This window comes from Talpa occidentalis, unplaced genomic scaffold (assembly GCF_014898055.3).
Source record: "Talpa occidentalis isolate TD23 unplaced genomic scaffold, MPIMG_talOcc4v2.1 talOcc4.7, whole genome shotgun sequence".
Classification (NCBI taxonomy): domain Eukaryota; kingdom Metazoa; phylum Chordata; class Mammalia; order Eulipotyphla; family Talpidae; genus Talpa; species Talpa occidentalis.
The window spans coordinates 118,262,657-118,769,939 of NW_023605083.1; the positions used below are offsets into that span (position 1 = coordinate 118,262,657).

The 507,283-nt window shown below is 49.6% G+C and overlaps 21 protein-coding genes, 1 long non-coding RNA gene, 1 other non-coding gene and 1 pseudogene across 43 annotated transcripts; 13 read left to right on the forward strand and 11 right to left on the reverse strand.

Moving 5' to 3' along the window:
* Positions 1-1,622: 1,622 nt before the first annotated feature.
* On the forward strand, positions 1,623-62,381 carry CDK12 (cyclin dependent kinase 12). The gene is given in 17 exon segments (XM_037494847.2): positions 1,623-2,722; positions 7,476-7,825; positions 7,828-8,004; positions 8,007-8,177; positions 8,180-8,357; positions 18,233-18,409; positions 19,948-20,087; positions 22,669-22,839; positions 27,696-27,885; positions 34,794-34,850; positions 35,200-35,301; positions 41,037-41,114; positions 42,674-42,790; positions 43,258-43,389; positions 46,403-46,614; positions 49,347-49,799; positions 53,543-62,381. Coding segments are annotated over 17 exon segments (4,440 nt in total). The 5' UTR covers positions 1,623-1,673; the 3' UTR covers positions 54,229-62,381.
* On the reverse strand, positions 31,267-31,712 carry LOC119232671 (transcription factor BTF3-like; annotated as a pseudogene).
* Positions 62,382-112,531: 50,150 nt separating the features above from the next.
* On the reverse strand, positions 112,532-116,633 carry NEUROD2 (neuronal differentiation 2). The gene is made up of 2 exons (XM_037494431.1): positions 116,439-116,633; positions 112,532-115,326 (listed from the first exon to the last, which is right to left on the reverse strand). The coding sequence occupies exon 2, from the start codon at positions 115,319-115,321 to the stop codon at positions 114,179-114,181; it is 1,143 nt and encodes a 380-aa protein (XP_037350328.1). The 5' UTR covers positions 115,322-115,326; positions 116,439-116,633; the 3' UTR covers positions 112,532-114,178.
* A 17,501-nt stretch (positions 116,634-134,134) lies between these two features.
* PPP1R1B (protein phosphatase 1 regulatory inhibitor subunit 1B) lies at positions 134,135-142,655 on the forward strand. Its single transcript, XM_037493891.2, has 7 exons — positions 134,135-134,261; positions 135,813-135,873; positions 136,152-136,174; positions 136,545-136,620; positions 139,833-140,021; positions 141,673-141,792; positions 141,871-142,655. Exons 1-7 carry the CDS (start codon positions 134,181-134,183, stop codon positions 141,909-141,911), a joined length of 591 nt encoding a protein of 196 aa, XP_037349788.1. The 5' UTR covers positions 134,135-134,180; the 3' UTR covers positions 141,912-142,655.
* Positions 142,656-143,476: 821 nt separating this feature from the next.
* Positions 143,477-166,136, forward strand: STARD3 (StAR related lipid transfer domain containing 3). 4 transcript variants are annotated; one of them, XM_037492116.2, is made up of 15 exons: positions 143,477-143,585; positions 155,084-155,355; positions 159,862-159,939; positions 160,286-160,363; positions 160,485-160,538; positions 160,896-161,013; positions 161,188-161,286; positions 161,512-161,564; positions 161,922-162,014; positions 162,670-162,732; positions 162,865-162,960; positions 163,307-163,386; positions 163,476-163,580; positions 164,642-164,735; positions 165,144-166,136. In XM_037492116.2, exons 2-15 carry the CDS (start codon positions 155,134-155,136, stop codon positions 165,246-165,248), a joined length of 1,338 nt encoding a protein of 445 aa, XP_037348013.1. In that variant the 5' UTR covers positions 143,477-143,585; positions 155,084-155,133; the 3' UTR covers positions 165,249-166,136. The 4 variants fall into 4 exon arrangements, with proteins under 4 accessions (XP_037348013.1, XP_037348014.1, XP_054544914.1 ...); XM_054688939.1 differs by lacking the exon at positions 143,477-143,585 and adding an exon at positions 143,848-143,866; XM_054688938.1 differs by lacking the exon at positions 143,477-143,585 and adding an exon at positions 154,811-154,831.
* A 104-nt stretch (positions 166,137-166,240) lies between these two features.
* On the forward strand, positions 166,241-168,796 carry TCAP (titin-cap). Its single transcript, XM_037492118.2, has 2 exons — positions 166,241-167,621; positions 167,867-168,796. Exons 1-2 carry the CDS (start codon positions 167,512-167,514, stop codon positions 168,240-168,242), a joined length of 486 nt encoding a protein of 161 aa, XP_037348015.1. The 5' UTR covers positions 166,241-167,511; the 3' UTR covers positions 168,243-168,796.
* A 1,613-nt stretch (positions 168,797-170,409) lies between these two features.
* On the forward strand, positions 170,410-171,896 carry PNMT (phenylethanolamine N-methyltransferase). The gene is made up of 3 exons (XM_037493866.1): positions 170,410-170,616; positions 171,057-171,264; positions 171,375-171,896. The coding sequence occupies exons 1-3, from the start codon at positions 170,415-170,417 to the stop codon at positions 171,814-171,816; spliced, it is 852 nt and encodes a 283-aa protein (XP_037349763.1). The 5' UTR covers positions 170,410-170,414; the 3' UTR covers positions 171,817-171,896.
* Positions 171,897-172,781: 885 nt separating this feature from the next.
* On the reverse strand, positions 172,782-186,634 carry PGAP3 (post-GPI attachment to proteins phospholipase 3). 3 transcript variants are annotated; one of them, XM_037493631.2, is made up of 8 exons: positions 186,440-186,634; positions 184,522-184,619; positions 183,588-183,740; positions 176,316-176,378; positions 175,632-175,693; positions 175,089-175,225; positions 174,658-174,862; positions 172,782-174,479 (listed from the first exon to the last, which is right to left on the reverse strand). In XM_037493631.2, the coding sequence occupies exons 1-8, from the start codon at positions 186,618-186,620 to the stop codon at positions 174,416-174,418; spliced, it is 963 nt and encodes a 320-aa protein (XP_037349528.1). In that variant the 5' UTR covers positions 186,621-186,634; the 3' UTR covers positions 172,782-174,415. The 3 variants fall into 3 exon arrangements, with proteins under 3 accessions (XP_037349528.1, XP_037349527.1, XP_037349530.1); XM_037493630.2 differs by having other exon boundaries at positions 175,089-175,243; XM_037493633.2 differs by lacking the exons at positions 172,782-174,479; positions 174,658-174,862; positions 175,089-175,225; positions 175,632-175,693 and adding an exon at positions 175,790-175,988.
* Positions 186,635-195,170: 8,536 nt separating this feature from the next.
* Positions 195,171-217,764, forward strand: ERBB2 (erb-b2 receptor tyrosine kinase 2). Its single transcript, XM_037491816.2, is given in 28 exon segments — positions 195,171-195,499; positions 202,004-202,155; positions 202,969-203,182; positions 203,953-204,087; positions 204,375-204,443; positions 204,615-204,730; positions 204,863-204,956; positions 204,959-205,003; positions 205,746-205,865; positions 206,094-206,220; positions 207,800-207,873; positions 207,955-208,045; positions 208,271-208,470; positions 208,805-208,937; positions 209,018-209,108; positions 210,048-210,208; positions 211,571-211,618; positions 212,899-213,037; positions 213,137-213,259; positions 213,516-213,614; positions 213,882-214,067; positions 214,212-214,367; positions 214,486-214,561; positions 214,852-214,998; positions 215,370-215,467; positions 215,654-215,842; positions 216,105-216,357; positions 216,501-217,764. Coding segments are annotated over 28 exon segments (3,777 nt in total). The 5' UTR covers positions 195,171-195,426; the 3' UTR covers positions 216,869-217,764.
* Positions 217,765-217,963: 199 nt separating this feature from the next.
* On the reverse strand, positions 217,964-219,380 carry MIEN1 (migration and invasion enhancer 1). Its single transcript, XM_037491817.2, has 4 exons — positions 219,229-219,380; positions 219,028-219,125; positions 218,499-218,575; positions 217,964-218,414 (listed from the first exon to the last, which is right to left on the reverse strand). The coding sequence occupies exons 1-4, from the start codon at positions 219,315-219,317 to the stop codon at positions 218,331-218,333; spliced, it is 348 nt and encodes a 115-aa protein (XP_037347714.1). The 5' UTR covers positions 219,318-219,380; the 3' UTR covers positions 217,964-218,330.
* A 4,755-nt stretch (positions 219,381-224,135) lies between these two features.
* GRB7 (growth factor receptor bound protein 7) lies at positions 224,136-232,506 on the forward strand. 4 transcript variants are annotated; one of them, XM_037494000.2, is made up of 15 exons: positions 224,136-224,461; positions 228,293-228,449; positions 228,541-228,691; positions 228,852-229,008; positions 229,133-229,254; positions 229,356-229,433; positions 229,766-229,903; positions 230,225-230,335; positions 230,519-230,617; positions 230,876-230,956; positions 231,049-231,165; positions 231,339-231,399; positions 231,527-231,614; positions 231,717-231,810; positions 232,012-232,506. In XM_037494000.2, the coding sequence occupies exons 2-15, from the start codon at positions 228,298-228,300 to the stop codon at positions 232,156-232,158; spliced, it is 1,596 nt and encodes a 531-aa protein (XP_037349897.1). In that variant the 5' UTR covers positions 224,136-224,461; positions 228,293-228,297; the 3' UTR covers positions 232,159-232,506. The 4 variants fall into 4 exon arrangements, with proteins under 4 accessions (XP_037349897.1, XP_037349896.1, XP_054545300.1 ...); XM_037493999.2 differs by lacking the exon at positions 224,136-224,461 and adding an exon at positions 224,700-224,723; XM_054689325.1 differs by lacking the exon at positions 224,136-224,461 and adding an exon at positions 225,967-226,026.
* LOC129144875 (uncharacterized) lies at positions 228,824-230,596 on the reverse strand. Its single transcript, XR_008549657.1, has 3 exons — positions 230,472-230,596; positions 229,739-229,911; positions 228,824-229,586 (listed from the first exon to the last, which is right to left on the reverse strand). It is a non-coding gene; the product is annotated as an uncharacterized LOC129144875 (long non-coding RNA).
* Positions 232,507-246,122: 13,616 nt separating the features above from the next.
* IKZF3 (IKAROS family zinc finger 3) lies at positions 246,123-320,249 on the reverse strand. The gene is made up of 8 exons (XM_037492146.2): positions 320,204-320,249; positions 296,172-296,225; positions 293,862-293,963; positions 268,335-268,595; positions 267,313-267,480; positions 265,253-265,369; positions 255,898-256,014; positions 246,123-246,843 (listed from the first exon to the last, which is right to left on the reverse strand). Exons 1-8 carry the CDS (start codon positions 320,208-320,210, stop codon positions 246,146-246,148), a joined length of 1,524 nt encoding a protein of 507 aa, XP_037348043.1. The 5' UTR covers positions 320,211-320,249; the 3' UTR covers positions 246,123-246,145.
* A 4,283-nt stretch (positions 320,250-324,532) lies between these two features.
* ZPBP2 (zona pellucida binding protein 2) lies at positions 324,533-331,299 on the forward strand. Of its 2 annotated transcripts, XM_037492501.2 has the most exons (8): positions 324,533-324,744; positions 324,874-324,939; positions 326,071-326,196; positions 326,797-326,958; positions 327,848-328,066; positions 328,608-328,690; positions 329,691-329,871; positions 330,749-331,299. In XM_037492501.2, exons 1-8 carry the CDS (start codon positions 324,696-324,698, stop codon positions 330,841-330,843), a joined length of 981 nt encoding a protein of 326 aa, XP_037348398.1. In that variant the 5' UTR covers positions 324,533-324,695; the 3' UTR covers positions 330,844-331,299. The 2 variants fall into 2 exon arrangements, with proteins under 2 accessions (XP_037348398.1, XP_054545316.1); XM_054689341.1 differs by lacking the exon at positions 324,533-324,744 and having other exon boundaries at positions 324,909-324,943.
* Positions 331,300-345,022: 13,723 nt separating this feature from the next.
* Positions 345,023-355,869, reverse strand: GSDMB (gasdermin B). Its single transcript, XM_054688617.1, has 11 exons — positions 355,641-355,869; positions 353,649-353,808; positions 351,993-352,188; positions 350,290-350,374; positions 349,937-349,972; positions 348,339-348,365; positions 347,778-347,849; positions 347,500-347,678; positions 347,236-347,389; positions 346,472-346,542; positions 345,023-346,037 (listed from the first exon to the last, which is right to left on the reverse strand). Exons 1-11 carry the CDS (start codon positions 355,867-355,869, stop codon positions 345,894-345,896), a joined length of 1,353 nt encoding a protein of 450 aa, XP_054544592.1. The 3' UTR covers positions 345,023-345,893.
* A 4,947-nt stretch (positions 355,870-360,816) lies between these two features.
* ORMDL3 (ORMDL sphingolipid biosynthesis regulator 3) lies at positions 360,817-367,070 on the reverse strand. 4 transcript variants are annotated; one of them, XM_037493682.2, is made up of 4 exons: positions 366,871-367,070; positions 363,535-363,733; positions 362,761-362,912; positions 360,817-362,350 (listed from the first exon to the last, which is right to left on the reverse strand). In XM_037493682.2, the coding sequence occupies exons 2-4, from the start codon at positions 363,706-363,708 to the stop codon at positions 362,215-362,217; spliced, it is 462 nt and encodes a 153-aa protein (XP_037349579.1). In that variant the 5' UTR covers positions 363,709-363,733; positions 366,871-367,070; the 3' UTR covers positions 360,817-362,214. The 4 variants fall into 4 exon arrangements, with proteins under 4 accessions (XP_037349579.1, XP_037349580.1, XP_037349578.1 ...); XM_037493683.2 differs by lacking the exon at positions 366,871-367,070 and adding an exon at positions 366,309-366,413; XM_037493681.2 differs by lacking the exon at positions 366,871-367,070 and adding an exon at positions 364,593-364,743.
* A 10,259-nt stretch (positions 367,071-377,329) lies between these two features.
* Positions 377,330-378,094, forward strand: LRRC3C (leucine rich repeat containing 3C). The gene has a single exon (XM_037493679.1). The coding sequence runs from the start codon at positions 377,330-377,332 to the stop codon at positions 378,092-378,094; it is 765 nt and encodes a 254-aa protein (XP_037349576.1).
* A 17,505-nt stretch (positions 378,095-395,599) lies between these two features.
* GSDMA (gasdermin A) lies at positions 395,600-408,421 on the forward strand. The gene is made up of 12 exons (XM_037492037.2): positions 395,600-395,668; positions 397,432-397,650; positions 397,836-398,016; positions 401,471-401,636; positions 402,444-402,540; positions 403,046-403,093; positions 403,501-403,527; positions 403,986-404,006; positions 404,611-404,765; positions 405,186-405,300; positions 406,297-406,370; positions 406,958-408,421. Exons 2-12 carry the CDS (start codon positions 397,437-397,439, stop codon positions 407,198-407,200), a joined length of 1,341 nt encoding a protein of 446 aa, XP_037347934.1. The 5' UTR covers positions 395,600-395,668; positions 397,432-397,436; the 3' UTR covers positions 407,201-408,421.
* A 2,796-nt stretch (positions 408,422-411,217) lies between these two features.
* Positions 411,218-425,181, forward strand: PSMD3 (proteasome 26S subunit, non-ATPase 3). Its single transcript, XM_037492814.2, has 12 exons — positions 411,218-411,604; positions 414,566-414,756; positions 416,094-416,231; positions 417,728-417,864; positions 418,712-418,902; positions 419,068-419,171; positions 422,741-422,855; positions 422,960-423,079; positions 423,167-423,270; positions 423,450-423,605; positions 424,537-424,587; positions 424,747-425,181. The coding sequence occupies exons 1-12, from the start codon at positions 411,385-411,387 to the stop codon at positions 424,822-424,824; spliced, it is 1,605 nt and encodes a 534-aa protein (XP_037348711.1). The 5' UTR covers positions 411,218-411,384; the 3' UTR covers positions 424,825-425,181.
* Positions 425,182-430,013: 4,832 nt separating this feature from the next.
* On the forward strand, positions 430,014-431,870 carry CSF3 (colony stimulating factor 3). Of its 2 annotated transcripts, XM_037493272.2 has the most exons (5): positions 430,014-430,059; positions 430,187-430,341; positions 430,701-430,808; positions 430,951-431,097; positions 431,432-431,870. In XM_037493272.2, the coding sequence occupies exons 1-5, from the start codon at positions 430,047-430,049 to the stop codon at positions 431,594-431,596; spliced, it is 588 nt and encodes a 195-aa protein (XP_037349169.1). In that variant the 5' UTR covers positions 430,014-430,046; the 3' UTR covers positions 431,597-431,870. The 2 variants fall into 2 exon arrangements, with proteins under 2 accessions (XP_037349169.1, XP_054545019.1); XM_054689044.1 differs by lacking the exons at positions 430,014-430,059; positions 430,187-430,341; positions 431,432-431,870 and having other exon boundaries at positions 430,563-430,808; positions 430,951-431,351.
* A 1,710-nt stretch (positions 431,871-433,580) lies between these two features.
* MED24 (mediator complex subunit 24) lies at positions 433,581-466,406 on the reverse strand. 5 transcript variants are annotated; one of them, XM_037494551.2, is made up of 26 exons: positions 466,319-466,406; positions 457,363-457,501; positions 457,192-457,274; positions 448,312-448,350; positions 447,904-447,977; positions 447,305-447,537; positions 445,592-445,703; positions 445,290-445,440; positions 444,928-445,041; positions 444,073-444,120; positions 443,658-443,740; positions 443,011-443,097; positions 442,474-442,585; positions 441,860-442,002; positions 441,331-441,368; positions 440,809-440,891; positions 440,322-440,500; positions 440,110-440,209; positions 439,296-439,471; positions 437,142-437,406; positions 436,608-436,789; positions 436,354-436,444; positions 435,931-436,030; positions 434,979-435,059; positions 434,242-434,390; positions 433,581-434,094 (listed from the first exon to the last, which is right to left on the reverse strand). In XM_037494551.2, exons 2-26 carry the CDS (start codon positions 457,490-457,492, stop codon positions 433,978-433,980), a joined length of 2,970 nt encoding a protein of 989 aa, XP_037350448.1. In that variant the 5' UTR covers positions 457,493-457,501; positions 466,319-466,406; the 3' UTR covers positions 433,581-433,977. The 5 variants fall into 5 exon arrangements, with proteins under 5 accessions (XP_037350448.1, XP_037350447.1, XP_054545564.1 ...); XM_037494550.2 differs by lacking the exon at positions 466,319-466,406 and adding an exon at positions 457,930-457,986; XM_054689589.1 differs by having other exon boundaries at positions 433,582-434,094; positions 457,363-457,547.
* On the reverse strand, positions 440,970-441,073 carry LOC119233197 (small nucleolar RNA SNORD124). The gene has a single exon (XR_005122344.1). It is a non-coding gene; the product is annotated as a small nucleolar RNA SNORD124 (small nucleolar RNA).
* Positions 465,969-488,504, forward strand: THRA (thyroid hormone receptor alpha). The gene is made up of 9 exons (XM_037494556.2): positions 465,969-466,136; positions 476,295-476,641; positions 478,936-479,003; positions 479,571-479,671; positions 481,442-481,589; positions 482,204-482,409; positions 483,205-483,351; positions 484,285-484,543; positions 485,110-488,504. Exons 2-9 carry the CDS (start codon positions 476,589-476,591, stop codon positions 485,358-485,360), a joined length of 1,233 nt encoding a protein of 410 aa, XP_037350453.2. The 5' UTR covers positions 465,969-466,136; positions 476,295-476,588; the 3' UTR covers positions 485,361-488,504.
* A 172-nt stretch (positions 488,505-488,676) lies between these two features.
* Positions 488,677-496,279, reverse strand: NR1D1 (nuclear receptor subfamily 1 group D member 1). 4 transcript variants are annotated; one of them, XM_037494553.2, is made up of 10 exons: positions 494,547-494,732; positions 494,267-494,328; positions 494,076-494,189; positions 492,663-493,001; positions 492,292-492,380; positions 492,045-492,189; positions 491,050-491,687; positions 490,575-490,760; positions 489,845-490,055; positions 488,677-489,164 (listed from the first exon to the last, which is right to left on the reverse strand). In XM_037494553.2, exons 3-10 carry the CDS (start codon positions 494,137-494,139, stop codon positions 488,965-488,967), a joined length of 1,872 nt encoding a protein of 623 aa, XP_037350450.2. In that variant the 5' UTR covers positions 494,140-494,189; positions 494,267-494,328; positions 494,547-494,732; the 3' UTR covers positions 488,677-488,964. The 4 variants fall into 4 exon arrangements, with proteins under 4 accessions (XP_037350450.2, XP_037350449.2, XP_037350451.2 ...); XM_037494552.2 differs by having other exon boundaries at positions 494,076-494,328; XM_037494554.2 differs by lacking the exons at positions 494,076-494,189; positions 494,267-494,328; positions 494,547-494,732 and adding an exon at positions 495,619-496,279.
* Positions 496,280-507,283: the final 11,004 nt, after the last annotated feature.

Below are 507,283 nucleotides of genomic sequence, written 5' to 3' on the forward strand. Positions count from 1 at the left end.
ACTAAATGTTTCCATCTTCACCTATACAACTTGTCTTCTCTTCCTGGCCCTACTCCAATGCCCCACTTCCATAAAACTTTCTATTAACTCCCCCAACTTTCTTTAGAGTCTCTGCAGAGCCCTGCATCATTCTTAAGGTATTTATCACCGGATATTTGTGATATTAATATATTGCGTACATTCCACTTGAGGACCCTGAGTGGCCACTATTATACAGAAAGGGGCCTTAAAATCTCACGTGAAATTGAAGAAGGAAGAAGAATAGACAAGGCACTTCTCTGTATCTTTGTTTCCTATCTCAGTGGGTGGTGGTGAATTAATATGTGTAAAGGAGTTTTGAAAAAGTAAAAATGAGGGGCAGTAATAAGATAATCTTTTCTTTTCTTTTTTTGTACATGAATGTGTTTCTTATTCACAGTTATAATCTTCTGTGTGAAGAGGAAAGGCTAAATGATACCAGAGGGCCATGGATGATATCAGTAGGTGATGATGAGCTTTTAGGTTTTTAGATTTTAAGCAGAGTCATGAGCAGTTCCACAGGATGTGTTTAGCGTCAAACATGGATTGAATCTTTTCTTTGACACTTGCTGGACTAGCTTTGTTTCGCAGAGTAAGTTATTTTCCTTCTTAGTCAGGGTTTATCTATAGAACAGGGACGAAGGTCATGTTGCGCAGGGTGATAAGAGAATTAGAGATAATGCACGGCCATATAAATGGGGAAGCATTGCTAATACTGAGACTTGGGCTGAAATGTCACTACCTCCGCTCTGTCCTGTTCACAATATTTTCCTCAATGGTGAAAGAGTCGTAATCAAATACAGTATGTGCTGGAGCCTGGGTGTATTTGTTTAAAGAGTTATCAATAAAGTTTTGAATAAAAAAACCGTACTATTTCAATAAAGCTTTGCTCAAATAGGGAGCAAATATCTTATCGCGAGAATCTGGCGGAATGCGTTTCTTGCGCGAGAGTTGTTCTCGCGTTGTTTTTCATCAAGCAGTGACGAGAGGCGAACGAGAAGCCCAAATACCGCGAGAACCCGGCGTGTTCTCGCGGTAATTCCTGGGATTGCCCCCTCCCCCCCTTCTCCAAGTGCCGTTTCGGTTTAACCTAGTGTGTGACTGTGAGTCTGTGAGGGAGCGAGTGTGTGAGCTATTGAGGTGAGGCGGTGGCAAGAAAAGGGGCTCCCTCAGAAGCGAGGGACAAAGGGGGCCTGAGGCACCTAGGCTGCGGGACCCCGCGACAGGAAGCCGCCCCGAGCCGGGCTACCGGGTAGGGGAAGGGCCCGCGAAGTCCTCACAGGGCCCCAGAGCCAGAGTCGGGCCCCACAGCCCCGGGCGGTCGGCTTCCTACTTCCTCGACCTTCCCGACGCCGGGGCCTGAGGATTGGCTCGGCCGGCGGAGGGAGGAAGCAGACTTGAGCAGCTACCCGTTGTCTCGCAACTCCACTGCTGAGGAACTCTCATTTCTTGTCTGGCTCCTTCACCCCTACCTCATGTAGGAGGGTGCTGAGGAGTCGGGAGGGAGGAGGAGCCTGGACTACCGTCCCTTCCCTCCCCACCCCCTTTTAGGGGCGCTTTGGTAGGCGTGGGGTTGGGGTTGGGGGGGGTGGGTGGGGGTTACTTTTTGGAGTGCTGGGGAACTTTTTCCCCTTTTTGAGGCCAGAGGAAAGGGAATGCCCAATCCAGAGAGACATGGGGGCAAGAAGGACGGGAGTGGAGGAGCTTCTGGAACTTTGCAGCCGTCATCGGGAGGTGGCAGCTCGAACAGCAGGGAGCGTCACCGCTTGGTATCGAAGCATAAGCGGCATAAGTCCAAGCACTCCAAAGACATGGGATTGATGACTCCCGAAGCAGCACCTTTGGGTACAGTTATCAAACCTTTGGTGGAGTATGATGACATCAGCTCTGATTCCGATACCTTTTCTGACGACATGGCCTTCAAGTTAGACAGGAGGGAAAACGATGAACGTCGTGGAACTGAGCGGAGTGACCGCCTGCACAAACATCGTCACCACCAGCACAGACGTTCCCGGGACTTACTAAAAACTAAGCAGACCGAGAAGGAAAAAAACCAGGAAGTCTCCAGCAAGTCAGGATCGATGAAGGACCGGATATCAGGAAGTTCAAAGCGTTCAAATGAGGAGAATGACGAGTACGGGAAGGCGCAGATCTCCAAAAGCAGCAGCATCAAGGAATCCAGGTCATCCAAACTGCATAAGGAGAAGACCCGAAAGGAACGCGAGGTGAAGTCTGGGCACAAAGACCGGAGTAAAAGTCATCGGAAAAGGGAAACACCCAAAAGTTACAAAACCGTGGACAGCCCGAAACGGAGGTCCAGGAGTCCTCACAGGAAATGGTCTGTCAGCCCCAAGCAAGATGATAGCCCCTCAGGAGCTTCTTACGGCCAAGATTATGACCTCAGTCCTCCAAGATCTCACACCTCTAGCAACTACGACTCTTACAAGAAGAGCCCTGGGGGTACCTCAAGAAGGCAGTCCATTAGCCCACCGTACAAGGAGCCGTCCGCCTACCAGTCCAGCACGCGGTCACCCAGCCCTTACAGCCGACGGCAGAGGTCTGTGAGCCCCTACAGTCGGAGGCGGTCGTCCAGCTACGAAAGGAGCGGCTCTTACAGTGGGAGATCGCCCAGTCCCTACGGCCGCAGGCGCTCCAGCAGCCCTTTCATGAGCAAACGGTCTCTGAGTCGGAGTCCACTCCCCAGGTGAGCATTTGCCGAAGGTCTTTTCCTTGGGTGGGTTGCGAGGAGCTGGCTGTTGGGCACGGCAGCCTTTTGTTGAGCCCCGGTGTTCGTCATTGACTGGAACACTCAGTAGGCTAGGCATTCAAGTAGGTGAGTCCGAGCTCTTACCCCAGAAGTGGACAAGTGGAGAGTTCACGTGCCTAAAACTGCTACAGGTAGGTGCTTTACAGTGGCGGGCTCCTCCCTTGTCAGCTCATGTGTGAGGAGGAATGGGCTCCTGCTTCCCGAGGGCATGGAGCCCTGCTGCTTGGCAGAGCTTGTCTGGCCTTTTCTGTTGCTTTGTTTTCAATTTTTAAAAATCACCTTGGTCTTTAGATTTCAATGGCCCTAATTGGAGAGGTAGGAAATCACAGATTTTCAGCTGTATTTTATCCGAGCTGCTTGCTTAAGTCACATACCATTTGTGCTGCCCACTAAGTCGCTAAATGTCAAAGCTTACTTTGTGATTGATGATATTTTGATACCATGTAAGAGACTTTGAGCTGTTATTGCTCATGGAAATTTAACTGGCTCTCCTTTTTCCCTTTTGATGCAGAAATTGGTTCCAAGGATAATTGGGTTTTCCTTACAGCATTGCCATTGGCCTGCCCTATGAGTACTGCCAATTTTCAGAATTTTTCTCTCAAAATTAAATGGTAATAGTACCGTCACTGTGCTATTTTTGCAAGAAAGGCACGTTAGTTGTTAGAGTAAATTATCTACAGAAAACTTCTTGTTTCTGGATGATGAGATATACTCCTCTCTGTCCACAAAAGCAGAACATGGCTTTGGGGTTACACCTGAGTGGAATTCTAATTTTGCTTTGTGACTTTGGGCAAAAAATTTAATTTATCCATGCCTGAGTTTCTTCATGTGTAAGATAAGAATAATAACTGTCTACTTCTAGAGTTGATGTGAGGATGAATAAGCAACTATGACACGCACAGCACAGTGACTGACACCTGGAGCCTGTTAGTAAATTCTGTGAGGAAAATGTTAAACTCTAGTGGAGAAACTATGTTAATTTGAAAAAAATCCATCCATGTCTTTTATATGTCATGTGAGTAATTTTTGTTTACTTAAAGTTTTAATTATCTATGAACTATTTTGAATTCATCAGGTTTCAGCATTCCTAGATGTCAGACTCTGAAGTTCCTTAGTCTTCCCTTCCCAACTCTGTCCCATTTTTTTATAATTTTTCAAGCTTAGAAAAGGTAAAAGATTGTAATGAAGACCCATGTATGTACCATATAGATTCTACAGTTAATATTTGCAATTTATGTTAAATCCATCAGTCTATCTTTTGTTTTGAGTCATCTTAAAGCAAGTTGCAGACATCAGTATACTTCATTCACTGTAAATACTTAAGCATGTATGCCATTAGCTAGAGTTCAAATTTTTCCAGAGGTTTGAGGGGTAAAATTTATATTCAGTGAAATGAGTAATTCCTAAGTGTGCCATTTGTAAACTTCCTTAGTTTTTAAAAGAAATCTAAGAAATATTCTTAGAAAATTTGTTTTTTGAGGGACTAGTTATACTGAGGCTATTCTGAGCATTTTTACTGTTGTGGGGGTTTAGGAAGACAGAAGTGCATTGAAGCTAAAAAATAGGAGTTTCAGTAAGAACTGCTGCTTTGCATGATTCTTTTTGGGTTCATTTCTCAAGTTCTCTCTTCCTATACTCACTTAATTGGTGCCAGAGCCAGAGCAGTAACGGTGAAAATAAGGAAAGAATTGGGGACCCAATATGATAGTATAAAGCACAATATAAATACTGCATAATCCCAGATTCATATCCACATTTTTCATGGGCTTATAAAAAGCATTATATGTTTGTATGTATGCATTACAGATTTTTCCTCATTTATTGGAATTCTAAAAAACAGTAACTACAATTTTTTACAGTCAGAGTAGAGAAACATATAGCTCCTATGGTATTCTCTTTTCCCTTGAGAAACAGTAAAAATTGAATAAGCAACATTGTTTTAAGAGATTGAAAATGCTTTAGCAGAAAATCTTTGTGTCCACCAAATTAGTAATGATTAGTGGTAGAAATTTCATTTCAAATGTATAGGACCAAACAATTCAGGAGAAAATACATGTTATTGAAGACAAATTTTTTGTCTGTATTTACCTATTTATTGTCTCCTCTCCCTCCCTTGCCTTTTTTTTTTGAACAGTGAATCTGGACCTCAAATGTAACATTTCTGTCATTAAAAATGCCACAAGCATATGGCCATCCAAACATTCTTATTGACAGTAGTCTTCTGTTCAGAAGTTAAAGGATTTGTAGCAGAGATCCTTAGGAAGATTTAGTCACATCGAAAGATGGTAGAACAATGGTTTATAGAAAATGGCCTCTGACATTACTTAGTGTTTGGGATTTTTAAAGGTTAGAAGTTATTCCTGGGATAGGATGTTTATTTTATCCTGGCTTTAATTCAATCAGGAAAAAAAAATCACCTTATTAAAGTTATTATTTACAAGATAAGTTTTAACTTCCTTAAAGGTAAGTGGATATGTGGTAAATCCATTTAGCTACATCAATATTCTTTCCTTGTATTCATATATACATGTTGTTATTGTTGTTTTAAGTTATTTGATTCCTATAATGACTTTAATATAACTTTTTTTTTTTTTAGGAAATTTTGAAAAAATAGTACAGGTATAAGAAAACCATGACTACCATCATCTGAGTTGTTGTCCCCTACACATCCTTCCCTTTTTTTTTTTTTTTAAAGATTTATTTATTTATTTATACAAGCACTGGGTACAGGTCAGACTCGCAGGAGGGTGAGAGGATTCACCAGAGACAGTGGGGAACAGAGCAGGCAGACTGACTGAAATACACTGCTGAAGGGAGCAGCGGGCAAGGCAGGAGAGGTCTGCTGCGCCATGTGGGATTCTCTCTGGCCAGCTGGGATCAAACCGGTGCTGCACAGGCTGCGATGGCTTCACAGCCAACTGCCTGCGCCACCAGGGGAGGCCTTCCTTATTATTTTTTTGAAACATTTTGATTCATGTCAGTTTTACCAATCAGTCATCAAAGATAAAGGGAGATACTGAAGATCTGGAATGTGAACAATTTGTTTTAGACTACTGAGCAGATCACATTTTGTCTAGTCACACACTTTTTTTTTTTTTTTTTTAAATAGAGGCATGTTTTTATTTATTTATTTGTTTGTTTGTTTGTTTTGTTTATACATGCACTGGGTACAGTCAGAAGCGCGGGAGGGTGAAAGAATTCACCAGAGCCAGAGTAGGGAGCAGACCAGGCAGAAGGACTGAAGTACACTGCTGAGGGGAGCAGCAGGCGGCAGGAGAGGTCTGCGCGCCATGTGGGACCCTCCTCCGGTGGCCGGGGAGCAGCCGGGGATCGAACCGGCGCCACAGAGGCCGCGGGCAGCTTCGCAACCCAGCGCTCTACCGCTGCGCCACCTGGGAGGCCCTAGTCACACACTTTTAATGTTACTTTTTTTCTCACACTGAGAAAAAACTGGTGGCTTTATTAGTAAGTGAAAAATAATCAGTGAGGGTTTGGTTTCAATTTAGAATAATATGTTTCATAGAGTCCCAAACTTCACTTCCCAATGTTTCCCTTGCTAATTAAGAAAGTGAATTGAACATGCAGTAGTACGTTGCTTTATGAATTCCTAAAAACTTGATTGGAAATCATTTCATAGAGAAAGCTCCAAAGGCCATCATGTTTTTGAGGAATTTTAATTATTTTGGTAGGACAGTTTCTTAGTTTGAGAGTCTTATATTTTGGGGGTTAGTTTAGTATAGGCATAACTTAATTATAAACTGAGGAACATAATCTTGTCCTGAGATCTGTCCATTAAATAGCTCCCTAGTTAAAAAAAAAAATTAGGGCCTCCCTGGTGGCGCAAGGGGTTAAAATGCAACCTGTGAAGCTCTCCGCAGCCTCTGCAGCATGAGTTCTATACCCTGGCCGTCCAGGGAGCAACCCACATGGCGCAGCAGACCTCTCCTGGCTTGCCCGCTGCTCCCCTCAGCAGTGTATTTCAGTCAGTCTATCTGTTCTGTTTCTCACTCTGTCTCTTGAATCCTCTCACCCCTACACCTCTGGCCTGTACCCCAGCTCTTGTATGCATAAATAAATCTTAAAAAATTAAAAAATAAAAGTAAGAGCTTTAAAAAGAAAATTAGGTTTTGGTTAAGCTTGTTAGTTTTAACTCCTTGATTGCTATAACTCACTTTTAGTGTACAGTGTCACTGTTTTCACTTGATCAGAGATAAAACATTAAAAGTAATCATCACAAATATGGGTATTTACTAGTGTGGGGAAAAAATCAATATCTTCCTTCAGTGGAGAATATTTTTAGTGTTACATGATTCAAATATGTTTTTCAGGATTTAGTTCCTTCTAAATATTTTAAAATATTTTTTGTAATTTTAGATTTACAGAAACTTTGTGAAGACTGTACGGAGTTGTTAAATGCTCTTGCATCCAGTTTCCCTTTTCATTAACATCTTACTTCACTGTGGTACACCTGTTATAGTTAATGACTCAATTAGGGAACTGGTAGTGATACATTATTATTTGATGGTACCTAATCTATTTTTAAGATTGCTAAATTACTCAAGAAGTTTTTTTAAGTTGACAGTTCTCCATATTTTTGTTTTACTGATCTTTTCCTCCATGTTGCAGTAACCTATCCATTTTTTTCACTGTTGCCTGCATTTATCTTCTTGCCTTTTTCTTTTTCCAATAGGAAATCCATGAAGTCTAGAAGTAGAAGTCCAGCATATTCAAGACACTCATCTTCTCATAGTAAAAAGAAGCGATCCGGGTCACGCAGTCGACATTCCAGTATCTCACCTGTCAGGCTTCCATTGAACTCCAGCTTGGGAGCTGAACTCAGTAGAAAAAAAAAGGAAAGAGCAGCAGCTGCAGCAGCAGCAAAAATGGATGGAAAAGAATCCAAGGGGTCACCTATATTCTTGCCTAGAAAAGAGAACAGTTCAGTAGAGGCTAAGGATTTAGGCTCGGAGTATAAAAAGTTCTCCAGAGGTGTAAAATTGGAGAAATCTGCCCCAGATACTGAACTGGTGAATGTAACACATGTAACACAGAGGTCAAAAATTCTTTAGATACAGGGAAAATAAAGTTGGATGAGAACTCCGAAAAGCAACCTGTTCCTAAAGATTTGAAAGCACAGGGAACAAGAGACTCTAAACCCATAGCATTGAAAGAGGAGATTGTTGCTCCAAAAGAGACAGAAACATCAGAAAAGGAGATCCCCTCTCTCTCCCCACAGTTACTTCTCCTCCACCTCCATTACCAACTACTACTCCTCCACCTCAGACACCCCCTTTGCCACCTTTGCCTCCGCTACCAGCTATCCCACAGCAACCACCTCTGCCTCCTCCCCAGCCAGCATTTAGTCAGGTTCTTGCTTCTAGTACTTCAACTGTACCCCTTCTGCTCATCCAAGGACATCTACTCTGTCCTCTCAGGCAAATTCTCAGCCCCCTGTACAGGTTTCTGTGAAGACTCAAATATCTGTAACAGCTGCTATTCCACACCTAAAAACTTCAACATTGCCTCCTTTACCTCTCCCACCCTTATTACCTGGAGATGATGACATGGATAGGTAAGTGTCATAGTTAACTGAAAAACCTAACCCTCTTGATCTAAGTGTAATACATTTCTGTTTTCAAATTTTGTTAAAACTTCTCTGATGCATGGCTGTTAGATTGCTTTCATGAATAGGAAATGCCTTTGATGTTTGATTTTCAGTGGAAAACTTCAGTTATGATGTTACTTGGGGAGAGAGTTTTGAGGCCTAGTAACACATTTTCTTACAAGTTATTGGTAAGGCTAATTTTTATTCAGGTTTCTAAGAATCAGTAGCATTTTTCTCCCTGAATTTTATGTTGAATATTGTAATAGGTGTAGAAAAATTAAAAGAACAATACCCTTACACTCTTCTCCAGAATGAACCAGTTGTTAGCTTTTTGCTACCTTAGTTATCATGACCTTTACTTCTGATTACTTCAGCATGTCTCTCCTAACAACATTTTTCCTGTATAATCACAGCAGTGTCATCACCTAAAAAAAAATCAGTGTAATAGTATAATATCAATAATCATCTGAATAATTTTCCTAGTTGTTTTTTTTCCTCCAGATCCAGGAGAAAGGTTTATTTTGAAAATTGATGCTTTAAAAAAAAAAAATTCTCCTGTAGGAAGGAAAAGAACAATACGTAGAATCTTTGCTAATTAGAATATAAATTCACAATGGGATGATGGTAAGAACTCTAATTTTAATGAGTCCTCTGAGTATTGAGAACTGAAATGATTGTGAAGCATGAATCTTTATGGAAGGCATTAAGAAATATATTTAATTTCTTGGCAGAACTAGCTAGGCAGGTATCTGTTAGCAAACAAGCTTTAGCAATTACATGAGGTGTCAGTCTTTGTGTTACTGTTTTTTTTCTGTTGAGATCCTGCCCTCTTGTTCTCTAGGATATGAGTTTTCTTTTTTAAAAAAATTTATTTATGCATACAAGAGCTGGGGTACAGGCCAGAGATGGGGTATGTGTGAGAGGATTCACCAGAGACAGAGTGGGGAGCAGAACAGGCAGATGTACTGAAATACACTGCTGAGGGGAGCAGCAGGCGAGTCAGGAGAGATCTGCGCTATATGGGTTGCTCCCTGGCGGGCCGGGAATCAAATTCGTGCTGCAGAGGCTGTAGATTGCTTCATAGCACGGTGCTTAACCTAGTGCCACCAGGAAGCCCCGAGTTTTATTTTTCTGACAAACTTTCATTGTAAGAATGAAAATAAGTACCACTTATCTTTCATTCCAGATCAATTTCCAAACCTTCGTACTTTTTAGGTGACATCAGTAGTATGAACTGTGATACATTTAAATCCTTTAGGTCTTTATTTTTCCAGATTACCCTCTGTGCCTTTTAAGATGCAAGTGCATTAGATATATTAAAAAATATTTGGGGGCCTCCCCTGGTGGCGCAGGCGGTTGAGTGCAATGCTGTGAAACTGTCCACAGCGTCCGCGGCTCGGGTTTGATCCCAGCCGGCCAGTGAGAATCCCACATGGCACGGCAGGCCTCTCCTTTCATCCGCTACTCCCTCAGCAGTGTATTTCAGTCAGTCTGCCTGTTCTGTTCCCTGCTTTTGTCTCTGGGAATCCTCTCACCCTCCTGCGCATCTGGCCTGTACCCCGGTTCTTCTATGCATGAATAAATAAATCTTAAAAAACTATTTTGGGGCCTCTGTTTGCCTATGGGTTAAGTCTCAGCGCTGTCATCACTGTGGTCTTAGTGGAGTCCCTGGCCAGGGAACTAATCTAACCCACATATGACACAGCGGACCTCTTGTCTCACTCACTGCTCCCCTCAGCAGTGTATTTCAGTAAATCCACTGCTCTGTTCCCCACTGTCTCTGGTGAGTCTTCTTAACCCTCCACACCTCTGGCCTACACAGCAGTTCTACACGCAACACAAAAATTTAATGGCTCCATTTTTTTTTTTTAAAGATTTATTTATTCATACAAGAACTGGGGTACAGGCCGGTGGTGTGGGGGGTGAGAAGATTCACCAGAGACAGAGGGGGAACAGATCAGGCAGACTGACTGAAATACACTGCTGAGGGGAGCACTGGGTGAGCCAGGAGAATTCTGCTGCGCCATGTGGGTTGCTCCCTGGCCGGGCATTGAACTCATGCTGCAGTAGCTGCGGATTGCTTCATGGGTTGCGTCTTAACCCCTTGCGCCACCAGGGAGGCCCTAATGGCTCCATTATTAATCAGTGGTAAATCTAGATTTTAAAGAAAAATTCCACATGTTCTAATACTTATTCATGAATTTCTACCACAGTTTGAGCATAATAAATAGAACTTGTATTTTATGTAGAAAAATTTGAAGTACACAATATACACATCACAGATAAAAGCAATGTGTTTTTATACTTCTTGTTGAAAAAAGAAATAGTTGGGGCTCCCTGCTGGCGCAAGGGTTAAGACACAACCTATGAAGCTATCTGCAGCCACTGCAGCATGAGTTCGATTCTCGGCCAGCCAGGAGCAACCCATATGGCGAAACAGATCTCTCCTGTCTCTCCCACTGCTTCCCTCAGCAGTGTACTTCAGTCAGTCTGCCTGTTCTGCTCCCCACTCTGTCTCTGGTGAATCCTCTCACCACCCCCAAACCTCTGGCCTGTACCCCAGCTCTTATATGAATAAATAAATAAATCTTGGGCCTCCCTGGTGGCGCAAGAGGTTAAGTCACAACCTATGAGGCTGACCGTACCCACTACAGCACGTTTGATCCCCAGCCAGGAGCAACCCATATGGCGCAGCAGACCTCTCCTGACCTGCCCACTGCTCCCCTCAACAGTGTATTTCATTCAGTCTGCCTGTTCTGTTCCCGACTCTGTCTCTGGTGAATCCTATCACCCCCCCCACACACACACCTCTGGCCTGTAACCCTGTTCTTGTATGCATAAATAAATAAATCTTAAAAAAAAATATTTAAAAAAAAAAGAAAAAAGAATAGTTGATCATTATCTACCTAGAGAAAAATCATGTAAATATTAGTTTACATAGTGGTTAGAAAACTAACAGTGTGGCTAAAAATCCTAATTTTGAAATGTTTACTTGGCTTACTAAATAACTATTGAACCTATCTACTGTGTATCAGTGCAGTGTGCAGATTTCTAGAGATAGAGTGATTTTGATAAAAGGCACATAGTGATTTCTGTCTTTCAAATTTGGCATAAAGGGGTAAAATAAGGCTATTTAGTATTGGAGTATTTGTGGCTGTCTTTAAGAGTGTGTCTAAGAGAGAAGTAGGCAAACTTTTTAATGTAATTATTTTTAAATGTATGATTATTATCAGATGTTTTTCACTGATACTTAATCTGAACTGTTAAATAGATATGAAGATTCTTTCACGATCAGGTTTTTTTTTTTTTTAATGACTTATTTATTTATGCATACAAGAACTGGGATACAGGCCAGAGGCGCGGGTGGTGAGAGGATTCACCAGAGACAGTGGGGAACAGAACAGGCAGATTGACCAAAGCACACTGCTGCGGGGAGCAGCAGGCGAGTTAGGAGAGGTCTGCTGCGCCATGTAGGTAGCTCCCTGGCCGGGGATCAAACTCATACTGCAGTGGCTGCAGACAGCTCCATAGGCTGTGTCTTAACCCCTTGCGCCACCAGGGAGGCAAAAAAATAATTTTTTTTTAAAGATTTTATTTATTTATTTATATAAGCACTGGGTACAGTCAGATGTGCGGGAGGGTGAGAGAATTCACCAGAGCCAGAGCGAGGAGCAGAACAGGCAGAAGGACCGAAGACATTGCTGAGGGGCGCAGCGGGCGAGGCAGGATAGGTCTGCGCACCATGTGGGACCCTCACCGGTGGCCAGGGATCGAACTGGCGCCTCAGAGGCTGTGGGCAGCCTCACAGCCCAGCGCTAAACCACTGCGCCACCTGGGAGGCCCCAAAATATAATTTTGATTTAAGAAACATTTTCAGGAAGAAATCTGAAATTTGCATATGAAACTCACATTTCCTTTCTGTTTTCTCATGTGAGACTGCAGCATCTTTAATCTTAAGAATGTGATTCATCTTTGTATTATAGTGCTATAGTTCTTTGACCGTATCAGTAGAACACAGAATGCAGTCAGTGAATATTGGTTATTTGAATAAGTAAAACTGTGTGGAGGAGTCAGGGTTAGGGCTTATGTGAAATTACACAGGTCATGTAGTTAAATGAGTTGAGGGGCTCCCCGGTGGCACAGCGGATTGAGCGCTGCGCTGTGTAGCTGTCCACAGCCTCTGTAGCACAGGTTCGATTCCCGGCCAGCCAGGGAGAAACCCACATGGTGTGGCAGACCTCTTCTGCCTCACCTGCTCCCTTCAGCAGTGTCTTCGGTCCATCTGCCTGTTCTGCTCTCCACTCTTTCTGGTGAATTCTCTCACCCTCCTGCGCCTCTGACCTGTACCTATTCTTGTATAAATAGATAAATCTTAAAAAAAAAAGAAGTGAGTTGACACATGGATGATGTAAAACTTGAGTGTTTGTTTTCTTTTGGGATAAGAATGAAATTCCCTTCAATCATATATATTTAGGGGAGGAGTGTATTAACCTAGGTATCAGTGCAGGAGTGAATTTAACTAATGGTCAAAGCCTTTCTCATTCATGGTTTGCAGTTTTTGGTTTCAAGTAGCAAAGGTGGGTACCGATTCACCCACTTGATATAGTACATTCTTCATGAACATAGCTATTCATGGGGATCTCCTGCTTTTAAGGAGATCATCTATATGCTCTTCTTTAAGATTTCAGTTAACTACATAGGGTTTTTTAAATTTTGTCTGTTTTTGGATAACCTGGTTCATTTTGAGTTTATATGATTTTAGAGTATGTTATCCTTTAAGTTTATATCTTTATAAAAGTATTGAGCTTTGTATAAAAAAGAAAGGATCTGTGTGAGCACTCAGATTTGATTTAGGATTTTGTTACTAAAATGTGTGGTTCCCGTTTTTTATGAATTCAACTCAAATTTTCAATAGAATCTGTTTATAAAAATAAATCACTTTTTAAGTGACCTGCTTCAAGTGGAGGGGATAAATAATCACATTTGAAATAGTTTATATTGTTATAATTTGAAAATTACCTTTTTTTAAAAGATTTATTTATTTATGCATACAAAAACTGGGGTATAGGCCAGAGGAGGGGGTGGTGAGAGGATTCACCAGCGACAGAATGAGGAGCAGAACAAGCAGATCTACTGAAATACACTGCTGAGGGGAGCAGCAAGCAAGACAGGAGGGGTCTGCTGCCCCATGTGGGTAGCTCCCTAACCTGCTGGGGATCAAACTTGTGCTGCAGAGGCTGTGGATAGCTTCATGGTGCTGTGCTTAACCCCTTAAGGCACTAGGAAGGCCCTGAAAAATTATCTATCAAGAAAATTTTCTGGGGCTTCTCTAGTGGTGCAGGGGGTTAAGCATCACACTGTGAAGCAGTCTGCAGCCTCTGCAGCACACGTTCGATCCCTGGCCGGCCAGGGAGAAGCCTACTTGGCGAGGCAGACCTCTCCTGTCTTGCCCGCTGCCCCTCAGCAGTGTATTTCAGTCGGTCTGCCTGTCTTTGTTCCCCACTCTGTCTCTGGTGAATCCTGTCACCCCTCCCCCCCACCCCGCAACTCTGGCCTGTGCCCCAGCTCTTATATGCATAAATAAATAAATCTTTAAAAAAAAAAAACAAAAAACTAATTTTCTTGTTAAATAGTTCATGTCATTTTATATTCTTTATTAACAATAAGGACTTATTAGAGGTGCCTATAAACTAAATTGTGTCTATAAACTAAATTCCATAGACTATAGACTATCCATATTCTAAAATATAATAATATATTTTATAATATTATTATAATATTTATTAATACTATATATTTTATTATATCCTGTTTTATTTCATCTTAGTAAAATCCTAGGCAGGCCTAGAACTTGACAACTTTTAAAATTATTATACATGAATATTATGCAGCCACATGTGAACTCACCTTCAGCTATAAATGAGGTATCAGTATTATTGATAAGTAGATAAGCACTTTCTGATATTGAATCTTCATGTAATGACTTAAATGTTCAGCATCTGTTTCCCTGTGTTTGATTGTCTCTGCATCTACCATATGTCTCAGCACTGTGTAGAGCTATATTTTACTACTTGACAGTACACTAAAGATTAGAGGCCATAATATTGTTAAGCATTGCAATTTTATGCCGCATCATTATTTCCATGTTTTTTTTTTTTTTAATTTTTTTTTTTTTTTTTAAATAGAGGCATTTTTTTTTTTATTTATTTGTTTGTTTGTTTGTTTATACATGCACTGGGTACAGTCAGAAGCGCCGGAGGGTGAGAGAATTCACCAGAGCCAGAGAGCAGGGAGCAGAGCAGGCAGAAGGAGAGAAGTACACTGCTGAGGGAGCAGCGGGCGGCAGGAGAGGTCGCGCGCCATGTGGGACCCTCCTCGGTGGCCGGGGAGCAGCCGGGGAATCGAACCGACGCCGCAGGAGGCGCGGGCTGCTACGCAACCCAGCTCAACCGCTGCGCCACCGGGGAGGCCCCTATTTCCATGTTTTTGATACATTGGTATTTGTTGAAACAGGATTTGACCTCTATTCAATTGTGTGCCCTAAACTGGTAGTCTATCTCCTACCAAAACACGTTCTTCTTGTAATAAATGTGCTAAAATGTAACTTTTCAGGGGCAATACACATTTTCACAGCGAACTGTACTATATTTAAAACTGTACAGTAAACCCTAAATATAAAACATAAATTGAACTGAAATGAAAAGATGGTGAGAGAATTTAGATACTTTGAGTCTAGTAAAGCAGACTCAAAAGCTACTACTTCTTACCATTTTTATATCATTTTAATCTCTTGAAATCAGACAGTACAATCAAATCTAGATTAGTTTATACTACCTCACTCAGAACCAACATAGACTGTGGAGTACAAATGATGCCTCTGAAAAATCATGAGGAATTGAAATGGACATTAGTAATTGAGAAATTAGGAATTTTTCTTTCTCTGAATGTTTTAAAAACTAGAGAAATTTTTAGAATTATACTACACCCTGACTTGAGTTTTCCGGCAGTAGGCTTTCTTCCAAAGATAGAAAAATCTTAGTGCAAATGATAAATATGTGTGTGTTCATCTCTACAAGATTCACCACAAAGTTTCAGAGGATCATTTTGTACTCCAAATGATGTGGTACAAACTAATTGTACTGTCTTATTTACAAGAGATTAAAATGATAAAAATTGGGGCCTCCCCGGTGGCGCAGCGGTTGAGCGCTGGGTTGGGAAGCTGCCCGCAGCCTCTGCAGCGCCGGTTCGATCCCCGGCTGCTCCCCGGCCACCAGAGGAGGGTCCCACATGGCGCGCAGACCTCACCTGCCGCCCTCTGCTCCCTGCTCTGGCTCTGGTGAATTCTCTCACCCTCCCGCACTTCTGACTGTACCCAGTGCTTGTATAATAAATAAATAAATCTTTTAAAAAAAAAAAATAAAATGATAAAAATTGGTAAGAAGTAGTAGGTTTTGAGATTGGACACAAAAAAGGGTAGTAGTATACTTTTTTTTTTTTTTTTAAATAGAGGCATGTTTTTTTTATTTTTTTGTTTGTTTTTTTTATACATGCACTGGGTACAGTCAGAAGCGCGGGAGGGTGGGAGAATTCACCAGAGCCAGAGCGGGGAGCAGAGCAGGCAGAAGGACCGAAGTACACTGCTGAGGGAGCAGCGGGCGGCAGGAGAGGTCTGCGCGCCATGTGGGCCCTCCTCCGGTGGCCGGGGAGCAGCTGGGGATCGAACCGGCGCCACAGAAGACGCGGGCAGCTTCGCAACCCAGTGCTCAACCCGCTGCGCCACCGGGAGGCCCGGTAGTAGTATACTTTTAAAATATACGTTGTAAAAAAAAAAAAATATACGTTGTAAGGGATAAATCTATTCTTTGTTCTTCTATAATAGAAATATTCATGCAAAGAGTATACTTTTTTTATATATCTACTTGTCAAAAAAATGGAGTAGGCTCCTGGTGTGGGTAGAATCCCAAGATTCTTCTTAACATTTTTATACTGTGATGGTATAAAAAGGACTTACTGTCTAGTATGGGTTTTTTTTTTTTAAGATTTATTATTTATACAAGCACTGGGGGTACAGGCTGGGGGCGCGGGACAGTGAGAGAATTCACCAAAGACAGAGCAGGGAGTAGAACAGGCAGAAAGACTGAAATACACTGCCAAGGGGAGCAGCGGGTGAGACAGGAAAGGTCTGCCACTCCATGTGGAATCTTCCTGGCCGGCCTGGAATCGAACCGGCGCTGCAGAGGCTGTGGACAGCTTCACAGCACTGTGCTCAGCTTTTACAGTGCTGGGCTCAACCTGCTGCACCACTGGGAAGGCCCCATGTACTTAATTTTGATAGTGAAGTGCTATTAAAGAAAAGTTTTATTTTTTTTTTTTTTTTTTTTTTTCTTTATTTATTTGTTTGCTTGTTTTGTTTTTGTTTTTTTTTGTTTATACATGCACTGGGCACAGTCAGAAGCACGGGAGGGTGAGAGAACCCACCAGAGCCAGAGCGGGGAGCAGAGCAGGCAGAAGGACCGAAGCACACCGCTGAGGGAGCAGCGGGCGGGAGAGGTCTGCGCGCCATGTGGTCCCTCCTCGGTGGCCGGGAGCAGCCGGGGATCGAACCGGTGCCGCAGAGGCCGCGGGCAGCTTCGCAACCCAGCGCTCTACCGCTGCGCCACCGGGAAGGCCCCTAAAGAAAAGTTTTAAATAATACCACAGATGATCTTATCAAGTCAAGGGTTAGAAAAGGCTTGCTTCTCATTAGAGGAAAATACATTCTATTTTTTTATATTTTATTTTTTTTAAAGATTTATTTATTTATTTACACAAGCACTGGGTATAGTCAGAAGCGTGGGAGGGTGAGAGGATTCACCAGAGCTAGAGCAGGGAACAGAACAGGCACACTGACAAAGAAATACACTGCCGAGGGGAGCAGCGGGCACGGCAAGAGAGGTCTGTCGCGCCATGTGGGGCCCTCGCCAGTGGCCGGGGATTGAACCGGCGCTGCAGAGGCTGCGGGCAGCTTCTCAGCCCAGTACTCAACCGCTGCGCCACCAGGGGAGGCCCGGAAAATACATTTTAAATTGAGATCTGAATAAGAGGGCCTTAGGTGGTGAAAGGGGTGGAATGGGGAAAGGCCTCCATTAGTAAAAAGACCAGTTGAAGGACCTTGCCGGGAGAAAGGAGTGCAGAAATTTTCTGCATGTGAAAGAAGGTAAGGGGACTACCCAGTGGAAAAACACAGATTTGGTGAACTCCAGTGAGTTGCAGTGCTGCTTTGTGAATTTAAAATGATGGCTTCCTGTATTTCATTTCATCTCAATGAAAATACTAATAGGAGCTTAGGAAGGACATTAGAGAACATGTTGTTACTGGAGCTACAAATAATACCCAAAGTTTTAATTGTCTCTTTAATATAGATTCTTTTTGCAGAGTCCAGGTAAGTTTTACTGTGCTATGTTCTATTTCCTTAAGTTAAAGGCTTTTTTCTCTTGAAATCCTTGTAATCAGCAGACATTATAGAAATATCCCCCTTTACCACTATTGGGAGATAATATTTACTATAAGATTTTGGTAGAGACCACATTCACAAAATTTTATTATATAAAGGTTCTATATTATTACTGTTGTTAGTCTCTTACTGCACCTAACTTATAAGTTAACCTTTACTATGGATATGTACATATAGGAGAACACATAGCATATATAAAAGTCAGTACTATCTGCAGTTTCAGGCATCTGTTGGAGGTCTTGGAATATACTCTCCTTGAATAGGTGTAGTCTACTATATAAGCTTTAAAAAGTTTTATGTGCATATTCTTTAGTTGTGATCTTTTCTTTTCTTCCTTTCTATTGTTTAGTCCAAGAGAAACTCTTCCTTCAAAACCTGTAAAGAAAGAGAAGGAACAAAGGACACGTCACTTACTCACAGACCTCCCTCTCCCTCCTGAGCTCCCTGGTGGGGATCCGTCTCCCCCAGAATCTCCAGAACCAAAGTCAAGCACACCACCTCAGCACCCATATAAAAAGAGACCAAAGTGAGTTTTTGGAGGGACCTGTTCTTTTATTTATTTGTTTGTTTTGTTATTTATTTATTTATGCATACAAGAACTGGGGCACAGGCCAGAGATGCGGGGGGGGGGTGAGAGGATTCACCAGAGATAGAGTGGGGAGCAGAACAGGCAGATTGACTGAAATACACTGTTGAGGGGAGCAGTGGGTGAGACAGGAGAGGTCTGCTGCGCCATGTGGGTCAGCTCCCTGGCTAGGGATCAAACTCAGGCTGCAGTGACTGGCAGTGGCTAGCAGCTGCTGGTGATAGCTTGATAGCGCTGAGACTTTAACCCCTGAACCACTAGGGAGACCCCTGCATAAGCGGAATTTAGAGATCCAACTGTTTTTCAGGAAAACAAAAATTTTCTACAACCAAATATATCACGAGCTCTTGATTCCTTCCTATTTTTTTAGTTTGTAATAGAATATTAAAGAAGAAAAAAATCCATTTAGTCGGGATGTGTCAACCATGTATATAATATGAAATGTACATAATGTATCAATAAATGAAAAATTAATAGATGTGGCATTTCCCACCCCCCCTTAAACCACATAAATTTGGCTTAACCTTTTCGGTTGTTCGCATTCCTCTCAATAAAATATTTATTGATCATGTGTCATTCCCAGGGTTTTAGATTTTATTCTCATAGTAGCCCTATGATGTAGAGTTTCTTTCCCCAGTTCGTAGCTGAGGAAAGCAATACTTAATAGAAGTCAGAAAGTAAGTAGCAGATCTATTATTTGATCTTATTTCTTCCTAAAGACAAATATCCGTGTCTTAGCCACTGTGAGAAATGGTCTAAACTATTCTTTTTATACTATTTGATTCCTGCCTTTTCAATAAAGAAAGATGAAAGAATCAAGAGCCAAAGAATTCATCATAAAAGAATTCTCTTTTCATCTTTGAATAGACTTAATTTTTTTAAAGATTTATTTATGCATAGAACTGGGGTGTAGACCAGAGGAGTGATGTGGGGGAGGGGTGAGAGTATTCACCAGAGAAAGTGGGGAGCAGAACGGGCAGATCTGCTGAAATACACTGCTGAGGGGAGCAGTGGGTGAGATAGGAGAGGTCTGCTCCACCATATGGGTTGCTCCTTGGCCAACCAGGGATCAAACGTGTGCTGTAGTAGTGGCGATAGCTTGCTAGCCACTTTGTCTTTAACTCCTGTGCCACCAGGGAAGCCCTAATTTTTTTTTTAAGGTTTATTTATTTATACATACAAGAAATCTGGAGTGTAGGCAAGAGGTGTCAAGGGTGAGAGGATTCACCACAGACAGAGTGGGGAGCAGAACAGGCAAATCTACTGCGATACACTGCTGAGGGGAGCAGTGGGCAAGATAGGAGAGGTCTGCTGTGCAAAGTGGGTCAACTCCTTGGCCGGGGATTGAACTTGTGCTGCAGTGGCTGTGGATATCTTGATAGCCCTGTATCTTTAACCCCTGAGCCACCAGGGAGGCCCCTGAATAGACTTAATTTTTTAAAATAACTTTTAAATTTTATTTTTGTTTTGCCTCTTAGAATTTGTTGTCCTCGTTATGGAGAAAGAAGACAAACAGAAAGCGACTGGGGAAAACGTTGTGTGGACAAGTTTGATATTATTGGGATTATTGGAGAAGGAACCTATGGCCAAGTATATAAAGCCAAGGACAAAGACACAGGTAAATACTGCTTAGAATTCTGTATGTTAGAAATATAAAAATTTAGCAATACTAATAACATCTTAAGTAGAATTAGCGAAAGTAAATTTTGTGTTTCAGTTCTGTCTCCTGAAGTTACTAAATAGACTAAATTTTCAAAAAGCACAGCATAATTGTTTTCTGCTATATTATTACTTTTTTTTTTTGAAGATCTTGTTTATTTTTGGGCCTCCCCTGGTAGCAGGCGGTTGAGTGCCACACTGTGAAGCTGTCCACACCCTCTGCAGTGCAGTTTCGATCCTGGTTGGCAAGATACCCACATGGTGTGGCAGACCTCTCCTGTCTCGCCCGCTGCTCCCTGCAGCAGTGTATTCCATCAGTCTGCCTGTTCTGTTCCCCAGTCTGCCTCTGGTGAATCTTCTCACTCTCCCGCACATCTGGCCTGTACCCCAGTTCTTGTATAAATAAATAAATAAATCTTTAAAAGATTTTATTTATATTTTAAAGATTTATTTATACAAGCACTGGGTACAGTCAGAAGTGCGAGAGGGTGAGGGCCTCCCCGGTGGCGCAGCGGTAGAGCGCTGGGTTGCGAAGCTGCCCGCAGCCTCTGCGGCGCCGGTTCGATTCCCGGCTGCTCCCCGGCCACCGGAGGAGGGTCCCACATGGCGCGCAGAACTCTCCTGCCGCCCGCTGCTCCCCTCAGCAGTGTACTTCGGTCCTTCTGCCTGTTCTGCTCCCCGCTCTGGCTCTGGTGAATTCTCTCACCCTCCCGCGCTTCTGACTGTACCCAGTGCATGTATAAACAAAACAAATGAACAAACAAATAAATAAATAAATAAAACATGCCTCTATTAAAAAAAAAAAAAATAAAAATAAAAATAAAAAAAAAAAAAAAAAAAAGAAGTGCGAGAGGGTGAGAGAATTCACCAGAGCCAGAGCGGAGAACAGAACAGGCAGATGGACGTAATACACTGCTGAGGGGAGCAGCAGGCGGCAGGAGAGGTCTGCCTGCCATGTGGGACCCTCACCAGCAGCCGGGGATCGAACCGGCACTGCAGAGGCTGCAGGCAGCTTCGCAGCCCAGCGCTCAACTGCTGCGCCACCAGGGGAAGCCCTATTTATTTATATTTTTTAAAGATTGTTTTTATTTATTTATACAAGAACCGGGGTACAGGCCAGATGCGCGGGATGGTGAGAAGATGTGCCACTCCATGTGGGTTTCTCCCCGGCTGGCCAGGATTGAACGCATGCTGCAGAGGCTGCAGACAGCTTCACAGTGCAGCGCTCAACTACCTGTGCCACCAGGGAGGCCTGATTTTATTTATTTTTGTGTAGAAGAACTGGGGTACAGGCCAGAGATGTGGGGGAGGTGGGTTGAGAGGATTCATCGGAGACAGATTGGGGAGCAGAACAGGTGGATCTAGTGAAATACACTGCTTAGGGGAGCAGCAGGCAAGACAGGAGAAGTCTGTTGAGCCATGTGCATAGTGGGCCTTTGCCTTGGTAGCACTGAGACTTAACCCCTGAGGCCGCTAGGGAGGCCCTATTTCTGTTTTTGTTGTTGTTGTCCACTGTAAATGTTTCATGATTGCTTGCTGAAAAACAGAAAAAAGATAAAAATTTATAGGTTCCTCTGCTTGATAGAGGTGTCAGTTCTTAAAGATAAAATGAAGTAGTTGAAATATTGGTATATGTTTTCCCCTTCCCCCATTCCCCTTCTTAATGGTGCATTTTATTTTATTTTATTTTATTTTATTTTATTTTATTTTTATTGATGCATTTTAGTAGTCCAAAAGTTTTAGGCCTGATTGAATTTTTTTTTAAGATTTATTTTATTTATGCATGCAAGAGCTGAGGTATAGGCCAAAAGTGTGGGGAGTGTTGGGGGGGGTGACAGAATTCACCAGAGACAGAGCGGGGAGCAAAACAGGCAGATTGACTGAAATACATTGCTGACAGGAGAGGTCTGCTGGGCCATGTGGATTAGCTTCTTGGTCGGGGAGCAAACTCAGTGCTGCAGTGGTTGCTGATAGCTTCATAGTGCTGAGACTTAACCCCTTGCACCACCAGGGAGGCCCGGGCCTAATTGTATTTGAATTAAAATTTTCAAGTCTTAAAATCAAAGATAAAGAGAACATAGGAATTTTTTTTTTTTTTAAATAGAGGTATGTGGTATATAGCATTAAAGTAGGCAGTAAATTTGTCTTTTTTTTTTTGATTTTTTTTAAGATTTATTTATTTATTGATTGATTGATACATACATACATACAAGCACTGTGTACAGTCAGAAGCACGGGAGGGTGAGAGAATTCACCAGAGCCAGAGCCGGGAGCAGAGCAGGCAGAAGGACCGAAGTACACTGCTGAGGGGAGCAGCAGGAGGCAGGAGAGGTCTGCGCGCCATGTGGGATCCTCCTCCGATGGCCGGGGAGCAGCCGGGGATCGAACCGGCGCTGCAGAGGCTGTGGGCAGCTTTGCAACCCAGCGCTCAACCGCTGCGCTACCGGGGAGGCCCTAAATTTGTCTTTTAGAGCAGGGTTCACAATGATGGCTAGAAAATGCTAACCAATACTAATAATTGCTTGAATTTGTTGTGACAGGCGAGCTAGTGGCTCTAAAGAAGGTGAGACTGGACAATGAGAAAGAGGGCTTCCCAATCACAGCCATTCGTGAGATCAAAATCCTGCGTCAACTAATCCATCGAAGTGTTGTTAACATGAAGGAAATTGTCACCGATAAACAAGATGCTCTGGATTTCAAGAAGGACAAAGGTACCAGCAAAGAACCACCTTTCTGTAGGATAGATTAGTACATCTTAATTTCCTTTGCCTGTTTGAAATGGTTAGCAGTTCATTCTAAAGTCATCTTCTTTTTTTTTTTTAAAGATTTATTTACACAAGAACTGGGGTACAGGCCAGATGCATGGGAGGGTGAGAGGATTCACCAGAGACAGAGTGGGGAACAGAATAGGCAGACTGACGAAATACACTGCTGAGGGGAGCAGTGGGCGAGACAGGAGAGGTCTGCTAGCCATGTGGGTTGCTCAGAGGCTGGCGGGGATGGAACTGGCACTGCAGAGGCTGTGGACAGCTTCACAGCGCTGTGCTCAACAACCTGCGCCACCAGGGAGACCCCAGCTTCTTTAATCCATACCAAAATTATGATGTTGACAGATTGCTGAGCAATGTATTATATAAAATACCATTCTTCGTCAGTGTACTCTTATACTTTTAGAAGTCATTAAGAGTCTGTGCTAACACCTAATAAAGCAGGCTTATAAACAATGTAAGATCCTCTTTTAACATTTTAGACCTTTTATTTCCTTTTAACAAATTATAACAAAAATAATAGAATTGAAAACCTACATCAGTTATTCTCATATTTTTTACATTATCTTATCTAGTTTTTGTTTATATGTATCCATATTTTTACACAGTTTTGCACTGACATAGTTTAGCATTCAAAGAAGGTCTATCTAAAACAATCTCATTTAGGTTACATAGTGGTATGCTCCCCTAGATTTGTAACTTTTGTCTTAGTGGGATAAAAATTACTGTTCATATAATTATGTTTGAAATAATTCAAATATGTATGACTGTGATCCAACCTACTTTTACTATAGCAAATCTGAAGGTTTAGAGATCATCTATGAAGATGGCATCTGTGAATATAGCTCTGAATATTGTGAGATTATGATTAATTTACATAAAATTGGAGATTAATGGATAAAGTTAAGCAGTGCTTCAGAGATTATCCCCGGGGGTATAGCCACCTCAAGTTTGGTAGATATAGTTTGTTGTTGTTTTTTTTGTTTTGTTTTGTTTTTTAAGATTTATTTATTTATTTATGCAAGAACTGGGGTACAGGCCAGATGCGAGGGAGGGTGAGAGGATTCACCAGAGACAGACAGGGGAACAGAACAGGCAGACTGACGAAATACACTGCTGAGGGGAGCAGTGAGCAAGGCAGGAGAGGTCCACCGTGCCATGTGGGATCCTCGCTGGCTAGCTGGGATTGAACCGGCGCTGCAGAGGCTGCGGACAGCTTCATAGTGCGGCGCTCAACTGCCTGCGCCACCAGGGGAGGCCCTTGGTAGATATAGTTTAAAAGCAAATAAATATTTAGATAAATTTATAAAAGTTAAGTCTGAGCAGAATTAGAATACTAAGTATATTTCTCTGATCATAAAAATAATGTAATGTATAGCTAGGTTCTGTAAGGATGCACAAGAAAATGTTAATTGGTTGCTCCAGCAAGGATTTATTTTTATTCATGCCATTTTCTTGTTTGAATAATTTACTATGTAATGTTGAAGCTTTTTTTTTAAATAAATAATATAACTGAATGTGATACATTCCCATTATAAAAAAGTATAGAAGAATTAGAAAAGAAAAATAGCAGTTACTTCTCTCCACTATAATTTCTACACTCCATTCTCTCCTCTTCAAAACCACCACCCATAGAAACCACTATGGTATTAGTATTTTGGCATATTTTTTTCTAGTACTTTATATTATACATATTTATTTTGCCATAAGCAAGATCACGGTATGTTTAAGGTTTCATAACTTGTCATAAGCAATTCCCAATATTAACATGTATTAATAACTGTACTCAAAGGTAGCTAAATCCTGGGCCTCCCCTGGTGGCGCAGGCAGTTGAGTGCAGCGCTGTGAAGCTTTCCTCAGCATCTACAGCACCGGTTCAATCTCTGCCAGCTGGTGAGGGTCCCACATGGTGCGGCAGACCTCTCCTTTCACACCCGCTGCTCCCCTCAGCAATGTATTTCGTCAGTCTGCCTGTTTTGTTCCCAGCTCTGTCTCTAGTGAGTCCTCTCACCTTCACATAGATCTGGCCTATACCCTGGTTCTTGTATAAATAAATGAATTAATTAAAAAAAAAACAAAGTTAGATAAATCCAAATTTACTTCATCAGTCTCTGTTCAGCAAGTATTTGCCAGTTTAAAAAAATATTATAGTTCTGTATTGAACAACTTTGTGCATAAATCTTTGCATTTGATTTATGTGCTTAGTATACTTTTGTAAAAAGATTTATTTTATTTATTTATGCATAGAAGTCCTGGGGTGTGGCCAGAGGCATGGGCGGTTATAAGATTCACCAGAGACAGAGTGGGGAGCAAAACAGGGGCATCTACTGAGATACACTGCTGAGGGGAGTAGCAGGTTAGACAGGAGAGGTCTGGTGCGCCATGTGGATTTGCTCCCTGGCCAGGGATCTACGGCATGCTTTAGTGGCTGGTGATAGCTTGATAGTGCTGAGACTTAACCCCTGTGCCACCAGAGGGGCCCCTGCTTAGAAGTAGAATTGTTTACCCAAAGGAATTTTCCATATTTAATGTTGGATTGCTTTTAAGAAAGATAGAAACAATTTATGTTCCACCAGTGAGTGCCCATTCCACTATATCAACTTTAATATTGAGTATATCTTTTTTAAAAAGTTGTGAGTTTTTTTGGTTTTCTACTTATTTTATTTTTATTGAGGTAACATTAGTTTATAACACTGCATAAGTACTCAGATTACATTTTTCACCATGTCCACCACCAGATGTCCCATCGCCATATAAAGTTACCTTGATAGGTGGAGTGTGGTATTATTTTGGATTGCATTCCTTATGCTAATTCTGAGTTGTTTTTTCATGTTGATCAGTTTTATTTCTTATTGATTTTTATTAAAATATGTTGTACATTATTTTAATTTCAGATATACAAAATAATGATTTGACATTTGTATACATTGCAAAATGATGATCCCAATCAGTCTATTTACCATCTCCTCTTAGCAGTTTTCAAATTTGCAGTACCCTAGTATTGATTATTAATTGTACAATATATTTCCTTGATTTATTTATTTTGTAACTGGAAGTGTGTTCCCCTTAATCCCCATTTTGCCCACACCCTTACCATCTACCCTTCTGGTAACCACCAATCTATTTTCTGTTGCTATAATTTTAATTTTGTTTTGTTTGTTTGTTGTCCTTTTGTCCTCTGTCCACTTTTATGGTTTTAGTGATTTTCTTAAGTTGTATGAGGTCTTAGCTAAGTTTCTTTAAGATATTCCTTTAATGCAGTAGTAGTTCTTACCTTTTCAGGGGTCATAGAGTTCCTTATTTTTTTATTTTATTTTATTTTTAAAGATTTATTTATTTATGCATGTAAGTACTAAGGTACAGGCCAGAAGTGCAGGGGGTGAGAGGATTCACCAGCGACAGTGGGGAACAGAACAGGCAGACTGAAATACACTGCTGAGGGAGCAGCAGGCGCGACAGGAGAGGTCTGCGGCGACAGGAGAAGTCTGCTGCGCCAGCTCCCTGACTGGCCAGGCATAGAACTCCTGCTGCAGAGGCTGTGGGTAGCTTCACAGTGCTGTGCTTTACTCTTGCGCGACCAGGGAGGCCCCCCATAGACCTCTTTAAACATTTTATAGATCCGCTTAAAAAAATGTTTAAAATTTTGCATGCTAGGGCCTCCCCGGTGGCGCGGCGGTTGAGCATGGGGTTGCAAAGCTGCCTGCAGCCTCTGCAGCGCTGGTTGATCCCTGGCCTCCCCGCGGGGCGAGGTTCCACATGGCATGCAGACCTCTCCTACTGCCCGCTGCTCCCCTCAGCAGTGTACTTCATCAGTCTGCCTGTTCCGTTCTCCGCTCTGCCTCTGGTGAATTCTTTCACCCTCCTGCGCTTCTGACTATACCCAGTGCTTGTATAAACAAAACAAACAAACAAACAAATAAATAAATAAAAACATGCCTCTATTAAAAAAAAAAAAAAAAAGAATTCTTGTCTTGGAGTAGAGGAAAGCACAGTGGACTTTGGTGGAAGACTATGGTGCTTTGGTGGTGGGAGTGCTGCAGTGACTATACCTGAAGGAACCAGGGACTTATAAAAAGAATTTTTGCCTTTATGCTACCAGGAGACAGAGTTTTAGACTGATAGGTTATTGTCTAGGTCTAGTATTTCTCATTAGAGTGTTTGCCTCAGTCATGCACCCTGTTGAAAGTAATAGAGTGGATTTCAAATCTTTACAATTCTCTTAGTGTGCTACTTGTTTATTTTATCCACTTCTAAATTTAGGGAATTGGATTAAATGGTTCACCTTTTAATTCGTAAATACTATGAATTTGCTAATGATTTATATAATGTATAATAGCTACCAAGCTGCCCCTGGTATATTATATGAATACTGTTATGGTTAAGATTCCCACAAAAATCATCATAGATAATATTAACAAATGGGTGTGGTTGTGTGTTACAAATAAAATTTTATTTACAGCAACAGATAATAGACCGGATTTAGCAGAACGTCTGCAATTTGCCAATTAACATAGATCATAAAAGACTACATTTGTAACCTGATTGGGCCCACCCCTAACCCCCAAAATATAAGCAGTTCAGAAAGCGTTGACAGCTGAAAGATTAATTCAAATTGTTACCTTTTTTATTTTTAGAAAGGGCAAATTAATGAACACTCTTATTTTCAGTATTTTAATCTATAAAATTTAATGATATTCCAGAGGCGTTTATGGTCAATTCCCAAATTATATAAGAATTTGAGGTATTGTCATTTCAGCATTCATTTTTTTTGTTTTTAATTTTTTCTTTTATCTGTGTAGGTGCCTTTTACCTTGTATTTGAGTATATGGATCATGACCTAATGGGACTGCTAGAATCTGGTTTGGTGCACTTTTCTGAGGACCATATAAAATCTTTCATGAAACAGCTAATGGAAGGATTGGATTACTGTCACAAAAAGAATTTCCTGCATCGGGATATTAAATGTTCTAACATTTTGCTGAACAACAGGTAACATAGTTTTCAAATGAGGTTAAACATTTTCTCCCTCTCCCAACCCTTTTAGTTTTTTGCCTTTATATCTGTCTGGTGTTTGCATCTTAGGAACAACTTTTGATAGGGGTTCTCTGATCAGTGGAGTCTATAGACTTATTGCTACGGAATTAATAGAGGTAGGTTTTGTAAAGAGTTTTTTAGTTGCAAACATTTTTGGGAATCTGTACAAAAATACTCAAGAGAACTTTTTACCATAGTTAGTAAATAATATCGTGGTCCTCGACAGTTCACACACAAATTGAATTCAGTGGAGAGAGACACCTCTGTTCTTTAGCTGCTGTTGAAATGTTCTCAGTTTTCTCAATTACCTCATTTCAGAGTAAACACAGATGTAGTTGGTGATTGACCTTTCTGCCCATCACATACTCCCAGCCAGGTTTTAATAGTATTGGTAGGAATTTGGTGAAGAACGGTGTCAATACTTCAGAAGTTTTTATTAGCTGCTTTCTTCCTGTTTGGCTCTTTGCCTAATCTACATAGGTGACATCAGATACATTGTATGTATTAGTCTTTAATGATAGCCCTACCAATCGAAGAATAAAGATAAGTCTGCAGCGAGATCAGACTGTTGTTTAGTTCTTTGGGTAATTGGACTGTGGACAGCCATCTTTGCCTGATTCATCCATTATTTTAAACTTTTTTTTTTCATTTATGCATAGAAGAGCTGGGGTGTAGGCCAGAGGTGTGGGGTAAGGAGGTGAGAGGATTCACCAGAGACAGAGTGGGGAACAGAACAGATGGATTGACTGAAATACACTGCTGAGCAGCAGGTGAGCCAGGAGAGGTCTGCTGCACCATGTGGGTTGGCTTTCTGGGGAGGTCCCAAGGATTAAACTTGTGCTACAGTGGCTGCCGATAGCTTCATAGTGCTGAGACTTTACCCCTTGTGCCACCAGGGAGGCCCAAACATTTTATTTTTTTTTAATAAATATTATGTAGCTAGAATATGGAATGATTGTGGCACATTTCTGTGTTTGTGGAGTGGAGTGACCAATCAACCAGGACTGCCTGGGATAATCCTTCACTAGAAGACCTACATGGGGTGGTTGGTCACTGGAGAGCTAAACAAATAAGTTGCTCAATTCAGTAACATATTGAGCCCATATTTTCCCTTGAATTTGGGAGCACCTGGGAAGATAGAGTTTTAAAGAATCAATGGGAATTTATCAGAAGACTGATAACAGGGGTGAGTTTCTAGGTAAAAGAAATTGCATGCACAAAAGCACATAAATGTGAAAATATGTCTGGAAAATTAAACAGGTTTGTATTACTAGGAAAAGAAGAATTCAAGACAAGAGATGAAAGTGGGTAGTTGCAAGGAGCGATTTAAGGATCTTGTATATCTTGCTAAAGAGCTTAAATTTTATCCATAGGTGATAGCCACTGAAGGGTGCTGGGTTGACTGATTTTTTTGGTTTTTTAGATTATGCAATTCTATATCTGTATATGTATTGTGTTATATATATAAACATATGTGTGTACTTAAATAACTTTATGAGATGCCCCATGAAGTTAAAAGATTATTCCTATCTGTCTCTGTGGCTGTGATGCACAATTCTCATTATAGCTAGGCTTGGTGAACCTGTATTCCATAGGGATAATGCTTCAAGAAGTTAGTGTTGATGGCTGTCAGCTTTGCAACTTTCTGAACTAGAGTATGAATATACTTTCTTGTGTTCCTTTTGCTCAGGTCAGGGATTAACTGCAGTTCTGTTCTAAACCTTTCTGGTGGATCACATCCCTCCCTGTCCCTGATGTTAGGAAACTGACGTGGTTCTAGACTCAATTGAACTTCCCTCCTCAGATTCCTTAGCAGGATGCAGGAGTCTCATGGTCTAGTGTGATCATCCATCTTCTGTTTTGCCCATTTAGCTCTGTCTGCACAGAGAACTCTGGCTTAGGTGGCCTGAAGAGAATGGTAAGGAGTTCTTAGCTGGTTGAGGAAGAGGAAACGGTTCATGAGTGAGGGAGGAGAGTGTAACTGGGCTCCTTGCTATTTACTCTACTTTAATAACACAAATATAAATGACACCATATAATTTTAGATAGAGGAGAGACATAATTAGTTTTCTGTTTCAGAAAAGTCACTAAATGGTCATTATTTGGGGTATACATTGGGGTTAGGGAGACCTGTTAGGAATAGCATAGGAAATGGACAGTGCTTGAACTAACCAAAGCATTGCTAGTAGAGATGGACAGGATGGACTCTGTAGATCAGTAGACTTTGACCAGCAAATAAATGGTAGGCAATGAATGAAAATACTTTAAGATAACTCATGGATTTGTGACATCAGAAACTAACTAGATGGGTGTCATAGTAGCCAATATAGGAAATACAGAAGGAAGACCAGAGTGTGTGGGTGGAGCGTAAATTCATTTTGGATATCTCTGTGGTGTGTCCAGGATAGTGATATATAATAGGCATATGGTTATATGGGAGTTCCAAACTAGCAGTATTGATTTGAAAGTTACCAAACAGACACGATGTCAGAAGGTAGAACCTAAGAGATTAAAATGACAATATATAGTTATAGAAAAGGAAGAAAATGAGGAAATATGAATGTAAAATATGTGTTTAAGAAGTAAGTGGTTATATATATCAGATGATGTTGAATAAAAGCTAAAAAGAATTTGAAAATTACAAGATCAGTGGTGACACTTTGGGGTAAGTGTATAGCACAATTAATGGGAAGATGATGGTAGTAGGTATATCTAATTTTTTGCTTTTTTTATTTAAGGATGCAGAGATTTGAACATATTTAAATGCTAAGGGAAAAGAAAATAAAGATTCAGGAAAGAAACAAAATGTAAAGGAGCAAGGTTCTAGAGGAGATGGGATCAAGGCCTCAGGTAGTAGTGACCACAAGTGTAGGTATTATCTTTGAACAAGAAAAGAGATTAACATATTTTTATATATAACTAAAGGGAAAGAAGAAAAGTTTGTAAATGCAAATAAGTTTTTTCATTGTCATTTAAAATCTTTAATCAAATTCTATCAAATACTAATCCATCATATTACATGCCATGATTAGCTTTCTATAACAACTTTGCTTTCTGTGTACAAATCAGTCTCAGTGAAATAAAAAATCTGTACACTAGGCAGAGAATTTTATTACCCTGTTTCAAACATTATTCCTAGGCTTTTAGCTTAATTAGCTGCAACGAATGAAATGTGTATAAGCAAAAAACAGAAATGAGCTGCATTCCAAGAGGGCTCAGTTTAAAAATATTAAAGATCTACATTTTATCAGATCCATGAACAAGATTTTAAAAAGTAGTCATGTGATATATAACAGCACCCATTAACTTCAGGTTTTATTTTCTTCAGAAGCTAATTCAGTTTGCTTCATTTTTGGAAGCCTCATAATGTTCCACAGGTTGTGGTACTTCATCATCACCACCACCCTTCTGGTAGCAAGGGGTGCCTTTCCATGCACAGATTGTTTGGGCAGAGCTTCAACCATCTGAAACTAGTCAGACTGCAACAAGCTGATTTAAGATGCTGGGTAGCATTTCTGTCAGCATGACTTGTATTGGTGGATGTGTTTGCTGCCAGAGATTCCTGAACTTCAGGGTTGTTAAAGTAGATCTCTATTCTTTGATATGTAAACACATTCACATCTTGGGACCAGATATTGTTTAACCCTAATTTCTTTAAGGAAAACTGAAGTTTTTTTATCATCTGCTGTAGCTGTTCTGGGAACCACCATCTTTTTTTGAGCAGTACCTTTCCTAGCAGTACACACTTGGGCCTGCAATTTGTTGAGTTTTTCTTGATTCATGATAAGATAGGATTGAAGAGTCTCCCACTTGATGAGTTCTGTTTTCTTCTTTTTTAAAGATTATTTATGCATAGAAAACAGGGGTATAGGCCAGAGGTGCGGGAAGTGAGACAGAGTGGGGAGCAGAACAGGCGGATTAACTGAAATAAACTGCTAAGGGGAGCAGCGGGCGAGACAGGAGCTAACACACATGCTGCACGGCATGTGTGTTGGCTTCCTGGCTGGGAATTGAACTGCCACTGCAGCAGTGCCAAGACTTAACCCCTAGGCCACCAGGGAGGCCCAAATGAGTTCTGTTTTCAATTAAGAAGGTCATTTACTGGGGCCTCCCTGGTGCACAAGGGGTTAAGATGCAGCCTATGAAGCAATCCACAGCCTCTGCAGCACAAGTTCAATCCCAGTCCAGTCAGGGAGAATGCACATGGTGAAGCAGACCTCTCCTGACTCGCCCCGCTGCTCCCCTCAGCAGTGTGTTTCAGACAATCTGCCTGTTCTGTTCCCCACTCTCTGTGGTGAATCCTCTCACCCTCCCGCATCTCTGACCTGTACCCAGCTCTTGCATACATAAATAAATAAATCTTTTTTTTTTTTTTTTTTAAGGTCATTTACTGAGAGAGGGTTGGGACTGAATTAGAAAATATGCTTGGTGCTAGTGATGCTTGGGTCTGGTCTAATTTCATATTTCAAATTATTTGTTACTATTTCAACTTCGTGTACTAGGTGTCTAGGATCATCTCAGGTTTCTCTGTGTAAGAATGCCAAGAAATTTGAGGGATCTTTTTTCAAATTCAATTAGGTATCAAGTTAGCTATTTCTTTTTGCTTTTGTCAGAATTTGCTTATAAATTGGACTTAATGTAATGATAATTAGAGTACCATGTTTATAATCTTTACTAGGACAAGCTGGGTTGATTTAATGTAAAGTGTTGTGAGTAATTAGCTTATTTTAATATTGTATTCCATTGCTTATACTTTAAAGAGCCCCCCTTTTTCCTTCTATTGCACTTTTTTGCCTGATCTGAGCTATCTGGCCCTTGAGGTCTCTGCAGTTACTTAAAAAAGGGTGAGTTAGTTTTTCATATCCTAAGAGATAACACAAACTGTAAATAAGAATAAATAGGCTGCATGTGAATTTAGATAAATTTGATTAATCCAAAGTAATAGTTTTCTGAAATTTTGTGGTAAATTTTATTAAAATATTACCTCACTGTCAGAGAATAACAGAATTAAATGTGGATATGATCCCTCTAAGGAAGTAGTCTCTAAGTGTGATCCTCAGGCTAGTACAGTAGTATTGGCAACACCTGTGGACTTGTTAGAAATGTGACTCTTGAGCCATGACCATCATCTCTGGGAATGGCGCCCAGGAAACATTTAACAAACTTTCCAGGTGCTTCTTAGTTCATTGTAAAGTTTGAGAGCCTCTCTAAGGTCATCATTGGATTTTTTTTTTAAGATTTATTTATTTTGTATAGAAGAACTGTGTGTAGGCCAGAGTTGCGGGGGTGAGAGGATTTATGAGACAGAGTGGGGAGCAGACCAGATAGATTTACTGAAATACACTGCTAAGGGAAGCACTGGTGAGACAGGAGAGCTCGGCTGCGCCATGTGGGTTTAGCTCCCTGGCTTTAGCTCCCTGGGATTGAACTCTGACCATAGTAGTGATAGTGCTGAGGTTTAACCCCTAGGCCAACAGGGAGACCCTAGTTGGATATCTTTATGTTATAGAAAGTGAAGATATTATGTTGGTAGAGGGAAACTCATTCATAAACAATACTTGCTCAGTTCAAAGATGTGTCTCCATTGGGAAAAATCCAATATTGCCCCAGAATTACTGTGGTTTACTTTATTAGGAAAATTGTCAAGTTACCAAAAGAAAAATTTGAAAATATAATTAATAATTAATACGTAATACAATTAATGTTTTGCTTTGTTTTCTTTTTATTTTTCTGCTTGAGTTATTTGCTGGGGTTGTTTTAAAGTAAAATAAGACAGGCTCCCTGGTGGCGCAAGGGGTTAAAGTCTGAGCACTATGAAGCTATCGGCAGCCACTGCAGCAGGAGTTTGATCCCAGGCCAGGGAGCTAACCCACATGGTACAGCAGACCTCTCTTGTCTCGCCTGCTGTTCCCCTCAGCAGTGTATCTCAGTATATGTGCCTGTTCTACTCCCTACCCTGTCTCTGGTGAATCCTCTCACTGCCCCCACAGCACCTCTAGCCTACACCCCAGGTCTTGTATGCATAAATAAATCTTTAAAAATAAATAAATAAAATAAGACATCGTTATATTTGACCATAAATACTCTGATAGAATTACTACATAATATAGCTTCTAACATTACAGTTCATTTTTTTTTTTTTTCAATAATGTCAAACTTGTCTTTTGTAGCTGTTTTCTGTTTTTCAGACCAGAATCAGTAAGGATTATGAATTGGATTTAGCTGTTAGACCTCTTAAATCTTCCAACCCCTTCCTTTTTCTCCCCAGTAATAAGAATTTAGTCTCGCAGGGTCTAGCCCATTATTTTTCTGTTTCTTTTCTTTTTCTTTTTTTTTTTTAAAGATTTATTTATACATACAAGAACTAGGGTACAGGCCAGAGTTGTGGGGGGGGTGAGAGAATTCACCAGAGACAGAGTGGGGAACAGAACAGGCAGATCGACTGAAATACACTGCTGAGGGGAGCAGTGGGGAGTCAGGAGAGATCTGCTGCGTCACTTGGGTAGCTCCCTGGCCGGTGATCGAACTCAGTGCTGCAGTGGCTGTGGCGAGCCTCATAGGTTGTGTCTTTAACCCCTTGCGCCACCAGGGAGGCCCTCCAGTCCATTATTTTTCAAGAAATAAACAGTTAAGGAGTCAAATCCAAAAACACAGTAGTAAAAAAATTACAAACCCTAAGACTGTAAACCGGAGTTGTTAAAGAGGTTTAATCTGGGAGAATGAATATTAAAAATAGAAGAAAGTAGAGGATAAAATTCCTTTTTTAAATTCCTTTAACTTGTAAATTAGTGCTTGATTTTTTTTAGGTGTAATTTGGAGGGTGCAACTGTCACTTATGATAAGAATTATTTTTTGTTTTACAGTGGGCAGATCAAACTAGCAGATTTTGGACTTGCTCGACTCTATAACTCCGAAGAGAGGTAAGACATTCATGAAAATTTATGTGGAAAATGAAAGAAGTGTCTGTTCTTGGATATCCTAGCTTTATGCAACTTGTAATAACTGTCAGCCTTCCCTAATTTTCTAAATGTGTTACCACCTAGATTTTAGACAGTAAATTATATTTAAATTTTTGAACAAACCTTAAATTGATATCAACCCAAATTGTATTGGAAGTTATTTCTTCATTTCCTACCTTTTTCCAGTTTGCTTTTGAAATTTACGTTGCTTTGGAGTTATTTTGACAGTCCTACTGGTAGCTATTCTATTTTTCATGAGATGCCACTGTAAATATGACATGGGTTTTTTTTTTTTTTTTTTACATTTCAGTCGCCCTTATACAAACAAAGTCATTACTCTATGGTACCGACCTCCAGAACTTCTACTAGGAGAGGAGCGTTACACACCTGCCATAGATGTGTGGAGCTGTGGGTAAGACCCTCTTTTTGTTTTATTTGTAACTAACATATTGAACTTAATACCCTGTTATCAATCTATAGCCACTATTTGTGTTCCACCTAAAATTCATTTTTTTCCCTCCTTAAGCCTTAAAGATGGGAATAAACTTTTTAGCTAGATTTCATAGAACTCTCTTGGCTATTTTTATTTTGAAGATTTTTATTTATTTATGCATACAAGAATTAGGTTTTAGGCCAGAGGGGTGTGTGTGTGTGTTTGGGGGGCGGGGGGTGAGATGATTCACCAGAGACAGAATGGGAAGCAGAATACATGGATGTACTGAAATACACTGCTGAGGGGAACTCACTATGTGAGTGAACTTCCTAGCCTGGGATTGAACTCATGCCACAGTGGCTGGCGATGGCTTGATAGCACTGAGACTTTAACCCCTGTACCACGAGGGAGGCCCTCTTGTCTATTTTCAGTATCAGAAACACACCTAAAAAATATTTGCCCACTTGTCTCTTTTTTTAAACTTGGATTGAATTGGGATCCAAATAAGGTCCTTAGATTGGAATTATCTCATTTCTTTTTTTTTTTTTAAATAGATTCTCCCTTCATGTCTCTTAGGATTCCCTCCCCCCACTTTGCAGTTTCCTTAGAAGATACTGGATCATTTGTCCTGTAGAGTTTCTCACAGTCTGGATTTTGTAGATTCCATCCTTAGCATGCATTTTAAGCATGGTTCTCTATCCTTTTTATTTCTTATAAATTTTAGGTGAATTCAAATATGTTTCCCAGCCACTGAAATTACAAGTTGTTTTGAATAGTTTTTCTTCAACTTTCTCCCTCCCTTTGATTGTCTTTGGGGAATACTTCTTGGCAGAAACTATATGGTCAATGATATATTAGAGTGGGGAGTGAGAGGCGTGGGATTCTTTGCCTAGGCAGTCACTGATTATGTTAGTTTAGAGAATTTAAAAATAATCCACTACAAATTAGTCTGCCTTTTATTGTCACCTTATACAGGCACTTGTAAACAATGTCTGATAAAATATTCATCCCTCTCAGGGCAGAGTTACACAAACACACAGACACATGCCACTTTACATAACATGCTACACTCTAATTGAAATGTTACCAGCTGTCATCCACAGCCATTAATTTGTGATTATTTTGTGATGGTGATTTCTAATAGTATTTTTTCTGGAAAAAAGTTAATATCTATTTGGCTAACCCTTGGTACAGTTGATATAGAAAAGTTAGTGATAGAGATTTAATACTTTAATTTTATTTACTGGGTTTTCAAGACGAGACAGTTTTTCCGAAGACCAAAGAGGGGGATTTGAGATTTGTTTTTCTTTTTTTTTTTTTTTTTTTTTGGTTTCATTACAAACTCACAGATTTAAACATGTTTGATATTTTAATCCATTGTGGTTATCATCATTATTCCTGTTTGAACTCTTCCAGTTTTTGGCCAGTGGGTGTTTATTCAGCTTAATTTTTAAGTCCTTTTGATATAAAAGTAGTAATCTTTGATAGCCTTCCTTGTTTTCTACTTCCAGGTTCATTTTGTTCATTTCTTCAAGGAGACTTAGTCCCTTCCAGTGGAAAATGATATTTAGGGACCATAATTTGTGTGTTACGGACATGAGCCATGTTCATTCAACTTTCTTATGCTGTGTGCTACATATATTGTCCCTTACCTTCATACTTTATGGTTCTGATATATATACTTTCTAGTGGGGCATATCATTTTCCCCCAATCTTTCCCTCCTCCACTAATGTCAGTCTTTAAAAGGAGTACTGCATGGGGTTTTATTTCAAAATTCAAAAGGGTCATAGAGAAAGAGAGCATAATTTTTTAGGTAGCCTACCCAACTCAAATGAGTTAAATTTTAGTGACTCAAGCTGCGTGTATTTGCTCTCTGGACTATTTGCTTTAACAGTATTAGTATTTAAATTGTCACAACTAGGCTCTAAAGTTAACACCCCATTAAGATGCAGGGAGGGGTAGCAGGTGGGGAAGTTTATAGCTCTGTTAGTATTGGGATTTCATTCTGCATCCTCAGTGTAGTAGCATAGTGTTGATTCCATAAGGGTGTCTTCCCCACCAAAAACTGGCAACTAAAAGAAAACACAATTGGAAGTTAAAACTTTCTTTAAAGCCCATGATGCATCCAGTTGAGATTTTTGTTTGATTTTTGATATGAGCATACTATTTTAGTGATTCATGGTATCTTTCTGAAAATATTTTTTTTAAAGATTTATTTATTTGTTTGTTTGTTTGTTTGTTTATTTGTTTATTTGTACAAGCACTGGGTATAGTCAGAAGCGTGGGAGGGTGAGAGAATTCACCAGAGCCAGAGCGGGGAGCAGAGCAGGCAGAAGGACCGAAGCACACTGCTGAGGGGAGCAGCGGGCGGCAGGAGAGGTCTGAGCGCCATGTGGGACCCTCCTCTGGTGGCCGGGGAGCAGCCAGGGATCGAACCGGCACTGCAGAGGCTGCGGGCAGCTTTGCAACCCAGCGCTCAACCGCTGCGCCACCACGGAGGCCCCTGAAAATATTTTTTTTTAAGATTTATTTATTTATGCATACAAGAGCTGGGGTACAGGCCAGAGATGCAGGGGGTGAGAGGACTCATCAAAGATAGAATGGGGAATAGAACAGGCAGGCTGACTGAAATACATTGCTTGAGGGGAGCAGCGGGCGAGGCAGGAGGAAGTCTGCTGCGCCATGTGGGTTTCTCCCTGGCCGGCCGGGAATTGAACTCGTGCTGCAGAGGCTGTGTATTGCTTCATAGTACGGTGCTTAACCTAATCTTGCGCCACCAGGGAGGCCCTCTCTGAAAACATTTTTGTGGGATGTTACAGAGAATTGATGGAGTAGTTCAGTTTGAATTTAGGGAAGAAACTGTAAAGAATAGTACAACAAATTATACCTAAAGTCTGAGAACTCATCTGGTCTTTTGTATCATATTTTAACATTTGTAACAAGCTGGTTAATGTGGAAAACAACTAGAGTTTTACCTTTTTAATTATATAATTTGAGAAGATATTGAAAGTAAGAATTTGTATTTGAGGTTAACAATAATAGAAAGGTGCTGATAACTTTAAAAACTAGGTTTGTTGGGCCTCCCTGGTGGCGCAGGGGTTGAGCACTGGGTTGCAAAGCTGCCCTCAGCCTCTGCAGCGCTGGTTCGATCCCTGGCTGCTCCCTGGCCACTGGAAGAGTGTCCCACATGGCGCACAGACCTCTCCTGCCGCCCGCTGCTCTCCTCAGCAGTGTACTTCGGTCCTTCTGCCTGCTCTACTCCCCGCTCTGGCTCTGGTGAATTCTCTCACCCTTCCGCGCTTCTGACTGTACCCAGTGCTTGTATAAATAAATAAATCAGTCTTTTAAAAAAAACAAAAAAACAAAACTAGGTTTGTTTTGCTTTCTCAAGTTTAGTCAAGCTAGAGAATTTCAGAATAAAACTGTATAAACTTTGGTTTTATGTGTATTTGTAAATAAATGTAATTTCAAAGCAAAGGACAGTAAGGATGTACTTTGTCGTTTTTTTCCTTTCCCACTTTAAATAAAAATGAACTAGTTCAGGCATACAGAGATATATAGAGAGTATTTGTGATTTTTTTCCATTTGTTTTAAATTTATTTTAAAATAATTTCAATGTACAGAAAAGTTATTAGAATAGTATAAAGAGAACTTCAGTATAGCCTTCATGTAGATTAACTAAATTTTTACCCTTTTAATTAAGGCATATAATAAACTATATATTTAAAGTATACAATTTGTTAAGTGTATACTTATCCTTAATAATATAAGTATATACACTGACATATACACTAGTTAAATCATCATCACAACCAACATAATGATTATGTACAAATGGTTTTATATGTTCCTTTTTAATCTTACTCTCCTGGCCACATCATGCCATATAGATTGATTTCCATTTCTAGAACTTTATGTAAGTGGAATCACACAATGCATGATCTTATTTTCCCTCTAATCTTTTCCTGAGCATAATTTTTGTCAGATTTATTCATGTTAGATTGAGTAATTTTTAACCTCTTACTACTTTTGCCTATATAGGCACACTTCAGAGGTATTGCAGGTTCAGTTCCAGACTATCTCAATAAAGTGAAATTTTTTTAATATTTATTTTTATTTATGAATACAAGAACTGGGGTATAAGCCAGATGTGTGGGGTGGGGGGCGAGAGGATTCACCAGGGAGAGTGGGGAGCAGAACAGGCAGATGTATTGAAATACACTGCTGAGGAGAGCAGTGGGTGAGACAAAAGAGGTCCCTATTGAACTTGTGATGCAGTGGCTGGCGACAGCCTGATAGCGCTATCCCTAACCCCTGCGCCACCAGGGAGGCCCTAAAGTGAATATTACAATAAAGATAGTCACACAAATAGACTATACTTTAGTCTATTAAGTTACAATAACATTATTTCTATAAAAGCATTGTATATGCCTTAATTTAATGTGACACAAACATGACAGGAACTCATGCTGTCATGCAGAGTTGCCAGAAACCTTCAGTTTCTATTTTTGAAAAAAGCCTGTCTACAAAGTGCAATAGAATAGTGTGGGCCTCTATGTTCATGTGTGTGTGATGCAACATATAAGATATACATTGGATAAAATACATATACACACACTCCATATCTTTTTCAGAATTATTCCAAGTAGTTGCATGTATTTTGCTCCTTTTTCTCTTCATATTGAATATACATTTCCTAAAAACAAAGACATTCTCCTATATCATCATAATACAGTAGTCAAATTCAGGAAGTTCAGTACTGATATACAGTATTTAATGGAGTATTTAGCCTGTATTTCCATATTTTGTCAGTTCCCTAATAATCTCTTGGAAATAGTACCGTACCCGAATACCTCCATCAAGAGGATTCAGTCTAGTATCATTACATTTAGTTGTCATTTTTTTAATGTATAACCATTCCATAGCCTTCATCTTTTATGACATTTACATTTTTGAAGAATACAGACCAGTTACTATATAGATTCAGGTTATGAATTTTAGGCTGGAATCCCCCATACGTTTTATTTTCAAGATGTCACATTTGTACTTAGGAACTTGGTTTACCTCTTATTAGGTATACTAATTTTGGTCACTTGGTTAAGGTGTTGTCTTCCTTCCCACTAAATAACTATTGTTACTAGTTTTTCTTTTGTGATGAATCATTTGTGGAGAAATATTAGAGATTATGTAAATTAGCCAATGGAATTTTGAAAGACCTTTTCAAAATAGTAAAGGTTTTTAAGGATAATGTTTTTAGAAGTCCTGTTGAAACAACCTGGCTGATGACAAACTTTTCTTTGCAAATATGGCACCAAGAGGGCTACATGTAGGGCTCATTCTACAGAGCAGGTGAATGAAAAAAAAAAAAAAAAAAAAAGGTAATAGCTTTCCGGAACTGTTGAGCATCTTTGTAAAAAGGAAATATGGGTTTTTTCAGTCTTAGTTTACAAAGGAATCGATACAAAAGGATTCCTGACTCCCTTTCTCTGTCTGTAGACTTATCTTTTAGTTTGATCAAATTTTAAAATGCCTTTATACTGTATTTTTACTGCAAGAAATATTTCCATTTACAAAACTCAGACAATACAGTTTTGGGCTAGTTTACAACATGGTATATTAGATGCAGCCCTATATGTTGTAAAAGTTTATTGAGTAATACTTTAAATGGGCTCTAGGGGATTTTCTCTTGACCTCTCAATTTTACTCTCTTTAGATGCATCCTTGGGGAACTGTTCACAAAGAAGCCTATTTTTCAAGCCAATCTGGAACTGGCTCAGCTAGAACTGATCAGGTACAACTGTGCATGTGTTCTAGGTGTCCATTTGTGATAGGTAATCTCATTGTCTGATTTCTAATGCTTTTCACTCATCCTTCTAAATGATTTTAGGCTCTTTATGTCCAAGTAAGTCTATCTTCACTTAATCAGGTTTATTTTTATTTAGTTAGTTAATGATTTATTTATTTGTTTGTTTGTTTGTTTATTTATTTACACAAGTACTGGGTACAGTCAGAAGTGTGGGAGGGTGAGAGAATTCACCAGAGCCAGAGCGGGGAGCAGAGCAGGCAGAAGGACCGAAGCACACTGCTGAGGGGAGCAGTGGGCGGCAGGAGAGGTCTGTGTGCCATGTGGGACCCTGCTCCGGTGGCTGGGGAGCAGCTGGGGATCGAACAGGCGCTGCAGACGCTGCGGGCAGCTTTGCAACCCAGCGCTCAACCACTGCGCCACCAGGGAGGCCTTTTTTTTTTTTTTTTTTTTTTTAATTTTTTTAAAGATTTATTTATTTATGCATATAAGAACTGGGGTGTAGGCCCAGAGGTGTGGGGTAGGGGTTGAGAGGAGTCACCAGAGACAGAGTGGGGAGCAGAACAGGCGGATTGACTGAAATACATTGCTGAGGGGAGCAGTAGGTGAGACAGGAGAGGTCTGCTGCGCCATGTGGGTTAGCTCCCTGGCTAGTGATTGAACTCGTTGCAGTGGCTGCCAACAGCTTTATAGTGCTGAGACTTAATCACTTGTGCCACCAAGGAGGCCCAATTTTCTCATGGATTATATGTGTAATTGTAATCCACCTACTTTTTTATCTTTGTATACTTTTTTTTCTAAGCACACCATTTTCAGGATAGCTGTTGTCATTCTTATGTTAGATTAAGATCACATTTATTTAGCAAACATTTATTGAACCTGTTCTGTAACAAACTCCTTTCTGTTAAACTTTAGGATTTAGAGTTAAATAAGACAGGTCCTGCCTTTAGAAAGCACAGAGGTTAGTCATATGGTATATAATCAGTTTTATAAGATAGAACCTATAGTAGGATTTGATGAAGGCCAGGGATTAGGATGGAATTTGGGTTATTTTCCTCAGTGAGATTTTAGGGAAGAGTACAGCAGGGTAACACAGACTTTTTTTAAGGTGGTGTTTATGGTACCTCCTTTGTTATTAAGTAAACTCAATTGTTCATTAAGATTTCCAGTCTTGACTCTTTTCTGCCAGTTTTCCCTATATAGGGACATTTTGGACCAACTCAAAACTAAACAAAACTTGTAGTGAAACAAAACTATGTGGAGGAGACCAGAACAAAACTAGTAGTGAAAAACTATGTGGAGGAGTAAAACATTTTTTACAAAACCAAATATGTGAATTATTTTGGACTATTATGCCAATATTTTCACTATATTGTAATTTTTCTGTCCTATTCTTAACCAGTGAGGTCATGTTTTACCTTTCTATATGCCTTCTAATTAAAAAGCCAGGATTCTCTAGGCCTCAGAAGGTGGTAATTTCTGCTTCTGGAATCTCCAGAATTCATGATGCTGACTTACTTGTTTCCTTGTTTTTGCTTTGATTTTAGTCGACTCTGTGGTAGCCCTTGTCCAGCTGTCTGGCCTGATGTTATCAAGCTACCATACTTCAATACCATGAAACCGAAGAAGCAATATAGAAGGCGTCTACGAGAAGAATTCTCTTTGTGAGTTTCGCAAAAGTGTACATCTAGTTTCTGTGTTTGACTGGTATTCAGACTTCACTTTTTCCTGGCTTATGGAGCTAGCGTTGTCCTAATTTATTATGGTTAATCACTGTAAGAAAGCATTTTATTTTTGAATAGTATGTGAATTTTATCTTAACCCTTTTGTAATTTGGTTTTATGAAAACTTTAGATCATACATCACCATTTTATTTTGAACAATAAATATTTATAAAACACTAGTTGTTTTTTTAGTCTTTCCAAGAATGAAACTGCTGGCTTCACGTTTTATATGTATTATAGCATTTCTTAAGTCTTGTATAGAAGCAAATATGCTTGTGCTAGTGAGCTTCCTCTTGCCTTTCTACAGTTTTATGTGGTGTTGGAACTTCAGAGACATTTGACACTGGCTTACAGGTTTAAGCACTATGAAGTAGTTGTGAAGTTATTCTTCCTCTTTCTCTTCACAGCATTCCTTCAGCAGCACTTGATTTGCTAGACCATATGCTAACACTGGATCCTAGCAAACGTTGCACAGCTGAACAAACCCTTCAGAGTGACTTCCTGAAAGATGTTGAACTCAGCAAAATGGCTCCTCCAGAGTAAGTATAGTGGCTGTGTGGTGATCCTAAACTTCCCTCTAGGCATCAGGAGATGAGAAACTCAGTAAGTTTTGTAAAAGAGTTACAAATAACCCAAGTCCCAAATGGAGAGATGTACTAGAGTTAATGTGGTTGAAAAGAGGTTTGTTTTGATGCTTTGTTTTCTTTTTAAACATGGAATAGATTAAGATACATATCTCTTAATTTGACTTGGGCTATTTTCTTTTTCTTTCCTTTTTTAAGATTTGTTTATTTATGCATAGAACTGGGATGTAGGCCAAGGTATCAGGGGTGAGAGGATTCACCAGAGACAGAGTGGGGAGCAGAAAAGGTGGATTTATTGAAATATACTGATAAGGGGAGCAGTGGGTGAGACAGGAGGTCTTTTGTGCCATATGTGGGTTAGCTCCCTGGCCGGGGATCGAACTCAGGTCACAGTGGTGATAGTGCTGAGGCTTAACCCCTATGCCGTCAGGGAAGCCCCTGGGCTATTTTCTTTTGTGCCTGAATTCCTGCCATGTTGCCCTTGAAAATCTTCCTTCTAGCTTTTGCTCTTAACCAGTCCATCTGCTTGAATCCCCTCTGTCTGTGATGACCATGTATATATCACACTTGCAAGGACAGTCCTAGTTTTAAATAGTTTGCATCACTCAAGTCATAGTTCCTAGATTTTGTAGAAAGTGGTCTTAGACTGTGTTGTCTCTCTTTCATCAGGATTTTTTTTTTTTTTAAAGATTTATATTTTTATTTATTTACACAAGCACTGGGTACAGTCAGAAGCGCGGAGGGTGAGAGAATTCACCAGAGCCAGAGCGGGGAGCAGAGCAGGCAGAGGGACCGAAGCACACTGCTGAGGGGAGCAGCGGGCGGCAGGAGAGGTCCGTGCGCCATGTGGGACGCTCCTCCGGTGGCCGGGGAGCAGGCTGGGATTGAACCGGCGCCGCAGAGGCCGCGGGCAGCCTCGCAACCCAGCGCTCCACCGCTGCGCCACCGGGGAGGCCCATCAGGATTTTTTTTTTAAGGATTTATTTATTTATGGGCCACCCTGGTGGTGCAGGTTGTTGAGCGCCGCACTGTGAAGCTGTCTGTAGCCTTTGCAGTGTGGGTTAGATCCCCGCCTGTCAGGGAGAAACCTAGATGGCGCAGCAGACTTCTCCTGTCTCGCCCGCTGCTCCCCTCAGCAGTGTATTTTGTTAGTATGCCTGTTCTGTTCCCTGTTCTGTCTCTGGTGAATCCTCTCACCCTCTCACACATCTGACCTGTACCCCAGTTCTTGTATACATAAATAAAAATCTTTAAAAAAAAAAGATAACTATATTAAAAAAAAGATTTATTTATGTATACAAGAACTGGGGCATAGGCCAGAGGTGCGGGGGGTGAGATGATTCACCAGAGACAGAGTGGGGAGCAGAACAGGCAGATGTACTGAAATACACTGCTGAGGGGAGCAGCGGGTGAGACAGGAGAGATCCACTGCGCCATGTGGGTCACCTCCCTGGTCGGGGATCAAATTCATTCTGCAGCAGTTGTGGATAGCTTCTTAGTGCTGACTCTTAACCTCTTGCACCACCAGGAAGGCCCCTTTCTTCAGAATCTTAATGAATTTCCTGTGTTCTTTAAGAATACTCAGCAGTTCTACACTCACGTCTCAGATTCTGGCAGATAAAAAGACTTACCATTGAATACATTTTTTTTTTAAGATTTATTTATTTTATTTATTCAAGCACTGGGTATAGTCAGAAGTGCGGCAGGGTGAGAGAATTCACCAGAGCCATAGTGGGGAACAGAACAGGCAGACTGACTGAAATACACTGCTGAAGGGAGCAGCGGGTGTGACAGGAGAGGTCTTTCACGCCATGTGGGACCCTCACCGGCAGCTGGGGATCGTACCAGCGCAGCAGAGGCTGAGGGCAACTTTGTAACCCAGCGCTCAACCGCTGCGCCACCAGGGGAGGCCCCACCATTGAATATATTGCTGACAGCATCATAGCTTTCATGTTTTGGGGCATTCCCTTCTTACTAAGTCTTTCTTAGAAAGACTGTATATGTAAAAGAAATGGGTAGAATGTTAGTACATGAGTTGGTAGTAACTACAGATCTCATTGTTTCAAAGAAATGTCCAGATTCATTTACTGTACTAGAATTTTGATACATTGAATGTTACTTGCAACATCTAAGCTTTTTACTGAAATTTGGAAACTCTTGTTACAGACAGATTTTGGCTGTGGTAATCTTCATTGTAGTAAGATTTTTTTTTTAATTTTATATATTTTTTACATCATTTTTCATTTTTGTACAATGTATGCATTTTCATCTTGGTTATAGTCCCCATACAATTCCCACCCCCCCATTGTAGTAAGATTTGACCTCCTTGGACTGTTCATATTCTTGAGGATGGGGACATGTTGAAATATATTGAAAACATTAAGCTATATCATAAATGAAAATATCTAGGCATGGAAATTTAGTGGGCAAGTAGAAGAAAGAACCAATTTTAAAGTCCTCACAGACCAAATAACAAATTTGATTTACACAAAGGTGGTTTTATCATGATACACTGTGTGCTTTTAAGATTTAAATCAACACCTTGCCCAGACTCTTTGTAGATATTAAAAAGCCAGTCATTTCTGTCTTGTCCATTCTCAGTTGAAACACAACTAATGAAGTTCTCCTTTATTCTTGTTATGCCAAGTAAGAACCTTATTAAACTTAACTATTTGACTGGAATATAAGTGTTTATAGAGCAGGTATGTTTCTAATGTTGACAAGCTCCTCACTTTTCACTGTAGAAATCATTTGAGCTTTTGGACGTTTATTTCCTCAGTCTACCCTATGCCATAATTCCATTGACACTGCTACTATATTTACTAACTTTCCTGGTTATTTTTGTTTTCCTTATCCTTTCCATTTCTCATTGCTCTTTACCTTTCTATTTTATTTTAATCTCTTATTCTTCCAGGCACTCACTCCTGCATTCCCATATACATTTTTCATTTGCTTTGTCTTTTTCCAGCCTCCCCCATTGGCAAGACTGCCATGAATTATGGAGTAAGAAACGGCGACGCCAACGACAAAGCGGTGTTGTGGTAGAGGAACCACCTCCATCTAAAACCTCTCGAAAAGAAACTACCTCAGGGACAGGTGCTGAGCCTGTGAAGAACAGCAGCCCAGCACCACCTCAGCCTGCTCCTGGCAAAGTGGAGCCTGGGGCTGGGGATGCAATAGGTCAGTGTTGGGAAGGAGACCTTGTCCTTTCATTAAGCACATTCTTTGACAGGTTTTGAAGGTTAGGGGCAAGGATATATGTGTGTTTGTGTGTGTATGACTTAGTTTACATCCAGTGAAGTAATAGTAAACAAGTTGATATCCTAACTGTGGGGAAAGGAGAAAAAACAACAGGTGTACTTGTGGTCTAGAAAGTCTACAATAGATTATTTTCCTCACCGGAAATAAAAAACACTGTATCAACTAGAAATATGGCATAAATCAATGAATTAAGTAAGTCAATTTAATTTAAGGTTAGTTTGCCCATTTTTTTTTTAATTTTTTTCTTTTTTAAGATTTATTTATGCATACAAGAGCTGGGGTATAGGCCAGCGGTGAGAGGGGTGAGAGGATTCCCCAGAGACAGAGTGGGGAGCAGAACAAGTGGATTGACTGAGAGAAACAGTGGGCAAGATAGGAGAGGTCTGCTGCTCTCCTATCTGTGTGGGTAACTCCCTGGCTGGGGATTGACCTCATATTGCAGTGGCTGGGGATAGCTTCATAGCACTGAGTCGTAACCCCTTGCTTAACCCCTGTGCCACCAGGGAGGCCCCGCCCATGCTTCTTATCACGTAACTTGGAGGCCTGTTTATGGTAGATTTGATAAACACCTTCTGGGAATCTGGGGACCTCCCTGGTGACATAGGGGTTAAGCCTCGCTGCTATCACACTATCACCGCTGTGGCCTGAGTTTAATCCCCAGCCAGGTTGCTAACCCATGTAGGACACAGCAGACCTCCTTTCTCACCTGGTGCTCCCCTTATCTGTATATTTCAGTAGATCCACCTGTTCTGCTCCCCCCCACTCTGTCTCTGGTGAATCTGCTTACCCCTTCAACCCCCCGCACCTTTGGCCTAAAACCCAGTTCTTCTATGCATAAATAAAATAAATCTTAAAAACATGGGGCCTCCCCGGTGGCGCAGCGGTTGAGCGCTGGGTTGCGAAGCTGCCCGCAGCCTCGGCAGCGCCGGTTCGATCCCTGGCTGCTCCCCGTCCACCGGAGGAGGGTCCCACATGGCGCGCAGACCTCTCCTGCCGCCCGCTGCTCCCCTCAGCAGTGTACTTCGGTCCTTCTGCCTGCTCTGCTCCCCGCTTTGGCCCTGGTGAATTCTCTCACCCTCCCACACTTCTGACTGTACCCAGTGCTTAAATAAATAAATAAATAAATAAATATTTAAAAATAAATAAATAAATCTTAAAAACAAAAAAACCTGAGAATCTATTCATCTATTCATGTTAATCACACAAAATGAGTTAGTTCCATACACTATAATTTGATTAAATATATCCAAAACTATATAACAAACTATTATGGCAAAATAGTTCACGATAGCACCAACTTTTCTGAACTGCAGATTTCCTTGGCTGTCTTTCCCTTCCTTCTCCACTTATAACAGTGATGCGCAATGTTGGCTGCACATTAGAACCGACCAGGAAACTTTAAAAAATAAACCTGAACAGGGTCCTCCCTGCTGGCGCAGGGGTTAAGTCACAGTGTTGTCAAGCTAAATGCAGCCATTGCAGCATGAATTAGATCCCAGGCCAGGGAGCTAACTAACATGGCACAGCAGACCTCACCTGTCTCACCCACTGTTTCCCTCAGCAGTGTATTTCAGTGGATCTGCCTGTTCTGTTCCTCACTCGCTTTGGTGAATCCTCTCACCCCCTGCACCTCTGACCTACACCCCAGTTCTTGTATGCATAAATCTTAAAAAAAAAAAAAAAAAAAACAACCCTGGACAATTGCCAGATCTGTAGGGTTGGGACCTGAGACATTTGAATTTTAAAATCTTTCCCAGTAATTCTGATACATAGTAAGGGTATGGGTTGAAAATCACAGACCTTGGAGGATATAGACAAAATTAAATCCCTTTTATTCACAATATAGATATGTTTTTTTCAGTCCATGCATTTTTTTTTTTTTTTAATTTTCTAGAGGCATGTCTTATTTATTTATTTATTATTTGTTTGTTTGTTTGGTTTATACATGCACTGGGTACAGTCAGAAGCGCGGGAGGGTGAGAGAATTCACCAGAGCCAGAGCGGGGAGCAGAGCAGGCAGAAGGACCGAAGGACACTGCTGAGGGGAGCAGCGGGCGGCAGGAGAGGTCTGCGCGCCTTGTGGGACCCTCCTCTGGTGGCTGGGGAGCAGCCGGGGATTGAACCGGCTGCAGAGGCTGCAGGCAGCTTCGCAACCCAGCGCTCAACCGCTGCGCCACCGGGGAGGCCCTCAGTCCATGCATTTTTAAATGAAAATATAACAAACTATGTCATGATAATTTGAGGCATGAAAAATGAGACATTCAAAATGAAATTTTTTTTAAAGATTTGTTTATTTATGCAAACAAGAGCTGGGGTACAGACCAGAGACGCAGGGGTGAGAGGATTCACCAGAGACAGAGTGGGGAACAGAACAGGCAGACTGACTGAAATACACTGCTGAGGGGAGCAGCGGGCAAGGCAGGAGAGATCTGCTTTGCCGTGTGGGTTTTTCTCTGGCTGGCTGGGGATTGAACTTGTGCTGCAGAGGCTGGGGATTGCTTCATAGTGCGGTGCTTAACCCCTTGCACCACCAGGGAGGCCCTCAAAATGAAATATAATTCATATTGTTATAGGTTGCTGTTGCCAGTTAAAGAAAGCAAAGGTCCTTGCCTTACCTCAACCTCTTATATTGGCTCTCTGTCTCTCCACAGGCCTCGGTGACATCACACAGCAGTTGAATCAAAGTGAATTGGCAGTGTTACTGAACCTGCTGCAGAGCCAAACCGACCTGAGCATCCCTCAGATGGCACAGCTGCTTAACATCCACTCCAACCCAGAAATGCAGCAGCAGCTGGAGGCCCTGAACCAATCCATCAGTGCCCTATCGGAAGTGACTTCCCAGCAGCAGGACTCAGAGCCTGTGGCTCCAGAAGAGTCTTTGAAGGAGGCACCCCCTGCCCCACTGGTTCATCCTTCAGCAGAACAGACAACCCCTGAAACTTCAAGCACACCAGCTGACATGCAGAATATGTTGGCAGTTCTCTTGAGTCAACTGATGAAAACCCAGGAGCCAGCAGGCAGCCTGGAGGAAAACAACAGTGACAAGAACAGTGGGCCACAGGGGTCCCGAAGAACTCCCACAATGCCACAGGAGGAGGCAGCAGGTAAACAGACCGGTCATGAATCTCATTGAGCTCAGGTGCTTTTGATCCTCTTAAAAATCTCTTTAACATTTTCTTTTTTACATCAATGGCCTCAGTATCAGTTTTCTGTAACCTAGTCTACAGGAGAACATAGCACCAAGTTATGTATTTCTTGCCCAGCTTCTCTTATTTAATTCTCAGTGCTTCTTAAAGCACCTTTTATATACTGATTGTTTTTCCTTTTCCTAGGAGGTAGGTAAGTAATTCCCCTTTATTCTAAACCAAAGGAAGCCACAACTGTAGCTAGTGATGTATTTTGAACCACTGTGTGTGTGGTGGCCAGCTAGTACTACACTTGAAAATCTGGCTTCTAAACAAACCATCATCAGATTGTATTCTAGTATATTGGATGCTAGATACTAGAGTCTTACCTGGAAGATGCAGTCAAGAAAACTCTAATAAAATATGATTGTAATCTCCTGGAGCATAACTTGGGTATATTTCTAAGTAGATAATTAACATCATACATTTCCTTTCCATGTAAAAATGATTTCTTTAAATCTTTGTACCTGAAAGAGGAAAATTGAATGGACCCCAAATTAGGAAGTAAGCATTATATAAAAAAGAAATTGACATGACCAAGGCATATTTTTGTTAGAAGGCAAAGAAGTTTAAATTTTCTAATCAATTCTGATTCACAGTCTATTTGCAAAGTCTTTACTTAACTGAGTTTTTCACCACCTTGGAAATTTTCGCTGTGCATGAAGACCCTATGAATTGGGGAATGAGAAGAGGCACAAGGGCTGATGAGGTATACTAATCTTCAACTTTAGGGACCTGCATGTACATTTCATATGGGATGGTGCAGAAAGTATGTACCTTATTTCCACTGGTAGAGGGTCAAATATATAAGCTATTTTTCATATGTAAATCTTTTTAAGACTGGGAGATAACATAAATAAAATTAACCCTCTTACTTTACAGATAGGAAAATTATAGTCCAGGGAGTTTAAATAAGCCTGTCTATGGTCTCACTGCTGGAAGCATATTATTGGTAGAAGCAGAACTAGAACTTGTTTCTGTTCAATTCAGTTTGCTACTCTCATACTGATAGCAGTTATTTTTAAAGAGACTCCAAGACAAAGAATAACAGAACACTAATCTAGAATTAGTGTAGGCTTCTTTATCTCATCTCTCTACCCTGTTTTTTGTCCTCCCTTATCCCCCCAAACAAAATTCAGCTGTAATCAAAATACCCGAAAGAAATGGTTCAAATCAAATAACAGTAATCGAAAGAAATTCACTAATTATTGAGCTGTCAAATGGTAAAATTGAACTAAAGTTAAGATCTGGCCTATGGCTAGAAATTGTTGGATTTACTTTTCAGAGAGTAAAAATGTTATTCCTAATTATTATAGTTACCCTGGGTTATCCAGTTAGTGTTTCCTGTGTCTCCCTGTTCTTATTTCTCCCCAGCTGACTCTCAGCCATTTTACTGTTCATTTTTACTTCCACCAGAGGGCAGACTTTAAGCCAGAGAAGGTGACAATCTATCACTTTGTATACTGTTTAGTACTCTATACTTTTTGGGTAAGGATATGGTTGAAATCTAATGAATCACATAATGTTTTTAAGGTATTTGTACATTTCATTAACCGCCTCCCCCATTAGTATAGGTAGTATTGTTAACACTTTAAATCTTATAACAGTATGATTTTTTTTGTGACCATTTTTAAATTCCTTTAAGAAGTTTCATTAACTTTAGTAGTTTTTTCCAGTCTATCTGCTTTTTCTACCTTGAAATTGTTTTTATCCTCATTCGTGTGAAAGAATTTGAGCTCAAAGATTAGTTCTGTTGAAATACAACTAGGCTGTTTACATAAAAGGTAATTTTTAAATGACAAGTAGTATAGCTAGAAAATATTAGTTCTGCCCACTTTTGCAATTAAAGTTGTTTGTGCTTACTATTAAAAAATAAACAACCTGGTGTTCCATTTCATGTATATTCCAAAAGTATTTTAAGAAATAACTGGTAACTGTGATGTTCTTAAATACATATTGTAAATAGCAAAATGCTCTGAAATCTATAGATCTTTGTAGTCCAGTCAGCTGTCTTTTTTTTTTTTTTTTCAGGCTATTCTCAAAGTTGTCAGTTTTCCACGGCTAATTTTTTCCCCTTAAATTCATTTTTCTTTATCACCTAATCAGTCAACCAATTAGTATTAGTCAATTATATATGTATAGGGTGACCAACTCATCTCTGTACTATACTTTCAGTTTTAAAAGTAAAATTTTCCAAGTTGGGAACCTCCTCAGTCCTGGCCAAACTTGGTCTGTTGGTCACCCTACTTTTGTGTTAAATATAGTACCAGATCTCATCCTTGCACAGCACAAATCAACAATTTGTAATGCTTTCATCTGCACGCTATGGGGAATGTATATTTTACTCATTGTCTTTGCAGAAATATAACTGTAGTAAATATACTATCAAAATATCTGATTATAATTGAAAAACTATTTTTAGCTTGTCTGAGTAATGACTTTATGCCCCTCGCTTAGATAATAAAAATTAACTCTATGGACATTTAAAAATATGCTTCCATAGGGAACAGAAAGATCAATCATTTTGAAGATATCACAGAACATTAAACCTTTTCTTCAACAGAATGACTCCCAGCTTTCTAAAGGCACTGTTATGACTGCACTTGGTTTTATATGTCCTCAAACTCATGCCATTTTACATTTCTACTCTCCTACCTTAGCAGGTGTTCATTATCAAACAGTGATTGCCATGCTTAGGCAAAGTTGACTAGTAGTGTGAGAAAAAAGATCTGAGGAGTGGTTCAAGAAAGACAAGATCTTTGGAAAGACAGTATAGTATATTAGTTCAATATATTTATAAATACCAACTTCTTGTCACTATCTCTGAGAAAAACATGTTTGTCAACAGCCCATTCTGCATGACACTGCTTTAGTGATTTTCTTTCTGAGCATGGAAAAATACAGGAAGTTGGGGGGAAAGTAGAAAATTATAACACAAGATTGCTTTAGTCTACAGTTAATTACTGTAAATAGGAAGTTGAATGACAGTATGGTGGTTAATACCACTTTCTTCAGGATGTGACTATGGGGAGAGGACTGAAGTTTGGAGAACCAAGTGTATATTTCTGCATGATGGTAATGAAAGGTTTTTACTTTTTCATCTCTCCTGTATATTCTTTAAGTTCTGTTTCAGGTGTTAACCTTATATCATCAAACGTTCTGTAAAATGTGTTAGCTAAGTCCATGGAAGGTCTCCTGTTGTACAGCAAGATTATGTTCTAGAAATGTGACCACAGCATGTATATTGTTTCTTCTCATCTTCCTTCTTTCCACTTTATTTTCATTAATGTTTTGATCCAACAGCGAAAAGGGGTGGGAAATTGCCAACAGACTACATTTTAGAACAGTTCTTTAAGGAAGGAAATCTCAGACAAAAATCAGGACAATTATTTGAAACATGATCATTTTACACCAGCTGTTAGATCTAGAATGCATTTGTTTCACTTTTAATCAGTTGATTTTATTTATAAATTGCAATTTCTTGATCCCAAGATTTTATTCTTTTTATATACATATATATATATGGTTACTTGTATTGATATTTGTTTATGTTGGGCAGTGTGTGTGTGTGTGTTTGTGTTTATAATCACATGTGATTTTTAAGATGGTGTTTAAAAGAAGTAACCCTTCCACAGCATGTCCTCCTCACATTCTTCCACCAGAGAAGAGGCCCCCTGAACCCCCTGGACCTCCACCGCCGCCACCTCCACCCCCTCTGATTGAAGGCGATCTTTCCAGCGCCCCCCAGGAGTTGAACCCAGCCGTGACAGCCGCCTTGCTGCAACTTTTATCCCAGCCTGAAGCAGAGCCTCCTGGCCACCTGCCACATGAGCACCAGGCCTTGAGACCAATGGAATACTCCACCCGACCCCATCCCAACAGGACTTACGGAAACACTGATGGGCCTGAAACAGGGTTCAGTGCCACTGACACTGATGAACGAAACTCTGGTCCAGCCTTGACAGAATCCTTGGCTCAGACCCTGGTGAAGAACAGGACCATCTCAGGCTCTGTGAGCCACCTTGGGGAGTCCAGCAGTTACCAGGGCACAGGGTCAGTGCAGTTCCCAGGGGACCAGGATCTCCGTTTTGCCAGGGTCCCCTTAGCATTACATTCAGCGGTTGGGCAACCATTCTTGAAGGCTGAGGGAAGCAGCAACTCAGTGGTACATGCAGAGAACAAATTGCAAAACTATGGGGAACTGGGGCCAGGAACCACCGGGTCCAGCAGCTCAGGAGCAAGCCTTAACTGGGGGGCCCCAACTCAATCTTCTGCTTTTGGAAAACTCTATCGGGGGCCTACAAGAGTCCCACCAAGAGGGGGAAGGGGGAGAGGAGTTCCTTACTAACCCAGAGACTGATTTCAGCATCCTTCCCTATCCATTCTTTCCAACGAGTCCTCTGAACCTTTAATGAAATCATTTATCAGAGTGAGGTAATCATCTGCATTTGGCTACTGCAAAGCTGTCCATTGTATTCCTTGCTCACTTGCTACTAGCAGGTGACTTATAACGATGTTGGCACCAGTTCCCCTAGATGGGCTATAGCCAGAACATTTACTTCAGCTAGATATAAGTAGAGAATATGGAGAGGGTCATTAAATTGAAAAGTAAATATTTTATTAGTTCATTGCCTGCACTTCTTGAGCAGAAGAAAAAGAAGAGTTTCAATTTTGAGATGGCTCAGGAGAGGCTCTCTTTAAGTTTTTAAAGTTTTTATGGTTTCTTTTAACTTTTTTTTTTTTTCTTTAAAGAGAATAGTGTACACAAAATTTGAGCTGCTCTTAGGCTTTTGCTAAAAGAGAAACAGTGACCTGGCTGATTTAAATAAATGTTTCCTTTCTCTCCACCATCTTACATCTTTGCTTTCAAGTAACCTCTTTTTTTTTTTTTTTTAAGCCCACATTGAGCATCTTGAACATACATTTTTTCCAAATAAATTACTTACTCTCAAAGTTTGTTCCACTTTTACAAAAGACATGCCCTGTCTCCCTGCGTATGAAGCAGGTTACAGAAAGTGACATTCCTGGGCGAGTAGGTAGACTAACCTTATCGCTTCCCTTTTTTAACCTCATTTCTGTAGTTTCTGTCTCTCTCTACCCCCCTTTCCCTTTCTCCTTCCCTCTTTTTCTCTCCCTCCCTCCCTGCCTGTCTCCCTTCTTCCCTCCCTTCTTGTTCTCTGAGACATTTATTTGGGAAAAAAATATTCTTCGAGATGCCCAAGAACCTGGGATAATTCCTTTACTTTTTTTGAAATAAAGGAAAGGATTCAGACTCTTATAGTGTTCTCTGTAACTCTTCAATTCTAAAATTGTTTTTTTTTTTAAACCATGTTCTGATGGTGAAGTTATTTATAAATGCAGACGACATAGGACATTGTGGCTGAGCTGAGGTTAGAGATGATGCCTCCATACCTAGAGGGCTAGTAAGAGCGGTTAGCATATTGTTTACACATATATTTTTATGTCAAAAAACTTTGAAACAGAGCATTGTAATATTGTCAAAGAGAAAAAAACATCTTGAAAATACATGGAAATATGACTTAGTTTAGGGTGGATATTTTTCTGAAGATATATCAATACCTGAGACCTTTTTAAAAAAATAATTTTAAAAGAGCAGACCATAAGAAAGATCAGTATTGACATATACACATCTCAGCATGTATATCCTGCCAATTCTTCTAGGGATTTTCCTCCAGAGAGTTTTGGTTTTGGTAAAAGGGGTTAAATTATGACTTCATGGCAAAACCTTGCCTGATGAAGAACAGGAAATGGAAAAGGGAAAGGCTTTCTGGGTGGAATAACTTGGGGAGGTTTCTCATTCTGGCTTCCATTTCTATGTGAGTACCAGCATATAGATAGAGTGTTTTAAAAAATACACATTCATATAAATTATCTTCACAGACTTAGATCTTTGTGAAATGTAGGTTTAGCCCCCTTTTACAAAAAAAAAAAAAAAAAAAAGGGCAAGCATGCTTCAGCATCTTGGAGAATAGTTTTCAGAGTTCAAGTGAAGTTTCGTGTTTCAATGCCAAGTTCATATATTAAAAAATAAAAACTATTGTAAGAGGAAGGTGCACTAATAAAAAAAAAACTTTAAAGAAATGAAAGAAGAACCCTCTTCAGATACTTACATGAAGACTATTTCCCCTGTTACTGAAATAGGTAGATATCGGTGTGTGTATTTCTTTATTTTCTGGTTTTTGATCTGACCTTGCCCTCAAGGTCAAACACTGATTAGAAAGAGAATCTTCTAGCCATTTTGGCGTTGATGGCTTTTTATACCAGTGTGTCCAATTATATTTGTTAGACTCACTGACTCAATAATTGGTAAATTTCATTAAAGTTTATCTGAACCTTTTGTCTGTTGACTTCTTAGTCCTCAGACATGGCCTTTGTATTTTAGAACATTTGAATTTGAGGTATTGGGCCCCACTCTCCCATTTTTGATTAAAGAATTTAAGCCTGGGATGCTTTCAAAAGTATCCGATGACAAAAATTGGTTTCCCATCAAATATGAATAAAATTCTATATATATTTTAATTGTATTTTGGTTATCAACAATCAATAATGTTTTTCCCTCCCTACCACTTATTTTTAATTATGCCAAATATTCTAATATGCTTAAGTCTCCATTCCCCCATCCCTACTAGGGAAGAGGGTGAGTGTATGTGTGTATGTGTATGTGTGATCCCATCTCATTCTCATCCCCCATTTTGGGACTCTAACCTTTAAAATGAAAAAAAAAAAAAAAAATTGGTAATTTTTACTTTCTAAGCAGAGGAAACAAGAAACTCACTTAAATGTCCTGGAATCTTTGTGGAGGAAGAAAAGGTATTTGTTAATTTTTCAGCTGTATTATCTAACATGATGGAAGTAAAGGTTTGGCAGAATTTCAACTTAACTGTTAGAAAGTTACAAACCCAATTAATTATTCAAAAGTGGTTTTGGTTTGCTTTGAATTACTGTACCATAGGAGATATTAAGACCATTAAATACATTATTTTGAACAGACGAGAAAACTGTTCATGAGTGAGAGAGAAAACTGGTTTGACTGTGATCATTTTTGTGTTTTTCCCAACAAATTTGCTTGACCCAGTTTCCTTAGTTCTTTTTTCAACTGTCCTTAAAAATGATAAGGATTTGAAGATACCAAATCTATGTTTGAAAGCAGGGCAGTTAGCACAAATTTGTAAGTAGGACTTCTGTTAGCTTAGCCATAGACATCACCCAACCACTTGTGTGTGTGTGTGTGTGTGTATATATATATATGAGATATATATATACATATATAATATACATATATAGTTACAGTACTAAAATGGTTACCAGCCGGTTTTGAGAGAGAATGCTGCATCAAAAAAAGTGTCAGTTGCCACCTCATTCTCCCTGATTTAGGTTCTGACACTGTGTTCCTTTTCTCTCTCATTTTTTTGCCCCCCATTGGGTGTACCTTGTCTATGTACAGATATTTTGTAATATATTAAATTTTTTTCTTTCAGTTTATAAAAATGGAAAGTGGAGATTGGAAAATTAAATATTTCCTGTTACTATACCACTTTTGCTCCATTGCATTTACTTCTCAGTCTGTACCCTCTGAGTAGATTTAATTACGTATAAAGGACATTTTTCCTCCACTTTATCTTAGGGGTACTTTATCTCAGAATTGCTGTATGTAGACCGAAAAAAAAAAGTTCTCAGGGTGTGAAGAGGTTCTTAAACATTAGACTAGGAACTAGAGAATTAAAAAAAAGTTGGGGAAAACCATAAGATGTGATTTACCTTTTTTTTAAAGTAGAAAACAGTTACACAAATAATGATGGTGCCAGGCTTTTAAAAGAGTTGAGTTTCATGTACCCCAGCTCCTCCTGAAAGGAGAGGTAAGTGGGTTTGAGCTCAGCTGTTGTCAAGGGAAGTTGGTAACAGACTGGTTAGACCAAAGAATAGACCCTCCTGGTCCCTCACCTGTCAGCATGGGGATTAGCATGCCTAGCTCTGTTTACATTCTCTGATGCATTGCCAATCCAGAAAGTGAGTCAAAGTTGTTTTAAGTGTAAAATTCCTCTTATTTCCAAAATCTTTCCTACCTCAACCAGAAAATAGAGTTGCTTTCCTTTCTCTTTCATGGTTTAGGGTTCTGAACTAAATATTCCCTGACAGGATGTGCGGAAGTACTGCGAATGATGTAAGTAGGCAGAGAGCAAACAAACCTGTCCGAAGACAGACAGGGAGAGGATACACCAGGCAGAAGACAAAGGGAGAGCAGACATCCAGGCTTCAGGGAGTTGTGGATGGGGTGACAGTCATATCAGATTAAGGGGCACATAGAAGAAGGGAAATTAGGAGGAAGTTGTATTTTAAAATGTGATGATTGTTAGCCTGTTTTTGAATCTGAAGTTTGGGGCAGCCAGTGGGCTGTTGCATCTTTACCTAAAAGAATGGAGAGCACAAGACTATTCCAACTTCTGGAATTCTGTGTTCCTGGTTAGCCTCCAGAGAAAAGAACTTTGTTTTCAGTCTTTATATTTTGCAAGTTCATGACTAGGAGTATGAACTTCAACCTGCTAAAGAATGCTATTTCCATTTCATCACAGTGGCTGTCTTTTCAACGCTATGCTTAAAGGTTCAGGGCCTAACTAACCTGAACTTCTCTTTCACATCCAAGGCTGTTTCTAACTGAAAACCATACTGTTCAGTTATCTGAATTTCTTAGGCACTACTTTTCCCCCTAGACATACATCCTTAACCATATGCCTTAAGGAAGTTAAGTGTCTGTGGTGCTGAGATTTCCACTGTTACTAAAGATTGCCCCGTAGCTTGACTGATCCTTAGGCACTGAGTTACTTCTCTGTTAACAATTTAGTCATCCTGGACAGCTGGGGGATAGAAGTGGGACATTTGTCAAGTAAGGAAATGTTCAGCCATTCCAAGGGAAAGGCAGAAGTGCTAAGTCTTCTTAGTTCCTAGGAGGCAAGATGAGCATTCCTGGACATTGGTCATTTTTACTGTCCAAGCATGACATTTCTCATATATAGGAGTACTCAGATTTAAAAACTTCAAATCAGGATAGACAGACTTTGGGGGAAGTAATGACTCTTGGAATTGCTGGTGGTGGTCTTCCACTCCTTACCATAAGCAGCTGTCTTTCCATCCACTTCTCATTTCCTAATTTTCTCTCTCCTCACTTACTACCCAGCTCGTGCTTGAGGCCTACCAGAGGTCTTGATTGCTTAGCCCTGCAGGGGAGAGTTATTGCTGCTTCATAGTTTTGAAGCATAATGAGAGGTAATTCAGAAGACAAATAGCTATTCCAGATCCTCAACTAATGGGATGGGAGGTAAAGGAGAAAGTGAAATAGCTATGCTTTCTTACTGCTAAGAACCATGAAGAGAGTTTTATATGGTGTGTGGGGTATTAGAGGTTCCTTCACTCGTCTAGGAAAGGCAGGGAGTCTCAACCTTCGTCTCTCCATCCTCTTCCCTCATAATCCTGAGACATTTTTTACTGGTGACATTTCTGAGCTCAGTTGCAGATGGTGTCTGTGGGAAGTAAAGCTTGGTGAGAAGAGGGACCTGCTATCCATGAAAACACAGATGAGGGCTTGATTAATCTCTTGGGTGCCAAAATGCTTTGGCCACTGAATAGCTTGCATAGCTCTATCTTAAAAATTAGTAGCCCAAGACTGAGAGAAGTAGGCAGATTTGAGGTCAATTTTTAGTGCTCTCTAGAATGGTGAGTTGTTAGTAACATTTCTCAACATGCAGCCCTCAGCTACAGCCTTTTCTGGAATAAGAGGGTATGGCCAGGAAATAAATTCACTTAGACATAGGTTCTCTGGGACCTGGAAATAGGTTTTTGAATGTTTGGCCATGTCTTCGTTGTTAAATGAAGATAGTGCTGATAGTTGTTAAGGAATGAAGGTTGTTTTGTCTAAGCTAGCTGATTTGGGGTGTGAGGGCCACTATGGAGAGACTTAAAGTCTACATTGTAGCAGTCAGCTAAGTGAAGAGCAAAGTCTGCTCTTGGAGTGTGTCTTTACCTTAATGCATGGGCGCTCTCAGGTAGGAGAGCCGCCTTCTTCCTAGAACTGTAAAACACCATGTAATGAGAGACACCCTTGGTCAGGGTCAGCTTGTGGACTGACAACCCTCCCCACCAAGGCTAATACAACCTTGAATGCTTTTGACCCTGGAGAAAAGAGACTAAATTCAAAGACTTAGGAGCCTCAGCCTTTTTATAAATTTGGGAACTTCTGAGTTTGGCCTTATACAAATATTTACAATTTCTGTTAGGGGACCAAAGGTCTCATAATAATGAAGCAACAGAAGATGGAGAGAAGGGAGAATTGTCTAGTCTGGTAGCTGGGCTGCTGATACTTAGGGTCTAGTTGCTTATAAAGGAGAGATAGGTGAAATGGAAGGGGAGAAATATGGGTGGGCTAGTGAAAGTTGAGGGATAATTGCCTTAAAGTTTCATGACTCAGTTCAGGGAGACCCCATAAAATATCACTGTAAATCTCCCCTTGATGACAATAACGTTACCCTTTGCCTAGAGGACGGCCCTATAACCCGTATCCTGGGGGATGCCAGGAAAACATTTTACTTGAGAACCTAGATTATAAAGAGGGACGCTGTTTAGCACTGCTGTCCACAGTTCAAAAGAACAGTTCAGGAAAGAAGGAGGGAGAAATGTATATGCATCATGTTAAAAAGTTCTTTGTATTTTTGGAGTTTTAAAACTCTTGCAACCTGGAAACTGTACTATTCCTTTTGCCTTTGTTCTATATCCAAGCAAAGGTAGTTCTTTGAAGAGCAAACAAACCAGCTCATATGAATTTGAGTTACAGAATGTTAGCAACCACAGAAGGACATGAGCTTGTCTAAACCAGTGCCTCCTTTAGCCAGAAAGGTAAAAAAAGCAGTGTTTGGAGAAAGAAGAACGAGAAAGAGAAGGGATGTGGTTGGGGACCTGCGTGGTGTCAGGCACTGTGCTAAGCACATTGCTTTTATTACCTTGATTCTTAAACATGTTGCTGCTTGGGGGTGGAAAGAGTAAAGACAAATCCCTCTTACTGTCCTGACCAACAGGTAGGAGACAAAGGGCGGTGGAGACCATTTTTTTCCTGTCTAGACTATTTGAGAAGTGAGTCAGCTTTTGAGAGAGAGAACTCTACTGAACTCTACTTGTGAACAACTAATTCTATTCCTAGAGACCCTCCAAAATTATGATAAGTAGGCTAGAGGCAGGACTGGTAGACGACAAGATCACTGTTGGCTCTGAGATTGATTTTCATTCTAGAAAAGGTCATGACCTGAAAATACAGGATTAATCTTAGAATAGGGCTTCTTATACTAAGGAGCCTTCAAAGAAAGTTGTGTTTATATACTATGAACCGAGGAAATAAATTTGTTGGGTAACCAGTCTTGTTTGCAGGGGGTGGGGTGTACGGGGGGTTGTGTTGTTTTGTAATACTTTGAATTCATGAAATAATTTGTATTTTGGGAAGACCCAGTGCCAAGTCAATGTTAGTAGGGGCAGGTGGCAGCCTGAAAAATTGAAAGAATAACACTGACTTCCTTATAGATCTTTGCTGTGATATCCCAAGGATTATACCAGGAGGCAGCTTCACTGGGGAGTGGTAATATCAGCAGAGTCATGTCCTGAGCACAGGGCAACTTCTCGGGGAAATGAGGGAGGCTCCCACCTTCAGGAAGTTTCTGGGACTAGTGAGTGATGAAGCTTATACCTGGGCGGGAAATGGCATTTGGTGTTTGTCAGCACGTTTCTGTCAATTATAAAATAAAACAGCCCCCTAGTACTTATGGAACTAAAGCAAAGCAGTAAGAGAAAGTGGAGCAAGCCAGAGCAGATTCTTGGAAGGTAACGAAGACAGGGACATGGGAGAGAGGAAGGTGATGGCCAAAGAGAAAACTTAGGACGGATCACGTGTTTTTTGCGGAGGGCTGCGGATGTCCAGGGTGTCTAGTGGAAGATTATTAGTGAAGTCAGAGGCGTGATCTTGTTGGACTGAATGAGGAATCTGGGTTTGATTTGGTAAGCAGTCACAGGGGGCAAAGCATGAGTGCGATGTGGAGCACTGGGACAGCCGTCCTGGGTCGAGGAAGTAGGAATGCTTTCTAGGGTATCGTTCTTGTCCAGATGGGAGACGCTGAGGGCCTGGACTAGAGTAGTTAAGGGGAATGAGAAGGAAGGCAGTAGCCCCAAGAAACTAGTGAAACTTGATGATCGTGTGCATGTGAGGAGGAATCAAAGCTAGGGTAAGGATGGTGACTCCTGGACAACGTATGTCATTGACAGTGATGGGCTCTTGGGAAAGAGGGTGCTGCTTTGTGTTTTTGAGAAGTAGGAAGTGTTCACCAGGTGGTGGGATGTGCCTGTGCTCGGTGTGGCAGAGTCCAGCAGGAGGCACTGTCTGCGGGAAATAGTGCAGTGTGTGCCCCAGACATTCACCTGCTCTGCCCTTCCCAGGTTTGAGGGCAGGTGAAAGAGTGTTGCTGGGGTATGCCCTCAGGCTTCAAGAATGCTACCCCACTCCAGATCTGGGAAAGAAAATACCATTTTTTGCCAGTTTCTTCCCCTTTAATGCTTTGAAAATGGGAGGTGACTAGCCCGTGGCAGCATGTGCCTGTGGATGCACAATTCTCTGGCTTGATTCTTGGAAGGCCTTTTTCTGTCCCTCCCTGGGGGTCATTTGTATCTCTGCTTCTTGCTCCCAGAGCCATAAAGTGGGAGCCCCCATTTATTAATTGGGTTGGGACTGGGGAGGGGGTCGGCGGGGGACTCTTTAGTGTGGCAGGCAGGGGTCTTCCCGAATGAGCCCATTAGCCAGCCCCAATGGCAGCTGAAACGGGGCCGCAGCCAACTCCTCTCCGTTTCAAAAACCCTCCATCGCCTGCAGCAGATCAGAACAAGGCCTGCGGGAGCCCTTAGCTTCTGATTGCAGCTGTGAGGAAGGACAAAACAATTTATAGGAAGCCAAGTAGCTCCTGTCTCACTGCCTCTTCCTTTCTGACTTTGGGGAGGCTGAAGACTGGGATGTGCTGTCTCCTCTCACCATAGCTTCTCACAAGGCACGTATAGGCCTCAAGTAGGAGAGAACAGAAGTGCGTTTGTGTGCGTTGACTGGGCATTTATGTTGAGACTCTGGATGTATTTGCACGTGTCCTTGCTTTCTTCTTCTAGCCACACACAATTGTATTGGGTAAGCAGCCTCTACTTACATGCCACTCCCCAGGGCAGAGCCAAGTGTGTGCTCAGACTCTTAAACAGTGTGAGGTATGTGTTGGGGTGTGGGGGCGGGGTAGGGCAGGCTTAGCATATCTCCTGCCTCAGACCTGCCTTATCTCTACCTGCTTTATTAAGATTCAGGGTTGGAGTTAGATTACCTTTTAATATCTTTTCTTCTCAATGGAAGGAGCTTGACATTTAAAGGAAGCCCTCCTACTGGGCTGACTTGTTTGTCCCTTTAGTTGAGCCAGCATGAGAAAAGCAGGCCTCTGAGGGAGAGATGGTGTGAAGGCCAGAAAGTCTCACTTCCTGATGGAAGGGCACATACGTCTTCTCCCTCGTAGATGGTCAAAGCTAAAAAGAAGCCCTAGAGATCCCCTAACTCCACCTCTCAGTTTGCAGAACAGGAAACTGAGGCTTTGGGAAGGGAAGTGCCTTGCCTGAGAGAGTCCCACTGAGTTAGTCAGCAGCAGTCAACCCAGACTAGAACCTGAGAGGTCAGACTCTTCACCTCCAGGAGTACAGAGTCCTTAATTCCTGAGGTCCCTGCGCTTCCTCAAGAAAGGAAAGTGAGATTTAGGGTAGGGAGGGTAGCGGAGTGGGGTGGGGGGGCATGTTGAGGGGGAAAAGATCTGAAAAACAGTAGAAAAACTGAGATACTTTATATATTTTTACCTCAAAGACTAATCTTACAATGACCCACAAAATGTACTGGTGTAATTTTTATTAGAGCCAAAGAGTTCTAGTTCAGCAGGAGCCAGTTGTCAAAATCACCCCGAAGCTCAAGGAGCACTTTGCCCCCATCTCTGGGGTTTGGAGCCTAAGAAAAATCTCAATTCAAGTTCCTTTGCATGACAGTGTGGCTATATATATTGAAAAGTAAAAGCAGAAAGAAGGAAGAAAGGATATACTTATCTTTGGGGAGAGAAGGGGAGTCTGAATGTGAGAAGGGATTATAGAGTTCTGAAATGAGATATTCACTGAGATTACAGGAACATGGTGGTAATGGAGGGGGCTCTATTCTTCTCCCTTATTTTTTCAGTATTGAGTTGCTGGTTTTCTCCTTGCTGGGGCAGAAAGAAGGTGGTGTGTCGTACTCCATAGTATTAAATGGTATGCCCAATGGGCTGACATGTGGCTGATTGTGTAGATCTGCTCACTCTAGGATGAGACCCTTCCCCCACCTCTGACCTCCCGTGTATATCTGTAGTTCCTTCCAGCGCTTGCTTCCCGAGCATGTGAGCCTGGGAGCCAGTGGTGAGCAGGGCAGGCAATGCTGAAGGGTGTCTAGGTTGAAAGCAGAGTCTTAGAGACAGAAAGGCAGCTTCGAAATAGAGTGATGGGTGCAGGGCAAGAGGCACCGGGGGTCGCAGAACAGTGTTTACTGATGACAGAGAAATAGATCCTAGTACATCCTGCACCCTTTCTCCGTCACACCCTGACTGGTAGCATAGGAGTGTGGAGTTGGTCCCCTGCAAATTCACCCCTACCTAGGGGATGTGTGGTAGACCTACAGCCCCAGATTGCAAGTCTGCTGTCCTGACATCTCCCGTCTCATAGTTAATGACTTTTTTTTTTTTTTTTTTTTTTGCTTCTGACACCTTCTTGAAGAAGCTGTTCTATACAAGAGGACCTTGAGTAGAAGCTGATGATCTAATCTAGAGCTCAGTGGCCTCTCCGGAGTCACCTTCCTGCATTAACCTTGAACCTTCTCTCTCTTTACATGTCTGCATCATAACCTTCATTTCTGTTGAATGTCTGACTTCCCTCTTAAGTATAGGAATCTTGTTTTTTTTTTTCCTTTGTCAGCCTGGAGGCCAGTTCCTCCGCAGTAGGAATCTTAGAGGCGCCATCTCTCCCTCTGGAAGCATATTTTAGGCTCATTTGAATCCTTCTTGAGTTCAGGGTTGAGAGAAGTGGAAGAGCAGTGACCGTCCCTGCTCCCTGGGCAGAGGCCCTCTTGGGTGTCTGGCCTCTTGTCTCATATTTAATGTAACTGTCTTCCTTTACAGGTGGCAGCAGCAGAAGGAGGGATGGCCCCTGAGGAATTGGGTGATGTCCATCAGTAACCTGGCATCTGGAGCCCTGGCAAAGTCAATCTCTTTCACAGACTCTAAAGCCAGGTAGGGACCTAAGGCCAATTAGAGGCTGTTGGCCTGCTTTTGTAAAGGGATTCTCTCTCTCTCTCTCTCTCTCTCTCTCTCTCACACACACACACACACACACACACACACAGTCTCAGAGAAGTACACACACACACACAGTCTCAGAGAAGTTCGTTATTCCCAAAGATCTCCAGAGGAATTTCCTTAGCTTTTTTATTTGGCCCCATTATGGTGTCCTGATTAACAGTTTCTCCCTCCTGGCTAGAGTGGATAAACCCCTCTATTGGCACCAGCTGTCATTTCATTCCTGGTCTTTCCTCTTGACCCACTCTGCTGATGGACGTTCCTCGACTGTGGGGTACTAATGTCGGTCGCTCTCAGCCTTTCCTCCACAACTCCTGCCCCGCTGACCCAGCTCCTCACACACAGCTCTGCCACGCCTCCTTCCCAGTAAGCTATTCTCTCTTCCTTCTGAGTCAACATGGGATAAAGCCATCCCCTCTTACTACCTCTCATCAGCTTCTCCACTTCCTTTCCAGGTTTGATGAGAGACCCCACCTGCCCAAGCACTGTGAGAGACACCAGAAGTAGAGACCTACAGGCCTGCTTCTCTCCATCCTCGATGGACAGGTTGCCAGCCTCCAGTGCCCATCCCGTCCTTGCTGCTGCAGGTAGGTATGCTCCTCTCCCTACCCTCCGGTCCCAAGTAGGGTCCTTTCTCCCTGGGAGTAATTCTCTTTGTTGTTAAATATCTCCAATAAGGGGAGGGCTTGGTGACTTACCTCCTGCATTGGTAACTTCCTAATCTGTAGAGAGACCTTCATGATGTTAAATCTCCATCCCTTTCCTATAGTTCAGAACAAGTTCTCATTTTTTTAGTGGGTGTGGGCAGAGTAAACGGATGGCATTGACTCTGGAGGAGGGGTCTAGTGACAGGCAGTCCTTCTCTGGGGTCTGAGGTTCCAGATGTACATTCTTTAGTGGCAGGGCGTCCTTGCAGACCTGAATCTTTTGAGGCAAAGGCATTTTATCTGGTGACTATTTGCCAGGACAAGGATCTTAGCTCTGAGAATCTGTTCCTATTCATTCCTAGACGTGCCCAGGGAGTGGAGAATGCATTGCTGTAGGGCAGAAACCACTGCTAGGTGATGCCCTATCTCAAGCTCAGGTGGAAGCTTGTCCGGTACCTGTACAGGCTTGGCAGGGGGCCAGCACTCTCCTGCCTCTCGGGCATTGGAGTGTCATCAGCTGACCCCTTTGACTTTAGGCCCGCTCTCTCACCCCTGCAATCCAGGTAGCACAAGAGGCAGGCCCAAATATGTGCAGACTCTGGGCAAGATGCTCCCTCCCCTGGTGGGCACAATACCTTGAGTTAGAAGTGCAGCAGGTTCGGTGGAGTGGATGGAAGGATAGGGCAGGTATTAGAAAGAAGGTAATGTCCCCAGAAATAATCAATCAGTGAGCATGCGTGAGGTACCTTGGTGACACAGAGCACCAGCATTTATGCCCACCTCTCAGCACCTCCTGTGCCTGATGGCTCAATATTGCTGGGCCACAGGGGCAGCTGCAGTCTTGGTGTCTGCCACACGAGGGCGCTGCTGACCAGTTAAAACCCATGTCTCTTAAAGGACAGAGTTGGGGCACCGGGGAGAAGGGGACACATTGTCCCCAAGACAGGAATTAGAAGCGCACCCCCACTCCAGAGATTCTGAGAATTGGGACCCAAGAAACCATAAGGGTAATTAGTACCACTGTTCTTCCTAATGACCTGAGACCCTGAACACTGCTCTTGTGACCTGACCTTTCAGTGTGTTCCCAGCTGAATGTGGAAACCCCCAGCTCTAGGCACCGAATTCCTTGCATAGGCACCCCTCACCCTTGGCCTCCAGCTGTCCGTCCCACAGTCCCCTTGCCTCCAAAGCAGTCACTTTTCAACCCAGAGAATAGGCTTATCTGTGGTTTTCAGAGAAAAACATCTTACAATTGTTGTAAGAGAAGTATCTTTGCCAGTGAGTGTTGGGGAGAGGACTGAGAAAACTGAGAGAATGGGGAAGTTTAGCCTTGAGACCCCATCACCTCCGCCAGCACAAATCTGCACAGCTCATGACAGGCTAGTCCGTGTTATAGCCCAAGTGGCTAGAGGACACCCCAGGACTCTCAGCCAAAAAAGGTACCAGAAAGCAGCATGGGGAAGGGGCTGCTTCGACCATGAGTTTCACACGGTCTCACTGGCCTCACACTGTGTAATGGCTCTGCCAGGGGTGCCAAGTGGCATGGCATCCTTCTGGGGGTGAAGACCCCACAGTTGAGCCTCTGTCTCCATGAGGCTAGGGAGAGGACAGAGGTTCTCCTCCTCCCTCCTACCCCCATGCCTGCAGGCCCCTCCCCAGGAGGACAGCTTGATTAAACAGTCGGTGCTGCTGGAATTACTGCACAGCTGGCGCTCCCCCCAGCACCCTGAGCAGAGCAGCAGCGCAGATTAAAATCTCCAATTAGCGTTAAAGTGAAGTGAGGAGGTACTGAGGCTGCCAAGGAGGCCAGGCGGGGGCCCTGGGTCGGCAACCCACCCCCACTTCTGGCTGGATTCTGAGAGCTACCCTGAGTTACCCCTTCTTTCCTAGTTCTTCTCCCAGCAGCTCTCAGTGCTCATGAGCTCTGCATTGCTTGGGGTGGGGTGTGGGGGGCAGGTGTCTTATCTGATAAAATGCTGGGGACATAGTAAATGTGGAGGCACATGAGGGTGATCAGTGCTCATCAGGGGAGGTGCCCTGTCACAGCTTGCCAGGCAGCCAGGTGGAGGGGCTTCACCTACTCCCGCTGCTTTTCACCTCAAAAAGGGCAAACAGGACAGATACCTACAGACCTTCTTACCTGTAAGGTGCGGGATGGTGTGGTGCCCACACAATTGTCCATCCTTGTATATTTTAATCTGTCTGACCCATCTGCTCACACCCAAATCATGTCTCCTCCCTCCCTGTGTTCTTTTCTCAGCTTTCCTGTGGGCAGGGGTAGGCACCGCCAGGCTTGGGGGCATCGCCATGCCCTGCCACCTGGGTTCCAGCTGGCTCCTCATTATCTTCTTTGCAGTTTGGGGAAGAACAGGGATGTGCCAAGAATGGGAGCCTCAGACTCTCCCAACCCCTGAACATAGCCCTTTCCTAAGCACACCCCCCCGCCCCATTTACACTTTTGCCCTTCACCCACGAAGCCCGGGAGGAGGGCAGCACAGCCAGCCATGCCCTTTGACTTCCCTCTGCCCCTTTAAGGGAATGGAGGTAGGTACGCAGCTGACTGCATCTACTCACACCTCCAGAAATTAGACACCAGGGCACAGTGCCACCCTCCCAGGCTGGCACATGCTACCCTGGCAGAGGTTCAAGTAGACCCCCCACCCCCGCGCCATACCCCCACCCCATGTCTTCCTCTTCTCTCTCCCTCTTTCTTCCCCTCTCTTTTTTTTTCTCAGCTCAAAGCACAGCTGAGCCTTAAAAGGGGGGTGGGGGGAGACCAAGCTGGGGCAGGGGGGTGGAGAGCTCCAATAGCACGTTTTCACCTGCCATTTAATTGGATGTATTTTTAATTAATGGGACCTCAGGGACCAACATGAGACAATCTGATCTCTGAATAGGGACAGGGGAGGGATTGGGTAAGGGAGGAGGATTGGGCCACTGGGTGCGGTTACCAGGAACCCAGGCCCATCAATCACTGGCCACTTTGCGTTCTGGCATGGAAAATAGTGAGGTGAGGAGGAGGGGAGGGGAGGCACTGGGGAGAGGTGCTAGGATTCCCCCGAAACCTCTAGTGCCTCTAGGAAAGGATGGAGCCATACTGGTGACTCAGGTCTGGGGCCCAGAATTAGAGCCAGATACTAGGCCAGGCTGTTTTCTTGCTCCTGGGATTTTGTCCAGTCAGATTTGTCCTAGCGAGGGCTGTGAAATTGTGACAGGAAGGTGGGGACAGTTTGAGATTCTGGACGAAACAGGAGCTAGGGACCATAGAACCAGAGACTGTGGTGACTGGGGAGAGAAGGGCAGGGTTCAGAGATATTTCTGTACATTTAGACATTAAAATAAGTGCCATGGAGATTACATGCAAAACAGCATGCAGATGAGGCCTGGTGCCTTTGGGGGATGAATCATAGAACCTCACTGTTGTAAGGAAGAGAACTTGGAACTCATCTTATCAAACCCTTCATTTTACAGATGTGGAAATGGAGACCCAGAGAGGAACTTACTTGAATCCTACCTGGACATACTTTGTGTTCCTGGATTTAGAGTCCTGGGAGCACAGGCCAAGGTAGGGAGGGAGGGAGGTTGGCACGCAGGTGAGGCATGGGGAGGATAGTGGATAGTCAAGGGAAGGAGGTAGGCCGGGCATTATTCTCCATTGCCTGGAGCCTCACGTCTCTGGCCTGAGTCTTGGGGGCACCTCGGGGAAGTCAGGCAGATGCATGACTGGGGCGGGAGTGGGGGTGCATTCATACAGAATGTCTCAGAGGTCATCTCCTCCATTCTCTTCCTTCCAAGTAGACAGGTCCCCTCCGAGCCCCATAGTCGCATGGGATTCACCATAATCTATAAGGTCCACAGGGAAGGAACTGCACCAACCGCCCAGGTCCTTATCTGAAAAATAAACACTCCAAGGATGTGTTAACACTGAGCCTTTTTTGAGCCCACGTCACAAATTTCTCTGCCACAATATAAATTGCTAGAGAAAATTATACCCCAAAAGTGGTGAAGAGTAATCTTAGACCTCCTGTCCCATATCTCAGCCTAGAACAGAGACAGAATTAAAACTCAAGGCCCCAAAGGCTGAGCTGGAAGTGCTGTTGAATGCCCGCCATTCCACAGCCCCAGAGCTCGTGGGCAAGCTGCTCCTGTGGTGGTGGAAGACCTTGGAGAGAAGGGCAAGTTGTCCCTCTCCCTAACCCTGTGCTGCTCTTTTGAGGCTCAGGTGCTGGGGTAGGGAAGGGACGAATCGGGCTTTCCAAGCAGGTTGCCAAAGGTGGCATTTCTTGGAATCTTCCTTCCTTCCTCAAAAAAAAAATCAACATTTTTTTTTCTGTGCTTCATGAGACTATGTTGGCACCAGGGCAAGGATGGCACAGTGTGACTAGAAACTGATGCTGTCTGAGTCCCCCACACCTTCCCCAGAATAGTCCTCTGCTGTACCTAGTAACCCCATGTTACCTCCCCAGAGCCCCAGGGGAAGAGCCCAGTGCAGTTTTCTAGGTTCCCCCAGCCACTCCCTGTTTCTTAGACCCTGGAGTCATCTTCTTGGCTGTCTGGTTCTCTTGTCTTTTCTGCCAGCAAGGTGAGAAAGGCTCCCTTGCATCCTCCCACCTTCTAGACAGTGTGGAAAGAATCTATCTAGTTCCCCACCTGCTTCCAAGGGCCTGCAGGGGTGCAGGTCCGGGAGAACTGTGCCAGTTTGTTGGGAAGGAAGATTCTCTTGTCTGTGATGATGGAGAACCTGAAACTGGAGAGAAGATGAGGGGACATTTGGGAACTCAGGCCTGCAGTCCCACCTGTTCCGCAGGCCACTCACATTGAATGTTGTCAGGGGGTGGTAATTAGATCGTCCCATGTACAAAGTTGCTTTTTCTGCTCTGAAACAGAGCATCAGGGAAAGACATGCATCAAAGAATGAGGGGAGAGGGGCCAGGCTTTCTATAAGCCCTCTTCACCCCTTGTCCACCCCTGTGCCATCTGTGGAGACAAACTGGGGTGACTAAAAGGACTTGAAGCTTTCCACCTAGATTTTGGATGTTTCTCTAAGAAATAGGACCTCCCTCCTCCCAACTCCCACCAGCCCTGTCTCACACTCCTGAGGTTTAGCCAAAAAGATGCCAGATTTACAGTCCTGGAGTCAGGGCTTGGAACCCACTCTGGAGTCCAGAAGAAACTGCGAACAGATTTGAGCAAAAAGGGGTAGACATGAGGTAATGGACGGAAGAGGGAGCAGCACCCAAAATCCCCTGCACTCCAGAGGAAGGGGCTGGTGAAGAGCTCAGGGTTGGCCCAGGGTTTAGCTTTTATTCTGATGGGGCCCCTTTCCTCCTTCTCCCTCAGTGTGTCCCACCGGTTGGTGAGGGATCTGGATGCCTGAACCTCCTACCTGGACACCTGGAAGGTTGCCGAGCAGGTCCCCTCGCTAACTCCCAAAGCCGCGAAGGAGAGGCAAGAAGGTATCTCAGAGGTGGCACTGACATGCCATCCATCAGCACCCAGGGAGAGAGGCCAAGGAGAAGAAACATGGCCAGAGAGGGAGCCAGGAGGAGATGCCTGCTTCTGAAACAGCCTCCTTACCCCATCCTCTCCCACGCCCCCTCTCACATGCCGACAAGGCGGCATGCCGGGGGGAGCGTGCCAGCTCTCCTGGCTGGCGATCTGCTCTGCTGTGCAGACAGCCGGCTCTCTGCTCCAGCACGACCACTGGCTGGGGGCTTTGCACACCTTTGCTCACTCATCTCAATGTATCTACAGATTCTTCGGGGAGAAGGAAGGGACTGTGGCCCTGCAAGTAGGAAGATGCTGGGCCCTGGGGCCCTTTGGGTACTTTTCTGCCTGGCTGGGGGGTGGGGACGAGACGGCTGCTGCAGCTCTGCTGAGCTCAAAGTTCTGGTGACTCACAGCAGTGGAGGCGGCTCATGAAAACAACAGAGGGGAAGGAGGTCCAGGCCTGGAACTCTCTTTTCTCCCCCTCCTCCTCCACTCTGAGCTCTGCGGATGAAGGTCTGGCATCTGGAATCCAGCACAAGGAGAGGTCCCACCCAGGAGACGAGAGAGGGAAATGGGAGAGAAGGAGGGAGGCTGAGCATTTCCAGGAAGAGGCTTCCCAGTGAGGAAAGGATTGACAGGAGGCCGGTTCTTGCCCCACTGTACCTGCTGCCTGCACAGAGTGGATCCGCACGCGACGGGGCTGCACGCTGCTCCAGGGCTCCGTCCAGCAGAGGGGCTTTCCAGGCAGACACAGCCACTCCTCCCCGCCCTCCCTTGCCTGTCAGAGCTCTGGGTATCCAGACGATTTAAGGTGACTTAGGATTTTTTTTTTAAACACTATTATAATACTGGAATCTGGAAGGATTACCACTTGGTCTCAGTGCTTCCCTCCCTGGAAACAGCCACCACAGATCTTCAAAGGTGCTGAATCCCTCTTCCTTAACAGGCCAGGTGGGCAGTTATATCTTCTCCATCCTTTCCAATAGGAGACATGTTGGAGGGCCTGTCAGCAGAAAAGGGCTGGAGCGGGCCTGGAGAACTGTCCATGCCCCCAACTATGTGTCCAAGGGCCTCCTGATTTCAGCAGAGGAAAAGGGGATCTTGGATGCCAGTGTGTCCAGATGCACAGTCATAAACACCCTCTCACCTCAGGGAAGGAGGAGCTGAGGAGGTGGACAGTTCGTGAGAGGTCCGACCTGAGGCAGAGGGCAGCCCTGAGGGTGCAGGGCTGTGCATGGGGCGCCCTGTTGACAGTGTCACATCAGCACTGTGTTGCAGCGTTTACATGCCTTGTTTACTATCCTTCATTGCTGCCAGGTCTGCCCTCCTGCTGGAGCAAGAGGCGCTCTGGTGGGTGCTCCTGGAGAACCGGAGATGGATTTGGTTGGAGAAAGGGACAGATCAGCCACTCATCTGTAGGGCAATGGGACCAGCTTCATTCCACCAGCTCTCCTGGGACCCCGGAATAAAACCCAGTCGTGAACTGAACCAACACGTGCACCAGGTGGGATCTAGGCAGAGGTGGGGTGTTCAACCCCGAGAGAAATACAGGAATCACTCCTCAATACCATAGTCTCCTCTCTCACAAACCTCGTTTACTCTCCCTTTTTTTCTACCTCCTTTTCAACCAACATTCCTGACCACCTCATCCTCTCCGATCTGAACGGACATGCTAAGAAATTGTTTCCTACACTTGTTCTCTCTCACTCTTCTCTCCTCCCAGCTCCCAGCTAGGAGTTACTCCATTTGTGAGCCCTTTTCACCAGTGAATACCATCAGGGTCTCAACCAAGAATCCCCAGCCTCTGCTACCCTCTAACTCTGAGACTGATCCACCCCACAAGAACAGCTAGGCCACGCCTGTATGTCCATTGGCACTGGAGCCCTGACTTGAGGCAGAGGGCAGCCCTGAAGGTGCGGTGGGGCCAGGCCCTAAATGCGTGTATGCCCATGCATTGGGCACACTGGTTTATTAGTGTTATTTCAGCATTGTGATGCAGAGAGAGTAAGTGTAACAGCTGCTCCTTGCTTGCAGTGTTTATTGTTACCTAGAGACAACCTCCTGGCTTTTTCCCAGCTCCCCCTCCCCCCCAGCCCAGCCCCCTTCCTGCCAACAGTCCTACTCTCCCCACACTGATGGGAAATTTATAGCTTGCCCATACCATGCCTTTAACCCTCTCCTAGCCATTGGATAGATGGGGTGAGGAAAACCAAAGTGAGCAGTGGGCAACAGAATAAATGGTGTGTGGAAGAGAAAAGGAAGATACCTCCCTTCCCCCAACCTGTGTGCCCAGACTCAGACTCCATTTGCCTCCTGGCTCTTATGTTGAAAGAAAAGAGCTTTGGCCCTAGCCTTGGGACCCCAGCAGGTTCCTTACAAGGTTGTTCTCTTCTCTGGATATTGTGAAGCTGCACCCCGCTCCCCATGGGACTGCGTGGTCCTGAGCAAGTAGTGTTGGACAGGAGTTCACAGAGTGGCAAGACACCCGGCCCCTCCTTTCTACAGTGATGTCAGGTTGAGACAAAAGGCCCACGTGTGAGGGATGCTGACCAGGCCTTCATGGCCACGGAGACATCAAACACGAAGCTGGCTGCTGAACTTGGCAGGAAAAACCACTCACCTCAGCTTCACCCCAAGTCCAGCATCAAGATCCCAAAAGACTCCCAGGCCATCCTCCAAGCTGGTCTCCTTGATCTGACTGGGCCGTTCCTGCCTGCTTGTCTTCCTGCTCCATTTCTCCTGCTCATCTTTTGGTCTGCTGCCTTGGGGGCAGGTCCAAGAGGCATCCTAGACTAGGCCTCAACAAAGCTGGGGCAAGAGGAGCTGCTCTGCCCCCTCCTAGGCTGGGACCTTTCATGGAGGCACACCAGGTCGTGTGTTCACCATCCCCACAGGGAACAGAAGAATGGAAATGGGATTCTATTTTAGTTGAAAGGACAGAGGTTAGACAGGTGGGAAAACTGGGATATCAGACTGCAGAATGGGCCTACTTCCTTCCGAGGTTTTCTTCTGTCTGGGACGGGGTCAACTCTTTCCCTACCTATGGGGCACAGGAAGAACAGTGCTACTTTTCTAGGGCTCCTCCAGTGAGGGTCCACACAGTGCACCCCTGCTCGGTCCTCTGCTTTTTCCAGCTGTGCCGTCTTGGTAAGTCACTTAACAGCTCTTGGAGTCCTAATTTCCTTGTCTCAGTTCATGCAGATGAACAACCTCTGAAGGTGGTGGAGAGAATTTAGTGAAGTAAGATGTGTGAAGCACCTAGGGCCGAGCGATGCTCAGCAGGCACTCGCTCAACAGCAGGGGATGCCGCAGACTCCACCACTTTCATGGAGGCAGCACGGCTGACGCTGCTTCAGAGTCCCCATGAATCTCCTGGAATTCCTGGCCAAACGTGTTTATGTGTCTATGCTGGGAAGAATGTTCATGGTTATTTCATGATGTGGAGTGGGGGCGAGGGGGTGGCAGTCTGCTGGGAAGGAAGTAGGCCTAATTCCTTGATGCAGCCTTTCCAAGAAGTCAGGTCCCCCATTCCTATGCCTCTCGAGCCCGGAACTCCTCAGGCAGTGTTCTACCTGGAAGAACAGCTTTACCTAGGAGGGATCTGGGGGACGCAGCCGTCAGGAGAGCACACCCAGTGTGAGCCAGCCGCTTTGTCGTTTGTCAAGTACATTTACCCTCATTAACTCACTTGATACCCAGAACATCCCAGTAAAGAGAACCACCATTTATTGAGTGCCTACTACGTGCCAGGAATTGTGCTAGGTATAATTTTTGAAAGTATGTTTAAAGTCTTTATTTTGTCACCTAGATATGCCATGATTTCTAGGGCTCATCCTGTATTTTCAACAATTTCCATTTGCACTGTTATAAATAATGCCGCAATGAACATCCTAAATAAAAATTCACACATTTTCTCATGGGAGAAGCCAAGAAGTGGGGTTATTGGATCAACAGACACAAATATGCCCCCTCCCCATGGTGATGATCATTTTATTGATGTACCTAATGAGAATAATATCTTTTAGTCATCTCCTTTGAAATTCTACCGTGGGAGCCCAAGGCCAGGCCCCTATCCCTCCAATACCCAGAAGAGACATGAATAATCCATCACAGCTTTTTGTTAAATTGAGGTCGTTATATGTTCTCATGGAGTTGTAAGAAAAATTCAGAGAGGTCTCTTGTACATTGTCCCCACTTTCACCCAGTAGTGACATCGTGCAAAACTGCACTACCCTGGCCCAGCGAGAGCATCGCCATCGGCACAGTCCACTAGTCTTGTGCGGATTCCCCCCTCACTGGTTTTTGTGTGTGTGCACGTGTGTCAGGTCCCATGTGGTTGTGTCACCTGTGGAAATCTGTCTGCCACTGAGCAGTCCAACACAAGGATGATCTTCTATAATCACACCTACTCCCCTCCCACCCACCTCACCTCCTAAGCCCTAGCCTGCCCTCCACTTCTAAGAGTTGTTTCAAAAATGGAGTCATGTAGAATATAGAGAAACATAACAAAGGGTCAGGCAAAATCAAACCAATAATGAACTGAACATCTGACTGCACAACTGAGGCTCCCAAAAAGAGGGTGACGGGGTGGAGGGAGGGAGGGAGGGGAGCTAGTGAAACATGGTGGAGGATTATTGGAGCACTCGTGGTAGGCAAGGTGTGAGGATATGCATTTGTGGAAGTTTTAACCTATAACCCCCAAAGATACGATATAAACCACATTTACCTCAATTAACATGATTTTAAAACAAGAGTCAGTATATAACTACAGGACTGGCTTTTTTACTCAGTGTGACTCCCTAGAGAGTCGTCCCTGTTCTCGTGTGTTACGAATGGTTTGCGCCTTTTATTTTTGTATGCAGCGTAGAGGTGCCACGTTTGTTTAACCGCTTACCTGTTAAAGAGCACTTTGTCCTCTCACTTTGTACTTACTAGCAATTAATGAAATAGCTCATTTCCCTTGGTTTGTTCACAGTCTTATATTCACAATTATTAGCTTCTTAACCCTTCACATGTGGCTCTACTATTATTTTCATTTTATAGATGAGAAAAAGTGAGGCTCACGGTAAGTGGTTTTCCTGTGACCACATGCTGTAAGTCGCAGAGAAGCGCCTGGAGTCTGAAATAACAGGGCTCTTTCCACGACAGCAGACTTTCTCAGACCCTGACTCAGGTTCCTAGTAAGAAGGTATGAGTGGAACAATACAAATATTGGTATCAGGAAGAGCAGCCTGCGCTTGGCAACTGAGGTCCTCACAGCTAACTACTCAAAGGTTGGGAGGGCTGCGCTGTGGTGGAGCAGAGGGCAGTATGGTGTGGGGCCCTGAAATTTCCACGTGCCGGGGGAGACCAAGGCTGAAGTGGACATAGAGCCCAGGAGCAGTCTGTCCGAGACTCACAAACTGGAGACGGAAAGGGGAGATCTGGTCTGTCAGAGGATGAGCCATTGGGCTCCTTGCAAACGTGAGGTTGAATGTGTCTGAGGATCTGAGCTCTCTGTGCTGGAAGGGTGAGGTGGATGTAACCCCTTCCCCCTTTATTTTTTTGTATATGTGGGGAACTATAGGTCATTTGCACACACATACACCTGGGGCAGGCTCAACGTCTGGGACACGGTGCAGGGACAAGCCAAGTGGAAGCAAAAGTGCTAGCCCAGCCCGCCAGCCCACCTTGACCACCGACCGCTCTTGCCCTCCTACTGCAGTCGTGGGCAGCTACATCTGAAAGATCTCGAGAAATCATTTGGTCTGTCCCTCTGCCTCTGGGCACTGGTTGAAGCTGACAGGTGGAAACCTAGAGTCGGCCCAGACGTGATGGATGGTGGGGATGCCAACTTGCAGGAGAGAAGGTTTGGCTCCTCTCCTGGGAGCTGTGTCTGGCCAAAGGCTGCCTCCTCCCACCTTGCTGGAACTGGCTTTTTGTGGTTGATGTTACGATTTCTCCCTTGGCCTCTTCCCATGGCTGTGAACTCAACAGTTTCCCGCATTTACTTACCGTTCCAGACTCAGGCTGGGATCACAGGCCACTTGTCTCTGTCTCTCTTCACCCAACAGAAATGGCTTATCTTTTCCCAGGGGCACCCACATCCTTACCTAGTAGTTCCAGTCATGACGATAAACACTGAGACCTTCAGGATTTACAGCAACGATAGCGCATCATCGAAACATCCAGAGAGAACTGTCTTGAGTGTCTGTCTTTTGGTTGGAAGTTCTTAGACAAAGGGAGGCTGCTCTTTACTGACGCTTATTCTCACTGAGGCTTCCTAACCAGCAGGGCCCTGATTGTTAGAAGCTGAGATGCCCCCTAACCAGCAGCTCCGGAATCCCGCTGACTCCCTTTCCTTGGCTGCCCTTTCACTCCAGGTCCCTCCTTTCTTGCCACCACACCCTTCCCATTCCTCTTCCTCCTCTCTCTCTCTCTCTCTCTCTCTCTCTCTCTCTCTCTCTCTCTCTCTCTCTCTCTCTCTCAGCAAGTTTTTTATGTGATTACAGGCACTGCATGGTAATTAGTGCTAAACTCATTTGCACAACTACAGTTAATTGGCTACAACAATTAATTAATGTGTTGGAAATTTGGCACTGGAAAAAAAAGTTTGTCATCAAAAAAAGGGTAAAAAATTGTAAAGTGAGGTACCCATAAAAATCGAGGGCAGGCTTCAAAAGCCCAGCTGGGCCTCAAACTTCCGGCTGGCCTCAGATGCCTTCGCACTCTCCGCTTCAACACCTCTTCCTCTTCTCCTCTTTCATTTTTTCCTCTTCCTTTCTTTCTCTATTTCTCTCGCTCCTTTTTTTTTTTTTTTTTTACAACTTAAGCAAACTCATTTCCCTGATAAAATATAGCATGACTAATGGCTAGAGCATGTAAAAATCATTGGGAAAATGTCCTTGGAAGACGAATGCATTTTCAGCAGAATAATTAACTTAATTAACAAATTCACATGCATATTCATCAGGCTATTAATGTCTTCTCGGCTCAGCTTGATGAACATTGCGGTAATAACCATCTCATTTACATACTGCATTCTACTGCGATCCAAAACAGAGACAACATACAGGCGTACACACACACACACACGCCACACACGCACTTGCACGAATACACACAACATGCCTCGGCTGCTCTTGACTTCCAGGTTGGCTGGGAGTGTGTCTGGGAGCGAGTGTCAGGGTGCGCGGGGCAGGCGGTGGGTGGGAACCCCGACTGGTGGCGTGATCTTTGGAGGGTCGTGAGTGAGGTGGGCTAGGCAGGCCCACATGTGGATGCCTGAGCGAACTTTCATTTCTCTCTCTCTCTCTCTCTCTCTCTCTCTCTCTCTCATTTCCTTTTCTCTGTGTCATTTTCTTTTTCTTCTCTGCCCCCCCCATGTCTCTCTAGGGAAAAACTTGGTATCCGTGCCAACTTTTTCCCCCTCCCCTCCTCCCTCGCTCACCGCCTTCCCCTCTCCCAACTGCTGCCAGCCGGCATCAGCGCCGAATTGCCATCTCCTTGAGCTCTCTGTGGAGCAATCTCAGAGAGCAGTAAGGTGTGACGCGGGGCTCTGCCGGCTTCGCAGCACCGCCTGCGGAAAGAGCGCAGGATGGCGGAGGAAGATTAAGAGAAATCGCGAGCAGGGCTCGGCTGCCATTGGTGTGTGCAAACGCCGAGGAGGAAGGGAGAGGGAGAGCAAGAGGGGGGCGGGGGGACCAGCAGCTGTCGGCCTAATTCTTCTAACACTCTGCTTGTGGTCATATTAGAAAAACAGATTATGCCCCTCGGTGCCACTCACTTATACTTGACATACGTTAATGTTCTATATCTCCATTCTCGGGTCTCCGCGACAGTGGACCTCAGGATGGGGGTCTGGGTAGCCAAGGGGCACGAAATGCACCGCCCTCTCGCTCTCCCCTGACCTCCAAACCCAGTCCATTCTGGCCTTTGGGGAGCAAAACTGGGCCCAGAGTTTGCACCTGGTGCCACTATTCGGCCCTGCTTTTTGCAGCCCCTTTGGAGGTCCAAAGGTCGGAGGACACCTGGAAGCCTTTTCCCCTAAAAGTCACCCCCCACCTTAGAGTCTTAGGTCACCAAGTGAGGCCGATTTTGCGGCACCCTCACCGCTGACTCTTCTATGGTCCCTGCCTCTCAATCAGAGTGTGTGTGTGGGGGGGGGGCGGGTAAAGGAAAGGGGCCACAATAGTCAGTGCTCCGTGAGGGGGTTACAGAGAAGCCATAAGCACAAGGCCAGGATTGTTTCAGGGTTGCTATAGAAACCAGGTTGCCTCCTCCCAGCAGGAAGGGAGGAGTGTCCACTCCTCTTCCTCCCACCAATCCGGGAGGCTGTAAGGGCGGAGTCGGCTGGGCCGGGGAACTGGGCAGGTCTTGGAGGACAAACCCGCCATTCCCAGCAGCCTGGCCTGCCAGTTACAGTCCTTTGACCCTCACCTTCCCCACCCTTTCACCCCAATAGTCAGTCAAAAGAGGCTTTTCCTCGCAGTGCCTTGTCCTCTATGGAGACCTGTTGCTTAGCAACCCCTAGTGCCTTCGTCCTAATAACTTGCAGGGACTGAGAGATAATATCTGTCTCTAGTTTCAGTTCCCTTCCCTGTCTATTTATATTTAATAACTGAAGCCCTGTCTTAGGTTTCCTTGGCACCGGTCTCAGAGGGCTTTTGGGGGGATCCAGCTACAGCCTGAAGAAATAAAGTTAGACCTGACAAAGAACTTCCAAACAGGCAGGAGTGGCGTAGGGAGGAAAGCTGTGAAATCACATTCTCTTAAGTGTGTAGTGGGGGAAATTTTTTACAGCTTGGACCAAGGAAATTGGGTATCTATAGGAATTCCAGGCCTTTGCTGCAGGCCCTGGAGCTGTTTCCTAGGCTGGTATTTTCCACTCCCACCCCCTTGCCTGCCCTTCCTTCCTGCCCACTTCCAGCCCAGAGCCTCATGTTTCTCTCTGGGGGACGCCACCCCTCAGGGGATGTCCAGTTTCCTGGTGTCTGGATGTGGGTATCCAGGAGGGGCCCTGGGCAGCTTCCAGAGGTTCCCATTCCATTCTCCCAAGCTCTCTACTAGGAAACCACAGCCCTGATTTGACTGTGGGGGCTGGACAGTGTCTCCAAAATCTAGACGCCAGGCCTGAGGCTGCATGTAAAGCCAGGAGACCTGGGTTGGCGTCCCCAACCCTTTCTGACTCGCCTGTGATCCAAGTTATTATTCATTTCATCTTTTAAACCCCTTGTTCCTCATCTATTGATCAAGAATAACAATGTTTACTTCCCTGGACTTTAGCGGGATTGGTTAAAGTAATATATGAAAGAAAACACTCTGAAAACTGGGCCTTCCTGGTGGCATAAGGGGTTAAATCTCAGCACTATCAAGCTATCACCAGCCACTGCAGCATGAGTTCAATGCCTGGCCAGGGAGGTGAGCCACATGGCGCAGCAGACCTCTCCTGTCTATCCCTCTGCTCCCCTCAGCAGTGTATTTCAGTGGATCTGCCTGTTCTGCTCCCCACCCTGACTCTGGTTAATTCTCTCACCTCCCACACACCTCTGGCCTACACCCCAGTTCTATGTATAAATAAATAAATCTTGGGCCTCCCCGGTGGCGCAGCGGTTGAGCGCTGGGTTGCGGGGCTGCCCGCGGCCTCTGCGGTGCCGGTTCCATCACCGGCTGCTCCCCGGCCACCGGAGGAGGGTCCCACATGGCGCGCAGACCTCTCCTGCCGCCCGCTGCTCCCCTCAGCAGTGTACTTCGGTCCTTCTGCCTGCTCTGCTCCCCGCTCTGGCTCTGGTGAATTCTCTCACCCTCCCGCGCTTCTGACTGTACCCAGTGCTTGTATAAACAAACAAACAAATAAATAAAATACGTGCCTCAAAAAAAAATAAATAAATAAATCTTAAAAAAAAAAAAAAAAGCTCTGAAAACTGCCACATTTGACTAAAATATTCTCTCAGGGTAAATATTATCTCAGGGCCTGGGAGAGGGAGGAAACGAGAGGCCAGCCTGGTCCTGTGCTCAGGACTGCCCCTTCTGGCCAGCTGACCCCCTGGTTTGTCAGCCAGAGGGGTGTGAGTCTCTACCCTCTGGTTGGTGGGGTCTGGAGCTATAAGTCAAAACCCAGCACAAAGCTGTCAGGCGAGAGCGGCAGGGCGGTGTCCCTGTCACCTTGTTGTGTCCAGTCCCACCTCTGCCCTCTAGTTCAGACTCTCGCCCTGACCCTCCACCCTGCTCTCCAGTCAGCACCTTCACTGAGTCATGCTAGCTCCCAGCCTACAATCCCACCCTCCACACCCCCCTTCTCGGCACCTCCTCCAACCCGAGCCTTCTGCGGGAGACAGATGGGGTGTCTGCAATGGAAAAGGCTCTGGGCTCTGCGCTGCCTTGGGTGGGCAGCCCTCCTTCCCAGCTCCCCCCAACCTTACCTAAGACACTCAGCTTCACCCCGGGCAGCTTTGGTTGCTGCTGAGGATTCCAACTCTTGTCCCTCCTCAGACTCAGCCCCAGGAGCAAAGCCAGAACCACATCTTCTCTGGGACCTAGACCCCAGCCCTGCTTTGGGGAGATCAGCACAAAGGAGGAAGTCGGTGAGCGGTGGCGCGGCTCCGTGGGAAGGAGCAGTGTGGAGAGACAGGCAGAGGCTCACCCTTCCTCATGCAGGTCTGGATGGCTGGGGTGTGGGGGCCTGAGTTGACAGAAGAGGTGAGACTGGGCTCTTTGCTCCAGAAGCCTGGGGTCCCTGGAGGGGAGGGAGGAAAGGGAACTAGCGTTACAGAGCACCAACTGTGATGCAGGCATGATGCCAGACCCTTTTCTCACCTGAGCTCACCACAGGCAGGTGAGGCGTCAGGGCAAATAGGAGTCTCGTGAGCCCTCAGCATCACTCAGCTCAGTCGAGTCAGTGGTCACCAGAGGAGGGACATCCCTTGACTCGGTGATGTCCCCTCCAGCTCTGCTCCACCGTCTGGTTGCTCTTTCTCTGACTCCTTTGCAAGCTCATCCTCAAGTCAGACTCAGCCATGCCTCTTGATTTATACACTTTCATGGCGCAGATCTCCTTCCAGATCACGCAGTGCAGTTATTCACCCTCACTCGTGCGGTCATTTGAACAGTGGTCCTGTTTCCCCGCCAGAGGAAATCCCCTGCCAGAGTGGAAGTTCCATGAGGGCAGTGACTACATCTGTCTGGCTCACCAGTGTGCTCCCACTGCTCAGTGTGGTGCCCAGCATAAACAGCTGCTTGGGAAATACTTGTTGAATGAATGAATGACAAAAGGACACTGGTCTGGTCTAAACTCAGCTTCTTTGTCATGCCCTCACCCCAGAGTGGGCCAGAGAACATGGGCCCCAGGAGGTCTGGTCACCTCACTCTCCTGGGAGAAGAGTTAGCAGGACAGGGCCTCCCAAATCCCAGGAAATGGGCCCATCCTGTGTGCTCTACAACTCCTGTAGGGATCTGGAAGATTCTAAGTCCCAACAACTTTCCATACTGATGTCTGAGAGCACTGCTGGGCTAGGAGGAGGGGTTCCACCCGAGAAGGATGCTCTGCAGAAAAACCTCTTTGCTGCCTTAGCTGAGACCACAGAGGCCATCTGCTGCCAGCCTGCTGTTTGCTCCTGTCCTCTCTCCCTGGACTTCAGGGAAGGGAATGGTTGGACCAAGCAGAGGGACCTGGAGCAGAGGAACACAGGATGCAGCAGCCTCAAGTCTCTTGGGGCTTGGACAGTGCTCTGCAGACATGAATAATTTCCTTCCTCTGGTGACCATCAGATGACAGGCTGAGACAACTCACCACTAGACCCTAACAAGTGAGGTGACCTCTGGGAGGTGACCTTCAGCCCATGGCTTTATCTGATCTCTTTGCTGCCCTGCTTTCCTGGCCTCAACCAACGTTTATGATTCTGCAGGAATTAAAGTCAGACCAGGCCCAGCAACACCTTGCCACTGCCCCCCCGGCTACCCCCCCTTCCAGTAACCATCCAGCCCAGATTCTCCAACCCAGCTCAGCACCAGTCCTCTTGGTGGCCTCTCATCCAGTCCTCTCATCTTGGCAGTGCTCCTCAGCACCCAGGTACCTGGGGTCATGGATCTGGAAGTCACTGGAGACAGTATCGCTCTCTCTGACCCCACCTGTTCTCTGGGCCCTAAATAAAGTAGGGCAGCTCAGGCTGTGGGCCAAGTCCTTGTGTCCTCATCAAAGGCAACATCTGTCCCTTCCAAGAAGATAGCCCTGGGGGAGGGGGTGGGGCAGGCACAGGGGAGAAACATCGATCCTGCCTGGGCCCTCACCCCAGATTCCACTGCAGGCACAGATTGAGGTTGAAGGCCAGGACAACCATACAGACCTTCATTCACACATGCCCCCGCATAGGCCTTCATGCCTCTGAGCCCCCAAATATGAGGGCCCCTCCTGGGCTCACCCAGCTACCTGGGCTGCTGCTGCTGCCAAGCCAGCCTTCTTTTATTCATGCGTTGTTTTATTGCTGGCAAATGCTGCTGCTTGCCGCTGTTGGAGGCGTTCCTGCCAAATCCATCCCAACATCTTGGCCTGGCATCAGGGCGGCATGCTAATGTGGAAATTTAAAGAGCCGCTCGGCTTTAAATCGGAATTTTAAATGAGCAGCAGTGCTCCAGGGGGACCCGGGCAAAATCGAACAGTATCTGATCCACCCTTCCTATTCCCACTCCTGTAGCATCACCCCACATTCCTCCCACCTCTCCCCCTGGCTTGGACACCAGATGAGGAAGCGGCACAGAACACACAAGCAGAAGACACTACCAGGGCAGAGGAATTGGTGCAAGAGGGAGTCACGTAGGCCAGTAAGGAGCTGGGATTTCCCCACTCAGGACCAAGAAGATTCCTACTGCTGCTGTCATGGGCAAATGGGAGCCGGGCTGGGGATGGTGACACTGACATTCCTAGCCCACTTCCCATTTTGCCAAGAAACAAGGAAAGGTGGAATTCCATGAAGTAACATAGTTAGATGGAGGGTACGCTTGTGCACCCCAGGATGTGTGCGCAGCTGTGCAGGTCAGGCTGGCACTGAGGCCCCTCATATTGCCTGTGCCCAGGGGCAGTGCTGCACAAGAGCAGAGGCCTCACCTAACCAGCGAGAGTTGGTTTCTACAAGCTGCCAGCCTGAGCTGTGCCCAGGTTTTCCCATGAATCCCAACACATGGATGTTCCCAGCTCCTGGCATCTCCCTTGAGCCAGTTGTGGTTGTGATGGAGCCACGCAGCAGCTCTGCCAGGACAGGGGTGAGGGTGCTTGATCTCATAAATGCACCTGTCTTGGCTGCAACATGGTACCTTCTTGCTCACCTGGGAGAAGTATTGGGCACAGCCTTGGTTTCGAGGGGAGAGGAGGCTGATGGGAGGTGATAGTGGCCAAATCTGTGCCTCTCCGTGACCCCCCTCTCCTCCTTACCTGTCTGCAGGAGACGGGTGGTCTCTCATTACCAGGAAATATTTGAGAGCCTCCCCTCAAGGAGACGCTGTGCTTGTTCAGCAGGGGCCACACAAGTTCTGGGCTGGGCTGGGTCAGTAACAGCTCTGAGAATTTGAATGTGCTGCCCTCACTGGAGGATCCATGGCAACTTGCATGGTTCCTTCAACATATCCATCTTAGGCTTCCAGGCCAAGGGGTATGCTTTGACCTTTCCCAGGATTCCCCCTCCCTCAAAGAAGGAGCCAGCTCCTCCAAGGGCTGGTGTGGCTGCCAGCCAAGAGGCTTGGGGCAGGCCTGGAGCATGCAGCTGGCACCTGCCCACCAGATCCCCTAGGAACACCTCCCCTGCCACTCCCATGTCCTGATCGGATGGCCCCTGGGCTACAGGGAGACAGAACTCACTTCCCTCTCTTCCTAGAGAAACCATCTAGCTGAAAAGCCCTTCACCTCCCTATCCACTGTAACCCACTCCAAGCTCCTCTGCTCAGGATAGACATATTAAAGCCCCACCGGGCACTTTTTCCAACTGTGATGGAACACTTACACAGGGGAGCTGTGCTGGGGCTAGGTAAGGGCCTTCAGGGGTGAGGCCTGAGCTGGAATTATGGGAGAAGTTGCTGAGGTCAACAGATGTGTAAGGAAGAAGGACTTGAAGAGTGAGATAGAACAAGGGACCTGAAGGGAAGGGGCTGAGTGAATCTCTCACTCTCTGTCTAATTAGTAACATGCAAATAATATGTAAATCACTTGCTCTTTGTTTAGAGACCAGAGGGCCTGTGTTTTTTGGAAGTGGGGTGCAGAGGGACCACCAGGCAGCATCTCTGAGACCCTCAGACATGGCCACTAGGCTCAAGGGAGAGGCCAGGATGCAGCCAATTTGGTTTCACTTATTCCCTGGATGGACTGACTCCATGCCTCAATTTTCCTGTGTGTGACACGGCAGGGCTTCTGTCCAGGGCTGACATCTAGGGTTCTCTGATCTGGGGCCCAGTGCCAGCACAGAGTGGAGGGGCTGATTCCATTCTGAGGTGGAAGCTAAGCCCCTTCACTCTTATGCCCTTGCCGTTCACCTCAGCAGTAGGTCAAGCTACCCCAAGCCCCTGCAAACCTGCCATACCAAATACGGACAGTTTCCTGAAGGCCATTTTCATTCCCACTCTGCCTTTACTTACACTGTTTCTTCTACTTCAAATGCCCGTCCTATTTTAGCCCCTCCCCGGGCTAACTCCTTCTCCAGTAGCCTTGCCTATCTTACCCTTCCATCTTCCTGACACCCCTGGGCTCTCTCAGTTTGCTTCTCATTTCTCACTAGACTGATCTGCTAGAGGGCAGCTGCTGGGTTTTATTCAAAACAGAAACTCCAGTGTAGGTGTATGAGCTTTCCAAGGCTGCTGTAACCACCACCACTTTGGTGGCTTAGAACAATAGAAATTGATCCTCTTCCATTTCTGGAGGCCAGTATTTTAACTGGGTCAAAATCAAGGTGTCAGCAGAACTGTGCGCTCTCTGGAGGCTCTAAGGGAGAATCTGTTCTTTCAATTTCTAGTAGCTACTAGCGTTCTTTTTCTTGTGGCCACATTACTCCAATTTCTGCCTCTACTCTTCTCTGTGTGTATAACCTCATCCTCCCTCTACCTCTTTCTTATAGGGACACTTGTGGTGGCATTTAGAGCTCACCCAGATGGTTGGGTATCATCTCCTATGGCAAGATTCTTAATTTAATCATGTCTGAGAAGACCCCTTTCCCAGATCAGGTGTTCTGGGGGTTGGAATGTGGATATTATCTTTGGGAGTCATTATCAGGCTGCCAAAATAAGCCAAACTATCTTTAAATTCACTATTTGTTGGGCCTCCCTAGTGGCGCAGCGGTTGAGCGCTGGGTTGCGTACCTGCCTGCAGCCTCTGCAGCGCCAGTTCGATACCCTGCCACTCCCTGGCCACCGGAGGAGGGTCCCACATAGCGCGCAGACCTCTCCTGCCGCCCGCTGCTCCCCTCAGCAGTGTACTTCGGTCCTTCTGCCTGCTCTGCTCCCCGCTCTGGCTCTGGTGAATTCTCTCACCCTCCCGCGCTTCTGACTGTACCCAGTGCTTGTATAAATAAATAAATAAACAAATCTTTAAAAAAAAAAATTCACTATTTGTTGGGCCTCCCCAGTGGCGCAGCGGTTGAGCGCTGGGTTGTGAAGCTGCCCGCAGCCTCTGCAGCACCGGTTCGTTCCCGGCCGCAGGGCGAGGGTCCCACATGGTGCGCAGACCTCTCCTGCCGCCCGCTGCTCCCCTCAGCAGTGTACTTCGGTCCTTCTGCCTGCTCTGCTCCCTGCTCTGGCTCTGGTGAGTTCTCTCACCCTCCCGCGCTTCTGACTGTACCCAGTGCTTCTATAAAATAAATAAACTTTTAAAAATAAATAAAGAAAGAATTACTCTCTTTTCTGGTCTATTAAAAAAAAATTCACTATTTGTTGAGCATCTATGATGTCCCAGACACCAGGCATATTTTACTTGTGGCATTTAAGTCTCAACCCTGAAAGGTAGTTTTTAATGTTTCTATGCCACAGATGAGGAAACTGAATGAGGGTCAGGGAGATTAGGTCACCTGCCCAACGTCACATAGCTGATGAAGGAGAGAGGCAGGATTTGAAACCAGCTGAGCTTGGTTCACAAAACTGCATGATTTTTGCCTCACCAACAACCTCCGAGCCTACCCCAGGGCCTGGCACAAATTTCATGCCTGATTTGGTGCACAGAAAAGAGAAAGATGGGTGGACAAGAGACAGGAAGATGATCCCCAGCCTTCCTAATGATACTGATACAGACTTCCTTTTGCCAAAGCCCCTTTCCCACCCTCTAATCCTCCCCCACCACTTCTGACCCCTTGTTTCAGAAGCCTGGAATCTCCCCCAGTTTGTAGCCCCCTGCCAACTACTGCTGCCCAGAAGGATGGCACAGTGCCTGGACTTTAGGCGGAAGATAACAAATCACAGAATCAGAGGGACCTCTGGAGGTCACCTCTTCTAGCCCTCTGCCCTCATTCAGACCTGCCCCTGAGGACAGAGCAGTCAGGGACAGGGTAGTGGGCAGCTGAAGGGAGAAGCAACCATCTCTTCCTTTCGCAGCCCTTTCTCCACTTCTTCATGATTTTTATTAGGAAGTTCTTGCTTAGGTCTAACCTTCCAGACGGGCTGTAATGAAAGTTGGCCAGAGTCTTCAGAAGTATGTGCCCTAGCCCTAGATTGTCCAAAAAAATACAACGAGATTTTGGCTAAGTTCCCTCACCTCTCTGGGTCGCTAATTCTTCATCTTTAAAATGGGAGCCATAATGATGCAATACCCGTGGCCTAGGGCCCTTGGGAAGACAACACAGTCGGGGAAAGAAGCGTCTAACCCACGCCTGGACCAAGGCAGGTGCTGCCAGGGCTATTTGTGGCGGCCCTTGAGCCCCCCATCAGGAGCCCCTTCATCCTGGGTAGCACAGAGCGTTGCTCACCTCAGCCAGTCTGGTCTGCCTTGCGCGCTAGACCGTGAACTCCACTTGGCAGGACCTTGTTCATTTTTAAATCACCGCCCCTCCCCTCCCCAGTATCGGGCCGGCACTTGTGCTAGTAGCTCGATCTAGTTTTGATAAATAAACAAGCAAGGGTGTGAGCCGCACCGCCAAGTCCTGAGAGAGAGCCCAGAGCCCACCTCCCACCTCTAACCCTCTTCAGCACCCCTCTTTCCGCGGGGGTCCAGGAGGAGGCAGCGGCGAGGAGAGGAGACGCTGCCGCTTTAAGACTCCTCTCGGGCGTCCCGGTTGCCAAGGCGCGGTTGCCAGGGGCCTGCGCGGGGCTGCGTCCGGCCGCCGCGCTCGGGCTCCGGCTTCCGCCGCCGCCGCGGCCGCGGCCGCCGCCGCCGGGCCGCGCCGGGCTCGGCTCCTCCGAACCGTCTGGCGGACTTGGCACCGGCCCCGGCTCCTCAGTGCCCCCGCGGTGCGTGGCAGGCTGCGGCTTCATTATCCTGATTGATTCCTCCTGCTCCCCGACACCGTGGGGGCCCCGGCCGAGGAAGGGGGCGGAGACGGCATCTGCGGGCCCCTTCCCCGGCCCTGGCCCCGCCGCGCCCGGCCCCGGCCCCGGCCCTCCGCGCCCTGCTGCGCCGCCCGGCGGGGAGGGGCGCTCGGCCGGGCCCGGCCGGGGGCGAGCGGCGTCCGTCTGGAGGCTCCCGCCGCGGCGCGCGCCCTGGGCCGGAGCGCGCGCCGGAACCTGCCCGGCAGCACTGGGGGGCCTTCCCCGAGGCTGCGGAGGGGCCGGGGGGTCGGGGGGCGCGTGCCGGGCCGAGGACCTTGGGGAGGAGTGAGCCTCGCGAGGGGGGACAGGGGCATCCTTGAGGCGCACCCGTCATGGGGGCCAGGCCCCGTGTGGCACGTGTGGCACCACCGCCCCGTGGACAGCCTCGGGCACGGGGCGGGGGCTGCCCCGGGAGCTCGGGCGCTGAGGCTCTGCGCGCGGCGGACGGCAGGGGCCGCTGTGAGTTGGAAACCCGTCCCCAAATCTAGGGGGGTCGTCTAGCCGCAGTCTTGGGGCGCCCAGCAAACCTAGTGCTGAGGCCTCCGTGGAAAGAGCATCTGGGGACCAGGCCTGAGATCAGAGGGTCTGGCTAGTTCTGCCTCTTGCCTGGTGACCTGGGGGAGCGCTACTTTTCTTCTCCTTGGTGTATTCATCTGTAAAATGGGATTTAGACCGTCCTGACAGTTGTCAGTGGCTAAATGAGATAATATGTGAATGGCAGCACCCTACCTACGTTATTTGGCAAAAGGGAGAAAGAGAGGTGAGGGGTTCGCTTCCCTCCCCGCTGCTGTTGTGTGGCGCCCTCCTCTCTCCTTGAGGGAGGCAAGTCTCTTCCTTATGCTTAAATCCCCTTATAACCAGAAGACGACCTGGAAACTTCCACTGGAGTTGCTTCCTTTTCAAGAGAGGGCCAGAGCTGCTCTCCACCTCGTCGGCATGGCATGGATTTCATTTCTAAATCCACATCAGGCTCTGCCCAGTCCTGTCCCTCCAGGTGGGGACTCCTCCTGGTCCTGACCGTCTCCCTCTAGTGCCTCAGACCTGGGAAATCTCTTATACCAGCTTGGCCCCTTGGGCTAATTCCAGTCTTTAGCCCCCTTCAGCTCTGGTAAAGGGGGAGCTGGTGGGATGTTGGAAGCCAGTTTTTCCGGATCTGGGCAATCCTTGTGTTTGTGAACGTGGTCGGGGTCACTCTGGCAACTCGGTATCCCTCTCTGCATGTTTCCTCATCTGTGGGTTTGTATTTCCTGGATGACCACACCGGGGCAGTGTGGTGCACCCCGCAGGTGAAGTGTGGGAATTAGGCAGGGTGGGTAAGAACTCTGCTCTGAGGCTGCTCTCTTTTGGAGGGTTGGAGCCGGAGAGGGGGATGATGAACACACACCGGTCAGTCTTTTCAATACAAGGGCATTTGCTGCAGGGGAACCTCCCAGGTTCTAAAGCATTCACCAGTGGCCTGACGGTTACCTCCTCCTTCCAGAATACAGCACTCTTGCCCTGGACCCAAGCTGCAGCTCTTCACTTTCCTATGGGACAAGACTGACCTTAAAATTTGAGTCTGGAGCGTTTGTTCATTCCATTTTGTTGGAATTATCTGTTTTTAGAACAATTACATTACTTTTATATTTAAGGGGGAAACAATGAAAACGCTCCCAGTTTGTTGGATTTTTTTTGAGGGGGGGGTAGATATGGAAAAAATGTCAGGGATGATTTTTCCCCCTCTGATAACCAGAAGCAGGGCAGCACCTGTATCTTGACCTGCAGGGCATGAGGGCCCTTGATCAATGTGACCCTGTGTGCAGCTGCCTCGGTCTCCCCACCCGCCTGGCTGCCCACGCACCCCTGGCTGTCCTGCTCCAGCCTTAGCACCTACATGCCTTGGCTCCACTTCCTATTAATACAAACCACGTGGGACCTTCACAGTGGCGTCTCCAGGCAGAAGAGGGAGCCACAGCCGCCTAGTGGCTGCCAGGGAGGCTGGCAGGAAGGGGCATCTCCACCAGGCGTCTCCTGGGAAACAGCAAGCTCCCCAGAGAAGGGACATTTGGAAATAAAATTTCTGCTACTGTGTGTTTGTATATGTGTTGGGGCGGGAGAGGGAGTTAAGAAATACCCCAGCCCCCTCTGCTCTTCTCTCTTCAGGGAAAACCTTTCTTAACAACTCTCCTCACTCCCTCCCAAAACACCAGCCCCCTCCCCAGAGCAGTGTAGGCTCTCCTGGGATTGGACAAGAGGCTTGGAAAATGTCCCTTCTGATTCATGATGTAGGTGGAAAAGAGCCTTCGCCCCGTCCTTGGCTATGCTGCCTCGCCCTGTGTTCCTGGTCAGCTGTACCCTTTTCTGAGTCCTGGCTCCCTCTCTGGAAAATGAATACAGTGCATGAGCTTTCCCCATCATTCCTAGTCCCCATGTTAGGGCTCCTCCACAAGGCCCAAGAACACAGTCGGGCATTCTAGACCTTTCTTTGCTGCATCTGGAAGCAGTTGGTGGCTCATTGTGTGACCTTGACTGGTCCCTTAAACCAGCCTGCGCCCTTTGCCTGCACATTCATTTGTTGGGGGTACATGTGGGTGGTTATTGAGAGTGAAATTTACCTTATAAGTATCCAGAAACTTCCCAGATTTCCATGACAAGGACACCACAGCCCCTTCCCCCATGCTGTCCCGCTAAGAGGCCAGCTGCCTGCCACATTGCTTCCATAGTGACCCCTTCATATGGAGCTGGCAATGTCCTGGAACCTCTCTTCCGATAATGCCCAAAAGCAACCTGAGGGAGAAGCTATGGTGTCTGATGGGGAATAAGGTTGGGGGTGATGTGCCTGCCCCCCTAATCTGGTTCCCTCTCCCCTCCTTTGCTCTTGAGGAACCAAACCCCAACCCAAAGCCGAGGTACTTGACAGGGAGCTGAAGTCCTCTGGATCCCATAAGCAGAGGTCAGGGAAGCCTGAGTAAAAACTGGAGTGCCCTCCTCCCAGACTACCTCCTAGAGTTCTCCTTCCTCAAGAGACCCCACCTTCCAGGCAGGATGGGAGTTGCTGAGAGAGCTCAACAAGCAGGAGACAACCCCCACAATTTCTGGAGAAGGCAGAGGAACTCCAGAAAGAAAGAGTGCCGGGCTCTGAAGACACCTAGGGGCCCAGGCTCCTTCACATCTTCTTAGGAGACATTGACTGGTCCTCAGGGCCTGGTTTGACCTTGTGGCTTCTCAGCCCTAGGTCTTTGGGGGGGGCCAGAGGGGTTGAGGGTGGGAGTGAAGGGACTTGGTGGGCAGGGAGCAGCAGAGGTGTGTGTGTGCAGGGGAGTGTTGACAGGATCCTGACTGACACCTTTCCTGGGCACCTTTCCTGCTGTGTGCCAGGCAATGGACCCTCTCTCTGGGCCCCCTCTGGGTGGTTATCTCATCCATGCCTCAACCCACCCTGTGCTTGCATTATTATTCTGCTCTGATAGAGCAGAATATTATTCTGTTCTGACAGAGAAGGAAACTGAGACTCAGAGGCGTTATGTAACTCATCCAAGGTCACACAGCTTGTCAGGAGTGAAGCCAGGTCTGTCAGCCTCCAGTGGGTTCTCCCTGCTGCTGGGAAGTTGTCCTCCTGGAAAAGCAGGGCTGGGGTTGGGGCTTTCAGTCAGAGCTCATCAGGATCCCCAGAGGCAAATCTATTGTCATCTGCCCTCCTCCTCTTCACCCATCTGCTAGCCAAGTCGCAGGTGAGCCCCCCCCACCAGCCCCTGCCCCAGCCCCAGGTGTTAGCTCAGCTTTGCCTGGCTCCCCGCCCCTCCCTGGTGCCCCCAAGGTGGCTCTGAGGTCACCCCACATCCCAATGCCTTCCAAATCTCAGAATGCCTAGGAAAAAGCAGGAAGAGAAAGGAGGTCACCTGAAGGTTGAAAGTGGGGGCTCTGGTCTTGGGCAAAGGATTGGGGGCCTGGTTACCTCCTTCCATTCAAATGAACCCTTTCCCTACCTCCCACCCCTCACCCCCAGAGACAGCCAGAGCTTTGCTTAGTTAATGAAATACAAAAGAAGGAATCAGGGGATGGGGGGTGGCTGGAGAGCAATGGAAAGAGAGAGAGGAAAAGTTGGGTCTCTTCCAAAGAGTTAATGTTCCACAGTATGATCGATTAGGTGTCAGATGTAATTTCAAACCAATACAAGATGAATGGCATAATTTTCCCTCTCTCATTTTAGACAGAATTAAGAATCCATTAGCTAACACAAATTTTTGGCAAGTTTAATAGGAGCTCAAATCTACATTCGGAGGAACTGCTCCCCAAAGCCTCTTTCAAGCTTTTGCTCCTCAGGCCCCTGGCCTCCAATGTCCTCTGGACCCTCGAAAACCCTCTGTGCTTGTCCCCACATGCAGACTCCTCTCCCTTCCCGGGTTCTCCAGCTCACCCCTCCCCAGCCCAGCCCAAGATTAACTGGCTTGACCCCTCTCACAAAGGCCGGGCCTGCCCACCATTGTCTTCCAATGGCAGTGGGTGGGGGGAGAGGGGTGGAGGGGTTGGCAGTGGGCCCAGGAAAGAGGGGAGGTTGCTGAATTGGCCCCAGGCTCTAGACAAACCCTAGTGAGAGGGGTGTATTGAGGCTTTGGGGGCCATTTGAGTCTCAGCTACTCTTTAATTTTTCCTCCAGAAAAGTTCTTATGTTTATATCCTAAAGTGTCACCCAGTTCATAAGCGGACTCAAACCCCATTCTTCTTCAATATCTCCTACACGTAACATATATTAATCCATGCAGTAAACTGGAGAGGTAAGAAAGCTTATCGTCCCATTTTATAGATGAGACAACTGAGGTGCAGAGATGAATAGACTGGAGACAGCTGGGCCCCAGGGTGGGCCTTGGCTTCATTACTTCGTTACTAAGGCCCTAAGGCATTTACCTTTGGGCCTCAACTTCCTCATCTGTGAAATGGGAAGAACATTAATACCTATAGAATAGTTCATCATAGAATCATCCTAAGGGTCAAATGGGAAAGCTGCATGGCTGTCCATGCAGGTAGAGGTGACAAGCATTCTGCTTTGGGTGGAGATCTGTAGCTGAATCAGCTGCAGCCCCACCTCTCCAAGCTCACCAGCTGGTTGGGGAAACAGGGGGACAGAAACTGAGCCCTGCCCTGGAAAGCAAGAGAGGCTGGAAAAATAATTACTCTGTGCCTAGTTTGTGAGCCAATTGTCCACACATAGTAACTCATGTGTATGACCTTATCAGATAGCTGCTGTTATCATGTCCTTAAATCAGGAAACTGAGGCATGGAGAGGTGAAATAACTCAGGTCATCCAGGGAGGAAGAGGAAGAGCTGGAATTCCAACCCACGCAGCCTGATTCTAAAGCCTGTAGCTTTTTTTTTTAATGAAATGAATATAATAAATTTTATAGCAAACATAATATATATAAAACAATAAAAATGTAGGATTAAAATGAATTTCATCTGCCTAAATGTTTGTAATTGACACTACATGCATGCTAACATTAAAGACGGTTCAGGTGTGTATCACTGAAGCCTGTGGCTGTTCACGTGGTGTTAAGTAGAGGTCAGGGCTGAGGTGGCGGGGCAGGAGGGTGAGCAGCCCTGCCCGGGGGGCCGGGAAGACATCACAGAGGACAGTAGGCTTGGATTAGGAATTAACTGATGAGGAGGAGTTTGCCAGGTGCCAAGGAGAGAAAGAGCATTCTAGGCAGCAAACACAGCATGTGCAAAGGCACCGAAAAAAAGCCTCAGCGTGGGGGACAGTGAGTAATGCACCGCGCCGACCAAAACCTGGGGTTCGTATGGAGGACGGAAGGAAACAAGGTGAGGTGGGCAGGCCAGGTGCTTCATCCTCACAATCCTGCTGTAAAAGTTCAGCAGTCCTTCCTATTGTCTAACTCCTAGAAACAGCCGTGCCGGCCACGCTTGGGCGCCATGACGTTATCACGGTGTCATATTCAAAGGTGATTGGTAACATTGACCACGTGCCAAACGCTTTCTCTCCATTGCCTTCTTCATGACATGCTGCGCAAAGCGGGCGCTGCTGTCCTAAACTCAGATGTGTAAACTGAGGCTCAGGGGTATTATGTCATTTGCCCAAGAGACAAAGTTAGAAAGTGACAGGCCTAAACCCAGGCCTGACTCCAGAACCCAAACTCTTAATCACTGAGCTTGCCCTGTCTGGCTAGGCAGTGGGGAACTCTGGGCGAATTTTTGGGAGGGAGTGATGGATTTGGGTTGAGTTTTAAAGAACTCTGTAGCTGGTGGATTGGAGTGAGGCTGGAGGCAGGGAAGCATATAAGGGAACCACTGCTCTGGTCCAGATGAAAGTGCAGACAGAAAACTGTGTGGGGGTGAGGGAGGCCCTCACTCTCATCCCTACAGTTGAGAGAGAGAGAGAGAGAGAGAGAGAGAGAGAGAGAGAGAGAGAGCGCACTCCTGATGCTGAAATAATAATCATCAGAATAATACTAATGCCTGTCCTATGCCAGGAACTTCCTATGGCCCGTCTCTAGCTCATACAATGCTGCAGGGCATATATTATTATTTTTTTTTAATAGTGGCATGTTTTATTTATTTATTTGTTTGTTTGTTTTGTTTATACAAGCACTGGGTACAGTCAGAAGCGCGGGAGGGTGAGAGAATTCACCAGAGCCAGAGCAGGGAGCAGAGCAGGCAGAAGGACTGAAGTACACTGCTGAGGGGAGCAGCGGGCAGCAGGAGAGGTCTGCGAGCCACGCAGAGGCTGCGGGCAGCTTCGCAACCCAGCGCTCAACAGCTGCGCCACCGCCACCAGGGGAGGCCCAGGGCATATATTATTAACCCCATATATCAGAGAGGTTGACCAACTTCTCTGGGTCACACAGCTGTGACCCAGCAGAGCTGGGACGGGCCGAAAGTCCTAACCTTTCCCTCCCACTTCACTGCCAGAGGTGGTTAGGCCACACAGCAGAGGTCAGCTCTTCCCCCTGCCATGGCTTCATATGCCCTGGGCTATGGAAGGAGTTGGTGCTATTTGGACTGCCAGTGGCCTTGAGTGAAGAAAGCAGTAAGGGAAGAGGAAAAGTGGAAGAAAAGGGGAGTTGGAAGGGGGTGGGCTCCAGGGTGGGAGGGAAGGGCTGGCAGTCATCCTTAGCTGTCACTGACCCTGAGGTGGACGGGAAGATGAGTGCATTTCCCCCTCTTCACCCTTAAGGAGAAAAGAGGCCTTCTCCCTTCACTTCATCTCCTAGCTGCGGGGAAGTCCCTCCTGCTGTCTAACTCCCCTCCCTCCTGATGGAGTCACAACAACCTGCTTCACGGAGGAGCCCCCGCCCTGTCCCCGCCATGAGACCATGTCTCACTTCTCCCATGGAGTGGGGAGTCCGAGGCTGGGGAGAAGTCTGCCCGTGTGCTTTACACTCCTCATGCCCAGAAGTGGGGGGGCTGGGTTCCCAGGGTGTCCCGCTGAAAGGAGGAAAGCACCAGGTTCCCTGGCCCAGCCCCTCTTCAGCAGAGAGACGCGGAGCAGCACGTCTGTGAGGAGAGGTCGATGGAGGTGGATAGACGTCTGCAGGGCCTGGAGAGATGCGGGGGTCACAGCCTAAAAAACTGACCCAGGGCCTCAGCCCTGGGTCATTTCCTTGGTTACATTACCCACATTTCAAATGCTTACTGACCTCACATTATCTGGCGACCAACATATTGAGCAGAACAGAAATAGAAGGGAGGCGCAAAGTAGAAGGGAGGCGCAAATCTCAGAGATTTAGTAAAATTGATTACAATTCCCCAGCATCACAGCCAAGGTTTGGTAAAGGAACTCCTATCCCTGCCTGGACTTGACATTGTGGGAGCAAGAAATTCCAGACAGCACTAAGAGAGTAAACTGGGGGGCTAAACAGAATACTTAAGAGAAAATGACTTTGAGCGAAAACTCTTGGGCTTTGGAAGCAAAGTTATATAAGTTAAGCTCCAAATCCTCCTGCTGCCAAGGCAGAAATACCTAGGACAGGCGTGTTCATTGATTCAACATATATTCATTGATGTCCTACTATGTGCCAGGCACTGTTTGAGACTGAAATATTGCTGACAAAGATTTTTGCCATCAAGGAACTTACATTTTAGCTGGGGAGACAGGCAAAACACATCAGTGAGTCATGTTAGAAGGCAAGAAGTGTTATAGGGAGGATATTCATGAAAAGATGATTTAGATGGGGGGGCCTTTTAAGTAGGGGGTCAGGGTGGGGCTCATTTGGAAGGGTAACATTTGCACAAACCTACAGGAGGTGGCAAAGTTGGTGATGTGGATCAAGGAGCCGCCATCAAACAGGCTACAAGGCAGGCCTGGCCTGGAGGGCCCAAGGGGCCAGTGTGTGAGGGGGATGGAGGATGAGAGTAGCAGATAGTTCTGAGCAGGAACGAAGGGAAGCAGAGACAGTAAGAGGCCCCATATGCCTTTGTACAAACTTTAGCTTTCTCTGGGAGTAAAATGGGAAGTCCTGGCCACATTTCCAGCAAAGGATCACTGTACCTCCTACAGTCTGGAGCTGGATAAGGGGAGACCAGGAGAGGCCAGGGAAGAAGTAGGGAGCAGGAAGACCAGGCAGTTGTTGAATGGCTGTCTGAATTTTCTCATCTGTTAGATGGGGATAGAAATGTGTTATAGGAGGTAGTTCATAAAAGATGTGTGGGTAGAACCCCAGCCTTTAGCAAAGGAGATTCAATGAGCTCTTATTGAATGAAAAACAGAACAACTATCATTCCATGCCTTCCCCCCATATACAATCCCTTCCCCAGCCCTGAAACAGCTCCTTGGAAGGTTCCAGAAACCTGAAATTTCACCCTGTTTAGCCATACTTTTTTATCTGTAAAATGGGGATATCAAACCTGCTCCCTCGTATAATTATAAAGATTAAATAAACAACCTGCATAGCCCAGTTGGAAATCACTAGCCACACATGGTCATTTAAATAGAAATTAAAATTCATTTCCTTGGTTACATTACCCACATTTCAAATGCTTACTGACCTCACATTATCTGGCAACCAACATATTGAGCAGAACAGAAATAGAACATTTCCGTCACTGCGCAAAGTTCTATCTGATAGCTCTGGGCTACAGCGCCCACCCCAGGACCTGGCCCACTTTGCACAAACAGCAAACGGATGCATCCATTCTTGGAGGGCCAGGCAGTGACACTGATCATCCTTCCAGTAACCTGCCAAAGACCATCCACCTGATGTTCCCCAGGATTAAGTCTGAAAACTAAGAGTGAGGAGAAGTCGGGGACTGGTCAGGGGAGTAGGAGAGAAAGAGATGGGACAAGCCTACAAATTAAGCTAGTCCAGGGGTAGATCTGAGTGGAACATGTGACTGGGGCGGGAAAGAAAAGAAGACAAAGAGGGAAAAGAGAGAAATCCAGGCACCGAAAAGCTGAACCCCAGGATTGGTCTTCATTGCCTGCCTCTAGAGAACAGAGGCCACTTTTAAGGTCCTTATTTCCAAAGCCTGGTCATTCATTTACTCAGACAACATTTACTGTTATTTATTGAGCACCTACTATGTCCATAATTCAGAAGCAAACCTTTCTGCTCTGCCTTCAAAATAAATTTGGGATCTGAGCACTTCTCTTCCTCCCACTGCCAGCAAGCACCCTGGTCCACGCCACTGTTTCTTCTTTCTTGGATGTTCACAGCTTCTGACCTTAGTCCCCTTTGGTTTATGTTTGATGCAGCAGTCAGTGATTTGAAAAAAAAAGTAATTGCTTTATGAAAATATAGTTCACCCATTTGATAGGATCAATTCAGTGGGTTTTTTTTTTAGTATATTGATAAAGTTGGATGACCATCACCACAATGGATATTGAACATTTTCACCACCCCAAAAAGAAACCCATTAACTATCCCCCATTTTCCCCCAATTCCCTATTCCCTAGACAGCACAGATAAAGCATCACTTTCTCTAAGAAGCTTTTCCTGGCTACCCCCTTCAAACTGCACCTCTTTCTTTTGCTTCATTTCTCTCTTTGGTTTATACCCTCATCTAACATACTATGTACGTCACACAATTATGTCCACCAACCCCACATTCAAGCACAAATTTCCTGTGGGTGGCAGCTTTGTTATAGCACCTCCAGGACCTAGGAAAGGACCAAGGATGATCTCCTAACCAGTTCTTCTCCCCAAGCCAGTGGGAGATTCTAGGAAGTCTTTAATTACAGCCTCTGAGTGGATGCTAGGTTAATGTGATGATTCAAAAGGTGTATTTTTCAATTACATTTAATGAAAAGATTTATAGTCAAGTAAAATATAATTAGGAGGCTGCCAGCAGACAGCCTCCTGAGAGGAAGAAAGAGAGACGAGACAGACCCCTAATGGGGCAGGTTGGAGCCGGGGCTGTAGGACCTGTGCACCCTTCCCCACGCCTCTTTTAACTTGTCAAAGCTTTCATCAATCTTGCTGTTCAAACACGTTGACTAAGTGCCTGCCTCATGCTGAGCACAGAGCTTCAATGGGAAGAAAACAAATACTGTGGTCCCTGACCTCAGAGAGCTTATAGACCAGCAGGAGAGGCAGACAGAAAGCAAGTTGATGGGGGAGGAAAGAGCTGCAAAGGAAATAATGGACACCCAACTAGAGTGTGACTGGGACCTGCTTTGGATAAAGGCATCAGGAAGGGCTTCTGGGGGGTGGGGTGGGTGGAGAGTGGACAAATGAGGCTTGAAGGATGAAAAGGTGTCAGGTAAAAAAAGAGTGGGAGTGGGGTGAGGGGATTGGTTGGGCTGAGAAAGCAGCCCAGTCTCTGGTGGGGGGCACGGGAAGGTGCTCTTAGTGTTTGCAGAAGGGAAAGAAAGGCCAGTTTGGCTGGAGCCTGGAGAGGGAGAGGCAGAGGCAGGAAATGACACTGGGGAGGGAAGCAGGGACTAGATCCAGATGGTAAGGAGTTTGTATTTTATTCTATGTGCTAAGGAAGTCACTGGAGAATTTTAATACAGGGAGTGAAAGGCTCAGCTTATATTTTTTAAAAGATTACCCTCTGTGCTGTGGGGGGACGGAGGAGAGGGGACTGGGGCAGGCCAGAGCAGAGGCCCAGAGGGGAGGGGGGTGACCTGGCTCTGGGGGAAGCATTGAGGAAGGAGAAAAGAGCCTGGACATGGGGTACCTTTGGAGCAGGAATCAGTGATTCTCAGTGAGTCTATAGGGTGAATGAGAGGTAGGAGGAACTCAAGAATGACCAACCCCCAGGTTTCTGGCTTGAGAAGCTAACTAGGAGCTGCTTTTTGCTGAAATCAGGAAACCAAAAGATGTGAGCAAAGAGTTGAGACTTGGCCCCAGGGACAGAGGTCTGGGTGCCCTGCCCCAAGAGGGTTGCCTTTCACCACCGCACTGTGCTGCTTCCTGTCCTGGTGTTCTGTCTTGTTTCTTCCGCATGTCTAAACCCTGTTCCTCCTGTTGCATTTCAGAGTGCATACCGCTCTAGTTTGGGGAGAGAATTCTGTCACCCTCAGCTTCCTTTACCTGCCTAAAGGCCTGGAATTCTACCCCTAAGTCCATACCCTACCCGTATTCATTGAGTGGCTGCTATGGGTCAGACACTGTGCTGGAAGCTGTGACTGCTTATTTCCTGCAGTCTGCTAACCACTTTTTCCACAGTATGAATATAACACTGATAATAGCACCTACTGGACAACAGTTCTCTTGAGCTAACCCCTTTATATGAATTGTCATATTTAATCCTCTCTGAGATATAACCTGCACGGAGCCACACAGCCAGCTAGCACTGAGACTGAGCTGAGAACCCTAGGGTTGTCTCCAGGACAGACTCTCTGGGGAGATGAGGGTTGCATAGGTGATGGAAGGGAGAGCTGCTTTGCCTTTCCCTTCCCTCTCATCATTCTTTCCCAGATAAAGTGCAGAGACAGCATTATCCTCCCAGACTGTCCTGAGTGCTGAGGGTAAGAACCCCTGATGATGACCCCAAGGCCTGCACTGTGCTGGGGAAATCTGCCCATTTATTGCTTGGAAGTGATGGTTGTCACCGGTGCTACCAGGCCCTTAGTGTGATTGCCCACAACCTTAGGAAGTAGGTGCCCTCCCCATGTAATGAGGGTTACTGCTCGGTGACACAAAGGGGTATTCTGGCATCCCCTGTCCTCTGAGAACGACTTAGAAGTTTGTGTGCATTTGTTCAAAGGGTCAAATGCTTTGCACACAGGTGCGCAAATCAGAAAACAGGTCTGCCCGCTATGCATTCCCCGCCACGTGTGTGTGTGCAGTGACGTTATCTGGCTGTCTGGGTCCTCACAAAGGCAAGTAACTTGTACATTTCTTCATGCGTGTGCCTGTGGGTGGAGTTCAGCGGAAAGGGAGAGACTAGCCCCAGAACTGAGTTCAGAGCTGAGCTCCCCACTTCTTCTTGCCTGCCTCCAGCTCCCTGCACCCCCTGCTACCTTCCCCCAAGCCGGGCAGAATGCCCTCAGCCTGTGCCGGCTGGCACACATGCCACATGGTGCCTGGCGTGCGTCTGGGCAAGGATGACGCCCCCAGGCCCGGCTGGGATACTAAGCCACCCGCTGCCTCCCCCACCTCCAGAACGGAGCGTCCCCATCCAGTCCCCTTTCTTAGCCAGGGAACCAGGGAGCAGGCGGGGACACAGCACAGACAGATACAAACACACAGATGCACCCGGAGTCGCCCACAGGCGCGTGCCCCAGAGACACAGACACAGGCATTCACACAGGCTCGGGTACACTCACACATGCACACTCACGCACACCCAAAGAGACTCGTGGGCACCACTTGCACGGATCCCAGCAAAGTGACCTGCCAGGCTCCAGCAATATCCGTTAAGTAAAACCCACCCGGTTCTCTGTCCGTGGTGCTGAAACCAGATCTTCCCTCTTACAGAAAGGCAAGTCAGAGAAGAGATGGGAAGACACATGGGCAGGTGGTGAACAAGAAAAAAGGAATGGAGGACAGTGAAAAGAAGGGGGATCCACAGGTAAGGGAGAAATACAGGGTCGGAAGGAAGGAGAGAGGGAAGGAGTCAGGAAGGGGGGGGGGGGGAGAGAGAGAGAGAGAGAGAGAGAGAGAGAGAGAGAGAGAGAGAGCGGGAACGAGCATACCAGGGGAACCAAGGAATGCCTAAACACCGGAACCAGGAAAAGGAGGTAAGGATGGAAGGAGGTTGCCCCCCATCCTCCCATGAAGTGTGGCAATGTTTAAGGATTTACCCATATTTACCCTTCAGGGTCAAGAATAGGAAGCGCTTGGGTGCCCTGGCAGGTGAGGGACCTAGGATGGTGGTTTCTGTGCCTGCAGTTGTCCCTTTCCAGGTGCCTCCTGGTCCTGGAGGATCTTAAAACACTATAGGAAGGAAACAGGAAGAAAGCCCTATAATGACCTTGTAAATAATCCCCCACCTGATTTCTTATCCCAGTTTGTGTTGGGCAAGTGGACAACAATGTTGATCTGGATTTGTTCTGGGGATTGCTGGGATTTAGTGACTGCTTAATGCTTATCCACAAGATTGGATTATAGGTTCCTATCGCCCTCTCTTGAGGTAAAAACTTCCCTCTAGTGGGATTACCAGTAGGGATGGCTTTACTATCAGCAGCCCCTCAGTTGTGAAATTTATGGGACATGAGGAATGCCCCACTTCCTGGTAGAGGGTGGATTTTCAAGGACAAGAGTGCTTACCACAAAACTAGACAGGAGGCACTGAGGAGGAAGATGGGGGAGAGGAATGAGAGGGAAGAATGTGTGGAGATGGATGAAAGAATAAAAGAAGGAAGGGAAGGGGACGAAGATCGGAGAAGGAGAAGGAGAAAGGTGGACATGCAGTTGGCAGGAGCAAGAGAAAGCGTGAGTGACCCAGACAGACCCCAGTGTGCAGAGGAAAGGCAGAGGAAGCACAACAGGTGAAACATATTTCTCCCCTCAAGCATCCCAGGGGCCCAGGCTGAGTTGGGAGTATAGTCCAGTCCTGCAGCCTTTCACAATGGCCTCCTCCACCCAGAGATGTGGGCAGAGAGGCCCCATGGGTTGGACTAATGATGTGAGGAGCAGCTGCCTTAGCCAAAAAGGTGGGAGCAGAGGCAGTTCACTACGTATGCTTTCCTCGTGGGTGAGATGGGAGAGTGGCTGCCTTCTTGGAGGTATTTCCACTTATTGGCATGTAGTAGTGGCGGGAGAAAACCACTTGTTTGGGAGTTCTCCAGAGAGTGGGTACTGGGTTGAGGGTAAGGAGCAGGCAGAGGAAGAAGGAAGACAGTCTCTTTGGGTGTGTGTGAAAGGAGAGGAGTAAGTAGGAAAGAAGTTATATTGCAGCTCCTAAAAAAAAATTGGACCTTGTTATTATTCTCTTTTTCTAACCAATAGAAAAACCAGGCTGAGGATAGAAATCGGGCATATGTGCCCCAGGGTCTTTGTCTGTAGTATCGATATGATGAGAGTCCCAACCTCACCTTGAAGTGATGAGCAGCTCAAGCACGATGCTTGCATCAGTTTTGGATACATACCAAGTCTCAAATATATGATAGGGACCTCCCTGGTGGGGCAAGGGGTGAAGTCACAGCACTATGAAGCTATCCACAGCCACTGCAGCACGAGTTCAATCCCCGGCCAGGGAGTTAACCCATATGGCGCCACAGACCTCTCCTGTCTCCCCGCTGCTCCCCTCAGCAGTGGATTTCAGTAGATCCGCCTGTTCTGTTCCCCACTCTGTCTCTGGTGAATGCTCTCACCCCCACACCTCTGGCCAGTACCCCAGTTCTTATATGCATAAATAAATAAATCTTTAAAAAAAAAAACACAAATGGGGCCTCCCCTGGTGGCACAGCGGTTGAGGTTGAGCGCTGGGTTGGGAGGCTGCCCGCAGCCTCTGCAGTGCCAGTTCAATCCCCGGCCACCTGTGAGGGTCCCACAAAAAAAAAAAAAAAAAAACACAACACATATGTATGTTAACTCCTGTGTGTCATTGCTGTTATATTTTGGTGTTGTCCTGGGATCTGTTGGGAACTCTTTCTCCATGTTTAACTAGACCTTCTTGCTACAGTCTCAGGTCCAGCCTTTAGGTCTCTTTTGGGCACCAAGGAGGACTTTGATTTCCTCACTCTTTAAATTTACTTATGAAGAGAGAGAGCCAGGAGGTTTTCTGGGGCACAGAAAGGAAACCCCAGGGTCTAGAGAAGAGTGTCTCCCAGGGACTGTTTCTGGATTCCTGAAAAAGCTTAAACCTGGACCTACTTCAGGGCTTTCCTGCCCAGCTGAAGCCTCAGCACTCCACCCTCTCCAGTCCTGGTGCCCCCATCCCACTCAGGCCTGTATGGGTGTGGCCATGTGGGTAATTTCTTCCAGACTGCCCGTCCAGCCTCAATCCCTTCCCATCCTTCTTTTTTCTCTACCTACTTTCTGCTCCTTTTTTGCCTCCCTCTTTCTTTTTGGGAATCAAGTTGGGAGGAAAGAAATTCCCTCACTACTTGCAGTAGGGTGGGCTTTCTCCACCCTCCACAGGCAAAATGAATGGTCTCATCTGGAGGTCAAGGAACCATGTGGGGCCCGGCACAAGGAGGGGCGAGGGGTTGCAGGGCAGCCCCCATGTCCTCTCATTCCCCCCAGCTCCTGTCTCATCACTGTCACCATTCAATCATAGCAGATGGGCTGCAGCTGTGAGCGCCAGCCCGGCACACAGGCTGGTCCGTGCCACTTGGGAGAGGAGGAAGAGAAAGGCAGGGAGGGAAGGAGGAGGGAGGAAGGGAGGAGGGAGAGGAAATGGAAGAAGAGGAGCAGGAGGAAAAGGAAGAAAGTGGAGGGTAGAGATGACCTGAAAAGAAGGAGACTTGGTACCTTTTATGCCTCTCTTCCCAGCAGGAGAGCAGAGGCCAGGGCCGGGCTCACAAGCTGGGCAGTGCCAGGCAAGATGGGCATATGCCCTTGATTACTACCAGGACCGCAGGCCAAGCCTCCGCAGCCGCCACGGCCTCATAAATCAGTTTTTAAGTAGCAACCACATGGACATTTCCCAGCTGAGAGGCCTGGCCTCTGTCGGCCCAGCTAGGTGGAGGGGCAGGTGCCAGGCCAGAGCATGGAAAAGGCTTGGTGGGAAGTGCAATTGGAGTTTTTTAAGGAAAACTTGGGGGCAGGAGTTCCGGCCAATGGGGAGCGTGTAAGAAGGTGACAAGTGGTTGGCAATAGGTCCAGAGCGCCCCACTGGGGTGTGTGGACTCAGTCTGGATTCCCCCAGGGAAGATGAGGGAGGGTGTGTGGCTCCTGGAACCCCCTCCCTGAAGGCCTCCTCTCCCAGGAAGAACAGTCTGTGTGAGTGTGAGGGCACTGCGTGGGCCTGTGTGCTTGGGTATCTGAGTGTGCTCACAGTTCCTGGTGGGTGGGAAAGTGTCTCCCCCATATCTAGCCCAGGCCCAGCACAGACCACGCATCCAGTAAAATTGCTTGAATGAATAAGCAATTGAGTGTGAAGGGGGTCAGTTGTGTGTGTTCACAGGAATGGGAGGGTTTATTCCTGAGTGTGCACAACCGCAGCGTCTGTGTGTGTGTTGGGGCGGGGGAGCTGGGGGTGTTGTGGGGCCATTTATTCCAGCTGACAGGCCCCCCACCCTGGCCTTCTGGCTATCTGGTCTGCCCGGCCCTCCCCGGGGGGCCTGACTCTCCCTTTTCAGGACCCTCGAGTAAGACTGGGGCCGGCATTTCACCCTTCTCCAGCCAGATCCCAGCGTGGCGCGCCCCCCCCCCACTCCACCAGGCGCATTGGTGGCTGCGGGGGTGGGAGGGGTGGGGGTGAGGGAGTCCCGCCCCGGGAGCGCGGGCAGAGCGGGCACCGCAGGGGCGCCCAGCCTTCTCGCGACCGGTGTCTCCTCCCCGGTTGAACAGATGTCTCGGAATTTTAGATGTGCTCTCCGCCCCTCCTCGCAGACTCCCCCTCCCCACTCAGCTGGCACCGGCTGTGGCGGGGCGCCCTCCTCCTCCCCCCACCTCTCAGAGCAGAACCGGCTGACGGTTCTGCAGTCGAGAAGGCCCGGGTCAGGACCCCCGGAGGCGCGCGGGGTGCTGCCGCGGCGTGGGCCGACCCCCGAGGCTCCCGGCCAGAGAGACGCGCAGCGGTGCTGCCCCCGCCCGCCCCCCGCCTCCTGCCAACCCCCCACCTTCTCCCGCGGCTCTCGCCCCCACCTCTCCTCGGCCCCGCACACCCCTCTCCAGCCTTCTCCCGCAACCCGCTCCGCGGTCAGCGTCTACGCAAACCCTCCACACACATCTTTACACTTCGCAGCAGAAACTCCTCCTGGCAACTTCGGCGGAATTCTGCCCTCCAGAGACCCCTTTCCTTGCATTCCGAGAGCCACCCCACCCCCAGCTGGCCAGCTGCCGGCCTGCCCTCCGTGCAAACCCGGAGTAAATCTGGGAAATGTGGCGGGAGGACAGGCAAGGAGTGGGGATGGCGATTTTAGGGAGGCCGAGGATATCCGGACTGAGCGACACCCAAATTTTTCTAATCACTGCTAATTAATGAATAATCCAATTCAGCGGACCCCCAGCTCCGAGGAAGGGGGCAGGACCACTGAGGGCAGGAGGGGGCCTTGGCTGGGTTTGGCAGCCAGGGTGGTGCCAGGCGCCCTCCCCCACCCCACCCCCACCCGCCAGCATTCCGAGGTAACAGGCATTTGTTACCCAGCTCGTGCCAGGAGCGATTGGCAGGTTCGAGTAGGCACAGTCATTCTGCACACAGATGTCCCTGCGTTCACTCTTCTGATATGAATTCTGTCAGCTCCGCATCCTGGGAGATGAGCAGACAGCCACACAGACAGAGTTACAGACAGACCCAGACACAGACAGAGCAATTGTCTGGAAGACAGAACGCCACAGATAATTCTTTTTCTTCCCTGAAAAAAAAAAAAAAAGTCTTAAATGAAATCAATTAAGAAAGGGTCTGACTAAATTGGGGGGACACTCTGAACCCCGGAGCTTGGCCCTCTCTCCTTCCACCCTCCTTTGGGGGCCTGCCCAGATTGTTCCTATCTCCCCAAGGGCCCCACAACTTCAGATTTAAGTTATTGCAACCAGAACCACCAACGTCTGGGAGGTCCACTCTCTCACACAGGACTCAGAACCCCCAAACCTCTGCGAGTTCTGCAACATCACCAAAGTACAGGTTCCAGCATTTTAAAATTTCTGAAATCTGAAATTCTGGAGCTTCCACTCCAGGGCAAATTCCACCCAGTGCTCAATCCTTTTATCCCCCTCTCCATTGGAAAGGAGGAGGCAGGTGCTGTCCGGCGCCCCAGAACATCGGGTCCCCCATGACTTTCCTTGCCGGCTGCCCAGCGCCTTGGCAATCAGCCAAAAATGCAACCTGCCCTTTGAATTAGGAATGCATAAAGGTCAGGCCCCCCTGACCCCTGTCCCTCGGTGACCACCTCTCAGCCCCAGGTCCCATCCTGACCTTCCACACCTCACCTGGTCGTCCCAGATCGGTCTGCCCCCGTGGCGAGGGAGCGAGCTGTTGGTCAGGGGGCATCTGTGAGCAGGTTGACCGTGGATTGCCGTTGGGGTTTGGGTCTCCCTGGGTAGCCCGTGCTGGTGGAATAAAAGGAGGGCAAAGAGGGCACCGAAACGACAAAATGTTGCAAGAGAGGGTCACAAGGGGTTTGGGTTGTGGTTTGTTAGGTGGTGTTTTTTAATCTTTCTTTTTTGAAAAAGAAAAAGCCCCCATCCTGTGTCATCATTTTTATGGGATCTGCAATTCTGGCAAAAATCTGTCTTTAATTTAGCTGTCCATATAAAAATCCTCACTGTATAATAATGAACAGATGCCATGGAATTTAAGCTGGAGCCTCGGCTCCTCCCCGCCTTCCCCCCGCGCCTGGCATCGGGCACCGGGCACCGGCTGAGTGGCACAGACTGGCACCAACGCAGGAGCGAAGGGTGGGCAAGGGGTGACCTGGGCTCTGCGCCAGGGCGCTGGGGTGGCGAAGGGGTGTCCAGGCACCGGACTTGGCCAGGTGGGAGCATTTTCGTGGCGGCACCCAGGGAGCAGTGGCTGCGGGATGTCTCTTTTTCTACAAAATGATCAGTAGTTAAGGGTTTTGGTTTGCTTTTGCTTAAGGGCTTGTGGTCCTCAGATTTTTTTAAAAAAGCACCGCCTTCCTCCCCCTACAAACCCAAATGTTTTTTATATTTTAATTGAGTTGTTTTAACCCTCTCCAGGAGTGGCGCCCCGGCCTCCGCCTCGGAGCCCAGCCGAACGCAAGTTCGTTCCAAGCGGGATCCGCTCCCTACCCGGCCAGCCCGCAGCCTCGTGGCATCCCGGGCGTGGTTGCCTCTGGGGGCTCCCGGGCAGCTCCCGCGGGGAAGGAGTACCTTGTCACCCTCCAGGAGTGGGGCCCAGTGTGGTATCTAATTGGGGTACACAGAGATAAGGGCAGGAGAGAAAGCCCCACTTGCCCCACGCCAATTCTCTCGCTTTTCCCCAGGGGAAAGGAAAAACTATGCGAGTTTGGAATCTCTTCGTGCCTCCGCCTGCGGTCGAGAAAGCAGGCATCGACTGGAGATTGAGGGGTTGCTTCTGAGGCCCCCACCCCCACCCCTAGCCTTTAATGCCACTCTGGCGAGAACAGATGTCCCAAGCTGGGCGGACTGCCCAGACCCCGCCCAGCTGCGCCCTTGGCGAAGACTTGGCTGAGGGTAGGAACTGGCACTCCGGTGCCCAGAGGGGTTTGGGGGCCGCGGCGGGACTTGACCTCGCAGCCTCGGCCTCCTGGCCAGCGCAGCCTCAGGCAGGAGGCGGAAGTGCCCCGGAAAGACCCGTTCCTAATTCAATTAATTCCGAAAAGAGGAGTGAGGCGCAGGCAGAGGTGGAGAGCCACCGAGAAAGAGACTGAAATAACCCAACACTAGGCACTCACTCGGGTGTGGGGCATGGAATCTTCCAGCCCAGGATGCTGGGGAGAACGTTGTCCTCTGGCACTGGAATAGGCGGGCGAGTTGGCAGCTCCTGGACCACACCCAGCGGCACATCTGGCAGCATCTTCACTCAGTGCTGGGCCCCAGCTCCTCTGGCATGGCCAGCCTGTGGGGGCTCCCTCCTCTATGGTGTCCTAGCTCCCCTTCCCGGCTCTAGGGGGTCCCTAGCCTCTCCCTCTCGCCTCCGACCTGCAAGCCCAGTGTTGGCTTTGCTTTCTCCTGCTGGCATCCCAGGAGGGGAGGGGAGGAGATGACAAACAGGCTGCCCCCACCCCAGTGCTTCAGGAGGAGAAAGTTTCAGGAAGCAGCGCAGCCCTCCTGGGGTGAGGCCCCTTCCTACCACTTCTCACCCAGGGCAACTCTGTCCAGCATTTTGAAAGATACAGGACAGGAGGGCAGGATTTGGAAGCAGAGCAGACTTTCAAGGTCCGGGTCACCACCTCCCCTCTGGGCCTGTGACCAACGCCTGAGCACTCCAGCCCGAGAAAGATAAAAGAGTGACAGCGTCTAGGACTGTGGCTGGGATGTCTGTTTTGAAAGCTGCCTGCCCCTCCTCCATTTCTCCTCAGAGGGCAGGGAGCCTCTCCGGTGCCGCTCTGGGAAGAATCCTGTTGTCACCAGGAGGGACTTGGGAGTAGAGGTGAAGTCAAGGCTGGTCTTTCTTCCCACCTTCCTTGAAAACTAACCTGTGGTATTTAGAACTATCTTTCAGCCTCAACGCTCCTTCAAACCAACAAAATCCTCTGAGGAGCAAGCAACTTCGGGCTAAAGATTCTGGGGAAGAGGAGGAAGCAAAGGCTGCACGAGTGGGAACGAAATGTCTGACCTCTGTGGGGAACAGTGCCGCCTCCACGGGCTCGGGGATTTGCCCAGAAAAGGGAAAAGGAGAGAAGCGGGCACGACCCACTGGAGTCACTGGAATGTTCATGGGACTCAGTTTCCCTGGGTTGTACCGAATGGTTTGTTGGGCTGCTTCTCTGGGTGATGACATCAGAGCTGGCAGTCCCCTGGAGGCTGACTGGGTGGCGTGTGCACCATCCGGGTCATGACAAGAATGGGGTCAAACAGAGCAGGGGAACAGGAACAACTTTTCCTCCCTTCCACTCCCCATGGACCAATGGCCTGGGCTCTGAGACAGCTCTGTTTCCCTGTCATTTTCAAATGCTGGCCTTGGGATGGGGGATATAAAATCACAGGAAGTCACTGTCCCAGTCGATCTGACTCTAACCCTCCAATTCAGCAGCCCAGGGACTGAGTGGAGTGCTTGGAGCGCCTGCAGTTCAGGCTGGGGCAGGGAGGTGGTCTACTCTGGAAATTCTCCACTTGCCCCTTCTCCTTCCCAACTGCTCTGGACCTTTTTATTACCCTCCCCCCACACACCCCCCCTGGTTCTGGGGCTTCTCTGTGTGTGCACGAGCAGGAGAGTAAATGGAAAAAAAAAAGACCTGCTAGGAGGAGTTTGGGGTTGAATGTCCACATGCATCTTCTTCTCCTGCTCACTTCACCATCTCACTGGGGAAGTTGAGTGTTGAGCAGAGGGTGATGGAAAGATGGAGGCAACCAGAGTGCAGGGAATGTGGGGGGAGGGTCAGGAATTCGGAAAGAGCAACTCACTTGGATGCCTGATTCTCAAGAAGAAGAGCTAGGGGTCCCCAACCCAAAAGGAACCTAAGTGTCCCAGGCCACCCAAGGTGACCAAACAAGTGGTGGCTCAAAAATTAACATTTTTTGAAAGGGGCTGGAATCCAGCTTCAAAAACAGAATCTAGCCATGTAGAGTAGCCAGAGAGCAAAGCCCGGGAGTCTGCAATCTGGTGGGGGAGCTACATGGAGGGGTCTTTTGCTTCAGGTTGAACCATCTAGATGCCACAGGACTCCAGAGCAGGTGCTGGGACCCCTGCTGAGTGGGAGAGAAGCCAGAATAACCTTGATCCCAGGGTCGGATAAGAATCAGGCCTCAGAATGGGGCCAGAGTTTCTTTTCTCTCCAGTTGCCTCTGCCAGGCCTTGCTGCATGCTGTGTGCAGACTAGACTTCTTCATATTTGGGTCTGGGATGGGCACCTTGTTCCAAACTCTGTGCAAGAAGTGGGAGAGAAGAAACGTGGGTCAGCTCCTTTCTCCCAAGAGGAGTGGTGATCTTGAGGTCTATAAAACCTCTTTAGACCAGCAGGGCAAATTCTGGGGTAAAAGGGCCCAGTTTTTAATTTCACTCTAGGGAGGCGATCCTATGAGAATTTCAGAGAAAGCGATGAAATTTTGAAAGGATTCCAGCGAAGTCTCCAAAAATCGTGGGAGAATTCTGCCCAGAATTCTGGCAGGGCGCTGGGAAGAGCCTCTGGCGGGCTGCGCTCCCTCTGGCCGGGAACGGGCCGCCTCCCTCGGCGGCCCAAAGCGCCTGGCTGGAGGAGAGTCAGCACCCGGGAGCGGATAGCTCCCGGCCCCCGCCCGGCTCCGCCCGCCGCCGTCCTAGGGTGGAGGAGCAGGGCATTGTCTCCACCGGGGAAACGGAAAGCGTTTGAGATTGGTCATTTAGGGAAGCCGCTGAGCTGAAAGTCAGACAGAATAATCGGAACCCCCTTTCGCATTTAGAGCTTCCTTTTTCAATTGCTTTCCCGTCCTGCTTTTGTCATTTTGAGGTCTCGGATCCAACCTTTAAAAGCCTTAGCACTCCTGACCTCAAGCCCGAAACCCGACGCGACCACCCGCATTTCATGCTTAAAATGAGCAACAGTGTTTTCGAAAATAATTAAGTAAGCAGCATCAGAAACACCCTAGTCCTGGAATTTCTAAGTGTGTTCAGACTTTAGGATGGGGGCCTTTGGGACTCAGATGCCTCTCCAAATGGGCACCGGAGTCTGGGCTGGGGGTGGGGTGGGAGGGAGGTGGGGGATCCTTTCAGGGAAGTCTGTTCAGAAATACCTCTGCCCCTGCAGGTCCGAGAAAGAATTGTGAGGCTACCTTGTCTAAAATAAGGGCGAGGCTTGGCAGGACAGACTCTTTTGAGGTGCCCTTCCACGCCTCCCCAGATTAAAAGGCTCCCTCTGTCTGGAGGTGCACCTGGCAGGAAGGAGGCCGTCCAAGGGTGGACCAGGGTGGTTCTGCTGTCTTGTTAGGAGAAGCTCCTGGTCATGTCATCGCCACTCTACCAGGTGGGTGCCTAGACTCAGGCCCCCTCAGCGGGCTCTCCCTCCAAGCTCATTTAACATCCCTGCAAATTTCAACATTCCTGAACATTTGTATTTCATCTTCATTGCTATAATTTTTAAATTAAAATGTCCCCGTTCGGCTCAGAGGGTATTCTCTTTATCTCTACATGCTGGATTCCGGCAACAGTAGGCAGAAGGTTGCAAAATGACCCCCATCTCCCAACTTGGTCATTTCTCAGCGGTGAAAAGTTATTTTGTTTTCAAAGGAGGCACATGTGCATGTTTGGGAAGTGAAGGAGTGTGAGGTTAGTGCATTGCTTTATGCTGGGGGCGTGTGTGGATCTGTGCACGGTCTGGGAGGGGCAGCCAGTGTAGCTGTTTTTGGGTGCCCAGTGGGGGTGTGTGAGGAGTTTGTAAGGTGGGAATCCCACCTAGGAACACCCAGAGCCCCTCTGCCTGGCCTCTCTCTTGATTCTGTTTCTCCATCCTCCCGAGCCCCAGCTCAATCCCCAGAATGAAAAGAGGCCACCGTGAGAAACCGGGTCCAGCTTTGCATCTCATTTACATAAATATTTATTAATCGTCATTAAACTGAACAGAAACACGCAATGCACTTCGGGTGTCCGACGGGAGTTCCATCTTCGCTACAAGAGGAAGGTAAAATTGCGTGTGAGTGTGTGGGTGAGTGTGTGGGTGTGTCGCCTGTGGGTTTGCATTTTTGCATCCTGTGTTTAGATGCCTGATCTCCTGCCTCTGGTGGGGAGAAGTTCTCCTTTCGCCCCCTTTTGGGGAAACCTCAGAAGGAGCCCTCCACCCTCTCCTGCCCACCTGCCAGCTGGAGCCAAGAGGACACCTCGGACAAAACCCCCCTCTCCAACCACCGGAAATCGCCGGGCGCCCGGCGCCCTCCGGGGCACAGTGGGACGGGGCGGGGCTGCCCCCCGGTCTCTGCCTCCACCCTCACCCCCAGTGGGGAGAGAGGTGCCCGCGGGGCGGGGGGCGGGGCGGCGCACTCTGCTCCCCCGGCCCCCGGCCGCCCGCGCCGGGCCTGCGTGTGCGTGCGGTGTGGTGTGCGTGTGTGTCTCTCATGCAAACCCTCCCTCCCAAACCGACCCCCCCAACAGTTTGCCATTCCATACAAATTTGGAAACAGGTTTTTAAAAAACAGCATGACGCACAACGGGGACGGGGCGGGGGAGGGCAGTGGCACTGGGGCCCCAAATCTCCGAGTCACTGATTGTAAGAACCTGGGGAGGGGAGTGGGCGGCGCCGGCCCCCACTTCACCAAAGTGCACAAATCCGCGCTTGGGCGGCGCGGCCCGCGGGCCGGGAGGGGCTTCCCGGGGCCGGGCCGGGCCGCTAGGCTCAGTCAGAACCTCCTTGCATAGATATTTGTGTCTTTTTATTATTGGTAGTAGTATTTTTTTTTTTTTTTGCCTTTTATTGCTTCTAAAAGTTCTTACTGTGTTTTCTCTCTGATCCGGACTCTGCGTTCGGCCTCCGTTGCCTCTTAGCTTTTTTTTTTTTTTTTTGTATGTTTGTTTGTTTTAAAAAAGGAAAAGGGAAAAAAACGGATTCTAGTTACAAATTGTCTTGGCCTCTCTCTTTCCTCTCAATTCACATTCCCTCCCGCCAAAATTAAAATCACAAAACGCTGAGATTAGGGGTTGGGGGTGAGGGCGTTGGGGTCCAGGCTGGGGCTTCTGACTTCCGCCCACTTCAAAAAAGAGGGGGCGCCCGACTCTTTTCTGCCCCCCTGCAGCTCGGGGTCTATTTCAGAAATAATAATAATGAGGGGGGAAACCGTATTCCACAGCTCAGCTGCCCTTTGCACACGCCTTTGGACCTGCAGGGCGGAAGGGGAGGCAGAAACCGAAGTGTAGGGAATCGGAACGCGGCCTCCAGGGAGTGCCCAAAGAGGGATCCCTGGAGAAGTATTCCCTGGGAAGAGGAGGAGGAAACCCCTTGGGGAGAGAGAGAAGGCGAGTCCCCAGGGGGAAACGAGGCCCCTGGGACGGGCCACCCACAGGTAAAAGGTTCGTACTGCCCCGGAGAGTGGCAGGACCCGCGGCCCGCTCCCCGCGCCCGGCGCCCGGGTAGGTGGGGGTGTCCCTGCGCTCGGGGGTGGGGACTGGGGGCAGGGGTGCGGGCAAAGGCAAAAGAAAAAGGAAGGGGCGCGGGCACGAGGTCTCAGTTATGGAAAAACGCGTTGAGCTCCTCGTACATGGGGCCCCGGTCGTGGTGAAGGTGCATATCGTAAGACAAGAGATTCTCCGAGTGGACGCCCCCGCGCACAGCCGACGAGCCGAAGACCAGCCCGTGGCCCGCGGGCCGCGAGCCGGGCAGCGCCGAGTAGTGCATAGAGTAATGGTAGCTCTTCTCGTGGTCGGGCGACGAGTCCTGCTTGAGCGAGAAGTTGCCATTGAGACAGAGCGGGGGGCTGAGCGGGCCCTCGTACTCGGAGCTGTTGTAGTCCGGGCTCGCGCCGCCGCCGCCCGCCGCCGCATACAGCGTCTCGTAGGCGGCGCAGTAGCCGTGGGTCCGCAGGGCGTGCGCCGCGCCGCCGCCCAGGCCGCCCGCCGCCTGGCACTGTGCGCCCGCCAGGCGCGAGCACGGGTACGGGTAGGGGTGCATGGCGAACGGGCCGCCCGAGCCGTGGAAGCGGCCGGTGCCGTCGGCGCCCTGCTCCGTGAGGAAGTTGCGCGAGTTGAGCTGCAGGCAGCCGGCCACCAGGTTGGTGGTGGGCTGCGACAGACCTTTGCACAGCGTCTGCACGTAGGACACCAGGTCGGGCCGTTTGCCCGAGCGCAGGATCTCCGAGAGCGCCCAGATGTAGTTCTTGGCCAGGCGCAGCGTCTCGATCTTGGACAGCTTCTGCGTCTTGGAGTAGCAGGGCACCACCTTCCGCAGGTTGTCCAGCGCCGCGTTCAGGTCGTGCATGCGGTTGCGCTCCCGCGCGTTCGCCTTCTGCCGCCGCAGCTTGGAGCGCTCCAGGCGCGCCTTGGTCATCTTGCGCTTCTTGGGCCCGCGCTTCTTGGGCCGCTCGCCCTCGGCCTCGTCCAGCCCTTCCTCCTCCTCCTCTTCTTCCTCCTCCTCGCCCCCCAGCTCGCCTTCCTCCTTGACCTCGGCCAGCGCGGCCTCCGGTACCTCGTCTGCGCGGAGAGGGACGGGCTTGGCGGCCCGGGCGGGCCCGGGAGCCCCCGGCCCGGGCGCAGGCGGCGGCGGCGCGTCGCCCTTGTCGCTCCTCGGCTCGTCGTCGTCTCCGTCGCCCCAGCTGGCGAACTTGGGCACGTCCGAGAGGAGACCGGGCTCGCTGAACAGGCGGGTCAGCATGGTGCCTGGGGGCGCCCCGCGGGGCGGGAAGGGGAGACAGCACAGGGTGAGGGGCGTGCTGGGGGCGCGCCGAACCCCCCCCCCCGGCCCGCCTCCACCCCCACCCGGGCCCGCGCGGGCTCCCGCCTGGGGGGCCCCGGGTGCGCACCTCCTCCGCGCGCCCCGCCCCGAGCCGGCCCAGCCCTGCCCGCCGCCCGCCCGGAACCTCGGCCCAGGCCCGCTCCCCGGCGCTGGGCCCCGGCTCCGCCCCTCGCCCGGATGAGGGGCCGCTCCCCGCGCCCGGGTCTTCTCGGGGTCAGGGCAGGGGCCGAGCGGGGACTTCGGGGAAAGACATCCTCGCTGGGGGAGGCAGCGCCCCAGCCCCGAAGCCCGTTCTCGCCCGCGCTGGAGGAGCCGGGGCGCCGCGGGTGGAGACACCGCCGCGCTCGCGACTCCGCGGGCCCGGCGCCCCGGCCCCGCGCCCCACCCCCCCGCGGCCCGCACCCCCGCGCTCCCTAATCCAATTTGCAACTTGGCCGCGCGCCGCCTTCGGCTCGGCCCCCACCCCCGCAGCCCCAATTCCAGAGGCGGGAGGATCGTCTCCTCGAGCCGCTGCGTCCCCGGCTCCCGGGGCCGGCCTGGGGAGGCGAGGACGGAGGAGCCCGGGCGCGGGGAGGAGACGGAGGGAGCGAGCCGCGTCCGTGTCCCCTGTGGTCAGAGACCTCCCGCTCCCCTTCGGATGGCCGCCCTCCTGCGGGGCTCTTCGGATCTCGTTGTATTTCGGGATTAATGGGGGAAAATCGAAATTTGTTTGTTCGCGTCTCTCTTTTTCGGTGGTGGGGAAAGGTCGCAGGTACCCCCGGGATAACCCTGGGGCGATCCCCATCGAGCCTCCTCACAGCCCCCCGCCCCCCAGGATCCTGCCTGTTCCTCCCCAGCCCATCGCACGCAGAGACACCTCCCTCCGCAGCCCCTGGAGCTGCAGCCCCTAAGGGAGCGGGAACCCGGGGTGTCTCCGATGCCCACCCCGCGAGGGGTCATCGTCCCAAGAAAGGGGGATTTGGGAACCCTCGTGTCTGCCGAAGCCCCCCACCCCCCAACCGGCAGGTCCGACCTAGCTGCCTTTCGGACAACTTACCTCGGAGAGGAGTCAAGGGGAGAGGGGAGGGGAGGGGGGGGAGGGGGGCAAGAGAGAGAGGGGGGAGAAAAGGAATCTTCTCGCTTATTTCATTGTTCCCCCATCTTCAGGGAGCGGGGGCAGCGGCTCCTCAAGGCGGCGGGCGCCGGCGTCTTCAGAGCGCCATGCGAACCGCGGAGCGAGTGTGGCATCTCTACCAGGCGGGGTACCAGCCTCTATGCCAGGCCATATGGGCTTGGCACGTCACGGGCAGCAGCTATCACATGAGAGACGGTGATTGGCATGCGTCTGCATTGGGGGAGAGCCGGCTCCCCCGGGACCCGCCGCCATCTGTCACTCTCTACTCCAAAAAAAAAAATTAAATAAATAAAGGAAATAAATAAATATCTCTGCCGCCCTCCCCTCCCCGCCCAACGCAGGGAAAGCAGGGATTGAGAGGGAGATGGGAGGAGTTGCCCCCCTTGGATATAGAGCCCCCCACATGGGAACAATGGGGTGGCAAGACTGGAAATTGGAGGTTTGGGGTGGCCCCCAAATTCTGTGCTTCCTCCAGGGTCCTGCTCTGTCCATTTTCTCCCTCGCAGTCCCCCAAAGCTGGGTCAGGGACCAGACCCTCAGGTCTGGAGAAGGGACCTCTATGCTTGCCCCCACTCCCCAGGAGGGTCCCCTCAGCCACAAAGGGACAGCTGAGGCCCCCTCCCAGGATGGGCATGAGGGAAGTCCCTGGCCCAAGCCCCATAGGTAGATGTTGGCACCATGCCATCCCTCATCCCTGTCTGCCCCTCCCCCACCCACCCTCACGCACACACAACATATGTGGCTGAACGAAATTCAAACCAAGGGAAAGACAGAGAAAAGGAAAGATTTGCCTGGATGTCTGTGCCTCTGCATGGGCGTGTGCGTCTGTGGGGACATGTGTGTATCTGTGGAGTCAGTTGATGGGAATATTTCCATGGGTGTTTGGGGCATCTGTATGTTGGGGTGGGGTGGAGAGAAACCCCTGGAATGAGGCTCTGCACCCATCATCTGGGGGTGGGTTTCAGTCTGGTTTCCTAACCCAGAGACCTCACACTCCCTCATCCCCCATCCCTGCCCCCCTTGGACAAGTGACTGTCCCAGGCCCACCTGGGCTTTCTCGCCTCTCTGTCTTGCTTATTTGAGGGAGGAGGAAGGGACTGGGCTGGGAATTGCCTGAAGTTCCTGGATGAAACTCCAGCATTCTCCTCCCCCTGCAAAAAATACTGAAAACACTGCCACGCAATCCAACAGTCCTGGGAGTGCGCAAGGGGCCGGGGTGGGGGTGGGGGGTCAGGCAGGAGTCTGGATAAGAGAGGTAGGAATTGCTGTTTTATCTTAACAGCTCACCTTTCCACCCTTTCACTGGGTCAGGCAGATGCAAATGGCACAGGTTAGGGGAGTTAACTTTAGAAACACACACACACACTCACAAACACACACCTGTTCCTCACCCTGTGGTGTAGAAAATGGATACACATCTACTCAGATAGATACATCAGCTACCTGAGTGTGAGCGTCATCACAGCCAGGTGAGACCCTTGCTCACACCCTTCTTGGGCCATTTGTGCGTTTTCAAACCTGTATTTCCTGTCCTCCTCACTGCCGGCTGACTTATGCACAGGTATCTTCCTGCACACCTTAACACGCGCACATGTTGATGTCAGCCTGTCAGCCGTGTGTCAAGCCCTGTGGTGGAGCAGAGATCAGCTTCACCCTCAATCTGGTCAGAGCCAGTTTCTCTCCCTCTCAAGCCTCCAGGGGGGGGCCTTGAGCGGCGGAGACATGGAGTTGATGCCTGGTAGAATGATCAAGGTTCTATAAGGAGAGACACACAATGTCCAGGAGACCTTGGGGAAGGATGGTGCTGTCTGAGCTTCTCAGAGATGCTTGGCCAGGGACTACCAGGGGCCCCTGAAAACACAGCCCCACCCCATCCTTTCAGAGAGGCCCACAGAGGGTAACAGATGCCTGGGAACATACATGTGGACAGCAGAACCGGGTCTAAAGCCAGGAGCTTTTCTCCCAGCCCAGCATTCCTAGAACGCCACAATCTATCTCCATGGTCTCCATGAATGACCCTCCATTGGGATCCTGGGTCTGGGGAGGTAGCATCCCACCAATGGGTGGGATGTTTTGGGGTGTTTGGGGCCTGGCAGAGAGAGAATGGCCTTGAGCCTCAGGGAGGACAAGCCTCAGGTGGGACAGAGACTCAGGCGAGCTGGCAGACCCTCTCTAACTTTGAGCACAGCCTCAAAAGCCTTACTGTTCCTTTACTGAGGGTGGGGTCTTCTATCATGTCACATGGCCCTTCTCCTTGAGCCCTCATGGTGTTTTGGATACATGCATATCCATTTTTTAGCTTTAAAGCATGCCAAATGCTTTATAGCAAGTTACAGAATGGTTCTCAGTCTCAATTTCCCCATCTGTAAAATGGGGACAATTGTGCTATACCTCAGGGAGCTGTTGATGGTACTAAATGGGAAAACACATATAACCAGTTTAGCACAGGGCCTTCAATAAATGCCAGTTCTTCTTTTTTTTAATGAAAGCACTTTGTAAATATGAATGTATTTATCATATTAATTCTTCCCCCCTCCCCCCAACATACACACATATTCAGAAGGCTTTGTCTATAGAGGAAAAGTTTTTGTTACAGTATTGGGTGAATGAACAGGTGAGTAAGTGAATAAAGGCTCCCTTGGGGGAGAAAATTGCCCCATGCCCTCTCCATTAGACATAGAAAGCCAGCTAGGACCACACGGGTCTAACAGGCCCCTCCCAGCTACAGGCCTAGGCAGAGGCTTGCTTAGAACTGGGGAGCTCTTAGAAAGCCCCTCCTTCCCTCCCGGTCTCTGTCAGGAATGACCTCAGCTCCCCGGGCCCCAGAAGCCCCCCTCAGTCCTCCAAGAGAAGGAGTTCTGAGGGGTGGAACTGGGGGCAGAGCTGGGGGTATGGGAACTTCCTCCCTCTCAGTCTGTTTCCTGCCCTTGTCTTTTCTTCCTTCAGAAAAATGGAACAAGTTTTTCTCACTCGACACATTTCAACTTTTTTTTTAGAAGATACAATAAAAAACAGGGGAAAATTGGAACAGAGGGAGGTGTGGGATGGGTCCGCCTCAGACATGGGCTTGAAAGAGGCGCAACACACGCCTGGCCACATACACACGAGCGGGCGTGAACACGCAGGGACATACATGCTCCTCTGTACACCCAGAGATGCAGTGACGGAGAGACAGAAAGAGCCAGAAATGGAAGGAAGGAGACGGAAGGAGAAGGACACCCAGAGATGCCATCTGTTCCTCCCCCTGGCATTGGGGGAAGGGAGTTGGTGAGGGGCCTAGTCCCCTCTGGGTCTGTGAAAGGGAAAGGGGAACAGTGGGCGCCTCAGTCAGGCCTGGACGATTCCCATTTCTGCTGCCCACCCCTATGGAGGGGGCTGGGAGCTGAGGGTCTGAGGTTCCCATGGAGACATAGCCCCATCCCAAGGGAGGCCACAGTCTGGGCACCTAAAATGGCTGCCTCAGAGGGGTGGCGGCCATTTTGTGTAAGCTTAGGTCCTGGGGTGTGGGGCAGGGGCTGAGGGGGGCTGAGAGTGTGAAGTGGAGGGGGAGGGAGAGGACAGGTCATTCCTGAGCGGTCTAGGGGAATCTTGTCAGGGGACAGGATGAATGTTCTATAAAACTGCTCATTACACCCCCTGCTCCACCAAAATAAACACCTACATACAGAAATCTGTAGGCTCCACTCCATCTGACACCCAGAAGGACACCTAGCCAGCTGCCACTACCGCCATGCCCCAAATACAAACGGTGGGGGGAGCGTGCTGAGGGAGACTTGCTTTCCCACCAAAGTGCTGGGCTGTGGGGAGCAGGTGGATTCGAACCCGGAGTCCACTCCCTGCTCTTAGGCATCCGGAATCCATCCTGGGGGCTCAGGGGGGCGGTGCTGAGATGGGCAGGCAGGTGAAGAATGAGGGCGGGAGCATGGTGAGCAGGGAGCAGGCTGTTCTCAGCTCCACCTCCAATTTGAGGGGAAAGGCAGGAATTTGGAGAACCTCTGAAGGCCTGTGCTCCTGGCATGAGCTGTGCTGGGGGTGGGGCAGGGAGGGGGCAGGCTGGCACTGCCCAGACGGCGCCTGTTTCATCCGTTCCGGATGCTCGAAGCTTCTTCCTGATGCATAAGAGCACCTGCCACCCCCTTCCCAGGCCCCCTGCCCCACCTCAAACCCAAAAGGACTTTGGAGGAGGAGGACCTGCGGCTTCTTCCTGGCTCTGGGGTGGGCACCTGCCCTGCTGCCCCCTCCCCCCGCCCGCCGCAGTGTTCTGGGGAGCGGCGGGCACGCCAGATGGCGTGGCTGAGAATGCGGCGACGTTGCCGGGAGGTGAGGGCTGGCACGGGTGATATGCGGCTGCGTGCCTTGTGGTGCCACCGGGGAGGGGGAGGAGGGGGGAGGACCAGTGAGGTGTAGCCCCCCTCCTCTGTGTTGACCTCCTGTCCTGACCTCTAGCTCAAGACCAGGATTGTCCTCCACTTCCATTGCCTGCTCCCTGGACTCCCACTCTGGGCCTAGGCCCCACCCATAGGTGGGTGCCCATGAGTTCTGGTCAGCCTCTGTTGCATCCTTCCTACCCCCTCTTGCCCCAGACTGGGACAAAGGGCAATGGAGGAGACGCTGGTTTTATAGCAAAGCCAGAATTGTTTCCTTCCTCCAAAAGGGTAGTGACCTTTGCTTTATAACCTTTGACTTCTGGCTTCTGAGCCTATTTTTCTGATAAGAGCTCCTTCCCTAATGGGTGCTGATCCCTGAGTCTCCCTTTGGTTAAGCCCATTCTCATTCCTCAACAAGATGTTTTCTGGATAGACACCTCCTCCTGGGAGCCTTCCAGGAGCTCCCTAGACAGGGCAGCTTCCGTACTTCCCACTCTTGGTTAGGAGGTTTTATTTACTTCGCTATTTCCCTGACTTGACTGTAGTGGCTACTTGTTTTATATCTCAATAGTCCAGTGCCTCAAACAGGTTTTGGGCCTCCCTGGTGGCACAGGGGTTAAAGTCTCAGTGCTATCAAGCTATCCCTAGCCATTGCAACATGAGTTCAATCCCCAGCAGGGGAACTAACCCACATGGCAAAGCTGACCTCTCCTGTCTAGCCCACTTCTCCCCTCCGCAGTGTACTCCAGTGGATCCACCTGTTAAGCTCCCCACTTGTCTCTGGTAAATCCTCTCACCCCCACCCCTCTGGCCTACACTCCAGCTCTTGTATGTGTAAATGAATAAAATAAATCTTCAACAACAACAAAAAAACAACCCAGGTTTTATTGTGTTGGTACTCAAGGAAGTTTCCTGCATTATTAACTGACTGGCTTCGAGGGTTTGGGATACTAAAACTTTCTCTGGAGACACTCCTAAAACACTAAAGCCAAGGGTCCCCCATCAAGCCAAGAGCTCCGAGCCCCATCTTCCTGCCTTTTGCACAGATTGCAATAAAGGGAGGTTGACTTGAGTTGGGGGTGGGGTTACAGATTTCTTCCAAAGTTGCTCTCAGAGAGAAGGCTTGGGGCATGGATACTGGGCCCCAAAGTGCTGGCTCCCCATCCCCTGGGCACCAAGCTCCGGTTATGAGGCCGTATGTACCTCTCCCAGCAGGTAGTTCCTGCCTGGCTGCAGACCCCCTATATGGGCCTCACACCTCTCAACAGACTTAGCAGCCCCTCTTCCCCTCCCCCACTCTCTCCTACCCTGGTAAAGACAACTCCCTGAGGCAAGAGGAGATGAGGTCTAGGGACAAGGCCCAGTTCCACTCTTGCTGCCTATTCTTTGCTGATGCTGCCCCCTCAAATCACCCCCCAATGTTTCAGAACTCTTCTGTTTCATGAGCCTGACCCAGGTCCTCCTCTGGGAAGCCTGACTTTTCCAGGCCCACATTCTTCTGGCTTCCTGCAAAAGTAAATCTGAAGGTGGTATTCTCCTATATAGGTACCTTCAATGACCCCTCATTATCCCTAGGATTAGGCCATATTCTTCAGGGACACCCCTGATCCCTGCTGTTGTTCCAACTCTCCCTGGACACTTGTCCCTGCCTTGAACTCTGCCCCTCAGAAGCTTAAAACTGATTTTACTTTTATAGCCTCATGCTTGTGAGCCTCTGCCTGGAGTGCCTCCTCCCCTTTCCTCCCTTTTTAAGCCAAAGCATCACCTCCTCCAGGAAGTCCCTCTGGATTAGACTCCCCTAATGCTTTCTGCATACTTCTGCCCAGACACTGGCCATGGCATTGCCCCATGGGTCCCTCCCACCTGACAGCACGTGCAGGAACTGGGCCCAGAAACTGCCACCCACTATTTTCAATAAGTGTGGCACCGAAGGCCTGTCCTGGAGGAGGTTCCAGTTATATCCCAGTAACCAAAGACTGCAGCTAAGGCAGGACACCCACACGCAGGAAGCCCCTTCTCAAAACCTCCCTGCCCTCCCCTCTGGACAATGGGCATGACACTCATGTCACAGGGAAGATAGTCTCAAGTGTCAAAGCAGCTAACGGGTGTGAAGATGCTGCTTCAGCTGTAGCCCCATCCAGACATGGCTGATTTCCCTTCAAGCTCCTGATCAACTTTATTTTTTTTTAATCTTTGTTCCTAGAGCTCTTTTTTTTTTTTTTTTTTTTTTTTTTTAATCAGCACAGCTTTGTTCCGCCTTTCTTGTCAGTTTTTCAAGTGAGCATTTGGACTGACCTGTCCCTGTCCCTTCAAGGGTCCTCCATCAAAGAGGGAGCTCAAGGTGACCAAAAGAGTACCAGACTTAGGAAGGTCGTGACCTTGGTCAAACTATATAGCCCTCTGCTTCCTCATCTGTAAAATGGGACTATGCACTGTTGGGAGCAGCAAAAGGACGCCCGATAATGAAGTGTACCCAGGGGTTAAGTCCCGTTGATGGGGGACAGTGGGTGCCTAACGGGGCAGTGCAGAGCAGTGAGAGAGCACAGGACCAGGTGGGCATCCCAGTCCTCTTTCCTCCAAGTGGCTTCCATTGCAAAATCCCCTGTGACCTGAGGATCCTCTGGGTTCCTTCCCTGGAAATCAGAGCCAGGGATCTGGGCCAAGGATTTCTGGGGGCCCAATACTGGACAGTCCTCAGCTGTCTCCCTTGAGTCCAGCATGGGTGCAGGGATAGGGGCTCCTGGGGCTGGCAGTGGACCCAGATGATACACAGCCACAGCTTTGATGGTGTCCACATGTGGACAGCTGTAAAGGGCCATGGATCGGGGGTTGTACATGGAAGTTACAGCCAGAGACCTCTGGGTTCCACCACTGGAAGACAGGAGCCCAGGATGGTGTCAATGAGATATAGTCATGATCATCCCACTTGATTATCCTGGGGACCTAGGGTGAGTAACAGGAGGGGTGTGGAACAATCTAGGGGTAAGAGCCTCATGGACTAAATCCCATTTTGCAGATAAGGAAACCATAGCACAGTGACTTGCCTGGTGTCACACATGAATGACAAAGCTGGGGCTAGAAATTAAGACTTCAATACCCATTTGGGGATCCTCTCATCCCTGGGGCCTCAGATCTCTGTCCTAATGTAATACATAATCAGCAATACAGTAAAAATGACAGAGGTGAGCATTATCTGTACCCACATTGGGCTTTACACACGTCATCTTATTTCATTCTTACCACAACCCAGGAAACAGGGTTGCTGTCACCCCTACTGAAAGACTAAGAAGACGGAGGCAGAGAGGGCGAGGTTATGGTTGCTGTGCTAAGGCCACACAGCTAGCTAGTATGTGACAGAGCCTGGAGCTGAATCAAGCTCTGACTCTGAATCCATGCTCTTAGTATCACAACTGTGTCCCTTTCTCTGAAACCCCCATCCCCTCCACACAGAGGGACTAGCCTACCCTGCAATGGAGGGAGAGGAGGGTGGCCTGGGAAGAATTGGTGCCCAAGGTTGTCCTTTGACCAAGCCCCCAAGTCACCGGAGCCAGTGGCCTGACCTGGTCTCCTCAGTTCTGTTTATGGGTGGGGACCCTCTATAGATGCAATAAACATGGAGTTTCACCACCTAGCTTCCTCTTCCCTCAGCTCCTTCAGAAGGTGCCCTTCTGGCCTTTGAAGCACCCCGTGAGGTGCTTCCTCCACCAGGAAGCCCTCCTTGATATCACCTAAGGAACCGTGCTCCCTCCTCTGGCCCTCAGCCCACTTTGAGTACTTGGGGATGGACCCCCCCCCCCACTGGATCCCAATCAGCTTGCCACACGTTTCTGTTTTTCTGTCTGTAAAATGGGAACAAGCAACTCGAGCTCACAGAATCTTTGTGAGGACTAGAAGCCAAGCGGCATCCTATGCGGAAACACCTGGCACCCAGTGGGCCCGACCACTTGCTCCTTCCCTGTCCTCCTCTGGGCTTTCTCCGCCATCTCTCCTCACACCTCGCTCAGCTCCTGGCGCCGGGCCGAGCGCGCCGGGGGTCGCCCAACCCGGGCTCGGAGTCTGACTTGCTGCGGGCCTGGCTCCCTGGGCACGTGCCCGCGCCCCCCGGGCCGCGCCCCCTACAGGCGGCCTCCGCGCGCCCTCCGGCCCGCAGCCGGGCTCGGGCGCGGGGCGCCGGCGGGAGCGGGGTGCAGCGGCGCCGGGGAGCTGGGGGCGGCGGGGGGTCCGGCGGCGGGAGGACGCGGCCCCTTTAAGGTGCCACCGCCGCGTGGCAGGGAAACAGCTTGTGCCAGCCCCATTCTGCCCGGCTCCGCTCGCTACAAGAAACACAATGCATAACAATCAGGCGCGCGCTTGGAGCCGTGCCACGCGGCGGGGGCGGGGCGGGGCCGCGGGCGGGGCGGGGGCGCCGGGGTCGCGACCCCCGACCGGCATCCGGCGCCCGCGAAGCTGCCCGGGCCGGGCGCCCCCGGGCCCCGCCGCGCTGCGCCCCGCTCTGCGCCCCGCGCCCCGACGCCCCAGCCTGGCCCCCCGCTCGCTCCCCCGCCCTCCCCGCCTCCGCGCTCCCTACAAAGTTCATTCCCACTAACTCTTTTCCAGGCCACTTCCCCCTCACATCTGACAATCCGGGGCCCCTCATTCTCCCAGTAATCACTCCACTGCACTAATTGCACATGCAAATATGCAAATGCGTATTAATTAATTACTATACTAATTAGTTCTGTGGTATTTGCGAGTAATAAATCATTGGATGGGAGCGAGGAAGCTGGAGACCTGGCCCATTTTCATTCTGCATAAAATTTTAATGGTCTCTCTGGCTGATCCGGGACGGCAGCGCGCGGAGAGGCTCTTAAAGGGCCAGTGGCGGCGGGAAGGGGCGGGGGCGCGGGGCGGGGGACCCCAGCGGCGGGCCGGGCGCCCAGGGTGGGCTGGGGGAGGCAGGCCCGCGCCCCGCGGAGGCGAAGGCTAGCGCGGCTTGGCCTTCCTCTTCCCCTGCGGGGCCAAGCGTCCTCCTGGGTGACTTCTAATGAGAGAATCTGGGAGGGGAGGAGGCTGAGGCCGGTTTCTCTAAGAAAGGAAAGAGGACGAGGAGCTGCGGGAGGCCAATGCCAAGGCCCTGGGGGCCCCGGGAGACAGGATGGAAGACCTCATCTCCAGCGTGGCTGAGGAAACTGAGGCACTGGACAGGCCAAACTTGGCTCTCACCACCGCCTGTCCCGAGGGATGGGAACTACCAGGATGTCCTAGGTGCCCCACACTTTTCTTGTCTCCCATGGGGTCCACCGAGGCTGGGGGTGCCTCCAGCTTTCCCTTTCCACATGATCAAACTGCTGGCCTGCCCCCCTCCCCGTGGGCACCAGCTGGCACCCTGGCGGAGCAGTCTTGGGCTTGAGTGGGCTCTCGGGACCCTGTTTTATTTCCAGGAGGTAGTCAGGACCTGGGCACAGGGAGGGGGCGGGTTGTTTTGCAGGACCCTCGGTTAGGGGAGGCAGAGGAACGAGGTGCCCAAGCCAGGGTCAGGGGTAAAGCCAGAGGTGGGAACACTTAGAAAGAGGAGACTGCAGACCTGCCTGCGCAGGATCTCCAACACCAGGTCTCCAGTCCAGTTCTGCTCACCCTGCATCCTTCTGCCGCCAAGCCCCTGCACTGGACAAAGCTGACTGAGGGTCACTGTTCCAGTGGGGGCAATAATAATACCGTTACTACAGGTGAGCATTTACTTAGCTGGAGAGTGTTCTGGGAGCTCTAGATGCTTCAAAACTATCCAGTAACCTGGGCTCTGTTACAGGACCCATTTCATAGATGGGAAAAGGGGGCCACTGGAAGGTTAAGCAACCTGTCCAGGGTCACTCAGCTTCCAGCAGTGGAGTAGGATTTGAACCCAGACAGCCCAGCAATGGCATCTTTCCACCACATCTGCCACTCTCTCTCCACCACCATGTCCTGATAGCCTGCTGAGAGCCAGGCCCTGTACTAAGAGCTTTGTGGGCAGTGAAGCCATCAACCCTCACCACCACCCCTGGGTGGTAGGGTTGAGATTCTCCCTTTTCCACAGGTGGGGAACTCAAGGCTCAGAGAGGTTGACTTAGTTGTTTCTGGCACACAGGAGGATGTTGCAAGGTCAGGCTTCACCCCAGACCCACGTGATAGCTAAGCCCAACAGGCTCTCAACTGCCTCCCCATCCTGCTGGGGGTGGGATGGTAAAGGGACATGGCAGCCCAAGTGTCTAAAGAGCAAGAGAAAAAATGGAAGGGATTTCAGTTAGACTGTGGGGAGAACTTGCTTCTTGAGAGATGGGGACTCCAGGAGCTGGAGTAGGGTGGAGGCTGCTCCTTCTATCCTGTGATGCAGGCTGGGGAAGGGTTGTAGCTGCTGGAGTGGGGAGGGGTTACAGGGCAAGGGTGAGAGACAATGGAATGGCCTAGAATGAGAAAGCCCAGTCAGAACCATATAACCCAGGAACACTGGTTGATTTTTTCCTTCATCTTGCTCCCATCATTTCTACCCACCCTCATTTCCCCTGGATATCCCCTGAGCACACTCACCCCAATAATTGAGGGGACCCAGGAGTCTCTTTCTTCCAGGGGGATGAGAAGATAATATCAAATGTCACTTTGTAAGCACCTTCTATGTGCCAGGCACTTTGTGTATCAACTTGCTTAATTTCCCCCACAACATTGTCATTATTCCCCCTATTTTATAAGCAGAGACACCAAGGAAGAAAAGAGAGGTTAAGTTACTTGCCCAAGGTCACACAGCCAGTAAGTGGGATAACAGGATTTGAACTCCTGACCTGGCCTGCTTTACCCGGCTTTCCCTTTCTTACAAGTTCTTGTGGCTACAGCGGTCCAGCTGGACTGATCCTCTTTGCCTTGCAGGCTCAGGGATGACAGTGGCAGGGGGCCTTTCACCCTGGATGCCTCTGGGGCTTGCAGCCCAAGGAGAAAGAACATACATGGTGTCCACCATTCACGTGGCCCACCCTGTGTGGGTTTTCATGGTGCCTTTTATATGCTAGTAGAAGCAGGCTTAGGAGACCCAGATCCCTCTGCTCCTTATCCCAGGGATGGGGGGGAGGCATCTCCCCTGAGCGGGATGCTATCCCAGCATTCCTTGTCCCCTCTCAGCCCACCCTTGAGAGAACAGCAGGGTCAGGAGCCGGTTAGCATCTGTCAGGGGGACCACCCTGGTACAGGGAATTGAGATTCCGGTGCTCTCAAGGGCGAGGCCAGGGTCTCCTTACCGGCCAGTGTCTCTGGAACTTCCCTAGGGAATCTGGGACACCCTCATGTCCTCAGAATTGAGGAAACTTTGACACCTGCTTTCTGGAGGTGGGGGTGGTGGTTACGAAGGATAGCTTTGGGACTGCAGCCCATTAAAAAGGAAAACCCATCCTCAGCTCTCCACTCCAATGAAGATCAGAGAAGCTGGGTTCACTAGAGTTCCCCCCCCCCATACACCCAGTTCCTTGAAGAATGGGGGCAAGTTGGGGGACTGAGGGGAAGGAGGCAGGAGGGGCAGGCTGGCGGCTCTCTGCTTCTCCATGCAGCCCCCGGGGCCGGGTGCCTGGGCAGGAGGAGGGGGCAGAGCAGCTGCTGGCGATTTATTAAGCAGTCACGGAAAAATTGGTTTATAAATTAACAGCTGTTTTAACTTTAGGGCCTCTTCTTCAGGGAATGGAAGCAGCCGACTGGACCGGGATTGGAGTGTGTGAGGCTGGTGGAGGGGGTGGGAGGCGGCGGACTCCGGCAGCTGGCATTCTTCGGGGGCAGCCTCAGCTGGCACCTCAGGGGGCACCAGGCAGTGGCCAGAGCAGGGGTCTCCAGGTGCCCGGGGCTGAGGCTGCCCCCGCTGTGGGCTACCGGCTTGCTCTCTCGTCTCGACAACATCCCACCTGGGGGCGCCAGAGGGCACAGAGAATGCTTTACTCAAGTCTGCCACCAGAGGGCAGCCTCGGCACATTGATTTCAGTTTCATGCACTGCCGCGCTCCAGACACCTGCCTCCCATCGGTCCAAACTGGGTTGGGGTGGAGAGAAACCCGTCAAACGCAGAGCAAGAGAGAAGCCTGGTCTGCTGCAGGCGAACGATCGTCCCCTTACCCATCCTGAATATAGTAAAGGCCGCAGCAAAGAGTGAGAGTTCAGAAGTTAGAACGTCTGATTTGAACCCAGGCTCTGAGCAAAAGCTGCCCAATCTTGCCGAGCTTCATTTGTCTCATTGGTGAAACGGAAGGAGGATTAAATGAGATAATACATGTAAATGGCTTAGCCCAGAGCCCAGCACAGAATAAATGCTACACACAAGTCAATTTCTATGACTTGTTATGCTCATCTGTTCATTCATTCCTCGACCCACGCCTTCTACAACATGTAGAATCTGTGTTCCCAGCACTACTGTAACCAGGTCATGATGCAAAGACAGGTGATGGGAAGGACACGTCTCAAGACAGTGTGCTAAGAGTTATGACACGTCCAATGAGGGGGGGTCTACTTGGATGAGGTCAAAGAAAGTTTTTGGGGTGATGAAAATGTCTGTATCTGTATTGTGGTACTGGTCACAGTTACACATTTCCAAAAGTTAATAAACGTGTATATTTTATTTTATTATTTATTCAATTTATTCAGTTTGTGTGTGTGTGTAGAACTGGGGTGCAGGCCAGATGTGCGGGTTCTTGAGAGTATTCACCAGGGACAGAGTGGGGAGCAGAACAGATGGATTCACTGAAATACACTGCTGAGGGGAGCAGCAGACTAGACAGGAGAGGTGTGCTGGGCCATCTCCCTGGCCGGGGATGGGACTCAGGCCTGAGCGTCATAGCGCTGAGACTTAACCCCTACGCCACCAGGGAAGCCCCCAAACATGTATATTTTATTTTATATTTTTTAAAGATTTATTTATTTATACAAGCACTGGGTACAGTCAGAAGCGCGGGAGGCGAGAGAATTCACCAGAGCCAGAGCGGGGAGCAGAGCAGGCAGAAGGACTGAAGTACTGCTGAGGGGAGCAGCGGGGGGCAGGAGAGGTCTGCGCGCCATGTGGGACCCTCCTCCGGTGGCCGGGGAGCAGCTGGAGATCGAACTGGCGCTGCAGAGGCTGCGGGCAGCTTCGCAACCCAGCGCTCAACTGCTGCGCCACCAGGGAGGCCCCAAACATGTATATTTTAAATGGGTACATTTTATTGTTTATAAATTCTAACTCAATAGTTGATTTTTTTTTAAAAAAACAGTCAATGTGAATTAATTAAACGGGCAAAAGGATAGATGATGAATGAATGAATAAACGAGGTGTGGATAAATGTCTCAGCTGGTTGTCCACCTGTCCGGATGCCACCATTCATTCAGCTGCCATCACCTCTCGGTGTCCACGGGTTTTCCTGGAGACTGACTTTGGAATTTTTTCCTCCTCTCTCCCTTACCTGTGTACCCAGCTAGCGCTCTCCGGCTCTTCTAAGGTTTTCCGGGGCTTCCAGGGGCCTCCCTTCCAGCTGTCACATGCCAGCCCGGCCAGCTCCGCTCCGCGGTGTGGTGCCAAGGTCACGGGTGTGATGCCTAACTACAGACCAGCAGCGCCAGCACACCGGTGGCCCAAAGTCTGGCCGACCCCGCCACCTGCTGACCCTTCTCGGAACTGCACCCCTCAGCGCCCCAGGGAAGTTGGAATCTTTGTGTTGAAGACGTGCCCGCCCAGAGGCCTGCCTGGAGCGGCGAGGGGCTTTCCTAATGGCATCTTATTGAATCATTACAGTTACCTCATGAAGTGGGATTTGAAACGTAGGGATACTGAGGCACAGAGAGGCAAATAGATGTATCTAAAGGCATACAGTAAGTTACCAGATTCCCACCCAGGGTGGCTGACGCCCCCAGTTTATCTTCTGTCCACGTGACTGTATGTTGCTTGGTGGAATGGAGGCGCTGTTCCCAATTGCCTGCTCTCCCCACCTCCCAGAGAGAGGGCAAAGGCCTCACATCACCCTCCCCAAATCAGAGAGAAGGGAAAGGTATTGTCTCCCGTGTGCCTAGCACTGTGGCAGGCACCTGGCAATGATGTAAGAAGAAATGATGAACAAGGCACGTCTCAAAATAGTGCGCTCAGATCCATGATACGTGAATAGACACCCTCTGGTAAACTTTTTTAGTCAGTCCAAGCAGAAAGACCCACAGTTCAATCTGAGTTAAGTCAAACGAGGTCTTGAATTTGTTCCTTGGACCCAACCGCCTGTGCTTCCAACTCAAGAATAATAACCGAGGAGTGGCATATTATTTTTACATCTCATTTGCATATGATTAATTCTAACTCAAAGTGAATGGAGGTCACCCGGGCCCCTCAGCTTCTCTGCACCTCCCGGCTGTGCCTGACCCAGCCTCCCCCAACCCCTGCTGGGCTCTGCGTCCCTGCCAGCCCCCTCCTTGGCCCTGCCCACACCTCCCCCAGCTCCCATAAATCCTGCTCCCTCCCTCCTCTGTCACCCACGCAGCCCCCGCCACCTGGCCGCCCACCTGAAAAACTTTTCCCCAAGTTCTTAAGAAGTCGCGTAGGATCCAGGAGAGAAAAATCAAAGTAATAAAACCTCATTTAATTCCTAACGGAGGGCAGAGCTGTGAGCTGCAATTATCTTAATGCTGAGCTATTTTTACTCTCTCTCCATCTCTGTCTCCTGCCTCTCTCTGTGGTGAGCTTCCCTTTCTCCCTTTGTCTCTCCTCTCTTACATGTGTTTTTTCTCTTTCTTCTTCCTTTTCCCTACCTCCCCTTCCCCTCTCACCTCCTGCCTCTGCCACCTGTCCTGCCTTTGCTGCTTCCTCCTCTCTGTCCCCAGGCCTGTCCCCATGTCAGCCAGTCTTCCCCAGCCCTCTGGGCCACGGGGCTAATAGAGCTTTGGGGGCTGGACCTCGCCGCCAAGAGGGGAGTGTCTCCCTTTCCAGCTGCCCCCACCTGGGTCAGAGGAATCTTTTCCTGCTTTCAGGCCTCCCAGGGCTCCAATTCCTTTGGCAGCACCCCCATCAACAAGTTCCCCCCCCCCCTCAACAGAGCCTCTCCAAAGTCCCCGAGGCCTTCTCAGCTCGGATGGGCTGTGAGGTAGGACTGGTGGTGATGCCGCCCTCTCTCTATTCTCCTACCCCCCACCCAGCGGTGCCCTTCATCTCACTCCCCAGGTTGGAAGCCACAGGCCCTTACCCTCACCTTGACCCAGTGGCCACTCACCTTGCTGCGCCATGCCTTTCCTACGCTCTTTACTTTCAGCACCTCCTTATTTACCCTGCCAAGGCACTGCCAAACTGGTCTTTGCCACTCCCCACCACACCCCCAACTGGAAGAGGGGTCTAGGCCAAGCCAGGGGCTGCTAGAGGTGCCCACACCCTTGGGCCAGCAACCTGGCATCCGGCTCTGTCCCGAGGAGCACAAGAGTCAACAAACACAGCAGGGTTTGAGCCAGTCCTGGGGTTGGGGAGGAGTGGAGCTGAGCAGCCAGGGCTTCCAATCAGAGGCTCTGTCCTCCTGCCCCCCCCTCACCCCAGACTGGGCACCGACTCAGGGACATGACACGGTGCCCCCGAACCCATTTCTTGCTCTCCCCTGACTCTGCCAGGGACCCGGCACTCTGGGGCAGGGAGTGGAAAAGTTGCTGGAGGATCAGAGTGGGGGGTGGGGAAGGCTCCTGACTGTTCCAGGCCTGAGCGTGACCAGGAGAGAAAACAGCCAACATAAACAGAACCCCAGGAAGACACACACACGCACATGCACACGCCTACACACCCGCCTGTCAGCTCCACAGAGAGGCATTCAGACCCTCACCCATGGCCTGCCAGGGAAACATCCGCTGTCGCAGAGATACCTGGGGCCTGGATGGAGAAACAGGGACACTCAGACCCACAGGACCAGAGCTCCCCTCCCCCAGGGATGCATACAAACACCTCTGCAGAGCGAGGAGAGGCTCACACCTCAGGAATGAACGCACACACCTCTCCCCCCAGCTCTGTTCCCAAATGCGCCCAACTCACACACGTGATGGCACGTGGACTGGTACAGGCAGCCCCCCCACACCCCCAGCTCTGTCCCCTGGGGAGAAAAGGCTGAAGACACGTGAATCCAGGGTACATCACGGCAGGGACACATCCACACAGGAGTGTTCACACATCACAACTTCGATCCCCCTCTGCTGCACAGGCTAAGCTGTGGATCCCGTACCCCCGCCCCCCAAGCTGGCACAGCCTGCCTGTCACCTTGACAGCCTCTGACATCCTCCCCCACACCCACACCCTCCCCCGCACACACACAGGCCTCCCACACCCTGCCACTCACACCCGCATCCTTGACACTCTGACACACTTACTCGCATCGGCTCACACACACTCCTGCCCCATCGACCCCCACCCACGCCCCTCACTAGCTATAGGCACCACAGGGCCCCTGGCGCTCACACACACTCCAGCCACGGTGACTGACACGTGTCCTCCCACGCACAGCCCCCTCTTTCACACTCACTCGCTTTCTAGGACACCCCCATTCACAGCGTGACTCGCTGGCACTCGCTGCCGGGCGTCCCCGGACACGAAGGGGTTAAGGCCGGCGGCCCGTCCCCCGCGGCCCCTCTCCCCCTCGCCCCCCAGCCTCCTCCCAGCCGGACGCCATCAATAATGCCGCTTCAAGTTCAGGGGAGACGGCAGGGGGCCCCCAGCGCGCTCCCCCACCCCGGCTCACGCCCCCCACCCCCCTCCCGGCCCGCGGAGACGCGGCTCTGGGCGCTCATTGGCCGCCGCCGCCCGAGCCCTCCCACCGCGCGCGCGGGCGCCAGTCCCAGGCCGGGGGGCCGGGCTGGGGACCCCGGGGCTGGGGCCAGGGGGCGAGACCCGGAGCGCCCGGGAAAGGCAGAGGCTCAGAGACGCCCGCGAGGCCGGGAGGGCGCCAGCGGAGGGGCGGGGAGCCCGAGCCGCGGAGACACCCGAGCGCGCGGCGAGGCGCGAGCGGCGAGACCCGGAGCCCCCGGGACCCGCGGGCGGCGGCGCGAGGGGACGCGCGGCGCGGAGAGCGCGGGCGCGGCGGGGAGCCGGGGAGCCCCGGGAGTCGGGGTGCCGCGAGCCTGCCGGGCAGGCGCCCCGCGCCGACCGCCCCTCCTGCGCGCGTCCGCCCCTCGCCGCGCGGTATTTTTACCCGCGCCGAGCAGCCCCCCACCCCCTCCTCGTCCTCCTCCGCCGCCGCCGCCCCGCGCGCAGCCCGCTGGCGGCGCGGCGCCTCCAGCAGCGCGGGGGAGCCCAGCTCGGACCGCCGCCCGGGACCCCGAGCCGCGAGCCCCCCGCCGCCATGGACCCCAAGGACCGCAAGAAGATTCAGTTCTCCGTGCCCGCGCCCCCCAGCCAGCTCGACCCCCGCCAGGTGGAGATGGTAAGGGCCCCCCCTCTCTCGCCAGCCCCCCGGCACCCCGGCTCCGGTGCGCTCCCGCGCGCTGCGGGTGTGGACGGGTCTGGGGGTGAGGGGCGGGCTCGCCTCGGGCCGGCCGGCCGGGGCGCGGGGCGCGCGCGGGAAGTTCGCCCGAGTCTCCTGCAACTTTTTCCCCGGGACCTCGGTTCAGATCCCGGGGCCGGAGAGTTGTGGGCAGCGAGCGTCGGGGCCCCGCGGCTCCGTGCTCGCCAGGGCGGGGGACTGTCCTCCGGCCCCGCACGCTGTCCTCCTCTGCTCGGCCACCGCCTGACCTCGGGGCGCTGGTCCCAGCCAGGGCGGGTCGGCGGCCAGAGCAGGCTGCCCCGCCGCCCCGCCGCCTCTCGGCCCACCCCGTGCTCCGGGACGGGGGCGAGCCTGTTCAGACCGCCCCCCAGACCCGGCCACAGCATGGGGGCCACGGGGGTCTGGCCAGCGCAGCCCGACCTCGTCACTGACCGCCGAGTCTTCTCAGTCTCCTGGGGGCTTGGAGGCCCCCAAAGGTGAGGGGGGGGAGACAGAGCAGAAGAGAGCGCATACTCCTGCCTGTCCCCACCCCCCCACCCCAAGCTGGCCGTGTTCACTTGTTGCTGAGATGCCATGGACTGCCAACAGGGCATTAGGGTGGACCAAATTCTTTGGGGGGAGTATGAGGAGAGGGGCATGAGGAGAGGGTCTCAAAGGCAGCGTGAGGCACTTGGCAGGGGATGTGGCAGTTTTATTTGAATTCACCTGGTTCTTTTTGTGCATTTCCCTGGAGCTCAGAGGGGACCTAATTAACAGACTGTTGGTCTGATTGCCAAGCAGGGAGAGGGGCAGTCACTGGGAGGGCCCGGTGCCCGCACCCTCATTCCCCCCACCCTTCAACCGGGCTTCTGTACCAAGGAAAGCAAGTTTTTTTATCTTTTTTTTTTTTATGAGCACTGGGTAAAGAGTGCTACATCCTGAGAGGGCCCAGGCCCCCGAAGAGCCCCCAGTCTCTGGTCTGAGCCTCAGTGTGAATGGAGGCGTCTGCAGTGCCCCGCTTAGCCTCCCTCTGCGACGGAATCCAGTTTCTTTGGAGCCCTTGACTGACCTTTGGTGGATAGGGCCACAGGGGTGTCGTGGCCGGAGGGCATCTTCCACAGTCAGCTCCAGCGCCCTCGGTCTGAAGTCTTCAAACACAGGAGAGGAAGGGCGTTGGAGAGGATGCTGTCCATTCCGGAGTGGCCACGGAGTGGGACGGGCATGGGCTGGAGTCAGTGATGGATTTTTCTCATCCCTTCTCTGCCCTGGCATGCTGTGTGACCTTAAGCACTTTGCGGAACCTCTCTGAGCCTTGGGTTTTCACCTCCGGGAAAACAAGGGGGTTGGGTGAGCTCTCCAGTTCCTTTCAGCTTTGACAGTCTTTGATTCAAAGGTTCCCTGAGAACTCCAAAGCCCTGTTGGTTCCCTGCTGCCTGGGGTGGGGAGGGGTGACAGGGGAGGGCTGCAGGTGTCCTGTCTCCCCTCCCCCCACCTCTTTTTCCTTCTCCTTAGATCCGACGCAGGAGGCCAACCCCTGCCATGCTGTTCCGCCTCTCCGAGCACTCCTCACCAGGTGGGCCCCCCCAGGCTTGTTCCCACACTAATTCTGATGACTTTTGGGGGCCCCTGCCAAAGTCCCATGAGTAGAAGATGGAGCAGAAGATGGGGGCAGCGGGCAGGGTCTGGGGGTCCCACTCACTGGGTTCGCTGATTGACCAGGCACCTTCCCTAGGTCAGGAAAGAAAAGATGCTTTCCCTACCCCAGAGCCTGAGCCTTTGCGGAAGTCACTCCTATTTTCTTTCTCTCTTTCTTTCTCCCTCCCTCCTCGGTTCGCTGGTGACTTCCCCCAGAGGAGGAGGCCTCCCCCCACCAGGTGAGTTTCCTGAGCAGCTGGAAGGAGAGATTCTAGAGCCCTTGGGGGTGGGGTGGCCAGGATTACTTCCAAGGCGCACAGGGAGCCACCCAGGAGGACACATTAGCATATCAGTGGGCACCTCCGGGGCCTGGGGCCTCCCTTCCCCTGCTCAGACTCAGGCAGGGCCTTCAGAGCCTTGGATCCTGCTGTGAGGGGCTCATGGCACCCCTCCCCATTCCGGCACCTCAGCTTTGCTGCTGGACCTGACGGCCAGCAGTGCCTGGACCCTCAGCAGACATGGGGGTTGCCCTGGGTGGGACAGGATGGGAGATGGGTGAAGGGAGGGGGCCTCTGGTGAGCCCCTTTAACCTGGCTCTCCCCCTGGCAGAGAGCTTCGGGAGAAGGGCACCACATCAAGTCCAAGAGATCCAACCCCTGTGCCTACACGCCCCCCTCGCTGAAAGGTACTCCCCCCACCCATCGGTCCGGCTGCCCCTGACCCCTGGAACTGGGCTGACCTGGGCTGTGGAGGAGGTGAAATGTTGAGCTCTTGTCAATGGGGAGGGATTGTCTTCTGTGTCTCCAACCCTATTCCAAGACCAATTCTTTCTGCACTTGACCTGTGAAAAGGGAACCCAGAGGCTGAAAGGGGGAGTGCAGGGCCTTAAGATCACCCATGGTGTGAGCTGGCCGCAGGTGACTATTAGGCATCAACATAAGAGACTCAGCGGGGTGCCTCCCATATGCAAGTGCTGTCAGGCCCCCTCATGCTCCCCACCACCTCAAGCACCTTCTCTGGGTCTCCTCTCCCCGGGGAGATCTCCACCCCGGCTTCTTCTTGAGCCTGCTTTTCCTTTCAGTATGAAAATACACCTACTGCATACCAGCCCTCACTGTGGGCATCAGGCAAAATCAGAGGAGTGAGGTTTGGCCCCTGCCCCGGGGACCCTGTGCCTCAGGGTCAAGGAGAGTTAGAGGAGAGGTGTTTAAGCCTGGCTTTGGGGAGGTCTGGGACCAGCAGGCAAGGCGAGGAAGGAGGCCTGCGAAGGGGAAGAGGTGAGGAATCACAAAGGGGTCTTTGGGGCCAGCTTGGGGCCCTGGCTTCCAGCAGAGGACTGTGGGAGACACACCTGGATGAGAAGGTGGGGCAGGTGGGGTGCAGTGAGGGTCTTTTCCTATCACAACCATAAGATGCCTTCCTACCTTCCCCTCCTGCCCTGCCCAAGGCTCTTCCCACCTGGCCAGCCCCCTCCTCCCAGGAGGCGGGAAGGGTGTGCTGGGAATTGTCTGGGGGAGGAGGGGTTTATCGAGTTCCCAGCACCTGCCAAGGTCAGCAGGTACACCTGTCAGCTAGCCTGCCAAGCTGGGAGGAGAGGGGAGCAGGGCAGGGGCCCACTGTCTTCCCCGGGAGAGGTCAGGAAGGGCCCAAGCAGGCAGTGTGCAGGCGGGTGGGAGCACTAGGAAGGACTCCCCAGCAGTGAGGCAGAGCAGGCATGAGGGAGGAGGTGGTATCTTCTTGAGAGAGACTAGAAGAAATCTCTCTCCCCACTCTGGGCTGGAGTGAACATGGGGGCAGCACCATCCCTTGGGCTCCTGACTGGGAGCTTGGAGTGGAGGCCCCGGGAGACAAAGTCAAGGTGCTTCCCGGGGAACCCTGCAAGGCCAGAAATGTGCCCTACCCCACTGCCCCATTGGGCTGGGCCTTAGCAGGGCAGTGCAAAGGGGCCAGGACAAGGGTGAGCAATCTGGGGGCTTTGTAGGGACCTTTGAGCCTACAAGGGAGACTTGGCGCAGGGGGTTCAGGGCCCCAAAATGGAGCCAAATAGAGGTGGAGACAGCTGGAAGGGTGAGGCGGAGACCCCAGCATCCCTGGGAGGCATGAGGCAGGCATGGGAGGCTCAGGGGCGCAGGCACAGGCTTTGCACACACTTATTATTGTCACGGAGGCTCAGGAACTCAGCTCTCCTCCCCTAGCTGCGGGGAGGAGAGCGGCCACCTCCACTCCCCCTACCCCTTCTCTCAGGGGCCCTTCCATGCCTGGAGGGCACTTCGTGGGCTTTAGCCTCTTTCTGGGCAAGGGAGAGCCCCTGGCAGGGTTGGGGGCTTATGGGGTAAGAGGTCAAGGGCCCCTGGGGGAGGGTGGACAACAGTGAGTCTTGGCTGGAGGGGACCTCTCCAAGGCCAAGCGCTCATACTTGGCTCAAGGTGAAGTTTTGCTGAGTCCCCAAGGCCAAGGCAGGGCAATTTATTGCACTTTTATTGCCTGGGTAGCTTGCCCAAAGCCAGCGGGAGCGCTGGGCTGGGAGCTCACGGCAGGGCGGGGCCGAGGCATACACAATGTGCCCTCTGTGCCTGTCCCCGAGTTGGCAGGGGCACAGTGCCCTAGAGGTTTCCAGCCTGGACCTACCCCTCTGGGCTTACGGAGGGGAGGGGCCGCAGCCACCGCAGCCAAGAAGCTCGTCAGCATCTTGTCTATGGGCTGTGAATTTAATGACCCAGATACCCTAAAAATCCCACCAACCCCTGTTCCCCCTGTGCCTCTGTCCAGTCCCTTCTCATAGTGCCCCATCAACCCAGAGTCCCCCAGGCCATGCCCATTCTCTTATCCCCTCCCCACCATTCTTTCCATCTTTTGAAAACTTCTCTCCAGCTACCCACACTGTTCCCTTCCTAGGCTGGCCCAGCAGGCTTTGGTGGTATTGCGGGGTGGGTGGTGTTTGTGGCTTTCTAGGTCACCAGAGAGGGAGCTGAAAGCTTAGGGATGTGGGTCAGGATTTGGGGGCTGCAGATGAGGACATCACATCCCCAGGCATGGATTTCACTGTCCGAAGGCTATTACGTTCTCAAACTCAGAACTATTCCTTACCCTTTGGAACTTGGGGCAGGAGTATGTGGTCAGTGCCAGGTGTAGAACTAAGACCCAAGTGGAGGGCAGCATTGGAGTGAGCAGTGGGCACTCCCCCAGAAATGAAAAAGGACAAAATTTGCCAACCCCTGGCCCACAGACTCTTCCTTCTGCCCAGAGCTGTAGCTGGTGGACACAGCTTCCAGGACCTGGTCCTGGAGAAGTGAGCTCCCCAGCCAAAGAATGTTAAGCTGCTGGGCCTCCCTGGTGGCGCAGCAGGTTGAGCACAGTGCTGTGAAGCTGTCCGCAGCCTCTGCAGTGCCGGTTTGATTCCCTACCACTAAGGAGATACCCACATGGCACGGCAGACCTCTCCTGTCTTGCCCGCTGCTCCCCTCAACAGTGTTTTAGGTCCATCTGCCTGTTCTGCTCCCCACTCTGTCTCTGGTGAATTCTATCACCCTCCCGTGCTCTGGGCTGTACCCCCAGTTCTTGTATAAGTAAAATAAATCTTAAAAAAAAAAAAAAAAGAATGTTAAGCTGCTACTGTGCCTGCCTGGTCTTGCCCAGCTTTACCCCTTATGGGGCAGGGGACATGCCTGGGTACAGCTTTCTGTGTCTTTGGGCAGCTTAAGGGCCAAACAGGATCAAGGCTCTACCCCTTGCTGCTTCGGCCCTGGTCTAGCCACCCACAGGCTGCCCTACAGTCTCCAGCCTTTGCACTGGACCCCTGGAGGGATTAGCTCTGCCCCAAGCCCTGCGGAGGAGGCCAGCTCCACAGACTGCTTCTTGGGCCTGGCTGACCTTGCCTGTCCGGTGCCCCCTTGCCAGCCGTGCAGCGCATCGCCGAGTCCCACCTACAGTCCATCGGCAACCCGGAGGAGGAGGATGAGCTGGGCGAGCTTCGGGAGCTGGGCTACCCAAGGGAGGAGGAGGAGGACGAGGAGGAAGAGGATGATGAGGAAGAGGAGGAGGAGGAGGACAGCCAAGCCGAAATCCTGAAGGTCTACAGGGGATCTGGTAAGACGAAGCGCAGGGCGGCCTGGGTCCATCACCAGGGAGGGTGGGGTCCTCCTGGATGGTCCTGGGACACCCTCCCAGTTCACAGCTTCTCACACAGGTAAACTGCAGTCACACCCGAACGACCTTCCCATTCTGTCGCTCCCCAGGAGGGCTCATTCGGCTTTCCTGAGCCCTGGGCGCGCCTTTCTCCGGGTCTCTCCAAATTAGGTTCCTCCTAATACAGCTGAACCTTGAACATGGTTTTGAACTTTGCGGGTCCACTTATATTCGGATTTTTTTCTATCCCCAGGTTCTAGAATTCACTAATTCAACCAGTAACAGATGTTGGTTGGTTGACTCCATGGATGGCGAACCACGCAGATCCTGAGGGCTGACTCTAAGGGACTTGAGCAGCCTCCAATTTTAGTACCGCTGGGGTCCTGAAACCAGGCCCCTGTGGATACCAAGGGACGACTGTAGTTCTTAGAAAGTCGAAAGTTGCCCTTGGATTTTCGACTGCGAGCGGGTCAGCGTCCCTAACCCCTGAGTGGTTCAAGAGTCAACTGTAATTCCTCTCTTTCCTAAGAATTAAGGCAAGGCCACGTGAGACTCAGGGTTACACCCAAGATGGGACTCTGCGTCCAAAGCAGCGAGGGGGTATGAGACAGTGCAGGGCAGAGGCCTGATGCTGCCCAGTGCTGTCATCACCTGCATTTCTGGACGTAGCTCTAGTCTCTGCTGGGGGGCAGAGGGCTGGGTGCTCCCTGCTCTCCAGGACGCTGTGGCTGTTTCTCCCTTTTTCTTCCCTTGCTGGGGGTGAGAGGGTGCCCTCTAGTGTCTCGATGGAGAACCTAGGTTTCTGGTCCTCTGCACCTCCACCAGAGAAAGAAAAGAGACCTGGAAGGGGCAAAAACCTACACCGAAGACCTCAGAATTAGAGGCCCCAGACCCAAAATTGTCCATAGAGGGTCCTAAGGCCCAGAACATTTCTAGGCAGGAAGATGTCAGCCACTCCATAGTTGTTTCTTTGATGCCCGGCCAGGAAAGGCTGTGCCACATTTGTCCTTCCTAGGGCACATGAAACTCTTTGGTCTCATTATTTTGGAGGATGAAAAACAGCTAATCACCATGTTTGAGGTGTCTAGTTCTTGCACCCAGATAAAATGGCTTGCACTCCCTGTCTGCATCTCTGGCAGTAACTCCAGCTAGAAGAGTTGAGTCAGCTCCCACTGAAATCCCCAGAGCAGTGGAGAAGAGGTGGGAGAAGACTGTTCCCTCAGAAAAATCTGTAGAGCAAGGAGTGAAATGACAAGGCTACCTAGCAAGATCAGCCGCCACCCTCCTGGTGTGCACATTGCTGCCCAGGAAGAAACAGCCACACTCTCTGGAGCCTCCTGGAGCTGCTTTCTGGGGCTGGGCAAGATATTAACCATTAATTTATTTAAGGGAGTCTACGCAATTTCTTTCTTACCATTCCCTCCAGAGAGGTAACAACTGACTTACCCAAGCCATAAATTAACCATCGGACGTGTCCTATTCCAGCACTCTCTCCACTGTAACGTGGTGTCCTCAGAAAGCTTAGCCTCAGCTATCACAGACCCAGCTCATGCTCCAGGACAACCAGGGGGACAGCAGAGCCTGTGTTTTTACCCTTCTTTCCTATCCCCAGCTGGGCAGAAGACAACCTGTGGTCAGGGTCTGGAGGGGCCTTGGGAACGCCCCCCTCCTCTGGATGAGCCTCAGAGAGATGGAAGTTCTGAGAACCAAGTGGAAGACCAGGCACGAAGTGGTGAGGCTTGGGAGTAGGGAATGGGGAGTGGGGCTGGTGGGTGAGACCAGGCCCTAAGTCCCTCTGCTTGCCTTACAGAGCCTGGGGAGGAGCCACAGCATCCTGAACCCGGCACATAGGCACCCAGTCCTGCATCTCCCAGGAAGGAAGTGGAGGGGGGCATCGTTGTTCCCCAGAAACCCACTCTGTCCCTACCCTGTTTTGTACCCTTCCTCTCTCGCTAGGGCTGCGGCTTCTGACTTTTAGAAGACTAAGGCTGGTCTGTGTTTGCTTGTTTGCCCAACTTTGGCTGATGCCCAGAGTCTCTGGGCACTTGCTTCCTGATGCCTACCCCTGCCAGTCATTCCCCCATTCACCCAGTGCAAGGTAGGATGTGAGTTTGTGTTGGAAACAGTAAACAGGGAAAAAAGGTTCCTTTGCAATTCTCCTCCCCAGACCCTCTCCGCTGGGCACAGGAAACCCACAGGGCAGGACCCTAAATCTGGGGAAAGGGGATGCTGAGAACCTGCAGGTGCCCATAGAGCCTTACCATTCCCTCTCCTATGGGAGATTCCAAGACACTACCCCTCACTGGCTTCTACCAGGACCCAGGCTTCAGGCATCCTTCTCTACAACCTCAACATTTTGGACAACTTCTGCTTCTCACCCCTGCTGCCCTGCCTGGGTGCCTGGAAGATGGACTGGCAGAGGCTGCTTTGTTGCGTTTTGTTTGTGCTTTGATGCCAGGAATGCCGCCTAGTATACCTCTTTTGGGGGGCACATAGTTGGGGGGACTTGTCCTCCAGCTGCTCTGGCCCCTTCCCCTCTTCCCTGACTCCAGGCCTGAACTGCTCCCATGCTGTAATAAATCTTTGTAAATAACCGTTCTGTGACTCCTTTTTTTTAAAAAAAGATTTGTTTTTATTTATTTATGCATACAAGAACTGGGGTGTAAGCCAGAGGTGCGGAGGTTGAGAGGATTCACCAGAGACAGAGAGGGGAGCTGAACAGGCAGATCCACTGAAATACACTGCTGAGGGGAGCAGCAGGCAAGAGGGGAGAGGTCTGCTGTACCAAGTGGGTTAGCTTCTAGGCCGGGAACAAACCCGCATGCCCCGGAGGCTGGGGATGGCTTGACAGCACTGAGACTTTAACCCCTGTGCCACCAGGGAGGTCCTCGGTGACTCCTCTGAGGGATAAGAGGGAGAAGGCGGCAATGACTTCCTGATAAAGACGGCTTGGTGCTTCTCCAAGAGGCAGGGCCTCAACCCTAGTGTCTAGCGTAGTAGTTCCTGCAGACAACCCGGAGCACGCTTAGGAAGGACAAGAGAAGTCCCGATCCAGCTAGGGATGGCTGAAGAGGCAGTTGTGGGGACAGACCTCCTTCAAGAGTTGTTGTGGATTTCTCCCAAGGACGCGCCCCCCACCCCACAGACTCCCCTGGTGAAGTTCCCCTTCTTCAGCGCCAGTCCTAAGTGCCCAGGGACTAGATGCCCCGGGCTTCTTTCCCAAGTCCGTCTCCCGCTCCTACAGCCCAGCTTTCGCCCTAGCCCCACTTCCGGCGCTCAGAAGTGGGGCCCTGAGCTTGGGGGCGGAGGCTGAGCTTGGGGGCGGAGGCTGAGCTTGGGGGCGGAGGCTGAGCCCAGGGGGCGGAGCCACAGGCCTCCGCGCCTCCCGGTTCGCTCTCCCGGGCGGACTCCGCGGCGGAAGTGGCGCCGCCGGGAGATCCCCTTCCGCTCTGAGGCGCGATCAGGGCTTCCGAGCCGGATTGCGGCCGGGGCAGGAAGAGCCGGGCTGTGGCTGACATGGAGCAGGTGGGTCCCGGTGGCGGCGCGAGGGCTGTGTCTGGCCAGCGGGTCCCGCCTCCCGCCCGGTGTCCGTTCTCGGTTCCGTCCGACCCTCCCCACACCCGCCGCGTCCCGGGTTCCGCCCCCTGTGCGCCGCCTCGCTCCGCCCCGCGCTGGGCTGGGGGGCTCCGGCGCTGTCCCCCGCGCCCCGGCCCAGCCGAGATGGACCGGGAGAGGCCGAGGCGGGGCGCGCTCCAAAACCTCCCTCTTGGCGGCGAGGGGACAAGCGAGGGCGCCGTGGCTGAGTAGTAGGACGGGCGCTGAATATGGGGAGGGGTCGGGACCCGGGAGTGAGGAGGGAGAGGGGCCTGCGCGTCCCGGCGCGCCTGCGGCTCGCGCTCGTCGGGCTCCCCCGACTTCCTCTGGAACCGAATCACTTCCTAAGTGACATCAAAGGGGCTCTTTAAAGTCTCTTTCCTGAGTTCTCGGAGGTGCATAACACCAGTGACATTTATTCCTAATTAACATAGTTGACGCGTCCCACCCTCCTCCTCCTCTTTTTTGGCTTTCACAGCTTCAGTATCTTATTTTCTTCCTACTGCTCTGACAGAAGAAGACCCGGTTCCCATTGTTTCTCCTGCCCGGCCTCTCACTCTGCACTGAAGCTGGATGACCTCTCTACTAAATAAATACCCTCAGTATTGAGTCACCTAAATACCCGAAATACGCCCAGATTCACATCTTCAGCACAGCCCCGTCCTGGACACAAGACCTGGCTATTCAGCTATCAGTTGGACAGCTCCATTTTAGCTGGTGTCTAACTGGAACTGGTTTTCCCCCTGCAGACTCATCTCTCCTCCACCACACCATCCCAGCCAGAATCTTGGGGATTATTGTACACCACTTCTCCCTCAGGTCCCACATCTAAAAAGTGGCCATTCCAGCTAACTTCCTCAACATGCTTCCTACCTGGTCTGCATCTCCATCTCTTCTCTTACTGCTCTTGTAGATGTGTTTTTCCTCAGGGTGACTGTAGTGGCTTCCCAGCAATTTCCAGTCATGGCTGCCTGCACCCCAGTCTCCAAGCTGTAACTCTTGTGATCCTTTCAAAACACAAGTCTCATGTAGTGTCACCTTCTTGCTTAAAACCCTTTGATGACTTGTGAGTGGTTATGGGGGAAAGCTGAATCCCTAACACAATTTACAGAGCTCTCTCACCTCTTTCCTGCCAATCTCCAATGTGCACCCTAAGGTGCTTGCCCAGCCCTCAACATTTCAAGTCTCCTTGCCTTTGCACACACCACAGCCCTGCTGCCTGAAAGGCCTCTTCTCCTCTTGCCTGCCAGGCCGCCTTATTCTTGTACTGCTGTGCTCTGCTCAGGCCTCTGGATCATCTTCCCCACCTCCCAAGGCTGAATATTGCCCCTCTGTGTCCTGCAGTGCCTTATCCATATAGCATAGTGGTTGAGAATGCAGATTCCAGAATCATACTTCTGAGACTATTCGATACTAGATCTGTGTCTCACTGTCTGCTGATACTACTTGGTGATTTTTTTTTAAGGTTTATTTATGCATACAAGAATTGGGGTGCAGGCCAGAAGTGTGGGGTGTGTGTGAGAGGATTCACCAGAGAAAGTGGGTAGCAGAACAGGCAGATCTACTGAAATACACTGCTGAGGGGAGCAGCAGGCGAGGCAGGAGAGGTCTGCTGCGCCATGTGGGTTAGCTCCCTCATGGCCTGGGATGGAACTCCTGCTGCAGTGGCTGGCAATAGCTTGACAGTGTTGTCTTTAACCCCTGCGCCACCAGGAAAGCCCTACTTGGTTATCTTGATGAAGTGGGTACCTCCATTTCCTCATTTCTGAAATGGAAATAGTGATGTCCCTGCCTCATAGAATCACTGTGAAGATTAAAGGAAAGTATGAGTGGGCTTAAAACAGCGTGTGCATGCAGGATAGCTGTGTTACCTGTTAATGCTTCTATAGGAAGAGTGTGGAGCATTGGTTGGTCCTTAACTTCATAAGCTGCTTAAGGATAGGTGATATGACTTCTCATCCTATCCCCAAACCTGGCTCTTTGTCAGTAAATAAAATGCTGGTGTGTGGGAGCATTGGGAGCAGGATCTGGGTTTTTCTTTTTCTTTTTTCTTTTTTAAAGATTGATTGATTGATTGATTTATACAAGCACTGGGACAGTCAGAAGTGCGGGAGGGTGAGAGAATTCACTAGAGCCAGAGCGGGGAACAGAACAGGCAGACTGATGAAATATACTGCTGAGGGGAGCAGCGGGCAGCAGGAGAGGTCTGTGGCACCATGTGGGACCCTTGCAGGCGGCCAGGGATCGAAGCGGTGCTGCAGAGGCTGCGGACAGCTTTGCAGCCCAGCGTTCAACCGCTGTGCCACCAGGGGAGGCCCAGGATCTGGGTTTTTCAAGTGAGAGTTCAAGGATGAAAAAGGATGAAAAGAAGTCGCTTGGCTCAGAAAGTGACTATGGAATGGGTCAGCGTTACATGGCAAACCTTAATTCTAAAGTGTACATGGAATTCTGGAGACCCGTGGGAGACATAGACTGAGGATGGCTTCCCAGAGGAGCTGACAGTTAGTGTGGACCTCAAAGTGGGAAGATGAGTTTATCAGAGGGAGCCAGAGACTAGGATGACCTGGGTGGGCTCAGAGAATGGTGAGCTGGGTTCTCTGAATAGAGCTCGAGGGGGATGGAGCTGATATGAACAGGAGGGCAGAGGCAGGGGTTCCTTTGTTATGAGGAACGGTCCCCTTCAGTTATGAGCTGTTGGGGGCCAGGCCCTGGGGCCGCCTGGAGGCCTGGTACCTGGTGTTTGGGGACAGACCCCCTGGGGTAGGGTTAGCATACATACTTGTGGGCTGGACCTGAGCTTTAGACCAGATTCTGGACTTATGTGCTATTTTGCCTGACTGAGGCCTGTTTCTCTTGCCTCTAGCTGATAGAAAGTGATTCTTCAAGGCCTGGGTTAGATGGCCCCTCCTCCTGTGACTTTCCTGACCTCACTCATTCTAGCCTGGGTCAGATGCTCGCCTCTGTGGGAGCCTGTGGTTCTTTGTTCCTTTCTGAAAGTGCTGATCAAGCGTGGCTCTGTGTATTATTTGTCAACCTCCCCCCAATCCCTAGACTCAGAGCCCCTGAGTGTCCCAGGGACTAGCACAGAGTCTGGTGTGCTGCAGGTGCTTGGTACATGTCCTGTGTTAAAACTTACCACCTTGGCTTGTTCCAGGGGACAGTACAGGAAACACCAAAATTCCTGTACCTCTGGCAGCTTGTCCTTATTCCATTGAGTGTTAAAGATTGTTGGCTCCACTTTGCAGATGAGGGAGGTGAGACTCAGGAGAGGTAAGATTACGGTCTCTCAGCAGGGACTTCAGCTGTCTTCTGACTCCTGCTTCCCAGCTGTCTCCCAAAAACCGTCTCAGGATCCCAGCCCCACAACTGTCACCTAGTGGAACAGAGAACAAGGAGGGCGTCCCATCTGCCCAGTTGTAGGTCCCTCTGCACCTTTTCTGGCTGGGTGGAGGCTGACCCTGGCTTTGTTGGTGAGGGCTGGCCTGGGGAGGCGTCTGTGCTGACCAGCCCCACCTCTGTGGGGGCCTTCCCTTGAGTGGGCTAGAGGACCGAGCTCTCTTCTGGAAGAGGACTGACCTTGAGTACTTGACCTCATTAGCGCCCAGTTTTTCCCAGTGGCACTGAGAGGACGTGACTCACCAGAAACTGAAGGGCCAGGGGTCATGGACTCAGAGCTGGGGGCATCCCTGATGTTCACAGGCCTGGTATGTGCTGGGGCAGGAGGACTGAGTAAATCTCAGCTCCTTAGGGTTTTCCAGTAAACTGTACGGTTAGAGCGTCCCAGGCCGACAGGGGAGTGCAGGGATGAATATAGCTTCTGTTTTTTTTTTTTTAAAGAGGCATGAATTTTTATTTATTTATTTATTTGTTTGTTTGTTTATACATGCACTGGGTACAGTCAGAAGCGCGGGAGGGTGAGAGAATTCACCAGAGCCAGAGCGGGGAGCAGAGCAGGTAGAGGGACCAAGGTACACTGCTGAGGGGAGCAGCGGGCGGCAGGAGAGGTCTGCGCGCCATGTGGGACCCTCCTGCGGTGGCTGGGGAGCAGCCGGGGATCGAACCGGCGCCGCAGAGGCCACAGAGGCTTCGCAACCCAGCGCTCAACCGCTGCGCCACCGGGGAGGCCCTATAGCTTCTGTTTTGATTTGACTCTTCCTTTTCCACTTACCCAGAAAGAAAGGAGAAATGGAATCCAGCTTCAACTTTGGCATTTTTTGTCACTGGTGTCCCGCTCTCCTCGCCTTAAATGCCACTCCTCCAGGGAACTCCCCAAACCCTCGGAGGTAGGGGTCAGTAGGCCAACTGCAAGCTAAGGCTGATGTTGGGCCCACTCAGCCCCGAGTCATGGGAGGACTGAATGTGCGCTGCTCCCCAAGGCTAGGCCTGTCCTTCCATCCATCAGCACTAAGAGCAGCCAGACGTGCCTGGCCCAGGCCCTGCCCTCCCACTGTAGCCATGCCCCTAGTACTAGTAATAGCTACTGTTGATTAAGCAAGGCCCTTTGCAAGTGTTATTTCTAATCCTTTCAGCAGCTCTTGAGGTGGGCACCCTTCTGTCCCCATTTCACACATGATGAGACTGAGGTTCAGAGACACTCGGTAGTCAAGGACACTCAGCCTAATAAGCCTAATAAGCTTTGGAATTTCGACTCCCAAGTCTGATGTCCAGCCCCCAAACCCACGCCCCCAACTCTGTTCAGGGTGGGCATACAGATCCATAGATCAGTGAACTTACCAGACATGTACCATGGCCAAGCACTGTGACTGGGCCTCAAGAAGATTTGGCTTAAGGGGCCTCCCCGGTGGCGCAGCGGTTGAGCGCTGGGTTGCGAAGCTGCCCGCAGCCTCTAGAGCACCGGTTCGATCCCCGGCTGCTCCCCGGCCACCGGAGGAGGGTCCCACATGGCGCGCAGACCTCTCCTGCTGCCCGCTGCTGCCCTCAGCAGTGTACTTCGGTCCTTCTGCCTGCTCTGCTCCCCGCTCTGGCTCTGGTGAATTCTCTCACCCTCCCGCGCTTCTGACTGTACCCAGTGCTTGTATGTATGTATGTATCAATCAATCAATAAATAAATCTTTAAAAAAAAAAAAGAAGATTTGGCTTGGAGGCCTGAGTCTAGCTGTGGGGGGGGAGCGAAGAGCCAGAGCCCAGAGATCTGGGACTGGGAAGCTTGGAGGGTGACGGTGAACTCTGCCTGGCAGGTGACATTTCATCTGGGCTCTGAAGAGTTAGAGTCCCCCAGTCTCAGGGGAAGGAGTTGTTCTAGAATGAGGAAACAGGGAGTGGGGGCAGAGGGTGGGGGGGAGCAGCCACCCACGGTTGTCTGGCAGCAGCCAGTGTGGGTGGATTGTAATAGGGGAGGGGCATTAACCCCCACAGTGGGGAAGGCGTGTTGGGGGCTGCTGAGGAAGGAGTCTGTAGTCCTCGCCTCTATTCAAGGAATTTTTTTTAAGATTTTTATTTTTATTGATTTATGCATAGAAGAACTGGGGTATAGGTCAGAGGTGGCGGGGGGGTGAGAGGATTCACCAGAGACAGAGTGGGGGAGCAGAACAGGTGGATCTACTGAAATACACTGCTGAGGGGAGCAGCAGGCGGGACAAGTCTGGCGGGAGAAGTCTGTTGCGCCATGTGGGTCATCTCCCTGGCTGGGATTGAACTCAGGCCATAGCAGTGATTGCATTGAGACTTAACCCCTAGGCCACCAGGGAGGCCCCCACTTGGTCCTTCTGATATATGTAAGAAGTTGGTGCTATTATGGCATGGCAGACCTCTCCTGTCTCGCCCGCTGCTCCCCTCAGCGGTGTATGTCAGTCAATCTGCCTGTTCTGTTCCCCGCCCTGTCTCTGGTGAGTCCTCTTACCCTCCCACGCCTCTGGCCTGTACCCAGTTCTTCTATGCATAAATAAATCTTAAAAAAAAGAAGTTGGTGCTGTTATCCCCATTTTGCAGAAGAGAAAAATGAAGCAGAGGTTAAGTGCCAGTGAGGTGGGACTCTGAGGTTTGAACCCTCTCCTGGTTTGGAGTCCAGTTATTTTTTTTTTTAAAGGTCTTCTTCATTTATGCATACAAGAACTGGGGTACAGGCCAGAGGTGTGTGTGTGGGGGAGGGCGGTTAGAGGAGTCACCAGAGACAGAGTGGGGAACAGAACAGGAGGATTGACTGAAATACACTGCTGAGGGGACCAGCGGGCGAGTCAGGAGAGGTCTGCTGTGCCATGTGGGTAGCTCCCCAGCCAGGGATTGAACTCATGCTGCAGTGGCTGTGGACTGCTTCATAGGTTGCGTCTTAACCCCTTGCGCCACCAGGGAGGCCCTGGAGTCCAGTTCTTTCTTGGCTTTACTGATTCTTCCGGACGTGTACAGCATTAGAGGACCCCACTGGGGAGCCCCTATGGCCAGTGGGGGGCAAGTGCTAGGCTTCCTGAGGATTCCAGTGGTAGGGCAAGGCCTTCCCGCTCAGCCTAGGGAGAGGGTCTGGAGCAGCCATACTGCCCAGAAATGAGGCTCATTTCTGGCTCCCCCAGGCCCAGGGTCCCAGTGCAGTTGGTGGACCAGGCCTGCTGAGAGGTGGGACAGGGTGAGAAGACTCAGTGGCAGAGATTACTGGAGGGCCAGGCACTATTCCAAAGCTGTTGTGGGCATCACTTTGACACCCCAGACCACCCAGGGTCAGGTATCCCTGATTTCCAGAAGCAGCCTCTGACTTTCATGGCCAGTGAGTGGTATTGTTCAGTTGTGGGCTTGTCTTGGCCAGGAAATGCCTCCTGGGAGCTGCAGAGGGGTGACTAGAGCTTCTGGTTTGGAGTGTCACTGAGGGCTATACCCTGACCCCTAAGAGCTGTGGCAGTTGGGAACTGGGGGTGGCTGAAAGTGGGGACTGGATCCCCACTGCAGTGGGGCCTGGGCGTCCGTGGGAAGGGGTAGTATCAGAGGTCAGTCCCAGCATCCACCAAAAGTCTGTGCAGAGAGCCAGGACAGCTGCCCCCCTTCCTGTGCCCATTGCAGCCTGGGAATTCACCTTTGCATGGTGCTGGAACCACTTGGCCTTTTCTATAGAGAGAGGAACCGACCTGAAGGCTCAGAGAGGAACCGACCTGAAGGCTCGGAGAGTAGCTGGGACACTCCGGGTGAATCATAGCACTCAGATCTGAACCCAGGCCTTTGGGGATGATTTTATTATACACCACTGTGCACCCCCACCCCTGCCTCCACTTCATTTTCCTCTCACCTGACCTGCTTCGCCACCTACTTGTTCAATCTCAACCACCACGGACCCAGCACCCGCAAACTTCCTCCTGACACTTACATCAACACTAGCCCTAGGGGGAAGCGGTTATCCTTGCCTGTTTTCCTGTGGTCAGACAGCACATGAAATGTACCATTTCAGCCATTTGCATGTGTACAGTTCTGTGGCATTTGGTGTATTGTTGCCTTTGTTTAAATGCATCAAAGAAAAACAGATCTCAAAGTGGTTCTCTGTGGCCCAGAACCCGCTGCTAGTGAGGGCAGACTTAGATTTGAGCCGAGACTCGAGTCTCTCCCCCGGATCTGTTGCCTCCTCTTGCCCACCCTGAATCCGGCCACCTGCCGCCACTCTCCTGGGCCCTGGGAGAGGGTGTGAGGACGCTTGCCCGCTTGCCCCGGCACCCCGCTGCCTCAAGAGCTGAGGTAACTTGATAGCCGCCTGCCCCCGCTTTCCTTCCGACTTGGGGTGGTAACACCACTAATTCCTTCCCTCCCTCCCACTCTCCCCAGCCTTAGCAGCTCGGCTTTCACAAACACATGGGTGTCAAGTCTGCAGCCATCCCAGCGATGGCGGACTCCTTCACGCCACACGCGCCGTGCCACTCCCGACACCTCTGAAGGCACTTGGGGGGGGGGGCTGGTGACAGCAGGCAGTGGCTTGGCATGGGGGTGCTGCTCCCAGGGGGTTGGTGGCGGCCCTGCTGTCTCCAGCCTCCAACACCCCTCCGCCTCCCCTCATCTCGGGAGGGAGGGTGGGCGCCAGGCCTTGCTGTTCTGCCGGCAGCCGCCCCCTGCACCCTCCGGGCCGAGAACAAGTGCTGTGCTCTGGGGCAGTGCCAGGCCCCTGGAGTCGGATGAGTGAGCAGTGGTGTGGAGCACGCAAGGAAGTGCCCTGGCGACCCTGGAGTTGCAGGAAGGCTGCCGGCTTCTGCGCCAGCTCCCCGGCTCCTGCGTGTGTTTTCTCGGCTCCATGGAAGGTTTTACTTTCTCTTAAGCGCCCCTTTCTTGAAAAGGGGGATTTTGTAAAACCACTGACGTCTTTCCCAGGTAGAAAAACAGAGGCTGGGTGAGGACTGGCCAGAGTCTCGGAGCCCCTGCCCAGTCTGGCCTCCGGTCTCGGTCTCGTGACTCCCCACCGCTGCTCCTTCTCTAGAAGCTCTCGCTGCTTCCCAGGGAGGGCACAAGAGGCGCCTCCCCTGTGGCCAGCCCCCTGTGACTCTTGGCCAGTCGCCCCACCCCTGCTTCAGAACCTCCCCCCTGCCCGTGCTTGACTCCTGTACACCCCATGTCTGCAGCTCTCCAGGCTCCCCAACACCTCTGCTCTCAGCCCCCATCTGTGTCTCTCGCCTCAACAGGGATGTCTGGGTGTGTGAGTGTTGGTGCCATTGCCACTCCAAGTGCGTCTCACACCCAAGCTGCTGCCACCCAAGTGTTGTCCCCAGGGAGGGAGGGAGCAAGTTGGAGGGACAGACAGACATGGAGCAGACTGGGAGGAAGGCGGCACAGGGCCCTGCACATGGGGAAAGAGGGAGAGAGAAGCAGGGGGAATGGAGCAGGCAGAGGTGATGGGGCAGGACACTCACAAATGGGAGAGAGGGAGAGGCGAGACCCAGAGCCAGACGTGGCGCAGGGCACAGGACCCTTCCGTAGGAAAGAAAGAGACAGAAAAGAGGAGAGGTGGGGACAGGCTGGCAGGAGACAAGAGGCCATCAGACAGAAATGTCAGCGGCCTGGAGCTGCCCCTGCCACACAGGGATGCGCTGGGTGTGCCGTCTGCACCGGGTCCAGTTGAGGGGTGTTGTGGGGTCCTGCTGCCGACGGCTGTCACAGCCCTTCTGAGTGCCTCCTTCCAGAACTCGGCTAGCTTTCCTTCAATACCTTCCGGATCAGCTTTTCATGGGGGTCCTGAGAATGTGGTATTGGGGGGGTGGCCTTGGGCTGGTGCCTCTTCTAAGAACAGTCGGCTCCTATCCATGGGGGCCTGCACAGAGGCAGAGGGATGGACAAGCTGGCTTGTCCAGAATCTCCTGCTGGACCCAACTGGGGGTTTATTTTGGACCTCGGAGCTTGAAGGGGGCTTGAGCTTGAAGGGGGCTCTGGAACGTAGTTGACACAGCAAAGGTATGGAGGGGACGGCGAGCGAGGTAGAAGGGGGGAATGGTTAGACCTTGACTTTTCTGGGATTGGAGACAGACATCTAGGGCTTCCCTTCCACTGGCCCCCAAATCTGGGAGGACTCAGAGAGACTCTTGATGGAGCCTAGAAGCTCAGGCCCCACTTCCCCTGTGCTGAGTCAGCACCTCTCTGGCTCTGGACTGGACCCTCCGGGGAACAGGGCCTCTTTGGGCCTGTTGTCTGCAAACTAGTGGAGCAGAGACCTTCAGTGGGGCCCTGCATGGCAGTGGGGGTGGCCCAGGGCCTCCTTATCTTTGGGTTCATGAAAATTTCAGCCCCATGGTTGTCTCAGGCAGTTAAGGGATGGTTAAGTCCATTTGCTGACCTGAGCCCGGAGTCAGTGGAGTGTTATCTGTAAAACAGGAGGAGCCGTCCCTGCCCGTGTGGACCTGACACAAGGCCTCGGGCTTGCTGCTCTGTGAGCAGTGGGGATCTGGGCCTGGCCAGTTCTTACTCTCATTAGGGTTTACCCTGCCCCTCTGCTGCCTAATACAGAGCTGAGGGCCTCGGGGCAATTACTCAGCACCTACTAGGTGCCAGGCATTGTGCTTGGTGCTGGGAGAGAGCCGTGACCAGGTCAGATGAAGGCCCTACACTGGGGGGAGTGGGGGTGGGCCGCACAGAACAATAAATAAGAGAACTTCAGATGCTGCTGAGTTCCCTGCAGAAAGCAAAGCCCGATCATAGAATCTGGTTCTGATAGGACAGGAGGGCAGAAGTCTCCGTGGAGGGGACTATGGAACTGCCCTTTGAAAAGGCAGGGAGAGCGTTCCACTCAGTCCAGAGGGCTGGGTCTGACCAGGCTGCTGCATTTAGGGACTTGAGGAAGAGGAAGGCCCGGGCTGCTAAGAGGGGTACGCCTCCTCAGAGGAGCTGTGGAAAGAGCCGGGCAGTGCCATACCCGTGGGCCTCTGGTAAGGACACCCGGAGGGAGTGCTGTTGTCCTAGTGTTATCTTGATGTTGATTTTGCTCTTTTCCTTCCGGGCTTGTCCAGTTGTTTGTGACCCTTTTCTGTGGGTCCCCACTGGAAGATGCTTTAGACTTGTAGCAGGCTTTGGGGCCTTGCATTGGGCCGATACCATATGGATGGACTTTTACCCACGAGGGGACGGGTAACTTTGGGTGCTTCATTTAGAAACTAGACTCTTTGCCTTTCCTGTATTGTTTCCTAATTAAAGTTCCTTCCCATTAAAGTCTCCTATGTTTTGTGTTGATGCGGCGGATGGCAGAACCCATTTAGAATAGGCAGGTTTGCGGGGCTTGGGCTGCCCCTCTCCCTGCCCTGTAACACTAGGACCAGTGGGTGGGCGGCTTTGGGGTGTTGTGAGCAGGAATGGCAGGATGTGATTTATGTTTTGAAACTCTTTCTCTGACTGTTGTGTGGAGAAGCTGTTGTTGCAGGGTGAGAGAGGCAGCATCTCGGGTAATGGGGGTGTGGTGGGGTGGGGTATCTAGAGAGAAGGGACCCAGCTATCCTCTCTTTATACCACTGTCCCAGCGCAAACTCTCAGACACTGCTCTGGGAAGTCCCTCCCAGTTGCCATGGATTAAGGGGGTGGGAGGGTAGGGCTGGTTGCTGGGAGGGAATGTGGCTTTGTGCTTGAAAAACAAAGAACAGAGCTTGGGGCCCTCTTCTCTTGGGGGTGGGGGCAGGCTGAGAGGCTGTTGACTGGACCAGAGGCTGAACTCCCCTGGGCTGGGGTTGGCAGGGAGCAGACTGTGCCCCCAGGCATCGGGGAGCACCCATGTCTCCCTGGTGAACCTGGGGCCTCTGGGCTTTAGGCGGTGGGGTGGGTAAGGGGGACAGCTGGACAGGGATGCTGGACCCCACAGCCTGAGTCACTGGAAGGGACTGGGGCAGAGAGCACACTTCTGAGCTGTGGGGTTGGGACAGGGATGCGAGCTGATGTGTCTGGGAGCAAATGGGGTCCCAAGGGGCTGAGTGTGAGGAATTGGGGTTCTCGGGACCTACAGGCCCTGACCTCACAGCCCTCTTGTCTCCCCACAGCCCCTCCGCTGAGGCCACACCCTCCCCGCCTTGCTGTGGGGGCCACCAGAATGAACAAGCTGTCGGGGGAGCTGACCCGAGACTTGGAGCGCAGCCTGCCGGCTGTGGCCTCCCTCAGCTCCTCCCTGTCCCACAGCCAGAGCCTCTCCTCACACTTCCTTCTGCCGCCTCCCGAGACGCGCCGCGCCATCTCCGATGTCCGCCGCACCTTCTGCCTCTTCGTCACCTTCGACTTGCTCTTCATCTCCCTGCTCTGGATCATCGAGCTGAACGTGAGTGAGGCCTCCTGGCGAGGGGGCCGTCACCTGGGCCTCAGTTACTCCATCTGCCTTGCTCCCTCGCCAGTGGGGTGGTTGTCATCTTCCAGATGAGGAAAATGGAGCTCAGGCAGACTGGGTTATTTGTTCAAAGTCTCACTGAGCAAGCAGGTGGAGGAGGCAGGGTTTGACCCCAGACCCTCTGGCTCCAGAGCTCTCCTGACTGCTGGCCACACTGCCCCCTAGTGGACACTCTTGAGAGAGGCGGGGCCCGTGGGCTCTGGTTGAGCTATTGAAATCTTTGTCTTCTTTCTGCCCTGCATTGCTTTCTGGCCCATTCATTCACTCATCTAACATTTTTTTTTTTTTTAAGATTTATTTAATTATTTATTTATTTATTTATACAAGCACTGGGCACAGTCAGAAGCACAGGAGTGTGAGAGAATTCACCAGAGCCAGAGTGGGGAGCAGAACAGACAGGTTGATGAAATACACTGCTGAGGGGAGCAGTGGGTGCAGGCAGGAGAGGTCTGCGTACCATGTGGGACCCTCGCCCGTGGCTGGGGATCGAACCGGTGCTGCGGAGGCTATAGGCAGCTTCGCAGCCCAGAGATCAACCGCTGCGCCACCGGGGAGGCCCTCATCTAACATTTTTTGAAGCCCTACTGTGTCCTGGGCATTGTGCTAAAAGCAGAGGATACAGTAGGGATCAAAGCAATGAAAACTCCCAGTTCCCACTGGCTCCCAGCTCTCCCTCCCCGTATAAGACACTTCCAGTACCCCCCAGTTGACTCTCAGGGTTTGGTAGGATGTTGCCTAGCAGCCTGGAGACAGAGCTGCCTCTCAGTGCAGGGTTCGCACCCTCATCCCCCTTCAGAGCTTTGCCAGCTGGCAGTGGCACGTGATCTGCAGTCACTGACAGGGCAGAGCAGGGCCTGAGCACAGGCAGGGCCCCTAGAGCCGGGCACCCAGGTTCAGTCAGTCCCAGCTCCTCCTCCATATTTACTGTGTAGCTTCAGGAAGAGACTCCGCTCCCTCATTCTCCTCCTGCAAAGTGGGGCAGAGTTCTGGGTGGCAGGTGCCCTTCGTCCAGGTCTGATTGGAAGATGATGCCTTTGTTGAAAGGAGTGAGGAGTTGGCAGAGAGGGCCGGTGTCAGGGTGAAGAGGATACACTGGTCTGGGCATGTTGGGCCAGAAGTGAGGCTGAACTCTGAGGGTGACTGTCCTTTGTGCCCTGAGGCTGAGCTGAACCTTCAGTGAGATGGAGTCCTGGCCGCTGGGATCATCTTCAGGTCACCTTATTGATGAAAAAGTTGAGACCCAGCAAGTGTCAGGCCCTTAGGAGAGCTCCCAAGGTCTCAGGCCTTCTTCCTTTTTTTTTTAAAGATTTATTTTTTGTTTATTTATACAAGCACTGGGTACAGTCAGAAGCGCGGGAGGGTGAGAGAATTCACCAGAGCCAGAGCGGGGAGCAGAGCAGGCAGAAGGACCGAAGTACACTGCTGAGGGGAGCAGCGGGCAGCAGGAGAGGTCTGCGTGCCATGTGGGACCCTCCTCCGGTGGCCGGGGAGCAGCCGGGGATCGAACCGGCGCCGCAGAGGCTGCGGGCAGCTTCGCAACCCAGCGCTCAACCGCTGCGCCACCGGGGAGGCCCAGGCCTTCTTCCTTTTGAAGATCCCATCCAACATCAAAGCAGGCACTAAATGTCACCCACATCCCTTATTCAACACATATTTTCTTACCAGAAAAGAAGTGGAAAAGGGCCTCCCTGGTGGCGCAGCGCTTAAGCGCTGGGTTGCAAAGCTGCCCGCAGCCTCTGCAGTGCCGGTTCAATCCCCGGCTGCTCCCCGGCCACCAGAGGAGGGTCCCACATGGTGCACAGACCTCTCCTGCCGCCCGCTGCTCCCCTCAGCAGTGTACTTCGGTCCTTCTGCCTGCTCTGCTCCCCGCTCTGGCTCTGGTGAATTCTCTCACCCTTCCGCGCTTCTGACTGTACCCAGTGCCTGTATAAATAATAAATAAATAAATCTTTAAAAAAAAAAAGTGGAAAAAAAATTTGTAAAGAATTATTCCTTTATTGTAAGTTTTTTTATTTTATTTATTTTGTGTAGAAGAACTGGGGTATAAGCCAGAGGTGTGGGGGTGAAAGGATTCATCAGAGACAGAGTAGGGAGCAGAACAGGCAGATGTACAGAAATACACTGCTGAGGGGAGCAGCAGGGAGACAGGAGAGGGCTGCTGCTCCCTGGCTGGGTCAGCTCCCTGGCTAGGGATTGAACTCAGACCTTTGCGGTGATAGTGCTAATACTTAACCCCTAGGCCACCAGGGAGGCCCCAGTGAAAAAATTTTGATTATTTTATTTCTGAAATTACCTGGCTGAACTGGCTGTAGTAGCTCAGAGTCACACACATACTTGGGGATTCTTGCCCAGCAAGAACAGCCGACCTCCACATTGCTCTCACATGTAACGCAAAGCTTCAGAATGCAGGATTTCATAGTTAGTAGTGTAATATTTCACTTGGTAGACAATTAGTCGATAATTGGTAGAGTTAGTACAATGTTTTACTTGGCAGACAATTACATTTTGAAAATTTTTATTAATTTTCAAGTTTACAGTTTCATTTTTTAAAATTTATTTATTTATTTTTAAAGATGTATTTATTTATACAAGCACTCAGAGGTGGGAGGGTGAGAGAATCCACCAGAGACAGAGCAGGGAGCAGAACAGGCAGAAGGACCGAAATACACTGCTGAGGGGAGCAGCGGGCGAGACAGGAGAGGTCTGTCGCACCATGTGGGAATCTCCCCAGCTGTGCGGAAATCGAACCGGCTATGCAGAAGCTGTGGACAGTTTCACAGCTCTGCATTCAACCTGCTGTGCCACCGGGGAGGCCCTCATTTTTTTTTTTTTAAGATTTATTTATTTATGCATACAAGAGCTGGGGTACAGGCCAGAGATGCGGGGGGTGAGAGGATTCACCAGAGACAGAGTGGGGAACAGAACAGGCAGACTGAAATACATTGCTGAGGGGAGCAGCAGGCGAGACAGGCGAGGTCTGCTTCGCCATGTGGCTTTCTCTTTGGCCGGCCGGGGATTGAACTCGTGCTGCAGAGGCTGTGGATTGCTTCAGAGTGTAGTGCTTAACCCCTTGCGCCACCAGGGAGGCCCTACAGTTTCATTTTTATAGTTTGGAGCATATATAATTTTAGTTGTTTACCAGACTGTGTTTTGTCCTGTGGAGACAAGGACCCCAGCAGAGCCTGGCAAAGCTGGGAGCAGAACTTGCTGCTCTGAGCCCTGAGGCAGCCAGTGCAGGAGGTGGGAGAGTTCTCTGTAAGGACAAAAGAGCAGAGGATGGAGATGACTGCCTTTGCTGAAGGGTGGGAAGGGCGGGAAGGGCTGCAGAGCCCAGAGGTAGCCATCTGGGGGTAAGTGGAGAGGCGAGCTGGCCTGCGGTGGGTGTCACGCCACAGCGGGGGTAGGGTTATCAGACTTGTGGGGCTCAGTGTAGTTTTGAGATAGAGGCACACAGAGGGGAATGCAGGGGAGCTTGAGTGTCAGGGAAGATGCTGTCCATACTGCTGGCTCCTGCCCTGAGCATCAGAATCTTCTGGAAGCTTTATATAAACTCCAGATACTCAGCTCACCTGAGATCCACACTCTTATCTTCAATCCCCTCCCCACCAAATTTGGATCATCTGCTAGAAATTGGAAGCTCCAGTCTAGTTGGTTGTGACAGGTCTTTCTTCTTGGGGTTCCCTTGTGTCCTCCCTTGTTTAGGGGTACTGGCACCCCACCTGCAGAAGCCTAGGCCTGCTACCCCATTCCTCCTGAGGAGTCAGGCTGCAGTCTGGTTCTCAGTGTCCATCTAGGCCCCCTCGCTTTCCAGATCCCTGGACATTGGAGTACAGGCCAAGGTCTCAGGGATCCCTGTAAAAAATCGTGGGTGTCTGGGGTGGGGACAAAGGCAAGGACATATCTGTTTACTGTCCACTACACCATCCTCTCCAGCAGCATGATGGATTCTGTCCATTAAGCATAAACCTAATCGATTGATTTGCCACTTGAGGCTCTGTTTGACACCGCTGCCCACCCCTAGCCCTTCTCACCCCAGATGGATGGTTGGCCGGGAAGATAGAACACTGCAGTAGTGGGAGGGAGAAGAAATCATGTGAGAGCAGGCTCCCAGCACACTGTCTGCCAGCCCTACCTATCTGCACCAACCGAGGCTCCTTCATGCCTAGACCTTCCTGGGCAGGGTGCCCACGAGCCTGGGTGCTGGAGCCCAGCCTGCCTCTGGGCTGTGGACCCACAGAGGAACCACACTGTGCCTGGGGTCTCAGGCCCCTGCCTGCTTTCCTTGGTGCTTTGGGGGCCTCCTTGGGCAGTAGCTTAGCATTTCCAGTCTCTCCTCCAAGTTCCACATTCTCCCCTACCTGCTCCCCATTCCAGAAGGCAAGGGGCAGCCCCTGGGACTTGGTTCTACCTGAGCGCTGTTCCTGTGCTTTCCTTTTCCAGACTAACACAGGCATTCGGAAGAACTTGGAAGAGGAGATCATCCACTACCGCTTTAGAACTTCCTTCTTTGACATCTTTGTAAGTGGCCTCACGGGACCCTGGGAGGGCACTGGGGGGAGAGAGGAAGCAGGGCTGACAGTTCTTTCTGCAACACACATTGTGTCTGGTCAGGGAGACTTGGTTCCCATTCTCAGGGTGCCCCCCAGTCTTCAGAGGTGCCTAAAGAGGCCCCATCTGCAGAGCACCCCAGTGGGGTGGGGAGAAAGGACCCTATCTGAGGAGGGGAAATCCAAATCACCCCCAAAGAAACACTGACTCAGCCATCTCCCCAGTCAGGCACTGGGGGGTGCTGAGGGACGGGGAGAGGTCAGCCTGCAGCAGGGGGACAGGGCGTTGGCCCATCTTCGACGCTCCCCACCCCCAGGTCCTGGCCTTCTTCCGCTTTTCGGGGCTGCTCCTGGGCTATGCTCTGCTGCGGCTCCGGCACTGGTGGGTGATTGCGGTAAGATGCCACTCTCCTGGCAGCCTGTTGGGCCTGGCAGGGCTGGCGCAGGGGATGGGATGGAGGAGGACTCACGCCCCAGCCTCTGTTCTCCCTCTCTACCGCTTTCCCTCCTGCGCAGGTCACCACGCTGGTGTCCAGTGCGTTCCTCATTGTCAAGGTCATCCTATCTGAGGTCAGTGGCTCAGGTCTGCCGGTCTGGTGGGCATCAGGCCTGAGGGCTGGGCCTCTCCTAAGGGAGCGTTCTTTGTTGGGTGTCTGTCCCTGTTGTCGGGAGGGGTGAGGGAGAGGGCTTTCTTTTGATAGTTCCGAGGAATCCTTTCACTGCTTTCTCCCACTTACTCCCTGTAACCCCAAGAACAGAATTTATCGTGCTGTAGAATTCATTAATCCATCTTAGAGCCATGTGTCTCCGAGGGTCCCCAAACAGCTGGTGCCAGGAGTGGGGTGTATGCCAGAGCTAGTAGCCTGAGGAGGGGGCATTGGGCTGGGCGACCCTCCTGCCATGGCGCTTAGCCCTCTACTTCCACAGCTGCTCACCAAAGGGGCATTTGGCTACCTGCTCCCCATCGTCTCCTTTGTCCTTGCCTGGTTGGAGACCTGGTTCCTTGACTTCAAAGTCCTACCCCAAGAGGCCGAGGAGGAGCGATGTGAGTGCTGGGGCACAAGGGGGTATAGTGAGGGCCAGCCCAGCCCCAAGAGACGAGAGTTTTGGGCACAAGGATCAGTTTCGAGGCAGTTCTGAGCAATTGACCTGGGGTGGGGGGTGCTGGAACGTGCTGTCCTCGATTTGGGACAGCAACTTCCTGTGTCTGCTCCCCCAGGGTATCTTGCTGCCCAGGCCGCTGTTGCCCGAGGACCTCTGCTCTTCCCTGGTGCTCTGTCCGAGGGCCAGTTCTATTCACCCCCCGAATCCTTTGCAGGTGAGGGCTGATGGTGGGGGAAGCTGCCTCAGGGAGGGGCTCTATGAGGAGCTGGGTAGGCTGGGCCTGTTCTTTCTGTTCTTCTATCAGCTCCCTGGGGAAAGCCAGCAACCCTCTCCCACACACACTTCTCCCCCCACATCCTTGCACTCACGAACCCGAACCCCTCTGCCTCCCCACACTCTCCCGCCCCTTCCCATTGTCATCCCTGCTTGTTTTCTGCAGGGTCTGATAATGAATCAGATGAAGAAGTTGGGAAGAAGAGCTTCTCTGCCCAGGTATTTGGCTGCCCACCCCCATCCTACTAGAGTGAGCACTCAGGGGAAGGGCCGGTGCTGGGCTCGGCCAGGGTGGGCAGGTAGACCTCAGGCCACCTGAATGCCCATCAGTGCCCATCTGAGCATCCACCCTGCCAGTCAGTCTCTGGTCGGCTTCATGCCGACGCACAGGGAGCCTCCAAGCTGTAGTTCTGGCCCCAGGCACCCTGCAGGGCCCAGGAGTCCAGCCTGGAGTCCGAGCTGGCTGGGTTAGGCTTGTCTGAGAGGGGCGTGGAGTATCTAGGGAAAGAATGGGCCGGGAACAAGGTGGGGTGCAGGCCCCAGACTGACCCCTTCCTGCTTCCCATCCCTGGTCAGGATCGTGAGTACATCCGCCAGGGCAAAGAGGCCACGGCGGTGGTGGACCAGATCTTGGCCCAGGAGGAGAACTGGAAGTTCGAGAAGAATAACGTAAGAAACCTCTCTACCGTCTTACCCACCCACGTGTTAGGAGTTTTTGCTCCCTTTTCTGAGGCCTGACAAATAGCTCAAGGGCTGTATGAGTCTGAACTGCCTTCTTGCCCCAGGAGAGGGGCCTGGGGTTGGCCTCTTGCAGGAGGCGGGGCTGGATTGACTGTTTGCACTGCCCCTCCCCCTACTCCCCCCTCCCCCCCCCCAATCCTCACCACCCTGCTGCTCGGCTCCCTGGCTCCAAGCTTTGAAGGGGAAGCCAAGCTTCTGCCCCGTGTCCGGTGTTTTGTTTCATGATCAAAACAACATTATCTGAAAAGATTGCAGCGAGCTTGGAAAGTAGAGGGGAGGCCTGCTCGTACCTTCATTTTCTGGCCTGTGCCTCTGGCAGCCTCCTGGGCTCGGGGGACACACTCCCCAGGTTGCGGCCACAGCTGTGCTCCTGCCTTTAAACTTGATACCCGAAGCCTTTCTCTCCTTGGCGCACACTGTCCTTCAGCGGCTGTGCACACATCCCCAAACTCCTGAAGTTTTCTACCCTGAGCTGTTAAAAACCTGCCCTGCCTGTCACCCACTCCTGCGCCACCAGCCCACCCCCCCACGCCCTCCCCCTGCCACGTGCCTGCCTCCTTGCCACGCTCCTGTCCCTCCACAGGAATATGGGGACACTGTGTACACCATCGAGGTTCCCTTTCATGGCAAGACGTACATCCTGAAGGTGAGTGAGGGAGGCGAGTGTCCCGGAGCCTCACGCTCTATCGGGGACTCCTGGAAGAGGCCTCTGGCAGGTTGCCCATCGGGAGGGGCGAGCTGGTGCCTGGCACCACCCAACCTCCCATCCACCGCCCAGACCTTCCTGACCTGCCCTGCGGAGCTGGTGTACCAGGAGGTGATCCTGCAGCCCGAGAGGATGGTGCTGTGGAACAAGACGGTGACCGCCTGCCAGGTGAGCAGGCCGGGCCCTGCTGGCCACCTCTCCGGGCAGAGGCAGAGCCGTATAGAGGATCAGCATGACCACTTACCCCCAGGGACCCAGGTTGAACTGCTCTGTCTCAGCGTCCCCATCTGTATAATGGGGGTGATGCTCACAGTGTAGCTCCTAGAGTGAGGCAGAAGGTGGGAAGGGGGGCATTTGTAGGGTGCCCGGTGCAGAGCCTGTTGATGGGAATGGGTCTTAGTAAAGGGACCTGTGTAGACAGGAGGGTGACCTGGAGATTTCTTGGGGTGCTGGGACCTTGTCCCTGGAGTGTTCCTGGGGTGGGCACCACCTCATGTCTCCCTGACGGCCACAGATTCTGCAGCGAGTAGAAGACAACACTCTCATCTCTTATGATGTGTCTGCGGGGGCTGCAGGCGGTGTTGTCTCCCCCAGGTGGGTACTGCAAGCTCCCTCCTCCTCAGCAGGCCCCCTGCCCTTGGACCTCAGGCTTGCACCCCCTGATCTAACCCTTCCTCACCCAGGGACTTCGTGAATGTCCGACGCATCGAGAGGCGCAGGGATCGATACCTGTCATCAGGCATCGCCACCACCCACTGTGCCAAGCCCCCATCACACAAATATGTCAGGTGAGCCTCTCCTTGCCCATGGCATCCCTGCCGGCCCCTCCCCTGCTGGCCGTGAGAACAGGGCCGGGTCCAGTGCATACAGCTGAGTGTATTCTCCTGACCAGGCCGCCTCCCTGTCCCCACTCCTGCTGGGCTTTGCCCTTCCCAGCCCCTAATTCTGCAAAACTGCTGCTTTGTCTGCCAGAGGCTGGGGAATAATGGCCAGAAGCGCCATCAGGCTGGGGGGCCGCCCCAGGGAGGGCCTGGGCTGGGGATGGAGGCTGGGAGTTGAGTCTGGAGCTTTGCCTGCCTGAGGAGACTGGTCCCTTTCACTCTTCTCTCCCCATCACCTTGCCTGTCTTTCTCCTGGAGCACTCAGAAGTCCCCCAAGGAGAGGAACTTTCGGGCTGCCTACTGCCTGCTGTCTAATCTTAGGGTGCAGGGCTGCAGGCTGCCTCCTCCCGCACGCTCTGCTCTTCCTTCTGCAGTTCTGCACAGAGCTCTGCTCTTGCGTGGGGCTCTGGGCTCAGCACCACCAGACTTGCTGGGTGAAGGGCAAGCTCTTTTCTCTCCGGTGCTAACTTCCTTATCTAGGAAGTGGATTTAGGGTGCTCAGTGGAGTCCTGGCCAAGTTAAATGGCCATGGCTTGTGACTCAGACAGCCCAGGCCCTACTGCCTCCTGTGAGGCGCCCCCTCCTGGAGTCCACCAGCGCTGCACTGCTCCCCGGCTTGGGTGGAGGTGGCTGCATCTGCCCAGCTCAGGCCCACAACCCGGGCTGACCCGTGAGTCCCTGGCAGAGCGGCTGAGGGGAAGGTGGTGCTCCCTACCACTGGGGTTGTGCAAACATCTCCGGCTGTCGTAGGAGGACTCAAGCATCACATGGTGACTGGGGGTGGAAGACTGCATCCTGTGGCCCATGGGTCACCCGTCTGGGCCCTGCTCGGGCAGGCGTTGGGTCCTAGGCCAGCACGGCAGCTCTTCCACCTCCCATCCCTCTTCCACCTCCCATCCCAGATGATTGGGAGGGGTCAGGAGCCTTGTCTGGTCCCCAGCTCCCCTCAATGGTTGCTCTCTCGTTAGGGGAGAGAATGGTCCTGGGGGCTTCATCGTGCTCAAGTCGACCAGTAACCCCCGAGTCTGCACCTTCATCTGGATCCTGAATACAGATCTCAAGGTGGGAGTGCTGGGGCTGCTTGGTTGCGTGGAGGGGCCTCCACTATGTGACCTTAGGGACTCCCTGCCAGCACAGGGCCTCCCCTACTCTCTACCTTACTCTAAAATTTGGAGCAAATGTGCAGGTGGTCTTCTCACCCTGAGCTTCTAGAGGTCCTGGGCTTCCCCTTCTGACCTCTGACCTCTGAGGCCCCCAGACGGTTGGCTGGCTGCCATCCCAGCCCCTCCCAGCTCTGGGTCTGTCTGTGTGGCCTGTGCCAAGACCTGGTACAGCATGTTCTTCCTGCCAGGGCTGGGGAGAGACAGTGGCCTGGGCTGCCTTCCAGGACTGCACTTGCAGTCCAGCCCAGGGCACCCCCTGCTGGCACCAGTTGGAGAGGGTGAACCCTCCTGGAACTTCTTCCCCCAGGGCCGCCTTCCCCGGTACCTCATCCACCAGAGCCTCGCAGCCACCATGTTTGAATTTGCCTTTCACCTGCGGCAGCGTGTCGGAGAGCTGGGGGCCCGGGCATAGGCTCACCCCCTCGCCACCCTGCAGGCCAGGGTCCTGTCTCATAGCCTCCAGAGCCAGAGTGGGGCCAGCTGGGTTTCCTGCTGCCCACAGAGGACTGGCCTCAAGCAGTGGGGAGGGGCCTCCTCCCGCTGGAGTACCCTGGCCCCTGGCTGCCTCCCGCCCCCAGGCTTCACGTGCTTGGGAGCCGTGGCTGGGGCCTGCGTCTGGACTCCAGGGCTCTGCCCTGCTGATGTCTCCATGGCACCCCTGTGTCCGGATGAGGAGCTCTGCTGTCCCCTGCTGCCCAGGGGCGAGATCTGGAAGGGGACCCTGCAAGACTGGACAGGGGAGGACAGGGCCCCGGCAGGACCGAGGTCAGGGCAGCCTGGTCCCCAGTGTTATGGTGGGTGTGGGAGCCCCTTCCTTCACCTGCTCTCTCATCATGCTTTTCCAGGATCTCAAGGGTCTGGGACCTTTTTCCACATGCACTTGTGGGGGAGCCTGGAGCAGGCAGGGGTGAGAGGCACCATCAGTGACCCTGTGCCTCTCCCAGGCTCTCTCCCTGTCCCCAGGCCTCCTGGTGTGTGTGGGGGGGGGGAGCTTTGTAATTTGAGCCAATAAAACACATGAACTCAAGAAAAAAGAGAGCCCCACCTGCCTGGCCGCTTGCAGGGAAGGAGGGCAGCAGCGCCCGGGAGGTGCCCCCACCAAGACCCTCACGTGCCCTCTCAACCTCCCAGCCCACAGGAGGCCAAAGCTGATTCCTGGAACCCCCATCTCTTCCAAATGGTTCAGCTGGGTGGAGGACTGGCCAGGGAACGCCCCACCCCCTGGCAGGCCTCCTGGAAGGGGAGGTCAGGCTGAGGTCTCCAGCCTACGAATGGGGGGAGGGAGGCAACAACAGGGCAGTGCCCGCAGTGCCCAGCCCGGGGGCCGGGACTTCAGGGTCACTAAGGCACTTCTGGGGTCTGGCCATGGAACCCTTGGCCTCTCGGGATCCACGTACCTTCCCCTCCGCCGGGGAGCTGGGATCCCGGGCTGGTTGGTGTGTGGCCCGGAGCGGCCCTGCTTGGTGACAGTGAGACTCCTTCTGTCGCTCTGTCGTCGGGCTGTCGCGAGATTAAAAGCTGTCAGGTTCTAAGCCCTGCAGTGCAGAGGATGCAGGTCTGCCCCGGGTGGGCCCCGCCGGCCTTGCCAGCTGCCGGGTGCCCTGCTGTCCCCGCAGGCTCTCTCGGCTCTGCCTTTCTGCTGCCCTTTGCTTTGTTGTCCTTCTGCCCCCCTTCCCCGTGCCTGCACCCTGTGTGCCAGCGTCTCGCACTGTGAGTTGCAGCTCTTGGGTGCTGGGCCGTTCTCCCCTGCCGTGAATGAGCCAGCCCCCTGCCAGATGGCACGTTGGAGCTGGCAGGGCTTGGAGCACCTCTGCTCCGTCCACTGCGACCAGAGAATTGGGACAGTGAGGCCCAGAGAGGAAGAGCCTGACCCGGGGTGACAGCTATTTATGGCTGATTCTGCGCCCGAGCCAGGTCTTCTGACTGCAGCTTGTCGATACCCCTGGATTCCATCTCCTGCTGCTTGGGGCATTGTGGGGAGTCTGGGGTCCACTTCCCCTCCTGTTCCCTCCACCCTGACTGGCCCAACCTGGGAGGCCGCTTCTCTGACCACTGGCGTGGGAAAGGAAAACCCAGAGTCCCAGTGTGCAGTTCACTTCAGTTCCCCTGCTGCTGTGGTGGTGGCGCTCAGAGGCCAGGTCTTGGGTGCAGATGCCTGAGGACCTGGTTGCACTGCCCCTTCTGTTAAGGGGTACAGGTTGGGGGTGTGCCCGTGAACCAGGCACAAGAGAGCAGTGGGGGCAGGATGGGAGGCCTGGTTCAGAGCCAGAGGGGCCTGGGTTCCTGCACTTCCTGCTGTTTACAGACAAGCCGCTGTCCTCCCTGCGCGAGGGGAAGGGGCGGGGCAGAGGGCAGGTGCCAAGGTGGCACGAGGCTGGACATGTGCCTGGGATCAGACAGTGTCTGAGGAGCATCAGACACCTGGGGGTGTCACTGAGAGGACCCCTGGCCCCTCTAAAGCATCTTGCTCTCTTCAAAGTCTGACCCCTGACCCCCAGGGCTAGAGGCTAGAGGCCAGGTACCCCAACCCCCGCCCTGGGCTGAATCCCCCATCAGTGAACCTTGGCTCTGCTTATAGCCTCTGACGCCAGAGGGGCTGAAAATAGCCCCTGGAGGAGGGGTGGGGGTTATTTAAAGGGCCCAGGAGGAGCAGAGCCCTGTTGTGAGGAGTGACCATGGCCGCTTTGGAGCTGAGCTGCCAGGTGTCGGAGGAGAACCAAGAGCGCAGAGAGGCCTTCTGGGCTGAATGGAAGGATCTGACGCTGTCCAGGCGGCCAGAGGAGGGGTGAGTGCTGGCCTGCTGGCGCCCTCTCCCCTAGAGCACCTTCCCGCAGCTTTAAGGGGTCAGAGCACAAAGCCCTGGAGAAGTTTCTGGATGTGGGGGCAAGGAGAGTGCATACTGGGGGGAAAGCGAAGTGGAGTCCCCCTTCTGGCTCCCAGGTCCCAGCAGCCCCAGGGAGCCCCTGCCCCGTCCGAGACTGGAGGGTGCCAGCTCCCAGGAACTGAGCGTCCCCTGCCCTCTCCTTCCAGCTGTTCCCTGCATGAGGAGGACACCGAGCGGCATGAGACCTACCACCAGCAGGGGCAGTGCCAGGCGCTGGTGCAGCACTCCCCCTGGTTGATGATGCGAATGGGCATCCTTGGCCGCGGGCTGCAGGAGTACCTGCTGCCCTACCAGCGGGTGCTGCCTCTCCCCATCTTCACCCCCACCAAGGTGGGCGCCTCCAAGGAGGAACGCGAGGAGACCCCCATCCAGCTGGAGCTAGTCCTGGGTGGCCAGTGTGCAGAGCGCCAGGACGTGGCTGAGATCACCAAGCAGCTGCCTCCTGTGATGCCTGTCAGCAAGCCTGGCGCCCTCCGTCGCTCCCTGTCCCGCTCCATGTCCCAGGAAGCCCAGAGAGGCTAAGAGGGACCGTGACTTAGGCTGTCCCGTGCCCACCCTGGGCTGGGCCCTCCCCGGCTAGGACCACAGAAAAGAGCAGCCGGCCGTGGACGCTTTGTAGTTTACCCAGAACTGGGGGCTAGGGGCAGAGGGGGCCGGAGGCCAGGATGCCTGGTTTCCCTGAGTCCCCAAAGGGAAGGGAGCAAAGACGGTGGCACTAGAGCGGGGGAGCTGAGGGCCTGCACAGCGGAGGACCTGCAACCCCGGGCGAAGGGACAGGAGGTGCTGGCGGGGGCAAGAGGAGTGACCCTGGTCCAAGTTTCAGCTTCAGAGAAGGGCGGGAAGTGTGAGGGGATCTGGAAGCTCTGGGAGGGAGGCTTGGAGAGGGAGTGGGGGACGTGAAGAGGGCAGAGGCTGGGTGGGGCCCCTAGCACCCTCAGTTAGCGCTGCAATAAATGCTCAATAATACTCCAGGATTTTGTCTCGTGATTATGGAGACCAGCTCACGGTGTCCCCGGTGCTCGCTTCTGGGAACAATCCCTGCTTCTGAGCTAAATATGGCAGAGCTGGTGGTGGGTACGCCCCATGCTGGGGGGGGGGGGGCTGTGACTGAGACAGCTGTGAACAGGGAGGCTATCTGTCCAGTCCCCTCTGTCCCCTAACCGCTCTCCAGCCCTGGCCTCTGGGCCCAGCCCTCTGGCATTAGGCAATGCCCAACAAGCCAGCTGGCATCCAGGGTTTGTCTAAATGATCTCCTGGAGAATAAGGAGGGGGCTGGCACCAAGACTGCCCTTGGCTGTGCCTGGGGGTGTGTACCGGGTCAGTGCCCCCAGGGCTGACCTACCTCAACTCTGAATCCTGCGAGGCCCGAGAGCCAGTCCTTGACTGGGGACAGGCAGAACCCTTCCTGCCCTGGGAGCCCAGAGTGGGTTGCAGGGGGGAGAACAGGGAGGGTCAGGTTCCTGTCTGTGACCCCTGCAGCTGTCGTGGTGACTCATGCCCCAGGGAGCCCAAGGAGGAACTTTACCCTTGGGACAACATGGTGACGGGGGTGGCACAGAGGAGGCAGGGGCGTCTTGCAGGGCTGGTACCTGACCCCCAGGGGAGGGGCACCGCCCTGACGGAGGGGGTCCCACCCCAGGGATACCACGGAGATAGACGGGCACAATCTACTTCCCTCTTTGGGGGCAGAAGGGGCGACCCTGGCATCTCGACAACCTGGTACCCGGAGCACCAAGCAGGACCAGCAGACTTTGGTTGGCGGCAGCCCCCAGAGAGGGCTGGAGCGTTTGCTGGGAGAGGGTTCCGAGACCGCAGACGGCTGCGACCCCAGGGCCTCGGCTCCGGAAAGCCCAGGCTGCGCCCCCTCGTGGCCCTGGCAACCTGGAGCAAGCGCCAGGCGCCCTCGCCTGGGCCCTGAGCCCCCGACTGGCAGGAACGTCCAGAGCCTTGGGCCCTAGGCTGCGCCCAGATAAGCGGTTCAGAGCCCGCAGGGGAGGCCGGGCTGTACCCACCGCTAAGTGCGTCAGCCCTGCTCGCCTTCCCTATCGCCGCTGCCATCGCACGGGAGGGGCCCAGCCCTGCTCCCAGCCCCGGGGGCACCGTGGTAGGGGCCAGAACAGAGTGTCCTGGAGCGGGTGTGGGGGCGCTGCGGGATGGGGGTGGGGCAGGAAAGGACGGGAGAGGTCTGGAGGGGTGGAGAAGGGAACTTGGGGTGGCCCCTTTCCTTATTAAGGAATGGGGGTGTATGTTGGAAAGGGTGTCCCAGAGAAGAGGAGCCTGGTGCGGCTCTGGGCCTCGGGGCAGGACTCTGGGGAAGGGCTAGTTGGTCCCCGGACAAAGGAGAAGGGACCGGGTGCCAGACAAAAGGGTGAGGGGAGCGGGAGAAGAGGAACGGGGGTTCTGACACCCGTGGGCGTGGGAAGCCGAGATGGGGGGCCTGGAAGTGGGGCTCGGACAGGGCCAGGTGAACCAGAGGGCGGAGGGAGCCCCGAGGAGCAGGGCCTGGAACAGACGTGCCGGCCGCACCCCCACCCCCGTGTCTGCTGCTCCGACACTAAAGGAGATGGATGGGGTCAGGGGAGATGCAGCGCTGGGCCCCAGGCGGCTCCCCGCTCCGGTCGCCGCCCCCGCGGAGGGTCCGGACGCAGATAAAGGGCCGCGAGGGAGCGGGGCCAGGCAGGCCGGGGCTGCAGCATGAGCGGCACAGACCCCAGCCCCGCGGCGGGCGCGGCCCCCGACCCCGACCAGGGCCAGGCGGCCGTGGCCTTGGCCTACCAGCGCTTCGAGCCGCGGGCCTACCTGCGCAACAACCACGCGCCCCCGCGGGGCGACCTGAGCAGCCCGGACGGCGTCGGGCCCTGGAAGCTGCGCTGCTTGGCGCAGACCTTTGCCACCGGTGAGCACCAGAGACGGGCACAGAGGGCGAGACGTCCCCAGGGAGCCGCGGGGTGCGAGCGCGGGCCAGCGGGAGGGGGCCGCGCGGGGAGAAGGGCAGCCTCTCCTCCTTAGGACGCTGGGGACGGAGAGGGGAGGTGGGGGCCGCAGGAAAGGTGGTGGGAAGGAGGAGGCAGAGATTGGGCCGGGGAGAGGGGCCCGCGGAGAGCAAACTGCCCGGGCCCGGGGTCCTCCTGTGCCTGGCTGGCAGCTGTGGGAGGGTGTCGGCCCTTTTCCCAGCTAAGTGGGCAGCTGCTGGCGCCTGGACTGGAACCCCGGGCTGGTCTAACTCCAGAGCTGGTGCCTTTTCAGGCAGAGACAGAAAGAGCTAGAGAGAGGGCGGGGAAGCAGCGGAGGGAGCCAGTGACAGAGGCTGCCTGCCCCTTCCCCGGCCCTGCCCAGGTGAGGTGTCTGGACGCACCCTCATCGACATCGGTTCCGGCCCCACCATATACCAGCTGCTCAGTGCCTGCGCCCACTTTGAGGACATCACCATGACAGATTACCTGGAGGTGAACCGCCGGGAGCTGGGGCTCTGGCTGCGGGAGGAGCCGGGCGCCTTTGACTGGAGCGAGTACAGCCAGCACGTCTGCCGCATCGAGGGCCACGGGTCAGGGCTGGGGCTGGGGGCGGGGCTTCCCAGTGGGCGGGGTGGGGGCTCTGAGGACTGAGCACGAGCAGGTGTAAGCCCTGTCCTGACCCTGCCTTCTGCCTCCGCAGTGAGTCTTGGCAGGAGAAGGAGCGCCAGCTTCGAGCCAGGGTGAAGCGGGTCCTGCCCATTGACGTGCACCAGCCGCAACCCCTGGGCACCGGGAGCCTGGCGCCCCTGCCTGCTGATGCCCTGGTCTCTACCTTCTGCCTGGAGTCTGTGAGTCCGGACCTGGCCAGCTTCCAGCGGGCCCTGGACCACATCACCACACTGCTGAGGCCAGGGGGGCACCTCCTGCTCATCGGGGGCCTGGAGGAGTCCTGGTACCTAGCTGGGGAGGTCAGGCTGGTGGTGGTGCCCGTGTGTGAGGAGGAGGTGAGGGAGGCCCTGGTCTGCAGCGGCTACGAGGTGCGGGACCTGCGCACCTACGTCATGCCTGCCCACCTCCAGACAGGTGTGGATGATGTCAAGGGCATCTTCTTCGCCTGGGCCCAGAAGAAGGTGGGAGCATGAGGGGCCAGTACAGCTAATGCTGGTGCTTTCACCTGCCTAGATTCCCTAGTATCTGGTGTGGCACCTAATAAAGACGTAACTCCCTGCTCCTGAGTGTCAGTGTTCTCTGGGGCTCTTCTGGGAAGCTACGAGGGCCCAGAGCACCCATGTGTTGTGGGAGCTACGAGCCCTAGCCTTTTTTCCAGAAACTTCAGGGGGGTAGATTTCTGCTCCATTTATTCTTCACAAACTAAGGAAAGCCAAGGTCAGAGAGAGGTCATGAAGCATCTGCTGTGGGCCAGACTCTTAGCAGGTGTACTCAGTCCTCGCACCCAGCAGCTGGTGCTGGTACTCTGTCTGCAGGTGAAGCTCATAAAGGTTAACAGCAGCAGTGTTACAGCGGTAGTGAGTAGCCAGTTCGGGGCCGAGGGGAGGGGCATTAGGAGACTGAGTGGAAATGGCAGGGCAGTAGGGTTACAATCTAGGCACAAAGACCAGGAAAATTTTTTTTTTTTTTTTAAGTATTTTTTTTTTTTTTATAGAGGCATGTTTTATTTATTTATTTATTTTATTTGTTTGTTTGTTTGTTTTTGTTTATACATGCACTGGGTACAGTCAGAAGCGTGGGAGGGTGAGAGAATTCACCAGAGCCAGAGTGGGGAGCAGAGCAGGCAGAAGGGCCGAAGTACACTGCTGAGGGGAGCAGCGGGCGGCAGGAGAGGTCTGCGCGCCATGTAGGACCCTCCTCTGGTGGCCGGGGAGCAGCCGGGGATCGAACCGGCGCCGCAGAGGCCGCGGGCAGCTTCGCAACCCAGCGCTCAACCGCTGCGCCACCGGGGAGGCCCAAGACCAGGAAAATTTGAGGCAAGAACTGGCACCAGCTCCCTCCTCTCCCCCCACACCCCACCCCAGGGTTGGACTGCAGCTGTGCCTGGCCCTGCTGTTACTCCAGCCTCTGGGCCCTGCCACCCCCACATGCCTAGGGGGAGAGCCCACTCCTCTACTGCCTCCTGCCAGCTCCATCTCCTCCATCCCCTGATCACACAAATGAGTGCACAAGGGTACGTGAGGCTGAGAATTGGTTTATTAGGAATGTCCCTTGCTTCCCTCCCACCTTAAAATAGTCTCATACCAAAAGAAATGAAGCCACCCAAGTCCCTGAGGTTGGAGTCCCAATATAGCGCCCCTACCCTTAAGGAGGGACAAATTCAGACTCCCGGCTCCAATCACAGACTGGATGGGATGGGAAGTTTCTGGAGCTCCACATACTACCCTTGTGGAGCGGAATGTGCTCAGGCTGCGGCGGGGCAGTGGGGAGGGATCCTCTACCAGGGTACGGTGTGGCTACCAGCCACAGTGTGGGGAGGGCTCCTCTACCAGTCACAGTGTGGCTCCTGCCTGCCTCTGGGGAGGCCAGAAACTGGACCCAGCCTCAAGCCTCCTCCCTCAGTCCGCTCCCCACCTAGGTGCAGGCAGCCACAAAGGGGCTTAGCAGGCAGGGCACTGGGGCAGGGGAAGATGGACCATGCATAGGCAGAGACAGGGAGGCCGGAAAGGACTTAGAGGATCCCCATTTTCCCTTCTCTCTCTGCCTTCTGAGGGGCTGGTTGTGGAGGGCGACTTTGAGTTGTGGGGGGCCCTATGAGATTGCAAAGGAGGGGGCAATGGAACACATACACACACGTACAGCCTGGACCCAAACCCCAAGCCAGATCGTAGGGATAATCTAGCCCTTTGCCTGGCCTAGGGCCTTGAGCAAAATTAGTACTCAATATAGTTGCTTAACCCCCACTTCTCCAGAGTCCCCCCACCCCACGGAGTGACACATTCGCCTGCACTCACCAGCAGCTCACATCAGTCTATACAGTCTACTAACCCACACTGACTCACCTGCTCCCCGCCCATACCTAAAGCTGACCATCCCCCTCTGCTCTCGGCCAGGGCCACACTCCTCCACACACTCCTCTGCAGACTCCCAGTCAGAACAGCAGCCCAGGGGCCAGAGAAGTCCTGTCTTGGGCTTTCTGATGAGGCCTGTGGGGGCCTGGCGGGGGCGACAGTCTGGGTGAGACCATTCTCCAGTCCCCAGCAGCTTGGTCCCTCAAGATCCCATGGGAAGAAAAAGACCTGCCTGAAGCTTGAGCAGCCAAAGAGCGAGTATCTAGTGCCACCTAGTGGTACCCTGGAGGAGGACATGGGGGGGTAACAGAAGGGGGCTCACTGTACCCCCAAAGGCCTGTGGTACCTGGTCTCCCAAAGGACTTTGTTTGGAAACCACCAGGCTGTGAGGGGATGTGAGAGGCTGAGGAGGAGAAGGCAGCTCTCCTCTTGGAGGTGCTAGGAACACAGGTCCCCCCAGTTCAGTTCCAGGCACCAGAGGGGCTGCAGGTTTCCTAGCCCCGTATGCTGAGAGACCAGGCCGCAACAGACCCCAAGCCCTGTGAGCACCAGGTGGGGGTGAGCAAGGGGGTGGGCAGGTTACATGATTCTGGGCCCACACACCCTTCATGTCCAAGTTCAAGATACTAAAGAAAAATAAATCATATCCAGGATTGGGGGAAGAAGGGATGCCAACATGGAGGGGACAGGATCCCACCAGTCCAGACCCCCGCCAGGGCCTTCAGTCCAGTTTGAACTTGGCCTCTGATTCCTTCAGCAGGTAAAGGCTGTCATCTTCCAGAAAGCTGTGGGTGAAGAGAGGAGTCCACTGAGGCACGGCTCTGAGCGTGCCCCCGGGGCGGGGTGGGGTGAGGGCAGGCAAGTTGGGAGGGACCCAGCCCTAGCAGGAAGGCCCAGCCTCCCTGGGGGGGGACGAGGGGGGCAAGACAGGGCACAAAGTGGGCACTGGGCAGCAGCACCCACCTGAAAAAGAGCACGTGGACGGGGATGGTGCTGATGTGCCAGATGGCGTGCGCGTCCAGGACCCAGAAGAGAGGCGGGAAGTCGAGCAGCTCGAGCAGGGACAGCCCCTGCAGCAGCAGGACGACCACCGCGCACTTGCGTGTGTGGGGGAGCTGCCGGCGGTTCCACAGGCACCAGGCCAGCCACCACACCACGTTGACCAGGCCTGGGTGCCAACGGGGCAGGGAAAGGCTCACTCCCTGGACCTCCTTCTCCCTCCCAAGACCACCCCCACCCCCATGCTCTCTGACCCCAGGGCCAGCCTTACCTCAAACTCCTCCCCCTCCCCCTTCTCCCAGAGCAAGGGCCTTGCTAGAATCTCCCCCAGGAACAGCACCCCACACACACACCCCAGGCCCCAGCAGTGCCACGTCTCAGTGCCATAGCCTCACCAATGGTCACATTGGCCGCCAGGTTGTAGCCGTAGTCGAAGCGGACAAGGCTCAGGTAGGAGATGTGCGCTGTCAGCAGCAGCAGCAGGAGGGCCCGGAAGGCACTGGCCAGAGCTGGGCGCTGCAGCCCCACAGTCCTGCCCCGCCACCCAGAGCTGCTCAGAGGAGGGTGGCGCAGCCTGGAGCAGCAGTCCCTGATGCGTGCCCTCTCCCTGAATCAGTGAGTGGCCCTGGAAACCCCCCTCTCCCCTAGTAAAGCAGGCCAGCCGGGCAGCTGCCAGTCCCCAGGGGATGGGACCAAGCGCTACACAGCACCTGGGAAAGAGCCAGGACCCCCAGTCCTACCCAGAGTTCCCATCCAGGACCACCAGGAGGGTGTGTGTGTGTGTGTGTGTGTGCACCAGGAGGGTGTGTGTGTGTGTGTGTGTGTGTTGAGGGACCAGAGAAGAAGGGGCTGGGAATAGCAGCTTCAGGAAAAGGCTGGGCCACCCCCTTTTGCCTCCAGGGCCGGTTCTGCCCCTACCGCAGCCTGAGTGGGCTCACCTGACACAGCACAGGTAGATTGAGTGGAGGATGACGGTGGAGGCACAGAAGTAGTCCATTTTCTGAGGACAGAGAGAGCTGGGTGAGCGGCCAGTGCGCGGAGCAGGAGGTGGACAAGGCTTCATGGAGGGCAGGGTCCAGAGAGGACCCAGGAGGCAGGGGGCGAGGAGGGGCGGCAGAGTCACTGGTGTGCCTAATACAGAGTCCTAAGCCTGGGTGAGAGGGGCCACGTCTCATGCTCCTTCTACCTATTGCTGTTTCACTCTGGAAGTTAACAGACGGACCCTTTTATTTAGATGAGCAACTTCTTAAGTGAGTGCTCGGCTGTGAGGCTCCAGCGGCACAGTTCGGGGTCTCCTGCGGAACATGAGAGCACGTCACGGAACTCAGAGTGCAGTCTGGGCTTCCACAGCTGTGGTTCAAGGACAGATCACACCCCTTTACTGGCCCTGAGATTGTGGGCCAGTGTTTTCACCTTTCGGAGGGTCAGCTGCCTCACCAGTTAAAAGAGGCAATCATCACCCCTACCTCTCAGGGGCCAAGCGAGGCTCAAGCACACCCACAGGTTTAGGCCTCACACCAAGCAGGTGCTCCTGACGTGTGGTCAGTCAGGGCCCTCAGAGTAGCGCTTCTGGGCTCCTCTGGGCTGTCCCAAGCAGCAGAGGGGATGGGAGGGGCACTCACCTCAGTAAGGTCGGTGTCCCTGGTGTGGAAGACTGTGGACCAGAACCAAGCATTGAGGGAGACCTGAGGAGGGAGGTGGCTCCTGAGTGCTGCCCCCAGTGGGAAAGACCCCCAGAGGCTCACCTCCCTCTCACTTTGGGAAGGGGCTCTGCAGGCTGAGAAGCATGCTTTCCCTGCCCCGAGAGCCCAAAGAACAAACCTGAAACCCGCGCCCCTCCCTACCCAACCCAGTTCTCTCAACCCCCTGGGCCTCGGGGGCTGCAGCCTCCATGGTTCCGGCCTGGCCAGAGAACCAGTTCCTGCAGAGCCAAGTTCCAAGGTTACTCAATCACTAAGACAACAGCCCCGGGGGGCACTGGCCTCCTCCCCCAACCTGCAGGTGAGGACAGCCCCACCCGGCCAGGGGAGCCAGTGACCTCAGTCTCTGAGGGCGGGAATGAAGTGGGTGGGGCAGAGGGGCTCGAGCCAGCTTGGGGTGTGTCCTAAGCAGGCAAGCAAGGAGGGAGATCAAGCAGATCCCACTGGGGCCGAGTCTCTGGGGAGGAGGCTGGCCCAGGGAGGCGGGCTTCCTCCTGGCAGGGCCGGCCCAACCCGCCAGACCAGTGGCTACAGCTCCTCTGGCTTCAAGCGCCCCGGGAGGAACAGCGAGCAGAAATCCAGAGCAGGGCTAGAGGGGCTGGGGTGAGCCCAGGGAAACTCCGAAGATTTCTTCCTGGAAATTAACTGCATGGAAAACGTACAAGTTATCTTGCAAATAGACCCTAGATTTTGTGGGAGGTGGTGCCACCACTTTCTTCAGACACTGCACAGTAGAAGCCCAGATACGGAAAGAAGGGTGGGCTGGGGTGGAGACGCACTCAGGGCTGGGAGGAAGGTAGGGCTGGGAAACCAGTAAAGACAAGTCAAAGAAACAGCCAGCAGAGGTCTGGCCTGGGATGCCCTGGTGGTGGGGAGGGATGCACCAGGGTGGGAGAGACCTGCTGGAGATGGGTAAAGGCCAGCGCTGCCCTTAGGTTGCACACCAGGAAAACTGGCCAGGCAGGAGGCAGAGGGAGCAGGGTAAGTAGCCACTGTCCATCCCATACTGCAGCAGGCAGGTCAGACAGTAGGATGGTTCCCTGAGGCAGGGCAGAGAAAGGCTTCCAGTAGGAAGAGCAGTGGGCCGGAGGCAGTCAGGGCTGTCCTGCAGAGCTGACCGCCCAGAAGTCTCTGGAGACACAGGATGCCTGATGTAAGCCTGTCTGGCCTGGGTCGGAGGCTATCTTACTACTTATGCTCTTCACGACCCGGACAAAGGCCCTGCTGCCCTTCTCCACTCTAGCATCTGAGACAAATCACAGCTTGGCCTATGTGAGCCTTCACCCCTTTGCAGTCCTGAAGGGCATTAGTCTATTTTTGTTTTTGTTTCTTTTTTTTTAAAGATTTATTTATTTATGCATACAAGAGCTGGGGTACAGGCCAGAGGTTCGAGGGGTGAGAGGATTCACCAGAGACAGAGTGGGGAGCAGAACAGGCAGACCGACGGAAATACACTGGTGAGGGGAGCAGTGGGTGAGTCAGGAGAGGTCTGCTGTGCCATGTGGCTAGCTCCCTGGCCAGTCAGGAATCGAACTCATGCTGCAGAGGCTGCGGACAGCTTCATAGGTTGCGTCTTAACCCCTTGTGCCACCAGGGAGGCCCTGTTTTTGTGTTTGTTTTTTTTCCATTTTTGCGTAGAAGAACTGAGGTGTGGGCAAGAGGTGTGGGGGGTGAGGGTTGCGTGTGTGAGAGGATTTACCAGAGACAGTGAGGAGCAGAACAGTCAGACTGACTGAAATACACTGCTGAGGGGAGCAGCGGGCGAGACAGGAGAGGTCTGCTGCGCCATGTGGGTAGCTCCCTGGCTGGGGATTGAACTCAGGCCGAAGTGGTGATAGCAATGAGACTTAACCCCTAGCCCAACAGGGAGGCCACTGAAGGGGATTATTCTAAATCAGGTTGCTTCTTCCTCTGAGAACAGCCATTGTGCTCCATCCCCAGAGAGGGGAACAGAGCCTGGAAAACAACATCTGATGGCTTTTCAGACATTGCTCCCATGAAGCCTGTGATGCCCAGGGTCAGTGTTGGCCAGAAATGGGTCCATGCAAGCACGTGAGCCAGGTCTCCCAGGTAGGCCAGGAACAGGAACATCCTTGGGGAGAAAAGCCCTGCAGCCAATGTGAGAGAGAGATGGAGGGGAAGGCAACAGGGACTGGCAGCCAGCCAGGCCTCCTTGTCACCCATAGCAGGAAGGGGGAGGTGACATGACTACTGAGCTAAGTGGTGGCTGAAACACTGAAGGTGGTGGTGAGGAGAGGCAGCTTGCAAAGGATGAGGCCTAACTGGCTCTATGGAGTGGCAGTTGCTTGATCCCCTATCCAGTCTCCTCTCGGGGTGCCTTCCACTTACAAAAGCCAATCTGAAGCCTGGACTGTGTATCCTTGCAAAATCCCTGCTCTCCTGGGAACTGTCCCATTATGGGGGGGAGGGAGAAGGAGGGTTCCTCTTTTGATTCTCTCCTCAGACTTGAGACTTAGTGTCATTAAGAATGCAGGCCCTGCTCTGCTCCCCACTCTGTCTCTGGTGAATCACCTCCTGCACCTCTGGCCTACACCCCAGCTCTTCTATGCAAAAATAAATAAATAAAAATCTTTTTAAAAAAAAGAATGCAGGGGTCTCCCTGGTGGCACAAGGGGTTAAGAAACAACCTATGAAGCTGTCCGCAGCCGCCACCGCATGAGTTCGATCCCCGGCCAGGGAGCAACCCACATGGCGCAGCAGACCTTTCCTGACTTGCCCACTGCACCCCTCAGCAGTGTAGTTCAGTAATTTGCCTGTTCTGTTCCCCACTTTGTCTCTGGTGAATCCTCTCACCCCCCCCCCACACACCTCTGGCCTGTACCCCAGCTCTTATATGCATAAATAAATAAATCTTTTAAAAAACAAAGAAAAAAGAATGCAGTCCCTAGAACCAGACTGTAATGGCTCAAATCCCAGACCTGCATTTCCTGTGTGTCGTTGAGCAAATCATTTTAGCCTTGCTGTGCCTCAGTTTTCTGATCTGTAAAAGGGGAATAATCAGTGTTGATCTAGATTTAATGAAGAGCATAGTCCACTGCCCAGGACAGGGCATATTACATTAAGTGATTGCTCCCCACCTTGCTGGCCAGCATGGGACCCTCATGCCTGCTCCCACTCCCTGCAGGCCAGGGAAGTCTAGGTGGAGAAGGGGTAGTTTCTCCACTGCTGCCTGGACCCACCCCACAGTTCCAGGCTGGGGGAAGAATTTCCAGAGCCTCCACAGAACCAGACCTTGCATTCAAGAAGTGCCTAGGCCCTAAGTGTGATCTTAAGCAAATAACAGCTTCTCTGAAAGCTGCACAAGAGGGTCCTGAAGATGGCATCTGTGAAAGCCCTGGCACCAAGAAGCTGCTCAAAGGGCCTCCCTAGTGGAGCAGTGGTTAGAGACAGCACTATCAAGCTATCGCCAGCCACTGCAGCACGAGTTCGATCCCTGGCCAGCCAGGGAGCTGACCCACATGGTGGAGCAGACCTCTCCTGTCTCTCCCACTGCTCCCCTCTGCAGTGTATTTTGGTAGATCTGCCTGTTCGGCTCCCCACTCTCTCTGGTGAATACACACACATACCTGCACACACACACAACCTGCACCTCTGGCCTATACCCCAGTTCTTGTATGCATGAATAAATAAATCTTAAAAAAAAAAAAAGCCACTCAATAAATGGTTGCTGGTACTGCTGCCTGGTATGCTATAGGTACCCCATAAATGTCAATTTCGTTCATTATGTCCTCCAGGCTGACCCCCTGACCTACTTCTTCCTCAAGGGTCACAATACTCAAGGTCAAGCCATGGGGCCCCAAGGCCTCTTGATCCCACAATGTAGATACCTCAACTATAGGGAGAGGCCCCTCCTCCTTGCCACTGAGCCACCACCCCACCAGGAGGCACTGAAAAGATACTCTTTCTCTCCATGAAGTCTGGATCAAGACTCAAGCAAAGAGGCCAGATGGACAGGAAGGAGGGGAGAGTCTCCGCGTATATGGCTGCTCCCACACTCGGCAGCCAGGCTTGTGTAGAATGGGAGGGGGCTGATAGGGTAACCCACCAATCAGACAGGCCAGCAAGGCAATAGGCTGGCCCAGCAGGCGCCAAGAACTTGAGTAAACACTGAGGAAAGGGGGAGGCCAGGGGCCCAGTGCCAGGGAGGGTGGAAATGGATGGGGACAGAGGAGGCTGGGTACAGGGAGAGCAGGAGGCTGTTTCAGTCTGTTGGAAAATCAGAAAATTGAGACAAAAATATCACAGCCGTGAAACTGGTCAGATGCCAAATGAGCCAGATCTGTCAGGAATTCGACCCCAGTGCTAAGCCCCACTGCTCGGGGCTGTCATTGACACCGTGGCGGTGGGGACAAGTGGGGCTTTAAATAGCTCGGTGTCTCAGAACTGGGGGAGGCAGAATGTTAAATATGATGCCTGCTGCCATCCTGGGCCCTCCCAGAGGCCATGGTGTCTCACCCCCTGCCTCAGGCAGGGCAAGCCTGCCCCAGTTCACTCCTGAGTGAGGAGGAGAAAAGACGGGAATAGATTGGGAGGAGGAGGGCTTGTTCCACCATCAAAAAGGATTTCCTGACCCGCCATTGCCTGTTCCACAGGCTCTTGGCTGACCGCATGGAAGTCCTTCCTGGAGTCTAACCATCATTCAGATGCAGCTTCAACCTGTCTTTTCTGGTAGTGTCCTCAGCAGAGGTAGAGCACAGTCAGTGACCACCTCCACTAATCATCCTGCAGAGACGGTCTGGGCTTTCCTGGCATACCCTCTGGGAACTTGCCTTGCTGCACAAAGGGGCAGGAAACTGGCATGGCCTCCACACCAGTTCTGTGAAGTCAAAAGTCTATGGTGTGCAGAACTTTGGTGGGCTCCCTTAAAGCCTGGCCTCCGTTCTGCCCAAGCCCAAGTCTAAACGTCAAGATGGGAGCTGCCTTCTTTGTGCCAAAGCTTAATTAGCCCTGCTGGGGTGGGGGGGGCAGTGCTCCCCCAGAGAAAAGGACTGAAATCACCCCAGACCTCACCTGTGGCAGGTGAGGGACCTCCTGCCCTACCCCAACAGAAATCAGGAGCCCCACTCAATCCAAAAGACCTAGCCCAGGACAAAGTCCACTGCCACACCCTTTGTGCCACTCGGAATGCCTCCTTCCCGCAAACACACACACACAGGGCTAAAGAGCAAGTGTAAGTGTAAAATCCAAAGTGGATCATCAGAGGGAGTGTGGGCACTAAAGGCCTAGTGCAAGACACAGCCACAGACCCCAGGCACCTGCCCTCTCTTAACCCAGCAACTCCTGCTTCATCTGTACCGCCCTCTCGACCCTGCCTGGACTCTGACCAAGCTCAGCGTCTCCTTGGATAGACACTGAGACTCTGACGAGACCTCAGAGGGTCCAGCCTTTGTCCACACAACACTTCACCTCTCTCCCCCCACCCACCATCCACGGGCATCTGCCACCCAGCGTCCTTCCTGCTGAGGGGTCACACCTCCCAGGGGGAGCTTGCAGCCCTGTGTGATGCGAATGAGGCAAGCTGCTGCTCCTTAGAGCCTCACACTGAGGGCTAAGTGAGAAAATGTACATCAAGTGCCAGGACAATGCCCGTCACATAATTTCTCACAGATTAATTTGTCATCTTTTGGAAGATGATTATCATTAATATTTGTGGAATGTAAAGTATTTGGGAGGATCAATGTTTCTGGAGACTTAGCAGCTTCCCTCCCTGCCCCCCTTCCATTTCTCATCTCTCGAATCTGAGGTGTAGCCTGGACTTCTCGGCACCCCCTCATTATCAATTTTCCCAAAGTCTTTGGTGACTTCAGGGTCGCCAGATCCAGGGGTGTCCTTCAGTTTTCATTCACTTGACTGTCCAGCAGGATTCAGAATGGCCTACTCCCCCCTTCCTGTCCTCGTCCCAGGGTGCCCCTAGCCACGTGATAGCCTAGTTTTCTACCTGCCCCTCAGGTTGCTCCATTTGTCGCCACTGCTTGTTCACCCTCCTCCATCTAGCCATGAAGTTTTGGGGTCCCTTAGGGTTCCATCCTAGACCCTTCTCTTTTCACTGTCTCAGTCCCCTTGGTGAGCACATCCACATTCACAGCTTCTACCACCATCTCATAAGTGGACACCAAGGTCCCGATTCCCTGATTCTCCTCACCTAATCTGCCCCTGGGGCTTGTCGGCACAGCCCCCATGGTCAGAGATCCTGGACTGAACCTGGCTCGCCGGCAGCTTACAGAACCTACAGCTTACAGAACCTACCCCTGTAAGTGGGGTAATACTACTACTTACCTCGTAACCTTGTTATGGGATTAACAAGGTTAATATTTATGAAATGCTTAGGGTGGTGTCTGGTAATTGCCATGTATGTTTTTGTTAGATAAATAAAATTTTAAGAACTTGAACGTCACTCCCAAAACATAACCCAAGCGCTCGTCTTTACTACCCTCTTCCCAAGCCCTGTGCCACCTGCCTAGGCTACTGTGTCCTCCGCCCAAACCACCAGCTAGTCCTTGGCAATCCCTCCTGTCCCCTCCAGTCTGTTCTCTGGATGAGTTTTCCAAAGGGGAAATCTGTTCATGAAATCCCTTCTGTGCAATCCTCATTGCTTCCTGATGCTTTCAGGTCAAGACCTCCAGTGTCCGTGGGCTGGCCTGTCTGTGGCCCTCCATCTCACACGCACTCCCTGGCTTCCTGAGGGAGGGAGGCCTCCTGGCTTTCAGGTCCTCAGCTGACCTGCGCTTTCTCCTGCCTCTGCACACTGTATGTCTCATGTCTTCCCTGTTGGTGACTCCCCTACTCTCCCTGAATTCCCCTAGTTAATGCTCACTCAGCACAGCTCTACCTCAAATGTGCCTTCCTCAGGAAAGCCTTCCCTCAGTGCCCTGTGCAGGCCTAGTGTCCCATCACATACCCTTAAACTCCTCCATTGCACCTTTTCCCAGTTCTACTTTCACATTCAATTCAATTGTCTGCTTGTGTGATTAGTACCCTAGGTCAGGGCTCCACCCTTTTTCTATTCTTTTGGATTTTCACCACCCAGCAAAGATCGTGGCACACAATAGGTTCCTTACATGAATGAATGACTTTTTTGATGGCAGGGAGGTGGAAGTTGGTTGAGAGTGGGGATCTAAAAGTTCTTCCTTTCTAAAGGAGGGTGCAGAGCAGGTATTCTACCAGGTTACCTACCCAAGCGAAGGCCACGCAGGTGGGGTACATAGGGGAGGATGCGGGCACAGAGGTGCGGTAGCGGCAGAGCATCACCAGGCTGGCCAGGCCATTGAGGAAGGAGGCCACAGCAGAAGCTGGCTCTTGGAAGAACAGGAACCGGGAGAAGGGCCACTGAAAAAGGAGCAAAGGGAGGGGCCTGAGGCACAAGCAACCCCCTGCTGCCCCAGTCCGCCTTTCCTTGACATGCTGCATCAGCCTCAGCTGGTTCTGTAGTTCTGCACATCAGTCAAAGCTCAGGTTCTGACCCCCTTTAGGTCAGTGAGCCCCATGGTGAAGGGGCACACTCCCTATCCTGGCCGGTGCTCATAGCACTATGAGCCTGGTCTCTGGGGTGATCAGGTGGACCAGTGTAATGGTTCAGTATGACCTGGCAGAAATAACACAGACCTGCCCCTGAGGACACAGGTGCTGATTTCTCCTCTACCGCTGATCACAGCCTCCTGAGCCTCAGTTTACTCTGACAAACTGGGGAGGAAAATTCTTGACAACTTCAATAGGCAGAAGATCATCATATTGGCTCAAAAGGCACCAGGAAACTGTGGCTCCCTGGGCAATCTAAGGGGGCATGATTATTGAAGTCCAGACCTTACTGGAGAAGTGACAGCATGCCACTTGGGTCAGGGAGTAAGTCTTTATAGTAAAGTAGGCATTTGATCACCCTAGAAGCCTGGCACCACTCTCTCAGAGACCTCAGGCCTTCCAGATATTTATTACAACTCTAAAGACAGGACACATTAGTTCCATCTGATTATATAAAAACCAGTATCTTTTCAGAACAGGTACCTGCCATCAACCCTACACCTCTGATTGCTTTGTGATCCTACCTGGGGGTGGGGTGGGGTTAATCTTCCCACCACACCACCATTATACCTACCTTGACCCTCCAACTCACCTTGCCATGGAACTGAGGCACTTGGTGACCTTCTTGGAGGTAGAGGCCGACAGTGACCCACATGCACTCATACTTACATTCGTCTCTACAGGTCCAGCCTGAAACAGATAAATGTGGCCCAGTGAACTCCCAAGCATGGGGAGGCACAGAGAGAGTGTGCATAGGGTCCAAGCTAAAATGCAGCCCAAGAAAAGAACCAGAAGTCTCAAAATTCTAGCTTCCCACGTAGATGGGCTAGAGGTGGTGAGACATACATATAAGGGAACCTGGTGTGTGTGTTTGAGGGGATGGAAGTGTACAGTTGCAAAGAGGTTTCTTCTAGTTTCACCCAAGATGGAGTGAAAGGCATCAGTACATGTTACAGTAGGGGACACTGCAACAATGTGAACAATGTGAGGAGCAGGTTCCCTATCTGAGAGGACTAATCTGTGGATGCCTGGGTTTGCTCTCTTTTGACAGGGAGAAGCCCTTTGTTATTGTCCAACTCCTCTGAAGAGGAAGCCCAAATTATTCAGTCTGGCTTCTGAGGCCCCAAATAACCTTTCCAACTTTCTCACTACTCCTTTTCTTTCTTTTTTCCCACTATTCTTTTTCATTCACCTGCTCCCTGAGTACACCAAGCTGCTGGATATGCCCACATCTGCCCACATCTGCCCAGGGCTTCTGCTCTCTGTTCCCTCTGTCTGGAATGCAAAGGGAATGTAAAGAGAACAAACTTGCAGTCAAACAGGTCAGAACTGGAAACTCTACCATTTACTGGCTGTGTGACTTTGGGCAGGGCACTTGGCCTTTCTGAGTTTCTCCCATCTATAAAATAAAGTTAAAAGAAACAACCTCAAAGGTTACTGTGAAAATTAACCAAGAGACTGTGACATCTGTTACATAGTAGCCATCCACTATTGCCACAGTTGCAAATTTAATACATCCATCCACAGAATATTCCAAGATGATAGTTCATCCCCAGCCCTTGTAACAGGGTGGTCTCCAGGAAAGGGGGAGGTTCCAGGTTTCCTGACCCTCTCCCTGCTCAGGTGACCTGGAGGAGACACATGGAGCCAAGACACACGCGAAGAAACTGCGCTTGCCTTTTGGTCGTGGGCTGAGTGACACAGATGTGGGTGAGAGACCTGTGGAGAGGTGACATAGGTGGTTTTTGACTTGATTTGGATTTTGCTCTTTCCTTCTAGACTTGTCTGTTGTCTCTAATCCTTTTCTGTGGGTCCCCACTAGAAGATGCTTTAGATTTGTGGCAGGCTTTGGGGCCTTGCTCTGGGCCAATCCCATTTAGATGGACTTTTACCCACGAGAGAATGGGTAACTTTGGGTGCGTTAATTTAAAAACTATATTCTTTGCCTTTTCTGTAATGTTTCCTAATTATATTAAAGTTCCTTCCCATTAAAGTCTCATATGTTTTCTGTTGATGCAGCAGATGGCAGAACCTATTTAGAGCAGGCAGGTTTGCCGGGTCTGGGCTGCCCCTCTCCCTGCCCTGTAACACCCTCATAGTCCAAAACCATTTCCTTCCTCCCCTACATGCACTTATTGCTTAATATAACTGCCCCTTAGGGTTCAACTGTTCCTCAACATGGCACTTGAGAAGGTTAATGTCCCCAAGGACACTGCCACTCCAAAGGACAGGACCTGGCCTGCTTACATTCCAGGGCCTTGCACTCCTGAAGAATTAAGTGCCTGTTTGACCAAATAAATAAAAAGTAAACGAAAATCTCCTGGGAAAGTAAGACTGGTTAATGAGGCTTTCATCACCCTGGGGCTCCACTCACCTACAAGCACAAGGACCAGGAATTTGGGGGTGGAGTTGGGGGGTGAGTAAGGTTCAGAGAGCACAGAGGGGCACTGGGGGCTTGAGGGGCGGGGCCAAGACTAAAAGGCGGGGCTTACCGGGAGGGTGGGGCTTACCTGCTAGGCTCATGTAGATTGGCTGGCGGGAGCGGAAGTGCTTCAGCGCGCCTCCGGAGCAGTTCCGCTCCTCGCACCCGAGCACGCAGTCACGGTACACCGGCTCGCGGTCGCCCTGGGAGCCGCTTGCCAGCGCCGCTGCCCCAGCTAGCAGCACCAGCCGCGCCGCCCGCCCGGCCATCCCTTCCCTCTAGCCCTCCGCCGGCGGAGGAGCGCAAGAGCCTCCACTTCCGGAGTAACCGGAAGTTCCTTGTGTTCCTTTTTTTTCTGTCCCCTGACGTCCCCTCAGTTTAAAGTTCCCGGATTTTATGGGCTCCGCCCCTCTCTTTATTGTCATCTTCATATATTGAGGCGACTGGGTTAAAAAGTAAAATTAAGTCGTCTTTTAGCAACATCGGCTTTGTTTCTTCTCCAGGGTCTATTTATTTGAAGAAGGGCTATTTTATTGTTACCAGCTCTCGGATTTCCCTTTCCAGAAGTACCTGGAACTGTCCACTTCTCTCCATCTCCACCAGCACCGCTGTTACAGACACCTGCCTCCGAGACAGTCTAAGCGGCTTCTTCACGAGTCTCCCTGCCTCTGTTTCTGTATCAAGTCTCCCGATTTTGCCTCGTCTTTATTTTCACTTGTGGTTTTTTTTTCTTTACGCTTTATGTATGCATACAAGAACTAGGGTGTAAGCCAGAGGTGGGGGGTAAGAGCGGGGAGCAAAACAGGGGGATCTAGGGGGATGGGGGGCGGGGAGGGGAGGGATTGGGGTCAAAATAAGGGGGTTGCAATTGTTTGGGGAATATAAAAATAAAATTTATTTAAAAAAACCAGGGGGATCTACTGAAACACACTGCTGAGGGGAGCAGCGGGCGAGACAGGAGAGGTCTGCTGCGCCATGTGGGTTAGGTCCCTGGCTGGTTCGGATCGAACTTGTGCAGTAGTGGCTGGCAGTAGCTTGATAGGGATATCTTTAACCCCTGAGCCACCAAGGAGGCCCAGATACTCGCTTTTTATATATTCTCTCCCCTACCCATATTATCAGCTTGCGCGCATATATACGCACATCTCATTGAAGCATTGTAGCTAGATGCATAATTAGAGTGTGTAAATTAGTGACTGCTTTTCCTCCTCCTCCACTGTCCGCCTCTGGTCAATTTTTCCTTTTTATCTTAGGAAATGGAAGTAGCAAGAAGTAAAATTGGATTTCATTCATACTTTCACCTCACAAATATTTCCTGAGCCCTGAAATCTAACACTATGCTAGGCAAGCAAGACACAGCTGCAGAAGACACCATTCATATTGTATTTTCTGTGAATGGCACCCAGGGGTGTGCCATTCACAGAGTATTTTCTGTGAATGATGCCCCTTCACAGCACCTATAATATGAATAGTGTCCCCTGGAGTTGAGCACTCAGTTGATACTGATTGGGTAGCTGGAGTGAAAAATACAATGCTCAGCCCTCCAGGTGTTGACCAGAAACAACAGAGTGCTAATACTACTTTGCAACTGATAATTGTTCCTTTTACAATACACTATTTCATTTTGTCCTTACTTTGTAACTTAGGGGATTTTAGGAGGATTCCTACTTAAAGATAAGGGAATTTAGGAGTAAAGAGGGTGAAACCCTGACAAAGCAGAAATTCTATCTTTACGAGATCTTCAAGAAAGAGAGAGGACTGTTTTAAAACTTTTATGATTGCAATTTTAGAGGTCTCATCCATATCAAACATTAAAATGTGGCAACACCCCACATTAAATAAAATTTAAAAGCAACTATATATAGTTGAATTGAGTTGCAATTAATAGTTGACATTGTAAAATTTGTGTACATTTAACAAAATATTAATTTTTTAGTTTTCTTATATTTTGTAACAAACATTGAAAATGTGTTCAGGTTTCAAATATTTCACAGGTTCTTGAAAACCAAATGCTGCTGATGGAGAAAACAATCCTAGGGGAAGGAGAATGGAGATTTCTGTCATGTTGAGGAGAGAAACAAGGCAATAAACAAGCATCAAAAACACTAAAATAAGGCCTCCCCAGTGGCGCAGCGGTTGAGCGCTGGGCTGAGAAGCTGCCCGCAGCCTCTGCAGCACTGGTTCAATCCCTGGTCACCAGCGAGGGTCGCACATGGCTTGCAGACCTCTCCTGCCGCCTGCTGCTCCCCTCAGCAGTGTATTTCTTCATCAGTCTGTCTGATCTGCTCCCTGCTTTGGCTCTGGTGAATTCTTTCACCCTCCCGCGCTTCTGACTGTACCCAGTGCTTGTATAAATGAATTAATGAATGAATGAATAAAAACACTAGAATAATTTGGTAGCTAAAAACACATTGGCATGACCACTATGTGGGATGATTTAGCACTATCAGATAACTAAATACATATAGGAAATATGCATAGAATGCATGGGTTTCAGCTCAGCAATTTGCACAAACCCTTTAATCAGCAATTTCTCTCCTGTGCTTATCTTCACGAGCTCTAGGTATACCTACACAAGTGTAAAATGGTGTGAGTGCAAAGCTGTCCATGGCCACATTGTTCATTCATTACTTTCAGTAGTAAAATAGGAAAAAAAATGGATACAACTAAATATCCATCAACAGAGAATTAATTATATTAATTGAGGGAGACGGATAGGATTACAATGGAACACTAGAAATTGATAGGAACAGGGCAGATTTGTAATTAACTGATAAGGAAAAAAAATCTTCACAATGTTTTTGGTAAGTAAAAAGAGCAAGATGGAGAACAGTATATGTATGTGTTCATGTGTACATATTACCTTGTGTGAAGAAGAGTTAGAGTATTTATGTTTGTTGTTTTAAAAAAATATCTAGAAAGATATGTAAGAAAGTGGGTATTGATATTTAAGAAATAGTTGTTGCCTCTGGGGAGAAGTCACACGACATGCTGGGAATCAGGGAAGGAAGGCAAACTTTCTGTTCTTGTACTTTAAAAAAAAAATATATATATATATATATATATATATTATTTACTTATGCATACAAGAACTGGGGTATAGGCCAGAGGTGGGGGAATTCACCAGACACAGAGTGGAGAGCAGAACAGGCATATCCACTGAAGTATACTGCTGAGGGGAGCAGGGGGCAAGACAGGAGAGGTCTGCTGGGCCATGTGGGTCAGATCCCAGCCTGGGATCGAACTCATGCTGCAGTGGCTGGTGATAACTTGATAGTGCTGAGACTTTAACCCCTGAGTCACCAGGGAGGCCCCTCTTGTACCTTTTAAAGTTTGCACATTTCCATATAGCATCAAAACAAAGGAAAAGTATAAAAAGAACAGTTTTGTGTAGTGACAAATGTGTTAAGTTAAACATTATAGGATAATGTGATAGCAATGGGGGTGGGGAGAGAGGGGGTGACAACATTGGGTGAGTAGAAAGTGAAAGCCTTTTTGAGAAAGTAAGTGACATTTGAACTGAAACCTGTAGGGTGTGGGGGGAACTAACCCCGCTAACACCCCAGGGGGCAGATTGTTCATTTTTCAGGGACCAGTCAATGTAAAGGCCTAAAGGCAGGAACAAACTTGACATCTTTGAAAAACAAAAGAAGCACCCACATTGGAAGGCTAGAGCATTGAAGAGAGGACTAGAGATCTTTCAGGCCTCAGGGCATGGTGAAAAGTTCAGACAGGGGGCCTCCCTGGTGACGCAAGGGGTTAAGACCAGCACTTTGAGGCTATCTGCAGCCACTGCAGCATGAGATCCATCCAGGCCAGGGAGGTGACCCACATGGCGCAGCAGACCTCTCCTGTCTCACCACTGCTCCCCTCAGCAATGTGTTTCTGTCAGTCTGCCTTTTCTGTTCCCCACTTTGTCTCCTGTGAATCCTCTCACACCCGGCACCTCTGGCCTACACCCCAGTTCTTGTATGCATAAACAAACAAATCTTACAGAAAAAAAAGTTTAGATAATAGAAAGCCATTGTGAGATATTCTAGCACTGGAACAAATGAAATGATCTGGCTTATGGTTAAAACATTGACCTTTTGCTGCCATGGTGGGTCCTTGCATGCTCCTAGTTACTGGAGTTGGCTTCGGATGATGTGAAGGAGCAGATCTATAAACCGGTCCGGAAGGGCCGGACTCCCTCACGGGTAGGTGAGGTCCTGAGAGATTCCCATGGCGTTGCATAAGTCCGTCTCGTGACAAGCAATCAATTCTTGAGAATTCGTAAGTTTAAAGGACTTGCTCCTGATCCTCCTAAGGCTCTCTACTTTTTAATTATGAAAGCTGTTGCTGTCCAAAACCATTTAAGAGGAACAGAAAAGATAAGGATGCTAAGTTCCACTTGATTCTGTATGAGAGTCATAGTCACCACTTGGCTCACTGTTACAAGACCAAATGGGTGCTTCCCCTGCTGGGGAAAGGCCAGAAGCTAGCGTGTTTTCATTCCCACCCCATGGTCTGTATCTCCAGCAGTGAGTGGAGTGGGCTTGGGGTCCCGAAGGACTGAGTAGAACAAGAAGACTCAGTGCTTGTGAAACAAGGACTCTGGAATCCAGAATCTGGCAGAGGGTCACCTCAATGGGGCTTTCAAGGGACGACCTTGGGGGTAGAAGGGGTCACTGCCCTCAGACCAAATCCTAAAACACCATGGTCAGGAGCCATTCAGGCCAACTCTCTTATTTCAGGTGGCAGGTAAAACCTGATTCAAGGCCACAGAGCACAGCTACTGGCTGAGGAAAGACCCTCAGATAAACTAGGGGTCAGCATAAGCACAGCGCCATTAGCACAGGACACGGACATAGACGGCGACAGCCTTGTGTGCACAGACCAGGGAGGAAGTCAGGTGCACCTTCATGATGTGCAGTAAAGCCAGGTGAGGCCAAGAAAACAAGAGAGCTTTCTGTTTTGGCAAAGCAACCTGTGGAGAGAGAAAGACGAGCTCCTCAGGCCTTAGGCCTGTGTTCCTGAGATCTGGTGAGGGGGACTGTGCGGGCCCTCAGTAGGTCACCTCAGGCTGAGACTCACTCTGGGCCCTGTAGGTAGGCCATCTTTTGGAAGGAATGATTTTCTTATCAAAAGCTTCCAATGGAGGGCTTCCCTGGAAGGGAGGAGTTAAAGTCTCAGCAACAGCAGCACCAATTCAATCCCTGGCCAGGGAGCTGACCCACATGGTGCAGCAGACCTCTGCTATCTCACCCGCTGCTCCCCTCAGCAGTGTATTTCAGTCGGTCTGCCTGTTCTGCTCCCCAATCTTGTCTCTGGTGAATCCTCTCACCCCCTGCACCTCTGGCCTACACCCCAGTTCTTGTATGCATAAATAAAAATCTTTTTAAAAAAAAGCTTCCAAAGGACACCTCTGTGGCTCCAGGTCTTTGCCTACGTTGGGGTGACTCCTTCCAAGTAATTAGTTCATACAGATACTTCCCCAGCAACCCATGCCCCACAATGGAGGATTCAGTTGTGGCCTGAACCCCGGACTATGGACCGTCTCCTCCCTTCTTGTATTTATTTTCAGTCCTCTGACCCCCAGAGAGCTGGTAAAGTAGGCAAAGGGGAGGAGACTCTGGTGCTAACACACACACACACACACACACACACACACACACACACACACACACACACACACAAACACACGGCCTCCTGTGCCCCCCCCAGTCTCAGTGACTGGTCAATGATTGACTGGCACTTCACAGGCTGTTGGTTCCAGACCCTCTCTGCTGACCCTAAGCAAGGGCCCCATCCTGCCTCTTCAGCGCCAGTGGTCACCTCCACTGCCCACAGGCCTGGCACCTTCAGCCCAAAGACCTTCTCCAGCAAATTCTTGCATTTACCCTCTGCCCCTCGGTTTTGCTCCTCTGTCCTGAAGTCACCCCTTTCTTCTCCAGCCACCTCCCTGCCCCCGGGCTCTTCAGCAGACCCTTCTGGCAAGCTTTCAAGCTCCTCCAATAAACCCGTCTCAACCCCCTCCCTGACACCCCACCCCCAGCATTCGGCCCTCAAATATCCTCTTTCCTTGGCTTTCCTGCCAGGCTCTGCTGGAGGGGCAGTTGAGGGGAGAAGCAAATAGCAGCGCCCACCCCTGCCCCCCTTCCGCTCCTCTTGTCAAACACCAGACGAGGTTTTCCCTTCCTTCCCGGCTCTGAAAGGGCTCATTCTCTCTGGGAGACTCGGCCCCTCTCGAGCCTCCTCCCCGGGGGCGTGAGTCCTGACCCCCGCTCCTCCCCAGCCCACTCCGGCCCCCACTTGGCTGGCTCCGCCCCCTTGGGGCGTGGCCTCCGGGGCCGGTGGGTCGCTTTCTTCCCGGCATTGGGGATCTGGGCTGCAGAGAGGGTGGGCAGGAGTTGAAGAGGGCCAGAGTCGGGGGAGGCGTGACCTTTGAGCAGGGAAGTCCTGGACATTACCCTGATTTCTTGAAGGGCTCGCTTCTGGCTCCATGCGGGGCCCAGGGGGAGGGTGGGTTCATGGTACCCTTGACTGGGCTTAGGAGCATCACGGATGGAGCCAAAGCCTCATAGTTCAATTGCTGTGACCTCTCGGAATCTTGGAATCTTCTGCAAACGCAGGAAAGGGAACCTCTGCCTTTTCTGGTGCCCTGAGGACTCAGGACATGGACTGTGGCTCCAGGACAGCAAGGCGCAGAGCAGGGGTCTGGTAAAGGGTGGTGCCCCCAGCTTTCATAGTAGATGAACCCCTCCTAACGTGGGAGGGGAAGTTGGAGCGCCGGGGAGAAGGGACCTCTCTCCTGCCCCTAACCCCCATGGTCTCTCTGGAAGCCACATGCCAACCTCCCAGGTATAAGCCCTCCAGGGTGACCAGCGGGTGACCCTCAGGACCAGGTCAGGGTCTCGTCTCCCTGCAGGACGGAGTTTGTAGGCCTGAGAGGCACCGAGACCTGGTCCTGAGCTGTGCAGTGGGTGAGGGTGAGGGGCTGGTTTTACTGGCTGTTCAACTTTCCCCTCTTTGGCCCTGAGAATGTCTTGGGCATATTGCCTAACTCCTTGATTCTCCCCTAAGCCTAACTTTCATCCCAGCTCTACCACTAGAGAAAGTAGGGATTTTGAAGCCCACCCTGAAGGACTGCTGCATTTCCATATGCAGCAGTATTTTTTAAATGATTGTGACTATGATCCAAGTAATAAATCCGTTCGTTGTACCTCATCACCCAGAACACACATACCGTTCCCCTCTCTCCTCCACCAGGCACTCGGATGTTTTCTGTTCCATTCTACTTATTTAGAAAACAAAAAATTTACCTTGATCGTTTTACTTGGCTTTCTAATGGGGCCTGTGGTTTGAATATCACTGATCAGCACTGGTTAGAGGCTGAGGAGGACTTGGTGTTAGGCAAGGGTAAGTTTCAGGACCCTCATTGGCATCATGGGTTTAATTTTGCACTCATGCTTTGTATTCCTTCTCTGTCTCCCCAAATCTGTAAGATTCAGACCCCATCAACTTGAATCTGCTATGGTATAACTTAATCTGAGAACATTTACAAAACATTGCTATGTGCCGAGTGGTTCAGGAGCATTCCCTCTACTAGTCCCTAATACAGGGTCCCAGAATCTGCTTTACAGGTGAGTAAAGTGGGACCCAGAAAGATGCAGTCACTTGCCTAAGGTCTCACAGCTAATATGTGGCAGAGGTAAGATTTGAACCCAAGTCATTCTCATTCCACAATGCCCTGTTTTCAACTCCCCCTGGCCTAAAATATAATAATATAAGTGCCTGCCTATACACATGCAAGGAATAAGGAAGCAGCTTAGGAAATGCTCGTATCCTTGATTCTCTGGTCCCCAGTAGGTCCTCTGAGCCCCTGAAGACCACAGCATGAGGTGTGGTCTTGGCTGAGGCATTCCAACTACAGTTACCAGATTTAATAAAATAAAAAAAATAAAGATGTTCAATTAAAGTTGAACTGCAAATCAACAACAAATAATGTGTTAGTGTAAGTATATCCCATGCAATAGTTTGTTGGAATTTCCAACCAAAAATACTTTCCTTCCCCCTTAGGGGTACTGGTTCCAAGGGGTTAGGGTCAGGGATTCCAGGTGGAACAGGGTGGGAATGTGGAATTGATCTGGCTAATAAAAGGCAAGGGCCAGAGAAGAAATCTTGAATGAATTGGGTGCTGAGTGCCCCCCAAATAAGGAAACAATCTTCCAGTGATTGAGATAGAGGGTCTCTCCAGGATGATTCGCTCTCTCAGCTTGTAGATTTCCTTAAAATGATGCTTTTCAGACTGGTAAAGGCAACAGAAAGATTTGAGAAGTTATGCCAGAGAGTTCTGGCAAGTTAAACACCACACACACACACACACACACACACACACACACACACACACACACACACACGGTTATGAATTGTATTTGTAGACGTGCTGGGACCATTACTTGATATTAAAACAAATAGGCATGTGATGGAGTAGGATGCAAACTCGCCAGGAATGTTTAAGATAAAACCTGCTGTAACAGGGAACCTCCCCCTTTCCTGGGGACCACCCTGTTACAATCCCTGTTACACTGCGACTTAAAAGAGAATCGAGCAGCCTAAAGCCTTTGCCCCAGACTCCAGGGGAAGGGGGCGCGATCACCCGCCTCTGCTTTCAGGGGTTGTCCGGGAGAGCGGTGAGAAAGGTTGCAGGAACCCGGCGCTGGGAGGGACGCACCCCAGGCCTGCGCCGAGAGAGGGAGAAAGTGAAGCTGGGAGTTGCCACTCCCAGGGACTTGCTGGAATGCGGTTGGAGGGGTGGGGGGGGGGCGAGCTGTGAGCGCGCTTGCTCCTAATCACAGGAGGAGGAGGTGGTGGAGGAGGAGAGCTGCCTTGAGGAAGTACAAGAATGAAGTTGTGGAGCTGAGATTCCCCGCCGTGGTGCCCAAAGAGCCAAGAAGAGCCCCCCGAGGCCGCCGCCCACCCCCGCGCGGGGTGCCCTTTCCGACGCCGGGAGCCCGACCCCCACCCCTCGCCGCGCCCGGCGCCCTCCCAGCCTGGTCCAGCCGGAGCCATGGGGCCGGAGCCGCAGTGAGCACCATGGAGCTGGCGGCCTGGTGCTGCTGGGGGCTCCTGCTCGCCCTCCTGCCCCCCGGAGGCGCGGGCACCCAAGGTGGGTCTGGCGGGGGGAGAGCCCGGAGCGGCGGCCGGACCCTGCAGCCTGGGGTCCCCGCCGAAATCCCCGGGCCTGCGGGGGCCCCACTAGCTTCCCGACCTGAGGTTTCGGACGGTCGGGGCGCGGGGAGCAGCCGGCCCGCGGCCGGGGGGCGGTCACGCCGGGCGCCCTGGGTGTCCCATTCAAGGCGCGGCGCTCCCCAGCCTCCGCGCCGGCCCCGGGAACGTGTCAAAAAAGTTTCCTGAAATCGCTCGGAAAGTTTCTCAAAGGGTGTGTTGCACGGTGTGAGTGTGTGTGAGTGTGCGCGCGCGCGCGCGCGTCCTCGGGTCTTGAGCCCCCTCAAGCTTTCTCAAAGTCTCTCCAGTCGGCAGCCTCCGCCTCCTGCCTGGACTGGGCTGGACTTCTCGGGGGTCCCTCCAGCCCTGCCCCCTCCCTGCCCGATTGGGTTGAACTACTCCGGCCTCGGGCGGGATAGGGGTGTGCGGGGCCGGGCGGGGGGCGCCCCCTGTCCCGCCGGAGTCGGGGGCCCGTCGGGCTGCGCGGTGCCTCGGGCCGGCGTGTGCGTGGGGGAGGGGGAGAGGTTTGTTTTGAACGAGTTTCTGCCGGGCCGGCTTCGGGGCCGTGTGCTTTGTGACTGTTGGGGAACACGGGCCAAGGAGGGGGGGAGGTGAGTGTCCCGGTCTGGGGCATAACGCGAGGGAGGGTTCCTGGGCTGTTGGGGGGACCCGGAGCTGAGAGATTGCGCCAGATGGGGGTATGCGAGGCCTGGGTCCTCCTGCCTTTTCCGTCTGGCCAAGCGGGGAGGCGTGATGGGGGCTCGGGGCGGCGATCCTGCCCCATCTATCCATCGAGCCGTAACCTGAAAGCTAGACTCGGCGCCTGTGCCAGGCGCTGCGCGGGGCTTTGCATATTTCCCCCTTCCCTGCCCAGGACAGCCCTGGAAGGGAATTCCTTTCAGTGTGCCCACTTGCCAGGTGAAAACCTGGGCTTCAAGAGGGTAAATACCAGCTCCGACGTGGTGGATCCCTGGGCAGGACTTAATTTACCTTGAACAATGGGGAAGTACACCCGGTTGTGGAGAAGGAAAAACCAGAGTGTTCTGGGAGTAGTGGGTGGTCCCCACGGGTCAGGGCGTCTGGAGAAGGGGTGGGCGTCCTGTCTGTGTGTTGCCTGAGGGCCCCTCGGTCAAAGAGCAGGGCTGTGTGAGCGCTGCTGGTATTCTGGAGTGCTGCGGGCTTGTGTGTTTGTGTCTCTGGGCTTTGTGTTGCTAAACAGCAGTCTTCTGCTGACTTGGGGACTGGGCTGAACTCTGCCCTCTCAAGGAACTCCCTCAAGGTGCAGGGCCAGATCTGCTGTAAACACTGGGAGGTGGCCCCACGCCTTCTTTCTGAGGGAGGCTCCTTTTCCCCTCCCAGTTTCCCAGGCAGATGTCTTCACCCCTGACCTTCTGGGGAGAAGGGTGAGGCCAGGCCAGGCTGGGCAGCCAGGCTGAGCTGCTGCACTCCTCACCTGGGCCTAGGAGTTGAACAGGTGGAGGGAGAGTGGCTGGGTCACTCTGGGCTGGGATGGAGTCTCCCCAGCTCTTCCTCACACCTCAAGCTGGGTGCAGAGAGAGATGCTGGGTGTGCTGTGCAGGGGTTGGTTAAAATGGTGGTGCTCCTCCTGGCTGTCTCTAGCACCCCCAGCACAGACCAGGCCTGAGGTTTGGGGCAAGAATGTGAGGGGGGCAGGGAGACGAGGTGGTCTGGAGAGTCAGAATTTTACTATAATCCTTTCTTAGAGGCCCAAGTTTAATGAACTGCACCAAAGGCATCCGTTTCATCTCGCAGAACTCATATTTTACTTCTCCTATGATTTGCTTAGTAGCCCCTACCTCCTCTTTACCCTGCTTGGGGAAAGTAACCTCATTTTAATGTTCATTAAAATAAACAATAGAAAAGATGGGAACAGGGGCCTCCCTGATGATGCAAGGGGTTAAGACGCAACCTATGAAGCTGTCCGCAGCCTCCGCAGCACGAGTTCGATCCCCGGCCGGCCAGGGAGCTACCCACATGGCGCAGCAGACCTCTCCTGACTTGCCAGCTGCTCCCCTCAGCAGTGTAGTTCAGACAGTCTGCCTGTTCTGTTCCCCGCTCTGCCTCTGGTGAATCCTCTCACCCTCCACACCTCTGGCCTGTACCCCAGCTCTTATATGCATAAGTAAATAAATCTTAAAAAAAAAAAAAAAAAAGATGGGAACAAGTGCAAAAAAAGAAACACATTGCTTTCGAAAGCCCAATACAAAGCACTTTTTATTTTTTCTTGGTTTGGAATTATCCATAAACTTCACTTGCCTAACTTAAAAAAAAAATGTCCAGCATCTCTCCAACATGCCAGACAGACACCCAGAGGCAGTTCATCTCTCTCTGTATCCGGTGACTAGGTGCACAGAGGAGAAAAGAAGTTCAGAGAAGTGAAATGACTTACCAAGGCCTCCCAGACAAATAACATCGAGGGCATTTTTAGACTCTAAACAGGAGGCAATAGGAATTGGTCAAAATTTTATTCTATCCAACAGGAATGGGTAGAGCAAAGCCTTTGGGGCAGACAGGTGGCTCGACTGGGGTAGAGGTGCATCTCTGTTCTTCTCCAGGCTATCGAAAGTGAGGTGAGCTGGGGCCCTGGAGGTCCCCGCCCTGGCTACAGTTGCCTCTCCCTGTCTTGCCCATGTCTATCTTCCTCTTGAGGCCTCCCAGCATAGCAGGGGGCCAAGGGAGCCCTGGGACTTGCTGTGGGTGGGCTGTGGGTGAGGGAGACCCTGGAATGGGACCCCCCAGGAAACAGTGGGGCTGGTGCAGCATCCAGATGGTTATGCCTGCCTCTTGGTCCTGGGTTGAGCTGGAAAGAGACTCTCCCTCCCTCCCCTTCTTGGGTGATCCCACCATCTCTTGCTAAGCCACCTATCTTCCTCACTGCGGGGAAGAGAGCTGAGGTAGGAAGAGGTGCTCTCTTGGGGAGTAGGAGAATGATTATAGCTAACGTTTGTGTTACCCCGACTCTGTTTACAAAGCCTTGCCATGTTTACAGACTGCTTTTCAACTCATTATCTCATTTAACTCTCATCTGCCTTCTCTGCAGAGAGTAAGAGTTGTTATTGTTTTCTTAACCCCTCCTTATGGCCCAGTCAAGGTCAGTAAATAATCGTTGAGTGCCCACTAAGTCACAGGCACTGCTGGGCATAGAATCTGATTTGGCCTCTGTCCTGGAGGTACGGGGGCTTTCTCAGGGTAACACAGCGAGCAGCCCAGCTAGGCTTCTGGGGTAACGATCCTGAGCCCAGACCCTGGTCTGATACTGGGCCAGAATACCAGGGTGTGTGGTGGGTGAGTCTTGGCATCACTGGCACGGACTCTGGCCTGGGGGAGGTGTGCTCTGGGATGCAGGTAATTTGACTGGCAGTGTTCATGGGAACCAGAGGCAGTGCTGGCATTCATGTTGATGAGCAAGAGAAGTAACTGGGGCTGAAGGCTGGTGGGAGAAAGAGCTTTCCCTAGAGAACCCCCAGAGCAGGCACAAAGTCCTGACCACTGAGGGCCATGGGGGACCATACCAAGCTCTGAGCAGAGATGGACGCCATGACTTCAAATTGTTCCTTTCGGTTTAGGCTTTTGATTGGACTCCCTTCCCCTCCCTCCCTCCTCCCTTCCCTCCCTCCCTCCGGCTACCCCTTCCCTCCTCTCTCCATCCATCCCTGAGCATCCACTGTGCCCTGCCCTGGCTCTGGGCTAGTCCTGCTTCACAATCACTTTGTCCCAGGGAGTTGGAGGTTGGGGCTCCTGAGGGCCAGTTAGCCTAGAAACCATGGACTTCCCTGTGTGGAGTGGAAGCCCTTCTGCCTCCCCCCAAAATCAATGGATGCTGGGTAGACATGGGGACCAAGTGAGCATGGGTGGCTTGTTATGGTGATGGGGAGGGGGGTGGAGGCAGGGGAGGTGTCAGGAGGGCCTTGACTTCAAATCAAGTTGGTGGGGTTACTAGCTCCAAAGCCTCCAGCTCTGTGGGAGCAGGTCTTGGGGTACCAATTTAACCACCTGTTGGAAACAAAGAGTCTTAATCAGACGCAATCTGGCAAACAAGCTCACTAGTGGGGTGGAGCTCCTGCTCTTTCTCGTCCTCCCGCTCAGCGCGGCCATCCTGCCCTGCCCAGGGCCTGTAATGTTTATCAGTGGCATCAGGAGAGGCGGTGTGTGTTTATGTTTGTGTGGGGTGTGGGCTGAATTTGTGTGTGCAGTTAGGCCTTTGGAAGGCATGCGGGCTCTAAAGTCAGGCAGGCTCAGGTTCAAATCCTGCCTCACTCTCGAGCTTTATGATCTAAGGAGAATCTAACCCCCATCAGCTTCAGTTTTTTCTTTTTTCTTTTAAAGCTTTATTTATTTATACAAGAACTGGGGTACAGGCCAGAGGCACAGGAGGGTGAGAGGATTCACCAGAGACAGAGCAGGGAGCAGAACAGGCAGATGAACTGAAAACACTGCTGAGGGGAGCAGTGGGAGAGACAGGAGAGGTCTGCTGCGCCATGTGGGTGTCTCCCTGGCCAGCCAGGAATCGAACCGGCGCTGCAGAGGCTGCAGACAGCTTCACAGTGCTGCGTTCAACCCACTGTGCCACCAGGGAGGCCTTTAGTTTTTTTCTTACAAAATGTTGAGGTCCAGGCCCAGCCTCTGGACATTGTGAGGCTCCATCCCTTAGGCCTCAGTCGATGCTGCTGTCCCACTACTCCCATTCTTGTATTTTCCTATTGCCTGGCTGCCACAGCTGGTGTCCCCTGGATGAGGCAGAGGGCAGCAGTGGGTGGAGACGGCCCAGAGGGCTTGGGCCAGGGCCTTGGGGTCTGGGCCTGGAGACAGCTGTGCCTATAAAGCAGCTGAAGCTGCTGAGGCCGAGGCTGGGGGACAAGCTGGGGGAGGTTCTGGCAGCAGGGCGTTATTTTGGGCCTGGCCTGCCACCCCCAGCTCCTGTTTCTCTTGGGAGTCTGGGGAGGGGAGAGACCCTTGAGTTCTATTTCTGGGCCCGTTCCTCTCTCTTTGTTTCCTTCTCTGTGTGCCTGGACGGGTGGAAACTGAGACCACCCTGGGTGGCACTGAGAGCCCACCAGCTTGTAGCCGCTCGCCCAGGCAGGAACCCCAGAGACTTGCCCCACCAGCCTTTCCCCAGCTTGGTGCAAGCAGGGGCGGGTTCTCTCTTATTACCCACATCCCCAACCCAGATTTGATTTTAGGCTCCACATTGTTGGGTGAGCAGGCGCCCTGGTGTCAGTCCTCAGAGCCAGCCTCAGTGCCCGGCCCTGGACCTGGCGCACATAGTCCTTGGGAGGCGGAGCAGTGACCAGCAGGAATTCCGGGCAGCTCAGGCACCTGTGGGCCTGTGTATGTGGGATGCCCTCTGCCCCCCTCCTGGCACACCCTCCCGGGGCAAGACGCACGGGGTGATTCATCTTCTAACTGGAGCAGAAAAACGGGTTCAACCGGGCACTTTAATCTCCCCCCTGCTGGCAGGCATGGTGCCAGCTGCCCAGGCGCCCCTCACCATGGGTAGTTAGTCCCTTCTAGTGTACCTGGGCTTCATGGGCACTGATGGTCTCAGGGACACCCGGCTGGGGTCCAAGTAGGCCTGGGGTGGCAGTTCCTCTTGATCAGCTCCTTGGCTGATGGTTGGCACCGGGCAGGTACCAGGGGTGACGTAGTGCCCCTGTGGCAGGAGTTTCGTGGCATGGATTCTGCCAGCTGGTTCTGGAGTCTTGCCCTGAGGAGGTGGCAAGGGTGAGGTACCAGCGTAGGAGTCTTTGGAGTAGGCATCGGTCTGGCCCAGGCTCTGCAACCTGGGTCTGGACACCATGGTGGAGGCTGCCGCCCCTTTTCTCTGCCTGGGTGGGTTCCAGATGTCCCTGTGGTGATCAGGCCTCTGGTGGCCCCCAGGCCCCAGCTATGACTCTAGCGGATCCTCCTTCCCCACTTTCTGGGTGGATTTGTGGGGGTGGTTATTCCTTGCCAGGAGCTTGGCATGTGGGTGGTGTTGGAATGGGGTGGGGAGAATGCCCTGAGTTTGTTTGCTTGGGAGGGAGACAGGGGGTACCCAGAGTATTCATGATTCATCATTGCCTCTCTTGGGGGATTTTTACCCTGGGCCCTGAGTTGTGCCTTTGGGACAAAGGGAGGCTTTCTCTGCCAGAAAACACTGTATCAGGCAGCAAGCTCTGGAGGGCTGGCATTACAGGGGGCCCCTTCTGGGTGCTGGGGATGGTCAAGTCAGAAGGAACCTCTTCCTGGTTTGCCTCCTTTTCCCAGTGTGCCAGCTTTCTTCTGTGAACCTTGCAAGATGCAAGGGTCCTAGGAGGAGAGACCTTGGGTGGAGCTGTGCTTTCTCTGTCTGAGATGGCACGGCGCTCAGGAGGGCTATGCCGTAGTGGCCAGGTTGGAGAGGCCTGCTGGGCAATGCCTCTGATCACCTCCTCCCTCCTGCCAGTGTGCACCGGCACAGACATGAAGCTGCGGCTCCCAGCCAGTCCCGAGACCCACCTGAAAATGCTCCGCTCCCTCTACGAGGGCTGTCAGGTGGTACAGGGTAACCTGGAACTCACCTACCTGCCTGCCGATGCCAACCTCTCCTTTCTGCAGGTGAGGCCCCTGGGCACCCTGGCCAGGCCCTGTCTCTAGCTGGGCCTAGCTGGAGGGTGGAAGAGGATGCTCCAGCCCTCCGTTTCCTCTCTGTGGGTCCCCAGCCCTCCGATGTCTAACCTTTATCTGTTCTATAAGACCAGCTAACTTCCTGGCTGTCGTGGGCAACCCTGGCTGGACTGCATCTGCCCTTTAGCTAATATTTTTTCACTCTTGTCAGCTCACCTCCCCCTAGCCAGTGGCCCACACGCTGTCCCCCTCTCACTTGGGATAGTGAAAGGGTTGGTAGGAGAGCTCTGGTCTAATTCTGCCACTGGCAGTGACCTCACTGGGTCTCAGTTTCCCTCTCTATCCATTGGGAGAGACAGACCTGCTTTGACTCCCCCTGGGGCACCCATTGTGAAGATCAAAGGGGCGTGCCTGTGAAAGGCTTCTCCCAGGAGAGAGGAGACCCGCTTGCTGGGAGTCCCTGGTGCCCTGGAGTGGGGCCTGTTGCCATTGCTCAGTCTGTCAAGTCACAGACATCATCCCTTCCAGGCCTCTCCTTTGTCAGATGAGAAACTGGGTGGCAGAGAAGGTGGAGCTCACACTTTCCAAAGCGCTGCCCCCACCGCTATCTCCCCTGATCACACAGGAATCTGGCACAGCCAGGTGGGGAGCAGGCTAGATCTCCATCTTAGGCGTGAAGGAGCTAGGGCCTTGCCCAAGATTCCCAAGCACTCGGTAACCCCGAGGAGGCCTGGGGGGTGCTGGTGGTGTTCCAGGCCCTAGGTCTGGTCTGTCTCAGCCCCCACCTTACCCTTTTCCCCCCAGGATATCCAGGAGGTGCAGGGCTATGTGCTCATTGCTCACAACCAAGTGAGTCAGGTCCCACTGCAGAGGCTGCGAATCGTGCGAGGCACCCAGCTCTTTGAGGACAGCTACGCTCTGGCCGTGCTGGACAATGGAGGCCAGCAGGACAGTGCCAGCCCTGCTCTGGGGGCTACCCCCGGAGGGCTGCAGGAGCTTCAGCTACGAAGCCTCACAGGTGACCATCATTATCATTGAAACCTCCTGGTCGCTGAGAACTGACCAGGGCCCCTACTCACGGGGTGTGTGTGAGGTGTGGGGGCGGGGAGCTTCGTGTCAGTTAGAACTGGCATCCCTTCTGGGTGGATGCAGGTGGAGCTAGGGAAGGCACCCTTGTGAAGATTGCAGAGTTCCCCTCTTCCCGGAAATCTCAACTTGCACCAGCTTGCAGTATCTAGTAATTAGAATGCAGGGTAGATTTTGGCCAACTTTTGATGGAGTGCACATGCGCAGTGAACAACCTGTGTAACTGTACGTGGCAACCCTGGAGCTTGACAATGTCCCGAACTCTGAGCCGAGCGCTTTGCATGCACGATCCCATTTTGGTCATGTGGCAGTCTTGCAAGGGAGCATCAGTGTTACCCTCATTTTATAGATGAGGAGACTGAGGCTTGCAGGAGATAAGTGACTTACTCCAGGTTGTGCAGCTAGCTAGCGAGGCTGGGTTTCAGGCTCCAGGGTCACTCTTTTAATGGCTAAGCAGCGTGCGGAGTAGAGGTGGAGGGAGAGGACATCTGACTGATGTGGACCACCCTAGACCTCTCTCTGTTCATGTATTTGGAGGGGGGCACTGGTAGGCCTAATGATGCTAAAGGCGCCTTCTCTGCTCCCCAGGGAACCTGGGGGTGTTTAAGAGGCCTGATCCCCTTTTAGAAGGCAGGAGGGCCCCAAAGGAAGGCAGAAGGTAGCAGACTGGAAAGAGTCCCCTGATTAATACCCACCCCACAGAGATCCTGAAGGGAGGGGTCTTGATCCAGCGGAACCCCCAGCTCTGCCACGAGGACACCATACTTTGGGAGGACATCTTCCACAAGAACAACCATCTGGCTCTCAAGCAGATAGACAGCAACCGCTCCCGGACTTGTAAGCTGTGCTCCCCCGGCCTGCAGCCCCCTCTGTTTCCTTCTTCTTTTCTTTTATTCTCTCCTTTCCCCTCCCTGTTATCTCCCCTTGTTGTTTCTTGGTCTCTCTCTATTCTCTGTATCTCTTCATCCCCGGGGCCCTCCATCCCATCTCTCTCTGCGACCCTCCTTGCCATCTCTCTGCTTCTAGATTGTGCCTCCGATTCGGGCTTCCTCTTTTCCTGCCTGGTTCCCCCCGCCACTGTGCGTTCTGCCTCCTGCTCACCGTCTCTCTGTTTCTCTCCCCAGGCCAGCCGTGTTCTCGGACTTGTAAAGACTCCCGCTGCTGGGGACCGAGTTCTGAGGACTGTCAGAGCTGTGAGTTTTGGGAAGCCCAGAATCCGGGTGGAGTAAAGGTGACATGGGTTGGGTGGGATTCCAGTCCTCAGTGTCTCTCCCCTGGGGCAGGGGGTCTCCCCTGAGGGTGATGCTGGTGAGGGCCTGGTGTTCGGCCACCACCCAGCTCTTGACCTGCCCTTTACCTGACAGTGACGCGAATGGTCTGTGCCAGTGGCTGTGCCCGCTGCAAGGGCCCGCTGCCCACCGACTGCTGCCACGAGCAGTGTGCTGCTGGCTGCACGGGCCCCAAGCACTCCGACTGCCTGGTATGTGCCCACAGGGTCCCACTCCTCAGGATGCAAGTGGGGCCCCCACCTGGTATCGCCCTCTCCCCCCTGGTCCACCAGGGGTAAAAAACAGTCCAGTGACCACCAGCTGCCTTTCCCACCCTCATCCAGGCTTGCCTCAACTTCAACCACAGTGGCATCTGTGAGCTGCACTGCCCAGCTCTGGTCACCTACAACACTGACACCTTCGAGTCCATGCCCAACCCGAGGGCCGATACACCTTCGGCGCCAGCTGTGTGACCTCCTGTCCCTGTGAGTGCCAGGGAGAAACGGCTTTTAATAATCCTTTTTTTTTTTAAAGATTTATTTATTTATGCATACAAGAGTGGGGGTGTAGGCCAAAGTGGGGGGAAAGGGGCGTGAGTGAGAGGATTTGCCAGAGATAGAGCAGAGAGCAGAACAGCTGGATCTACTGAAATACACTGCTGAGGGGAGCAATGGGGAGTCAGGAGAGGTCTGCCATGCCATGTGGATAGCTCCCTGGCTGGGGATTGAACTCACGCTGCTGTGGCAGCGATAGCTTGTATAGTGCTGACACTTAACCCCTTGTGCCACCAAAGAGGCCCCATTTTAGTAATTCTGCTGGGGAGGACAGTGGATGTAAATGGGCGCTTAGTGAGTACTGTCTGCCCCTTGCTTTGGGGAGCTGGTCACCCCAGTTCATGTCAAGGTGCCTCCTTTCAACATCTGTGGAGCGGGCTGGGGAAGGGGCAGCAAAGAGGGGCAGCTGAGAGCCCAGGCAGGAGCCAGATGGCCAGGTCTTGACAGCTGGCTCTACGCTTACGAGTCGTGATTTTGCTGCACCTCAGTGTGCTCTCCTATGAAATGGGCAATAGCAGTCCCAGCCCGCCAAGGTGGTCATCAGGCCCGGATAAGTTAATCCTGGCGAGTGCTTAGCCGTGCCTCGTACCTCCTTGGCACGCTTAGAGGTCAGGTTTTCTTCTGTAGCCCGGACGGATTGGGGTTGTATTTAACATAATCCTGATCTCCTCAGATAACTACCTCTCTACGGACGTGGGGTCCTGCACCCTGGTCTGTCCCTTAAACAACCAAGAGGTGACAGCCGAGGATGGAACACAGCGGTGTGAGAAATGCAGCAAGCCCTGTGCCCCAGGTACCCAGTGGCCACCCCTTGGCACACTGTCCCAGCCTTCCTGGCACCCCATCCTTTTCTCCCACTCTCTGCCCCAGGAACCCCACAGTTTCCCCATATCACCTGCCAGTATGGGGAGGCAGCACGCATCCCCAGGAGGAGACTGGACAGGATCCAAGAGTTTAAGTTCCTGGTGCCCCACGGCGGGGCTGAGCTGGCCATTCACCACCTGCCCCCCAATTCCCACAGTGTGCTATGGCCTGGGCATGGAGCACCTGCGGGACGTGAGGGCAGTCACAAGCGCCAACATCCAGAAGTTTGCTGGCTGCAAGAAGATCTTTGGAAGCCTGGCCTTTCTGCCTGAGAGCTTTGAAGGGTGAGGACACGCAAGGTTAAGGGTGGGCATAATGGCCCAAAGCTCTGTCAGGGCATCAATCACTGAGTCCTGAGGACCCAGAATCAGCAGCATCTCTGGGGAGTGGCAGGGGAGGAAGGCAGGAGGAAGGTGAGGAGCCAGGCAGGAGACCAGGGAAGCAGGGGACTTTTGGAGGGGTTATTTTATAAAAGGCCTGTCATCCGTAAATGTACACTTGTATGAAGCTTGAACCATCCAGATAAAGTAAAATTCTCCTTGAGTTCATAGCAGCTTTATTCATAATAGCCTCAAGCTGGAAATAATATAAATGTATATCAAAAAGGGAATGAGAAAATAAATGGTGGTTTATCCTCACAATAAAATTCTCAGCAATGAAAGAAACAAACAACCGACACATGTAGCAGCCTCAGTGAATCTCACCAGCATATTGGGTGAAAAAAGTGATACTGGGGGGTCTGCACTGCATTGTTCTCTTCATGGAAGGCTCCAGAACAGGCACAAGGGCTCTGGTGATGGAAGTCAAAACAGGCTTGCCTTGGGGTGCAGGGACCAGACTGGGAGGCAAAGGGAGTTTCTGGGGTGAAGGAAACGTTCTGTACATTGATGGAGGTAGCAGGTACATGAGTGAGTGCTTTGTCAAAACTTATCAAGCTGTACACTAAAAGTGTGAGCATTTTATATATATAAATTATACTTTAATTAGAAAATATATTGGAAAAGGAGACAGTCCCTTTCAAGGCTCATCCACCTCAGAGGAGATCACCGTCAACAGTTTGTTGTGTTCTTCTAGACCATTCACACACAGACACACACATACACACACACACACTTTGTTTCAGTAACTCTGCTGGGGAGGATAGTGGGTGTCAGTGGGAGCTTAGTGTGAGTACTGTCTGCCCCTTGCTTTGGGGAGCTGCTCACCCCAGTTCATGTCAAGCTGCCTCCTTTCAACAGCTGTGGAGTGGGGTGTGGAAGGGGCAGCAAAGAGGGGCATCTGAGAGCCCAGGCAGGAGCCAGGCGGCCAGGTCTTGACCTCTGGCTCTGCCGCTACGAGTCATGTGGTCTTGCCACGCCTCAGTGTGCTCCCGTGTGAAGTGACCACTAGCAGTCCCAGCCCACTACCGTGGTCATCAGGCCCGGATGAGTTAATCCTGGCAAGTGCTTAGCTGTGCCTAGTACATCCTTGGCGCTCCTAGAGGTCGGTTTTTCTTCTGTAGCCTGAACGGATCGGGGTTATATTTAGCAGTGCCTCTGTCTACTGATGGGCATTTAGGTGGTTTTTTGCTTTTACTTGTACATGCAGGTTTGTCTTGTACGTGCCTCTGGGAGAAGGGCCAGCATCTCACTAGCCACATTCCTAGAAGCAGGATTTCTAGAGCAAAGGATATAAATATTATCTTGAGAGACCCTGCCAAAGTAGGGTCTGGGCTGAAGTTCAGGACGAGAACAGCTGGGCTGAGGGACAAAGAGCTTAAGTGAAGGCCTTCCTGGAGGGGAGGGAGAGGGTGGCAGGGCCACCTTCTAAGGCTCATGCCACCCCTTCCTGGCGTGCTGACTCCTTTCCTGATCCTTCTTCTAGTGACCCAGCCTCCAAAACTGCCCCCCTCCAGCCTGAGCAGCTCAGTGTCTTTGATGCCCTGGAGGAGATCACAGGTGGGCTCTCTGGCTCCTGAGCTGGGGGTGGGGGGGTCCTCATCCAGTCCCCACGCCCCCAGCCTCACTCTGTGCCTGCAGGTTACCTGTACATCTCGGCATGGCCGGACAGCCTGACTGACCTCAGTGTCTTCCAGAACCTGCGAGTAATCCGGGGGCGAGTTCTATATGAGTGAGCACCAGGGGAAGGGAGCTGGGGGTGAGGAGGGTTTCCAGGGAGGCCTGGGAGGAGCTTTGGCAACGGTGGGTTCTCTATTCCCCTGGGACCCCAGCAGCTCGCTTTGCATGGGTCTTGGCAGTTTGCTGGGTCAGGAAGAAGGTGTGGGCAGCCCTTTCTAACTGGGAAGGGGTCAGCGATTGCTGCCCACTCTGCAGCTGGGCACTCCTCCTCCCACAGCGGTGCCTACTCCCTGACCCTGCAAGGGCTGGGCATCAGCTGGCTGGGGCTGCGCTCTTTGCGGGAACTGGGCAGCGGGATGGCCCTCATCCACCGCAACGCCCGCCTCTGCTTCGTGCACATGGTACCCTGGAACCAGCTCTTCCGGAACCCCCACCAGACCATCCTCCGCAGTGCCAACCGGCCAGAGAATGAGTGCGGTAAGACAGGGAGCCCAGTGCTGCCAGCACGCAGGGTGCCCACTGGCCCTGGGCAGCAGCAGTCTGAGACCTGTGAAGACCTTGTCCCTGGTGCACCTTTCTAGACACAGCTCTGGCTGTCTTGGCCTCTTGGCATGACTTCTAGCTGGGCCCTGCCACACTGCCTTGGCTTCCTCCTGTTCCTGGAACCTCAGGACTCTTCCCTGCACTGCCCAGCATGGATCCCCGCCCCCCGCCCCCAACATCCAACTACAGCCCACAGCCCATTCCCTTGGTTCACTTGGACCTGGAGCTCCCCTGAGAGTACCCTCTGGCCCCTTCCTCCTCACCGCAGAGGCCGAGGGCCAGGTCTGTGACGGGCTCTGCGCCCACCAGCACTGCTGGGGTCCGGGGCCCACCCAGTGTGTCAACTGCAGCCACTTCCTTCGGGGCCAGGAGTGCGTGAAGGAATGCCGAGAACTGCAGGGGTATGCGGGGCAGAGGAAGGGGAGGTTGGAGGGGCGCACTGGGGCCCCCTCAGGCCCCTCACTGCTGTCCCCTCTCTCAGGCTCCCCCGGGAGTACGTGAAGGACAGGCACTGCTGGCCATGCCACTCCGAGTGTCAGCCCCAGAACGGCTCCAGGACCTGCTCTGGTTCGGTGAGGCGGTGGTGGCCTCTGCTGGGTGGAGGGAGGCAGGGGCAGGGGCCTGGCAGGCTGGTGAGAATCTGCAGGGGGCTCCAAGTCTGCAAACTATCTCGGGAGGGGCTTCTCAGCTTAAGCCTGAATTTCAGGGGGTGGAGGAGAGGAAGGCTGGGGAACGCAGGAGCTGCACAGGGACCCCCGCGACCCTCAGGCCATGCAAAGGCCCCGGGGAAGGCTGTATCTTGGCGGGGCTAAGGTGGCTGGACCCGTGGGCCGAGGCCCCAGGCTCTAATTCTAATTCTAATCCAGGCCCACTTCCGAGCTTGCTTCATTCGTTCCTTTTTTTAAAGATTTATTTATTTATGCATATAATAACTGGGGGACAGGCCAGAGGTGAGAGGGTGAGAGGATTCACCAGAGACAGAGTGGGGAGCAGAACAGGCGGATCCATTGAAATACACTGCTGAGGGGAGCCGTGGGTGAGTCAGGAGTGGTCTGCTGCGCCATCTGGGTAGCTCCCTGGCCGGGCCGGGGATGGATCTCGTGCTGCAGAGGCTGCAGACAGCTTCACAGTGCTGCGCTTAACCCTTCACGCCACCAGCGAGGCCCACTTCACTCGTTCTTAACTTAATAGGAAACTAGAGCCCACTGCATGGGGATGTGGTAAGAGTTCACTGAAAATACCATTCGGCACAGCACAGGAGAGGCTTCCTATACTTCCTATATGTTAGTTGTTCTCCCTTGGTGCTGGCCCTCAGTAGTGCACTGCCCTCGTGGGCCCCTAATTCTTAATCTGAAGCCCCTGGCGTGGGGGTCCATCTTGGAAAGTGGGAAGCTGAGTGATGAGCAGGGGCCACAGGCCAAGCAGGTCTATCCCAGGATGGAGAAGACCCAAGGGCTTGGTCCTGCTGCCTTGAGGGTGCCAGCCCCTCATCAGCACTTCCTCCCCCTCAGGAGGCTGACCAGTGCGTGACCTGCGCCCACTACAAGGACCCTCCCTTCTGCGTGGCTCGCTGCCCCAGTGGCGTGAAAGCTGACCTCTCCTTCATGCCTATCTGGAAGTTCCCAGACGAGGAAGGCACATGCCAGCCATGCCCCATCAACTGTACCCACTCGTGAGTCTGAGGGCCCTTCTGCAGGAAGGACTTTCATTCCAGGAGCCTCTCTAGGGCTTTTATTATGAAAGGGGATAATGTTGCTTTCATTTACTCGAGACTTTTAATTTTTCATCTTTTTTTTCCCTGATCACAAAGGTAACACATTAAAAAAATTGAAATTAAAACTGAAATGTAAATGAATGGCCCTTGTAGATCTAGCTCCGCTGTGACTGATTTCGCCCTCCAGTGTTTTTATCTGTGCCCTTGCTAACACATTTCACTTTTACCAGAATGGGTCATAGACCATGCGTGTTGTTTACAAATTGTTTTTCTTTTTCCCACGTAACAAAATCTTGCAAAGTTTGTCCATTTCCTAGTAGAGTGATCTGCAGTAGTCTTATTTTTCTCATTTAGTTGTGTTTCACTTACGTATGAAGCACACATAATCACATCCTTGTGATAAATGTCTTCGGCCATGTGACAGCATAACATTGCAAAGCACGTGTGCCACTTTGTCCCCCGCCCGCTCTGGCTCCCCCCCAACTCAGGGGGAGACCCAGCAGACTCACTCAGGCGTGTTCCTCCTTCCTGGCTTTTCTCTACACATTTACGTAAATACGTATTAAGTTATATTAGGTGAGTCATAAGATTGCTGATTTTGTAGGTCAGAAAACAGCAATTTCGTCTAGTTCAGCTTGTATAATCAGTTTTGGTTTTGGTGTGTGTTTTAATGTAAGTGGAATCACATTACATATGGTTATATACTTTGCCCGCCCCCCCCCCTTTATGTGTCTTGGGGGTCCTGTCTGGTGCAAGCACCTGGCTTCTTTTTTTTTTTAGTCACTCAGTCTGTGTCCTGGATGTGGTGTTATTTAACCATGCCCCTAGTTGAAGGATTTTGATTGCAATAGCTTCCTTTTAATTTTTTTTCCCAGTTTATTGCACTTAAGCGCCTGTATCTGTGGGCATCTGGTCCACGGGGTACCAGGTTTTTCGGGTCTGTCCCGAGAGGTGAAACTACTGGGTCACAGGCATTGTTGAATTTCATAAGTGTTGCCAACCATCCTTGGCAGAGAGTGCGCCAGGTTACTTGCCCTGGCGTCCTTCTATGGCCAGAATAGCCGAGCGTTTAGACTTGATGCTCTGTTGTGTGGCCCCCCGGGCCTCCCTTCTTTCCCTGGCCCCAGGGTAAGGGGGCTGTGAGTTCCCAGGCTGGAGAAGGAATCCCTTGTGGGGTGGTAGACAGAGCACTGGTGACCTTAAGCCCAGTTTCTGCCTTTGTCAAATGGGGATAATAACCCAACCACACCCGGGTGGCGAGGCTGGGGTGAGCCCAGGCAGTGGCTCCCGGCCTTGTTGACGGGACTCTCTCTCCTGCAGCTGTGTGGACCTGGATGACAAGGGCTGCCCCGCCGAGCAGAGAGCCAGGTCAGCCCAGTCCCCAGGATGCACCTCACGTTGCCCCTCGCTCCACTGTCAGCCGCTGGGTGGTCACTGCTGTCGGGAGGGGCTCTCGTGATGTGACCTGTGCCCCTTCCCAGCCCACACTTCCACCGGGCATCCTGCTTCTAGTTCTCTTCAGCAAGTGGATGGAGGGCCTGCTTGGGATGCTAGGGCGGGGCGTGGGGGTGGGGGATAGAAAGAGATGGCAGAGACACCCAGTACCTCCCACAGCCGTGAGTGGCTATGTGCCTCTGAGGGACCCAGGTGGAGTTCAGCTACCTGGGCCTCAAGGTTGAGGAGAGAAGCAGCTTGGGCGCAGAGGGGGAGCGATGGAGGCTGCACTTGGGCTGGGGGACGCTTCAACGAAGAGGCAGCTTTGAGCCAGGCATTGAAAGAGGGTATGTCACCTGCATTAGGGAGAAAGCAACCAGGTGGCTCTGGGGGGAGGGGTCAGGACAATCTCGGGTGTGTTTGCTTGAAGGTTCTGGGCCATTGAGCAAGCACAGAGGAGGAGGATGGGCCAAGTCTGAGTCAGGTTAGGGCCAGATCTGGAGGCAAGGCCCCTTACCGCCAGGCCACAGGCAGTGGAGAACTCCGGGAAAGGTTTTAGTGAGAAATAGTGATTGGAGTATGCCCCAGGCGATCACCTGCCATGACACAAGCTTCATTAGAGGTTTGCCATGTGCAGTCCTGGGCTAGGCAGGGGCCGGGGTGGGGCAAGGATAACAATGATGTAGATAAGACGCTGGGTTCCGCCTATCCCGGGATGAGCTGAGTCTAAAAAGATGACCCCGTGGAGAAATGGAGGCCGGGCAGAAGGCACAGCATGTGCAAAGGCTAGGAGGTGTGGAAGAATATTTGGGTGAAAATTTGGTTAGAACATCAGCATCACCGGGCCACCACGCCGGGGCCAGGCTCTCTGGGGGTACGGCTCCAGACTCCTGCGTAATAACCAGCTACAGGGTGATTTTTGTGAGGAGGTCTAAGAATCCTGGGCTAGGATGGTGGGCCTGAGCACAGACAACTTGGAGCTGTGGATGGAGAAGGCCTTGACTGACCAGCAATGAGTTTGAACTTGATTCTAGTGGCAGCAGGGAGTGGAGGGGAGTTTCAGAGTAGGGAAAACAGGATCGGAGCCAGTGGATCATCCTTAACCACTTCCCTTTCCAAATGCTAGTGGCCTTCATGCCCCTCTCCATGGGACCCCTTCATCCCTCCTGGCCCAGACTGGTCGCCCAGTCTCTGATTCTGGCTCCCACCCCCAGCCCCGTGACGTCCATCATCGCCGCTGTAGTGGGCATTCTGCTGTTTGTGGTCGTGGGGCTGGTCCTGGGCATCGTAATCAAGCGAAGGCGGCAGAAGATCCGCAAGTACACGATGCGCAGGCTGCTGCAGGAAACCGAGGTGAGCTGGGCCAAGGGCTTCCTGGCCCCCTGCTGGGGGGAGGGGTCTGTGGCCCAACCCCAACACCCACCTGCACTCATGAACACCTCTTCACTCCAGCTGGTGGAGCCACTGACACCGAGTGGAGCTGTGCCCAACCAGGCCCAGATGCGTATCCTGAAAGAAACAGAGCTGAGGAAGGTGAAGGTGCTTGGATCCGGAGCTTTTGGCACCGTCTATAAGGTCAGAGGAGGGGCAGTGCCTGGAGGGGCAGGGTGGGGGTTGGTTGGGGCTGCCAGCCAAGAGCTGGGGGCGGTTTGCAGGGCAGTTCTAGAGACTGTGACAAAGGGAGAGGGGGTGGAGACTAGGGCCCCCAGTGTGGTGGCTACTCAATAGTGGGGTTGACCTAAGGGTACGTGGAGCAGAAGTGATGCTGACTAGACGGCTGCAGATGGGGTCTGGTCGGGCCGCTTCCTGCTCACCTCCTTTTTCCGTCCAGGGCATCTGGATCCCAGATGGGGAAAATGTGAAAATCCCAGTGGCCATCAAAGTGTTGAGAGAAAACACATCTCCGAAAGCTAATAAAGAGATCCTGGACGTAAGCCCCTCTGCCCTCTCTATTCAGGAATATAGGCGGGACCCCTTGGCTAGCAGGTGTAAGCTCAGGTCTCTCTCTCTCTCTGGGCTCTGGGGAGACACTTGGTGGTCCCCCAACCGTGACTCAGCCTCCCCTCTCTGCAGGCCATGGTTCTGGCTTGTGATGGGGGAGGAGGGATACCTAGTCATGCCTTCAGCCCTCAGGAGGGGTGTGTGGTCTTGGGGATTATGGTCTCCCATGCCCTCTCACGTGTCCCCTCGCCCCCAGGAAGCGTATGTGATGGCTGGTGTGGGTTCCCCATATGTGTCCCGCCTCCTGGGCATCTGCCTGACTTCCACGGTGCAGCTGGTGACACAGCTCATGCCCTATGGCTGCCTCCTAGACCACGTCCGAGAACACCGCGGGCGCCTGGGCTCCCAGGACCTGCTGAACTGGTGTGTGCAGATCGCCAAGGTATGCGCTGAGGGGGCCTGGGCTCTGCAGGCCCCTTGGAGCAAGCCTGTCTCCCTGCAGGGCTAGGAGCGGGAGGCTTCCAGGCAGAGGGCCAGGGCCTCACTTGCCTTACTGAAAGTTCCACACTTTTGTGTCCTATCTCAGGGGATGAGCTACCTGGAGGAAGTGCGGCTGGTGCACAGGGACTTGGCTGCCCGGAACGTGCTGGTCAAGAGTCCCAACCACGTCAAGATTACAGACTTTGGGCTGGCTCGGCTGCTAGACATTGATGAGACGGAATACCATGCAGATGGGGGCAAGGTTAGAGGCAGGAGCAGGGTGAGGTAGTGGTGTGGGGTCTGGTTTTCCCTTGGGAAAACTCAGAAGAGCGACCTTCCTACCTACCACACCTAGTTCCAGGACTTCTCTGCTCTCCCAGGTGCCCATCAAGTGGATGGCCTTGGAGTCCATTCTCCGGCGGCGGTTCACCCACCAGAGTGATGTGTGGAGCTACGGTGCGAGCAGGGAGGGGCGGTTCCCCTGGGGGATGCTGGTGGATGAGAGCTGGGGTGGTGGAGAATTAGCAGATACCTTAGCCCCAGTGGGAGTGGGAGGAAGGGGTTGCCAGGCCCCCTTCAGTCAGGGTCTGTGCATTCCCAGGGGCTGAGGAGAGTGGGTAGGCCCTGCCCCTTGGCATTACATTCCTTCCTGCCTTCCCACTCTGTGCCAGGCTCTTAAGCGCCTTGGGCTCAATACACTAAGGCTCCCTCTCTCCCTTCACCTCTTACCCCCATCTCTGCCCCAGGTGTGACTGTGTGGGAGCTGATGACTTTTGGGGCCAAACCTTACGATGGGATCCCAGCCCGGGAGATCCCTGACCTGCTGGAGAAGGGGGAACGGCTGCCCCAGCCCCCCATCTGTACCATTGACGTCTACATGATCATGGTCAAATGTGCGTGGCTGCGCTGTGCCTGCTGTTTGGGGGGGACAGGGTGGGGAAGGTCCTCCAAGGAGGGCACCAAAACAAGAGGCATGGGAGGGGCAGGAACAGGACCTGTATAGATCCAGGGGCTATACATGGCTTCCCTTTCAAGTATAATTCCAGAGGAGGTTGAGGACCAATCAGAGGTCGAGGACCAATCAGAGAGAGACTTAAGAGAATAAAAAGGGGAAATGACTGGCTTTGGGCAGTCTGCAACCTCTTCGTTACTACCCGAGGGCTTTGGACTCCAGCAAATTGGGGTTGCCCAGACCAGAGTCGGGTGGGGGGGCTGCACACAGGAGGCAGCCAGAACTGAGGTGCTGCGCTCCCTCCTGCCCCAGGTTGGATGATCGACTCTGAATGTCGGCCTCGGTTCCGGGAGTTGGTGGCTGAATTCTCGCGCATGGCCAGGGACCCCCAGCGTTTTGTGGTTATCCAGGTAGTGGGCCTTTCCACCGCTCCCTGCCTAAGCACTCTCCACAGAGGATGGGAAGGGAGCTGGGCCCCAGGCCTCAAGGCCAGTCCTTGCCCTACTCAGCAGACCACCTGTCCTTCCTGGGTCTTCCTCGGGAGGGCTGTGCGTGGGGCTGGGCAGCGGCTGCCACACTGTCTCCCTTCTCCCCAGAATGAGGATTTGGGCCCTGCCAGCCCCTTGGACAGTACTTTCTACCGCTCGCTGCTGGAAGACGACGACATGGGGGACCTGGTGGATGCTGAGGAGTACCTGGTACCCCAGCAGGGCTTCTTCTGCCCAGACCCTGCCCCAGGCACCGGGGGCACAGCCCACCGCAGACACCGAAGCTCATCCACCAGGGTCAGTGCCCTTGGTCACACTGGTGGGTGTGTCTGGCTCCCTCTCCCAACCCCATCCCTTTCTCCAACGTCCTCCCACGGTGGAGACCTCATCTCTAAGGAGGATTCCTACTGCCTTCCTACCCGTCACCTCATTCTCTCCAAGGTGACATGTCATACCCCAAATGTGACCTTTGTTTATTTCCTGTGACCCTGTCATCTCCAATGGCGTCTCCACCGCAGATGCAGGAATGACTAATTGTGACCTTCTCTCTTGCGCCCAGAGTGGTGTTGGTGAACTGACACTAGGGCTGGAGCCCTCCGAAGAGGAGCCCCCCAAGTCTCCACTGGCACCCTCGGAAGGGGCTGGCTCTGATGTGTTTGATGGTGACCTGGGAATGGGAGCAGCCAAGGGGCTGCAGAGCCTCGCCCCACATGACCCCAACCCTCTCCAGCGGTACAGCGAGGACCCCACAGTACCCCTGCCCCCTGAGACTGATGGTTACGTTGCCCCCCTGACCTGCAGCGCCCAGCCTGGTATGGGATGCAGGCCTGAGCTGACAGACTGGGAGGTGGGGGAGTTGGGGGTGCTCAGCCCAGTGCCCACTGCCGCGGGAGTCATAGTAGCAGGGACACTGGGGTTCCTTTCCCTAACAAGCCCCTTTCTCTTGCCCTTTCAGAATACGTGAACCAGCCAGACATTCGGCCACAGCCCCCTTCGCCTTTAGAAGGTCCTTTGCCTCCTCGGCCTGCCGGTGCCACCCTGGAAAGGCCCAAGACTCTCTCCCCCAAGACTCTCTCCCCAGGGAAGAACGGGGTTGTTAAAGACATTTTTGCCTTCGGGGGTGCTGTAGAGAACCCTGAGTACTTGGCACCCCGGGGTGGGGCTGCTCCTCAGCCCCACCCTCCTCCAACCTTCAGCCCAGCCTTTGACAACCTCTATTACTGGGACCAGGACCCATCAGAGCGGGGCTCTCCACCCAGCACCTTTGAAGGGACTCCTACGGCAGAGAACCCCGAGTACCTGGGCCTGGACGTGCCAGTGTGAGCCAGAAGGCCAAGTCCACTGAGGCTCTGCTGTACCCTCAGGGAGCAGGGGCCTAACTTCCCGCCCGCCCGCTTCAGGACAAGGCAGGGAGAGGCCCTTTGACCACATCCAGAGGAGCCTGCCGCCAGGAACCTTCCTTCTATTGGAATCCTTAGGTGGCTGAGGAGGACCCAGACTGGTTGGAAGAGGAGACACGTTGGGGAGCCCTGTTTCATTCTGAAGCCTTGCCCCGGTTGATTCTAGGGTCCAATGGATGCCACAGCCTGTCTCCCCTCCTGAGGGGGCAGCCTAGCCTGGCTCTCTTCCAAATCCTTGGCACTGAAAGACTTAGAGAAGCTGCACCTAGGAGAAGAGGCCCCAAAGGAGGCCAGAAACGAAAGTAACCCACTCAGACTGTCCCTGAGACTCAGCTCTGCCCCTAGAAGTAGGGAGCAGCAGCACCCTGACCCAGACCTTTGTACAGAGTGCTTTGTTTTGTTTTGTTTTTACTTTTTTAAAAAGATGAATTAAGGACTCGGGAAGAGTGGGTATTGTGGAAGGGAGGGTGGGTCCCTGGGACTGGGAAAGGGATGTCCCTTCTCCATACCTACTTTCTCCATTTGAAAATATATTTTGGAAAACAGCTGGGCACCAACCTATGCCTGGGGGGTGGCTCTGTGCCATCCCTTACTGCTCACCTTCTAACGTAATATCTTTTCCTGGAGGGAGTGGGTAGGGATCTGCAGAAAGCATATAAGTGTCCTGGTTTTTGGGGTGGGGAGATCTAGGAGTTGGGATTCTGAGCTGAGAGACCTTTCACAGCCATCATTTTTGCTTAGAAAAAAGAAACTCCTAAGGCACTCATCAGAATGGGGTAATTTCCTTGTGGGAGGGGAGATGGAGGAGGGGTGGAGGAAAGAAGAGGCAGTGTCTGCAGTGTGACTAATTTTCCCTGCCTTGGCTATGAGGGAGGAGGGCACTGAACTAGAAGCAGCTACCACAAAAAGCCCAGCTACCCCACACAATCCCCCTGGCATAAAGGCTAGATTGACCTTTGTGCCTGCCCCCTCCACACACACTCCCAGATTGGACATAAAAACACACCAGCTGGCACAGGTGTTTGTAGTGCCTCTTTATTGCCAATAGCTGTCATTGCCTAGGGCTAGTGGAAAATAAATTAGAACTACGGTGGCATCCGGCAGGTATGGCCAAGTTGGGGAAGGGACTGGGCTTTTGTGGGCACTGATCCTGGGAAAGGGGTTAGAAGGTGATTGTAGAGATGTCCACGGAGAGGATCTCTCACCTCCCAAGACCACAGAAGCTTCTATTCCCTCCTTGAACCCAAAGGGGCAAAGTAGAGCCCCAGGTCTCTTAGCTACCAGGAGCTAAGTCGGGGGAAGAGGCAGGGAATCGCCCCCAGCAGGACCAAAGGGTAGACCAGGGCTTGAATCTCAGAACAGCAGGAACCCAGAATCTCGTGTGGTCACAGGATGACGCAGGGAGGACGGCTGTTGGTGATCTTTTCTAGGGGTTCTCCATTACTGGCTCTTCGGATGGCCTCAATGAGCTAGAGAGGAGAGATATGGAATGGGATGATGTGGTATAGAGGAAGGGTGGCCTGGGAGGTCCTCCCAACATTGCAAATACTCACATCTTTCTCATAAGGGAAGCCCCCATTCTCCAGCTTAGAGAACACCAGCTGTCCGTTGATCTCGATCTCAAAGGCCCCTGGAATTAGACCAATGAATAAACTTATGCTGACAATACATAAAAACCTGGGAAGCCTCCAAAGGGGGGCCCTCCACACTTCTTGGATTTAGACTTCACACAGGCTACTTTATGTCCCCCATTGGCCCCATTAGAGATGCTGGTAGTTCCTTAAGCCATTCCCCAAGGGTGGATCAAGCCATAGGAACCTCAGGGAGACTCCCCAGCGTGTTCCTCCTTTGAGCGCAGCTTCATGAAGGGTTTGCTCCCAGCTCTACACTTCTGCAGTCTCTTCGGTTTTTCCCTACAGGCTTCATCTGACCCCTTCATTTCTGAAGGAGGGGACTCTCCTTGGCCGGGCATTTAGCTGTGTGCCAGACACTGCAGGACACTAAAACAGCCAATGCCAAAGCTAGGAAGTAGTAGAGCTGGGATTTAGAACGCTGACTCAGCAGGTGTTCTGCGGGCCTCACCTGTGCCCCCAAGGCGCGACTCGATCTCGATGCCAGGATACTGCTCCTTCACCGCGCTCGCCAGCTCCAGGTAGGTCGCCTCGAAGCCGCAGGGCTCACTAAGGGGAAGACATCTGGGGTCCACTACGGTTTTGGGGAGCCTCCCGTGGATCCGCCCCGTCCGGCTAACACACCCCCACCCCACCGGCCGAAGTTGCTCACCAGTATTCCACCACGATGCGGACCCCACTGCCCGGTTCGACCTCCCCGGGAGGGGGCGCTACGGACGTCGGCCCCAGCTCCCCGCTCATCGCTGCCGGCTTCGGTCCGGTCTCTGCTTCCGGGTGTGACGCGACGCCGCGGTCACGTGACGGGGCGGGGCCGCTGGGGCGGAGTGGCGCCGCCAGTTATGTTCGGGCGCCCCCTGCAGGTCGCTCTGGGTGCAGCGTTTTGGCCGTGACCCCCAAATCCAGGACTGAGCTGGGTGGACAGTCCAGACCACCTCCCTAGCTTGGTACTCAGGTCACCAGGCTTGCACAGCATTTGGTGTCTACAGGAACTTAACGACCTTTTTAAATCTCATGAATATCTTCTCCTGCGAAGGGCTTTCCAGTGTACCATCGTTATATACTCAAGACTCTTAAACTCTAAACTATAGCCACAACCTGGGGCAGTGACCACTTTCCCCCTGCATTTGCCATCCTTAGGCTTTGGGGTGCCCAGGCTTCGGGCTCGTGTGCATCATATGCACTCAGTTTCTGCACCAATCTGTCTCGACCCAGTCTCTCACTACTGAGCTGGCATCTTTAGTCCCATTTTGAAGCTCTTGAAATGGAGGCTAAGTCTCTCACCTCTTCCCTCCCTGGAAGTTTCCTAACAGGTTACCCATTCTAGCATTTCTTTAAAACATTCATGTTTAAACAATTCAGCAATTTGTAGCATTGTGCAACCATCGCTACAATCCAGTTACAGAACTCTTGTGTCACCTGAAAAAGTCTCTCCTGCCTGTTTACAGTCGATCTAGTTCCCAACCCCAGCCCTAGTAGTCACTGATCTACTTTCTACCTGTATAAATTTGCCGTTTCTGGACATTTCATGCAAATGGAATTGTACAATATGTGGTCTTTTGCTTCTGGCTTCATTCAGTATAAAGTTTTTGAGGTTCACCATGTAATAGCATGTACCAGAAATTTTTATTTATTTGTTTACTGTTGAATAGTATACCTTTTATGATATACTTCTTTTTGTTTATCTGTTCAATACCAGATGATGGACATTTGAGTTTCCAGTTTTAGGCTATTTTGAATAATGCTACTATGAATGTTCAGGTGAGTGTCTTTATGTATGGACAAAGGTTTCCATTTATCTTGGGTAGATTCCCAGGAGTAGAATTGCTGGCTTGTGTGGTAAGTTGATGTTTAACTTATTAAGAAATTGCCAACTTATTTTTCAAAGTGGCAGTACCATTTTACATTCCCATCAGCAGTACATGGGAACTTGTTTCTCCATAACCTTGTCAACACCTGTTGTCTACCTTTGATTCCAGCCATCCTGGGGGTGTGTGAGGTGGCATATACTATTGTGGTTTTAACTTGTGTTTCTCTAATGTCAAATGATGTTGAGCATCTCTTCATGTGCTTATAAGTTATTCATATATCTAATATGGAAAAACATTTACTCTAATCTTTTGCCCAGTGTTTATTTGGTGGTTTGTCTCTTTATTATTGATTTTAAGAGTTCCTTATATATTCTGGATACAAAGTCCTTAATCAGATATATGATTTGCAAGTATATCCTCCCATTCTTTGAGAATATTTAAACATGCTCTCTTTTATTTTATTATTTTTTAAAATTTTATTTTTATAGGGCCTCCCTGGTGGCGCAGCAGTTGAGCGCTGGGTTGCGAAGCTGCCCGCGGCCTCTGCGGCACTGGTTCGATCCCCGGCTGCTCGCGGGACCCTCCTGCTCCCGGGCCACCAGAGGAGAGTCCCGCACGGCGCGCAGACCTCTCCTGCCGCCCGCTGCTCCCCTCAGCAGTGTACTTCGGTCCTTCTGCCTGCTCTGCTCCCCGCTCTGGCTCTGGTGAATTCTCTCACCCTCTCACGCTTCTGACTGTACCCAGTGCATGTATAAACAAAACAAACAAACAAACAAACAAATAAATAAAACATGCCTCTATTAAAAAAAAATTATCTATTTAAAAAATTTTTTTATTTTTATATTCCCCATACAATTACAACCCCCTTATTTTGACCCCAAGCCCTCCTTTCCCCGCCCCCCACCCCCCCCATAGAGTGTCTCTGGTTCATAGTTGTTTGTTGATTTTGATATTTTCTGTCTTATAGTTATTCTTTTTCCTGGTCCCTTATTTAAGTTTTCTGGATTCCTGCTATGAGTGAGACCATCCGGTATTTTTCTTTTTCTTTCTGGCTTATTTCGCTGAGCATAAACATGCTCTCTTAATAGTATTTTCCAAGTGAAAAAATTTTTAATTTTGATGAAGTCTAACTTTCCATTTTTTCTTTCGTCACTGTGTTTTTGCTTGTAGCTAAGACCTCTGTTTAGGGCCTCCCCGGTGGCGCAGCGGTTGAGCGCTGGGTTGCGAAGCTGCCTGCAGCCTCTGCAGCCGGTTCAATCCCCGGCTGCTCCCCGGCCACCAGAGGAGGGTCCCACATGGTGCGCAGACCTCTCCTGCCGCCCGCTGCTCCCCTCAGCAGTGTCCTTCGGTCCTTCTGCCTGCTCTGCTCCCCGCTCTGGCTCTGGTGAATTCTCTCACCCTCCCGCGCTTCTGACTGTACCCAGTGCATGTATAAACCAAACAAACAAACAAATAATAAATAAATAAATAAGACATGCCTCTAGAAAATTAAAAAAAAAAAAAAAAAAAAAAAAAGACCTCTGTTTAACCCAAAGTCTCAAAGATTTTCTTCTACAGCTTCTTCTATAAGTTTTATAGTTTTAACTCTTATATGTAGGTCTAACATTTATCTTTAATTATTTTTTTTTTTTTTTTAGAGGCATGTTTATTTATTTATTTGTTTGTTTGTTTTGTTTATACAAGCACTGGGTACAGTCAGAAGCGCGGGAGGGTGAGAGAATTCACCAGAGCCAGAGCGGGGAGCAGAGCAGGCAGAAGGACCGAAGTACACTGCTGAGGGGAGCAGCGGGCGGCAGGAGAGGTCCGCGCGCCATGTGGGACCCTCCTTCGGTGGCCGGGGAGCAGCCGGGAATCGAACCGGCGCCGCAGAGGCCGCGGGCAGCTTCGCAACCCAGCGCTCAACCGCTGCGCCACCGGGGAGGCCCTCTTTAATTATTTTTTTTTGTATAATGTGTGAGGTAAGGAACTAAATTCATCTTTTGGCACATGAATATTTAACTGTCCTGGCACCATTTGTCAGAATAACTCTCCTTTCTCCCACTGAATTGTATTTGCAACTTTGTCAGAAGTCAATGGACCAGAAAGTTAAAGGTTTGTGTTTGGACCCTTGATTCTGTTCCATTGATCTATAAATCTATTGTTTGTTGTTGTTTCCATTTTTATTTTAAAAACTCAGATACAATTTATATACAGTAAATGCACTTATGTGAATGTACCTTTTTGTGAGTCCTGACACACAGACCCTCTGAGTCTGGCTTCTTGCCCCAGTTCACCTTTCAACATTCAGATTGGTATTTCCAAAATATAAATCTTTCCACCGCCCTGTCCCTCCACTTAAGCCCAGAGGGACCCTTCAGGGTCTGGCCTCTGCCCATAAATCCTGCCAGTCTGGACAGACAGGATGGATGGCTCTTAAACCCGGTTTACAGAACAACCACCTGAGGGCTTGTCAATACCACACATTCCTGGGTCTCTGCTCCAGAGACTGACCTTCAGTTGGGTGGGGAGGGGCGCAGGAATTTATTTTACGCAAGCTTAAGGAGAGCTGGAGGCGAGTGGTCACTGGGGTTGGTCACACTTTGAGAAAAAATTGAGTCCAAAAGCACTTGCCTTTCCTCACATCTTCCATGCCTCTTGTCCTTCCTTCTCCTCCACCCCCACTCTGCCTCTGCTTACTCTCCAGCCAAAGGCTTCACACTTTTCCCTTCATCATTTGAGGTGTGCCCCCCTCTCCCATCCACCAATCCCAACCTCCTCCCTGCTCCAGACAACTTCCATTTGCTCAATTGTCACTTCCATGGAGAAATCTTCCCTAATTCCTTGGGTGAGTCATTCTCCAAGCATAGTTGTCATCTGTCATTTCTTATTATTTGATTAATATCAGTCTCCCTAACAGGGCTGGATGAGGACAAGGGTGGGGTTTGTTTTTGTTGCTCACAACTGTATCCTCCGTACCAAGCATGGGGTTGGCACACAGTAAGCTCTTAACAAGTATCAGTTGAATGATAATTGAAAGAAGAAACGAGTGAATTGTCCGTGCTGCTTTTACTCGAACTGCTCTGTGGCCCAGGCGACCTTGCCCCTCCCCCACTTCTTTGTTTGGTCCACTTATACTGGTTTTTCAAGGAACACCCCGTTTGGAGAAAGCTGGGGCTGGAATCACTCCTTAATGCTCCCCAGGCCAGACTTCTTATCACTCTATGGGTTGTTTACTTATCTGTCACTCACTTCGGACTGGGTGGTGGCCACTACCTTTGATTGGAGCTCGGTGGCCCTCTCCCTGGTCTGCCCTTGTGTTTCCTAGTGCAGAAGTGATGTCTCTAAAGGGAGTCCCCTGGCACCCCGGCCAGAGCTTCCTCCCAGATCACTGTTTTCCTCTCCCAGGAGACCCTAATGAGACCCTGGACTTTGCTCAAAAGGGAGGGCAGATCCTGGGTGCCTCTGAGGGCCCAGGGTGCAAACTGGGTGGCCAGACTGTGACTGGAGGTCAAGGGGCAGGTCATGTTGCTGGACACCCCACTGGCAGGCGTCTCTTTCTCCGAGTGCTCTTTGCCCCAGGGTGGGACCCAGAGTGGCAGACGGGCCCCCTAGCTTGGCCAATGAACAGACCAGGTTTGGAGAGACGCGTGAGGGAGAGTGGGCGGGGCCATCCCCTCACCTTCCAGCCCCAGCCCCGCCCTCCCAGGTCACGTGGACTCTGTTTCGAGGCTTTCCAGGCGGTTCAGTTCGACGGTCTTCCCCGCCTCTCCCGTAGCACCTGCTTCCAGGATAAGAAGGGCAAAAACAACCCCAGCCGGCGTAATGCAGGGAGTCCCCGCCCCTCCTCCTGTGCTTCCTCCTCCCAAGCCCCGCCCCCACCTGCCCAAGATAATTTTAGTTTCCCTGGGCCTGGAGCCGGGATACACGGGGCTCAGTCTCCTTCCCCCCCTAGACCTCTACGTCCAAAGTCGGGACACTCTCCTACCACCTGTAGAGAAGCAGGAGTGGATCTGAAATCAAGTCCGGGTATCTGGGGGACCTTAGAGAGAGCCCGACTTCGGGCCCTGTGTCCTGCTGTTCCCGCTGGGGCTTCTCCAGGTAAGGGAACCGGGATCGGTCCCAGACGACAACCTGCTCCCGCCCCCAGCCGCACCGGGGCGCGAGGCTGTGCCGGTCTCTGGGCCAGGAGCTGGCTGGGTGCCCAGGTGGGCGGACAGGCGGCCTCCAGGCTCTCCCCTCCTCTCCCCCCCTCAGTGATGTCAGGTCAGGGGCGGAGGCAGGAGGGGGACAGGTAGTTAAGGGTTGGCGTCCCTCCCTAAACCGGTGGCCCCAGCCAGGTGTCCGGACGCCCAGGGTCCAGGTAAGGACCAAAGCGGGCAGCTCCTCACGAGGGTGGGGAGCACCGGCAGGTCGCGTCTGTGCGGAAGGTCCGACGCCCTGCGCTGTTGCTCCGGCGGTCGCTTATTTTATCTCCCCCGAGTGTCCCATCCCGCCCCCCCTCGCCATCTGCCGGGCCTGCGTCTTCCCCTGTTCTCAGCTCTTGCTCTGCCTCCTTCCTTCCCTCTTTGTGCCCCCACCTCAGCCCCCCGGCGCTGCCAGCTGACGGGAGCGGGGCCGTCGGCCTCCAGGTGCTCTCCTCGCGGACGCCCCTTCCCGCGGCCGGAGCCGCTCCCCGCTTTCCCAGATGGAGAGCCCGGAGGGGTCCGAGCACCGAGGAAGCTGCTGCCGGCCGCTCCTTTGTTCAATCTGATTTTACCCCAGTTTGAGTACTGGGGCTCAGTGGGACGCCCTCAAATTGGGAGGGCAGTAAAAAAGAGGGGTTTTCTTAGCTGCTCGAGTGCCCCTGTCCAGATTGCACCCCTGCCCAAGGCCCGGCCCTCGGATGGCACGTGGGGGGCGGGGGCAGGCCCGGGGTCCCTCCTCGCTTCTGAATGAAGTGGGGTGAGAAGGCTGCAGGGCTGACTGTTGGGGGTGTCTGCGATGCAGCAGGGCATGGGGGGGGAGTGTGTGTGTGTGTGTGTGTGTGTGTGTGTGTGTGTGGGGAGCAGATGGGATGAGCAGGGGAAAGCCGGGTCTGGGTCTCCCGCGCACGTTGGGGATGGAGAATGCACCTGTCGCGGGGTGGGGGTGGGGAAGTCCTCCCAGCCCCGCTGTGCCTCAGGTGTGCCCCCTCTTGGTCTGCCTGGCCTGGACTCTGCTCTCCCCTCTTCCCTTGATAGCCTGCTGGGGGGCCCTCCATGAAGCAAGCGGCCTGTAATGATTAACTCCGCAGACACTCCAGCATTCTTCCCAAATTAAACTTTAAAAGAACTGGCCCCCTCCTCCCATTGGGCATTCTTGCCTGCGTGAGGGAGTGGGCGGGGCCTCCCGCTCCTCGGCCCTCCCCTGCCTCCGGCTCACCTAGGGGTTTCCCGCCTCCTCACCTGGACCCTCTCCCCCCTAAGCGCGCCCCACAAAGGTTAAGCCTTTCCCCAACCCGTCCCCAGCGCACACTTTAAACCCTGACGGGGCGGGGCACGGAGTGGTGGGCCCGATGGGGGCCTCCCGCCACCCCCAGGCCTCGGCCCCGCCGGCCCCTCCCCCCACCCTGGGAAGCACCGAAGTGGCCTTGTTTTCTATCTGCCCTAAACGCGGCCCAGCCACCCTCCCTCGGGGCCAGCCAGGTGGGGCAAGATCCAGGAAGTAAACAAGGAGGCCGGGAGGGCGGGAGGAGGGTGGGGCTGGAGCCGCCGGGGCGGGAGAGGCTTTGGGGGAGCCGGCAACTGGGGGGTTGCAGTATTGAGGGGACAATTTGATGGGGGGTGGGGGGGTGGCTTTCTTCAACAGAAGCTTTCCTAGGGCCCGAGTTTGAAAAGCTTCAGGTCTCTCGGGAGGAGGCTGCCTGCGCCAGCTGGGCGCCCAGTCCCCTCCTCCTCACCTGCCCTCCTCCTCTCCTGCCCTGGAAGGGTCTCAGGCGCTGGGTGGGCCCTGCCTGACTTGGCCCTCATCTGACTTCCATCTACTAGACCCTGCCCTCTGGGTCCCAGGTCACTCCACTGTCAGGGTCTGGCTTCCTGGAGGGGGTAGCCCCAGCAGCCTCTAGTCCTGGGGGGGGGGGGGGCGGGTCACCAGGACCCTTGGCCAGAGGTTAGGCAGGGCAGGTTGTGGGGGGTGGGGGGGGCGCTGTGTTTTGGTGCAGATGTTCCAAAGTCAGTGTTTCTCCTTCCTGGCAACACCCTAAGCCCCCTCCCTGAAGGTCTCCCCTGGGCCTTTCTCTGTCTGCCTGCCTGTCCTCTTGGGAGTTTTGACTTTTTGATTCTGCTCCTATGGTGCACTTCTGACCAGGACACCCAGAAGGGTGTGTTAGGAGGAACTTCATCCCCAAGGGGACATGCTTGAGACCCCGGGGCCTGGTGAGTTCTAGGTGATAGGGGTGGGCAGCAGTAGCAGAATGAAAGCCTGGTAGGCTCCAGGCAGCATAGGGAGCATTGCTTGTTTCTTCACGTCAGCCCAGGGCAACTACTGGGAGGTCAGCTCCACTCCGAAGGGGCCTCTAGATCCAGGCCAGGCCTTTCCTCTCTCCTTTACTGTGAGGGGTCGGGCAGGGTGGTGGCTGTGGGACTGGAGGCAGATTGCAGGTCCCACTTGGACTGGGAGAGACTGAGGTAGGCCAAGGGTGGGGAGGAAGAGATGATGTCAGAGGAGCCTCAGGCCCCGCATCCTCCTTTTTCTCCCCCATCCTGTTCCCTGCGCTGTGCCTCCCCCATTCCTCCCAGGCCTGTAGGTTGGGGGCGAGAGTGGAGGGGGGTTGGGTAGAAGCAAGGTTGTTTGTGTTTCTCTTAAGCCAGGAAGTTGTGCAGATGAGTCAAGGTTGAATGGAGAGCCCCAGGCTGTGTGCTATCCTGCCCCGCCCTGACTCACCTGTCCCCCAAATCCCCTCATGCCCTCACTTATGGGTCAGGGTCTCTTCGTGGAGGATCAATCCCAGGTGGCCTAGAGAGTCTAAGGGCACCAACCTGGAGCAGGGAGAGTGGGCAGGGGGCTGGAACAGGCTTGTACTCCCAGGTCCAGACCAACCAAAAGGGTTTTGGTTCCTATGGAGGGGGGGGCCCAAGCTGCCTTTACCACCCAGTGGGCATCTTCACCCCCTCTTGCCTATCCTTACTGTCTTAGGTGCTCAGGTGGTTGGCACCTGTGGATGATAAAACATGGGTAAGACCCTAACCTGCCTGGGAGTGCCAAGCGTCTTTAGGCCAGTGGGTGGATAGGACAGGTGCACAGTAATTGATGCAGAGGCCCCAGTGTAGTGCAGGGAAGGAACCCTTCAGTCTGGGATGGAAAATCCAGGAAGGCTTCTCATAGGAGGTAACTCTGGCTTCCAGAAAGTTGGGCAGGAGGTGGGGCCTGGGGAGGACACACAAAGTTTGGAGGCTTCTGGGGCAAAGGCCCCCAGGCTAGGCCTCTTCCTCCTACAGCCACTGAGCCTGCCTCCTGCCCTCCTGGTTCCTGTCCTTCTCCACCTCCTTCTCCCCATCACTCAGCACTTGGGCAGGCGTTGCCACAACAGGCTCTGGCAACCAGGTCTTGCAACAAAGCACTGGAAAAACCTGGGGCAGAGCCCAGAGGAGTGTGGAGACAGAGCAGTGGCCCTTTGCCCTGACACAGAGCCTGAGCCCCAGACAGACTGGGGGTTATGGAGTCTATTGCTGCTGCCTGTGGTTGGGGTGAAGATGCTGCCTTCTCAAGGACTCAGCTTCCCTTTTGTAAAGTGGGCTCACTGTATCCTCCCCCAGGGGCTCTAGGAATCTCCTCTTAGAGGGGGACAATGAGTGCCATTCAACTTTGAGGGGTACCTTGATAGCTGTGAAGGTAGGAGATCTGGGTCATCTTGGCTTCTGCCCCACGACAGGGGCACAGAGCAGCCACATTCAGTACCCCCTTCTCCCTCAGATGTCATGGAGCTGGGCCTGTCTCCACCTCATCTCAGCAGCTCCCCAGAAGACCTGTACCTGGCCCCCGGATCCCCTCCTGGGACTCCCCCATCTCCCGATGCCCCGCTGCCTGGGGAGGTTAAGAGATCTCAGCCTCTGCCAATTCCAGCCAGCAGGTACAGTGGGTGATGTGGCAGCGGGGGCTGTGGGGGTCAGCAGGGTAATACACAAGAAGCTTGCAGCCTACTCCTTCCTCTCTGACCACAGGAAACTTCGAGAGGAGGAGCTTCGGGCATCCTCTCTACCTTCCATCCCCAACCCCTTCCCAGAGCTCTGCAGTCCTCCTTCACAGACCCCGATTCTCGGGGGGTCCTCCGGTGCAAGGGGTCTTCACCCCCGCGATGCCAGCCGCCCCCATGTAAGTCACCCTGGAAAAGAGAAGGCAATGATGTGGGGGTGCTCGAGGACTGGGGTGTGTTTCTGTGGAGGTGGTGGGGGGCTTGGTCAGGCATCCTTGAGGGTGTACGGCAGAAGAAGAGAAAGAACCACCTGTGACATCTGTATTTGCTGGGGTGCAGGTGATAAAGGTGTACAGTGAAGATGGGGCCTGCCGGTCGGTGGAGGTGGCGGCGGGCGCCACGGCTCGCTACGTGTGTGAAATGCTGGTGCAGCGAGCTCACGCCCTGAGTGATGAGAACTGGGGGCTGGTGGAGTGTCACCCCCATCTAGCCTTAGGTGAGTTGGGGTGCAGAGAGCAGCTCAGGCCAGGAGGCAATTCTTTCCCTCTTAATTAGACAGGTGGCTCAGCTGGAGGCCTGACTGGTCTCCAGTGACTCCTGCTTTTTGTCCTTGACCCCAGAGCGGGGCTTGGAGGACCATGAGTCCGTGGTGGAAGTGCAGGCTGCCTGGCCCATTGGTGGAGACAGCCGCTTCGTCTTCCGGAAAAACTTCGCCAAATACGAACTTTTCAAGAGCTCCCCAGTGAGTATGTGTGGTGGGGGTGCAGGGAGTCTGGGCCCTGGGACACCCTGATTCTCAGCTTGCACCCTCAGTCCCTGACTTCTGGCTCCTTCCTTTGTCAGCACTCCCTGTTCCCAGAAAAGATGATCTCCAGCTGTCTTGATGCACACACAGACATATCCCATGAAGACTTTATCCAGGTGAGGGGACCCCCTGCAGTTCAGGCATATTGAGGGTTTCCAGGATCACACGTTGCTTCTTGGCCTCGCGCCTTCTGCGGTGGCAGAAGGAGCCCAGTGCAGCGCTGTCACTGCAGACCTGTCGGTTTCCTGCCTGAGTGTCAGTTTCTTTACCTGTTAAGTGGGGACAATAAGTACATGTGGAATCTCTTGTGACAAAGGCGAAGGTGTTTGCATGAATGTGTATACACACCTACGTATACATGCATATGTACATGTGTGCATATGTCTCTGTGTCTGTGTATCTGTCCCTCCATGCCTCTTACCCTTTCTCTGATCTTCTCTTGCCTCAGAACTTCCTGAATGCTGGCAGCTTCCCGGAGATCCAGGGCTTCCTGCAGCTGCGGGGGTCGGGACGCAAGCTTTGGAAACGCTTCTTCTGTTTCCTGCGCCGGTCTGGCCTCTACTACTCCACCAAGGGCACCTCCAAGGTGAGGTCCTGAGGGCGACAGCCCCAGTCCCTGAGATACCCCATATCCAGTCCTTCTAAGAGTTGCCCCTTTGCTGTTGGAACTTCTGGACCTTCCCCTGTGCCCTGAGCCCCCCATCTCCTCTTTCCCGCCCAGATGACCTGCCCCAGGAGTTAGCAGTGGGAAAGCAAGTGAACTGAGTACAAGTCCTAGCTGCTTTTATTTGCTGTGTGGCCTGAGGCTCTTCTTTGTTCCTCTGGGCCTGAAGTCTCTCCAGTTGCTATAGAAAGGGGAATATTAGAGGGATAGGGTCAGTCTGGACCAACGCCCACTCTTGCTCAGGATCCAAGGCACCTACAGTACGTGGCAGATGTGAATGAGTCCAATGTGTACATGGTGACCCAGGGCCGCAAGCTCTACGGGATGCCCACAGAGTTTGGGTTCTGTATAAAGGTAAATGTTTTGACATGGCCTGGAGGGTGTGGGAGGTACTCAGGCCCCAGGATCCCACCTGGGGCTTCTGGGCTCCACCTCGGACACCCAGACTCCATGCACCCTGCCCTGCCTTGTGGAGGTGGGAGGCAGATACCTGGTTCTTGAGGCAGATCTGGGAGCAGCACGTTCCTCTTCCTCTAGCCCAACAAGCTTCGAAATGGCCACAAGGGGCTTCGCATCTTCTGCAGTGAGGATGAACAGAGCCGCACCTGCTGGTTAGCTGCCTTCCGCCTCTTCAAGGTGAGGCCCCAGGACTGGCGTGGGACCCATGATATGAGGGGGACGTTATAGTTGTAGAAATGTGTGTGTGTGTGGGTGGGGGTGTTACTCCAGTTTTGCTCTCTCAGAACCCCTGGCCTAAGGCTGACACCTCAAGAAGCTCATTTTCCAAGGGAGTCACTGCTTTGCTCATGGGGAGGCCTGGTCTGAGGGGGTGTCGCACCCAGCCCCTAGACCCACTTGACCTCAGGTCTCTCTCTCTCATTCCCCCCACTCCAGTATGGGGTGCAGCTGTATAAGAACTATCAGCAGGCACAGTCTCGCCACCTGCGCCCATCTTGTGTGGGGTCTCCGCCCTTGGTAAGTGTATGTGGGGGTGGTAGGTGGGGGTGGGCCCCCAGGCCATACTTGGGCCTTTTCTGACCACACCACACCCCCTTTCTTACCCACAGAGGAGTGTCTCAGATAACACCCTGGTGGCCATGGACTTCTCCGGCCATGCTGGGCGTGTCATCGAGAACCCCCGGGAAGCTCTGAGTGCAGCCCTGGAGGAGGCCCAGGCCTGGAGGGTGAGGGGCCTGCGCCCATCTGCATGTTTGTATTGGGGATCTTCTCTCCATATGGCTTCCCTGGAGTGGGAGGGAGAAAGAGAGGGGTGAGGGAGGTCCCCAGCTCTTCATTCTCGAGGGGCCAGGTCACACCCCAGCCACACCCTGACCATCCTGACCCTACTGTTCTGCAGAAAAAGACCAACCACCGACTCAGCCTGCCCACGCCATGCTCAGGCACGAGCCTCAGCGCAGGTGGGTGAGGACCCAGCCTTCCTGGGCGCAGGGGCTCTTGGGGCATCTCTGAGTGTTCCAGGTGGGGGAGGTCAATATGGCGGTCCCCTCCCCGGAGTGACTGTCCATCTGTCTCCCCCCACCCTAGCCATCCACCGCACCCAACCTTGGTTCCATGGACGTATTTCCCGAGAGGAAAGCCAGCGGCTCATCGGGCAGCAGGGCCTGGTAGACGGGTAAGGGCCAGGCTGGGCAGGGAAGCAGACCCAGGGGCAAGCGAGACGCCGGACTACGTGCAGCTGTGTGTCCTTGGGTGATGTTGCCCTGTCTGTTGGCAGCTTGTTCCTGGTCCGAGAGAGCCAGCGGAACCCACAGGGCTTTGTCCTCTCTTTGTGCCACCTGCAGAAAGTTAAACATTATCTTATCCTGCCGGTGAGTAAGCTCCTCCCGCCCTGAGCCCCGGGTTCCCGCAGTGGGGACACAGGACCCCCAGATCCCTGGTCCTAGCGGGTCTGGGGTCTTCTCTCCCCTTTTTCCCGGCACAAGTAATGAGGGCCTTAGCCCTGGGCCGGGAGGCAGCTCCTGAAGCCTGGTGCCCCGCCCTGACTTCCACCCCCTCTGGTCATGCCCCAGAGCGAGGAGGAAGGCCGCCTCTACTTCAGCATGGACGAAGGCCAGACTCGTTTCACCGACCTGTTGCAACTCGTGGAGTTCCACCAGCTGAACCGTGGCATCCTGCCGTGCGTGCTGCGCCACTGCTGCACCCGAGTGGCCCTTTGACCCCATGGCTGCAGGCTCAGGCTTCAGGCTGTCCACTGCCCACTCTGCTCACGGAGTGGACTCATGGGTACAGAAGATGGGAACAGGGTCTTGAATAATTGGAGGGCTCCCTTACTCCAGTCTTCTCCTCTGTTCTTGGCCTCCCTCAGGCAGAATGTGTCTCCATGCCTCTCCTCAAGGGAGGGCACTCGGGGTGGCCTTCTCCCTTTCAAGGAGCTCCTGGGCACCGCTCTGGGGCAGGGCATTATGGGAGAAATGGGGGAAGCCCATGTGGGCTTATGCCCGCACTTTGTATAGATTGAGAGGCCAGTTGATGTGCTGTTTTATACTAATGACAATAAAGATTATTTTTTGATACAGCTGTGTGTCCTGTGTGGCAAGCTGTGGCTAGCTGGAGCAGGAAGGGCACAGGGGAGGTGCCTGATGGACTGCGGCCACACTCTGGCAGCCCGGATGTTTCTTGAAAGAAGAGGTAGTCTGGGTCATCTGTGAGTCTCCAGTGCCCAGAATGCGCCCTAGACCATAGTGGGTGCCCATAATTGCTTGTTAAATGAATGAGAGGACGAGGGACTGTCACCCCATCATCCAGGTGACAAGACCTAAAGCTATGGAGGTATGACGCTAACAAGGTCTGGAGCTGAGTCAGACAGACTCCTTGTCTGCAAGGCCCGGCTGGCTGGTGGGATAATGAGTTCCTGACAGACATGGGGGATGTGGCCACTGCCATGACCAAGATACAAGGCCCATTACTTCCCACAAGTCCCTGTGCCCCACAGGTCACCCTCTCCCTGTGCCCCAACTCCAGATTTGTTTTGTGTCCTCAGGGGCCCTCCCTCCAGAAAGCCAGATCAACAGAATCCTACAGCTTCACCCCTCGGAGTCTGGCTCTCCCTTCCACCTACCTTTCAGCATCCAGAGTGGTCTTTCCAAATTAGGAATCTGTCCACTCCCTTGTGTCTCCACTTAAGCCCAGGCAGGCCCTACAGCATCTGGTCTCTGCCTACTGCCCATACCAGACTGTTTTTGTCTAAAAAGGTTTTTGTTTTTTTTTTACATTTTATTTTATTTTATTTATTTATTTATTTGTACAAGCACTGGGTACAGTCAGAAGCCTGGAGGGTGAGAGAATTCACCAGAGCCAGAGCGGGGAGCAGAGCAGGCAGACTGATGAAATACACTGCTGAGGGGAGCAGCGGGCGTGGCAGGAGAGGTCTGCGCACCATGTGGGACCCTCCTCCAGTGGCCGGGGAGCAGCCGGGGATCGAACCGGCGCCTCAGAGGCCGCAGGCAGCTTCGCAACCCAGTGCTCAACCGCTGTGCCACCGGGGAGGCCCTAAAAAGGTTTTTTTAAAGGGCCTCCCCTGGTGGCACTGCGGTTGAGTGCTGGGCTGTGAAGCTGCCCGCAGCCTCTGCAGCACAGGTTAGATCCCTGGCCAATGGCGAGGGTCCCACATGGGGCGCAGACCTCCCCTGCCGCGCCTGCTGTTCCCCTCAGCAGTGTGTTTCGTCAGTCTGCCTGTTCTGTTCCCTGCTCTGGCTCTGGTGAATCCTCTCACCCTCCTGCGCTTCTGACTATACACTGCTGAGGGATGCAGCTGAGGGAGCAGCGGGAGGCAGGACAGGTCTGCGCGCCATGTGGGCCCCTCCTCCAGTAGCCGGGGAGCATCCGGGGATCGAACCAACCGGCGCCGCAGAGGCAGGCAGCTTCGCAACCCAGCGCTCAACCACTGCGCCACCGGGGAGGCCCAGTATTGCTTTTAAATAACTCTGAGGTTAAGGCAGAGGCTGAGGGCATAGTCACGGCTGGCCGTCAGTTGAAGCTGGTGATGGATATAGGGATTCATTAAATTATTTTCTACTTTTGTATATGCTTGAAATTTCTATAACTTTTTTAAAATGGAAAACCTCTCCCAAATCTTTGAGATTGGGCCTAAGGTTAAAGGACCCCATTTTGTGGGTGAGGAGGTTGGTGGCTCAGGGAGCAGAACTGCCACATGTTATAATTGGGGCACCCGGGCTTGCACCCTAACAGAGGACCTGGTTGGCCATTCTGCCCTTGCCCGGCTGACTCCCAGGTAAGCTGCAGTGGGAGCCGCTGTGGCTGTAGGGTGGTCCTGGCCGGGAAGGGCCCTCCGTTCTTTCCAGCCTAGTCTCTGCAGCCCTGGTCTGCTGGGCAGTTGTCCTGAGGTGACCTTGAGAAGGACCAGCCGCCATGCCAGCCCCCAGGCCAGGCTTGGCAGTGCCGGCAACCACTTGTGACCAAGGCCCTCCTAATCTCGGCTGATCTGTGGTTGGGGACCTTGGAGCCAGGCCTGTCAGACAGAGTGGGCAGAGATGCCTCATCCACTCTGGAACCTTCTGTGCATTTACCCTGAAGATTGACCCTTCCTGCAGCCCAGGTGTGAGAGGAGTGCCACCGGCTGTGGCTCCTAGAAGTGGCCCATTACCTATCTCTGGCTGCTCCCTGGCCTTGCCTGAGCTGGCTGCTGTTGGGGACAACTCCAAGCTCTGGGTGCTGGGGTTCAGGCTGCAGTGAGGGTGAAGGGGACAGAGTGAATCATGTCTTAAGCATGTCCAGGGACTTAGATTGCACAGAACCAGGACCCAGTGTCCCCTCACAGCCCGAGGCACTGGATAGAGGACAGAATCCTGTCAACCAGCGGATCAGTTTATGAGCTCTGTTCCGCTTCCATTTTACAAATTGGAAATTGAGGCGCAAAGAGTGACCCACCTGAGGTCATAGTTAGGCCTTACAGACCATCTTGTAACTGATGCTCCCCCCCTCCCCCGCCTTCTCAGTGCTGGACACTGAAGGGATCCCCCTGGGCTGCTGGGGGCCCTTAGCAGGGACTGACTCAGCTCTTAGCTGGACGTCCTTGGTGAGTGGCTGAGATCTCTGACTTTTTGGAAGAGAGGCAGCAGCTGACAGTGTAGGGGACAGGGGTCCCTTGAGGCCAACTCACAGAGGGGCAGGGGGCTCATGGAGGCCAGACAGCAGAAGGGACTGGCCAGGACGCTGCAGCGCTGTCTACTGGAAGTTTGTGGTGATGAGGGATCTGGGTGGCCGGGAGGAGGCAGGGGCCTTGTGGTGAAGGGGCTGGAGACTCAGACACTTTAAGTGACTGCATTTGATTATAAAAATCAGACACGCTGGGCCTCCCTGGTGGCGCAGCGGTTGAGCACTGGACTGCGAAGCTGCCCGCAGCCTCTGCAGTGCCAGTTCGATCCCCGGCCGCTGGCGAGGGTCCCACATGGTGCGCAGACCTCTCCTGCCACCTGCTGCTCCCCTCAGCAGTGTACTTCGTCAGTCTGCCTGTTCTGCTCCCCGCTCTGGCTCTGGTGAATTCTCTCACCCTCCTGCGCTTCTGACTGTACCCAGTGATTGTATAAATAAATATAAATAAATAAATAAATAAATAAATAAATAAATAAATAAATAAATAGACATGCTTATTAATAACATTTTTTAAAAAATCAGCAAATAACTTTAGGGAAAGAAGAAAATCCCTCATAATCTCCCCATGCCAAGGAGGACCCAGGGATTGAGAGAGCAGGTGAGTCAGGGCATACCACCCCGGGGGGCTGGCCCTGTAGGGCCCCAGAATCAGACACCAGCTCCTGGGGCTTGCATGGCTGGTGGGAGCCTGGGGCCAGGGTACATCACCATCCTTGGCAGCACCTGAGGCATGTAGGAGGGTATGGCCGGGGTTGGCCTCCTTATCTGCTAAAGTATGGAGGGCAATGAGGGCTGGTGACAACTTTCTGGGCTCTGGGAACCAGTGGATTTGATTCTAGAAGAGCCCATCTCCTGGGTGGTGCATCCCAACAAAGCCCTGGCCATTCAGGATCCCCCTCTCCCAGACATCCTGTGCAGTGAAATCTCCTAAGCCTCCAAGTTCATGGGTGGAGGGCCTCCTCGTGCAGGCCTGAGGGTTCACTGTGAGTCAGTGACCCTGCCTGGCTCCTTCCTGCCCCCAGTGCCAGGCACTGTGTGGAGGGAGGGAGGAGAGCCCAAGGCCATCTGGAAGGACCCTTTCTTCTGAACTGTCAACATAAGCAGTTTCTAACTGTTTCCTGGAGTCCAAAGGGTTCAGCAGGGCTTAGGTGGGGGTTGGGTGGGGGCAGCACTGCCATTTTACCTGGGAGTTCAGCTTCACAGCGTATTTGGAAAAGAAACTTCAAGTGCTGATACTGATCTGGTCCAGCAGACAGAAAGGGGGTCCAGAGAGGTCAGGGGCTGCACAATGGCTGGGTCCCTGGCAGTCCGCATTCCTGTCTGGTGCTGTGGTCCTGAAATCTGTCTCACTGCTTGGGAGTGAGGTGCACAGTGGTTTGCAGAGACCAGGGACTCTTCCAGCTTGTGGGAGGGGGGCGGGGCTGGGGTGGGAGAGGAGCAAGATGAGGATGTTGCAGACTAGAGTCAAGAGCCATAGGAGAGTAGGTGATCCTGGGGCTGAGGCTGGTCGCAGGAGACATGCAGGGTAGTGGGGTTTCTCTCTGGGCTGAGTAGGATTGTGCTCTACCTGACTCTAATGACGTCTGGAACTCAGTTCCACCTCAGCTGAGCTGCGATGGTGTCTGGTGCCCCTTCGCAGGGCTGCATCTACTCCAAGGGAGGGACAACTTTTTCTTTGCTCAGCACCTGGCGGGTGGAGGGGTGGCTGCTTAAGGTGGAGTTATGTTTTCAAGGTAAGCAGTTTCTTCTTACTTTATCTTGGGCGTGGCTTTGGAGAGACAGCGAGATTGGCAGGCTCAAGCCACTCCTTTGGGTTCTCCCTAGTGTCTGGGTAATGGAGTGGGCCCTGTGACCTTGGAGTTCTAGGGGAAGCTGAATGCAGGGAGCGAATGGACCGCCTGCACCCCCACAGTCCTACAGCCAATGTATATATTGTGCTCGAGCTCCAGGACATGGTAGAGTGGGCATTCCTACCCGACACACCCCAAATTTCCAAAGGATGGGGTCTTCTTTCCCCAGACTTGGCTCACTTGGTTCCCTTTTCCCAAGCTGAGCCACCCAGACCCACACGTGTGAGGGAAGGGCCGGCAGGGTGAGCAGGGCATGCTCTCCATCAGGTGAGGCTGCGGGAGGAGTGAGTCTGCACCTGAGACACCGCAGCCGCCTGGGCTCCGCGGCACGCGCGGAAGGTGAGCGCGCTCCCAGCCCCTCCCGTTTCCCCACTCACCCTTCCCCGACCGCGCGCTGCCGGTGCCCACGGACCACCAGCCCGGGGGTGCTTTGGGCCCGGGCTCCACAGCACCCCTCCCCCGCTGTGGCAGGAAGGCCCGGCCGCCTCGCCAGGGGGCGCGCTTCGGGGCGCGCTTCGAGTCCGAGCCGTCGGTGCCGGGGCCCGCGGGGGGGCTCCCGGAGGCCACCGCCAGGAGCCCGCCGCGGGTTAAGGTTTCGTGCGCGCTCCGTAGCGAATCGGCGGGCTGGGTGGAGACCAGACGCCTGGGGAGAGACCTGAGCTCCGCCCCCAAGTGTCGCGGGGCGTCCGGGGGCGAAGGCCGGGCAGGACCTGCGTGGGCGCGCCGGGCGCGGGTCCCGGGGCCGCCCGGTGCCTCCCGTCGGGGCGGCCGGCGCAGCCGCGCGGCTGCAGTGACACCCAGCGGCCGTGGCGGGCAGTGCAGGCGCCGCTCACGCGCTCCCGGCGTTGAGCAGAAGCCGGCGCCTCTCGAGGTTCCCACTCGTGGTTACCCGCGGGCACCCCCGGGAGAGAAGGCCGCGCTGAGCCGACTGCCCCGCGGCGCACTTCCCCTTCCCCGCCCCCAGCTCTTCCCCCGCCGGCGCCCCGGCGCTGGGAGATCCTGCAGGGCTGCAGTGCCCGGAAGGGCGGGGCGGGGCGCAGAGCAGCGGCGCTGGGCTGTGACCCCCGGCAGTTTCACTTCTGGATCCTGCCCCGTGTGCTGGGAGAGTACCTGGGGTGGGGGTGGAGGGGGACCCACGGGTGTGCCCAGGTCCAGCGCTTGGGAGGAGTTTTTAACTTTTGGGGTGTCACGCGACCCACGCCTTCCTCCATTTTCCACCCCCACCCCCCAAGGGTTCCACTCCAAGTCCTCGGGGCTGCTGCTCCTCCCCAGCAGCCACCGCCTCCGCGGGGGCTGCCGACCCCCGGAGAGGCCCCGAGCGGCGTGGGCGGCTGGAGGAGCGAGCTGTGAAGCCGCAGGCAGGGGTTAGGCTGCGGGCTGCTGAGACGCCCGAGCTGTTTCTCAGAAGTGCAGCTGCCCCTCCCCTCACACCCCCCTCAGCTCCCACCTAGCTCAGCGCTGCACCCCTGCCCCCCTTCTCCCCGCTGCTCTTTCCTCTCCCAGGCACCCCCAACCTGGGAATAGGATGTCTGTGTTCACGCACAACTAAGAGGCGTTTCTGGGAGAGGAGGGACCCTGAGTTCAGCCCCAGCCTCTGCGCCAGCGCCCACCTGCAGAGTCTCCCCGACCCCCTCCCGGGGGCTGGCCTGCTGGGAATGTCATCCACACTTACAGAAAGTGACCACTTGGGCCACCATCACCCTGGCTCCAGCGCCTGAGGGCCGTGGGGTGGGGAGAGAAAAGCGGGAGCAGGACCTTCTTGCTAGTTCTTGACCTGGTGGCAGCCGCGAGCTTGCGGCCGGCCTGAGTTCTGGCTGGAAGCAACTGCAGAGATGCTGCTCCAGGGACAGATCCAGGCCCAGGGGCCGAAAGCAGGTGCCGGGTCAGGCTAGAGCACCTGGGCTGAGACTGTGACCCAGGAGTCCCAGTGCTCAGCTGAGGTCTGCATTGCTTTATTGAGGCTTCAGAAACTTCTAGGTGCATCGACTGCCTGCTTTCCCCCAAACAGACACGATTCTAGGGAGGGCATTGGGAGAGAGGTGGGGCTGCTGAGAATGTAATTCCACTGGGGGTGGGATGGGGTTGAGCTGGTAGAAGGATAAGCCTGGGGGAGGAGGTGGCATCTGCACCCCCATTTCCCATCCACCAGCCGCCCCAAGGGCTGTGGTTTATTTGACTAGGCAGCTCTTCTGAGCCAGGAGGGCTGGGGGGCTGCAGGGGGAAGCAAGCTGATGGGAAAAGGCTGTTCTGGGGCGTCTTCTCCCGCCCCTCCCCCCCAGTCCTGGGGCAAGGGGGCAATTTATATCACCCACAGGCCCTCTACCCTCCGTTCTTTCCACTGCAGTGCCCTTTCCTTGGGTATGTTCATGTTATTCTGGGGGAAGGTCTGTTATTTTGGGGGGAAGGGAGGCAGCTGCCTACTTCACAGGTCAAGACAGAGTTAAAAACAAAACCACAGCAAATTCAACACCCCGTGTCCTTGAGGGACTTTCCATGACACCTTCCTCCCCCCTTCTCCCCCAAGCCAGGGAGTACCTCCCTAGAGGGCCTCCCCACCCCAGGTGCAGTGACTCTGGGCTTTATGCAAACAACCGTCTGACCAGGAATACTCTGCAGCCAGAGCCGGCCCAGTGCATCCTCCACCGTCCCTCAGCTTCCAGCCCTTCCCAAAAGTGTCACCTCCACTCTTCCTCAGGCTGGGGACTCTAGGGGACGGGACATGAGGGCAGGGAGTGCATCCTTGTCCCCCTGCCTGCCCTTGGGTGGCAGTTGCCTGCAGGTGGAGGTTTGGGCACCACAGCCTGTGTTTATGGCCTGGTTGTGTTGAGGGATGGGGGAGGGGCAGAGACGGTGCAGGTGTGGGGTGCACTTTACCACCAGGCCCACCACTCCCTAAAGGATCAGACTAATTCCTAAGAATTAGGAACATAAGCTAGCCCTCAGGCTGCATGACCCTTCAGCCTCAACCCCAGCACTGGGCAGTGGCAGAGCTCTCTCCCTGCCTGCCAATACCTACGGCAAGGGCACTGAGTCTCCTTTCTCCCTAAGCTGCTCCTGCTTTGGGCAGGGAGTGAAGGGGTCGGCCACATGCCATTCTCTGCGAGGCTGAAAGTCAGATACCAAGAGGCCATTTTTGAATGCATGGAATGTTCTATACAAAGGCAGGCTGCTGTGCCATTTCTTTCCCTGCCTCTAGTATTGAAAACTGCAAACCTGTTGGAGGCCCTCAAAACAGTCGAGGGTGAGGGTGGGGTGCTGCATGTAGTATAAGCAAAAGCTGCCATCAACCTGAGCCCAGGTTTGTTAGGCCTAACTTCACCAGTTGTTTTGAATGAGACTGATTCCCTGTCCCCGCTCCCCACCTTACTACCCACCACATTAGCTTTGGGCCTCCAAGGACCCAAAGGCTGTATTTAACACAGCAACTTGAGATTCCCAATGTGGGTGCTGAGAACCCAGAGATGAGAAAGTCAGGTCTTGCCTATCTTTTAGGAAGAATCCCTTTTGAGAGGGAGGGTGGTGTGGGGTCTTGGAACTGGGGGACACAGGGTTCTCCTACGTGCCCCCTTAGTAAACCAAGGGCCAGTGGGCCCACTGAGATCCCTGAGGGCCAGCAGCAGGGCACTCTGGCAGGCACAGCAAGGCTGGGGGAGATGATTTATCTTGGTGATAGTTCCTTTTATCTTGGTACTTGGACTTGAAGAAATAGCCATAGGGGCTAAATTAAGAAACTGTTCCTCGAGGCAGAATTAAACCCTTCCATTTTCTGACAGCACTAACTACAAATGATAGGCATGCACAATGACTAATTTTAAACACACCATTTTTTTTTTTTATTTTTCAGTGTAAAAAAATCAAACATAATAAAGAAGCCTTAAGACTATGTTTTTGAGGCGAGGCTGCACTCACTCGTGAAGGGTTCTGGGAAGGTGAGCTTGGCTACATCTCAGAAGCTGATGAGTCTTTACAGAGCATTAGGACACTTTCCAGTCCACATGGCTGGAGTCCAAGTAAACCTCTAGAGGAGTGGAGAGGGGCAAGAGGGGCGGCCACTGCTGGGCAGGGGCATTTCTGAGAAACCAGGAAGGGAAGGAGAGAGCTGTGAGCACAGGCTGTGTGTCAAAACCACTCTCTGGGCTGCCTCCCTCACTCCTGGTGGGAAGACCGCCCTGAGCCCCAAACCACGTTCCTTCCTCCCCCCCGTCATTCTGCAGACAAGGGCCATCCACAGACCACACGTGTGGTGGCTTTGGCAACCAGAAATTAAAAATAAGCTGTTTTTCCAGTAGCCAAAATGATCCCTCACCAAAGCTCATCGACTGAGAACCTGAGCGTGCAAAGCCGCAGTCTGGGTGAAGGGATGTCTGCTTTTCAAATGACCTGCTAATTCTTTGCAACCCACAGTAACTTGGTTTCTGTGAACCCACAGAAGCAGGCCCACCAAAAGGGCCTTGTCTGCTAATCTGGAAAAGTCCTCGTATAAATGAGTCACTGGCAGTGGGATCAGTCATTTTGAAGGCTGCCCCATTTTCCAAACCTGTAAAAATGTCTGTTCTTAGTCTCTCTGGGAGAGGAAACAGCGGGGCTGCTTTTACATTTGGAATATGAAGTGGGCCTCACAGATAGGTGGCATGGGCCCGGGAGAAGGCCCTCTGGCTTTCTGGAGCGGGTCAGTGGAAGGGAGTGGGCAAGGAATGAATGGGTGAGGGCTTCTAAGATGGCGCAGGTGCAAAGCTGTGCTGCACCGCCGTGAGGTATCTGTAGCAGGTGCATAACTCACATGGGTTCTAGGGTCCAGCATATTCTTTACTCCTATTAGAACATGAAGGAAACTGCTAGAGATCACTTGCTTCCACTGGCCACTGAATCTCTAGTACAGTCTGAGTATTTTTCATGTTTTAAAACCCACATACAGTACATAGAGTGGAAAATTTGCAACTGTTCAACATAATTTTACTCTCCCCCACCCCCACCCACACCCTGGTAGAGAAAAAAGGCAACATTACCCCATAGACAAAATTACATAAAACCTCACTACATACTTGGGAGGTAGATATTGTTATGTCCTTACTTCTTTTTTTTTTTTTTTAAATCAAAACATTAACATTCCAGTTTCAAATAACAACTCTGTATCAATCTGTAAGACAGTCCACTATTGGGATGTAATACAGCATTCAGAGGAATTTGCTTCCCACTTGTTCAAAGTGCAAACACCTGTGTGGGGGAACAATGTAACAGCTCAGTAAAGAGAGGTACAGTCTTAAGAGATAAGCTCACACAAGTTTAAAGCCTACATTTCTTTCTCTTCCGAGTGAGTCCACGGTCCTTAGAGGCATAGGTCCCCGACCCGGGCTTCACGGTGAGCCTCAGGACTGGTGAGTTATGCAGCCTTAAGAGAGGAGAGCTCCTACAGTGGCCCGGGTTTAGCTGTTGGCTTCAGGCCAATGTTGTTCTTTTTACAGGCACTTAAATCCCAAATCATTCTGCTTTTTTGCCTATAGAGAGTGTCTGCACTGTTTTCTGTCTGAGCACTACCTTCCTTTTTTTGTTTTTTACTGTCTATCTCTTATCTCCTGCTGTACAATCTGGTGTTATTTTCCAGGACAGAATTTTCATCATTCATTTTCTCTCCTTGAGCTCACCAGTTCTCCTTTCAAGTCTTTGTGGGAGAACTTGAAATCTCTGCGGTCTCAAATCTTGAGTGTCCTAGACTTTCCAAATCTCCAGTAGGGACCAACATACCTATTCTCAGTGGGGTACATGTTACTGTTAGGACTTTACACATTGAACGTTCCCTTTTGATCATACTGCGTTGGGATAGGTACCGAAGGTACTGCTTTTTTCCTTACAGAAGTCTAAACTTCAGTTAGCAGCGGTGGGGGGAAGCAGAGGAAGAAAGTGAGCATAGTGATACAGAGGCTACTTGGAAAAATTTCACATCGATGTGAGATTAACACAGTGTTTCAACCAAGTAAAATTTTGTTTTTTAAACATTTCTTTTGCAATAGAAATCTGAGTTCATTTTCTATCTGGGACACTGTGAGTATGGGCCTAGCAAAATGTTAAGTGCTGTGTTTAAAAGGTGAGAAATTTTGTCACTGGGAAAGTCAGCAGCTGAGTCAGAACAGCTCAGAGTGGGGAACAAAGCATAAAATTAGCCAGCTTATCCTTGTTGAGGCAAATATCTTTTTGGGAGAACAACTTAAAGACTGGTGGATTTATTAATATCTTCTTTCCACTGGTGGTGGAGGGGGAGGCACTGGGGGGAGAGGGGATGCGTCTATTTTCTGCCAATATGAAATACCATTACATAGCGACAGGGGACATTTGGAAAGCCAGTTAGTTCCCTTCCATTTCCATCCTTAGCCCAGTTCTGTCACCTTGGCTGCCAGGGAACTTGTACTGGGTTTGGTTGGCCATGGTTTGAGGCCTCCTGGGTTGGGGTGGGAGGCCTGCCTAATAAGTGGGACTCTGGGTGGGAAAGTAAATGTGCTGGCTGAGGCTACTACAAGACTTCCCTATCCAGCAGGGTCAGATGGGAATCCTGACCTGCCCTTCTCTCTAGGCCTCCTGCTAAGATTCTCCCTCACTGTTGTTCAGTCTAAGGACTGCCTACAGGAGGAGGTATTTACCTCGGTGGGGTAGCCACTGCCTACCTCCTGGTGCAACTTAAAGGTTTAAGAATGGAGTTTCTACTACAAATTTTCTTTGGGCCTGATGTGCCCCCATCTCGGCTCAGAATGCTAAAGAGAAGTGCAGCCTTGGTGAAAGGTCACCCCTCTCAGAAGACTGACTTGAGAAGAACAAAAAGCATTCGGCAAATCCACTGGGCGCGGGCAAGTTGAGGGGCACAGCAACAAAGCATCCCCAGGGTGGCGGGATGAGCCTCAGTTTCAGTCTTCAAGGGCAAAAGTTGGTCTCTTCAGCAGAGATTTTCCCTCTGATGGGGTGGAAGTGCTGCGTCCCTAGCTTTCTTTCCTGCTAACCCTTGCTTCCAAATCCTCTTCCTTTTGTTCCCCTGAAGAGTCAACAGGATGTGTGAATTTCAAGAATATAATAAGCTCCTTTTCCACAGTGGATGGGAGCAACCTGGCCTAGCTGGAGTCTCGAGTTACAGAAATGCAGCAAGGAGCTGAAGACCGCACACCAACAGACATCCAGCCAGTTAGCTGAAATCTCAAATCGTGTTGGGATCGTTGCCTTGGAATTTCACATCTTTTTTCCTGAGACAGGCGCCATGCTGTAAAGAAGGAGAAGCCATTTATGGGGGTCTGAGGTGGAACATTTTAATGACGGGCAGCATGTGAAGGAGCCACGTTTGAGTCGAATGCATATGTTCTTTCAAAGTAGCAAGACAGAGAAAACACCAACCAGCAGGAATTTGGGGTTGTTGGCTCTGGTAGAAGTGTTCACAAACTCATTCTAAGTTTGCTAACAGGCTTCATGAAATGGTCCCTGGAAGCAGAATTTATTTTCCCTGACACAAGTGCTTAAAAGGGGGGAAAGGTTTTGGCGAACAGCTGCAGGTGCCAGTTTGTGTGTACACTTTGGGGCAAGATCAAAACACCTTCCTGTTTTTTGTTCCTCTCCACCATCCTCTTCACATTTACAGCTCAGTGGTTAAAGGAAAAACTTAACACTACCCTTTACCACAGAAAGGTGAAAGATATTCATGTACATGCTCTTCTGCTTATACCTGTGCAATAAGGTTTAAAATATAACTGTGGTTGCTGCAGAATCACAGACATTTAAAGCTGGAAGGGACCTCAGAGAACATCTAAATCCTACTCTTATTCTATGGTTGAGGAAACTTAGTTTTAAGAGCGAAGTGGCTGTCCAAAGTCATACAGCCAATCAGTGGCAGATATGGAATTAGCAGGAAGATTCTGTGACCCCCATTCCAGTGCTAATTTTACAAATCTTACTAGTACTGCACAGTCCCCACAATTAATGGTAAAAATGGCTGATGGATACACAGAACCAAGAGCAGAATTTTGGGAATTTTGGGGGAACACAGCAGCTTCATTTAAAATGGGGAGGAGATCCCAATTTACCTGGTCAAGGAGAACCTGTCGGTAGAGGGGCTCCACTCTTCACCCCATCATGAAGCTCAGCTCTCATCTAAATACCACCCAGGGTGTCTACCTGATTCCTCTCCAATAAGAAGGGGAGACTAAGTCATACTTTTTTGGATTTTTTTTTTTTTTTGGTATTTTGTCAAAAAAAAAAAAAATCACTGGCAAGTTTGCCTTGGGTCTGCACAGCAAGACTCCATGAAGAAGACTGAGGATTTCCAGGTAGCTTGGTTTTCTCCCCTGCTGGTGCTGCAAAGCGCTCCCCCCCGGCACCCCCACCCCAGTCCTGCTCTCCCGCCTCTATCACAGGGAAGGATGTCATGTCCACAGCGGACCACTTCGCGAGTGTCCATGAAGGGCTTGCCTTAAAACCATCAGTCCTTCTGCACAGAACTTCTATAGTCGACTGGCTTAATCCAAAGCAGTTTTTAACTGGAGAAGGGAGGCGAGCGGGTAGGAGCACAAGTGGCAGCGGCTTTGGCTTTTTTCTTGTTCTTTTTTCTTTTTTTCTTTTGGCTTATATGATAAACATGATGCCCAGAGAATGGGGTCTTCAGTTATCGCTAACATACTCATTTCATGGCTGTTTTTTGCCTCACTATGAGGCTGCCATGTGGGAAGGGCAGAGTCTATCTGAACCCTTCAGTCTTGTGTCAGGCACACAAGGGAGAGGCTTCCCAGCAAGGCCGGCTGGTCGGCTCTGCACTGTGAACCTGGACATGCCACCAAAAGGCTTTTAGAAACGTGGCGGGGGCGTCTGAGAAAGGACACCTCGGGGGGCTCGGCCTGGCTCTTCCACCCGCCACAGCTCGAAGGCAGGCCCGTCCTGCTGCTGTAGGGCAGTGGCCAAACACGAGACTGGCTCTTAAACGTCATAAAATTCAAGTCCCTGGTGGCAAAACAAAGTTTCACAACAGTAAGAGCTCGATATATCAGCAAACAACTTCTGGGCAAGGCGGTGTGTCCGGCTGCTGGGGGGACAGGCCCAGCGGCGCCGGAGATGGTGTGGAAGGGAGTTAGGAGCTGAGTCTGTCTGGGGCGGGCTTTGCTAGGTGGGGACATCAGTGGCTAAAAAAACAATGTCGCTGGCGCGGGGCCAGTCTCCTTCACTTCAGCATGGCCCGGTGCTCGCCCCTGGCTATGTGGGACGAGAACTCATACCGGTCGTGGCTCCGGTAGCCGCACATGTTACACTCGAATGGGTCGCGGAAGCCGTGGCAGCCCATGTGGATGGTGAACATCACGTAATCCAGGAAGAGGACCCGACAGTGGTCGCAGCGGTACACATCCATCACCTCCCCCTCTTTGCTGATCACTTTGATGGAGTCTCTCGGGCAGATGGGCGGGGGCTTGAGGAGTTCGTAGGCGCGGGGGGCCTCCTTCAGGAGGGGCATCCCATTGCGGGCCCGCGGCGGGATCATGTGGTTCTGCTGGTAGAGGTGGCTCTGCCGGTCTTCGTGGTTGCTATCCGTGTCTGTGGAGTCGTGGCCGCTGTTGTTGGGGGACAGGCCTCTCTCAGAGGGCAGGCTCTTCTCTGGCAGGTGGAGGTTCTTCTTTTCTAGGTCCTGGGGGGCCCCGTTTGGCATCTCGGCGCGGGTGAGGGCGATGGGGTACAGGCTGCTGATCACCGGGACCATCTCGGAGGTGGGGGCGGGCGGCGTCTGCACCAGGGGGCGCAGGGCCTCGGCCCCGAGATAGCTGATGGCGTTGTTGATGGCTTGGTCCATCATTCGGGTCTGTATGATCTCGTTCTCTTTCTCGTACACGTAGCTGGAATTATAGTCAAAGCAGTGGCGCTTCTCTCCTAGAACAAGTGAAAGACAGGGTCACAAAAGGAACGACGGGAAGGCGGAGGCTCTGTGGGCATATTTCGAGGGTGCCTGGAAAGTGAGGAAGGACATGTTGCTCCCTCAAGGACACCCGGCCGGGGCAGCCCAGTTCACGCAGGGCAGCAGGACAGCGGGTTTGGACCTGCTGATAAGGGAAGCCTGCAGGCAAGAGTCAGACGTGACTAAGTCGAGGCTCTAATGTGAGTTGTTTCCATGGCTCCTCTGGGAGCTCTGGAGAAAAAGGAGGGGAACACTAGGATGGGCCGAGGGGTGCTGGGTGGGGCGGCTCCTGTGTACCAGCCTTGCATGTCTACGGGTCCTGAGCAATTCAGACACGAGCAATTCCCAAACTCCTATTTTACTTGTTATTTTCTGCTTGTAAGGAGGACCTAAGTGCTGCAAAAAACTGGGGATGCTCTGCAACAGGTCTTGAAGCTTCTTAAGTAGTTACAGAGGTAGAAAAAATAGCCCCGCGAATTCCAACTTACCACTCCCAAACACAAAGAGAGTCAAACACAGAAAGTTTTAGAGAAGCTTTCATGAGGAAAGCGCGTGACCTCTGTGCCTTTCATAGAGTGTGTTGTTCTTTTGCTTGGGAAAAAAAAAATGTGTCATTGATACAAATGTGATCATGAGGACCTGTCTCAGACTTAACTGAAAATTTTATTTACTGTCACCCTCTCCTGCTTCTCATGTCAAATGGCTGAGAAATATTGAGGAAAAGAGAGTTAGCCACCTTTGGCGTGTGTGGGTGTGTGTTAGAAAACAGAGGCTCTCTGGTCAATAGGAAGGCAGGAGAGGGTCTGGGAGGAGTGCAGGCATGCCCGGGACTAAGCGGTTACCTCACGCACTCAGAGAGGTAAGAAGTGTGTCCTAATTGAGGGAGGCGCATGCATGAAGGCAGAGGGCTGGGACCACACAGGCCCGAGCAGGGAGGAGAGCACCCTATGGGGAAGTGTGAAATAAAGTTGCTCCAATTTCACTTACTCCCTCAAAGTCTGCACATCCACACTCCAGGTGGCTGAGAGCATGGACTCTAGAGTAGATGGACTGGGTCTGGCTCTGGTTCCCCACTCACTAGTTGCATGGCCTTGGCCAAGTTACTCAACCTGTCTAGTCAGCCCTGTCTCTTGCTTGGTGTCCTCAAGTGAAATGGGAATAATAACTGGACCACTGGTAAGCACTTAGAATGGTGCCTAGCACATAGAAAGCATTTGGCAAATGCTATGGCTTTTGTTTTGTCTGAACTGGCTTGCATCTAGTTTCTTTCCTGGGCTAAATTTGGTTTTTAAGGAAACTTTATATCATTAGCATAAATGGAAAACCAGAATCACCGGCCACAAATAGAAGGTAACCATGAAAAATAAAGACAACAAAACAAAACAATTTATTAAATTGTGATCAGATGTTAGTGTGCGCACTTGGAGACAGAAACCCCCTCTTTCTTAAAAACAGAAATTAGTAAGTGTGAGATTAGTGATCTAGACAACTAACATAGAATTAAGTCTCAGTGTTTCTCCTTGGTATAATCAGGGAGACTGAAAGAGAATTAAAAGGAAAATAATTTTCCTGCTTGGTGGATCGAGGTTTTTAAATGCTCTGTGGGCCTCCTGGCACCATGCAGCCCCCACGCTCTGGAGACCAACCCTAGGTTGTGGGTAGGAACACACGACAAACTACTATCTGCCCTTGAGCCAGGGAGGCTTGTGGCCAAAAGGTTATTTTCAGGATATTAATGTATCAGCAATGTGTAAGGTGGACAGAAGAGGGAGAACTGAGTCTGACAGATCTGTTCTCATCAGATGGCTTTGCCCTTCATCCCTACCCTATAATGCCAACCCGATCATTTCTAGGCAAACACCTGAAAGAAAAACTATGCAAAGAAAAACACCGTCTCCTGATAATTCAGTAAAAAGCAACAGAAAAGTAGACCTTTGCCCAAGTAATTCAGACTTCTTGTTTTCAACTTCCAGAATGGATGTGTCTTTGATCAAGGTTGTGTGGAAGAATGAGAATATGAAAGCCACAAATATTCACTCGCTGAAAGCGATACAGAAATGTCGAACTTTGGTTTCTTGGCCTTTTTCAAGGTTATTGATGAATTTCTGGTGTGACCAGCTCTACCCAACGCCCCATATACCAGCGGTCCCTGAGAATCTTTTTCTTGTCACCTAATAGAGTCTCTGGAAAGCTTCCAGGGCAGGCAGGCACATCACAAACTCTGCTTTTATCCTTTCTCCCAAGAGTCTGGGAGACTTACTTAACTGGCAGGCCTACAACTCCATAGTCTACACTATCTGCAAGCCAGCATTGGAGAACAGCCCAGGGCTGAAGTTGTAAGAGGCAAAATGTGAAGAGGAAAATAACCTCCTGGATGAGTGGAAATGTGTGAGCAAGTGCTGTGGTTAACACAGACCACTGCTCATTGTCAAGAAGATGGGAGGGGAGCCTCGATCTTCACGTGCACACAACCGTGATCATCAGATCCCCTCATCTCTGAGTTACGGTAACTTGAGTAGAGCAGATGATTATCAGTCACCTGTAGACACGATGACTCAATGTGTATGAAACTCAGAAGAGGCAAGCTACAGTAATTGAAAAGCCATCAACTCACGTTTCTTTAGTAACACACTCATAAAAAAGGTTAGTCAAACCACAAGAGTGTAACTGCTTCCAAGCCTGCACGGAGCCTCTAGTCCAGCTTCTAGTCAAAATCACACCACACCTTTGAATGATTAATGGTAACAGCTTCAAGCTGAGTTAGAGGTTTTCTTCCAATGAAAATACAAAAGGCAACAGCAAGGTCTAAGAAAGCAATATCGCCTGGCTGACCCATTCCCTACCTGCTATTCTTTTGAAAGGTGCCAGTCCCTAATACCCAGGCTTCAGTACCGAACTGAGCCATTACCCAGCCTGAACGGCTGCAACGCGGTGAGGGCACAGGGCTGTCGGCGTCTAACTGGGAAGCAGAGAATCACAGCTTGGAGCTAAGAAGGACTGTAAGTGAGCCTGTGGATTCAGACCTCGGCCTTTGGGGTTGAGGAACAAGATCCACCCCTTCTAATCTGTTTACTTCTGATGGTTGTACTCAGTACCTAGCACCAATCCTTCTTTAGGAAACTATTTATTAACCCCCTACTGTACGCCCAGTGCTGTCCTGGGTACTTTACGTATTGTCTTTTTCAACCTAAGAGCAATGACCATCTCCTAGTCACATCAGGAACCAGGGTGGGGGCCTGATGGTGCAGGGATTAAAGTCTCAGCACTATCAAGCTATCGCCAGCCACTGTGCCATGCATTCAATCCCTGCCCAGGGAGCTGCCCACATGGTGCAGCAGACCTCTCCTGTCTTGCCCACTGCTCCCCTCAGCAGCGTATTTCAGTAGATCTGCCTGTTCTGTTCCCCACTCTGTCTCCAGTGAATCCTCTCAATCCTCCACACCTCTGGCCTGTACCCCAGTTCTTGTATGCATAAATAAATAAAAATAAATAAATCTTTAAAAAAAATATGAGCAAGCTGATTGACTTTCCAGGGTCACCCAGCTGGTAAATGCAGAACCAGATTGCCACCCCAGGGCGAGAGAGCGCTGTGTGTGCCTTCGTGTTAATGGCTGCTTCCTGGCCCACAGTTGCCCAGGGCTGCACAATCCCACCCAGGACTTCAGCTTCTCTCCTGGGATGGTTCCCACAAGCCGTGGAGAAACAACTGTGCTTTGCTCTAGCACCTGCATTCAAGAAACAGCTAGGATGCCGAGAGTTGTGTGGTCTCTGTAAAGTCCCAGCAGAGTGCCCAGCAGAATGGCATATAGAAACACTCAATAAGAGGTAGAGCTATTGTTCTAGACCTCACAGCGCTTTGAGGAATACAAGCATAACTGCAGTGCGATAGATCGCGGCATTTACACATCCTTTACAGCACCCTCACCGCCACGTGGTAGAACAGTGTAGAGGGTAGGCAAGAGAGTGGAGAAAAATATGGACCACTTCTCAAACATGCCATGCAGGATGTGGGGCAAATATTAATCTATTCTTGCAAGTCTCCTTGTCATGAGGTGTGGCAGTGGTGGCGGCGGAGACAAAAAGCAGGTGGTTACACTTGCCTGAGAGCAGAGGGAGGCCGGTGCAGGGAGCGCACTGAGGGCTGTGGGGACACAGACCACATGTACTTCTAAGGGCAGATGTGAGGAGGGCGTTCCAGACAGGCATCACGGAAAGAACAATTACACAGAGGCGGGAAAGTATTACATAGAAGGGAGAGTATTCTTTGTGGCTGAATTAAAGGATTAGTTGGTTGAACTGGTAAACTTGGAGAAGGTAAGTTGGAGACAGATGGCGAAAGGCTCAGGAGGCCTGGTGGTTTGGCTTTTATTCCAATGGGGAGTCACTGAAAGTTTTTATTGAAGAGGGGGAGAAAGAGCATTTGAACTGTAGGAAAACAACACAAGCCCAATGTTGCAGCCATCGCGATGGGGTAATGGGACATATTCTGGATTTCAAGTCTTTGGGTTTCTTCAAGGGACTGATAGGCTGCTGCCTTCATGCAAGTGCATTATTGCTTACTTTACCGCAAGCACATATCCAAAAAAGGCAGGTGAACAGGGTGAATGGAATATTTGATGACGGTTTTGGCTCTGATCTCAATCTCATTGAGACTGAAGTGACTAACACTTCTTCCAGGGGGAGGCAAGCAGAGGGGAGCCGCAGAAAGGGGAGCAGGAGGGAGGAGCGAGAGCAGAGAGAGCTGTGGGGGTGGCAGTGAGGAAAACTGAATTGGAGGCCACGTTTCGGTGCCGTGGAAACCTGTGCCCCCTGGTGAGACGTGGCGGCCCTCTGGACGGCATCTGTCCTGGTGCAGTCACCAGGGGAAGACTGTTCTTTTCTTGAGGGAGAAGGAGGCTCATCCTCAGGGCTTTTCTCCCATCAGCTGTCAGTGACCAGGTTCCTCCCCACCTGAGCCCCCACGCAGCAAGGGGCGGGTGCTGCTCTGAGTGACCTCCCGGGTCACTTTATAGACTCCGGTTCTGGCCCTGTCACCTTCCAGCTGTGTCCTCCTCTCTGATCCTCCTTCCCTCCCCGGTCACCGAACATCACGGAGCATCACCGGGTGGGTGAGAAGTGACAGACTCCTGTCGGCTCTGAAATGCCACGACTGTGTAAATGCCTGCAGGGGCATGGATGTCAGCCCTTTGGGCAAGGGGTGGGAGAAGATACTTTTTGCTTTTCAGAGAAAGGTATTAAAACTGCTTCCTGTCACTCCTTTAGCCGAAGCAGACAACTTCTCACTAGTTACTTCACAGGGAAGAACTGACAGTGTTTGTTGAAGTGTCAAACCTCACCAACATCTTTACCTTGGAGGGCTGAGACCTTTTTCATGTTCTTTTCAACATGAAAACTCCCTTTAATAAAATAATACATAAATTTAAAAAAATAAGATGCTATGGTAACCACTTCGGTCTGAATAACACATCTGTTTTTGGAGAAAGAATGAAAATCAGAAAAGGAAATATGCAGAAATGTAGTCATTTTTCTCCTCCCTCCAGGAGAGAAATCTGGCCTCTATTTTGAGCCAAGTATTTGAAGATGGCCTACTTAGAAGCAGAGTCGGACGAGTTTATCACAGGAGAATGAGACTCAGAGGAAGGACAGCCTCTGACAGGGCCAGGCCCTAAAAGAAAGGGCTTCCTGTCCTTTGAAAAGAACAACTAAGGAGAATTATCTTGATGATGTAAAGACGCTGATTTCTAATGAATGTGTGTCAACTGATTTCCCATTTTACAGGAAGTGATACAACATTTCTTGGAGAAATAGGGGGGAAGAAATGATTTCTTTCTCCTCCTTGGGCAATTTAATTTTATTCTTACTCTGCAACAGAGGGCTTTTTTTTTTTTTTTTTTTTTTTTTTGCTTCTAAACACATTCAGGCTCAGTTCAATCCATCTCTCTTTCTCCATTCACCTCCAGTGGATGAAAATGTCAAATACAGGCGATTGTCTCTTGCCTGCCAGGAAAGTTAACAGGCTGACCTGGTGGCAAAATGTCACCTTCACCCTCACAGTTCAAGAGGTCAGGGGAGCCAAGGTGGGTCTGAGTGCTGTGCACTGTCAGCAAGGAGTAAAGGGAGTGACTCATTCTTCCTTCACACTTTACCCGTTGCCATTTCCCTGGCAACTAAGTTTTTTTTCAGAAAATGGTGCGTTGGAGAGGAAATACAGGAGAGAAAAGAGGTGAGAAGGAGGGAAAACATGAGCCCCGTGTTTTCTATCACTTCATCCCGTGCACGGCACACGGTCACAAGGTCCCTCCATGATCCCCCTCCTATGACTCTCCTGGCACAAAGATGATTCAGATAAATGAATGATTCGACGGGTTTCTTTTATTTAAGAAAAAATCTCTAAAACAAAGGCCCAGGAGAGAGGTGAGTGACAGGAGGGAGATCAGAACAGCGCTCAGGAAGAATATCACGTATCCTTGGCTCATGGATCTTACAGGGCCACTGTGACTGTCTGCACGATGAGTGAGTGGGTGGAAGAGTTCATAAACTAGCAGCAAAGTACTAAGTAAAACGTGTGAGTGCTGAACGAATGCAGCTGCTTTATGAATTCTCAGATTGAATGACATCACCCTAAAACAGATGAGGTGGTTCATAACATAAACACCATTTCTGTATCGCCTTGAGAAGGAAGTTGTCTGGTACATATTTGGGTTTATAAACACAAAGGGGCACTCGTAACTGCAGCTCTTCCAGCTCATCTCAGAGACTTGTGGACCTTTCCATCCCTTCACCCCCTCATCAGTCTCCTCATTTCATAGATGAGCAAGTAGAGGCCCAGAAGCTTACGGGATTTGTCTAATCACCCAGGGTTAAGAAATGACTGAGCAAGAATCAGAGTCTGGGTCTTTCAGCTTCTAATCCAGGGCTCTTCCCACTGCATGATACTACGATTTACAAAAAAACAAAACAAAAAACAAAAAAAACCACACCCAAAGCCAAAAAACAAAAACCCAAATTCCTCCAGTTTTTGGGGGCTCTGAAACCCCGAAGTTGCTACCCCAGCTCCATCAAGAGCTAACTCTACTGGTTTCCTGGGCTCTAGCACAGAGAATAGGACGCTTCAGAAGACGAAAGAAATCAGCACCTATAAGATCCACATCTCCCATGAGCCTGGGGATGGAGGACAGAAAAAGCCTCTGCTCACAGTGGTAAGAAGGATCCCCGAGGCAACAGGCAAAATGGTCTGATGTGAACAAATGAAACGTGTTGTGTTTTTATTTTTTTTTTTAATTGTTTTCACCCTCCCATTTCCAAGTTGTGTTTTTAAACCTGTGAAAATAGCAAAGCAACTTTTATTTTACTCAGTCGGGTGTTAGCTCAGCTGTAAGAACTGTATACCTTCTCTCATATTTCAGTTTTGTTAGACCAAAATGAGTCAATTTACATTTTTCTTCTTGCTCATCTCTCCTGATGGCCCTCTCCACATCAGCTTCAGTCATTTCCAGAGCCAAGACTTTCCCTATATTGAATGATTCTCATGGTTCAGAAGAACAATCCAAGCTTTCTTTCGTGTTCTAATTAGGACCTCTGCATAAATAAAGCTCAAAAGCTATATCCGTAATGTTTTAAAATAATGCCCACTGTGCCTCACCTCCAGGGGAGGTTACTACATGCCCCCATCATTTCTCACCAAGGAGAAGGAAGATGATGAGGGGGAAGGGATCTCTTTCAACTGGAATGCACCCATCGTTTATTCTTTTTAAAGTGTTTTTATTTTTAAAATCAACTTATTTATGTTTAATTGAGGTAATATTTGGATCCTCCCCTCAGCACTGGCACTGTGGTGCACCCACCACCAACCAATTCCTCCATAGTCCACCACCGCAGTTCACTGTGCTGACACAATTTATTCTTAAAGAGACTAAAAGGATACAAAAAATTTTCAGCTAATCAAAATGTAATAAAGAAGCAAAAATACCAAGCTAGATAATTTTGAAATATACGGGTTCTTTCAATCTAGCTCTATTATCCAAATAAAATGTCAGCCTGTAAAAAAAAATTATTTAGACCAGAATAAAATGAACCAGATTTTAAAACCATGCAGGCATTCAATGTCTATATGAAAAAAGAAAACTATTAAAAATAATAAACATAACAGGGCTAAAGTAAGAAATCAACAGCAGCAAGGAGCTTTGAAAAAACAGGCTGACAATTTTCTAAAATATTATTGGTGTTGAGAGAGATCTATTTTTGTGTGATAACTATTTTTGTTCAATATCACTGACTTTCAATTTATAGCAAAACTGATACATTCGATTCAGCTGCCTACTTCACAAATACAAATCTATTTTAAATCTCATGGTCACATTTATAGAAACATCTGGGAGAGTTCAGCAAAATATCTGCCATTCCACAGCCCAACACTTTAATGGACATAATTATTTCTTAGCCATCTCGTTCTGCTGTATTTTTTTTGACAACGTGAAAACCAGTTGGATAAAAATTAACTCCAGTAAGACAAATGATTGCACCAAAACCCCTGTTATTTAAATCCATGTTTTCCCAAGCACTTTCTCTTAGAGCCAATTCTCAATCAAATTCAAAAAATAGGGCAATATATTTTAGAGTATGACAAAAGTTTGAGCATGCTAACGGAACCAACTTGTAAAATATAATTACAAAAGATTACAGAAATGCTATCTTGAACATCTTAGTGGTGCAAATTGCATAAACTCCTATCATGCAACATATGTCATTCAGAATAAAGAGGAAGGAACAGCATTTTTAACATCAACTCCATTTAGGAAATTGGATACCAAACACTCCCATCTTCAGTAGTTAAGTCTTTAGTTAAAATATTTTATTCCTTTGGCTCTAGTTACCAAAATGAATCATGAAGAATAAAAGTGTACAAACAGAAGACCAAGCACCTTATTTTAACAGGTTAAATTAGGCAGGGTCTGTGTAATAATAAGCCACCTATGTTATCTCATTCAAACTATCTGCTAACAACAGCAGGAAAAGGGTTGTATTCTTACCAATGAATTTCTGAGGCATTGAGCTTTTTCGTTTTGCCACATTGCTTGCTAATCTGTCCAGAACGAGAGCTCTTTCACTTCCCATCTCTGCCTTGATGTGTCTTGCCTCCGCACTTGCTGGTTTGGAAAAATGTGAAAAAGAAGAGGGAAAAGAACACGTTGGTCAATGTGGAGAAAAGGAAATAGGCTGGGAGGAGCAGGGTCAGAAGTCCGACGCACACTGCTGTTACCTATGTGTGCAGCTGGGATTCCTGCCCGGGGTACCTGCTGTGGCCGGTGAAGCCAGCACCGGGGCACATTCAAATCTTGCAGTCTTATGCTGAGCTGGGAAAGCCCGACACATCCCCAGCCAGTACCTTCATTAGCAAGAGGAAGTATTAAATAAACAGCTTGGACGTGGTTGGTTGCAAAAAGATAGATAGATGGAGATCTTCTAACCTCTGATCAGCCTTTCTGATTCTGAGTAACTGCGTGTGACACCTGCAGACTGATATAATTCTTCTTAACAACTTTGAAAAAAAGTATGGTGCCCCAGATTTACTGCTGTTTATGTTAATAGCACTTTTGAAAATAGATACACTTACCCAGATAGCAAGAAATCAACTCGGTGATTTGTGTATTGAAATTCTGAGTGGGTTTTTTTTTTTTTTCTTTCTTTTTTCCAGGCTGCTCCTTTCAGTTCCTATCTTTCAAATTCTATTTCCCTGGGCTTTGCATTATCTGTTTCATATGCTCTTCACATCTCAAAATTGTCTCAGTTAAAATTTCCCTGAGCAACACTTCTGTCTTGAAATTAAAGACCAATTTGTATGATGCCTTCTTATTATATTTCTATTGAAAAATGTGAATAAACTGCCTAAGAATATGGTCTAATTGTCATTCCATGAGTAGACCCTCAAGTGGTGTAGGCCCATGGTTCTCAGATCTGCTTGAACATTAGAATCAGCTGAAGAGCATCTAAGAGACACCTGTGCCCAGGCCCCCCTTCAGAGGAATTGAAAGGGGATCTCTGATGTAAGGGTCTAGCAACAGTATTTTTAAAGCCCTCCAGATGATTTTTACAATATAATAAAAATTGAGAACCACTAGAAGCCTACATAAATAGTGCCAACATCTAGTCAACTAAAATAGGAAGTTAGAATAAATATAATTTATCCTGGCATAGTAGGCACTACCCTATAAGAGTTCATGCCTAAAGTTCAAAGACAAGCCTAAATATAAAGCTTTAAACTTTAACACATGATGCTAGCCCAAATTAGGGATCAGCAAAACTTTTTGTAAAGGGCCAGATTGTAAATATTTTAAACTTTGTGGGACACATATAGTCTCTCTTCCAAATTCTTTGTCCGTCCTCCTCCCTGCCCAACACCTTTTAAAAAATGTAAAAATAGGGCCTCCCCGGTGGCACAGCAGTTGAGCGCTGGGTTGCGAAGCTGCCCGCAACCTCTGCAGCGCCAGTTCGATCCCCGGCTGCTCCCCGACCACCAGAGGAGGGTCCCACATGGCGTGCAGACCTCTCCTGCTGCCGGCTGCTCCCCTCAGCAGTGTACTTCGGTCCTTCTGCCTGCTCTGCTCCCCGCCCTGGCTCTGGTGAATTCTCTCACCCTCCCGCGCTTCTGACTGTACCCAGTGCCTATATAAATAATAAATAAATCTTTAAAAAAAATGTAAATATAGGGGCCTCCCTGATGGCGTAAAGGGTTGAGATGCAGCACTGTGAAGCTATCTGCAGCCACTGTAGCATGAGTTCGATCTCCGGCCAGGTTGCTGACCCACATGGCACAGCAGACCTCTTCTGTCTTGCCCGCTGCTCCCCTCAGCAGTGTATTTCAGTCAATCTGCCTGTTCTGCTCCCCACTCTGTCTCTGGTGAATCCTCTCAATGCCCCCACCCTGTACCTCTGGCCTGCACCCCAGCTCTTGAATGCATAAATAATCTTTGAAAAAAAATTTAAAAATTTGAAAATAAAAACGCTGTTGCAAACAGGCCACTGGTCAGAGTCTGCTTGCCCCTGATCTCAGCAAACATACTGTGATGCTACAAACATTTCTATTTTATCATAAGCATTTCAGGAAGTCCAAACTAAAACAAAGGAGCCATATATTGCTAATGTTTCCAAGAAATTGAAATGTGTTTAAGGGGCTGGAGTGAAAAGCAAGCAATCATTGCAAAATGGAGTCCCCTCCCCTCCCCCCAACTCTATACACAGCTTTGGGAATTGTCAGTACTCATTCTATAGTTGGAGAGTTTGCTGTGGGAAGAGATTCTAATATATAGAAATAATATCACAAATTCTATGGGCTCTCAGACATTCAGACCATAAATGGACATGCCCAGAGGAAGAGGAGTGGCTGCCGCTGCAATAAATAAAAGACGGAAAAATCTCCAGGGCAGGACTGTCAGGGACAGCCGAGGCGAGTGAACCTAAGACAAATCAGAAGAGAATTCGAAGTATTTTACTTTATTATTGCCGTGTTCTTGTTTCTTTAAAACTCCATGCTAGTCACCACACAATAAACGATTTTGGGTATAAACAAGTTTGGGTATTTTGAACTCAGTTGTAAAATGAAATCTGGCTCCAAAAATGAAGAAGAGAAGAAGATGCTGACAATGACCATATTGCTAAGACTTTGTGAGTTTCTTGTCAAAACAATTCTATGCTCTAAAGAAACAAATTCCAGCCCTGAGTTTAAGCTACTAGTGACACTACTCGTGTAAACAAAAACAATAAGGATCAGGATAGGGGCCTGGGCAACTTTGGGGTTAGTGGTAAAACACAGCATCTCGGGCTGACCAGCAGCTATACACAGCTGGCACGGCAGGGACAGGACACTGGAAGTGAACTGGGTCAAATTCTGGCCAGCCCGGGAATGGGTTTAAATGACCAAACAGGAAACTATTATATATATTATTTCCTTTCGCACAAACCACCACCAGATGTGGCACTACCCAGGGCCCCAGGAGCAGAGAGATGAAAGACCCAGCCTGGGATTTGAAATATGTTGTAAGGAGGCTTTTTCTTAGAAGCATCAGGAGGCAGCTAAAGTCTGTGCTCTTTGACTAGGATACTGTGGTTCTGGCAAGTCTGACAGGAGTAAATGCAGATAAGGCTTTCCCTCCCCCTGTACTTATTATTTAAAAGATCTAAAGTGAAATGAGAATGAAAAACAGCACTTTGGGATTTTTAAATTCTATCTGCATTTTACCACCATTCTTATCAGTGTCCTTGCAGTCACTCCTCCAATCACCCGAAGACCCGGAGATAATGACCATTCCGTGCCAGGACTCACCCTGCATTCTGCTGCCAGTCAGGTTCTCCAATTTGTCGCCCAGAAGTGACTGTCTACATCCTACCAAAGTCAGTATCACTTAACACAGCAGCCTTTTCCGGGTACATGCTCAATGTCCTCTCTGTTTGGGAGGATGTGAGATCGGGGATACATTGACCTAAATAATGTAACGAGGGCATGCCACTAAATGGCAACCTCCAGAGATAACATCACCTTTTATCCCTGGTTACTCACCAAGCTTGTCTTGACAGTCATTTCTAGATAAATCTTATTCTGTAAATCAGTGACAAAGTGCCCGATACTTAAAAAGATAAATCCTGGAGTTTATGGATAGACAGATAATTTGAGGCATGGGTAGAGACTTGCCCATTTCCACAACTCTGGTTAGACTGAAAGAAATCCTCTGAAACTAATCTGGATGGTGCCCACCCACCCTCACCTGCTCCCTGGATCATTCACTCAAAACACCAGCTCCAAGACCCCACCTTCCCTGTACATGTGGACACACCCTGGAGATCGAGTTCATCTTTACTGGGTTAACTTTCCTAATTGGCATGTCAGGCAAAGGCTAATGTTTCAAACTGAATGTGATGCACTCTCAGCTGTTTTTCCAAACGGCTAGTCTTTGCCTTGTTGGACACTACTATACAATACCACTACCTGAGCACCCTTAAACACACAGACTTGCTTTGGAGTCAGACAATATCTTTGGGATTTTAAGAAGTCTAGGAGGTATAATGGGGGGGGGGTGTGTGGAAAGGACTATTGGCTTTTGGTCCTCTGCCTTAAATTTGAGACCAACTGTCTATTTATACCGTCTAGACGTGCTATCTTACCACATCGTGTCTCAGAAATGTAAGTGGAGGGAAACCAGTTTGGCAAGATAGTAAGGGAACAAGATAATGGGTTTAAATGACGAAATAGGAAATCCGTTCCTGGGTGGTGTTTGGCAGTTTAATGTTGCAAGGGGTGGGTGTGGGGAATATGGGATGGTGGCAAGGAGCAATTTGCACACTTGGTTCAGGAGTGAACTCAGAAGGAGTAGGGCTGTATTGGATCAATTTGATTTGCTACTTGTGCACGGGATCTACTAATTTTCACTAGCAAGATGATTTTAAAGATGTGTTGGAAAAAATAAATACTAAAACTAATATGAAGTCATAATTACAGAATAGGTCACTGCCTTTAATCTCTGCCCAACTCTTAATAGTCTGTCTGGGTTTTAGTCAAGTGTTTCCATGACGCAATTTCTATCTCAAAGTGATTGCAGATTTAACTATGTAATTTGTTGAGTTTTTGTTTGTGTTCAAAATCCTTCATTAGGTCTTGAGATGTTAAATGGAGCTCAAATAAGAGACATTGCTTCCTGTCTCTTCTGCGGTGTGGTCAGTCAGTAGCTAATGGAGAGTGGAACAAAGGGGTGTTATTATGCAATATGAATTGTCTAACAAGAGATTGTTATCAAAGATAGGCAGGTTCTGACGAAAACGTTATATAAAAGTGTTGCCTTTTTAAGCCAGTAGAATGAAGATTACCTGTAAGACAGTACTGGTTTTCAAAAGGAATAATCAGTTGGGGAAATAAATTTCTAAAACATTTTTAACTTTTTCTCTGGTCTGTTACTTAGTAAAAATAGATGTTTACTTGTAAATTCTCAGGCTTCTATTAGCTCAACTGAAACAATGCAAACAAAGATAAAAGACTTTGACTCAGATTCATAAATAGATACAATTATTCAATTACTTAAAAAATCTTGTTTTGCTAGAACTCATTGTCATACAAAAATATGTATCACTTCAAGTATTCATAATTTGTGTGAAGTGAGGCTAAATGAATGTCTATACCAGCTGTTAGTTCCTTTCTGGAATAAGTATTAAGCTAATGAGAAAATGAAATCTGTAATTTTCTATATTCATTCTTTCACATGTATTCCATTAACAGCAGAATCGGTGTATCTTGATGATGTCACTCGTGATGTGTAGACTGCACATGTGTCTCTATTAGACCTTAATAGATCAAGTGATCATTTCTTTGCCGGATGGTGAGTTTCTCAAGGGTAGGGGCTTAACCTTCACTCATCTTTACAAACAGCTCTCACACAGAGCCTGGTACACAAAGAATTCAACAAATGCTATTTGAATGAAATAAGATAATTAGTAAGTCTAGAAGTTCTGTTGCCCAACAAGAATGTTCTCTGCATTCTTTTGCAGAGGGGTCTTGAGTACAAGACTTTTTCATTTGTTCTGCTTCCATGGAAGCCTGGCTTCTCCATGAGGGCAGGTTTCCCAAGGCCTGGCCCTTGCACTGGGGTGCAGTACAACTTCTAATACGCACTGGCTGTGCAAATGCCACATCCATAGTAGCAACAGGGCATCATCACTTTAAAAACTGGCAATGAAGGGGAAGGATGTCCCAAGGTAGTATAATATTGGTGGGACCTAGATTGAAACACTATGTCCAGATTGGCAATGTCCCAATTTAAGAAGGAAGCAGACATGGAAACCAGACAGGAAGCAGAGGCAATAATGAAAGGATTGGTTTGTGTTAGATTAAACATTTTTTATATTCTGGATTTCAGGAAGAATCATGGCAACTATTTGAAATATGAAAGAGAATAATATATTGACTGACATTGAGTATTTATTATACTTGATTAAGCTGTGACTTTATACACTTTGTAACCTGAAACCACCATTACAACATATTTGTGTTTTTTTTAAAGAAAAACTTGCTGACTTAGTTAACCCTTTATTTTTTTTTGCTGAGACTTAAAGTGTGTTGCACGCATCCATGAAACCACCCTATGAAATGCAAATTAACTCAACCTCTGTCTTTCAGCACTTCCTGAACCACCTTTACCACGGGCGATAGTTAAAATATTTTTTTGCTACTTTCCAAAATTGAAATTCCTAAAAAAGGTTATGGTGATGGGAAGTAAGGTGGTAACCTTACTTCAAACTAAAAAACTTTGAACTTACTGTTTAGAGTGATTTCTCTCCCTCCTTCCAAGAGAACCCAAATTCACACATGCATCTGTGTGTATCTACCAGGATGTATTTCACTGTATTTCTCTTGCCAGCCAGATCAAATTTTTAAAATACAGCTAATCAAGCTATATTTTCCAAAAGTGAAAAATACCCAAATGTCCATCAACTGGTGATTGGATAAATACAATGTGGTAAACCCAAATAATGGCATATTATTCAGTTATTTAAAAGGAATAAAATGCTGATACATGCTATCGTGTGGATGAACCCTGCAAACATTAACCTAGGTGAAAGAAGCCAGACTTATGTGAAATGTCTACAACAGGTGAATCCACAGAGAAAGAAAGTAGATTAGTGGTCGCTGTGGGCTAGAGAGATGGGGGAGGGGGAGGGACTGTTGATGGGTACAGGGATTCTTTTGGGGGTGATGAAAACATTATGGAACTAGATAATGTTAATGGTTATATAACTTTGTGACTATATTACAACCTACCAAATTGTACCTAAAAAAAAAAGTGACTGCCTTTTCACATAACGGTAAGTCAAAAAAATTAATTATTGAAAATAGAATAATATATAGTTAATCATGAAAACAACACAAGTTCATGTGATTTTAAAGTAAATCACTGAATTTTTGAAGAGTCTCAATTTTCACACCTCTAAAATAAGGAGGTAGGATTAGATGATTTTTCTTTAAGCCTTCTAGTTTTAAATATTAAGGATTCTATTTGGAATAGAACAGATTTTCACAAGTTGGGAATTTTTTAGAGTAAGTGCTTTGTCTCGTTTCTGAAATATGGACTGCAAGTCAAGAAACCCAAGAACTGCCTGACTAACCTCCAGCATTTTGCTTAAGATGTCAAAGCCCAAGCTGTGTGTGTGTGTGTGTGTGTGTGTGTGTATGTGTGTGTGTGTGTGTGTTTTGAAAGAGAGTAAACATTTCTTTTTAGAAATAAGGAGGAAATCCAACTCCTTGATAAAACCAAAGATGTCATCAGGATAAAAAGCAGAAGCAGTGCAAACCAACGGAATTCAGTTGGCCAGCTCCTAGCACCATAAAATAGGCTTTATCTAAAACAAAAGTCTCCTTTCACTCAAGACCGGTACAGTTAAAGCAGTCATGCTTTCCACTCCATTCTTCCTGAGTTTCTCCTTATTTCTGTCATATTTTTGTAATTATTCTGCTACATAATGTTCAAAAGACTCAATTGCAACTACTGTGTCAAACCCCAGCTCCCCAAAGGATTTGTACCTACTCTAAAGCAACAACCAGTTCAAGTAGCCAATCAACATGCCAGAAATGCAAGCTTAGAACCAGGCTAATGGTCAAATGGGTGGGACAAAGGACAAGTGCAGAGAGCAACAAAAACAAAGTCAGGCTGTTTCAACCAAAGAATGAAAAGAAAATAGAATCACAATATGATATATGGAAAGACACCTCGTTCAATCAATCGCCACTAAGTGTAACCCAAAACACTGAATAAAATATGAAGTTACCAAAGCCAAATGAAAGCATCACAATGAATCATGTGAACAGACAAGTATATGATTTGGGCATTTTGCAAAGAAAACTCTTATACGGTAAGTTTTCAACTAACATGTTGATAGGTTCTTGAAAACTGAGACTTTAAGAAAAATTCATTCATTCATTTTCCAACCTGCTTATGCCAGTTCAGAGTCATGGGTGGCAGGAACCTATCCCAGCTACTCAGGGCATGAGGCAGGACCCAAGTGTGGACAAGATGTCCTTCCATCACAGGGCACCCTTGCACCCACATATTCCGGCTGGCGTAAGTGAGACACACCAATGAACCTAATATGCCCATCTTTAGGGCATAGGAAGAAAAGTACTTAGAGAAAACCCAGGCTGGTATGGGGAAGACATGCAAACTGCATACAGACAGAGGCCTACCCAGGAACTGATGTTTTCTCATCAGCTTCACAACAAAACGACCTGAATGAAACCACGTCATTGGAGAACCTGCTCAATTCTGCCCTGCCCACCTCTCCACCTGCTATCTTTGCCACTTCAGTTAAAGTCAACTGCATTCTTCATCACACCCTACATCAGTCTGCTAGGAAATCACATTGGCTCTACCTTTAAAATATATATATAGGGCCTCCCCAGTGGCGCAGCAGTTGAGCGCTGGGCTGTGAAGCTACCCGCAGCCTCTGCAGCGCCAGTTCGATCTCTGGCCACCGGCAAGGGTTCCGCATGATGCGCAGACCTCTCCTGCCGCGCCTGCTGCTCCCTTGCAGTGTACTTCGTAGGTCTGCCTGATCTGCTCCCCGCTTTGACTCTGGTGAATTCTCTCACCCTCCCGCGCTTCTGACTGTACCCAGTGCTTGTATAAATAAATCTTAAAAAAAAAATATATATATATATATATATATATATATATATATATATATATAATCAGGCCACTTCTCACCACCTACCTAGGCTACCAGGACACATCTTTCTCTTGCTAGAATTATTGCAATGGCCTCCTAATCAGACTCTCCAATTTCCAATCTTGCCCCAAATACAATATATTCTCAATAGCAAGTAGAGGAATTTTCTCCCTATGAGAAGTTCGAACATGTACCTCATGTTCAAAACCCTAATGATTTTTAATTTTACTCTGAGTGAAGGTCAAAGTCTTTACCAGGGCCTACAAAGTCAGATAAGATCTGTTTTCCCATTGCTATTTTGGCATCGTGTCCCATTACCCTGCTCCAGTCCCAAAGACTATTTCTACTTCTTCAGACTCAAGCCCCAGGGCCTTTGCACTTGCCCTTTCTTAGTTATCTCTGGGGCTCTTTTCTTATCCCTTTCAATCCTTTCTTATCCCTTTCAAAGTTAAAATGTCACCTGGCTGAAGTCTTCGCTGACTCAGCTCAGTTCCCAGTATCTGCTTCATTTTTCTCAACAGCGCTCAGTATAACATACTAAGTTACTTACTTTGTGGTCTGTCTTTTCCCATTAAAATATAAATGCCACAAGGGCAGGATTTCTTGTCTTTGTTTGCAGCTCTGCCCCACCACCAGGACGCCTGCTCACTACAGATACAGGGGAGGAGCGTGGCATGGACTCACCAGTCTCACCCAGGTCAGAGCTCTGAAGGTAGGTGCGGCAGCGCTCCTTGTGCTCCTCCAGGGAACTTCTCTGCTTGTAACTCCTTCCGCAAAACTCACATTTATAGGGTTTCTCAACTATAAGGAGAGCACAAGGGACACTCGGTGACCCTCGGGGGTTACAGCACACAGGTGTCCGCACTCGGTGAAAACTGTCCACAAGGAATGCGAAGGCTGAGAGGAGCCAGAGAATTCAGGTACTTTTCCATCCCCATTACTTTGCAGTTTAGTAAAATGAGAAAAGGGTATATGGCCCATAGTTGAGGACCTCGGGAGAGTGTTCTTCCAAAAGGACAGCCTTCTTTCACAAACGAAAGGGTTTGGATTTAGCGATTATCACTGAGCATAGCTTTGAGCTCCAGATCCACTTTGTTTTTTTTTTTTTGGGAAAAGAGAGGCCCTTTTTATTCTTCAAGGAGGTAAATTGTGGTTTAAGAAGGAAATCGGCAGAAATCCCTTATTTTGTGACATCCACCAGGCTCTAAGTGAAGAGCGCTGCAGTTTGTGGGAGTAAGCCATTTAACTAGAAGCGATGGCCTTTGTAGACGTCTGATTGACATGTTTGGATAAATTTGGCTTACATTTCCAAGTGGCTATAGCAAAATCTGGGCTAAAGCAATAAAAACTGATCTAATTGTGAATATTTTTGAGTAACAGAAATAAAGATGAATTGCAAAAATGATTTCATCTTAATATCTAAGATAAATCTCCTCAATAGTTCATCCCTACAATTCAGGCTGTCTTTATCCTCCCAACTCCTCCAAATGCTTTTTTTCTTAAAATATGTAAGTGATAACATCAACCCTGTGAGCAGGGCTGGTCTTTCTGATGTGTTGATGAAATGTGCCCTATGAACTTGCCAGAGTTTTAGGGACTGAGATTTTTATTTTCCAATCCTCTTGCTCTGTTTGAAACAGAACCTTTGGGGCTTCAAGCACTAAAAGATGCTTGTGGAATCCCAAATTAAGAAATGGAGGTTTCCTAAGGCCAAATCTGTTAGATGTACGTCTGAGTTGGGGTCTTCTAGAATCTGTCTTAAAATAACTACTGCTGTTGGATCCTACTTGAAAAAGGCAACAAAAGTGAACTATTTTAATTTAGCCTTTAGTCACGACTCTGAACAGTGAACTAAAACCTTTCTTTGCCACTTAGGACTCTCATGGTGGGTTTTGTTGGGACTTGTGTAATGCTTAGTCCCTCAATTTTCACCTGTTATAGGGTTTAGAGTTGGGTTTTAGTCAAAACGGTGAATGTGGATTGACATTAAAAACAACCTTTTTTTTTCCCCTTCAATTAAAATTTTGTCAGATAACATCAAGAACACAAAGTCCCAAATTTGAAAGTAAACTGTCTTATTTTTCTAGGAGGGAAATTATGTTTTTTTAAAAATTATCATCTTGCTTGGTCAAAAAAAGGAGGTGAAAACATCAAGACATAGATTTTATGATTTTTTTTTAATGCTGCTATATTTCAGAGAATAGGCGTATTGAGAGGAAAGTTGGGTTTAAGTAATTTAGCCTGAATTGGCCCAACTCCCCATCCCAGGAAGACCCAACGTAACCCTAAATAATGTTTCATACCTAGTTTACAGTTTTAGATAATTTACAAACTGCACATCATTTGCTTATCCAGACTTTGTCATGGAAAATGTACACGTGTATGTGTGTTTTTTAAGGAAAATAATCTTTTAATAAAGTTTACCCTAAGAAAATACTGATGGCTGTGGGGTTTTTTGGGCAAAAATTAAACAGACATTTTTATAGGGCAGGCTCTTCCTGTCTGACTGTGTTGTTCTCTAGGGGAGCAAGGATGGTGAGGAGATGATCATCCTTATTGAGCCAGACGGAGAGCAATTAATGCCTTAATGGAAGTGTAATTAGCCCTAGAGGTCTCTGCTGTTGTAACCCTTCAGAACAGGAATGACAGATTAAAACCCTCGTGCTTAACTCTTTGCAGTTTCTGCAGTGGGCTCTGGGGGACACACATTTACTAGACATGGAATGTTCCTTGCTCTCACTTACCAGAATGTGTCCTAAGATGACCTGTGAGTGCATCTCTTCTCTGGCATGCGTAGCTGCAGAGGTGACACTTAAAAGGTTTTTCCCCTGTGTGCAGTTTAATGTGGCGGAGGAGGTTACCTTTCTGAGTAAAAGATGCCCCACACTGATTACACTGGAATGGGCGTTCACCTTTAAAAAGGACAAAAAGGAGATGTCTGATCACCCGACATGCAGAGAGGCATATGCACAGATTAGACGCCTATGGCAAAGCTCATCTTTTAGACAGTCTCTGTTCACAGGGGGATCAGGTGGGAGCTGTAGATCAAGGCAAGCCTGAGACTCACTCCCTCTGCAAGAGCAAAAGCACCGGAGCACGGCTGTGCTAGGTATCATCTTGTCTTGAAGAGTAGCTTTAGATGTGCTTTCTACACGTAAATTCCTACGTTACTTAGCCTTCCTTTTGAATATAATCTCAATCTGAAAAGAGTCTCAGACCCAAGTCCAAATAAAGTATTGAGAGCCAAAAATGTTTTTCAGTCTTCACATCAGATATCAGATGGAATCTACTAGGCTCAGTTGTCATTTGTCTGCATTTCCATCGACTGCCTGCTTATCTTCTGAAGATAGTTTTTTAAAAACTGGACATACAAATGAAATCTTTTCATCTATCAAATCTGAAGCCAATACAATAAGATTACTTATTAAAAATGTTTTTTAAAGTAATATATGAAATTTACCTAAGAAGCAAATCACGGAATGCAACTTACACATATTAACAAAAAGAAGCATTTGCCTGACCAAGAACACCATGCCCTCTAAGTCTTTTTGTTCACAGCATTTGCGGTAGGTTTGCCAAATGCACAGTGGAGTAGAAATTTTAAAGAATCACTGGGTAAATGGGAATGCAGAGAGGGAGAGATACATCAGAATTATAGCCGAAATCTATGAAAGTAATCAAAAGTCGTCCCAAATTCTACCACTTCGTTTCACACATGACTGCACTAGGACAGATTCCCGAAGAAGGGATAAAGGGGGCTATTTACCAGTATGGCTCCGCTTATGAACCATTAAGACATTGAAGCTAATGCAGGATAATCCACACACATCGCAGTTCATCTTTCCGCTGGTTGGCCTGCTACTATCATATGAGACAACATGTCTCTCCAGCTTAATGTTTTCATATTCATTATATTCTCTTGAATAGCTGTAAGGAATGTCAGGCTCTTCTGCATTTCCCATGGGCTCTGGCTTTAAAACATTTTCATCCCTTTCATTGTATTCATCTTTCACTTTCATTGAATTATCTGCAGGGAGGAAAATGCAAGAAATGAACAATGATTGTGTTTGGAGCTATCAAAGCAGCAAAGAGCAGAGACCCACAACTGACAATTAAGTACCAAATGAGGCTAACATAACATTGAACATCTACAACACAAAAATGACTAGGATGATCACTCATTATTTGAATTCAGAACCACAGTCAGGGGAAAACACACACGAATAGATTAGAGCATTTTAGGCCATCCAGAAATTTAGATAACAGATTTTAGCTATGACTGCTCAAAGCAACCATGAAGAAAAACATTTTGAGCAACTCTTCTCCAGCTCTGGGAGAGAAGAAAGTTTCTCATATCTAGTACCTTTTTTTTTTTTTGGTGGCTGCAGTTAAAAGGCAAGATGATGTGATGTGCTCTTTGGTTTCAAGGAGAAAATACTGTCTTAATCCTTCCAATGCATCCAATTTATGCTAGCAAGGTTGAAAGTTGAGTAGTTAATACGGTTTTTCTGATTTTAAGTGGTGCTCTGCCTCTTCCTCTTCCATGTATTTGAACTGCTGAGTCTTATCTCCCTATCTCTTTTGGAACTGATAAAGAGACAACACTAAATGGAGAGGAAGCTGGCAATACTAGTGAAATACTGTTGAGAAAGATAAAAGGAGAAGTAATTCTTCAACATAACCTTCCAAGGAGTTTCTTTCATGCAGCTCCACCTGAGCTAGGGGAGAGAGCACCTACACCCCAGCTAGGGAGGGTGAAACTCTTGGGGCTTCGGTCTCCTAGAAGCACAGGACTTAGGAGAGGAGGGCTGGCCCACGAGAGGAGATTGACCAGCCAACAGTCTCAAGCTGAAGAACGTGAGCAAAGGAGAAGGCACATTTATGTACTGACACTAATAAAACCTAAATATTGGCCAGATGTAGTAACAACAAACACATCTAAGGAGGTTTCCATATATAATATGTCCTGCCTACCTGCTTTCTCAAACCTTGGTTCTTAGAAATTGGAAGCCGTGCCTCCCCATCAGGAATCACAAATCAGTGGAATTTTAGAGTTGTACGTGAATTCAGAGATCACCTAATCCAACCCTCTTGTTCTGGTAAGGAAATCCCGGAAACAGATAATTTGGTGATTAGTCCAATGTTACAGCCCATTAGCGTGATCAGAACATTGAACTTGCATTTGATTGACCTCACACACCAGACACGTGAAGTCTCAGAGGCTTCTTACTAACATGTTCCACACTCCCTCCCCCATCATGGTGTCGACGTTAAAAATCAAAACACTCTGAAGAAAAGATATTTTAAAAAACGACACCCCTTCCAAAAAACACAAGTGAGTGCAGCTCCTGTTCCCACATAGGAGGAAGTACAACTGCAGCTGTGTCTGGCTTGCTACCTTCATCTCCAGTTTCAATTTTCACTTCTATCAAGATTACCTTTCATCTATATTAACTGTGTTTGCTTAACAGAGCAAGACAGGGCCTAACCACCAAAGAGGGGTCATTGCTGCAGTTTGTCCCCAGCTTCTCACCAGGGTTCATGGTTCAGAACCTTTCACTCCTTGATTAGAAAAGACAGGGCTGTAGGACGAGGCCCAGGTGCCCATCCCATGCATCTGAGATATACGTAAATAGCAACCCATTTCCTACTTGGAAAGAGTTTCATTCCCTTTTTTTCTCCGGACTGGTCTGGCCTGTTTTCAGATAGAATTTGTTTGCTTAAGTGATTTTTGTTTCTTTAATCTTTTTTTTTTCTTAAGTGAAGGATGCACCTGAGGCTTGTCCCCTCCTCCCTCCCTCCATCACTCCAGCTGTGGGTGATATCCCACCAAAGCTTGAGTGCTCTTCAGTTTGCATGTAGGCGTTTAAAAGAACCTCAACGGAAAACTTCAGCTGCTGAAAACCAAAAACAGCAGATAGAAAGGGCCAGCAAAAAAGGATCCTTTTCATTTGGGTTATAAAATGTTAATATGAACAGATCTGGGCCATTCTGTGGTCAGCAACAATTAAAACTTAGTAAGATCAATGTGTTGGGTTTTTCTGAAAACACAGGACACAAGGGAGCTGTTTCTGCTTTCAGGCTTTTGGCTTTGATGGGCCTCACCTAGAACTCAAGCCCACACTGACCTGGCGCAGGGTAAATCGTTGGCTTTATTCCTTTAGGACTTAACCACAGAACAAGGAACACCGTGTTGGAGATCCAAGGTCTTAAGGGAAAGCATAACTGTCACAAGAAAAAGGTGTTAGGGAAGTTCCTAAGTTACTGAACCAAAAGAGTTCCTGGCATAGCTATTGTTTTGCCTTTGAGCCTCACCAGTGTTTAATAAAAGGTCTCTTTTTTTTTAATATTTATTTTATTTATACAAGAACCAGGGTACAGGCCAGATGTGCGCAGGGTTGAGAGGATACACCAGAGACAGAGTGGGGAACAGAACAGTCAGACTGACTGAAATACACTGCTGAGGGGAGCAGCGGGCGAGGCAGGAGAGGTCTGCCACACCATGTGGGTTGCTCCGCGGCCGGCGGGGATTGAACTGGCACTGCAGAGGCTGCGGACAGCTTCACAGCGCAGCCTTCAACCCGCTGCGCCACCAGGGAGGCCCAGGGAGGTCATCTTGGCGTGATGACTGAAGATCAACAACTCCTTATGGCTTACCAAGTGAAAGGAAACAGAGTTGACAACTAGGACACAAGAGAATCTGAGATACAAACAAGACTCCTGAGATTATTTGGTTTAGCGCCAGCCTCCTTCCTCATACTGTTTACCAAAACCACCAGGACAGACACCGGTCGCTCTAGTGGCGAGATTCACTCCTTCCCTTGGGGGAAGACTTACTGGAGCAGAGGTAAGGGGGTCACCCTACTCTGTAGCCTCGGAAAATAACTCAACATGTCTAAAATCAGTCTTGTTATCTCTGCCCCCACACTTGCCTCTGATTTATTATTTCTTTCTACTTATCAAAGGCACCTTCCTCCTTGGACTCTCTAGGTGCCAACTCTCTTTTCCATTCCCTATGCATTTAGTTTGGCCTCTCAGCTCACCAAACACACGCTCTCTCAACATTCCTTTCTAGACTTCCTACAAAAGGAATCTATGCTTACTGCCTCTACATTCTCCAAACTGCTATAAAATCCTCTAAACTGGGCCCTCTGGCTTCTGCTTCTGTAAGTCACTGAATCTACTCCTCTGGAGGGCATAAAAAATCTCCCAATTTCTAAATCAAGTGGCCATTTCATGCCAGTTTTCCCAACTTCTCTGTAGCCCTTGACACAACTGACCACCATTCCTTGTCCTTCTAGATTCCAAGTTCTTCAATAAAACTGTATTTTATCCCTTCCCTTTTGCATTGCTTCTAACTCCTTTTCCTCCCTCTGCTTCCTAAATATTGTCCTTAACCCTCTTTTATTCTTCTTTCCTCTTCACCTCCTCCCCTATGGCAATTTTGTCCACTCTTAAAGCTTCAACCTGGATTTTTTATGATTAGTCCCTATATACATGTATCTCAGGTAATCTCTTCTTCAGTCTCCTGCTCCCAAAGGCCTGCTAGGTATCTTCTCACTTACTCAGGCTAGACTTTTCACAGTGCATCTTTCCTTCCTCTTACTTGTGCCATGCATTTAATCTCCACTGGCTCTATTTCCAGGCCCCCATCTCCAATCTGTTTCTCCTCCCCACTGTTTTGCACACCTATTGATATTATTCTAATTCCCAGACCCTGACCAGCCTCCCTCCCCATGTTTTCCTGCCATAGCCACCCCACTGTCCCCATCTCTCTCTTCTTCTCACCTCGTCCCGTATGCTAGAGTTCTTCATGAACTCTAGCTCTGGCCTATCATAGCCCTGTCGAAATCCTTAAACATTCTCTACTACCCACAAAATTAAGTCTAAACTCAGAACCAAGAATTTAAAAGGCCTTTCAGCAACTGGCCTCAATATTTGTAATGCTGGTTTTGACTACTCAGATATCTTTTAAACAACAAATATTCTAAGCATTCTGGCTTTTATTATTTCCATAAGCTAAAATGCTTTTTGTTGTCTTGTTTGTTTGTTGTTTTAACTTAGCATCCCTCATGACCCTCTTAGCTTGTATCTGTAAGACCAGAGATTGCATGGTTTAAAAAAAGAAATTATGGGATTCTCACCATAGATCTACTCATCTGAGAATGGGGATAGAAAAATGCATTAGAAACATGCTCTCTAGTAAATCTTATGCACAGCAGAGTTACAGAACTGCAAGCTTGACACAGAGCTTCGCATAAAGTACATATCCAGTGTATGAGTACACCACTGCATTAGCTCCTAGCTAGCCTAAGTTCATGACCACTATTTTATATCTTATTGTCAGATGAATCATCTTGTTCAGAAATTTTCAATGATTTCATTGAACTTTCATAAAGTCCAGACTCCATACTGAGGTATACAAGGGCCTTTCCAGAACCTACCCCAAGGCTGCCTGGTAGTCTCATTTCTCACTAATCTCCTTGAATCATCCTTCTCTCGAGACTAGAACCTTGCCACTGAAAGCGAGGTCCTTGTATCAGCAGTTCCAGTATCCCCTGGATATTCACTAGAAATGTAGGTTCTCAGGACTCACCCAGATCTACTGGATTAGAATTTGCATTTTAACAAGACCTCAAGAATTCTAATGCATGTTAAAGTTTGAGAAGCACGGCAGCAAACCTCTAATGGGTTTTCCAAACCTCTTCTCTAGTCTTTCCCACATCTAAAATACCCTTCCCCCATATCAACATTCTATTTAAACTTCTAGCTGCCGCTAAATGCCATTTTTTTCCATGCAGTCTTCCTTGATACCCTAGATACTCTAACTAGAAAACAATTCTGTTTCTGTGCTCTCATATTTACCTCATTCTACTTTCTATTTAGTATGATGTCATTAATTTCTACCTTCCTAGGGTTGATATGTTCATAAAATGTTACATATAAAACCAAAAATGTTGTCCCACTGATTTATATTATACATTCAGAGATGCTGATCTTCATTTTTCACTGATTTTCAGTTGTCAGTGATGGCCAACACCTGAGCTGTTAATAAAAGCAGAAAGTCTTAAAGATCTGGCTACACTTACAGATCTGAATATACCTGAGGACCTGCCCCACAGTATCCTGAAGTCTCTTGTAAATGAATAAGCCTTTTGTAATGTGAATAACCACCACCCCCATTTTAGTTTTATAAATTCCAATCTCTTATGATGTGTCAGGCTTCTTGGACATGCAACTTAAATTGCCACTGAAGAATCTTTTCATAGTAAGAATCTTCATAGACACTGGCAGTATGTTATTTCTTAAGCCAGGTGGTATGTCCATGGATGCTTGTTTTGTTATTATTCTTTAAACTACATATGTAATTATATTTGCCTTTTGTATGTATGATCTATTTCATAATAAAAAATGTTAAAAGACTTCATGAATAAATTTTTATAATTGAACTTGTGGAGAAGAGAATATACCAAACCACAAATTGATGATAAAGGTAATTGCTAAACATTCCCAGGGGAGCAGGGGGGAAATGTCTAAATTGAATCTAACCCACTGAAAATTAGATTAAGCTAAACTTCTTTCTAAAGGAGCGACTCTAGGGTGCAATTGCTCCCCTCTCTGTCTATGTTCTGGAGGCCTCTTAGGAAGATGACACACACTAACACACACACCCCCCAGAGAGAATTTTGTAGGCTGGGGAGAACAAAGGCTTGGCTCACTGGGGCTGATGCACATGGTTTCATTTCCTGGGGTGATGGTTATCACATGAAAGGCTTGCACTCCAGAGTAGACATTTTTGGTTTCACCTGAGACATTGCAAAAACAATGGGTCTTGGAAAGGATCCAACATCTAAATCCTTTAGGGGCAATAGCAGTCTCAGCCAACTGTGCCTCAGTTTGTTTTTACAGGCACATAAAATGCTCAGTTGGAGAGAAGACCTATCAAAGATGGCAAACAGAACAGACAACTTAAAAGTCTTGGACAGCATGTGAGTAGGAATTTCCCAGTTAAAAGGGGGTTCTGAATTTCCACCCTGAGCTCTAAGATCTCAGAATCCAACTCAAAGAAGAGCAAAGTTAGCTGTAATAGCCTTAAGTTTGCTAGAGATATTATGGGAAGACAGGGGTTGTTAGACAGGGAAGACACAAAGGGTGATGTTGTTTAAGTGTTTTACAAGGATTGGGGGTCATAACCATGAAATCCTCAGCACACGCAAAAGTCAACTGGATAACAAAGAAGCTTAATCATCTTAATGTGGCATTTTAATGATGCCACTGATTTGCTATGCCAATTCAGAGATAATGAGGCCCTAATGCTACAGATGTTCAGCCAGGCTAAAAGAAAGGGGGGTGGGCTTTTCTAGCATGCCATTTTCTAACTATCCAATTAAACAAATTGTGAAAGCATCTAAATAGTTTACCAGGTTTTGACAGCTGTTAATAGGATTTAGAAGCTTCAAGCACTAAAGAGCAAAATGGGAGATATATGTATTGTAGGTATTTAGTCTACAGAGTTTGTTGCTATCACCCAAATGTAGCACAAATAGATTAACTAGAGCAGTTTTCCTGATAAAATTAATGTCTATACTTCTTTCCTGCCGTGGCCTCCCGTATTATGAACAAGAAAATTGAAATTGTGGGTCATTTTCATTTTCTAATTTACATGTTTATGCGTATAGTGAGGAGGGAAAAATAAGTCAATGATAATTTGAAAACTAAAATATAAGGACAAATTTCAGTATTTGCTAACCAGTAAAAATTCAAAGCACCAATGAAAACTAAACTTCCAGCCACTGGTTTATAGGCCCGATTATGTTTTCTTTTTTTCTCTTCTTTTAAGAATTAAAATTACAGACATCTAGTAATCTTTAAAACATTTTTTGAAAATTAGGAAAAAATGGAGAAAAATAAGACTAATAAGAGATAAAATTTTTTTTTTAATAGAGGCATGTTTTATTTATTTGTTTGTTTGTTTGTTTTGTTTATACATGCACTGGGTACAGCCAGAAGCGCGGGAGGGTGAGAGAATTCACCAAAGCCAGAGCGGGGAGCAGAGCAGGCAGACTGACGAAGTACACTGCTGAGGGGAGCAGCGGGCAGCAGGAGAGGTCTGTGCGCCATGTGGGACCCTCCTCCAGTGGCCGGGGAGCAGCCGGGGATCGAACCGGCGCCGCAGAGGCTGCGGGCAGCTTCGCAACTCAGCGCTCAACCGCTGCACCACCGGGGAGGTCCAAGTCACTTCAAATTTAAGAGCATTAGCATGAAAACACCAAGAAAGTTTGTTGCAAAGAAATGATTTTATTAATGACATTATTCTTTGTCTCGTTGCCTATCAACTAGCTCATTTGTGCCTGAATAATAAAAATAATTTTGTTCAATAATTTCGATGTGAATCTTTGCTTCTCCATTACAACAAGAAAAGGCTTATTACTTTTAACAACAGTAATGCACATCAGCAATAGATAAGGTTCCAGCTGTTCAGTTGGGCTCCACTCTTCAGATGCCATGGCGACAGCTACAGTTCTCCCCCTCTCTCCTCCCTCAGTTATTTTATTTATTATTATTATTTTTTGTTGTTGTTTTTTTTTTAATTTATTTGTTTGTTTGTTTATACAAGCACTGGGTACAGTCAGAAGCGCGGGAGGGTGAGAGAATTCACCAGAGCCAGAGCGGGGAGCAGAGCAGGCAGAAGGACCGAAGTACACTGCTGAGGGGAGCAGCGGGCAGCAGGAGAGGTCTGCGCGCCATGTGGGACCCTCCTCCTGTGGCCGGGGAGCAGCCGGGGATCGAACCCGCGCCGCAGAGGCTGCGGGCAGCTTCGCAACCCAGCGCTCAACCACTGCGCCACCGGGGAGGCCCTATTTATTATTATTTTTTAATTGAAGTAGCACAACATTATAACATTATATAAGTTTCAGGTGTTCAGCACTGAATATGAGTATGCATATATGCTACATTCACCTCACCACTATCCAGTCACAATTCTTTATCTAGAATTGTGGGATGGAAAGACATGATATATCAAAGTTTTTTCTAAACTATAAAGCAGTACACAAATATAAAGAATTTTTTCACTTCTGCCTATTATAACTATGATCATTTTTAATTGATTAGCTTACCTATGAGATTACACACTTGTATTTATATTTCTGAGAAATAATCACTATCTGTTGAAAAATAATGAATGAAAATACCTTTAAAGAGGCTGATGTGCTAGATATTGTATAAACACATGAAGATAGACTAAACTATGTGGTAGAAATTTCATTTATCAATTTGGAAGAAGAAACAATATCTACTCTTTTAAAGAATTCAGTAAAAAGTTAAAGCACATTATAATTTACTTCTTAGAAAATGTTTAAAAATATTATACAAATACAATTAACTTGGCTAAAAAACATCCTGACTGTTACTGTACCAAGTTCAGGATATGGCTAAGGGAAAGAATGACAATGCTTTTTCTCTCTAGAGGTCAGTCATTCTTGGTATTTGTAGTATGTGTTCTCCGACATACAGTTATTGTGCTCATTTCCCACAGAGACTATGAGCATCATCACGGTAGGGGGAGGCTTTGGCAATATCTGGATTTGAGAGCCTCTATGAGGATCCAGTTACTATAGGTTTTGAATGAATTTCTTGGGCAGTCTGAAATAATTTAGTGATAAGAAGAAGGCCAGGCAGGGGAAGAAGTACTGTACTAAGTCAGTTTGCTTCACCACTTTCTAACTTGTCTACAACATTTGAAGCTCAGGTGTAGTATCCAGAGTGTCTCTTCATGACACCTCAGGGAAAGGTCCAAGTTCCACAGCAATAACCAGGTCTCCAGGGACTTCTTTGCCAGCTGTGGTCCCGCTTCTGCCCCTCCTATTCCACCACTGTGGGACAGAATGCTACCAACCAGCTTCTGTTTCCTGAACCTCTTCTCTGACCTCTTTTCCTGCCTGGTCCTACTCCTACCTCACTTATTTATGCATTTCCTCTGTTTATACCTCCTTCTCTCTCTACTCAGTGTGAATGATCTCTAGGAAGCTATTACTTGAACCTCCTGTTTTTTTCACTTTTTCCCTTCTCCCGATGCTGTTGATGGTCCCCAAATCTGTATTTCCAACCCAGTTTTCCCTGAGAGTCCCACAGAAACGTCTTCTTCTTCTTTTTTTTTTTTTTAAGATTTATTTATTTATTTATACAAGCACTGGGTACAGTCAGAAGCGCGGGAGGGTGAGAGAACTCACCAGAGCCAGAGCAGGGAACAGAGCAGGCAGAGTGACGAAGTACACTGCTGAGGGGAGCAGCGGGCAGCAGGAGAGGTCTGCGCACCATGTGGGACCCTCGCCCGGCAGCTGGGGATCGAACCGGCACCGCAGAGGCCGCAGGCAGCTTCGCAGCCCAGCGCTCAACGGCTGAACCACCGGGGGAGGCCCCCCCGCAGAAACTTCTAATCATGTCTTGGATTTCGTATATACTTTTTTTCCGCACTCAAGTTGCAACCTAGCACATTATTTCTCTCTTTCTACATCCTTTCCAAATCTGTTCCTCCTCCAGTCTTTCCCATTTTCCCTGTTACCCAGTGGCAGCTTGATGTCAATGACTGTCTAGTATTCCCACTTGATCCTTAACATTTAGCACTGTGTTTGGAACATACTATTTACAAATGAAATGAAAGGAAGAAAGGAAAGTAGAAAAGAAGTGAACAATTATTTTGTTGTTTTAATACAAAATTAAGGTCGGAGGTGTTCTTAAAAAATTTAACAGGTTGTTATTTTGTACAAGGCCACAGCAGAGGAAAACAATAAATTGTATTTACAACTTAAGGTACACCAACCAGACCCAAAGGGAATAGAGGATTCTTGGAAGAGAAGGAAATGAGTTTAGGGATTAAAAATTTTAAATTCTTATTCTTTTTTTAACATGAAATTAGCTAAAACAAAACATGTACAAAACAATATAAGATTTACCATCTGCTACATGTTATTTTGACTTTTCTTCTTCTCTGCTTCCTCTATTCTTCTCTTTGGCGACAAATAATGGTATAAGAGCACAAAGAAACCTGGCAGAAAGTCAGCACTGACTTGTCTAGGTGAACATTAAAGCATATAAGGGAATAAGTGATCTTGTCATCGGAACAAACTTGCCCCTGGGGGCAGAGTATAACAACTGCTTAACAGCTGCCCAGTAACACATTTCAGGGCTGCAAGCAAAGAGGCATCCAAGCTCCACCAGAAACTGGGAAAAGAATTATCTGGCAGAAAGAAACTAGAATGGAATCTAGCCAACGAATTGGAGTACATGCCCCTTACTATTTCAAAAGACAGCTTTTAGTGATCATGAATAGAGATGTTTCTACTAACAGTATTCAAACAACATCAGAATGGGTTCTGATAATTATAAGGGACAATATGCTATTTCACTCTTATTCTACCCACTGGAAATAGATTTGAATGTCTTTTAAAAAAAGTTCTGATGAAAGAGTATGAGCTTTGTAGTAAGACAGAATTTAGGTTCAAGTTGTACTAACTAGCTATGTGATCTCAGCAAGTAACTTGATTTCTGTGAATGTTCCCATTTGTACAAGGATGATGATATCATTTACAGGGATGTTACGGTAATTAAATTAGGCAAAAACAATATATATGAAGGCCTAGCATAGGAGCTGACACATAGTATATTTGTGACCTTGGGTTAGGCAAAGATTTCTTAGATATGACGCCAAAAGCATGATTCATAAATGAAAATATCTTACCAATAACACAATTTAAAAGGGTACCAAAGATATGAATTGACATTTCACTAAAGGAATTATACAAATGAATAATAGGCAAATGAAGACGCTTAACATCAGTAGTTATTAAAGAAATGTAAATTAAAACCACAATGAGATACCACTTGCATCCACTAGAATGGCTATCATCACAAAGACAGACAATAACGATCACTGGTAAGAATGTTGAGAAAATGGAACCCTAAATATTGCTGGTGAAAATGTAAAACTGCATGTTTTATATGCTTACATTTTACAGTTTTACATTTACATATACATGCCAATAAGCTAGGCAATACAATAGACAGCCTTTTATGATTCTCGACTCCTAGTATTCATATCCTGTGTAATTTCCTCCCCTTGAATGTGGGATGGACCTAGATAATTTGCCTCTAATTAATAGAACATGGTAGAAATGATGTGAAATAATTTCTTTTATTAAATTATAAAAGACTGACTTCCATCTTGCTCTCATTTGCTCTCTCTCTGGTGCTTCTCTAATAAAATAAACAAGAAAGGCAACACTACCAACCTCCAGACAGGAAATGAGGCCTCACCCCAAGAACTGAATCCTGACAATGACATGGGTGAGTCTGGAAACTGATCCTTCCCTAGATGAGCTTTCAGATTAGACCTCAGTCTAAGGTTGATACCTTGTTGCAGTCTTGAGATTGCAAGGCTTTGTGAAGCCAAGGACCCAGATAAGATGTGGCTATATTCCTGAAATAAAAAATTTGTATTTTATGCTGATAAAGTTTGGGGTAAGGTGCTACATAGTAATTAATAACTAATTTAGAAGATTTCTTATAAAATTAAACATAACTGTACTGTACATCCCAGCAATTCCACTCCTAGATATCTACCCAAAAGATATGAAAACATATTTCCAAACAAAGACTTGTACACAAATGTTCATAGCAGCATTATCCATAAAACCAAAAAATGGAAAAAATCAGGATATCCATCAATTGGTGATCAAACAAAATGTATATGTACATCAATACAATGGAATATGATTCAGAAGTGAAGAGAAACTAAGTACTGATACATGCAAAATTGGATAAACCAAAACCATTACGCTAAGTGAAAGAAGCAAAAAATTTCAGATTGTTATTATTCTTTCTGTATGGCATTTCCAGAAATGGTAAGGTATAGAGACAGAAATCAGACTAGTGGTTGTCTGGATTAGGAACAGGTGATAGAAATGGTCTAAAACATGTGCTAGTCACACAACTCTGTGAATTTATTAAAAATCACTGAACACTAAGAGGTAGACTATTATAACCACATTAGAGCTGGTGGGTTTTTAAAAAAGATTTATTTATTTATGCATATAAGAACTGGAGTGTAGGCCAGAAGTGCAGGGGGTGAGAGGATTCACCAGAGACAGAGTGGGGAGTAGAATAGGTGGACCTACTGAAATACACTGCTGAGGGGAGCAGCAGGCGAGACAGGAGATGTCTGCTGCGCCATGTGGGTTAGCTCCCTGGCTGGGCTTGAACTCATGCTACAGTGGCTGGCAGTAGCTTGATAGCACTGTGACTTAACACCTGAGCCACCAGGGAGGCCCAAGAATTCCATAAGCATAAAAAAAGAAAGCAACAACTGATAGCTGACTACACTGATTATCTGTCTTTAGAGGCAGTTTACTCTTCACCCAACACTACAAAAAGCATTCTGACTAGTGTAGCTTTTGAGCTATAATTAATCACAAATGGCAAATCCTCATAAGACTATCTTTAACTCTTTTTGTTGCTGTGCAACTGGTTTTATGCCCTTTTCAAAGAATTTGCTAAGAGCTGTGTTAAAAAAAACAACAACACAAGGTGCATCTGCCACTTAGCATGAGGAAAGGAGGCTAGAACAACCAACTGTGAAAGAGCTGGCCTTACAGGACGGCTCCCATACTTAGTCATCATATTACCCACTTCAGAGAATTCCTAAGTTACTTAGGAAAAAAAGCAAGATTTTTGCCTTCTTTCTACATTGTGTTAAAATCCATGAAGATTCAAATTTTCTAACTGTATTACTTCTTTATCCTATTTTGTGCTTTTATGTCTTTTTATGCCTCACTTTCCATTATGTTAATAATTTAGTGTGCTGTATGAAGCTATGACCATTTTTTCCTTTTTCTCTCAGGTTTATTGAGATAAAATTGATATATAGCATTGCATTGGGTTGTTAGCAAAGCCATGACATATTTTTTTCTGTTTTTCAAGCAAAAATGCATCATGACTTTTCTGACAACCCCAATATATACACCTATATGTTGAGGTCTTACATATATCATGAAATGAATACCACAATACATTTAGTTAACATCCATCATCTCATATACATACAAAAATGTGTGCGTGTGTTTGTGTGTGTATGTGTGTGTGTGTGTGTTTTCACCCTTGTAATAAGAACTCTTAGGATCTACTCTCAACAATTTCCATATATATCATCCAGCATCATGTTATACATTACATCCCTAAGGCTATGGGTTTTTATTAACTAATTAGTGAGCACTGTCTCTGATGTATAACATTGGTACGAAGTCCATGGGGAAGCACTCTAAGGCTTCACCTGGAGATGTGAGTTTAGTCCCCCATAAGAAAAGAACAAAAGGAAGAATTATCTTTCCTCTATAGTCACAGAGAGAAAATTACTACAACCTGAAGGGCTGAACCAGAAAATTAAGATGATGGTGAAGAAGGCATAGTTCACTAAAAACTGCCAGAAATCATTTTGGGTTTCCAGCAATGAAGAGATGCAATAAAAGTTGTGTCCAGATTTTGATGGATGAGAAGTATGGCCGCAAGCCTAGAGTGACTTAAGAGAAGCTAATAAAGAGCCTTTTCTATTTTCTCTAGGGCTGCTATGAACTTCCTTGAGGGGCAACAAAGGGTGGCAGAAGCAGGACTGGGATTTCTGCTTCTGTAGACGCAGGTGCAGAAAAGGCTGGTTCTAACAAATCCTGTCAATGTTTTTAATGCCACCAGACTAACTAATATAGCAAAATACCTACCACGAGCCCATTTTTACTTATTCAGTTGACATAATTAACAAATCTATTATGGGGAAGGTCACAAATTATTTTTGATTATTAAACCATGGGTCTCCATATGTTACTGTTTAGACAGCGTCATCCAATGCAGAACAGTTTTCAAAACTGTCATTCGTACAACTTCAAATGTAGATCCAATTGCTGTCCGTTAAAAAACAAGATTTCAACCAGGCGGCTGAATGAGAAAACATCTGGACCTACCAGTCAGAATGAGAAAGGTCACATGTTAAATCCAGATAATCTTGTTTATTGGTGTTTGAAGGTTATACACCAAGGGCTGGATTACCAGGGCCCTCCTTCAGGCCTGGTTCTGACATCTTCATTCATCTGCTGCTGTGTGTGACTCTTTAAAATGGGAAGCTTTAAATTACTGTGTTGTCAGGCACTTTCAAATGTAATTTTTCTAATTCTAAGCCTGAATATTATGTCACTCTATTATTAGACAGCTGAGAATGAGATACTAGAAGAAAATACATAGCAGAATGTCAGAGGCAGATGACAGCTATTCTTTCAAAAACTATTTTCCAAGCCTCCATGGAACATTTTTCTATGGAGGAAACATTTGCAACTTTCCCAATCAAAATTTTCTTAAAAAACAGGAAAGGCCTTTGAATCAGCAAAAAATAAAATTCAAAGATTGTCAAAGGTTAGGTTTCAGGTCAGGGATAAAGAAAGGGGAGATTGTGCCTTTTTATGACTTTTTTCATAATTAGTATCTATTATCTTACATACACGCAGAACTGAACCCAAACTGCTTCTGCTGGAAGTAATACTATAGACCATTACATATGAAACTACTATAGAAACAACAAAGTAAGAAGTCTCAAGACCATACACACTTTGATCAAGGCTTTCTAATCTTTTCTGGGTTGAGGACTTCTTTAAGACTGCACTTTTTGCCCAGAAAAAAATGTACACATACCCATAAGCACAAAATTTCACATAATTCGGAGAGGCTTCTCAAACCTTAAGATCTCAGGTTGAGAAACATTATAGCAGGCCTTTATTTATTTATTTTTTTTAAGATTTATTTATTTATTTATATAAGCACTGGGTACAGTCAGAAGCACAGGAGGGTGAGAGAATTCACCAGAGCCAGAGCGGGGAGCAGAGCAGGCAGACTGACAAAGTACACTGCTGAGGAGAGCAGCGGGCAGCAAGAGAGGTCTGCTCGCCTTGTGGGACCCTCGTCTGGTGGCCATGTGGGACCCCTGCCCGGTGGCCAGGGATCGAACTGGCGCTTCAGAGACTGTGGGCAGCTTTGCAACCCAGCGCTCAACTGCTACGCCACCGGGGAGGCCCTATAGTAGGCCTTTAAATGGCTTACTCAGGCTAAAATTGAAGGCTCCTCTGTGTTATACTTTATATACTACACATAGCAGTAAATGGTCTTTAAATCTTTTGCTCAAACACCTTCAAAAGAATTTTGAAAATTTATGTTTCTCCCTGATACACAGTGGAGTGGACATTAAGTAGATATTAAGCTAACACCTACAATTTTTCATCATAATTAAAATTTTTAACAGAAATAAACCTTGTTTATTGTAAATATTGATGGCTTAAACTGTTATTGCACCCTTTCAAATGTAACTAGTAGGACCTAAGCATTAATGATTTGATTTACTCCATCATAAATTAAAAAAACACATGAACAGCTTTTAAAAAAATAAATCAGAAATATTTTTTTAAAAAATAAATCAGAAATATTCTCCTTGGACTCCTATTTCCATTTACATTCCCCATAGAATTTTATTCTTATGTACTACTATTTTATATTTGAGTCTTCTATTCTATTGCTCATCCTATCATATGTCTCTGCAACAACAACAGCAGTATTTACATATAAATAAAACTTATTGTTACCACGAAGTGCTATGTGTTAAAAAAAAATTTCTTCTGGATTCACTTATCATTACAATTACTAGCAGACAAATTATTGAAACAATATAGGATATTGCAAATCTTGATTAATAATGATTAAATGTGAAAAGTAAAATTTGTTAGGAAAACATCTCAAAGAGATGGATGGATAGGGATGCATTTATGAAAGTTTGATTAAAGAAATCAGCCGGTTGCCCCTCTGTTTGGTGTCCTGAAGTACTTGTACCTTACGGGGAAAGAAATAATATTTAGGTAAGAAGGTCTAAGAGATGAGCCTTTCTTTTATAAAGTGCAGGATCATTGTGAAGGGGAGATGGCAAAGGGCCTCAGAGACAGCAGCTTTACAGGGCAGGTCAGTTTTAGGAAAGAGAACATCCTGGAGTTGAAGACTGACTATCTGAGCATCATCCACAGCCATGTAACCCTTGGAAAGTTCCCAGACCCTAGTTTGAAGAACACTGCTAATAAGGACCCTATTGCCAAAACATGCTCTTCTTCATGTTATCAAGCAGCAGTTATGTACTCAGCACTGAGCCATCAAAGGATGAATGGACAAAGGGAGGGTTAGACAGAAAGGCAGAATGAGAAAATGATCAATACTGAACATCTACTGTATATCCCAAAGTTCAGCATAAAAGAGAGACAATAAAGCACAGTAAGACTCTCTGCCACAACGCCTTATTATAAATGTGGAGATAATAAGACCAGTGATTGCCTCCAACTGGCCACTCTTTCTCCCTTCTGTGACAGAAGCAAGATAAAAATCTTGTTAAGGGACTAGGTAGGACATAGGGACTTTTAAGTTTTATATGGTCAGTTGTGTCTAAATGTCACTGTTGTTATTTTGTGTTTTTTGTAACAGTATCTACCAAAACTCCCCTACCTCTCCTTAACTTTCCTATAATGTAGCTTCACAATACTTTAAAGCTAGAATTTCTGGATGCTACACCATGTCATCAAGAGCTCTCATGCACTCTTCTCATCTCCCCACACTATCTCCTTTATGCTAATTACAAAAAAAAGGCCCCTTTGGGATGACAAATTATGAAAAACGATGACCTAGTGAGCCAGAAGGATTTCATTCAGTGCTCAGACCTGTGGTGTGCTGGGAAATGCTTAAATACCAATTCAGAGTGGGGGAAGGGCTTATTCGTAGCACTTGCTGATGCCAGTGGTTTAAATACCATGCCATTTCAAGCTACCAACTCCAAGGCAGCCAACTCACAAAATTCCTGAAAATGTAACAAGCAATTCTGAGCTGACTGGGGCACACCCCTGAGACTCTTATTTATCCCTCAGCAGGTCACCAAACACCAGGGTGCACATGGCCCAGGTCACACACTAAACTCAGCCTGAGCAGCTGAACTCACTTGGCAAGAAAAGATGCTCTGAGAGTTAGCAGGCACATACGGGTGTTTCTCACACACTGCCAACCAACTGGACTGGGATCTACATTCTGTTTCATGAGCCTCTTGCTCTTGCTCCCAGGAGGCACCAGCACTACTGCTCCACAGTTAAAGAAAAGCAAAAGAAAGAGGGAAGAGTCTCTAGGACACACTAAGGAACCATTACATCTGTCCTTTCCTCTTCTGCAGGTGTCAAATACCTTCTTTTGTGTTCTTTTGAACTCACTGTGATCTACAGCTCCGTTTAAAAAAAAAATCCAGAGAAGTTTTTTGTTACAAAGATTCAAGGAGGGAGGGGGTGCCTGGGTTTTATCACCAACAGAACTTACCCACTTGATACAGTGGAACTGTAAGCCTCCCTGCCCTTGGTGAACGCTGCCAGAAATCCCCTGTGAGTGAACTAATGCAGCAAAACACTGCTGATTTTGTAAGATAACCCTGCATCCCATGAGCAACAGGTCTTCATTTGGGTTTGAGAGATGTAATATTTTGATAATAAAAAAAAAGGCACTTCCTTTTGAAGCATCTATTTGCGTGTGCTGAGCAGGACCGCTGGAACCTCAGTGAGCACCCAGGCGAGGCTGACTTGGTCTCTCCCAGCTCACTCCAGCCATAGCCCCCTCCTTCACACATCTAAATGTAGCAGTAATTAGCATCCATGAACCACAAATGTGGCTTGGTTCCCTCCCCCCCCAACCCTCTTCAGAAGCATCAAAGTAGTTTGTATTTCTCATAAGTGCAAGAAAGTTGTACGCCTCAAAAGAGACTGAGACTGCCTGAACAGCTACTGAAGGACCCCCCCTCCACACCCCCTACCCCACCCCAGGTGAGCAGCAAGACCTCCTAGGGGAGGGGACAATGATTTTTTTTTCCCCAGCAAACTTTTTTTTTTTTTTATAATTTTTTTTTAAGATTTATTTATTTACACAAGCACTGGGTACAGTCAGAAGCGCGGGAGGGTGAGAGAATTCACCAGAGCCAGAGCGGGGAGCAGAGCAGGCAGAAGGAGCGAAGTACACTGCTGAGGGGAGCAGCGGGCGGCAGGAGAGGTCTGCGCGCCATGTGGGACCCTCCTCTGGTGGCCGGGGAGCAGCCGGGGATCGAACTGGCTTCGGCAGAGGCCGCGGGCAGCTTCGCAACCCAGCGCTCAACCGCTGCGCCACCGGGGAGGCCCTCCCCAGCAAACTTTCTAATGAACATGCTTATCTTTGATCTAAGCACCACACAAAGTGTCCCGATATTGAAACATTAAGGCCTTTCAAAAAAAGATCAAGTTTAGCTTTTCCCATGGAATCAGGCATGGCACTAACTCTCAGACACAGAAGTAATTAAGTAAGCGAATGATCACCACTGTACAATCCATTGAAAAGGAATCTATTTCATGATGAGTAGCAGGTCTATGACATATTCATTTGTAGATTTGGAAGACCATGGAATAAGTGTATTGAGGTGCTCCCCCCAGAATTCATGTCTGCCAGGGACATCATAATGTGACTTTTTGAAAATAGGGTCACTGTAGATGTCACTGGTGAAGATGAGGTCACACTGGTTTAAGGGTGGACCCTTCATCCAATGACTGGTGTCCTTATAAGACAAGGAGAAGGCGTGAAAGGCACACCTGGAAGAAGCTACAAGAGCACAGTCACGCTGCAGCAGCAAGGATCCCCAGCAAGGGCCAGGAGCCTCCAGGAGCCAGAAAGAGGCAAGGAAGTCGTCTTCCTTAGTGTCTTTAGAGGGAGTCTGGTCATGCTAATACCTTGATTTGCAATTTCTAGAATAAATTTCTGTTGTTTTAAGCCACCCAGGTTATGGTAATTTGTTACAGAAGCTCTGGGAAACTAATACAAAGGGTAAGCATGCATGCAACTCAGGCAGATTAACAGCTGATGCTGATGGTGGTTAGGGATGGATCATGCAGTTGTGCACTTTGCCCCATGGCAGCTCCAGAACATGGTCCCGGTAAAGGCAGAGATGGCAGTTGTTAAGGGGCTCTTGGAAAATGGTGGCCAGCAACATGTTCCATGCAGGCAGTGAGTAACCAAATTTACACTCCTGAATTATTCAAAGAAGAAAAACGCCACCAGCCTATGCAAGTGGATGACAATATTCTGCTCAATACATACCTGCTAGTAACTAAATCTTTCCTTCTGTATTTCCAATGGGAAATGGCAAAGATGAGGACTGAAACAAAAAGCTGTGAGGTTCTACCTCGGTCCTTCTGCCCTAAACTGCATTTCTCTTCTACAGGGTCTTGCTGGGAGATATTCCACCATCTCCTGTTTCATCTCCACCTAGTTACAGCACTGGGTACACACCATTAAGCACATCTTGCCTCTAGCCCTTATGTTCACAGGCTTTTACTTTATTGTGTTTCTCTGTGAACACAGGCCAGGTAAGCAACATATCTTATGGCATGTTATAAATATTGTTTTCACATCTGCTTTTGACATTAGGTATCTCAATGCCATTTTAGATCCAATGGGAAAGTCCCAATGTCTCTGGATCAGTGAGGAGCTAGTGATACTTCCAGCACTCATCTGACCAAAACAGAAATAAGACATGGGGATACCTGGGGTTACTTCCTACTGCTTGAGATTTGACAACAGTTGCAGTTAGTCACCACCAAGAAGAAAAATAATAACAGGAATAAATGAGTGTGTTGGAGAAAGAACTCTGAATCCCTTCATCTCTTGTGCTTTTCAATTCAGGTCTTGTATCACTTCACACGTAGGTATTTTTATGTGTTTCGTGTTTTATTTTATATATATTATTGAGGTGGCCTTGGTTTATAACATTAAAGTTTCAGGTGTACAATACTATAACTCAGTATCTTTATATACTACAGCATTCTCCATAGGTAGGTAATTCTAGAACGATGTCACTGTGGGCTACTAGGACTCTTTCTCAACATTTCTGTAATGTAATGGGCTGAAAATTGGTCAGGCGCAATTCTCCAGAGAGACTATAAACAAGTACTAATCAAACACCCTCCAAACCCCAGCTCTAACACTATACTCAGGGAAGCTGCCATAGTGCAAGTAGGCCTCACGGAGAAAAGAAACCTGAGTTGATGTACAGATCTCCAGTGCATTAGTCTACTAGATTCAAATCCTCAGGAAGAAAGGAGGATACAACTAACTGGCCATACAACATTCAATCCACATAAGGTTTTATTGGTGACTAATTAATTTATGTAAATTGTCATGCTATAAAGCTATATGTGTATGACAAACATTACATATGTGTGTATATATCTTATATAACACATACATATAGCTGTCACATGTTTTTAGCTAAAAAAAATAGTGTTAGACTCCCCATTGAGGCTTTTTTCTTTTATTAATTCAAAAAAAATTTTTTACATTGTTTTTCATTTTTGTACAGTATTTGATTTCACTCCTCAGGGGAGTCCCCATAAATATCCCATTGAGGCTTTTTTGAAATTTTTCTATGAATGTTGTTCCTTTCAAGAATCAAAGCTTTCTTAACTCACTACACAATAAATGTACACACTAGGCCAGGAGTCAGCAAACTATGGTTCACAGGCCAACTCTGACCCAATGCTTATTTTCGTAAATAAATTTACAGACGGTCTCCCTCCACTTCAGATGCTTTGACTTCTGATTTTTGCCTTTACTATGGTGGGAAGCAATATGCATTTGATAGAAATCACGTTACCAGTTTTGAATCTTGCTCTTTTCCCAGTCTAGCAATACTGATGGAGAGCAGTAGCTTCCCGTCAGCCATGCACTCACCAGATAAACAACTGGCACTCTCCAGACTGTTTTTCTCTTTCAGTACAGTTTTCAATAAATTAGATGAGATATTCAACACCTTATTATAAAATAGGCTTTAGATGATTTTGCCCAATTACAGGCTAATGTAAGTGTTTAGGACACATTCAAGGCAGGCTAGGTTAAGCCAGGGTGTCCAGGAGGCTAGATGTATTTCAACTATTTTCAATTTACCATATTTTCAATTTACAGTAGGGTGAGGTTATCAGGACACACACCCATGATAAGTGAGGGAAGATCTTTGCTGGCACCCAGCCGCACCCGCTCAAGCCCGTATCTTCTATGGCTACTGTACTCCAGCAGCAGGGCTGAGGAGCTGCAGTAGAAATAGAACAACCCATAAAGCCTAAGACATTTGCTGTCTCACCCTTTATAGGAAAAGTCTGCCAACTCTTGCACTAGGATCCTAGGAATATGTTGTTAAAAAATGATCAGAGTATCTGTGAGGTGGGAAACTGATATGTTAAATGTTACACCTTTTTAAATGTTAATACCTTTTAAGTCTTTGCCAAATAATAATTTTTTTTCTCAAACAACAATTCTAGTTGGGGAAAGACATTTTCTCTTAAAAATTTAGTCTGTCTTTCCACAAGAGAAAAATTGAATATTTCTGAATATTCTATCAGAGTCTGAAATTTTGTATGGAACTATTTCCTAAGAGCTGGAAACTTAGATAACATCTCTTTTCTTTAATATGTAAATTATACAATACATGATTGCAATTATTCTGAATTTAAAACATCCCAAGGCAGGTCTTAGTTTCTGTAATTTTCAGAGGATATTTTAAAAATGTTTCCGTTGAACTAAATATGCTTTAAAATTGTTTACAATCATTCCTATATTAAATATGTTACATGAGCTAAATTTTCTAATTGCTTTTAAATGTATAATCCTAGTTTTTTTTTTTTTAGAGGCATGTTTTATTTATTTGTTTGTTTGTTTTGTTTATAAATGCACTGGGTACAGTCAGAAGCGCGGGAGGGTGAGAGAATTCACCAGAGCCAGAGCGGGGAACAGAGCGGGCAGAAGGACCGAAGTATACTGCTGAGGGGAGCAGCGGGCGGCAGGAGAGGTCTGCACGCCATGTGGGACCCTCCTTCGGTGGCCGGGGAGCAGCTGGGGATCGAACCGGCAACTCAGAGGCCGCGGGCAGCTTCGCAACCCAGCGCTCAACCGCTGCGCCACCAGGGAGGCCCCCTAATCCTAGTTTTGATGTTTTGAAGCTGTGTATTTGAGGAGTGACTCATTATTCAACTGGAATATCTTCTCTCAGGCAATGCTATTTTCCAATTCTATTATTTAATAATTTTGCAGGTATAACTTGCACATCCTGACGATATATCATTTTAAAAAGCAGGGCCCTGGTCATAACCCTTTCCAACGGTATATGACCCAGATTACGTGTCAACATTAGTAGTATCATAGTTAGTTTGTACAACAGTACAACAGTTATAAAATAATGAATTAATGTTTTAAAACTAAAGTTAGCCTATTCCTTTCTTTATGAGTCAGGTTCTTTCCCAAATTATTTAGATCGATCATATCTTCTAGTCTCTGCAAGAACTGCATGACACTCCCAGATCCCTAGCACCCAAGAAACACACACAGATGCCCCATTAATTCATGCACATAGGTAAGGAGATAGACGTGGCCTACACAGCTACAGCAGTCCACGGTGACCGCAAACGAGTGGAGCAGAGACAGAACCTCTTCCCCTTGAAAGTACTTGTGGAGGGGGGTCAAAATGCAGAGCCCTGCCACCTACAGTATGGATTCCCAGAGGCATGCTGCACCAAACAGCATTAAAGAGAAAATGACAGGACCAAGATGGAAATGCTTGTGCCAAGCTCACCAGGACTTAAACTCTAACTGAACTTTAGATTCAGCTTCCCTGGGGAATGTAGTCCTAAGTGGCCAGCATGGAATTTTCTGGTGAGCACCAATGAGGTGATCTTTTCCATTCTCCAAAGGAGGATGAGATAATCTGCTACACAAGCCTCTTTTCACTCCCCATGAGTAGGTTATCTAAGCCTGAAATCGTTCCCCCTTCCTTTGTCTTTTCCTCCCTGCCTCTGAAACCTTTGGTTCTTGTACAGCTTTTCAGAGACTCTTCCCACCTGCTAGATGAGATGCTGCCCAATCTGAATCATTCAATGAAGCCCATTAGAGTTTTAAAATTGCCTCAGTTGAAGTTCTGTTATTTAACATGAGTTTTTAGAATATTTGTTTTCAATTCCTATTGTTGGATGGAAATTGTTTTCTTGTTTATGTTTGAGTATTTAACTCTTTTTCTCCCTTAATGACCTGAACACATAAAACTCACAGGCTTACTTCTGAACCCACAACAAATTCTAACATAAATTATACATTCCCAGATCAAAAATTGTATCATTTCAAACATAAACTGTCAGGCATTACCCACCAGAATGCAGAAAAATGAGAGCTAAAGGCATGGTTATCATTCGCCTCATTCTGAGTCTAACTCCATGAATGACACCTTCAAGAAGTTGCATGAAGCTTGTAGAACACCATATGCCTTTCCTCAGCACAAATGACCACATCCTGTGCCAGGCAGCATTTTTCAGTCGTTGTGGTTAAGAACGGGTACAAATTAATGTATAGTTAGGCAGAGCTGGAATGTTAGTTGAAGCTGTGATTTGAATCTCAGAAGTTTTAGATATAGAACACTATTTCCTGATCCCTTAAGAATCTGACAAAAGCGCCCGAGGAATTATTTTTTTTTCTTTTTATTTTCTTCCTTTAAGAAACACACACACACACATATTAACCTAAAGTGTTCATTTAGTCACTTACTCAACAAATATTTATTGCACACCTACTGTGGGCTAGGTGCTATTCCAGGTACTGCAAATACCCAGCAGTAAAAAAGACAGTCCAAGAACCTGGCTCATGGAGGGAGAGACACAATCAACAAAAATCCAAAATTACCCCTGGTAAGTGCCACGCAGAAAATTTAAATAGGATCCTGTGTTAAAATAGTGACTGGGTTGTCAGGGAGTCTCTGAAGAAATGATATCTAAGATCAGATATGAGCAACATTCCTAGAGCAACAGTGATCAGATATATCTACGTCAAAGTCAGTATTAAATGTGCGCAACATTAGTATCAAATATAATGCTCAAAATTCACAAAAATGTCCGCAAGTATACTATAAGTTAACAAAGAAATATAGACTGCCTTTGGACATTAGGATAGGGGTGGGTTTTTCTTTTTCCTTTATATGTCTATGAAGTTTCCACATTGGTAGTTTTTGTCCCCAGGTCCTCACAGAATTCCTAAAACCCATGGAACTTCTCCAGAGGTTAGTGTCATTTGTTATTCATACAAATCCCCTTCAACTGATTTTATGCTAATGAAGTGACTTAGATTGGGGCCCCCAGAGCCTCAGGATAGGCTGGTCTCCAGAAAGACCAAATGATTTGCGGGTGAGAGCTTTAAGCCCCACCCACTGACCTTTGGGGAGGGAGGAGGAACCAGAGCTTGAGTTCTAATAAAAACCCTTGAAGAGAGCGATTCAGAGAGCTTCTTGTGGGTGAACACTGTGATCCCAGGAGAGAGGAGGGCGGCGTGCCCAGAGCGAACAGGGAAGCCCTGCGTCCCCATCCCTGCACCTTGCTCTGTGCATCTCTTCCATTTGGTTGTTTCTAGGTTGTGTCTTTTATAATGAACTGCTAGTGGTGAATAAACTGCTTTCTTAGGTTTTCTGAGTCATTCTAGCAAATCAGTGAACCAGAGGGGGAGTCCCCTGTGGGAAACCTGGAATCTGTAGCCAGAGTGGCTAGAAGTACAGGTAACCTGAGGTGGGGACACAGTACGTTCAACTGGTGTCTGAAGTGAGGGAAGGCTTGCGGGACTCAGCCTGAACCTGCGGGTCCGGTGCTGACTCCAGGCGTTAGTTAGTACCACAATAGAAATGCATTGTTGGGCACCCAGTCAGTATCTGGAGAATCGGAGAATTGGCAACTGGTGTTGGAAAACACCCCAAACTCTCTATAAGAACATGTATTATTTGGGGGAGGTGGGAAAAGGAGGAAATGGGGTCAAAATAAGTGGGTTGCAATTGTATGAGGAATATGAAAATAAAATTGAAAAAAATTTGGAACAAACTCAAAAAAAAATTCAAAAAAAAAAGAACATGTATTATTTTTACAACAGAAAAGAGTAAAATAAGCATTATTTTTTAAATGAAGTTAGTATAACCTGAACATTGAACACCTTAAATTCTTAAAATTTGTAGATATCCTATAGTGAGTTATTAAATGTAGATATCTGTAAAGTGAACAAAGTTGTATTACTCCCAATTCAACTCACAAGTGCAACTTTTCCTAATTTGCTTCAACCGCATCTACAACCATTGGCTTTTAGTCTGTACATTATGACTCACCTCCCATATCCTCATCTTCATTGGCTGGGCCTTCTGCACTGTCCACATTTTCGATTTCATGAGGTTTGGTTAAGTCATAGTCATTCACAATCACTGGACCTTCTAGAAGATAAAAAAAAATTTAATTATTCAGTTAACTTGAAAGGACTGTTATAAACATGTAAGTAAACTCCCATTTCAGCTTCATGCAACCCTTTGTGATAGTGTCCTTTTCACATATACACCAAGTGGGATAAATGTGCCAACTCCTGAGGTTTAGAAATATGCCCAGGGTCATGAACCTTTCCATTAGACATGATTTTCTGGAATAGTTCTTTCACCTGAATTAAAATGTACTCAAGTTTCATCTGGACAGCAGTTTTCTCTCCTCTAGTATGTCCCACAATATTCAGTAGGATGCAAAAGTTGTCTATAAATAAAAAGTACTAGTATTTAGTATTTAGTGATTAGAAATAGTGAGCCTGAAAATACTGGCAAAACCCAGTTTGGAAAGATGCTTTCCTGGGAGGAAGCCTGTAAGCTTCAGTATATTAAATCTTATTTTCCCTTTCTGTTCACATTATGTATGTGACTCCGTGGAGAACATATTGGCTCCCAAGTTCTTTTATTTCTCCAGGCATTCTGGAGTACCAACAAAATTACAGATATGAATAAGACATAATTCCTACACTCAAGGAGTTTATACTTAGCAGATATTAGATAAGACAAGCTCACAATTATAATGCAAGACTCGGACAAGAGATCGCACAAGTCTATAATGTTGACTTGGACAAGAGATTAAGGGAAAAATAAAGTGTCATGGGAGGAGTTTATAATAAAAGGGTGTAGACAAAATAAAAGCGTGTTCACATAAATAGCAAACTTGTTAAAAGTCAAGCTTGTGGTGGCGCACAGACCTCTCCTGCCGCCCGCTGCCCCTCAGCAGTGTACCCTGGTCCCTCTGCCTGCTCTGCTCCCCCCTCTGGCTCTGGTGGATTCTCTCACCCTCCCGCGCTTCTGACTGTACCCAGCGCTTGTATAAATAAATAAACAAATAAATAAATAAATATTTTAAAAAAAAACTAAAAAAAAAAAAGTCAAGCTTGTGGAAATGTGATTTTGTACCATATACACTGACAGCATTGGAAGAGAAGAGGAACAACATAACGAATTATTTCACAGATAAGCATGGTAGCTTAACAAAAAGATGGTAACAAAAGACATGGACTGAAAAATTATACATTTGACATTCTCAATCTTCAAAAAATTATTTACTGAGTACCAACTACATGCAACAAACAAAACATGGAATCCTGTGACATTTAAGCTGGGCTGGAGACTAGGAGACACTCAGAAGTGGTGTTTCTGTCGGCAACAGTCATGACTGAACGCCTGAAGTAGGACTTCCATTAGAATGGGGGGGTAAAATGGAAACATATTTCATTAAATCCATGACTAAGAGGTCCTGACAAGGTGATCATAATGGACTCATGTTTTGATTTATAAATAGGCCAAGTTTCTAATTTCTGTATTTTGCAACATATACTCTGAGAGTGATGTAACTCACTCTATATAACTGTTACATCTAACTCCAAGGCACTGTTCTAAACAGTGGTTCGCTTTTCTCAAACCTGACTAACACAAAGGGCATACCTGAAACTAAAATGAGTTACAGGTTCAATAAAAACATGAAGCTACAACTCACATTAACACAAAAAGGTACTTTAGTGGTAAATTTTATAACATTAGTTTTGACTAAATCAAAGTGAGTTAACCAATGGAGAAAACATAGAAGTTATTTTAAGGAAATAATTTTTTTAATGTTTATAATTTATTATGGAGCAGGGGTCAGCGGACTATGGCCTGAAGGCTGAATCTAACCATGGCCTATTTTGGTTTGAACCCAGGAGGTAGAAATGGTTTTTACAGTTTTAAAGTGTTATAAAAACCATAAAAAGGACTATGCAACAGAGCCCTATGTGGCCCACTAAGTCTAAAATATTTACTATTTGGCCCTTTACTGACCACTGTTTTAGAGTGAAAATCATTCAAAAACAAGCCACTCTATTATTCAACCAAACTGTCTTCATTAAACTAATCAATTGAAAACATTTTAAAAATATTTTTAAAAACAACAGTGACCAAAATTAGGTGGAGTGTAGTTTGGCTCTATGATGCCAAAGAGTTTATATGATCGAAATGGGTGAGTTCTTTTTGCACCGGGAAGAGACAACCACATTCCCATAGCATTTTTTCTGCAATCAGGATATTTCCTTTTCTTTGATAATTGCAGCAAAGGTATATTTCTAGAGAAAGAAGACTTGACGTTACCTGTGGCCACTGACTGCTCCTGAGTGCTTTTCAATTCCACGTTTGGTTTTATATCTGAAAAGAAAAGAATTGTAAATGTTAGCTACTTAAACTTTTTCAGATTTGAGCATTCCAAATTTAGCAAGGAAACCATTTTGAAAGACTTTGCAGCAAATTTCCTCTTTAGACGACTATTCTTTTTCCATAGCCTCCCTAAAAACTGACCCAGGGAGAATAAAAGGAATTATCTACAGAGTAATTGTATCTTAAAAGTTTAAATTAAGAGGAAAGAGGGCCTCCCCGGTGACGCAGCGCCAGTTCGATCCCCAGCTGCTCCCTGGCCACCGGAGGAGGGTCCCACACGGAGCACAGACCTCTCCTGCCGCCCGCTGCTCCCCTCAGCAGTGTACTTCAGTCCTTCTGCCTGCTCTGCTCCCCACTCTGGCTCTGGTGAATTCTCTCATCCTCCCATGCTTCTGACTGTACCCAGTGCTTGTATAAATAAATAAATAAATAAATAATCTTTAAAATAAATAAATAAATAAATAAAGAGGAAAGAATTAGCACTTTGTATTTACCTACATAGTTAACATTTCTGGTGTTTTTCTTTTTTTAATTATTTTTGACTGAGATAATATTGGGGTGCCCCCATCAGATATTACCACCAGAGTGCACCCACCACCAACTCACCCACATTCTGCCACCATAGACCATTGTGTTCCCTTCCCTGTGTTCTTGCCCTCCCCTCCCCTCCTCCTACTCTCTTAATGGTGCTTTTCATTTTCTCATGAACACCTGAGTTCCCTCTGGTATCATCTCTCTTCAGGCTAAAGAGCTTCCTTTAGCAATTTTATTTATTCATTTATTTATTTAAAAGATTTATTTATTTATGCATACAAGAGCTGGGGTACAGGCCAGAGGTGTGGAGGGTGAGAGGATTCACCAGCGACAGAGTGGGGAACAGAACAGGCAGATCTACTGAAATACACTGCTGAGGGGAGCAGCAGGTGAGACAGGAGAGGTCTGCTGCGCCATGTGGGTAGCACCCTGGCTGTCCAGGAATCGAACTTGTGCTCCAGTGGCTGCAGATAGTTTCATAGGTTGTGTCTTAACCCTTGTGCCACCAGGGAGGCCCTCCTTTAGCAATTTTAGTACTGGGTGACAACTTTGCTTAGTTTTCACTTATTTGGAAATATCTTTATTTTGTCAATTTTAAGGGCTATTGTTACTTGATAGAGAATTCTGGATTGACAGCTATCTTCCAGTACTTTAAAGATGGCATTTCAGGGCCTCCCCAGTGGCTCAGTGGTTGAGCGCTGGGTTGCAAAGCTGCCCGCAACCTCTGCGGCGCAGGTTCGATCCCCGGCTGCTCCCCGGCCACCGGAGGAGGGTCCCACATGGCGCGCAGACCTCTCCTGCCGCCCACTGCTCCCCTCAGCAGTGTACTTCGGTCCTTCTACCTGCTCTGCTCCCCGCTCTGGCTCTGGTGAATTCTCTCACCCTCCCGCGCTTCTGACTGTACCCAGCGCTTGTATGTATAAATAAATAATAAACAAACAAATAAATAAATAAATAAACTCCAGGCTTTAGTTAGTACCACAATAGAAATGCATTGTTGCCTCTTTATAAAAAAAAAAAAAGATGGCATTTCAGTATTTTCTAGCCTCTATTGCTTCTGATGGGAAGTCAGAGATTTTTCTGTATTGTTGTTTTCTATTATATTTTATTTCTCTGAATGCTTTCAACATTTTCTCTACTTCGGTTCAGCAGTTAGAGTAAGATATGCTTAGGTGTGATTTTAGTTGAATTTATTCTACTTGGGTTCACTGAACTTCTTATCTATAAAACTAAGTTTTTCACCAAATGTGAGAAATGTTTAGCCATTATTTCTTCAAATACTTTTTCTGCTCTATTCTCTTTCTACTTTCATTCTAGGATTTCAATTATATGTCTATTAGACTTCACAGTTCCCTAACACTTTGTTCTTTCCCCACTTAATGTTTTTCTCTCTCGTTTGGATTGAATAATTTCATTGACATATCTTCAAACCTACTTACTCTTTCTTCTGACATCTTAATTTTTTTAATTTAATTTTTTAATTTTTTAATATATTTTTTACATCAGTGTTCATTTTTTTAAATATGTGTTGCTCTTTTTTTTTTAAAGATTTATTCATTTATTTATACAAGCACTGGGTACAGCCAGAAGCGTGGGAGGGTGAGAGAATTCACCAGAGCCAGAGTGGGGAACAGACAGGCAGACTGACGAAACACACTGCTGAGGGGAGCAGCAGGTGGCAGGAGAGGTCTGCGTGCCATGTGGGACCCTTGCCTGGCAGCCGGGGATCGAACTGGTGCTTCAGAGGCTGCGGGCAGCTTCGCAGCCCAGCGCTCAACTGCTGCGCCACCGGGGAGGCCCCCCAGTGTTCATTTTTAAATAATGTTTGCTTCCCCCCACTCAGGTGTAGTCCCCACAGAATTTCCTTCACTAATGCATGCGTGGACCATCCCACAGTCCCCTGTGGTCCTCCCTCCCTCTCTCTGATCCCTCTCACTCCTCCTCCCCTGCAGGATGTCTCTGGTTTGTAATTGTCTGTTTGTTTTTGTTTTTTGTGTTGTGTTGTGTTTTGTATTGTAATTGATTTTTTCCCCTGACTGACATCTTAAGTTGTTAAGCTTGTCCAATGAGTTTTCTATTAGATATTATAGCTTTTAGTTCCAGAATTTCCATTTTGTTCTTTAGTTTTTCAACTGAGATTTGTTAGTTCTTCACAGAATTTTTTTCTTTACATCTTAGAGTGTAATTATTATAGTTGTTTAAGATCCCTGTTCTTTCTGTTCCAATAGCTATGACATCTTGGGATCAATCATGATGAATTTCTTTCTCTCTTTAATATGTGTCACATTTTCCTGCTTCTTCATATGACCAAATACTTTTGGATTATTAATTCTGGCATTGTAAATAACATGTTACAGCATTTCTGGATTCTGTTATGTTCCTCTGAAGAATACAGATGTCTTTCTTTGTTTATTTTACCTTTTAAAGCATGAAGTTAATTTGCTGAGACTCAAACTCAAATTCTATCTCACCTGTAATGGGCAGCAGCTAAGGTAACCAAATATCTCAGTGTGCCTGGTATTGAGGAGTTTTCCAGACCACAGAACTTTTAACACTCCAGAGGAACCGAGACAAATTATCACCCTTGCAGAAGCATAAATCTCTGTCAGTTATTTTGGCCTCAGATGGGCTGGTTAGCATAGTTCAAGGATCAGCTAAACATTTGGATCAGCCAGAGAATTTATACATGATAAAGCCCTCTGTTCCTTTCCCATTCCTGGACCCCACTCCCTCTTATTTCTCAGCTGTTAAGGTTGCTATGTTGTTGTTGTTGTTTTTAAAGATTTATTTATTTATACATAGAAGAGCTGGGGTACAGGGCAGAGGTGTGGGGGGTGAGAGGATTCACCAAAGACAGAGAGGGGAACAGGACAGGCAGACTAACTGAAACACTGCTGAGGGTAGCAGTGGATGAGTCAGGAGAGGTCTGCAGCACATGTGGGTTGCTCCCTGCCCAGGGATCAAACTCATGCTGCAGCTTTATAGGTTGCATCTTAATCCCCTGCACCACCAGGGAGGCCCTCTGTTGTTGTTCTTAAGACAAAACTATGGGCTATCTGCCAAAGTTTTGGTCACCCTAGGGCCTGCCCTTTAGAAAAAACACACAAAAAAAACTGCAAAAACAAGTTGGTTTTGGTCATTTTTCATTGCCTTTAGGTAACAGATTTTGTTCATATTTTGTCCAGAATCTATAGTTATTATCTGTTGGAAATTTGTTTCAACAGGAGCTGTTCCTCCATAACTAGAAATTGAAACTCTGCTTTGTTCTTTATTATAGTGGTAATCAAATATCTCAAAATATTCAGGATAGTACTTATTTCAAGTATTTGATGTTATAATTTGGTCATATTCCAACTTTTGTTTTGAAAAATACAGCCACTGTACTTGATCTTATCCTAATTTTAAAATTGTAATACATCACTTCTAAGATGTTAGCAGCAAAACATAAAATCAGAGAAAATACATGTTTTAAAAATAAGCAAAGAGGTAGTCTGGTATGGGTTATCAAGATGGAGAAGAGGACTGTTCACGCAAGGAATGGAGTAACCCAGGGCAGACTGCTGGAGACCAACCAGTATGAAGAATGTGCCTACACGGGGTGAGCAATCTGAATGAGGTGAGGGATTCTCCATGGAAGGCAGACAGCATAGGCAGCCAGAGCTTCAGCAGTGTAAGGAGGGCATTCAGCAGGATAACTGTCTGAACTGGAGTGTTGAAGTCTGAAAGGCAGGAAGAGTGTATCCAAGCTAAGGGACAACCTACCACGAGGACTCAGAGCCTGAGCAGAATGAGAAGGACAAGTCTGCATGGAAGTGCTCTGGTGTGGAGTTTCTGAGTCCCAGAAAGTGATTAAAGTACCTGCTTGGGGGTGGAGGGACTGACACATCAGAGCCCAAATAGAGTGAGGAGTCTTTGCCTGGGTGTGGTCCACTGCTCTGGTGTGCAGTTTCTGAGTCCCAGCAAAGTGATTAAAGTACCTGCTTGGGGGCGGAGGGACTGACACATCAGAGCCAAAATATAGTGAGGAGTCTTTGCCTGGGTGTGGTCCACTGCAAAGTGTCAGAAGAGGGCATCCACATGTTAGGGGTAGCCTTGCACGGGGGTGTGAGAGCCTAAGCAGTTGAGAAGACTGTCAAATAGAACAGTGGCCAGGGCACAGGGTGTTAGATCCCCAATGAGGCAAAAAGAGCATTTGTGCTGAGGAGGAGATGGGAGAAGCAATGGATGATTATTTATATAATGGAGGGTTGATAAAATGTATAAATATAATAGGAATAATGAAAGACAGGTTTTTCTGTCAGAGAAGGGAGTTACAAATGTGGAAACCTGTGGTACTGTATAGGAGATGGAGGCGCTGGCATGGTTTTTTCTATATATAAATAGCTGTAAAATGCTGATGTGACTGTGTGTCTATATATATGTATGTCCATTGAGAGCACCTAAGAGCAGTGACACTACAACAGCTTTAGTATCCAGATAACAACTTCCAAATATTCTTCACTTAAAGGAACCCATATCCCTGGAGAAATGGCTGATTTCAGGTCAGGGCAGGGAAAGCACAAGAAGAGTTGGAAACATTTTGTCATGCCAGAAAGTAAAGAGGTGCTCTCAGGTAATGAAAAGAGTAAGTTAGAAGGATGTAGAAACCATCTCGAAAGGGTTTCCACTGGCCAAATCTGGGACAAGAGAGCATGGAAAGGATAATGGTAGTGCTGGATTATAACTTCTGGGGGGGAAAAAAAACCCAACAACACAGAAGTCCATGAGTCCAAACAAAACCAACAACACAGAAGTCCATGAGTCCAAACTGACATTATTAGTAAGTGAATCAATTAAAAGGCTAAAGGCTGGGACTCCCCTGATGGCGCAGCGGTTGATTGGTTGATCGCTGGGCTGAGAAGCTGCCCGCAGCCTCTGCAGTGCCGGTTCAATCCCCGGCTGCGGGCGAGGGTCCCACATGTCGCGATAGACCTCTCTGGCCGCACCCGCTGCTCCCCTCAGCAGTGTGTTTCGTCTGTCTGCCTGTTCAGTTCCCCCTTCTGGCTCTGGTGAATTTTCTCACCCTCCCGCGCTTCTGACTGTACCCAGTGCTTGTATAAATAAATAAATCTTTAAAAAAAAAAAAAGGGCTAAAGGCTAATGGAATATTTATACAGTTTCAAAGTGCTTCTCCCGCAAATGCTACAAAGGTGAAAAGAACAACTATATAGTAGAGAACCTACAGACACAAAATATGTCACATAAATAATGAAAAAACCACAGCATCACTGCTTAATATTCTGCCACATATGTATAAGATTAATCTAAGCATGAGAAAATAAACTCTTCACTGAGGGAGAGCTTACAAAATAACTCTCAAAGGCATCAAGGTCAGGAGCAACTGAGAAGAATCTAGGAGAATGAAGAGACAGGACAACTAAATACAATGTGTGATTCTGTGCTGAATCTTCCCGCAGTAAAGGTTATAGAAACAATTGGAGAAACCAACTGGGGTTTAAGAGTTTACACGGCATAATGTATTAATGGTAATTTCCCAGTTTAGATGACTGTGTTGTGGAGACACGGAAGGGAGGACATACACACTGAACATGCAAACGTGATAGGGCAACGTGTCAGCAACCTACTCTCAAAATTTTCGGAAAAACTCGTTTTTTGTAATGTATTGCAACTTTTCTTTAAGTTCGATAGTATTTAAAAAAATGTAAAGCTAACTGTGAAACTTGTAACTGCACACTAAAGGGATTCTTAGCAGGGAAAAAGAAAAAAGAAAACTAGATCAAAGGTTTCACATGAGCCACCTTCATGTGAAAACATCTTTTAGTTACTGCAAAGCAAATGGTTTTTGATTTGGTGACCTAAAGAGAAAAGGTCCTGGTCCCCTGAACCTTTTCAACCCTCTGACAATGACATTTAAGTAGCTCTTAATATTTTTTCAAGTGACCTTTGTGTACTGCAAATAACAACAGAAGTAACTGAATATAGTTTCTAAGGGAAAAGGAGATTCTGACTAACAGTATTCATAACTTAAAGGAGACATTAAAACTAATTAGGCTACGTGGATGTTCTTCTTAGGAAGAACAGATTGAGGTACATTCACCCTCTTCCCCACTTAAAGAACTTACCACAAAAACGTTACACCCAATAGAGGACAGAGGGTTAAATAATTCCCAACTGAGGGCAAGAAACTTGTTAAATATTTCAGGTGCAGCAAAAACTTCAGTTTTTAAATGAACCATTTAAAAGCCATTTTGTAATTTCTTTACACTAAGTAAAGAAAAAAAAAAGACCTCAAAATGGCTCCATGTGATGGGGTCCACTGGGGCCTTTTTAATGTGCTGGCAGTCAATGTAGCTTTAAAATATTTTCCAAAAGAATATTCTAGAAAGCTAAGGATCCCTCTATTGCTTTTGGTAGAAATAGAATTTCTTGTACTGATACACACACACACACACACACACACACACACACACGGTGCAGTGCTGGAATGCTGTAAGAACTCTGAAGTGGGTTAATTCTGTTGAAATACAAATGCCAATTTTCTGCATCTCTCCTTGAATAGGTAACATCAGGGTCTTTGCATTTACTCTTCCCTCTGACCAGAATGTTTTTCCCCCAGATAACCAACTGGCCCATGAGCTCTCTTAACACAGGTGCTCAAAAGTGACTTTATCAATCAAGCTTTATCAAACTACCCCTCAGAAAATGCCATCCTTTATTGTCACTTTCTTTTTACCATGCTTCATTCTTCTTCAAAAAAATGTGTTCACTGTCAGAATTTTCTAAGTCTGTTCTCCACCCCACCCCCACTAGAATGTAAGTTGAGAACAGGACCGTTGTCTGTTTTTCTTATGGCTGTATGCATCTCAGTTCCTGAAATAGTGCCCACTCATGATAGACACTCAGTGAATATTTGCTGAATGAACACATGAATTTTGTTGACCCTTGTGAACACTTTGGATCAAGGCTCTACAAACTATGGCTTGTCACCTGTTTTTGTATGTCCTGTAAACTAAAAATGGTTTTCACATTTTAAAATGGCTGAAAAACATCAGTAAAATAATCTTTTATGCCACTTGAAAATGTTAAGAAATTCAAATTTCATTGTCCATGAATAAAGTTTTATTGGAATACAGACAAGCCATCCATTTATGTGTTGTCTACCTGTAGGTTACTTTCCTACTAGAGCACCAGAGTTGAGTAGTTACAACAGAGACTAAGGAATCGCGAAGTCTAAAACATTCATCATCTAGTCCTTAACAGAAAAGTTTGCCAAGCTCTGCTCTAGACTTATTACTAATACAGCAGCTACTAGCAGTGATTTAAATTTAAAATAATAAAAGTTAAAAATTTAGTTTCTCTATCATATCAGCAATATTTCAGGTACCCAACAGAACATGAGGCTAGTGAGGACCAGATTGGATAACAAGATAAGGAACATTTCCATCATCTAGCAAAGTTCCACTGGATAGCACTGTACTTGATTTTAGAATAACTCTCTGCTGCTTGGGATACCACTACAAAGTTGTGTGTGTGTGTGTGTGTGTGTGTGTTTTAATAAACACTAAAACTCTGGAACAGGATAAAAGTAAACCAAACAGCCCTCCCTGATGGTGAAAGGGGTGAAGATGCAACTTATGAGGCTACTCACAGCCACTCCAGCACAAGTTCTATCCCAGCCAGGGAGCTACCCACACGGCGCAGCAGACCTCTCCTGACTCACCTGCAGCTCCCCTTAGCAGTGTATTTCAGTATATCTGCCTGTTCTGTTTCCCACTCTGTCTCTGGTGAATCCTCTCACTCCCCGCCCCCCCACACCTCTGGCCTGTACCTCAGTTCTTGTATGCATAAATAAATAAATCTTAAAAAAAATAAAAAATAAAAGTAAACCAAACTATGCATAAAAATGAAATACCAAGCAAAAATTTAAAGGTGTAGTACCAGGAAACATCTTAATAATGACCACTTCCTACCAATATTTCCAAAACTCCTACAAATCTGAAATTTAGGGAAAAGTTGTGGTTTCCATTAATGTAGACTTAAAAGATATAAAGGATCCAGACAGCGCCTTTCATATGAAGCATTTTATAAATTACACAGATTGAAAAATTAACCTGACTTTTCAGAGGGAAAAAAAAAATCCAGATAAATATTTTTAAATGCATTTACAAGTATGTGTACAAATACGTAGTTAGTGGCATGTTTCCATCAGCATTTTTTGGTATCATTAGATAAAACCATTTTTTCTTGTTTTATTTAAAAGCCAAAACTGTAACCTAGCAGAAAACCCTTGTTAGCACTGTTTCATATAGTTTGCCTCTTTCCTTTTCCACAATAACCAAATCTCCTGATATGTCTCAAGGTTCAACCAAATCATTATTTCTTTCCATTGACATTTCACCTCTTGTAAGTAACAAATCTTGTAAAAGGAATATTTTTCCGTTATTGAGATAGATGATGAATATATAGGACTGTAAAAGTTAAAATTTATTCCTTTTCTAGCTTCCCAAAGCACTCTATAAATTCAAGGCTTTCTTAGAAATCTCAGATTGTTTCTACCAGTGTGGAAAACAAGCCTTTCTCACATGCTTACTGAGAGAGGACAATTTCCAACTTGTTTTTATTGCTTCAGCTTCTCTTTTCATTACTAAGATACCATTTAAAAAAATTCACTGGGTGGGAGGGGAAGGATTGGGGTCAGAATGGGGCGTTTGCAATTGTATGGGGGAATATAAAAATAAAATTTATTATAAAAAAAAAATTCACTAGTTAGAATTTTCAAGAGACCATGATTTTATTTTTTTCCAGAGACTCCAGCATTTCACATGCTGCAAAATGAAAAGGAGCAGACTGCAAATAAAGCTTAAATTTGAAAATGCAGGAGTCTGGTTCATTGAGATTGCATTGAAGTTTACAAGGAAGTGTTTTTCAACCCCTTTAACTCTAATATAAATATGAAAAAACCAAACATCCACATTAGTAATGAAATTGTAATCATAGTTCATACCTAAGTGTAAACTTGTCCTTTAATTTGATACTATTTAGTAATTGTCATTTAATTAAGAATACCAGTTAACAACCCCTATGTTCATTGCAGCATTATTTACAATAGCTGAGATTGGAAACAATTTAAGTGCTACTAAGAGATGAATGAATAAAGAAGAGGTGGTATATATACAATAGAATACTCAGCTATTAAAAAAAAAGTGAAATCTTGCCATTTGTGACAACATGGAAGCACCCAGAGGGAATTATGCTAAGTGAAATAAGTCAGACGGAGAAAGACAAATACTATATGAATTCACTCATGTGGAATATAAAGAAACAATGAAATGAACATACAAAAACAAGCTCTTTGGTACAGGGAACAGATTGGTGGTTACCAGAGGGGAAGGCGGTTGGGTATAAAGTGGGCCAACTGTGTGGTGATGGATGAGACTAGACTTTTGGTGGTGAGCATGATGTATGATGTAGTTAGACAGATGTCAAATGACAGTGCTGCACACCTGAAATTTAAGTAGTATTATAAAACCATGCTATTTCGATAAAAATGTATTTTAAAAAGAAAAGAAGAATACCAGCTAACAAAGTTCCACTATTAGTTTCACTGACACATCCCTTGGCTGATGTTCTCCTAGTAGGAACTGTAGCTTGCTGAAGGAGAAAATCCTGCACTGAATTTGCCAGCTGGTAGCAATCCTGGTGCCTGTTAGTGGCCAGAAAGCTATCCCTGAATGTTGACATTCCTCCGTACTTCATAACAGTAAACTGCTCCCCCACCCCTATGCTGCTGCTGATGCTTTACATTTTATCTAAAGTGTAAAATGCACACTTTTCTTTCTTTTTACATTTTAAAAGGACAGGTTTATTAGGAAAAGAAAAGGAGAAGATGCTTACACTGACAGAAGCAAGGCAGCAAGACCTCCACTTTTATTTCTTAACTAAAAGCTTTGAAAACTGACTCACTTACTACAAAAATGTATTCTAAATTGCAACATTAAAAACTTGGAACTACAAATGTGACACAAAAATGATAGCTACTATTGCTGAAAGGCCCTTTACCAAGTATTTTATCACCATCACATGCAGTCACTCCTGGAATCCTGCCACTACAAGAACAGTTTTGTATAATGAAAAATGACCTCTATTACCCGTGGAATTAGAACATTAGAATTGGAGTGGCTACCGCTCCCTTCCCCTCCCTTGACACCTGACCACTGAATTTCCTCCAAGTCCCCTATTTGGGCTGTACAGTCTCTGCTTACACACTTCCAATAATACATTATTTCTTTCCATTTCAGAAAAATTCCTTCTTAAATATATCTTAACCTGAATTTCCTATAATGTCCATTTTAGATCCTAATTCAGCTTTCTGGATATAATGGGATGTTATTATTCGTACGCCAACATTCAGTTCCCTAACCAGGGGTGAGAGCTTTCTTTTGAACCAGAGTTTGTTAGTCTGTAGTCCTCCAAAAATGTGGCATCAAGCACTTAGCCCAATAGTACAAACAGGACTTCACATTATCTCACAGTATTTCTGGAAGATAAATGGGCAATGGCATTTATTATTCTCCCCATGTTACAAACAAAATTTAAGACATAAAGAATCACCAAAAAAATGACAGTCATACAATTGTCCAAGGGCACGATGTCAATGACACATTAAGAAGAGAGGCAGGATTCATTTTTGAATTTCCTTCTTGTTTCAAAGAATTTAAAAAAGATCCTAAAGAGCTTTGTTATACAGACTATAGATCTTAGGAGAAGATCTTAGCAGCGATTTTAGACCAAATTAATTTCAAACCTCAATTGACTATGATTAAAGGGAAAGGAAGACATAAAAACAAAGAGCAGACCTTAAAATATGAGTAGTCCTTCCAACCACGAAATCCTTCCTTTTTGTCTACCTTGGACTAAAGTAAAGGTTAAAAAAGATCAAGACTTCTTGTCGAAGGACACCAGATACGACCCATATTACCATTCCAGTTCTTCCTACCTTACTCTTCATCAAATAGTATACCACTTTCCCCCTAGATTAAATGTCTAATGAGGCAGTTATGGGCCACAGCACACAGGTTTAAAGCAGCAAATCTAAATAACATCTAGTCCCTTCAAAAATCAGTTACTATAAGTGTGTGTGTGTGTTTTACCATGGATATCATATGTCACCAAATGAACAGGTAGAGAGAAAAGGAAAAATGGGCATTTGATGTCATTGCTACTAAAAAAAGTTTGTGTTAAAATGATTGACCCCAATATATTTTAAGTAAAATTTCATTTTATAACTGTAAAGTGCCTAGTTTTTGCTACTTAAAAAAAATTATTAATTTGAAGTAACAATAGACCTAAATGTGAATGGCAAAAACAATCAAATTTCCAGAGGAAAGCACAGGAGAATGTTTTCATGGCCTTAAAGTAGGCAAATATGCCTTATAAAGGACATAAAGAACACTTAATTCCAAAAGAAAAAAATTTTAATTAGATTTCCTTAAAATTAAGAAGACTTTATCAAATAGGTAAATACATAAGCGAATTACAGACCGGGAGCAAATGCTATCCATATACATCTGACAAAGTACCTGTTTCTAATTTCTTAAATACCTACAAAATTGATAAAAAAAAAAAAAAGTACAAAGAACCCAATTAAAAAAAAAAAGTACAGAGGATTTACAGGCACTTCAGCGAAGGGAATATGCAAATGGCCAATAAACATGAAAAAGTACTCAGCACCATTACTCATCAGGAAAATGCAAATTAAAGCCACAACGAAATGCCACTACACATCTACCAGGATGGATAAAATTATAAAGATTGACCAACAGTAGCAAGTGTTGGCATGAAGTGCAACAACTGGAACTCTCCATCACTGCTAGGGGGAGGAAACTTGTCCAACTACTTTGGAAAATGTTTGGCAGTAGTATCAAAGCTAAACATGCATCTACCCTATGACCCAGAAAAGCTAGTCCTAGATATATATCCAAGAGAAATTAATATAATGTCCACCAAAAGATATGCGTAAGACTTTTCATAACACAAACCAACACTGGAAACAATCAAAGGTCAATCAACAATAGAAAGAATAAACAATTTTATATGCATGCTACTCAGACATAAAAGAGAATAAACAACTAATAAATGTAACAATCTCAAAATTAAGTTGAGCAAAAAAGCCGGACACCAAAAAAATACATACTATATGACGCCAATCATAAGGAATACAAAAGTAAAATACCTGACCTATGATGATAGAAAGTCTGAATTGTGTTTAACTTGGGGCAAAAGGGGTGATGTTAATTATAAAAGGGGCACAAAGGAACCTTCTGGGGTGGTGCAAATGTTCCGTATCTTGAGCTGGAAGATGTGTACATAGGTCAAAATTAGGGCCTCCCTGGTGGCGCAAAAGGTTAAGCACCACACTATGAAGCAGACCCGCAGCCTCTGCAGCACGAGTTCAACACCCGGCCGGCCAGGGAGCAACCCACATGGCCTGGCAGACCTCTCCTGTCTCGCCCGCTGCTCCCTTCAGCAGTGTGTGTATTTCAATCTGCCTGTTCTGCTCCCAGCTCTGTCTCTGGTGAATCCTCTCACCCCCCTCATCTCTGGCCTGTACCCCAGCTCTTGTATGCATAAATAAATAAATCTTTTAAAAAAATTAATGAAGCTATGTAACAGCATCACACAATAGGAATAAGGCATTCTTATATAGTATTTCCTTAAACAAAAAAAAAAATCTACTGAACACTTCATTCTCAAATATCAACCAAACCTTGAAATGCAATTACTGCAATATCTCCCCAATTTGTAAGAAGTTTGAATTTCAATGGTTTTTCATGATTCTTCTATAAGGTCTTTCTAGATGATAACTACACCAACTTCCACCAAATGGGCACCATGTACCTTCAAAATTATCATGGTGAGGAAATTTATTTATATACCACATGCCAACTAAATATAAAGATATTTTCAGTGATAACTAATTCTCCAGTGAAACTCCCTTAAGAATTGAGATTTCAAGAAATGTTTTCATTTTGGTCTTTGATTTTTTTCAATAAGCTTAGCCTACGGACAGTTTAAGTGTTATTCATCTTTGGAAAACAAAAACAAACTCTTGATCCACATTTCTCCAGCCCAACCCTATTTAATTCTCTCCTTCACTTTCTAGCTAACTGTCTGGGGGAAATGGTCTGTATCAATGTTTCTGCTACCTCTATTCCCATTCCTGCTCTCACCATTTCAATACGGTTTCCAGCGCCAACATTGCACGAAAACCACTTTTGTTAAGGTCACTAGCAGGCTCGATGCTGCCAAAACCAACCAACCCGCACTTTTTGTCCTGACCTCACTCGATTTTTCAGCTGCTTGCAACATAGCTGACCACCCACTCCTTCCCCAACACTCTCCTCCCTTGATACCGTTACACCACACTCTGCAGGTTTTCCTCCTGTCTTGCTGGCTGCTCTTTCTTTTTGCCAGCTTCGCCTCCTCTCCCTAGCAGCTTCAATACTGTGTTTCTCAGGGATCAATCCTGCTTCTTCTCAGAAAAAAATCTCTCTTTAGGTGGTCCCATCACTGCTGTGGCATTAAGTACCATTTCTGTGTGAGGAGGACCACATTCCTATCTCTAGCCAGATCCCTTACCCAGAGGAGAGGTGCTTTCACCCTCCCCTTGACCATTATCATCCATAGTAGTGGGTTTCTTAATTCCTTTATAACATGTGGAATAATTTTAATTATTTCATTTGTTGTTGTTTGGGGATGTGTCTTCTTCATCTGACTGTAAATTCCATGAGAGCAAAACACTGTCTTGTTCATTACGGTACTGCCAATATTTTACATACCTAGCACATAATAGGTATGCAATAAATATTTTTGAATGAAAAAATGAAGGTTTTTGACTTTTGAATTATATTGTTATAAATGTACACAAGGTAAGTCAAAACTTAATGTCATAATAAATCTTTCATTGTTCAGCTATCTTTTAAAATCAGCATTTAAACAATAAAAAGGTATCATAAATATATATATAAAGATGATCCACCACTAATGCAAAATGTGCTATCAGAGGATGATAAGTTTCACTGAAATTTTGCAAACCTTGCTTATCAAACTTTAATATACACAAGAATTCCCTAGAAACTTTGTAAAAATGCAGCTTTTGATTCAGCAAGTCAGGTCTGAGGCTGCATATGTATCACTAGCACATGTTGCCATTGTTGCTGGTCGACAGAGCACACTCACAGTAGCAAGTGTGTAAATGATTTGTGAACTAAACTGAACAGTTGGCAGATCCTATTTTGTGTCTAGAACAATGCAAGATGATTTTTATCTTATTTAGGCTGTGGCCGGTCACCTGTAGAAAACTTAAAGTGGCTCTCAACCTCCCCAAGACCATGTGTCCTCCTTTTAGAAAAAATATTTTATAATAGCTCTTTTACCATCATGAATTAAACATAACCTATCCACATGTGAGTTTTTTTTAAACAAAGCCCTGAGTGTAATATAAATGTGAAATAAGTAACAATAAAACAACCTATATCTCAATATATAAACATACCAGCACAATTATCCTAGAAAAGATAATGATAAGGGAGTCAGATGTATTTGTAGAATCACCATGAATGCAAAACTAAAAATGCAGAAGGATGCAAGTTGCATCAACAATAACAAAAGAGTCTTGGTTTTGAACTAAACAAAGAATCACCTTCCCTTAATAGTAATTGCATTCTAGACAATTCAGATCATACTAAAATGATGCAAAAATATACTTCATGTTTATACAAAAGTGGAGTTAGGTTCTAGCAGTCATTAGAAAGACATAAAATGTTACTAAGTTTCAGGAAAAGGAGATATTCCTACCTAAAATGAGGGACCACTTCCTATAGGCAATGGTACTTGGGATAGATGATAACAGATGAGGGAGGATTTTAAGTGGCATGCTCAAAGTGTTACGAACACTGCTGGAAAGTCAGGAGGAGTTAGTTGGGGTTGGAAAGACTTGTTAAGTTTGGACAGTTAAGTTCTTGGACTTGTTAAGTTTGAATAACATTAGAAAATTGGGGAGTTAGGAGAAGCAAAGCATACTTAACACTAAACAGTCCAGAATTATTTGAGAGGACACAGAATACCACTGGCAAGGTATACTGACACTACAGTGATTATTTTTTAAATACCTAACTAAGAAATACTTAAAGTGGATTCTGAGTAGGAGAGTAATTTAACATTTTAAGAAAGATCATTCAGGCAGCAGTCCTCAGAACAGATTGAAAGAGGCAAGTCTAGACACAAGGTACCATGTAACAATCTTTAAGAGTAGTTTTCAAACTGTGGAACAGCAGGATTGCAGTGGGCGACCGCAGTAGGAGGGATGGGCGAACAGCTAGGTAGGCCTAGCAGGGGTCTCTGGCCCTTCCACCCTTTCTACTAAAACACTGTACTTAAATCTGCCCCACATCAGATTTTGGTATAAAAGGTTGTTTGGTTGATAATAACAAATTTTGTCTTGTTTTTATGACTCATCTTCATTCATGTTGGACTGTGAAACTGACTATGGGGTACCTGGAGAGGTCACCATACAATCAAGTACACTGTGCAGAGCAGTCGTTAGAAGATGTCTAAGCACTATATTAATTCTTAGTATCAACTTGTTTAATCATTATTTGCCCTATTAAATAGAACGTGCCAGACTCCCTCCCCAAATCAGATTACCTGTAAACATTTTCCATGTTTAGGTTTGGGGCAAATAGGATTGTGTCAGGCCACTGATATTTGCAATGGACAACTGTGGAGTGATTTGAGGACCTTTGAATTCCTTTTAGTGAAATGTGCATGGATGCTATTGGCTTGGCCAATTTAGAAGCTATATGTACACATTTGTGTATTCTAGCTTCCCAGTCCTAGGACGACAAAGATCTTTACAAAGGTCATAACGTTTGCAAATTATCATGTACTATTGTGTCTCTCCAGGGTCACTCACAAAGAGTTCAAACAGCAGGTTACATTCATAAATGTCAAAGGTCTATTTTATACTAAATTACTGCTTACCAAACAAGTTCACAATTTTACTTTTGGGGTGCATGAAAAATGTTAAAATGGTGTCTCATCTAATTCTTTCACCCACTTACAAAAATATTTCCATTAATTCTGGGAAATTTCCTTCTTATGGTGGCAAGGTGAAGTATGTTGGTTAGGATGGTGGAAAAACTTCTTTGTCCTGCTGAAATGATTCACAAACTAGAAGAGGTAGAGAACCAGTGGTTTACAAAAATTATGAATACTTTGTCTCACCTGGCCTTCCTGTAGCCACTGGCACATGACTGATTAAGACAAATACTTCTTATAGGTCAATGAGGCATCTTTTTCTCAATATTTGAGAAACCAAAATGAAGTTAGGGATATCTGTCTTATAAAGGAAGTTGTTTATCCCAAAGGGGTTAATTTCAGACATTCATAATTTCTGCAGAACTTGCTGAATCTTAGACAATACTACTGGCTTCTAAAGACTACTTAGTAGGAAGGCATCTGCTTCTATACCAGCAGCTTATAAACTTTTAAGAGGCACTTCATTTTTACCAAATGAAATCTATGTTGATTACTATCTATAACACAGGTAAAGGGATATCTTGGTAACATGAACTCATAATAAGTTCACATATAGAATAATTACTGAGTCAGTAACATCAGGACTGAACTGACATCATAAATGTAAATCATAAAGTGACATCATAAATGTAAATCTTGACTCAGTTTTTGTTTTGTTTATAATGTTCTAATTATAACTACTTTTTCTTAAGCAGTAAATCTAACTACATTAGTCAGTATTATTTAACTGTCACAAGAAATTTAGGAGGTAATTACTGTCACTCTTACAAGTGAGAAAACAGACCTGTACAAGGGCTGATGCCTTGCTTAAGGCAGACAGGCACAGCTTTGTAGGTGACAGTTCAGGTGCGAGCAAGGTTACCTAGGTTCACATAATTACTAGTCTTCGTAAGCTGTTTATCTAAAATTAATTTTAAAACCTTTCAAGTAAACCCCCATAAAAAATTACTGAAAAGTCAAATATTGAGAACAATAGGCTGTTTCAATAAATAAAAACAAGAAATCTAGAGTTCTGGATCAAAGTTGCAGCTTTATCTCAACTTCAAGGTGTAAATTATCAACATTTCTGTGTTTTGTCCTATTTACCAATATGGAAAAAAACTGAAGGTGCACATGTATAAAAAACTATTATCATTGGCAAATGCTGCATCTTATTATTTCAGAATAGTTTTTAATTAAATTATTCCAAGAAACTTGAAGGAAGATGGCTAGTAAGCTTTATCTCCAAATTGAATCACTAAAGATATCTAACAATTGTTCAGATTGTTTAATTCGGAACATAAAAATCAGACAAGAAGTACCCAATCTTACATTTTTTTAAAGTTTATAATATTGTCATAATGTAACATAAGGCATGTTTTTGGTATTAAATAACTGATTATTACAGGTGATAAAATCATTTCCTAAGCATCTCAACCTAAGCCTTTATTGGCACTTAAATAGAGGGAATAGAAAACTTAGTGATATTCTTAAATAACTTTACATGAGCAAATATACACAGGAAAATAATACCAGTGCATAACCACAACCTTACTTGTCACATTTATGAAATTTCAATATTTTCAGAGAGTTGGTTTAAAAAGCTCTCAGTTTGAAGTCAAAGTATATCTATACAGTGATGATCTTATATTGGTATATGATACGTATGAAATCTAAAACAAGTTAGCCTCTGGTGCACATTTGTGGAACTGTCCACACTTAGTTACACAAACCTAAAATCAACTATTAATGATTGCTAGCAAATAACTACAAAAATAAAGGCAGGTGATTAGTTGTTAAATATTACAAATACTGGTTACTTCCAGTTTTCAACTTTAGCTATTCCACATTAACTATGATGTAACTCTGCATCTATAAAAAATGTTAATAGTCTGGCATGATCTTTTTTCATATCTACAGGAGTTTCTGAGTCTACTATTACAGGAAATTGTTCTGATGTACCAAATATCCTGATAATAGTCTCAAATAGACATCACTTCACAAATGAACTAATAGCGCTATCTGTGATAGAGATGTCTAAGTAAAACACGTCATGTTCAATTTCAAGAATCAAACCATTCGCTGTGAAGAAACAGTTAATTGTGGAAATTGTAGTGCTTCACTAAATAATGTAGCAAAAAATGCCAACAAATCCGGAAGTTAGAAGGCACTGCATTATTATGCCCACAGCAAAGCCAACATTGGATTAGAAAATTGTTAGTGTTCATCTTGTTGGCTTTAGCTAACATTATAAGCTCTTCAACTTTTTAACAGCATTTCTGACAAATTAACCACTAAAATTAACTAGTTTCAATGTCATGATTTTCCTTCCTCTCTTTACTATAAAAACTGAACAAATAAATAGTCAAATGACCAAACACACAAGCAACTCACTCATTAATTTATTCCATAACTATGACTACAGTCCTATTATGTGCTGGGGGCTGTGCTGGGAGCCAGTTATCACAGATAATAAAAGAAAGCCCCTACTCTTTGGAAACTGACAGTCTAGGAGGGACTACTGGTGTACTTATGATGAATTAATTTTAGATTATTATTGTAATTTAAATTAAATTTAAAATAAATGAAAATTTAGATTATTAAGAGTTAAGAATGAAAAGCATAGTTTTTGTATTGTTTCACCAGTGATGCTACTGAAATGTTTTCTCCTTCTCTTACTTTAAGAAAGCTCCCTTATAAGCCCGTAAGTCACCTGATATGACAAAAAGTTCTAAGAATACTCATTAATAAGTACAAATTATAATAGATTGTCAATATGGTACAAAAATTCAGAAGGTAAGCTTATTTTAAATTATTGATAATGTGTTAAGAGCATATATAGTTCCATAAATGCATTTTATTCTGTTTCATATCCACTGTTAAAAACCTAGTATTTTTTTATCTCCTAGATGGGACACAAATCTTATATATTCATTATTAAATACTATAAATTATATCAAATATAATATGGTATCAACCTCATATTATTTGATTTACTCTACACCACTTCAAACTATAAGAATTTTAATTTTGGATGCAGAAACAGATTTCTATATAGGCTGAAAAGTGACCGCATTCAGAATTATTAGGGATTAAAGTATTTGATAGATTTATAGTAACAATCAATAGTAATACATAGATCATTTTTCATGTAGTCTACATATAATAGGAACAAATTATTATTAATTCATTATTTTATCTTTTAAAAAAAAGTGATTCAAAAGGTTTTAGGGTCAACCTTATCATTTCTAGTTATTATAAATGTACCAGCTAATGGAGAGTTGTATTTTCAAGAGGAAAAACATCAGTGTGTATTCTATGTTCCTGTGATGTTTAAGGTCTCTTCACAGTAATTAATGAACTCTTAACACACACACAAAATTATTGAGCACTTATTGCAAGCAGGTTTCTGTGTTAATCACTCAGTTTCTCCCATACATGGTCTGGAACTACAGCTCGAGTTAGGAGTCAATTAATGGTGAATGGCTGATAAAAAACCTGCCAACAATCTTTCAATCCTACATAAACATATACATTTATATATGAGTGACAAGCTTATAATAATGTGTTTGAAAATTATCATTGGAAATATTATGCTAATTTTATGGTACCATTTATTGCCATTGTGTAATAAATACTAATTGAGACGGTAAATTTCTGCGTATATTTGATTCATAGTTTATGGACATACATGTGATACTGAAATCTGCTGATGTAAAGTTAGTGGAAAAGATCTGACTTTAAGTGAAAGTCCAGCCAAAAACCCAGTAACATTTTTGTTTTCTAAGCTTTGTTTTTCTGCTATACCACTTAAATATTTTTTTAATTTGAGTTGTATCAAAGAATTTCTAGCACCAACCTTCTACCCACAAAAATTAAATAAAAGGCATCATATTAAAAACATCATGACAATTACTTTTCAGCACTCTTTTCTTATATGAATGCAACAAACTGTGAGTATCTTCTATGAACCAGGAACTGTTCCTGGCACCGGACGTTAGAAATAAGACATAGCCTCTGCCTTCCAGAAGATGAATAAACACCTACATCAATAAATAATTTTAACACATTGGCACAGAATGAAGTATGCCCTTGGCCTAGTGGACTGGGAGGGGTTGCCCCCCAAAGTACGAGGAAGGTTGCCAGAAGAAGATCATCTGGAGAGCCTTCATGGTGATGATGAAAGATGAACAGAAACGGTAGAGAATAGGGTGACAATTTTAGCAAAGGCATGGAAGCTTAAGATAGTATCTTGAATTACTGGAAGCACAAACAGGAATTTTCTAAAATTGTGTTCTACCAGAACCCCATTACCTTTCTGTGGTGTTTGTGCCTTCGAATTTTACTAGTAAAAGTTTACTAGTAAAAGTTTACTAGTAAACTCCACATGTGAGCGCTACATTTCTGTAAATCTCAACCATCCAGAGCATAGAAAGGCACCGAGAAATGAAAAATGGCTACCACAAAAACCATGTGGTGTGAAGCAGAAGCTGACATCAAGGAGACAAAATTTGCACAATACCTGGGAATATTTAGGCTAGGGGTGGTGAGCTCTGCATAGTTCAAACCCCTGGTGATAATATACGCTAGAACAACAGCTGATGGTTAGAGTAGTGGCCAGGGCCACCAAGATAAAGTTATCTCTCATGAATCATGTTTATAAAGCAAGGGGTTGTGTAATAGATACTTAGAACTCTATCCAATAGGTTTATTATTAAATAAGAAACATGCCAATATCTGTGAAATTCATGTTTGTGAACCACCTCATTTCTTAACCATGCCAGAGGGATATTATTACAGCACAAATAACAAAATTTAGAAACATTAAGAGTCTCTGGATAGAAAAATATTTAGACTCGGGGAGTGTGAGAAAGGAAAGTTATAGCTTCTGATTTATTATATGTATTAACTTTTCATTTTACATGACAAGATTTCTATTTTAAAAGCTATTTCATGTCATATCTTTACACATCAGAAGTCTCAATAAATACCTGTTGATGAATGGAGAGATGAATGAATGAAAAAAAGATGTTATATGTTAAAGGAGAGATTGACTATAACAACCTTACATTTCACAATCAAAAGTAACATATTAATTTGACCCCCAAATGAGACAGCAAACAAGTATCCCATTAAGTATCCCACTTTTTTTCATTACAGGAAATGAAAGGTTTACACATTGATCACATAGATCAAATAGGTATACACTTAGATCAAATTTCTATTCTAAATAGAGACTAAAATATCAAGATAATATAAAAACACTTTATTTTCTGTATCAAATACAAGTGCCAGAGAGTCAATCCTTGGTAACGATAATGAACTAGATAATTTACTACATCAAATATTCTGTCCTAGAGGACATTAGAATAGCCAAATTCACATCACTAACCTTTTATTTTATCTTATGATTTAAGAATTGAAGTCTTTGCATTAAGTATACTATTGGTTGTTGGAAAAGTTATGACATACTTTTTCTCTTTCAAGCAAAAATGCGTCATGACTTTTCCAACAACCCAATATATACCATCTATCTCTACAGACCTTCAAATTGAATCTAGTCATCTAAACGCAAAAAAAATGATCATTAACTTATATTCACCTCTTTCCATTCACAGTCTATACATTCTGAATTAAATTTTACGCAAGTTTTCATTCCTTCCTTATTCAGGAAGTCTTCATCCGGGCTTATCTAAAACTCTTTGTTAGGGTACTGATATCCTAATTTATGTTATTTAGTTAACAATTGCTTTATTTCACATTAAATATATGAATTTAGTAATATGAGCATTAACACTCCAGTTTCCACAGATTTACACTATCTGTACATTTTATTCTTGAAAAGTATTCCACGAAGACTAGGAAAAATTAGTGTTGGAGTATTGATATATTTTATTAAAGAAAAATTCACTTGCAAAAATTAAAGGAGGAGAACTTTTATAAAAGTACATCTTCACAATGTACAACAACCTAATTTTGTTTTCTGTTCTTGGCCAATGAAACTTTTAAGTTAAAAATTACACTTCATAAGTCATTTTAAAAATATTCAAAGTACACGGTCTTTGTTTTTTTAAAAATTAAAAGTATAAATTTTTCATAACTGAAGATATTTGAAGCATTAGTCAATAATGCTATTTAAAAGTTTTTATAATCGCAATTATCTGGCCTTTTCATTTGGCTTCTGAGAAAAAAATGTTTATATGGACGAAGGAAGTGAAAAAAAAATTGTAAGTACACCTCTATACAACCAAGGATTTGGACTACAATACTGCATACAATTATATTGTTAAAAAAAAAAAAACTTCATATTTTCTTGTGTTCCAAAGTACTTAATTTTTTAATAACTACAGATGCTCTAAGACCAAAGACCTCCAAAGACGAAAGTGCAGTGGTTATAAGAGAACCTTCCGTAATTATGAAGAAAATATCCATGATATTCATAATATCTATCAAATTAACCTTTCAATTAGATGACAGTAATGCATTTATTAGAATAAATAATTCTCACCTCCCCAATTTGACTTGCGTCTCCCATATTCAGGATGTTAAAAAACCCTTGTTTTTCAACTTGAAAAGTTTGCCACAGTAGTGGGTGACATTTTATCTCACCTCCCCAACTTGACTTGCGTCTCCCATATTCAGGATGTTAAAAAACACTTGTTTTTCAACTTGAAAAGTTTGCCACAGTAGTGGGTGACATTTCAGAGAAAGGATATTCTGAAAAAACTTTTGAGAAGCATGGATAGTTTCATGACTTTCAAATTAATTCAAATGAAATTCTTATATGAGTCTGACATTTGCTGTGGGTAAAGAAGGATCACTGGGAGATCAAGTTCCAAGGGAGCCACCAGTGCCAACCACGTTAAAATTCACCTTCCCCAGGTGACAGCCAACATTTACCCTCAGACGAAAAAAGCAGTCACTCTTCATTCTCAACAAGTCACTTCAAATAAGCAGATTAGCCAAATTCCAACGGACCCTGAGGCTTTAGACAAAACAAAGCAAACAAACCAAATCCCCCAAAAAGACAACTCATGCCAACCCAGGTTTGCTGCCATTTCAGGGACGCCCCACAAGCAATCTTCCTGTGCACACTTAGAGTTGCCCTTTGGTGTCTGAGAACCCCTAAGAAGTAAAATTGCACAAAACTGATCACTTTTCAAAGTGAAGCTGGGGTGGGGGGGAGTGCTGAGACGGCTGAGAATCGACGCGCTCTGCCCCTCTGAAATGCCTATTTACTTCTGACAAAAGAAATAAATAGAAGCAAAACCGAGATTCGGAAGGAACCCTCTCTCCGCTGCGTGCACCGGCCGAGCTTTTCAAAGACCCCTGAGCTGAGAAGCGGGCAGGAGGCTCACCTTCCATCTTGCCGCCGAGCGGAGGCTCTGGTACCCGGCTGCTCCACGTGCTCCGGCCGTCGCCCTGCGCAGCTCGCAGCTGGCGGGAGATTCCCGGCGCGGGGAGTCCCCGGGAGCCGGCGGCCGCGTCGGCGCAGAGTGACGGGGGCAGGAGTCGGCGACCCGCCGGTGCGCGGGGTTACAGCGGCGCTGGCTGGCGACGGCTTTAAAGGACGCTCATCGCGGGGCGCCCCAGGTTCCGCGCCTCCAGTCAACGCTGAGAACCCCCACAGGATGGCAAGGCGCATCAATAAACTCTCCGAAGATACCTGTTTTAAAAGAAGAATGGATGTGAGGGCAATACCCCCAGCGGGGAGGGGGGGCTGGATGGCTTCCTTGCAAGTCTCAGTTCAAAGTTTGTCTTAATTGAGCAAGATCTGGAACTTTTGGTCTACATCAGGGGTGATCGCCAGGAACACCATCAATGAAAAATCATTTCATTTGAAGTTTGTTTGTTTTTTGCTTCAGGTTTTCATTGTATATGATAAAAGTTCTTGGTTCACGTTTTCAGAAAGTTTTCACACAGTTCAAAAGGATTTTGGCACTTTTATCAACCCAGCTCTTTCATTTTCTGGAAGCACTTTTCTCACTTTTTTTTTTCCCCCCTTCTGGGAACTGCTTGGTTGATTTGCCACTCTCAAAATACTACACACTTTCTGTTTATGTGTTTTTATTTTCTACTATCCTGCCTTGTTCCAAATGAGACCGCTTCCAAAAATACATATATAATCGATCAGAAAAGTAAAGAAAGTAGAGCCAAGGCATGGGGAGGAATCATCAGAGAGTAAAATTAACTCAATCGTAACATTAACTCAGAGATGTTAGTACACAGAAATGTACCCACCCGCAGCACCTCTTCCCAACATCCTTCCCACTTTACTGAGGTAAAGCACGTATTTGACTATAGGCTGCACAGCAGTGTAACAGTTTTTCAAAAGCAGAACTAATGTCTAAGGGATATTGTTCAGGTGAATCTCTGTAGAGGCATCCAGTGTATTGAGTGGGAAGACAGGCAAATGATGCTCAAAAAGTCCACCACCATCTTGTGAAAGCCTAAATTGTTAGTATATAGACATGTATGTACAAATATTCAGGACTTGGAGCATCAGCAGATCATACAGAAGAAATCCACACTTTGAGTGAAAGTGTGTTGTAATTTTATTAATTTTAGTTTATTTTAAATAGCACTTTGGTATAGGCTATATACATACTTGGGATGTGTGTGTATAATCTGTTTAATGAGTGAATAACTTACACTGACTTTGTTTTAAAATCATGGCACAATGGTAGCACTTGTGAAGCTTGTATGGGTTGGAGTTCTACAGGATAATATCAATTTCAGAGAAATATTCTAAGCGCTGGTTCTAATTTAAGTATTGAAAGGGGAAATTTGTTGTTTGTTAGTTTCTGAGAGCAAAAATAGCACATCAAAAGTAGCAGAAGAGGAACTGTAAAATTTCACAGGGATGGTGTAAGGATGAATAGTTATTTGGTTATTAAAAATTTGTTTTAAAAAACCCTTCTATTATCTTCCATTATAATATTCTTTATACTTAACAGTGGCATGTGTTACTATTCTATAAATAATTAGTTCAGAATTGAGCATTTCAGACTTCATACAGTGACACCAGGGGGATAGATTTAAAAGTAGATAGGTAAAATAATTTATGTACTGTTTCCCCCTTGAGGACCATAAATTCCATTCCTTAAGTGTAGGCTACACAAAGTGATTTCCTTCCAAAAAATTCAGTAGGGGGAGGGGTAATTTTATAGTGGAGAAACCTGACAAACACTACTTCAATCAGGTGATCAAGGTACAGAACAGTAATAAGGCACGCTAACAATATGTATCCTTGATATGATGTGATATGATTCTTTAGTCTTTCACCTAAAACTAAAACTCCATAACCCCAGTCTAATCATAAGAAAAACATTAGGTAAAGTCCACTAGAGAGGCATTCTGCAAAGAGGCATTCTGATCAGTTAAGGTCAAGTTCATCAAAACTGTCATTAACTAGCAAAGCCATCAAAAACAATTAATGTCTGAGAAATTATCATAGTCAAGAGGAATCTGATCACAAAACATAATATGGGATTCCAGATGGAATCCTGGAGCTGAAAAATGACAATTAGGTAAAAACTAAGGAAATCCAAATACAGACATTATTTAATAGTAATGTGTCAATACTGATTTATTAACTAAGAGAAATGCACTGCTCTAATGTAAGATGTCAGTAGTAAGGAAAACTGGATGGGAGTACATTAGAATTCTGTACTACCTCTGTACACATTTTTCTATAAATCTAAAACTGGCCTAAAGTAAAAAGGTTTTTTAAAAAAATGAATAACTTAAACAACTATTACTCATTTGGTTAAATCTTCTCATGATATTCAAAGTTTATCACAGAATTTACAAGGTTCCATCACTTATAGTAACTCAGAAGCTAATGAAACACTGGATTTATAATGTACTTTGACTAAAACGGGCATAATAAACTTCTAGCGAATTAAAGATAATGCCTAAATCTGCCTTTGTTATCAGATTTAGGAACAGTTGAGACTAAACCATGAATCAAGACAGAGTAACTGACATGGGTGGATCTGACTCACCGCATCACATTTCATGGCTTATGCTATGTAGGTAAAATTAACAGTGAGTAAAAATGAAATCACTGACAAAGGTTGCTCCTGGACCATCTGAGATAGTCCAAGCACTGACTCGGCTCAAAGGAAATAAAACTGAAAACTCTAGCTCTCACCCAAAATAATCATTCTGCACCCTGTCTGAACCTTGGGCTCTCTACCCGCCAGCCTACTCAAAACCACGATTGAGGGTGTCCCGCTGCTAAGAAATAGACAATACGCAGGGCCTTTCAGCTCACCAAATTAGCAGCCGAGAAGGAACCATGAAAGATGTGGGCATGATCTCTTCCGGAGCCATCTGATGAAGACCTAAAGCCATTCATCCCCACAGGGAAATCAGATTTGGGGGACTAGTTTTCCATTGGTGCCAAATTTTGAAAGCAAGGTTACTTCACAGCCCTAGAAAAATTTGCATGGGGGTGGAGTGGGGGAGGGAGAGTCTATCAACATCATCTGATACTTCAAATTGAAAACGAAGATTCAGGGCCTCCCTGGTGGCGCAAGGGGTTAAGCACCACACTATGAAGCAATTCACAGCCTCTGCAGCACGAGTTTGACCCCCGGCCAGGGAGAAACCCGCATGGCGCAGCAGACCTCTCCTGGCTCTCCTGCTGCTCCCCTCAGCAGTGTATTTCAGTCAGTCTGTCTGTTCTGCTCCCCACTCTGTCTCTGGTGGATCCTCTCACCACCCTCCCCACCCGCATCTCTGGCCTGTACCCCAGCTCTTGTATGCATAAATAAATAAATCTTTAAAAAAAAAGGAAAATGAAGATTCAATATTCTCCACTCTGGGGAGATGGGGAGACACCTCACTGGTGCACTAGTGGTTGTTCATTTTGTGGGTAGAAGCCTGCAGTTAGATAAAAATTAGGTTCAGGGATTTAAAAAAAGATTGTGCACAGTTTCAGCCAGAGTTCTTGAGAATAGGGGCATAGGAAATTCCCACGCGGGACTGTTTCTTGTGAGCAGCCAGTGCTCTCACAAGCTTCTCCCACCCTCAGGTCCTAATGCAGTGGAATCCCTTACCCGCCCTACCCCAACTCCGTACTTAAGACTCACAGTGTTCTTCTCCCTGAACTACTCAGTCCCTAGATTGAGGAGGTGCCTGCAAGTGCGGTGGAAAGTTTCTTTTTCTATAATCTGCTGCTTTAAAAAAAATAATTATTTTAATATCAGTTGCAGTTATTTTTTCTTTTAGATTTTATTTATAGAAGAGCTGGGGTACAGGCCAGAGGTGTATGTGTGTGTGGGGTGGGGGGGGTGAGCAGATTCACCAGAGCCAGAGAAGGGAGCAGAACAGGCAGACTGACTGAAATACACTGCTGAGGGGAGCAGCAGGCGAGTGAGGAGAGGTGAGCTGCCCCATGTGGGTTTCTCCTTAGCCGGCCAGAAATCGAACGCGCACTTCAGAGGCTGCAGACAGCTTCACAGCGCGGCGCTCAATCCACCGCGCCACCTGGGAGGCCCTATAATCTGCTTCTTCCCCGGGGAGGCTGAGAACCAAGTGTCCCAGACTATGGGCAAAAATGGCGCCAGGACTTAGGCGCGAAGCACCAGCACGTGGCCAGCCACGTGCGCAGAGGGGGCGGGGCCCAGCGCCCCGCCCCCACGCGCGAGCCCCGCCCCCTCTGGAACACGCATGCGCTCTTCGGGCGCTTCGGCGCCCGTGGTCGCGACGGACCGGTAGGATTGCGGACCCCGTCGGTTTGCTACGCTCGGTGGAGGAGAGATGGGGAGGCGTTGGGGGGGCCCTGAGATAGGAAGGAGCCTCCCCCTCGACGCCTCCCGCGACGCTAACCCCTGAGCCGTGATGCGAGCGTGGGTGCTAGTCTCCGCGGTGCTCTGGTGCCTCACTGGAGGTGGGGGTCCCCCCGCCCCCCTCACTGCCCCCCACTTCCCTGCCTGCCGCGTCCGCCTCTCCCCACCCTGTCCCACTCTGGATCTGGCTCCTCTTTGCCCTAACAAGTCGTGTTTTCTTTGCTTGGCAGTTGGATGGCAGCGTTTCTCCCAACGCACTAAGAAAGGCTTCATTTATGGCCAGCCGGGACACCCATGTAGGTAATCAGCACCTGCGCGAGGCGCTGCCGGCCGTCGGCGGGGAGGGGGCCGGGGCGGGGCGGGGCGGGGCCGGGGGCTGGCCTGCTGAGGTTTTCCCCGGGGAGGGAAGGGATGCAGATTTGATTGACGGTCTCCAGTGTGCCCGGCTCTCCCCGAAGGTTGCATTTTCCTCCTTAGAGCTACCCTGCCTCACCTCAGTGGCATCACCTGCTAAAGACGCCCAGCTCGGAGGGAGCTCGGATTCAATCCGCATCTCTCTCAAAGCCTGCTCTCTCTGCAGCTTTACGATGCGAGACCCCCTGAGTAGAGGTGTTGCCTCTCTTGCAACGCCCTTATCCCTTCCCGTGTGGACTAGAAGGGCCACACATCGTTCCAGGCTCAACTCAAACGTCCTTCGCTACTGTATGGAACATCCCACACCCCCCAGGAGAGCAGCCACCCAGCTGACTTTAGATGCCTTTGGGCCAGTGCATAGCATTTGTCATGTTAGGACCCGCTCCCTGTTTAGCGCGCCCTCCTGCTGTCCCTGCCACCACCAAATTTTGGGACGGTGACTATTTTGTATGTTCAGAGACTGCCATCCAGGAGGCTTTAAAATTAATATTCTGTCGGATTGCATTGGTTCCTAGCAGACAAGTGCTGTTTCCACCGAATCTGAACAGGGATAAATAATTGCAGAAAAATCTCTCTAGTACGCCTCACATAGTTTTCATTATTGTTCCCAACAAAGGACATTTATAGCTAATAGCAAGTTTCCCTTTGAGATGACAATGATCATCTTTAACATAGTTTGCCATCAAGAGCCAGTTCCTTTCTGTTCTGTAAATTTATTCCACTTAACCCTTCGAAAAGTTAAGAGTCAAAGTGACTTCTGAATCTATCCATTAAAATGACCTAAAATGAACATTTTTGTAAACAAAACTATAATATCACAGAAAAATTATCAGTCTAAAAATTTACAGTAAGAAGCAAAAACAACTAGCATTTAAAGTGTCATGATATGATGATTTTTTAGGTAGTCAAATCCAAAAAGAACTAGTTGGAATATTTTTGGAACAAAATGGTGGAAAGTGTAGTTTTTAGTTTTGCTGTACAGTGTAGTTCTACATTATTTTATTTTATCACAGTGAAAATATATGTAAAATTACATCACAATAGCCCAGTCATTGTCTGTATGGATTTGAAACGTGCTAAAAAAGAAATAGTGGACCCCACCTACTTATGGATTGGGCCTGATGAAAAAGCATTAACAGGTAAATTATTTTATTTTAATATCTTTTTAAATAATGAGAACGTTTTAAAAAGCACTGTTACTTATTGGAATGAATAAATTGAAATTTAATTTTAACTGCATTTTCCCTTGCTCCATTAAATAAATCATGTTATATTTTGGTCTGCGCCTTATTTTCTCCTATTGCAAAAACTGAAGCAGTTAATTTTTGTACCCTACTTTCCAGAGCTGTATTAGTTCAAATGTTGTTATAAAATCTGCAGTTTATCTTTCCTTGTTAAATCTGTAATCGGAAGAGGACGTGTCTAACATATAATTTTTCATGATGTTAGTGTCTTAGAAATGAAGCATTATTGTCTTTATGTGAAGAAATTGGATAGTAGAACAGGGCAGTATACTTTCACCTCCTGAATTATTGGCATAAACGAAATAAAATCAGATGCCAAGAAGTGAATTAAAGAAAACCAAAGTGTACTTATCTCCTGTGGTTTTAGACTTGTTGGATTCTTGAAGTTAAAGTAGTTCTTTAATTAAAAAAAAATTGTATTTAACCCCACATTTACTAAATAATGTTTGAATTGTTATATGCAAAGTAATCAGGTGATTTACCATTCATGTTTAGGAAATAATCACATAAATATAACTGACACAGGAAAACTGATAGTGAAAGATTTTTTGGAGCCTTTGTCCGGATTTTACACATGTACTCTTTCTTATAAGACAGTCAAAGCAGAAACACAAGAAGAAACAATTGTAAAGCAGCGATACGACTTTTTGATATTTGGTAAGAATATAGGCACATCAGAATTAATAGTATGGTTTCTTAATTTAGTGTGTGTAATCGTTATATGAAAAATTTGGCATATTTATCCAAACTCTTAAATTGACATCAAGATAGTGTGTCCTCAACAATCTTATTTCAGCCTCCCACTTCCCACTATCCAGGTAGGCAAGCACAATCTACTTTCTCATAATTGTGCCAACAATTTTAAAAAATCTATTTTTTTTATTCTGTAAAAGCAACTTAATCACCCTTTTCTTTTTTTAAAAAAGATTTATTTATTTATTTATACAAGCACTGGGTACAGTCAGAAGCGTGGGAGGGTGAGAGGATTCACCAGAGCCAGAGCGGGGAACAGAACAGGCAGATGGACCAAAACACACTGCTGAGGGGAGCAGAGGGCGGCAGGAGAGGTCTGCCTGCCATGTGGGACCCTCGCTGGTGGCTGGGGATTGAACCGGCGCTGCAGAGGCTGGGGGCAGCTTCGCAACCCAGCACTCAACTGCTGCGCCACCAGGGGAGGCCCTTAATCACCTTTTTCACTGGACTGTGCAGACAGCAGTGACTTTCTGGAAATTAAGACCCTCACCCCTGAAATCTTCCTTTTTTTCCTTGAGACTGTTAACTCATCTATTTAGTGAAGCCACTCCCCTCTTACCCTGAGTATATCTGATGAAAATAACTTTTTTATTAAAATTACTAATTTTGTATATTTTTGTGAGTACAAACTGACAAAATATTAGGTTAAATTCCTATCTGGATTTGTAAAATTGATAGGATTTCATATTGCACATACTGAATTGAAATTGAAAATTGAATTGACTTGAAAATTAAGGAAAATTAAATAGAAATAAATGCTAAGCCCAGTTGTTTTCATTTTCATCTATTGAAGCTTATCGGGAACCTGATTATTCATATCAGATGGCTGTACGTTTTACCACAAAATCTTGCATAGGAAAATACAATGACCTGCTCTTTAGAGTGCTGAAGAAAATCTTGGATAATTTAATCTCTGATTTGTCATGCCATGTCATAGAACCATCATATAAATGTCATTTTGTTAAGGTTCCAAATCGTGGCCTCGTACATGAGCTCTTTATAGCCTTTCAAGGTAAAAACATTTTTTTTACAGTTCTTTAACTTTATCAGTATAACTTGAACCATGATAGATTACAAAATTAATTACCATATTAATGTAAAATAGCTTACAAATACTAGACCTTAAATGTTAGTTAAGTACTAGAGTATGTTGTTATTAGCCTGGTTAGGTTGTAAAGATTAACACATTATTTACCTTCAAATTTGATACATTATTGCTTTTAGAAGTCAGTGTACTTATTAACACTTTATAAATGTGAAGCTAATATTTCATTTATAGAACTTTAAATTGTATTTTTAGGAACTTAATAAAAGGGAGGAACCATATCAAGTTTATTTCCATTCATTTTAAAGTCTTGTAGTTACTTCCATTAGCCCCCAGATGGAGTGAAATCATAATGTATAAATTATTCAAATTGTGTACCTTACTTTATTACTAGGGTTAGATAGATGAAACTCATGCATGCATTGGTACTGAATTCAGCATTTGGAGCTTATTGGAACATTTGGAACTGTAGAATCCTTTCGTGAAGATGTCATTTTTTTCTCTCCAGTTAATCCTTTTGCACCAGGGTGGAAAGGTACATGCAATGATTCTGTTGACTGTGAAGATATCACAAATCATAATATCCTGGAGGTGAGAATTTCAGTGTAAGGAGAGAAGTATCTTAATAACCAATAAAACTTTTTTAAATTTTTGTAAATGCTTCATTTTGTTAATTAGAAAATAACTTCAAAAACCTATTTCTCTATGTTGCATTTATCAACAGTAAAGACATTTCTAAGCAAGTAGATTCAAATTACTCTTTAAAATAAATATTAAATACAAAGTATTGTTGAGTTTGTCTTTCAGTTTTTTTAACTGAAATTTTGAGCATCTTTACTGTTTTCATACTATTTCAGCACATTTTGTTTTGGAATAGTACATTTGGAATATTAGATAGCTCCCATGTTACGCATTTTTCTTTGACAAGAAAAAAATCCCTGGTCTTTGTTCCCCGAATGGTAACTAAGCAGCAGCTTGAATAATAATCTCACAATCATATCATGCTAGATTAAGCCAATGGTTCTTCCAAAATTGTTTATACTGATCACAATTGTTCTCTCTTCGCAGCTATCCTCAGAGGCTAAGGGCATAGTCTTAAAAAATCCTTTCAATATCCTGGTGTAGTTCCTCAGTCCATACCTTTAATATTGTGCATGACTTATGGGAAACACTCAGTTAGCTTTAGATATTAAATTCTATGCTAAAAAAAAAATTTACATCATTAGCTGGTAATGCTGATTTAGAGAAAAGTTTTGGTTTCTATTTTCTATGGCCCTTAAAATAATGAACTCCCAGCTATTTACGTTTAGCATAGATATGCTGCAAATACTTCAAAACAAGTGTTCTTTAACCTCCATTTAACCTCAGTTTCTTTTATATTGTACATATGAGGCATAATTGGTGAGGTCAAGACTAGACAAGTTTTAATATCAACTAATTGAGTATTAACAAGTATTAAATAGCTTTTCGAGAATTCATCTGCATGTAAATCATGACATGTTATACTGTGTTTCACTGACTCTGATGTAGGTGGAGAAATTGGGTTCACAGTTCAGTAACTGTGCTTCTCTTTGTTACTTTTAAATCTTAGGCAAGAGATCGAATAGAAGAATTTTTCCGGAGCCAAGCATATATTTACTACCATGACTTTAATAAAACTCTACCAGCTATGCATTTTGTGGACCACAGTTTTCAAGTCGTCCGTATGGATAGTTGTCGTCCAGGCTTTGGGAAAAATGAAGGTCTACATAGTAATTGCGCTAGCTGTTGCGGTAATTATGAAATATAAATATCCAAATATTTTGGTTATATAGTCAGAAGAATGGTTGAGTAATTAATTCATTTAGGATAATTGAATATAGTGATTCTTTTACCACAAAAGAAAAAAATAACCCTGTATTTTAGCTAAAGGGATGTAAAAATTCAAAGCTCAAATTTCTAAATGTAATCATCTTCAGATATATTAATAGTTCTTTTTTTAAAAAGATTTATTTTTATTTATTTATTTATACAAGCACTGGGTACAGTAAGAAGCGCGGGAGGGTGAGAGAATTCACCAGAGCCAGAGCGGGGAGCAGAGCAGGCAGAAGGACCGAAGTACACTGCTGAGGGGAGCAGCGGGCGGCAGGAGAGGTCTGCGTGCCATGTGGGACCCTCCTCTGGTGGCCGGGGAGCAGCCGGGGATCGAACTGGCGATGCAGAAGCTGCGGGCAGCTTCGCAACCCAGCGCTCAACCGCTACGCCACCAGGGAGGCCCATATTAATTCTTCTTAATGTACTCGAGTATTGCAAAACATTTTCTGTAATGTTCTGACTTAAGCTACTATACTGAAAAAAAGAGAGTGGTTCTACTTAGAAAACAGAATTGGAAATAGGAACTATGAAACTATTGAAAGACATAGGAATTCATCAATGGGGCACTGCAAAAAACTGTAAAATGTTGACACTAAAGGAAAAAATACTTAGGATTCTAAATTTCTCCTGCCTTTTAGATCATTGGATTACAAAGTTGAAAACTCTTAAATAACCTTCCACAGCTTGTTTACTCAGTACAAGCAAAGAAATGGCATGTGACTGAAGGCAGATTGAAGGTATAAAATTCTTCTAACTGAAATTATAATAATCTTTTCTATGTGTTTTCCTCTGCAGTGGTTTGTAGTCCTGGAATGTTTAGTCCTGATGTCGATGTTACTTGTCAGACCTGCGTTTCCGTCCATATCTATGGAGCTAAATCTTGCCAGTAATCTTCAAACGAGAACCAAAATATGCAGACAAGAGGGGAAAGCATTGTTAGCTCATGGAGGTGGAGGACATAAGATGATTTGTTCACATCCCAGAGAATCATATATAGTTCCACTCAGTAAGATTCAGTAAGATCCAGTAAGACAAAAACATTGGACTATACACATTTTAGAAACTTTAAAAAAGATGGGTGATATGGCATTTCCAAGAAGGTATTTCATACGATATCTCCAATGTACAAAGGAAAATAGGTACTAATGGATGATTTTTAATGAGGTATGTTTTGTTTACAAACTGAATCTCTTGCTCTGTACCTCAGACTGTTAAGGTCAAGAAGAGTAGCAAAGTATAATATAATAAAAACCATACTTTTCATACTATTAATTTGAAATCACTCTTGTATGTTATAAAGGCATAAATGTTACCCTTGTAATTAAAACCAAAAAAGTTGTTTCTTTTGGTTCCTTTGTTTTTACGTTATTTTTAAATAATAGATTTTATTTTTTAGTACAATTCTAGGGTTACAGAATAATTGAGCAGGTATTATATAGACTTCCATATACCCACTCCAGCCCATGCTCTCCTCCCTCCCCAGCTTCCCCTATAATTAACATCTTGTATTAATATGATGCATGTGTTACAATTAACTAATATTGACACATTATTAACTCTAGTTCACAATAGTTCACACTAAGATTCTTTTTTTTTTTTAAAGATTTATTAATTTATGCATACAAGAGCTGGGGTACAGGCCAGAGGTGTGGGAGTGAGAAGATTCACCAGAGACAGAGTGGGGAACAGAACAGGCAGATTGACCAAAGTACACCCTTGAGGGGAGCAGTGGGCGAGTCAGGAGAGGTCTGCTGCGCCATGTGGGTTTCTCCCTGGCCACCTGGGGACGGAACTCGTGCTGCAGTGGCGGCAGGCAGCTTCATAGGTTGCATCTTAACACCTTGCGCCACCAGGAAGTCTCTAAGATTCATTCTTTATGTGGTACAGCTCTATGGCTTTGACACTTAATTGCCTTTGCTCCTTTGTCAAAGATCAATTGACTACAATTTATGGATCGGTGTGGGTCTTCTACTCTGTGCCATTTATCGGTTCACTTATTCTTTTGTCAGTACCACACTGTTTTGATTACTGTATAGGAAGTCTTAACTTTAGTTTCAGTCTTCTGTCTGTATTCTTCTTCAGTGTTATGTAAGTTATTCTGGATTTTTTAACCTTTCCATATAAACTATGGAATCAGTTTGCTAATAATTATAAAACAACTTTCTGGAAATCTGGTTTGTAATTGCATTGAATTGATAGGTCATATTGGAGAGAATTGACAACAATATGGAGTTTCTCTACCCAGAAGTATGAAATGTATCTCTAGTTCTATAATTTATTTCATCCAAGTTTTGTAGTTTTTTCTCCTTTAGATCTTGTACATATTTTCTCATTTAATATGTCATAAAATATGCTTCTTAGACTTATGCCTAAATATTTAATTTTGGTGAAAATAAATATTATGTCAAATTCCAAGTGTTCATTGCTGTTATTTAGGAAGTCAGCTGATTTTTGTATCTTAATGTTATATCCTGTGACTAGAATAGCTCATTAATTCCATTTTTTAATTTTTTTGGTCAATTCTTCAAAATTTTCTACATAGACAATCCTGTCATGCGTGAACAAAGACAGTTTTGTTTCTTCCCTCCTAATCTGTGTATCTTGTATTTCCTTGAGTTCTCGTATTGCATTACTGTGAACTTCCCACTACGATATTGAATAGGAATGGTGGGAGGGGACATCCTTACCTTATTCTTGATTTCAGAGGAAAAGCATCCAATTTCACACCATTAATGATGAGGTAGCTATAGCTTTATTAAAATAAATGTTCTTCAAGTTGATGAAGTTCTTTATTCCTAGTTTGCTAAAAGTTTTTATCATGAAATGGGTTTTGGTTTTTGCCAATGCTATTTATGCATTTATTGATAGGACCATATGATTTTTCTCTTCAGCTTGTTGATATGATGGATTGAATTAATTGATTTTCAAATGTTGAACTATCCTGCATAGTCAAAATAAAGCCTTTTTGGTCATGGTATATTATCATTTTTATACATTGTTGGATTTGATTTGCTGATTCTCTGTTCAGGATGTTTACATTTATATTCATGAGACATTTTAGTCTGTAGCTTTACTTTCTTATTATTATCCTTATCTGGTTTTAACATTAAGGTAATGCTGGCCTTATAGGATGACTTATAGGATGACTCTGCTTCTATTTTTTTGGAGGGTGAGGGAGGAAGATTGTAGAAAATTAGTATGGTTTCCTATGTTTGGTAGAATTCACTAATAAAACCTTCTCATTCTAATGCTTTCTGTTCTGGAGGGTTATTAATTATTGATTAAATTTCTTTAATAGATATAGTCCTATACAGATTATCGGTTTTTTCTTGTGTAAATTTGATAGATTGCCTTTCAAGGACTGAGCTATTTCATCTAAATTATTAAATTTGTGGGCACAGGGTCTCCTTGTGGCCTAGGGGTTACCTCTCAGCACTATCACCACTACAGCCTGAGTTCCATTCTGGCGAGGGAGCTAACCCACATATGGTGCAGCAGAACCTGTCCTGTCTCACCCATTGCTTCCCTTAGCAGAGTATTTCAGTAAATCCATCTGTTCTGCTTCCCCACTCTGTCTCTGGTGAATCCTCTCAAGCCCCGCACCTCTGGCCTACCCCCCAGTTCTTCTACACATAAATAAATAAATCTTTACCAAAAAACACAAATTTGTGTGTATAATGGTATTCATAATAGTCTCTTATATTCTTTTAATGTCCTTGGGATCAGGAATGGTGATCCCTCCTTCATTTCTGATGTTGGCAATTTGCGTCTTCTTTTTTTCTTTGTTAGCCTGGCCTGAGGTCTATCACTTTGGATTATCTTTCCATGGAACAAGCTTTTGGTTTGGTTGACTTACTTTATTGATTTCCTGCTTTCAATTTCATTGATTTCTGCCCTTAGTTTTTATTGGCTCTTTTCTTCTGCTTGCTTTAGGCTTATAGTGCTCATTTTCCTCTAGTTTATGAAGTTCGAAGCTTAGAATATTGATTTTTTATCTTCTTTTTCTAATGTGCATTCAATGCTATAAATTCCCCTCTAAGCACTGCTTTTCCTGAATCCATAAATTTAATTCTCATTTAATTAAAAACATTTTTGTAATTTCTCTTGAGAATTTCTGACCCATATGGTATTTAGAAATAAGTTGTTTACTTTCCAAACATTTGAGAATTTTCCACCTGTCTTATCTGTTACTGATTTTTAGATTAATTCCCATTGTGGTGTGAGAGCATTCTTGTATGATTTTTATTTTTTTAAACTTGCTCAGGTATTGAATTATGCCCCAAAATGAGATCTGTCTAGGTGAATCTTGCATGTGAGCTTGACGTAGAATATATGCTCTGCTGCTGTTGGGTGAAGATTCTATAAATGTCAGTTAGATCCTGTTGATTGATGGCACTATTCACTATTCACCTATAGCCTTACTGATCTTCTGTCTATTGATCTGTCTCTAACTGATAGAGGCATCTGGAATTTTCCAGCTATAATCGTGGATTCATCTGTTTCTCTCTGTAGTTGTTACTTTTTGAACTTTTTGCAAAATTGGCACATGCCATATTTTGATGCTTTGTTGCTAAGTGTATACACGTTAAGCTTGTTATATCTTGAAAATTCACCCCTCTGTCATTATGTAATGCCCCTCCCCCCTTGTCCCTAATAATTTTCCTTGCTCAGAAATATGCTTTTTAAAATATGCTTTTTAATAGCTACTTCCAGAATACCAGTTTTTTAATGCAATGAGCACAAAATCATATGTGTATTTGTATCTTCCTATATCAATAAAATCTCGACATCTTTGGAAAAGATTTATATCTAACAGGAATTCACATATTTTTGAGCATCTTTTATAAGCACTTATTACTAATTTCAGGCATTATAGTAATGCTAATAGTTGTTCTAATGTAAGTTAACTCACAATCTTGCTCTGGGCAAACTTTTCTCAAATTTTATACTTCATTCTTTCTTATCGGTTTAACATCTGCAAAGATTTCACCAGTTACTTTGCTTATGGATGTTGAATCATGAAAGCATTTTTAAAAATAATTGTTCATCCTTTCTCACCAAAAACAAATGTATACACAAGTCATTAATAATGTAAAAAGTTGGAGACTTTTTTCTGTTCAGATTCACTGAACTTCAGACCAAGAAAAAATAAAATTATTTCTTTTAGGATAAGTTTTTTTTTCTCATTTCTTTAATATCTGCTTTATTTTCTCATTTCTTTAATATCTACTTTATAAAAGAAAAATGTGCAGTGCTGACTATGTCAAATTCTTAATTAGTATTTTTATTTAAGACAATGGAATATTAGAAAATATATTCAGTTGTATCTGTTATGGCTGTTGAGAGGAAAATAGAGTCCTAGACCAAAGGAAGAAAAGTGAGAAGGAAAAAGAAAAAGAGAAAATAAATCAAAGAAACAGGAGGATATTTAGGCCCAAACCTCTTAGCAGCCACTTGTTGCTTATAGAATAAAGCACACATTTGTGATATTGCCCCCAAAGAAGTGAAAATTATTGCAAAGCAGAGACTCTAAGGTGTTAGAATGGTTTATGATATTCCAATTATATAAGCAAATATACAAGGTTTCTGTGGTGATTGAGGGGAAAATATATCTTTAAAAGCTCCTAAATGGCAGGGGGAGGTAGCCTCTAAGTGTCTGGTTTCAATTAATTTTCAGCCTTGACCCCTATTATTTCCACTTTGGGGGACTGATTGAGCTTAATGCTATTTCTTCTAGCACTAAAGATCTTATTACTTTGGCCCTTTTCTTCTAACCAGACTCACCTGGCTGCCTCCAAGACAAACCAGTCTCATTCCTCATGTTTAGAATGTTTCCCTTGTTAATTCCACTTTCTTCAAAACATTTCTTCCCAGATAGATCACTTTCTTCTTTAAATTTATTGTCTCCCACTACTAATTTTAGCACCTAATCACACTTCTGTTATAGTTATAAGGGCAGGAAGGACACAGGGCAGGTTTTCTGATCCAGCAGATGGGGTAAAGGAGGAGAGAGTCCTGGAGCCCTCAGTGGCTTTTACAGGCTTTTATTGAGATTTACCAGGTATACAGCAAGCAGAGGTGCAGGGGGCCCGGGGGTGTTGGGAGGCTGGGAGGCCTCCCAGCCCCCAGCAAGTCTTCACTCTATCTGGGCTCTCCGGCGTTCTCTGGTGGCCCTGTTCTCCGCTCCTCGTGGTTCTCTTCCTGCTTCTCTGCTTCTACTGCTTCTCTTCTGCTGGGGTCCCTGTGATGCCGCCCGTAAAAGCGGCGTCTTAGCCCAGGTTAATCCCATCTACATATGTCCACACCCCACTCCAGGTGCCCGCCATCAGGCATGCATTCGGGACCACAGGGTTCTGTCATCTCTCCTAATGGCGGGAGGACAGAAAAGCCTGATACTTTTTACCTTCCCCTACATAGTTTACATTTTTGAGCCTCTTCCCTTTTATAAAATTAAAGGATTATATTCAGGATTCTTTTAACACTGACTAGCTATATTAAGAACTTCCTCATACTACTTTTGAATCCCCCATGTGGCAATAGACAGAATAGCCTTAGTATTTTTTGAGAGTTTTTTTTAAAAGATTTTTTTATTTATGCATACAAGAACTGGGGTTCTGGGCCAGAGGTGTGGTGGGGTGTGTGTGTGTGTGAGAGGATTCATACAGTGAGACAAGATACTTGCAGAGAGAGCTGAGGCAAAGGAGGCATAGTTCCTCATTGGTACTTAGTCTACACGCCCACTTAAGTAACTTCAGATGGTAAAATGCCATGGGCCAAAATTATTAAGAAATAATGACTATTTTTTTATGAACTATTTTACTCTGAGGATGCAATTTTTCTGGCATGACACTGTAAGTAAAATAAGCTTGTGTCTACTGGTCTATTGGAGTTCTTCCATCTTGATCCAAGTTCTGTCTTCTGCTTTATTCAGTGGGAGCATCCCCACAATGCTTCTGAGAAGTCTTCACAGTACCCCCTGTTTTTCTTCTCAATTCTGCATTCACAGTGCTGATGCATGTATGTAGTATTTGGAAGTCACTTTCCTCACGACTACCAAGAGTGTCGCTATTGAATGGAATTCTGTACTTTGTGCTGTTCAGTGTATCTTCCAACACTAGTGGGTTATTAATAATAAACTAGTGAACATTTGGTTTCCCATTTGTTCGATTCAACAACCATTTTGCCTTGTGTGTGGTGCTTATAGCATTATGCTTTGAATTGCAGGTGTCATATCTTCACACATCATGGATGCACTCAAAATTACCTGGATAGGAAGCAAAAATTCTGCAAGTGAGTTACTAGGTGTAATTATGAGAGAATCCATTCCAACTTCCACCTTTGATTCCTGAACTATTCTATGAGGCAGAAAGCACTATACACTGGTCCCTGGTTCAAAGCATGTAAAACAGAACCTCTTCATCCCAGTGTCCTCCCAGCGACACTTTATAACTGAGGTGTTAGTAAGCTATTTCACTTTTCAATTATGCCAGTGGCTTCTGGGTGATGGCATATGTTGTAAGACCATTTCAACCATGGTCACGAACCCATTACTTCACTTTGTTTGCTGTGTAGTCAGTTCCTTGATCAGACCCAACACCATGTGGAAGACCATTGTGGTGGGTAAGCACCCCCTGAGCCCACAGGTGCTGGCAGAAGCATTACAACAAGCATGGATCACAAATTCACATCCAGAATATTTGTCTGTTCTAGTAAGGATGACTCTGTCATGTGGACCATTTTATTCTACGAGATAATAATTAATTTAAAAATTAGATACACAGGTTAATGAATATAAGAGTGTGTTGAGAAACTAATGCATTACCTTTTTATTTACAATAGCACATCTCATTTGGAAACAGCAGAATTTTATGAAAGTGAGAAATAGAATATGAACAATAGAGGGAAATGTCTGTCCCCTTAAAATTAAAAATCTCCTTCTTGCAGATAGAACCACCCCCAGAACCATCTTAGAGCGGTGAATGGGTTGGGAGGTCCAGAGGAAGCTGCATTTGCCCCAAGTGGTAGTTGCCGGTGTATAGCACCAAGAGCCAGGCTCGCTTTTCGGTGTTCTCCACGGGGTGATCAGCAAACCTCATGTCCTCGCAGTAGGTGGACGTATTTATTGCTCACACGTCATAGCATGGAAACAGGTGCAGCATGTTAAGTAGTTTGCACAGGTTAAGTAGTTTGACCAAAGTCCCACAGCTAATAGAGGCAGAGTTGGCATGGAAGTCTCCAGAAGCTCGACACTTAATTACTGACTTAATTCTGATTTTTGTAGTGTTTTATCTTAATAAGAGATAACTATTCTTGACATTTTATATGAGTCCTTCAAACAAAGAATTTTAATGGGGAAGTGCCCATTAGGCCAGTAAGATAGAAGAACAACAAAAAAAAAATGTCCAGTGGGGGGGGGTTAAAGGTGAACGTTGATGGTTTGGCATGCAGACCGCAAGTCACCCCGTTCCTCTCTGGTGATGTCAGCTCTGTTTTCACTTTTCTTCCTCTCAGAAAATTCCACAATGTAAGCACTGCTCTTGAGTTTGTGAATTTTTTTTCCTATACCAGAAAGTTGTTTTCTGGTATATTTTGTTTTCATCCTCCAGTGTCCCCCTTTTGCCCTTTAGCATGCTGCCATATTGGCATCTTAACTGTGCCCACCCTTGGCAAATTTTCCTTACCCCACAGCCCATGCCTCTGATAAATGCTGCTCAGGTCCCTTCTTACCTTTCTGCTTCTGTTTCATAAGCTTCTTTACTCCCTCACAAGACAGAACATGGAGAAGCTGAAAGATGAGGATGGCTGTCTAGCTCTATGAGTGGAAATAGTTTCACAATTAAAAACAAAACCTAGCCATTATGCTGTGCACCTTAAATTTAAAACAGTGGTACATCTAAATTATATCTCTATAAAACTGGGGGAAAATCAATCTCAAGAAAAAAGTAGGTTTTGTTTGTTTTAAAATGATAAATATCAGATGATTTCACTTATATATGAAATATAGAGAAACCGAACAAAGGGTCAGGAAAAAGACAAAACCTGCGAGCTGGCACACAGCAGGGGAGGGGAAAGGAAAGGGTCAAATCAAGAAAAAAAGCAATTTTAAAGTTAAAACAGTGGGGTCAAACACATATCACTGCCAGGTTTGTGCAGATGTTAGTGGCCTAGGGAGGAAATTATTTTCGTACTGAGGCAAGCTTGTGATTTCATCAGTAATCCAGAATTGAAAAGTAGCCAAAGAAAGAACTTTTCTATTTCTCACTGAGTCAGAGAATTGTAGCTGTCAGGAAATAATGAAACTTCAGCTAGTATGGCCCAATAATGAATTATGTAGGACCGAAGGCCCCTGAGGTTGCAGAAACATGGTTGGTGCCAAAGTGCAGTTCCAGAAAGACAGTGTTTATTTTGAAGTCTGCTATCACTTTGGATCATCCCAGAGGAACACACTGATATCTGGCATCAGTCTGGAAGGAAATACAATGAAGGTGTTTGGAATACAAAGAAAATAAGAAAACAGGAAGCAAAAAAAGAAGTTGGGGAGGAGGGAGGTTAACCACCAACCACTGAATAGAGAGGTTGCGCATATCTCAGGGCAGAGGAAGTACACATCCTGGTGAATTTGAAGTCATTGTGTTGCAGATGTAGGTCACACAACTTGGACAACAGCTTTAAGTTAGGCTCCTGGGCCACACCTGATTTCTGAGATCATTTTTTGGGGAATGTGGCTCACATAGAAGGAAGTTATCCAAATTTTATTTTCTAATTAATTAATTTTATATATTTTTTACATCATTGTTCATTTTTAAACAATGATTCCCCCCACACACTCCCAGGTGTAGTTCCCATAGAATTTCCTTCATCAATGCACCCGTGCACCATCACCTCAGTCCCCTGTGCGCCTTCCTCCCTCTCTCCCTCCCTCTGATCCCTCTCCCTCCTTCTCCCCTGCAGGGTGTCTCTGATTTATAATTTTAAAATGCAGGGCCTCCCTGGTGGGGCAAGAGGTTAAGCACAGCACTGTGAAGCTATCTGCAGCCTCTGCAGCACGAGTTCAACTGACCCACATGGCGGAGCAGACCTCTCCTGTCTCCCCTGCTGCTCTCCTCAGCAGTGTATTTCAGTCAGTCTGCCTGTTCTGCTCCCCACTCTGTCTTGGGTGAATCCTCACACAACCACCACCACCACCCGCATCTCTGGCCTGTACCCCAGTTCTTGTATGCATAAATAAATAAATCTTTTTAAAAAATTTTAAAATGCAAGGGATTAAGTCCCTGGTGGCGCAAGGGGTTAAGTCTCAGCACTATAAAACTATGCAGCCACTGCAGCAAGTGTTCAATCCCCCAAGAGTTCAATCCCTAGCCAGGGGGCTGACCCACCTGGCCCAGCAGACCTCTCCCGTCTCGCTGGCTGCTCCCCTCAGCAGTGTATTTCAGTAGATCCACCTGTTTTGCTCCCTACTCTGTCTCTGGTGAATCTTCTCACCCCGGCACCTCTGGCCTGCACCCCAGCTTTTGTATGCATAAATAAATGAAGTAAATCTTTTTTAAAAATGCAGAGGAAACACTAAATTGAAGGTGGAGAGAGGAGCCTGTGCCTCCCTCTTCTTTCCTTACGGTGCAGCTCTGCATCTAGCGGCCGGTGGTTATCAAGCATCTCACAAGACATGTCTCCCTTGAATGACTGAAGAAAAGTGAGAAAGACACCTGCCTACAACCGGGAGACCCCGGCTTTCTGATTCTAGTCCTGGCTCCATCATTTTCAAGCAAAGAATGGTTTGTGAACCCTGCTGAGAGGAAACTAATACCAGTTTCAAGCTCTCTTACAATGTACTTTGTGCCATCATAATTTGTATGAAAGAATTTTGTAAACTATACAAAAAAGTTAAGACTATATTAACTTGTGGGGCCTATTATAAATGGGAAACTGATTCTGTTACAGAGCAGCCCCAGTATAAAACGGGTTGTGTCCTCACTCGCGCACTTAAAAGGGACTTGTAAATACTCCACTGCAGGCCCACACAAAAGGTTAATAAAAGGTTTATTTACAAGGGAACGGGAAATGAGGAAATGTACAACTCAGGGAAAAAATAGGGAAATAAAATCTTAAATGGGTCCTACCCGATTAGCCGACCTGGAAACCCAATGGCACTCTGAAAACTGGCCAAGAGCCACGAGCTGGCAGAGAGCCAAAAGGGGATCCCCCCAAGGCCCACGTGTCTGGTTTTATACCAAACCTAGCTGCTTAACTCCACCCTCAGGTCCCAGCCACCTTCCCTTTGGTGGTGACGGGATTTGTCTTTCCCAATGTCCTGATGACTTTGGTCTGGAGTGGAGGTGGAGTCCACAAAGCCTGTATGGAATTAGCTCAGGACATCCTTTCCCTCTAACAATTCTACACATCCAGAAAGCCACAGCTTTCAGTATAATTTGTATTCATTCAATCAATTAGCTTGTATTTACTGTCTATACTATGCCCAGTAGTCTCAGTCTCTGTTCCAGGGGGCACAGAATGGGGAGCCTGGGTCAGTTAGTAGTGCCACGTGTCATTGTAACCTAGATGGCGGCTCAGGGCCCTCTGTCCCTTGGAAATTTAGGAGGCAGATTTAAGGGAAGATTTCATATGGAGGGAAAATGCACCCTGGCTAACACACACACACACACACACACACAAGCACGCACGCACACACGCACAAAATCTAGTGCTAAAGCCAACCACCCCTCCCGCTCTGTGTCTCTCTGTCTCCCTTTCCTTCTCCCCCCAACTTTTATTGTGAAATATGCACACAGAAAAGTACATTAAACAAAAAGTATACATTAACATATAATTATAAAAAATCTGAGCTACCCACTACCCAGGTGAAAAATATTTCTAGCATCATCCTAGAAACACCCGCCCCTTTCAAGTGCCTCTTCCTGATGATCTCATACCTCCTCCAAAGGTGACTCATGGCTATTTTCCTTCTTGAAGTCTTTTTTGTTTTTATTACTCCTGTTTTAATATGTAGAAAGAATCATATTGAATATGTTCTTTTTTACCTTGATTCTTTCAAAAGATTAATCTTATTAGTATCCACTGTAGTTGGATTATGAAAGGAAGATTATTTGTGTCCATTGCTATATAGTCTTCTTTGTATATGAATACATATCAGTTTGCAGTTTGTTTATGCATTCTGTTGTTGGCAAATATTCAAAATGTTTCCAGTGTGTTGTTACATCCTACTAAAGGAAATTCATTTTTTTTTTAATTTTTATAAATAATTTTTTTTTTTGCATAGAACTGAGGTGTAGGCCAGAGGTGCAGGGAGGGAGGGGAGTAGCTCACTGCTGAGGGGAGCAGCGGGAGAGACAGGAGAGGTCTGCTGCGCCATGTGGGTCAGTTCCCTGGCCGGGTGTTGAACTCAGGCCTTAGCACCTTAGTGGTGATAGCACTGAAACTTAACCCCTAGACCACCAGGGAGGCCCTTGATGAGTAGTTTTTAATGTTAATACAGTATTTTGCTTTTCGCAATTAGAGCTGGAATTAGTTTTTATATATACTTGGAGTAGGCATCAAATTCCTTTCTTTATCACGTGGCTACCCAAATGTCATGACGCTATTTACAGAAAAATCTAGCCCTTGCTCACTAATCTGCAATACTTCTTTATTTATCAAGTGGCAATTGATACATGAGAATCTGTCTGAGCTGTCTCATCTATTTTCTGTCAATGCCTGTTTTAATGAGACACTAAATTAGAGCTTTTATAATCCATCTTGATATCTGGTAAAGCAAGTTCTTCTACTTTGTTCTTCAAGAATCTCATGGCTAATTTTACCTCTTCACACTATATATAAATTTTAGAATTGGCTTATTATGTGATACACGCAGAGAACTGTTGATACATTATTCGGGTTGCATTGAATCTGTTGAGAATTGGCATTTTTACAATACTGAATTTTCCAATATTTGAACATAGTATCTATTCTTTTAAGTATTCTCAGTTCTCTCAATAAATTTTTACAATTTAATGTGTTAGAACTCTTTCAGACCTTTTCTTAAGTAAATCCCTAGGTATTTCATATTTTTAGTGCTTTTACCACTGGTATTTTCCAAATTTCTTTTTTTTCTTTTTGCTGATATATGTAAAATATAATTTATATATATTGATCCGCTATATTATCTTATTCATTTGAATAATTTATCTGTAGATTTGTTTTCTGTATGCATTAAATTATCTGCAAGGCATAGCATTTTCTTTTTTTAAAAAATCCTTTAGAGGTTACCAGAGGTGAAGAGTGTGGGGTGGGGGTGGGAGAAGGAATGGAAGGGGGTTAATGGAGGGAAAATAAAATTTTTAAATTTAAATATATTTTTTATTTTTTTGCTTACTCTGCATGCAACACCTTCTACATAATGTCAGCTAGATAGTTAGTGACAGCAGGTACCTTGTCTTGTTTCTGATCTCACAGAGAAATCTTGTAACATTTCACCATTAAGTATGAGCTATATACTGTAGATACTTTGAAATATACCTATTATGTTAAAGAAATTCTTTTTTTGGTAAGATTTATTTATTTTTGCATATAATAGCTACAGTACAGGCCAGAGGTGGGGGGTGGTGGTGAAAGGATTCACCAGAGACAGAGTGGGGAACAGAACAGGCGGATTGGCTGAAGTACACTGCTGAGGGGAGCAGCGGGGGATACAGGAGATGTCTGCTGTGCCATGTGGGTTGCTCCCTGGCCAGGGATCGTGCTGCAGAGGCTGCAAACAGCCTCACAGTTTATGTCTTAACCTCTTGCGACACCAGGGAGGCCCTGTAAACGAAATTCTATTCTTAGTTTTCTAAGGATTTTTATCATAAGTGGAAATCGAACTTTATCAGATGCTTTTTCTATATCAAGATGATTTATAAGCATTCGGAATCACAAAAATTGCATCCTTGTTTCTTCTTAAACTATTACCATAAGTTGCATTTTTAATGTTAAGCCAAACTTAAAATTCTAGATAAATCTAGCAGTACTAATGTGTTACCCTTTTTTATTGTGATTTGAAGTTTTGCCACGCCTATTCCTGCTCCCTCTCCCTTTACTCTTCACAGGTTTTTTCCCTACTAAGTCTCTCACATGTCTAATTTCGTTTAGCACCTTCTTCTCAAGAAGACCAGACATAATGTTATCCTGTCTCTGGCTTCACTTGCTCAACTTTAAGTCTGTGAGAGTCAGCCATGTTGTTACGTGTGGGGTAGTTTGTTCTCTTTTATTGAATGAATGTTCCACAGTGTATGCAGCTCTCCTAATGTTATTGGACATATTGGGCAATAGCTTTCAGCTTGGGGCTCTTATGTTAACGCTTTGAATATGCATGCCTTTTGGTGAAGACATTATGTGCCTTTCCCTTGAGTATATGCCTAGGAAGCAGAGTTGCTGGGTCTAAGTATATGTTTAGTCTTGGTAGATACTGCCAAGCAATACCCCAAGTGGTTGACCAATGCACACTCCAAAGGCACTGAGGAGAGTTCCCGTTGCATTGATACAAATTTTAAAAAACTGTAGTTCAAACAGATTTATGTTACAGCATCCTAATTTCATGTTTAAATGATCCTTTTAAATAGATAACTGCATCAAGAAGATGAGGTATATATACACAATGGAATATTATTCAGCAATCAAAAAGATAAACTCATGCCATTCGCAGCAACAAGGATGGAGCTAGAAGGAATTATGCTCAGTGAAATAAGCCAGAAGGAAAAAGAAAAATATTGGATGGTTTCACTTATAGCAGGAATATAGGGGAACCAAATAAGACATCGGTGCAAAAAAAATAATAACAGTACAAAACACAACAAAGCAAGAACACATAATTATAAATCAGAGACATCCTGCAGGGGAGGAGGAGGGAGAGGGATCAGAGGGAGGGAGGAGCACAGGGGACTATGGCAATGGTGCACGGGTGCCTTGGGGAAGGAAATTCTTTGGGGACTCAATCTGAGGGGGTGGGGGGAAGCAAATAATGTTCAAAAATAAAAAATATAAATTAATTAATTAAATGAATTTTTTTAAAAGATTTATTTATTTATAACAAGCACTGGGTACAGTCAGAAGCGCAGGAGTGTGAGAGAATTCACCAGAGCCAGAGCGGGGAACAGAACAGGCAGACTGACGAAGCACACTCCTGAGGGAGCAGTGGGTGGCAGGAGAGGTCTGTGCGCCATGTGGGACCCTGGCCGGTGCCAGGGATCGAACCAGTGCTGCAGAGGCTGCGGGCAGCTTCGCAACTCAGCGCTCAACCGCTGCGCCACCAGGGAGGCCCTAAATGATTCTTTTAAACACTGATACATATACATAGGAAAAAGTTAATATTCGCCAAAAATGTTGACAGTGATGATGTCAGAGGGAGAAGGGGAGATCACAGGGCACCTTTACTGCCACTTTGAGAAATATTTAAAGTGATTTACAATGATCATATTTTTTTACTTTTAATTACATTGTCCTAAAAATACTAAGCATAACTAAAATTTCCCATTTCTGATATATTTCCTTGTTACATAACATTATAAATCATTGAAAAACAGCAGCTCCCTGTCACACTCCTCTGGCCCCCTCAATCTCCCACCTCCTAGCTTGAACTTTTTTTTATTACTTGGTACTTTCCAAAGGTCTTTTGCAATCTTTATCTGCTGCTTCTTTCTCTTGATCCTTATGGGTTTATATCTTCCCTTTTGCTGTACTGTCATGCAGTGAGGTTTCAAGAGGGAGAGGAAGTTAACGTGATCAGTCTACCACTTTTAATCAGGAGTCCTTGCATGTGGCCCAGGCTTTGGGGCTCTTATCATGTAGTGAGTGGGGTGTATCAAGGAACAGAAGCTGATTGTTTAAGGACATCATTGTGGAGGATAGTGAGGATGGACCTGGGAGGGGGACACACAGAAGTTTGTGGGGAGAATAGAAAGAGCAAACACAGTTAGGAAGATTCAGAGGAAGGCTTCCCACTCAGCAGCAGCAAGATGGAGACAACGACATAAAGGGCATGGAGGTTGGGAGTCTCAAGGTCATCGTCCACATTGGGGGGCTGCTCATCCCCATTCTGCTTCAGAGTAGACTCCACCTGGAAGGAGACCACACAGGTTATAAAAGCTAGGAACAAGGAAACATAAAAGAAATGCTGAATACTTTGCCATTGCCTTGTCCTGCAGCCATGGCAGGAGCACTAGCCTGCTGTGGCGCTCCTCCCTGCCGAGCCTGGACAGCCCTGTGCCCCCTCAGCATCGACGGCACTGCTGATCATCGGTTTGGGCGTACAAGAATGTACCGACAGCTACTCTGGGACTAACCATTTTCCACCACCCTCCTCTTGCCCATATGCAAACAACGGACAGTCCTGAAAACTGTATACCCAGGGAATTGCCACAAACCGGCTGCATGATGTGAGCTGACAGAGAACTGTGAAGTAGGAAGGGACTGTTCCCTGGGGTTTCTGGGTCCCCAGAGACCTGGCGTTCACCTCCTCTATGATCCCGGCCCTCAGCCAGGCTGTCTTACCTGGTCCTTCAGCTGAGGCAAGGTCCCCGCCTCTCGAATCTCATCCACAAGCTGCAAATCCTCAGACAGCTCTGTGGGGATTAAAGAGGGTGATTGCAGAGAGGAGAGGCCCCCAGTGGGTCAGGGCTTCAATTCTGGTAGGACGCAGGACAAGGAGTTTCCCGAGAGCCCAGGGGAGTGTTGGATGCGGGTTATTCCGAATGGACTCCCATTGGGGCTCCTGCTTCCCTCTTAGCTTGTAGGAAGCCCATGTGCCAAGGGGGAGGAGGAGGCGCCTAGTTTCTGAAATGTGAAGGTCTCTCACAAAGTGCAGGGCCTCCCTGGTGGCGCAGCGGTTGAGCGCTGGGTTGTGAAGCTGCCCGCAGCCTCTGCAGCGCCGGTTCTATCCCCGGCTGCTCCCCGGCCACCGGAGGAAGGTCCTGCATGGCGCGCAGACCTCTCCTGCCGCCCGCTGCTCCCCTCAGCAGCGTACTTCGGTCCTTCTGCCTGCTCTGCTCCCCACTCTGGCTCTGGTGAATTCTCTCACCCTCCTGCGCTTCTGACTGTACCCAGTGCTTGTATAAATAAATAAATAAATCTTTAAAAAACAACAACAAAAAAAAAACCCAAAGTGCTTATCTCCCTGGCAGACAAAATATTAAAAAAAAAAAAAAAAGTGTAAAGGGCAATGTCTACCCCCTTCCACCCAAGAAGTGGTTCCCCACAGGACTCTCCATGGGGCTCAGCATTTCCTCCATGCCAGCATACATCCAGACCCTACTCACCAATCAAGGCTTCTAGAAAGTTCAGGACAGCTTCTGCGCGTTTCTCTACCAGGGCCCCAGTATTATTAAAGAGGCACATCATGAGAGTATCCACTGTGTCGTCCTCCGTGTCCTCCTCCAACTGCAGCTCCCCAGAGCACAGGACCACAGACACCTGGGGCCAGAAGATGGGGGAGGTGAGCACCGACCGGGGAGACACATCTCTGTGGGTCAGTCTCCCTCCCCACCGGCTCCTCCCTCTCTCTGCCCAATTGGGTCTCTTACTCTTTGCTGCAGATCCCGCAGCTGCTGCACATCCTTCTTGAGGCAATCAAACAAAGCTTGTTTCTCCTTCTCAGTCAGATCCTCGAGGATTTCCTCCATGTCCTCCACCTTCTCCTTCAACTTCTCAAAGTTTCCAAAATCCTCCAAGTTTTCAGAATCCTCCAAAGTCCCAGACCTCCCTGTAGAGGCAGCAATTAAGAATCTGGCCTGCCCAGCCCAAAGTCTCCACTCCTGTTCTCCATACCCCACCCCTTACCTCCCCCTCTTCCAGAGACCACCTCTCTGTATCCTCCTGTCTTCCAACATTTTCCTGTTAACGTGAAGCACTTTCTTCCCAGACACCCACCATCACTGCCTCCCACCGACCCCTTTCATCTCTCTGGCTCATGCCCAGTCTGGCACCAACCCCAAGTTCTTCTCCTCCAGGTAATCAAACTTATTTAGTCCTTGGTAGTCAACACGCAGTCCTTGGACCACACTAGGAGTGGTGAGTGTGTAGAGGGAGTTAGAGCAGGTTCTCAGCCTTGACTGTGCCTGAGAATTACCAGAGAGTGACTGAAAATCCTGACACTCACACCACACTCCGATCAATTAAATCAGACTTTTTTGAGGTGGGACTCAGGTATCACTAGTTTTAAGCTCTCCCACGTGAGAACCACTGTGTTTAGAGGAAACAGGTGCAACTTCCAGACTAACTTGAAACCTGCTTTGGCCTGTGCCTTAGTCTTCTCCCTCATCGCCACCGCCCCCCACCCCACACACACACACAGCTCCCCCACTGAGCTGCAGTCCTTGAGCCCACAGGGGTGAGCCTGAACACTGCTGGCTCCAGTCCTTACCTGTGCAAGCTGCATTACCACCTTTCTCTGCAAAGAGAGCAAGAAGAATCTCAGAGAGTCTTCAGGTCCCCTCCAACTCCCCAATGGACATTCTTTTTTCAGCAGTGGAAGTTTTTATTCCCGGACACTGAACCCCCATCCCTGCCCACACCAGGGAGCCTGCATCCTTGTCGTCGTCGTTGTGCATACATGACAAGGCACATGAATGCAGAGCGAGCCCTGTATCTGAGACCCTTCCCACAGCCTCGAAGACAGGCAGCCAGGGGACTATGCCAGGTGGCTGGCAAAGAAACGAGCCCCAGAGAAGGTTCAACAAACCCTTCGTCACTCGGCAAATGTGGTTTACCACAGGGACTGAATTTATCTCCTAACTGGCCTCTGTTATGGGACTTTAGAGTGATAGAGATTCACTCTCTTGAGCTAACAAGACCTTGCCAGGACTGAACCTACAACTTGTACAACTTCCAGGAGTTTCTTGAATTTTCTCTCTTTTCTTTTTTTTTAAGATTTATTTATTTATTTATACAAGCACTGGGTACAGTCAGAAACGCGGGTGGGTGAGAGGATTCACCAGAGCCAGAGCGGGGAACAGAACAGACAGACTGATGAAACACACTGCTGAGGAGAGCAGCAGGCAGCAGGAGAGGTCTGCTGCACCATGTGGGACCCTCACCTGGCGGCCGGTGATCGAACCGGCACTACAGAGGCTGCGGGCAGCTTCGCAGCCCAGTGCTTACCACTGCGCTACCAGGGAGGCCCAGTTTCTTGAATTTTCTACCACATCCAGACCTCTCTCTACCCTTTTCTGAAAGCTAAGTCAGTACAGCACTTTTTGGGACCCAGGGAAAAAATGAAATTCCAGAGGAAGTTTCAGGCAGAATCTCATGGATCTTGTAGTCTAACCCATTAACTTAAAGCTGGGACAACCGTGGCTGAGGAGGCCAGAGAGCTAGAGAGAGGCAGAAGCAGGACTGGACCCTAGATTGTCTGACCCCCAGTCAGACAATGGCACAACTCCTTCATAGCCACTATTATGTAAGAACCGGCCAGAGAACACAGAGTTTCCTCAAGCAATAATCTTTCAACAGGGCTGTGAGCCCAGGGTCCTGCACATTCACCCACACAAAGCAGGTCAGAGTGGTTGGAGCCAGGAAGGCAATGCGCAGCCCAGTCTACTTCTCCAACGGGCAGATTTTTCTCCTGCCCTTACCATGGTCCCCACCCCTGGATGTGCCCTACTGCATTTTTAGCCCTAAAAAGTCTCTAAAACAGTATCCCCTGGCTGTGCAAGGGGTTAAGCACTGCACTATGAAGCAATCTGCAACCTCTGCAGCATGAGTTCGATTCCAGGCCAGCCATGGAGCTACCCACATGGCGCAGCAGACCTCTCCTGTCTCGCCCGCTGCTCCCCTCAGCAGTGCACTTTGGTCAATCTGCCTGTTCTGTTCCCCACTCTGTCTCTGGTGAATCCTCTCAACCCCCGCATCTCTGGCCTGTACCCCAGCTCTTGTATGCATAAATAAATAAAATCTTTAAAAAAAAAAATAGTATCCTTGCCTGTTGGAAATGATGACCAGGAGGCCCAGAGGCTCACTCACCTGGGAAGGAGTTTTTTTTGTCCAGGACAAATATATCTAAACCAGCACAAAAAAGAGAAAAAGAATGGAAAAGCTGTTATCAGAAAATCAGTTCTCTCTGTAAGTTCTTCTTTCCAGTCCCTCCCCAGTCCCCATACCCTGCTAACCCACCAAAAAAAAAAAATAATATTGGGAATCCACACATCCAGGGAAAAAGGAATGTAGAACAAATCCCGAATCAGCATCAGGCCTTCTCAGTCCTCAACCCTCCCTCTGCCTTGGAACTGCCACCCCTTCAAGCTGACAGGGGCCCCTCCAGGCTGACAGGCTCCGCGGTGAGTTCAGGCCCCCTCTCCCCGCCAGGTCTTGCTTACTCATAATCCCCTCGTTGTGGAAAAAGAGCTGCTCCACTTGGTAAGCCAGGACCCGGTCGGCAGGGATGGTCACTGACCTTTCGTGCTAGAAAAGAAGAGCTCTTGTTGACTGAGGCCTAGGTGCTTTGCATAGTTATCATAGTTATCTTACTGATCTCCCAAACAATACTGAAAGGCAGACAAATTATTCCCACTTTATAGATGAAAGAACCGAGGCTCAGGGAGGGTCAGTGGGTGAGCCTGTTTTGCTAAAAAATGGCAGGTCTGATCGAACCCCCATCTGTCCTCCAAAACTCAGTTGTTTCATGGTTCACTCAACAAATGTTTATTGAGGACCTGTTTTTTCCAGGCGCTATGGCTCCTGCCCTCCAGCTGCCTAGAAAAGGAGGCAGACTATGAACAAGCACAAAACAAACAAAAAACCCCACCCATGTAATTATGAACCATGGGACCTGATGTTGATTTGGAGATGCTGGGTTCAGGGATTGGGGTCCTTGGCTTAACTCTGGGACAACTTTCACCAGAGCTCCCCTTTCAGCGGCGTTTCTCCACAAGACTGAGGCACTGAAGAGAGCACACAGGACATCACAAAACCCTGGCCAGCAAAAGATAAGCTCAACTAGAGATAAGCTGACAGCAGTAAATACTCCAGCAGACACTTCTGGCAGGAGAAACTCCTGCCCGGGCAGTAAATTCCAGCATATCCCCTCCTGGCAGGAGAGACCATGTCACCCTCCACCCTTCTGCACCAAAAAACTCCGGCAGTAGCCTCACCCTATAAAGACCTGAGCTCCCATTTGGGGCACGACTCTTGGCCTGCAGAGAGTTGTCACCTCACGGACTTTCAATAACGCCCGCTTTTGTCTGATACTCTTGGTCTCCTTTCTTTTCTAACTGACATTATATCCAAAAGGGCAGGTTTATTATAAAAAGGGAGAGAAGAATAAAGGAAAACTTGCACAGACACAAGCGGGCAGAAAGAGATGCCCGCTCTTTCTGAGAGATGCCCCCAGAAGGGACAGGTTTGTTAAAAGAGAGGTCTGTAGTCACAGGCAGGCAGCCCTGGGAGGAAGCTGCCTCTGCTGCTCAGCAAAGGGAGAAGGCTGGTGAAGAGAAAGAAGCACCTGCATAGTCCCAGGCGGGCAGAAGGGCCGCTGCCCCTTGCCAGTGCAGAAATTGCACTGATGTAGTCTTCCTTTCTTTGGCAGGGTTCATTCCTTTGCGGAGTTAACTTTTGTTGAATAAATTACTTCTAGGGTATGACTAGGTCGATTTGTAAGTACCAGTGGTTCTCTACAATGGCCCTCCCTCTCCATTTTCCCACCTCTGGCCTGCGGGTCACGTGATGGCAGTTGGAGCCTATGGATTTTCTCTTTCTATTGCTGGCTTAATAACTATGCTAATCTCTTCTACCCCCACCTCCAGCTTTTGGCCTTGTGATGCCTCTTTTCTGAAATTTCTGCTTTTAGCCTCCATAAGGAAGCACTATGTGCTAGCAAGCAAGTGATAAAGGGGTTCACTAGAGAGTAACAGGGGAGGGAGTAGCAATGCCACACAGCCTACCTGGGGACAAGAAGAGAAATCCTAAGAAGTCCAAGAAGCAGGCAAAATTGCTGAGGGAGGTCTGAAGAGAGAATTTGCAGTCTGGGATGGCACCTCTGACCTGCAATGGGTGCACCTATCCCTGCCTCCTGGATACTTACATGGTCTTTATATGTGGCTTCACCACGACCATCGCTGGAAACTGGTGGTGCCAGTACTTGGAAAAAAAATGTTCTTCTCAAGTTTTTTTTCAGGGTTTCCTCCTTTTCATTCCTTAGAATTCCTGACACCAAATACAGGTCTCCTCTCATGTCACGGATTGATTTGAATGAAGCAGGTAGTTCCTCCTTCAGGTTCCTGGAGGTTGAGGAGAAGAGATGAGAGCTCAGGATCTCAGGGGCCTCACTCCCCAGTGGCACTGCTCCTTCTCCATCAGCAAGTTCCTAGTTGCGATGAAGTGCTTCTGAGGCTGAGAAACCAAGAACCACAGCACCCCCATGGAAGCCCACTTTACCCACTGAAGGGGTCAAGGGTGCATGTGGGCGAGGAACCCCTGCAGCTGTGGAAGGTTACAGTGTGCAGCACCCTGAGATTCTTCATGTCATTTCCTCTCACCTTCACTAGAAACCTATGGTGGACAGAACTGCATCCACTTTTCATAAGAGCACACGGAGGCTTACAGACAGGTTGTGAAGACCCCGGGTCACGCAGCTGGTAAGTGCAGAGCGGGTCTGCATGGCTGCAAAGCACATGCCCTTCCTATGGCATGGAGAGAGGCATCCGCGCAGCCCACACGCCCCCTTATCTGAGAAGGGGCTCCAGCTCCTCACACCATCCCTGGACGCATCTCTGCTCCATAAGGAGATTCACTTTGTGACTTAAAGCAGCCTGATGGTGCTTCCGATGTTTGCAGCCAAAAGACTCTCAAGACAGACTACATCCTTGCTGCTGATGACCTTGCTCTAGCTATCCAGGACTCTCCCCCAACTCTACAAACACACAGCACATAGCCTCACCCATTCTAGAAAACACTGATCTAACTTAAAAAACTCCAAGGGCCCCTCCCCAGCAATACTGAGGTAGGAGAAGTTCAAAAGACCTAAGATTTCATTAAAAGCCTTTCCATTTTCCATTATAGAGAAAAAAACAAAATATCCACCCCACCTGAGGAAGACTTGCCCAGGCACCTTCCCTTAAGCTTGTCCACCCTTCCCAACAATTCCAGCTGGGGAAGGAAACCCCCACACCAGCAACAAATGATGGCTGCGAAGGTGATGTTGTCCCTTCAAGCTGGAGGCACATGTGCGCCGCTCTCAGAGCCTCTGTGAGTCCTGGCTGGTGCCGCCCTGGTAGGGTCAGGGTGACTCTGTGTAAGAATCTACTGGGGGTTCTATTGCTGGGGTTAGCAAATAGATAAGGAGAGGTTAGGAAAGTCAGTCCCGGGTCACACGTTCCAGGGAGGAGAAGGAGGTGGGAAGCACTGACTCGCCACAAGGCCAAGTGAGATAAGCACAAAATACAGACTTGGGCAACTCAGAACAGGAGCAGAAGAAAGCGGCCACTTGGGCCAAGGCCAAATAACCAATCACCCTGGATGGCGCTCCAAGGATGGAGTAAAGTGGGGACCTCCAAGTATTCTTGAAGCTGCTCCTAGAAGAGCAAGCCTCCTGGGGTAAAGGAGGAAGTTGGGGAGAAGGGGTGTGGGAGGAAAGGGTGAGAGGCTATACCAGCCTGGGTACCCCCATCTCAGATGCCCTTGGTGCCCAAGAAGGGCTTCTCCATTTCTCCCTCCCTCTGCTGCTCACCTCCAGCCTCACCTGTTGTCAAGGGAATCCAGATCTTTCTGGGACATGAAACGTTGGCATACACTGATTTCTTGAACCTGGGACTGTTGGACGCCCGCTCCAACTCTTACTTTTAGGGGTAATTTCACTGATAATTTTGTGTCATCCTGACACTCCAGTTTAACTGTTGGACCTGGAAAGAAAAGGATAAAGGTCTCACTGAAGTTCACCCAAAAGATTTCTCCAGAAAACCCTCCTGGAGCAGCCCCACCCTGCACTTGTCTTTACCACCCCCTTCTGAGGGAGTCCTCAGCTCCCCAGCAAATGCTGCTCTCACCAGGGGTCACCAAGGGGTCACACTCTGCGCTCTGAGCCTCTCTGCTACAGTCTTACCCAGTGATCCTGGATAAGTCCTTAACTTCTTAGGATCTATTATTTATAGAAGAAAATGTTAATAATGCCTGCTTCCTGTTCTAGTGGAAATTAGATAAAACAATGCAGCTGAGCACATAACTAAGTGCCCCTCAGTGCTCAGTGTGAGCTAGTCCTACTTAACTACTTGAGAGGCTGAAATGAGATAAGGAAAAGTAAAGCTGAAGTATCAGGAGCCCCTGCCCATCAAGAAATAAAAATTAAGCCGAGCGCCCACTGTAACCACCCCATATGAAGATGGAGCAGATCTAGTTGCTGAAAATCAGTACAAATTACCAACCTACTTCATGGTGAAGGATTTTTTTAAAGTCTGTTTTCACCTCTGCCTCTGAATTTTTTTTACACAGACTTTTCCTTCAAAGAAGTTAACTAACAGTCAAAATGTTTATCCATACATACACTTTGCCCCTCTCCCTGGAGAGTAATATGATCACTGCAAAACCGCCTCATCCTAGTTTAAAGTTTTCTTCTGTTTACAGTGAACTTGTCCATGGGCAAAATGATTTTTTTTGAAAACTAGTTTCTAATAAACTGTCCCTTGGCAATTTGCTTTTCAGAGATTGACTCAGATTGGCAAATGCTAATCTGAACTTTTCAGTTCAGTTCAAGTCCCTTGCATGCTGCTCACAGGAAGGCTGCCCCCGGCACTGCTCTTGGTCACAGATGTCATCTCCAGGACGCAGCAGGTGCTCTAAACTGCACTGTGGTGTCCGGATCCTGCTCATGTCTGCTGAGACCCAGTAATGGGGGGGTGGGGGGTTGGTGGCAGTGGCTGCCCAGGCGATAAAGCTACTCACCACCGGTGGAGGCACTGCAGAGTCTCCAAGTGAGGGCTCAACAACATTTACTGGGCTTCTGGAACTGGAGAAACCCCAGGAATAGCCCATCTGGGAATCCCGGGATGGAGCAGACTCCGCTAGAAAGACCTTCAAGGCCTTTGGGAGCTCTGCTCTCACCAAGTCCCACTTAGTCATGATATCCAGGGAACAGGAAAGGATAACACTGACTTGACCGGCACCAAGAGCATGAGCAGTGCTGAAATTTACTGAGTACTCCTTCTCGGCAGCCCCAGGGACAACTGATTGGCATCATTTATCTCATTTGATTCTTGCAACAGTTGGCAGATGAGGAGACAAACCAAGAGAAAGTACCTTGTCCAGAGGTCTCCCAGCCGGAAGCGGCAGGGCCAGGCTTTGCAACCCGTGCTCCCAAGTCTAAAACCTGCCTCCTTTCTCAACCACTGAACAAACAGCCTTTATTTATCCATTTAAATGATAAACATATGAACCCATGAGAAGACCCCAGCTAATTTAAAAGTAAATTATTTGCAAAGGGGGAAAATGGGACAGGAAAGCTACTTGGGAATAGTAAACTATATTTACTTACAATATAAATAAGTTTCCTCAACCCGCCCCCTCTTCCCTCCATGCAGTCCTTGCATTACCCAAAAGAGGCGTGTGGACATGGACATACAAATTCCACAGTGTCTGTGTGACTGGCTGACTTGGTTGATGGCAATGGGGAGTTGAGAGTGGGGTGCAGTAGGAGCCGGTGAAGTCTCATGTTGACCAGGTCTCCGTGATTCATACTGACCTTGTACACTAGAGTCCGTCACGTCACTCTCCGTACTCTCCAGTATGTCCTCCAGAGTGAGGCCTGTGCTGATGTAGTAGCACTGTCCCCAGAAACTCCTCCTTCCCATCACCAGAGATAAGTACTGAAACTTGTCAGAACTAACAATGCTTTTGGCAGCAATCATAGATCCTCCACTATCCAACTCTTTAACCACAGTTTTTGTCATCTTCTCGAATATGCTGGGCATTGTTCCTGGGCCAAGCAGGAAAAGAAAGTCAGTTTCAGTTTGGAAGAGAGTTTCGCTTCACCTTTTTTTCAATCTTCTACCTTTGGCGACCTGAGGCCAATGAAGAGCTAAAGTGGGTAGGAAACCAGGACCTGGCATCATTTGCCTTCCCTGTTTCTAAAGGTGAAGCGGTCACTCCACACCGAGGAGGAGGGACTGTCACAAATGATGGTTCTCCTGGGCCCCTCGTGGAACCCTCCAGAGGAAAGAAGGAGCAGCGATTCCCAAAATGGAGAGCGAGACCTGCTCTCTGCATCACCCCACGGCAGACTTGCCCCCTTGTTCAGGGGGGCCTGTGGGATGGGAAGGCAGGTCAACCACTGCCAGCCAGACCTCACCCAGTTTCATGAACAAGGACCCAAGAGGGATGAGGTGCAGGGCTGCCCCAAATTATAGACTGGTGACTTCTTCCCTCAGCTCTGACTCCTGCCCCCCCCATTGCTGTGTTCTGCAAGGCAGTCAGTTAAAGGGGTGCCATTTCCCAACAAGATGGCCGTGGGTCAGCCTCAGAGGAAACAAAAGAGAAAGTATGGTGTATGAGAGCCACTTGAGCTGCGTGCCCTGGACAAACACCACCCCAGATCCTCTCGCCTCAGTTTCTGGTCACCTTCTGAGGGTCCTTACATGTGGAAATTTAAATGAGTTGCAGAACCCTACTTGGGGCAACTCCCCCAGCTCTTCCAGGTATCTACTTGCACCTGTCTATCTCCCCTCCGCCGCAGGCAGACAGGCCTGTCTCCACAGGCCCACCTCTGTTCAGTAGCAGCTCTCTGTCCCTGCCACATCAGACCCTGCAGGCTCTCTTACCCCCAAGTCCTCCTTACTCTCTCCCCTTCCATTGATCATTCTACAGTTCTGCCTCTTGAGATCTCTTCCCCTTTCTTCAGGTTCCTTTACTTCCCTCCTCAGGCAGTAAACTCCCCTCATAAGCTTCTTGGGCTGCACTTGCCCACCCTACCTCCACCCACCTTCTCCTCAGGCCTTCTGGCTGGCCCTCACACCTGCTCACACAAGCTCCTTCTTCTGTCCCTGGCCCCAATCATGGCGGCTGACTCTTGCCTCACTCCCAGTCTAGGGAGTCTTCCGTGCATCTGGAAAGGCAGAGCCCACCTTAGGGGCCACCTACCTCTTCTCTTCTCTGGTCTCTGCTGCTCACAGAAATGGAGGTTCTGGGAATCCCTTCTGCACGCTCTCTGAGTTCCTGGCCGCTGGAAGTTCTTATAAAGGAACCGAAAGTAATTGGAACCTGAGGTGGAGCCAGGTGCCTCACCCCTGAGGTGGGGCACATCACGATCAATTTGAGGCAGATAGGGCCAGAGAAAGCAAACTTTCACTCAACTCTTGGACCCAGGAAATAGGTGAGACAGATGGAATCTCTATAAATGCATTTTTTCCACCTGATATGCACCCCATTTGAATTAGAGCCAGAGGATGGATGAGGCATACTGTCTAGTGAGATCCGAACGGAAACAGAAAAGGGGGTTTGGGGGTACGGCCAAGTGCCAGAGGCAGCAGCTATAGCTGTGCCAGGATAGGAAAGGAGGGACTGGTTGGGACCAGCTACTCCAAGGCCAGACTGAGGTGGGACCACTGAAACTCAGAGCAAGAGTTGCCAACATCTGTAGGGCTGGCTGTTGTGGTATTACTACTAAATTTAAAAATTAGACCCCCAGGGCCTCCCTGGTGGCGCAGGTGGTTGAGCGCAGGGCTGTGAAGCTGTCTGCAGCCTCTGCAGTGGCGGTTACATCCCTGCCAGCCCCAGAGCAACACACAGGGTGAGCAGACCTCTCCTGTCTTGCCCGCTGCTTCCCTCAGCAGTGTGTTTCATCAGTCATCCTGTTCTGTTCCCCGCTCTGTCTCTGGTGAGTCCTCTAAACCTCCCGTGCGTCTGGACTGTACCCCGGCTCTTGTATAGATAAAATAAATCTTTAAAAAAAATTAGGCCCCCACAACTCAACAAAAACAAACCAAACACCCCAATCAAAAACTGGGTAGAAGAACTAAAAAGACACTTCTCTGAAGAAGAAATGCAAATGGACAACAGACATATGAAAAAATATTCAACATCACCAACTATCAGGGAAATGCAAATCCAAACCACAATGAGATACCACCTCACACCCGTGAGAATGGCACATATTAAAAAAACTGGAAATAACAAATGCTGGAGGAATGTGGCGACAAAAGAACCCTCTGTCACTGCTGGTGGGAATGTAAGCTGGTCCAGCCACTATGGAAAGCTGTGTGGAGGGTCCTCTGAACACTGAAAATGGAGCTACCAGATGACCCAGTGATTCCACTCCCAGGCAAGTACCCAAAGGACACAAAAACACTAATTTGAAAGGAAACCTGCACTCCTATGTTTACTGCAGCACTAATTACAATAGCCAAGATGTGGAAACAACCCAAATATCTCAAAACAGACAAATGGATCAAAAAGTTATGTTATATTGGGCCTCCCCTGGTGGCGCAGCGGTTGAGCACTGGGCTGCGAAGCTGCCTGCAGCCTCTGCAGCCCCAGTTCGATCCCTGGCTGCCAGCGAGGGTCCCACATGGGGCAGTAGACCTCTCCTGCCGCGCCCGCTGCTCCCCTCAGCGGTGTACTTCGTTGGTCTGCCTGTTCTGTTCCCCGCTCTGGCTCTGGTGAATTCTCTCACCCTCCCGTGCTTCTGACTGTACCCAGTGCTTGTATAAATAAAAATAAATAAATCTTTAAAAAAAAAGTTATATTTATACAATGGAATATTACTCAGCTATCAAAAAAAGACAAACTCATGCCATTTGTGGCAACATGGACAGAGCTGGAATGGGTTATGCTACCCGAAATAAGTCAGAAGGAAAATGATAAATATAGGATGGTCTCACATACATGCAGAATATAGAGAAACCAAACAAAAGGTCAAGAAAAAAACAAAACTAGCAAGCTGACCATAGATCTGGGGCACAAGGGAAGGGGAAGGAGAGGGGGGTCAAAACAGGGGAGGGGAGAGCACAAGGGGACATGGTGATGGTTCACAGGTGATATGGTGGTAGGAGAATAACAGGGAGTACAACAATGTAAGAAAATTTTCTGGACCGCCCCGGTGGCGCAGCGGGTTGAGCGCTGTGCTGTGAAGCTGTCTGCAGCTTCTGCAGCATGAGTTCGATCCCCGGCTGGCCAGGGAGAAACCCACATGGCGTGGCAGACCTCTCCTGTCTAGCCCACTGCTCCCCTCATGAGTCTTCGGTCCGCCTGCCTGTTCTGCTCCCCGCTCTGTCTCTGGTGAATTCTCTCACCCTTCTGCACCTCTGACCTGTACCCCAGCTCTTGTATAAATAAATCAATCTTTAAAAAAAAAATTTTAATAATATTTTTTTTTTAATAATAAATAAATAAATAATAAAATAAAAACTAAGCCCCCACTCCTTGCCTGGCAGGTAAGTTTGGGAGGCTTGAATGGATGGAGTGGATGGGACTGCCATGCGAACTGGTCCTTACGCTAATGACCCGGCCCATGAGTCAGGACACGCTGGAGACCAGAACCCAAACCAATCAGCAATGCCTGGAGCATAAATAGAGCCTCGGGACCCTCTCTCTCTGCGCAGCAGCTCCTCTTAGCAGTGTATTTCAGTAAATCTGCTTGTTCTCCACTGTTTGCTGAATTATTTCATCCCCCATCTCTGGCCTACACCCCGATTCTTCCGCACAACACAGGCTGGATCAGTAAGGACACAGCTGACTCTTTCCACACACTCCCGGGGAGTCTTCTCCGGGAGAGGCCACCTCCTGTCCCCTTCACCCGCACCCTTCTCCAGGGAGAGGCCTCTGGTCCCACCACTCAGTCCTCAGACATGACCAGGCGTCTGTCCTTGGCCTGCTCCCTCAGTTGTCAAAGAACACCCTAGGAGGTGGCATGGTGGTCACCAACAAAGCTACCCTGTGTGAGGTGCTGACCACACACCGGTGCTGGGCAGGCCTCATGACAGCCTGGGAGCAGCTGTCCTTACACAACAGAAGAAACTGCAGCTCTGAGAAGCACCCTGGCATGGTCACAAGGCTGGTGCCTGGCAGAGCTGGGTTTGAACCCAGATTGTTAATGTGCCCTATGCCCTCACGCTGACTGCACTCCTGTGGGTGCTGGAGGATCCCGGGGTGCCCCACCCCAAGCAGTAGCACAGAAAGCAATTCTCTTCCATGTGGACCTCATTCTGGGGTGGTGCTGAAGTTGGGCAGAGACCTTGCTGTCACCCCAGCAAGATCTGGACCACGGCCAAAGGCCACTAGCTATCTCCCTTTAACCTGGGACTTTGCACCTGTTCCAGAATAGATGACACTGCCGGAACACGGCACTAATAGCACCTCCTCTCCTGGCCCGTGAGCTATGGAAGTCCTGGGGCGTCACCTCCTCCCTTCCCACTCATGCTTACAGTAGAGAAGCAGCAGCATCAAGATTCCTCTGGAGACAGAGAGGCCAGGTCAGGCCTCTTCCCAGGGAAGGCGCACCAGGGAAGGAACCCAGAACAAAGGACTGGGCACTCCCTGGGACACCCCTTCCTGTGGGGGGACACCTCTTCCTTTGGAAGCCACTGCTAGACCCAGCCCCTCTGGCCAAGGCAGAAGCCATCCCTCTGCTGGCCCTGCCCCACTGAGCCCAGGGGCCTAAGCGGCTAGAGAAGCAGCCAGGCCGTCAGAGGAATTCTGCTCTCAGGCCTGCTGACTCCTCAGCCAGTTCCCTGGCAGTCCCTCTGGCTCACTGGGCCGGCTCCCCTCTTCCCAGAGCAACAGGAAGAGCAGCGTTCATTCCCAGGGTCCCACCCCCCCTCCCAGGCCAAGGCTCCAACTGATGCTCCCAGGCTGCCCACAGCAGGAGCTGCCCACAGCCCTGACCCTCCCCCAGGGCCCTCCAGGAAGCAGAGGCAGAGTCGGGGGAAACAGGAACACACTGTCCTTTATTTGCATTTCTCAGAATACTGTACAAAGGGAGTAAAAATCCTATTCACACTTTGCTTAGAAAGATTTTGAGGTGAAAGTTCCCTATGATACATGGGGGGGGGGCGCAGGAAGCAGAAAACAAGGCCAGTGACCTCCTCTCCTCCCTCAGGACCTGGGAGGGGACACAGGCATCACACCTTTTCCAAAATAACACACTCTAGTCAGCCGGGAGGAGAAGGGCTCTGCTCCTTGCCAGCCAGCGCTGCTCCACTCCCGCCTCTCTTCCCCGGCCATCTCAGTGAGGAGACAGCCCTTGCAGGCGCCAGCAGGGCCCAGGCAGCACCCAGCAGCCACCAATCTGTGGGGTGGCCTCACAGCCCACACTGTGTGCCACGCACACCAGAGAGGGGCTGGGCCCCACGCAGGTCCACACAGGAGGCCATGAGGCGAAGGGCGGTGGCAGGGCCTGCCATCCCCCATCTGTCCAGTCCCCAGGTCCTCGCGGCACTGCCGAAGGCTCTGTCAATGGCCTGGGCCTTTGATGACTCCTGGGCTTCTCCCACTGTGAGCCCCTGATGCGAACCCAGGAGCTGCAAACCCACAGCAGCCTCCCTTCCTGCCACCAGCCCATTCTGCAGGTAAATGAACTCCCCGAGCCTGTTCCCCTACCTGTCCACTTCCCAAAGGGTGAGACTGGGTATAGCTTATCCCCACCCTCTGTCCCTCCCTTGCACCAATTTCTGCTGCTTACCAGCACCCTAACCCACAAGTGCTCCCCTCAGCCCGCCACCTCCCTCAGGGCCAGGATGGCAGGGCTCCTAGCCGGCCCCACCACCCCTCCCCTACTCAGGTGGGCTGTGGGGAGCTGCCAAAAGCATGAGCCCTGGACAGGACAGGTCTCCCCCCAGAGGGTGAGGCACCGCCACAGGTTTGCTTTCCTGCACACCAGCACCCGCGCGTGTCAGCCCAGAGGCCTAGGAGCTAAAGTGAAACAATGGAGAAGCCGTACCGTCCCCGCTGCTCCCCTCGCAGGGGTTAAAGTGCTTTAGTGGTCTGAGGATGAGCAAGTGAACAGGGGGCTTCCCTGGCCTCTTGTCCCCACCCCACAGGTCTGTGCAGTCCCGGAGTCCAGCTCATTCCACGACCACCCCCACAAGTCTCTATTCAAAAGGCAAAAGGAAAAGACAAAAAAAGTTAGAAGAGGTCAGAGCCCCAGGAGGGCCCACCCCAACCCCACTACACGCTACTTCAACTCGGCTACTGGGGAGGTCGGGGAAACCAGGGCCCAGCGGCGCAACCCCCATCTCTGGCGGCTCCAGAGGCTCCTTCCGTCTCCAGCATCACAGCACAGGCTTCCGCTCGCCCGCCGGCCGGGGCGGGGAAGGGCTGCACCCTCAGTACTTATTGATTCCAAAAATGCGGACTCCGTGGAGCTGGGGCAGCTTGGGGATGAGCACGCTCATCAAGGACACCGTGTTGAGGATGAAGTGGATCTGGTCGTACTTGGTGTAGAAGCTGGTGAGGAAGTACCTGGAGGGGAAGGTGAGGGAAGAGGTGTGAGGCTCTACTGGGGTCCCCTTCCTCCCTCACTTCTTGGGGCTTGGGGGAGGTGGAGAGTCCTGACAGCAGGGGAGTGAAGGGAAAGGCCCCAGACAGGAATAGAATGCAAGATCTCCCCTGAAAAAGGGCTCCCTCCAGACCCAGTGCCCGTGCGCTACCCCACCTGTGGGCCTCGGGCCCCAGCAGGAAGGAAGCCCCACCTGGAGAAGACAGGTCAGTGGACCCAGGCCTGCACCCAGGGTAAGACCCAGGGTATTCCGACTCCCCTTCCTCTGTCCACTGCCAGGAGCTAGCGCTGGGCTGGGGTTTAGACCTCCCTAGGCCCCGTCCCCTCCGGTCCTCGGCCTGCCCGCTGGCCTCCACCCAAGGTAAGCACTCACAGCACGATGGGGGTGATGGTCAAGAACTTCCGGGAGGCTGTGAACTGGACCCCGTAGTCCATCTGCTCCCAGTGGGTAAGCAACCTCGCCTTGCCCTGGTCCGGGGTCTCGAAGGGCGTCCCCTTCACCGTGTGCAGGAAGATGTACATGCCCTGTGGGAGGAGCCTTCGTGAGAGGCGCAAAAGGCAGGAGGGCCTGCGGCTCAGCAACTCCAGCCATCACAGAAGTGGACTCCGGGTGGACCGCAGCCTCCCTCTGCTGGCAGGGCACGTTGGCCGGAGGGGAAGGGCAGGCCTGGCACGGGGAGGAGAGCGCCACAGAACCGGCAGCAGTTGCCTGTGCCCAGCCAGCCTGTGCCAGCTGGGAAGGCGAGTCAGCCAGAAGAGACCAGGTCCCTGCTCATCCACCAAAAGAGGACAAGGAAGCAAGCAGGGGTGCGGGGGTAGTGAGGGACTAGAGTGGCAAACAGTTTGAGATCCCCACTTGGGAAAGGGTCATGTCAGCACCTAGGTCCTGGGCACACTTTGGGGTCCCATACTCAGCTCCCTATCTTCCAGGTCCACAAGTCACCCCATCCTGGCAATGTGGACAAATCCATAGATTTTACTCCTCTTATCAGAGGGGGCAGAGAGGAGAGCTGGGCCCGGGTTCTGGTGACAGATGCTGTCAGCACATGGCTCTGACATCTGGCCCCTGTCCCAGGGACTGTTTCTGCTCCTCAGCCCCGCCAAAGAGCAGCCCCTGGCGGTCAGGGCAGCAGCAGGAGGGCCTTACCATGTTGTGGATGAGGTTGGTGAGGGTCCAGACGACAGGGACGCTCACGAAGGGGATGCTGAGCAGCACGACGTGGAGAAGCCCGATGGCCAGCACGTAGGAGAGCCAGATGCCACGGCTGTTCATCACCCGCGTGTTGGGGTTCACCTCACTGTGCGCCGTGCCCACGTTCATCCTGCCCCCTTCTCCTGTCGCTCTTCTACAAACAAGCAGCAGAAGTGAGCCAGGTCAGGCCCCCTCCCCAGCCCCTCCAAATGCTGCAGGGCAGACATTGCTCTCCCCAAGAACTCCAGGCTGTTCTGTTCTGACCCTCAAGCACGGAAGCCAGAGACAGTCTGTTCATTTCCCACTGCTGCACTGACCAGGCTGCCCTGACATCACCTGATCAGGACTCCAGGCCCTGGGTCATCAAGAGGCGTTCAGTCCCAGAGCAAAGAAACACTGCCTGTCCCCCAATTTCATAGGGCTCATCCCACAAAGCGCAAGAAGGAGAAAAGAGGCGTGTCTCCAGAGTCACTTGGCACAGCCCCATCCGTACTGAGGGCCTGAAGTGGGCCCTTCCCAGGAGTAAAAGGAAGTGGCCTGTGGAACAGGTAGCAGTGGAAGAAATATTTGGGGGATTACTTCTCCCCCAACCCTGACCTAGAAGGAAGGACAGGGTACAAAAAGAATAAAGGGAAGAAAAGAGAAAAACAAACTAGAGGCAACCTTTGCCCAGACCTGGAAGACCTCCTTCTTGGTGACACAAGGCCTCCTTCTTGGTGTCACAACCCATCCAGATGTTTTACCCATTTGGCAGCCAATCAAGCTAACCCTCGTGATGCCACTCACTGCACTGCCAAGCCACCCGATTCCTTTCCCCACCACCAGAGGAAAAGCAAGCATAGAGGCCGTGGCCAACTCTACAGCTCCCACAGGGAGCTGAACCCACATCAACACCCTCTTCCTAAGGACACAAAACCACTCTCCTGCCCCCCTCTCCTCTCTGTCCCACTCACCCTTATCTGGGCCTCCTTCCCCAGTCCCTGCTTCCAGGTGTAAGTCAGCACCATACCCACCAGCACAAAAGGCAGAAGCCCTGAAGCAGGGGATGAGGTGGGCAGCCTCTGATGCCCAGCAAACAATGCAATATTCCTGGATGCAGGTGGCGAGGGGATGAGCACTCCTGTCCACAGCTCAGCTGTCCCTAATCTCTGAGGGCCCTGTGACCAGTAGGAGCTGGAAACAGATGGGGCCTTTGTCTGGCTCACCTCCCTAGCTGTGGGAGGGTCCTGCCTGATAAAAGACCCTGAGGTCATCACCATGGGAGCAGTCACATGTATGTGTGTGTGTGAGAGAGAGAGAGAGAGAGAGAGAGAGAGAGAGAGGGAGAGAGAGAGAGAGACTTTCCTAGAGATGCAGAAAGGAACCCAGGTGGGGGTATCCTGGAAGTTCCCCTAAGTCGACATGTGCCCTGGTGCACCCTCAGACTCAGTTGCTATCTATCTCCAGCTCAGATGGCAGCCAAGCCTGCAGCGGAGCCAGAGTTCTCAAGGATCAGTTCCTGACTTCCAGGATAATGGGAACAGGTTTCCTCTTCTCAGAAGCCCTGAGCTTTGAGATCTCAGGGGAAATGTGACCCACAACACACCTTCCCAACATTCATGAGCTGGCCAGGGTGCCTCCTAGGAGCAATGCTCCTGGGGCCCAGCAGACTGGATAATTGGGCCTAACAGAAACCCAAGGAACTAGAAAACCAGAGCTGGCTCTCTTGTTTACCATCCAGGGCCTGAGGGCTTCAGTTACCCTAACACAGCCCCTGGGACACATGACATAAAAGCCTCTGCCCTTGTGGAGGATGGCTGAGAAGTGAGGGCTCTGAAGGACTTACCACTGACTAAAGAGAAATAATTCCCCAAGTTTGACCAGAGACCTCTACCCCTCCCCAATTCTCCCTACCTTAGACCTACAAGGGCACCCCTAGCCCACCCGAGAACTCTGTCCGAGAACACCAAGGGAGTGCCAAGAGTCTTGTCGAACCCCAGATCATCCTACACCCCTCTCAGTCTATAAGAAGGCATCCAACAAAGCCTGAGAAGTCCAGGAGGGGCATGGACCTAGGACATGGCTAGTGCCCGGGACACTAGATGACCTGAGAGCAGACAATGCCAGGAGACCCCCAAAAAGACAAGAGAGATCAAAAAACTAAGAAAAGACCAGAAGCCAGGGCACACTCTTGATGACACTTCTGTGTGAGTAAGAGTACACATTATTTAGTAAAATAACTAACTGCCCCTCTCCAGAGGAGAAGAAATGGGGAGAAAAGTCTGGCAGAGGTAGAGTAAGTCTACAGCAGCTCAGGCTGAGAAGTTCTGCTGTTACAGCTGGCAGGTGGCTGCCCATGCCAGTCCCTGATGTGGTTTCATAACCTGCCTCAAACCAGAGCCTGCAGCAAGTCTGTTCTGTTAACCACTTTCTGACTGGCAGGCTTTCCCACTCCTGCCCTCCTCTCCCCTCTGGCTCCTCACACAAATTTCACCACCCAGCCGGTCTGTCAGGAGCCCAAGTTAAGACCAGAACGTGCCCCAGGTCAGCTGCCTCGTAAGGCTTCTCATTCTCTCCCTAGGTAAGGGCAGCCCTTAAAGCGGCAAACCTTTTGCCATCTGGATGAAAAGCACAAACATCCAGGCCTGCGAGTTGGACCCTAAAGGGGAGTCCCCGGCACCAAGCTACAAGGCCATTTTTATTCTGCCTATCCCACCCCCACCCCACCCCACCCGGACACTGCCACTCACCTCTGAGCTGGGGCCCACCACCCTGACTCTGGAGGGGGGCGAAAAGGATCGACGCCGAGTCCCCGGGCACCGAAGCGAACACCAACTAACCCCGGGAGAGCGTGAAGACAGGAGGCGGAGTCCTAACTATTGTTGGGGTTTTCTAAGTGGAACCTCAAGCCGAAGGGGGGAGGGGTATCCCCGCCCCGCTCTCCAGTCTGGGACGTCGCACTCCGAGCCGGGCCGGGTCCAGAGCCCCACCCCCACCTCCACGCGTCCACCCAGCCCTGGAGGCGGCCAAAGCTTTCTCCCCCCGAAGCCCAGCCGCTCCCCGCCCCCGCCCACAGCCGGAGCGCTCCTCCCCGACGCCCCATCCCCTCCTCCCGCCCCCACTTCCCTCTTTGGGTACCCCTTCGACTGACGCACCCCCTAGGCTGATGCACCCCCTCCACCTCCGCTCACCCAGCCGAGTCCCCTCCAGTCTGGGGCTCCTCCCCTGCAGCTCCCACCTCCATTCTCACCCCGCCTCTAGCTCCAGGAGCCTCCCGGTTGGGCCTCACAGAGGCCTCTCGTCCGGACTCACCGTGCAGGGCCGGAGGTCTCGGGACCGGGACGGGGGCCCGGGGACGGGGGCCGCTGCTGCTCCAGCAGCTGTAACAACCCCCGGCGGCAGCCACCCCGCTGGCAGCTCTGGCCGAATCGGCGCCCTGCGCCGGCCCCCGCGACGTCACAGCCCAGCGTCGGCCCTCCCCATGCCTCCTGGGAGTTGTAGTTTCTCCTCTGCCCCACTACTGACCCGCCCGGTGCCTCCTGGGAATTGTAGTTTTTTTCCCTGGCTGCAGACGCGGCCTCGCGGGGGGCGGGGGGCGGGGGGCGGGGGGGGGGGCCGCACAATGGGACGTGATGCTGCGATCAGATGGTATTCCTTTGGTACGTAACAATCCCTGCTTTTGCGTCTGTACGTTTTAAGTTGATTTACTGTTGCCGGGTTTTGCCGGTGAGGAAACTGAGTTTTAAGTCACTTGCCATAGGTCCCCATTTAATACCAACCTGGGCCAGAACCCGGAGATTCTGATCCCAGGCCATAGTTTTTCCACAGTACCTTGCTGCCTCCGCCCTAGCCCATGACTGGCTCCTCCAGAAACGGACTAGCTGATTCCTGTGCCCTGCCCGGCTCCCCCTGGAAGCGGGCTCTTGGCGACTTGGGTTAGGGTGGGAGACTGGAGAGCCTAGAATGTGAGCCAGTCTGCTCTTTTACAGTTACACCTGACCCCAGTTGGCCTGGGCCAGGCCACATACTTGGCCTCCCACATTAGACATCAGAAGAGGCCAGGTGTCTGGGGAAGACTCCTTTCCAAATCCCAACCCCAGGTCAGCTGGTGTGGTTTTGGGTGGGAACTTCCACCTCTCGGATCTGCAGTTTTCATGTCTGCAAAGGGGCACAGATTTTACTGCCAGATAAACATAGCTTAGGCACTCCTTAACCAGCGTGTGACCCAGGGCAAATAATTTGTCTTAATCTCCAGTCCCACACCTGTGAAATCCTACCTCAGTTGTGTGAATTCAAAAGAATGTGTGTAAAGCACCTGGTGCTTTGTAGGAAGCTATTGAAGTTTGAACTAAGTGACTCGAGATCTCATGTCACTCTCACGTGCCATGTCACCAAGCAGGCTTTGTCTGAGTAGTTCCCGCTCCACCAACTTGGCTGCTTTCTAAGTCTGGCTGCGTGCATGCAGGAGAGACCACATGATGCCCTGACAGCCAACATGATTGACTGGAAACACCTGAAAGGAACGTGAAAGCACAGAGAGAACACTGGCCCAGGGAATGGAGAGCACTTCCTCAGTCCTCACTCACTGCTCCCCAGGGGGCTGCCAGCAAATAGTTATCACAAAGCTGGAATGGGGTCCCAGAAGTACCTAGTGGGAACAAAGCAGGTGGATATCTGAACTCTGAACCACGCAGAGCTGGACAGGAAGCTTCTTGAATATTTCCAGGGCCAATGGCCCAAGAGCTCTTATCCCAAGAGCTTAACGGTGACCCCAGTCTGAAAAAGTTCTGCCTTGTGTCCTCCAGGTGTTTTCCATGGTTTGTGGAGGCCCATTTCCTATTAGCTGGCCTTAGAAAGACAGAAGAAAACAAGTGAGTGTTGTCCTTTCTGCAGAAACCTCCCCAGCTTTGAGATAAAAGGACGTCTCTATTTTTTCTAAAGTGAGCCTACTTGACTCGTCCTGACTTTTCCTAAGAGTCTTCTTTGTTCCATTAAATTGATGGAACTCTCTGGATATTTGCCAATTTCCTCATGTCTGTGTGAAGTTCGGTGACCCAGACTGGATCTATGTTCCAAATAGGGCTCTGACTAATGCATATTCTAACGGCAAGCTTACTGGGCAGGCCCTGCCCTAGTAATAACTCCTGTTAACACAGTATTTTCACAATGGGTTTGAGCAGAGTTCTGACTCACTCTAGGTTTGTGGTAAGTTGTGGATCACTTTCTACTTAATTTAGCCTCGGTCCCTGTCATCATCTTTGTCCTTTTCTAGCTCTCTACCCTCATAATTACCTTGTCTTCATCAACTAGCCATGAAGAGACCTAACTTCTGTTCAGAGTGAGTGACAGCTCACTGATGTGGTGCTGGGGAATGCACAGCCCCTTGGACAGGTAGTTGGCAATATGTGCCAAGAGGTGGAAAAAGGCTTGAGGCCTCGGAGCCATGACTCTGCTTCTGGTAGCGTATTCTAGGGAAGGGCCTTCCGTGTACTCTGTGTAGGGACATTCCGTTCAGCATTATTTATAATAATGGAAAACCCAAAGTAACCTAAATAACATTCCCCTCCCACCCCCCACCCCCGCCAAAAACAAAACACAAAACAAAAAACAGCATGGTATATAGCTTTGGATGGAGTTGTAGAAAACCATGAGGTAAATGCTCATGTGGCAGTATGGGAAAATGCTTGCCAGGTTATATGGAAAGATCAGGATACAGAATGGCATGAACATTCCCCAGGAATGCAGTCAGCAAACTCAAATAAGGGAGAATAAGACAAAATCTACCTCCCTTAAGTAAACTAAAAGGAAAAAAAGAGAGGGAGAGACTTATAGATTAAAATAAACTCAACCAAAAGTCTCATTTGGATATCCATTCAAGCAAACCAACTTTTAAAAAAAGGATTTTATTAAAGTAGCAGGGAAACTTGAATACTGATAATTCAAGGTGATGATACTAAGGAATTATAAACTTTAAGGTATGGTATGGTGGTGTAACTTTTTTAAATAAAATATTGCCCTTATCTTTTGGAGATATATGTGAAAATATATGTGGATAAAAAGATACAATGACTTGATTTACTTCAAAATAATCTGGCTCAGGATGTGGGAGAATAAAGAAAACAAGAAGGAACGTGAGATGATAATTATTGAAATGGGGAGAATGGAGACATGAGATGTTTTGTTATTTTCTCTCTATTTTGTTATTTTGAAATTGTCTATAATAAAAAGTCGTTATAACCTGCATGTGCATTAATGATTAAGTTAAGAAAAAATAAAGCAGCACTGGTAAGATCTTGGCACCAGATTGTCAGGGTTCAACTCCCGACTCCTGTAGTTACCAGCTGTGTGACCTTAGGGAAATCACTCAACCTCTCTGTGCCTCAGTTACCTCATTTCTAAATGGAGATAGTGATGACCCTAATAACATCCACCTCATGTTGTTGTGAAAATGAAATCGTCAATAACCAGAGACACTTTTTGGGGGGTGGGGGGCGGGAGGGGAAGGATTGGGGTCAGAATGGGGCGTTTGCAATTGTATGGGGGAATATAAAAATAAAATTTAATATTTAAAAAAAAAAAAAAAAAAATGAAATCGTCAATAAACATGAAGCACTTAGAACAATTCCGGCACCTAGTAAGTGTTCTGTATGTGTTGTCTTTCAGTAATCCATCCCACATTTGAATATCTGAGCGTCTACTATACTCAGCTGTGGAAATTCAACAAAATAAAAACAGATCTTATCTTAGAATGGTTTGGAGTGATCTTTTTATCCTCTACTTTCAAACTGTATAATGTGAGATGATTACTTTTAAATTTTATATGAAATGTGCTTTTGAAGCAGTGTGAACAGCCTCTCAGGCTCTCCCTGCCCTCTGGGAGCTCTTTAGCCTGCTGAGGTAGACAAATTCTCCAGCCTTGGGGTGTTTCCATCTGGCTGGGTGGTGTGGCCTCTGCTTGCCATAGATACACCCGCGTGGGCAGAGATAGAAAACATGGGCAGGGTAAGAAACTGGGAGTGCATTCTGGGGTGATGGCAGTGGTGAGAAGTGAGGAGGTGGGATGTCAAGAAACAGAACCTCTTTGCCCCCCATCCCTGGGAGAGAAAGCGGCACCCCTCTACTCACTACCCCTCCAATTCACTCCTACACCCCCTTGTGCTCCCACACCTCCCTCCTTCCTGAAAGAGAGGTGTTGAGGTCACACCCAGAGCAAGTGCAAGGAAGAAATGAGCTGTTTATGTCATTGGCAGTCAAGTTTTTGTTGGGGTGGGGGGCGCCCCAGGCAGATGGCACCTTGGGGGGGGAGGGGAGGAGTGTGATACTAAGAAGAAGGCCTGGGTGGAAGCTACTGGGCCGGTGAGAAACCAGAAGTTAGGAGGACATGCAGGGACTGGCAGCATTGCCGGTGGGCACAGGGCGCTCCTCCCTGAACCAGCCCAGTGTGGCTGCAGAGGCAGAGGCTGAGCCGGCCCAGTCTGAGGACCAGAGCCAAGTCCTGGGAACCAGAACTCCCTCCAGGAACCAAGTGCAGGGCTGTTCTTTAGGAACCCTCCATTTTCATATTCTTTGATATGGACAATGGGAAAAAGTTTAGAAAACTGTAAATATTACAGATCAAAAGAGCAATAGACAGAAAAGCAGTAGCTTTGGGCCTCCCTGGTGGCACAGGGGTTAAGTCTCAGTGCTATCAAGCTATCACCAGCCACTGAGGCATGAGTTGGATCCCCAGCTAGAGAGCTGACCCACATGACATGGCAGACCTCGCCTGTCTCACCCGCTGCTCCCCTCAGCAGTGTATTTCAATAGATCTGCCTGTTCTGCTCCCCACTCTGTCCCTGGTGAATCCTCTCAACCCCCACACCTCTGGCCCACACTCCAGTTCTTGCATGCATAAATAAATAAAATATATCTAAAAAAAAAAAAAAGAAAGCAGTCGCTTTAAGAAAATATTCCCCAATGTAGATGCATCTACTGGAACAAATGTCTCTCTTGGGTGGGGATGTTGCTAATAGGGAAGACTATGCCTGTGTAGGGGTAGGGGATATAAGGAAAATCTCTGTACCTTCCTCTCAATTTTTGCTGTGAATCTACAGCTGCTCTAAAAAATTTAAATCTTCTCTAAAAATCATCTAAAAATAAAAACGTTGTAACGGAGAAAAGAAAATGTTCCCAAGTGCCTTTCCATTTGTTATTATCCCAATGGCTCCACCCACCTTTCTAGAAATTCTGGGTGACCACTGTCCAGATCACCTTCTTCCCTACCTAATGCCAGCTCCTCCTTCCAGAACAATCACACTTCACGTTATAAAGCATTTGTTAAATTCCAGATACTGGGCGAAGAAGAGCTTGACATGTGTCAACTCCTTTTCAAATCTTAAAAAAAAACCAGCCCTGTGGCGTGGTTATTTTTATTATTCCCTACTTTACAACTGAGAAAACTACCATACAGGGTGTTTGCATATTTTGTCCAAGATCACACAGGTTAAGAAGTAGCAGTTCGAGTGTACTTCGGTCCTTCTGCCTGCTCTGCTCCCCACTCCGGCTCTGGTGAATCCTCTCACCCTCCCGTGCTTCTGACTGTACCCAGTGCATGTATAAACAAAACACACAAATAAATAAATAAATAAATAAAACATGCCTCTATTAAAAAAAAAAAAAAAAAAAAAAAAAAAAAGAAGTAGCAGTTCGGGCCTCCCCGGTGGCGCAGCGGTTGAGCGCTGGGTTGCGAGGCTGCCCGCAGCCTCTGCAGCGCCGGTTCCATCCCCGGCTGCTCCCCGGCCACCGGAGGAGGGTCCCACATGGCGCGCAGACCTCTCCTGCCGCCCGCTGCTCCCCTCAGCAGTGTGCTTCAGTCCTTCTGCCTGCTCTGCTCCCTGCTCTGGCTCTGGTGAATTCTCTCACCCTCCCGCGCTTCTGACTGTACCCAGTGCTTGTATAAACAAACAAACAAATAAATAAATAAAACATGCTTCTATTAAGTAGCATTTCTCCCCAAAGCCATTCCTGCCACCCCCTTCCCTTGTATCCCTCACGTTCCCATAGGAACTTGTGGAGACTTGTGTCCTGCACCGAGGGCGCTGTATTTAAGTGATCTGTTATGTACCCGCTTCCCCAGCGAGGCTGCTTGCTACGTGTCTTATTCATATTCGCATTCCTGCACATAGTGGGTTCTTAATAAATGTGAACTGGAGGGTGGAACTGACCACACATCCCAGACTAACCCTTCTCAGGACACAGCTTGTTCTCTTGCCCTTGTCTCAGCCTACACTGCCCCTCCCCCTTTCCCTCTGGTGGACTCCTGCTCATCCCTCAAGGCCTCCCTCACTCCCCTTCTTAGTAAAGCCCTTCCCCCAATCAACAAATGAGAGAGAACACCCCAGAGTGGGTGCAAAGGTCTATAGAGCCATGTCCCACAGGGAACAAGAACAGCAGACTTTTTTACCCACTCCTGACTACTGCCTGGCACACAGCTGAGATGGAACCCTGGCTGACCAGATGTTTAAACAGTTAACCCTCCTCCTTTCCTTCAGTTAGCCCTCTCCATTCAGGCTGGGCCTGGGGGCTCCCAACATCAGAGAGGCAGGACCTGGCAGCTTACAGAACTTCTTTCCTCCCAGGTCGCATCTTTGAGGCATGGAGTGACTACCCTGGGTGGGAGGAGCTGTGATTCAACCCTCAAAGAGACAGCTTTCCTGGGCCCTGAACTTGGGAGCTGTGGCCCTGCCACGCCTCAGCCTCTTCTCACAGACACATTGAACATCAGGCTGGAAGGAACATCAGGGGCCATAAGGGTCAGAGAAGCAAAGGATTTGGGGAACAACTGCCCAGTGTGCCAAAGTCTGCAGACCTTGGGCCTGGCCCACAGGTGTTCCCATGTACCCCATGGGCCATGGCCAAGAATGAACACCCCAGTCCTGGCTCTTCCCGCCCCATGCAGTGACTTCCACTCACGCCCTGATCGTCCCACCTAGACTATGGCAGCGACTGGCCTTTCCTTCCACCAAAACATCCTTTACGTGCCAGGGAAGCCATTCAAACTCCAGAGCTAATTTTGAACCCTTCAATCCATCAGCCACTGAATGGAGTCCCAATTCTTACATGGTATTCCAGACTACAGGATCTGGCCCTGGTCCATTTTAACTGTGGTCTTTGCCACTGCCCTGTCCATGATACTTTCTAGAAGAACTTCCTCATGTTCCCTTGCATATTCTCTTTGCCATACCAAAACTATGACTCTTTGGCATCAAAGTTATTTTGAGCTAAAAACACTGAAAAACAGCTGACTGTTCTAATGAGCCATTCTAATCTCTTTTTTTAAGGATTTATTTATTTATACAAGCACTGGGGTACAGGCCATAGGCGCGGTAGGGTGAGGGAATTCACCAGAGACAGAGCAGGGAGCAGAACAGGCAGAATGATCGAAATACACTGCTGAGGGGAGCAGCAGGCGAGCCGCACCATGTGGGAATCTCCCTGCCCGGCCCAGGAATGGAGCCGGCACTGCAGGGGCTGCAGACAGCCTCACAGCACTGCGCTCAACCCACTGTGCCACTGAGGAGGCCCCTAATCTCTTTTCTTTCTGAAAACAAGAGACAAGCGCCCATATGAAAGATGCCCTCCCTGTATCAGGAGAAAGAACATTCTTCCCTGGGGAGTCTAAGGCCGGAAAATTCTGTACAAACAGACCTTGTTAAAATAATGTATCTGTTCTAGCCTCCAGGCACATTGTAGCTACTTTCCACAATTGCTTCTCTTTGTTAACCTGATAGAAAAGTGTTTACATTTTGCCACTTCTTTGGGGCCCTCCTTTCCTTAGGACAGCTCCACCATCACAGAACATTTATACAAATGTGTAAGCCTTTCTCACATTAATCTTAGCGCTCATGTCAGGTTAATTCTCAGGCACAGCTGAAAGCCTTATGAGGGGAGCAGGGGAAATTTGCCTCCCGCCACAGTACCAACTAGACAGCCAGTCATTCTGCAGAGGCGCTTACTCTGTCTCTGTCCAGAGCCCCTCAACCACCTGTCACCTGGGGCAACATCACATCAATGCCTCGTGGAGATAGGCGTTGACATGTCCAACTCATCCTCTGGACCCACAGCTCTCAAGTCAGACTGTATCTTACAACTACTCAGGCAGCTTCTGAGATCTACCAGAGCCCGCACCCGTTCGCAGAGACCTTAGTTTAATCCGCCCAGGCGAAGCCCAGGCACAGCTAATGTTTCAGAGCTTCCCGCCAAGTGATTCTAACCACTGCCAAAGACCCAGACCCTGGAGAACAGGGTCTTATCCCCTTTACGAGCACAGCACTTGAAACATGGGGCTTGCAGAAACCCTTGCTGGATGAATGAGGGAGTGAGGGAGTGAATGGCAGAGAACTTCTGCTCTGGCTTTGCCAACCCCCAGCTGCACTGAGCATGTCCTAAGTGTGCTTCCTCCTTCCTCTCCATTCTCCTTTCTCTGCTGGAAAGGGTTCTTGGCCTTCCTCAGGCACCCACGTCCACAGTTCCTGGCAGACGCTCCTATGTGCACACCTGCCTGTTTGGCAGATGGCTGCTGGGTTGGCCACCCCAGCCCCCTCTTCCCCGGTGGCCTGGAAGTCTGAGAAAGGATTACTCTCCATCAGCAGGCAGGCTCAGCTCTTGCACAGTAACTAACCCTGTGTGGTGTGAGGTGTGAGGAGGAGGTTTGCAATGCTCCTATCAGTGGCCAAGCGAGCACCTGGCCGTATGAACAAGTCGCCCCAAGGCAACATTTTTGTTTCCCCTGCCCTCATGTAGACCGTGTCCTATCTGACTTCCTGGACAAATGTGAGTCTGAGAAACGCCCCTGAAGATATCACGGGAATGAGTCAGTGGGGAGTACAACCGGTGAGATGATATCTATCACCTGGTGTCCTGGCATCTGATTCTGGCCTCCTGGCTCTTCTGGGACCTCTTGGTCAAAGATCACCCACGGGTTCTTGTCAGGAGGGTGTGCACTGTGCAGTCACAGGGCTTCACACCCTGTGTCCAGACAGCTCCTGCATGCAGTCACCCTCTGTAGTCACTGCCCTGAAATTCTTACCATTTTTACACAAGAGGCCCCTACCTTCATTTTGCACTGGGCATAGCCGTTACGTGTCTCATCCGGGTCACCCACAGTCTCTCATGAAATCCAGCAAGGTTTTCCTTCTCAGAACACTCCCCACAAATATGCCCACAGCCTCCTCTGTGCATGGGTCTGTGACACTCCACTCTCCTATTCCCTTCCACTCTCCGGGGAACATTACAAAGAGTGGTGGTGGTAGGGGGTGGTAGGGGCTAGACATGATGGGTGGAAGAAGCTGCCATAGGCAGGGAGAAAGCAGAGCAAGAGAGCGGGGGGGGGGGGGGACAGGATGCTGGAGGCCATGGATGTGAGGCTGGACCCAGCCCACTTCTGCCCCCCAAACCTGCCGAGCAGCATCCTGCTGCTGGACCAGGCTCCAGGCAAGGGACCAAGGTTCTTCAAGGCAGAGTCTCAGCCCAGGCTAGGAAAAGAGGGATAGAAGGTGGTAATGTCAAGAGCTGGGAGGAGGAGGGAGAAGACCTTGGGGAGGGGGTCTCTAGGCAGGGAACGGTCTCCTCACTGCAGAGTTCATCAGGGTGCAGGATCTGCCCTCTCTGGGAATCACCTGGCCAGGCCATGGCTCAGGTATCCGACACCTGGGGCCTGGAGTCACATGCCAGGAAACCCAACACTCTTGGGCCCCAGCCCCCAACTTCTAGTGGCTGTGAGCAAGCAGGACTTCTACAGGGGAAAGCAGGTCTCCAGAGCCCAGCAGCAGGGAGGCTACTTCCGGGGAGAGGGAAGCACAGGAGAAGGCTCTCCCACCAACAGGGTGAGAGGCTGGGAGGAGGAGGGAGAAGATGAGGGAGGAAGGGAGGGGTGGAGAGGACACAGCTGGGACAGGCAGAGGAGGGGCCTAGAACAGGGGTGGAGGGGCCCATAGGGAGGGCCTGAGGTCTACCTCACCTAGTCACGAGATTCGCTGGATGCCCTGTGGTTCTGTGGTGAATCTATTTTCTTTTTTAAAGATTTATTTATTTATTTATACAAGCACTGGGTACAGTCAGAAGCACGGGAGGGTGAGAGAATTCACCAGAGCCAGAGCGGGGAGCAGAGCAGGTAGATTGAAGAAGTAAACTGCTGAGGGGAGCAGTGGGCGCGGCAGGAGAGGTGTGTCACGCCAGTGGCTGGGGATGGAACTGTCGCTGCAGAGGCTGCGGGCACCTTCACAGCCCAGCACTCAACCACTGCGCCACCGGGGAGGCCCTGTGGTGGATCTATTTTCCTTGCCTCAGTCACAATAGCACTTACCCAGGCCCTTTTGTGCTGACCTGGCCCACCAGGCAACCTCACAGGAAGGTTGGCAAAATAAGAATTTATTCCAATGAGGGCAATCCCTCCACCATGAAAGCAGAAACCTAGAAGCCCCCAGTTATAGAATGACCATCAGGGCCTTGGACAGCCCCCCAGAATCAAAGACACCCCAGCAGAGTCTCGGAATCAGGGACATTTTACCCAAAGGGCCCAAATGAGTGGCCCTAGATCCCAAAGAAAAAGCAAAAAAGTCACCCAGGCCTAAGAAAGAACACAGAGGAGGGGCCCCAGCTCAAAGAGTTAGTGCAGGGGTCCCCTGCAGAGAGAGCTGGCTGTGGGGAACAGACTCTCCTGACTCACTCTTCCTTTATGGGGCTGCTTCTTCCCCAGAGCCTACTCCACTCAGGATTATGCTGGTCTGCCACCATGCTCCCACTCGCTGGGCAGCTTCTGTTCTTCCTGCTGGTGATAGGCACAGGGAACACCCTGCCTAGCCTCCGGGCACCTCCCCGGGGCTGCTACGTGGCAGAGGAGGCTGGTGACCGGACATTCCGCTGCAGCCAGGCAGGTTTGAGCGCCGTGCCCACTGGCATCCCCAACGACACCCGCAAGCTCTACCTGGATGCCAACCGGCTGGCATCAGTGCCAGCTGGTGCCTTCGAGCACCTGCCTGTCCTGGAGGAGCTGGATCTGTCTCATAACATCCTTGCCCACCTCTCAGGGGCTGCATTCCAGGGTCTGGCAGGCACGCTGCGCCACCTTGACCTCTCTGCCAACCAGCTGGCCTCGGTGCCCCTGGAGGCCTTCGTGGGGCTGCAGATCCAAGTGAACCTGTCTGCCAACCCATGGAGTTGCGACTGTGCCCTCCAGGAGGTGCTGAGGCAGGTGAGGCTGGCACCGGGCACAGGAACCGGCATCGTGTGTGGCCCGGGAGCCCGACCAGACCTGGTGGGGCAGGAGTTTCTGACACTGGCAGGGGAGGAAGAGTTGTGTGGGGTGGGGCGGGGTGGGGTCCGGAGGAGCACCGACGTGGCCTTGCTGGTCATCATGGGGGGCTGGCTGGTGCTCGTGGGCACTTATCTGGCCTACTACATGTGGCAGAACCGGGATGAAACCCGGTGCCCCCTCAAACATGCCCCCATGAGGCAAGTGCGCTGCGAGGACTCCTCTACCCTGAGCACTATGGTCTGAGGGCCTCAGCCCCACCCTCCGCCTGAGCCCTCTCTTCTCCTCTGATCCCTTCTGCATCCTCTACCACCACACCATACCCCCAATTCCACTCACCCCTCCCTCCTTGTCTCCCTTTTTGCCTCATCTCTCTCCCAACAAGAAGCATCTCTGATGCCTTGAGTTTTTGTGCCTACTTTTGGATAATTTAAAACAAGTCTTCAAGAATGAGGACGGTGGCATACAAAGGAAGGAAGCTGTAAAAGCACTTGGAAAGTCCACATGGTAGCAGGACCTGGGATACAGAGAAGGGAGATGCAGAGAGGGGAGAGCGAAAGGGGCGCTCAGCTGGAGGTGAGGTCAGAAAGTCGGGGTGTAGATAGGTGGAGCAGGGCCCTGTGGGCTCCCTCTTCTCTCTCCTCCTCTACTGAGAGGCTTCGCCTTCACTTCTACTGCCTCTTGGCCCCAGGCTCCTCTCCCACGGCTCTCTTTTAGGGATCCCCAGCTTAGAGTGCCCTGCTTCCTTTCCAGAGCCCCCCCCCTTCCCTCTGCTCTTTCCCTTATACATTGAAAGTGTTCCTGAACCTTTGCCCTTAGGGAAAAAGTGGTCTCCTCTATGCCTGAGCTGGGGCTGGGCCCCTGGAGAGCTGGCAGCCTGGGGAGGGGGGCTTGCGGTGTTCATCCCCAGACCATCACTGGACAACTCAATAAAGTCTCTTCCACTATTGCCCTGACCTCTTTCTTACTGGTCACTGTAGCCTGGCAATGAGGAATGGGAAGGTGCTGGGCTCTTCACCCCCACCCTTTTGCTGGTGGGGGCTCCCACTGGGCTGGACACCCACTTCCTCTCCCTCCCACCTCCCAGCGCCTGACACCAGAGGCTGTCTGCCAGGAATGCCAGGGCCTATGAATTAATGATGATAGAGCTGGAAGGAGGGGGTGGGAGGGGGCCTGGAGGGAGGGCAGTCAGGGGAGGGGAGGAGAGCAGTGTCCGGGCATCAGCTGGCAGGCCGGGGCCTGCTGGAGATGCATAGGAAGGGAGAGAGAGCTGCTACCCTCTTGGCAGTGTCTTTTCTCTCAGCGGGAGTCTGAGCAGGGGGGAGTCTGAGCGGGCAGAGAAACTAGACGTGCTCAAAGTTAAAAAGAATTCCTGCAGGGGCGGAGGGGACAGACCAAGGTGGCTGAGGCCAGGGAGGCAAACCGATACCCAAAGGACCTTAGAGGGTCCTGCCCCTGCCCCTCCCCCATACCGATCCTCCCTCACAGCCTCTGTGGAGGAAACGGCTGCTTTCAGGAAGTTTGTGGGAGCCCCAGTCACAAGTGAAGACAAGAAACACTGAGCCAGGGTTCCACCCAGCTGGGGGCAGAGTCTGGGCAGTGGGCAGCCATTCCAGGAACTGTGAAGAGGAGCCCCTCTCCTCCCCTGTGCCTCAGGCCCTGCCTCTCAACTTCTGCGACCCCCCTACCAACTCCAACCCCCAGAAGCCTCTACTGACTCATCTCAGAAAATCCTGGGAAATCCCACCTACACCCCTATCTCTCACCTCTTCCCCTCACCACCCAGTCCCCTTTCCTCAGGAGATGGGGCCTCCCCACTTCCAGGGATGCTCAGGGATGGGAGAAAAGACTAGGATGTAGGATATTTCGGAAAGCTGCAGCTTTCCCCCCTCTACCCCAGCTCCACCCTGGCCTGGGCCTTGGAAGCCTGACCCCACCCCTATCGCTCCCCCCATGAGTGCCTCCCCTGGCACCCTGAGCCTGTCCAGTCTGCTCCCCCAGCCCCTGCTAGAATCTAGCTGCAACCATCTCTCTGGGTTCTGGGAAATAGTGGGGGTTGGGGGAGCAGCTGGAGCCTGTGGCTCTGTCTTTGGTGGCCATTTCAGGAGCCTCCTTCAAGCCCTGTTCTCTAAACAGCAGAGACAAAGTCTGCAGACAGTCACTTCCCCAACCCTGACACCTAGTCCAATTCTCAGAGGGAGCTCAGGAGGGCAAAGGAGGCAGGGAGTGAAGCTGAGCCTGCCACCTGCGACAGGGCGGCCCTGGAGCCCTGGGTAAGAACTGCTCTGCCGCTTCTTCCCCTGGCCTCCCTCTGGCTCAAATCCCTTCCCTACTCTGGACCTAAGACAGAAGGAGAAGGAAAAGAAGAGGAAGGACAAGGGGACAGAGAAGGGAATTTGGGGAGGTGGCAGGAGAGATGCTCATTAGCTCCCCTCCCTGGGGGTTAAGGTCCCTGAATCAGAAGCTGTGGCTTCAGCTCAGCCCATCACAGGAGACTGGACAGAGAGGCGTCCCCACAGACTCAGAGATGCTCCTGTGCAGAACAGTCACTGAACCCCTAAGCCCTTCCCTCAGCACCCTGGTCCACTGGGCAGGCAGGAGGAAGTGGCATAACTGGTTTCACCCCCATCCTTATCTCTGCCAGGGACCAGGGATCACAGTACCCACGTTCTGAGACCAGCTGGGCACTGGGAGATAGCTGGACAGCCTCCGACGTGTCCCCTCCAGCCCTTCCACCTGGTACAGAGGAAAAGGGGGAAACATTATAGGACCAACCTCTGCTCCCCCACTGTGCAGATCCAGGAACGAAGCCTCCAGGGACCAAGAGAGCCCAGGCACTCACCTGGTCCAGCTGGGAGGCCAGAACTCAGGAGCCTGGGGCAGCCCCCAGCTTGGCCTCCATGCACAGGCGCCTGCAATCAGCAGTTGCAGGGAGGGATAGGAGAAAAAGTGAGCCCCTCACTCAGCCCTTCCACCAGCTTCCTCCAGCCCTGTGGAGCACATGCCTGCAGGGGTAGAGAAAGCCCACACTCCCAGAGGGGGGCCCAGTCTGCCACAGAAACAAGAAGCTAAGTCAGGGAACTCCCAGACTAATGGAAGAAATGCGTCGTTTCTCTCTGGGGAGCTCTAAACCGGGTGAGACCAAGATGTGCCCCAGATGCAGAGACTTAAGCTCAGCCGCGCCTAGTTATCTACAAAAGGAAGAGCGTGAGAGCATATAGATGGCGGCACAACCCCCTACTCCTATCCTGGCACTTGTGCAGGCAATTCCAGTCACCACTGTGCTCTCCTCCCATTTGGGGGGATGCCAGCCTCACCCCAGAAGCAACCCAGGCAGCTTACTCAAGAGGAAGGGCCCCACCTCCCCCCATAGAAGAAGGGTTGTAGCAACTGGACAGTGTCCTCCATGGCCGTGGGGCTCGCTCATGGCAGGGCTGCCACACCAGGAAGGTGGAAAACAGCAGAATGGGGGAAAAGGGAGGATGGAAGGTGGAGGCTGGGGGACTAGGGGGAAGGTGGGGGGTGGCTGAGAGCAGCCCAGATGCCACCACAAGGCCACTCGGCCATTCAACAGCATTTATTGAGTTATCACTGTGTGCCAGACACCTGCAAGTACAGACATGAGGAACACTGGCCCCCCCCCCCATGGGGACCTGACAGGTAACGCCTTGGTGATGGCAGCCCAGGTGGCAGGGGTGAAGGGCGAACAGGGCTCTGTGAGCCCAGAGGCGCATCTGAAGCAAACACCCACTGAGGTTCATGGACTTTGTTTACAGGAGCGAGCACGCAGACCCATTTATTTTGTCTTAGTTCTCATAATGCTGGGACTACGACTTCCTGCATACAACAGGTTAGACGCAGCAAGACGTATGCAACAGAGTAATGCAGTCTGACGGCAGGGAGGGACATTATTCAAGTATTCATAAGAACTCAAAAAATACTGCGGGGACTCTTAGTCTCTGATAGATGGTCCTGTTTGGGCAAACAATTCTCCCTGCCTCAGGGGGGCCTAGCAACGTTGGCAAAATGCATATGACTTTGAGTTACCAGCCCAAAAGGTCAAATCTCAGTGTCCAATCTACAGGCAGGGAGCAGGTGATGCATTTGAGAAAAGGACCCTCTTCTCAGGGCAGAAGTCAATAATGCAGAGGGCTGTTGGGAAATGCTCTTTCTACCTGCCCTGCCTCCTTGCTCCTCCTCCGTGGGTGCCAGATCTGTCCCCGGGGCCAGGCCAGAGCAAGCCCAACCTCTCTGGGGCACCACCACCCTCTGCATACATGACGGTGGCTCTGGAGTCCCCAGCACTTGGAGTCAGCACATCATGGTTCTCTGTTCTTGTCTCTGTGTCCCCATTTAATGTTCCACAACCACCCCTACACCCACATACCTGCCTCGGATCCCTGGAATCCAGTTTCTCTCCTCCAGTCACCATACTTATCTCTGCACTTAGGATGATTACCATCTATCTTCCTCTTGGAGAATACTCAAACAAGAAAATACATCTCCATATTAATTCTAGTGTTTCATTCACTTTCAGGGTTAGGGGCAAAGTATGCCAGCCTGTCCCGGAAGGTTTCCTGCAAAGGATGTGTGGGCACCAGCCCGGGAGCATCTCTGACCTAGAAAACTAAGACCATAGAGTCTACCGTCTTATGACAAACTATCTTAGTTAGGGGCAAAAGTCAAAATCCCTTGACATCTCAAACCTCAAACATTGAGAAGGATCTGGAAAACCTAAAAAGAGGTGAGCAGCAGCGTGGAACAGGAAGACGGGTTGAGGATTCCAGGCCAGGCGAGAGGAATGGACAGCATGGGCAGGCCCCACCCGGGACGGCACAGTCTGTCAGTCCCAGGGATCTTGGTTTTACAAAAGGCCCAGAGAGGGATGGAGAGTTTTCTGATATCACACAGGAAATCAGGGAAGACAGACTGAGTTGACTAAAATAAAAGTCTCAATAATAGACAGAGTTGAGTAGATATTCAAAGTGAAAATCTGAACCCAGGAAGCAGTCAGACAGGTTTTACTGTGAGAACTGTTCCAACAACTACAGGTTTGAGTTTAGTTTATACAGATAGGAAGAGTGAGTCACTGACATCAAAAAGTGTAATTATTCTTGATGGGGGGCTTCTGGGGTTTTGTCTACAGGCTTATATCTTTCAATTTCCTAATTTATCTTGACTTAGAGAAATGCTGATGTTATCTATAAGCAGAAGAAGGCAAATGCTGGGGTTTAGTCACTTCCCTGATTTCTAAAGAATGCACTCGGGAGACACAAAGGCTGGGTACCCATGCTTAAGTCTTCTTTATCTGGCTGACTCCTTGGTATTAGTGGAGGTTGAAAGGCTGGTTTACCCGCAGGCAGCAGATTCTTACAAGGCTGCTTTACAGAACAGGAAGTAGCCAGCTCTGACTTAAAAGCCTATGCAGGAGCCTCCCTGGTGGTGCAAGGGGTTAAGTCTCAGCACTTCACTTTGAAGCTATCACTAGCCACTGCAGCATGAGTTCAAGTTAGTTCCCCTGGCCAGGGAGCTCAACCACATGGCACAGCAGACCTCTCCTATCTCACCTGCTGCTCCCCTCAGCAGTGTATTTCAGCAGATTTGCCTGCTCTGCTCCCCACTCTGTCTCTAGTGAATCCTCTCATGCCCCACACCTCTGGCCTGCATCCCAGATTTTGTATGCATAAATAAATAAAATAAATCTTTAAAAAAAAAAAAAAAGCCTATGCAGACACTCTGTTCTTACCTGCTAGTCCACGGAGCAGGGTTCCCAGACATTTACATTATGTTCTCTATCCCTGTTTTTGGTCATCATCAACCTCTATTCATTGCATTTGTGACCACAGTTGCACCTTCCATACAGCAATAAGGCACCTGTCACCTTTCACCTGCACTTTACCTAACAAGGTATGTCGGTACTCAAGGTCCCAGCCACCTTCCCTTTGGTGGTATGGGATTTGGAGTTCCCAGTGTCTTTGGCTGAGGGTACATGGTACAGGTTTGAGGTACAAGGTGAGAGGATTCACTAGAGACAGGGTAGGGAGCAGAACAGGGCAGATCTATTGAAATACACTGCTGAGGGGAGCAGCAGGCGAGTTAGGAGAGGTCTGCTGCGCCATGTGGGTAGCTCCCTGACTGGCCAGGAATCGAACTCGCTCTGCAGAGGCTGCAGATAGCTTCATAGTGCTGTGCTTAACCCCTTGAGCCACCAGGGAGGTTCCCTTAGCTATTGACATATGAATTAGTTGATTTCCTCCTTTTTAATTGCGATCTAAACCTTATGGTAAGTTTCTATTGCTCTGTGGAGAACATCGATGAGTTCATTGTCAAAAAGGTAAAAGTTTCTCCTTGGGTCCTTGGGTCTCCATGGAAACTATTTAACCAGGAGGTTTTAATTCAATCTCCTCGTCAGTGCTAGTGACTGCCCTTGTTGGTTAGTTCAGAGTCCAATTAAACACTTGTGTCCAATTCATGGAGGCAGCCCCATAGGTGGGTGCAATAATAAGAGATATTTCCATGGAAACAAAGGAGGGGAAGCAAAGGTTCAAGATTGAAGCAAACCACAAATTCAGCAAGGAGTTCTAAGGGCAGCCAGTCAAGATTTTTAGATATCTTCAGATGACACGTTCTTCTGGGTCATGATGTCTCTGTCATCAGGTATTTCAAAAACAATATTCAGGCATGAGGGTGCTGGCTGCACAGCCATGGCAGTGACATCTCTGAAGCTGATACCAAGTTCTCTATTTCCAGCTTTTGTGGTTTCAAAATAAAACCAGTGTTAGTTTTCAATTAATCCAAGCCAAAAGATTCAGACCATAATTAAGATCTGATTATAACACAATTGACAAGGAAGTTTGCTCAATTTTGTGACACACAATATTTTAAAGTAATAGCCAGATTTGACAAGTAATAAAGTTATACCAGAATATGTCAGACTTTTAGGAAGTTTCGCATAGTTTTTTTTAGAACACTCATATTAATACTTAACCACCCAGGGGGGACAAAGATTTTGAGAGCAAATGTATTTTTCTGAGGAGGCTCAGCTCTAGGCTGTGCTGAAGGATTAGATTTCTCTCTCTCCAGCTAATCAGAAGCCTTGAAGCACCAGATATTTACATTATTTAAACAGTTTACAATCTGTTATTAAAAGACCAACACAATTTAGGAATACTTTTATCCAAATTAGGAATACTTTTATCCAAATTAGGAATACTTTTAGGAATACTTTTATCCTTTAGCAGATGAAAACAATGTTTGGTTTTGAATAAGTATACTGATGATATTAATTTTGAAGAAAATATTCATGACAATTCATTTGATCTTATCCAGCTTTACCACATAAAGTTTTTTCTTGAGATTTCGCTGTCATAAACTTTTGACACATTCCTTTTACTTTTCCATTTTCTTACAGCATCTCGTTCCAAAAATAACCAGTTTCATCTTGAGACTAAATCTTTCTTCTCCTTTAACAAAAATATCTCCATTCCTCTTGCCTTCCTTTTTTTAACCAAATACACACATTTTACCTTCTTTAAATATGGAAATGTTTCCTTTATTATTTCCACTAGCTTTAATTTCATACTTTAAGTTGAATTCCTGACACTTCAAACCTTTATTTCCTAATTTCTAAATTGCAAGCAATTATAAAAACTGTTAAACCATTATCCCTTTAGATCAGAAGACTTACAAAAAACTTATCGTAATTTCTAGAATAGGTCCTTCAATTTTTCCTAGGTGACATGAGATATTTTATTCATAGATCCAAAGTTCTCTAATTCCCTTGTAATAGGAGCCAAAAGTAAATCTAAGTTCAGTAATTTTAGCAGAATGATCTGGAATGAATTCCCATTATTAAACTTTGTAAAAACCTTAATTTTCCAAACAAGATTTGGGAAATTACTTAAATAGTATTAAAAAAAAAAACCAAATTAGAGCCTACCCAGTGGCACAGTGGGTTGAATACCACGCTTTGAAGCTGTCCGCAGCCTCTGCAGTGGGTTCAATCCCGGCCGGCCAGGGAGATTCCCACATGGTGCAGCAGACCTCTCCTGTCTGACCCGCTGCTCCCCTCAGCAGTGTATTTCTGTCATCTGCCTGTTCTGCTCCCTGCTCTGTCTCTGGTGAATCCTCTCACCCTCCCGTGCATCTGGCCTGTACTCCAGCTCTTGTATAAAAATAAAATAAATAAATCTTAAAAAAAAAAAAGAAACAAATTAAAAATAGAGTTACCCATGTTAAACTTTCCTCAAAACTTAATAACAAAGAAATTATAGTTTCAATTCATCCCAGCAGTGAAATCCCCAATTCAATCAATCTGAATTAAATCAATAAGGTCATTTTTTGGGCCTCCTGGGTGGCGCAAGGGGTTAAGCTTCACAGCACTGTGAAGCTATCTGAAGCCTCTGTAGCACGAGTTCGATCCCCAACTGGCCAGGGAGCTACCCACATGTCTCAGGCAGAACTCTCCTGTCTCACCTGCTGCTCCCCTCAGCAGTGTATTTCAGTCAGTCTGCCTGTTTTGTTCCCCACTCTGTCTCTGATTCTAGAATAGGCCCTTCACCTATTCTAGGGGTGAATTCTAAGGGTGAATCCTCTCACCTCTACACCTCTGATCTGTACCCCAGTTCTTGTATGCATAAATAAATAAATCTTTAAAAAAGAAATCTTGAAGAACTATGAGGCAGTCCTGAAAAGTCCTCCAAAAGCCAGGAGTTAGAGTCAAATCCAGAAGCCACACCACATAACATGTAACACAAACATAACACGGCCCAGCAGATGTCGAAAGTCTCAAGACCACCAAGAGAGAACACAACCAGATCCCACTTCTCCCAGAAGATTCAAGAAAAAAAAGTTCTTTTCTATCCAGTCTTTTACTTTACTTTTAGAAACTATGTGGGGGCCTCCCCGGTGGCGCAGCGGTTGAGCGCTGGGTTGCGAAGCTGCCCGCAGCCTCTGCAGCACTGGTTCGATCTCCGGCTGCTCCCCGGCCACCGGAGGAGGGTCCCGCATGGCGCACAGATCTCTCCTGCCGCCCACTGCTCCCCTCAGCAGTGTACTTCGGTCCCTCTGCCTGCTCTGCTCCCCACTCTGGCTCTGGTGAATTCTCTCACCCTCCTGCGCTTCTGACTGTACCCAGTGCTTGTATAAATAAATAAATAAATCTTAAAAAAAAAAAGAAAGAAAGAAAGAAACTTTGTGGACCCCCTGGTAAAAGCTAGTAAAGCCAAGTTTGTAGACATTAATAGTTAATTCAAATTCTTTAACAAAACCTGCTGGATCCTGAAATAGACCTAAGAAATTCCTTAGTTATAGCCCTAAGTTCTGATTTTGTTCATGGAGCACAATGAGGAAACAATGAGGCTGTGCCTTCTTTCACAGTTGTAATCTTTTCTCAAAAGGGAGCCTCAGAAAATTCCAGAATTGAGCTCTTATTGTTTTGACTTCAGCAGGAGAGAAGGAGGCAGTGAGACAACATCAGGCCCTGCAGCTCTGAAAGCTGTGGAGATAATGGAGGTGTCAGAAGTTCTACCGGTTTGGGTATTAATCTACCTTTTGTAGTTTTCTCTAGTTCTTAGACAGTCTTGAACTAGGAAATTCCCTTAGGAAATTATTCTAACATTTCCATGCTCAGATACTTCCAGGAGCCACACAAAGTATGCATGCCATTCACTCTGTTTGACTTTTGAGCTGGCTTCTTCTAATTGTGTATACAAATATATAAACTTGGGCCATTCCTATGTGCCCCACCTTGGCCACCAGCCTCGTCTGGTGAAACCTGTCCACTCTTAGAGCCACTTGTGTCCGTATGGCCTGCTGGAGTGCTCATAGGTGGCCAGTCACTGAATGTCCCACAGTTTTCAATTCTGACAGCTCGTTTCCACACTGGTTCAACAACTCAATTTTTTGGCTCAGTGAACCTGTTTGTCAACTTAAACATCTGAATAGGGAAAACGCAGGGTTGAGCCACAAACTTACTCCCTCTAGTTCTCTGGTTTTAGAGCCAGGAAAAACTGAGCACCAAAGTTTGGAATTTCCTGCAAGAGCAGAGGATGATCTTTACTACCCAGGCAATATCAAACAATTATCTAATAGACTTGAGGACTATCAACCATCAGCCTGGAGGTCCCAGATCTGAGAAGGACTCACCCTTGCCAAAGGGGTGCTCCAGGGAGGGGGTGGGCTCAGTGGGTCCTTCTGGTACCAAGGTGCCAGTCCTCTCTGCTCCAGGTATTCTCAGGTAGTTCTTCTGGGTCCCTTCATGGTCACCAACTGTTGATTGAAACAAAAGTCTCAGTAATACTTACACAAAATTTATTAGATAATCAAAGTGAGGATTCAAACCCAGGAAGCAGTCCAACAGGCTTCACTCTGTGATGACTATTCCGACAATCACTCATTAAAGTTTATATACATAGGCATACAGAGTCACTGACATTTAAAAAAAAGTAATTATTCCAGACTGGGGGTGGGGGAAGCTTCTGTTTTTCATCTATAAATTCAGATCTTTCAATTTCCTAAGTGATCTTGACCTAAAGAAAAGTTTGGTGCCAGCCATGAGCAGAGGTGGGCAAATGCTGGGGTTTAGCCAATTTCTAAAGAATGCACTTGGGGGCCTCCCTGGTGGGGCAGCAGTTGAACGCTGGGTTGCGAAGCTGCCCGCAGCCTCTGCAGCACCAGTTCGATCCCGGCTGCTCCCCTGCCACCGGAGGAGGATCCCACATGGTGCACAGACCTCTCCTGCCGCCCACTGCTCCCCTCAGCAGTGTACTTCAGTCCTTCTGCCAGCTCTGCTCCCCGCTCTGGCTCTGGTGAATTCTCTCACCCTCCTGCGCTTCTGACTGTACCTAGTGCTTGTATAAATAAATAAACAGATAGATAAATAAATAAACAAACAAACAAATCTTTAAAAAAAAAAAAAAGAATGCACTTGGGAGACACAAAGGCTGGGAACCCACTGCTTAAATCCTCTTTATCTGGCTGACAACTTGTTCATTAGTGGGGGTTGAAAGGCTGGTCTACCTGCAGGCAGCAGATTCTTGCATGGCCACTTCACAGAACAGGAAATGAGCCAGTTCTGACTTAAAGGCCTACACAGGTGGCTTTGCTCTCCTGTCCCTAGGAGAGAAGAGGGAATTTCAGAACATTTATAATATGTTCATCCCAGTCCCTGTGGGGGACACACACACATATATACACACACTCCACTTCCCAGGGAATGAAATAGGGAGCAGTGAGGAGAGACAAGGGGCATCTAGGAGTGCAGCTGAGGAAACCAGGCATGGACAGGACAGGGTCTCACCCACACAAGCCAAGCCCTGCCCCACCCACCACAGGAAGCTGAAGAAGCTTCAGGAGTGTGCTCAGAGCATGTGCTTGTCACTGAAGCCGTTGAAGGACGTCACCCTGGAGAAGGGGGACAAAGCCGGAGGGGGACAAATCCCCCCTCTTACTGCTATGGGATTCAAGGTTGGGAATCATCAGGATGCTTTATCTGACCCACCCCCAATCCATACACATACTTGCCCCACTCCTGCTCTCCCATAGCCCTTGAGTCTCCCCTACATGCTGGCCTATCATTGGGACACCCGAATATCCCTCTCCTCATCCAGACCCACCGCTCTTCCAACTCCCCTAAAAACAGCATTTTCATCTTTAATAATACCACTTTTCCTGTTTTCTAAGGACATTTCCATCTATTATCTTACAAAACTGTGAGATAAGCTAAATTGCTGTTTTTACCCTATTTAGGAAACTGGCTCAGGAAAGCCTCGTGGCTCACCAGCTATTCGGTGAGTCTGTGAGCACAGGTGGGTTTCCAGGTTCCCAGTTGTGCTTTCCCCTTGCAGCTCCACGCTCACCCACTGCCAAGCTCCTCTCTTTCCTTTCTCAACCATCTCCCCTATCTTGCCTGTCTTTCGTGAGTTCTCTCAGTTCCACCACCAACATCAGTCTGACATCTTGGCCTCTCTCCTCAAAGGGCAGTCACTGGAAACAACCTCCGAGCTTGTTGGGTGCAATGTGAGGGGAGGTGGGGAGACAGACCTGGAACAGCCCCCAAGTCAGGCCTTTGGAGTCAAGCTGAAATCTGGGAGGTTAGGGTCTTCCATTCCTGTTCAGGCTCCCCCCAAAAACCAGCTTATGACCCCAGCCCCTACTTGGTCCCTTCCCAACTCCTTCTGTGTGGCTCCCTGAGGCCCGTCTTCTCCTGCACCCACACTGTGTTGTGTATAGTGGTGAGGGGAGCAGCCCAGAGAAAGCAAGAGGGTCAGGGAGTCAGCCAGTGCCCCCTCTCTTATCTCACAGACATTCCCCATTCAAAGACAAGGCATTGAAAATGTTCCCCTCTGAACGTTAAAGAAACTGAAGGACTCTTGTCCCCTTCCCCCATAATGTGATGGGGTCTGGGGAAAGGCTGACGAAGTCTTACAAGGCTAGAGGCACACAAAGACCCCTTTCTCCAGCAAAGAAAGAAACCACCAAGTAAGGAACACAAACCCACAGCACCTTCTCAAAACCCAAGCAAGGTGGGTGGGATGCAAAAGGGTCCCTCACACTTTGACAGAAAGTGGAGATGACTAAGATCCCAGTGCCTGTTTCTTGGGCCCTTTGTCCATCCCCCTGCCCCTGTCTCCACCATGCAGATCTGGGCAGGTGAGGGCTGCTCCGTGCAGGCAGATGCCTCTTCCCTTGAGGTTCTCCGTCCTCCATCTCCATCTACCCTAGTCACCCATGTGTGTTGCCTTCCCCTCTCCAGAGAGGTGAATGTCTGCTGGAAAACAGCCTTAAGGACTTGAGTTCCCCTAACACCCCTCACCAGATCCTGCCCTATCCTCGTCCCCTGAGGAGGGGTGCCTGAGGGAGGGCCCAGGATGCCAATTCCCAGACACCAAGCCACAGCCCCTGTGCCTGGGATGGGGGACCCGCTGGGTGAGGTCATGTCAAGGCGGATGGAAAGGGGTAGAGTCCTGGTCACCACTCTCCTGCAGCTCAGTCAATTTTACCCAAAGTTTAGTCCGGACCTGAGCCGGCGCCCCACACACGCTTTCAGGTGCCGCAGGTTGAGGTGGAAGAGGAGCTGCTGACGCTGAAGGGCCTGACCGGGTTTCAGGCGACCGCCAGCCGGAGTAAAGAACCCGCGCGGCTAGCGCAGGCGAGGACGCTGCAGGCGCGGGAGGACAGGGGAGGAGGGGCGGGGGCGCCAGGGGCGGGGCCGAGACGAGTGGGCGGGGCCTATGTGGATGGGCGTGGCCTATGCGGATGGGCGGGATTTCCAGCAGCCGGGCGATTGGGAGGTTTGGGGCGGGGCTTGAGAAGGCTTGGGGCGGGGCTGGATCCCCGGAGGCGGAAGTCGGGGGCGGGGCTGAAATGCCGAAAGCGTGACTGGGAGCGCTGGGGGCGGGTCCGGGGCGGTTTTGGCGCGGGGGGCGGGGCTGGGCGATGACGGACGGAATACGAGAGCGAGGTGGGGCTCAGGAGCCTGCCGGGGCGTGGCTGCGGGCGACTGCCGCCCAGGGGGGTCTGGATGGGGCATAAACGATCTTCTTCTCCAGGGGGCGAAAGCGGCCGCATCCACCTTGGGACAGTGACTCGGCCCTTGCGGTGAGGAAATCCCCACTCTGAGCGGGTAAACCTGTCCCCCCTCCTGGGGAGTTTCCTGTCTCTGCCTGCAAGGATTTCCATCTGATCACTAAGCATTTCTCTGCCTGGAGGATGGCGCCCTGGATCTTATTGAACCAGCTCTAACTTTTGGGAGCCTGAGGGGCGGGGATGGGGACTCAGTTCTGAATGACCACAGGAGACTGTACGCATCTCCCATACTGTCTGGGTTCATCCTCTACCTGCTGGAGATCAACATGATAAGGCTAGGGAATGGGGATGGGGTCAGTCAGGCCAACCTGGTTAGGCCCCCATGGTATTGCAGGCCCTGCAATATAATTCATGGGCCCGTATAAAATGAAAAGGTAGGGCTCTAAACATCAAACTAGAAGAGAAATCAAGAAAGCAATCCCTTACAGTCACATTTAAAAAAAAAAAACCAGACACATGAAAAAATACTCATCATCTGTTGTCAACAGGGAAATGCAAATAAAAACCACAAGGTACCACCTCACTCCTGTAAGAATAGCGAATATCAAAAAAGGGGGGAAAAGGAACCATCATACACTGTTGGTGGTAATGTAGAGTGGCCCAGCCACTATGGATAACAGCATGGAGGTTTCTCAAAAATTTAGAAACAGATCTACCAAAAATAAATAATAAATTAAAATAATCTACAATCCAGCAATCCCACTCCTAGCTTATCTACCCAAAAGATGCAAAAATACTAATTTGAAGGACTATGTTCATTTCTATGTTCATGTAGCACTATTTACAATAGCCAAGTTATGGAAACAACCTAAGTGCGCATGAACAAGTGAGTGAATAAAGAAGGTGTGTTATATATACACAGTGGAATACTACTCAGCTATTTAAAAAGATTAAATCTTGCCATTTGTGACAACATGGATGAAGCTAGAGGGGGGTTGCTAAGCAAAATAAGTCAGAGGGAGAAGGACAAATACTGGATGATTTCACTCATATGTGGAATATAGAAAAAACAAAGGAACAAAAAAACTAAGCCAAAACAAACTCTAGAAATCTGACTATAGAACTGAAACTGCCATCAAAAAAGATAAACACATGCAATTTGCAGCAACATGGATGGCGCTGGAAGGGATCATGCTCAGCGAAATAAGCCAGAAAGAAAAAGAAAAATACCGGATGGTCTCACTCATAGCAGGAATCTAGAAAACTTAAATAAGGGACCAGGAAAATGAATAACTATAAGAAAGTGAAAATCAAAATCAACAAAAAACTATGAACCAGAGACACTCTATGGGCAGTGGGGGGCGGGGAGGGGAGGGATTGGGGTCAAAATAAGGGGGTTGCAATTGTATGGGGAATATAAAAATAAAATTTATTTAAAAAAAAAAAAAAGAACTGAAGCTACCAGAGAAGGAAGCTGGGGGGAGGAGAGTAAGGAGGATATAGAATATGGCAGAGGTTTATGGGTCTTTGGTGGTGGACATGGTGTTGAAACATACATCTGAAGAGGTGTGAAACATGTAATCCCAAATTATATATATTGTTGTAAACCACTGTTATGTCAGTAAAGATAATACAATAAAAAATAAATGAAAATGTAGGACTCCTTGTTAAAAAACTAAGAATTATCATTTAAGATGGCAGCAGTAAAAATTAAAACATGCCACTCACCAGCTTGCATGCCCTTGCAGCTGGCTCTGGTGCCAGGCTACTAGCAGAGTAAATCAGGGTCCAAACCTGAGGAGCTGAAGCTGAGCGAGGTCCTGGTGGGACTCTGTGACCTGGACATGCAAGGGATAGACCTCTCTGTACCTGGGATCCTAAGGAAGGCCTTGGCAGCACCGTGTGCCCTTTCTATCACCTAATCCACCTTTAAGGTGCTGGCCAACAACACCCAGCTTTCCCTAACCAGAGCTGGGGGGAGCAGAGAGGGGCATGGTGTGGACCTGGTGAAATGGTGTGGTGTAATGGAGAGGCACTGCCTATCCATGCTTCTCTTGGAAGCTGACTTTCAAAATCTCAAGCTCTAGTCTCTTTAGCATTGATCTGGGGGCTCTTTTCCATCAGCAGGACCAGCAATCACGTGGTTGGAGGGACACTTGGTTGTCTTTCATCAACCATGAAGTGGACAGAAGCTCGACTACCCACCCCAGCTGCATAATACTAGGTTCAGAAAGAGTTGAGATCCTGAGAGGATCAGGTGACAATGGAGGCTTCTTTGGTTTATACCGAGGGATGGTGCTGAGCTCCTTGCCCAAATCAGCCTGCTGGGCCTGGGGGTTGGCAGCAGAGGGCTGACAGTAAGGGTTGACAACTTGGAGTTTGACGCTGACAATGTCTGTCTGCCTGCGTTGTCTGAAGTTCACTCTGTGAACCAGAGAGAAATTCTGGTTCCCAGAGATCGGGTGCCCAGGACTCTCTCCTCTAAGTCAATTCTCTTTCTTAATCCCCATCTTCTATGAACCACCCACACACATCACAAGTTTGATCCTCACACCAGCAGTGATTACCACTCACTAACTCCCTTGATTGGCCAGCAGAGGGAGATAGAGAGCAAAGCCAGCCACTCACATCAGCACCACAAACCTCAGCCTCCTGTTTGATTAAGTTACTTTTGATTGACCTGAGGTGTACTTATGTATTAGTCTTACATCTCTTCCAGCATGATTTAAATCCTTCCCAATCCCCTTAAATGTAAACCACGACTCTGAGAAGGAACCTCTGGGCCCTAAAGGGGATCTGTGATGTATCCCTAATGAGGATCCCTAATGATGGGGATATGGGAGTGTGACAGAGAGGATGGTTATCCTGGAGGCGGGGGTGCACCTGGAGGGAGGCAAGCCAAAGGGTGGGGCAGGGAGCAAAGACCCAGATGGGCAAAGTCCAGTTTTTTTAAAAGATACAGAAGCGAGATATAGGAGCAGCTGCCGTACTGGATGAGACTTTGGACCCAGAAGTGAACTATTCAAATTTAGAGTTTTGCTGAGTGTGGTGTGGTGGTCCAGTTTCCCCCCCCCACTCACCACTGGCCCCTCAAGAAAACTTCCAGTTAAGATCAAAATTACTCTTCATGGCTTTCGAACATGTTTTGTTTTTGGTGAGATAGCGAGGAGAGTCTTGAGGCGAGAACTGGAAGGCGTGGCTGTGTTCTGGCTGCACACACAGACCATCTCCCCATCTCCGGGAACCTTACTCGTGACTGTCTCGTCTTGTCATCTACAGTCCTGTGTAAAGTCCTCTTTAAAGTTCCTTCCAGGCAAGGACTTCAGACATGGCCAGTGCATAAGTGACCTACAGTGAGATGTCTGAACTCCCATCACAGACACATACTTGAGGACTTTCCACAGATTTCACTAAGCCTCTGCCTCTGTGTGTGTCTGTGTTTATGTGTGCATCTGTGTGTATCTGTGTATACCTCTATGTCTGTGTGTATATGTGTGTGTATCTGTGTGTGTGTCTCTGTCTATATGTGTGTGTGTGTGTGTGTGTGAGCGCACACACCACAAATTCCATGAGGCACAGAGACGCTGAACAGGAAACAACAGAATCCATTTGGCCTATCTCCTTCTCCTGCCTACACAGACATATGCGTCTAGCAGGGCCGTGGATACATCCATGCAGCTAAAACAAATGGCGCGAGGTTGTCGTGTGCTGGCTGACAAGCAGGAAGATGGAGGACAACTCCTCAGCTGCTCTGCTCTCTGCTGGAATCTGAAGACACATAGGATTTCTTATCCCCTTATCACACCTCGAGGCCTCATCACAAATCCTAGATGCTTCCTCATGACCATGGTGACGTCAGAACAGAGATGGCTTCCCTCATCCCACACACACCCCACACACCCCAACACCTACTGCCTCTGCAGCCCATCTACCAAAGATGCCCTCCTTCCTTTCCTCTCATCCAGTCAACATTCATTTGCCACCTGTGTCTGGGCCCAGCTCCCCCACCCACGCTGGCACCTGCCTGGCAGCTCCCCACCCACCCCCTCAGCCCTTAGCAGGTCAGGGCCCAAGGCCTGGGGCAGGGCACACATGGAACAGGTTGATGCTGTTCTCCCGGAAGTGGAGCAGGAGGGGAGGGGTGACTGGGGCGGGCGGGGGCCCTGGAAGCCTACATCCCTGCCTCCCTAGAAGCATAAAGCATCAGCCTGTGCTGGTCATCCTGCAGACCGAGCGAGACCTGGGCCCTCACTGCAGACCCAGCTGCTGGACGGGACCTGGTGCTGCTCCCTGGTAAGAACGTGATGAGAGCCAAGGAGGCAGGAGGTGTCTCAGGGATAAAGAGGAGGTGGGTGGGACCAGAAGGGCCTGAGGGGCCCTGGGTTCAGCAGGGCAGGTATCCAGACAGGCCTTGGGAGGGAAGGGAGAAATGGCCTGGGAGCCTGCCTGGGAGGAGACTTCAGTTACCCGAGCCCTTCCCAGGTGCTTTCTGGACACGGGGCTTGTCCTGTGCCATCCTGTCCCTCCTGGGCATGAAGGGTGAGAAAAGGGCACTGGACTCCTGTGGATGGCAGAAAGGCCCACGCACCTGCGCACAGGCCTGCTGTGTCCCTGCCTCTGTGAGGTGGGGAGGTAGGTGAGCCAGTTCCACGTCAGCTGGTGTGTCCTCTTTTGCCCACAGGGATGATCCATCTGTGCCAGCTTTTTCCAGTCAGAGCACCTAGACTTGAACACAAAGCCACTGAGCCCAGGCTCCCGCAGGCCCACTTTGTCGGAGGCTCTCTCTCCCCAGCCTGTCTCTCAGGGTCGCATTCATCCACTCACATGCCCTTTGCTCGTTCATTCTCTCCACACACATTTTCCAAGATCTGAGTCTACGGCTCCACACTCGGCACTGATGCCCCAGAGATGACTCAGACCCAGGTCCTGCCCTCTGGCAGGTCACAGTCGGGCAGGGAAGAGGTGAACAGATCCTAATGGCGGGACCTTGCAGGTGTTTCAGAAGGCACTGATGAAGGGCTTCAGGAGCGCAGGGTGGAGACCTTAGCTGTCTGAGTGGGTGAGGGAGGTGGACACAGAGGAGGTGACTCTAATTGAGTCTTTTCTTTTTTTTTTTTAAAGATTTATTTATTTATTTATTTATTTATACAAGCACTGGGTACAGTCAGAAGCGCGGGAGGGTGAGAGGATTCACCAGAGCCAGAGCGGGGAACAGAACAGGCAGAGTGACGAAATACACTGCTGAGGGGAGCAGTGGGCGCAACAGGAGAGGTCTGAGCGTCATGTGGGACCCTCCCCAGTGGCCGGGGATTGAACCGGCACCGCAGAGGCTGTGGGCAGCTTCACAGCCCAGCGCTCAACCACTGCGCCACCAGGGGAGGCCCTCTAATTGAGTCTTAAAGGATGAATGTGGCTTCTTTAGCTGGGGAGGGGGCATTCTGAGCAGCGGAAGCAAAGGCAAAGCAGACAGAAGTGCCTGGATCTATTGGTCAGTTCATGGAGGGCAGAGGGTCCACTCACCCACGAGCCAGGATTGGCACAAGGGAGGTACAAGGCACAGCACAGGGACCCAAAATAAAAGGGCAGCTGGGTGAAGGCACCGCCTCCCCACCCCTGGGCCTTGTGGGCGGCCACCTGGCCCCGTGCACCCCTGGCCCTGGTGGTCACAGCTCTTTTCTGGGCGCAGCTGTGTGAGAGGAGCTGTACTTCCAACGGGAAAGGAAAGACAACTGGACTCCAAGTGTGTGTGGAAAATGAGTGCGGGGCCAGGAAACAGCCCTTGGGAAGAAAGGGAGGTTCTGGCTCCTCCAGCCTGCCCTGTGACCGCAGGGAGCTGCTTCAGCTCCTGAAGCCTTGTTTCCTCACCGTTGTAAAGTGAAGCTGCCTTGGCTCTGCCTCCCTTCAGCTCTGAGTCCAAGTATCCGGCATCTCTAAGCAACCCCCAAAAAAAGAGCCCCCTGAGAGATCCCCCAGGAGAGCTGGGTGACCTCTCTCCGCAAGTGCCTTCCTGGGTCCTGGTCTCTCAACTTGCCACTCTCCATCTGCCCCCACCACAGACACAATGACCTTGTTCGAAAATGTCACCCGGGCCCTGGCCAGACAGCTAAACCCTCGCGGGGACCTGACACCCCTTGACAGCCTCATCGACTTCCAGCGCTTCCATCCCTTCTGCCTGGTGCTGAGGAAGAGGAAGAGCACGCTCTTCTGGGGTGCCCGGTATGTCCGCACGGACTACACACTCCTGGACATGCTCGAGCCGGGCAGCACACCCTCAGGTCAGCCTCAGTCGAGGACTCGGTGCTGAGGGAGGGGGCCAGGCACCCGCTATGAGGAGGACACAGAGCTCCCTCTACCCAGACGTGATCGGGTATCATGGAGCCCCAAGTTCTCCTTAGGAGCTCACTCGTAGGGGGGGAGGGATGCGCTCAGCCCAACCCTTCTCACCTTCTCCCTCCTACAGATCCAACAGATGTGGGCAAATTTAGCTTTAAAAATATGCTGGATGCCCGAGTAGAGGGAGAGGTGGATGTGCCGAAGACCGTCAAGGTGACGGGGGCGGCAGGGATGTCCCGGAGCAGCACCCTGGAGGTCCAGACCCTCAGCGTGTCTCCCAAAGCCCTGGAGAGCTTGCACCAGGAGAGGTGAGAGCGGGCACCACTGGGGGCCTGACGGGACGAGGTGGGGGGTGCATGGAGAGCGTGCTTTGGTGCCTGAGAGCCCTGAAGGCCATCCCACAACAGGGAAGCTTTGGCAGACCCTTCTGACTAGTGGGGGCACCCAAGCCATTGCCTAGTCACCCTCCCACCTTCCCATCCAAGACCACCCACCCATGATTACACTTGAGCGTCCGCATGTGCAGATTTACTTGCTGTGATCACTTCACCTCTTGGGAACCTCAGTTTTCTTTCCTGAAAGAGTGGTAAGTTTGGGTGAAAATCTCTAGAGTACCTTCCCACTCTAAGACTCTATGACAGATACTAAAAGGACGGGGTCTTAAGTGCTCCCTACTGTGGCTTGACCACAGCGTCTGCTCCCATAAACGAAGCCTCCCGCCTGGCCACCTACACACTCCAGGCTACCCTCGGAAAGGCTGCCCCGGCTGCACAGGGGTGTGGCAGATGCCATGGCGATGCTGGGGATCTCAGATGTTTGGCTTGACGGGGAGCAGGCTTTTAAGTAGTGGTTGAAAGAAGGAGATGAGGACTGCAAGGCAGGGGGAGGGCCAGGTGCTGGGGAAGTCACCCAGGCAACATTTTATATAGACTCCCTGAGTGCACGGCACCCTGCTAGGTGCTGAGATGCCCTCAAGCATGTTGTCCGAGAACCCTGTGATCTGAGATTACAGGACAATGGTAGCTGTAATCAAAGGTAAGATGTGTCCATGGGGGTGAGGGGTTGGCTGAGTCGGGGGACTTCTGGCTGGGGAGAGGACAGACTTCACGGAGAAAGCCTGATCTAGGTCTTGAAAGATGAGTAGAAATTGGACATGCAGGCTGGGAGAAGGGCATTATGAAGGCATGTGGGTAAGAAACCTCAAAACCTGTCAAGTACCTTGAAATAGTCTGTTTGGCAGGAGCAAAAGAAGTGGGAGTGGAACAAGTGGGAGACGTGGGGGGGATGCAGGTCATGGAGGACACAGGTGCTCTGCTACGTGTTGTGACTAATCTGCCAGGTGCAGGAAGAGTCTCAGGTAGAGGATGAGGGGCGGGCCTTGAAGCAGGCAGACCAGGCAAGACCCTCTCTACTCTCCACCAGAGACATCAAGGGGAAAGCTGAGCCAGGAAGATCAGGCAGAGTCAAGGAGGAATGGACACAGGCTTCTGGGGAGACAGGGCAGACTAGACACCACAGCTCACTGCAGGGTGAGGGCGAGGGCTTTGTCACCGATGATCGTGATAGGGCCTCCTTGGTGGCCTAGGGGTAAAGTCTCAGCACTATCAACACAAAGGCCTGAGTTCGAATCCCTGGGCAGGGAGCTGACCCACATGACACAGCACCTCTCCTGTCTCGCCCGCTGCTCCCCTCAACAGTGTATTTCTATAGATCCACCTGTTCTGCTTCCCACTCTGTCTCTGGTGAATCCTCTCACCCTCTGCACCTCTGACCTACCCTCCTGACCCCGTTCTTCCAGGCAAAAAAAAATAAATGAATTTTTTTAAAGATTTATTTTCGGGTCTCCCCGGTGGCGCAGCGGTTGAGCGCTGGGTTGCGAAGGTACCTGCAGCCTCTGAAGCTCCAGTTCGATCCCCGGCTGCTCCCCAGCCACTGGAGGAGGGTTCCACACAGCGCGCAGACCTCTCCTGCCGCCCGCTGCTCCCCTCAGCAGTGTACTTTCGTCCTTCTGCCTGCTCTGCTCCCCGCTCTGGCTCTGGTGAATTCTCTCACCCTCCCGCACTTCTGACTGTACCCAGTGCTTGTATAAACAAACAAACAAACAAGCATACAAATAAATAAATAAATCTTTAAAAAAGATTTATTTTCTTTATTTATGCATACAAGAACTGGGGTATATAGGTCAGAAGTGCGGGGGAGTGAAAGGATTCACCAGAAACAGAGTAGGAAGCAGAACAGGCAGATCTACTGAAATGCACTGCTGAGGGGAGCAGAGGGTAAAACAGGAGAAGTCTGCCGCACCATGTGGGCAGCTCCCCGGCCAGGGTTCGAACTCATGTCAAAGTGGCTGATGATAGCATGATAGTGCTGAAACTTTAACCCCTGCACCACCAGGGAGGCCCGCAAATGAAATCTTTGAGAAAAAAAAAAAAGATGATCTTGATAGAGACCTTGATAGAGACCAAGATGACTATCAATGATCTCTATTGTACATAGGAAAGTTAAGAGGGTTGATTTCACTACACATACAACATGGTAACCATGTGATGAGATGGATATGTCCAGTACTTGGACTATAGTGGTCATTTCTTTGTGTATGTGTGCATGAAAACACCATATGGTGCACTCTAAATATATACAAATGTATTTAAATACAGAAGATACATGATAAGTTTTTAAAAGGATGACCCAAGTGGTAAGAAATAGGAAGACAGAGACGGCAAGCAAATTTGGAAAGGAAGATCATGAGTTCCTTTTGGACGCTTTGAGTTTGTGGCTCCAGTGGAACATCAGCGGAGAGTGTTGAACAGGTAGTTGGAAACGGGGTGTGGCGCCCAGGAGAGAAAGCCCAGGTGAAGACATAGGTGATGGTCAGCAACATCAAGATTAAAATTACAGAATCAGGAGAAGAAACTGTTGCGGGGAGCTCAGAGAACAGAATCTTAGAAAACATAACATTTTAGGAAGCCAAAGAAATGAGAAAATGAGATGCAGGCAGAATGGATAGGATTTAGAAGCCAGAAAACCAGGAGCAGAAGCGGGAGGGGGCTGGGGGGAGCACAGTGCCATCGGAAGCCGGGAGCAGACAGCATGGCACTGGGGAGGTTGGATGGCAGGGTCTGAGGCTGCAGAGGGAGAGAAAAGGTCTTAAATTTGGTGGGTGGGAGATCCATGTAATTTCAATTGAGGAGTGGAAATAGAAGCCAAATTATAAAGAACTCGAAAGGGGCAAGACAATGAGCAGGGGCAGAGCCTGCAAGAGACATGCTAATGAAGTAAAAGAAAGAAGTAGATTAGTAATTCCAGGGCGTAGCAGGACATGCTCCTGCATGCAGGCAAACAGGAGAAAGGCCTGGTGTAAATCACGAGAGGGTGAGAGATACAGAGAGAGGGTCCCACAGAGATGAGCAGGACTGAGAACAGGGAGGAGAGGGAGGGAAATCTCCGCCTAGAATGAAGGAAGAGCAAGAAGGCAGCAGCCAGGAGGCCCTGTTTTGGGCCAGGTACTGTGCCAGGTGATTACCCAGTGTCTCTCTCAACAACCTGGGAGGTAGGTGTCATTATCCTCATTTTATAGATGAGGAAATGAGGACTCAGAAGCTGCCCCACCAGTAAGCGGGAGACCAGTGTCCACCTCAGTTGAACTTGGCACCCTCGTCCCTCCCCTGACACCACCTTGCCTTCCTTCTGGAAATGACAGAAGGTCCTCGCCGGGGCGGGGGAGGAGCTCTGAGCCATTCCCTTGGGCTTCTTCTGCCACAGGAAGCTGACGGAAGAGCACCCCTTCCTGAAGGAGATGCGGAATAGAGGAGAGAACCTGTATGTGGTGATGGAAGTGGTGGAGACGGTCCAGGAGGTCACTCTGGAGAGAGCTGGCAAGGCAGAGGGGTGCTTCTCCCTGCCGTTCTTTGCCCCATTGGGGCTACAGGTTTGGCACTGCACACACATACACACACACTCACACACTCACACCCACTCTATTCAGAGGCAGCATTAACTTTGCACCATCAGTGCCCAGGACACCAAAAAGGACCCATTCCTTCCCCCTACCCTTCAAGATCCAGGCCTCAGCTGGTGAGATATAGGCCCTAACCTCTGGTCAGTGGTGCCCAGTGTGGGCCCATCCCTGTGCCCAGGTGTGGCAGGGAACTATCAGGAAGGGGAAACTCAGAGCCATGGGTTTTTCCTCATGGTGCTTCCAATTTAAGGGAGAGACATCCTTGCCCTCAGAAAGTTCTTGTCTCATAAACAGGTGACTTAAAGCCCAGAGAATCAGGCTTGGAAAATTTAATGTAATCAGTGATGCCCTACATTCCTATATCTATTTTGTATAAATATTCAAGTGATGAGTTGTAACTGGGAGTAGGGGTTAGTCATGGAAGGCTTCCTGAAGGAGGTGTGCACGGGACAGATGGCAATGAAGAAGGGACCAAGGCCTGGATGGGAGCTCTAAGGTAGGACAGAGATGCACAAGCAGCTGATGGAGCAGGTCTGCCCAGTTCCTTCATGTGTCTGACTCAGGAAGTAAGATACAGATCTTTAGAGGGATGATTAGTGGACATGAGCAAAAGGGCTTTGAAGTTCACTCCATGGAGCCTGGACTCGAGACACCACTGAAGGGTCCCAACTTCTTATCTCCCCAGAGGCACTGAGGCCTGGTCCCCCCACCTCCCAAACCCAAAATCTCATTTTTGGGATTGCTGCAGATTCACAAATATTCCTTGTCTAATCCTAGGGATCCTTAAACCACAAGGAGGCTATAACCATCCCCAAGGGCTGCATCCTGGCCTTCCGAGTGAGACAGCTGATGGTCAAAGGCAAAGATGAGTGGGGTGAGCAGAGACCGCATATTCTCCCCTCAAGCCAAGAATTACCCACACCAAAACTAAGGCATCCTGGTCCCCTCTGGAGGCAACGTCAGGGAAGGAGAGCAGATGCGTGCTGCGTGTTGTCCAGCTGCAGGGGCTGCTCTGGAGAGGGCGGAGGGACTCCTGGGCCGAGAGCTCTGTGGCCAGGCACCGTGTGCACTGGGGGAGGGAGACACAGAGATGATAAGCCAGCAGGGTCTCTGCTCCGGGGAAGTCTGTGGCCAATGGGGGTCGTAGACACAGAAACAGATTCAAGGATGCAAGACAGAAAGTCATGTTATCCTCGAGATGGATTCACAGGGGAAGAAAAAATGATTTCTAGCAATAGAGGCAGAGCAGGGGCTGGGTAAGGCATTTGGGGGCAGGGTCCTAGCCCTTAGCAGAGCCCAGGGACTTGACACTAGAGCAAAAAAGGTGAGGGCAGCTGTTAAGAATCCTCCTGCTCCCCCCTCTCTCTTGCTCCTGACAGATATTCCGCACATCTACAATGATAACATGCAAACCTTCCCTCCCGGAGGCGGTAAGTGAGATTGTTCTCTGGCTCCCCACATCTCCTGCCCTAGCCCTGACCTTTTCTGCTAAAATCCTGCGCCCTCTAACTGCACACACTATTACCCCCTCCCCAAGAGGTTTTGTTGCCCAAGTTCCTAAAATATCAACTCCCAACTTTAGGAAAGACAGACAGAGGCATAGACATTCTGCCCAAGAAAGGCAGAGAGGCAGAAAGAGGGAGCAGGGAAGGCACGGTGGGAGCAGGAACGCGCCTGGAGACAGCGTGTGTTCCCAGATCGCGGGGGCGGATGAGCTAACCTAATCTCCATGTGTTTTCACAATGATCACTGATAAAGCTGCCTTGACAACTGCGCTAGATAAAAAGGCACAGACAGGTTTTATGCTGACATGTGTGTGTTTTTCTGTCTCCAGGAAAGCCAGAAGAGGAGAAGTTCATCCGTAAGTGTTTCCTTTCATGTCACTGCAACTTTCTTGACTCAGAATTTTAAAACTCCAGTCTTTTCCTTCCTTCTCTGCGGGACTGCTGGGGGAAATGGCAAGAGCAGGTCTCAGCCATCAACTATCCCCGAACTGTGGCAGAAATTCCAATACCAGGGAAAAGGCAGTGGGTGGGCAGAGTCTTTGGACAAGATGCTTGGGTGGGCGACAGCTCCAACCTCTGTGCTTGGGGCCCTTGGTCATTCTGGCCTGTTACACATCTGTGGGGCGGAGCCTCTGCGTCACCTTGATGCCCACTCAGTCCAGATGTCTGGCTTCCATCACGTTGGCTTCTCCCTGATCCATTCCTTCCTCCCACGAATGGAGCAAGAGGACCCTTAAGACAGATGTTGTCTTCCCTGGGTGTGGCTGCCATTGTGGGGGATGGCATTCTTACTGTGATTTCTTTTTCCCCTCAGTTATCCAGGCATGTGATGCTGGTATGGAATTTTGTGAGTTTCCCCCAAGATGTTGGCTTGAAGGTAGTGGAGATGCATTGGGGTGAAGGGACGGGAAGACAAGTGCTGAGTCCCAGGTCCTCCAAAGCAGGCTGGGACGCCTTCCCAGGATGCCAGGCCCCTAGAGGGTCAGGTTAAGGGTCAGGCGATCCCATCCACCCACATCCGGGATAACGGACTCACTGCTCTCCGAAGCAGTGCCTTCACTAGGTCGCCAAGGCCACTCTTTATCAACTAACTCATCAGCTCATCCTCAGCTTGTAGCTGGAGTGTTAGAAAAAGGGAAATCCATCACCTCCTGATCCGGGAGGGGGCCTGGGATCTCCTGGAGAAAGACAGCCTATTTAGATGTTAATACAGGTCCTGGCTCACCACCTCCGTACAAACTCACCACCACCAATACCCCAAGTCAGGGCTGGCAGATAACTTCATAACCACATTCCTTGGCCTCCCACAAGGGGAGCAGAGCACAGGGATCTGAGAAGGGCCCCAGAAAGGAGCCCCACAGAGGGAATCTGACTGAATCCAAGTGGGAAGGAGGCCGGCTTGGGGGGGGGTGGTGTCTGCCACATTTCCTGTCCCACAGGGGAGGTGCATGAGGACTTCAAGACACTGAAAGAAGAGGTTCAAAGAGAGACCCAAGAAGTGGAGAAGCTGAGCCAAACAGGGAAACGCTCCCTGCTCAGCTCCCTCAGCAAACTTCTAGGGAAGAAAAAGGAGTTACAAGACCTGGAACATACAGTGCGTCCCAATGGAAGGAGGGAGGAGGGAGGGCCTGGTGGGGTGCGCACAGTGGGCACAGCAGCTGGCCGGAGGGTTGACTGCCAGACCGTCATCAGTGGCCAGGGGAGTGGACTCTGCATGCCTCCTACAAAGCTACCAGGCTGCTGCCCCTCCACTGCTCCTCCCCTAAGCCCGACCCCCCAAAGCACATGCTTCTCTGGGGACAGAGCGTAAGCAGCAGGCAGAGGACCCTCTGCTGGAAAGAGGCTGGAAACTTTGCAGAGTCAAGGCTCAGGGAACAAGGGACCCAGGAGTTCAGTATTTTTCAGGACAGGACTAGAAAGGGAGTGAGGAAATGGGAACGTCAAGACATTTCAAGGGGTGACGAGTGCTGGGCCCTTTACCTGCGCCATCTTACCTGCCCACCTTTCCCCACAGCTTGAAGGGGCTCTAGACAAAGGACATGAAGTGAGCCTGGAAGCGCTCCCGAAAGATGTCTTCCTCTCCAAGGACACTACAGGTGCCATCCTCTATTTCCTTGGAGCCCTCTCAGGTAAGTGGGGAGCAAAGTTCTCATTGATACTTCTTGGTGGTGGTAGGAGTGAACCATTGAATTCACTTCCAAATGAATGAATGAGTGAATGAATGAATGCCAGGCAGACAATGCCCCAGTTGACTAGCTTGTGTGCACATTTTAGAAACTGGTTCCATCCCCAAAGATTTACCTGGTCACCTTGTTGTCTAAGAAGAAACAGCCCTAGTTTTATCAGTCACAGTTGAAAACTTCTGCACCGGGCCTCCCCGGTGGCGTAGCGGTTGAGCACTGGGTTGCGAAGCTGCCCGCAGCTTCTGCATCGCCGGTTCAATCCCAGGCTGCTCCCCGGCCACCGGAGGAGGGTCCCGCATGGCGTGCAGACCTCTCCTGCCACCTGCTGCTCCCCTCAGCAGTGTATTTCATCAGTCTGTCTGTTCTGTTCCCCGCTCTGGCTCTGGTGAATCCTCTCACCCTCCCGCGCTTCTGACTGTACCCAGTGCTTGTATAAATAAATAAATAAAAATAAATCTTTAAAAAAAAAAGGCATTATTAAAAAAAAAAGAAAAAGAAAACTTCTGCATCTAGCTAAGCTTATCCCTGTTACACAGCCACACCTGTTAATTTTCATTTCAGCAATTCTGACCTTGCCCCTGAATTCTCTTCTTGCATGAAACATCCCCCTCACCCTGCCACCGCCCAGTCCTTTAGGGGTTCAGCTGAGATGTTCATTCCAAGAAGCCGGCCCCCTACTCTAAGACCAAGGCAGACCCCTCAGCTCTGGGCTCCCCTAACTCTCCACTGTGATTGCACATTACTTTGTTTTTTCACCATACTCCATGTTCCTTCAGTGAAGGGAATATGACTATTTCCTAACACCCGGCAAACGTATCTAGCACAGAGCAGGCATTCAACCGGGGTGAATGGATAAATTAATTCATGATGTGATTCTGGAAGTGCACCCATTTGAAAGTGGTAATCCCCTTTGCACATCTCTCTCTCTACTTTTTTCTCCAGAGCTGAGTGAAGTCCAACAGAAGCTGCTGGTAAAATCCATGGAGAAAAAGATTCTACCCATGCAGCTAAAGCTGGTGAGAAAAAAACAGCAGATGCCAGGGAGAGCTTGGGAGGGAGTCAGCTAGAATGGGAGGAAAGATACAGATCTGGCCCAATGACAGACCTGTCCCGTCCCCCAGAGACCCTGTCCCCTCCAGGAGCTCAGGGTCACATCTCGTTTCTCTTAGCTTTTCTTCCTTTTTGCTGCCTCATGACCAATGATGAGAGTGGCTTTCTAGGTATTTACCTGGGGTTTTTAACCTGATCTTGGGAAAAGAGACACAAGACTGACTTTGCTTATTCCCAGGCCAGTGATGCGAGCAAATCGCTTTGTGTCTCTGAGTCAGCCTCAATTTACTCCTCTGTAGAATGGGGTTAAAAATAAACATGCCCCAAAAAAGATACATAAATAATAATTTTTTAAAAATAAAAAATAAATAAACATGCCACCCACTATACAGGGTTGTGTTAAAAAGCCCCCACGGCATTGTAAGGCAATGTCGTGAAAGGAGTTAGAATATGAGAAATACAGCCTTCTTTGTGATTTGTAAGAGACCACAAAAGAGAAAGTAAGAGCGATTTCCAGTTCTTTCTTTTCTCATGCTATTTTGGTTCCTTCCAGGTGGAGACCACCATGGAACAGAATTTCCTACGGGATAAAGAGGGGGTTTTCTCCCTGCAGCCTCAGCTGCTCTCCTCCCTTGGAGAAGAAGAACTGACCCTGACTGAGGCCCTTGTGGGGCTGAGCGGCCTGGAGTTACAGAGATCAGGCCCTGAGTACACGTGGGACCCAGACACCCTCCCCCACCTCTGTGCCCTCTATGCTGGCCTCTCCTTCCTGCAGCTACTGACCAAGGCCTCCTAACTTACTGTTTGCATCTGCTTCCTGCTTCCCTCAAGCCTTCCCTCCCTTCCTCCTCTGTGTTATTAACACCTCAGAGCCAACAGGGTGAGGGATGGAAACCCTAGCTGATCACCCCAGATTCCCACTTCCCCAGTCCAACCCTGTAGCTCCCCCTGCTCCTACAACCCCACAGCCAGATAAGCCTTCTCTGCTGATGTTTACTCCTCTAAGAGTGGAAATACTCAAGCTTTTAAAACTACATGAAAAGCAGTTCTGCAAAACCAAGTAAAAAAAAATTAATTTATTTCGTTTCCCAGTCCCTCCTGCTTCTGCTTCCAAAAATCAAGCTTCACTGGAATTAATGGTAAATATTATTTTTGGATGAGATGTCTTTGTTGTTGCTCTTTAAAGAATCTACCACAAGAAAATTCTTAATTTGTTCCAGAAAAAAAGAAAGGCATACTACATATAGATTATATGTATATAAACGCTCTATGTTCTTCAGACCAGAAAATGTTCAAAGAAGAACTTTGAGGGTATAGCATGTGGAATCTAGATTCTAAAGTAAGAAAATCATGAAAGCAGATTGCCTTCAGAGAGGAGCCTTTGGGGTCCTAAAGACTTGGGTTGAAGCCTGGGCAAAAGCAAAGACCTAGAAATATGTGGCACAAGCCCAAAACAGGAATAAGACAACTTAAATGTTTAGGGACTAGAAAATGTAGGCTTTTCCCAAAAATATAACTAGCAGTGCATTGCCTGCCTGTGTCTGTGCGGGCGTCTCTTACCTTTTTCTCTTTTCCTTAATAAACTTGCCTTGTTCTGATGAACAGGAATGTCTGCTAAGTTTCTTTCTCAGAGGAACCCAGGAATCCCACACACTGAACCCCCATTATCTGAACCCCAACAATCCTACACATGGATAATTCCTCCCAATCTTTATTATTTTTCCAGGGATGGTTGCTTCTGCAATTAGGGAAAGGGTATAAGCTTCTTCACTGACCTCACTGCCAGAGCAGGGTGTCCTGGAGGTCACCTCAGAGAATCCTAGGGAGGTCACTGCCAAGCACCTTCAAGACAGACTCAGAGGGGCATCTCCCTGGTGGCCTAGGGGTTAAGTCTCAGCACTATCACCACGAGGACCTGAGTTCAGTCTCAGCCCGGGAGCTGATCCATGTGGCACAGCAGATCTCTCCTATCTCGCCCGCTGCTCCCCTCAGTGGTGTATTTCAATAGATCTGCCTGTTCTGCTCACCATGCTGTCTCTGGTGAATCCTCTCACTCCCGGCACCACTGACCTATGCCCCAGTTCTTCTACGCAAAAATTAATAAAATCTTAAAAAAAAAAAAAAAAGACTCAGAGGATTTACTAATTGTTATATAAGGTCCCAACCACAAAGGTGCTCATTTCCACCAAAGAAGAGAGGTTTCACTTAGACTTAAGTCAGATACATACAATCACAATAGGAATTTATGGGGGGGGTCTACATTACAGCCATATGAGCATATAATTCAGCTGCATTAAAAGGAGGGGAGGGATACAGACCTCTTTGCAAGGTTCAGAGACTGATGACACAGAGTAGGTGGGCTTTGCAGAGTTGCAAGCAGCCTTCTGTTGACGGAAAGGGAAGGACCACTTCTCAGAGCAGAAGTCCCAGCTGCTTTCTCCAAAACCTGGGGAAGACTTAAGTACCGCAGTCATGGTGTCCACGCACATCAAAGTGGCTTAATTTGGCATCTATATTTATACCACTCTTGAGAGGCATATTATCAGGACCACCTGCTAATTTTCACTTAGGTGAGGTCTCTCAGCACAGATAAGTTTTATCTGTCCTTGCCTTTTGAAGGCAACTGTGTTTATTAGAGTTTATCAGCGTCTTCATAAGCAAGTGGTGGCTTTTTTAAATTGATAACTTAAGTTGATCCATCTCAATTTCCCCCCATTTCTGGATTAGTCAATGTCAATACATATAATATCTTGAGCAATCAAGATCACTGCAGTATCACAGTGTCTCCTGGAGCTATGGCAGGGCCGGGCAACAGGAAAAGACCCCTAGGAGGACAGGAGAATTAAAAATATATGTACCCAAGAGTAAGACTGACCCAAAAGCTGAAAAACAAACTGTGATATCATCTCCTTATCTCCCCTTTGCCCACTATGCCCTCAGTTTAACGGTGTGGGTGGCTTGGCATATGGAACTACTAATATGGACATTGCAATTTCCTAAAACTGCTGGGTTCATACCATTCTTCTCTACCTAAAGGCGGGTTTTAACGTCTTTCATCAACCTCTTTTAAAAATACTTGTATGGGTGGAGTCATTTCTCCAAGGTTTTTGGCCCAGGAGTCAGTCTCTCCCCTTCTGATCCACCCCCTGCCCAAGCTAGTTCCCTCACTCACCAAAGAATTCATGATCATCTGCCAAAAGCTTTGTGTTAAGCCATCCTCCCCCATTCTGGGGCACCTTCCAAGTCTTTGCTATATTGCTCAAGGACAGATGGGGGTGATTATTTTTCCCTTGTGATGTAAACTTAATAAAGAGGTGAGCTAACATCCTAACTATCCAGATGGGTTACTGCATAAGGATGAACAATGAAGGTATTGTGTTTTCTGCCTCTACCATTCCCACCCACCTTCACTTCCAGATATGATGCTAGGAAGAAGAGACCTTAATGAGTTTATTCCTCTGGTGATTCAAAAGTCCTGTTAGCCAGCCTCCACCTCTGAGGGCAGGGAGACAGTTAGGGAGGAACTGGTCCCTAAAACTGTAGCACACATTTTTTCTAGTTAGTGGCTGTTTAGTGCAACGAGCTATTTGTTGCAATCGTATGAGAAGGAGGATACAAAGAATACATAGGATATACTCTCTACATATAAAGCAGAATAGGGTTAAAACATATTCTCTGCCCTCTAGGACCTTACAACAGGGCAAGATGGCTTGTAGCATCAAACCTAGTCTAAAACTCAAGACTTACATTTATGAAAGAGATAAAAGTTCCACGAGGTGAAGGAGCTTCTGTTTTGTGTCTTATGATACCGGGTCTTGCATCCTTCTCCTGATTTCATCTACCCTGCAGAATCATTGACCGGGTCTTTTAAAACATATGTGTACAAGGTTTATGGTCTAACTATCTTTCCCTGAAAGATTTTTTGGTCCTCGGAGACACTGATATTCAGCTCCCCATCTCAGCATCGGTCTGGATGCACAAAGGCAAAGAACTCCCCGAAACCCCCACCAATAAGGACTGCAGACTGCACCTTCTTTCCTCCTGCATATGGCACCTTGGATCAGAACTTCCACTGGACTCCATTCTCTAGCTGGTTTTGTTGTTGCTGTTGCTGACAAAAAACAGCTAGCCCTGGGTGGTACTGAGAACGGACCCCTAGATTTCAGGAAACCGGAATGCGTGTGCATAAGTGCATTCTCCGGGCTGGGGGTTTCATGCTCTATGTTCAGCCACTGCTGCTCTATGTTCAGCCACTGCTGCTCTATGTTCAGCCACTGCTGCTCTATGTTCAGCCACTTCTTTCTCAAAAGGAAGTCTGGATCTCACAAGGTTCTTCCTACTCTCCAGTTCGGCTTTATTTTAAGCCCAACAGCCCAGTTTCACATCTTCGCAGCTTCTTTTTCCCTCGTGCCCGCTGCACCGGGCGGCGGTTGAGGACAGCCTCGCGGATCTGGAAGGCGCCCTCTGCCGGGAGCAACCTCAGAGAGTTTTGCTCCAGAAACCCACCTGGCAACTCGTGATGTCATCACGCCCTGCTCTCTGATAGGCCCTCTCCACTCCTCGCGGGTTGGCGTGTTCTAGAGTCCTGTGCAACCCAGTTTGGCGCCTGCGGAGGCCTCTAGTGGACATGAATGGAAGTGCATTCGAAAGGAACGTAAAATCAACCAACTTAAGCGCTCCAAAAAAAAGGCCAAAACCCATTCAGGCTCCTCCCCGGTCGCGTCTCCAAGATCCGCCTCCATCCTGCACTTCTGCCGTTGATTTCTTTCGCCTTTGTTGACTCGGTCATCGGCCCGTCGGGCCTGGGGTTTCCCAGAAGGCCCAGCGCCGGGAAGGGGTTTGCAGCTGCTCCGTCATCGTGCGGCCCGACGCGAGGAGCCCGCGCTCGTGTGCAGGCCCGTCTCGGCCCCCGGTCTCTGGCGTGAGGGTTCACGCGAGGCCCCGGCCTCGGCCTCCGGACAAGGCCGCGACCCCGGCGCCATGAAACAGGAGGGCTCGGCGCGGCGCCGCGGTGCGGACAAGGCGAAGCCGCCGCCCGGCGGTGGGGAACAAGACCCCCCGCCGCCCTCGGCCCCCCAGGACGTGGAGATGAAGGAGGAGGCGGCTGCGGGTGGCGGCTCCGCCGGGGAGGCCGACGGCAAGGCGGCGACGGCGGCGGCCGAGCACTCCCAGCGGGAGCTGGACACCGTCACCTTGGAGGGTATGAGAGCCCGGGCCGGGGACGCGCCGTGATCGCGGGTGACAGCGCCCCGGTGACCCAGGCTCTCCTGGGGACCCCAGTGTGGTCTCCACCATCCCCGGTTCCTGGGATCACCCCCAGGTCCCCGCCTCCACTGCCCTGACACGCCCGACCCCATCCCCGATAACTGAAACTTTTCTCCAGGCTCAGGACTTCTCCCTTACACGCGTTCTCCACCCACTTGGGGGTGCATCTAGAACTAGATCCTACTGGACTGTGGACCCCTTGCGTTAGGTTTTCCCCGCTTACCCACTTTTGCATCCCACTGGATTAATTCTTGCATCCCTAATATGTGGTTGACCCCTTGATCAACCAGCCTGTGTGTGTGTGTGTGTGTGTGTGTGTAAAAGGGGTCAGGATGACTCAGAATACTGGCCCCTGAGTTTTAAGGATGGGAATGTTTTCTGTGGTCTTAGCTACCTTTAGCAACTGTTCCCTAAAGGAACTATTTCTACCTGGCTTCTTCCTTCCTTGTATTTCTAATTGAGTTGCCCAAATGATCTCATTGCTCTTTTCCTCTTTCTTCAGGCCCTTACTCCTACTGTTTCTAAAGGGCTGAACACCCTTAAACTTTGAACTTTTTAGGTGTCATCTTTGAGTTCCTAATACTCACCTGCCACCTAAACAGCATACCAAGCCCCCATTTCTTTTCTCCTAAGACCCTGTTCCCAGTTTCTTACCATCCACTTGTTCCTCCTTGTTTTTAATGCACTTTTCCCAATTAGAACATCTTGTTCACTTTGGAGCAAGTGGAATGAGCTTCCCAGTTGACCCTGTGCTGTTTTCCTGGTTCTGGCTCAAGTGGGACCTCATTATTTACTCTCTATCTCTACTAAACTGCATGAGAAACTAGGCCCAAAATAATGAGATAAAGTTATACTCCTGGGTGTTGCTTTTGAGGATGCGGTGGTGGTGACTACTTCAACTCCTGGCTCTAACGTCTGGCAACAGGATCAGTATCAATAAAGATTCTTTTACCTAAAATAATGATCGTCAGCTAGTAGCAAAGGTACTGCTCAGCTTTACCTACTGGGTACATACACATGATTCTTATAAACATTTCATTTTATTAAAAAATAAGTCATGTTCACTATAGAAATTTTGGAAAATATGAGAAGGCTAAAGTAGCCAAGGAAAAACTTCAACCATGCTTAACATTTTTCTCCTGTGAATTTCTAAGTTGCTCTCCCATAATTTAGATTGAGTTAAATATAAAGTTTGGAACAACTGGGACCTCCCTGGTGGCTCAGGGGGTTAAGTCTCAACACTATGAAGCTATCCACAGCCACTGCAGCATTCATTCAATCCCCAGCCAGGGAGCAACCCAAATGGCGCAGCAGACCTCTCCTGTCTTGCCCACTGCTCCCCTCAGCAGTGTATTTCAGTAGATCCGCCTGTTCTGTTCCCCACTCTCTTCTCTAGTGAATCCTCTCATCCCCCACATTTCTGGCCTGTACCCCAGTTCTTGTATGCATAAATAAATAAATCTTTTAAAAAAATGTTTGGAACAACTAAGTATTTAACTAAATAGAGGTGATTTTGTGTATTTTCATTTAACATAGCCACAAACATAGTCAGTGTTCAATTTATCCCAGAAACATTTATTGAATAACTGATACAGTAGTTTTAAGAGGACAATCTCTGGAACTAGTTTCTTTGTCTCTATAAATGAGGCTAGTAATACCTACTTCGTTGCGTTGTTAGGAAGATTAAAATATTTAGAAACTGCCTTTCCCACATGGTAAATACATTGTAAATTCTCCGTAAATATTAGCCCTTGTTATTCATATATCATAAGCATGACCAAGGAAGTGTCAATTGATTGCATTTTCTTATTCCTGGACATTTTAGTTGTTTCCAGTTCTTACGTTTCAAGTAGGTTTGTAACAGTCTTCTTGGTACCAAGTTTTTAGCCATCCTTTGTAATTATTTCTCAGGATAAACTCTATACCTGGTTGACTATTTAAGGTTTCTTGTAGATGTTATCCAGCAAAAGAAACTAGTGATTTACATTTTGCCATCAGAAATGTCCTTTGCACCCGTTCATTGTTATCATTTTTTTTTTTTAATTTTTTTTAATTAATTAATTAATTAATACAAGCACTGGGTACAGTCAGAAGCACGGGAGGGCGAGAGAATTCACCAGAGCCAGAGCGGGGAGCAGAGCAGGCAGAAGGACCGAAGTACACTGCTGAGGGGAGCAGCGGGCGGCCAGAGGGGTCTGTGCGCCATATGGGACCCTCCTCCGGTGGCCGGGGAGCAGCCGGGGATCGAACCGGCGCTGCAGAGGCTGCGGGCAGCTTCGCAACCCAGCGCTCAACCGCTGCACCACCGGGGAGGCCCTCATTGTTATCATTTTTTAAATGTTACTAATGTAGTAGTTGAAAAATATTTTCATTTGTGATTTTTCAAATACAGGTGAAATATATTTTTCATGTTTATTAGCTATTTGTTGTGCCTCTGTCTTGTCTGTTCATGTTTATTTTGATCTTAACCTCTTACACAAGTTCTTTGTAAAGAATATGAATCTTGATCATATCTGTTGCAAATATTTTTGTTTACATGGTTATTCAGAAGATTTTTTTATGAAGTCATGTTCATCAGTCCTCTGTGTGTGTAATTTCTCCCATCCACATTTTAAGTCTTTTCCTACTTAGAAATCTGATAAATTCCATGTGTGTTTGTTCCTTATGGTTATTTCCTTCATATTTCTGTCACTCCCTTCCCTCTGAGCATTTTCTTTCTTTGCCTATTGGTTTTATATTAAATCAATGTTTGGAATCTGCATGTATGGCTTAAGGCAAGAAAGGTAAGATAATTAGCCTTATCTTGCCCCTTGGTAAGAGGCTGCCTGGAACTACTTGATATTGGAATAGGAGAATTTGAAAACAGCATACTTTTGTTTCCTCTGGCCTTCCCCAGACATCAAGGAGCATGTGAAACAGCTGGAGAAGGCAGTTTCAGGCAAAGAACCTCGATTTGTACTGAGGGCCCTGCGGATGCTACCTTCCACATCTCGCCGCCTCAACCACTATGTCCTGTATAAGGCTGTGCATGGCTTCTTCACCTCAAATAATGCCACTCGAGACTTCTTGCTACCCTTCCTGGAAGAGGTGAGCGGGTCAGGCCCACTTGAAGGATGCGGGCTTGGCCTCAGATCTCCCAGGTGTGATTGTTTCCCATCCTGAAGACCTGCTGTGACAGCGTGGTGATGCAAAGCCGCCCACTTTAGTATTCGTTTGCCCGCTAATGAGAAAACATAGTGTCATTCTACTGAGTCCAAGAAAAGAACTGGGAAACAGGACCCTTCCAGCCAAACTCATTTTCCACTGTCACCAAACACAGACCCTTCCTCCCATTGGGTGCGGTCTCCGTTGTCCTAGTTGATGGTGTCTCCACCTCTGCCTCTGAAGCTTCACCATGGAGAGTGTATAGAACCGTGGTTAAGAGCACAGGGTTTGGGGGGAAAAACAAAGCACAGGGTTTGGAGCTAGAGTCGAGTTTGAATCCATACTCTACCAGTTGGTAGCTGTGGGATTTGGGCCACAGTGACATATCTTTGGGCCTCCTTTTCATCTGGTAAATGTGATAAGTAGATTTGGGGGCAAGGAGAAGAGTATGTATGAAGCTCTTAAAAACAGTGCCTGGCATATAGTGAATGCTGGTGAAGTTAGTTCCGTAGTGGTCTCCATGCCAGGAGACCTTCCTTTCCTTTCTGACCATACCCTGTACCCTTTATTCATGGTACAATCCAGGTCCTGCCCCTTCCAACTGCCTTCATCTCCCTGAAGTCTTATATGCATATAGTGTATTCACAGATAGGAAAACCCAGAAAATCCTTTGAGTAGAAGGATGAGTTTATTGTTTAAGGAAAGGGGAAAATGTACGCTTCCCCAGCCTCACCTGGAATGTTGTTTAACCTTTATGTCTCTAAATTCATCCAACATGATTGCTTTTTTTGAGCCAATTGTTATACATTATTACAGTTTCTGTGGCTGGGTCTGAAAGTAATTACTACACCATTTTCCCCAAATTTCCTTTGTTACTGCCAAAAAAAAAAATTATTTTTTTTTGTCTCATTCCAATTTCATCTCTAGAATTATATCATTTGTTAAATCCTGTCTGATAGGATTTGCAGTGGTTCCAGGTATGATGGTTTGATCTGCTTGGATTGCAGTCTCTCCAGGGAGTCCTTACATCGCCCTTCTGGCCCCATTACATTCTGTAAAAATGTCTTCCTGTGAGCCTTCATTATATTTATTGTATTGCCAACCTCCTTGACTTCTTAGGAAGGAGATTGTATTATCTTTATTTTGTATCCCCAGCACCTCAAAAAACCTTTGCACATAGTAGACACTCAACAGATACTTGTTGGAATACATAGCGAATGCTTAGTCGAGTCCGATTGGTTGATCTGAGCTTTCCCCTGGTAACTCCTGTCCTCTCCTAGCCCATGGACACAGAAGCCGACTTACAGTTCCGTCCCCGCACAGGAAAAGCTGCATCAACACCCCTCCTGCCTGAGGTGGAAGCCTACCTGCAGCTGCTCATGGTCATCTTCCTGATGAACAGCAAGCGCTACAAAGAGGTATCCCAGACCAGGAGGGCGCGTGATATGCCATAAGCCGTCCGTTGGCGTTGCAGGAGTGTCTCTAGAGAAGAAAGCATGATAATTGTGGGGTTATTCATACTCCTCCAGCCTCTTCCCATATGTGGGAATATGCCTGACCCCACCTCTAGGAGAGAGCCCTCAACTGCAGCTCAGGCACCAAGGCAAAGCGCTGGCAGCAGTCATTCTGTCCATCTGTCACAATACCAGTATAGTGGATTCTTCTCAGAGAATCACATTTTTAGGAAAATCCAGGGATTTGGAAACAGAAGGACCTGGGTTTAGATCCCAGCTGGACCTTAGGCAAGTGAATGTCTCCTAGATATATATATAATGGGGGAAAACAGTGCCTGCCTTACAGGATTACTGTTAGTATTAAAATAACACGCTGAACGATACTGACACAATGATCTGGCTTTCACTGTGCTTCATAAATGGCAGCTGTGGGGTCCAACAATTCCACCTTAGAGACTACATTTCCCTTGCTGCCTTCAGCTGGGGCCACCTTCCTGTTAGTCATAGCCTCTGCCCCAGAGCATCCTCAAGAAATGACAGGTCCCACTCCTCATTTTCCTAATCGGGTTTTTCCTTTCCTCGCCACTGGATGGGTTTGCGTTTGGTTTTGTTCTGGTTTGGGTTTTTTTAGATAATATAATTCACCCCCTTTAAAGTCAGTGGGTTTTGGTATATTCAGTGGTTGTGCAGTCATCATCATCTAATTCCAGAATATTTTAATTGCCCCCAAAAAGAAACACTTTGCCTACTGGTAGTCACTTCCCTCTTACCTCAGACCATTCAGTTACTTTCAGTCTCAAGTAGGTTTTCCTATTTGGGGGCATTTCATAAAAATAAAATTATGTAATACATGACCATTATATCTGGCTTATTTTATTTAGTATACCTTGTTTGAGGTTTATTGGTGTGTAGCATTATCAGTTTTCTATTTCCTTGTAAGATTTATTTTTATTGATGCATACAAGAGCTGGGGTGCATGTCAGAGATGTGGGGGTGAGAGGATTCACCAGAGACAGAGTAGGGAGCAGAACAGGCAGATCTACTGAAATACACTGCTAGGGGGAGCAACAGGTGAGACAGGAGAGGTCTGCTGCGCCATATGAGGGTTAGCTCCCTTGCTGGGGGTTGAACTCAGGCCGTTGCAGTGGGCCTTCTCATTGGTAGAGCTGAGACTTAACCCCTAAGCCACCAGGGAGGCCCAGTTCTCTACTTCCTTAATGGATGACTAATGCTCCATTGTACAAGTCAACCACATTTTGTGCTGTTCATCAGGTGATGGACACTGGGGTAGTTTCCATTTGGGGGTTATTATGGATAATGGTGCTATGAATGTTTGTGTACAAGTTTTTATGTGAACGGGTTTTCAATTCTCTCAGATACACACCTAGGAGGAAAATTGCTGGCTCTTATGTTTAACTCTTTGGGAAGCTGCCACTTGATTCTCTTGTCTGCCTGCCCAGGCACAGAAGGTCTCTGACGACCTGATGCAGAAGATCAGCACTCAGAATCGCCGGGCCCTGGACCTTGTGGCCGCGAAGTGTTACTATTACCACGCCCGGGTCTACGAGTTCCTGGACAAGCTGGATGTGGTGCGCAGGTATGGGTGACCCTCGGGGTCAGAGACAGACATGGTCAGTCACGTCCCCAGACTTGAGTGCTTGCACAGAGTCATGAGCTTGTAGGTATGGGACCCCCAGGAGGAAATGAGGGAAATGGTTACTGTGCCCTAGACCACATGAGAGGTTGAGAGAGTGGCTGATGGTAGGTGAAGAAATGGCGATACCACCGGGTGGGTAAGACCTGTCCCCCAGGCTCTTCCCCTCACCCCACATCAAGGCAGGACTGCTTAGTGGGTCAGGAGTAGAACAGTCTGGAAAACTTTTTTTTTAATATCCCTTTGCTTAAAAGCCAGAGTCCTTAAGATAGCTTGTAAGGTCCACCATGATCAGCTCTTGTTACTGCCTCCTTGACTTTATCTCCTGCTGTTCCCTGACTCACTCCACAGCCACACTGACATCCGTGCTCTTCCTTGGGGTGCCAGGCACACTCCTCAGTCTCTGTACCACCTTTTCCCTCTGCTGAGGACGCTTTTCTCCCTCCCTCCTTCAAAACTTTGCTCGAGTGTTCCTTCTCAGTGAATCCTGTCCTGACCACTCACCCCTGTCCTCTCATCCTCGATTCCCATCGCACTCACCCACTTTCCCCGGAGCCCCTACCTCTGTCTGTCATGTCTCATGATGTATTTATCATAATTGGTGCCTGCCTCCCCCACTAGAACATGAACAGGTTTCCTGAGTGCAGAGCTTTGTCCTCTTTGTGATTCAAGAAGTAGATCCTGGATACTCAGTGAATGACTAGAAGAGCCACTTATATCACTTTTTTAGGAATTGAGAGAGAGAGAGTTGCAGGTTGAGGCCTTTGACATCTTTCTTCTTTCCTTGAAGCTTCTTGCATGCTCGGCTCCGGACAGCCACCCTTCGGCATGACGCGGACGGCCAGGCCACCCTGCTGAACCTGCTGCTGCGGAACTACCTGCACTACAGCTTGTATGACCAGGCCGAGAAGCTGGTGTCCAAGTCCGTGTTCCCTGAGCAGGCCAACAACAATGAATGGGCAAGGTACCTCTACTACACAGGTGAGCAGGAGCCCACCCCCCGAGTCAGACGTTGACTTAGGCTCACTTGCTGCAGATTTCCTAAAAATTTGGTGCTTAAGTGGTGTCCAGTTGACACTCTGTTTTGCAAAGGGGGTTTGGATGAAGCCATTCTCTTGACTCCCTCTCCTCTTTCCCCACACACAGGGCGAATCAAAGCCATCCAGCTGGAATACTCAGAGGCCCGGAGGACAATGACCAACGCCCTCCGCAAGGCCCCTCAGCACACGGCTGTGGGCTTCAAACAAACGGTGAGCTCTCAAGAGGTCTCATCCCATCTCCTGTGACCAGCATGGCTATTTCCCTGTAAGAGGGGCCAAAGAGGGCTTTCTTAGCCATCATTTTCCAGAAGGTGGCAGCAGACAGCTCTCTGCTCCCTTGTTAGAGCAGTGTTTGCAGACACTACCTGCACCCCTGACAGCTTATGGTCAAAGTATTCTTCTTGGTAGGTAGATTTAGAAGATTCCAGATTTCCTAGCACACCTCACAGTCGTTCTAGGTATGGGCCTGGATTGTGTTGATAAATCCCAGGCTCTTACCTCATCCCTCACATGCCCATTTGGGAGCATAGTTCTCTGTAAATCTCCATAAACTGACTGACTTCAGTGGAACTAAACCATAGCCACCTAAGAGCTGTCAGTCACCCAGTATTTTAAGTGCTGACTTTGGTATTAGGCACAGTGAGGGATGAAAAAAGCGGTGTTTGCCAGGAAGATGAGTGTTCTTGTGGCCTGTGTAAAGTCACCACAGTAGCCAGAATTTGGACCCACCTTTCCCAATTGCAGACCTCTGCTTCCACCTTAACACAAACATCTACCTCCTGGTGCCCTTGACAGAACAGGATAAAAATATGCAATGATTAGGTCAGTGTCATGGGAGATTTGGTTTGTTTTAAAATTTAGAGAAAGACAGGTTTGGTTGTGGTCAAATAATTAAAGGAATCTTAAAGAAAAAGTTAAATTTTATCTGGTTTCTGAATGGGCAGAATTTTCACAGAAAGGAACAGCTTTTCAGATACACAGGAAATGTGAGCAGAATGCCAGATTCCTTACAACCTAAGACACTACAAAATTCCTTTTAAAAGTCACTAAAAAGGGCCTCCCTTGTGGCACAAGGGGTTAAGACTCAGCACTGTGAAGCTGTCGGCAGCCACTGCAACATGAGTTCAATCCCCAGCCAAGGAGCTGACCCACATGGTGCAACAGACCTCTCCTGTCTCACCCACTGCGCCCTTCAGCAGTGTATTTTAGTAGATCTGCCTATTCTGCTCCCTGCTCTGTCTCTAGTGAGTCCTCTCACCTCCGCGCTTCTGGCCTGTACCCTAACTCTTGTATGCATAAATAAATAAATCTTTTTTTTAAAAAAGTATTTTCAAACAAGATTTTACTGAGGATGGATAAGATTTCAGAGTTTTCTGTGGCAGAGCCAGGTGGCAGGAAAGAATGGAGAGAGCTGGAGTGCGGGCTCAAGTCCATACTTTGTTGGTGAGGTGGCCCAGAAGAGCTGGAAAAGACTGGGATAAAGAGCACAGATAGAGGGGGCCTCCCTGGTGGCATAGGGGTTAAGTCTCAGCTATCAAGCTATCACCAGCCACTGTGGCATCACGTGAGTTCGACCCCCAGCCAGAGAGCTAACCCACATGGCACAGCTGACCTCCTGTCTCATGCGCTGCTCCCCTCAGCAGTGTATTTCAATGGATCTGCCTGTTTTGCTCCCCACTCTGTCTCTGGTGAGTCCTCTCACCCCCCCCCCCCATACTTCTGGCCTACACCCCAGTTCTTATATGCATAAATAATACATCTTTTTTTAAAAAAAAAAAAAAGCATGAGAAGCCAGCTTTAAGTAGCAGAGGGAAGGTAAGAAAGGATCAAGAAAGACATCATTTGAAATGGAAACCACAGCAGAACACTATAAAAGCTTAACGGTCTGTAGTAAGAGCCACGTTCTCTCCTTTGAGATTTCATTTGCTTTCCTAGCTTCGTTCTCCATGATGTTTCACCAAAATCCATTGCTGACTGTCCATTACTACAGTCTCAGCTCTGACTGCCTTAACAAGTTACCACAGACTTGGTAGCTTAACCATCACAGATATGTTACGTCACAGTTTTGGAGGCTGGACGTCCCAGATCAGGAAGTCAGCCCAGGCACTTTCTTCTAGGGCCTCTCTTGCTCATAGATAACTTGTCTTCTGGTATCTTCGGTGGTCTGCCCTCTAGTGTCCTGGAGTCTTTTTTTCATAAAGATGCTGGCCAGACTGGATTGGGGTCTATGGATGTGAGCTCCTTCCACCTTCATCACCTCTTTAAAGCTCCTGTGGCCAAATACAGTCACATTCTACCATTGGGGCTTAGGTCTTCAATGTGTGATTTTGGGGGTTCACAGTTCAGCCCATAATACTAGATCTGACCCCTCTCATGAGCTCTCGACCTACAAATCCAACTTCCCACCTCACATCTCTCTACAGAAACTCCCTGGCTCCTCACACTCAAACTTAACCAGAGCCAACCTTCTGGGCCTCCCTGACCCATCCTCCCGCTCTCCTGACCCAGACAGGAGCCTCGGACTCTTGTCCCCACCCTCCTTCCCAACAGAAGTCAGCGGACTTGCCCTGCGTCTTCTGTCCTTGCCTCCTATCTGATGTGGCCAGTTCCCCTGTAGGAGACACTGGTGTTTCTGGTCACCCTCACCACCAGTCTGGCTCCCATATGTTGCTTCATAAAGCCGACTCTGGGCCCATCGTTGCCTTGCCCAGAAGCTGGCACTGCTTGCCCAGTGGAGGCTCGCAAGTCTTGTGAGGTAGACAGGCAGTCAGGTATTGTTACCCTGCCCATTTGGGGCTGAGCAAACCAAAGATCCAGTTGCTCATTGATTCCTCCCTAGTGATGAGACTGGACCTCATAGCCTGGCACTCAAAACAGCACATCCCCAGACTGACTCCCCCACCTCTCCTGACAGCCCCCCACATATGGAGTGTGTCCTCACACTGGCCTGCCTCTTTTCTACCCTGTTTGCATGACTGAAACATTCTGTCATCGCCTTTTGCTTCATCAGAATCCTTAAGGCTCATACTAACTTCTCCATTTCCATGGGTTTCCCTCACTCGCGGATCACTCCAGGGAGAGGGTGGCCTTGTGGGTGTATACAGAGAGGTGAAGAGACCTTGCCCAGCTGCAGCATGATCACATGCCACCCTCCTGCTTGGCAGGGAGCATCTTCATTGGTAGGCATCGTCCCCTCCCCTGTAGTGTTCCTGCACGGTCTTAACTCCACAGTAGGCACTTTCCAGAATACCTCACATTTTTTGGAGGAGGGAGGGCCCGTTTCTCCAGCCAGCCTTCTCCCTTCATGCTCTCTGCTCATTCACTGAGCTTCTGCCTTTCCTGTGCTCCTGCCTCTACCCAAACAGTTCGTTCTGTGCGTTATTCACTGCCTGTCCCCCAGGGACAGCAGCCTCCCTCACCAGCGTCTTTGGCTCATTCACTTCCATTCCTAGGCCTCTGGGCCCTGCTCCCTCCACCATTTCTGAGCCACAACCTGCCCATCTGGCCTGTTTTGCGCTTTGCCCTTTCAGCGTGGTGCACACTGGCGGCCAGGGCGGTGAGCCTGGTGCTAGGGTGGGCCAGCTCAGATATTCCCTGTCCCTGTGCCGTGAGCAGAGATCCGCGTCCACGTTCAGCACAGGGGCTCAGCTTGAGCCTGATCATGGTGCCATCTTTCCCCACTTCTCTATGTGTGTGACTGACTTAAAGCCCCATTTCATCTGCTTCCTCTGCCCGGTGGGGCTCCCTGCCCATTGCCTCCCTGTGTCTCGCCCTGCTAGGTGCACAAGCTGCTCATCGTGGTGGAGCTGCTGCTGGGGGAGATCCCCGACCGGCTGCAGTTCCGCCAGCCATCCCTCAAGCGCTCGCTCATGCCCTACTTCCTTCTGACCCAAGGTAAGGAAGGCCAGTCCCCTCCCGGAGCTTGCCAGGCTCCTGGGCACCATGGCCTCTTTGATGTTATGACCATTTGCCTTGTCTTATCCTCTCCTCCTCTGCAGCTGTCAGGACAGGAAACCTCGCCAAGTTCAACCAGGTCCTGGATCAGTTTGGGGAGAAGTTCCAAGCAGATGGGACCTACACCCTAATCATCCGACTGCGGCACAATGTCATTAAAACAGGTATGGGCCAGGGTCTGGGCAGCCTCTCTGGGGTGTCTGAGGAAAGGTGTGGGGCCTGTGCCCACCGACCCCACCTTCCTCTCCCAGGTGTGCGCATGATCAGCCTGTCCTATTCCCGAATCTCCCTGGCCGACATCGCCCAGAAGCTGCAGCTGGATAGCCCGGAGGATGCAGAGTTCATTGTTGCCAAGGTGGGGCTGATGCAGGACGTGGTTCCGGGGTGGGCTGGGAGGAGGTTGGGCCCACTCACTGTGCCAACAGTGACCCAGGAAGTTGCTAGAGAGCGTGGGAGTACAAAGGGATGTATCCGATGGTGAGGGCTTGGAAAATGGGCTGTCTGGTGATTTTTCCTCCCTGTGGGGGCCTGCAGGCCATCCGGGATGGCGTCATTGAAGCCAGTATCAACCACGAGAAGGGCTACGTCCAGTCCAAGGAGATGATCGATATCTATTCCACCCGAGAGCCCCAGCTTGCCTTCCACCAGCGCATCTCCTTCTGCCTGGACATCCACAACATGTCTGTCAAGGTGAGAAGCCCTGGCCGGGCAGCGGCCCAATCCACCCTCCACATCCCGGAAGTCCTCGGAGATCTGTTCAGTTGGTGGCCACTTCCCAGTGCATCTCCAGGTCACTGGGTAGCAGGCGGGCAGCCAGGGGGGCTTATGGGCCTGTCACATCTATTGTTTTTAAGGAGTTGGGCACCAAGGAGGACCAGACAGGGATTCAGGGCATTGGTTTCTAGATTTGGCTCCAAATTTGAGTCATTTAGGGACTATAAGGGACAGGAGGAGGTGGGGGGGGCCAATTTGAGTCACTCTCCTACTCTGAGCCTCTTTCTCCGCCTGTGGGGCTGATAATGAGGAATGACCCACCCTCCTCGGGGCTGATGAGATTAGGCAACCTCGGCAGGGGCACCTCCAGAGGCTGTTAAGTCCTTCCCTGTGTCAGCCACTGCCTTAGATGCTGTTGCTGTTCGGTGACTGTATTTTCTTCCGGTCTCCTCCCAGGCAACCAGGGATAATTGCTGCCTTGCTTAAAAGCTGGCAAGTGCCATGCACCTCGGGAAACTTGAGTACCCTGTATCATCTGGTCCCCCCGCTACTGCCCCTCACCCTTTTCTCCTCGGCCCCTCCCGCCACAGCTGGCTCCCCTGAACTCAGCCAGCCTCTTCCCACAGGCAGCTCCCGCCGGGGCGCGCCCTTCCCTCCACTAATCCTTTCCTCTCCTCCCTGCCCAGTCCAGAGGGTTAGTCATTTGTACCTCTAGATTCTCCTAATTCTTTTTCCTGCACTTTCCACCTGGCACTGTAACAGTCTCCACGTCTGGCTCCCCGCTGGACTAAGCTGGGAGGGACTGACCTGTCTTAGTCCTTGGTGCGCAGAAGCAGTGCAGCGAGTGTGGGCTAAGCCAGGGCTAAGCCAGGGCCGCGCCTCATGTCTGCTCTCTCCTGTGCTTCAGGCCATGCGGTTTCCTCCCAAATCCTACAACAAGGACTTGGAGTCTGCAGAGGTAAGCCGCCTCCCGCTTCCGGCAAGGCTGCCAGGGGAGAGGGCGGTTTCTGGAAGACTGGGGGAGTAGCTCTGGCACTCTAGCAGTCCCTCACCTTGGGGTGAGCCTGGTGGGTGAGCCTCTGAGGGAGCGCCCAGCCCTCGCCCTCCCTTCCCCCAGGAGCGGCGTGAGCGAGAGCAGCAGGACCTGGAGTTTGCCAAGGAGATGGCGGAAGATGACGACGACAGCTTCCCTTGAACCCGGAGGGCTGGGGAGGGGCGGGGTGAATGGGGACTGGATCTTCACCTTTTCCCCGGGGGGTCCCCTCTCCAGGGGGCCCTTTTCCCACACACACTCGCAGACTGCATATGTGCAGAGGGTGAGGGGTGCAGGGAGCCGGCCACCCCCACCTCACGCCAGGGCCCCTCCCCAGCCGTGTGACCCAGCACAGAGCGGGCAGTAGGCGGGCAGGAGCCCCCAGGGCAGGGTCCTGGCTGACAGTGTGGGCAGCACTACACTCTCCTCCCGGGAGCAGGGGCTGGACTTGGGACATGCATTGGGTTGTATGTTTTTTGAAGCTTCAATTATGATTTTTAAACAATAAAAAGTTCTCCAGAACTCTTCGTGCATCCGTTCATTACTGTGCTCGGCTCTCATCACAGTATTGACAGGCCCAGGTTTTTTCCTGATCTTGGGGTACTAGTCCTGGCCATTAGAGAACCCAAGATAGCGGGGGATGAAGAGGAAGCTGTGTACAGGATGGAGGAACCCCATTTCCTGGTGGACTGGCTCAGATTCTGGGCAAATCACGGCACCTCTCAGGATCCCTTTCCACATTTGAAGTGAAGGCTTAGACTCTGGGACCTCCTGGCTCTGAGGTTAGGAATCTAGGTTTCTGGGGGATCAAGGAAGAGTGAGGTCATGGAGCAGAGAAGGGACTCAGAGGCGCCACAGCAGCTTGAGAAGGCCTTGTCCACTAGTCGCTGGGGGCTGGTGAGTCAGGTCCCCTGTGGCCACCCTCGCCCTGCTCCAGCGGTGTGGGTGGGAAAGTGCACCTGCCCGGGCCTGGTCTCCCAGCCCATGCCAGTCACTGGGGTTATAACCTGTTCTTGGGCTGGCCGCGGAGGCCCTGCTGCCAGCTTGCTCTGTCCCAAGGACTCATCTGAGCAGCCCTGGCAGTGGCTTCAGCCTCTGCCGTCTGCTGTCCCACCACACTCATTTCCACAGGTCTGCCAGGCCCCATGCCTCATGGGCAGTGAGCCCCTGCTTTCTGTCCCCTTCTCTGGAGGTCACTGGTCCAAAAGCCTAGTTTCCAACTAGTTTCTAAGTTCTCAGCATGGGGCCTCCCCTTCCCGGGCCTTGGCCCGTACCTGCCACTGGGTCGGACATAGTCTTGCTTCTCAGGAAGGTGGGCCCTGCGAATCTTCACACCCCTTCACACATCTTCCTATTCCCAGTAAAGATGTTTGACGCTGGCCTTGCTGTGGGCCTGTTGCCCGCTTCCTGCTCCTGTCCCCCCTCTTTGTGATGAGACTAAAAGGTGACTTTGTGGGAGATGTTTGTTGAGCATGTGAGGAGAGGTACAGGGAGAGCAGGGACCTAACCTGTAAACATACCTCATAATTAGCGCTCTCCCCAACGATGCCCAGCCTCCCTTGCACCCTGCCAGAGCGCCTCTCAGCTGGTGGGGCCCAGGAGAGTATCACCCTCAATGGAAGGTTGAGGGTCACGTACCATGATTTCCTGCTGCTCACCCTCCTCCTGGCTCTTGGTCATCGGGCGTTTCTTGCAACTCATCCCCGAGAGCTGGGCTCGCTTTTCCTTGGAGAATCTGAATGTCACTTTTATGCTGAGAGAGTTCACTGTGTTCCCACCTTCTGTGTTATTTTTTTAATTTGAAAACTACAGAGAAGTATAAAGAATAGCATAACAGGGCCTCCCTGGTGGCACAAGGAGTTAAGATGCAACCTATGAAGCTGTCCACAGCCACTGCAGCACGAGTTCAATCCCCAACCAGGGAGCTACCCACATGGCACAGCAGACCTCTCCTGACTCGCCCGCTGCTCCCCTCAGCAGTGTATTTCCAGTCATTCCGCTTGTTCTGTTCCCTGCTCTGGTGAATCTTCTCACCCCCCACACCTCTGACCTGCACCCCAGCTCTTGTATGCATAAATAAATAATCTTAAAAAAAAAAAAAAGAATAGCATAACAAACAGCCATGCACTTTCCACTCAGGTTTAACCATGTTCACCCTTCGTCCCGTCAAGCTCAATCACAGCTAAGTCAGAAGTTCATCCTGTTCCTTCTCCGCCTCCCCTGAGGTGGTCAGTCACTGATGAAACCCTCGGGCAGCCTTACAGCTTATCTTTTCATACTGTTACTACCAAATACGGTATGGTTTTGAGTCTTTAAATCTTCGTAACTGATGTAGCACATGGATGTAACTCGCGGATACGCTCCTTTCCTGGTGGAGTGTCCATGCTGGGTTAACTCTAGCCGTTCCCCAGCTGCCGGACGTGGGCTTGCATGAGCAAATGCACTGCAGAAGGGTCTGCGTCTCCCCTACACATGTGCTCTGGCCCAGTTGGCACATTTTCTCCTCAAGGACCGGAGATCACACTGTTTAGGCTTGTGAGCTTCACAGTCTGTCACAGCTAAGTCTCTCCTGCCCTTCTAAAATGAAAGCAACTATCAAAAATATGTAAACAAATTATGAACACTGTCGTTTGAACTTCCTATGATTTTGACATGTTATGAAATAATCTTTTGATTCTTTTCCAACCATGTAAAACTGTAAAACCCATTCTTAGCTCAGTGCATATATCTTGGCCCACAGGCCAAGGCTGCAGCAAATGAGTTACCAAGAGATGTTCCAAGCCAGTACCAGATGAAAACAGGAAGTGTCGGGGGAGCTGCCCACCAGTCCTGGCCATGAAGAAATATCTGGGGAGCCTTTAGGAAGCTGCACGGAGGAGCAACAAGAGCTCTGGAGCCAGGCCCTCTGCCAGAAGGTCCTTCTGCCCCAGCTCAGCCGGCCGTGCCACAGTGGCTGCCACACATGCTTTCTACCTGGTCTCCGCTGCAGAGGGACCAAAGTCCTGGCAGAGCCATTACTTGAGAAGTCCAGCTCTCTGAACAGGAAGGTAGTGTAATGGAAGCGAAGGGGCTTGGGAAGCCCGCCCGACTGCAAGTCCAACCTGGCTCCCCTCCCACCAGTTCGGTGGTCTTAGGCCAGGCCCTCCCCGTCGTTGACAGGAAGAAACCACACTCTCCTGCTTGATTGATAAGACAAAATGACACAGTGTGCAGGGCACCTGATATGATATAAGAGGCACCCAATAATTGCCAACTTGGGCCTCCCTGGTAGCACAGGGTTTAAAGTCTCAGTGCTATCAAGCTATCAGCAGCCACTGCAGCACAAGTTCGATCCCCAGCCAGACCTCTCCTATCACTCCCCTCACAGCAGTGTATTTCAGTAGATCCTCCTGTTCTGCTCCCCACTCTGTCTCTTGTGAATCTTCTTGCTCCACCACAGCACCTCTGGCCTAGACCCCAGATCTTGTATGCATAAATAAAAATAAGTCTTTTTTAAATAATAATTGCCAACCAACATTCAGTTTTTCTCCCTGAGAAAAACTGTGGGATGGGTGCCAGGACACTCCTGAGACGGGAGACCCACTTCCAGAAGCAGCTCACACCTTCCAAACCTCTGGCCATCAGGAAGCACTTTGCTTCTGTCACACTGAAGCACTGTCTGTGGCTCCCACTCCCTGTCCCACTTCTAGCCCTGGAGACCTCACAAGCCCCTCCTCCTCTTCCACAGGTGAACAGTCAGTGTACTTCAAGTCACACTCCTGGGTCTTTTCACCATGTGGCCACCCTTGCTAGGACTGCCCAAACCTCTGACATCCAGGCCTCCTGGCGAAAACAAGTTTAAAGTCTGGTTTAAACTGGGCCTGTCTGGTCATGGGCGAGGAAGGCCAACCTTGGTTAAGAGATTTGGTGGTTAAACATTTAAGATCTCAGTTCTGCCCCATGGGCAAGTTACTTAACTCCCTGAGGTCAGATTCATCTGCTGTAAAAGGGGAAGTGCTTCTAGTGCTTTCCTCATAAGCCTATGGAAGGGAAGGCACTGGGAGTATGGAGCACCTGCCACTTAGTCTGGGCAAGCAGAGTCCTCTGCAGGAAGGGCAGGGACGTTTGCAAATGTGAATCTCCTTCCAGCCACAGTTCTGTTGAACCCCAGCTTCTACTCCAGTGGAGCTGGGCACGGGCGGGGGCGGCGGGGGTGGGGGGGTGTCAATCAGCCAACTGCCAAGACTGCCACCAGGCAGGGTGGACCAGGGCTGGAAGGCATCCATACCAGTTGTGACCACCAGGGGGCATCCCAGGCCCAGAAATGGTCTTGCACAGACAGGCACACCCTTCTTCATCCCAGAGCGGCTCTGTACCCAGACACGTTGTGGGGTAACTGGGACAGAGTGACAGCCTTGGGTTACTTCGCATAGGTCACTTCGCACCGGTCAGGCTGCCCTGGACGGCCCCATGGTTGTGGAGCACTCTCAGGCCCCGAGCGGTTGCAACTGACTCCCTTACCCATGACCTGGACCCCCTCAGAGAGTCCACCGGGTTGGCCCAAAGTGCTGGGCAGTGCAGTGGGGAGGGGCGTTGCAGGAGGAAGGGGAGGGCAAGGTGAGAAGAAGAAGCCTCCAAGATCCTTGCTTCATTCAGACATCCGTTTCCTCTGGTCTCTGCCAGGATTCCGGGGGCTTAAAGGAATGAGTCAGAGGGGGCAATTGGGGAGTTCCCAGCTAGCCAACTCAGGACAGGAAGGCCTGAAACTTGGGATGATGCCTATCAAAGTGTGAGTAAGACCCCAACATCCCTCTCTCAGGGCCCTGGCCTCTTGCAGGGGACCCTGAAGTCAACCTCCTGGGAGCTGGGGGTAGGAAGGAACAAGCTTCTTCCCTCTCCGGTTTTGGAGGTCTAGGGAGCAGGTGGCTTGAAAAACCCAAGGGAGAGTGGCAAGGGGGGCTGTACCCACAGATCTGCCTGGGGGGGGCCTGGGAGGCTGGCCTCTCACCAGGTAAGTGGAGCTGAGTTTGCCTCCAAGACGTCTGTCAGAAGCCAGAGGTTCTGTTCAAACACCCTTGGGCAAGTCGAGCCTGGGTGGGGCCGAGGGGGAGGAAGGGAGGTTGAAGAGACCTTCAAGACGTCAAAGAAGGATCAGAGATTCCACAATTTCACAAAGCTTTCGCAAACAGATTTTCACCCCAGCCCCCCTGCATTGCCCTGGATACTAAATTTGCATAAATCATCCTGGAAATTCATTACTAAGCCTTAGTCTCAGCACCAGGTAATTTCCTCCCGGGCCTCCTGGGGTGATGTATAAAGGTCTGTGGAACTGATCCCTGACAGAGCCCTGAGCCTGCTGTCCAGAGCCACCCAGCCCCTCGGCTTAGCCTGCTGCCCCGGACCCCATGAAGCTGACGGGTGAGTGTCCTGGCCCCGTGTGGGCAAGCTGCCTGCCAGGGCAGGGGAGAGAGGCTGGAGTGACAGGGAACTGGGGCGCCCAGGTGGACGTGGACAGCCTGTCCCCTAAGCCCCTCTCTGCTCCCAGCCCTGCAGATGCTGCTGTGGCACAGCATGCTCTGGATGACAGGAGAAGCCACCCCTCTGGGTCCTGCCCACAACCTGCCCCAAAGCTTCCTGCTCAAGTGCTTGGAACAAGTGAGGAAGATCCAGGCGGATGGCACGGAGCTTCAGGAAAAGCTGGTGAGTGGAGACAGGGACAGAGGCGTGCAGGAGGGGGGCTGAACTGAGGGAGACAGAGAAGGGGGTAAGAGCTCAGGGAGGCCAGGGAAGGGTGGGGAAGGCCCTTCAGGAAGGGATATGGGAGGGGAGGAGAGACATGCGGGGAAGTGGAAGGAAATCAGGAGAGGTGGGAGGCTGGGAGGGAACGGAAAGAGGCTGCTCAAGGACAGTGCTGAGCAGCTGGGCTGGAAGGGGAGGGCAGGATGGGGCTGAGAAGCCTGGCATGGGGAGGAGGGAGAGGAAGACCTCTGAGGGGTGGGGAGGACCCATGGAGGACGAGCAGCTGGCCAACCCTCACTCTGCACCCATCCCATCCCCAGTGTGCTACCTACAAGCTGTGCCACCCGGAGGAGCTGGTGCTGCTTGGGCACTCTCTGGGCATCCCCCAGGCTCGCCTAAGCAGCTGCTCCAGCAAAGACCTACAACTGGTGAGTGCCGAGTGTCGAGGGGCACTGGGAAGGGCAGGGAGGAAAGGATGATCTGGAAGTTTCCCTAGATCTCCAGGCTCCAACCCAGGGGCCTGAGGAGCGTACAAGCAACAGCCCCTAACTCTCTGTCCTGCCTCCCCAGACAAGCTGCCTGGGCCAACTGCACAGCGGGCTCTTCCTCTACCAGGGCCTCCTACAGGCCTTGGCAGGGGTCTCCTCTGAGCTGGCCTCCACCGTGGACCTGCTGCAGCTGGATGTCAAGGACTTTACCACCAACATTTGGCAGCAGGTGAGCCTCGTCGGGAGTGGCCATTGTCAGGGGCCTACACAGAGCAGAACCCCAAAGGCAGTGCTGCAAGTCTGGGGAATCCCAGAAATTCTTTACCATTCCCAGTGGTATGGGGGGCTGTGTGTAGGGAGCTGCCATCACATACCAGGAACCCCATGCTGCGGCCCTGCTCCATGCCCCCTAGATGAGGGCAGGAGCCCGTCACTGGACCTTGAACAGACCTGGGCTCAAGTCCTGGCACCACCGTGACCTGTGCGAGCTTCTGTGGGTGGTCTCGGGTATAGTAACACCCTCTGGGCGGGGCCTGATTGCTGACCTTGTCTTTCCCCCACAGATGGAAGACCTGGGGGTGGCCCCTGCTGTGCAGCCCACCCAGGGCACCATGCCAGCCTTCACCTCTGCCTTCCAACGTCGGGCAGGAGGTGTTCTGGTTGCTTCCAACCTGCAGAGCTTCCTGGAGCGGGCCTACCGGGTTCTGCGCTACTTCACTGGGCCCTGAGCAAAGCCCTCCCCACCCAGTGTATTTATCTCTATTTAATATTTATGCTTATTTAAACTTAATATTTAAAGACAGGGAAGAGCTCAAAAGAGTCTCAACTCCTGGGTCCTTCCCTCTGCCCCTAAGTTTCGTTCTCCTGCCTGTAGCAAGGAAAAACTCCTGTCCTCCTGTCGCCCGACTGGGAGGCCGCTAAGTAAATACCAAGTATTAAGTCCTGTGTCTGCTCCCTGGCTGGTTCCACGGTGGGTACCGGGAGAGCTGCAGTGAACCCCAGCCCCGGGCTACCCACCCCAGGCCCCTGGAAGCACAGGTCTCCCACGTGGGAGACAAGACATCTGTTTAATATTTAAACAGCAGTGTTCCCCCACCGGGTCCCGCGCCCCTGCTCCGGGCCTCCACCCGTGGCTGGCTTTGCTCCCCGCACACCCGCTTCCATGCGGGGCGCTGAAGCCCAGGGGAGGAACTAGGGCTGGGAGAGTCGACCCTGGGGTCCCAGGAACTGGCTGGGAAATCTAGTTTGTTTTTTTTTTTTCTATTGTTTTCGGGTATATTTTGATTCCCTACATGGGGAGCCCAGTAATCACCAATGTGTCTTCACTTTCTAGCTGCCCTGTCGGGACAGCAGGGGCTCGGGACACCCGACATGCCCCCAAAGTGGAGTCTGGCTGGGACTCACCCAGGCTTGGGGGAGGGCATGCATCTGCCTTGCTGGCTGGGGATGGGGAATGAGGGCGGGAAAAGATGGGGGGATTACACGATGGGGAGTGTGAGAGGGAAGCTCAAGTGTTCACTTTCCGCCTCTGCTTTCCCACTTTCTCACTGCAGCCAAATGTTCTGATAATAAAGTATTTGTTTCCAGTAAATGTCTTCCTCCTTGATTCCAGCTGAAGCCTGACCAGGATGGGGGGGGGGGCAGGAGTTGAATGGTGGGCGAGACCAGAGAGAAGGACAAGAGGGGAGGGGAGGGAGGGGGCAGCCCCTGGCTCATCCCTTTGGCGCTAAGTGCTAGGGACACATCGGAGACCCAGGCAGGGGTCCTTGAGCTCATGAAAGGGGCCTGGGCCTGGTGGGCTGTCAGAAGCAGATGGGTCCCTGGTGGCGGGAGGGGCAAGAGCATATGGCTGATGCAGCAGCCCCGGCAGGCCAGATGTCGACAGCCCCAAGCAAGGCGGCATTTAACATCTGCACAGGGCTGGCCGGGTTGCCATCGCCATAGACAGCTGCCCACCAGGACTGAGCCATGAAGTGCCTGTTGCAGATTCCAGTTCAAGTGACAACTCGGACCAGAACTCAGTTCCAGGCTCTGCACCCCCACCCTCACCAAGCACAGTCTCTAATCTCTGGCCAGCATGCCCCTCTCCAGCTGCCCTCAGCTTGCGGGCTGGAGGCCTGGGCTCACATGGGGCGGGGCATGGGGGGAGAAGTGGAGAGGGGAGCAGCGGCTTCAGGCTTCAGTGTTGGTCTGGGGGCTGGGAGGAGCCCTTGGCATGTGGTTCCAGGAAGCTTACCAGCCTGGGGAGACTCACCAGCCTGGGCAGTCCCTCTCCCAAGGCTCTTGTCAACTCACTTCCCTTCCCCACCTGGCTCCTTAGAAAGCAGGGTCTGTCTGGGCAGGCCCAGAATCTCTGGCCACAGCTGTGGGGCTCAGGGTCCTTCTCTTCCAGTGGGTTCTGGAGAACAGGGTCCCTGGATGCATGGGGCAGGGGAGGCAGAGTCCTCACCCTGCACAGCCCGTCCCTTCCTGGAGAGGACAGGCCAGACTCGGGGTAAGTCAGGCTCAGGGCGGGGCTGGGCCGGTTGGGGAGCCCACCCCCAGCACCAGGGGGTGCTCAGTAAAATCCCTTTTCAGAGCAAGCTGACTCTGGGACGTGGGTGGGCAGCCAGGTGGGACTGACCTGCTGGGGTCCACCCTCCCCCTCAACCACATCGCAGCTCCCGGCACACGGGGTTCCAGAAGACACTGTTCCTGCTCCAACCAGACCTAGGCAGCGACAGTACTTAGCCTCACAAAGGGGTCCACAGTGTCTTTATTTATAAATGAGCTGAGGTGAACTTCCCTTATGTATTACAAAAAAATAAATACATACATACTCTGCGCGCTGACAGTTCCTCAGAGGTAATCTACTCTCCGAAGGGGGGTCACAGCACCAGAACGCAGTGGTGTGGGGCGACCACCCAGGGCTGAGGAGCCTGGCTGCTTCAGCCAGGTGAGGAAATTATGCCAGAAAGGAACTGGGAGACCTTAGAGGTCAGAAGTCAGTAGCAGGGGAAAGATCTGGAAGCCAGCAAAGGGCTCCTACATCCTATGGATGTGAGTGGTAATGCCTCATCTCTCCTTGCAGCTCCCTGGTGGGGCACAGGGACAGAGCTCCCCAGGCCCCTCAGAGCGCTGCGATGGCCTTGGCAGCCACCTGGCGGCCCAGGGGCAGGCTGAGGTCCGTGATGGCCAGAACCACCTTGGGGCTGGACATGGCAGACACCTTTACCAGTTCCGACACCTGCCACAGACAGACAGACAAGTTTTCGGAGCAGGACTGCCTCAGGGGCGGGGGCCATGTCTGAGGAGGAAGGAGGTCCCGCCCCACCCCTAGGGCTGGCTGCTGACCCTGAGAAACCCTCCCAGGGAGGACCAGAAGGACACTCACGGTGGTGAAGGGCATGAACTGCAGGATGCTGCCCCGGCTGCCCTGCTCCAGGCAGCCCACGCACTCCTCCATGAACCACTGCACGAACTGCGTGTGCGGGCCGGCCGTGCGCGAGCCCAGGACAGACGAGATGAGCAGGAACAGGTTGGCTGTGCGCAAAGGGAGAAAGGATGAGAGAGGAGGTTGGACTTCAGGAGCAGGTAGAACAGAAAAGGGGAAAGAAATTCATGCAAAGAGTGGACCCAAAAGGGGTTATGAAAAAGAGGAAGGGGGCCTCCCCTGGTGGCGCAGCAGGTTGAGCACCGCGCTGTGAAGCTGTCCGCAGCCTCTGCAGCACAGATTCGATTCCCGGCCGGCCAAGAAGATACCCACATGGCGCAGACCTCTCCTGCCTCACCCGCTGCTCCCCTCGGCAGTGCTTTCGGTCCATCTGCCTGTTCTGTTCCCCACTCTGTCTCTGGTGAATCCTCTCACCCTCCCGCCTCTCTAGCCTGTACCCCAGTTCTTGTATAAATAAATAAATCTTTAAAAAACAATAAAAATAAAAAGAGGACAGGCAGCGGACACTGGGGGCAAGTTAGGAGGGGAAATGGGAGGCTGAGGGAGGCTGAGAGCTGGCCACTTGGGGGATGGAGGGAAGAGGGAGGGTGGAGCTGGGCGAGGGGCACCTTCCAGCTGATGAGGACTCTCTGCCACCTCCTGCTATGAAGGGGGCTCTTTGCGGGAGGGGGACTCACCCAGGACTCGGTTCAGTGGGTCTCTCATGTTCACGGAGTGGAGCTGGGAGGCTGACAGGGAGCTGCTCATGGACCGGTCAGCTGTGGGGTCAGGTGGAGGCCGCACTGAGAAAAGGGCTGCCTGTGTCCCGGGAAGCCCCACCCGTCAGGCCTGGAGTTACCACTTGGGGCCAGAGTTCCAGCTGGGAGGGACCCCGTGAGAGATGAGAGAAACTACCATCTGGGGGGCACAACCATGTGCCAATCTGCAAATTAACCTGCTGGGCCCTCACAACAGCTCCACCTTACAGACGAAGAAACTAAGACTCAGATTTGCTAAGTCACTAGCCAAAGATCACAGCATCTGTAGGTAGCAGACCCAGTCTCTTTCCTTTGTGTGCGCACAATTCACCCCCTAGTCCCTAAAAGATCTCAGAGAAACTTCCAGATTCAGGAGAAATCTCTGGAAACGGAAAAACTAAATGCCACAGCAGGAACCCTTGGCAGAGAGGGGGCCATGGCAGGACATCTGGAGGAAGGAGAGGACAGCAGACAGTGAAGACATGTGGGAAGGCAAGAGGGGGAGGGGTGCTCCTCAGGCGGGAAGAGTGGGGAGCAGCTCCAAGTCCCAGCCTGGGCCTGCTTCAGGCCTCAGGACATGTTTGAGGCAAGGAAGGCCAGAGCTGGTGAGTCAGTGGCTGTGCCCAAGGCAGTCACTCACTCCTCAACCCTGCGGAGCGGGGAGGGGACAGCGAAGTCCTGGCAAGGGTGGGAGCTGGAAAGCAGAGCCCCAACCCTTAGGGAGAGACCCACCACACCCCTGGGGTCGGGACAGAGAGGTTGGAGGGGCCAGGACTGGACAAACCCCTACCATGCCCTCTGGTCGCAGGTGGGGAACCTTGCCAGGCAGCTTGCCCAGGCAGTGGCGATTCCCAGGAGAGGAAGTGGCAGGCCCAGCCCCCTCCTCACTCACTGGGACTCGAAAGGATGTTGGTGTCCTCCTCATTGGAGCTCAGCAGGCGCATCAGCTTCGAGGGCTGAATGTCGTCCAAGGGGAAGAGGCTGATATAATCCTAGAAGGTGGGAGAATCACGAATACCCCAACTCCCTGCTGAGTGAAGAGATGACTCCCCACAGGCCCCTGCTGGCATCCCAGGGGGGCGAATGGATGCTCTTCATCTCAGTCCCTCTTCCCCCTTCTGCTCCCCTGCCCCCGTCTGGTTTGAGACCTTCTCACAGTTACCCCTGCAGACGCTTCACTAATGGAGCCCCAACACACAGCTGCCCAGGAGCAGGGGCTGTGCTGCTAGCTTCACCTGGGAATGCACCCTTCTCAGAAAAGCTTCAGTAATTATAAGTAGAACAAACTGGGGAACAAGGCAGGAGGGGTACCTACCTCAATATCCTCACGGTGCCTCTTCTTTTGGCGGGAGGACGCCTGTCCCTTGTGAGAGGAGTAGGAACTCAAGGCACACCAGACGGCAAGCCTGGCAAAGGATCACAGGAAAAAGTCAGACCAAAGGATTTCCTGGGCCCCCCAAGATCAGGCCCCATCTCATAGGCTGCCCCACAGTCCAGGGCCCCTGGGGTGGCCCTGGTGAGGGCGCCCGACTTGGCTGTGGTGACTTGAGGCCCTGGGTGAGGTCCTACTTGGCAAGGGCAGTGCCAGGGGGGTCCATGAGGCTGTGCCACTTGGAGGAGTCGGTGAGCAGGCCAGGCAGGATGTGGCCCAGCAGGACCAGGGTCACTTGCTGCATGTCCAGACAGAAGATGGAGTAGAGCAGCTCCACCGCCCGCAGCGTGTGCTCCTTGCGTGTCTCCTTCAGCAGCTCCTGGATGGGCAGAGCGGGGGCACTGAGGAGGGAGGCCCACCCACATGGCTGACACCTCCCCCACCACCAGCCAGGCCCCCTGGGAGGTGCAGCTCCATCTTTATGCTGTACCAGCCTCAGGCCAGAGCTACCAGAGTCCAGGGGCAGAGAGGCAAGAGAGTGTCTCATGGTGTTAGGAGCTCCCTACCTGCTCCCCCCACCCCCACCCCCACAGTCGGAGCAGCCCCTCAGAGAAGCCCGCTGACCTGTTGGGCAATGGGAATTCAGAGGATAGGGTTCTAGATTGTCAGGTTTTTTCTCTGAGGGAACCTGTGTCTGCCCCTGCCCCAGTCTGCCAGACTCGGACAAGTACCTTGATCAGATTGTTGCAGAACCAGTAGACGCCGCCCATGTGCAGCAGTGTATCAAAGATGTGGATGGAGCGGCTGTCCACCCACCCCTTCTCCAGCACCTTGGCAAACACATCGGTCAGCACCTCCTTGATGGGTCGCTTGGGGGGCAGCAGGTTCCAGTAGGGCATGGTGTCCACGCCCGTGGATGGGAACTTGATCTGCGTGGCGGTCTGCTGCAGCACATCAGCACACATGTGCTCCAGGATCGAGCTCATGATCACCACCCTGGAGTGTGGGGAGGGGCAGGACCTGAGCTTCAGGACACATGGGTTCAAGAGTCAGGGTGGGGAGAGGAAGAAACAGCCAGGCCAGACTTTTCCCAGGACTTGGGTTACGGAAATACTCCAGGGGAATTAACCCTATGCTGTGCTCAGGGAGGAGACAGGGAAGTTCCAGTCCCCCAGCAGAACTGACCCTGCTGGTTCTGGGGGCAGGATGCTCATTGGCTGAGCACAAAGCTGGTTTGGGGGGCCTCCCCACCACCAGGTTAGTCTGACAATATAATTATATTATCCCTCTCACTCTCTCTCCAACTTCAACTTCCCCCATCCCCAGGCCTGGGCCCTGCCAATCCTTTGGCATAAATAAATATGATCACTTCCCTTTGGGCTGAGTGCTTACAGGGGTCCCCGCCCAGCCCTGGCGTCCTCCCAAAGTAAACTGTTACTTCCAGGACAGGGGCCCAGGACTGCCCCACAGTAGTCTTCCCGGCCCTTGGTAGCTGGGCACATGTAAGTATATATCCAGGAAATTTCTCGTGAAGTCTCCAGCTGTGAATTCAGAGCTGGATCTGGGTGTGAGCCGTTCCTGGAATGCGGGTGGCATGGGGAAAGTTGCTAGGACTTTGAGTACTTTTTCCACCTGCATGCTGGAGCCACAGATTTCCCACACCCCTCACCAGATAGGAGTTTGGGTCTTACATGGAGTACAGCAGAGCCAACACCTCGGTACACGTGAGAGGGGGAGAAAGGAGAAGAGGCAAGGGGAAAACAGATGTAACTTTACAGACCCTCCCCAACCTCATTTCAGCTCCATGTTTCCACTTCTCCACATAAGATGTCTCCAATATAAGGCATCCTCTGTGCCTGCCCTGGGAGTTGCCACTCATAACTTATTGGTTGGTGCCTGACCATGGTCGTGGCAGCCCATTCATGACAAGCAAGAGGTGGAAGCAACCCAAGTGTCCATCCACTGATGAATGGATAAACAAAATGTGATCTATACACAGTGGGATATTATACAGCCTTTAAAAAAGAGCGTCTGTCACATGCAACCACAAGAGCATGATGATAAGTAAAAGAAGTCATAAAAAGACAAACACTGAATGATTCCACTTATATGAGGTATCCAAAGTAGTCGACTTCGTAGTTGACTTCACAGAAGCAGTGAGTAGTTACCAGAGGCATAGGTGGGGGGATGCCAGGGGGGATGGTGGCGGGAAAGAGGGTTGTTGCTCAATGGTTAGTGTTACAGATTTGCAAGATGAAAAAGTTCTGGAGATCTGTTTCAATCCAATGTGAATATATTTAACACTACTGTACTGTCCACTTAAAAATGGTCACAATGGTAAGCTTTACGTTAGGTATTTCTAACCACAATTAAAAAGAAAACTTATTGGATGGATGAATGCACCAATACCACTGAATTCTACATAGCTGAAGTTGCCAGGAAAGTCCTCCAAGTCTCTGAAAAACTGAGGCAGTACCATGTCACAAAAATAACCAGGTGGGAGGTGGAGAGTTGGGGAGGTGGGGAGATGCCCAAGGCATGAGAAATGCATAGATGGTTCATAGCTCCTTTACAGTGACATAGCTAAGATTATGATTTGTTCTTCTGTCCAACTAGTTCTCTAGAGTGTGAGCCCTTTTCGGGCAGGAACCATTGCTGTCTGGGGTCTGTCTTTCTGGGAAGTAACAGAGTTATAAACACTCCTGGCACAGAGACACACACGAGATGTTGCTGAGTCAGTGAGTGAAAACACGAAGAAGGAAATGAGTGATCAAAGGAACAGCGTGTCCGGGGAGGTAAGAGAAGAGGGGCAGAGTGGTTACTGGAGTGCTGACTTCTCACAACAGACCTACGGTGTTCCACAAGGGAGGGGACGGGTGACTGACCTCTCATTGTAGAACTGCAGGGTGTTCTCACTATACAGCGGCCCTGCCAGCTGGCGGATCATCTGCAGCGACTTCTCACGCTCATCCAGCCCCAGCATCCGCACGTGGGCTACGAGCCAAGCCACAGCACACACAGCCAGACTGCATACCTTTCCCTTGATATTATCTGTGATTTTCTGAGAAGGGAAGAGGGTGACTGGAACCACTTCTTTGGCCATCACTTTTCCCAGCCTCTGTGGGCAGCTAAGTGTGTGACAGGTGGAGATATAGTCCACACCTCTTTTCACCACAAGTTTGATTTTCCCAAAGTGGGTGGGTAGGGCTAGCTAAGAAAACTACAATCACAAGGAAGATGTACAGCAACGTGAGCTCCTGGATTAGGGTCTCCTTGTTCTTACAAAATATAACAAAGTCAGGCAGGCCTCCCTGGTGGTGCAGAGGTTAAAGTCTCAGCACTATCACACTATCACCAGCTACTGCGGCCTGAGCCAGGGAGGTGACCCACATGGCGCAGCAGACCTCTCCTGTCTTACCTGCTGCTCCCCTCAGCAGTGTATTTCTGTGGATCTGCCTATTCTGTTCCCTACTCTGTCTCTGGTGAATCCTCTTACCCTCTCACCTCTGGCCTGCACCCCAGATCTTATATGCATAAAATAAAATTTAAAAATCTTTAAAACATATATACATACACACACACACACACATATTTACGTGTGTATAACAAAGTCTCAAAGACAGGTCTCATATAACAAGGTCTCTTAAGACAAGCTCTGCGACTCAAGGAAGAGAGAAGGTGGCTGGAAAGTTGGGCTACCTGGATGGACTCAAAGGCCAGTACCCCATTCTCCCAGGCATTGAGGATTTCCAAGATGGCTGCTGAAATGCTGAAACAGGCCTCATGCCACTTCATCTGCCTACAAGGGGACAGATGGGAGAAAAATCATCACAGGGGAGGGGAGGATGGACTAAGGGAGTGTGGTGGCCCTGCCCCACCGCCACCCTCAGTGAGGGCACCCAGGCACTGACACCAGCTTCATCTCCGAGGAGTTGTTGAGCAGGGCCACTAGGGACTCTACTTTGGTGGAGTCAGGACGGAAGCATGGATGGTCAGGGTTCAGGATTTTGCCTTCCTCAGGCATGCAGGTTTGCATCCAGGTCTCAAAGAAGGGCACTTCTGTTCCTGTGCTTGACTCGGACAGAATCACCTGGGAAAAGAAGGGAAAGACACGCCCTGCACCTCAGTTTCCTGCCTCAGTTGCTTCCCTTTACTAGAGCTGGGGACAAACTGGTCTAAGGGAAGAAGACAAGGCGATGTTGCCACCTAGTGGTCAGTGTGGGTGGAGAGACTGGGCTGTGACCAAGAGGACATCTTTAGACTTCCCCCAGGATGGTCAGCAGGACTAACTGGCTTGGGAGACTGATGGGGGGGTCAGGGGAGGAGAGGTATTGGTTGTGTCCTTGCCCTTTGCCTTACGCACTTGGTACCCCGCATCCGCCTGTTCTCCTCACTCACCTCAGAGCCATAGGTCTGGGCCACATGGCACAGCATGAGGAAGGAGATGTCAAAGAGCAAGGCTCGAACGGAGGCTGCTTTGGCTGTGAAGAATAAGGAGGCTGAGCCACAGCCGAGGGCAGAGGCCTGGGGCCCGCATCTGAGTTGGGAGGGGATCAGGATTTGCCTTAAGGAAGGTCAGAGACCAAGCGGCTCCTTCAAAGCTCTGGGGCTCAGAATCCTTTTCTTGGGTCTTAATTGAAACATCATCCCTTCCTTGTAATCACGACTCCTGACACCCTCCTCTCCCCTCATAGCTAACCAAACCATAAAGGGGGAGGAATAAAAACAAAGGGTGGTTTTAGGGAATCCTTTGCCCAACATTAACTGGTTTCAAGGCTCCCCAAAAGCTTCAGTCAGTCATCGCTCATAGGACAAAACAGCCTCTCCAGGGTGAGCAAAGGCATCTTCCCTGCCCTTGTACTCTCTCTGTCACCCCTCTTTCAGTCCCAAGCAGGCCTTGGGGACTCAGAGCAGACTTACTGCTTTCTCCGCTGCTGTGTGTCGTGAATTCATTCAAACTGCAGAAGGAATGGGAAAAAGGCCGCATTAACCAGGGCAAAACTTGGGCAACATCAGGCTTAGTAGCTAAATCTGCTCAGAGAGTGGTCACTACAGTCTGGACTACAGGTTAAACTTAAAGTGAATCACCAATACAGAAAAAAGAATTCTATTTTTAAAAGATTGCCAAGACCTAGAGAATGGCTCATTGAATGGAACAACCAAAAAACTCCAGGCCAACCAAAAAAGTCAGCAGAATCTAAGAGGCCCACAAGTGGGGCACACACGGAATCCCACCATGCCCACTGATGGGGGCTGGTCACTGATCAGACCGCCCCCCCACTTCATCCCAGCTGAAAAGGGCACTTCTGTCCAGACAGCCACCTTCCCCCAAGGTCCCCAGCAGATGCTCCACCTTAGCAGGGTCTCTCTGGGAAAATGCTGGCCCCAGGACATCACCTCAATTCTGCTACCTCCTCAGACATGCTTCCTCTACCCCAGCCTTCCTTACTTGATGAATTTCCGGGCAAAGGACTTAAGCTTCCCAGTGGCAGCGGCGGCAGCCAGCAGCAAGTCCAGGCTCTTCCCGGACAGCATGTGGCCCAGGACCCCCAGCAGCCCCTCAGGGGACTTGGAGTGGTCTGCATCCATCGTCTGAGGACACAACAGGAAGTCAAGTCCTGAAGTACACTGAAGGCCCCCCTAGATATAGCCTAGCCACAATTTCTCCTGCACGTCTCTGTTAAGTAGGATATCGCGACCTGCTGTTTAATCTGCATCTTTCTAACTCTAATCTGGAATAGATTCTAACCCTACTCTCTGCTCTGTGGCTTTCAACTAAACTGGAACAACAGCGGTGGGCTTGGGGTGAGTGTAGTCCTCGCTGTGAGGATCTCCACTGCTTCCACACACCCTGACTTAGGTAAAAGCCTCTCTCAGTGCCCAGCCTACAAGTGAGCTCAGCCAATGCTAGTTTCTGACAGCAGCTGCCCTTGCCTTTTCCCTGTCTGTACCCTCAAAGCAGCGATGTAAGAGGCAGGGACAGACGACTGTGACCTCTATTACCTGGAAGTAGGAGCAGAAAGGGAAGAGATGGCCCCAGCACTGCAAGGAGGGCATGCTCACCTTGAGGATGTTTGTGACGGTGGGCTCTGCCCGGAGGATCAGCCCGGGGTTGGGCTGGATATTGGCGTTCTCTCCTGACTTCAGCTGGGGCGCATGCTCCCGGTCTGCCGTCCTGTGGCCAAGACCAGGGAAGAGGAAGAGAGATAAATTCCAGATATGTACCCTGGAAGTCCCAGAAGCAGAGGCACAGAGAGGTGGGACACATGGGAACAGCTTGGGGTTGGGGTGATGTCTGTAAACACGCATCTGATACTGCAATCAAAGGTCGTTCATTGGCTATTACATCTATTTTGAAAGTTCACTAAGGGTTGAAGGAAAATATGGGCATTTTATTTTGATCACACAGGACAGTAGGAGTTAAAATGTGATGCCTAGGAGCATGAAATCCTGCTGTGGGAAATCAGGGTCTCCTGTCCCTGGTAACTCCAGACCTGCAACCCAGACGCTAGAGGGAAAAAGCACCCAGGAGCTAAACCTGGATATGAGAAAGTGAAGTCAAGGGTATCCTGTGGACCACCCAGGTGACCTCACACTTACCGCTTGGCCATAAGGTTGTCCACACTGGCCTCAGACAGAAGCCCCTGCTTGCTGCATTCCTGCAGTAGGAAGTCTGTGCAGTCACAGCTGTGAAGGGAAAGAGGATGAGGTACTGGGCACACAGCAGGGATTCCTGGGAGGGAGCGGGCAGCACCAAAGGTTCCCAGCCCAGGAGCCTCCCTTCTTCAGAAAGAAGGCCTTTGGAGGGCCACCCTAATGGTGCAGGGGTTAAAGTCTCAGCACTATGAAGCTATCACCAGCCACTGTGGCACGAGATCAATCCCCGGCCAGTGAGCTAACCCACATGGTGCAGCAGACCTCTCCTGTCTCGACTGCTGCTCCCCTCAGCAGTGTATTTCAGTCAGTCTGCCTGTTTTGCTCCCCACTCTTGACTCTAGTGAATCCTCTCACCACCACCAACCCCCACACACCTCTGGCCAGTTCTTGTATGCATAAATAAATAAAAATAAATGTTTAAAAAAAAAAAGAGGGCCGTTGGAGGGTAGAAGGGCTGGGGTCCTTGGCAACCACAAAGGGCTTGCTCCTTTGGTTCCTGCCAGGGGAGCAAGGAGGAGACAGTCCCCAGGCTGATCTGGCAGACAAGCAGGGGACAAGCCAGGAAGAGGGCAGGGGAGCGGGGCTCATACTTGCAGCGCTGGTCAGCTTTGTCCAGCAGGGGCGTGAGCTTCAACAGGAACTCAAAAGCACAGTTGACATCCTCAGTAAAGTCCTGCAGAGTCAGAAACTGCTACCTGCCTGCAAGGTCCTCCAGTGCCCCCACACCTGGGATGCAGGCCCACAGGGACGCCCTGCTGCATATAAAGGCCTACAAGGCTCTGTACCCATAACTGACTGCCAGTGACTGGAGGAGACGGAGCATGAGGAGCCAGTGGCCCCAAGAGGGCCTCCTGGCGAGGGCATGTCTGAGGATGCAGGCAGACACTCGGATACACGAGCTGCTGGTACCCCCAACCCTTCAGGTACCTCCATGGCCCTGCTTCTGTGGGGCAGACACAAGGACTTACCTGCACCCATGCCTCCCATATCATCTCTTCAACTCACCTTGTCCCCGTGAGAATATTTCTTCAACTTCACCAAAACCTGTGGGATCTGGAGGGTGAAGAGGGGGGAAATGGGAAGCTCAATTTCTTCTCTCTTTCACCCAGAACTAAAGGCATCCCCTCACCCCCTGCTCTGAGCAGAGACAAGACCACTCCCATCCTGAAATGAAAGCACTCCTTGACAGGGGCCTCCCTGGTGGTGCAAGGGGTTAAGTCTCAGCACAATGAAGCTATCACCAGCCACTGCAGCACAAGGTCGATCCCCAGCCAAGGAGCTGACCCACATGGCGCAGCAGACCTCTCCTGTCTCACCCGCTGCTCCCCTCAGCAGTGTATTTCACTTGTTCCAGCTGTTCTGCTCCCCACTGTCTCTGGTGAATCATCTCACTCCCCTGGCACCTCTGGCCTACACCCCAGCTCTTATATGTATAAATAAATCTTAAAAAAAAAAAAAAAAAAGAAAGCAAGCACTCCTTGACAGACCAGTAAGCTGACAGGGACCTGTGTGCCAGGTTTCCTCAGCCTTCAGGATCCAGACCTCCCTCAATAGGTCGTGCACGAACAAAGTGGAGCCTTGTTCTGAGGTCCAGGACCCCTTCCCTTACTCGCTGATGCCTAAACCGTCTGGCTGATGACAGAGCTGCACAGCGGCTCCGTGCTAAGAAAGGCAGAGGCCTGCCAAGTGGGCTAAATATAGCCCAGAGACTTGCAGAGAAAGCAATCGATGGGAACTTGTGCTGGGGGACCTGGCAGACTGGGCACGATGCCAGCAGGGAGACGCATGGGGCAAAGGTCCGGGGTGTTCACACTCTTCCTGAGAACATCCTGGACCAGCTGCTGCTCGCATGTCGAGTACCTTGAGGAAGGTGAAAGCTGTCCACTTGAGCTCCTCCATCCCCTCTGGAGACTCGATGAGCCCCACAAAGCAAGCTTTCCAAATCTCCAGGACGAAAAGTGGGGTGGGAATATGCTGTGGCAAGATCAAGGATGAGGTGTAAGAATGTGCACTCCATAGTCATCTCTGAATGACCAGGAGGTTCTGGCTGGGCACGCTGTTGCCCAGCACTCCCACTCTAATTCAAGGACCTGGGTTGCCAGGCAAAATGGCAGCACCGTGCAGGACAGGCCCCACACTGCTCCCAGAAGGGCCAAAGGAGCTTCCTCCCACCCCCGCCTAGTCAGGGCCTCAGGGATAAAGGAGCAGCTCTGGCCCCCCACCTGCATGCGCTTCACCATCATCAGCTGTTCCACTAGGGGTTGCATCTCGCCGGTCAGGTTCATGGTGCCCTCGAGCAGAACCACTGCGTGCACCGTGGGGAAGCCAGTCTTGTGCAGCTGCTCCGAGTGCACAGACAGCATGGTGGGGATGCTGAGGGCAAGACACACAGGGGCAGGGGGCGGTGTTAGGGGAGCCAGGAAGAGCCAGAGGGCACAGGCGCTGGGCTGGCACCACCTCTTCCCACCCACACCCACTGGCGGGCCTCTCGAGCTTCACCACAGTCTCCCTGGGAACCAGGTACCTCCTAATGAGTGTGCCACACTGCTCAGCCTGGCTCCGGAGCTGGGGGTTGCTGAGATTGGCCAGGATCTCCCCAAGCTTCAAGAGAGAATGCTCAATGGCTGTCCAGGAGGCTGGTGGAGAAAAGGGAGTGCAGAAACATCATGGGGAACAGAGCGGGCACTGGCCCCAAACGCCGAAGCACCCCCTAAGCCCACAAAACCAGGAAGGGAGGCTTCCCCTGAGAGTGACCTGAAGGCCAAGAGCCTGAGGACAGCATGCACTGTTTCTAGAAGGGGGATGAGCACCAACAATGAACACCGAGAGACCATTCCCAGAGGCCTGGCCTCTAGGGGTGGCACACAGCTGGCCTTAGAGACCAGGTCTGGCCTATCATGGGCAGAGGTGGAGGTCAAGGGAGGCAGGAGGCGAGTGACTGAACAGGGAGGGTGGCCACACCTCACTTCAGGGCACCAGGCAGTGGCATGACTCCTCTTCCCAGGTAGCTTCCCTGCCCCCCACTCCTTGCACACCTCTGCTGGCACAGCTCCCCCCTTCTGAGATGCCTTTCCTCCCACCTCCCTTCTCACACCCTCACTACCCTTCAAGTCTTGGGTCAAGCCCCAGCTCCTCTCACCACTTACCCAACTGTGCAACCCCCTGAGCGACCCTCCTAAATGCCTGCACGCACAGTCTACACTGCACCAATTAACACTTAATCAGAAGTCACTTGTCCCACAATTCCAGAGGGTCAAATGATCAACAGTGGCACCAACTAGCCCATCAACCTCCATGTAGCACGGGGGTTGGGGAAGGAAACAAAAACATAAGACTTGAGGTCCATTAAGTTAAAAATTCACTCACTTTTCAGTCAAGAAACATTTGTCAAGTACTCTAGATAGGTAAGAAACTGCCAACACCTTCACATCGTGATCATCTTTCTAGACTTTTCACAGACAATACAACATGTTTTGAGGAATAATATACTAATCATACAGAAAGTTCTCCAGCCAGGGGAGAGAACCTCAGGTCTCCTGAGACTGGGTATAACGTGGCCTAGCAATCTGATAACTGGAGAACAAGAAAGTCTTAGGGGTCCCAAGCCATAGCAAGACTATGGTCTTTAGGTCCCATGTCCAGAAATACCAGTCTTCCCTCCTATCAGGTGATCTGTCTGTTCTCAGGGTCTAGAAGCTTCCCTTGATCCACACCAGCACTTGAGTCAAGAGGTGAGCAGCACAACAGGCCTGAGGGCAGGCAGTGCCCACACCTAACAGGCCAGCTTAGGTGCCACTCACACACCAGAGCCACTGCTTCATGAGTTACCATGGAGCCAAACACAAGGTGGGGCGGGGCGGTATGCTTGTCTCATCCTCTCATTTTTTCACGTATACTGCATGCTAGTCTCACTCCCCACTGGCATGTATGCTTGCTGAAGGCAGGGACCCTGCCACATGCTCCTTTGGTAGCCCCCCCACCCCCCGCCCCCAGCACCTGGCACAGTGCTGGGCATATAATAATGCTCAGTAAATACCTGTTGGTTGATTGGCTCGGGTGCCACCCTGCCCAAGTCCCTGGGATGTATGCAATGCTTATGGGGAGAAAAAAAAGGAAGTGGGATGATTTCGGATCCTTCTGGAAAGAAGTGGGATGGCATCCTGCCTCTCCCCTCTCAATTAAAGAACCGGCTATGGGAGCAATGGCAGGTGGGGCACAAGGGAACCAGGGGACATACAGGCCTCCTCTAATTTGGCGATGTGGAGCAGGGCCCGGTTCTTGTTGCTGCTGAGGGTCTTCTCCAGCCGCTGCAGGCACATGGCCAGCTGCTTCTCCCCAGAAGCGGGAGTGCCTGCCTCCAGCCCCTCCCGGAGCCGCTCTGCAGAGGCTGCAGTGCAGCGCAGCAGCCAGTGGAGGGCGCTGAGAAGGGCCCGACACAACCCGATGCACTCCTCAGCTTTGCCATGACAGCTAAAGGGAAAGAAGGCAAGCAAGATCTGTCTGGGCTCCAAAGGCTGAAATCTGACCCACACCAATGTTCCCGGAGTGTCTGGCCCTCCCCTACGAGGGAAGAGAGTTGGGAAGCCAGCAAAGTCCTCAGGAAGACACTTTGCCCTGCTGGCTTCCTTCCACTGGACAAGGTTTCAAATGAGCTACCTGAACAGGGAGAGGTTTCCTTGTCCTCAGAGAGTAAATGGGAAGGGATGGGGATGGGTGGATAGATGAGCATGTGGGAAGAAGTGTGGGAACCCCACGGCTGGTCTCAACCTATGCGCTAGGAGCTTCTCCCTCACACAAAGACAATGCTGGGAGGTGGGAGATCTCACCCTGCATTACCTTAGTCGGTCACAAAACATATCCATGATATCCAGCAAAGCCTGGACGCACAGGTCCCGGGAAAAGTCATCAAACTGTGGAAAGAATGGTGGAGGTGTGGAACGCCCCAGTCAGCGCTCCCCCCACCCCCCCCACCCCCCGCCCTCTGCTGATGGCCGCACATGGGGCAGATGCGCTCATTCAGGACGCCTGCTCATCTCTCCTCCAACCTCAGGTTTCCTTTTAACACTGGAATTGACACCTACTTGCCAGTCCCGTTTCCTAGGGCCCCATGCCGCCAATGGAAGCAACAAGGCGGGCAGAGCCATGTGAACTGCCTGTCAGAGGTCACAGGACCCCCGAGGTGGGGCCCTGCCTGCCACTAGTGGGCCTCTGTTACCCTCCCCAACCTGGTGGCCATGGTCATACCTTACTGATAGCTGTGAGGACGGAGGAGTAGGACACCATCTGGAGGGAAGGAATAAACATAAAGTTCAGACCACCAGAGCCCCACAGTTATGAACAAAAACACCAAAGTGGCTACAGCTCTCCTAAAACCTTAACCCCTTCAAGTGAGTTTCCTCAACCCACTAAAACAGGGGCAGTCACACATGGCATTGTCCCTGTCCCCACTTCTATCAGACCCAATGCAAATGACATCATCAGCATAAACCCATGGAGGTGATTTGGGGGCACTCAAAGGTGCCACTCAGAGCCCAATCTATGCAAGGCTTGATTGACTGCAAGTGGACAGAAGAATAAATGAGAACGAAGCCTCGTTACTTTTTCCTGCAAGTCCTGCCGAGGGTGATTTTATTCACACAAGAACCTGAGACAAACACACACTCTGCACCAAACAGGTAGTACCTGCACCTTGAAACAGGCAGTGAGGCTCGTTATCCACTCTCACTCATTCTCGAGGGCCCCTCCAAGGCACCTTCTCTGATTACGCAACCTCCCACTCAAAGCTGAAATCCTTCCTCTGTGCTCCAAGTAATCCCCTGATGCTCGTCATTACACAGGGGGTGCTTGTTGCCCCCACCAAATCAGGACCTCCTTGAGGACGAGGACACTTCTACCCAGTGACCACCATGAGCTTGCTGCTAATGTTTGTAGAATGAATAAGTAAAAACACATTTTTAATCACCATTTCCCAAAGTAACGTCCAAAGGGGCACTGTCCAATTGGGAAACCACTAGTCACATGTGGTTGTTTGAATTTAAATTGATAATTTATAAAATAATAAATTATCATTAAAATTTATAAAATAAAATTTACAAAATAATAAAATAAAAAATGCACTTCTACTAGCAACATTTCAACCACTCAAAAGTCACATGTGACACTTCCATCACCATTGAAGTTTCCGCCATGTTGAACCAAAGGGCTTTTAAGATGTTAAAAATTTTTACACACGTGCACACTGAGAGCACCTGTATGATACAAACTGAAGAAAATTTTTATGAAACATACATAAAGAGGTTTCTTTCTGTAGGAATTCTCATGACCATTATATAGTTGTTTGCAATGAGAACCTCTAAGATGACTGGGGATGAAGCAAGAACTACTTTTCTGACTTACTTGATCAAGGAATTTCATTTAACTGGCATTTCCAAATATATTTTGGGAAATTCGACCTGACCAAGGAACTCCCTGAGAACAGAAACAGTGTTGAATTTATGTGTCTCTAGCACTAGCTCAAGGACCAACACATAGTAGGTCCTCAGTCAGTTTTTATTGTTTTGGATTGATGACTTCGATTAACTACCTGCATTCTGATAAAATGTTAACTTCAAACAAATTTCTGTTAGTAAAACCCGCTCTTCACCATCATCAGATTGGAGACATTCAAAAGAAAAAGAATTTGTCCTAAATGAAATTAAATCCTACAGAAAAATATTTTTTCAAGTTGCTATTTTTTAAAAAACATTATTCGAGCATGCTGATAAAATATGAGCTAGACCACGGAAAGTAGGTACAATGGTCTACTCAAAATCAGTGATAAAAGGGCCTCCCCAGTGGCGCAGCGGTTGAGTGCTGGGTTGCGAAGCTGCCCGCAGCCTCTGCAGCGCTGGTTCGATCCCCACCTGCTCCACAGCCACCAGAGGAGGGTCCCCCATGGCGCGCAGACCTCTCCTGCCGCCCGCTGCTCCCTTCAGCAGTGTACTTCAGTCCCTCTGCCTGCTCTGCTCCCCGCTCTGGCTCTGGTGAATTCTCTCACCCTCCTGCGCTTCTGACTGTACCCAGTGCTTGTATGAATAAATAAATAAAATAAATCTGAAAAAAAAAAAAATCAGTGATAAAAGACACCATAAAGCCTCCCTGGTGGTGCTAGGGGTTAAGCACCGCACTATGAAGCAATCCACAGCCTCTGCAGCACCAGTTTGATCCCCAGCCGGCTGGGGAGCTACCCATATGGCAATGCAGACCTCTCCTGTCTCACCCGCTGCTCCCCTCAGCAGTGTATTTCAGTCAGTCTGCCTGTTCTGTTCCCCACTCTATCTCTGGTGAATCCTCTCACACACATACCCCACCCCACCCTCACATCGTTGGCCTGTACCCCAGCTCTTGTATGCATAAATAAATCTTTAAAAAATAAAAAATAAAAAAAATACAAAAAAAAAAAAAAAAAAACCCCAAACCAAAAACAGGAAACAGTAACAGAACATCAGGATAATCAGCTGCCTCATGGGTTGTCTTAGCAGAGGAACAGAAATTTCCAAGATTTTAGAAAGCTAAGTCAGCCTGCATGATCTTATTGACAAATTTCATGCAAGGCAAAGCCTTCCGCAATTTCTCCATCATGTGAACAGAATGCTCTCTGCTCAGACTTCTTTAACCAGTGTTCTTGGATAAACAGGAACAAAACAACAGAGGACTTGAGTACACGAATGGTGCTCAGTGCCACTCTGGGCAGGACGCACTGGCAAGTCCCAGGATGTACTAGGAAGCCACAGCTGGTGTCTGACAGTGACCAGAAAGTTGGGAGCCTGCCTGGGCAGGATGACCATGCATTCGGGCCAATGCGTGTTTATTTATAACCCATGTCCCCATAGCAAGCACCTGGCAGGGCACTGAGCCTTGCGGGATACCAACCTGAAGGGGGAGCTGGACGTCCCCACTGGAAAGGGACCCCAAAGCACCAAAAGAGAAAGCCCCAATTCTGTACCTTCTGAGAGATGCCACCAGTTAAAATGAATTAGGCTTTCCAAATTCAGAATTCCATTTGAGAAGTTTTTCCTAACTGTATCAATAAGGCACAGCTACTCCAGACGCCTAAAAATACTTGCCACGTGGTGAAGTGTTTTTCACAGCAGGATTTAACCTATTTCAGTCTTGGTATATCTATCAACAGGGAAGCTCTACACCACCACCGTCCCAGGGTTGGGGCTGCATGTGCCCCACAGACACCTGGCCCGCCCGGGCTGACCCCGCAGCTGCTCGCTAATCCCGCTGCTCTTCTTCCTATGCGACACCCTCAACCCTGAGTGCTCTCCACATGTGGAGCCCTAGGCCCAAGAGCCTCTTGACACTGAAGAAGAATCAACGACTAACTTGGCAGAGCACTTCACAAGTTGTGAAGGTCCTGCACATGTATTTATTTCCCTCTCAGGCTTACTTCAGCCTCTTTCTCCCTCCTGTCTTTCCCATCAGTGTTTACACACCTCAAGATTCTTCTGTTTTTAAAAGAACTTCCTGCTGACCCCACATTTCCAATTAACCACCTCCCTCTCCGGCTCTTCATAGAACCAAGAGTTCTCCGCATTCACTGTCTACCTGACCACCTTCCGTTTGCCATCTGTGCACTCCAATCACCTCTGTCCTCCGGGCCACACCGGGAATCTCCTGGTGGGTCACGAACAGGCTCCTGGTGTTGTGCCCCATGGCCCCTCCTCCAGGCTGAGTCTCCGCAGCATCTGACATTACACTTCCTCATCTTCAGTCCTCTCCTACCTTGGCTTTTCTTGAGCCCACCTTCTGCTGCTTTCCTTCTCTCCTCCTGGCTTTTCAGTCTCCTATAAGGAATTCTTCCCCAATGTGCCTTCCTAAATCGTGATGGGTTCCTCAGGAACATGGCCTGGGTCACCTGCTTGCTCACTCTCCACACTCTTGGAGCCGTCTCACCCATACCCATGGTTGCAACCAGCTCCTGCGATGACGATTCCTCAATCAATATCTTCAGCTAGCACTCTCCTTCTGAGTTCCAGACGTATATGGTCAGTGTCCACTGAGCACCTTCTCTTTGGTAGCCCCCAGAGGGGCCTATACCTAACAAGACTGTAATTGAAGGTATCATCTCCACCCTCCCTGTATCCCAACACGGACAAGAGCGTTCCCCTACAGCCCTGTGCTCCACAATCCCACAGCAGTCCAGTAACCAACCAGAAGCCCAGGCACTAGCCTTGATGTCTCCCTCTTCCTCACATCTCACACCCATGGAATCACCACATCCTCTCAATGCCACTTCCAAAATTATTCCTAAATTCATCTTTTTTTCCTGTTGTCTCTCCCCAAGCTTATATTGGTATCATTTCTTCCCTGAATCACCGCAATAGCATAAATCAGAGATTTGAAAACCAGTCAGAGCAAGACCTGGCTTATCACATTTTTGCAAATAAAGTTTTATCAGAATACAGTCATGTCAACTTTTTACATAATGTGTACCTCTGCTTTTGAGCTAAAATGACAAAATAGTGGCAAAAGAGACTATACAGCCTACCAAGCTAAGATTGCATTTTTTCCATTACAGAAAAAATACTCCAGGCTAAACGATCTCCTGCTTTTGTCTCACCTCCCTCCAACTCTTTCCAGACCACAACCAAAGCAATGTTTCTAAAATTAATCCGCAAGTTCCCCAAATCCAGAAAGTCAAAGAAATCAAAATACAATAGGATTTTTTTAAAGGAGTTAGGAAGGTACTTTTAAAATTTGTCAGGAAGGGGCTTCCCTGGTGGTGCAAGGGTTAAAGTCTCAGTGCTATCAAGCTATCACCATTCACAGCAGCACCAGTTAGATCCCCGGCTAGGGTGCTGACCCACATGGCGCAGCAGACCTCTCCTGTCTCGCCTGCTGCTCCCCTCAGCAGTGTATTTCAGTCAGTCCACCTGTTCTGCTTCCCACTCAGTCTCTGGTGAATCCTCTCACCCCCTATACCTCTGGCCTACACACCTCTTGTATGCATAAATAAATAAGAAATAAATCTTTAAAAAAAAAGTCAGAAACAACTTTAATTACAGTACACATCAGTATGATACAGCAGTTAAAAAGAGTAAGATAAATGACTACATGCTAACGTGGAAAACAGACATGAAGCCAAAAGGAAAAGGAAGCATAAGAACTATATGTCAACTAAGGAATACTATTCAGTTACTTAAAAAAAGAATGAACCACTGACATACCTAACAACATAAATACATCTCAAAAATATTTATGTTAAATTAAAGAAGACAGAGTCTCAAGAGTATACACTATATGTGGGCCTCCCTGGTGGCGCAACGAGTAGGGGTTAAGCACAGCACTATGAAGCAATACACAGCCTCTGCAGCACAAGTTCTATCCCCAGCCAGCCAGGGAGAAACCCACAAGGCGAGGCAGACTTCTCCTGACTCGCCACTGCTCCCCTCAGCAGTGTATTCAGTCAGTTTGCCTGTTCCGTTCCCCACTCTATCTCTGGTGAATCCTCTCACCCCCCACATCCCTGGCCTGTGTCCCACCCAGCTCTTGTATGCATAAATAAACAATCTTTAAAAAAAAAAAAAGTATACACTGTATGATTCCATTTCTATGAAATCCAAATATAGGCAATGTTTTTTATGGTAACAGAAATCATTTTGTGGCCATAGGAAAACAGACTAGAAAGAACACAAGGAAACTTTTTGAGAGAATGAAATATTATGCATCTCAATTTGGATGTTAGTAACATGGGCGTACGCAGTTGATAACACTTACTAAATTAATTTTAAGATCTGTGAATTTTACTGCATGTTAAATATATGTGCACGTGTGCATTTTATTGCATGTAAAATACATGTATGCACACATGTATACACACACATATACACACATATACCATTCCTCTACTTAAAACCCTTTAAATGATTATTACTAGTCAAGTCTAAACTCCTTAGCATCACTCGTAAGTTCATTCTGGCCTAACCTCTATCCTCAGTCTCATCAAAGTGTTAGCCCAGTATTTTTCAAAGTATGAACCAGGAACCCCTAGGTTCTGGGAGATAAAAACTAGTTCTAAAATACTACAAAGATATTATTTGCCTAACTCACACTCCTTCTCACAATTGTACATGTAATGTTCCAAAGGCGCCATTGACATATGATATTATATCACATGTCAACAATTGGAATATCTGTATAAGTCAGTTATGGATATTTCCCAAATGACTAATCCATATTATAAAATCATGCATGAAGTAAAAAAATCTATTAAAAGTGCAAGAGGGGGCCTCCCTGGTGGCGCAAGGGGTTAAGACGTAACCTACAAAGCTATCCGCAGCCACTGCAGCAAGAGTTCAATCACAGGCCAGGGAGCTACCCACATGGTGTAGCAGACCTCTCCTGGCTTACCCGCTGCTCCCCTCAGCAGTGTATTTCAGTCAGTCCTCCTGTTCTGCTCCCCAATTTGTCTCTGGTGAATCCCCTCATCACCACCCCCTGCACCTCTGGTCTACACCCCAGCTCTTGTATGCATAAAGAAATAAATCTTTCTTGGGCCTCCCCGGTGGTGCAGCGGTTGAGCGCTCGGTTGCGAAGCTGCCCGCGGCCTCTGCGGCGCTGGTTCGATCCCTGGCTGCTCCCCGGCCACCAGAGGAGGGTCCCACATGGCACGCAGACCTCTCCTGCCGCCCGCTACTCCCCTCAGCAGTGTACTTCGGTCCTTCTGCCTGCTCTGCTCCCTGCTCTGGCTCTGGTGAATTCTCTCACCCTCCCGCGCTTCTGACTGTACCCAGTGCATGTATAAACAAACAAACAAATAAATAAATAAAGCATGCTGCTATAAAAAAAAAAGAAAGAAAAAAATCTTTCTTTAAAAAAAAGTGCAAGAGAGTGACTAGTAGCTTCAATATGAGTATAAAAAGTTCACTGAGGTGGTTTCACATCACCAGTTGAGTTTTAATGCAGTATGTTCAGTTATTTGAAAAGCTTATTAAAATTCCCCTCCCTTTTCAAATTCTCTGATGTTGTAAGGCCAGATTCTCTTTATCATTCAACCAAAATAGCCTATTACAACAACTAAATGCGGAACATGAGAATTCAGCAGTCTTATATTAATTTTTTTTAATTTTTTTTTATAGAGGCATGTTTTATTTATTTTTTTATTTATTTGTTTGATGGTTTGTTTATACATGCACTGGGTACAGTCAGAAGCACGGGAGGGTGAGAGAATTCACCAGAGCCAGAGCAGGGAACAGAGGGTGAGAGAATTTACCAGAGCCAGAGCAGGGAACAGAGCAGGCAGAAGGACCGAAGTACACTGCTGAGGGGAGCAGCGGGCGGCAGGAGAGGTCCGCGCGCCATGTGGGACCCTCCTTTGGTGGCCGGGGAGCAGCCCGGGATCGAACCGGCGCTGCAGAGGCCGCAGGCAGCTTCGCAACCCAGCGCTCAACCGCTGCGCCACCAGGGAGGCCCTGTGTGGTTATTTTTCATTAAAAAGTTATTTATATTGGGCCTCCCCGGTGGCGCAGTGGTTGAGCGCTGGGTTGCGAAGCTGCCAGCAGCCTCTGCAGCGCCGGTTCGATCCCCGGCTGCTCCCCAGCCACCGGAGGAGGGTCCCACATGGCGCGCAGACCTCTCCTGCTGCCCGCTGCTCCCCTCAGCAGTGTACTTCGGTCCTTCTGCCTGCTCTGCTCCCCTCTCTGGCTCTGGTGAATTCTCTCACCCTCCCGCACTTCTGACTGTACCCAGTGCATGTATAAACAAAACAAACAAATGAATAAATGAATAAATAAATATAACATGCCTCTATTAAAAAAAAAAAATAAAAAATCTTCTATTTTTAAAAAAAAAAAAAAGTTATTTATATTAACACAACAGTATTTTTTACTACTTTTTTTTTTTTTAAGATTTATTTTATTTATACAAGCACTGGGTACAGTCACAAGCGTGGGAGGGTGAGAGAATTCACCAGAGCCAGAGCAGGGAACAGAACAGGCAGACTGATGAAATACACTGCTGAGGGCAGCAGTGGGCATGGCAGGAGAGGTCTGAGCACCATGTGGCACCCTCTCCGGTGGTCGGGGATGGACCCAGCGCTGCAGAGGCTACAGGCAGCTTCACAGCCCAGCGCTCAACTGCTGAGCCACCAGGGGAGGCCCATTTTTTGCTACTTTTAAATAAGTCCATAAATATTCTTTTGACTTGTTTTAATTTCTAAAACTGTAAATATGGAAAGAGATAATAATGTATACAAACAAAAACTCTGTGAAAGCCTATAATTTGTAAGTGTATAAAAGGGTCCTGAGAACAAAACTGTTTCTCTAGCCATACCAAAAAATAATGTTTTTTTTCCTTAAATAGCATCATGTAACTTTTGCCTCCAAGATTTTACATATACTGCTTTGTATACGTTCATCAATCTACCTTCTAGTCAGCATTCAGGCTTTGGGGCCTCCCTGGTGGCGCAGCCAGTTGAGCGCTGCACGGTGAAGCTGTCCGCAGCCTCTGCAGCACAGGTTCGATCCCGGGCAGCCAGGGAGAAACCCACATGGCACGGCAGACCTCTCCTGTCTCGCCCGCTGCTCCCCTCAGCAGTGTATTTCAGTCAGTCTGCCTGTTCTGTTCCCCACTCTGTCTCTGGTGAATCCTCTCACACTCCCGCACACCTGGCCTGTACCCCGGTTCTTGTATAAATAAATAAATCTTCCCCAAAAAATTGAAAAAAAAAAAACATTCAAGCCTTGATTTAAACATTACTTTCTCCAGCAAGCCTTCCCTGATTCCTCAGACTGATTCAGGTGTCCTTCCCATGTATGCCCATAGTACTCTGTCCTACCCATATCATAAACCATCCTGTGACTGCTTCTTCCAGTCTGTATTACCCACTAAAACTCCTTATGTGTTGGGATCAGGTTTTGATCACAGCTATAAACCCACAGACAAGAATTCATGACTATTAATTGAAAGAATAAGTTAACGACATAGTCACCACAACCAACAAGTATTACTATTTTCATGAGAAAACAGCTCAGAGAAGTGATGTGTTCAAACTAATTCACCGAGAAAGTATGAGCTGCAATTGCACTCCAAATCTTTTACTTTCAAACCCTCACTCTCTGGAGAAGATGGGCAGTTTACCTGGGAACTAATGGCATACTTCAGGTAGGACAGGATGAGAGGATTGGGGGAAGGTCCAATCATGGCCTGCTCCAGCAGTGCTTCTGCAAGGGTAATAACAAAGAAAGACTGAGTATGTACAATTTTTCTGGGTTTACCCCTCCCATCCTTCCTTCCTCCTTCACTTGAGACCTGCTAGGTTGAGAATGTCCCAGGTAGCTCCTTTGGGAAAGAATTTCTTCATGTTGATTGCCCATTGATAGTCACTCCATCGCTCCTTCCAGGCTTGTAGAATTGCTTGCTTCAGGTTCACCACCTTCATGATTTCACTCTGAGGAGGAAGGGCCGGTGGCGGTCAGCTATGAGGTGGGAGCTACCTAGCTCGAGAAAGAGAAAGGCGACTCTGAGGAAAGAACAGGGGAGGAAATAGTTGAACGGAGGGCAGAAGATGCAGGCAGATTTAAGGCAGGCAGAGGTACTACAAAGAAAAATAGGCGAACAGGGCGGGTTAAGGGTCCTCTCAAGCTCTTCCCTTCTAAACCATCTTTCCTTGAACTGGAGCACTAAGAGGAGGGAGTCAAGGAGGCTTGATACAAAGAGTAAAGAGGGCAGCAAGGGGTTAAACCAGTTCCAGTTCCGTGGAACCGGCTGAGGCTGCGTCCCTCAGCCCAAATCCAGATTTCCCTTCACCTTCCTCAATCTTAAAACTATAGCTCCCTATTTTCTTTTCATCCACCATCTCCCCAAATTTAAGCCTACCGGACGATCTAGTTCTAGAGCCTAGGCATCGCCATCTTGGCACTTATCAAAGAAACAATTTTCTATTGGCTGGGAGTAGCAACCATGAGCCAATAGGAATACAACAGGAGACAGGTCGCGCCAGGATGTCTTCTGGGAATTGTAGTTCCTTGTTCTGGGCTAGCGAGGGAGCTGAGGGACTAAGCTAGCGAACTTATTATTTCTCTCCTTTAGGATCCGACACACAGGATTTGAGGCATCATAGAGATCAGGGGCTGATGGGGGCGGGAGTAGGGGTGGTCTCGAAAGGCCCCTCGCAATCAGATGTCGCCCGATGTCGTCACCGCCGTCCGGGCATTTAAATCCTCTTCTGACACCCTTTCATTACCCGCTAGTTAGCAGGCACAGCCAGGGTGTGGCGTTCCTTTAGCAATATGGTTCTTTCTCTTTCCTGGCCTGTTTTTGTTCTCCTAAATCCCTGGCTCTACCAGAGTTCTCATTCCACGCCCGTATTTTCAGAAAGAGCATTGAGGCTGTCAGTTGCACACACATCACCACATGACTCCCAAAGCTGAGGGTCTTCCCAGAATCTCTGGCACTGCACGCGGGAGAAGTAAGGAGGAAATGAAGAAGGAAACTGAGATTTAGGTTCTCAAAAACAAGGACAGTCTCAGGAACTGCCATAGCCAAGAGGACCTAAGGATGGTACTAAATGTAACCTGGTATCTGGATGTGACTCTGGAACTGAAAAAGAATGGTAAAAACTAAGGAAATCTGAAAAAAAGCATGAACTTTAGTTGATACTAATGTATCAATAACGGTTCATTAATTATAGCAAATGTACATATTGTGTAAAATGTTAACAAGTGGTACTCCCTGGTGTTATGCACAGCATTAGGAAGCAATACACAGCCTCTGCAGCACAAGTTTCATCCCTGGCCAGCCAGGGAGCAACCCACATGGTGCAGCAGACCTCTCCTGTCTCCCCTGCTGCTCCCCTCAGCAGTGTATTTCAGTCGGTCTGTCTGTTCTGCTCCCCACTCTGTCTCTGGTGAATTCTCTCACCCCCCACACCTCTGGCCTGTACCCCAACTCTTGTATGTATAAATAAATAAATCTTTTTTTTTAATGTTAACAAGAAGAGAAATTGAGGCATGTGGGACCCTCTATATCTTCTAATTTTCTTCCTACCAAATAAATTTCCTATAAATTTATTCTTAAACAAAATCATCAAAATCAATGTGATGTCTCACTTATCCTTTGGAAACATATTAAGAAAATTAAGTCCAGGACTTCAGGCATAAGCCCTTCTTTCCCTGCCAGGGAGAAGCCCAAAAGCAAATACTACCCACCTCTGGCTGCACTGTCTGCGTCTCCCTACACACAGCCCTGCCCCATGGACAGATCTTTCTCTAACACTAATACAGGGACAAAAGAAGACATGGGCACCTTTAGCCAGTGTCTTGCCACCCCTATTTTCAGCCCCTACCCCATACCCAAAAGAGCCTGATACCCCAATCCTTCAGTCAACGCGGCATCCATATTCCCCAACCACCATTCTCTGACCACCTTTTCAGTGAAAAAATCAGTTCCCAAGGGGAAGAATTTGGGAAAGCAACCCACTCCACCTCTGTAATCAAACTTATGGTCTTTAAGGTAAAGAATAACAAGATCCTGGGTATCTGGAATACAGTCTAAACAGGGAGACAAAGACTCCTGTTTCAAATGAAGGGGAGCATGCAGCTGGAGGAGGCCTGGATCACATCCCTGTAAGGTCATTACTGCCTCTGGACTATACACCCACACCCCCCTCCATTCTGTTCCCTTTTGTGCCTGCCCAATTGACACCGCTGGGAAATTGTGTTTATACAAAACAGCTGCCAAATATGTGTAGCCAAAACTTCCAAAGCAGGAAAAAGGGACAACCCAGACTCCTCACATTTTACCTCCAAACCCCTCGCACCCACCCCACCCCACACACACATAAGATGGCCACAAACCAATTTCTCTGGCGAATTTTACATACCTGGCCTCCCTTCTTCTCCCACACCCCTCACTCTATCATTCCTCTCCTCTCAATCCTTTCCTGTTACAGCAGCCTCAGGTCCCCCACCTGAGCCATTCTGGGACCCTGCAGCTCCTTCCCCAGCCCTCACAGCCCAAACTGCCTGGCTTGGAGAGACACTGTCAACAGTCAGTGCTCCTGACTGAGTTAGTGGGTGTTGGGTCTGCTCCACATGAGAGTAGGGAATGTTTGGGCCCTGAGGGTAGTGATATTCTGAGCTCAAACTATTCCTCACTGGCAGGAAGCCTGGCAGATCTGAGGGGGGGAGACTCCCCACTTCACAGTCACTTGGAAATGGCTTTTGTAGCCGGGTCATCTGCCTTCCTTGTTCCCCACCACCAGCAGTGCCTTCTCTAGGCTTGGCAGGGTTCCCCTGAGGACTGGCCCCTAACGGAGAACATGGGCTCCCTTAGCTCTGGGCAAGGGCCATTTTCAATTTGTCTAAGTTGACTGTCCTGCCTTTCTTGTCTGTAAATATCAGAGACAGTCTTTTCTCACACCACCTCTCCCCCCTGCACCATGAGAGCTTCCCAGGACCCACTGGAGCTCTCTCATTGCCCACCACCAGGACAGGACTCCATGAGACCCCACTAGAGGGTGAGAGAAGAGAGGCTAACATCCCCCATGGGTGTAAAAGGAAACCCTTACCCCACATAGCCCCTCTCCAAGCACCACTTACTTTGTTTTCTTCTGGCCATATCATCGTCTCACCCAGCCTGATGAAGGCTGAGCCCCCATCTGTGCGCTCTTCGCCCCAAACCCCAGCCTCTTCTTCTAGTGGGCTGGTCTGGCTGGAGAAAAGGGGCAGGTGGAAGCCAGCCAGGCAGAGTGACATGGCAAGCTGGCCTTGGAGCAGCCAAGGAGCTAGACAGGAGTGGGGCATGGGATGGGGAAACCGCATTTTGAGTACCCAGGGGGAAGAGGACATTCCTTATCTAGGCTAGTTAGAAGTGTAAGGAAAAGTGGCAAGTCTAGACCCAGAAACCCAGAAACACTGAAACACTTGGTAAGGATAAAGGCACAGAGGGCTTCACCTCCCCTTTTCTCCAAGGGAAACTGAGTCATTCCCCTACCCTTATTGAACTTTTTTTCCCCCCCTTTGGAAGCCTGCCTGGCCCCCTCCCCACTACGGAGAGTGCATTGGCAGCAGGTGGATGGGGAGAGACAGTCCCTCCACACAGTGATACATAGCGGGCTCCAGCCCCGTTCCCTTCCCCCTGCCAGTGCCCACATGGAATCCCTGCTTTCCATCTATCTGGGGGAAGAGAGGGTGAGGGAGAGGCCTAGGTAGGGCTGGCCCTATCTCAGGCACAGGCCCAGGTCCCCTCCAGTTGCCTTCTTTGTTTTTCAACTGTCCCCACTCCCTTTCTGGAGGTCCAGAAACAGTCCAGCCAGGATGGTGGAAGGCAGAATTTGAACCCATTCTCAGAATTGAACCATTTTCCAACACTCTGAAGGATGCCTTCCCTCTCCACACTCCCAATCCAAAGAGGCCAGATGCTTTAATGCCAAGGCCAGGGGTGGCAGGGAAGCCTACATTCTCTTCATACTTCCAGCCCCCCCACCCCCACCCTTCCAGCCCAGGTAGATCCTAGTCTCCAAGCCAGCCTGTCCCATCCTCTCTTCCACTGGAGAGGAAGGGCTGCAGGACAGTAAGCCCAAACTCTGATGGTACAGGACCTGCCCCCTTCCCCTCCCCTCTTCTCTCCTGCCACAATGGCAGGAGGAGGGGGTTCTATACAGAAGTAAAACCAGAAGCTAGGAAAGTTTAGGGGATCTGATCCTTGGAGCATATTAAATTCTAAAAATAAAATAAAATAAAATAAAAATACCTCCCTGTTGGCCCAAGGGGTTAAGTCCCAGCACTATGAAGTTATCCACAGCCAATATAGCACCAGTTCGATCCTCAGCCAGGGAGCTGACCCATGTGGTGCAGCAGACCTCTCTTGTCTCACGTGCTGCTCCCCTCAGCAGTGTATTTCAGTAGATCTGCCTGTTCTGTTCCCCACTCTGTCTCTGGTGAATAAATGAATAAAATAAATCTCTTTTTTTTAAGATTTGTTTATTTTTATACAAGAACTGGGGTACAGGCCAGAGGTGTGGGGGGTGAGAAGATTCACCAGAGACAGAATGGGGAACAGAACAGGCAGACGGACCGAAGTACACTGCTGAGGGGAGCAGCGGGCGAGACAGGAGAGGTCTGATGGCCATGTGGTTATCTCCCTGGCCAGCCTGGAATCGAACCAGCGCTGCAGAGACTGCAGACAGCTTCAGAGCGCTGTGCTCAACCCACTGCGCCACCAGGGAGGCCCAAATAAGTCTTTTTTTTAAAGATTAGTTATGCATACAAGAACTGGGGTACAGGCTAGAGGTGCAGGGGTAAGAGGATTCACCAGAGACAGAGTGGGGAGCAGAACAGGCAGATCTACTGAAATACACTGCTGAGGGGAGCAGCAGGTGAGACAGGAGAGGTCTGCTGCGCCATGTGGATTAGCTCCCGGCCTGGAGATCGAACTCATGCTACAGTGGCTGCGTAGTGCTGAGACTTAACCCCTTGCACCAACAGGGGAGTCCAATAAAATAAATCTTTACCAAAAAAAGCAGGGTGGGGGAGGGGAGAGTATGTCAAATGAACAAATAAAGTGGGAGAAACCCTGAAAGAAAACCTGGAGAAGACATCAGTTTCTTTTTTTCCACTTCTTGCCCTAAAAGCAAGGCTCAGCCAGGCCTGACTCCTTTCCCTGGCTCCCTTTTTGTGACCCATAACCAGGGCACCTAATGGGACCATGGTGATTGATAGGAGGAATTAAGTGGCCACTTTACTCTTAACAGGGTAATTGTTGGCTAATTTCCCAGTCTCTCATCTTTGCCAGCCACTTGATCTCCAAATCCCATAAACTTTCCTCCTTTCTTCCATCTCCATCATCTTTTCTCAGTTGAAAGATCACTAGGGAGAGAACATCAGAGTAATGCTTCTCATAGCTGGTGGTATCTCCATTTCCTATCTTTCCAGAGCTCCCCAATAAGTGAAACTGTGTCTACAGAGTCAAGGGGTGTCTGTTGGACGCCTCTTCATTTGCTGACATCACACAGAGCCCAGGAGATCAAATGAAATGGAGGGGAGAATTCCTGAGGCCCAGGCCGCAGAGCTAGTTCCCGGGCAGGCTGGCAGAGGGCCTGTCCTCCCAGCCACTCAGGGCTTCTCCCCAGGGGTGGAGGATGCTGTCTGGAGTCTTAGCTTCCAGGCATTTGGAGGAAGCACTTCAGAAAGATAGCTAGATCCCCTTGTTTCTAAGGCTGGGACCCTTGAGAAATATTGGGGTGCTTCCTAGCAACAGACTGGGAGGGAGAGGAGGAAGAAGGAAGAAAGGGAGGGGCCTGGGCTTAGCTGCTCTGATGGGAGCCCAGAGAACAAGCTGTTCCTGCTGCCTCCTTGGCAACCAAAATCTAAGAGGGAGGGAACCATCCCTTGGAGGGTCTCTAGCCGTCCTCACTGTGCCCCACCCTCCTGCTGTCCCTGTGGACTTAGCCCTGAAGCAGAGAGGAGAGGGTTGTCAGGAAACAGCCTGGGTGGGGGTTTCATGGGGAGGAGAACACAGGAACTGGGCATGAAATGCATCTGAAAAGAGCTAACTTTGAGAAATGGGGATAGGCAGGGTAGTGGGGTGCATGGGGAGTGACATAACACAGGACAGAGGCTTGAAGCCTGGACCTGGCCTGGATCCTGGATCTGGTGAGATGTCTGCTTGGAGACAGTGTGCCTTTCACTTTGCCCTTGCTGGGGTCTGTTACCAGTCCATTTCGGGAGCCAAGGAGCAGGAGATAGGTGAGAAGATGAGAAAGGCGAAGTCTTGTCTTTGCACTTAAGGTGTCCCCCTCTGGCCCTGGAGGAAAGGTGGATCTGGAGGCACTTCATTTCTATGGCTCTGGGTCTGGGATTTCAAAAAGTATCCTCCTTCCCCGCCCCCCCCCCTCCCGCCCAAAGCTTTAGGGCTTTTCATCCAACAGAGATGTGATAGGGAGAGCCAGAATGGAGGGGAGAGAAAACCACAGTACTTTCATCTCCCCTCTCAACTCCAATGCCCTGCCCTAATCCAGATCACTGCCAGACCTCTCCATTGCCCACTGAAGGGTGCAGAGTACAAATGTGGCTTTTCTCATTAATGTCTCATGCACTGGGATTCTCTCCCAACTCCTTGGGCAGCCCTATCCCCAGGGACTATTTCCACACAAAGTAGAGCGCATACCCTGAGCACCGCATACACACCGCAGCCCTGCTCCCCAGGGTTTCAGCCTGATCACCAGGGAGGTGGCAGATAGCCATCCTCAATGCACCTAGCATTGTACACTGTCCTGGCTCTGCACGAAGCAGCAGCCTCCGGCCCCACACTGCAGCTGTTGCATGTCCACTGCCAGCTCAGGCTGAACCCACAGGTTCGCTTACTGCATGCTGACTCGGCACACTGCCGCTTGCACTGCCACTGCTGCAGCCACCACTGCACACTGCAGGCTCCTGTGGCCCGCTGCACACCCCTCATGGCCACCATTCCACTCTGCATCCCCTGGGTTTCAGACCAGCTGCCCTTCTCACCCAGGTGACTCACAAGGCACCTCCCCTCCACCCCACATTACAAACCCCCCACACACACCCCCAGTAAGAGAAGAGACTCCAACAGACCTGAGGAAGCAGGTGGCTGAGACTAAGATGAGCAAGGACAGCCCAACTCAGGTAGGCTGTTGGTCAGATCCCCACACTAAGCGAGTGATCTGCCCAGTATAAACTGGGTGATTGATAGAGTAGCTTCCCTTAACACACACACACACACACACACACACACACACCCCTCCCCAAGAGCCGACAGTGGAGATAGGGCCCCGCCCTGGGAGCCGTGGGAAGGCTGTGGCCCCCGCTGGTAAAACTGAGCTAATGACAGCGGGGAAACCGGCGGGGCCAGGGGGGGTGATGGGGTAATTAGAGCTCTGCCTGGCCTGGGAGATCCCAAGATAAAAGGGGCTCTGGCGTCACTAGAATGGTTTTATGTCCATGAATGCAGGTGTGTGTGTGTGTGTGTGCGTGTGCACGCACGCGCGCGCGCACATGGGGGATGGTACTGACATGATGGAGACCTTCCTTTGGGGAAGGGGATCTATTTTTGTGCAGCCCACTTTACGCCTTAGATTGGCCCTGGCAGCATTTGGATTCTGGTGGGGGAGGGGGTACACACAGGCGGAAAGACCACCTCCGTGAAGCTGAGTAGAGGGGGTGTGGCAAGCTTAGCCAGGGAACCAGATTGCTGAGGAAATGACTGGTAACAGTGGATAGAAAGAGCCGATGTTGGAGGAGGTGACATTTGAAGTGAGAGGGGAAGGAAGGTGATGGGAAGTAACCCCCCCCCAAAAAAAGGACTTTTTAAAAAACATAGGATGATTGAAGTTAAAAGGATCTCAGGGGTCATGCGCCAGTCCTGCATTTTAAGGTTGAGGAAGCTCTGCCCCTGAGAGTGGTGGTGATTTGCTCAAGGTCACACAGAGAGCTACTGGCAGAGAAGGGACCCGAACTCAGATACAAACTCTAAACCTCTGGGGTTAGGTATTCAGACTTTCTCTCCACGTAGAAGGTGCAGGCGCCTCGTCTACATTCCCCTCTCCATCCCCACGGTGCAAACCCCCAAACCGCCCATTCTTCCAGCAAGCGTAGGCTATTTCCTAAATGACATCTTTTCCAAAATATGTCACCGAGCACCACTCCTGCTGGAGATGTCCGGAGTGGGAGGGCGAGTCCGAGCAGGGCCGGGCGGCGGCGGCCGAGGGGCGGCTGGCCCGGGGCCCGGGGCGCGGCGGGGGGCGGGGGCGGGGGCGCGGGGCGGGGGCCGGCGGCGGCGAGGCGGCCTGCAGGGAGCAGCCGCGAGCCGGCCGGGCGCGCCGAGCTCGAGCCCCAGCCGGAGCGGGGCGGGGGAGGGAGGAGCCAAGAGCGGCCGCCGCCTCTGCCGGAGGAGCCGCGGGGCCGCCACACTCGCCCCCCGCCCCCCCGCGCTCACTCGCACTCACACCCGGGCGCAGGAGGCGGGCGGCCCGGGCCCCACCGGCCCCCCATGGACGCCCCCGGCTCGGGGCGCTGAGACCCCGCGTCGCTGCCCAGCCCGGTCCAGCGCGCCACGCCGAGGTAAGGGGGAGGGAGCGCGGGGGTATTAATATGCAAATGTCTCGCGATTGATTATGCAAAGCCGCGGTGCTCTCTGGCCGGCTCCCAAGCGGGCTGGGGGCGCCCGGGGGGTGCCCGCGGGCAGCCTCAGCCTCTCCCGGCGCCCCGGTGACCCTGTCACAGCCCGGGAGCTTGCAACTTACGCCCTGGGGAAGGGAGGTGTTGCCGGGAGGTCGGTGGGCCCCGGGGTTCGCCGGCTGAGATGGCGTCCAGGCCTCCCCCTCGAGGGCCCGCCCGGCCTCTGTCCGGCCCGTCTGCTGCGCATTCCCCGACCCGGCCCCGCTGTCGGCGGCGGGAGCTCCCCCGCCCGCCGCGCCGCGGTTTGTTTACGGTGCGCCGGAGGCCTGCCCCCCCAGCCCCCACCCCTAGCCTCGGAGGCCAAGGCCGAGTGGCCTTTGCAAAGCAGCCTTTACCCGCGAAGGGCAGCATGAGTGGGGCGTAGGGTGGGCTTGCGCGGGCCCCGAGCAAGGGAAGTCCCCCCCAGCAATTCACCCGCCTCCCCATTTGAGCATGGCTCTCCGGTTGCAACACTCCTAATTGCAAAAACGCGGCTGGCGGTGGGGGGGGAGCGTGTGCGGTATGGGGGAGAGTGTATTTGAGGGTCCCTGGATCATTAGGACAGCTGCGAGCCAGGGTGGTTGGGGAAGTGGAGAAATGGCCCTGTGTTGTGCGTCCCCCTCCCTTGTTTTTCCTCCCCTTGCAACGTGTCTCTGGTGCCCCTTCCCTGCCGGGGGCCCTCCCTTGTCCGGTGTGGAAGAAAAGGGGGGGAGGTAGGGGTAATGGAGGGAGAGCCACCCTTTCCAGGGGTGGAGGTCGCAGAAGGAAAGCCTGAGGGGTGGGAGTCAGCCCCTCAATGCTGGCTCTGGCCCCAGGAGGGGGAAGGGATGCAGGGGGCTGTTGTCCAAGCTGAGGGGGGAAGCATATGTGACATGCAGACAGAGATATGCCCGCACAGACAGCCACATGCACTCCCGGGGACACCCAGCAGACTCAAGGACAGGAGCTGCCGGACACACCCACATGGGGACAAGGGAAAAGGCAGGCAGAGGCTGCACTGGGGAGCTCAGAGGGGCGGGACACACCCACGGGAGACCAGGAGCAGGGAGACCGACCCATGCACATACCCACGCACAGGGTCACACGGAGAAGCTGTCACACACAGGGGCAAGGAGGAGTCGTCATCACCCACACAGAAAAAGTCACTATCACACGCATGCATGAACACAGAGCGGTTGCACACAGCCGCACATTACAAAAGACCCTGTCACTCAGGCACACACGTGCTCGCATGAGCCCAGTCCCATGGCCATCACCGCCTGCCGCGACAGTCACCCTCCCCCCGACAAAGGTACACGCAGTTACACATCAACGTGTGGATGTGGAAGTCAGCAACAAGTATTTTCCTAGACTCCTGTGGCGCTCTGGGGTGCTGCGTACAACAAAACCCCTGCTCCCTGGCATAATGGTGCAAGGCAGACGGGCCCCATGAGAGTGTCCATCGATATGGCTGGTCATCCCACCCCACTCGATGCCTCCTGTGGACCTGGGAGGATCCCTGGAAGAGCTCTCGACCTATCCAGAGCCTAGCACAGGTCCTCTGTAATGACATGTGAATTGATTGACTATGGGCACTCCAGACAGGTGCACATCACTCATCTGCCACGACCGGGGACCCGGTGCAGAAGGCCTTCGAGAGGCTCAGGTCCATGCGGTCACAGGTCTGCGCCAACAACTAGTTGGCCAGGTACCCCCACTAGCCAGGCAGTCAGGCACAGCCCGAGGAGATGTATGTGCTGTGCAGAGGGGTCCCCCTCCAGCTTCATGCTGTCTTCCTCTAGGCTCAGGGTGTTTTTTGGTTTTTAATTGTTTGGAGGGTCAGAGAAATTAGAGCTAAGAGAGCGGGACAAGGGGGTTGCAGAGGGCCGAGTCAGGGGCCTGAAGCAGTGTCCAGTGGCTTCTAGTGGCTGGGATTATCCTGGCTGCTGCGAGGAAGAGGGAGGGTCTTGGGGAGAGCTGGCTCCTGGGGAATGGCCCCTATCCCTACCTCAAAATCAGGCAGAGATGGGGGACTAGCTGCCCTGCTGAGGGTCATTGGCCTGAGCCTTTTCTGGGGCCCCTCACTCACCGCCAGCTGAGCTCTAGAGCCTGGCTTCTTTTCCCACCTCTGCCCTCCTGTCTAAACTTGGATGCCTTCCTTAGGGGGCCTTATGCTGGTGAGTGTCTGGGTGAGTGATGTGTATTTTTGACTTGGAATTCCTCTGTCTCTCTGTTGCTGTCTTGCTGTTTCTGCTCTCCCTCTCCTTGTCTCTCTGCCAGTCTCTCTCACCCTGTCGCTGCCCCTGTCTACCCCTGTTCTTGTCTCTGTTTCTGCCCCAGCCTCCTTTCTCAGAGCTGGGAACTGGCAGTGATGTTCTTCATACTTTTCCAGTTGTTAATACTCCAGCTCCGCCCCTTGGCCTGCCCGCCCTGCCTCTGGGGTCAACGAGAGGTTGGAGTGGGGGGCGGGGGGCTCAGCTGGCTGTTCAGGACATCCTGAGCTTCCTCAGAGCTGCAGTTGCGGCCAGCAAGTTTTGGGGGCTGGGATTGGTCAGGAGGGGTGGGGGTCAGCTGCTGCCCCTGCTGACCTCTCAGGCTGGCAGACTCAGCCCGGACACCACCTCTGCGGCGGCCCTGGGTGTGCAGGCTGCAGCTGGCTAGTGCCTAAACAAACCAGTGAGGAGCTCCCCACCACATTGACCTGCTGGAAAATAATCACCCCCGCAGCCAGTGGCGGGAGTGGGCAGGACTAGCTGAGCTGGGTCTGTGGCAGGACTCATAGTGGCCTTTCTCCATACCCCTGGCAGCTGAGGCCCACCTCAGAGATGCCCAACAGCTGTGCCCTCTTTGCTAGGCTCTGAGGGTACAGCTGCCCTGACTATATCCTCTCCCGTGAGCTCAGGCTCCAGCCTGCAGTGGCAGATCCAACAACTCTACCAGAGGGGAAGATTTGAACAGAGGCCACTGGGACAGCAGGCACCAAGAATTTCTGAGCATGCTCCCCCCTAGCCCTGATCTATTCGAATGAGGAGGCACCGGAAGTGACCCTTCCATGGAGAATCTGTGGCCTGCTACAGAGAGGGAAACTGAGGCTTAGTTGCAGGAAACGAATATAGAGGCACCATTTCTCTAGCAGGTAAAGGTTAAGAGCAGGGATATTTTTAGGAGCTAGACTGCCTGGGTTTGAATCCCTGCTCTGCCACTTGCTGGTTGTATAACCTTGGGCATGTGATTTAACCAATTTAACCTCTCCCTTGCCTTATTTGTAAATTGGGGATGATAATATCTGCCCCATTCAGCTTTTTGAGGATTAAAGGAGTTAGAACTTATAAAATGCTTTAAAAAGCAGCAGGTGTATCAAAGCACTTGTGTGTAAGCTGTGACTGAGGGAGCCTGGGGGGCTGGGGTCCCCTGGATTTCTCTGAAGAGCTTCTTGGAGAATTTAGTCTCCTAGACATCCCAGGAATGGGACTAGGTGGGGGACTGGAGGATGGGAGGTTAGTGGGCCCCTCATTTCCAGCCTCCTTGCCTTCATGTCACCTCTTTCTCTCTCCCCCTCTACAAGTTTTTGCCACCTGGAGCACCTCTGCCCTGCCCCCCTCTGACCCTCACCTTCTAGCTGCTTCTTAAAAAGGAGTCCTTGGCATCTGGGCTTAGGATATCCCTCCCCAGAGAGGGGTACATGCATCAGTGTTTGGGCATCACTGCACCTGTGTTGGGATAAGTCTGAGCCCTGGGGGTGGAGGAGAGAAATACCAAGGAAAGTACACCCTCGCCCCAATCCCTAGGCCCCAGCCCTGGCTGCAGGACACCAGACTCCCTACCCCTGCATGGAGGGGCCATTAGTGTGAAGTGGCACCCAGCAAGGCCCAGGGTGGTAGGTGTGGCACCTTGAGATCCAGTGTCTGTCCTGGGTTGTCGCATTCCCTCCTTGAGTCTAATGATAAGACCCCTGTCTCCCCCAGATCCCTTTTATTTAGTTCCTTCAAGGTGCAGCAAGGGCAAGGGGTAAGCTGGGGGTGTGTGTGTATGTGCCTAACTTACCTCTAATTCTCAGGGCTGCAGAAGTGCTGGGGGGGGGGTGTCTTTTGTGCCTCTGAGGGGAGTTGAGGGGGGAGCCAGCAGGCCCGTGGTGGAAAGACCACCAGCTGGAAGTTGGGAGGCTGAGTTTTTGCCATTCACCAATTGTTGCCTTTGGACTTGGGTTTTCATCATCTGGAGACAAGGATGCCTACCTCATGGAGAGCGAGGTAACATAAGGCAGGAATGACACCTGTGCTCTCTCCGCGCTGCTTCCCTCCAGCCTGGTGAGCACCGCCTATGGAGTCTCCTCTCCTCCTGGGGCCTGGCTGTCTGGGCACCGGGAATATGCGTGCCCTGGAACCAGAGAAACAGCCCTGTCTCTCACGGAAGCATCTGGGGCTGGTGTGTGGCCGGGGGCATATGGTTTTCAGGCATATGGTGTTGCCCGCCCTCCCCCCTGGCAGACCCAGGCGGGGGTACCAAAAGGGACCTCCCTCTTATATGCCATTGTGTGAGGTGGGCCAGAGGGAGGGGTCAGAAGTTCTCTGGCTAGACAAAGGCAGCGAGATGGAACTTACTGGGGCCTAGGAAATGCTATGCTATGCACGGTCCCCTGCCTTGGCGGTGTGGACACCTAATCTGGGGACCAGGGACTGGACTGGAAGGTTAGTGCCACAGCACACACACACACACACACACACACACACACACACACACGCAGCCAGCAGTGTGATTGGACCAAGTCGCCAGCCCACCTCCCGTGCCTCTTAGGGAAGAGAGGAGCTCTTTCTGCTCCAGAGCCTTCGCTGCCTGTTTCATTTTCTCTTTTACCCGGGCGCGGGGGCTGGGGAGGGGCGCCGGGGCCCGGAGGCCCCGGTGGCTATCAGTTTTGTGTACACATCAGCGAGTGGGTGTGTTGTGTGCGCGTCCATGTGTGCGTGTTTTGTGCATGTGTGGGCCGAGGAAGGCTGTGAATATCTGCTGGAACGGGACGAGCCCGGGGCTCTGCGCATGCGGGGTGAGTGTGCGTGTGTGTCTCTGCACGTGTCCGTGTGTGTGCCGGAGGCTCAGCTGCATTCGCCTGCGCGCATGCGCACACTGGCTGCTGCCTGCGCTGGAGCGCGCGCTCCCCCCTCGCACACAAACACACACACGCTCTCAGTATCTCTTCCCTCCCTCCATTCTCCCTCCCTCCCTCCCTCCCTCCCTCCCTCCCTCCTCCAGTCTGCCCCCACCATACACACACAAATTCTCAGTATCTCCCCCCTCCTCTCTCTCCATCCTCTCTCCCCCTCTCCCTGCCTGCCTCTCCTCCCTCCTCCTGTCTCCCTTCCTCGCCAGTTCTGCTCGAGTAGGGGCTAGCTCCTGCTCCCTGGGGTGCCTGGAAGAACATTCCTGCTTTTCTTTCTCCCTCCACCATTCCCTCCTCTCCTGGGTGATGCTCCCGGGCGCTTGCAGACAGCGCCTCTCTGCTGCTCTTCCTCCTCAGAAGAGGGGAGTGGTGGGGAGGGGAGGACCCCAAGCCCTGTGCCCAGGATGCCATCTGTAGCGGGCGCCTTGGCCCCGTGACACTCATGCCTCCAGCTGCCCCAGCTCCCAGCTCCGATTACCCGCTGGCTGCTGGCGGGGGAGGGGGTGTGTGCCATGCCCAGCTTGGGGGGTGCTCCTAAATCTGCTTTCTTGGCTACTTGGATGTCCTGCGTCCACTCCTGGGGGCGTTGGGGCATGGGTGCGATGTTCTGTGGGCTAGCAGGGGGGAGGGATGGAGCTCTTGGGTGTGGGTGTCCCACAGCCACCCTCAGTGGTCTGGGGGGGATGGAGGTGAGCACCAGACCCCAGCACCCACCTTGATGTCTGACTGGCAAGGGCCTGGGGTTTGAAAGGGAGAGGAGAGCAGCAGGTGGGTGAGGTTCTAGTGGGGGGGGGAACACAGTCTTTGATGTTCCTACTGGGCATCTGGCCCAAGTCAAGGCCGCTGTTTATGTCTTTCTGTCTCTGACCTGCAGGGGCGAGTTTCCTGTTATATTCTTTGGGGGGACAGGATCCTTTGTTTAAGGAACCAGTCTCCCCCTTATGTCATATCCCCCACCCCATCTCCTGTTCTCTAAACTCCAAGGCTCAGGAGTGCTAAGAGATTGGACTTAAGGGTCACTGCCCCTTAGTTCCAGAAATCCCATCCCCCCCTCCAGGAGACCTCCCTCCCTGCCTCCCACCTACCAAGCAGATGCCTCTGTGCGCCTCTCCACCTCACACCTGCCAAATAGTACCTTCCTTCCCGCCTTCACTCCCCCTCTCTTTTCTGGCACTAGGATAACAAGGAGTTGGGTGGGGCTGCCCTGCTCAGTCCATACCTGAGCCATGGAGGGGGAAGGTTCTGGAAAGGAAAAAAGAGGTCCCAGCCCTGAGAGGCATGTAACCCTCAACATGGGGGCTTGCTTGGCTGCTGCCACCTCCACCGCCTCCAGATTCCCAGGGGCTGTTCGTTTCTGTGGCTGCCCATGGGAGCCATGTTGGCACGGGTGCCAGTGTCTGCACCCAGTTGCCTGTGTTTGCCTGTGCATGCCTCTGTGTGTCCATGTGTGTTTGTGTGCATGCATGTGTGTGTTTGGGCTACAGTGGACACAGGGTCCCTTAGCATCATCCTTCTTGGCTCCCATGATGTGGGTTCAGGGCCTCAATGCCAGGTAATTGGGAGTGGGGGGAAGTATCCCCTCCCAGCGGCAGGCAGAGGGGAAGGGGAGAGGGAGGTGTGAACCTACCCACAGCACTATTAATAGCCCACATGCCAGGCCACCAAGAACCAGCTGTCACCGTGGAAACCATTTCTACTCCCCCCTCCCCCAGCCTCCATGGGGTGGGACTGAGGCGGGGCATGAAGCACCCCCCACCCATCTTTCTTTGTTACCTTTCTCTCTTTGTCTCCCCTCTCCTTCATCCGTCTCTCCTCCCCTTATCTGTCCTCTGCTCTGCCTCATCCCTTGTCTCCCCCACCCCCATCTCTTGCCGCTGCTCTCCCTTCCCCTGCGTCCTTGTCATCTCTGCCTCTACCCCACCCTGCCCTTCTCTTTGTTCCCACCCCTCCTGTCTTTCCTCCCCTGCACCCCTCTGCTCCTCTTTCTCCCTTTTCCTCAGTCCCTCTATCTGTGGGTCCTTCCCTCCGCGGTTGCCAGCAGGAGGGCTGGGCTTTCCTTAGAAAATTAAGGACAAAGTTCAGGGGCCTCAGACAGGTGGGCCAACACCAAGAGCAGACACGCAGGTGAGAAGCATCTGCAGAGTTTGGAGGGTGAGATTCTGTGCACAGAGTCTCCTCTGGCTGCCCCAAGAGTCCTTAGGGGGTGTCCCTTGGGTCCACAGGACTTGGAGTGGGGCAGTCAGTGTGGAACCCTGGCCTGGTGCCCATGGATGCTGCACTGGCCTCTCTTTCCTGCCCCCAGCCTGCCCCCCCCCCACTGTAGAAGCTCATCAGCTTAATGAAACGCTTCCCCCTCCTCGGGCACCTTGCCCACACTGACACCCGGAGGCTCTTATCTGACAAAGAGGGAGTGGGTGGCCAGACCAGCCGACAGGTGGGTCTGCCATCCGGCTGTCCAGCCTAGTCTCAGAACCCCGCAGCTCCACCCCTCCACCAAGTTGGGGCCCAGCCTCCTCCTCTCCAGGGGATGGGACAGGGAGGAGCTTGGGGAATTAAGCTGGATTCTAGGAGGAGGAGAGAAAGGCTGCCCTTCAGGGTGGGTATCCCTGCCCCTACCTGCCCCGCTCCCACAGACTCACGTGGTAGGTGCCTCCCCACGTGCTGGGCCTCTGCTTGCTCTGTGTGGCTCTGGAGGCCCTAGAGAGATGACAAGGGATCCTCAGGGGTTCCAGCCTCCTGCTACATACCAGGCAAGGGTGCTGGAAGCATCGAGGTCAGCGCCTTGCTCCCCTAGCCCCTGCCAGAGGCTAAGCATAGCCCAGGGTGCACTGACGGGCACCCAGACCCCTCCCCTTGGCCCAGAGGTAGGGCAGAAAGGGAACCTGTCCCTCCCCCCAGCGGGCACGTGCAAGCCCTTGGCAGTACCCAGACACATTTGGAGTTAAGGTTGGGCTGGGGAGGGGGAAGGGAAAACAAACATGGTGGCTTAGGTTGGCACTACCCCAGGTGTGCCCTGTAGCAACTGGCAGTGCTGAAGGTGCAGGGGGAGGGGGTTCTCCAGAGCCATGGGCCAGGGTGGGAGTGGCCCCTGCCCTGTGGTGGCTGTCGGGTGCTCCCTGCCGCCAGGCCACAGCTGCTAATTCCCATTCCCACACACCCTGGCCCTCTTCGCCTGCCCCCAGGGCCTGCTCCCCAGGGCTGTCCCTCTCTCAGCATGCCCACTCCTGTGCCTGCCTCCTCCCTTCCCCGGGGGCGCTTGGGCCTCCGGCTGGCGAGTGGATTTTTCCAGCTTCTGTAAACAAGTGGTGGCAGCATGCCAGGTGGGCAGGAGACAGGCGGGGGCAGCACCGCAGCCAGGGTGTGCCAAGCACCGAGGCACAGCCTCGGGGGGAGACAGGGAGACACCCAGGCCCAGAGAGACAACACACAGAGAGAGGGAGACATTCAGATACAGTCAGACAGATGAAACGAAGCCTCGCTGGGCCCAGGCAGAAATGGAAACAGAGGCAACAGAAAATAGCCCCTCTATTGTCCAGCCCATCCCCCACGGCTGCCCGGCCCCTCTCCTTCACTACTCTGGCTGAGAGCAGCAGGCCCCAGTGCCCAGTCCCAGGGCATCCCCACCCACTTCTTCCCCCACCTCCACCCCTTAGCGCTGGCTACGCCATTATAAATTTATAACAGGAATTTCTCCACAAGCCAAGAAAAACTTGACCTACTTTCTTGACGGCTCCCTGGGCTAAGGCTCCTGCTTGCCCCCCCCCCCAGTCTCCTGTCCAGCCCCTAGTGCCCAGTCCTGGTGTGGGGGTATCAGAGGCACAACAGGCAACCCTCCAGTACTCCTGCCATGCTCCCCACGCTGGGGGGGGCCCCCTGGGGCAGAGGCCCTGTTCCCCTGTCCTGCCCTGCCCAGCCTAGTAGCCTCACTTATATTTCCCTTTCCCTCCCACCCTGGCTCCTTATCAGTATCTAGGGGTGGGGCCCGGGGGGCCCAGGGGCTAGGTCTTGGGGCAACAGCCATGTGATGGAGGTTGTATGTGGGGAGCTGCACCCTTTGTCCCCCTTGCATGCCCACACCTGCCTTTGCATGCAGACCGGAAGCCCCAGGCTGCAGCCGGGGTCCGAGGTGCAGCACAGAGGAAAAGGTGGGTGCCGGTTTGCACTGCCTGGACTCTGGGTAGCAGAACCCGGCTGGCATTGGAGCCGGGCTTAGAGTCACTGAGCTCCCTGCTAACAAGTTGTGTCAACTTGAGAGAGTGATCGAGTTTTCTGTGACTTGGTTTCCTTATCCATAGAGTTCCAGGTCCACTTCAGAGGACGCGTATTATCTAGTCAGTGAACGTGTGTTCGTTTCCCGCCCCCTCCTTGCCGTCCTGCTAGGTGGCTGCCCACCTCAGCCAACTGGGCAGTCTGGGACCCTGTTTGGGAAACTCTCTGGAGCTCTTGGGACAGGGGCTGGGGAGTAGCCCTACCTCAGCAGCATGGGGGTGGGGGGGCCCTCTCCCACTCTGTTCAGGGTCTCTCTTCAAGGCCCTCAGATGGAACTGTGGGTGACCTCCACCCACCCTTCCTCCATGGGTCCCTCTAGTACCTGGGCGGAAGCTCAGCTCTGGTTCCCTCTTGCTCTAATACTGATGAGTTAGGAAAAGCTGGCTCATGTTAAGGGCCGAGCGCTTGATTGAATATGAGGATTGAGACATGGTACATGGATTACCTCATATTTTCCCTTCATCCCTTTCCATGTCTGGGGTTTAGGATGTGGATCTCCAATCTCGCCTGCTGTACCTTTTTAACTGAGGGGTTATCCTGGGCCTCTCCCATGCCCACTACCATCTCATTAGGGGCCCCAAAATAATGCCACCAGAGGAGCCTTATCCACCCACCCCCTGGCACCTTCTTATCCCTGCCCCTCTTTCCTCTCTCCACAGGGACCTCTGGACAGTACAAGACTCTGAAGCTACTCCCCCAACCCAGGACCACCCACAGACCCTGCTTGCCCCCCAGCCCTGCCACCTGCCACTCCCTGGCCCCTCTCACCGCCCGCCCCTCTTGGGGTGCAGGGCATGGTGTGAAAGGCCAAGTGCTGAGGCGGGCACCATGGGTGCTATGCCCTAGGGCCTGGGTGGCAGGGGGTGGGCGGCCTGTGGTTGTGCCGGGGGGGCCAGTGTGCCCACCCCAGTCTCTTGGCGTGCTGGAGGGCATCCTGGATGGAATTGAAGTGAATGGAACAGAAGCCAAGCAAGGTGGAGTGTGGGTCAGACCCAGAGGAGAACAGGTAACAGGTCCCACCACTGGGTCGTGTCAACTCTTAGGCCACAGGCAGGGTGACCTGGCAACAGAGAGCTGAGCCTGGGCCCTTTAAGCACCTCTGGGGGATGGGCATGAGGCCAAAGAGCCTGCTGCCTACCTTTGCCCAGGAGGTGAGGTCATGTTCAGATTCACAGGGAATTGGGCACCTGGATTGAGAGATGCCCATTTTGCAGAGGGGGTGGGTGATGCAGAGCAGAGTAACTGCAGGCAGCAGGCACCTACATGGCTGCTGCCCCCATCTCCTCTGACACTGCTGCCCTCACCTGAGTGTGTAGATTGCAGACGGCCTGCTGTTGTCCTCCTGCTCTCCCTACCAGCCTGTTGGCATCTACCCACTGCTGCGCCTTCCACATGCCACGGTGTATGTGACGTGACATTCAGGGCACGTGCACCCATCACCATTGGTCACAGCCCACGCTTATGTTTGGAACCTATTGGGAGCCCCACAAGCTCTTCCTTGTTCGTGGGCAAGGGCGGGCGCTGTCATGGGCTCCTCCCAGGAAGTGGAAGTGAATGCCAACTAGGAGAGTTGTGCTCACATGTGAAGGAGGCAGCAGCCCCATACACAGAGAGGGCCAGGTTACCTATGCGCTGCATTGCCCTCCAGGAGCCCAGAGGGTCTTTGCCTCTCCCATTGGCTCCAAGTGGCACAGAGCTCTGTCCCAGTTGGCATGGTGCCCCAGGAGCTGGGTACAGCCTGTGCCTATGGCCATGGAGAGATTGGGGGAGGGGGTGCTCTGGGGAGCAGTGTGGCCGTTGCCTAGGAGACCAGATCATGAGCCAGAAGGCCTGAGGCCTGGCCAGGCAAAGCCTTGGGGCCCAAGACTGCGTCCCTGGAGAGGTGGAGGCAATGGATGGTTCTGGCAGTTAGGTAGGGAACCTGGGGTACCCAATCCCAAAATCCTTACCCCAGAGGGGACTCTGAAAAAGATCTGACCTATCACTTCATAGCTCTTGCTTGCAGCCTTTGTACCTTCCTGCCCAGGGTCTATGGGTCAGGGAGGGTCTACTCCTAACTGGAGAAAGGCGGGAATGCCCCCCACCCATCAAGGCTACAGCCCCTCCCCTGACACCCTCCCTCCCCATGTCTCTGCGCCACCCTGTGGCTTTCCCTGGAACTACACCCAGAAACTGTGAGGTTAGTTATTGCTGGAGCTGCCAGCTCACCTGGGACCTAAGTGGCCAGGAGTTCCCCACACCCACCCGTCCTGGAGGCCGGAGGGAGGTCTGACCCTCCAGCACAGGGTAGTCCCCAGGGGGCATGAAACACAGTGCCGTCTGTGACTGTGACCCTGGCCAAGGTCACTGTGTCAGTGTGTTGGGAGCTGCATCCAGCTCCAGGAGGAGGGGCCCTGCACCCTGCCCCTCACAGGGTGGGCGTAGCAGGTTATACAATTGAGCGTGCATGCATGTCGAAGGCTTATGTAACCTGTGTGTGCTGCGGTTACATAACACGTATGTGGAGAGACTGGAGACATATATGTGCCATGGCTGAGAATTGCTCACACCCCACATGAAGGGGCATTCGGCCTTGTGCCGACTCTTCCTCCAGTGCCCAGTGTCACCAGGCCAGCGGGACCTCGGTTGCTGTTCTGTGAAGTGGAGGCCGTGGACACTGGGCTTCTGGCAGTCCCTTCCTGCTCTCTCATTCCTGGTTCTAGGTTCTAGTTGCCGGGCACTGTTTTCAGTCTCCGTGGTTATTTAGCACAAATGCCTGGCCTGGAAATCAAGCAGCATGTTCGTGGGGAGAGGGGAGGAGACAAACTAGCGGTCATATACACGTTCTTAATGTCCTGAAAGTTGCACAGATGTAGATTCTTGTGTTTATCTGCCACACCTGGGTTTGTACTGACATCCACACATGTAGCATACGCGCGTGTGTGGAAAGGTTATGGTGCTTTCAGTGTGTCCTGAAGATTCCTTCTGCAGGTGTCATGTACTGAGGCTTAAATATGTGGATATCTTGTGAAGTGTGGGTGCTTAACCTTCTATGCTCGTGTGTGTGTGTGTGTGTGTGTGTGTGTGTGTGTGTTGGGGCACTGGATCATACTTGTGCCCCAGCCAAACACCTTATCTCTGTCCCCTGCAGCTTCCAGATTGCTGGACCCTTCTCAGCTTTGTCAGCTGACCTGGGGGTGGGGGTTGAACAAGGACACAAGATGGAGGGAATTGGGTCGGGGGGATTATATAAGCCTATTGGATGAGAAGGGAGCTGCCCCCACATTGTTCTGTGACTCTGCCCACCTTGCCCCCATCCAGTGCCAGGTCACCAGATGGAAAGCGAAAAAGAAAGAACGGCCAATGTTCCCTGAAAACCAGCATGTCAGGTGAGCTTAGCTATGTGTACCCTCCACCCCCTCCTCTCCCTCCCCCAACCAGGCCAGGCCTCTCTGGGGCCTGCACATGTGTCGGCCGCTCCTGTGTCCCACGGGGACAGCCTCCTAGAGGGCTTGGGATGGACTTGTCTGGAGGTGAGAGGGCTTCTGTGGGCATGTGGGTTTTGAGGATGGATTAGACCCCTTCCCTTTCATAACTCCCTTTGTCTGAGACCTCACCAGGGTTAGGGTCTGGGCCAACAGGCTGGGGGCTATATTCCTCTGAGATGAGCTGCTAACATTTGCTTCCTTTCCTGCCTCCCCTGACCCTTGGCTTTGGCAGAGAAAACCCCAGAATGGACAGTCAGATGGGGATTCTCCTTGTTCTTAGGGAAAAGGCTACATATGATAACCTCTGATATGTCTCCAGGACCCCACCTGCAGACAAAGAACCGTACAGGGAGGCTGGTGTCAGGGATGGGCCAGAAAGGAAAAATGAGGAGATGGAGTAAGCATAGTAGCCTCTCTGCTATGGGCCCGAGCCATGCCTCCCTGCCTGCCCCCCTTCCTCCCTCCCAGGGTATATCCCTAGTTACCTGGACAAAGACGAGCAGTGTGTCGTGTGTGGGGACAAGGCAACCGGTTACCACTACCGCTGCATCACTTGCGAGGGCTGCAAGGTATGGACCAGCCAGTTCCTGCTCCGCCCCCTATGCGTGACCCCATCTCTCACTCAGGCCCTCAGCACCTGGTACAACCAACAGCTCTTTAAACAGGGAACCTACGACCTGCTGTTTACAACATTATTTCTTATTCATTCATTTGTTCATTCATAATCCTTGCTCTAGCCTTCCTGGGCCTCAGTTTCTTCATGTATACAAGGAGCATAGTCATGTTGCCTATTTTACCTACCTCGTAGAGTCTTAGGGGAAATTCAGTGATATCTTTCACATAAAGTATTTAAAACAAAGGAAGCACCTAGTCCTCATCAGCCGCCAGCCAGCCAGCCAGCCAGCTAGTGTGTTATAGGTGAGGGGTTAGTGTCCTGCTCACCACCTGCCAGGCAGACAGGCTTAAAACAGATGTCATGTTTTTCTGAACGTGGCTCCTGGCTGCCTGCAGGGCGAGGGAAATGCAGACCCCTAGGCCTCAGTCCACCCCTACTTGATCAGAGCTTTTTGTGGTAGAGCCCAGGAATCAGACTCCCCAGTTACTTCCGATGCACCTGAAAGGGTGAGGAGGAGATCAACAGGGGCATAGCAGGGGCATTGAGGAGAGGGTAGCGGTGCCTTGGGCAGAGAGGACAAGGGCAGAGACTAGGGCAGCCCTCATGAGCGTTCGCTTTGGTCAAGACAAACTGCAGGGGTTTCCTAGCCGTCGTCCTGAAAATGTAAGACCTTCCAAGAAACAGAATCATTTAAAATTTGTGACGGCTTCAAGTTCCTTTCTTTCTTAGAGTCGAGATCAGCCAGGATAGAGTTCCATGGCAGTGTTCCTGGAGGCATTGCGGGCCACATAACATAGAGCGAGGAACCTTATCCTTAAACACATGAGTCCCGGGGGAGCCCCAAAAAACCTAGAGGTGCTTTGGCCCCATCTCTAGAGAGTCTGATGATGTAGGACTAGAGTGAGGCCCAGGGATCTGTATTTTTGGTGAGGGTCCTGAGGGATTTTAATGTGCCCCAGAATCTGAAAGCCCAGACCATGAGATGCCCTCCCTCAGGTCCAGTTCTGGTGCTGCTGCCCATTTAGCCAGGCAACTTTGGGCAAATTGCTTGAAGTCTCTAAACTTCAGCTTCCTAGTCTGTCAAATGGAGATGATCACAGTTCCTACCTCCTGGGGGTGACACAAGTGCTAACTGCAATGATGCATGGAAGAAAAGGCTTCAAATGCCCTGGCACATAGTAGCTCTTCTTATTGCTACCATCTGGATACAAGCTTTTCCCTTTAAAGCAGACTACATGTTTTTATATAAAATAGAAATTTTTCTTTTAAAACTTCTAGCCTTCATACCCAAGGCCTTTTCTCCACTTTTGGACCCTCTATTTCACAGATTCCACCTGCACAGCAACAGCCATATGAGGATAGCTTTGGGGGTTGGTGTTGTTTTAGGGTCTTTTAGCCAGATGGACTGTAAGGTATTAGTCAAACTTCTCAAGCTGTTCTTCCTTTAGGCCTTGTAGCACCTCATACCATCCTAGGCCCAGATGTCTCCATCTTTACGTCCCACCACCACTCCCCATGTGCCCCACACTCGGCAGCCTGGGGTCTGAGGCCCCTATTTCTAATGTCCTGTGCCTAAGCCCAGTGACGCTGCTGGGCTTCTAGGTCAGCAGGATGCCAGGCTCCCTCACTCACCTCCCCCACCCCCAGAGGACTGCAAGCTTGGTTCAGGAAGGAGAATGCATACTCACAAATTGCTTTGTTGCCCTCCCCATACACACCTCAGGGCTTCTTTCGCCGCACAATCCAGAAGAACCTCCATCCCACCTACTCCTGCAAATATGATAGTTGCTGTGTCATCGACAAGATCACCCGCAATCAGTGCCAGCTGTGCCGCTTCAAGAAGTGCATCGCTGTGGGCATGGCCATGGACTGTAAGGGGGCGGGTAGGGGGAGAGCCCGGCGCCTGCAGGGGAGGGGGTGTTCAGATATGGCAGGCCCCTTCCAGGATACCCTCAGGGCCCACAGGGCAGAGTGACAATCCAGGTTGGGCTGATGGGGAGGATGAATGCTCAGATTGTAGGTCCCTGCTGCCTTCCTCCCTGGGGAAAGGAAACCAAGGGTCACTCTGTGGGTCCTGCGTGTAGGCTCCAGTGCCTGTCTGCCCCGTACCACGCAAGGGCCTTATGGAGGGAGTCACTGGATAGAAAGACGCCCTCAGCAACCCCCACATTATCCCTGACTGCCAGAGAAGGCACCCCCTCTTCTGGCTGAGAGAGGGCATCTCACTGGCTGATAATTGGATGGCAAGGTCACTACTAACTGCTATCACCAGGACGCTGTACACTAGAATGTGCCATTCCTCCTGAGCAGCCCAAATTGTAGCTTATGTCCCAGCGGTCATCCCTATCCCAGTTGTACCCATACCTGCTAGCTGGTGTGGGAATCACTGAACCTCTCTCAGTTTCTCCAGCCTGCACCCAGGAAGAATGGTTTCCAGGAGGGGTGTGGAAAGTGCCACACAAAGGCCGTGTGTCTCTGTTGACAGTGGTTCTAGACGACTCAAAGCGGGTGGCTAAGCGCAAGTTAATCGAGCAGAACCGGGAGCGGCGACGGAAGGAGGAGATGATCCGGTCCCTGCAGCAGCGACCAGAGCCCACTCCTGAAGAGTGGGATCTGATCCATGTTGCCACGGAGGCCCATCGCAGCACAAATGCCCAGGGCAGCCATTGGAAGCAGAGGCGGAAATTTCTGGTAAGGAAAAGGGGGGTGTGGAGAGAGAAGCTACCAAGTGGCTGGGAGAGGAGAGCGAGCTCAGAGTCTTGCCTCCTCCAGAAAGCCACCTTGGATTAATCAACCCAAAGATGACTCCCCGCCACACACACACCTTGAAACTGTATTTTTTGGCAGCTGCTGAGTGCCAGGCACTGTGTTAGGCCCTGGCAGAACTGAGTTCTAAGTGAATGGTCAGCTTGGGAGGAGATGGACTGTTGGTTATAAGTGGGGGGTTGGGGGGAGGTAGAAAACTGGTTTCTGGTTCCTGGTGGCCCACACAGGGAACAGTGTGCTGTGAGGAGCACGGTCTCTGACACCAGGCAGATGTGTGTGTGTGAACGACAGGAGTCAGGCTCCTGGGTTGAAACCTAGTTCTACCACTTACTGGTCATGTGACCTGGGGCTGTTACTCAAGTGTGCTATGCCTCAGTTTCCTCCTCTGTGATGGTGATAATTATAATATCTTCTTTTAGGATTGTGGTAAAGATTAAATGAGATAATATATATAAAATATGCTTAACTGCATATTAAATAACCAACAAATAAAGCTTCCGTTATTACTACATTACTTCTACTGCTAGGATCATTGTCATTATTAGCCAGCTTGGAGCCCTGGCCATGTTCTATGCCTCAAGGTGAAAGAGAAGCCTTAGGTTGGGGCTGGGTGGCCCCTCTTCCCCAGGCTGCCCTGGAGCTCCCCCTGGTGGGCAGGGAGCCTCAGTGAGAAGTTGAAAGGGGTCTGCAGCCCCAGCTGACCTCGGTCTTTCCCTCTAGCCTGATGACATTGGCCAGTCACCCATAGTCTCCATGCCGGATGGAGACAAGGTGGACCTAGAGGCCTTCAGCGAGTTTACCAAGATCATCACCCCAGCCATCACCCGCGTGGTGGACTTTGCCAAAAAACTGCCCATGTTCTCCGAGGTGAGTGGCAGATGGGAAGAGAGATGTGGTACCATACTGGAGGGACGCTGGGGTTTCCTGATACCAGCATCTGATCACCTTGGGTTCTCTGGCTAGGGAGCAATAGCTCAGTACACCCCCAGTGTATACCCCATGCACATGTGTGCATGCTCTTGAGTGCACATGCCTGCACACGCACACACATGCACTTACATCCTGGGCTAGCTGATCCCTGGGGAGCCAGCAGGCTAAGTGCCCAGCCCCACAGCCCCTCCCAGGCCTTCCCTGACCCTCTCCCCACGAACTCTGCATGGCCATTCTAACTCTAGACAGCTCGAAATTTGTCCTCATTTTATTTATTTTTTTAAAGATTTATTTATGCATACAAGTACTGGGGTACAGGCCAGAGGTGCAGGGGGGAGTGGGGTGAGAGGATTCACCAGAAACAGAGTGGGGAACTGAACAGGCAGATTGAATGAAATACACTGATGAGGGGAGCAGTGGGCAAGTCAGGAGAGGTCTGCTGCACCATGTGGGTTGCTCCCTGGCCGGCCGGGGATTGAACTCATGCTGCAGAGGCTGCGGATTGCTTCATAGTGCTGTGCTTAACCCCTTGCGCCACCAGGGAGGCCCAGTTGTCCTCATTTTAAAGAGCACTAACTCTGGCGACAGTCTGTCCGATACCTGCTAGCTGTGTGATCTTGGCCACGTTATCTGGCTCCCTGTCCTGCGGTTTCCTCATCTGCAGTAGGGATGGAGGTAGAGATGGGACCTAACTTGGAGACTTGTGAGGTTTGATGAAACAGGCAAGTCTGCTGCCCAGCACAAGGTTGACTGTTCAAAGTACACATTCCTGGCTGAAGCCGCTGTTGACCTTGAAGCCCCCAGAGGACATCTAGGGGATTCTGGTGGGGAGAGGCGTGCTGAGTGTGCCTGTGCCCTGCTACTCCACAGCTGCCTTGCGAAGACCAGATCATCCTCCTGAAGGGGTGCTGCATGGAGATCATGTCCCTGCGGGCAGCTGTCCGCTACGACCCCGAGAGCGACACCCTGACCCTGAGTGGAGAGATGGCTGTCAAGCGAGAGCAGCTCAAGAATGGCGGCCTGGGCGTCGTCTCCGACGCCATCTTTGAACTGGGCAAGTCACTCTCTGCCTTTAACCTGGATGACACGGAAGTGGCTCTGCTGCAGGCTGTGCTGCTAATGTCAACAGGTACCTGCCCATTGGCTGGGAGGGCTCGGCAGCTTCTGTGGCCCCAGAGCGTGACTGGCCCCAGGCCCAGAAAGGGCTCTTGTCCTTTCTTAGACCGGTAGTGTCTCTCTGCTCCCTGGCTTCTCCACCTCCAACCCCAAGCCTACTCTGTCACCCAGGCCTACTCTGTCACTCAAGCCTACCTGTTTCCTGTCTCCTGCTCTGTCATCCATGACCCTGCTGTTGTCTTTTGCCTCCTGATCCCGCCTCTGTTCCTCCTGTCTTCGTCCATTCTTCCTCTGCTGCCAGCCCATCTGTCGCCCACGCTCCCTTCATGCCCCACCTCCACCTTGTTCCCATCACCTCCTGTCCCCATCCTGCCTCTTCTCAGTCCTGTCTCTTGCCTCCATCCTCGCTTTATGCCTGGTCCAGCCTCTCCGACCACCAGCCCTTCTCTCTGCTGCAGGTTTCCTCTCTCTTCCCAGGCCCACGTCTCCACCCTCTGTCCTCGCTCCTTCTCCTCAGCCCCCTCTCTCTGTCCCTCTGCTGCTGTCTCGCACTCACCCTCGTGCCCCTCCTCCCCACAGACCGCTCGGGCCTGCTGTGTGTGGACAAGATCGAGAAGAGTCAGGAGGCGTACCTGCTGGCGTTCGAGCACTACGTCAACCACCGCAAACACAACATTCCGCACTTCTGGCCCAAGCTGCTGATGAAGGTGACTGACCTCCGCATGATCGGGGCCTGCCACGCCAGCCGCTTCCTCCACATGAAAGTCGAGTGCCCCACCGAACTCTTCCCCCCACTCTTCCTCGAGGTCTTTGAGGATCAGGAAGTCTAAAGCCTCAGGCGGCCAGAGGGTGTGCGGAGCTGGTGGGGAGGAGCCTGGAGAGAAGGGGCAGAGCTGGGGGCTGAGGGAGACCCCCACACCTCTTCTCTCCTTCCTCTCGCCCTCGGATAGATTCAGCTCCCACACACACCCGCACTGCCCCCGTCCCTCCTCAGAGCCTCCAGCCCTGGGACAGGGCACACAAATGAACTTGCTATGAACAGGACAGTGTGGGAGGCTGGGGAACCGTGTTCTGCAGTTCCCAGGACCCCGTCCTCTGAGAAGGTAGGGGAGGGGAGGGAGAACTAAGAGCCATCTTAACTGTAGGGGAAGGAGTGACTGTAAGGGACAGGAATGTGGGGTGGGGGAAGATGCCCTCAACTCACCCCCTACATAACCCGAGCGAGAGCCCCCCCATTCCTTGGCCTAGGTTCCCCCTCCAGGCTAAGGGCCTCTTCCCCAGATGCCTGGGTGCAAAGAAAGGCTTGGCTTGGCTCCTCCCCTGGAGGTTAAAAATTATAGTCATTCTAACTGCACTTTGGATACCAGGCAAGGGGACGAGATAAATGAAGAAAAACTCGACAGAGAGAAAAAGAAAAAAAAAAAAAAAGATTGAGCGATTGAGAGAGAGAGAGAGAGAGAGAGAGAGATATGATATTAAGTTATTAACTGAGGCTGGCCAGAGGGGAGGACCCCCCCTACCACCCCCATGCACTTTGAGAGCTGCCCCATCTCCCCCCAAATCAGAGAGAACTGCCCCCCATACCAGGTCCCCAAGGGTAGGGCTGCCGATCAGAGCTGTGAGTTAACACAACAGGGTCCTGGCCACCCCCCTTGCCCTGCCCTTCCCTCTGTGCCCCTTTGGCACCCCAACCCCAGTACTCCCTCTGCTCTCTGCCACTCGTGCCCGCTGAGTTCCATCTACCTCTCACGCTGGATGCCAGCTGGCCCCTCACCAGCCTGCCCTGCTGCCCGCACAGCTCCCCTTTCAAGTGCCCAGCCCCAGGGGCCTCTCCCTGTCCCCCTCCACTCCCTCCACACCTTGGCACCCACACAGGAAAAACTGTGGCTCGAGCTCCCGCCCTCCACACATCCTGCAGTATTAGCTACAATCCAGATGCTGCTGCCCCGGGGGAGGGGGGGTGCGCCTGAGCTTCTCCCAGAGCCTCCACCCCCTTAGAACCCTGTTCCCATCTGTCTTTTGGGCCCTCTGACCTCCTCCTTCCCCCCTCCTACTTGATGCACTAACCCAGACTCTGGGCAGGCAGGCACCAGAAAGGGGGTGCTTAGATAAACGGCACTTAGTTGGGGGCCCAGGGGAGGGGGTGGTTGGTGCTCATCCTTTTTTATTTGAAGCTCTTCAGGCCAGCCCCCACCCTCTGCCCCTGGGACCCCCTTCCCCTCTACTTTTCTCTAATTCAGGGACTTTGGCTTGAGCCACCTCCCACCCTCCTGGTGAGAAGTGCTCTGTTGGTCTGCACTGGGGTGAGCTGCCCACCTCCCCCTCCCTTTGGTTATCACCCACTCCTTAGGGGACAGAGGAGGAGGTGGCCCTCCGCAGGTGGGGTAGGGGAGGGCAGGAGGAACAGAGCAGACCAGAGGGCCCTGGGCTCGGCTGCATGTCGGCAGGGATGGATGGGTGGACATAGATGCCCCCGGAAGCCATGGGGAATGGGGCAGGGGGGCGGGGGGAGGGGTGCCAGGGCTTCCTGCGCTTTGCACTATTGGGGCAAAAATGTCTTAAGCGGTGGGGAACCTGCCACCCCACTCTGACCCTTAGCCTGCCACAGCCCCCTACACACACACACACACACACACACATACACACACACATAGGAAGGCAAGGCCATGCTGCCCATCGGGGTTCCGTCCTTCCCCCGCTGTTCAGGTGTTCCAACAGGTGGAGGGCCTGGAAGAGCATCCACTGTCACCTGTGCATGTGCCTGCCCCACACCCCCTCGGGCTTCTGGGCTGCCCTTGCTGTCTTTGTCTGTCTCTATCCTCTCTCTCTCTCTCCTGGGGTTCTGATTCCTGTATTACTCCAGTCCCTTGGATAAGCCCTCTCGTACCTTCCTCCCACCCCCGGGGGCCCGGTGGAATTCCTGACCTGTCTGCTGTCTCCCCCGTCCCTCATCCCCTACCTCTCCCAGTCATCACCATTCTCAGCCATGGCCTCTTATAGGCACTTGGGAAACCCCCCAGCCCGTCCCCAATCATATCAGCTGTGATCCCTCAGTACCCCCGCCCCGGCCCCCACCCTCTCCCCCTCACTCATTGACGTGGGGTGTATGTGTGCTTTCCTCTGCGTGAATGTGTGAGCGAGTACACGTGGGGCGGGGAGGAGCCAGGGAGACTCAGGAGTGCCACGCACCTGCTCTAGAGGGGCAGCTGTCCCAGTCCCTGCTGTGAAAGTGGGGGACAGGGCCCTCTCCTGGGGGCCATTGGTGCTAATGAAGGGGATGGCCTTGATGTGGGTGCTCAGCATGCCTCCCCCAGTATTGGCCCAGGGCACTAGGGCAGGCAGGGTGGGGCAGCAGGTGCAGTATTGGTGGGAGGAGGGACTGCTGGGAATAGGATGAGGGGGCCAGGCCAGGACAAGGGGGTGCCAGAGCCATGACCACTACCCGCCCCCACCACCGGCCTCTCCATCTCAGTATTCCCCCTCCTATCACTCATAACACACATACCTCATCCAGCCTCCTCCCTGCTCAGACTTGGGGAGGGTGGGGGTGGAGGAGCCCCTACCCCTTTCCTTGGTGGCGGGCCTACAGGGCTGGGAGAGGGCAGGGCGTGTGACACAGACACCGTCCATAAGGGGGACAGTAATTCCTGCCCTGGGAACTCCTGGGTGGGGGAGGGGACTCTTCCCTGGAGGCGCTACTGAATGTATAAGAAGCTGGTGCTGGGGTGGGGGGAGGGGGGTAATGGCCAGAAACAGGGAAGGAGGTAGGTCCCTTCCCCAGGGAGGGGTGGGGCCAGTAGGGGTGACTTGGGGGCTCCTACTTCTGCCCCACGTTGACAATCAGTATGTCTGTTATGTGCGATTTTTCACCCCGTTGTGTTTTGGGTCAGGATTTTAAAGAAAGATATTTTTATGGTAATTGTTGCTCGTCTATTTTACTATATATTTATGTAATAAATATATGATGAAAATAACCCCCTTGGGCAACCCCCCTTAGACTTGTGTGCTGTTTCCCTGCATCCTCCCATCTGCTGGCAGAGTACCCGTCCCACAAACTGGCCAGATGGAGAGGTGTCCCCCCAGCCTTGGCAATATTTCCACCCCCCTAGCCTCCCCCCAAAACGAGCACACACCACAGAAGCCAGCTCAGCTGTGAACTATTGGATTTGAGACAGGAATAGAACAAATTGGGGGGGGGCTAAAGAATAAGGGGGGGAGAGTGGTTTAAATAGGGGAGGATGGGGAGGTTCAGTGATGGGGGAGGGAGGCAGGTATTTACAAGAAGGCTCAGGGGGCCAGAGGCTCATCTTGGAATATTTTATAACAATATAAATAAGATTCTGGTTTGCTTTTCCTTTTCGTCTCGTAAAGGAGAGAGAAGTGCAGAGTTCGATTCTGTACAAGGGGGCAGCGGCAGAAGGCCGGCCGGGCGGGTCACTGGGCGTCCACCCGGAAGGACAGCAGCTTCTCGGAATGCATGTTGTTCAGGGTCCGCAGGTCCGGCAGCTTGAGCAGCAGCTTGGTGAAGCGGGAAGTCTCCAAGGGCCGGTTCTTCAGCACCAGAGCCCGAAGAGCCCGCAGCAGCGTCTCCTGGAGCTGCTCCACCGAAGCGGAATTCTCCATTCCCGAGCGGTCTGTGGGGAAGACGACAGCAGTGAGGCAGACTCCCTGAGCTCCTCTGACGAGGACCCGGAGGTCTGCGAGGACACGGAGGAGGACGCGGCGGAGGCGGCTGCGGCAGGCAATGCAGCCTCTCCCTAAGCCCCTCGGAGGGCCCATGGGAAGGAGGAGGGGAGCAAACCCCTTCCCCCAGGCCTCTGCCCCCACCCCCAGCAGAAGCCTCCCCTTACCCCCCCAGAGCTGGGAGCCCGGGCTCAGCAAGGCTGGTCGCCTCCCACCCCACAAGGCCACTCTCCTTCCCTGAACAGGCCAAACACGCCCCAGCTCCCTTGCTTTTCGCTCTCTAGTTCCCTCTGCCTGGGATGCCCTCCCCACCCCCCTGCCTGGCAGTATCGTACTTGTCCTTTGAGGCCCCACTCAAGTGTCACCTCCTTCCCCAGCTCCCCCAGGCAGAAATAGTTGTCTGTGCTTCCAAAGCCCTTGGTTCATGCTTCTACTGTGACACTTATCTCACTGTTTTATATTTAGTCGGGCATGAGTCTGTCTCCTAAGCTAGACTGTGTCTGAAATCATGTCTGTATCCCCAGAGCCCCGTGCAGGGCCTGGCATAGAGTAGGTACTCCATAAAAGGTGTGTTGAATTGAACTGCGTCCGCCTCCTCCCCGGGTCAGGGTCAGGCGACAGCTTGACCTACCTGCCGAGACAAGCACCACCGCGGTGAAGAGGCCCAGCTCCTCCTCGGTAAGCGCCAGGGAGTTGAGCTTCTCGCTAAAGTCAAACATGGCACTGAGCAGGTCTCCCATGCCCATGGCGCCGAGCTCCTGCAGGCTGTAGGTGGTGCGGCTCAGGAACATCACTGTCTGGTCCTTCACGTTGAACAGCGATGCAAAGCGCACCATCAGCACCTAGAGAGGGGGGACAGTCATCCTGGGTGGGGTGGGAGGAGCACTTGTCAGCGGTCCCTAAAGTTTTCTGAAGTACGTACTGGTTCAGCCTTAGATTTCTCTGTGGAGTGTGGGTGGTTTATGATTGGGCACAGGTGGGGCATGGGAGCCCAGGGTAGGAGGAACATCCCACTGGCTTAGGACTCCAAAGGCCTGAATCTGAGTCTCAGCTCTCACTACCTTGGGTGAGGCCCTTCACCTAAGCAAATTTGCTCAGGCCTACGATGGGAGGGTGGCACTGTGTCCCAAGGTGTCATTATAAGGCAATGGGATGTGCTTAGACCCCAGCTGACATGACAGCAGTTCCAGCTGTCCAGCGGCAAGAGCGGGATGGATCTTCTTCCCTCCCCCCTGCTTTGTTAGTCAAGAGTCTGTAAAGACAGATACTAAAGTTTCAGAGCCCCTTCCCATCCCAGACACCAAGCCTTTGTGCTAGATTGTTCCTAAGGTCAAGAACAGGAGACACAAAGGGAAACTCACCTCAAAGGTGCCAGCCTTCAGCAGAGTGACCTGGTCATGCTGAGAAAGGTCACGGAAGCCAGGGATGTGCTTGGCAAACTCTACCACCTCCCGCACAGCAGGCGTGAAGCTCATGGAGAAATCCTCCCAGATCTCTTGCACAGTTCGCCCACTGCGTCCATGCGGGTACATGTTCATGGGACATGCCTGGGGGAAGAAGGGACTTTGGGAATGGAGCACCAGCCGGGCTGACTCAGATGGGTCCCTCAAGCAGGGCCGGACCCCAGATTCTGCCCGGGTTTGGGCAGAACCTGTACCAGGTGAGGTGGTAACCAGGTACCAGGTGGAGACCAGGGGTTCCCAGACAAAGCCCTATTGCAGGGCTGAGCATCCTCCCCTGTGAAAAGGATATCCCGAGTCTCCAGGCACACCCAGCTGCCCTGTGCTAAATCCAGTCTTCCAGGCCCCCTGCCCACCTCACCCCCCATGCCCTCACCAGCAGAATGTTCTTGGAGTTGCCCTGCCGAGGACTGTTGGCAGGTGCTTCGCCTTCTGGGGCTGAGTACACGTGGGTGGGGCAGAGACGGTGCCCATTGCTGTTAGGCTGGTGGCAGCTGTGGTGGGCAGGACCAGGGGGCCAGGCGGGAGGGTAGGAGGGAGCCTGGCGTAAACTGTTCAGGGCTTCATTATGACGCTGGGCAGCCAGGGCGTTGTCATTGGGCGCAGGTGGGCAGCCCTGACTTTCCCAGCGATGTGGGGTGGTGGCCTGAGGGCTGCCAGATGCATGGTTGGCATTGAAGTTGCCAGGTGAGGTGCCCAGCTTGTCATGGGCGTAGGTAAAGATCTCTCGGTGGGCCCGAGCCACCTGGGATATCACATCCTCAACTGTGGGCTCGGGACTTGGGGATCGGGGAGGCGTCAGCTGCTGTGGGAACTGGGAAAAGCCCACCAGGGGTGAAGGGGCCGGAGCTGGGGGTGGAGAGGGGCCCATGGGGCCTGGGGTGGGGTGCTGTGTGGGCGAGGTCTCCAGCGGGCACTGGCTGCTCAGCTGGTTGTTGGCCAGGTTCATGGCACTCTGCATCTCAGCCAGCATCCGCTGCTTCTCTCGTTTGGGGATGCGCCCAAAACGCACAGCTGTGACAGGATGAGAGCAGTGTCAGGAAGTTCTCATACACACTCACATGCTTCTCTTCCTTCCTTCTTCCTGAAAGGGCAAGACCCTGAAGGCTTGGGGTTCCACGTCAAAACTAAAACCAGCCAGGCCACGCCCATCGAGGGGGTTTTCCAAGTAGGGACTGCAGGAGGAGGTGACCTGAGGGACTAATGGGAAAGAAGTGTGTGTTTACCCAGGGGATGGAATACTGGCCTCCCCTACACAGATGAGATTTGCAGGAGGATGTGGGACTTTTTGAAGGGAGGGATTAATTCAGAAACAAGGTGGAGGGAGGGGAAGGGTGCGTGGACACTGGTGGGGCAACGGTGCGGCCTCACCATCTCGAGACATGCCCACGGAGAGACACTTCTTGAAGCGACACTGCTGGCAGCGGTTGCGATTAATGCGGACGATGGAGCAGTTTTCATTTTTCAGACACCTCTTGTACTGGATGTTCTGCTGGATACTCCGACGGAAAAAGCCCTGGAGGGCAGGGGGCAGCTGGTGAGCATCTCTGGCTAGGCCTGGCCCTTGTGTCCTGGGGGCGGGCTCACCTGCTCCTGCTCTTACCCCCACCTGCCTCACCTTGCAGCCCTCACAGGCATGCACGCCATAGTGGAAGCCTGAGGCAACGTCCCCACACACTTTACACAGCAGCACCATGCCATTCAGCTCTGTGGGAAGACAGGGGCAGTGGGTGAGCAGCAGGTGGGCGATGGGTGGCCCAAGATGTGGAGGTTTTCCAGGCTGGATATTCTTGGGGGGAAATTTGAGGAGTTCTAGTATCTGGGGGGCACTCAAATGACCAGACTGGGCTGGACAGGGGCTGGTGCCACTCTAGGAGAAACCCCCCAAGGCCAGAGCAAACCCAAGAATGGCTATGTCACATGAACACCAACACCCAGCCTAGGACTGGCTGCCTTCCCGTCCCCCAAAGCATCTGGAAATTTACTCACTGGTGATGTTGCTGGTGCTCTTGCTGGGGGACACTCGGCTGCTGTCTTCTAGGGCCACTTGTAGACTCCCTGAGGGGCTCCCATTGTAGAAGGAGGAGGAGGAGGAGGAGGAGGAGGATGTTGAAGAAGGAGAGCCATCCTCATTCAAGCTGGGTGGAATGCTCCCAAAGGGACGGGCTGGGTCCTGGGTGAGGGAGCCTGTGGGTGACGGTGGGAAGTAGGCAGGGCAGCCTTGGGTCAGGGACTGGAAGCTGCCATTCGAGCTGTCACTGTAGAGGGATTCCGGGCTGGTGCGGCTCGGGGAGGAGCCACTGGAGCCAATGTAGGTGATAACACCACCTGGCAGGAGAACACAAGGGTTGCGGAGACTATATATTTCCATCCTCGGGCACAACCCTGTTCACCAGACCCCCGCCTCCCCCCAAACACTGCTGGACACTCTCAACCATGAGGAAACCCTAATCTTGGAGTCCCCCGAAAAAACATAGTAAGAAACTCTCCAACACATACTAGACAATACTGTGACCCTTTGCAGGATACATTTGGCATCTGCCTTGGGTATGACTCAAAGCATGACCCCTGTTAGCACCTGACATATGTGCCCACCTGCCCTGCAGGCAGGCCTTCTCTGGGATTATCAACTGCAACTAATAATTGTTAACAATAGATCTGGGGACATATAATGCCATCCTCTCCCACTCCCCCCAAAATGCTGATTTTAGCATCAAGACTATTTTAGGAATGAGCCCGCGGAGGGGTAGCTAGCCAACAGGGAGTAGAGTGGAGGCTGTACAAGCACAAGACAGGCACATTCCCCCAAAACTGGAAGATGTATTCTCCAAAGGCACAGTATCTGCTCAGGTGGGTTCCCCTTAGGGGTGAGAGAGAAAGTGGACTCTACTCTGATTTCAGAAAAGACTTAGCTGTGCAAGTTGTAGGAGGTGGAGTGAAGGACAAATTGTCCAGCCTAGGGTTTTGGAATTCCCCCTTCTAGATCTCTCAGCTTGGTCACAATGACCTTGGCTCTCTGGTCATTCAAGGACTTTGGCCCTCTGGTTACACTGCCAACCAGGTGGCTGTGATCCCGTGGCATTAGAAGAAAAAGGTGACCTGCCTACCACACCTTGCCAAGCACCTAGATTGGCCTGTCATGGGTGGGGTGAGAGAGGGAGGATCCCCGGACACGTGTGAGCCAACACAAGCCAGGCCACCTTGTCTACAGAGGCACATGTCTTGCTCACCCACTGACACACACTAAGCTGGGCAGGGCAGCCTTAAAATAGCTCAAGGTTGGTCAGGGTGAACCCAGTTCCCTGTAAAACAGTTGCACAACAGATGAGCGCCTATAGTTTCAGGACTCAGGTGGGGGGATGGGATATTTATTTGGTGGTAAGTGAACTTGATCTAATTTACCCATTTCCAAAAGGAGAGTAAGACCTTCATCCAGATAGACTTCCAAGCTGGAAGCAAGGGCCATGATCAACAGTTTGTACTTCTAGATCTGTCACCACCAACTTGATCTGAGAGCTAAAGGAAATCAACTTTCACCTCTGGCTCTCAATTCTCCTTTGTGTAGGGGGATGAAAAGATAAAAAAGACTTGACCTTTCAGCTGTGACTCTGGGCTGTAGTTGTTCAGGGGCAATCTTTAGAAGGCAAACTGCTGCCTGTTTGGTGGGGATGGAAAGAAAAAAAAGTGCAGGAATAAGGAGAGATACTTGGGGACCAGTAACAATTTGGAAAGTGGACAAGGTGAGTCTAACGGAAGTGCAATGAAGGAAGTGCAAGCAGAATAAAGAGGGAAGGAGAAGGCTGCCTAAATGTGAGGTCCCTTTGAGGAGTGTAAACAGGAGGCCAGGACAGGTCAGGGATGGCCCCATCTTACTCCTCTTCCGCGATGGGGGGGCAGGCAGGCAGGCGGACAGGAAAAGAAGGCGGGCGGGGGTGGTGAGTCAGCCCAGCTTCACCCAGATCTCAGTGGGGCGGGGCGGGAGCCGGGCCCTCAGCCGGCCTCACGTCCCAGCTCCACGTGTGCCTCTCGCACGTGGCTCCCCAACGAGGAACCCCGGAACTCGAGGCCCCGCCCCCCTCCCCCCCCCCCGCTTCCCGTCAGTCGGTAGCAGCAGCCCCGCCTCCGCCCCGCCCCTCGGCGTCCGGCTCTCGCGCTGGGCCCGGAAAGTCGGCGGGGCCCGGACCACCGAGGGGAGGAGAAAAGCGAACACGCGTTGCCAGGGCGACGGGGGGCGGAGCTCATTATGTAATGGGGCCGGGAGGCAACCACCAATCGGGTGGCGGCCACGGCTTCTGCTGAATGAAAACAAACGCAGCACGTGGGCCGGGTTCCGCGGCCATGTGAGCCCTCCAGGCCGCCCCGGCGCTGTGGGTGTCCTCCGTGGGGCTCCGCAGCACTCTCCGGGCCCTTCAAGGGCCTCCTCCCCACGGTCACCGAGGATTCCCCGGTGAGTCCGGCCAAGCATTACCCCGGGACCTCCAGCCTGCAGCCACACTGCCCCCCAGTTCCTCAGGTTACCTTGAGCCAGAGGGAACTAGGGAAAGAGGAAGAGGGAATTCTCTTTCCGAGAAGTCCAGGCATGCCACAGCTGCAGGGGTGGACAGATGGGGGCGTCTCGGGGCGCTGCTCCAAAGCTCCCAACACCTCCAAACTGCTCATCTCGCCACACGCACCCACTCGCCCTTTCCTCCTGCCCGGGATCCCAGTCCTTGAAGCTCCAGGGAGCTTCGGGACTCCAGAGCGGGGGTGGCGTGCTTGAAGCGCACTCCCAGGCTAAACAACCTGCTCTGCATAGCCCAGCTGATGGCAGCAGGCTAGCAAAGCCCGGGACTGATTCTCCAGTCCCTCATAAAGTTGGGGTTTTTTTGTTTGTTTTTGTTCTAAGGCGTCCATGGAGGTGAGGAGACAGTGATAGAGAAAGAATGCCAGTAAGCGGCTCTCATACCTGTGTTGTTGTTGGAGTCCAGGGTCGTCATGTCTTCACCGGCTGAGAGCGGTCATTCAAACGGGACCTTGACGCAAACTGGAGGTTGCAATTGCCACTGTCGCCCCCTGGATACAGGCTGAGGGCGGGGAGTGGACCCCGCGGCTCACGATCGGGATCGGGGGCACACTGCAGCAAGGTCTTGGGGTGGCCGAGCCGCAACCCTGCGGAAGGGTGGGACGCTGAGGCAACGGAGGTCTGCTTTGCATGGGAAGAGCAGAGAGAGGCGGGGAGAAGCGGGTTCAGTCCGCAGCAGTTCTGGTTAGAAGGTAGCAAGAAGTCGGATCTCTGCAGTGCACGGAGCAGTACTGCTAGAAGGCTCCGCAGCGCTGCAGGGTAGCGAATCTGGAGCTCCTGGAGCAAAAAGTCCCAGAGGGAGAGAGGCTGCAGTCAGGAAATAAGTAGGTGATGAGGAGAAACCGGGCACCCAGGCGCGAAGAAGCGAGACGTGTGCCCTGCTACGATCTCTCGGCAGCAATATTTCACTCTGCCAATCTCAGCCGCCTTTTGCCCCAGCCTTTTTCCCTGGGACAGAGGGCTCTGCGCAGGCGCCAGCAACCCCGGGTTCCCGGGCCGCACGCGGCACTGGAGCAGGTACCATGTGATCCCAGGGAGCGCCTCGTGCCCCAGTGACACACTTTTCCAGCAGCAGGCACGTTGAGCTTGGTGCGCCTGCGTGTCGCTAAGGCTGTCGGGATTTGTAGTCCGCTGGCAAAAGAGGCTGACCGTGTATATTTCCTCCCTTTTCTGCCTTGCAAAGCTCTAGCCGGCTGGGGAGGTGCTGAGAGCCGGGTGGGGCGGGGAGCGCTGAAGAATCTGGATGGTGTGTTTGGAAAGCCCGTATGGCAGAGGCATGTGAATTCCTGGGGCGGGACTGCAGGCTTGACTGCTCCTTGGAGAGCAAAGCTAACAGCCCTTTCTGCAAACCTTGCAAACGTGAGGACTTCACGTGATTGCAGGACTGACCTCGCCTTGAGGTTACTGGTGACACAGAGGGAGAGACAAGTAGGGGGCGGGGGAAGTGGGGGAACATAGCCTTGGACTCAGGAACTTAGGCTGAACTTATGCTATAGGACTAAGTCCAGAAACCCAAAGGAAATGTGTTCCCTTTTCCCTTCTATTCCCCTGAGGGAGAGCACCCCTAGGGAAAGGAGTTGCCATGGGAGCAAGGACATCCCTAAGGACTCCCCGTTGCTTATAGGACACTACCCCACCCACTCAAGGTGACTTTAGGGTGAGTCATTTCCCTTTACCTGGGAAATAAAAAGTACAAGGGAGGGGAACTTTACGGTGAAAGTGCTTTTAAGTCCTAAATACCCCTGAGGTGAAGCAGGGTTCAGAGGGCAGAATGACACCCTCTCCCTACTCCCACTCCATCCAGCAGTGCTGGAGGGTAGCATATGGATTCCACAGAAGGTAACTCACAAGAGAACACAAAGATTATTTTTACCCCACCTTCCTTTACTGATGAGCAAAATGAAGCTTAGAAGTGACTGGCCCAAGGTCAGACATCCATTGCTCACCTGCCCCCCCTAAATAAATATCAGAGCTATGGGAAGATGAGCAAATGAAACAGTGGACAGAGGCTAGAAACAGCCAGCATCTCCCTTTGGAGCAACAGCTGCCTTGTTGGTGAAAACAGGGTCTTAAGCAGAGGTCTGTGCTGCTGGAGAGGACTTCAGTCATGGGAAGAGATGGAAGCTTCTTCTCAAGCAGCCCAGTGCACCCCAGCCTGCTCATCACCTGATCATTCCTCCTTCCCCCATGCTTTTAGGGAGGGTTGTGTGTTTTGTTTTCTTCCCTCAGCCCCCCAACTACACACATACACACACACACAGTCCCTGTGGCAGCAGCACTGATGAGTGGCAGGACACATAACAGACAATAAAGAGGTAGAATAAAGGAGGGGTGTGGGCACCAAAGAAGGAGTAAGCTGGGCAAGCAAAAGTGAGCAAGCTGAAAGGACAGTGGGGTGACTGAAAGGAGAGAGCCTGGCAGCTGACATGACCACTGACCCACCCCCCCACACCCCACCCCCAATTCCCAGCAGAAATGGGCTCCCTACAATAGGTTCCTTAGAATGGCCTGAGATTTAGCTTGTTTCTCTGCCCCCAAGAAAGTAGGAGAGGGCAGTGGGCCTGCCCTGGCCCTTTTGCCCAGAGCTGGGAAGCTGCCTCTGAACATGGGAGGAACTGGGAGGGGTTAGACAAACAAGGAAAGAGGCTTTTCAGGAAAACTTGGTTCTGAACTCAGCCTCCACCCCGTCTCCCTCCTCCTGCTGGGCTGGGGATAGGAAGCTGGGAGGTGAGCTGCCCTGTCCTGAGTTGCCTGCTCTCTGTACCCTTCTGGGCTACCCACCAAAGCCAGGGGGCAGAGCCCAGGGATCTGCCAGGACTTAATTCTAAATCAGGTCCTAGCCTCCCAACAGCCCCCAGGCCCCATTAGCACAACTCCCTTTAGTGCCCTGGGTCCTCTCCCTCTCAAACACCCACAGCTGACTCTGCTGCTGCTGTGGCCATCCTGCCCACCCCCTGTCCTACTGGCCAGTCTTTATCCCTATAGGGGAAAGGTCAGGGGTCAAGGCTCCTTCCCCAAGTTTGCAGCCAAAGAGAGGGAGGAGGAAGCAGCAAGAGCTGAAATTCAGTCAGCCTAAGTCCTTTTGGCAAGAAGCTGGGTTGTTTTGCAGCCTGCCTGAGGTATGGAGGCGGAGGCCAGGAGGAGGGAGCATGCAAGGGGGTGGGGTGTTACCTCTGCTCTTTCCTTCCTCTGCACTTCTTATAGGACCCTTGCTTTTCTCCATGATAAAGCAGTAACCTTAAGGTCTTCTTTTTAAAATTGGAGAGGGTTCAGAAGAATGAAAAGGCAGGACTCTCCCTTGGCTCCAGAAATTTCTAGCCAATTCACCCTGCTGCTCCTCTCTCTGCCAACAGCTGCTGGGAGAAGGGCAGATACTAGAGGACCCAGAGCTACCAAAAGGAAGAGGGAAAGGCTGGGTTGTCTGACCTTTAGGAATCTGAAGTAGAATCTAACTTTGGCCTCTCTTTGACCTCCACCTTGACAACCTTTAGACAAAAGGTGCAGCTGAACATAGCCTCCTGCCAGCTAGACATTCCAGTTCACTTTTGTGTGTACACACACACACTCATACACACGAAGGGACAGAACACTTCAACACTGCTCAGATTGGAACTGTATGGAACAGATATAGAACAAGGCCTGGCACTCCACATTGGATACATTTCTACCCAAAAACATCTAGGATTCTGGGGGACTGACTTCACCATTTAGGAGCAGGATTGGAACATGTGTGTGTCCAAATATCTCTCTAATATATCTCCTAGATTTCTTTGGACTGGGGAGGACAGCAGAGAGAAGAGCAAAGAAAGATACAGAGTTCTAAACTCTGGTCAGAGTGTGTCTGTGATTGTGTGATTGTGAATTTAGTACTGCACAAATGTAAGTGTGAGTGGTGTGAGTGTGTGCTGGATGTGCATATTTGATCTAGTCTCCTTGCCAGCAGGTTGTTCTGGGTAATAGGGCTACGCCCTGTGCAAATCCTAAGTGGCCTAAATCTTGGGCCAACTGCTTGACTGACTGAGGGTGGGTCCTTGCTGGTAACCAGGTCAGCCTTTAGTGGGTGATTTCCCTTCCCCCTCTTTTCTTACCAAACCAACCACTGCCCAAGGTAATAACCTGCCTGCCCTAGTAATGCAAATCTGAGACAGAAACCTCTGGGATTCCCCAGAATCAGAGAACCAGCCATGTGCCTAGGAGGTTCTTTACCTATTCTCCAAAAGGGCAGCCAGCTTTCCCTATCACACACCATGCCTTGATATCTTGGGGGAGAATTTTCCAAAACACATCACCTGATGGTCAAAGTCTAAGTTGATTTGTTCATTAAGGGAAATGAGAGAGAGGCATGATCTAGGGCTGGGTGGCATGGATACATTTTTTCCTCAGATTCTCTCATTACTTCTCTACCCCTATTCTAAAGAAAGGAAAGAATGTATGTTAAGTACCAACTATATGCCAGGCAGGATGCTAAGTGCTTTGCACACATGTCATTTAATATATCTACAACCAGGCTATATAGTTGGTCTCATTCTTAGAGATGGGGAATCTGAGCCTTAGAGATTTTTTTTTTTTTTTTGAGATCTATATTAACTTGCCCAGGTTGCTAGAGACTACCCGATTTGCCAGGAAGCCATATGTGCATAGCACTTTACTTTAGATTGAGAGCATGTTATGGCAAAGCACAGTGGAGTTGATGGAGATCATTGAAGGAGCTTAAACTCCCCCCAGCTAGTGCTCAGAACTACCATTATTAAGGCTCAATGAAAATGGTAATGTAGGGGCTCCCTGGTGGCCTAGGGATTAAGTCTCAGTGCTACCACCTCAAAGGCCCACCGTGCTGGCCTGAGTTGGCCCACCATGATGGCCTGAGTTCAATCTCCAGCCAGGAAGCTAGCTCAGCTGACCTCTCCTGTCTCCCCCTCACCCCCCTCGCTGCTCTCCTCAGAAGTGCATTTCAGTAGATCTACCTATCTGTTCCCCATCTGTCTCTGATGAATCCTCTCACCCCTACTCCCACAACAACTATACCCCAGTTCATCTACACAAAAATAAATAAAATCTTTTAAAAAAAGAAAATGGTAATATAGGAAGTTTAAAGCAAGACTGCCATTTCTGGAGAGAATGATCACTCTGGCTGGAATGTCTAAGCTGCAGCTCATCCTGGAACTCCCTAAGCAGTGGCGGTGCTTGGAAGTAAGGTGGATTGTCAAGAAGAAAAGCTTAAGCAGCCCTTGCTTCTGCCCAACGATACCTCAGCTTTCCAGAACCACTCTTTTACTCCAACCACATCTCTTATGTTCTCCCCTCTCTCCTTCCTATGATCCACTCTTCTGGTTGGAAAGGTAGAAGGGAACCAGAATAGGTGCAACAAACAAGAAAACCTTTCCATAGACCGGTAGAGAGGTGAGTAACTAGCAGGGATCTGACCTCTCTCTCTTTTTTTTTTTAAGATTTATTTTTATTTATTTATGCATGTAAGAACTGGGGTGTAGGCCAGAGGTGTGGGGGAGTTTGGTGAGGGGATTCACCAGACAGAGTGGGGAGCAGAACAGGCAGATGTACTGAAATACACTGCTGAAGGGAGCAGCAGGTGAGACAGGAGTGGGTCCATTCCCTGGCTGGGGATTGAACTTGTCTCGGTGACTGGTGATATACTGAGACTTTAACCCCTGAGCCACCAAGGAGGCCCTGAACTCTCTTTTTGACCCAAGACCCGGAGGTCGGGCTCTGCAGCTGGTGACTAGGGCAGAGGGCTGGGTAGGGCAGGGCCCTTTAAAACACTGTTTCCTTCCAGCAGGTGTATTAAGAAAGATCTGTTCAACTGGAGCATGAAAGGCCTCCAAGGACAGACAGAACTGGTGTAAAAAGTCTTAAGGAAAAACATCCCATCTCCCCCATTTACCTGCCAGAGCAATGCATACATCAAAAACAGCCATTCAAAAGCCACTGGCCATTCTGGGTCAATGCTGCTTCAATAGAAATTTAGGGGGAACCCAAAGGAGGATCCCCTCTCACAGTCCAGGACCCCACCTACATCATTGGATCCTGGAGGTGGCATGGGCAGTCCTTGTCAGTGAAAGGCTAAACCCTGGATTACCCTTTTTCTGGCATGGGGTTCCTCCTCCTTGGCTGGGGGGAGGGGTGGCATCCAGCACATTCCATGCCAAGACCATCCTGTTTGTTGTGCTACTGCTGGACCCCACTGGTGATGTCACTTCAGGGTCCCTACACCTGCCTCTTGACTGTCCTTGAGCCTCTGCAGGATTATGTGTGTTGGTGGGGGTAGGCTGCAGAGGGGATATGCCTGTGTGCCTGTGTCCTGTCCCTACCCCTTACCCTAAGTTCTATCTCAAATCCTCCTCTTATCCAGCATCTCCCCATTCCTTGGGCCTCTGCAGATCTGCATGCAGCTGCCTGGGGAGCTAGAGGCTCATGACAGTCCTCGGTGAGCAGGATGGCCCTCGGAGGAGGCAGGGCCAGGGCAGGCGTTAGGGGCCCTGTGTGGATTCTGGAAAGCTTACATAAACACTCCTTGGGATGGGGAGGGGAAAGGGGGGATGCAATGGGCTGCCCAGGGGAAAAAACAACGCAACCCACGCCCCTCCAACTCAGCCTGCCTGGAAAGAAGGAACAAGGTTCATTTCCCTCCTCTCATCCCTCTCCCCTGTTTTGCAGCTGTTATTTGGGCTGGAAAGACTGCAGTATCTTGGGGGGGGGGCAGATTGTAGGGGGCTGCAGGGGAAGGAGAGAGAGGATGCTGAGAGCAATTTCACAAATTTGGGATCCCTCCCCTTCTTCTAAATTGGGGGACAGGGGAGAGAAACAATTTGTCAGAGATTTTCAATGCCACAGGAAGGAGCTTTGGCTCATTAGAATGCGCAGTTTGCACCCTGAAAAAAAAAATCTGTGCTGGTTGCAAAAATGCAGACGTGTGTAAGGGCACAGTGGAGATTAAAAAAAAAAAAAAAAGTGCTAGCTCTGCAATGCAGGATCTGCAAAGTTTTGGTTCGGTCGGAAATGTGGGTCGTGTTCATTTCATTTGCTTGTTCCTGCTAACCTACTGTCCGCCTGACTCCAGCACAGTCTCACGTCCCAGCAAGAGGCACCATGGCTCAGAAACCCAGAAACCGGGTCACAGGTTGGGGGCTGGGTCACAGGTTGGGGGCCAGATCGCAGGGCTGGAAGTGGGGGTCTGGGGTTAGAAGGAGAAGAAACTGTGGGGCTTGGAGGGCCAGGTAGGTGGGAGAGGATGCTAGAGAGGAATGGAGGTTGAACTTGTCTTCCACACCTGTGTGTATTCCAGCTGGACCCGGATTCCTGTGAAACTCTTCCAGTTACACACACACACACTCTCTCTCTCTCTCCTCTCACTTCTCCCAAAGGGACTTTCCTTTTTCCATCCCCTAACCCCACAGACCACCCTTGCAGAAGAAATCCTAGCTTCCTGGCCCTGAACCCACAAATCCCTGAATTCTCCTCGTTCTAATGCTGGAACGAGGAGTTGCTACAAGAATGTGTGGCATCCTCCTCCCTAAAATCAGGTAGCCTGATTTGGGGTGTGCAGGCTGCAGGGAAACCAGCCTTGGCTCAGGACTACATCCTCATACGATAGGAACACGGTGGGCTGGTGCCCTTCTGTACTCCTGGCTGGGGGAGGCCTCTGTTCACCGGGGCTTAGGGGCTACCTGGGAGAATACACCTAGGAAAAAGTGTTTCTTTCCGGGGTGCTTGCTCCCCCGGTGGCTCAGGAGAAACAAAGGAGCCAGCAGCGGAATGAAGAGCCAGGAGACAAGGGGCCTGGAGCCCAGTGCCCTTTCACGCCTTCCCCATCTCGCCTGCACCTCTCAGGCCGGTGGAGCAGAGGGTTCAGAGTGTTTGTGCCGCGGCGGCTCACGCGGGCCGCCCGGGTCACATGGCCCGGGCATGTGCAGCCTGCTCCATTTCTACCACAACAACTCGCTCATAAACAGCCCGGCTGCTGCGGCGCTGGCGGTGGAGACATGTGCGAGCGAGGGGGTGGGGCACGTGGCCCTGCCCGAGCCGAGGGAAGGCTCTGGCGCCGCAGCACCGCCTCTCCCCTCCCCGCGCTGGCGCTGCCTGCCACAGGAAATTCCTAGTGCTCCGCCGCTGCTGCTGCTGCTGCAAAACATGTTTGGGGAAGTGACTTTCAATAAGCATGGAGTCGATGAATTATCTGAAAAAGGACAGAATGGATACCCACTTCCAGAGGATACTCGGCTCCAGAACCACTGATGCCTGCCTCTGCACTTTTGCCCAGATCCCTGTACCCATTGGGGTGCAGGGCAGAGCAGGAGTCACGTGTTCGCGGCTCTCACCCGTTTCTTCCTTCTAAACGATATAAAATTGGCACCAACCAGGTCCCCATGGTGAGCCCTGGGGTGAGGGGCTGCAGTTCTCAGGTCCATTGGTGGCCCCCTGTTGGCAATGCAAATGCTCAGGCCCTGCCAGGCCCACTGAATAAGAAACTCTGGCTTCAGGGTGGTAAAGGTCAGCATGTTTGAACAGGCCCTCCAGGAGATTCAGTGCAAGCTGAAGTCTGAGAACCAGTGCTTTTTTTGTTTTGTGTGTGTTTTTTTAAAAGTCTTTGTTCCCGGGCCTCCCCGGTGGCGCAGCGGTTGAGCGCTGGGTTGCGAAGCTGCCCGCAGCCTCTGCAGCGCCGGTTCGATCCCCGGCTGCTCCCCGGCCACCAGAGGAGGGTCCCGCTTGGCGCGCAGACCTCTGCTGCCGCCCGCTGCTCCCCTCAGCAGTGTACTTCGGTCCTTCTGCCTGGTCTGCTCCCCACTCTGGCTCTGGTGAATTCTCTCACCCTCCCGCGCTTCTGACTGTACCCAGTGCTTGTATGTATATATGCATAAATCAATCAATCAATCAATAAAAAAATAAGTTGACAAAAGTTATTAAAAGATTAAAAAAAAAAAATAATTAAAAAAAGTCTTTGTTCCCTAGCCATCTGCCCTGTAGGAGAATCTAGCCCAGGATGTGAGGAATGTCCATCTTCTGCTTTGGGGCATCTTCATCTCAAAATTTAGCCAGATTGCCTAGCCAACGGAGTGCCCGCTGTGTGCAAGGATTCTGGAAGTGAAGACAAATGAATAGTAAGGGGTGAGCTGAGAATGCAAGGACAGGAGAAGGTACAGGGGGGAGGTGAGGGGAAGAGCATGCTAGGATTGTGATTGTTTATGCCTTCTCTTTACCTACTTTTCTTCCTGCCCTGAGGCTCCTATTAGAAGAAAAGATTGTGGTTTAAATTGTTTTGAGGCTGGGGGTAAAAATTGGTCCCTTGTCTATTTTTGTTGGCATTGGGGACCCCAGGCTAGTTACAGCCATAAGTCCTTGACTCCCCGTGCATAACTAAGGGATCTGTGCCCATACATACAAAACCCTATACTCCTTGGGATCTCAGAGGCCAAGGTAGAGCGAGCCAAGACAAGGAATGAGGTCCTGGGGGTTGGAAGCACCCCAGTCAAAATGAATTTAACAGATAACAAGCAGGAAAAGTCTTTCAGTGGGGGAGGGTGGGGACAACCCTGGCCTACTCCACTTTCCTGAGACCCAGAAACTGTGACCAGAGGAAGCAGAGGGGTCTCTAAGGCAAATCACAAAGGCTCCTGGGAATGAAACCTGAGCCTCGAAAGCAAAGCAACTGCAAAATGGGGGACAGGTGAACAGGGCAAGGGTGGGGCATGGAGTAGGGGAAGCCAAGGATGGGCGCCATGTTCGGCCCCTCTCCTCTGGCTTCCCTCCTTCGTCACACACAGAGCTCCCATTACTGTCTCAGATGTGACCAGTTGACTCTTGGCCTCTCTCCCTGCTTCATTTTTTTCCAGGAATATGCTTTCCTCTGTTCTCATAGAGCCCTTTCTCTTGCTTCTCTGCAAGGCATCCTCTCTGTGCCTGAAAGGCTCCGGGCTCAAGAAACAGACAGCCCTGCAGCTCAGCTGCAGTGACCTACATCGGCTCTCCCCTAGGCCCTGGGTGTGGGGGCTGAGGTTTCAAGGCAGGAACTTGGGAATCTGGCAGAGGTCTACAGACGGTGACGTCAGGGAAACAGGCTGCAGAAGTGGCACTAAGGTACCTCGAGACATGGGGTGCGCTGGATTGAGTTCTCACTTTATTTGTGGACATTATCAGAAGACTTACATTGTTTCTGAGCAATGACCCTTTGGATAGGTGCCCGACGTCTCTAACAGACCAGGTCTCTATTCATTAGATTTGGGGATTTTTTTTCTTCTCCCCATTCTTGCTCAACCCACCCGTTGGCTGCAGCTGGCTGGAAAGATTTCCTTGGCCTGACGTGGCCCAGTAAATTCAAATTTCAGCTGATTTATTTCAGAGATGTGGAAGCTGAGTAGAGGTGGTCAGCGATGGAGACACCTTTCCCAGGCTGTACTATAGAGACCTAGGTACTTCCTTAGACCCAAACGTTCTGGAAAAGAGTCAGAAGGAGGCTCAGAGCTGAAACACCATTTACAAATCCCTTACCTTAGAACCCCTGCAGCTGAACCTCCCTTTCCAGCTACAGGGCTTCTGGAACAGGGAAGGCAGGTTCTGAAATAGGTGCTTTCCCTCGCTCTCTATAAAACCAGTGTTTAGGATGCCTACTGCCTCCAGATTGTGGATGTTTTGCCCTGGAAAGGAAATCCTATTGTGGAGGGAAGGAAATTAGGTGGTGGTGAGAGAATGATAGATGAGACGAGCCTTTTGCTTGGAAGAGAGAGCGAGCGCGCGCGCGAGTGAGGAAGCGAACAGGCTGTTTAGGACTGGGTAGCGCTCCCGTCCAAAGGGCTTTCCCTCAGCCAAGCCCCACCCCAAAGCCCAGGAAGTCCACAGCTTGGCACCCAGCCAGGGTGAGAACATTCCTCAGGACTCCTACAGGCCGTGGGGGATGGTGGTGGTGTTCCCACCACCAGGATGGGGGAGGGGAAGGAAATGAGGAGGGGAGGAAATGACCACAGAGAGGGGGGTGAAGGCTGGGGAGTTAGTTCCCAGTGCCACAAGTCCCTTTGAAAAGGAGTCGTGGCTGGACGCCTTCCCAAGGGCCCTGAGAAGGGTCTGTTGCTTCAGAGCAGACGGCAGATGACCCCTAGGTCACCTCTTTGCTCGGGGTCATCACTGAAATCCCAAACTGTCCTCTGAAGGTCTCTTTCTCCTCTCTCCCTCCCTAACTCCCTCCCTAACTCCCTTCCTCGGGGGCTGTGGTTGAGCTCGGGAGCCCCCCAGTGGCTAAAATCTGGAACTGCGGCGAGACCGGGGGCGGAGCCCACTGGGTCTCCCTCTGTCGCTCCACCAAGGCCCTCCCTTTAGGACTCTGGAAATAGCACCTGGTAATGGGAGCGTTGACAGATGCTGAGTTATAGGAGAGCAAGTGTTTCTAGTCCTTAACGCTCTGACTTGATCGCATCAGGACTGCTTCGCTTGATAATAGGTACCGAGGACTCATTCCCTTCCACACAGTGCTCCTCAACATGCCGCCCTGGTGTGTGCATTTGGCTACAGTGAGGTTCCCTCCGTGGGCTGCAAGATTTGTAACTCTGTGCCATTTAGAATTCATGACCTGTATGATATTTTGGAGGGATAAATAATCCCGTGATAATTCTGATTTTAAATTTACCCTTCCTTCTCCGAGCACTGCCAGATGCACTACTCTTTCTTCCCCTCAGCCTACAACCACATCCCAGCCACCCCTCCAATTCCCTACTGAAACTCTCAAACCCACATTTTATGTAGGGGGAAAGGAGTGGGGAGGGAAATGGAGAAAGTGAAGGTCAGAATTTTCCCCAAGGAAACCAGTTCCCTCTGTTTAGCTTCACTTGACCCATTTTCTTGTTTTTCCTGGTTTTTCCTTTGTTCCCTGTACCAAGTCTTACCACTGGACTTATTTTTGCTGTCCGGACCATTTCCCCTTCCTCCAACGTGATCTCCTGGGGCTCTTCCCATCCAGGGCAAACGTTCCCAACAATGAGAGAGGAGGAGACTCCATTTTGGAAATAATTTATGTCAGGTTGAAGAATCTAGCCCATGGAGAGGGAAC

Bases quoted from the DNA above. Each gene is read 5' to 3' on its own strand.
- LRRC3C (XM_037493679.1), top strand. From the start codon at position 377,330: ATGCTCCCACTCGCTGGGCAGCTTCTGTTCTTCCTGCTGGTGATAGGC.
- GRB7 (XM_037494000.2), top strand. From the start codon at position 228,298: ATGGAGCTGGGCCTGTCTCCACCTCATCTCAGCAGCTCCCCAGAAGAC. The intron at 229,904-230,224 runs GTGAGGTCCTGA...ACTCTTGCTCAG, and splicing joins CCACCAAGGGCACCTCCAAG to GATCCAAGGCACCTACAGTA. The intron at 231,615-231,716 runs GTAAGGGCCAGG...GTCTGTTGGCAG, and splicing joins CAGCAGGGCCTGGTAGACGG to CTTGTTCCTGGTCCGAGAGA.
- PSMD3 (XM_037492814.2), top strand. From the start codon at position 411,385: ATGAAACAGGAGGGCTCGGCGCGGCGCCGCGGTGCGGACAAGGCGAAG. The intron at 423,606-424,536 runs GTGAGAAGCCCT...CCTGTGCTTCAG, and splicing joins TCCACAACATGTCTGTCAAG to GCCATGCGGTTTCCTCCCAA. The intron at 424,588-424,746 runs GTAAGCCGCCTC...CCCTTCCCCCAG, and splicing joins AGGACTTGGAGTCTGCAGAG to GAGCGGCGTGAGCGAGAGCA.
- THRA (XM_037494556.2), top strand. From the start codon at position 476,589: ATGGAACAGAAGCCAAGCAAGGTGGAGTGTGGGTCAGACCCAGAGGAG. The intron at 479,672-481,441 runs GTATGGACCAGC...TACACACCTCAG, and splicing joins TCACTTGCGAGGGCTGCAAG to GGCTTCTTTCGCCGCACAAT. The intron at 484,544-485,109 runs GTACCTGCCCAT...TCCTCCCCACAG, and splicing joins TGTGCTGCTAATGTCAACAG to ACCGCTCGGGCCTGCTGTGT.
- PPP1R1B (XM_037493891.2), top strand. From the start codon at position 134,181: ATGGACCCCAAGGACCGCAAGAAGATTCAGTTCTCCGTGCCCGCGCCC. The intron at 136,175-136,544 runs GTGAGTTTCCTG...TCCCCCTGGCAG, and splicing joins AGGAGGCCTCCCCCCACCAG to AGAGCTTCGGGAGAAGGGCA. The intron at 140,022-141,672 runs GTAAGACGAAGC...TCCTATCCCCAG, and splicing joins GAAGGTCTACAGGGGATCTG to CTGGGCAGAAGACAACCTGT.
- PGAP3 (XM_037493630.2), bottom strand. From the start codon at position 186,620: ATGGCCGGGCGGGCGGCGCGGCTGGTGCTGCTAGCTGGGGCAGCGGCG. The intron at 176,379-183,587 runs GTAGGTAACCTG...CTCCCTCCTCAG, and splicing joins CCTGCGTGGCCTTCGCTTGG to GTCTCCCTCAATGCTTGGTT. The intron at 174,863-175,088 runs GTGAGGCTATGG...GTTGGCACCCAG, and splicing joins GGCGGCCAATGTGACCATTG to GCCTGGTCAACGTGGTGTGG.
- PNMT (XM_037493866.1), top strand. From the start codon at position 170,415: ATGAGCGGCACAGACCCCAGCCCCGCGGCGGGCGCGGCCCCCGACCCC. The intron at 170,617-171,056 runs GTGAGCACCAGA...GGCCCTGCCCAG, and splicing joins GGCGCAGACCTTTGCCACCG to GTGAGGTGTCTGGACGCACC. The intron at 171,265-171,374 runs GTCAGGGCTGGG...CTGCCTCCGCAG, and splicing joins TGCCGCATCGAGGGCCACGG to TGAGTCTTGGCAGGAGAAGG.
- MIEN1 (XM_037491817.2), bottom strand. From the start codon at position 219,317: ATGAGCGGGGAGCTGGGGCCGACGTCCGTAGCGCCCCCTCCCGGGGAG. The intron at 219,126-219,228 runs GTGAGCAACTTC...TCTTCCCCTTAG, and splicing joins CGCATCGTGGTGGAATACTG to TGAGCCCTGCGGCTTCGAGG. The intron at 218,415-218,498 runs GTGAGTATTTGC...TCTCCTCTCTAG, and splicing joins GCTTCCCTTATGAGAAAGAT to CTCATTGAGGCCATCCGAAG.
- ORMDL3 (XM_037493682.2), bottom strand. From the start codon at position 363,708: ATGAACGTGGGCACGGCGCACAGTGAGGTGAACCCCAACACGCGGGTG. The intron at 362,913-363,534 runs GTAAGGCCCTCC...CTCCTCCCACAG, and splicing joins CCAACCTCATCCACAACATG to GGCATGTACATCTTCCTGCA. The intron at 362,351-362,760 runs GTGAGTGCTTAC...CTTCCCCTCCAG, and splicing joins ACCATCACCCCCATCGTGCT to GTACTTCCTCACCAGCTTCT.
- CSF3 (XM_054689044.1), top strand. From the start codon at position 430,584: ATGGGGCTGAGAAGCCTGGCATGGGGAGGAGGGAGAGGAAGACCTCTG. The intron at 430,809-430,950 runs GTGAGTGCCGAG...CTGCCTCCCCAG, and splicing joins CCAGCAAAGACCTACAACTG to ACAAGCTGCCTGGGCCAACT.
- GSDMB (XM_054688617.1), bottom strand. From the start codon at position 355,869: ATGCCCAGCATATTCGAGAAGATGACAAAAACTGTGGTTAAAGAGTTG. The intron at 347,850-348,338 runs GTAAGGACTGGA...GTGGGAGGCAGT, and splicing joins TGGTAATGCAGCTTGCACAG to GATGGTGGGTGTCTGGGAAG. The intron at 346,038-346,471 runs GTAAGACAGCCT...GTCTCCTTCCAG, and splicing joins TGCCTCAGCTGAAGGACCAG to GTGGAGTCTACTCTGAAGCA.
- NEUROD2 (XM_037494431.1), bottom strand. From the start codon at position 115,321: ATGCTGACCCGCCTGTTCAGCGAGCCCGGTCTCCTCTCGGACGTGCCC.
- TCAP (XM_037492118.2), top strand. From the start codon at position 167,512: ATGGCCGCTTTGGAGCTGAGCTGCCAGGTGTCGGAGGAGAACCAAGAG. The intron at 167,622-167,866 runs GTGAGTGCTGGC...CTCTCCTTCCAG, and splicing joins TCCAGGCGGCCAGAGGAGGG to CTGTTCCCTGCATGAGGAGG.
- GSDMA (XM_037492037.2), top strand. From the start codon at position 397,437: ATGACCTTGTTCGAAAATGTCACCCGGGCCCTGGCCAGACAGCTAAAC. The intron at 397,651-397,835 runs GTCAGCCTCAGT...TCCCTCCTACAG, and splicing joins GCCGGGCAGCACACCCTCAG to ATCCAACAGATGTGGGCAAA. The intron at 403,528-403,985 runs GTAAGTGTTTCC...TTTTCCCCTCAG, and splicing joins AGAAGAGGAGAAGTTCATCC to TTATCCAGGCATGTGATGCT.
- ZPBP2 (XM_037492501.2), top strand. From the start codon at position 324,696: ATGCGAGCGTGGGTGCTAGTCTCCGCGGTGCTCTGGTGCCTCACTGGA. The intron at 324,940-326,070 runs GTAGGTAATCAG...ATTTTATCACAG, and splicing joins TGGCCAGCCGGGACACCCAT to TGAAAATATATGTAAAATTA. The intron at 326,959-327,847 runs GTAAGAATATAG...CATCTATTGAAG, and splicing joins ATACGACTTTTTGATATTTG to CTTATCGGGAACCTGATTAT.
- STARD3 (XM_037492116.2), top strand. From the start codon at position 155,134: ATGAACAAGCTGTCGGGGGAGCTGACCCGAGACTTGGAGCGCAGCCTG. The intron at 160,539-160,895 runs GTCAGTGGCTCA...CTACTTCCACAG, and splicing joins TCAAGGTCATCCTATCTGAG to CTGCTCACCAAAGGGGCATT. The intron at 164,736-165,143 runs GTGGGAGTGCTG...TTCTTCCCCCAG, and splicing joins TCCTGAATACAGATCTCAAG to GGCCGCCTTCCCCGGTACCT.
- MED24 (XM_037494551.2), bottom strand. From the start codon at position 457,492: ATGAAGGTGGTGAACCTGAAGCAAGCAATTCTACAAGCCTGGAAGGAG. The intron at 443,741-444,072 runs GTGAGTTGAAGA...CTGACTCTGCAG, and splicing joins AATATTCTCACGGGGACAAG to GACTTTACTGAGGATGTCAA. The intron at 443,098-443,657 runs GTATGAGCCCCG...TTCCCTTCACAG, and splicing joins AAAGCTGACCAGCGCTGCAA to CTGTGACTGCACAGACTTCC.
- NR1D1 (XM_037494553.2), bottom strand. From the start codon at position 494,139: ATGGCCCTTGCTTCCAGCTTGGAAGTCTATCTGGATGAAGGTCTTACT. The intron at 493,002-494,075 runs GTAAATTAGATC...TTCTCCTGCCAG, and splicing joins TACTCTCCTTTTGGAAATGG to GTGGTGTTATCACCTACATT. The intron at 492,190-492,291 runs GTGAGGCAGGTG...CCTGCCCTCCAG, and splicing joins ATGCCTGTGAGGGCTGCAAG to GGCTTTTTCCGTCGGAGTAT.
- IKZF3 (XM_037492146.2), bottom strand. The intron at 265,370-267,312 runs GTAAGTGAGAGC...CTCTCCTTATAG, and splicing joins TCATCTTAGGACACATTCTG to TTGAGAAACCCTATAAATGT. The intron at 246,844-255,897 runs GTAAGAATACAA...CACTTGTTCTAG, and splicing joins AATGCCTCAGAAATTCATTG to GAGAGAAGCGCCACTGCTTT.